This window comes from Marmota monax, unplaced genomic scaffold (assembly GCF_021218885.2).
Source record: "Marmota monax isolate L192 unplaced genomic scaffold, Marmota_monax_Labrador192_F-V1.1 WCK01_AAM20220418_F8-fsc00008, whole genome shotgun sequence".
In the NCBI taxonomy this organism is placed as follows: Eukaryota; Metazoa; Chordata; class Mammalia; order Rodentia; family Sciuridae; genus Marmota; species Marmota monax.
Window position 1 is genome coordinate 4,380,001 of NW_026694432.1, and position 576,716 is coordinate 4,956,716.

The 576,716-nt window shown below is 38.4% G+C and overlaps 11 protein-coding genes, 1 non-coding gene and 2 pseudogenes across 49 annotated transcripts; 8 read left to right on the forward strand and 6 right to left on the reverse strand.

Moving 5' to 3' along the window:
* Positions 1-11,017: 11,017 nt before the first annotated feature.
* On the reverse strand, positions 11,018-26,089 carry Lurap1 (leucine rich adaptor protein 1). Of its 2 annotated transcripts, XR_009224288.1 has the most exons (3): positions 25,494-25,630; positions 24,634-24,934; positions 16,138-16,274 (listed from the first exon to the last, which is right to left on the reverse strand). XR_009224288.1 is itself a non-coding variant. In XM_046468841.2 (2 exons), the coding sequence occupies exons 1-2, from the start codon at positions 25,689-25,691 to the stop codon at positions 15,753-15,755; spliced, it is 720 nt and encodes a 239-aa protein (XP_046324797.1). In that variant the 5' UTR covers positions 25,692-26,089; the 3' UTR covers positions 11,018-15,752. The 2 variants fall into 2 exon arrangements, 1 of the variants encoding a protein (XP_046324797.1); XM_046468841.2 differs by lacking the exon at positions 24,634-24,934 and having other exon boundaries at positions 11,018-16,274; positions 25,494-26,089.
* Positions 25,522-38,907, forward strand: Pomgnt1 (protein O-linked mannose N-acetylglucosaminyltransferase 1 (beta 1,2-)). Of its 5 annotated transcripts, XM_046468840.2 has the most exons (23): positions 25,522-25,658; positions 26,608-26,720; positions 29,708-29,877; positions 30,474-30,588; positions 30,699-30,817; positions 31,850-31,915; positions 32,005-32,118; positions 33,280-33,397; positions 33,592-33,690; positions 33,840-33,967; positions 34,270-34,340; positions 34,547-34,622; positions 34,817-34,900; positions 34,992-35,033; positions 35,240-35,298; positions 35,584-35,656; positions 35,743-35,871; positions 35,955-36,080; positions 36,994-37,058; positions 37,263-37,307; positions 37,687-37,822; positions 38,051-38,160; positions 38,252-38,907. In XM_046468840.2, the coding sequence occupies exons 3-23, from the start codon at positions 29,758-29,760 to the stop codon at positions 38,337-38,339; spliced, it is 1,983 nt and encodes a 660-aa protein (XP_046324796.1). In that variant the 5' UTR covers positions 25,522-25,658; positions 26,608-26,720; positions 29,708-29,757; the 3' UTR covers positions 38,340-38,907. The 5 variants fall into 5 exon arrangements, with proteins under 5 accessions (XP_046324796.1, XP_058426770.1, XP_058426773.1 ...); XM_058570787.1 differs by having other exon boundaries at positions 36,994-37,307; XM_058570790.1 differs by lacking the exons at positions 37,687-37,822; positions 38,051-38,160; positions 38,252-38,907 and adding an exon at positions 37,590-37,608.
* Positions 38,908-41,432: 2,525 nt separating this feature from the next.
* Tspan1 (tetraspanin 1) lies at positions 41,433-46,555 on the reverse strand. Of its 2 annotated transcripts, none has more exons than XM_046418920.2 (8): positions 46,401-46,555; positions 45,890-45,954; positions 43,048-43,254; positions 42,778-42,852; positions 42,563-42,661; positions 42,327-42,482; positions 42,136-42,219; positions 41,433-41,848 (listed from the first exon to the last, which is right to left on the reverse strand). In XM_046418920.2, exons 2-8 carry the CDS (start codon positions 45,944-45,946, stop codon positions 41,801-41,803), a joined length of 726 nt encoding a protein of 241 aa, XP_046274876.1. In that variant the 5' UTR covers positions 45,947-45,954; positions 46,401-46,555; the 3' UTR covers positions 41,433-41,800. The 2 variants fall into 2 exon arrangements, with proteins under 2 accessions (XP_046274876.1, XP_046274877.1); XM_046418921.2 differs by having other exon boundaries at positions 46,411-46,526.
* Positions 46,556-50,260: 3,705 nt separating this feature from the next.
* On the forward strand, positions 50,261-51,087 carry P3r3urf (PIK3R3 upstream open reading frame). The gene is made up of 2 exons (XM_046469346.1): positions 50,261-50,492; positions 51,044-51,087. The coding sequence occupies exons 1-2, from the start codon at positions 50,261-50,263 to the stop codon at positions 51,085-51,087; spliced, it is 276 nt and encodes a 91-aa protein (XP_046325302.1).
* A 52,498-nt stretch (positions 51,088-103,585) lies between these two features.
* Pik3r3 (phosphoinositide-3-kinase regulatory subunit 3) lies at positions 103,586-182,038 on the forward strand. Its single transcript, XM_046469345.2, has 10 exons — positions 103,586-104,434; positions 145,787-145,895; positions 148,378-148,476; positions 160,646-160,826; positions 161,296-161,421; positions 163,868-164,010; positions 167,356-167,532; positions 175,024-175,098; positions 176,106-176,276; positions 178,262-182,038. Exons 1-10 carry the CDS (start codon positions 104,329-104,331, stop codon positions 178,458-178,460), a joined length of 1,386 nt encoding a protein of 461 aa, XP_046325301.1. The 5' UTR covers positions 103,586-104,328; the 3' UTR covers positions 178,461-182,038.
* Positions 182,039-186,557: 4,519 nt separating this feature from the next.
* Positions 186,558-368,170, reverse strand: Mast2 (microtubule associated serine/threonine kinase 2). 12 transcript variants are annotated; one of them, XM_046468719.2, is made up of 30 exons: positions 367,698-368,169; positions 341,484-341,631; positions 336,901-337,043; positions 297,641-297,669; positions 241,687-241,778; positions 217,009-217,084; positions 214,210-214,230; positions 212,197-212,275; positions 209,905-210,059; positions 207,192-207,267; positions 205,251-205,460; positions 201,155-201,256; positions 199,028-199,160; positions 198,042-198,103; positions 197,702-197,787; positions 197,042-197,250; positions 196,350-196,488; positions 194,001-194,133; positions 193,104-193,269; positions 192,519-192,620; positions 192,147-192,269; positions 191,859-191,968; positions 191,326-191,480; positions 190,798-191,081; positions 190,506-190,700; positions 189,631-189,857; positions 189,302-189,424; positions 188,724-188,860; positions 188,401-188,594; positions 186,558-188,114 (listed from the first exon to the last, which is right to left on the reverse strand). In XM_046468719.2, exons 1-30 carry the CDS (start codon positions 367,878-367,880, stop codon positions 186,613-186,615), a joined length of 5,394 nt encoding a protein of 1,797 aa, XP_046324675.1. In that variant the 5' UTR covers positions 367,881-368,169; the 3' UTR covers positions 186,558-186,612. The 12 variants fall into 12 exon arrangements, with proteins under 12 accessions (XP_046324675.1, XP_046324676.1, XP_046324674.1 ...); XM_046468720.2 differs by having other exon boundaries at positions 186,558-188,111; positions 188,401-188,591; positions 297,641-297,672; XM_046468718.2 differs by having other exon boundaries at positions 188,401-188,591; positions 297,641-297,672.
* On the forward strand, positions 294,660-294,845 carry LOC124075427 (U2 spliceosomal RNA). The gene has a single exon (XR_006846044.1). It is a non-coding gene; the product is annotated as a U2 spliceosomal RNA (small nuclear RNA).
* A 28,515-nt stretch (positions 368,171-396,685) lies between the features above and the next one.
* LOC124109818 (forkhead box protein R2-like) lies at positions 396,686-397,658 on the forward strand (annotated as a pseudogene).
* Positions 397,659-441,507: 43,849 nt separating this feature from the next.
* Positions 441,508-478,538, forward strand: Ipp (intracisternal A particle-promoted polypeptide). 5 transcript variants are annotated; one of them, XM_058570791.1, is made up of 10 exons: positions 441,508-441,649; positions 444,057-444,145; positions 444,767-445,108; positions 450,746-451,177; positions 457,015-457,170; positions 458,340-458,507; positions 461,932-462,069; positions 463,041-463,163; positions 465,331-465,551; positions 476,901-478,538. In XM_058570791.1, the coding sequence occupies exons 3-10, from the start codon at positions 444,817-444,819 to the stop codon at positions 477,123-477,125; spliced, it is 1,755 nt and encodes a 584-aa protein (XP_058426774.1). In that variant the 5' UTR covers positions 441,508-441,649; positions 444,057-444,145; positions 444,767-444,816; the 3' UTR covers positions 477,126-478,538. The 5 variants fall into 5 exon arrangements, with proteins under 5 accessions (XP_058426774.1, XP_058426776.1, XP_046325300.1 ...); XM_058570793.1 differs by lacking the exon at positions 476,901-478,538 and adding an exon at positions 469,668-471,500; XM_058570792.1 differs by lacking the exon at positions 441,508-441,649 and adding an exon at positions 441,749-442,201.
* LOC124110192 (small nuclear ribonucleoprotein G-like) lies at positions 455,657-456,062 on the reverse strand (annotated as a pseudogene).
* Positions 478,539-481,514: 2,976 nt separating the features above from the next.
* Positions 481,515-486,927, reverse strand: Tmem69 (transmembrane protein 69). 2 transcript variants are annotated; one of them, XM_046469183.2, is made up of 4 exons: positions 486,770-486,927; positions 485,335-485,418; positions 483,934-484,068; positions 481,515-482,585 (listed from the first exon to the last, which is right to left on the reverse strand). In XM_046469183.2, the coding sequence occupies exons 3-4, from the start codon at positions 483,973-483,975 to the stop codon at positions 481,890-481,892; spliced, it is 738 nt and encodes a 245-aa protein (XP_046325139.1). In that variant the 5' UTR covers positions 483,976-484,068; positions 485,335-485,418; positions 486,770-486,927; the 3' UTR covers positions 481,515-481,889. The 2 variants fall into 2 exon arrangements, with proteins under 2 accessions (XP_046325139.1, XP_046325138.1); XM_046469182.2 differs by having other exon boundaries at positions 483,934-484,071.
* Positions 486,928-487,828: 901 nt separating this feature from the next.
* On the forward strand, positions 487,829-530,355 carry Gpbp1l1 (GC-rich promoter binding protein 1 like 1). Of its 3 annotated transcripts, none has more exons than XM_046469180.2 (12): positions 487,829-487,980; positions 504,999-506,044; positions 506,636-506,750; positions 509,531-509,660; positions 510,174-510,460; positions 516,942-517,014; positions 518,492-518,685; positions 524,701-524,841; positions 525,290-525,448; positions 527,269-527,393; positions 528,213-528,315; positions 529,449-530,355. In XM_046469180.2, exons 3-12 carry the CDS (start codon positions 506,691-506,693, stop codon positions 529,599-529,601), a joined length of 1,425 nt encoding a protein of 474 aa, XP_046325136.1. In that variant the 5' UTR covers positions 487,829-487,980; positions 504,999-506,044; positions 506,636-506,690; the 3' UTR covers positions 529,602-530,355. The 3 variants fall into 3 exon arrangements, with proteins under 3 accessions (XP_046325136.1, XP_046325135.1, XP_046325137.1); XM_046469179.2 differs by lacking the exon at positions 487,829-487,980 and adding an exon at positions 488,473-488,631; XM_046469181.2 differs by lacking the exon at positions 487,829-487,980 and adding an exon at positions 502,242-502,343.
* A 2,012-nt stretch (positions 530,356-532,367) lies between these two features.
* Positions 532,368-536,384, forward strand: Ccdc17 (coiled-coil domain containing 17). Of its 13 annotated transcripts, none has more exons than XR_009224289.1 (13): positions 532,368-532,777; positions 532,850-532,924; positions 533,048-533,219; positions 533,306-533,462; positions 533,557-533,640; positions 533,696-533,853; positions 534,132-534,245; positions 534,456-534,631; positions 534,727-534,824; positions 534,991-535,194; positions 535,367-535,581; positions 535,647-535,754; positions 536,024-536,162. XR_009224289.1 is itself a non-coding variant. In XM_046469192.2 (13 exons), the coding sequence occupies exons 1-13, from the start codon at positions 532,604-532,606 to the stop codon at positions 536,168-536,170; spliced, it is 1,878 nt and encodes a 625-aa protein (XP_046325148.1). In that variant the 5' UTR covers positions 532,512-532,603; the 3' UTR covers positions 536,171-536,384. The 13 variants fall into 13 exon arrangements, 12 of the variants coding, with proteins under 12 accessions (XP_046325151.1, XP_058426778.1, XP_046325146.1 ...); XM_046469192.2 differs by having other exon boundaries at positions 532,512-532,777; positions 535,367-535,577; positions 536,024-536,384; XM_046469197.2 differs by having other exon boundaries at positions 532,512-532,774; positions 533,735-533,853; positions 535,367-535,577; positions 536,024-536,384.
* A 1,815-nt stretch (positions 536,385-538,199) lies between these two features.
* Positions 538,200-569,394, reverse strand: Nasp (nuclear autoantigenic sperm protein). 2 transcript variants are annotated; one of them, XM_046469184.2, is made up of 15 exons: positions 569,190-569,394; positions 557,268-557,315; positions 553,149-553,259; positions 550,394-550,474; positions 549,157-549,263; positions 547,421-548,437; positions 542,018-542,097; positions 541,344-541,429; positions 541,162-541,235; positions 540,380-540,568; positions 540,131-540,297; positions 539,544-539,600; positions 539,354-539,431; positions 538,665-538,799; positions 538,200-538,383 (listed from the first exon to the last, which is right to left on the reverse strand). In XM_046469184.2, exons 1-15 carry the CDS (start codon positions 569,246-569,248, stop codon positions 538,303-538,305), a joined length of 2,370 nt encoding a protein of 789 aa, XP_046325140.1. In that variant the 5' UTR covers positions 569,249-569,394; the 3' UTR covers positions 538,200-538,302. The 2 variants fall into 2 exon arrangements, with proteins under 2 accessions (XP_046325140.1, XP_046325142.1); XM_046469186.2 differs by lacking the exon at positions 547,421-548,437 and having other exon boundaries at positions 569,190-569,392.
* Positions 569,395-576,716: the final 7,322 nt, after the last annotated feature.

Sequence of the window (576,716 nt, forward strand, 5' to 3'; positions counted from 1 at the left end):
ATTTGGAATCAGTATAAAGTGTAAGATTTTTCCCTGCTGCCAATTTGCAGCTCGTGTTGCAGCTACCAGCTCAGCCTGTTGGTTGGTGGTATTTGCAGGCAGGGGATTGGCTTCTTTTACTCGTGATAGGGACACTATGGCATATCCAGCTTTTCTGATCCCCTCATGCATAAAGGAGCTGCCATCAGTGAACCAGATGTAATCAGGTTGGTCTAGAGGTCACTCAGTGATATTAGTTGGGCATGGGAGGAAGTTTTCTAGAATTTCCCTGCATTTATGTATTGGGGACTGTGTTTGACCTTGAGCCTGAATGGATAACAGAGTTGCCAGATTGAGAAGGGCGCAGGTTTGGAAGGACACGGAGGAGTCGTAGAGGAAAGAGACCAAGAGAGAGATAATTCAACAGGGAGGGAGGGTTTGCAGTCCTTTGTATGTTTTTGGTTTAATATCGGGGCCAGGCTCAGGGTTTTCAAATTATCTAAGAGGCACCGCAAGGAAGAATTGGCCAGGAGGGACAAGGAATTTCCCATGCTGGAAGGCAAGATGGGAGTCAGAGAAAGAGTAAGAGAGAGGGAGAAAGAGAAAACCCGCACCGGAAAAAGCTTCATGGAAGCTCGGGGGTAATGGAGGATCAAGTGGGCATCCCCAAAATGACCAACCGCCGCAAGGAAATACAGAGGGCACTACCCGGTCATCACCAGTGAAGTGCGATCTGTGAGACCCAAATAGGGCTGGGGCCGCGGGCCACCTGACGTCAGGAAAGTTTTTTCGACTGGAACAAAAGAATCAGGAACAGGAGGAATGGAGTTCCGGACTCAGGTGAGACGGGCTGTAGCAATTACGATAACCCGTCCACAGGAGATAAGAGTGAAGAGAGACGGAGGAGTTAGAAAGGGAGAATTAATCCTACGTCCCAGGCGGTGGATTCCTGGGGGTGTCCTAGCAGAGCGCCCGGGGTCCACGGCGACCCTGATGGGTCTGGGTGGGGTACATTCCCCCCCTAAAACACCCAGAGGGATTGCCGGACACTCAAAAGCCAATTCCCTCGTTCTGGTGAGTTAGGGTTCAGGCACTCATGGATGGGGAACTCACCAATCTGCAGGCCAGTGGTGGATGTCAGGCAGGCGATCAGAGGAGTGGACTACGACAGGAACGGTTGGGCTTGGAGTTTGGGAACGGGGTTCCACCTTGAGCACAGGGGATCCCCGTCCCGGGTTTCGGCACCAATGTAAAGAACAGTGGAAAAAGCTCCATAAACTCAACAAGCCAAAACAATCGTTTACCTGTCTGAGATTTTATTAGCAGGACTGTAGCGGCCAGTCGCAGAAGAGAAGGTGGTAGGGGGAGAGAGAGAGAGAGAGAGAGGAAGAGAGCGAGAGAGAGAGAGAAGAGAGGGGGAGAGAGAGAAAGAGGAAGAGAGAGAGAGAGAAGAGAGGGGGAGAGAGAGAGAAGAGAGGGGGGAGAGAGAGAAGAGAGAGGGGGAGAGAGAGAGGAGGGAGGAAGAGAGAGAGGAGGGGGGGAGAGAGAGAGGAGAGGGGAGAGCAAGAGAGAGAGGGAGAGTACGAGAGTGAGAGTGAGAGTAAAAGAGTGAACACGAACAGGTTGTTGATATTTATGGGCTCAACACAGGATGAGGAGGAGCAAGGCAAGTGGGCTGTTACTTCTTCATTGGCCAAGAGTTTGCACCACTTCAGGGATTGGAGGTGCACCATTCAGTTTGCGCCATTCACAGGGATTGGAGGTGATGGTTTGCGTGCCATTCAGTGCATCATGGACCTGAGCTCCCAGAAGAGAAGTGCTCGGGGCACCATCTTTACCAACACTCTTGAGCTCCCGGAAGAGAAGCACTCCGTGTGCCATCTTTACCAACAGATAACATGTTGGGAAACCATGTAGTTTAGCACATACACCCCTCGTGGCCTCAACCAATCAGTTCAAAGGAATCCCTCTCTTGTATTAACCAATCACTCCTACCCAACTTGTTCCCACCATTGAATGTGCTAATCAATGTTAAGAGTTGTTGTTTGATTTTCCTGTGGTATGGAATGATTTGCTGTGTGATGTTGTGATGCATAGAGTATCCCCCCAAAACCTATAAAATCTCACTGAACAAAGGACCAGGACTCACTCCCTGGGACCGCTGCGTCGGGAATGGTTGTGAGTCCAGGCTCGAGCTTGCAAATAAAGACTCTTGTGTGCTTGCATTGGATTTGGCTCCTGGAGGTCTATTGGGGTCCCATGAATCTGGCATAACATGTGTTTGACAGACTAAGGACAGGAGAACCCCAAAGAGCCCGTAGGTATTCACTGGAATCAAAACAGATATGTCAGTCAGCTTTTAGTTGCTGTGATAAAAATACTGACAAGAACAACTTAGAGGAGGAAAGGTTAATTTTGAGTTCAGTTCATTATTGGCTGACTCCATTACTCTAGGCTTGAGGTGAGGCAAAACATGATGAAAGGGTATGAAAGAGGACAGTGCTCAGCTTATGGCAACCAGAAGCAGAGAGAGAGAGAGAGAAACAGAGAAGGTATGTGTGTGTGTGTGTGGCGGGGGGGGGGGGGGGACAGGGAAGGAGCCAAGGACAGATACAGTCCAAGGCCACTGTCCTCCAGCCATGCCTATCTGCCTAAATTATCACCAAGTCTATTCAAATTAGTAATCCATCAAATGGAAAAGCCCCACCTCTGAACCTGAATTGGAATCAGACTTTTAAAACATGGACTTTGAGCCAGGCATGATGCTAATCCCAGAGAGGCAGGAGGATTGCAAATTTGAGACCAGCCTCAGCAATTAAGCAAGATTCTCAACAACATAGCAGGACCACATCTGAAAATAAAAAAGTGACCCCGGATTCAATCTTCAGTACCAAAAAGAAGAGAAGAAGAAGCTGCTGCTGCTTTTCAGGATATATTTCTAAATCCAAATCATAACAACAGGTCAGTTGAGAATAGTAGATAGAATATATGAAAAATGGAGCAGGGTGTGTATAAAATAGCAGGTGAAAGCCAGACACCCTGTCACGTACTTGTAATTCTAGTGGCTTGGGAGGCTAAGGCAGGAGGATGGCAAATTCAAAGCTAGCCTCAGCAATTTAGGGAGGCTCTAAGCAACTAAGCAAGACCCTGCCTCAAAATAAAAAAGAAAAAGAGCTAAGGATGTGGCTCAGTGGTTAAGCGCCCCTGGGTTCAATACCTAGTGTGTGTGTGTGTGTGTGTGTGAGATATATATATATATATATATATATATATATATATATATATATATATATATATATATATATATATATATATATTTTTTTTTTTTTTAAAGTAAAATAGAAGGTAAGTGCCAGGGGCCTACAGTGAGGACCAAAGGGGCTGGGCCAGGTCTTGTTCCTATAAACTATCAAACTGACCCACAAGGGCTTTCTCTTAGTACCATGCCTCACATAGAACAGAAACTTGCTGGAAGTCAAATAAAAATGTCTTAAGATGGGAATAGCAGAAAGGAAAGAATTAAGATGGAAACCCACATGGAGGAGGGGAATACAGGAAAATAAGTGACACAAAACACAAAAGGGAGCTCTATAATGTTGTAAAAACTTCCCGGAGCAAGGAGCAGTGGGACCTGTGCTCCCAGCAACCGGGGAGGCTGAGGCTGGAGGAGTCTAAGTTTGAGGCCAGCCTCAGCAATTTAGTGAAACCCTATCTCAAAAATTAAAAAGGGCTGGAATGTGACTCAATGGTAAAGTGCTCCTAGGTTCAATCCCTAGCAAAACATAAAAACAAAACAAACATACATAACATGACTACAACACTGGGCATGGTGGTGCATGCCTGTAATCCTAGTGGCTTGGAAGGCTGAGGCAAGAGGATCTCAAGTTCAAAGCCAGCCTCAGCAAAAGCAAGGTGCTAAACAATTCAGTGAGACCTTGTTTCTAAATAAAATATAAAATAGGGCTGGGGCTGGGGCTCGGTGGTTGAGTGCCCCTAAGTTCAATTCCCAGTATCAAAAAAAGAAAAGAAAGAAAAAAGAATAACATGACTACAAATAGTGAAAGCATTGACTATTTCAAAACAAGCAAAGGACACTAAGACAATTATATGATGCATGAAAGAACATAAATCAGAATTAGAAAAATGTGAGTGAGTGACAGACTTATTCTGAAAGGAATGTGGAAAGAACTGGAAATGAGCTGAAAAAGCAGTGTAGAAATGAAGACTAAAAAGTACACAAATGCAAATGAGGGCTGGGGTGGTGGCTCAGTGGTAGAGCACTTCCCTAGCACGTGTCAGACACTGGGTTCGATTCTCAGCATAGCATATAAATAAATAAAGGTCCATTGATAACCTTAAAAAATATATTTAAAAAAGCAAATGAACACAGTAGATGATGCTTTTTATAAAAAATGAAAAAGAGGAAATTTTAAAAATCAAAATGAATGCTTAACACAACTATGCAGATTTTATAAACATAATAAAAGCATTTGTCTAAAAAATCAAAATAAAAAAGAACTGAAGTTTGGGACGTGGCTCAGTGGTAGAGTGCTTGCCTAGCATGCCTGACCCCTGGGTTTGATCTCAGAACCATGGGAATATAAAACTGAAGAATGAGATAAAATATGAGAGAGACAGTGACAAATACTGAAAATAGGAAAAGAATATTTAAAAATATACAGAAATAATGAGTCCTCGAAGAAGAAAATCAAAGTAAAGGAACAGGATAAATTCTAAAAGTTATTCAAAAAGATTTTCTTGAAGTAATGAAAAATTTGAAACAACATATTCAAAAAGTATACAGCGAAACTGAATATTATCCCCAAATGACCACCAACAATTAAAAAAAAAATCTTGGGGCTGGGGTTGTGGCTCAGTGGTAGAGCGCTCGCCTAATGTGTGAGGCCCTGGGTTTGATCCTCAGCACCACATACAAACAAAGATGTTGTGTCAGCCAAAAACTAGAAAATAAATATTTAAAAAAAATTCCCTCTCTCTCTCTCTCTCTCTCTTTAAAAAAAAAAAAAAAAAAAAAGAACTAAAGCTATATAAGAGCCATGCAGGACAGAGTATAGTACATAATAACTCTATGCCCTGACAATGTAGATTTACTATAAAAACGATTTTGAACTCAGAGGCACTCGACCACTGAGCCACATCCCCATCCCTATTTTGAATTTTATTTAGAGACAGGGTCTCACTGAATTGCTTAGCACCTTGATGTTGCTGAGGCTGGCTTTGAACTTGAGATCCTCTGCCTTAGCCTCCCAAGCCGCTGGGATTATAGGCATGCACCATTGTTCCGGCACTAAAAACAATTTTATTTTTTTAATATTTATTTTTTAGTTATTGGTAGATACAACATCTTTGTCTGTATGTGGTGCTGAGGATCGAACCCGGGCCGCATGCATGCCAGGAGAGCGCGCTACTGCTTGAGCCATATCCCCAGCCCCTAAAAACAATTTTTAAAAACTTTTTTTTGGTTGTAGATAGATACAATACCTTTATTTTATTTATTTATTTTTTTAACATGGTGCTGAGGATTGAACCCAGTGCCTCACACATACTAGGCAAGCACTCTACCACTGAGCTACAAACAAACCCAGCCCTTATAAAAACATGCATTTATTTATTTATTTATTCTAACTTGTTATACATGACAGCAGAATGCATTTCAATTCATAGAACACAATTTTTCATATCTCTGGTTGTAAACAAAGTAGAGTCACACCATTCATGTCTTCATATATGTATAAAAATAATTTTTTAAATATTTATTTTTTGGTTAGTCACAATACCTTTATTTTGTTTATTTATTTATTTTTATGTGGTGTGGAGGATGGAACCCAGGGTCTCGCGCATGCTAGGTGAGCGCTCTACTGCTGAGCCACAACCCCAGCCCACAATTTTTTTTAAAATATATATTTTTTATAACCTTATTTATTTATTTAGTGGTGCTGGGTATTGAACCCAGAGCCTTGTGTATGTGAGGCAAACACTACAACTGAGCTATATCCCCAGCCTATTTATTTTTTATGTGATGCTGAGGATCGAAACTAGTGCCTTAACTGTGCTAGGCAAGTGCTCTACCACTGAGCTACACCCTCTAAAAACAATTGTGGAGAAACACAATAGAAAAATACTTTTTAAATGTTTTCAGTGCTCATTTTTATGGTAATGTTAAATTATTATTCTGAGAATGCTTCATGTGTAATATGAAATAAAATGAATAATTATAGAATATTCTATCATCTTCTCTGTCCCTGAAAACTAGGATTTCTTTATATGGATGAAAAGAGCTAGAAAAGCAATTAAGTAAAAAAGTGATTAACCTTGTGGGTTGGGGTTGTAGCACTCACCTAGCATGTGTGAGGCCCTGGGTTCAATCCTCAGCACCACATAAAAATGAATAAGTAAAATAAAGGTATTGTGTCCAACTACAACTAACAAATATTTTTCTAAAAAAGTGATTAACCTTGAATTTGTTTTGTTTTACTGTGCTGAATATGGAACCCAGGACCTTGTACATGCCAGTAATTTTGAATTTGAATTGAAAATATCAACATTTACTTGTGAGGTATTTTATCATAGATACGTGTGTGTGTGTAGATAGATAGATAGATAGATAGATAGATGGATGTATATAGTATATGTACATATACATAAGCTCCTAGTTTTGTTCACTGAAAAGGCCTAGTTGTGGTGTTGAAATATATCACTTATAAAACTCAAGCCTTGGCCAGGCATGGTGGCACACACCTGTAATCCCAGCAACTCAAGAGGCTGAAGCAGGAGGATCACAAGTTCAAAGTCAGCCTCAGCAATTTAACAAGGCCCTATCTCTAAATTAAAAGAGAGAGAGAGAGAGAGAGAGAGAGAGAGAGAGAGAGAGAGAGAGAGAGAGAGAGAACACGCGCTGGGGATGTGGCTCAGTGGTTGAGTACCCCTGAGTTCAATCCCCAGTACCAAAAAACAAAACAAAAACCTTTAAGCCTTCTTAGAATCATAGCTGATTCAAATACGTGTCCAAAGCCAGGCATGGTGGGGTGTGCCTTAAATCCCAGCAACTCAGGAGACTAAGGCAGGAGGATCACTTGAGTTCACAAATTTGAGACCATCCTGGGAAACAGAAAGACCTGTCTCAAATGGAAAGGAAGAAGGGAAGGAAAAGGAAGTCACATCTATATCCAAGATGTCCAAGGAGTATCTTATAAAAAAAACCACAAGAAAAGAGATGACTAGTAAGATTGAAAGAACTCAGGAATAACTTGATGAAACTCTACCAAAGTTGGGGCAGTTGACTCTTTTTTTTGGGGGGGGGGCAGGGGACATACCAGGGATTGAACTCAGGGGCACTCAACCATTGAGCCACAACCCCAGCCTTTTTTTTTTTTCATATTTTATTTAGGATCTTGCTGCGTTTCTCAGGGCCTCACTAAGTTGCCGAGACTAGTTTTGAACTTGTGATACTCCTGCCTCAGCCTCCAAGCCGCTAGGATTACAGTGTAGGCTGGCAATTGACTCTTAAATGATGACAATTCTTTTTTCTTTTTTTCTCATATGGGAAATTGAACCCAAAGCCCTCTAATACTAAGCCACATTCCCAGGCCTTTTTATTTTATTTGATCCTCACAGGCCAAGTTGCCAAATTTTAGGCCTAAAACTTGGAATCCTCTTGTCTCAGCCTCCTGAGTAACTAGAATTACAGGCTTGCACCACTGCATCTAGCAATAATAACAATTAAGTTATTTAAATCTATGTAATGTATATATAAACTCACAAGTTTATAATGATAAATTTTTATGTGTGTGGTGCTAAGAATTGAACCTGAGGCCTCATGCATATCAGGCAAGAACTGTACCACTGAGCCACATCCCTTGCCCCATAATGATATACTTTTATTTTTATTTATTTATTTTTTTGCCAATTGGACATAAAAGTTTATTTTTCTTTTTTGACATTAAAGATTGAAAAGCCCATTTAATTATTATATTTGAAAATCAATATATATCATATTAAACTACTTGAAGAGGGTTAAAGGGTATACCACAAAAACAAATTCTCCTGTCACCCTAACCTTAGTACTCTAATTTACTTTCTAAAAAAATAAATATTTTGTTTTATTATTATGTCAAACAGAATACTTAAATCAGAGTACTTTTTCTTTGGTATTTTCTCAGTTTTATAGCAAATGGGGATCTGAAGATCGGAAGATTTTCCTCATAAAATTCAAACACCATTGCTTGGTCACTCTAGAATTTTTTTTTTTATTTTTTTAAATATTAATTTTTTTAAAAATTGTAGTTGGACACAATACTGATATTTTATTTATTTTTATGTGGTGCTAAGGATCAAACCCAGGGCCTCGAACATACTAGGCGAGCACTCTATCACTGAGCCACAATCCCAGCCCATGATACACTTTTGAAATTGTTACCTTAAAACAATGATAGAAGTCAGGTGTGGAGGTGCACACCTGTAATCCTTATGGCTCAGGAGGCAGAGGCAGGAGGATTGTGAGTTCAAAGCCAACCTTAGCAACATAGAGGCACAAAGCAACTCAGTAAGACAGTTTCTAAATAAAATACAAAAAAAAAAAAAAAGGGCTGGGGATGTGGCTCAATGGCTCAATGGTTGAGTGCATTGAGTTCAATCCCTGGTACCAAAAAAAAAAAAAAAAAAAAGATGATAGAAATTTGTTTCATTATCTTGTTGAACACTGGTTTAAAAAAAGGGGAGGGGGCTGAGGTTGTAGCTCAGTGGTACAGCGCTTGCCTTGAACATGTAAGGCCCTGGGTAGGATCCTCAGCACCACATAAAAATAAATAAATAAATAAAAATAAAGATATTGTGTCCATTAAAAAAAATCGGGGGGGGGGTGGGGCAATCAAGCATTCACTCTGGCTTTCCTTTGTGAAGTATAGAACTTAGAAACCAAATAGTGGGGCTGGGGATGTGACTCAAGTGGTAGCGCACTCGCCTGGCATGCTTGCGGCCCGGGTTTGATCCTCAGCACCACATACAAACAAAGATGTTGTGTCCGCTAAAAAACAAATATTAAAAATTCTCTCTCTCTTGCTCTCTCTTAAAAAAAAAGAAAGAAAGAAAGAAAGAAACCAAATAGTGGATGAGAGGAAACTTCTCTTTATAAAAGTATTTCAGAGTCTGTGTATGTAGCTCAGTGGTAAAACATTTGCCTAGCATGCCTAAGGCCCTGAGTTCAATTCCTAGCATTGCAAAATAAATAAATAAAGATATTTAAACTAATCAATAAAAGGAGGTTATAGAACTAAAGATGCCATTTTGCAATCTTCAATTAATTGACACAGACAATAAGCATCAGCACCTGAAAAAATAAAATCACAGAAACAATTAGATTCATATGACTATTTAAAAAAAAAAAAAACTACTTCATGTGTGAGGACCTGGGTTCATTCCCAATCCCCAGCACTAACAAAACAAAGAAACAAAATCCCTGAAGCATGAGTATATAATTAGCAAAATCCAGTCTGTGGTAAATTGTGTCAATCAAATGGCCCAGAATCTTCAAAAAATAAATTGTAAGCAGTTAAGAAAGGAATGTATGGGAAACTCATAGAAGACATATCAATTGCTCTTAAATAGATGAGACTAAAATATAGTGTCTAGGGATACAGAATTAAAGATAAAACTATTTTTTAAAAAGCCAGAATAACACTGGTAATAAAACTAATTAGTTCGTTGTTCGTTCCAGGGATTAAACCCAGGGATGCTTAACCATTGAGCCATATCCCCAGCTCTTTTTCAATTTTTTTTTTCTTTTGAGACAGTCTCATTAAGTTACCTGGGGTCTTGCTAAATTGCTAAGACTGGCTTTGAACTTGCTATCCTCCTGCCTCAGCCTCCTGAACTGCTAGGATTACAGGCATGCACCACCATGCCCAGCCTAAAACTATTTTTAAAAGTTATCAGAAAATTAAACACTAATTATATTTTACTACATGGTGTTGAGAAATTACTAGTTTTAAGCACAATAATGGCTGATAAAAGTCCTTATCTTTTAGAGTTACTAAACATTTATAGATGAATGGTTTTGCTACAAAATACTCTTGACTGGGGAGAGTAGTTGAAGGAATAAATCAAGATTGGCCGTGAATTGATAATTTGAAGGTGGATGATAGGTACATAGGAATTCATTACTCTATTTTCACTGCTTTTTTTGGTAGTGGGGACTGAACCCAGAAGCACTTTACCACTGAACTACATTCTTAGCCCTTTGTATCTTTGAGATAGTGTCTCACTCAGTTGCTGAGACTGACCTCTAATTTGCAATCCTGCCTCAGCCTCCCAAATTGCTGAAATTAAAAGCATGAGCCACCATGCCCAGCTATTTTCTCTATTTTTGTATATACTTGATTAATTATTTAATTATGATGCTAGGAATCCCAAGTTTATTTATTTATTCATGGTCCCATAGTCCCACACAATGCAGTCCTAAGCTTGATATTTTATGTAATATAAAAATTGCAAATGATTAAAAGACATTAAATATATAAGAACTATAGGTTCATAATAGTAACTTTTAAAAAAGGAGAGAGTAAAACAAAACGAAATCATTGAATGCCATTAGTAGTTGCTAAAACATCAACTTACAACTTTGAAATTAAGAATGGAAAGAGATTTGAGCATTTCTCTTCCCATTCTGGTATGAACTTTATTTTAGGGTTACCAAATAGTCCTAGAGGTTGTGAAAAGTTTTTCTGTACAGAATTAGAGCTAATAAGTGGAAATGAAATAGTAGTATTAGCAAATCACAGTTATATAATCCCTAGTGAAGTAACCAATTCATAGAATGATTATCAATAGACAATAAACCAACGTGGTGAAAAGTTGACAAGGAACTTTATGATACAGAGATCATACTCTCACCATCTGAAAACAGAAGTAGCTTGGCCTCTGACATGGACAGGGAGATCTGTCAGGCCAGGAATACCTGTGCTATGTGGGATAAGTGAAAAATAAATTCTTACTGTGTTAAGTCACTGAAATATGGGTGCAATTCATTACAGAAGCTAGTTTATTCTTTTTAATATATCATTCATATATTTTAAAACATGTAAGCACATAACTACATATATTTAAAGATACATACATATCCAAACATACACTGACACATTTGTGTATGCCTATATCAGGGAGAGGAACAAGCATAGGGACCAGGGATCAAAGGAAAACAAGAAAAGGAGCTGAGCATAGTGGTGCATTCTTATAATCCCAGCTACCCGGGAGGCTAAAGTAATACGATCCCAAATTTGAAGTCAGCTTGGATGACTCAGTGAGACTCTCATCTCAAATTGAAAAAGATCTGGGATGAAATTCAGTGGTAGAGTGTTTTGCCTAGTATGCATGAGGCCCCGGGTTCAATCTCCAGTACCACAAAAAAGAAAATGAAAAGAAGGGGCCTGGTATCAACAACAATGAGATTCATCATGCTCTGAGGAGCCCAGCTGAACTATTAAGGAAAAAGAGCTAGGGCTGTGACTCAGTGTCGAGTTTGCCTAGCACGTGTGAAGTCTGGGATTCAATCCCCAGCACTGCAAAAAAAAAAAAAAAAAGAAAAAGAAAAAAGAAACTATTGAAGAATAAAAAATAATTTAAAAAGAAGATAATCTACCTTTCTTAGAACCCAGGTTAGTTCATTAGGAGTGTAATTATCTCATGACTGAAGAAGCAGGAGCACAGTATGGTCCTGGAGAGAAAACAGTGCAGCTGGGCTTGGTGGTGCACACCTGTAATCCCAGTGGCTTGGGAGGCTGAGACAGGAGGATCACAAGTTCTCTCTTTTTAGTACCAGGATTGAACCCAGGGGCACTCAACCACTGAGCCACATACCCAGCCCTTTTAATTTTTTATTTTGAGACAGGGTCTCACTCAACAAATTGCTCAAACTTGCAATCCTCCTGCCTCAGCCTCCTAAGTTACTGTGATTGCAGACATGTACCACAGTGCCCAGATAGATATGGTTTTTAAGCCATTAAACTTGTGGTGATTCATTACAGCAACAGGAACCTGCCTCTACTATTGAGCAGCAATACCTATTCTCCTAAGTGTGGAGGTTTGGGTAGGAAGTGATACTGACCCAGCTTTATATTATGGCTCATTTGATATGTATCTGAGTTTAAGCATATTTCTAAGCAACAAGACATTGTTAACTATGTACTGTTTATAGGGTTGCTAAGAACTAAATAGAATAAGTTTTCAATTACCTAATATAAACAGTTAACTTTAGTTTTGTAAGTCACATTCCTTGTGGATTTACACACATTCATCCCTCCATTCCTTGAACAGGCACACAGGTATAACTGAATACCCAGTACATGCCTGGCACCAAAAGCACAAATAGCTTGTGTCCACTGTAACCCCAAGTATTTCTCACCAAAGCTGCCATAATTTCCAGTCAGCCTGGTGCTCTCTAAGCACAGGCCTTCACACCTGTCCACTCGCATGGTTTAATGTTCTCTTGATGGACCCATTCTGGTCAGTGTCACTCCTTACCCTCTCAAGTGCTCTCTGAAGCTTTCATGAGCAGTTTCATTTCTACCTTTACCCTGATCCCTGGCAAACGCCCCCAGAGTACTCAGAGGACAGTATGCTTCTTCTATTCATACTTTAGACACCCTGTTTTCCTTTTTTTGGTACTGGGAATTGAACTCAGAGGTGCTTAACCACTGAACCACATCCCCAGTCCTTTTTAAATTTTGAGACAGGTCTCACTAAGTTGCTGAGGCTGGTCTTGAACTTGCAATCCTCCTGTGTCAGCCTCTGGAGTTGCTGGGATTATAGGCATGCACCACTGTGCCCAGCTCATTCTCATGTTTTCCTACATCTCTCACCATTTTTCTCCCTTCTCCTTTGAGGTTCTATGTAGCTCTTTCCTGAAACCCAGAAAAGTCTAGGGTAATAGACCAGCTGAGTTTCACCCAGCTAGTCTAGAAACAGGAAGGACAAGTGGAACTCCTTTCTCTGGTAGGGAACTGGAGTCTAAGGTATAAACACAGGATGCCCAGACCTACCTGGACTATCCAGGCAGCCTCACTTGCCTCACCTCTCCAACATTTCAACACTTTCAGGTGCCTATCCAACTTATACATAATACCCTGACCTGTGATATACCCCAATCTCAGCAAGATCAATGTGTTTTTCCTAATTTCACAGCTCCCCACACCAGCCCCACTTGTAACCTACAAGTTTGAAATGCTGAGCTCTGCCCCCACAATGTCTGGTCCTACTTTTCTTTCATGATTGGTCTGGGTTGGCTTTCTTCCTATCTAATGTCCAGGCCCAAGCTTCTATTCTACAGAGCCTATAGTCCTTTCTCTAAAGATGAGGAGCTGATTCTTTAGGGATGACATAATAGGGGTCAAACATTATAATCAGAGGAAATTGCTTTCAGTTCCTTTGGGCTTTGGAGGTTTCACAAAGGGTTATGCTGGGCAAATCTATATACTCCTGGGTCCCCAGCCTATCTGTGTACTGAGAGGGCTGGTCTTCTAGGAAGCTGCACTGTTATTTGAGCTTGGAGGTTCCACCCAGCCTCCCTGGCAATGGTGCATAAAGGCCACAAGAGGGCAGGCAACCTCTTCAGTTGAGAAGTTGGTTGACTACGTCAAGTGAGACTCAAAAAGGAATACAATGGGGCTGGGGGGGTATAGCTCAGTGCCCAGCACACAAGCGTCTCTAAGCATACCTCCCCACCCCCCACCCCCAGAAAAAGTAAAAAGGAATATAATGACGTCCATGAGGAAGGGTGGTTACTTTGGTCACTCAAGGGAACATTATAAAATAGCTGTGGAGAAGGGGCTGGAATAGAGTACTGGAATTCCCAGTCTTTAAGGGGTCAGGAGCCCCAGGTTCATGAGGATCAGTAAAGAGAGGTCTGGTAGACAGAAGAGAAGAGGCTGAGAGGATACTTTGGACATTTCTTTCACTTTGAGGGAGAGGAGAAGAGAGGGTCTTTAGGGGCTAGCCATGGACTGCTCAGAAGGATGGGAGTGGGGGTTGTTGAACAACATCTGAGGAGTTTTAAGGGAAATAGAGACTTGGCTTCCTTCCCTTCCCCAATAAAAACTGAAAAGTAGAGAAATGGCAGCAGTTATTTCAAGATTTGGTGAAGATTCCTCCAACTCAGGAGGGCACGTTGAATATCCCAAGACCCTCTTTTATTCCCTCCCCCCCCCCCGCCCCTCCAATAATCAGATTAGGGCCCACAAAAAACAGGGGCCAACATATGGGGCAGTCACCTGGGATCCAAAGGGTTAATCTCCAAGAATTCATTCATTCTGACATCAGCCATAGTCCTTATCCCCCCTGGCCTCTGGGCCTGTCCCCTCTCTGAGCCCCAGGTTGGAAGCTTCAGTGAATTCCTTCTTTGGTGTAATTAGCTAGGGTCTTGAGATCTAGCCCCAGAGCCAGTCCCCTGCTCCCTCCTTAGGTCCAAGAGTAAAGGGGGCTTGCTCTAAGGGAGAAAGGAGGACTTTCCCTTGCTCCCGCCCACTTCCCAAGATGGGGCCCAGAGACCAAAGAGCCTCTGTCTGTTCCTGCCACACCCCCACATTGTGGCCCAGACAAGGGGATTCCTTGTATCCCAACCTCAGGCAGGCATCCTTGTGACCAAATGGTGGAAGGCTGGACCAGGTGGGGGAAGGGCAATTACAGAGTCAGAGAAGATAACACCTCCCCACCATCCAAGATTCTGGTTTTACCTCAGAGCCCTGAGGGCCTCAAACTTCACTCTCCCCAGCTCCCAACAGTGGGTGAGAAGGCTAGGACTCATCTGCATATAAAAGGCCTGAAGCCTGAAAAGGAAACTGAGAAGGTGTAGAGACACAGAAACTGAACCTCCCCGCAGGCAGAAATGGAGTCAAAATTAGAATGGGGCAGCCCAGGGATTGGGTAAGACAGGGGTCTGTAGCAAAGTGGGCCAAGCTGACTCAGAGCCTTAGGTGGAGGCCCTAACAGTTTCTCTCCCAGAAAGCAAACGGACAAAAGTGTTGCACCAGACAGGGATGTAGATAGAGAGTGTGAGACCCCTTAGGACAAAATGAGAATTCCCTGTTTAAAAGGTAAGAACATTCCAAAAAGCAGCACAAACATCCACCAGTGAGCAACTTTCCTGCCAGAAGGGGTGATGTGTTGCCATTCACATGAAGTAATGGTAAGGCTATGAAGTGATATGGTATCACTTAGCAGAAGAGGCACAGACACCCTTATACTGACCATCCAAAGACTGAAACAGACAAAAGTCAGTCCATCCTAGCAGAAAATGACATCATTCAGCAGGTAGGAAGGGGAGGGTCTACCAACTCCCAAGGATTCTGGGAGGGCTAATCTAGGAAGGGTTGGCCCTGAATGTCTCAGTCTTCTTGACCAAGAGGTGGCAAGACTTTTAGACTTTGAATGAAGTAATTACATCCCAATTTCTTCATTAGTGATCTCCTATGGGTCATAAATCCTTATCTGGGGCAGGGGCAGAGAGACGGAGGACAGAAATACCCTCACACCAGGAGACACCCACCTGTAGTTAACCTCTCTATGAAAATAGCTCTAGGGGCCTGGTAATTGAGGGATAAAGGTAGAGACTCCCTAGGACAGGAGTTATGATGAGCCAGGTTTTCATGGTAATTGATTTTCAGAGCATCCTATTCCTACTCCTTGACTGAGGGAGAATAAATTTTGTGGAAGACCAGGGCCAAGGGATGAAAGATCTATAGGAGTACAAAATGTTGGGAAAGTTGTTACAAGAAGGTCACATCATCTTGGCATTGTCCCCAGTACCAGTGGGCCTCAAAGTCCAGTTTGGCACTCTCATCCTCTGGTGGCTCCAATGGTCCACCTTGGAGCCCCTCCCCTGGAGGCTTCCTCAGAGACATTAAGCTCCCTAGCCTGGTGGCTGTGAGATCCACCTCAGTCCTGGCCCTCTCCTCGCCAGGTATAACCTTTGTCCAGTCAATCTCAGGACAGGGAGCCCCTGGGGGACCCTGTTCATCAAGCTCTCTGGGGGCCACAGTGTCCAAGAAGCTGCCAATAGAGACACTGTCCAGCCGGTCAGTAGAGCTGGTGTCTGGAAGGCTGTCCCAGCTGCCCCGCCTTGAGCGGCCTGGGCTCCCGCCTGTCAGGCTGTATTGGCTGCTGGTGAGGCTACTGCAATGACTGGTCAGTGTCCCCCGTTCCTCCAACAGCCAACGCACTGCCTCAATGCCCTCGTTCAAGGTCACCAGCTGCTGCAGGATCTTCACATCAATAGCTCGCAGGTAAGCCTGGGAGAGTAGAAGAAGGAATTAGTCACAAGTCTGAGCGATGGGCTTCCACAGTTATTTCCAGAGACCCCTACTTAGTGACTAACCAAATGTGTTTTGCTTTCAAGAAGCTTGGAAACATAGAATGTGGAGAATGGGCTTTAGAAGAAAATGGTCAACTATTTAAAATTTCAGCTCAGAGTGGAGATGGAGGTCAGTGGTAGAGTGCTACCTAGCATATGTAAGGCCATGGGTTTGATCCCCAGAAACCCCCTCCCCAACCCCCCCCACAAATTTCCAGCTCTACTATTTTGATTGGGGGGGTGTTACCAGGACTGAACTCAGGGGTACTTGACCACTAAGCCACATCCCCAGCCCTATTTTGTATTTTATTTAGAGACAGGGTATCAGCAAGTTGCTTAGTACCTTGCTTTTACTGAAGCTGGCTTTGAACTCGAGCCTCCTGCCTCAGCCTCCCAAGCCATTGGGATTACAGATGTGCTCCACTGCACCCAGCTCCAGCTTTACTATTGATGAGCTAGCTGTGTGATTGAGACTCTTCTCTGAGTCTCATTTTCCTTGACTGCAAATAGGGCTAAATCACTCATCTCACAGGGTGGCTATAAAGATTTTGAAATGCTATTACACACTGAGAGCATAGTACCTAGCACAGAATAAGGTCTTAGTAATGTTAAATACTAAAATCCAATCAAATTCTAGTTTGGTGGGCTAGAACTTCATATTTAGGGCATTTAGTCTATTGAACTGGTTCAGATTCACCAGTAAGACTTAGAAACGGCCAAAGAATAGCTTGATAGATTGTTAACTGGGAAGTGGACAAAAAGCAGGTGGGAGCTGAAAAATAAAGAGCGAGTTAACCTAGTTCCCTAGTCCCTTCAGAGTACTAGTAACAAGACTACGGGCTTAGGCTATGGGAACAAAGGGTTGGCCAGAGCTAAGAAGGATCAGCATCCCACTGGCTGGGATTCATGGTTTCCCTTTACCTAACACCAGTCTCCCTGACTGTACTGGAAATAATTCTGATTTTCTGGGTAATCTCCAGGGTCCCTCTCAGCTCAGATGCACTAAAATACCTTTCCCAAGCACAAGTCTGAACCTGTCCCTCCCTTGCTCAAGAGGGATTTACTGATTTTGCATTGTTCTTAGAGAATGAAATCTAAACACTTCAGTGGCTGGCATTCAAAAGCCTATAGTAATATGGTTCTTGCCCATCTCTCTAGTTTCACCTCTGGCATACTTCTCTATGGACCCAAGGTCCTGCCACAACATGACTTTTTAGTTTTATTTAGTTTCATTTTTTTAAATAGTTATTTTTTAGTTAAAGGTAGACACAATATCTTTATTTTATATTTATGTGGTGCTGAGGATCGAACCCAGTACCTCACGCATGCTAGGCCAGCGTTTTACCTATGAGCCACATTCCCAGCCCTTAGTTTCACTTTTAGTCAAATCAATAGATGCTTACATGGAAGCAAACAGTTATACAAGATTTATTTTTGGTACTGGGGATTAAATCCAGGAGCACTTACCACTTACATTCCCAGCCCCCCTCCCCTTTTTTTTGACAGGGTCTCTAAGTTGCTTAGGGCCTCCCTAAATTCCTGAGACTGGCCTGGAATTTGTGATTCTTCTGCCTCAGCCTAGCCTCCAAATCACATGCTTCTATTGCAACTTCTTGATTTTTAAATTTTGAACATTTTTCTATTGACTTCCCACACTATAAGAAGTTAAGGATTTAATTTTAACCCACTCCCCACTCCTCTGCTATGTAGACATACTTCCTACCTCCTCATTTTCCCAAAAGGCAATACAATTACTTTATTAGGATTTTGAAATGCTATTTATAGCCAAGCTATGTACTTTACAATAGTTACTTTTTATTTCTTACAACCTTATGCTTTGTTTAGACTTATTGCCTAGTTTGCTATGTAGTTACCAGTAGATCATTCCCAGATTCTTCCCAATTATCTGAATTTCCCTTTCAAGGCTTTCAAACACATCACATGAGATGATCTATCTATTCTATCTTCTAGAGGCATCTCACCCCACCTTATACTCAGAACTGGGGCTTGAACCTAGAAGTGCTTTAACCACTGAACTATCACCCTTTTCGTTTTTTATTTTGAGACACGCAGGCTAGTGTGGAATTTGTGATCCTCCTGCATCAGCCTCCCGAGTAACTGAGTAGTATCTCTTTAGAAGGCTTCTGATCTGCTTCAATATGTCTCTGCTTCACTATCATCTTAGGGATTTCCTTTGCCTTTCCTAAGGTGGATCCTTTATTTCTTAGATGCCACCCAAATCTTCTTTCTTTTTTTTTAAATATTTGTTTTAGTTGTAGTTGTACACAATATCTTTATTTTATTTTTATGTGGTGCTGAGGATCAAACCTAGCACCCTGCACGTGCTAGGCGAGCGCTCTACTGCTGAGACACAACCCTAGTCCCTTCTTTCTTGATTTACTGCTTAATTCAGGTGAGTGGTGCTCTCCCTCTGGATCCATCTAGAGGTTGAAACTTTACATGTTTTAAAATGTTATTATTCTAGCCTTACAGCAGTAAGTTTGACTGGGTATAAAATTCTAGGTTGAAATTAATTTTTCCTTCAGATTTAAGACATTGTTCCATTGTCTTCTAATTTTCTGTATTACATTTTAAAGGTCTCATTGCCACTGCTTAAGAGAAGTTTTTAGCGCTGGGGTTGTAGCTCAGTGGTAGAGTGGTTGCCTCACATGTGTGAGGCACTGGGTTCTATCCTCAGCACCACATAAAAATAAAAAATAAATAAAACAAAGGCATTGTGCCCATGTACAACTTAAAAAAAATGTTGAGAGAGAGAGAGAAGTTTATAGTCCCAATAAGGTGAGATGGGCATAAATAACTGAGATATGAGATAATACAGACTATTAAAGACATAAGATAATGGAGGTTATCTTTAATTCTTTCCTAATGTGGACAAATATATTAACAGTGAAATAATAGTTCTAATTCAAGTCCAAACTAAATGCATTAAACAAAAGTCCTCACCCTAGAGGCTGGGGATGTAGTTCGGTGGTACAGTCCAAACTAAATGCATTAAACAAAAGTCCTCACACTAGAGGCTGGGGATGTAGTTCAGGCATTATACAGAATGCCTGAGGCCCTTCATTCAATCCCAGCACCTAAATGAATATAAAATATAAATTTAAAGTCCTCATACCAAAACTACTTCTCATGCTGTGTTTTCTCTTTCAATTCTTTCTGCCTTCCTCCCTTTCCTCCTTCCCATTCTACTCTTCTATTTCCAACCTCTGCTAGATAAAGGAATAATTAACCTGGTTACACAGTGAGAGAAGGGGAAGGGATCTTAGAAATTCTTTTTTTTTTTTTTTTGGTACTAAGGATTGAACCCAGGGGCATTTAACCTCTGAGCCACATCCCCAGCCCCTTTTTGTATTTTATTAGAGACAGGGTCTCACTGAGTTGCTTAGTGCCTTGCTAAGTTGCTGAGGCAATTATAATTGCTTATTATTGAACTCATGCCTCAGTTTCCCAAGCAGCTGGGATTATAGGTATGTACCTCAGCACCATCTTAGAATATCATTCTTAAACAGATACTTAAGCAATCCTCTTGGTTTCAGCACCTCTTGTGCTCTCAGTTCCAGAAATACCTGGTGCATCTAACTCCTAAGACTTTGAGAGTTTTTCTTTTTGTTTTGATTTGTTTTGGTACTGGGGATTAAACCCTTGAGCACTTTACCACTGAGCACTGAGCTATATCACCAGACCATTTAATTTTTTGAGACAGAATCTTGCTAAGTTGTCCAGGCTGGCCTCCAATTTGTGACCCTCTTACCTCTGCCTCCCCAAGTGAGTCACTGGGATTATACTTGTGCACCACTGCACCAATTCTTTGAGAATTTCTTAGTGCAAATACATTGCTTTTTAGCTTGCCCTACTGCTAGCTTAGAATTCAGCTTTTTTTTTTTTTTTTTGGTGGTGGTGGTGGTGGGGTACCAGGGATTGAACTCAGGGGCACTTGACCACTAACCACATCCTCAGCCCTATTTTGTATTTTATTTAGAGACAGGGTCTTACTGAGTTGCTTTGCGCCTCGCTGTTGCTGAGGCTGGCTTTGAACTAGTGATTCTCTTGCCTTAGCCTCCTGAGCCACTGGGATTACAGGCATGTGCCGCCAAGCCCCGCCTAGAATTCAGCTTTTTTGAGGTCTGAGTTAGTTACTACTTTTCTTCTTATCACCTTCTCCCTTTATTCTCATTGTCATTATGGCCTCAGGCCTTTTTTATTTATTTATTTTTTTAAAGTTTTTAGTTGTCAATGGATTTTATTTTATTTATATGTGATGCTGAGAATCAAACCCAGTGCCTCACACATGCCAGGCAAATGCTCTACCACTGAGCCACCTGCCTCATGCCTTTTAAAATAATCTTTCTTGGGCTGGGGATGTGGCTCAAGCGGTAGCGTGCTCGCCTGGCATGCGCGGGGCACTGGGTTTGATCCTCAGCACCACATAAAATAAAATAAAGATGTTGTGTCCACCGAAAACTGAAAAATAAATATTAAAAAATTCTCTCTTTCTCTCTCTAAAAAAAAAAAATAATCTTTCTATTGGCTCTTTAATAGAATTTCAGAAAGCAGTGAAGGTAAGTGAATGGGTTGAGTCTGCCCTCCTAAACAAAATTCCCACAGCCTTTGTTCAGTCTTCAGGGACTATCTCAAATGCCTTCTTCCTTGGGAAGTTTTCCTTGCCCTTTCTCAAGATAAAATTAATCTGTCACAGGACAAATATTTATTGAATGTTTCTTACAGGCGTGGCACTGGGTTAGACAAAGGAGAAAAGCCACCATTTCTTGACCTCAGAGGGTTCAGTCTTGTGGGTTAGATAAAACAATAAAGCAAGTCCTTAAAATTCAGTGTGACAAGCTGGGCATGATGGTACATGCCTGTAATCCCAGGGACTCAGGAGGCTGAGGCAGGAGGATCAGAAGTTTGAGACCAGCCTCAGCAATTTAGTGAGATCCTGTCTCAAAATTTAAAAAATTAAAATAAAAAGAGCTAGCAATGTAGCTCAAAGGTAGAGTGGATTTAATCCCCAGTACCCTGCCCCTCTACCCCCAAATTAAGTGAAAATACTAGAGGAAACAACTGTGGCACAGAGGACTGTAAGTACCTAGGTTAATACCATAACCCAATTCAGGGAGGCCAGAAATGCTTCCTAGATAATGGATGTCAGATGAGACTTGAAGGTTAGGGATGAGGTAGGACTTAGCCAGACAAAGAGGAGGAGAGAAGCATTCCAACTTCAGGATATATCCCCTCCAATTCCAAGTGGCAGTAATCCAACTATGTTACTTCATGATCCAGACTCCCAGGAGGCCCCCCAGGGTTCCAACAGCACTTCTCATCCTATACTAGAGTTGTCCCCTCCTTCCCTAACCCAGATTGTGAGCTCTTTGAGAACAAGTCCTGCTCAATTGTTTCTGGCGCTCTCCCTAGTGTTGGGTAGGTCACACTCAGTTCTGTGATTCTCTTTCCTTTACTATCTGGCCCCTCTGGTGGTCCCCAGAATTCAGGGGACTAGGTTGTACTGTGTTGCTGTGAAATGAATCAGAGGACCAGATTCTATAATCCTGTGACAGTGGGATTCCCTGACATCACTCCCCAAAATAGAAAAAAGCAAGGCTTTCTTGCCAGAAAAAGAAACAGTTATTTCCTACCATCTCTTTGGAAACAGAGCAGGGAATAACAGCTCAGGAGAGATGCAGTCTTAGAGGCAACCCTAACCCATTCTCTCCCTGGGGGAATTCAAGTCTCCCAACTCCCTGCATATCAGACTTTCTGCCCAGGCCCAGGGTTCCAGGTAGGCTCCCTCATTGCTCAGTACCAATTTTAGCTCCTAGGTGGTGAATTGAGATTCTCAGACTATTGTTACTAGAAAGGCTCTTGCAAATCATTTAGTTTCACAATTCTCCCTTACTTCCCCCTCCAAGAGACAGAAATACTAAGGCCCAGAGAGAGAGAGAGAGGGCCTGGCTCAAGATCACAAAATGATTCAGAAGCAGAATCTAGACTTGAACCCATGTCTTCCCCTTCCTTGCCTGAAGCTTTTCCACAAACTGCTCTGTGGAGGTGGGTTGTCATAACAACAGTTATTTGGGTGGGAGAAGTGAGGAGGAGAGTTTGCCATTGTTTCCCATACCCACAAATTCCAGACTCTAGCTCTTCACTCAGCCTCTGCCTAGTGGAGCTAAGCAAGAGTGGGGAAGCCAATAGGCAGGGCTGACCTTGGCCTCAAGGGCAGGACTGGCCCCTCCCAAAAAAGGAAAGCAGGGAGAGGGTCAATTGAAGGACAGTTTTTAAAGGGCTTGGACTTGTCCTGCCTCCAGTGAGGCCAAGGGAAATCCCCTGCTCTTCCCCTCGTCCTTCCTGGTTATAACCAGTGGGCAGGGCAGAATGCCTTAAGAGATTAATGACCTCCTGGCCTGAGGGAAGAAAAGAATGGGCTAGGGAGTCCCTTATTCTAGCCCCCAAAAGGTTCTCTCCCCTTCCCAACCATGGGCATTCTTAAGCCCCATGCCAGATGAGTCAAGAATGCAGAGAGACAAATTCAGAAATTAAATGTACCACCTTGAAGTTCATAATCTGGTAGTCCCCAGCAAGTCGGAAAACAGAACCAGAGAAATTAGGTGTGGTTCCAGATGCCCTGTGTGAGTTCAGGCAAGCCCTTAAATATCTCCAAGTATGGGAAAACATCACTTTCCTCATTTCAATAACACAAGACAGGCTTAAAATGTCTGGTACAAGGCAGGTCTCAATGGTAAAGATATAAAATTTGGTCAGGTGATCTGGGTTCAAATCCTGACTTTGCTTTTTATTTTTTGCATGACTTTGGGCAATTACTTAACCTCTCTTGCCTCCTCTATAAAATATCACTTATCTAACAAGGTTGCTGTGAAGATTTGAGAGAATATCATGTAAACCGGATGAAGTGGCATAGGTCTGTAATTGTAGCTACTCAGGAAGCTAAGGGTCACAAATTCCAAGCCAGCCTGGGAATCTTAGCAAGACCCTGACTCAAAATTAAAAAATAAAAAGGGGGCTGGGGATATAGTTCAGTTGGTAGAGTGCTTGTCTTATATGCAAGTTCAATCCCCAGCACCACAAAAATAATAATAACAAAAAATAAATAAACAAAAACGGTTGCGGGGGCTGAGGTTGTGGGTCAGTGGTACAGTGCTTGCCTAGCATGTGTAAGGCACTGTGTTCAATTCTCAGCACCACATTAAAAAATAAATAGAGGCTGGGGATGTGGCTCAAGCGGTAACACGCTCGCCTGGCATGTGCGGGGTGCTGGGTTCGATCCTCAGCACCAATAAAAATAAAATAAATATGTTGTGTCCACCAAAAAGTGAAAAATAAATATTTAAAAATTCTCTCTCTCTCTCTCTAAAAATAAATAAATAAATAAGGGCTGGGTTGTGGCTCAGAGGCAGAGCATTTGCCTTGCATGTGTGAGGCACTAGGTTCAATCCTCAGCACCACATAAAACACAAAATACTGAGTAAATTCAAAATATAGGTATTGTGTCCATCTACAGCTAAAAAATTTTTTAAATTTTAAAAACAAATAAAGGTATTGTGTCCATCTATAAATATATAGGTTGGGGATGTAGCTCAGTAGTAGAGTACTTGCCTTGCACATGTAAAGCCCTGGGTTTAATCCCTGTATGGCAAAAATAAATAAATAAATAAGAGTGGTGTCATAGCAATTTGGGAGGCCAAGGCAGGATGATTCCAAGTTTGAGACCCACTTCAGCAATTTAGCAAGGCCCTAAGCAACTTAGACAGACCCTGTCACAAAATAAAAAGGGCAAGAGGATGTAGCTCAGTGGTAAAGAGCCCCTGTGTTCAATCCCCAGGTACCAAAAAATAAAAATAAAGAGAGATCATCATGGAAGGTGTTCAGCAGGATGCTTAGTACCTAGCATATGTACTTGGTAAAAGTTTTCAAAGCAGGGCAAACTAGGTAGGCTCTTTCTGGACCTTGAACTAAAGTTTGTACAATGAGGCAAAGCTGGGCATTCCTTGAGGTGGTTACAGTCAAGTCCAGCTCTGGAGAATCAGGCACTCACCTCCAACCTTCAAGGACAAGTGCGCACTAGGCATTCAAGTCCTGCCCCCAGGGAACTCCTGACTGCTCCACCCACCAGAATCTCCTAGCTTGTTTTCTCCCAGCAGGTCAGAGTCCTGGCTGGTCTGAGAGCTCTGGGAAGACCTCCTCCCTCTGCTCCCTCCCAGAGCAGTTTGGCAGAGCTGGCACACAGTGGGGCTCCAGGAAGACTTATTAGCTGACAGGCTTACTCTGGGCTCCTGGTTCTGGGCCAGGATTCAGCTGGCAATTCTTCAGTTCCTCAGAACTGGCTGCAAAGTGGTAGCAGGTGTAAATCACGCCTCCTTCACCAGAACCAGATCCTTGGGGAGCATGCTGGGGCCCCAGCTGCCCTCTTGGCTCTGAATCTAGACCTGCAACTCCAGGAGACAGGGGAGGACTGGTGTTTCCTCTTCCTCCCAAGAAGGTATAGATGAGATCCAAATATCCAGTAGCCTAGCGATTGCAGGGGAGGCAACTGAGTCCAAGTGAAGCACTTTCTCTGCTTTGGCCCTAGAAATTTCAAGTATTTTAAGTGCAGCTGGAGAGATGTTAAGGAAAGGGAGATGTTTTCAGTGCCCCTAGTCCAGGCAGTCTGAAGAGGGCAGGGGAGATATACTCTTACCCAAATTTCTTCTGTGCTGAATATTTTCACAAACACTCCAGGCCTCAAAGGAGCCAAACCCTTTCCCAGTTTGTAAGAGGAGAAAATACCTGGTTGCCTCAAATGGGGGCTGGGAGAATAGGTGGCCCCTATGGGGAGAGGACCGAATTTGAAGTGCTAGGTTCTGAGTAGTTTCCAGCCCTTTCCTTTCCTCTCCTAAATTATTTGGTAGGAAAAACTACCCACAGTCCTCAGGACTCATCAAACACTCCACTCATCCTTAGGGGACAATTAATGGACGTCACTCTGCCTCCACCCCAGTGTTTACGGACTGACCTAGGAGGGATCCTGAGGAGTTAAGTGGCGAATTTTTTAACTCCTTCCTTTACAGTCTAACTCTGGGGACGAGAGTAGGTTCCTCTCGACCCTAGGGACTCCGTCCTCCTGGCCTGTGGTGTCCCCACTCACCAGCTCCATCCTTAGCGCCATGATCTTGTCCCCCAGGCCGGGGCTTCTGCTGGTCGCCCCCGGGAGCAACAGCGCGCCAGAGGTTCCGGGCTCCCACTCGCCTCGCAGCCCGCGGAGCAGCCCTTCAGGGGTCTTCCTGCCCACCTTGCCCTCCACGTCTCGCAGGTCAGGTGTCTGGAACTCCACGGTCCCCTCCATACGCTCCCAAGCCTGAACCGGGCTGGGAAGCCAGACGCCAGGGTCCGCTCCCGGGGGTCCTCTTTTTCCGCCGGCTATTACCGAGCGGAACCGGTGGGTCCCCGCCCGCGCGGCGCAGGGGCAGGAGGAGGGCGCCGTAACACTCAGAAAAGCCGCGCGGAGCCGGGGGTAGATATATATTCGAGTGCTGCGCACGCTACCTCTGGCCCTAGATCGCTGGGGCTGGGCGATCCTGGATTTGGTCCTTAAGGAGCGCTAAGAGCTCAGCTCTACTCCTCACCTTACACTGAGTCCAGCTAGGCCCACAGTAGGTGCCCAACAAGTGTTTGCAGAATGAAGACTAAACAACCTCAAATAGATATAGGAGTTTAAAGGATCGTGGTAACAACTGTAGAGATCTGGAAAGCTTACTGAAGTAAATGAGCTGGGTCTAAAAAGGGGTTAGAATTTAGCTAACCACTCACACACACACTCCTCTCATTGGCTAGAATTCAGACCAGTGGAGAGCAACCTGTATTAAAGATGAAGGGTTTCACCCTGCACCGGCTTACCAACAAGATGCTGCCTAAGCTTCACTCTGAGTATGAATCATCTACTTGTTAAGATGCAGGTCTGCTGGGTCCTGTGGCACTGGCCTGTAGTCCCAGCTATTCTGAGGTTGAGATAGTAGGATTGGTCACTTGAGCACAGGAGTTCTACTTCTGACAACACATAAAATAGTTAATCAATTAGATAAATATTAAGCAGATTGATTCTATGAATTTGGGACTGGGCCTGAGATTCTGCATTTTTAACAAGCTCCCAGGTGATGGCCATCCTCTTGGTCTGAGTGCCACACTCCTGAATAACAAGGTGTTTGGACTTTATTTTACAGGCAGTGAGGAGCCATGAAAAACTTTGTTTTGTTTTGTTTCAGCTTTTAATCCAAGTCATTCCAGCCCATGGTTATAGAAGGATTTACAATGAAAAGACAACTACCACCAGCTGAAATGGCCCATGCCTGTAATCTCAGCAATTCCAGAGACTGAGGTAGGAGGATCTCCAATTTGAGGACAGCTACAGCAATTTTAGGAAGACCTTCAGCAACTTAGTGAGAGGTCCTGACTCAAAATAAATAAATAAATAAATAAATAGCTTTGCCCTGCCTGCCCCTTCCCATCTCTTTTCCCATTTCTCAGAGGCAACCGCTTTCTTTTTTCTTTTTTTTCCTGGTGCTTACACCACCCATAATTCTAAGTATCAGACTTATACCACTACTTAATTTTAAACACGGTCTACTGACTTCCTATTAAGATAAATATGAATGCTAGGAGTGGTGGTGCAGCCCTATAATCATAGCTATTCCAGAGGCTGAGGCAGGAGAATCACAAGTTCAAGAGCAGCCTTAGCACTTTAGCAAGACCATCTTCCTAGTCTCAGTAACTTAGTGAGACCTTGTCTCAAAATGAAAAGGGTAGAGATGTGGCTCAGTGGTAAGCACCCCAGGGCTCAATCCCCAGTACCAGAGGAAAAAAAGAAATAAATTTGAGTATGTGGATTTAATTCTACTTTCCTTCTGACACTGGCACTATTTTTTTCATCATTTCTAGTTTATCTAATGGATATCTTTGTAATTTTAAATAACATATTTTTCCTTAGTATTTTTTTTTATCTATGAAAGGTTTTAAGCAAAAGATAGAATATTTGCCTTTTTGAAAAATTTCTCTGGATTTTGCAAGAAGAAAAGATTGGAGTGGTAAAAATCTGGAGTCAAGAACTAGTTGGAAGACAAGAAACTAACCACCTGGACCAGGGTCTGGTTGTGAAGCTGGAGAAGAATTGAACCAGAATAGAGAACTCTTTAGGAGATAAGACTGACCAGACTAAGTGACTGATTACATTTATTTATTTAGTACTGGGGCACCCAGAGCCTGCCACAAAATGGGCAAGTGATCTAATATAGAGCTACATCCCCAGACCACACACCCACACACCCACCTTTTGATAGGATCTCACTAAATTGCACAAACCAGCCTTGAACTTGCCATCCTCCTGCCTGAATAGCTGGGATTACAAGTGTGCACCACCACACCCAGTTTAAGGACATTTTAAAAATATTAATAAAATGTGTTGGGTTTTCTTATATTTTAATACATACTTGTTAGGAAAAATCACCTATTGCCTCAACTCCTAAAACAAGCACTGTTAATATTTTGGAGGTACCATACCAATATGCAGGAGGCAGATGGAACAGGGAGAACTAAAAAAAATATATCTGGTGTTCTGGTTTCTGTCTGCTTTCAATTCATTCTCCATAAAACAGTAAAGGTTCTCTTAAAAGATAAATCAGATTCTCTGACTCTCTTGCCTAAAATGGTTCCATGGTTTCTCAATCACTTCAAACAAGTATCAACAGCACCTAGAATCTTGTTAGAAATGCAAAAATATGCCGGTCTGGTAGGGCAACCTGCACTCTCCTAGCACATGTGAGGCACTGGATTCGATCCTCAGCACCACATAAATAAATAAACAAATAAATAAAGTAAAAGTTAAAAAAAAAATCTCAACCTATCCCAGGGTGAACCTAAAACTATAGGGATGAGAGAGAAACTAATTTTCTGTGTTTTAACAAACCCTCTAAGTGATTCTTTTTTTTTCTTTTAGTTGTTGATGGATCTTTATTTTATTTATTTGTTATATGTGGTGCTGAGACTCAAACCCAGTGCCTCACACATGCTAGGCAAGTGTGCTACCACTGAGCCACAACCCCAGGCCCCCTCTAAGTGACTCTGATGCAAGCTGAAGTTTGAGAACCACTGTGTTAAACTAAGTATTTTATGTATATTATCTCTAAGTTCACAACTCTATATTACTATAGCCAGTATGGTGCAGTAGTTAAGAACAGAATCCAGAGCTAGACCGCCTGGGTTTCAATTCCAGCTCTCCTAATTTTGTGAAACTGGGCTTCATTTTCTTAACCTAAGATGGGGGAAGTAATAGTGCCCACCTCATGAGTTGTGGAATTGAACGAGTTAATATAAGTAAAGTGCTCAGAACAGTAGTAGAACCTGGGTTTTAATCCCTCTTTGCTCCAAAGGCTGTGCATGCCCTAGGCCTGGGTAATAGCCTTGCCCAGAAAGGGCTCGGGCGGATGAGCAGCGTGCGATCCCGTAGAACCCCCCTAACCCTGGAGTGCAGAGTTATCTGGTCTAAGGTGCAGGGACTCGCACAGGAATCAGGTGCCCTCGGCAAGGCCGGGTGCGGGCTGCTCTGGGCCAGCAGCCCACTGGCTCGCGGGATTGCGGAGCTGCGAACGAGGGTCTGAGCATCAGCCCTCCTCGCAGGCTGCAGACGCCCGGCTGCGGCCACCGCCCTAAGCACCGCCCGCCGCCCTCTCACCCCGCGGCGGCGTCCGCGGCGGCGGCGGAAGCGGGGGGGCGGGCCGGCCGGGCCGGGGCGGGGCCGGGCCGCGAGCGGCATGGAGGAGGCGGAGGCCGCGGTGAGCGGGGCTGAGCCGTGCGGGCCCGAAGGGCGCCCGAGCGGGGCCCGGGGCCCCTGAGCGGTGAGTGCCTCTAGGCTGGGGTCCAGGAGGGGTGACGCGGCCAGGGCAGGTCTCCCTAGCCTTCGGGCCTCCCTGATCCCTGGGAGGAGAAGAACCGGGCCAGATAGAATGGGACGAGGGTGGAGGATTGGGGCGGGGAAAGTCGCTGTTCTTTGCCCACCAGAGGATTGGGAAGGACTTTTAGAGGCTGATGAACCTTTAGAGTCAATTATTTGGCCTCTACCCCTGGAGCCTTGAGCAGTCCTGACTCAGATAGTTCCCCCAGCCCCAGGAAATTTCCAGGTGATCCAAACCCTCTGAATGTTTTCCTGCCAGGCCCAGAGAAGTTGAGCCACTTTCCCCAGGTCACACAGCATGGATGTTTGCAGGGAGGAGTTGCTGGGAGATCCTCATTTCTCCAGGAGGCATCAGACTTTTGGGAGGAGCACCTTACTCCATGTGACCCTTACTCCATGTGACCCTCTGGTCCCCTCAGATTCCTGAAGTCATGGATTGGCCGGGACAGTGGTGACTCCCAAATCCGGTATGGATGACTGGAAGCCCAGCCCCCTCATCAAGCCCTTTGGGGCTAGGAAGAAGCGAAGCTGGTATCTTACCTGGAAGTATAAACTGACAAATCAGCGGACCCTGCGGAGATTTTGTCAGGTAAAGAGATGTCCCAAATGTTCCTCCCAGGTTTACCCTAGCCTGGACTATTATACTTCATCATAGCCACCTCCAACCAGAAAGGAGCAGCAAGTTCATAGAGGGGAAACCTCTATGTGTCATGCCCCTACCAGCAGTGGTTTAGACCTAGAGTTCTGGAATTGGAACCCAAATCCAACCTTCTAGGCTTCTGACAGAAACCTGAAATCTGATCAGGAAGGCTTTGTCCAGGGACATATATATACCTGTCAAGAAGTTAGGGCTAGGATCACGGTGTCTTGATTTCCAACTTGGTTCTCTGGGCCTGACTCCATCTCCAGGAACTAATTGTGGAGGGGACCAAGGAAATCAAGACCTCAAATGGAGGAATACAAGAACACTGGGTAGGGAGGGCCTTGACAAGGGGAAAGAGTCAGGTGAGGTTTCCTGGAGGAGGTGGCAATGAAACCAGGCTCTGGTCCAGAGAGACGAGTAGGCAGAGGAAGAGAAGGATCCCAGGTTCTAACTGTGTCCTCACTGCTGCCAAGGCCTTCCTTTCAGGAAGACCCTATATGATCTGGAGGAGATGTGCCTCACTCATCCCGCCTCTCCCTCAGACAGGGGCCGTGCTTTTCCTGCTGGTGACTGTCATTGTCAACATCAAGTTGATCTTGGACACTCGGCGAGCAATCAGCGAAGCTAGTGAAGACCTGGAGCCAGAGCAAGACTATGGTGGGGCCAGGCTGAGGGTGGGGAAGGGGGGACCCCTGGGATCTCAGGGCAAGAGTGGCAGGCAGATCCCAAGGGGGAGACTATGCCCATGACTTGTTGCACCCCCATAGATGATACCCTCGGCCGCCTGGAGCCCCCACGGCGCAGAGGCAGTGGACCCCGGCGAGTCCTGGATGTGGAGGTGTACTCAAGCCGCAGCAAAGTATATGTGGCAGTGGATGGCACCACAGTAAGTGGGCCTGGGTCTGGTGTACAGTCACTCCATTCCAGGGCAAGGTCCACTGGCTGTGGGGTCCACTGCCTGAGTGGGAATTGCAGTTCCACCAATTTCTTGCTGTGACTTTGGAACTCCTAGTTCCTTATCTGTAGGCTGAAACCAATGATTTCTACTTGTCAGGATTAAACGAAAAGTAATGTGAAATGTCTTATATGTACCAAGATCTCAAAAGTGATAATTAGTATTAGTAGGCAGTTAATTCACTGATTGATTAATTAATTTTTTGATTGATTTGGGGTGGGAGTACCAGGGATTGAACCCAGGGGCACTCTGCCACTGAACTACATCCTCAGTCCTTTCTATTTTTTGTTTTGAGACAAAGTCTCACTAAGTTGGTTAGGGCCTCACTAAAGTGCTAAGGCTGGTGTCAAACTCTCAATCTTCCTTCCTTGGCCTCCCAAGTCCTGTGATTATAGGCATGTGCCACTATGTCTTCTTGATTTATTATTTTATAACCACTTCTTGTTTCCTCCTTTGGTCTTAGCCTTGGGCTAGGTACTGGGGATCTGCCATACCTTGAGGGTCCCAGTCTGATGGAGGATTACAGTATCTCCAGAATTTAAGTAGAGAGCCATTGAAGTGATGAGAGAGGGGTTGTAGAAAGATGTGATCTTGTCTTTTTTTTGTTTGTTTGTTTATTACTGGGCATTAAACCCAGGGGGGGTGCTTAACCACTGAGCCACAGCCCTTTTTATTTGTTTAGGGTCTTACTAAGTTACTGAGACAGGGTTTGAACATGTAATCCTTCTCCCTCCATCTTCCAAGTTGCTGGGATTACAGGTGTGTGCCACTGTACCCAGCTGTGATCGCTTCTGATGGGAGTACTAGGAGGCTTTCTGGAAGAGGCAGCCTTCAAGCTGAGTTAATATTATAAACAGTGGCATAAGCAGGAGGGGAGGTTTTGTGCAGCTGGTGTTTTAAGTACCCATAAGACAGAGTGAATGTCAGAGTGATGAGTTGGACTTTGTCTCTGTCACCATGTAGGTTCTGGAGGATGAGGCCCGGGAGCAGGGCCGGGGCATCCATGTCATCGTCCTCAACCAGGCCACGGTGAGATTCTAAGGGTGGGGACCCAGAGGACTAAAGCTGAGTTCTCCTTGCTGGTGACACTTACTCATGAGAGGTATGTCCCTTGCCAGGGCCATGTGATGGCAAAACGTGTGTTTGACACATACTCACCTCATGAGGATGAGGCCATGGTGCTGTTCCTCAACATGGTGGCGCCCGGCCGAGTGCTCATCTGCACCGTCAAGGTCAGTGATTTTGCCAGGGACCCTGTTCCCTATGTCCTGTTCCCTACATATGGCCCTGAAGTCTCTCTGCCCATGATAGAGCATTGTGGGAAGAACCTCTGAAGATAGGTGACTCATGTTCCAATCCTTTCCTTGACACTTTTATTAGTTCAGCACACAGTTTGTTTTGTTTTGTTTAAAAAAAAAAATATATATATATATATATATATATATATATACACACATATATATATAAATATTTTTTTAGATGTCAATGGATCTTTATTTGTATTTATTTGTATGCGGTGCTGAGAATCAAACCCAGTGCCTCACACATGCTAGGCAAGTGCTCTACCACTGAGCCACAACCCCAGCCCTCAGCACACAGGTTTTAAGCACCTACTGTGTGCTAGGCATTGCTCTGAGTGCTGAAGATAAAATGGGAAATAAGCCAGAGTCCTTACCCCATGGAGTTTATATTCTAGTGGGATGAGATCAACAAAAACCAACCAAATAAATGAAGGAGAAAACAGACAGAATGGTGGGGTTACATTTTAAAAAGGGAGGGCCCCTGTCGGGAGATGATAGGTGAGCAGAGGACTGGAGAAAGAGAGGAGTGAGCCCGGTGAATGTCTGGAAGAAGAACATTTAGGTAGAAAGAGTGGCAAGGACAAAGGCCCCGGTGTGGGGAAGTGCCTGGCAAGGTTGAAGAATAGCAAAGGAGCCGGTGGAGCTGGAGCAGACCAAGGGAAGAGGAAAGAAGTGGGAGAGAGGGCAGAGAGGTGGCAGGGGACAGATTGTATAGGATTATGGTGAGGATTTATTATCTAGGTGACCTTAGATGATTCTCAACTCTCTCTAAGCCCTCAGTGCTCTTTTTTCTTTTTTCCTTTTGAAAAGGGGCCTTCCCATGTTGCCTAAGCTAGACTTGAACTTCTGGGCTCAGGTGATCCTTCTGCCTCAGCCTCCAAAGTAGATGGGCTAACAGGCATGTGCCACTACCTCACTTAGCTTCAATTTTCTTATCTGTGAAAGATAGTGACCATAGAGGGTTGTTGTGATGACTTAATGAGCTAATTTAAGTAAAAGGTTTTACATAGTACTTGATATGTAATTGGTGCTGTGAGGCCAGGTCTCCTGGAACTGTACCAGTCAGGCCCTCCACATTTTCTGATCCCCCAGGATGAGGGCTCCTTCCACCTCAAAGACACAGCCAAGGCTCTGCTGAGGAGCCTGGGTAGCCAGGCTGGCCCTGCCCTTGGATGGAGAGACACCTGGGCCTTCGTGGGACGAAAAGGAGGTGCTGGCACCAAAAGCTATCCACCTTGTAGTAGTATCAAGGGAGAAACAAAAGCCCCAGGAGATGGGGTGGGATGGGATGGGGACATATAGGAACAGTTGACAGTGTGTTGGATCAAAGTGGACAGGGAGATGGGAAAAAGCCCCAAACTGGAGTCTGGACTCCCATTACCCTTCATTCATGAACCTTGCCAGGTCCCGTCCTTGGGGAGAAACATTCTAAGTCGCCTGCCCTCTCCTCCTGGGGAGACCCAGTCCTGCTGAAGACAGATGTGCCACTGAGCTCAGCTGAAGGTAGGGTTAGTGGGAGCTGGGCTCTGGAGTGTCTGGGCAGGGGGTTGGCATTGGGATTCTCTTTATGGGACTTTATCCCATGATTGTGTGCCTGGGGCTCTTTATGTTGGCTTTATGTGTCCATCCTGTCAACCCCATCCCTTCCTCAGAGGCAGAGTGTCACTGGGCTGACACAGAGATGAACCGCCGCCGCAGGCGCTTCTGCAGCAAAGTTGAGGGATATGGGAGTGTGTGCAGCTGCAAGGACCCCACACCCATTGAGTTCAGCCCTGACCTGGTGAGCGGGCATTGGGCGATGAGATTTGGAATTCTTCCTGCCAGCTTGGACTTTCTCTACCCCAGTTTGGGAGGGAACCAGGCTGAGCTCTGAAAGACAGGGTGGGGAAAAACGGATGAGCCATATGAGCAAGGCCCAGGGTTGGCGTTGGGCTCAGTGTATGGGGAGGCCAGAACAAGAAAGACCCTCTGTCTCTTCCTTGTTGCTCTGAGTCTCCCACCTCACTGAGAACTCTTCCATAAGTTGGGATCCCAGTTTGAAGGAGCACTAAAGCAAAAGCTAAAAGCTGTTTCTTAACACAGCTCCCAGACAATAAAGTCCTCAATGTACCTGTGGCTGTCATTGCAGGAAACCGACCTAATTACCTGTACAGGTGAGCCTGGGAGTGGGCTATACCCACCACTGAACAGGAAGATGCTTAGCAAGTGGGAGGGTGCTTAGCTCATCTTCCTGCAGGAAGAACCCTTGAAGTGGGCATTTACCTATGTGGGTGAGCATGGGGAATTAGGGTCCATTTATAAATAGGGTCCCCTGAGTTCAGAAGACAGAGAAGCCCTAACCCATCCCTGGACTCCCCAGGATGCTGCGCTCTCTACTCTCAGCCCAGGGGGTGTCTCCACAGATGATAACAGTTTTCATCGATGGCTACTATGAGGTGAGTAGGGCATGGGGGAGCCTTCAGCAGAGCCAGCACAGGGCTGTAGGCCCTGAGCAGAGTGATTGCTAAGGACTGCTAAGGGCAGCAGTTCAGGCAAGGGCTGTAAAATATAAAGGGCTTGGCTTATTATGGTCCCTAGAGATGGGCATGGGGAAGTGGCCTCACATGAAACCAGTGGCCATGTCCCCCAGGAACCAATGGATGTGGTGGCGCTGTTTGGTCTGAGGGGCATCCAGCATACTCCCATCAGCATCAAGAATGCCCGCGTGTCTCAGGTACTACTTAGGCAAGGATGGAAGGGGGGATAGGCGCTAGTCCTGCCCTCCACCCCAAAGTTCATGTGACCTATTCCCACTCTCCATCCAGCACTACAAGGCCAGTCTCACTGCCACTTTCAACCTGTTCCCGGTGAGTACTAAGGATACAACTCTTGGGCCTGGGGAAAGGGTACATGAACATAAGTCTAGTCCTATCATATAGCAATTGCTTCCCCTCACCAAGCCTTATCTTCCTGATTTGGAAAACAAGAGTAGTGGTACCTAAGAAATGGGGTGGGGGAGGAAACTACAGGATGGGAGATGCTTCCTTGGGATCATGTTTCCCTACCCCTGCAGGAGGCCAAGTTTGCTGTGGTTCTGGAAGAGGACCTGGACATTGCTGTGGATTTCTTCAGGTAAGGGAGATGGCCCACCATTGTAGCATCTGTAAGCCATATGGAGGAGCCTTTTACTTGATGGGGTTTCCAGAGAAGTCAATAAGTTGTCTTGGAGAGCTTTCTGGAGAGTGAGCTAAAAGTGGGAGAAAAGCCTAAGCAAAGTCAGGAGTTGGGGCTGGAGTATAAAGGATAAATGTTGACAGTGGGGATTTGGGGAGGACACCTGGCTCCTGAGTCCCAGTTGTAGCTCTTCCAGCATTACTGTATTACCCTTCTCTGAACTCTTGATACTGGCTCTCTCAGTTTCCTGAGCCAGTCCATCCATCTGCTAGAGGAAGATGACAGCCTATACTGCATCTCTGCCTGGAATGACCAGGTAAGCTGTGTGACTAGGGGTTAGCAGGGAAGTCTGTAGAGACCCAGAGCTAATACCTCCCTCCCACAATGATCCCCTGTCCTCAGGGGTATGAACACACAGCTGAGGACCCAGCACTGCTGTACCGTGTGGAAACCATGCCTGGGTTGGGCTGGGTGCTCAGAAAGTCCTTGTACAAGGAGGAACTCGAGCCCAAGTGGCCCACTCCAGAAAAGGTACCTGGGAAGGCAGGGTGAGTGGGCTGGAGTTCCCTACCAGCCAAAACTTCTGACCTTCATAATCTTCCACATATCCCCAGCTCTGGGACTGGGACATGTGGATGCGGATGCCTGAACAGCGCAGGGGCCGAGAGTGCATCATCCCTGATGTTTCCCGATCCTACCACTTTGGCATCGTGGGCCTCAACATGAATGGCTACTTCCATGTGAGTGGGATGCAGGAGTATAGGGCACAGTATGGCATGGTGGTCCAGGACATGGACTATGGAGTATTCTACCTTTGCATGTCACTTTAGGGAAATTACTATCCTGTTTTTTTGCTTCTGTTTATATGTAAAGTGAGATTAAAAATACTTATAGGGTCACAAGGTTTAAATGAGTTCATGTATGTAAAATGCTTTGAGCTGTAAGCATTAGATAAGGGTTAACTGGTATTATTACTATTCTTATCACTAGTCTGGGGGTGGGAGGAAGGTATTTCTGCCTCCAAACACTGGTCCAGACCTGTAAGTTTTGTCCTCTCCTATCCTTTCAAGAGGTAGGATTCATTCCACAGGGACATCCCCAGACCCCCACATCCAACCTGTCTGTGCTGAAGGCCACCCCCCAGTGAGAGGGCCCTTGAGATAGCCCAATTCAAAGGAATGGAATCAGTTTGGAACCTCCTAGAAGCCAGGAAGACCTCCAGAAGCTAGTTAATATGAAAGCCTTACTCATCTCCCAGAGTGGGGTAGGCACTTTCCTTAGGTCACTCTCAGTAGAGTCATAGCAATTTCTTCCTTCTCAGCCCAGTCTGTCCCTTTGTCACCAACTCTTGCAGGGCTTGTTCCTGGCTTCTTTGGTTCTAGCATAGCAGGCCCAGGGACAGCCATGAGAACAGGAACTAACTCATTTACTAGCATGAGCTGCCTTGTCAGCATGAGCTCTCCAACAATGGTGGAGCCCAAATTAAAGTAGTTAGAGCTTGCCAAGGATGCTGCAAAGAGTCGGGAGGAACTCAGAGGGCCCTTTCCAGACCTAGGACTTCATGTGTGGGTCTTGTAGATCTGTGGTGGGTCAGTGAGCAGTTGTAGGCCAGACATTGTGAGGCCCTGATTTTCACCCTCACACCCACTCCAGGAGGCCTACTTCAAGAAGCACAAGTTCAACACGGTTCCTGGTGTCCAGCTTCGGAATGTGGACAGGTGGGGGCTGGCAGCAGGACAAGGGGAAGATCTAGGAGACCTGATGACTTGTCCTTGGTCCCTTCCAGACCTAGGACCTGTGTATTTATCCCAGTCCTGCTGCCTCCTTTGCTCATGTGACCCCTTGCCCTGCCTATTGCTATACCCATGGGACCTGAGGACCTGCTCCCCTCCTCCCTTGACACATTTCTCCCTCCTCTCCAGTTTGAAGAAAGATGCTTATGAAGTGGAAATTCACAGGTTACTCAGGTATGACCCTGGGCAATTGGCACGTTTGGCTGGGGTAAGGAGTTAAATACTGGGATTTTAGGCTCCATTATGTGTGGGTCTCTATGCAAAATGAAAATCAGCGTCCCTAGTTGTTATTAAGAATTTCAGGGGCTGGGGATGTGACTCAAGCGGTAGCACACTCGCCTGGCATGCGTGCGGCCCGGGTTTGATCCTCAGCACCACATACAAGCAAAGATGTTGTGTCCGCTGAAAACTAAAATAAATATCAAAAAACTCTCTAAAAAAAAATTTTTTTTCAAGATAACAACAGCAGAGCATTAAACTAAGCCCAGGACCCAGTGAGACATACCCCAAAGCATGCTCTGCCTTGGCCTTACCTTTGCACCCTCCACTGCAGTGAGGCTGAAGTTCTGGACCACAGCAAGAACCCTTGTGAAGACTCCTTCCTGCCAGACACAGAGGGCCACACTTATGTGGCTTTTATCCGAATGGAGAAAGAGGATGACTTCACCACCTGGACCCAGCTTGCCAAGGTGCCCTAACACTACACTTTCCCCCAACCCATGCTCCAAGATTCAGGGAGCCTTTGTTCTGGAGACTTCAATCTCAGGACCTTTTCCATTCTCTCAGAACCTCTCTTCCATCCCCTTGTCCAAATTCATGGTCCAGAAGATGCCACCTCTTGCAGATTGAGGTGGCTGCTGGGTCCTCAGTGGCCCTTCAGCTCCTTGAACCATGTTTCTCCCTTCCCCCTCTGCTAGTGCCTCCATATCTGGGACCTGGATGTACGTGGCAACCACCGGGGTCTATGGAGATTATTTCGGAAGAAGAACCACTTCCTGGTGGTGGGGGTCCCAGCCTCCCCTTACTCGTGAGTGACCCTGTTTTATCTTGGGAAATGGGGGCTTAATGGGATTGAGGGACATTGCTCTTCTCTATGTATAATTCTTTTATTATTCCAGAGTGAAGAAGCCACCATCAGTCACCCCAATTTTCCTGGAGCCACCCCCAAAGGAGGAGGGAGCCCCAGGAGCCGCTGAACAGACATGAGACCTCCAGGACCCTGCAGGGCTGGGTACTGTGTACCCCCAGGCAGGCTAGCCCTTCACCCCATCCTTTAGGATTTTGTAGATGCTGGTAGGGGCTGGGGCTGGTTTGTTTTTAACATGAGACTTAATTACTAACTTGAAGGGGAGGGTTCCCCTGTTGTTGAGTTTAAGGTCTATTTATTTACTTCCTTGTCAGAGAAGGGCAGGACAGTACCTGGGAATCTTTGGGATCCCTGGGAAGCTGATCTTTCCCCTTGTACGTCCCCTCCTCCCAGGCCTGGCTCAGAATCTAACCTATTTATTGACTGCCCTGGAAGCCTTGGAAATAGGCCAGAACTGTAGGGCTTTGATTCCTTTTGGGGCAGAAATACTGCCCTGAGGGTGGGACTGGCTCTTACTCAGGAAATTGCTGTGCCCAACCCATGAACAGGCCCAGGTAGGGTCCATATGCTGACACAGAATCGCTCAGAGACCCTCTGACACTGAACCAGGCCTCCTCTCAGCTTCCTCTTTGTCCAGGTTTCTGAAGCTGGATAAGGTGATCATTGATTAAAAAAGGAGAAAACCTGTGGGAAAGTGTCGTGTATATGTTGGGAGTGCATAGAGAGGCAGAGAGGTGAGGGAGAGAATCATCTGAATGGATGATAGGTTTGCCTACTGTATTTCACAGGATTTATCTTCCATTTGGGCCCATTTGGCCACCAGGGGAGGCCCAAGTTTCAAATTCCAAGATTTCTCCCCAGGCTCCACCCTAGGACAGCCTGATTTCAGCCCCACCCTAATTGGAGCTGAGCTTCAAGCAGTCATCCCACACCCCTTCCCCACTGTTTACCAGGCTATTCCTACTTTGGCTGTATGGGTCCTGCACCTGTCCCCAGAGATGGAGCAGCAGAAAAAGGGATGGGGGGGAGGGATGGGAGAGCAGGTGAACATAGTGGGGGTAGGAAGGAAGTGATTGAGACAGGAACCGTGAATGGCAGTCACTGGGGCCTGAAGAGGTGATTTCGTGGGAGGATCCTAGGCAGGCATCAGTCAGGGGGCTAAGACTGGGTTGTAGACAGGCGTGGGAGCAAAGGTGTCTGGTCTTAGGGTACTTTGTATGAATAATGTCATGTTGGTATTTTTCTGGAGAAGAGGGTGATAGTTTTCATCAGATTCTTACTCAGCCAGCCAGTGACAAAGAGCAGGAAGATCTAAGTTAGACAGTCTCCAGGAAACAGGTGGGATTGTCCAGAGGGAGTATGTGATAGTCCAAGGCAAGGGGACTTGACATTTAAAGGATCTATGAAGGGCTTAGGATCAGGATCTGAGTGTAGGACACCTCTTGAGAAAGGGTCTGCCTGTTATAGAGCCTTGGCCAGGAAGGCAGGAACTTATTGGAACTCTTGCTCTTGTTCTCTGTCCTGCCTCTCTACCGGTGCCTGGAGCCCAGCTCAGCAATGATACCATTTAGATAGCTTGGACATATCTCGCCATCCTGACGCCTTCAGTGTTTGCTGGAGCTAGAGATAGTATATGATGTATCAAAACAGTCAGGTTGAGGGGCAATTAGCCTGTGATGAGGTAGAGGCTCGCCCTGGGCAAACAAATCTTCTGCAGCTTCCTCACAGGATACGTGGGGGAGGGGTAGTATATGAGAGAGACTGTAGGGTGGTGGGGTGGTAAAGGGCTAAGGTATGCTAATTCCTCTCTCTGCCTAGCACACTAGCAGGCTTTAGGTCTGGCTTCACAGACCATACCTCAGGCATTATGGCTCTGGCTGGGTTGCTGTTCCTTTCTGGTTTTGACAAGGGGGTAGTAAATCTGGGGTGCCCTGGAAAAGCCTAGGGAGATAGATAAAAACATCTAAGGAAAGCAAAGAAGGAGTTTAATGGGGTCGGGCTTTTCTTGGTAGCAAACACTGTCTTCCTGTCAGCGCTTACCTCCTTTATGTGTGTGTGTGTGTGTGTGTGTGTGTGTGTGTAGAGAGAGAGAGAGAAAACAAGAAAGACACCCCCAATCACCACCATCCCCCCTAGTACCAAGGATTGAACCCAGGGGCACTTAATCACTGAGCCTCATCCCCAGCCCTTTTTAAATATTTTATTTAGAAACATGGTCTCACTAAGTTGCTAAGGGCCTTGCTAAATTGCTGAGGCTGGCTTTGAACCCCCAATATTCCTGCCTTAGCCTCCTGAGCCACTGGGATTATAGGCATGTGCCACTGTGCCCAGTTAGCCTTCTTCCTTTGTGATGTCATGCCTTATTCAGCAATATTCAGGAACATTCTGGTCAGGTGCTACTTCAAGTAAAACTACCATCATGTCAAACAGGACCACACCAGGCTCTAAAGTCAGTCAAAGTCCAAGTCCAGACTCATCTCTTCACTAAAGCTGTGGGACTTGGGCAAGTCACTTGGCCTTTTTAAGTCCTGGTTTCCTTACCTGGGTCATAGGGATGGTTAAGACTAAATAAGAGATCAGGTCTGCTGGGCAGGCGTGGTGGTACACACTTGTAATTCCAGTGACTTGGGAGACCGAGGCAGAAGGATAGCAATTCAAGGTCAGTCTTGGCAAATGGGTGAGACCTTGACTCTAGATGGATAGATAGGGGATTTAGCTCAGTAGTAGAGTGTTCTGGGGTTTCCTCCCCAATGCTGGGTGGGAGGTGGTGGGGGACTACTTTCTAAGATCCCCAAAGCTGGAACAAATCTAGGACTTTGCCTAAGTGAGAAGGCAGCTTGGACCCTCTGATGGGCACTACTGGAGGGCTTCCCAGAGTCTAAGGAGTGACTTTCCCATTGCCCTGGTAACAATTCTGTTCTCCCTTGACTGGGCACAAGGTTATTTTCATAGCTTTCCAGTCCAGTGCCCCCACCCAGCAGGGGAAAATTTCAGGCCAAAGTCCTACCCCATTCTAGGAAGGCAGACTGGCCCAGCTCTCACTTCCTCACTGCCCTTTTACCTATCCCTCTTGGGCTCCCTCCCAGGCCTGGAACCTAACTCTCCCCCACTTCCCTTCTACAGTTTTTCCAAGGGCTTCTGAGTTGCCAGCCCCACTGGAATCTGAAGGAGGTTTAGGCAAGCTGAATCCCTCTCCCCAAGGATACACAGAGTCCAAATAGAAACATTTTAATTGGTGTTTCAGTTTTGAAGTGCCTTGTACACATCCTGCTGACTCTTAATATGCCCAGGCTATGGGTCCCTTTCTCTCATCCTCCGGTGGAGACTGGGATCATCAAAAGCCCCCATTAGCCTAAGGGGGTATTAAGGCTGGAAGAAACAGACTGAGGAAATAGAAGAATTGGCTACCTTAAAGGCTCTGGAACAGGTGGGTCCCAACCTAAAAGGGGTGGTTTTCTATTTAGCCCCAAGTTCAGAGCAGCAAGGGCAGGCCCACTCCAGCCCCAGTGACACTGTTAGTGCCATGGTGCCTTTTCCCAGTTCCCATGTGGCAACAGCAATGGCGGAGGCAGAAGTGGACTTATTTCAGATGGCAGTACAGGTACATGGATACAATCATGGCAGCCAGCTGGTGGGAAAGGAACAGGGAGAGATGAGGGATATGATTGAGATCCTCAAGCATTGGTCCCTTGCGCCCCAGACAGCCTACATGAAGCTCTGTTGGAAGTCTGTCTCCTGGGCTGGATATAGCTCACTGGTAGAGCATGTGCTTAGTACACACAGAACCCTGGGTTCAATTCCCAGCATGTGGGGTAGGGGGGATGTCTGTCTCTTCTGAGAGGCCTCAGAGATGAGTCAAGCAGCCCAGGTATGGTGGTGGTCAGTTCCCCAGCCCCAGCCTCCTTGTTGCCTTACCTCCAGGGCCCCAATTCCAAAGGCCACACCACCCACAGTGACTGCATTGGTTCGAATGTCATGCAGAAGCTGTTTGAAGCAACCCTTGGGAAAGGGGAGAGAGCATTTATAGTTGGCAGCTACCCTACCCCTCATCCCTATTTGCTACTCTGAGGCCATTAAAGCAGCCCCCGCCCTTCCATGCCCCTCACCTGTACAGAGTTTTTGTGGGCCTCATACATGGTACAAGGTTCTTCGGCTGTTCTGTTGATATTGTTGATACAACAGTATGGAGGAAAGAGTTGGTTTTCTTTGAAGTAGGGTGAGTCCTCAAAATCCGTGTAGTTGTTGAAGCCACAACACTTGAGCTGGAAGCAGGGTGGGGTAGGTGTTTGGTGGGGCCTTGATTCTTTATCTCCACCCCCAAAATCCCCCCAGTCTGCCTTACCCCTTCCATGGTATAGTTCCACACTTGGGTGAAGTCTTTCTGGGAACCATAGTCTTTCTTGATGGCAGGTACTACCACCATTTTCAGGAATTCCTCAGCCTAGGTAGAGCAGGCCAATGTTGAGGGACTGGGAGGGAAGGTGGCCATGTACAAGGCCACAGCCCACTCCCAGGGCTTTGCCCAGTCTTCCTCCCTTACCCATTTCAGTGCCTCACCATTGTGGTGTACACCAAGGCAACCACAGCAGCTGCAATCTCAGCAACAAAGATGAGGAGGAGGATGAAGAAGAACTGAGTGGGGAACAGGGGTCTGAGTTTTAGGGAGAGATGGGCCCTCATGCTCTCTTTGCCCTAACCCACCCTCCTACTGTAAAAACATGGCAGGGATCCCCTATATTGGAAATCCCTGGAGTACAAAGTAGGATTTGGGGATCCCAAGGTGAGGGGGTCCTTGGTCATAGACCTGTGGAACTGGGTCTGACACACCGTCATGAGTGCACACTTGTTCTCAGACTTAGCACCGTAGCAGCCCAGGAAACCAAGAACAAAGAGCACAGCTCCAGCTGCGATGAGGAAGTAGCCCACGTTGATAAACTGCATGGCACTGGATGACATCGGCCCAAAGATCTTCACGAAGGATGGCCCATCAACCGACACCCAAATGCCCACAGCCAACAGGGCAGCACCACACAGCTGGGGACAGAGAAGTCAGGCAGGCATTAAAACAATGCTGGCAAATAGCTCCCTATCATATGGTTGAGTCAGGAGGATGTCTCCCACTTCCTTGGCTGGGGAATCATGTGGGGAGGGAAACATCCTCTAGTGCCAGAAAGATGGGATTTGGGAAACCCATAGCCAGCACCAGACTGCACACTTGAGTACAAATGAGATCAGGAGCACTAGAAATACCCACAGGGTCAGGGAAGAGAGAAGACTTTCCCTTACTGATGCTAGGGTCCTGCCACATATCTAAGAGTGAAAACAAGCAGGTGAGGGCCGGATCTCTCATTTCTTTTCTGGGCTACCAGCACCTAAAACACCTCTGTCCTCTAATAGGTGGAAACAGGGGTGGTAGCTGTGAGCAGGCTCAATAGTCACCATAGTAACAGAGGCGGGGCTGAAGTTTGCACCTGCTCCCTACTTTGAAGAGGGTGGAGCTTGAAAGGGTTCACCCACCCTGAAGTCTCATTTGGCTCCCTTCTGGGATCAGACACCAGACCTTCTCTTTATCCACAGAGTCCCCCTTGCCTTACAAATAGAAATTGGGACACCCGAGGGGGAAATCAGCCTGAGCTTCTCTTAAAGGGCTCCAGCTCAACCCTAATCCTCATAGGGAATTCTAGGAGCCAGTTGGGGTAAGTCCTGTTCAGTTCCCACAGCTCCTAACATAAAGCGTCTCTGACTCAGATTATCAATGGGTGAATCAGCCTGACATCAACTTAGTGCCTAGTCCCCACCTTCTAGCTATAGAAACCAAGGCTAGAATCAGGGATAAACTGGCAGATTGTGGCTGGATCTCAGGCATGTTTGCCTAAGGACAGCCAGAACACTGGGCTTCTAGCCTGTGGGGTCAAATTTCAAGGAGCCTAGGCCTGCCCTACTCTACTCAGCCCTGCCTGGCAAAGCCAGGGCAACAGAGGCCAAACACCAAGCCGGATTTGCCTTTAACCCCTTCAGGCCAAAAAGATTCTGCTCTCCCAATCCCTGGAATCCTATGGCTCCCTCCAGATATATGAATAAAAGCTAGTTCTCTGTAGTCAAAGAAAACCCGAGGTATGGACTACATAGGAGTCAGAGTCTACCCACCCAATTTCTCCAAACTGATTTCTATTTCATGTCTCCACTTCCTCACCTTTTACTCACTCTAACCTACTATAATGTAGCTCTGAGTTCTCTAGTGACCTCCTGTGCTAAATCACTTCACGAGCCTTATCTCCTCGACCTTTCTGATATCTTACTCTCCTTGTTTTCCTCCTCCTTTTCCCACTGCTCCTCCTCCATCTCTTTAATGGTGGCTATTTCCCTGCTTATCCCTAATAATCTGTTTTCACAGGTCACCTTTCCTGCCCCACTCACGGTACAACCCAGGGCCCCATGTGTTCTAAGCAAGTGCTCTACCACTGAGCTAATCCCAGAGTTCACTTTTCCCAAGTGCTCTCTTGCAGTCCCCTGGCTTCATTGGCCACCTATGGGCACGTGACTTTCAAATATCCACAGCAAGCTCCAATTTGAGCTGCATCTCCACTGGGTAGACAGTTGCTTGTGAGATATTCCCTTCCTGTTCCACATGTTGCTCATGTCAGACATAAGCATCATCTCTAAGACCTCTGTCTTCCTTGTCCCTTCTTTCATCCCTTAGCCACCATCTCAGGGCTTTTGTCCTTTGTATACTTTGTCCATTTCTCCTTATCTCTACCCTCATCTCCAGGGCTTACTGGCCAGTTTCATTGCTTAGTTTCTCAAACATGCCCTATGCAATCTGTTCCTGGTTTTCAGAACAATATCGAGTCTCATTTCCTTTGGGTTTTATGTATGCTTTATAGCTCCCCACCCAATACAAATTCCCAGCTCCAGTTATGTCCTCCAGGAAGTATTCTCCCACCAGGCTAGGTTCTAGCCCTTCCTATAGGCTCCCTTATCCCCTGTGTTAAATCCAGACATACATTGCATCACAGTTATCTGCCTATTTGGCTTACTGGATCTGATATCCTTGAGGGTAGAAAACGGCCCTGCTCACCTACTACCCGAGCACCTGGCTAGAGTCTTAGTCAAAGAATGTTTTTGTTTTACTGTGCTCTACAGGGCCTTATAGATGCTATAGCTCTACTACAAAGCTATACCCTCAGCCCCATCAATGAGTGTTTGTTGAATGAATAAGGGCTATCTGAGACAGACTCTTTGCTCTAAGGAGACATGGTCCCTGCCTCCTTTCAACTCCCTCCTCCCACTTACAGAGGCCACTGAAATTGCTTTCCATGTTAGAAAAATTTAGGCAAATCCCTTCCCCTCTCAGAACCCCCTATGCCTATAAAAAGGGGAGAATCACTCCTGCTAGCCTATCTTGCCCTGCCCTACACCTGAGCTGAAGCTTCCTAGAAGGAAGGGAGTGTCCTAAAACTTCTCCATTCCCTTCTTCAAACGGCCCCCCTCCCCCCAGCCCCACTTCTACTGGGTTCAGGAATCAGCATTTGAAGGAAGACCTCTCATAAGGGAAACTTGCAAGGCAAAGTCTGGGCACAGTAGTCTCCCATTCCCCAGCTTGGGCTCTGTTCAAATGGTGACCTGCTCCTGTAGGGAGCCCCACAGGGCACACAACTTCCATACTTACAAAGATGAGCGTATTGAAGAAGACCATCATGTTCTTAATGAAGCTGAAGCACTGCATGGTGGCTCCTAGGGGCAGATGTGCGAGTTAGGGCTTCATGTCCCCCACCCCACCTGGGCTGGCCCTGCCTTCTACACCCCAACACACCAGACCCCAACATCCTGGACCCATATCTCATCAAGCTTTCTCTGAATCTGAACTCTGGACTCCTCAGGATTTTACAAAGTTCCCATCCTGACATCTGTACCCACCTATACTACGTACCAGACCTTCTGCCAGTACTGGCGTCTCTGGGATCCTAACACCCCTGACTCCTGCACGAGCACCCCAAGCCTTACTCCCACACTGCAGGTAGGTCACTTCATATACCCTTACTTAACACCTGTATGTTCTAGGCTGCTCTCCAGAGCAAATCCAGACCTTTCCAGGACCCTCCCCGTGGCTCTTCCAGATCTTCAAATGAATTTCAAAATTAATATCACTTCACAAGATAATCTCTATCCTATACCATCACCTGTTCAGACCTCTCGGCAGCTAGTTCTGAGAGGGATCCTGCTGAGGCTTCAGAAGAAAACAGAACAGCTCCAGGGAGCTTCCACTCTGTGAACCGGCAAGGCAGGCAGGCTCTCACACACCAGTGCTCACCTGCAGGTGGGGCAGGCGCTTTAAAAGCTTCCTTCTGCCCGCTCGCTGGCCCCACCCATGGCAATCAGCCTCCCCTTGTCCCTACTGCCCTCTGCTGCCTGGAGATTGGTCCCCATCACCACAGCAGCAATGGGCCTCCGCCTAGAAATGTCACCCATGGGTTATGCTTCTCCTGATCTCAAGAAGGGGGAGAAGGATGGGACTGAGGCAAGCGGCTTCCAGAACTTTTGAGTGCCCTGCATACAACAGTGCACACATACTTCTTATCCTACTTCTGCTAATGCACTCCTCCACACCCTATGCTCACGGCTCTGAGAGCACATCTCCCCAGGTTGTCATCCATATGTTCACACATCAAACACATAGTCACATATCTAAAAACAGCTACTGGTGCACACATGTGTGTGCGCATGCACTCTGGACTCCTTGTGCACTGACTCCCAGCAACTAAAAAACAATAGAATCAATAGAATATCTGAGATACATATTTTAAGACACTCTGCATCTGCCTCTGCCTTCCTCTTTGTCTATCTTTGTCTGTCTGCCTCTCTCTCTCTCTCTCTCACACACACACACACACACACACACCAACCATACTTTCTTTTTTAAAATTTTATTATTTTTAATATTATTTTAATTGTTTATAGACCTTTTTTAAATTAATTTTTAAATTTATATGTGGTATTGAGAATTGAACCCAGTGCCTCAACACATACCAGGCAAGTATGCTACTGCTGAGCCACACCCCCAGCCCACCAGCCACACTTTCAAGAAAATGATCAAGTTTGGCAGCTTCTGTTCTCTGAGTAGCACATGATTCCCAGTCCTTTTCCCTCCATAAAACCTTAAGTTCCCTTTTTTTCCCTCTCTTTTCCTTCCCCATATTTTCCTCTCCAGTCTTCTTTTAGCATTCTGTGCATACCCTTTTTCTTTCTGCCAGCAGGTGGCATCATGGTCCCACAAAGGAGTCACCCCAGTTCCAAGGCTCTATAACCTCTGTCTTCATCAGTCCTCCCAGGACTACCTCCTTAACTTCCCATTCCACCATTCCTGATGAAGAGGTGTTGGGAAAGCCCTGGCTTTCCAGTTACTCAAACTGGGTGTTCAAATCTTGGCTCTGTCATTTCTTAGCTGTATGATCCTGGTGGCTTTTCTTAGGCTTGTTTTTAAACATCTGTTTCCTGGTCTGAATAGGTATGGGGTTTTAAAATGGGATTTTCTTCCTGCTCTAGGTCACAGGGGAAAGAGCATAGAGCAAAGTCAGAAGGAAGAGCCATATAGCACAAGGGCTAAGGGATGAGCTACACCCCCAGTCCAGGAAGTATATTTTTAAATTTTTTATAATTAAGTGGGAGGAGGCAACTAAACAAACAGAAGAGAGAGAGAATCATAATATTGAAGACTATAAACTGGGTTGCTGGAGACTGAGGTGGGAAGATCCTTTAAACCCACAAGTTCAAGATCAGTCTGAGGGGCTGTGGTTGTAGCTCAGTGGTAGAGTGCTTGCCTAGCATGTGTGAGACACTGGGTTTGATCCTCAGCATCACATAAAAATAAAGTTATTGTGTCCATCTACAACTAAAAACAATTTTTTAAAAAACCAAAAGGCTAGTCTTAGCAACCTATCAAGACTAGTCTTTAAAAAAGTAATAATACAGATTATGCTTAAAATGCATTACATATATTGTCTTTTTTCCTCCTTCACAACAATCCTATGAGATATTTTCTTTTTAATCCCCATTTTAAATATGGGGAATTGGAGGCATAGAAAAATTAAGTACTTGCCATGATCAATAGAACCCTGGGTCTACCACTTACAAGTTGTATGATTTGGAATCAACCTGTCAGTCAGCCTGACACAGGAGTGCACCTATTAACCACTATGCCAACTCAGATGGAATCTAAGGAGGCAGGTCGGGTTGATTTCAATAAAGAGCAGGGGAGAAGGCCTTGGTCCTAGATCTGAGGAAAAGGAGGGGCAGGGAGTCTTACAGGTAAGTGGCTAAAGTTTGGTGGGGCAAGGTCATATTTTGAGACTGAGGATAAGGAGAGTAGAGGCTGGAGTCAGGGATGGTAAGATCTGCCACAGTAGTGCTGAGGGCCTTACCATCTTCCAGCAGGCTTCTATGGGACAGAAGGTGGAGATTAGGGTAGAAGGGAAAGGGATAGAGGGCTGAGTTATAGAGGGAAAGGCAAGTCCAAGTCCCCCAACTCAGTGCAAAGCAGGGCAGAGCCCCTATCTACAAGAAAGGAGATGTACACAGATGTACCCTTACATTTCCACCTGTATTGATTATTCATAAGGCTTTCTCTTTCATCTAACAGGTCACATTCTTCTATATGTCCCCAGTGCCCACACTAATATGAAGTTGTTAGTGAACATTTCCTGAATGAATGAATGAGCACAGAATAGCAAGAGATAATGCTCTGGACCTTGACCATCATGGACCTGAACCACCGCCTACCTCTAATTGTGTTACTTCATCTCACTGAGCCTCAATTTTCTTATACAGTCAATCCTTATTATTCATGGATTCCATAACTGTAAATTTACCTACATTAAAATTATTTTTTAACCCCAAACGAATACTTGTGACACTTTTGCAGTCATTTGTGTACATGCATAGCAAAGTAAAAATCAAAATATTTCTTTTTCATTCTGGGAATCAAACGTAGAACCTTGCACATCCTAGGCAACTGTTCTACCATACAGCTATATCCCCACCTCTTTTTATTTTGAGAGAAGCTCTCCCTAAGTTGCTGAGGCTGGCCTTCAATTTGCTATCCTCTTGCCTCAGCCTCCTGAGGAGCTAGCATTACGGATATGTGCCACCATACCTGACAAGGTAAAAAATTTGAGTTGCCAAACACATATACATTTCCAGCTGAGGTCTGTTGAATAAGGGGACTCTGTCTTTTTTTTTTTTGCTCTCATAAACAAATGTTGTTTTGAGAGTCTATTTAATGCCATGTTTTTTCACTTTTTTTTTCTTTTTGGTGATTTTTCAGGTTAAAATAGCTCCTAGTAGTAGTGCTAAAGTATCCTCTAGGTTCCTAAGCACAAGAAGCTTATAATGTGCTTTAGAGAAAATGAATATGTTAGATAAACTTGAATCAGGCACAGATTATAGTTCTGTTGGCCACAAGTTCATTGTTAATGACTCAATTCTATATATTAAATAAGGTATCTCCACACACAAAAAACAGGTTATGTGTTGATCATTAAACATTTTCAGAAAATGTTGTGACTGAGAGTTGTAGCAACCTGTGCATTTCCCCTGGGGATGATACAAAATTGGTTAACGTTTGTGGTGACTTTGTGGAACATAACTACAGGGAATAAAGAAAGTTGACTATGTACAAATGGGGATAATAATAGAATCTTCTTGTAAGTTTATCATGAAATTAGACAACGTTTTTAAAGTGTTTAACACAGTGTCTGACATATAACAAGTGCTCAATAAACATTGTTAATAATGTTAATGTGCATAAATGAAAAAATTGAGTGATTTTTCCCCCCTACCTAGAATATTTTTACCCAAGGGACAACCCAGCTCTATCTAGCTCTTGAGTTGGACCCAATGAAGAAAATTGTGAGGGAGCCGGCTCCATGGGGGGCCAGGACCTGTAATAAAGAGCACCACCCTTAAGCAGATTGTATGTCATAGAGGCCTTAGTTGCCCTGGTCAGCAACACCCCTTGGGCACACTGCAGAAGCTTCTTATGCCCATGGGGCCTTCTCAGCTTGTCCGTGCCCCTCGGCCCCGGGGCCTGAGTTCCCCTTACCGTAGGCCAGGTATGGGTTGGCCCCGTCCCCGGATTCCCAGTATGTTCAAGTGTAGCCGCAGAAGGTACCGGCAGAAACCTCAAGGCCCAGCTGCCACCAATCTTCCCACCATGACCACAGAAATCAGCAACACCCATACTGCTACCACCAGTGTGTGGATCCTCTCACTTCAAGGTTAGCAGAGAAGTAAGGTTGTAGAGGGGACTTGTGACTCAGAGTGGGGGTTTGAAAAGCAGGGCCGCTGGCTTTTCCTCACCTGCTTCTCTTTAGGCACTCTAAGGGACAAATTGTGAAATATCATCCCAAAGTTATGGTGGTATCTTGAAGGCAGTTTTCCTAAATGTTGACAGCTTTAATTTAAAAAAATAAATAATTTTTTTTTGTACTGGGAATTGAACCCAGGAGTGCTTTACCACTGAGCCACATCCCCAATCCTTTTTATTTTTATTTTTAAAGTTTGTACTACTATGTCACATCTATTATTATTATTACTATTATTATTATTATTTTGATATCAGGTCTTGCTAAATTGCTGATGCTAGACTTGAACTTCCTGCCTTAGCTTTCTGAGTTGCTGGGATTACAGGTGTGGTCCCAGCTATTGAGAGCTTTAATTGAGAATGGAGTGGCTGGGAGTAGAGGGCTTGGGGAGGTGGATGAATCCAAGGGCCAATGGGAGCTTCCAGAAATGCTAACTTCCCTTCCTTCTCCTTCCTTTTCCTCAGTTCTCAGACACCTCTGTCAACCTGGGAGCTTTCTGATCCTTTAGAAATGCCCAGAAGCTTGGCTTACTCTGGACCTTCATCTTCAAGGGGCTGTGGATGGTGAACCACAAATAAAATCGTTCTGCTCAAACTACCTTATTTCATACTGAGGGGTTTCTAACCAACTATGCAGGGTATGAGGGCAGGGTTGGGGCTGAATACTCCCAGGGACAGGCTTCAGCGAGAACAATAGGAATCACAGACAGTGGAAGGACAGGACAAGGTCAGCAACACACAACTATCTTTGGCCTCAGCTTTTTTTTTTTTTTTCAGTTGTAGATGGACACAATACCTTTATTTTATTTATTCATTTTTATGTGGTGTTGAGGATCAAACCCAGTTCCTCACACATGCCAGGCGAGAGCTCTTACCACTGAGCCACAACCACAACCCTTTTTTAAAAAATATTTTTTAGTTGTCAATGAATCTTTTATTTTATTTATTTATTTATATGTGGCACTGAGGATTGACCCAGGGCCTCACGCATGCCAGGCAAGCACTCTACCACTGAGCCACAACTCCAGCCCTGGCCTCAGCTTTTGATCTGCTCTATGAGGTAAGGGGCTCTCCTGCCTTCCACTCCCAGCTGCACAGGGAGATAGACATCTTGGAAGGTATGGGGAGGCATAGAGCATAGAGCATAGAGGGGTGGGATGAAAACAGACCCATAAGTGCTCCAGTAGGAGTTGTGTCCTGTTATGTGTGTGTGTTAAAGGGTGTGTGACAGGAAAATGGGAGTATAAGGCACATGTGACTGGATATGCCTCTGTCATGGAATGAGTGTTGTGGCAGGTTGTGTATGTCAAGGAGTATTAGTGAGGGAACGGGTATGCCTGAGACAGCATTGGCTCTGCTAAGAAAAATCAAGGTCAGGAGCGGGGATGGGGGCAGCCTGAAGGAGGAGAGAGTACAGAAAGGTTAGTCTGAGGAGGGCCTATCATCTTCAGCCCCCGCCATCCTCTGAGGTCAGTGTTTGCAGAACTGGCAGCTGAGCTGGGGCACTTGGGGGTGGGGCAAGACTGAGTTTGAGCCCAGAAATGGGGGAGGGTGCTGAGCTCTCTGGCCTGGGGATTTTCCATTTGGATTTCTGAGTGTGCGCATGTGTCATTGGGTGTAACTGAATTTCTGAGGGGTGTGTCTCCTTAGGGTTGTGTCCTACTGTTTGGGAACATTGTGAGGGTCTCTATTTCTAATGTGTTGCTTTGTGCATGTTAGTGTGTGTCCTAATGCCCCTGAGGGTTGGGTATGGGGTGGCCCCTTGGTGTTCAAGAAGCCTGGCTAATGATCTTTGCTGCCTATGAAGGGAAAATAAACTCTAAGTCCATCCAAGGCTTCCCAGAGACTGGGACCCTGCAGTGAGGTCTGGAGCAGATAATTCACTGTTGCATAGTACACAAAAGTGGTGAGCTTCTCAGGGTATGGAAAAGGGGTTGTTGAATATCAGACAGAGCTGGAAGGTGGCTGGGCCAGTGCCCTAGGCCCACAAAGGGGCCCCGAACATATAAAGATACCAGACACAATCCACAAACATGCAGTCATATAAATATAAGTGGACTCACAGACACAAAGGCAGGAAACACACACATCCATGCGGACACATAAATAGATACACACCGACACAAATGCATATAGACCCCCCACATGATACATGCAACAATACATACACATGCCTACAAATGAACATACACAGACACAAGCATACCAGCATATAGATATAGACACATGCAATCACACTCATGCAAACCCAGGCACATACAGACACACACATGTAGACACACTCACCAGACTTCCCTGCCCCTGCAGCCCTGGGACCTAGAAGCCTCCCTCCCCTACATAAGGTGAGTGTGTGTGTGTGTGTGTGCATGCATGTATGCCATGCTTGTGTATATCTTTGTCCTTGAGAGTGAATGAGGGTGTGTGTGTGTGTGTGTGTGTGTGTGTAATGGGGTGCTAAGATGCAGGAACTCAATGACATCATCTCTTCTGGCTATTTTTAGCTCTATCTGCAATGACGCTCCTCCATTGCCCCTCCTCCCCCTCCAGGCTCTCAGAGGCAGCAACAGCTAGAGGGCACCCACCACCTCAGTTTAGGTGGTCCCCTGGATGACTGGGTGCAGCTCACTCTCTTCCATCCAGCTAGAGTTCCCTGGCAGCTGAGAACACCAGTTCCCCAGCCAGAGGAGAACGCTTGAGCCATGGGGCAGCCTGGAGCAGGAGCCTGGGTTAGGTGAGCTCACCTGGCAGGTCTCCAGCCTCTAAGGTGCCTCTGCTTCTGCTTTTAAATGTGTAGCTCTGTAGCAGTTAATGGTTCCTGCTCTGTGCCAGGGAGGTGCTAAGTTCTGGAGATGAGATAGAGCAGTAAGCAAGACAATGGGAGTTCTTCCCCATGAGGGTTACAGCTCGGAGGGAGACAGACTTTAAACGCACCACACAGGCAGCACTTATTAAATAGTGGTAGGGCTCTGAACACAGGGGGCACGGTGTCTGTGACTCTCCTTTTTTCTGCTTCCCATAGATGGGATAACAGTAAGGAAACCAGGGGGAGCACACCCCCCCCCCTTATCTTGTATCCTTACCCCAGCAACCATACCTCCAGATTTCTACAGGCAGTGCTTTCTTCTCACTCCCCAGGCTACGCTCCCAGTACCACACCAAACTTGCAAGTGATGGGCCCCCTTCACACACCCCTTTTCTTTGGATTCCCCCCCTCCACAGCTGCAACTGATTCCTTGATTCCCTAAGAGGCAGGCCACTGCTCCCATATATAGATGAGAAAATCAAAATCGAGGGGGTGTGTAACCCAACAGAGATGTCAGGCAGGTGGAGGAAGAAGTGAAGAAGTGGGGGTGCACTTTCAGAAGCTTAGGAACAGCTGGCACAGATGCAGAGTTGAAGGCCAGGCCAGGGAATCATGAGATAAGGGGGAGGAGGATGGTGGCCTGAGGTGTCCAATGCCAGGAAGAAGGCTTCCTGCTCCAGCCAGCTTCAGGCAGCCACCAGAAAATCGGGTTTGGCAGCTTTAGTCTCCTGCTTTGGGACTGGAGGATGGGGTCCAGAAGGCTCCTGGGAGGTGGCCTGGGGCAGGCCCATCCTCCAGCCCTGAGTTTCATCAACCATGTGTTGGAGGAGCATTTTATAATTTTGGGACCCTTTGGAGCATAGACAGAGCAGTTCTGGAGTGGAGTCAGGAGCCCTGAGTTTCAGTTTCTACCTGAGTTTCTACCCAAAGCCTGGAAATTTCTGTTTCCTTTCTAGCCTCAGTGGGCCCTCCCAGGAAATGACTCTGGAAGATCTGTTTCGCCATCCCCCAGCTCCTGCCCTCTGGGTTTTTCTGGGAGTCTGACTCAGGTATGAGAACACCAGGTCAAAGGGTAGGGGCCAGACCAGACAGCCTTTGGAGCACCAGGCTAGAGGTCCCTTGTCACTAATAGGTCAGTGTCTGGAGGCTGATCTCCAATATTACAATGCAATACCAATTACCCATCCTCACCAGTGCCTTCATCTACACCCTCATTTCCCATATCTCTTCCTTCCTTACCTCTGGGGAAGGCTTCAGAAATTCCTAGGGAATCTTCATGCCTCCTTCATTGCTCTTTGCCCTGTGTGTAACTCTCTCTCCCCTGCTGCCCATTTGGCTAGGCCAGTCTCCCACTGAATATTCTTCCCCCGGACCCTGGGGCAGGTCAGGGAGGAAGGGCTGTAAAGGAGACTGTTTTCCTGCTATTCTCAGATATGGAGACAAATGAGGGGCTTGAATGAGGTAGAATGAACTGTTGGGGCCTAGAACTGGGCTACCCAACAGCCTCAGGAAAAGTGAGAATCCCTCTCTTATCAGCCATCTTTTTCCTCTATCTCAGCGAATCCAGAGAAGAGAGCCTAGAGTCTAGATTTGCAAATTCTGGGAAACAAATGCTGAAAACCAGACCAAGTGAATGCTTGCTCTTGTCACCAAGTCAATGACAAAATTCACTAACCACAATAAAAGATAATGAAACTCTAGATTCATAGAGTCCACAGTCATGGAATCTTGGCATCACAGAATTCTAGCTTGGTGTAATCTGAGTTTCAGAAGCTTAGGAATCTAGAATGATGGCATCAGTGAATCCTAGACCTCAGAATTAGAGTATCCTTGAATCGGAAGGTTTGAGAAGTTAATTAATAAAGCCCCTACCTTCAGATGAAAGTCTAAACCAGATTTCCTACTAGGGATGTGCAAAGGAATTCACATAAGAACTTAGAAGGGAGACAGACAGCCTGGGACACATGAACTTAGGGTGAGGTAATAAACCTGCAATAAACCAGACAGAAGACAGACTTTGCCCATGAGGACACATTCCTCGTTCCTGAGGATGAGGGGAGGGAAGAGGAAGGTGGGGATAGAGTAGAACTATAAAAAACGAAGATAACATAACCTAAGAAACAAATCATAGTCGGGTGTGGTGGTGCACACCTGTAGTTCCAGCACTTAGGAGGCTAAGGTAGGAGGATCACTTGAAATCACAAGTTTGAGACCAATTTGGACAAACACAGTAATTATCTGTCCCCCTAAAGAAACAGATCCAGGATTTTTGTTTTGTTTTGTTTTTATTTTTTATTTTTGGTGTTTAGCTTTTTGAATTCTTTATATACCCTAGAGATTAGTGCTCTATCTGATGTGTGAGGGGTAAAAATTTGCTCCCAAAATATAAGCTTTCTATTTACCTCACAGATTGTTTCTTTTGCTGAGAAGAAACTTTTTAGTTTGAATCTATCCCATTTATCGATTCTTGATTTTAATTCTTGTGCTATAGGAGTCTTATTAAAGAAGTTGGGGCCTATCCCACATGGTGGAGATTAGGGCCTACTTTTTCTTCTTTTAGATGCAGGGTCTCTGGTTTTATTCCTAGGTCTTTGATCCATTTTGAGTTAGGTACACTCATACAATGCTGGTGGGACTGCAAATTGGTGCACCCAATATGGAAAGCAGTATGGAGATTCCTTGGAAAATTGGGAATGGAACCACCATTTGACCCAGCTATCCCTCTCCTCGGTCTATATCCAAAGGACTTAAAAACAGCATACTACAGGGACACAGCCACATCAATGTTCATAGCAGCACAATTTACAATAGCTAAACTGTGGAATCAACCTAGATGCCCTTCAGTAGATGAATGGATAAAAAAATGTGGCATTTATTCACAATGGAATATTACTCAGCAAAAAAGAGAATAAAATCATGGTATTTGCAGGTAAATGGATGGAGTTGGAGGAGATAATGCTAAGTGAAGTTAGCCAATCTCAAAAAGACAAATGCCTAATGTTTTCTGTGATATAAGGTGTCTGACTCATAGTGGGGTAGGGAGGGGGAGCATAGGAGGAACAGATGAACTCTAGATAAGGCAGAGAGGTGGGAGGGTAAGGGAGGGGGCATGGGGTTAAAATTATGGTGGAATGTGATGGTCATCATTATCCAAAGTATATGTATGAAGACATGAATTGCTGTGAATATACTTTGTATACAACCAGAAAAAGAAAGAAAGAAAGAAAGAAAGAAAGAAAGAAAGAAAGAAAGAAAGAAAGAAAGAAAGAAAGAAAGAAAGAAAGAATCAATCCAGGAATGCTGGCACTTGCCTGTAATCGCAGGCACTCAGAAGCTGAGGCAGGAAGATTATAAATTCGAGGCCAGCCTGGTCTCCTAAATTTAGGAGATCTTATCTCAAAATACAACATCAAAAGGGCTGGGAACAGTGTCCCTGGGTTCAATCTCTAGTACTGCACCCAAAAAGCAAAAAAGAATAAAAAATCTGGGCAAGATGGAACATGCCTATAATCCCAGCTACTCAGGAGACTGAGGCAGAATGATCACAAATTCAAGGCCAGCTTGCGCAACTTAATAAGACCCTGTCTCAGGGTCGGGATTGTGGCTCAATGGTAGAATGCTCACCCAGCATGAACAAGGCACCGGGTTAGATCCTCAGCACCACATAAATGTAAAAATAAAGATATTGTGTCTACCTAAAATTAAGAATAAATATTTTTTTATTTTTTTAAAAAAGATAAGACCCTGTCTCAAAATTAAAAGAAAGAAAGGAAGGAAGGGGTGGGAATGGATGTAGCCCAAGTGCTTGCCTAGCATGTACAAGGTCCTGGGTTGAACCTCTAGTACAACACAAAAAGCTGGGTGTGGTGGCGCATGCTTGTAATTCCAGCAGCTCAGGAGGCTGAGGTTGGAGGATTTCAAGTTCAAAGCCAGTCTCAGCAACTCAGGAAGGCTCTAAGCAACTCAATGAGACCCTATCTCAAAAATTAAAAATAAAGAGGACCGAAGATGTGGCTCAGTGGTAAAGCGCCCCAGAGTTCAATCCCTAGTACCAAAAAACACGCCCCTCCCCCGAAAAAAAAAGAACAATCACTAAATAGCTGAGTATATTGACTAATTGGCCCCAACACTTCCAGCTTCCCCCAAAGTGCAGGTGATATCCGTCAAGGACATTTCCGAAAGTTAGTAAGACTTCTTATCACATAGGAGGCTGACAACTCATGTCTATCTATCTTTTTTGGCAAGATAGGCACCAAAATATTCCACATTTTTCTTGAGGTGGCTGTGAGGCACTGACATTCTTCAAAGGAGATGGTGAGCCCTGAGCTACATGGTGTGCATGAAAGTCATCTCAGGTAGTGGGGATCCAGAACCCCTGGTAAGGCCCTGACAGGGGACCTTGCTGAGGGCCCCTGTCTGGTGTGGTGCCTGAAGGAGACAGGCATCTATAAAAAAGGAGCCAATCTTGCTAGGCATGGTGGCACACAATTCTAGCAGCTCAGGAGGCTGCGGCACAAGTTCAAAGGCAGCCTTAGCAATTCAGCGAAGCTCTAAGCAACTTAGCAAGAATCCTATCTCAAGGAGGGGCTGGGGATATAGCTTAGTTGGTAGAGTGCTTGCCTTACATACACAAGGCCCTGGGTTCAATCCCTAGGACCAAAAAATAAAAGGAGCTAACCTTGAGGTATGGAGACCCTTGTCTGATCTATGGGGCTGGTTATTCAGCAAACAGCAGAGGTATTTACCTAGCATTTCTGGGAAACTATTGCAAACTCAGGAACCTAAAAGGAGCAGCAGCTCCAAAGAGAGGCAAATGCCAGGCCCTGCTGGGCATGGGAAATGGGGCAATGTCAGCTGAAGGTCCTCTTGCTCAGCTGCCTGTCTGTGGATTCAGCTCAATACCTCCACAGGAACCTCTATTCATAACCCCCATTTTTCTCCCTCTCCTTGCTTGCCCCCTATTCTACCTACTTATACCTGCTGTGTGACCTCTGGCAAACCCTGTCCCCTCTCTGGACCTCAAAACTTCTTTGTTTTCTTTTGAAGTCTATAATTGGGTCTGTAAGGCAGCTTTTAGTATTATGTAGTACTGGTTTTGTCCTGAACAGTTCTAGCTTCAGATATCTCCATATTTAGCTTCCAGGGAAAGTGTTAGCTTCGGGAGAAAATGTAGGGAATAGGGAATAAAAATATGCTCAGATTTGACATCCTATATTTGTCAATGCTGATGATAGGTATATTCATAAATCTTAGATAATGCCCACAATCACCACATTGTGTATATAAATCATTATTCCTTTTAAAAAATATTATTTTAGTTGTAGATGGACAAAATCCCTTTATTTATTTATTTTTATGTGGTGCTGAGGATCGAACCTAGTGCCTTATACTTGGTAGAATGCTCTATTACTGAGCCACAACCCCAGGCCTCATTATTCCATTTTTTGGAGGGGGATCAAACATAGGGTCTCTCAAAAGTGCTAAGTATGCATTTTACCACCGAGCTATATCCCCAGCCTTCACTGTCCCCATTTTATAGGTGAATGAAATAAAGCTCAGAGGGGGTAAATAACATGCCCAACATTATCCAACAGGGAATAACAGAATTGGAATCACATCTAGGTCTGTCTCTCTAAATTTGAGGGCTACAGTGTTAGGTTAGCATTATTCCAAGTGGCTCCAGTAAAATGAATCTATGGATCGGAATTTCAAGAAGTGGTTCATGTGGCCAGTTCAATTTATGATAGTGTGCAATGGGGGCTGACAGCTTCTTGTGCGGTGGGAAAAACCTGAATTGAGAATCTTTTTTTTTTTTTTTTTAATATTTTTGTAGTTGTTGATAGACCTTTATTTTTTATTTATTCCTACTTGGTGCTGAGAATTGAACCCAGTGCCTCACACATGCCAGGCAAGTGCTTTACCGCTGAGCCCCAGCCCCAGCCCCCTGAACTGAGAATCTTTTTTTCAAGAATTCGGTATTTTTAGCCTAGGTTGGGTTGGAGGTGAGAAGGTTGGAAAGGAGAACCAGCTGGTTCAGAGCTGTTCTTCAGGATGTTGAGAGGCTGCTGCTGTTGCTCCTGAAGAGAGTTTTATGTACTGGGGAGAAGCTGTAAATGGGGTTTTTTCCACTTTCTGAAATGAGCTGGCTTCCCCTTCCCTCAGTTGGAGCTGATTAACAGACCTCAGGAGCCTGGGGGCAGTGGGACTTTCCCTCCCACTGGGACAATATCATGGTGTGTTGACACTAGATCTAGAGCTTTGAGATTCCAAACAAACTTGCACAACTGTTTCTCTTAATTGATCTAAAGAAAGTGGGAGGATTTCAGATGTATTCCTGACCCCTGACCAAGGTTGGGTCATCCTAGAAGGCTGGGAGATCCAGGAAGTAACTGGCTAACAGGAACAGGGCTAGAGGCAGCTCTGGGGGTCATCTCATCTTACTCTAAGGGTGAGGGAGGAGTCTGAGATCTAAACAGGATACAAGACTTTGTGTACAACCAGAGAAATGAAAAATTGTGCTCCATTTGTGTACTATAAATTGAAATACATTCTGCTATCATGTAACAAATTAGAACAAATAAATAAATTAATTTTAAAAATGAAACAGCAAGGCAAAAAAAATACCTCTTAATTTGCTTTGCTCTTTCAGTTGTTTTTTTTTTTTTTTAATCTATCCTCCACAAAACTGTAGAAGTGTAAATGTGAGCATACATATTAGAACTCAAATTTATGGTGTATTCTGGGTACAATCTTACTAATTTTTTGCTTGGAATAGAATTTATCTTTATTTTGGCCTATAAAATTAAAAAATAAAATAAAATAAAAAGTCATTGCTGTCCCCACCATGTGCCAGGCACTTCCCTAGCACTGAGGATACAAAGTTGAATCAGTCCTGGTCCTTGCCCTTGAGAACTTGCAGACTAATAGGGAAAATAGTTGGCAACACCAAGAAAGATGTCAAGACTGAAAGAGAAGTTTAGACTTTGTACACTGGGAGCTTAGGCAGGGACACAGATACCTAGAAGCAACCTGAGAAAGAAACAGGGTTTTGTTTTTGTTTTCCAGGTAGGCTTAAAGAATGGACAAAGTTTTAGCTGAAGCCAAGAGGAAAGGGCTTTCCTGACTAAGGAACAGCATGAGTGAAGGTCCAGAGCTGGCACTGATCGGCTCTGTGGCATGAATAAATTGCCTTGGGAGGCTGGCCCTTGAGGCTGGAGTGGAAGTCCGAAGGGTAACAGGACAGTCAGGACCAGGACTTGAGATCTGGACTGTTTTTGCTTTGTGAGCAGGTCCCAGGTATCAGGAAGCCCCAGGGGTAACAGTTGTCAGGGAAACCTGAGGAAACTGTAGCTGAAAGATTTTTTTTTTCAAGCTGGAAGTTTCTTAACAGTAAAGGTGTGTGTTCACGTATTCTCACTATACTCTAGTCATCTTGGGGCGGACTGGAAACTTCCTTTAATACCAGACATAAAGCTCTGGCCCCATCTCTCTCCCTAGAAGGACGCAGGCCCATCTTGAGGTCACTAGATGCCCGCCCCCACCACCACCCTGGTTTCAAGGCCATTGAGCACCTCTCCTTCCTTCAGCAGCTTCCTCCCCACTTTCCTCTCTTCTCCATTCTCCTCCCATCTCAGCTTCTGGCTCTGAGAAGGATGCGGTTGTCCACAATTTCTGTAGAGCCTTCCCAAAGCTCCTGTGAAGCAAATCTGCTCTGGTTCGTGGTTGTTCTTTCCATAAAGCCAGATGCACCTGGCACCAGCGCCAGGCTGGAAGCGCCTCTCCTGACCTAAGGGCTTCAGGACACTAAATGGGTGCATGAGTGGTGACTGGAGGTGGGAGTCCAGGGACGCTGTTGTATTTAGTCCTTGCTGGGAGGTGTCAGGTGGAGAGAAGGAAGCTGAGGTCTATTAGGCCCTCCTGAACTACCAGAACCCAATGAAGAGTGTGGAAGATTGATAGTCACCGTTAGTAGATGGGATCCTGGTCTCCAGGACTGGGCCTGAGATTTTAGGAGTTAAAAGTTTAAGGTTGGTGAGAAGATTTAGGACTGGTGGGGTAGAGGATACAGGAATCTACGGACCTCTGAGGGACCGCTCCAAGCCTGAAATCAGCCTTCTGCCTCACTTGTACTGATGTGTTTAGGCACCAAGAGCTAATTCCTCCCATCCCTATCCTTCAGGGACTCCTTGTCTCCCAGGGGACTGCTGAGGGCAGGATGGAGGGGGTGCAGAGAGAGCTCCCAAGGGCTTCCCCTTAGGAAGCAAAACTGCAAAGACATTGTGAGTGGTTTGTGTTGAAAAATTCTTGTATGTATAGGCAAAGAGAGATGCATTTATTGAGTGCCTACTGCATGCCAGACTAAATAGGAGTGTTTTCTTATGTTTTTCTTGGTATTCTATAATCAGAAAAGAACAAGTCTGCGTGGGGCACACCTGTAGTCCCAGTTACTCGGGATGCTGACGCTACCCAGCAATTGGAGATCAGCTTGGAGAATAAGTGAGACCGCATCACTTCAAAAAAAAAAAAATACAGCTCTAGCGCTCTAGCGCTTGCTCTCGCACTCTCTCTCTCCATATATATATATTTCCCCCCTCCCCCCTTCTTTTAAATAGGCCTGGGGTTTCAGTACTACAGAGCCACTTAGTGTTTGGTCTTGGAAATTTTGCTTTAACTTCTCCAAACCTCAGTGGTCTTATCTGTAAAATAAGAATAATAGAAATATTATTTCTATTTGTTGTGAGGGTTAAATGAATTAAAACATCTATGGTGTTTGAAACAATACTACCTAAGTGGCAGCAATGAGAATACCAGTTTGGGGTATGTGGGGGAATTGGGGAGCAAAAAGCCTCCTGGAAGAGTGGAAATCTGAGTTGAGTCTCAAAACAGGAATAGGATCTAGTCTGGAAATAAAGGGGAAGAAGAGAAAGACATTAGTGACAGAGAATAGCATGGGAAAACCCAAGCAGGTAAGAGAAGATGGGGAATTTGAGGAAACTGTAAGGTTTAAGGCAGTCAGTAGAAAAAGATGAGGTTAGATAGGTAAGCAGGGGCCATCTTGGCACACACTTGTAAGCCTTTAACACATGAGCCTTTGGTGGACATTCACAATCTAAGCTATAGTAGGAGGTGTGAGGTTGATACTCTTATTTCCAGCAGGGAGCCGGAAGAGTAACACATTTGAGGGGAAGCTGAATTCAGTTTGGGATATGCCTGTGACCACATCCTTGGACAGAATCTCAATAATTTGGATTCTTTAATCCCACTTGGCAATTACTCTGCCTTAAAGATGGAAGAGGGGCAAGGCATGTCGGCACACACTTGTAATCCCAGTGGCTCTGGAGGATGAGGCAGGAGAATCAGGAGTTCAAAGCTAGCCTCAGCAACTTAGCAAGGCTCTAAGCATCTCAGTGAAACCCTGTGTCTAAATAAAATACAAGGGGGCTGGAGATGTGGCTCAAGCGGTAGTGCGCTCGCCTGGCATGCATGCGGCCGGAGTTCGATCCTCAGCACCATATACAAATAAAGATGTATCCGCCGAAAACTAAAAAAAAAAAAAAAAAATATTAAAATTCTCTCTCTCTCTCTCAAAAAAAAAAAAAAAAGAAAAAGAAAAAAAAGAAATCAGCCAAAGGCATGTTGCCAATGCCTCCTTTCACTTCAAATGGAATTGACACAAGTACTTTAAAATAAATAAATAAAATACAATTTTTAAAAGGTCACTTAAAAAAAAAAAACAGCTCTAGCACTCTAGCGCTCTCTCTCTCTATATATATATATAGATAGATATATATATATATCTATATCTATATCTATATATCTATCTATCTATCTATCTATCTCTATATATGTATCCCCCAGGGGAGGCTGGGGAAGTGCTTCAGTAGTTAAGTGCTCCTAGTACTAAAACAAAACAAAACAAAACAAAAAAGATGGAAGAGGCCACTGCTGGCTGGCTGTTCCCTGGCTTTGGCATATTGGAGGTCTGGATGGGGAGCCATGGTAGCAGCCCCTGCTACCATCACCAGGTAGGGCCTGTTGTGTTTCCTTTCATTGTTCAGGCTACCAGGCAGTTTGGGGGGGCATAGTCATATTATGTAAACTCAAAGAGTATCCAGGACGAGGGGCACTGTTCTGTGCTTCTGGGATTACTATCTCTTACTTTATAGCTAAGGAAACTGAGGCTCAAGAATTGAGTGGCAGATGGGCTGGAGTTGTAGCGCAGTGGTAAAGCATTTGCTTAGCATGTGTGAGGCACTGGATTTGACACTCAGTGCCACATAAAAAGAAATAAATAGTTGGGCACAGTGGCACACAATCTGTAATCCCAGTGGCTTAGGAGGCTGAGGCAGGAGGATCTCATGTTCAAAGCCAGCCTCAGCAAGGTGCTAAGCAACTCAGTAAGACCCTGTCTCTAAATAAAATACAAAATAGGGCTGAGGATGTGGCTCAGTGGTTTAGTGCCCCTGAGTTCAATCCTGGATACCAAATAAATAAAATAAAAGTATTGTATCCATCTACAACTTAAAAAAAATTTAAAAAAAAGAAAGAAATTGAGTGGCAGAGCCAAGAGGTAAGGGAAGTCTGTGTGTAATGTAGTCTCACACAGTATTAGCTACACATCATCAATGGTGACATTTGCTTTAGGAGGGAAGAAAAGCATTAAGCAATTGCATTGCTTCTTTTTTAAAATTTTTTTTTTAGTTGTTGATGGACCTTTATTTATTTATTAATTAATATGTAGTGTTGAGAATCGAACCCAGTGCCTCACCCATGCCAGGCAAGCGCTCTACCACTGAGCCACAATCTCAGCCCTGCATTGCTTCTTTGGTGAAGCAATGCAATCTGGAGGATTACTCAGGAGGTTGAATCAGGATTGCAAGTTTGGGACCAATTTGGGCAACTTAGTAAGACCCTGTCTCAAAATAAAAAATAAAAAGGGCCGAGATGTTGATCAGTAGTAGAATGCTTGCCTAGCACGCACAAGCCCCTAGGTTCAATCCCCAATACCACACACACACACACACACACACACACACACACAAAATATTGTTTTCTGTCTCCTCATCCAGCAATCTTTGGCAATCAGCCATTGCACACAGTGAGGGAGACCTTACCATCCAAGGGGCCTATAGGCAGAATGTGTCCTCAGAGCCCCCAAAGTGGCAAGTGGAGATTCCTGCAGAGAGCTCCCACAGATCTCATTCTCTAGCATTGATCAGCCTGCACCTAATTTTGCACTAGTATCTCACTAGAAGCTGGAAACCTAGTGTCTATTCATTTTTATATTGGGGTTCAGGACAAGTTTATATTCTATTCTTAGGTTTTCTTTTTCTTTCTTTTACCTTTTTTTTTTTTTGGCGGGGGACAGTAATCAGGATTGAACTCAGGGGCACACGACCACTGAGCCACATCCTCAGCCCTATTTTGTATTTTATTTAGAGTCAGGGTCTCACTGAGTTTCTTAGCCTCTTGCTTTTGCTGAGGCTGCTTTGAACTTGTGATCCTCCTGCCTCTGTCTCCCAAGTGGTTTCTTCTCTTTTTGTTGTGGTATCAAGGATTGAACTGGGGCTGCTCTACCACTGAGTATATCCTCAACCCTTTTTTTTTTTTTTTTAATTTTTGGTATTAGAGATTGAACTCAGGGAACTTTATCAGTGAACTACATCCCAGTCCTTGTTTTTTTTTTTTACTAGGGATTGAATTCAGGGGCACTCAACCCCTGAGCCACATCCCCAGCCCTATTTTGTATTTTATTTAGAGTCTCACTGAGTTGCTTAGTGCCTCCCTTTTGCTGAGGCTAGCTTTGAACTGGCAATCCTCTTGCCTCAGCCTCCTGAGCCCCTGGGATTACAGGCATGTCCTACTGTGCCCGGCTGCCCAGTCCTTTTTTGAGACAGGGTCTGACTAAATTGCTGAGAGTGGCCTGAAATTTGTGATCCTCCTACTTCAGACTCCTAAATCGCTGAGATTATAGGTGTAAGCCACCACATCTAGCCCTAACCCTTTTTATTTTTATTTTTTAGTACTGGTGATTGAACCCATTGGGGTGCTTTACCATTGAGCTACAACCCCAGTCTTTTTTGTCTTTTCTTTGAGAGAAGGTTTTGCTAATGACCTCAAACCTGTGACCCTCCTACCTCAGCCTCCCAGGTAGCTGAGATTACAGCATGCACCACTATATCCATATTTATTTTACTTTTCTTTTTTCTTTTTTAAAATTTTTTTAGTTGTAGTTGGACACAATACCTTTATTCCATTCATTTATTTTTATGTGATGTTGAAGATCGAACCCAGGACCCTGCGCATGCTAGGCGAGCACTCTACCGCTGAGCCACAATCCCAGCCCCTTATTTTACTTTTCAAGAAAAAAAAAAAATCATGTAATGAAGTGATGCATTCTGTCTATGGGGGGATTAAGAAAAACTGATTCTTTTTGTTGATGACTGGGGAAAAGTTGTAGGACATAAAAAAATATTTGCTAACTTTCATCTGTGATCCATTAAGTTTTTTCTCCTGGTGTTTAAATGATTGAGGCAGACTGATATGATAAGATGATAGTCATATTTTCAGTAACTAAGATGGGATGACTTATAAAAAAATGTTTAAGTAATGTTTGTTCATTGTGAAAAACTTGGAAAACACAAGCAAGCAAAAAGAAAAACATAGAAAGCATTTACTAAGAGATAAAAAAATGATATCACTTTAACTTATTACCTTTTTTTTTCATTTCTGGGGATTTGAGATTTTCTTTTACATGGTTTATATACTATATGAATGGCTGGTGCCACACATCTGTCATCCCAGTTACTTGGGAGGCTAAGGCAGAAGGATCTCAAGTTCGAGGCCAACCTCAGCAATTCAGCAAGACCCTCAGTAACTTAATAAGACTTGTCTCAAAATAAAAAAAATTAAAAAAAAAAAAACTATCTTGGACTGGGGATATAGCTCAGTTGGTAGAGTGCTTTCCTTGTATGCACAAGGCCATGGGTTCAATCCCCAGCACCACAAAAGAGAGAGAGAGAGAGAAAAAAAAAGGACTAGTGATAAAGTACCCTTGGATTCAATTCCCAGTACCAAAATAATAATATTAATAATAATATGCATAAATAATTTTGTATCTTGCTTACTTATTTAACAAAATTAAAAGAACTGTCCCATATCTGGCTACAAGTAACTGGGAGTACAAGCACATGCCATGGTATCTAATTCTAAAATTCTTTTACAATTTTTTTAATAAACTAGAATTAAAATCTTTTAAAAAATATGTTGTTAGTTGTCAATGGACCTTTATTTTATTTATTTATATGTAGTGCTGAGAATCAAACCCAGTGTGTATACATGCTAGGCAAGCACTCTACTGCTGAGCTACAACTCCAGCCCCTCAAATCTTTTTTTTATACCTTTATTTTATTTATTTATTTCTGTGTGGTGTTGAGGATCAAACCCAGTGCCTCACACATGCTAGGTAAGTGCTGTACCACTGTACTGCAACCAGAGCCCCTCTTTTACAAATTTTTAATCACCATATAATCTACTATATAGAGTTATCATATTTATTTTGTGAAACCTTTATTCTTTTTTTTTTTTTTGTACCAGTAATTGAACCCAGGGGTGCTCAATTACTGAGACACATCCCCATCTCTTTTTTATATTTTATTTTGAAACGGTCTTGCTACGTTGCTCAGGACCTCACCAAGTTGCTGAGGCTGACTTTGAACTGTGATCCTCCTGCCTCAGCCTCCTGAGCCCCTGGGACTACAGGCTTATGCCACTGAGCCCAGTATCAAACCCTTATTCTTAGATATATAGATTGTTTCTATTTATTTTTGCTATTATAAAAATGCTCTGATGAGGGCTGAGGTTGTAATTCAGTGGTAGATTGTTTACCTAGCATGCACAATGCCCTGGGTTTGATACACTGTACCCTCTGTGCACCACAGGGGAAAAAAAGTGTCATGATGAAAATTTTTGTGTATGCCGCTGGACATAGTGGTGCACATCTGTAATCCCAGTGGCTGGGAAGGCTGAGGCAGGAGGATCGTGAGTTCAAAGTCAGCTTTAGCAATTTAGTGAGGTTCTAAGCAAGTTAGCAAGAACCTGTCCCTAAATGAAATATAAAAAGGACTGGGAATGTGACTCAGGGGTTAAGTGCCCCTAGGTTAAAAAAAAAAATCTTTGTGCATAAACCTTTGTCCATGCTTTTTTGGCAACAGCAAGATCTGGCTCTGCCAAGGAGGTCAGATCTCATCGTTCTCTTTGGTGTTTCTTCAGTCCTTCCTCCCTACTCCGAAGCCCTTCCATAAAATGACTTGACATCCTCCTAAAAACTCTGTTCATATATTGGATTATTTTCTTACACATTTTTCTGGAAGTATCTGGGTCAAATAATTTTGATTTTTAAGAATATTGATACGGTATGTTGTGGCTCAGTGGTTGAGTGCTTGCTTGGTATGTGTGAGGCACTGGGTTCAATCCTCAGCACCACATAAAAATAAATAAATAAAATAAAGGTATTGTGTCAATATACAACTAAAAAAACAATAAAAATTGATATGTATTTCTTCTAGAATGATTGTGCCAATTGCACTCTATTACCCTGTTATTAATGTACCTGCGTTATGACATAGCACTATTAATGTTATAAAAGTTCTTGTTGATCTGAGTGTCACAGCACTTGCCTAGCATGTTCAAGGACCTGAGTTCCATTCCCAGCACTGCAGGAAAAAACAAACAAGTAAACAAAAAACACTTGTTAATTTAATACTTGAAAAACAGAATCTTCTATTTTTCTGGTGTTGTTTCTTGGAGGTCTAAGAGACTAAGAAACGTGTCCATTATCAAGTCAATGACTTGATCTACTCTGGCTGATAAATTCCTCCACTGATCAGACTGTTTGTTTTACTAAATTGGTGGGGTTTGGCTATTGTCATGGATGTGTGTGTGTGTGTGTGTGTATGTATGTTGAATGTGTATGGTAGTTACAGAAAGGGCTGAGGACCAGGTGCAGGAAAGGGATAATGCATATGCCATGTGGGGCAATCCATAAGCTAAATTTGGATAGTGGAAGCAGAGAAAGAGGTGGATATGACAGTATAATTGCTCTGGGGATTTTCAGACCTTTTGGAATGGGGGTTTGAGCCAATCTTATCTGGTTCATTAAGAGGCAGAGAGAACTCCAGCTAACAACTAGATCATACTATGTTAAGGCAAAATTAATCTCCCTAAAGCCTCCCCCTGATCAAAAGTATTTATCTTTGGGGCCCTTGGAGAACAAGTCTATTCCCTTTGTCTCACAACTATAATTTTATTATCTGGCTTTGAAGTCAGAACTGGGTTTTGAATCTGGGTTTTGCCCTTAACTATGTGACCATGAAATCTATAATGTAGTTGACAGGAAATTGGAAATAAAGAAATAAGTAAAATATGTACATGACAGATAGAGATAAGTGCTATGGCAAGGAAGCAGGTAAGGGGAAGTGTGTCATAGGAATAATTTGCCATTTCATATGAAATAGACAGGAGGTCTCATTGATAAGGTGATATTTAAGCATAGACCTCCAAGAAAAGAGGAAGGAAATCCTGCCTATACCTGGGGGAAGATTGTTTCAGGCACAGAGTAAAGCTTATAAGTATAAAGTCTCTGAGGTGGCAGTGTGTGGGATGTATTTAAACCAATAAGAAGGTCAGCATCTGAAACAAAATGAATTTGCCCTCTCCAAGCCTCAGTTTCTCAATCTATCAAATGTAGATGATAATAATATCTATATCGCAGAGAGGATGTAATGAGTAAATGTGATAATTCTTAGCACATTGCCTAGATCTTGTAAGCTGTTGTTATTGACATGACTGCTGAGCTGGAGGTATGGCACTTGCACGTGTGAGGCCTGGGATTGAATCCTAGCACCATGGGGTTTGGGGAGAGCAACAGAAAATTCTTCAACCCTGTCAACCTTTTTTACTTTTGATCATAATTTGAGGTTTTACCTCCATCCTAGTTTTCCTCTTTATAATTCACGCTTCTATTAGTTTATAACCTGTAGTTTGTTCATCATCACTAAATGGTAACCAGCGCCTACTATATGCTACACACTAGGTTATAGAACTTAATCTTAAGATTCCTACTGACCAGTAGGGAGGACAATACCTCTACATTAGTAGCCATCACATAAAATAGAATAGGTCAAGAGAAAAACAAGCAAAATGCTCTGAGGGTTCAGAGGTGACCACATGGAAGGCTTCCTGAAACAGGTTACATTTGGGCTGATCTTTAAGAAAGGCTTTTCACAAATACAGAAATATAGAGGGCATTTCAGAAAGAAGGAAAAGGTGTGAGCTGGGCACAGAAATCCGTATGCCTGAGTCATAGATGAGGAAGGGGAAACTGCCTGGGATGGTGTAAGCATAGTGTGCTGTGAGGTAAGAAGTGGGGGGCTGGAGATGTGGCTCAAGCAGTATTGCGCTCGCCTGGCATGCGTGCGGCCTGGGTTCGATCCTTAGCACCACATACAAACAAAGATGTTGTGTCCGCCAAATACTAAAAAATAAATATTAAAAAATTCTCTCTCTCTCTCTCTCTCTCTCTCTCTCAAAAAAAAAAAATCTTCTTCTTTATAAAAAAAAAAAAAAAGAAAAAGAAGTGGGGACCAGATTCCAAAGCAACTTGATGGTGAAGTTACGGAGTTTAGACTTCATCTATGAATGACAGAGAGCCATCAAATAGTGTTTTTGTTTTTTAGATCGAATCCCGGGGCAGTTATTTTAACACAGGGCTACATCCCCAGACTTATTTATTTATTTATGATTTTGCTAAATTGCTAAAGGTCTTTCTGAATTGCTGAGGCTAGCTTAGAACTTGTGATCCTCTTGCTTCAACCTCCCAAGTAGCTGGGATTATACATGTGCATCACCACAAATGGCTCATCATCAAACATTTTTAGGCAAGGAGCAATAAAGTCATAATTGTGTTTTCAAATAATTGCTCTGGCTGCAGTGGAGAGCTTAAAGACAGCAGGCATGGGGGCAGGGAAGGCGTGGAATGGAATGGTCCAGGAGGCTGTTAAAGCTGCCCAAAAGAGTATTGATGAGGTCTTAGGAATGGAAATAGGGAGGAAATATGACAGAAATGCAGGAAGAGACCGAGGATGCTCCACCTACTTCCTGAGTGTTGGCAGGGATCATACAAGAATTGCCCAAATATGGCTATAATGAAATTGTGCTGTTAACTCTTCTGAAATTGGGCTTTGGGTGATTGAGGTCAGCTATTTTCAGTCCCACTTTCAGAGAGGGAAGATGGACAGGAGGGATGTGCCTGCACTGGCACCTTCCTGTTTTGGTATTTGTAAACTGCACAAAGTGTCAGAAGCTGTGGGCACTTTAGCCATCACACTGCACTTTAGGGATCAGCTTTCTAAACAGAGATTTTCTTTTCTTTTTAATACTTTTTTAGTTGCAGATGGACACAATACCTTTATTTTTATTTATTTATTTTTATGTGGTGCTGAGGATCAAACCCAGGGCCTTGAACATGCTAAGCGAGTACTCTACTGCTAAGCCACAACACCAGCCCCCTAGCTACTGGTCCTTTCAAAGAGGAAAGCCAATCCGGACCCCCTAGGATTTGAGATTTATGAATCTAGTTGACTAAATCCATAACCACCTACAGCAGGAGTCTGGAGGAGCTTTGGCCTTGAACATGTATAGCCACTCAATCTCTTCCTATGTAGTTTTCCAATGAGCAAACAGAAGTATTGTGGGCAGACTTTGAGGTGGAAGGAGTTGTAAGGAGGGGGGGTCTAGTGGCCTATTATAACAATACCCCAATTGAACATTTTTTAGCTTCAAGCATTTTTACCCACATTAGCTAATTAACTGACAGTTTGTCCAAATGGAGATGAGGGATTGTAGGAGACAGCGAGCTCATGCCTGTTCTCACTTCCAGGGTCTGGAGGGGACTGATAACGTGACTGCAGTACCAGGGCCAGCACATTTTGTGTGTTTGGACAAGGGCTAATGGACAGGAGCTAATTGACAGACTCTTGGGCCCTGTGCATGATGGTCAGCTGGTTTGTCTACTACAGTGTGTGATAAATGCCTCATTCAGTTCAGGGACAGTCACGGCTCAGAGAGACTCAGTCAGACCCCGTTACTGATCTGATGATAAGTGCACGCGGTTTGAGCTGCTGCATAACAGATGTCTTCTCTGGAGAGATGTCTCTGTGTCAGGAGACAGACAGAATAAGATTCTTCATGGTCAAAAATGTCGCATATGATTTTTTAATAGGAAATTTTTTTTATTGTTGAAATTCAATGAGAAATGAATTCCAAAGAATGTGGACAGTTATAGAAATGTGTAGGTCAGTATAGCTCATAGTAGCTCAATGTGGACATTTAAAGTTTCACATTTAATTTTTTTTCACTTTTTATAATTTATATAAGTAAAATTTACATAAGTTAACTTTACTTTCTTTTTGGGTAACATTTGGTACATTACTATGGTTTGGACCAGGGATCAACAAACTTAAAGAACCAGAAAGTAAACACTTTAGGCTTTGTGGATACAGTCTCTGTCATACTCAGTTGCTTTTGGAGTGCCGGAACATCTACAGACAATAAATAAACAAAACGGCATGACTTTATTTATGGGCATGGAAATTATAACTTTCAAAAAGCTATTCTTCTTCTGATATTTTTGTTATTGTTTGCAACCATTTCAAAATGTAAAAGTCAGGGCTGAGAGTATAGCTCAGTGATAGAATGCTTGTCTAGCATGCAGGAAGCCCCGGGTTCCATTCCTAGCACTAAAAAAAAAGATAGAAATCATTCTTAGCTTGTAAATTATACAAAGACAAGTGGTGGGCAAAATTTGACCTTTGGGCTATTATTTTCTGATCTCTGGTTTAGACTAGAGTTTTTCAACCTTAGTACTATTGATAATTTATGTTAAATAATTCCTTGCCATGGAGGGGATATCTTCTTGTAATGTAGGATTTAGTAGCATCTCTGGCCTCTATTTAGTAAATGCTGAGAGAATCCCCTCTCCAAATTGTGACAATCCAAAACCATCTCTAGACATTGCCAAATGTCCTTAGGACATTACCCCCAAATAAGAACCACTGGTTTAGACAAATGCATACAGTCATTTAACCACTACCCAAATCAAGATACAAAAGAGTAGCTGGGTGTGGTGGCACATGCCTATATTCCCAATGACTTGGGAGGCTGGAGGCAGGTGTATCACAAGTTCAAAGCCAGACTCAGTAACTTAGAGAGGTCTTAAGCACTTAGTCGACCCTATCTCAAAATAAAAATAAATAATTAGAAAGGGCTGGGGATGTGGCTCTGTGGTTAAATGCCCCTGACTTTAATCCTCATACCAAAAACAAACAAAACCTTACAAAAATGTATAAAAGAGTTTTATTACCCCCTAAAAACGTCTCTTGTATTATCTCATTGTTGTCAGTCTCTATCTCCATTCCAATCCCTGACAGTCACCATTTTCTGTTCTTATAGTTTTGCCTTCCCATAATAGTATAAATGTGGAATCATACAGTTCATAGTTTTTTGAGTTTGGCTTCTTTCCCTTAGCATAATGCATCTGGTATTCATTCATGTTGTTAAGTGTGTCAGTAATTAATTCCTTTTTATTTTTGAGGAGTGGTGGATTGTATGGCTATATCACAGTTTATTTATCCATTTACCAATTAAAGGAAATTTGTGTCATTTCCAGTTTTTAATAATTATGAATGATGCTGCTTTAAACAGGTTTTTGTGTGAACATAAATCTTTGTTTTTCTTGGATTTATAACAATCATATGATAATTGTATGTTTGTTTTTATAATAGACTGCCAAATTGTTTCCCATAGTATATGAGAGTTCCATTTGCTCCACATTCTCACCAGCACTTGATACTGTCAGGCTTTTGTTGTATTTTTTGGGTTTTGATTTTTAAAAATTTGATTGTTCTAATAGGCATTTAGTGGTGTCTCATTGCAGTTGTAATTTGCTTTTCTTTAATGATTAATGGTTTAGACTGTCTTCTTATGTGCCATCTCTATATCTACTCTGGTGAAGTATCCACATCTTTTCCCCATTTTTAATAGAATTGTTTTTTATTTCCGAGTTCCTTATATATTCTGGATATAAGGGTTTTGTTTTGTTTTTGATACTAATGATTGAATCTAGAAATTCTAGAGGTGTTCTGCCACTGAGCCACATCCCCAGCATTTATTTATTTGCAGTATTGAGAATTGAACCCAGAGCCTCACACATGCTAGATAAGTGTACTACCACTACACTATACTCTGGGCCCTTCTTATTTTATTTTTATTTTGAAACAGGGTCTCACTAAATTGCCCAGGTTTGGTTCTACATATGGATCCTTGTATCTGAGCTTCCTGAGTAGCTGAGATTACAGGTATACTGTAATTCAATGGTGGCTTTATTTATCTTTGGTCCTAGGAATGCAAAAGGTAGAGCTTCATGCATGCTAAGCACTCTGTCTACTGCTGAGTTACACCTCCAGTCCAGAAGTTTTTAGTTTTGATGAAGTCCATTTTTAATTATTTTTCAAAAATTTTCATTATTTACTTATTTTTTTATTTTATTGACACATAATATTTTTACATATTTATGCAGTATGGAAAGATTATTGGCATTGCTTATTATAAGATGTATAATGATCAAATCAGTGTAATTAGCATTTCCATTTTCTCAAATATGTGCTTAGTCACTTCTGAGTGCTGGGAAACTTCAGATTCTTCTAGTTATTTTAAGGTACATCATAGATTGTTGTAGACTATAGTTATCCTACTGGCTATAGAATACCTTTTTGTCATATTTAAGAAAGCTTTTCCTAACTCAAGGTCTTAAAGAATTCTTCATATGTTTTCTTCAAGAAGTTTTATAATTTTTGGTTTTACATTTAGGTCTTTCTTTTTCTTTCTTTTTCTTTTTTTTTTTTTTTTTTGTGCTGTGCTGGGGGTTGAACTAGAGCCTTGTACTTACTAGGCAAGTGCTTTATCACATTCCTATCCCCCTCTTTTTTTTTTTTACAATTTATTTTGAGATAGGGTCTCTCTAAAGTGCCCAGGCTAGCAATCTTCCTGACTCAGCCTCCCAAGTAGGGTTACAGGTGTGTGCCACTACACCTGGAAATTTTCATTTTATCTTCAACATCATTACTTCCTCCTCCATAATTAACTGAGATGGATTTAAAATGCCTTCTAAATTGGCAAATTTGGGTGGGGTTATAGCTCAGTGGTAGAATACTTGCCTAAAAAGTGTGAGGCCCTGGATTCAATCCCCAGAACTGCAAATAATAATAATAAAATAAAATTGGCAAATTTTATTTTTTTGGAAATTTTTAGTAAATTAGAAAAATAGCATTGTACCATGAAACAGAACACATATAACTTGAAATATTATATATCCTGTTTCTTCTAAATTTGTTGGAATGAACCTTCTATAGATTAAAGAGCTAATAGTCTATAAAAAGTGTTTTTATAAAATTTTCAAGTATGGGACTAGGGATGTAGCTCAGTGGCAGAGCTCACTCAAGGTCCTGAGTTTGATCTGGGCAATACACACACAATCATCCATACTGAGAAGCATGTTTTTCCTCCAGTGCTGAGGACCGAATCCAGTGTTCTGCAAATGGCTCTACCACTGAGCTGTATCCCAACCTTTCAAGTATAGATAATTATTTTATTTATTTATTAGTTTTTGGCCGACACAACATCTTTGTTTGTATGTGGTGTTGAGGATCGAACCCAGGCCGCACGCATGCCAGGCGAGCTCGCTACCGCTTGAGCCACATCCCCAGCTCTCAAGTATAGATAATTCTGAACAAATATTCATGTAAATTTTTTTTGGCTCATAAACATCATAAATTTATTTTAATTGTGGTTAATAAAACATAAAATTTACTATATTAACCGAAAAGGAAGGAAGGAAGGAAAGAAGGGAGGGAGGGAGGGAAAGAAAACTGAAACACCATTGCCTTGGGCAAAACTCATAATATTTCTAAATTGCAATTAAAAAGAATAAAGGAATTAAACTAAATGCATTTGGTAAACATTTGTGGAGTAATATTTTAGGCATTGGTTACACAGAAATGTAAACCATCTGACTTCATGGAATTTACTTTCTAGCTGGACATATAGGCAATGAACAAAAAAAGTAAATAAAATTATTTTAGTTGTGATAAGTGCTAGCAAGAAATTAAAATAGAGTACTGGAACAAAATGCGATGTGGAGGGGGCCTCTTTGACTAGCAACACAAGGGAAGGCCTTTTACATTTAGATCTATGAGGAGGTAACATTTAAGCTGAGACCTGAATGAAAAGGAGGTAGCAGTGATAGTCAAGATTTTGGGGAAAAAAAGTATTCTAGGTAGAGGGATAACAGGCATAAAGGCCCTGAGGCCTCTCTGATCCTGACAGATGAAAGGCCACAGCAGAGGTGAATGGATGGGTGTGTGATGGGGGTAGTTATAAGTAGATGAGAAAAGGATAGTGAGGGGACCTTCGAAATCAGGCTTCTACTTGTCTCTCCTCCTCATCTCCCACCAGTTCTGCCCCTCATATTCTATATTTTAGGCATTCTGAATTTTTTTTTCTATTCTTCAAACAAGCTGGTCTCTTTTAGTCTCACGAGTTTTAGATAGGCTATTCCTTCAAGCTAGAATGGATGGCTGTAACATTTCCTCCTCCTTCCTTTTACTAATAGAGTTTTCATGAATTTTAGACCTATGGATAGAATTTCTCACCCAACCAGGACTACTTGTCTACTTCTGGGCTGGAGTATGACAGGAAAATAAATTTGACTTGTTTGACACACTGAATGTTGAATTTTTTATTATAACAATTTAGCCTTTACTTTTTTTTTTTTTCTGCCATGCTAGGGATTGAATCCAGGGCCTCATGAATGCTAGGCATGACCTTTGCTATTGAACTACATTTGAGCTCTTAACTTCTACCCTTACTTCCTCTCATTTGCCTAGTGAATTCTTGTTTTTATCCTTCAAGACCAAATTCCAAGTATTGCTTTTCCCCCCTCTCTAAGGAAGGTTATCTGAGACTGACAGATGACTTTCTCTATGTTCTCATGGTACTTTGCGGGTACAGCTATCATATAGTATGCCATTCAGTCAATGAGCATTGACTGGGAACCCCAATATAAGTCATGCACTGTGGTAAATAAGGGGTTTGTAGTCTACAAGGGAAGAGAGACATGTGATAAAATAATTGTGAAGTAATCATAGTACATTCTCTGTGAGAAATGAGTTGGAGGGGAATACAGACATTCCTCATTCTTCTTCCTTCTCAACTCCCACATTCTATTCTAACAAGATGTCAAGGAATTTATAAATCTTTATAACCCCCCTCTTGGGAAACCAGAACAATGGGGAGGAGAAAAGAAAGAAATCAGGTAGGATGGAGAGAGTATTTAAAAATCACACTACTTTTATGGAGCAGATTCCAGCCCCACCAACAGGAGAAACCAGGTCCAAAAGTGTTGTTCTCCTGAAAGCCAGAATAGGTTGTTGCTTTTGGTCACTACTGGAGACGTGGCAAGCTCTTGGGAGTCATTTGTCACAGAAGCAAAAAAAAAAAAAAAAAAAAAGAGTAAGATGACTAGTCATTGAAGAACTTATTCTCAAGTCAAAGCACCCTGGAGATGCTATTAGAAATAGCTGAGAGAAGCCAGGCGCAGTGATGCATACCTATAATCCCAGCGGCTCAGGAGGCAGAGGCAGGAGAATCTCGAGTTTAAAGCAAGCCTCAGCAGCATCAAGGTGCTAAGCCACTCAGTGAAACCCTGTCTCTAAATAAAAAGTATAAATTAGGGCTGAGGATGTGGCTCAGTGGTCGAGTACCCATGAGTTCAACCTCCAGTACCAAGAAAAAAAAAAGAAGAGAATAAAGAAATATCTGAAAGATGCTGGGCCTGGTGGTGCATGCCTGTAATCCCAGCAACTTGGAAGGCTGAGGCAGGATTGCCAGATTCAAGACTAGCCTCAGTGACTTAGTGAGACCCTAAGAAACTTAGAGAAACTCTGTCTCAAAAAAAAAAAAAAAAAAAAGGATTTGGAGATGTGGCTCAGTGGTTAAGTGCTGCTGAGTTTCATCCCTTGTACCAGAAAAAGAAAAGGGAAAAAAAAGGAATAGCTGGGGGGCTGGGTTGTGGCTCAGTGGTAGAGTGTTGTCTAGCAAGTATGAGGCACTGGGTTTGATTCTCAGCACCACATATAAATAAATAAATAAATAAAATAAAGGTCCTTTGATAACTAAAAAAATTTTTTTTTTTTTTTTAAATCAGTAACCTGTGGCTGGAGTGTATATCACTGGAACACCATCCTTAGTGTACAAGAGGCTATGGTTTTAATCTCCAGCATCAGGAAAAAAAAGGAATAGCTGAAAGATATTTTGATATTTTGAGGTAGAGTCAATTTCTACAAGTTGGGAAGTAGGTACTCATGCTAGAATAACTTGGGTAATAAATATTAAACATTCTCATATAGTAGTTAACAGATAAATGAGGCTGAGGACATGTGGCTTGTATTTTGAGAGTTCTATCTGGAATTATTATGATTTTCAGTGGAGAGGTTACTGGGGATTTAATTAGGAGTACTTTATCAAAGAAAAAAAATTGGAGGGGATTCCCAAAAATTCGAAAAGATATCATGGTAGAACCAAACCAAGAACTGAGGAATGGAATGTGACTTAGGATAACATGCTTAGGGTAAGCAGCATACACTAGAGTTTGGAAACCCAGACCCTTTAGAAAATGATGCAGGAATTCTATATTGTTTGAGAAGGATGATTTTTGAAATCACTCTAAAGACCTAATGATTAAATGTATTATTTCTGACTTCTATATCCTAAAGAGTCCCCTTTTTTATAGCGAAAAAAAAAATCAGTTAAGTTCTGGTTCTACATGCATTTCCTGGCTCTCAATAGACATTCCAAAATAGTGCAGCACATTGTGTTCCACATACAGAACAGCTTAGCCACTTCCTATGGAGTCAGTTGTTTCCAGGACTGAATGTCAGAACAGGTATTGTAAAATTCCTTCAACTGCAGAGGAAATAAACAGGGTGGAATTTATCTGTCTTGTATAGGTCTATCAGCATGAAAGGACAAGGGTTTCATGAACCCATGATGCTGTCCAGAGGTTGCTGGGGAAAGTGGTTGGTCATTTGAGAGAGAGAGAATTTTTTAAATATTTATTTCTTTTAGCTATTGGCGGACACATCTTTGTATGTGGTGCTGAGGATCGAACCTGGGCCGCACGCATGCCAGGCGAGTGCGCTACCGCTTGAGCCACATCCCCAGCCCCAAAGGATTTTAATTTTTTTTTTTTTTCCGGTGGACACAACATCTTTGTTTGTATGTGGTGCTGAGGATCGAACCCGGGCTGCACGCACACCAGGGGAGCGCGCTACCGCTTGAGCCACATCCCCAGCCCCTGGTCATTTGAATTTATCTGGAAATGTTTAATAATTTACATACTCATATTTATTTATTTATTTATTTGTGTGTGTGTGTGTGTGTGTGTATGTGTATGCGTGCACACTCACATGTGTATACGGCCAAAATCTTAGAGAAACATGAACAAAGGCTCTTCAATAGAGTGAACATATATTTTGTCTGCCCCAATTTTCTTTAGACACTGTCCTTTCCTGATTCATAATCTCAATAGCTCTGATGCAGCTACCTAAACTTCTTACTCTACTTCCAGAGATGGCCACATGACCTGTCCAGTTATAACATTCCCTCTTACCAGACTCACTGATTTGTTAGGAGTGAGTGTGTCATCCAAACTAGGCCAATGAGATTCACCTCACAGAATTTTTCTGCAACTGTATGGGCAAAGTTGTGCTCTGGTGGATGAAATTGCTAATTGGGTAGGATGTTAAGCCTGGAGCTGCTGGATCTATCCTTGTCATCACCTTTGGAAACATCAGAAGTAAGGAGAATATGGCTCAGTAGTGGAGCGCCTAGCATGTGTGAGGCACTGGATTCAATCCTCAGCACCACATAAAAATAAAATAAAATAAATAAAATAAATGTATTGTGTCCCTCTACAACTAAAAAGTATAAATAAATAAAGAAAAATAAGTAAGGACAACTGAAAAAAGTCTGGTTCTTGTTGATATTGAGCACCTCTATTCACCATTCCTGAAGTGAGAAATGAGACTTAAGCTAGTTTTTAGTCATTTGCAAGTGAAAAGACATCCTATTACAACAGTGATACTGGACCCTATGAGAGAATTGAGCCTGATTTTATTTATTTAATTAATTTTTAAATATATGACAGCAGAATACATTACAATCCATATTACACATATAGAGCACGATTTTTCATATCTCTGATTGTATATAAAGTATATTCACAGCAATTCATGTCTTCATACATGTACTTTGGATAATGATGTCCATCACATTCCACCATCATTTCTAACCCCCTCCCCCTGCCTTTCTCTCCCACCCCTCTGCTCTATCTAGAGTTCTTCTATTCCTCCCATGCTCCCTCTCCCTACCCCACTATGAATCAGCCTCCTGATATGAGAGAAAACATTCAGCATTTGTTTTTTTGGGATTGTTGAGCCTGATTTTATACCTTTACAACTTCTCTAATTTTGCCTGATCTCAGCAAAAGGTGGTGCATATAATATCACATAGGCATAAGCATAGGCCATAAATGGACCTCAATGATGATGATGATGAAGATGATGGTGATAATGATGATGATGTTTGTGCTAGGAACTGAATCCAGGGCCTCAGGCATGCTAAACATGCACTCTACCACAGAAAACTGGTCCTACTTCATTAATATGGGAAATTAAAAACAATCACAATGGGGCTGGGGTTGTAGCTCAGTGGTAGAGCACTTTCCTAGCACAGGTGAGGCATTGGATTTGATCCTCAGCACCACATTAAAAACAAATAAATAAAATAAAGAATGTTTGAAACATGATATTCCCTTAAAAAAATCACAATGGGCTGGGGTTGTGGCTCAGTAGTAGAGCACTTGCCTAGCATGTTCGAGGCACTGGTTTTGATTCTCAAAACCACATATAAATAAATAAATAAAATAAAGATCCATCAACATCTTAAAAAAAAATCACAATGTTTGCTAGGTGTGGAGGAACACACCTGTAATCCCAGTGGCTCAGGAGGCTGAGACAGGAGGATCTCACAAGTTCAAAGCTAGCCTCAGCAATGGCGAGGTGCTTAGCAACTCAGTGAGACCTTGCATGTAAATAAAATACAAAATAGGGCTGGGGATGTGGCTCAGTGGTTGAGTGTCCCTGAGTTAAATTTTTAGTACCAAAAAAAAAAAAAAAGTCACAATGTTCATGAAAAATTCTTCCAGTACCGTAGAATTGTTTAGTGTTCTAACTTGAAGTTATCAGACTGCCAATTCAAAAGCCAGCTTAAAATGTAGAAGGAAGTCAATTACCTCACTCTCTTGAGCCCTTTTGGGTGTTCAGGTCCCTTGTAACTGTGGTGACATGCTTGGTTCAGGCTTGTTCAAGCAATTGCTGATGTCAATTTTGAGGACATTGGAGGAAGATACTTTGTTAATCAGGTTTTCATCACTATGACAAATAACTTGAGTATTTGTGGGTATTATTATCTTTTTTTTTTTTTGTACCAGGGATTGGACTCAGGGGCACTCGACCCCTGTGCCACATCCCCAGCCCTATTTTTTAAAGTATTTTTTTAAAAAATATTTAATTTTAGTTTTAGGTGGACACAATTGCTGGGAGCCATTAGCCAAGTAGGTATGACAATTTCCTTGCCAGCGTACCCCATGTTGCTGACATGTTGCAGTGACATTGAATGTAGGTGACCTTGCTCAAGGACCAAGGCAGATTAGGGTGTTCCCGGTTTTAAGATAATCGTGTTTAGGGCGTTCCCAGTTTAGGTTCCAGGTTTAAGGTTTAAGATTATTCCTGCTGGGAATAGGGCGTATCCTGCTGCCTGAGTTCCCCTTGAGTTCTCATGGGATTCAGACAGTATATATTTTGGAGATAGAAGCCCAGTGGAGGTGGATTTGGGCAGAGAACGCGGATTTGGGAGAGAACGTGGATTTCCCCAGAACGTGATTGTAGACGGCTGGTGTGAGTTCGGGAATAAAGAGTTGCTGTTTGAATCTACAAGCTGTGTGGTGGCTCATGATTGTGTGCCCAGCCAGACTGCGGCATTTGTGCCCAGCCAGACTGCGGCATTTGGCGGCTCGTACGGGGAACTTCTGAAGCTTGGAGGTAAGTGAAATTGCTCGCCCCTGAGGAAGAGCGAAAGAATGGGTGACCAACTCAAAAACCAATGTGTTATTGTTTTGATTTATCTTGTTTTTGTTTCAAGCTGCCTATCCCTAGAAATTTCTCAGGCAAACTGGAAAAAATGGTTGACTAAAGGTTTGAAGTTTGTCGGCCCTGAGGAAGAGAAAATTGATACAACGATTTTTTATTCCGTTTTTGTTTCATTCAGTTTCGGCTTTGTTTTGTGCTATCTTATTGGGTTGCGTTATCTTTATAGTAGATTAGAAATTAGTAAAAAACAAACTGAAAAGATGTTAAGTAAATTGTTAGAGGTTCAGACCATGGAGAAAGACATTTTAGATCAAGCAAAAGAGAAGGTCTCTCGAGCTAGTCAGACAGAGGAAGAAAATTTAAAGGAAAAGGGGTTGTTAGGAAAAAGGCCACAACAGGAGGCTGTTACTAACTCCATTTTATCACAAGAGGGCGTAATTCAACCAACAGCCCCACCGATGGAGACAGCTGAGTGGCCCTCAAACCCCGTAGTTGATAAATGGGATCCTGAGACAGGACCTCAAAGATTAGCATGCCCTGTACTTGAACAGGCAGGAGGGCAGCGAATTCACCGTGCTTTAGATTTTAAAACAGTGAAGCAGTTAAAGGAGGCTGTAACAACCTATGGTCCCCAAGCTCCCTTCACGGTAAGCATGGTTGAGTCCATTACTAACTTGGATATGACGCCAGCAGATTGGGCTAGCATGTGTAAATCTGTACTAAATGGAGGACAATATTTGTTATGGAAGGTTGCCAATGAGGAATTTTGCACGGAGACAGCTAGGCGAAATGCAGCAGCCGGTTACCCTCAAAGAAATCTAGATATGTTGTTAGGAAAAGGACCTTATGAGGGTCAACGGCAACAAATTGAATATGATCCTGCTATGTATGCACAAATTGCTGCAGACGCAGTTAGGGCATGGAAGACTTTACAAGGACATGGAGATTTACAAGGTCAGCTATCTAAGGTAATACAGAGAGCTGCTAATGAACCTTACGCTGACTTTGTAGATAGGCTAATTCAAACGGCTGCCAAAATTTTTGGGGATACAGAACAAGCAATGCCATTAATAAAACAACTGGCTTATGACCAAGCAAATCGTTGCTGCAGAGAGGTTATTAGACCATGGAGACATGAAGATTTAAACACATATATCAAATTATGTAGAGATATTAATGAACAAGGACAAGTCTTGGCAGCTGCAGTACAACAGGCTTTAGATGCCAGGCCAAAAACATGCTATGATTGTGAACAAACAGGACATTTTAAAAGGAATTGCCCCATAGGAGGAGGGTTTAACAAAAGTAGGTATCAAAGGAATAGAATACCAGGTATTTGCCCACGATGCCGTAGAGGGAGACATTGGGCTAATGAATGCCGTTCTCAAACCACCATAGAAGGTACTCCCTTATCAAAAAACGGACAAAGACCAGGTATTTATCCACGATATCGTGGAGAAAGGCATCAGGCTCCATTGCCAAAAAACGGACAGGGGGGCCCAATGCTCCGGGGCCCACAACCACAAATATATGGGGCAGTGGAGGATCCCAGCAACACCTTCAGGGTAGTGCCCAGGACACATTGTCCATTAAATCCCTCATCAGACAAACCCAAGGGAGCGCAGGGTTGGACATCTGTGCCTCTGCCAGAGCAGTATTAACTCCAGAGATGGGAGTTCAAATCATTCCCACAGGAGTAAAAGGACCTCTTCCCCAAGGAACAGTAGGCTTATTACTGGGACGTAGTTCATCTACATTAAAAGGACTTATGATAAGTCCTGGGGTAATTGATCCCGATTATGTAGGTGAAATAAAAATTATAGCTAGTTCTCCAAGAGGTATATCAGTAATTTCACCTGGAGATAGAATAGCACAGTTGTTAATAATACCCAGCCTACATAATAAATTTCCTAGTCATAGTGTAGAAAGAGGTTCCAGGGGATTAGGCTCCACAGGTGTAGATTGGGCTATGTTGTCTTTAAATTTAGATTCTCGCCCAATGCTAAAACTAAATATTCAAGGTCATGAGTTTAATGGGCTACTGGACACAGGAGCTGACCTTAGCATCATATCTCGTCAAGAATGGCCAAAACATTGGCCATTACAACAAGCCACTCAAACGCTTCGAGGCCTAGGAGTGGCGACTAATCCCCATAGAAGTTCTATGATATTAGATTGGAAGGATCCTGAAGGATGTGAAGGAACTATACAGCCATATGTATTGGATCATCTTCCTATAAATTTATGGGGACGAGATGTCCTAGATCAATTAGGTTTGACGTTAACAAATAATATCAATCCTAATGTGCCCACTACTAGAGCTAGACAAGGCTTTAGGAAAGAAAAAAGATTAGGAAAACAAGGGCAAGGTATAGCAGCACCAGTACAAATAGATCAAGGAACAGACAGACATGGGTTGGATTTTCAGAAAGGGCCACTGAGACAATCAAAATTACTTGGAAATCAGAAAGACCAGTGTGGGTTCCTCAGTGGCCCCTGACTAAAGAAAAGACACAAGTAGCCCATGATCTGGTCAAACAACAATTAGCGGAAGGACATATACAACCTTCCATATCTCCCCATAATACTCCCATTTTTGTCATCAAAAAGAAATCTGGTAAATGGAGATTATTGCAAGATTTAAGAGCCATTAATAATGAGATGGTTATTATGGGACCTGCTCAATCAGGGATTCCTCAATTGTCTGCTTTGCCAAAAACCTGGCATGTTTTAGCTATAGATATTAAAGATTGTTTTTTTTCAATTCCAATTCATCCCGAGGATAGTCCACGTTTTGCATTTACTATCCCTGCATTAAATCATGAAGGTCCTGATCAGAGATATGAATGGAAAGTACTCCCTCAAGGGATGGCTAACAGTCCAACTATGTGTCAAATATATGTTAACAAAGCAATCCAGCCACTTAGAAATCAAAATCCTGAACTACAAATATTTCACTATATGGATGATGTATTATTGGCACATAAAGATAAAAACATTGCTGGAATGTTATGCCACACTTACAAACTTATTAAAAAATTATAATCTAGAGATAGCAATAGATAAAGTACAATTAAATTTTCCAATTAATTATTTAGGAGTTCTATTATCCTCAACCATGGTCCGTCCACCAAAAATTCAAATACGAGTAGATCAACTCAAATCACTTAATGACTTTCAAAAGTTATTGGGAGACATAAATTGGATAAGGCCTTATCTAGGTATACCAACAGGAGAATTGGGACCTTTATTTGATATTCTAAAAGGTCCATCAGATCCAAATTCACCCCGCATGTTAACTCCTAAAGCAAGAAAGGCATTAAAAATTATTGAAACATATATGGAAAACATACATTTGGATAGAATTGATATAAGTTTGCCTTTATTATTTATTGTACTACCAACAAAAAATATTCCTACAGGAGTATTTTGTCAAGAAGTTCCATTATTGTGGATACATTTATCTTATTCTCCTAACACTATTCTTACTAGGTATCCTGAGGCTGTAGGACAATTAATACTCAAAGGAATAAAAGCAGCGAAGGGAGTGTTTGGAATTTCTCCCAATAAAATTATTACTCCATCTACTATGGATCAAATTGATGAGTTAGCTAATGAGTTAAATACTTGGGCAATAATCATGTGTAAATCTAATGTTTCATTTGATAATCATTTACCATCTAATCCTTTGTTGTCTTTTTGGTCTAAGCATCCTGTAGTTTTTCCTAAAATGACAAGAAAAACACCTATCATGAATGCTCCAAATATATTCACTGATGGGTCAAATAATGGTACAGCAGCAGTAGTTACCCCTGATCAAACTTTTACATTTTTAGTACCCAAACAATCAGCTCAAAAGGTAGAGCTTAATGCAGTTTTACAAGCTTTTTTGATGTTTAAAGATTCTGTATTTAATTTATTTTCTGATAGTCAGTATGTAGTTAATGCTATAGTATCTCTTGAAGATGCTGGTAGGATTTCCCCTTCTTCTACTGTTTTCTCTTTGTTTTCCACTATACAAAGTCTAATCTGGGACAGAAAAGATCCATTCTTTATAGGACATATTAGGGCACATACAGGATTGCCTGGAGCCCTTAGTTTAGGCAATGATTTAGCAGATAAAACTACACATGACATACATATTTTCTCTACATTTGAAGAAGCTACAAATTTTCATAAAAGGTTTCATGTTAATGCTAATACTTTACAAAAGCGTTTTAAAATAACTAAGGAACAAGCCAGACATATAATAAAACAATGTCAAAATTGTGTGACATTTTTACCACAAGTTAATCTTGGAGTCAATCCTAGAGGACTGATACCTAACCATATTTGGCAGATGGACGTCACACACTTGCCAGAATTTGGAAAATTAAAATATTTACACGTTACAGTCGATACTTCTTCTGGATTTTTGATGGGCTCCCTTCATGCCGGAGAAAAAACTAAAGATGTTATAGCTCATTGCTTACAAAATTTTGCCACTGTGGGTGTTCCTAAACAGTTAAAAACCGATAATGGTCCTGGCTATACCTCTACCTCTTTTAAACAATTTTGCTCATCATTTGGTATTACTCATATAACAGGAATCCCATACAATCCACAGGGACAAGGCATAGTTGAAAGAGCTCATCAAACTATTAAAACATACTTATTAAAGCAAAAAGAGGGAATTGGAAGGGGGTATATATCCCCCAAAGATAAACTTAAAATAACGCTTTTTACTCTAAACTTTTTAAATTTGGATTCATCAGGACTTAGTGCTGCGGAAAGGCATATGTATCCAAAAAATGTACATAAGCCTAAAGTACTTTGGAAAGATATTCTAACAGGACAATGGAAAGGTCCTGACCCAGTGATTGTCTGGAGTCGGGGGTCTGTTTGTGTTTTTCCACAGGGAGAACAGCAGCCCATTTGGATTCCAGAGAGATTAACTAAAACAGTTTCTACAGATCGAAAAGAAGATGATTTGACTCAAATCCATAACAGCTGATATCCAGAACTCCAGCTTGGCCATTCTTACATCTGTGACAGTGATTAACCAGGATGCTTTTTTCAATAGCTATTTTATTATTGCATTTTTCCACATCATAAGGTTCTATTTTTATTTTTTGAGCTCATACAAACCTAGGTTAATGTTTTTCTGATCAGTTTTATTTTTTGACTGTGGAGTTTTTAAACATTGCAATGGAGATTTCACCTAGGTAAAGCTACAAGGCCTTTACTATTTTCTTATGTGTTGTATGTTTGTGTACACTCTTGTGTTTTGTGTTGTATGTCTGTATGTGCGTATGTCCATATTTCTTATATGAGGAGCGCTCATGAAAAAATGGATCCGAATTATTATTATTTTTTTATTCACGTGATTTAAATGGTTTAATTTAAATTAGGTAAACAGCTGTTAAGGATTGTTTTTAAAGGTGGTTAACAGATCTGTTTGTTTACTAGTTTAAATTAGGTAAAAAGCTGTTAAGGATTGTTTTTAAAGTAGGTTAACAGATCTGTTTGTTTACTTTCACCTTTCCTTTTCATTATATTTAATAATTCTTTTCAGGATAATGTCTCTTTAGCATCATTGCCAGAATTCCTATCTTCATCCCAGTGCCGGTGAAGAACTCAACAAGTAATGCTCAATCAAAGAGTCAACTTACTTTGGGAGGAAACGGATTTTGGGAGGAAATGGACATATTGATAGATTCCTCTGCTTTGAACTGCTTGCAGAACTTGCCTGGACTATGTAACTATCATTTGGTGCAGCGAATTGTGGTAATGCTAGCATATCTTTGCTGATGGTGTCACTAGTGATGCAATTTTTATTTCCTTGCCAGTGCACCCCATGTTAATTGTGGTAGTGCTGACATATCTTTGCTGATGGTGTCACCAGTGATGCAATTTTTCCCAAGGAGCTGTCAATTGGCTTGGTGTCGTGGCATTTCTGTATCCTCCTCCCTTCTGCTAGTGATGGTCTAAAATTTGGGGGCCAATGGCTTATGCTGGACCGGTAGTCAGTGACGGGTATGATCCAATTGCAGTGGTATCAACCTAAGACAGGAGGCTGACGCCTAAAGGTCAGTTTTCCGATGACGGGTAAGAACCATATGTTGAATTGGACAACCTACCAGGCACGGTCCATAAGCCACATTAACCTCACTCCCCCACTGGCACCAAGGCCAAATTTGGGGGCCAACAGAGGTGAGGCAAAGAACCTCACCCCCCCACTGGTGCATAGACCTATCCACAAGTATGGCTGTATGCTGGACCGGTAGTCAGTGACGGGTATGATTCAATTGCAGTGGTATCAACCTAAGACAGGAGGCTGACGCCTAAAGGTCAGTTTTCCGATGACGGGTAAGAACCATATGTTGAATTGGACAACCTACCAGGCACGGTCCTTAAGCCACATTGCTTGTTGTTTAATTAATCAGAAGGGGGGAGATGCTGGGAGCCATTAGCCAAGTAGGTATGACAATTTCCTTGCCAGCGTACCCCATGTTGCTGACATGTTGCAGTGACATTGAATGTAGGTGACCTTGCTCAAGGACCAAGGCAGATTAGGGTGTTCCCGGTTTTAAGATAATCGTGTTTAGGGCGTTCCCAGTTTAGGTTCCAGGTTTAAGGTTTAAGATTATTCCTGCTGGGAATAGGGCGTATCCTGCTGCCTGAGTTCCCCTTGAGTTCTCACGGGATTCAGACAGTATATATTTTGGAGATAGAAGCCCAGTGGAGGTGGATTTGGGCAGAGAACGCGGATTTGGGAGAGAACGTGGACTTCCCCAGAACGTGATTGTAGACGGCTGGTGTGAGTTCGGGAATAAAGAGTTGCTGTTTGAATCTACCAGCTGTGTGGTGGCTCGTGATTGTGTGCCCAGCCAGACTGCGGCATTTGTGCCCAGCCAGACTGCGGCACACAATATCTTTATTTTATTTTTATGTGGTGCTAAGAATTGAACCCAGTGCCTCACGTATGCTAGGTGAGCGTGCTACCACTTGAGCCACATCCCCAGCCCCCCATCCCTATTTTGTATTTTATTTAGAGGCAGGGTCTCACTGAATTGCTTAGCAACTCATTTTTGCTGAGATTGGCTTTGAACTTGTGATCCTCCTGACTCAGCCTCCCAAGCCACTGGGATTACAGGTGTGCACCACCATGCCCGGCATAACTTGAGATTTAATTTATAAAAATAAAAGTTTTTGGCTGTGGTTGTAGCTAAGTGGTAGAGTGCTTGCCTAGCATGTGTGAGGTACTAGGTTCAATCCTCAGCACCATATAAAAATGAAAATAAAAGAAAACATTGTATCCATCCATAATAATAATAATAATAATAATAAAAAGTTTATTTTGGTTAGAAGTTTTGGAAGTTCCAGTCCATGATCAATTGATCCCATTGCTTTGTGCCTGTGACAAGGCAGAACATCATGGCAGAAGTGGGCACAGTGGTACACACCTGTAATCCCAGTAGCTCAGGAGGCTGAAGCAGTTGGGTCTCAAAATAAAAATAAAAACATAGCTCAAAGGTAAAACATCCCTGGGTTAAATCTCCAGTATGGGTCCCACTGTCTCCTGCAAAGTTACACACCAAAGACCTGAAGATCTCCTACTTGGCCCCACTTCTTAAAGTTTCCACCACCTCTCAATAGTGCCAGGCTGGAATTAAAAGCTTTAAAACATAGACCGTTAGGGGACTTTGGAATCCAAACTATAGCATATACTATGTTAGAAAAATGAAGAGAAGAATATATTGTTTTTGTTAGCACAAGTCTGTCTGATGGTAAGGTGCAATACTGTCAAGAAAACCGAGTTCCTTCCTCAAAAGTGGAAATCACAGGTAATCTAAAAGAGAGGATTTTGCAGGTGTTAAGACTATGCCCTACATGCCCATGTGTTTTCCAGTGTTAGGCTGGTTGGTTTTGGTAACTGACCACTTTATGTCTGCCTTTTTTTTTTTTAAGAGAGAGAGAAAGAGAGAGAGAGAGAGAGAGAGAGAGAGAGAGAGAGAGAGAGAGAGAGAGATTTTTTAATATTTATTTTTCAGGTTTTGGTGGACACAACATCATTATTTTATTTTTATGTGGTGCTGAGGATTGAACCCAGCGCCCCACGCATGCCAGGCGAGCGCCACATCCCCAGCCCCCCCCCCCCTTTTTTTTAAGAGATAGGGCCTTAGGTTGGGGATATAGCTCAGTTGATAGAGTGCTTGCCTTGCATGCACAAGGCCCTGGGTTCCATCCCCAGCAAAACAAAAAAGTAAAAAAAAAAAAAAAAGAGAGAGAGAGACAGGGCCTTGCTATAGTGTCCAGGCTGCATAGGCCACTGAGAGGCAGTTCTAGCAGGAAGCTGCTACTTATCTTGGAAGCCAAGCTTATGGTGACATTTAACTATATGGTCCAATTTAGATCATTATTTCCTCAACTGAGAGCATGCAATTGGAGAGAGGCATGACTGGCAGGATCCAAACCAAATTTTGTGTGTGCGTGTGTGCATAAGAACACACAGTACCTCAACGAAATACTCAAAGCTTCCCAAGGGAGAGGACCAGAATCTACTCCAAGGGAGACACCTTCAAGGCCTGATTAATGGTGTTATAGAGAAGATTTGACATATTTGGCTGCCTAGCATCTGAACATCCTTTCCATTTTGGAGGACTCCCAAATCAGATGAGAGGTGGGATCCATAAACTCTGATATGATGTTGAGTTGTTTGATGCCAGAAGATGCAAGAATAAAATAAAGTGACATTTTAAATTGAGGGCTACCTATGGAGCCAAAAAGTGGTAATTGGAGGTATAATTAAAATGGGAGAGGAAAGTCACAGTGCTTGACCAATATAATTTAACACTGGTAGCGGAACTCATGACAAGAAGCTGCTTCCTTGGTTCTGTCCTATTTGTTAGGCATTAGGGCTAAAAAGAAAGCTCTCTCCCAGGCACTACTCCAGGCTCTTAGGGAAAAGAGAGAGAAAACCAGGACTGTGGTTCACAGTTAAGACAGGAGTCTTGGGGCTGGGGCTGTAGGTCGGTGGTAGAGTGCTTGCCTGGCATACATGAGAGACTGGGTTCAATCCTTACCACCACATAAAAATAAACAAATAAAATAAAGGCATGCTGTCCATCTACAATTACAAAAATAAATAAATAAATAAATAAAATTTAAAAAGGACAGGAGTCTTGGGATTCTTGTGTTTCAAGTAACAGAATCTAGTTGTAACCTACTTACATAAACAATTTACATAAACATTCCCCATTAGACCTAAAAGAAGGGACCCTGCTCTGGGGCCCATGCCTAGAGGGCTTTCCTTGCTTTAGCCCTTCTCTGAGCCTTCTTCTACCCTTATGATGAGGAGTCCATGGGAACTTGTTCACTCACAGCCCTTGCTTCCCTCTTCTAGTGCTTAGTATCTTGAATTTCCTGCCTAAATGACCTCTAGTCAATTTTCAATAACTGCATGGGTCCTTTCCCTGGATCTGTTCTCCTGAGGACAGACAGCATTGTCAGTGTCACCTCCTTTAGACCCAAGGGGTGGTCAAGGGATAGTTATTGGTAAGAGACAAGTGGAAGGAGCTTAGACATATGCACAAAGACCCTTCTTGCAGTGCAGGATGAAACTAGGGTGGGAAGACAAGGGGTGGTCAGCTCTCTCAACCCCTTTCCATGTTCTGTATGTTCTGTCAGAACCCTATGGATCTTTGAATTCTAATTTTGAGTTTAGCTTTCTAGGTTTGCATGAAGCATATGATGTTTGGCAAGATAGGAGGATTAGTTTTTTTGTTTTTTTTAATTTAGTGGCGTGTGGGCTGGGGATATAGCTCAGTTGGTAGAGTGCTTCCCTCACCTGCATAAGGCCCTGGGTTCCCCAGCACAACAACAACAACAACAAACAAACAAATTAATGGTTTGTTAGATTGATTTAAAACTGTTTTGACACATGATATACGAATTTTCACTTAAACAACTGCCTTGTGCCCTGCAAATGTTTGTGGGTCTGATCTTAGAATAAGAACAAAGGTAGATGTTAGGAGGCTCATGTCTCAGTCTGGTTTGTGTTGCTATACCAAAATACCTGACATTGCATACTTTATAAAGAAAAGAGGCTTTTCCTGGTTCACAGTTTTAGAGGCTGAAAAGTCCAAGTTTGGGCATCTACATATAATGAGGTCCTTATGCTACATCCTAACATGGCAGATGACATCACATGGTGAAAAGCATGTATGAGAGCGGCAATTGAAACATGAGGAAAAGCATGTGTTCAAAAGAGGAAGCAAAAATTTGAGATGAGGAGGACATTCTATTTAACAACTCGATCTAGTGCCTTGAAACCTAACCCACTCCATCAAGAGGGGCATGAATCCTTTCTGAGTGGTGCCTCCATGACCTAATTACCTCCCACTGGGTACCACCTCTTCAGGGTTCCACCACCTCTCCAATCCCAGTTTTTTCTCTCTGTTCCCTGTTCTCTGTGGACCAAGCTTCTAGCTCCTGAATCTTTGGAGAACAATCATATTCAAGCTATAGCAGCTCAGGGAATTGATTTCTGCATGTGTTCTTTTCATTATTTATCCATACTCCCCAGAATTTCCTTCATCTTTCTTTGGCATTTTTTTTTTTTTTTTTTGTATTCACGATTTAACCAAAGGGTGCTTTACCACTGAGATACATCCCAGTCCTTTTGATTTTTTTTATCTTGAGATAGGGTCTTGCCAAGTTGCTAAAGATCTCACTAAATTGCTGAAGCAAACTGGAACTTGCTATCCCTTTTGCCTCAGCCTCCCGAGTTGCTGGGACTGCAGATGTTCACCACAGTGCCCAGCCTTCTTTGGTTTCTGAAGACTGGTTTCCTTTGAAATTCAGCCCTCAGGGTGAGCAGTAGTCACACAGCCAACTCCAGAGAATGAGTCTATATTACAGGTTCAACCACTGAAGAGAACAATTCTTGTTTGGGGTACTATTTCTAAATATTTGTGAAAGAAACTCTAATTGACTTGGCCTGGGTTCCATCAACAAGGGCTAGGGGCAAGGTTGCATTCAAATTGATAAGGGAGACTTCAAGGTGAACGGTTCAGAGGTATTAGAAGGTGCCTACTACAATGGGGCAATTGACTCACCAGCCTGGGTCATTTATCCATTCACACCCTCAGGCCTTAAGTAGTGTTCTTGGGGTGCTGATCCAGTCAGTGAGGTCCTGGAAATGAATAAATCACCTGGAGAAGCAAAGGAGGAAAACTGAGGGAAGCATTCTCCATTAGAAAGGTTATGATCTTATTTTTGACCCATTGTTTACAGTGGCAAACATTATTCACCTATTGTGATATTTTCCACCTCCTAAACATCTCTCAAATCTACACAGGACTCTCCATCATTTGCTGACATTGTTGGAACAACAATGTTTTCCAAGTTTGTGCCTTCAACCTACTCTGCAATTTGTGGTGACTCTCAAATGCAAATCTGATCATGCCACTCCTCTACTTAAAACTCTTTCATGCTTCCCAGCATTGCTTGAACATATAGTGTACATTCCTTCTCTTGGTTTACAAGGCTCTTTGAACTTACTTTGTAGCTTCATTTCTCACCACCTTTTACCTTCTTTCAGCATTAGGCCATCCTGCACTGCTTTCAATGCCCTGGAAGAGCTATATGCTCTCTCCTGGACCTTTGCACATGCTTTCTCCCTATCTGACCTGTATTTTATCTGGTCCTGCCAACTAACTAGAAAAGGAACTAGTTTAGCAATGATGAAATTGAATTGTTTCATGGGGTATCCAACGGCCATCTGGATAGATAGGAGATGGGTTAGGACTGGTGTTTTAGAAGGCTGAAGAGGTTGCCATCCAGAGGTCAGATCTGGTGATTAGCTTTCAACTGGAGGAAGACAAGAAAACATGGATGAGTACAGGTTTATAGACTCTGGAGGGGGAAAAAAGGGGTGTTATGCCTGTTGGTCTTTGTGAAGTAAGAGGCAAGGTTATATGTATTGAGGTTGGGAGGTAGTCATTCAAGATGAATGGTGAAAGTTTGGAATGCCAGAGGAAGCAGGTTCAGGAAGCAGAAGTAATTTCAATCATAACCAAAGACCAGCTCAGAGCTAAGGTAGGAAGTTTGGTTTTCCTTTAACTAAGTCCAACTGCCTGAGTGTAAGAGCAGGAGGAACTTCAAACAGTGGTTCGTGTTTGTAATCCCAGCTACTTGGAAGGCAGAGATAGGAGGATTTCTAATTTGAGAACTGTCTGGGCAATTTAGCAAGGTCCTATGCAACTTAGTGAGACTATACCTCAAAATAAAAAGTAAAAAGGGCTGGGGATGTGGCTCAGTGATTAAGCATTCCTGGTACCAATTCCCAGTACACCCCTTCTTGCAAAAAAAAAAAAAAAAAAAAAAAAAAGGCTGGGGATGCAGTGTCATGATAAAGCACCTATAGGTTCAATCCCCACTAGTAAGTCGGGGTGGGGCATGAGGAGGAAGCCAAAGGAGATTGTGGTTTTGATCTGGCTTTGTCAGGGTGACTTCTTTTGGAAGAACCTGAGGAAGATACAGTTGAAGGTGTTAGGAGAAAATGGTTAAAGGACCCACCTTGGGGTTAGGATTGTGGTTCCTAGGATTAGAGCCAGTCAAAGACAAAATTTCATCAATTTGAGCACTATATTTAAAATGACTTCAATCATTTCTTGGAAGGAAATTATAACCTCTCTACATCTTGACATTAAAATGCCCCCCCTGCACCAAACTGGGGCTCAAACCCACGGTTTTGCATGTGCTAGGCATGTATTCTATTACTGAACTATACCCCAGCCCTAAATGTCACTTTTTAAAAATTAAATTATGATGGTTGTATTAGTTTTCTAAGATTGCAAGTATTATCTCAACTAGGTGGCTTAAGACAATAAAAATTCATTCTTTGATAATTTTGGAGGGCAGAAGTCCCAAATCAAGAGGTTGGCAGGATTGGTTTCTTCTGGAGACTTTGAGGAAGAATTGGCTTTGATTTGTTCTAGTTTTTGGTGATTGCATGTAATTCTTGGTGTTCTCTGGCTTGTAGGTGAAGGGCTTCAATCTCTGCCACTTCTTCAAATCTTCAAATTGCCTTCTATCTGTGTCTGTCTCAAGTCTTCCTCTGTGTTTCCCTTATAAAGAGCCTGTCATTGGATCTAGAGTCTACCTTAAATCCAGAATGATCTCATCTCAAGATCTTTAATTATAGCTGCAAAAATCCCTTTTCCAAATGAGGTCATATGTAGAGCTTTCAGGGATTTGAACTTTTTTTGGGGGGGCATTATTCCACACACTGAAGTGGTTTAGGTGAAAATAATTTCCTTCAATCTCCATTTTTGGCCAAAAAGTAAAAAAATAAATAAAATAAAATAAAGAAGGATAGGAAGGGTAGTCCATGATAGAGTTAAGATTTCAGATAAAGGGCTGGGGATGAGGCTCAAGTGGTAGCATACTCGCCTAGCATGTGTAAGGCACTGGGTTCGATTCTCAGCACCACATAAAAATAAAAAAATAAATATTAAAAAAAAATTTCAGATAAAGCAACTCATAGGTATGATAGATATTGTCTGGTTCTTGTTTGTGGGTCCTGGTAGAACCCAGGAGAAGCTCTAACCACAAAACCCATTCTATCAGGGTAGGATACTGAGCTAGACTCCTCCATTGTCTTAGAAAAGAAGACACGATCTAAAGAACAAGTTTCAGTTGTCATTAGGGAATACAGCCAGAAGTCAATGCTGCAAGAACCAAATCAGCAAGGAGTGTGAGGTTAATATTCAGCAGTCAAGGAAGTCAGGAAGAGGCTAAGAAACAGAGAAAGGCTGTTGGAGAGGAAAGATAGGGAGGATAAACAAAGGGTACTATCTTGCTCTGATTTTATGGCCTCAGGGAGAGTTAGTAAGTTTGAAAGCACTGGAGTCAGTGAAACTGCTTTTTCTGTCTTGCTAAATGGTGGGCTCATCCAAGGCAGAAATAAGTGTTTTACTGAGTACTTGGCACAAGTACTCTGGCCCATTGTGGGTGGAGCTTAGTTGAACTGAACTAAAAGAGCTTGTAATTTTGGACTGTTTTCCCCTTCACCATTAACATTTAATAAATCTACTTTAAGAGCAATAATTATATTACATATTTGATATATGTGATGACTAACTACATTTCTTTTTTTTATAATATGAAATATATTGCTTTTGAACACATGCTCCCAGTACCTTTGGTGCCTTAGCTCTAAAATAATATTGAATTTCTCACATTGGCACTGAAAGGGGAGAAACAGGATCTAGAACAAAGTTTGGGAAAAATAAGGATCTTCATTGAGTGCCTCTTTTGCAAGAAGCATAAGATGAACAAGGTAGTTTCTACCCTTGAATTAAAAGTAAGTCATCTGAGCTGGGCGTGGCAGCACATACCTGTAATCCCAGTGGCCCTCGAGGCTGAGATAGGAGGATCACAAGTTCAAAGCCAGCCTCAGCAAAATCAAGGTGCTAAGCAACTCAGTGAGACCCAGTCTCTAAAATAAAATATAAAATAGGACTGGGGATGTGGCTCAGGGGTCAAGTGCCCCTGAGTTCAATCCCTGGTACCGAAGGGTGGATAAAAAAGGCAAGTCATTTGAAGCCAGAGGATTACAAGTTCAAGGTCAGCTTTGGCAACTTAGTGAGACCCTGTTTGCCACCTCCTCCTCCAAAAAAAAAAAGAAAAAGAAGAAAAAAAAATCACTGCAATGTATCATTTTTCAGTCAAATCTTCACATCTAAAGACATAGATGACCAGGCCTTTTATAATCCATGCTTATATTTTTCTTACTTGACAAAGAAATAAGTGGATCCACTTTGTTTCAGGCCCTATGCTAGGCACAGATGATTTGAGGTCATGCTTTCTACCCACAAGAGTGATGGGAGGAGTGCTGGGGTTGTGGCTCAGTGGTAGAGTGCTTGCCTAGCATGTGTGAGGCACTCGGTTTGATCCTCAGCACCACATTAAAAAATATAAATAAAATAAAGCTATTATGTCCATTTACAAGTAAAAATATTTAAAAAAAAAAAGAGTGATGGGAGGAAGAACTAGGACAGACACTTTAACACATAGTGTGCAGAGGGTTGTGCAGAGGACAGCACAGGGACAGTGTGGTCATTAGATCCTAGAAATTCCACCATTTTCCCAGATTTCAAAGATGATGCCCCTGCAGAGGTGTTTTATGAGACTGAAGGATTTTTGTTTCAATAATACATTATAAAAATGATTTCTAAAGGATGTTTGGAATTTTATTGTTCATTGCAAAGAAAGTTGTTTTTTTTTTTAAAAAAAAAAAAAAAAACAAGATTGTCCAGGAAGTGAACTGGACTGATTTTACCCTTTAACAGTGAAATATAAAGTGGATTTTAGATTTGAGACCTATGAAATTACAGGGTGATTACTACTGTACATCTAGAAAGGAGGCACAAACTACAAATTGTTCAGAACTATTGAAATAGTGACCCCAGGAAGTGAGCATACTTGAAAGCCCTATATGGTGTTACATTTCAGAAATGAGCTGGGCTGGAAAATGAAACCAGTTTCTCTTTTTGCTGCTGAGTTTTCCTGAATTCCCTACAAACTGCTTGGAATTTTGCAAACAACTCACACCTGATAAAATAAAAGGGCAGCCGAACTGAGTGTCTGTGAAGACCCTAGAGGCAGCCAGTAGGAGGAGAAGGTCACTATCTGCCCCTCATGGTTTCTGTAACCAAAGAACTATACAATTTTTTGGTTTTCTTTTTGTCCTTTTAAATGGGGAGTCAGCTGAGAACCTACAGAAAGGCTTACTAGGATAACCTGAACTTACACTGCTCCAGAGCCTTCTTGGAGAGTTTACTTGTAACTTTTGTTTATTCACTCAAAGAACATGCCCAGCCATTTACTTTGTGCCAGGCTCCATGCCGAGGGCACACCTTCGACCTATAAGGAATTCTAAGAGTGGAGGGAGGAAGACAAGCAAGGGCTACTTTAACACATAGTATGCCAAGGGCTGTGCAGAACTTAGTACAGGGGGACCCATGTGAGCAAAGTTTGTGAGATCAGATTCAAAGAAGTAGGTGTTTGCCACTTTATATTGTAGTGTGTTGTGTGGAGAAGTTTACTACTGTTCTGAGAACTGGAAGTATCTCAGTAGAGCTAGTTCTTAAGAAAGAACTATATGAAGAGACTTGACAGGTAGGCAGGGGCTAGATTATCAAAGACCTGGATATGAAACTAAGAGACTTAAACATTATCTTGAGGGCAAGAAGAATTACCTCAGGGTTTAAGTAAGTGAGTGACATGTTCAGATTTTTTTTTTGGTTCTGGGCACTCTACCACTGATCTACATCTCTAGGACTTTCTTTATTTTGTAACAGGGTTTTTTTGTTTTGTTTTTTTTAGTTGTAGTTGGACACAATAGCTTTATTTTATTTTTCTGTGGTGCTGAGGATTGACCCCAGGGCCTCACAGGAGCTAGGCGAGTGCTCCACCACTGAGCCAAAACCCACAATTCCAGCCAAGTTTTTTTTTTTTTTTTTTTTGTGTGTGTGGTGCTGAGGATTGAACCCATGGCTTTATGCATGCAAGGCAAGCACTCTACCAACTGAGCTATAGCCTCAGCCTTATTTTGGAACAATTTTGAAGTTAGTCATATAGAATGGGAAAACAGAAATAAAAGGACTTGTTTATAAGTTTGGGAAAGCCCAAATGTTACCTCCTCTAGGAAGCATCTTCTTACCTGCATCTGGGCCTAGATCATCATTGTCTTTGGGGTTCCCAGAGCACTTTGCCAATTTTTCTACCACATGCCTATTTTATTTCTTTGTTGATGGGTCCTCTATGGATTCTGGACTCAAGGTTACAGATTTTGTTTTACTCATCTTTGAATCCCCAGTGTCTGGAAGCATTAGTAAATACTTGTCAACTGAATGAAGGTGAGAGGGAAACTGTGTGATGTCACATGAAAGGCAATGAACCTGCAATGGAACATGGGGCTCTAGTCTTGGCTCTTTAACTAAGTGGCTGCATGACTTTGAACAATTCCTCTCACTACTCTGGGTCTCAATTTCCTCCTCTGTAAAATGAGAATAAAAATGCAACCCTCTTCCTTCTCAGGGTTATGGAGATTAAAAGAGCTAACAGAGCTCACCAGCTGTCTGCCCTGTTTGTGCCCTGCCCACCTGAAACAGCCTGGACTATTGTTCCTGTCATTTGGATCTTATTTGCTCTCCTGGTAAGAGCCAAACTGAAATCTGTTGCCTTGTCAGAGGGGAAGTTTGAAGCTGTGACACACAGGTCAACCAGGTGGCCCCTGTGTTTTTGGAAGGGCAGACAGGCTAGAGAGAAAGACCTGCTCTGTGACACCCTAAAGCTGAAGAAGAACACAAAGTGGGGAGACTGAGGCAGGACAATTCTACATCATGTGCTGATGGATCTAAGGAAGCCCTCAGAAATTGTCCCTAAGCCAAGGAATTTAGCAGGATCTGAAGGAATGCCACTTTTATGAAGTCTACCCACTCAATGTCATTATTTGTCATTATTTCACAGTGATTTGGGCTGATATGATTAATTCTATCATGAATAATGAAGTGTTAGAAAAGATGAGGATTGGGATATAGGTAAAAGGCAGAGAGCTTGCCCAGCAAGTGGAAGCCCTGGGTTTTTGATCCCCAGCAGCACTACAAACAAAACAAAAGCTGGGCATGCCTGTAATCCCAGTGGCCTGGGAGGCTAAGGCAGGCAGGAGGACTGTAATTTCAAAGGCAGCCTCAGTAACTCAGTGAGACCCTAAGCAATTTGGTGAGACCCTGTCTCAAAAACAAAAACAAAAACAAAAACAAAACCCGAATAAGAAGAGGAAAAATGAGGAGAGATAAGAAATGACAATGCCAAATAAAAGGATTGTTGTTCAGAAAAACAGAAAATCATGATTTTGATACTTCTATCTCAAGAGGTTAATATCAATTCCCAGGTGAAATGTCTTTCCAGAAGACCCACTGACTTTGCTCTTTTTACACGATAAAGGCAGACCTTTCCATTAAAACTTGTTATATCCATGATTTACAGGGAACATGGCTGGGGAGTACCTGAAATTAGCAACTGATAATTTGTAGTGTTTTCTGGAGTCCCACTTGTTTAGTTTATTTGGCTGTATAGGTTTGGACCTTACATAAGATAAGTGGTCAAGAGAAGATGATGAGAGAAGGAAAAAACAAAAGAGGTGGAGGAATTTCTTCCTAAGGGTTAAAGTCAGATCTGGTATTAAAACTAGGGACCTCAGTGGGGGAAAAGTACATTTTTATTTTGCAAGGCTTTAAAAAAAATATTGTGTGCTCAGATGGCACCTTTAATCACGAAGAACTTCTGGCTGAGTTCCAAGCTGATTTTGCTGGCAAAGAGAACTCTGAGATCATATCCTATATTCAGAACACAGAAGAAATATTTCATCCATCTCTGAAATAAAGAGAGGGAAATGGAGCATATTTGAACAGTTTCATAACAAAACCAGACTGGGGTGAAAAATGAAGGACATCTTATTCATTTGGACTTACAGAAAAGTACTACTCTAAATACTTAAGTGGCGATTTTTTTTCATTCTCAGAGTGTTTCAAAATAAAGTAGCTTGCATAAATCAGAAGGCACTCTCCTATTTCACATATATAAATGAAGGCAGACAAATTTTGTGATTTATCTAAGACTAAATTGAAAAAAGAAAGGAGAGAGGCAAAGAGGGGGGAAAAAAAGCAACTCCCAAAGTAGCAGGTTGTGACCCAGAAGTTTGAGCTCTTAGAGCTGAATTTAATCCACACCCAGGCCAAATATAATTCTCCAGCATGGAAGTGGTCCAGAACACTGGAGCTAATATTTTCTGTGTTTGCAAAAAAGCCTTAGGCAGTTTGGTGACAAGTAATCAGAAGTTTACTTCTGTTTCTCAACTGAAACTAAGACCCTAGATTCAACCCCCAGTACCCACCCCGCCCCTAAACACACAAAAGAGGAGGAAAGTGAGCATCATCTGACAGGCAGTTTCTACCATGGCAGAGCACTGTTCAAACTTTTCTGAAGGAACTGTACTTCCCCTTAATTGATCATGGCTTCATGCATCATTACTTTTTGGAGGTTTCCTATTCAAAAATCTATTTAAATTGGAGAGTTGGGTTATACAATTTTATATTGACAAGTGACAAGATCGAATCACAGCTTTATTCCATGTGCCAATCTTTTAAAAAAATATTTATATTTAAGTTGTAGTTGGACACAACACCTTTATTTCATTTACTTTTATGTGGTGCTGAGGATGGAACCCAGGGCCTCACACATGCTAGGTGAGTGCTCTACCACAGAGCCACAACCCCAGCCCTCCATGTGTCAATCTTGAGCATTTGATTATATACTGTGTTATTCCTTCATTCTATCCCCCCAAGTGTTAGGTGTGGGAAAGGACTAGGTGATTGCTCTGCATATTAGAAGTTGGAACATTACCACTAATTGATGAAAAACAGTCCAGGCAAAAAGCTGCTGTGGAAATCTGAAAGTCATTATCTTTTCCACACTTAGTCTTTTCACCCTTATTTTGTTTGGGAATGTACCAAAAAAATTTAAAAAAAATAATAAAATAAAAACAAAAAACATAAAAACCTCAACTTGTCCTTAACTGATTGTTCTGCTTGTAAGGTATCAAATGTGAGTTATCCTCTGCCCCCACCATAATGGGGATTGAATGTGGGGGCTTAGCTCAAACACTGAGCTACATCCTCAGTCATTTTTATTTTTTGACACAGGGTCTCTTTAAGTTACCCAGGATGGCCTTGAACTTGAGACACTCCTGTCTCAGCCTCCCCAGTTGCTGGGATTATAGGTGTGTGCCAGTGCACCTGGTTCCCCAGACCTCAATTTTTTTTTTTTTTTTTTCATTTGAGGCAAGGACTCACTAAGCTCCAGGATGGCCTCAAACTTGAGATCCTTCTGCCTCAACCTCAGGCATCACTGGGTTTACAGTAGAGTGTTACAAATATGAGTACTTCTGGCTCTCAGATATGGTGAAGTAGAAGCTGCTGGGAAGCCAGCCACAAATTACAGTTGACCTTCCAGCATCTTCTACCTGAAGGAATGGTTCTGAGATTAAAATTAATGAGCTCTGCCCCAAAGTTGATCTGGCTTCTGAATAGCCTTTTTTTCAGAAATGTAAAGAACAATACTGGTGTTTTCTTAGTTTAACCCTGTTCATCCACACTTAGCATCTTTTTGTCCCTTTACTCTATACTCAGTACGTACACATTTTGTCTGTCTGCTCTCAGGAACTGTCTCAATTCAGGGCGCCTTTAAGGAAAGCAGGATTACTTTAGGAAGTATAGGGTGAAACATGGCAACTTTTCTATGGGCGAATCAATATAGCAGAGCAGCTGAGGGTAGGAGGTTTTGCTAGGGCTTAAATCAGGTTGTCAACTCAAATACAATGGGCTTTGTTACTTCTGTACAAAGAGGAAATGGAGCAGTTTTTGGCCTCCTCAGAGCAGGATGGCAATCCAGGCACAAATCTACTTTTAGCTATTCAGTGTTCCCCAGCAAGTCAATTAGCTGTTTCTGAAATGCATGGAAAGATTCAGCATTTTCATACGGAAGCCGATCTCACAGCTTTAGGGGAGGGACTGGGTGAGTGAGGAAGAGGGTCTATCAGGGAAACAGAATAGAACCCTTTTGGCAAGACATTACAACACCTGTGATTATCTCAGAAATCTCATACGCACTGTAATTCCAAGATATTTTTTTTTCCTGGCTTGATCACTCAAACTAGAGGACTTGCTGAGACGTCCCACTATTTCTTTCAAGTGTGGGGAGTTACCTCTGGGTTCAAAAGTCCTTAGGTGGGAAGCGCAGATGAACTGAGGAAATGCCTCCCAAAGAAATGCTTAACTGCTCAAAATGACACTGCGTTGAAGTAGCGGCAGGGAAAGCTTCAGGGGGCCATGGGCACATCCTCTCGCTGAGAGGGATCGGTCTTGCAAGTGGGTTTGGCGACCTTTCCTTTATTTGACAAGTTGTCACGGGGACTGGGGGGAGGGCAGTCCCAGCATGGGGATGAGGTCTCTGCCTGGAGACCTCCGAAGGACCAGACAAGCGCACACCCCGCCAAGTGACAGTAAGAGCCCCTCTACCTCCGCTCCCCTCCCCAGTGGCCAGTCTCTGGGCAGAGGTGTCGCGCGCCAGCCGGTCCTCCCCCTCCTCTCGCCGGGCGAACCGAGGCTCAGCGGGAGCCCCGCCTGTCTCCGGGCAGCTTGAGCTCCCGAGCGCTCGCTCAGCCTGTCAGTAACCGTCGTTTGCGCTTTCTTTCTTTCTTTCTTTTTTTTTTCCCCCTTCTTTTCTTCCCCCCTTCTGCCTTTGTCCCGCTTAGTAACTGGAGTCTGACCAATCGCTGCGACACCGGCCGGCGCCGGCTGTCTTCTGATTGGCCCGCTTGGGGCGCGCAGTCGTCTCCCGCTCCTCTGCCGAAGCAAGGCAGACAAAAGACGCAGGCTCCAGGCTCCGGCAACCGGGATCAGCCAATCACCGCCCATTTTACCTTGTTCCCTTCCCTCCCCCTTCCCTCACCCTCCCGGCTGGGCTGGCATGCTCCCGGCACTGACTCCTGGCGAGCGGCCAGCGCCCGGACTGTACCATTTTGATTGAGGCTGTGGTGGAGAGAGGATGCTGGTTGAGGAGCCAAGCCCTAGAGAGCGGCAGGGAGAGTTGAAAGCCGAGGTGGAGGACCGCTGCTTCAACACTTTCTAAGGCACTTGACAGTTCTTGTACGCCGAGGCGTGACAGACTGGAAGGGGCAGTGGTGATACTGGCTGTTCCCCCTATTCCGCGAGATTGGGTGGCGCCTCGGCAGGGGGTGTGGGGGCGGGGGAGGATGTCCCCTCCGCGCCGTTAAAATGAAACTCTAGTGGCTGGAATCAGGGCCGAGCGTCAGGGTAGCCGGCACTGGCGGGTTTGCTCACACCCCGGCTGGAGCGCCCAGCCGAGCCGTGCTCTCTGGACTCTCTGACCGGTCCTCGTTCCAAAGCTGCTGCAGCTTCGGTTCCGAGCCCCACGGGAACGGAACCCGAATCCTGGCCCTAGAGGGAATCGCTCTCTGGAGACCACTGGGACCCCGAAACTTGAAGGCAATTCCCAGTCTCTTTTTAAAATTTTTCTTTTCTTTTTTTTTTTTTTTTTATGCCTTTCTTTGTCATTCCCCAGCTTTCTCGTAACTCGTTTTTTTGCCCCCTTTTAATTCTTCCTTCAGAGGACACAAAAGTGTCTTCCGAGGAAAGATTTGGAGGCAGCGGGAGCTTTTCTCTTTGGAGAGCGATTGTGTAGAAAGGATTTTTGGGAAGCCGCTTTTTTAACACCTCTACCCTCTTCCGCACAAACCTCTCTGTAGCACTTTTGAGGAGAAAAGCCCATAGCTTGAAAGTTCAGGGGGGCATTTTTCTGGGTGCTGTGGGAGAGACGAGGAGGACCCTGTCCTCGTCCTGGTAGTTGGCTGGACTTTTACCAGCCATTGGAAACCCCGAAGTACATTTCCTTGCGGAACTTTTGCAGATATGTATTTTTAGATTTTTAAATATCAGACCAAAAAGTATATATGCTTTCTATACGTTTCCTGACGACCTACCCCTGACAGCGCGATGTACAATACGGTGTGGAGTATGGACCGCGATGACGCAGACTGGAGGGAGGTGATGATGCCCTATTCGACAGAACTGATATTTTATATTGAAATGGATCCTCCAGGTACTTGAGGAGGGGGAAGCATCTTGGGATGGGTCTGATTTGTGTTTAACAAGACCTTGGTAATATTTTCAGGGCAGAAGTATTCTGGGGTGCGCTAGGTTCGGGATGAAGGGCAGATTTGCAGTTAGAGTTGCTATAAAACTGCTTCTGGTTTACACATTTAAAGTTTGAGGTTAGGACCCTGATCCTATTGTCCTGCGAAGGTGGGGGTGGGGGATAGAGTGGGGATGGGAGGAAAGACTACTTTCTATTTTTGCCACTGAGGGTCGTTCAGGTTTTTGTCGACCCTCCACTTTTTTTTTTTTTCCTTTCAATAAAAACTCTTACCTACAAATGATGTTTTGTATTCCACTCTTGAAGTCAGTTTTTCCCTTTGGGAGAATTTCTTAAAGCTTATCATCTCATACATTAGTCTGATTTGGTTCATTGTGTTTTACCTTGGTTAACTTAAGAAACTGAGGTGCCTACGTGATATTCATTTTAAGACTCCCTTTTTCCTCTCATAGAAGCCAAATGCCGGTTAGTGATTTTCAGGGATTGGGCGTTCTTGTTCAGTCATGGCCTTAGTCTGAGAATATAGTAACTCAGACAGATCTACATGCAATCTTTTTATTATTCTTTAATTTATGTTGACTTAATTTATGGGATAGAGTTTAATATAACTTCAACTTTTAGGGTAAAAATTATAACCTTTCTCTTTCTTGTGAATATATGATTTGTACATATGTGATAGGTTCCTATACACATTGTAACGTATACCATACAGGGTCTTTATTTTAGAGCTTTATCCAAGGCCTTTTCAGACATTCTGTGTATCTGGTAGGGAAGAAAAAGGAGGGAAAAATGAAACAAAGTTTTTTTTTTTTCCCTTTGAATTCTGACTTTATGATTATTAGCTGTCAGATTTTGAAACCTTGTTTGCAATTACAGACAGTGCTTTATGTAATGATTTTGAATAAGTAGACTGCCTTTATGATTCCCTGTTTTTGTTGAGGATGAATTCATTGTATCTTTTTAAAATGTTGTAACTAAGCCTACAGGATAAATGGTGTGTCATTGGGAGCCTGGTTTATTATAAGATTATGTATTTTTGGAGATCTTTGAAAGGATTTAAGCCCATGCAAGTGTAATGAAGTGTGAATGCCTTATAGGAGGTATGTGGAAATTATTTCTGTGTTCTTTTGAACAGTAAATTATCCTTTTTTTTTCAATTAGTAATGATGTTAAATGATACTGTATTAAAAACTAATACTAATATTGAATAAACCTTTTTCACTCTTATTCATCACTCAGAAATTTTTTTCTTTTCTATTGTTTTCTAACCTTCTTTATTTGCTTTTATAATTGTGACTGCAATCCAGATGCTGCTTTTTGGTGTTTTGTAAAGTTTGTAAGATTTGCCACCCATCTATTGTGTGTGTTTTCCCCTTTGTTTCCCCCTAATGGTAAAGCTTCACTTCTATTAGATACATTTGTCATTCGTTTGCTAAGAATTTTAGTGCATTACTGAAACCTTTCTTGTAAAAAGTAAGGTTAATAATTTTAGATTTCTGTTATTATAAGAATTATATATTCTGCCTTAGAATTGTACTGTATCACATACTGTCTTGCCTTGGAGACATACAAAGGGAATATGTTGGGCGGGGAGGTTAGTAGGGAGGAGGAGAGAAAATGAAGGCATTAATGGTTGAAAAATATTGGCCTACTAGAAAAATAATGGCCAAGTTGAATTGAATTTTCCAAAAATAATTTTTTTAAGAAAAGTTGACTCTTGTAACTGTGTAAAGATGTGGTCTTATAAGATTATAGAAAATTCTGATCCAAACTTTATTTTCCATGGAAATAAACTTTTGTGTTTAAAATTTTCATTCTTGAATGAAATTGTGCATACTGAGATCCTATTCAGAATGCTGAAAATATGTACGTGCTGCTTTTTATTATTCATTTTGCATCCTTAATATAGAATATGGTTAGTTATTACTATTCACTTTTTAAAAAGGAACCATACTTGAGTATATTGAGACATTGCCAGTGAAATGAATTTTTTTTTAACAAAAATAATGTGCATATTAACCTTGTATGATTAATTAAGCTTTGAAACATTAAAACTATAAGTAAATCATCAGTGAAGTGGTTGCAGCATGTTTTGTATCTGTCTTTTTCTTAGCTCCTACTCTATATGGAACTCATATTATTCCCTGCATGGACTGGCATGATAACACACTAAATGTTTTCTGGATTTTATTCTCTCTAGTCTACAGTAATGTTAAAAATATTATCTGATGATTTACCTTCCAATGATAAATCTTCTAGTGGGTTTAAAAACCTTCCAGTGGCTTCCTTTTGCCTACTTAAAACAAAAATGTGCCAAATAGCTTACTCTGTCATCAGAGTCCCTCTATTTTTACTTCTAATTTTCTAGTCCATTCTTCTAGAGTTCATCATAACTTATGTAGAGCTATTTTTTATTTGCTGTTCCTTGATTGTATGCTTTTATCCTCTTCCTGGGATGCCTTTCACTCCCAGTGTTCACTTGTTGAGATTATATATATGAATTTAGAACCTAGGTCACATACCTTCTTTGCCAGGATATATGTTCTCTGATCCCTATTAGAAGTCTTATTTCCTTCCTTTTTTCTCCCTCTTATAGCACTTCTCAGATGGAATTTCTTCCATTCTGTTGAGAGTAGCTACTATGTTTATTTATTTGTACTTGTCCCTGTGGAATTGTCTTCCCATCTGGTTGGAAGCTTCTTAACTTGCTCAGGGTCTTGCAGGTAGTAGACAATTTAATCAATATATGTTGAATTAATAAATAACCAAGGATTTTTTTTCTAGCCTTTAGGTATTTTTTACTTCAGGTCCTTGGTCATCTCATTCCTTGGCTATTGCAATAGCCTAGGGTTAGTTAAATAACTTTTGAGTTAGACATTTGTTTACTTAGGGCCCTTAATTATTAATAGGGCCAATTTTTTTGTATGTTTTTCATCTTAGTTTTAGACAGAACCATAAATGCAAAATTCTTCTGTTAATTGCTTCTAGTGGCCTCAAAAAATATTTTTCAAAGGTGTTTCCCTCCAGCCTATCTTTCAATAACTATCATTACCTTACATCTTGAAGGTTTCTAATAAGTTACTGACCATGTAACAATTGAGTTCAAATGGGAGCTTAATGTTTCTGTGTTTTCTGTCAGCTATTGAAATTACTGAAACATAAAACTTTTTTATTTTAGAAATGTTAAGATTGTGGTCCTGAGAATTGCCAAGAATGAGCATCTTGGTTAATCTTTCTGTGAATGTGGGAATTGAGATTATTCTGTAGCAAAGCAATTGCAGGATAGACCTCTCAGAGTACAGAATAGACCTCTTTTGGTACAGAAGCTATTGGAAGGTTAACTTGACTGATGTAACTCATGCACAAAACTTATAGATAGTGGACTTTTAGCTCAGCATCTTAGATTAGATGTTATTGTTCTGATGTGAGGGAAAATGTAATGTTCCTTTTTGAAAGTAACAGATATATTTTTTAGAATTGTAGACTTTTGGGGCTGGGGATGTGGCTCAAGCGGTAGCGCGCTCGCCTGGCATGCGTGTGGCCCGGGTTCGATCCTCAGTACCATATACAAACAAAGATGTTGTGTCCTCTGAGAACTAAAAAATAAATATTAAAAAACTCTCTGTCTCTCTCTCTCTCTCAAAAAAAAAAAAAAAAAGAATTGTAGACTTTTTGGTTCTCATCAAGATAAATTTCGTTAGGGTGGCAACATCTCATTAGGTAATTAGAAAATTAAAATTTTTATTTGTTTGGCAAAACATAGTCTAGAGAAGTGGTTCTCATTGTTTTTTGTTCTCAGTGTCCCTTTATGACTCCTAAAAATTGAGTACTTATAAACTTATGTTTTAGTGGGTTATATCTGTTTATATTTACTGTGTTAAAATAAAACTGAGGGGCTTTGTCCATTTTGTTTTTTAAGTTTTGTGTCTTTCCTACTTATAATATCTCATGAACCTGTGGAAATGTTGCTCCAAGTCATTTTTTCCTCTTAGTTTCTTTTGCACTTGTACTTATCACCTCATATTGAAATTATTTTTTTAATGAAAATTTCTTTTTAGTTGTAAATGGACACAATATCTTTATTTTATTTATTCTTATGTGGTGCTGAGGATTGAACCCAGTGCCTCTCATGTGCTAGGCAGGTGCTCTCCCAATGAGCTACAACCCCAGCCCCCTTGAAATGATTTTTATTGAAGGTAATAGTTGATAACATTTTTTGAATAATTATTATAGGCCAAGAAGTATGTTATGTTTTCATATATACTATTACTTTCAGCCCACAAAAACTTTATAAAATAGGTACTATTATCCCACTTTCCAACAAGGAAACTGAGATTTAGATAAGTTTGGTAACTAATTAATGGCTTATAGCTAGCAGATAGCAAAGTGGTTCTGTCTACCAGATTTTTAAAGCCTAGGCTCTTAAACAGTAACTCTTTTAACTGATTGCTATTTCTGATTTATTGTTCCTCTTTCCCATTAGTTTATTCAGAATTCTTTAGCGGGGCTAATACTACTAAAATGTTTTTTTCATTGGGTTACTATCCTACTGAAATAAAAAATAATCAATAGCTTTCCCTTTTTTTCAGTGCTGGGGAATCAAACCCAAGGCCTCCTACGTGCTAGGCAAGTGCTCTACCATTGAACTATGTCCACACTCCTTTCCCTTTCTTTGAAGCAGAAGATATATTCTTAACATGGTATAAATGATCTTCAGTATATGGTACCAACTTACATTTAGAACTTTATTACTGATCCTTTATTCTCACATTTCTCTTCTATCCTATTCCTTCTAGCCTCATATCCTGAATATATCTTGCTTATTCCTATCTCCAGGCTTTTGCTTATGTTGCTTCCTATATAGAATATACTCATCCTACCCCCATCTTTAAATCAGGATTTTGTGCTAGTCCCCCTTGCTTCTTAAAACTTTCTCCAAAAATTTTAGTAGTGCACCTCTTTATATGTAGGGTCTTTTGGTCTGTTACTTTGGCATGGAATCATGTGTTATATTATGGTATTTAATTATGAATATAATTTATCTCCCCTAGAAGATAAGCTTCTGCTGCTGCTGTTTTTTTTTGTTTTTTGTACCAAAGATTGAACCCAGGGGTGCTTAGTCACTGAGTCACAACCCCAGCCCTTTTTTTATATTTTATTTAGAGGCAGGGTCTCACTGAGTTGCTTAGGGCCTTGCTAAGTTGCTGAGGGCTGGCTTGAACTTGTGATCTTCCTGCTTCAGCTTCCTGAGCCGCTGGGAGAGATAAGCTTCTTAAGGTCTGGCTACCATATATATACATATATATATATATATATATGTATAATTTAAAAAATATTTTTAGTTGTCAATGGGCCTTTATTTTATTTGTTTATATGTGGTGCTGATAAATTTTGTTAGGGTGGCAACATCTCATTAGATAATTAGAAAATTAATTACCAGAATCAAACCTGGTAACTCACACATGCTAGGCAAGTGCTCTGCCACTGAGCCACAACCCCAGCCCCTCATATTTCTTTTGTATCTTCTTTTCTCTAAGTATCTAGTGCCAGAGTATTTTATTAAATCTTAGGCAGGTGGACCCTGCCAATTTGATTTTTTGTAAAAATAAATAAATAAAACAAAGACATTGTGTCCATCTACAACTAAAGTTTAAAAAAATATATATATACAAGGCTGGTGGGAGGGGAAGGGAGGAGGCATGGGGGTAGGAAAGACGGTGGTATGAGATGGACATCATTACCCTAAGTACATGTATGAAGACATGAATGGTGTGAATATACTTTGTATACAACCAGAGATATGAAAAGTTGTGCTCTATATAAATTGCAATGCATTCTGCTATATAACAAATTAGAATAAAAAATTAAAATAAAAATTAAAAAATATACACAAGGTATAACATACTATATATGAGCAAACTATTTGGAAACTGATTTTTAATAAGGCTTAATGACTAATTATTTATTATCATCCTGTGACCATTAAATTTAAATATAGGAGGTAATGAAAAGATGCAATACTTAATGTTGTTATTAGCAAGATTTTGTGGTTTGTGGTAAAAGTTGTTTTTGAAAATTTGAAGAATTAGTAAGTTTTTCAAAGCTCTTAGGTTAGTTTTACACAGCACAGGGCCAACTGGAGACTTAAGTTACCCAATGTGTTATTATGCCAATTAACTTTAGAATGTGTAGGACTTCACATATGATATCAAGGTACAGTTAGTCATTAAGCCTTGTTAAAGATTAGTTTCCAAATAGCTTGCTCATATATGGTATGTTATATCTTGTGTATATTTAAAAAATATTTTTATTTGTAGATGGACACGATATCTTATTTATTTTTATGTGATGCTGAGGATTGAACCCAGTGCCTCATACATGCTAGGCAAGTGCTCTACCACTGAGCTACAACTACAACCCCAGATCTTCCTGTGTATATTTGTAAGTTCATATAAAGTAAGAAAGTTATCTCATTATTTTTAAATATATATTTTTATTTGTAGATGGACACAATACCTTTATTTTATTTGTTTATTTATTTATTTTTATGTGGTGCCAGGGATTGAACCCAGTGCCTCATGCATACTAGGCAAGTGCTCTACCACTGAGCTACAACCCTGGCCTGGTTGTTTCATATTTTTAGAAAAATAAAAACAGTGGTCTAGGTCCAGCCTGCCAGATTGTACCATTTTGCATATGTCATGTTAATATGAAAACTATCATGTGACCTGGTATTGATGAGCCACAAAGCCAAAGTCAGTACCATCCATTATTATCCAGCCTTGAATATCCTTTCTCATGTTCTGAGGGCATGGGGCAACAAATGCAGAGCTTATGGTTATGTAATCTTAAATATTTATATTTTTTATTTTTAAACTTAATAATCATGAATCAAAATTTTGAAATCTGAACTTATTTTGGAAAAAACCTTACTAGAAGGAATTGTTTGTGCTAGAAATATATTGCTTTGGAATTTGTTCATATATATTAGACATTTTAAATTTTCTTTTGGTACTGGGAATTAAACCCAGGGGCGCTTTACCAATGAGTTACATTCTTAGTCCTATTTATCTTTTGAGATAGGGTTTGCTAAGTTGCTGAGGGTCTTGCTAAATTTCTAAGCCTGGCCTAGAAATTGAGATCCTCTTGCCTCTGCCTCCTGTCAGTGGGATTACAGGTGTATGTTAGACTTTTGACTTTCAGTTCTATAATAGGGTCACTCAGTATGGTATAATTTATGTTGAGGTTCTTATAAGCATTTGTAGAATTAACCACAAACTTTTCCCCCTGATATTATTTCTGGGATATTTTTCATATTGTATGTTTTTACCTGTAAGTAGCAAGACCTAATTCAAAATGGCTTGAGAAGAAATTTTATCTTCTCAAATAATAGGCTTCAGGGCTGGTGGATTTCAGCCGTTAAGTAAAAAATTCATATTTTGTTTATATTGCTCATATATGTCATCCTTGGGATTGGCTTCATGTTTAGGCTGGTAGCAAAATGACTGCAGTGATTTAAGACATTATATCCATACACAACACCTTCTGAAAGAAGAAAGGTGTCCCTTTATGTGCCTCTGCTTTTGGAGAGAGAAAACTTTCCAAAAACCTCTAGCGGACTTCTTTCACATCCTATGCTAGTTCTTGAACCAATCACTTGTGATTACTCTTAGGCTAATTATGTGCCTGAATCTGGAATGGTGTTTGTTGACTTCTCCTGAGGGGATATAGTTTATAGGGGAGGGATTCTATTAAAAAGGGAAGAAGGAGGGAATGGATGCTAGGTAAATAGTGAACAGTGACTAACTTGGAAAGTCATTTGGAAAACACATGCTGGGGATTAGACCCAGGGGCACTCTACCACTGAGTTGTATCACTAGCCCTTTCTATTTTTTTTTTGAAGCAGGGTCTTGCTAATTGCCCAAAGTGGCCTCCAATTTGTGATCCTCCTGCCTCAGCCTCCAGAACCACCGGAATTATACATGTGCGCCCTGTGGCTGGCTAAATCATACCTCTTTTCAAGATTCTTGTCTTTGTGTTTGTACATAAACTGCTGGATTTGGTAGCATACATCTGTAATCCCAGTGATTCTGGAGGCGTAAGGCAGGAAGATTGGTAAATTTGAGGCCACCGTGGGCAGTTTAGTGAGACCTGTCTCAAAATAAAAAAAGAAAATGAAAAGGGCTAAGGATGTACTCAGTGGTAGAGCACCCCTGGGTTCCATTCAGAATACTGCAAAAACCCAAACCTAAAAATAATAGCAAGTTATTTTTTTTCTTTTTTCAAAAGTAGCAGTGGGAAACCCATTTTCATTTTCTAAGCTGGAATTCATGGGGTCAAATACTATTAAGAGTTAAATATAAGATAGACCTTTTTTTTTTTTTGTCTTTCTTCTTAGTTATTTACTAGAAGGTAAAAGAGGTAAATAACTTGTGGCACTTTTCTCATTTGAGGAACATAGGTATTGGAATACAGTAGTAGTACAGCAAGAATGAGTGAGAGCATTTTGCAAAACAACAAACTTCAAATTCTCAAGTTTAATAAATTAAGTAAATTCAAATTCTCAAGTTTAGTAAATTAAGTAAACTTGGAACCTATGGAATGATTTATGATTTGAATGTTAGCCTTAAAAATTAGGATATTAATTTAAAATAACCTGTAGTAAAGGACCCAGGTTAGGCAAGCTCTCTATCACTGAGCTACATCCCCAGCCAGACTGCCTGAGTTTAGATTGTGTCTCTGCCACTTCCTAGGATGTGTCATTGGGCAATTTACTTATCTCTTTATGTGTTGTGGTTTCCTCATCTAAAAAAATGGGTGTGATAATAATCATTCAAGAAGATTTAGTAAATTTGTAATTGTAAAGCACTTAACAATGCCCATATTTTTGTGTATTAATACATTCATATTTTTAATGTTTGGCTTCCAGGAATTGTTCTAGGAGCAGCAGTGAACAAAACAGCAAAAACCTGTCTTCATGGGGGCTGGGGCTGTGGCTCAGTGGTAGTGCACTTGCCTGGCATGTGTGAGGCACTGGGTTTGATTCTCAGCACCCCATATAAATAAATAAAATAAAACTTTTTTAGTCTATCAACAACTAAAAAAATTTAAAAAAACTGTCTTTATGGAGCATTCATTTCCAAGAGAGGGAGGAAAGCAGAGAATAATCAAATCCATAAGTAAAATATTAGTGATTGTAATAAATGCTATGCAGAAAAAGCGGAGACTGTGTGTGTGGAGGGGAAGATTGCTATTTTAATTGGGTGGATAGGGAGGATCTGAACTAAAGGAGTGAGGAAGTTTGTAGTAATGGCAGGTGTGAGGGCAGAGATTGAACTCAGGGGTTCTGCTGCTGAGCTACATCTTTAGTGTCCCCCTTCCCTTTTTTGGTACTGGGGATTGAACACAGGGGTGCTTAACCACTGAGCAACTTCCTTGGCTCTTTTAAAATTTTGAGTCAGGGTTTTGCCAAGTTGCTTAGGGCCTCACTAAGTTTCTGATGCTAGCTTTGTACTTGCCATCTTTCTGCCTCAGCCTCCCCAGCCTCTGGGATTACAGGTGTGTGCCACTGTGTCTGGCAGCCCTTTTTATTTTTTATTTTAGATGGTCTTAATAAGTTGCCCAGGGTGACCTTGAATTTGTGATCTTTTTGCATTAGCTTCCTTAGTCCCTGGAATTAGAGCATGCACCACTACGACAGGCTTATTTTTCTCTTGTTTTGAAGTGTTAAAATTCTGATCTCTGACATTTGTTTGCTAAGTAGCAGTATATATGGCCATAGTTATTTGAGGTAGGTTTACTCACAAGTTACTTTTATAAACAATTCTGTATAGATCTATATTTGTATTATAACTTACTTTCAAAAGTATTTTTTTTTTTTGATACTGGAGATTATAATTTATCAGTGAGCTATACCCCCTACCCTTTTTTATTTTTAATTTTGAGATAGGATTCCACTGAGTTGCTGAGCCTGGCCTTGAACTTGGAATCCCTGCCTCAACCTTTGGAGTAGCTGGGATTACAGTATGTGTCACCAGGCCTATCTGAGAAATATCTTAGGAAAGAAAATTTTTCTAAAGTTCTTTCTTTGTTTGGTGAGCTATGAAGGTGAGAAGAAATTAAGCAAACCATGGCATACATGTTTCATTTTATGTTATGGGCTAAAGTTGTTGACAATTAATATAGATTTGTGTTTTTTCCCTAATTATTGTAATGCTTAAATGCCTGAGTACATATATAGGTATACAATGGAATAAGTATACATTGTTCAGTGTTTTTTCTTTGGTACCAGGGATTGAACCTAGGAGCACTTAACCACTGAGCCACATTCCCAGCCCTTTTTTCTTTTTTTATTTTAAGATAGAATTATACTAAATAGCTTAGGACCTCACTAAGTTGCTGAGGCTGTCTTGGATTTGGAATCCTCCTGCCTCAGCTGCTGAGTCACTGGGATTACAGGTGTGCGCCACCATGCCCAGCTCTGTTTATTTATTTATTTTTTTTAAGACATTGATGGGCCTTTATTTTGTTCATTTATCTATATGTGGTGCTGAGAATTGAACCCAGTGCCTTACATATGCTAGGCAAGTGCTCTATCACTGAGCCACAACCCCAGCTCCTGTTTAGTTTTTAAAAGGACAATCAGATGGTTTAGGCTTGTTGAAGGACATTAATTCAGAATTTGGGGTTTAGTCTTTCTCCAAATAATCATGAAATATAAGAGCAACTACCATATCTGCCTTACTGGGACTGATCTAGGCCTCTCTGATTTCTAAGGCTCAGCCAGGGAAATTTAGAGTTGCCAGATAAAATACATGAATATGTCCCATATAACACTGGAGACATACAATATCAAAAGTTTTTTTCTTTGTATGGTGTTTAGGAATATTTGTAACTTGATTTAGTAGATATCAGGATACTTTCACTTTCAATAATAGAAAAATCCAACCCAAACTGGTTAAAACAAAGAGGATGTATGGACATATGTAATTGAAAAGACAAGAGTGAGGGCCTCTGGTATGGTTTCATCAAGGCTGTCAGGCTTTGGCCCTATTTTTTCTGTAATTCTCTGGGATTTACTCCTTATCAGCTATTTTCTCAGGCTGGCTTTCCTGTAGTAAAAGATGGCTGCCGTTGGCTCCTGGGATTATATGATTCCTCATTCCTGGGGGAGAAAGATGAATATAACCCCAAAATACTAAGCTAGACTAATTGAATCATCCTTGTGTTCCAAAGGATCACTGATTAAAATCTGAGTAGCTTTCTCTGTCTAGACAAGTGGCTCTTAAATTTGAGCATGCGTTAGAACTACCTAGGGTTTTTTTGTTTTTTTGAAACACAGATTTCTAGGCCTTACTCTCAAAGTTTCTGATTGAGTATATCTGGGGTTGAGTTCCGGGAATTTGTATTTGTAACAAGTTCCCAGATGTTACTGACTTTTTGGGGCACAAATCATACTTGGAGAAACTGCTATATCAAATCAGGGTCTACCTTTGGAGCTGGGGAAAAGGTCAGTCCTATCTAAATTCTTTACAGTGTGGCAGGGCTTAAGATATGTTTTTGGGGGAGATAATGGCAATGCTGGTTTTTTGTTTTTGCCTATTTAGCTTCCCTAATTTTCCTTTAGAACCAAACCTCTTCCTCTTGTAATTGATTTGGCTTGAATGGAATTGACGTAATCCATTGGTTTAAAGGTGGGCACATGACCCAGGCCTGGTCAAAAAGAGTACTTGCTTGGGCACAGTAATTAGCTCAGAGGTGAACAGGGGAGCGATCTTTGTAGGATAGTCTATGTACCTGACTTTTACTATCCTGGCTATTGATAAGAAGATGACAATCCTTGTCTTCAAGGAGCTCACACTGTAATATAGGAAGAACTGCATGTAAAAAAGTACATACAGTACTTTTCTTTATAACTTTCCCTTTCTCCTGGCTATCGTATAATATACATTTTTTTTTCTCCTTTCTTTCTGTGATACTGAGGATTGAATCCAGGGGTGCTTTACCACTAAACTACATTCCCAACCCTTTTATTTTTTTATTTTGAAACAGGGTCTTGCTAAGTTGCTGAGGGTCTTGTTGAGTTGGTAAGGCTGGTAATCTTCCTGCTTCAGCCTCTTGAGTTGCTGGTATTAAAGGCAGGTACCAAGTCTGGTTATATTTTCATTATACTCTGTACTCTATTATTTCCTTTGTAATTCTTTTTTTTTTTTTTTCTTTTTGGTACTAGTGATTGAACTCAGGGGTATTCGACCACTGAGCCACATCCTCAGCCCTATTTTGTATTTTATTTAGAGACAGGGTCTCACTGAGTTGTGTAGTGCCTTGCCGTTGCTGAGGCTAGCTTTGAACTCGAGATTCTCCTGTCTCAGCTTCTTGAGCTGCTGGGATTACAGGTCTTTTTAAAATTTTTATTTTGAGACAGGGTTTCATTAGGTTGCTTATAGCCTTGCTAAGTTGCTGAGGATGGCTTTGAACCTGGGATCCTCCTGCCTCAGCCTCCCAAGCTGCATTACAAGTGTGCACCACCATGCCTGGCTCCTTTGTAGTTCTTTCTCTTTTTTTTTGTACCAGGATTGAACCCAGGGGCGCTTAAGCACTGAGCCACATCCCCATCCCCAGCCCTATTTTGTATTTTTATTTAGAGTCAGGGTCTCACTGAGTTATGTAGTGCCTTGCCATTGCTGGGGCTGGCTTTGAACTCTTACCTCAGCCTCCTGGGCAGCTGGAATTACAGGTATTCGCCACCGTGCCTGGCTCTTTGTAATTCTTTTTGTTGTTGTTGTTAATTTTTTTTTTTTTAGTTGCAGATGAACACAATACCTTTATTTTATTTTTATGTGGTGCTGAGGATCAAACCCAGTGCCTTCCACATGTGAGGGGAGTACTCTACCACTGAGCTACAACCCCAGTCTTCTTTTTAATTCTTAACTACAATTTATTATTAGTAGTTTAGCCTCTTTAGGTCTCATTGGATTATAAATTTCATCAGGAAAAGGATAGAGTCCATAAGTAATTGCTGGTTCTCTAATACCTTCTATCTCTGAAAGTAGTCAGTAAATATTGGTTGGATGCATGTTTGTGTTATAGTAAAAGAAGAATACACACGCATGCACGCGCACGCACACGTACACGCATACCACAAAGGAGGTATAATTGGTTAATTGGTGGGATAGTGGAGAGGTAACAGCCTGTGTAAATGCCTAGAGATGGGAAGTGGCATTAGATAAATCTGGACAAATAGGTGAGTTCATGAGTTCAACATTGTCAAAGGTCCTGAAATGTATTTAGGGGTTGGATATTATCCCACAGAGCATTGGATAGCACTAATTGGTTTAAAGTAGGGAACAGAACATGTTTGCTGCAAAATGAAAAACATGGAGGAAAGTAAGATTAAAGAAGAAAAACTGATCAGGAAGTTATTTCAGTATAGACAAAAGATGTTATAAAACCCTAAAATAAGGTCGTAGCAATGAGAATAAATAGGAGAGTTGTATTAAAAGTAGAATTGATGGGGCTTAGAGACTATCCTGAGGGAAATGAAGGAATCTAAAATGACTTTTAGTTTCTTACTTGGGAGCTGGTGGTACCATAAATGGAGAGAGGCAATTTAAGGATAAAAGCAGATTTGGAAGAGAAAGCCTCTAAATAAAAATGAGGCAGGGTGAAATGGTCTAAGTTTTCTTCTTTTGGTGGTTTCTTTTTCTTCTAGGCTTTACTTGGGGAGGAAAGGAGAGTGTCTTTTACTGTTTCTGGGTTTGGGACCATGAGCAGGTGATAGTAAATCAGATATTACTGATTTTCCATGGGTGGAGGAGAGATTACCATGGTACCTGAATGCTTCCAGGGTATTAGTTGCAGGTCATTTTTAATTTTTATGTATCTAAATCCCCTCATCTTTGTGAAACCAAATTGATATAAATTGTAAGAAAATTAACTTTTTTTTTTGCCATGCTAGGATCAAATCCAGGGCCTCAGGCATGTTAGGCAAGCACTCTACCAGTGAGATAAACTCCCAGCTCAGAAAATTAACTTTTCCCCACATTTTAAAAAATTGAGGCATTATAGTTTAACTCTTAAGATTAATGAATTAGCCAGATGTGGTGACACATGTCTGTAATTTCAGTAACTCCCTAGGTTGAGCCAGGAGCATCCCAAGGTCAAGGTCAGCCTTGGAAACTTAGCAAGAACCTGTCTCAAAATAAAAAGGGCTAGGGATATAGCTCAGTAGTACAGTGCCCGTGGGTTCAACACCCAGTACCAAAAAACAAACAAATAAAATATTCTATTTTTATAAAACAAAAACTGTGTTTCACCTCTTTGTTAAGGATTATATGAACATGGAGGAAGTTGTAAAGGTGCTTTTTTTGTCAGGTATTCTTTTCAATAGACTGTAGCAGTGAATGAAATAGTCTTTGCCATATGTGGGAAAAGATAGGACAGTACACAAATTAAGAAATAAATATATAGTATGGTAGGTGGAGGTAAGTAATCTACAGAAACAAGTACTGGGTAAGGGGGATGGAGGGCAGAAAATGAATTTTATTTTGAGTAGTCAGAGAAGGCCTTACTCTCTGATATGGCAATTTAACTTTATTATTTTGAAATATAATACATATAAAATATAAAACAAACACATAGTTTACTGGCTTCATATAAAATGAAAAATCACATAACCACTGAGTTAAAGATATTGAAGGTAGCCAGCTTTCCAAAAGCCCAAAGCATGTCGCTTTCCAGTTATATTTTCCATCTGAGGTAATTATTGACTTTTTATGGTAATTACTTCCTTTTCTTTATGGTTGTATCCCTATATGATACATATTATTTTTGTCTCTTCTTGACTTTGATTATATATATATATATATATATATATATATATATATATATAATTATACAATATATTTTCTCTTATGTTTTTCCTTCTGTATTGTCTATATTGTTTTCATGTAGCTGAAATTTGTTATTTTATTACCATAAAGTATTTCATTGTACATCTTTTTTTTTTTTTCCTACTGGTAGATATTTGGGTAGTTTCAGCTTTTGGTTATTGTGGACAATGTTGTTATGAACATTTTTATACATATGCCCTGCTATATATCAGCATGTTTCTGTAAGACATATATCTAGGATTCAAAATTGTGGTTTATAGAATATGTTTATCATCCCTTTTAGAGAATGCTAAACTGTTTCCCTCCACAACAGTATTTGGGAGTTTTTCTATATCTACAATAACCCTAAGTGTTGTTAGACATCAAATTTTTATAAATCTTAAGCATTTATAATTGTATTGTGTAGTGGTTTAAAATTCATTTGCATTTTCCTTATTGCTAATGAGATTGCGCTTTTTATGTATTGGCAATTGGTTATCCTGTATCATGAAATGCCTTTTCATGGTCTTTCCCATTTTTCTCTTGGATTGTCCTTGTTTTGTTTTTTCCGTCTTACTGATTTTGTAGCAGATATAGATTTTGGATATTAGTCCTTCGTCTGTGTGTCTCTCTCTCTCTCTCTCAGAAAGTCCTCAGTCTCTTACATACATTGCAAATATCTTCTCACATTTAAGATGACATTTTGAGCAGGGATCTAAAGGAAGTAAAGGAATGACTCATAGGGATAGCCATTGAAGGGTATTATAGTTTGAATAGCAATTATTAAGACCCAAAGTCAATTTTTTTTTCCTTTTGTTACTAGGGACCGAACCCAGGGGTGTTCTACTACTGAGCTATATCCTTATCCCTTTTTATTTGTTTTTTTTTTTTTTTTAAAGAGAGAGAGAGAGAGAATTTTTGTTTGTTTGTTTGTTTTCGGTGGACACAACATCTTTGTTTGTAAGTGGTGCTGAGGATCGAACCTGGGCCGCACGCATGCCAGGCGAGCACTCTACCGCTTGAGCCACATCCCCAGCCCCTTATCCCTTTTTATTTAATTTTTGAGACAGGATCTTGCTGAAGCTGGCATCAGGCCGGCCTAGGAGGTGTATTTTTTTTTTAATTTAAAAAATAAGTTTATTTCTCACCGTTTTGGAGGATGGGAAGTCCAAAGTCAATGTGCTGGCATCTGCTGAGGGTCTTGCTCTGCCATTCCATGGCAGAAGGGAGAAGAACAAGAGAGCAAGTACTCAAACTTGCAGCCTCTGCTGCCCCCCCTTTTAAATTAATTTATTATTATTATTATTATTATTATTATTATTATTATTATTAGAGTCTTTCTAAGTTGCTGAGGCTGGCCTCAAACTTGCAATCAATTCTTGTGTCTCAGCCTCCCAAGTAGATGGGATTACAGGTATGTGCCCCGCCCAGCTTTAAGCCCTTTTTATAATTGACATTGATCCATTTATGAGGGAAAACACACCCAGTACTGCTGCATTGAGAATTAAGTATCTGGGATGGGAGTGTAGAGCACTTGCCTACCCTGCTTGAGGACTGGTTTGGAATCCCAGCAAAAAGAGAGTGACAGAGACAGAGAATAAATGAATTAAGTTTCTGCCGCATGTCTTTTGGGGGACACATTCAAACTACAGCAGTACCCCTGAGGTCTAGGCCTTCCAGCCAGGTCTGGGATTCTAACAATAATATCTACTTAAAGAAAAGTTCTGTTGTATTTGTATTCTAATCTTATTACCCAGACAAAATTATTTCCCAAAAGCTTTAAAAGTTTTTGCAAATATGTACAGCATCTTCTAGGTCCCTGATTTATTTTCTCCAGTCAAAGTAAGAGCAGGCTCTGAGGAATTCCTAGGCCCATTAAACTGTTAAGCCCTATATCCACTGGACATGACCAGCCATTGTACCTGTCTTGGTGCCACATCTGATTTTCAAGGTCTTCCCTCGAATAGAGATTCAGACTCCTTCCTCTGTCCAGCTTCCCCAGGAGCTGCTGTTGCATCACACAGGACTGGTAGAAATCTCCCACATATAGGGGCCCAGCTCAATGGAGGTTTGGAGCTGGCAGAACATCTAGGAGGAGTATTTTTGAGATGCTGCAGAGGCTGCGAAAGATCCGCCCCCACCCCTGCCCCATACTGGGGATTGAACCTAGAGGTGCTTAGTCACAGAGCCAAATCCCTAGCCCTTTATTTTAAAAATTATTTATTTATTTATTTTTGAGACAGGATCTCACTAAGTTGCTTAGAGCCTTGCTAAGTTGCTGAGGCTAGTCTTTTTTAGAAATATTTATATATATATATATATATATATATATATATATATATATATATATATATATATATTTAGTTATAGATGGACACAATATCTTTATTTTGTTTACTTATTTTTATGTGGTACTGAGGATAGAACCCAGTGCCTCACATGTGTGAGGCAAATGCTCTACCACTGAGCCACAACCCCAGCTCCTGAGACTAGTCTTGAACCTGCTTCAAACTCCCAAGTTGCTAGGATTATAGGCGTGCACCACAGTGCCTGGCTTGCAAAAAATTCTTCTCTGTGATTGAAAAATGGATGGTTAAGAAGATCTCAGGGGGGCTGGGGATGTGGCTCAAGTGGTAGCACGTTCGCCTGGCATGCGCGGGGTGCTGGGTTCAATCCTCAGCACCACATAAAAATAAAATAAAGATGTTGTTTCCACCGAAAACTATACAATAATTATTAAAAAATTTTCTCTCTCTCTCTTTAAAAAAAAAGATCTCAGAAAAAAATGAAGCAAAATGAAAAGAAACTTATAAAAGTTATTCCTTGATATGACTGCAAATATGTAAAAAATAGAAAGTATGAGGTTTGTGTGTATAGTTCAGTGGTAGAGCATTTGTACAAAGTCCTCCCTCGGTTTGGTCTCCAGCACCAAAAAGCAAAATAAAACAAAATAGAATATGTTGAAGGGAAGGATGTAGAAAGTACTATGATTAAATGAAAATATCAATTTGATTATGGGATTGTGGACAATGTTTGTCCTAAATTTGTTATTATATAGCAAAAAAAACTTTAAAGGTATATTTAAAAAGAAAAGATTTACAAACAGACACTAAAGTTTGAAAAAGTTTATTCTTTAGAAAGATAAACTTGCAGCTGCTTCTTATTACTTGAAGCATTAATAAGTGGGATTTTGTGTTAGTTTCCTATTGCTTCCATATCTAATTACTATCAATTTAGTGACTTAAAAGTACACAAATTGTGGCTCACTTGCCCGTGTGTGCAAAGCCTGGGTTCAGTCCCTAGTACCATGAAAAAAAGAAAGTAAACAAATTTACTATTCTTACAGTTTGGAGGTCAGAAGACCTAAAAATCAAGATATTGGCTGAGCTGCATTTCTTCTGGGGGTTCTATGGAAAATCCATTTCCTTGCCTTTTCTAGCTTCATTCCTTACCTTTCTACCTGCATTCTTTGGTTCCTAGCCCCTTACTCTAATGTCAAAACCAGTATGTATGGTTATCATTTCTTTAAATCACCCCCCGCTTGTTCTCTGCTTCCATCATTATTTTTCCTTTTCTACTCTGACATTCCTACTCCTTTTTTTAAAAAAAAATATTTATTTATTTATTTATTTTAGTTCTCAGCGAACACAATATCTTTATTTTATTTTTCTGTGGTACTGAGGATCGAACCCAGCACCCCGCGCATGCCAAGTGAGCGCGCTACCACTTGAGCCACATCCCCAGCCCTTCCTACTCCTTCTTAAATACTTTTGTGAGTACTTTGGTCTACTCAGATGATTCAAGATAATCCTCCCATCTTAACATTATTATCTTAATACATCTGCAGAGTTCCTTTTGCCATGTAATGTAACATATTTATAGGTCCCAGGGGTTCTTTAGAGGGCAATTATTCTGTCTACTATAGCCTCTAAATTTGAGAATAAAGTTTTACCAACTCTGTTTCTTAGGGTTGGATGAAGTGAAGAATTGGAAATATAAATAAAAGAGAACCCTTACTAGAAGAGAATGTGCTTTTTGGATGTTTTTGAATTCTATGATATCTGCTATAAGTAGTTAGTTTGGGATTGACATTACATATGATGTGAGGGATGCCCAAAACTTGATTAGAAACTTTTAAAGTCATGCCTTTGTGTACTTGGCTTCCTTGAGAGGAAAAAGAGTTGTATTTTGTTAGAAGACTGGTTTGATTTGATCTGTTTACCAACTGTGTGACATCGAATAGTTCTCATCTGTAAAATGGGCATAATACTTAAATCAGAAGGATTTTTATAAGAATTATAAAATATGGGGCTGGGGTTGTGGCTCAGCGGTAGAGGGCTCGCCTGGCATGTGCGAGACCCTGGGTTTGATCCTCAGCACCACATAAAAATAAATAAGTGAAGGCTAGGATTGTGGCTCAGCGGTAGAGCGCTTGCCTAGCGTGGCTGGGACCCGGTTCGATCCTCAGCACCACATAAAAATAAAGGCATTGTGTTGTGTCCATCTACACCTAAAAAATAAATGTTTAAAAAAATAAATAAGTGAAATAAAGGTATTGTATCCAACTACAACTAAAAAATAAATATTAAAAAGAATTATAATATGAAATATGATATATGAGAATATGGACATATACAAACAATGAAATAATAATGCATATATATCTGTAATGAAATAATACCTTAGTATCTGGCATGTAGCAGGTACTCTACATCTTTGTTGAAAGTCAGTGTTTTTCTGATACAGTGGTAGGGAACTGTTAGAGAGCCCTTTATTAATCAGACATTCAGCACTGGATAAAGGATAAACAAGAAAATGTGGAACCTCGAAGACCTCACAGTCTTAATACTGAAACAGGGATCAACAGCCAACCTATAATCAATAAGCCTTATATTAGAGAGTTAAGAAAAGCTCTGTGGAATCAAGGGTAAGTAGCGCTTAACAAGGCCTGAGGGTATTAGAGGTTTCATGGAAAAAACTATGCATGGTCTGAGTCATTAGCTGGAAAAGGAAGTGTGGTTAAAGAAGAGGGCAGGGATGGGCATTCTATGAAGTATAGGGAACCATACATACAAAGATATAAAAAAGTGTTGACTGTTGGTGAGCTGTGGGTGTTTTGGTGTGTTTAGGGTGAAAGGTACCTGTGGGAAAGAAGCAGGAAAATGATCTTGGAAGAGTGAGCAAAGACCAGATCATGTGTGTCCTTATATACTGTGTGAAGGGTTTGGACTTTATCCTACATATAGTGGAGAACTCTTGAAACATAGTATGTTAAACCAGTATGATTCAATTTGAGACTCAATAGAAGCAGAGAAAGTAGGAAAAGAGCTAGATTGGTCTCTGGGAAGCCCAGGAAAGGAGTTTTGAAAAGGAAACAATGAGTACCAGTATAAAACTTAAAGTGATTATATGAGATAATGATAGAGAAACTTGTACTAAACTTTTCTATTGGAAGGACCTTAATGAGACATGAATATAGTGTTTGGGGTGGAGGTTAAATCATAATAGATTGAAAAGTAAATGTGAGGGCTAGAGGTGTAGCTCAGTGGTAGAACACTGGCCTAGTATGTGTGAGGTGCTGGGTTCCATCCTTAGCACCACATAAAAATAAATAAATAAATAAAATAAACATATGTGTCCATCTACAACTTAAATTTTTTAAAGTAAATATGAAGTGAAAAAAATGGCAAATATAGATCAATCTTAGAAAACTTGCTGTGAAACAAATGTGAAAGGTAGCTAGAGAGAGAAGTAGAGCTTAGAAACACTTTTTTTTTTTTAAAGATAGAGCTGTTTATTTCTTTTGTTTTGGTAGAGATTTTAAAGTAGAGATAAGATTGAATATATGGGTTTGTATGATTTAATGGAACAGGAAGGTGATGGATTTGAAGGTGAGAAAAGTTTATTAGCTCAGGGAAGGAGGAGATAAACCTTTGTCTGACACTTAGAAGGAAGAACATGGATTTGAAGAAGAATGTAGGTTGGAAAATTGGATTAGGTCAGATTTCTTTTTCTTGGTAAAGAACATTTGTGAGAAGAGATAGACCATAGTTCTCCATTACCAAGGTTTTGCTTTTCATAGTTGTGGTCAAGTGTGGTCTGAAAATATTAAATGGGGGGCTGGGGTTGAGATTCAAGCGGTAGCACGCTCACCTGGCATGCGTGGGGCGCTGAGTTTGATCCTCAACGCCACATAAAAATAAAAAAATAAAGATATTGTGTCCACCTAAAAATAAAAAATAAAAATATTAAGTGGGAAATTATCCAGTTATTAAGTTTTAAATTATATACTGTGCTGGGTAGTGTGATAAAATCTCACACTGTTCTAATATGTTATGCCTGAGATGTGAATCATCCTTTCGTCCCAGGGTAGACCCAATTAGTACACATCTTGGTTTGTCATATTGACTGTTGTGGTATTTCAGGGGTTGTGTTCAAGTAACTTTTACAGAGTAGCCTAATACTATCATGATGCCTAAATCATTTATCTCGCTTCATCTTATCACACATCTCACTTCATCACAAGAAGGATGAGTATACTACAATAGGATGTTTTGAGAGGGACTACATTCATATAACTTTAGTTATAGTATATTGTTATGATTGTTTTATTATTAGTTATCATTGTTAATCTCTTACTGTGCCTAATTTATAAATTAAACTTTGTCATAGGTGTGTATGTATGTATAGGAAAAAACAGTATATAAAGGTTTAGTACTGTCTGTGGTTTAAGGCATCCACTGGAGGTCTTAGGTTGTATCCCCTGTTGATAAGGGGGACTGCTGTATAAAGTGTTGGGCTTAAGATTTAGAGTTACCACTGATGACTATGTGTAATGTAAAAGGTCACTAGCCAGAGGTTATGTCAAAATTACTAACAGGATGATAATCTCAGTTAAAATAAGAGATTTTTCAGTGGCATGAGTTCCCAAGCTGTTGGGGGTTTTCAGCAGAACTCAGCAGTTATAGTATGGAAGTAGTTAGTAGAAGCAGGTGGTTGGAGTGATTCCACATGGTTGAGGGATTTATTTGTAACTGTGTGGCAAAAACAACAAGGAACTGGGTATATAACTGGCAAGAGAATGGTTGATGTCAATATTGAAGGATTATTTCTTTTTTTTAAATATTTTTTTTTAGTTGTTGATAGACCTTTGTTTTATTTATTTATATGCGGTGCTGAGAATTGAACCCAGTGCCTCACACATGCCAGGCAAATGTGCTACCGCTGAGCCCCAGCCCCAGCCCCAGCCCCTGAGAGATTATTTCAATGAATTATGATCATTCATATAAAAAAAACCCCTAGTTTTATAAAAATACACTCAGGAGGCTGAGGCAGCAAGGTCATATGTTTGAGGACAGCCTGGGTAATTAAGCAATACCCTGACTATTTTTAAAATGGGTGGATGATGTAGCCTAGTGGTAGAGTGCTTGCCTAGCATATGTGAGCCCCTGGGTTTAATCCAGTGATACACATACACACACATATGTGCCCACACACACATCATTAATTATCAGGGAAATAAAAATCAGAACCACAATGAATTATTACCTCACTCCATAAGAAATTTCCTAAGCAATTTTAAATCATATACCAGAGGTCAGAAAATTATCTTGGGCCCCTTTAAATATCCATAGATAACCTTGGTATTTTAATTAAAATTAAGGAGGAATAATTTTTTATATCAAAGTAAAAAACCCAGAAACACGAAATGTGAAACTCTTACAAATACCTTTTTTTAATATGGAAAGAATAAATCAAAGAAATAAAAAAATATTATCCTACCTATTCTTCAGGTTCCAAGTTCAAATATTGTTGTCTCCAAACTCTCTTTACCCAAGCCACCACAATCCCTTTCTCTTGAACTTCTGTTTGGCACTTGTTGGCAATGACTCTTTTGATATTTAGTTATTAATCACTTTTATTATTATTGTTCACTGAGTCTGTTTTTTAACTATAAAATGAAAATATGTAAGGAAAATATCTAAGACTGAATAGATAAAACAATGCTGAACATAAATAAATATTATAATAGTTATCAATATTCAATAAATATTATGTCAGTATTCAATAAATATTATAATAGCTATCTTTCTGTCATTTACCAAATTTGTGACCCTGAACAAGTCCTACTTACTATACCTCATTTTCTTTACCTATAATGTGGAGCTAATTTGAATAATAATGCTTTGAACATTCATGTACAAATTTTTAATTGGACATATGTCTTCATTTCCTTTGGGTATATACCTAGGAGTGGAATTGCTAGGTAATACTTTATATCCCTGACAGCACCATATGAGGATTTCATTTTGTCCTTGTTACCAACACTTGTTATTATCTGTCGTTTTGATTTAGCTTTCTTAGTGTGCAGTGATATCTCACTGTGGTTTTGATTCATATTTCCCTGATGACAAATGAGGTTAGCATTTTTAGTTGTGCGTATTGGATATTTGTGTATCTTTTTCACAGAAATGTCTATTCAGCATTTTATTCCTTTTCTATAAATTATTATTTTTTATTTTTATTTTTTTTAGTTGTAGATGGACACAATACCTTTGCTTTATTTCTTTTTATACTGCTGAGGACTGAACCCAATGCCTCACATGTGCTAGGTGAATGCTGTACTACTGAGCCACAACCCCAGTCCAGCATTTTATTCTTTATGACACTATTGCAAATGGAGTTATTCTCTTCATTTCAATTTTGGATTGTTCATTGTCCATGTGTAAAAATACTATTGATTTTTGTATATTGATTTCATATCCTACAATCTTGCTGAACTCCTTTATTCTAATAGCTTCTTGTGTGTTTTTAGGATTTTCTGTATGGAAATAGAGACAGTCTTCTTTTCAATCTGGATGCCTTTTACTTATTTCATTTCACTAATTGCTCTGGCTAGAACTCAAGTATAGTGTTGATTAAAGTGGTGAGAGCAAATATCCTTGTGTTGTTCCTGATCATAGGGAAAAGCATTTAGTTTTTTTTATTAGTAAATATGATATTAGCTGTAGGATTTTTATAGAAGTTCTTCAGCAGGTGGAGGAAATTTCCTTCTGTCCTAGTTTTTGAGTATTTTTTTTTTTTTTTACCATGAAATGGTGTTTATTTTTTAAATACTTTTTCTGCATCTATTGAGATGATCAGGAGGTTTTTGCCCTTTCTTCCATTAAAATGATTTATTGCCTTGATTGATTTTTGTTTATTGATCCAACTTTGAATTCCTGGAATAAATATCAATTGCTTATGATATATAATCCTTTTTATATATTGTTGGAATTAATTGATAGTATTTGTTGAGGATTTTTGTGTCTGTGTTCATAGGGTTATTGGTCTGTAGTTTACTTCTCTTTATGTTGTCTTTTTCTGCCTTTGGTATCAGAAATATTGGTCTTATGAAATGAGTTGAGAAGTGTTCCATACATTTTTTTGCTACCTCCTTTCCCTTGTATGTCTGATCCTACTTAGCTTCAGTTTTGTTATTGACTATTGACTTTTAAAATGTATTAATGCTGTTTTTTTGTTCTGGTTATTTTTATTTATTATTTTTTGTGATACTGGGAATTGAATTGACAGCCTTCCACATATTAGGCAAGCACTCTACCTCTGAACTACGTCTCCAACTTATCCTCCCCCTTTTTAAAATTTTTATTTTTAAAATTTTTTTTGAGAGAGAGAGAGAGAATTTTTAATATTTATTTTTTTAGTTTTTGGCGGACACAACATCTTTGTTTGTATGTGGTGCTGAGGATAGAACCTGGGCCGCATGCATGCCAGGCAAGCGCGCTACTGCTTGAGCCACATCCCCAGCCCGAAAAATTTTATTTTGAGACAAGGTTTTGCTGAGTTATCCAGGCTGACTTTGAATTTAGGATCCTTCTGCCTCAGCCTCCCAAGTAGCTGGGTTCAGGATTATAGGTGTGTGCCACTGCACCTGTCTGTTCTAGTTATTTTAAAAAACACATGTAAATACCTTGTGATATTCATAATTGAATTTAGCTTACCAGTTGGGAATGACCCTTAGTAACCCGGCAAAGTATTAATGAAATTTCTGATATTCCAGTGAAATCTGTTGAGGATATTGTGTCTCTCTAGTGGCCAGATACAAAAGACTGTAAAAACTAGAGATGGGAGAGACAGTGTAGTTACAATCATTAGGCAGTTAAGTAGAAAAGGAGTTTGAGAGGATTGTTTAAAGTTGCATTGCTAGATTATGGCTAAGCCAGGGGATTTTTACTTTAGACCAGTAATTTTCATTTATCAATGATCAGTTATCTGGGAAAAGGATGTATTTAGGGGAAAAAAGTTCCATCTGTGTGTTTGTAATCGATGCTAAGAAACAATATTCTGTTTGAGTATAGTAAGTATAAAATATATCATGTTTAATCATCCTGTACTCCCAACTGGAGAAGTCATTCAAAATATATTAATTGACATATAATTAATTCATTGCTATCAGGAGGAAATTATTAGTCATAGTATCGATATTTTTGGAGTCTTCAAGACTGTTAACTTTTAACAGAAGAAGCTGTTTAGCCTAATTATGATTGTCAGATGAGTGGGTGGGCAAAAAGACAGAATCAAAATGAATTGAATCTGGTACAGTGGTGTACTCCTATAACAATGCACCTTCAGAGACTGAGAAGGATCACAAGTTTGAGGCCAGCCTGGGCAACTTAGCAAGTCTCTGTCTTGAAATAAAAAATAAAAGGACTAGAAATGTAATTAGAGTGCCCCTGTGTTCAATCCCCAGTACTGGGGGGGGGGGGTGTGGGAGGAATGAAAAAAAAAATTGAAATCTGAAGGAACTGTAGCTTGGGAGAGGTACAGAGGGAGAGAAAAATCATATTAGTATATCAATCTAAATACTTTAACTTTATTGTTATTATTTTGGTTTTGCTGTGCTGGGGATCAAATCCAGTGCCTCCTACATGTTAGGCAAGAGTTCTGACATTGAGCTACATCCCCCACCCCTATTTTAACTTTAAATTAATTGAAGTTTTTCTTCTAATTTGAAATCATTGTTTATTTTGGTTGTGAAACAGTCTTTTAGAAAGTTATGTTTTAGGGCTGGGCTATAGCTCAGTGGCAGAGCGCTTGCCTAGCATATGTGAGGCACCGGGTTCGATCCTCAGCATCACATAAAAATAAATAAATAAAGGCATGTTGTCCATACATGTCTACAAAAATAAAAATTTAAAAAAACAAAGAAAATTATGTTTTCAAAGAAAAAAAATCAATATTATAATTTAAAGAAAATACATGTATCTCCAAAGATAAAATTATAACTTTAATTTTGCTGAGACAAGAAGCTCAACTGAAACTACTTACTGGAAACTTCTCAGTTTTCTGTCTCAACGTCAGTAACATACGATCCAGATTCTATGTAATGATTGGCTGTTATACTGTTTTCTTTCAGAGATTAGTTTTGCCAACAACATCTGATTTGGGATTGGGATTTAGCTCACAAAGCAGATTGGTTGTTGGGGCATAGGAAAGGGTTAGTGTTACTAATGAGCATGCTACATAGAAATCATTCCAGTGAGGAAAAATCGCATTTATCCATGCATGAGCAAAACTGTTCGTCATTCAGTGTTGCATGCCAAATAGTCAGTGAAGTCTGGGTTTGAATGTGGCAGTTTTCTGATGCTGGGGAGAAATTTTGTTTAATTATTATCTTTTTTTTTTAAAGAAGTTGATAAAAGCTATCCATTTTTTCTATCTTAGAAAGATGAAAAGCTTTTTCTTTCTCCTCTGTTTCCATGACATTATTTTTAGGCTTTCAAAAAATTGAGATTTTGAAAATTAAAATAACATTTTTCTCTTTTCCCTGAAGGTAGTTGTTTCTTTTCCCCCCCGGGTAGCTTAATGAGCCAGTCATTTTTTTCTAAGTATGTTGCTACATCTATGATTATATCACTAACATCCTGAGTAGTTCTAACATGTTATATTTCTATTCCTCTAAAAGGAAATAAATTTTTGAGCTTTAGGAAATTATTTTAGAAGTTATTTTATTCTGCATTTTGAGTATACTTATTCATAAATTATGTACTGGAATTCTTTTTCTTGTTCCTTGGTTCCTTGATAATAATAAGTAAAAGCTGGTTTAAGTTTTCAAAAAATTGAGAGCTGGGGTTGTAGCTCAGTGATAGAGTGCTTGCCTAGCATGTTTGAGACACTGGGTTTGATCCTCAGCACCACACTTAAAATAAATAAATAAAATAAAGGTATTGTGTCCATGTACAACTAAAAAAAAAAAAAAGGGTTTTTCAGAAATTGAGAATACCTTTCTACTGATGTGGTCAGTTATATTACTGTGGGTAAAACTTTGTATTTAGGTAGTCAGAATTTATCATCTGATGAACTGTTTCAGGTTTTTGTGTACTTCTCTTTGACAGCACCATTCGCCTTTGATAATGTTTAACAAGATAATCTTTTTATGTTCTTAGTATTTAAGTATCCTCAGTATGATACAGCAAATGATTATGTGAATGAAACGTTTTTCTTAAGCTGAGAGTTTTCACATCAAGGATATCTGTAGAAGAAAGGATTTATTATTTGGAGAGTAAATGTTAATTAAAAAATGAGTTGAGGGCTGGGGTTGTAGCTTGGTGGTAGCGTACTTGCCTAGCATGTGTGAGGCACTGGGTTCGATTCTCAGCACCTCATATGAATAAATGAACAAAATAAAGGACCATCAACAACTAAAAAAATATATGTTAAATAAAATGAGTTGAGCTGGATGTGATGGAGCATGCCTATAATCCCAGTGTCTTGGGAGGCTGAGGCAGGAGGATTGCAAGTTCAAAGCCAGCCTCACCAATTTAGCAAGACTCTAAGCAACTTAGTAAGACCCTGACTCAAAATAAGAAATAAAAAGGACTGTTGTATGTAGCTCAGTGGTTAAGTGCCATTGAGTTTAATCCCCAGTACAAAAATAAATTAAAATAATTAAAAAATGGGTTGAGAATGGAAAATATAAAGGGAACATTGCAAATTCCTATATTTTTTAGTTAATTGCTTCAAATAAGTAACTTAAATAAGTAATATGTAACATTAAACAACCAATAGTAGCCAGCTAAGCTAAAAATACAGGAGATTCTTTTCCTAATACAGGAATGATTAATTTTATGTTTTTAATTTTAGTTCTGCATATGTTACTTAAGTTTGGTTTAGTGATAACTGAAATATCCTGTGAATGGATAATAAATATTTTTGGTGCCTGTTGTGTTACATTTGCTTAGCAGTGTTTTGTTCTTTAACAAATAGGGCTTTTAGAGTAGATTGTAGGATCAGGATATGAGCCTCTTCTTCATTTTAGCTCTCATTTTTTCAGGGTATAAGTTAGCCTGTACCAAAAACCCATTTTGTACCTGGAAAAAGGGGCAATAATGAAAAGGGGAAAAAAAATCCCTTTCTGAAATATAGGTCGGAGTAGATCAATGATTTTCAATCCTTTCTGTGCTAATGGTGGGACCCAGAATCCTGCTCATGCTAAGCAAGTGCTTTACTGCTGAGCTACATACACACTGAGGCTTATAACTTTTTTGTTTTGAGAACACTTTACACTGTTAAACATTATCAGAGACTAAAGAGTTTTAGATTATTTGAGTTGTGTGAGTTATATTATTGATATGAACTATTTTAGAAATTAAAACTGACAAAAATCTGTGGGATGGCAGCATCTACCTTGTAATCCCAGTGACTCAGGGATGAGGCAGGAGGATCAGAAGCCAGTCTACAATTTAGCAAGACCCTGTCTCAAAGTAAGTAAAAGGAGCTGGCATGTTGGCAATTGCTTATAATCCCATCAATTTGGGAGTCTGAGGCAGGAAATTCTTGAAAGTTGGAAGCCTGGACAATTTCATAAGTCCCTCTCTCAAAATAAAAAGGACTAGGGATGTTGCTCATCTTGATGCTTGGGAGGCAAGTGGTTTACCACTGAACTACATCCTAGACTCATAAATAATATTTTTAAGGAAAAAATAATTTCCAAAACATACTGAGTAAAAAGAGTGGTATTACTTTACATTTTTCTTTTTTTCCTTCCTTCCTTCTTTCCCTTTGTGGATTGAACCCAGGGTACTCTACCTACTGAACTACACCACTAGCCCTTTTTATTTGCATTTATTTATTTATTTATTTTTGGGTACCGGGGATTGAACTCAGTGGCACTCGACCACTGAGCCACATCCCCAGCCCTATTTTTGTATTTTATTTAGAGACAGAGACTCACTGAGTTGCTTAGTTCCTTGCTTATGCTGAGGCTGGCTTTGAATTCTCAATCCTCTTGCCTCAGCCTCCCCAGCCACTGGGATTACAGGCGTGCACCCCTGGCAGAATCATACAAATTTTTGTGTTTGGCTTATTTACCTTATCTTAATGTTTTGAAGGTTCATGAATGTGTAGTCTGTATCAGAATATCATTTCTTCTTAAGCTGAATAATTCATATATATATATATATATATATATATATATATATATATGGCACATTTTCTCTCTTCTGACATTTGGGTTGTTTCCAGCTTTTGGCTATTGTGAATAAGTTTGTGAACATTGGAATACAGTTTTTTGTTTGGGTTCCTGCTTTCAGTTCTTTAGAATATACAGTTGTAAGTAAGATTGCTATACTATATGGTAATTTTATGTTTAATGTTTTAAGGAATAACTGTTTTCCACAGAAGTTGCACCATTTTATATTTCTACCAGTAATGCACAAGCATTTTAATTCACCAGATCCTCACCAACACTTGTTATTTTCCATTATTTTGATAATAGCCTTTCTAATGCCTATATAAAACAGAACTTAATTCTAAGTGGTATGAAGTAGTAACTTGTGGTTTCATTTTACATTTCCCTAAAGACTAGTGATGTTGAGCATCTTTTATTGTACTTATTGTCCATTTGTATATCTTCTTTAGATAATGTCTATTCAAGTCCTGCCAGATTTGATTTTTTTTTAATTGTAGAAGTTCTTTATATTTTCTGGATAGTAAACCTTTATTAAACATATGATTTGCACATATTTTTTCACATTCTGTTGAGTCTTTTTTCACTTCTTTTTTTAAGTGGACACAATATCTTTATTTTTATTTTTATTTATTTATTTTATGTGGTGCTGAGCATCGAACCCAAGGCCTCATGCATGTGAGGCAAGCACTCTGCACTGAACTACAACCTCATCCTCTTTTTAGTGTTTTTTAAAGTTCTTTTTCTTAACACCCAGCCCGATTCTATTTTAATAATGTCTTTTGATACATACATTTTTAAATTTGATAAAGTTCAGTTTACTTTTTCTTCTGTTGTCTGTGCTTTTGGTGTCAAATCCAAGAAATTATTGCCAAATTCAATATCACAAAGATTTCCCCTCTATATTTTCTTTAAAAGATTTATAGTTCTATTACATTTAGATCATTGATTCAGTTTGATGTAATTTCTGTACATAGGTAAAATTTATTTCTTTTGCATATGGATATACAGTTATCCCAATCTCATATGTTGAAAAAATTATTCTCCCTCTGTACCCAACCCTTTTTTTTTTTTTTTTTTTTTTTTGTTGTTGTTGTTGTATTGGGGATTTAACCCAAGGATGCTCTTGCACTGAGCTGTCTATCCTCTCAGCCCTGTTAAAATTGTTTTGGGGCATCACAAAGCTTGCCTATATAAAACTGAACTTAATTGATACATGTTTTGTGTGTTTTGACTGCTTCACTGTCCTTCCGTTCCCCATCTTTCTTCCTCTTCTCGGGCCTCCCTATTCCTGGAAACACAACTATATTAAAATTGGGCTAATAAATAACCCTGCAATGGCCTTTAAATGTTCAAGTAAAAGGAAGAGTCACATGTCTCTCAATTTGAATCAGATTATAGAAATGATTACATTTAGTGAGGAAGGCATGTTAAGAAAGCTGAGAAACGTCAGAAGCTAGGCTTCTTGTACCAAATAGTTAGCCAAGTTGTGAATGCAAAGGAAAAGAAAGTTGTTGAAGAAAATTAAAGGGCTGCTGCACTGAACTCATGAATGATAAGAAAGCAAACAACCTTATTTTTGGTATAGAGAAAGTTTTATTGGTCTGGATAGAAGATCAAACCTGCCATGACAAAGCTTGTCCAGAGAAGTCCTTAACTCTTCAATTCTGTGAAGGCTGAGAGAGGCAAAGAAGGTCTACAGCTTTGTTTATTAGCTGTATTAGTGTTTGTTTTATTTTTGTTCATTGAGATTTTTCTATATATAGGATCATATCATCTACAAATATTGTTTTACTTTTTCCTTTCCATTTTGGATGCCTTTTCTTGCCTAATTGCTCTAGCTAGAACTCTGAGTCTTGCTCTGTCATTTGCATCATTTTGCTCAGAATTCAAAGTTCCATAGAAAAGATCCAATTTGGGCTGGGGATGTGGCTCAAGTGGTAGCGCGCTGGCCTGGCATGCGTGCGGCCCGGGTTCGATCCTCAACACCACATACAAACAAAGATGTTGTGTCCGCCGAAAACTAAAAACTAAATATTAAAAAAAAAAAAAAAGAAAAAAAAAGAAAAGATCCAATTTGCATTTAGATTGTGCTCTCATCTCTTGGATCAGGGAATAGAAGGAAACTTGGATTTGCTGAGATGTGTAGATGGGGGAAGATGAATCTACCTGAAGAAGTTGGGATACTATTACCAAAGAAAGGGAGATGGATTATTAATATTCACAAAAACCCCAACTAAAACAAAAAGTACCATTTGTTCCAAAGCCTTACTTAGTTGGTTCTGACAAATCCAGGACTAGAACCCAGGTCCCTGATTAAAGGACTGGTACTTTTGCCTATTGTTATAGAATTAATTACATTCTTCTTCTTCTTTTTTTTTTAGTTGTAAATGGATCTTATCTTTTATTTATTTATTTATATGTGGTGCTGAGGATCAAACCCAGGGCCTCATACATGCCAGGCAAGGAAAGGACTCTACCTCTGAGCCACAACTCCAGCCCCTAGAATTTGTTACATTCTAAGCACAAATTTCTTTTCTTAGAAACCCAGTTCAATCAATTTGAATTTTCAGTTTACCTAGTTGTTACAATTTAATAAGGCTGCTTTAAAGCAGCATTCTCTATTACTTGGAAGAATTTATTGGATAATGTTTATTTTAAACTAAAGGTTTCCAAATTAATCTAAAAGTATATGTTGAATATGCATATATACAGCATTTCATGTAAGGTTTTACTTTTCATTCAGATAAGAATTGCTCATGGCATGCTTACAGTATCAAAACTCATTATGATATTCATGCTTGAACATTTCCCTAATTATTTCATTTCTTTGGGATGTTGACTTATGACTAATTTCATTCAAAAGAATCTTCTCAAACATTTAATTTTTTCTTTTTTCTTAGAAAAGGATCATCCGTTTCTGTACAAGTGAAAGACAATCTGAGAAGTGGTTAAAAGGACAGCCTCTGGGAGCAAAACAAGACTGCTGGTTCCTTTTATAGCTTTAGCCTTCAGAGGCTAAAGGCTTAGGACAAAAGCTAACTTTATTTATTATTATTAGCTTATTTGCTTCTTTGTGCCTTGATTTTCTATTTGTAACATAGTTATAACAGTATCTATTTTATAAGGTTGTTGTGAGGATTAGATTAGATAATATATATAAAGCATTTATAACAGTGCCTGACATAAAAGTAAGCATAAATGTTAGTTATTATGTGCCCTTACTAGGGAGGAATATTTATGGCAATCTTTTTACTAAGACTGGTATGACAATGTTATTTGCTTTGATAAGCTTAAGATGGGTAAGTACATTCAGGAGTTTCATTACTAACTCAACAAAATATTTAAAGAGATTCTGTCACGTATTAGGTACTATATTAGGTGCTGAGGTTACAGTATCTAGTATAGTATACATTGCTTGCTAGGAGCTGGTGGTTTGGTAGAGGATGTAGACAAAATTGGATATTATTTTAGTACAGACTGGGAAGTATGACGGTAGGGGTCAGCAGGTAATGCTTATAATATCAAATGGGGGCAGGGCTGTGGTTGTGGCTGAGTGGTAGAGTGCTTGCTTAGCATGTGTGAGAGCACTGGGTTTAATCCATAGCACCACATTAAAAAAAATAAAGTTATTTCCATCTACAACCAAAAATATCTTTTAAAAGAATCAAATAGGGGCTTGGGTTGTGGCTCAGTGGTAGAGCACTTGCCTAGTACATGTGAGGCACTGGGTTCGAGCCTCAGCACCACATAAAAATAAATAAATAAAATAAAGGCATTGTGTCCATCTACAACTAAAAAATAAAAAAAATAAAAAAGAATCAAATGGGGGCACTTCAGTCTTGCTGGGGGAGGGAATAAATAAGAGGGTTCCCTAAAAAGATATTGAAGCATGAATTACATGTACGAATTAGCCCCGTGGGAATTGGGTGACTAATAAAATTTGGAAGTCTGCAGCATGAAATTACCTCAGAAAAATGTACAGAATGTAGTGTTCCAAGTTTATATGGAAGACCGTGAAACAGGCTGGATGTTTTTTAAAAATGCTATACCAACAAAATGAAAATGTCAACTGATACTTAGCTGTAGGTGTCTGGGAGACCATAGGGAGTAATTATTGCCTTATGACAGTATGAGCTCAGGTTATCCTGATCTCCCAGGTTTTTATGTGTGTGGTTTTGGGGTTGAACCCAAGGTACTTTACTTTGCCACTGAGCTACATCCCCAGCCCTTTTTATTTTGAGACAGGGTCTTGTTAAATTGGGCATGTTGGCCTTGAACTTGTGATTTTCCTGTCTTAACCTCAAGACTATTTGGGATTATAGTTGTGCACCACCACCTTGCCCAGCCAAATTTTTGGAAAGAAAAGCCGAAAAGCCAGAGATGAGGATTTCGATATGGAATCCCCCCTCCCTTTTTTTTTCTTTTTGGTACCAGGGATTGAATTTAACCACTGAGCCACATCCCTAGCTTTTTTTTTTTTTTTAAGACAGGGTCTCATTAAGTTGCTGAGGCTAGCTTTGAACTCACGATCCTCTTGCCTCAGCCTTCTGAGTCTCTTGGATTGTACCACTCTGTTCGGTGGAATTTTCCAATTTTTGAATTTTGGTAAATCAAAACACTCTGGGTGTGGGGAGACAGTACCTATTTTAAAGTCAGAACAGTACAGTTATGACCACTAAAATCAGCCCTGTGGATTGCTAGTTTGTTATGGGTTTAGTGTAGAGTGGGGGGGGTTAAGAGGAAGTCAAGATAAATTCCTGATGATACTCCAACTTGCCTGGGGAAAGCAGCTTGTGAAAGAATGACCAGAAGTAGAAAAACTATAAAGAATTTACGGTCAGGCTGGAGTTGCAGCTCAGTGGTGGAGCACTAGCCTAGCATGTGTGAGGCACTGGGTTCGATTTTCAGCATCACATAAAAGTAAATAAATAAAATAAAGGTATTGTGTCCATTATAACTAAAAAATATTTTTTAAAAGTGTAGGATCTCAGATACTGAGTAAAGAGAGTGTTTCAGTATCAAATATCACAGATAATGATTGAAAAATATCTACTGAATTTAGCAACATGGTCAGTGACCTTGGCAAGAGTGGGGGTTGGAGTTGGGAGGCAAGATTGTGATGTACTCAGGAGGGAATTCAAGTGCAAAGAGGCAATGTTTGGCTCTTTGCAAAAAGCTTGGGTATGAAGGAAATGGGTGAGGTATGTATTCTTAACCTGGGATTTGTAGACTTCTCCAGTATTACATGTTATATGCTCATTTTTGTGTATATGCAATTTTTTTGAAAGAAGACTTTTAAAGCTTTTTTCATCATTTCTCAAAAGGAGTTTATAACCCCAAAGAATCACTTGTTTTAGAGGACTACATTTGAGTGATTTGAGCATATTTATAAGCTTTTGGGAAAGTTTCCAGTAAAGCAGGAGAGACTAAAAATCATAGGGTGCTAGAGGACTGTAGTCCCTCTGGTGGAAAGGAAATGAGATCTAGAACATTGTTAGAGGGACTAATTTAGATATTAAAGAAAAAATGGGAGTCGATGCACATACATTTATAGATGAATGGCAGGAAACTGAAGTAACTCTGCTCACACTATATTTCATAGGATGTGAGCTGGGTCTGCCAAAGATGAGTTAAGAAAGTATAAAATGATGTTTGAAAAGGCAGAGGTTTGAAGTAGCCATAATGAAGAATGGGGAGTAGAAAATTAGGGAAAGATTGTGGATTGTGTTGAGGGTCCACTTATGGTTGGAGACTACTACTAGTGAAACCAAATTGAAGATGGTGGAAGAAGTATGAAAATGATCTATATGTTTGGGATCTTGGCAGGCAGGTGCAGTTGGGAGAATAAGACAGGCAAAAGAGATGAATAAATACCAGCATAGAATAAAAATAAATACCAGCATAGAATAAAAAGTAAGTAATGAATAATGGTCATCTCAATGAAGTGAAAGAATTGTGGAGGTATTGGAGTAAGTGAGAAAGATGTAGAGATAAAAAGTCAGAGTACTTTTGTGGGGTTAGGAGTGAGGTTCCCATCCTAGTATAATATCAGAATTGCTAGTTGTATTGGAAAACCAAAAATCAGTGTCTATCTCATACAGAATTGACTAAATATGAATCTCCAGGGAGTTGGGCCAAGGTATTATTGTTAGAAAAGTTCCACACAAAATCAATACAATAATAAATCAAACTCTGATGTGTAACATTGTTGATTTCCAAAATCTAAATGTTCCCATGGTAGTGGATTTCAAACTACCAGTGCAACATGTATAATGCAAATTTTCAAAGAGATGCCTCATAGCATAAAGTATTTTCCTTATATAAATACAACAGATGTAAATAACCTTGAAAGCATAGGTACAATTTAATATAGCAAAATATTAATGAAGTGATGAGTTTTAAGTATTTACTACTTTTATTTTTATATAATTTATTATGAATTTATATGATTTAGTTTTTAAAAAAAATTTTTTAGTTGTTGATGGACGTTTATTTTATTTATTTTTATGTGGTGCTGAGAATTGAACCTAGTGCCTCACACATGTTGGGCAAGCATTCTACTATTGTGCTATATCCCCAGTCCTGATTTAGTTTTTAATGACAATGGCTTGCAAAATTTCTGAAAACATAAAAATCAGAATTTCCTAACCTATTGGTTTCAACATATCATTTCTAAGGCTTAGAGAGGTGAGATGATTTACTAACTCTGGTTTAAGTGGTGGACTTAGAATAAACCATAGGTTTCTTTTAATTTAATTTTGGTGTTTATCAAAGCAATATGAGTTTATAGTTCAGAAAGAGTACCACAAAGTTTATAGTAAAACTATGTTAGCTGGGCCTGGTGGTGCATGCCTGTAATCCCAAGGCCTTTTCTTTTTCCTTCATGTTGTGAAATTTTACAGGGATATACTTTTTTTAAATATTATTTTTTTTAGTTGTAGTTGGACACAATACCTTTATTTTATTCATTTATTTATTTATATGTGGCTCTGAGGATTGAACCCAGGGCCTTGCACGTGCTAGGCAAGCACTCTGCTGCTGAGCCACAACCTCAGCCCCTGTTTTGGGTCTTTTTTATTCATTGTGTGGCCTACTCTGTGGGCATTTTAATTATGAAAATGTATGTTTTTCAGTTCTGAAAAAATTTTCCTTATTTATCCTAAATATTTTGCTCCCTGTTTTCTATAACTCCTTTGTAGTTTAGTACTGGATTTTTCTAGGATGATTCTCCTATTTTTCATTACTTTCTTTTTTTGTTCCACTTCCTGAGAGATTTCCACTTTATCTGCCAGCTTGGCAATTGAGTTTTTTTTTAATCTGCCATAACTTGAATATATTAAGTGCTCTTATTCTTTGAATGTAATTCATTATAGACTTTGTGTGTGTTTCATAGATGTAGTATTTCCTTTTATATATCTGAGATTGTTATACCATTTTTGTGTATTTGTGAAGTTTTCTTCTCCTTGACTGTTTATAATACCTTTTCTTTTTCTTTTTTGTCTTCCTCAAATGTCTGGTGTTTAAAACTTTTTTTATAATATTGTTGTAAATGTACATAACAAAATTTACCATTTTAACAATTTTTAAACATGTAAGATCTGTGGTATTAAGTAGATTCACATTGTGTAACTATCATTACCATCCACCTCCAGAACGTTTTCATCTTCCCCATTTGAAATTCTGTATCCATTTAACATTTCTATCCCTGCTCCTGTAAGTCTCTCGCAAGTGCCATTGCTTTATGTCTCTATGAATTCATCTACTTGGAGAGCCTCATGTAAGAAGAATCATATATTTTGCTTTTTATGTCTGCCTTATTTTACTTAGCTAAATGTCTTCAAGGTTCAGTCATGCAATAAAATGTGTCAAAATTTCCTTCCTTTTAAAGTGGTTTGTTCTTATTTAAGAATGAGATACACTAAACGGCAGATTTGAAGCTCCATGCAAGTAGGCAAAACTTCTTAACTTGTCTTTTGCTAAAAGATGATAAGATGATGAGTACCTTTTTCATTGGGTCATCCCAAAATATCTATTTTTAAGTCGTTTTTTGGGGTCCTGTAAGTTTCTCCCGAAGAAAAATATCTCCATAACTCCTGCCTGAGGTGTAAACTTGAGCTTATCGTTCAGAGAACAGGGGAAGGAAAGAGGCCTCAGGCATTTGCTGTTTGGTGGACTTTTCCTAGCTTCTGCTGTTGTTAATAAATAGGTCACCCCTATTCTTAGCTGTAGTTATTGTTCCTTGAGTCCAGTTTTTCTCATTGTTTTTTCGGACTTGTGAGTTGACAGGCAGCCTTTGTCTAGAGGGTAATGGGGGTAGCTGCCTGGTTTCTTGATAGTGTTGGGGAGAAAAACTGAGGGCCTAACTGCTCTTTCAGTACCCTCAGCCAGTTCTTCTGTTTTCAGCCCCATCCTTAAACCTCTTTTCAGAGATACATTGTGCCTGCATTTCCTGGTCTTTTCAGAGTATAGTGGTATGAACAGATTGCTTTTGTTTGGATTTTCTCTATTTAGGTTTGGGCTTCATTTTTTTGCATTCTACCAAGTCAAATTCATCTCATTGCATTTCCTGTACTAAAGTTGTGTTGCTATTATCTGTTATTTCCTAATTTCTTTAATATTGTTTTTATACCTTTAAAAATGTATTTTATTGCCGTTTAGGAGTGATTTACAGAAAGAGTGAAGAACTACATGTATTTACTATATTTTAGCTACTGTACTCCACCTGAATGATTTTTTTTTTCTTTACCCCAAAGAAACTTTCTAAAAGAGACATTCCATCAACAATAGCATCACTAGGAGCTTGTTAGAAATGCACTCCCAGGCCCCATCCTAAACCTAGCAAATCATATTCTGCATTTTAACAGGATCCCTGCCCCTGAAAGATTTATGCACATATTAAAATGTGAGAAGCAGTGGTTTAACGTATGACAGTGCTTGATACACTTGATAAGTGCTCAAAATATATTTTATTGAATAAATGCCTGATGTGTCTTTTGTTAGACAATTGCTAGTCTGAAAAGATCCAGAAGTTAGAAATTGTTTGAAGCTATGGGAGTAGATGAGTATATAGAATAATAAGAGAGACAAGGAAATCAATTTTAAGGTGTGGGAAAGGGACAGCAGTCCATTTAGGAAAAATAGAGCTAAGGGAGAACAGAGGCCTAGAGTTTTATGTGAGGTGTGGGAAAATAATCATCCTTCAAAAGCAGAGTGCTACAAAGTTCAGTCTATCCTTCAGAGACAGCCTCTGATTTGTAAAACTAGATGTGCCCCAGCATAGACTGGAGACATAATATTTAAGCACACGTCCCAGGATAAGAGTATGAGGAGGGCTGAGATCTGCCATAAATTCTTGGTTTTAAAAAGTACCTAAATCTGATTCTTAATTTTTTTTGGTGGGGGCTTCGTACTGGGGATCAAATGTAGGACCTTGTGCATGCTAGGCAAGTATTCTGCCACTGAGCTGTATTACCAGCCCTTTTTTCTTTTTCCTTTCCTTTTTTTTTTTTTAATTTTAAAATCTTGCCAAAATTTTTAAGATCTTGCTAAGTTCCTCAGTCTGGCTTCAAACTTTCAATCCTCCTACCTCAGCCTTCTAAGTAGCTAGGATTATAGGTGTGCTCCACTGTGTCTAGCTAACAACTTTATTGATATATAATTCACATAAAATATGTTCCACTCACATAGGATAATGTAAGGATTTTTATTATATTCATAGAGTTGTATAGTCATCACCACAACCAATTTTGGAACATTTTCATTACCCTGAAATAAACTTTGTTTACATTAGCAGTGATTTCTTATTCTCTCTTAGCTCCTTAGTCTAGGTAACATTAATCTACTTTCTAGCTTTATAGATTTGTCTATTTTGGACAATGGAATCATATAATATGTGGTCTTTCATGACTGGCTTCAAAACATTAGCATAATGTTTTCAGGTTTATTTATGTTGTATTATATATTAGTACTTCAGTTTTTATTGACAAATAATATTCTAATGTACACATATTTTATATATATCATGTTTATTCATCTGTTGATAGACATTTGAATTATTTTCATTTTTGATGTTATAAATGGTGCTGCTGTGCACATTCATGTACAAGTATTTGTGTGCATGTATGTTTCATTTTTAGGGGTATGTACATAGGAGTAAAATTGGTGGGTCATATGGTTACTCTTTGTTTAACCTTTTGAGAAACTGCCAGACTGTTTTTCCAAGAGACTACATCATTTTTACATACTTAACAACAGTATAATAAGAGTTCCAATTTCAGCTGGGCACAGTGGTGCATGCCTATAATCCCAGTGGCTCAGGAGGCTGAGGCAGGAGGATCGCAAGTTCAAAAGCCAGCCTCAGCAAAAGTGAGGTACTAAGCAACTCGGTGAGACCCTGTCTCAAAATAAAATACAAAATAGAGCTGGGGATATGGCTCAGTGGTCAAGTGCCCGAGTCAATCCCCAGTACAAAACAAACAAACAAACAAATAAATAAATAAAAGAGTTCCAATTTCTTCACATCTTTACTCATACTTGTTATTATCTGTATTTTTTTATTAAAATCATCCTAGTGGGTGTGAAGTGGTATCATTGTGGTTTTGCATTTCCCTGATGGCTGATTACGTTGAGCCTCTTTACACGTGCTTGTTGACCATCTATATATCATTTTTTAGTTAGAGAATTATCTATTTAAATTCTTTGCCCATTTTTAAAATGGGCCATTTGCTCTTTATTATTGAGTTTCAAGAATTCTTCAGGTGTTTTTCAAAAAATATTTACAGATATATTATCAAATGTATTTTCAAAAATTTTCTCCCACTGCTTGTGATTTTAGTTTCTTGATGGTACTTTGTTGTTGTAACTGGGAATTGAACCCTATGGCTCTTTACCACTGAGCTACATCCACAGCCCTTTATATTTTTATTTTGAAACACTAGTTGCTGAAGGGTCTAAGTTGCTGAGACTGACCTGAAACTTGTGAGACTCCTGTCTCAGCTTCCGGAGTTGCTGGGATTATAGGTGTATGCTACCATGCTCACCCTACTTAGTAGCTTTTGAACGAATCATTTGGGAAGGGGCTTTACTTTGTCTTTTGGAAAATAATGCAGTTTTACTGAATTAAAAGTTAATATTGTATAAGGAAGAAAAAATGTAAATATGTTGAGATTTTTACGTTTCAGGCAATTATTGGTAGAGTTCCAAAATGACTCCTTCTTTGGGTAACATTAAATATAGAATAACACTTAATTTGATTGAAAAGTGTTTGAAAAATTTTCACTTACCCAGGTATTGAGGATTGAACCCAGGGGTGCTCTAGTACCTGGTTACCTCCCCAGCCCTTTTTATTTTGAGTCAGGGTCTCAATAAATGCTGAGACAGGCCTCAAACTAGTTATCCTCCTGCCTCAGCCTCCGAGTCCCTGGGATTACAGGTGTGCACTGCTGCACCAGGCTAACTATTTCAATTGTAATATTTCTTGGTTAAGAAACTGCTCTTGAGCTGGGCCTGCTGGCACAGGTTTGTAATCCCAGCAATTTGGAAGGTTGAGGTAGGAGGATCCTGAATTTGAGGTCCGCCTGGGCAATTTAGTGAGATCCTGTCTCAAAATAAAATGAAATAAAATGAAAAAGGGGTGGGGATATAGTTCAGAGGTAAAAGTGTACCTGGGGCCTGGTGCAGTGGTACACACCTGAAATCCCAACAGCTCAGGAGGCTGAAACAGGAGGATCACAAGTTCAAAGCTAAGCAACTCAGTGAGATCCTGTCTCTAAATAAAATACAAAATAGTGCTGGGGATGTGGCTTAGTGGTCAAGTGCCCTTCAGTTCAATGCCTGGTGCCCCCCGCCCCCCCAAAAAAAGTGCACCTGGGGTCTATACCCAGAAAAAAGCTGGCTCTGAGGAAATTAGAAAACAAAAAATAATTTACATATGCAAAACTATATTCATTTCTCTTCCAGCTCTTCCACCAAAGCCACCTAAGCCAATGACTTCAGCAGTTACAAATGGAATGAAGGACAGTTCCATTTCTCTTCAGGATGCAGAATGGTACTGGGGAGATATTTCCAGGTAATTAGAATTTTACTATAGTTGAATGCAGGTTTTTTTTTTTTTTTTGGCGGGAGTTGGGTACTGGGGATTGAACCAGGGGCGCTCTATCCTGAGGTACATCCCCAGTCCTCTCTTTTTTTTTTTTTTTTTAGACAGAGTCTCTCTAAATTGGTGAGACTGCCTTGAACTTATAGTCTTCCTGCCTCAGCCACCTGAGTTGCTGGGATTACAGGCATTTGCCATTATCCCTGGTTGAATGCAGTTTTTAAAAACTCATTTTTGAGAATTGGTAGCTAAAACATTTTAATACTCTACCTGTTGTCACTTAAACAGATTAGCACTTTAAATATTGTGAGAACATTTAAAAAAAAGTCTTTATTTCTGCCCATGAAAGTGACATGAAAATCTTTAAGAGTGTGGCTTAATTTTTTATAATACTATAAAGAGGATAGATTTCTGAATGAATGAAATTTACACATTTAGTATAGTTACCTTTGATTTAAAATTAAAAATATTTTTAGATACTTTACTTTCTCTATAAGATAATGGTTCCAAAATTGTTGCATGCACAAAAATCAGTTGCATAGATCCCAGGAGTCTGCATTTACCAACCTCCCTAGGTGATTTTGATACAGACTATTCACATACTTCACTTGAGAAATTGGACTCTAGGACAGATTTTTTTTTAATGTTTTTTAGTTGTAAATGGATCTTTTATTTTATTTATTTATTTATATGTGATGCTGAGGATCGAACCCAGCACCTCACACATGCCAGGCAAGTGAGCCACAACTCCAGCCCCGACAGATTTGTTTTTTGAGTAAAATATGGTTTTGTATAATTATGAACCAATTGAGGGAAAATATGTGTATGTGTGTGTGTGTGTGTATATTTCTTAATTTAAACATTATTTTTTCTTTTATTTGTTGTTTTTTCCCTTATTAAACTTTAATGGGTCTCTAATATATATATTTAAATTTTTTTGTTCTTTTTCATTATACATGAAAGTAGAATGTATTTTGACATATTATACATACATGGAGTGTAACTTCCCATTCTTGAGGTTGTACGTGATGTGGAGATCTGGTCGTGTACTCATATATGAACATAGGAAAGTAATGTCCAATTCATTCTACTGTCTTTCCTATCTAATATATCTTATTCTTTAAAAATTCCTATCCATCTTTTTAAAAATTTTATTTATTTATTCATCTTAGTTGTTTATGAACCTTTATTTTTTATTTATTTGTGGTGCTGAGAATTAAACCCAGTGCCTCACACATTTGAGGCAAGCGCTCTACCACTGAGCCATAACCCCAGCCCTTCTTATCCATTTTTGGCAAATCAAACTCCATGTTGAAGCTGTCTTCCTTGTCCTTTCTTCTCTCTTCTCTATTCTTTCCCACTACCAAAGTGGTGCTCCTTTTTCTTTTTTTTAACCTTTACCATTTTAACCATTTTAAGCATACAGTTCCCTGGCATTAAGTGCAATCACATTGTTAGGCAACATCACTATCATATATTATTATAACTTTTAATCTTCCCCAACTGAAACTCTGTATCTATTAAATATTTACTCACTTTTCTCTTCTTTTTCAGCCTTTAGCACCATTCAGCTTTCTGTTTCTATGAATTTGACTACTCTAGGTACCGCATATAAGTGGAATCATATTTGTTAAAATAAATAATATCCTAATGTGATATATACACATTTTTATTTATCTAGATATGTGTACTTGATGTACGTTTGGATTATTTTTATCTTTTGGCTATAGTGAATAATGCGTCTATGAACATTGGTGTACAAATATCTTAATCCTTTAAATTATTTTGCATATAAACTCAGAAGTGGAATTGCTGAGTCATTTGGTAATTCTGTGTTTAATTTTTTTGAATAGGTCTTAGTATATATTTCATATTAAAATTGATCAAACATTTTAAGTTTTGTAGTAGACAATAAAGAGATCTATTGTATTTAATGCCATTTAAATTAATATTTTAAGATCATATGGTATAATTTAGTGGTCTTTTATGTCCTACCATTTCTTTGACTGTTATAATGTTATTCCTTAAAGTACTAAACCAATCTGCAAAAAGAATTTATTGTCAGTATAAATTTAAATTAGAGAATATCATATTGAAAGATTGTGAACTTAAGTGAATTTTCCCCTCAGTTTAGAAATAGCTGCCACTGTGGCTTAAATATAACCTTTCTAAACAGCTGCTGGTTTTCCCTGACCTGCCTAAGAAAGCCCTAAATGCTTACTGAAAGTACTATCCCCTTAGGTAGCTGAAATCTGGAAGAGTTAGATTTCACATCACTAAAAATCAAAACAGAAGGAGTACACTAGGGCAAGGAACTAAATGTCTTCTGGAGGTCTCCATGATTCTATAACCTTAAATATATCATCTCCAACTAGTCTAAGTAATATCATGTGAACACAACTAATGCTTAAGTGTTTTCACTTTTTTCTATAATTCCTGTAATTCTATTCTTCAGGGAGGAGGTAAATGACAAATTACGGGATATGCCAGATGGTACCTTCTTGGTCCGAGATGCCTCAACAAAAATGCAGGGAGATTATACTTTGACTTTGAGGTAAGTACTTTTCAGTCTTTTGGCTAGTGTTCTCCTAGCATTATTTTAGTTCAGGGTTTATAGAGAGTTCTGTATTTTATTTGAGTTATTTATATGCATATTTTTTCATATTTTTATTTAATTCAGATACATAAATTTCAGTTGGTTGTTTTTTTTCTTTTTAAAAAATTTTATTTCTGTACATTAATATTTGAACATTTATTTTTATTTTTATTTTTTTAATATTTATTTTTTAGTTTTCAGCGGACACAACATCTTTGTTTGTATGTGGTGCTGAGGATCAAACCCGGGCTGCATGCATGCCAGGCGAGCGCAGCGCGCTACCGCTTGAGCCACATCCCCAGCCCCATATTTGAACATTTATATAAAAATGGCAATTTTTTTTATATAACAAAAAGTGAAAAGGCTAAATCCCTAAGTAAGGGAATAAGAAGAATACAGTTGACCTTATTAATGAAGTGTAGAAATCATGGGAATAGCCTAAGGTTATTGATGAATTTATCCCTTTAATAACTCTATTGTTTTCCTTAATGCAATATTTTTTATACATATATATATTTTTAGTTGTTGATGGACCTTTATTTTTATTTATTTATCTATATGAGGTGCTGAGAATCAAATTCAGGCCTCATCACATTCTAGGCAAGTGCTCTACCACTGAGCCACAACCCCAATCCCTTAATGCAGTCTTTTTTTTTTTTTTTTTTTTTTTTGTGGCCATTGACTTTTGTTTTATTTATTCTTTTTAGTTATACATGACAGTAGAATGTATTTTGACATTATACATACATGGAGTATAACTTCCCATGCTTGTGGTTGTACATGAATGTATTGGTCTTGTATTCATATGAACATAGGAAAGGTATGCCCAAGTTCTACTATCATTTCCATTCCCATCCCCCATACCTTCCCTCCATTACTCCATGTCCCAATCTGGTGAACCTCCACTCCCCACACCCCAATTGTGAGTCAGCATCTGCGTATCAGAGAGAATATTTGACCTTTTTTGGGGGGAAGGGGGATTGATTTATTTCACTGAGCATGATAGTCACCAGTTCCATCTATTTACAGCAAATGCCATTTCATTCTTCTTTAAGGCTGAGCATATTGTGTATATGTAGCATATTTTCTTTATCCTCTCTTCTACTAAAGGGCATCTAGGTTGGTTCCATAGTTTAGCTATTGTGAATTGAGCTGCAATAAACATTGATGTTGCTGTGTCAATCTAATGTGTTGATTTTAAGTCCTTTGGGTAAAAACAGAGGAGTGGGATAGCTGGTCAAATAGAAGTTCCATTCCAAGTTTTCTGAGGAATCTCCATACTGTTTTCCAGAGAGGTTGCCACAAATCGCAGTCCTAACAAAAATGCAGTCTTTAGAAAGTACAACTCAGCATAATTTTGGCTGACAAAGACATGTAAAAGATAAAGCAGTTCTCAGCCTGTGCCATGTCTTTTATGTGGGAACATTAGAATCTCTTAAATGGTAAATGTATGGCTTTTTTATACTTAAAGAGATGGATATATATATATATATATTATATATATTATATATATAATATATATATTATATATATAATATATATATATTATATATATATATATTTAATATGACACAATATCTTTATTTATTTATTTTTATGTGGTGTTAGGGAATGAACCCAGGGCCTCGCCTGTGCTAGGTGAGTGCTCTATCGCTGAGCCACAACCCCAGCCCGAGATGGAATATATATTTAAAATGGTGAAGAAAACTGCATTAGCTCTATATCCATATTTAACTTTAATAATTATAATAAAGATTCATAATTTGTTTTTGTAGTATGTATTATTTATTTTGTTAGCAATGCTTGAGGTTGAACCCAAGGATTCATGCATGGTAGGCAAGCACTCTACCACTGAGTCATACCTCAAGTCCTTTTTTGTTATTGTTGCTCAGAGTGGCCTCAAACTCCTGGGCTGAAGTGCTTCTCTTGCCTTAATCTTTCAATAGCTGGGATTACAGACATATACCATTGTGCCTGGCTTTGGAAAAAAGTTGATTTTTGGAAAAAAAAAATATATATATATATTTTTTTTGGTACCAGGATTGAACCCAGGGGTGCTTAACTACTGAGCAACGTTCCTACCTTTTTAAATATTTTATTTAGAGAGACAGGTTCTTACTGAGTAGCTTAGTGCCTCACTAAATTGCTGAGGCTGGCTTTCCAGGATCCTCCTTTCCTGCCTCAGCCTCCTGAGCTGCTGGAATTACAGGTGTACATCGCTGCACCTGGCTAAAAAAAGCTTTGAAAAATGATTTAAATACCACATGAAGATGCTATTTTACATCTAGATTCCTAATTATACATAATTAAAAGCAACATTTAAAAAAATACTTTTTTAGTTGTAGATGGACACAATACCTTTATTTTGTCTTTTTTTTTTTTAATGTAGTGCCGGGCATGGAACCCAGTGCCTCACACATGCTAGACAAGCGCTCTATCACTGAGCCACAACCCTGGCCCAAAGCAACAACTTTATTTTGTTTTATTTTTTAAAATTTGCTTAATAACTTATTTATTTATTTATTTATATGATTGAACCCAGTGCCTCACATATACTAGGCAAGCATTCCACCAGTGAGCCACAACCCCAGCCCAACAATTTTATATCTTACAAATGAGAAAAAGCCTGCAGAGTTTGTATGACTTACCTGAAGTTGTAGTACTTCTTAGGAAAAGCAAAGTATCTTCCTCACTGCTTTCTAGTCTTGAGCTACCTTGAAAATTTTATGCTGGAGTCCTACAACTGGAAGAGATCTTTAATATTTCCTAATTCAACTGGCTTTCTCTGGATGTAGAAATTCCAAGGAATAGACCAACTCTAGATAGGGCAGAGGGATGGGAGGGAAAGTGAAGGATAGAGAATTAGCAAGGATGGTGGAATATGATGGACATCATTATCCAAAGTACATGTATGAAGACATGAATTGGTGTCAACATACTTTATATACAACCAGAGATATGAAAAATTGTGCTATATATGTGTAATAAGAATTGTAATGCATTCCACTGTCATTTAATTTTTTAAAAAATCAATTCAAAATAAAAGAAACTCCTTGAATAGTATTTCTCAAAAAGAGCCATGTGATCTTCTGGATATGGGGAGCTAGCATCTTTCTTTTTAAGTTATTTATTATTGGCCAGCTGTAAAATAGATAGGATTATCTATATACTAATTACTGTGCAAGGATTGGGAATATGGATCTGCATAAGGCAAAGTTTTATGTTTAAAAGTTTATAATACAAGTGTGTTGTTGGAAAAGATAAAAAATACACTGTAGCTTAATGCAGTATGCTAAGTATTATATCAGATTCTTCCTTTAACCCCTGGTAATCATTATTCTACAAATTTGACTATTTAAAATATCCCAAGTAGAATCATACAATACAAAACCTTTTGTGTCTGGCTTATTTCTTCACCATAGTATTTTCAAGCTTTACTCATATCAGAATATCATTATTTTTAAGGCTGAATAATATTTTATTGTATATATAAAACATTTTGTTTATTCATCAGTTGATATACATTGACAAGAATGTTTTAAGATTTTCATGTATCTAGCATAACAATTGGACATATAGTATGTGGTCAGTAAATAATCTGAATGGACAGATTAAATAAGAGAAAGACAAAGAGGGTTCTCAGAGAAAATAATAGTTGAGTGGAGTTTTGATAGATCTTGCTAGAAGAAAAGTAATAGTGTTAACTGAATTTAATAAATGCTAATAGTTCAGTACTTGTTAGTCTGCAGGGCATCCAACAATGAATTAAAGTGATCTGAAGGATCACTTAGGCTACTGAGGACAAAGGGATTAAGAAAACTGCTTTGAATGAACTGCAATAATAGGAGAGGTTCAAATAATATGCTTTGGGGATTGAAAGAAGAAAAGGGTTTATTTTGTTAAGAGAATATAAAAAGCTAGCCTCCATGGAAGAAATTGCATTTGCATTGTAGCTTGAAGAAGGGAAATTTTTGGATATAGAGAAACTAGGGGAGGAGTTGCAGGAATAGATTACAGTAGAATAAAAGATAAGATAGAGATAAGAAATTATAAATATGCTTTGTGAAATAGAGTCCCATTTGATTAGAGGGTAAAGTGTGTAAAGAGGAGGAAGTGATAGGGGATAGAAGATTGGAAAGGGGTCATTGAATTCTAAAATTTGGAATTTGTATTTAATATTATAGGTAGGCAGCAGGAACTGTTGCATTTTTTTGGCAGGGAAGTTGTGATCAGACTCAATTTTAGTAAAAAGAATAAAAGAGGTAGGATACTGTAAAGGAGGCTTTTATAAATTAAGAAATAGTGGTGATTTAGAGTAGGATTTATTCTTTAATAATTTAATAGTTATTGAGTACCCATAGTATTCCAGGTTCTAAACAAAGAAAATGATGAGAAAGACAGACATGGCCTCTAACTTCTTGTGTGTATATTCTTAGTGAGGAAAGAGGGCTGAGAAGAAGATAAAACAGATACATTAAAAAAAATGAGCTCAGCATAGTGGTGCATGCCTGTAGTCCGAGTGACTCAGGAGACTAAAGTATGGATCTCTTGAGCCCAGGAGCTTGAGGCCAGCCTGGGTAACAGTGAGAGTCTGTCTCAAAACAAAAAATTATTTTGTGAGTGAACTCTCAAAAACATCCTCCTCTCTCCCTGCATTATAGTTACCTAGACAAATTCTAATACTTCTTAAATTCAACTTTGCATGTATTCCCTGCCTATACCTGGACAGCTCAATTTTAGGGAAAAAAAAAAAAAAGCCATACTGACTGGTCTTACATTGAATTCTTGACTGCTAACTTTAAGTGGGCCACCACCCAGCTTAATTTCTGAATTTCCATAATTCATTCATCCTTCCACTTTCTTAGGTGACAATTTCACACATTCTTTTTTTCCTCTTAAATCAATAACTCTTTCCCCTCTTTTATTTAAGAAGTTAACTTCCTCTTTCACTGAGAATTTAGATTCAGTCAGAAGAGAACTCCTTCATACTCCTGTTGCCATTAGATATCAACCTATTTGCATATTAGTGTGAATAATCTGCTTTTGTTTTATTCTGGTGGATGATTGTTCCAGGTTTACATTTCTTTCTTTCTTTCTTTCTTCTTCTTCTTCTTCTTTTTTTTTTTTTGGCAATACTAGGGATTGAACTGAGGGGTGCTTTTATTTTGAGACAGGGCCTTGCTAAGTTTTAAGGCTGGCCTGGAACTTGTAACCTTTTTGCCTCAGTCTCCTGAATTGCTGGGATTACTGGCGTGTATGTCACTGTACTTGGCTCAGGATCTACATTTCTATTTGTAAGCTGGATCCTGTCCTATCCCTCTAATCTATTAGAGGATATCACTCTAGGAATGATCTTGTCTTCTTTTTTTGATCAACAATTTTTGTCTCTGTACTGAATCATTCCCTTTAGACTATAAATATGACATGTTATCTCCTATTTAAGAATAATAATAAAGTTCCCTTGACCATATATCTCCTTCCACATTTCTCTCTTGTTTGCAGACAAGTGCTTTACATTAAGCTAGTATTCCTTGAGATAGTTGTCTGTAGGCATTTATTCTTCCTTTTCTTTCATTTTCTTGAATTCATTTCAGTCAGGCTTCCATCCTCATCTTTCTACTAAAACCATTTGGTCAGGGTCACTTAGTTATCTGTACTTTGCCACACTCAGTGATCATTGGACCTGTTTATAATTTCCTCTTTGTGGAAGTGTTTTTTCAAAAATTTATTTTTATGTTGGCAAGGACATAGGGAAAAAGGTACACTCATACACTGCTAGTGGGGCTGCAAATTGGTGCAACTACTATGGAAAGCAATAAGGAGATTCCTCAGAAAACTTGGAATGGAACCACCTTTTGACCTAGTTACCCTACTCCTCGGTTTATACCCAAAGGACTTAAATCATCATACTACAGTGACACAGCCACATCAATGTTTATAGAAGCTCAGTTCACAATAGCTAAATTATGGAACCATCCTAGATGGCCTTTAACAAATTAAAGAAGTGGTGTATATACACAATGGAATATTACTGTCCTTAAAGGAGAATTAAATCAAGGCATTTGCTAGTAAATGGATGGAAACAGAGACTGTCATGCTAAGTGAAATAAGCCAATCCCAAAGAACCAAAGGCTGAAAGTTCTCTCTGATATGCCGATGCTAATTCACACTGGGGTGAGTTAGAGAAGAATAGAGGTACTTTGGATTAGATAGAGAGGTGTGAAAAGAGGGGAGGAGATATGGGGGTAGGGGTGATTGCCGCAGTCTGGCTGGGCACAAAATCATGAGCCACTCACAGCCTTGTAGATTCAAACAGCAATTCTTTATTCCCGAACACGCACCGGCACTCTACAAACACGTTCTGCAGGAATTCACGTTCTGGGCAAAATCCCAAATACTCTCTGAATCCCGCAAGAACTCAACGGGAACTCAAGGAGCAGGCGCGCCTGAGGCAGCAGGATACGCCCTATTCCCAGCAGGGTACACCTTAAACCTGGAACCGCCCTAAACCCGATTGTCCTAAACCCCGATCCGCCCTAAACCCGGATCCGCCCTGGTCCTTGAGCAAGGTCACCTTACATGCAATGACACTGCAAATGACCTGGGTCATGCCATGCGTCATTCTTACTTAGCAATGGCCCTCAGCATCTCCCCACTTCTGATTAAACAACAAGCAATGTGGCTTAAGGACGGTGCCTGGTAGGTTGTCCAATTCAACATGTGGTTCTTACCCGTCATGGGAAAAACTGACCTCTAGGCGTCAGCCTCCTGTCTTAGGTTGATACCACTGCAATTGGATCATACCCGTCACTGACTACCGGTCCAGCATACAGCCATACTTGTGGATAGGCCTATGCACCAGTCGGGGGGTGAGGTTCTTGCCTCACCTCTGTTGGCCCCCAAATTTTAGACCATCACTAGCAGAAGGGAGGAGGATACAGAAATGCCACGACACCAAGCCAATTGACGGCTCCTTTGGAAAAATTGCATCACTGGTGACACCATCAGCAAAGTTATGCCAGCACTACCACAATTCGCTGCACCAAACGATAGTTCACAATGTATACAAGTGATACATAGTCCAGGCAAGTTCTGCAAGCAGTTCAAAGCAGAGGGGTCTATCAATATGTCCATTTCCTCCCAAAGTAAATCGAGTCCTTGATTGAGCATTACTTGTTGAGTTATATTCATTGATGCATCAGTTTATACAGTTTACTGTGATAGCTATCATAGAAGCTGTAGTCTGGTTTTATCTTTGTCTTCACCGGCACTGGGATGGAGATAGGAATTCTGGCAATGATGCTAAAGAGACATTATCCTGAACAGAATTATTAAATATGATGAAAAGGAAAGGTGAAAGTAAACAAACAGATCTGTTAACCACCTTTAAAAACAATCCTTAACAGTTGTTTACCTAATTTAAATTAGTAAACAAACAGATCTGTTAACCACCTTTAAAAACAATCCTTAACACCTGTTTACCTAATTTAAATTAAACCATTTAAATCACGTGAATAAAAAAAAAAATAATTCGGATCCATTTTTTCATGAGCGCTCCTCATATAAGATCTATGGACATACGCACACACAGACATACAACACAAAACACAAATGTGCACACAAACGTACAACACGTAAGACAATAGTAAAGGCCTTGTAGCTTTACCTAGGTGAAATCTCCATTGCAATGTTTAAAAACTCCACAGTCAAAAAATAAAACTGATCAGAAAAACATTAACCTAGGTTTGTATGAGCTCAAAAAATAAAATAGAACTTTATGATGTGGGAAAAATGCAATAATAAAATAGATATTGAAAAAAGCATCCTGGTTAATCACTGTCGCAGATGTAAGAATGGCCAAGCTGGAGCTCTGGATATCAGCTGCTATGGATTTGAGTCAAATCATATTCTTTTTGGTCTGTAGAAATTGCTTTGGTTAGTCTCTCTGGAATCCAAATCGGCTGCTGTTCTCCCTGTGGAAACACACAAACAAAACTCCGACTCCAGACAATCACTGGGTCAGGACCTTTCCATTGTCCTATTAGAATATCTTTCCAAAGTACCTTAGGCTTATGTACATTTTTTGGATACATATGCCTTTCTGCAGCACTAAGTCCTGATAAATCCAAATTTAAAAAGTTTAGAGTAAAAAGCGTTATTTTAAGTTTATCTTTGGGGGATATATACCCCTTTCCAATTCCCTCTTTTTGCTTTAATAAGTATATGTCTGTATCTAATAGTTGTCTTAGCTTTTTGCATTTTCTATCTGTAATACCTTACTTGATATTTTCAACCATTTTTTTATCTTATTTCTATCTTCTAGTTTTTTTTTTCCCCTAAGGTTTGTACATTCACCCTTAGTTGCTTTTTTTTCCTCTTAGTTTTCTTGTTTCCTATTTTGTGGGTTTAAAATTATTGTCTTCCTACATCTTTTCTATCTTTCTACATCCTCTTTATCTTTTTTCTTTTTAACTTTCTATACTTCTGTCTTTTAAAGTTTTTCACTTCAAATTTTTAATCTTCTTTATCTAAATATCTTTTATCCTATTATCTTCCCATTTTCATGTTTTTTTTTTTTAAGTAATGCTTTTAAGAATAACTAGGCTTCGAATGACGCAATCTTTTCTCCGTCATGAAGGCATCTTAACCACCTTCAATTTAACCTTTTAAAGCCTTTTGCAACTTAGACATTTTACAAATATCTTTTTTCTTTTTTCTGCCATGAAGGTATCTCGACCACCTTCAATTTAACCTTTTAAAGCCTTTTAATTATCATCTATACTGTACTTTTAAATGTACTTTTTCACCACCTACAACTTCACTCTTTTAAACGAGGCTTAGATTCTGTTTAAATCTCTTTAATGTTAGTTTACATGTCTGCCCTTCAACCAAAGGCTTTTTTTTTTTTTTAACTCCATTGAGAAGCTTTGTCTCAATCTGCCATGTACAAATACCTTTTTCTTCTTTCTTCCTTTCTCAAGCTTTTAAAGTAAGTCTGGTTTCCTCAAAATCTTTTTAAATGGCATTTTACAACTTTTTACTTTACCACACAGAGATTATCTCATCTAGAAACATTTCTTTTTCCTTTAACTTTTTATATTAAAATATATTTCCACATCTTGAATCTTTTTCTCTCTTTTTTAACCATTAACCCTTTTTATAAATTCACATTTTGAAACAACTCTTATAAAATTTCTGATTTAGACAAATTACTCCACTTTAATAAGATGAAAGACTTTCATGTTTTTTATGATACTATAATACTATAATTGAAACCCAACTGAAAATTTTTCTACTCTTTGTATATAAATTACACATGATAGAATCTTAACACTTAGTAACCTTGTTTTAGCAAAGACACAGACACAAAGCAATATTAAACATTTTTCCATTTACAAATTTATGAAAACACACATAATGTATAAATATATTACCTTATGGAACTTAATAAGTAAAGAGTACTTGATTTCATATTTAGTGGTTGATATTTTAACACTTTAGCTTTGTAAATTAATCAGATGTCTGTAAAAATCAAGATCTTAGACAAATGTAGTAAATAGAACTAGCCATCTCTTTCTTGTTGAAGAAAAATCTTTCTACAGGATACCATGACGGTCCCATTGATATACTTAGTAACTCGTCTTTAAAAAGCCATGGGCTACATTTTTGTATTGTATCAACATATGTCCTAACTGTTCTTGGTCTTACTGGGGTGCCTCCTTCCTCTAACAATTTCTCTTCCTCGGAGGTGAACAACTTCAAACCTTGAGTCAACCATTTTCCCCAGTTTTCCTGAGAAAATTCTAGGGACAGGCAACTTGAAATAAAAACAAAATAAATCAAAACAATAACACATTGTTTTTTGAATTGGTCACCCATTCTTTCGCTCTTCCTCAGGGGTGAGCAATTTCACTTACCTCCAAGCTTTAGATGTTCCCCGCACGGACCACCAAATGCCGAAGTCTTACTTAGCAATGGCCCTCAGCAGGTGATAGAAGAATGAATCAGACATTATTACCCTATGTGCATATATGATTACATGACTGGTGTAACTCTACATCATGTACAAGCAGAAGTATGAGAAGTTACACTCCATTTATATATGAAGTGTCAAAATGCATTCTACTGGGCTGGAGTTGTGGCTCAGTGGTAGAGAGCTTGCCTAGCATATGTGAAGTACTGGGTTTGATTCTCAGCACCACATATAAATAAATAAAAATAAAGGTCCATCAACAACTAAAAAAATAAAAAATAAAAAAGCATTCTACTGTCATGTATAACTAAATAGAACAAAAAAGCATAGCAACTAGATTTTTACATAAACGTAAAAAAAAAGATAAGAAAAAAATTGATTTTTAGGATGTCACACTTTTACTTTATTAGTCTCTTGGTCTCTTGCTTGTTCTTTCTCATATCCCTGATCACTAAACACTGGTGTCTCTCGGGGTTTCGACCTTGTACCTCTTCATATGTCCAGCTATTATCAATTTCAAATAACACCTACAGGCTGACAACTCCTGAATTATCTAGTCCAGACCTTACTTCTGAACTTCAGACTCTTTTAAGAAGGTTACTATATCATCTGCTTTTGAATGTTCAATAGGCATCTCAAAAAAAAGTTCTTTTTTGTAGCTTTATGCCAATAAATAAATGTCATTTTCATTATTTGAATTTTTAATATAAAAATGTTGAAATCATCTTGTTTCTTTTTCTCATTCCCATATTTTGAGGACTGTTTAATCTTTGATAAAATGAAAGATGGATGTATGTTCCTCAAAGTCCATGAGATCATGAACTAGAACAGCATACTGTTTGTTTATCATTGTATCTACAGTGGTTTGTATAATTCTTGGTAATAGTAGATGTTAAATTCATTTGTTTGAATGATTGAATGCCTTTTAATTTTAATGGAGAGACCAGCTTGAATTTATTGAGTAAATATAAGTGTACACACCTATAGTAACTATATATGATTATGTGTTCCCTCTAAATAATATTTTCTAAGCAATAATTTAAACTAGTCCATAGGTTCAAACATATCGTATTCGACCTTTCACAAATTCCAGTGTCTCATTTATCATTTATAATGAATAGCATGACTTAAACACATATGGAGGCGTTATTTTTTCCATTAGGCTTGTATGCTGTTCTAAGTTGAATGGGAATGGTACAGTATTTTGCTATGCTGTAATGTATTAACCTGCTGTGGTTTTAGATTGTGCCATATGATACTTGTAAAACATTGCTTTTTAAATTTTGGTTATAAATTATCTTTCAAGGTATCATTTGGCTAGGACTCAGTAAATAAAGATGGTCTGAGCAATTCAAGCATCAAATTACATCTGTGATATACATGACTCTTCAAAAGCTATGCTTTGTGAAGCACTTGAGTAACTTGAATCATTTACATATTATGATAACATTTAGACATTCATTTCCAAGTATTATAAACAAGTATAAAAGATAGTATAAGGTGCTAGATCAGTTACCCAGCCATAAATCATTCAAGGAAGTTAATTATGTTTGTGCATTAACAGAACACTTGAGTATGTTGGTGATTGTGTGACAATGATTATTATCACCTTCGTTTAGACATGGCTGCCAAAAAACAGAACCGCCTATCTTTAGGTCCTAAAGAGTTTGTCTCTGTCCTAAAAAATATTGGTAGAACTTGATTACTTTTTATTTATTTATTTATTTTTTAATGTGTGGTGCCATGGATCAACCTAGGGCCTTTGGTGTACTAGGCAAGCACTCCACCACAGAGCTACATCTGTAATCCTTGGTAGAATTTGAATTAGAAGCTTCATTCAGAAAAAGAACAAAAGATACAATTTACTTATTTTTCTTAAGTGATTTTTTTGGGGGCTAACTTTGTTGATTCTGAATATATAGAATGTTGATCTTTAATAACCAAGGTATTTATGGGCAAAATAAATATATGTGAAAATAATATTATGTATACTTTCACATTCATAATTATGTGTATGCCTTTTCACTGTCTCTAGCCTTATGAACATAGTAAAACTTGTTTATTATGTGAACCAAACTTTCTATCTCCCTATGAAAGTAATATTTCAGTAGAATTTTGGGGAAAAATCAACAGTTGTTGTCTTGTTGTTCACAGGAAGGGAGGCAATAATAAGTTAATAAAGATCTATCATCGGGATGGTAAATATGGCTTTTCTGATCCTCTGACATTTAATTCTGTGGTGGAGCTCATTAACCACTATCATCATGAATCTCTTGCTCAGTACAATCCCAAACTCGATGTGAAGCTTATGTACCCAGTTTCCAAATACCAACAGGTATGATTACAGAAGTTCTTGATAATTATTGAGAAAGTCATTATTTAACCTCATTTGATTCTATTTATCAGTCAAAAAAGAAATCTAGTCATTTAAAATTTCCTACTTAATATTTTAGATATTTCTTAGATATATTTGAAACATTTTGCGGCTACCCTTTCATGATAACCCATTACATGTGGTTATTAACTTTATATGCTTCCCACTTATACTTCACTTCTTTTTTAAAAAAAATTTTATTTTGTTCTAATTAGTTACTTCTTAAATTTTAAAGTCCTAATGATGTTTATGTGATTTAAAGGCTGATCTTAGTGTTAACAGAAGGATTTAGTGCTTTTGTATGCTTGATCTTAATGTGGCTTGAACAGTGGCTTGAACTTCTAAAGCTAAAATACAATTTAAAAACCTATAGACATGGAAAAACTTATGTCAGAATTGTTAACATTTTTTCTTTTGTTTCCCTGTGTAGGATCAGTTGGTAAAAGAAGATAACATTGATGCAGTAGGTAAAAAACTGCAAGAGTACCACTCTCAGTATCAGGAAAAGAGTAAAGAGTATGATAGGCTATATGAAGAATATACCAGAACATCCCAGGTTAGTATATTTTTGTTGTTTGAGCTAATGGGTATACAGTATTAGAGTTATATTATATTTTCTATAATTCACTTGAAGATCTTCAGTTGCTTTTTTAGTATACAGTATTAGAGTTACATTATATTTTCTATAATTCACTTGAAGATCTTCAGTTGCTTTTTTATTGGTTAAGGGTATAATTTTGTATCAGTTAGTATTAATAATGCCTTTTTTTTTTCTTCTTTCTTTTTCTTTTTTGGAGCTTGGGATCTATTCAGGGGTATTCTACCACTGAGCCCACTGAACTACATTCCCAGCCCTTTTTATTTTTTATTTTGAGACAGAGTCTCAACAAATTACTGAGGCTGGTCTTAAACTTGTGATCTTCTTGCCTGAACCTCTCTAGTAGCTTGGATTACAAGAAAATGCCACTGTGTCTGGCTATCTACTTAGTATTAAATGGTTGTAAGTGATTAAAAAAAATTAAATGGTTGTAAGTGAATTGATGTATATGGGCAAAGAGAGACCCCCATACAAACACTCACTAAATAACTCTTTCAAGAACTTAACTGTGACTCTAAGAGAATTTAGGATTAAGAGAGTTTTTTTTTCCCCCCCAAATTTGTTTGTATGGTAATGAGAACGAACCATTAGACAGGGAAAGTTGATAATGTAAAAGGGGCTGGCTAATGTGATAAAATGAAGTACCTGAGAAAGAGGAGGTGAGACATGTAGCACCTGTAGATAAAGGGAGAAGATAGAGAAAGGGCACAGATACAGGTAGCTTTATAGTTTTGGTGGTAGATGTAGAGACATTGTGTATGGGGGAGCTGCAGTTTTGATTGTGATTTCTAATACTTTTCCTTTTGCTTCCCTACCTACCAGTACATATACTAGTGTTAGTAGAGTCAAAAGTTTGAGTGTTTTCTTTGAAGATTCAGGGTCAGAGCTTTATGGGTAACTTTTAATCTTCCAAGGGAGTCAAGACCCTCCATAATTTAAGAGTTGATTATAATTTGAGAGTTGTAGAATCTGTAGCTAGATATTTAGATATGAACATTCCAGTGAGTGTTTAGTATTATCTGAATATGTGTGATATGCATGCAACTTTATGGCCCATCACAAGTTTCTAGCTTCCCTCATTTGCTAATCCTTTTATCACTAGTCCCACTGAGTAATTATTGATCCTGGAACATCCCTATTATTTCATATATACTTCATACCATGCCTTCTGTGTGCAGGGCTGCATTTTCTTCCTCTACCCTACTCTTTAAGACTTAGCTCAAATGTCATCTCCTCTGTGAAGTTTCCATAAAACAATAATTAGTTAATCTCACTTGGTTTCCATGCCATGACTTGAAATCAGGCTTTGTTAGGGTTCAGAAATCTATTCTACCTATCTATTATACCTAACATAAAGTGAAGGCATGCTTTATGTTTCAAAAATTTCTTTACCCTCTGGTGGGACTTTCTATATAGTAATTTTCAGTAATTATTAGTAAAAGTTGGATAATTGAGGAATTATCCCATAAGTATCAAAACTTCTAGAATTACAGATATTTAGGATGGCAATCTTTCTAGACCTTTATGCAGATTTATTGCCTTTCTAAAAAGTAAACTAAACAAACTATAGGGCCCCCCGACCTTTTTTGAAGATTTTAGGGGAATCTTGATTCAAATGCAACTTGTTGAAATATATAGGACCATTTACCCTGATGCTGAAGGGCTTAACACTGGACTTTTGGACTTACGTTTGTTTTGTGGAGTTTTTAGTTTTTTTTTTTTAATATTTAGTTTTTAGTTCTAGGTGGACACAATATCTTTACTTTGTTTTTATGTGGTGCTGAGAATCAAACCCAGTGCCTCACGCATGCTAGGCAAGTGCGCTACCACTTGAGCCACATCCCCAGCCTGAGTTTTTAGTTTTTCATCTTATTATTCTTAGTGAATCTACCCTTTGGAGCTATTTTCTCCCCTTTTCATTCTTTGCTCCTAATCAGGTTAATTTACTAATGAATCTGTTTGGAAAATTAAGTATGTACTTTATAAATGAAAGTAAGAATAAATATACTCTGTAGGACTCTACTGGGAATAAGACTTTGCACTTTGGTACATGGATTCTGAGCTTTATCCATTTACTCCTTCAGAACCTTTTGGGGGTTCAGCACAAACATAGGTGCAAAGGCAGAATTTGATCCTGATGACAGGTGTTCAGGGTCAGTCTCTTGGCAGCTTGGAGACCTTTCGGTGGTGCTTAGTCTTATTTCAGGTAGTGGTTTTTTTCTTTTACAGTTTGAATAATGTTTTTGTGTATGAGTGATAGGGTAGAAGTTGAATAAAGTGTCTTGTTTTAGCCATCTTAATTGGGTTTTATATGGGATTATAACTAGGATTACAGGATTTAAGATCAAGGTTACGAAAAATAATAAAGATAATGGGATTTATGTCATTTCTTTTTTTTCTGTAGGAAATACAGATGAAGAGGACTGCAATTGAAGCTTTTAATGAAACTATTAAAATATTTGAAGAGCAATGTCACACACAAGAACAACACAGCAAAGAATATATTGAGCGATTTCGCAGAGAGGGAAATGAAAAGGAGATTGAACGGTAAGTCTGTCTGCAAGTACATCAAGTATATAATATTTCCCAGTATGCCAGTGAGATAAGACTTCTTTTCTTTCCCAATAATGCCTACCTTGCTTGATTTCATCCCCGCAAACTACACATTCCTATTATAGTGAACTACTTAATGTTCATATTAATGGCACCAAACTGAACCTCCTCTCTTCTGTGTTCTTTCTTCACCCGCCATCTCCAAATTGTTACCTTCTGTTCATCTTTAAGACTCAGATTAGATTTGACTTTTTTCTAGAAAATCTTCCCTGATTTCCCCAGTCCACTTTAGGGGCTTTTGTCATTGTCCCTACAGTGTGTGGTCCTGATCCTTAGTGTTATATTTACTGAATGCCATACTCACTCAACTGCAAACTCATTGAAAGCAGGCATGGTGGCTCACTTTCCCTGATATAACCTCAATACTTTGGAGTATACAGTGGGTACTTAATGAATATTTTTTTGAACTGAAAGTCAACTTTGGCAGTTGTCTAAGCATAAATTGGAGTGTAATAAGACTATAGGTAAACTGGGTGCAGTGGCATATGTCCATAATCCCAATGAGTAGGAGGCTGAGGAAGGAGGATTGTAAGTTTGAGGCCAGCCATAGCAATTTAGCAAGTGCCTAAGCATCTTGACAAGACCCTGCCTCAAAATAAAAATGAAAATAAAGAGCTGGGGGTGTAGCTCAGTGGTAAAGCACCTCTAGGTCAAATGCTGTATCACTGCAGGAAAAGAAAAGATTCTAGGAAAGAAGATCAGCCTGACAATTATAGGTAGCTACAATGAGAGTGGCTGTCAGGTTAAAAGATGGTGAGGGCCTAGATCAGAGCAATAGCAGAAAAGAAGGATGAGTTGATAAAAATTCTTACCAGATGTGGCAGGCGTAGGAGACAGTAAAGATCATTCTTAGATTTCAGTGTGAGCAACTGAGAGATGGTGTTATTTACCAAAATAGAAAGTGTGTGATGATGGGCTGGGTATGGCTCAGTGGTGGATCTCTTGCCTAGTATGTGTGAGGCACTGGGTTCTGTTCTCAGCACCATGTAAAAATAAATAAATACACAAAATAAAGGTAATTATGTCCATCTACAACTAAAAATATTAATAAAAAAAAGAAAAGAAAGAAAGTATGTGATAAGAGTTCAGGATTGGACCTAATGAGTTTTGTTCCAATGAGAACCCAAATAGAGCTGTCTGGGAGGCAGGCAGCTGGTTATTTAGATTTGGAACTCAGGGTGCAGAAAGGATTTGGGAGGCCTAAATGTATGCATGGTAAACCATATGCAATGGCAAAGTAAAACTATTTGTCATATTGGTACCACATTGTTGGAAAACTTCTGTGTGCCTGAATATAGAACTACATCCTGGGAGTCAGTATTAATTTGATGGTTAAAATCATGACCTTGAACTTGCATTGGCTGTTTACTAGCTTTGCCACCTTGGGTGAGTTACTTAATCTCTTTAAGTCTGTTTCATCCTCCATAAACTGTGGATAATATCATGTTGGAATGTGTGAGAATTAAGCCACATATTATTGAGGGACAAATGAGTAATGTGAATAATTGCTTAAAATGATTTGGAATATAGCAAAACTTCATGTGTTTGAAGAGCTTATAGTCACCATCTTTTGAGTGCTTATCAAGAGGTGCTAGGCAATATTCTCTATTCCCTTTACATGTATTATCATAATAATTTAATGAAGGTAGGTACTGTTGTAGAAGTCCATTTTTAGGCAGATAAAGAAATGAAGACACGGAGAAGTTAAATAATCTGCCCACAGCCCCACACTAAGTGGCAGGACAGAGATTAAAGCTAGGTATATTAATTGCAGAGTCATTGTTCTGAATTGCTGGGCTGTGCTATCTCTTAAATGTCATACATATGGCTTTACTTGTTCAGCCATGGTTGAACAAGTAAAGGGTCCAGGGCCTAGACAAGGTCACTGGGATCTTTTTTTTTTAATCTGTCCATGGGCCTTCTTATTTATTTATTTACCTATTTATTTATTTATTTATGTACTTACTTATTTAGTTATGTGTGGTGCTGAGAATTGAACCCAGTGCCTCACATATGCTAAGCAAGTGCTGTATCACTGAGCTACAACCCCAGCCCTCATTGGGATTCTTTTTTTTTTAGTCATAGATGGACACAATACCTTTATTTATTTATTTATTGGGTACCAGGGATTGAACTCAAAGCACTCGACCACTGAGCCATATCCCCAGCCCTATTTTGTATTTTATTTAGAGACAGGGTCTCACTGAGTTGCTTAGTGCCTTGCTTTTGCTGAGCCTGCTTTGAACTCACGATCCTCCTGCCTCAGCCTCCCAAGCAATTGGAATTATAGGTATGTGCCACTGCACCCAGCTTATTTATTTGTTTGTTTTTATGTGGTGCTGAGAATTGAACCCAGTGCCTCACACATGCTAGGCAAACGCTCTACCACTGAGCTACAACCCAGCCCTGGGATTCTTTTTACATTGTCTTTTGGCTCAACTTTTCTCTGAGTTGCCTTTATCCTTAGGCAGTTTTCCCCCGTGAGGTGGCAGTATGGCTCCTGGAAATCCTAGGATCACATATTCATAATTTAGCAACCCCAGTGGAAAGAGAGAATCTCTTTTTTTTTTGCAATAGTTCTGGCAAAATTCCTAGAATTGACTCACTGGGTCAGCTGGGGTCTTATTCTTATTACTCAATCAGTCATAATGGCCTGAGGATGGGGATAGGATGACAGGAAATGCTCTTATTGGCTAGCCTGGGCTGTGTGTGTCTACCCCTGGATCTGAGATGAGGATAGAGAATTCTTACCTATAAGGAACATCATGTTGCCATTCCAGAAGACTAGGAATGGATCAGGCAAAAACAACAAATGCCCACCATGCTTATTTTTAGGATATTTTTAGGATAGTAGCCAGGCATGGGTGGCATTTGCCTGCAGTTCTTGTACCAAGAAGGCTGAGGCAGGAGAATCACCTGAGCCCAGGATTCAAGACCAGCCTGGGTCACATAGCAAGGGACTATCTCTTAAAAACAAAAATATTTGAGCTGGGCACCGTGGCACATACCTGTAATCCCAGCAGGTCTGGAGGCTGAGGCAGGAGGATTGTAAGTTCAAAGCCAGCCTCAGCACTTAGACCCTAAGCAATTCAGCAAACCCTATCTCTAAATAAAATATTAAAAAGGCTGAGGATGTGGCTCAGTGGTTAAGTACCCCTGTGCCCCTGGGTTCAATGTCCAGTACCAAAAAAAAAAAAATTTTTTTTTGAGGACCATATTCATGCTACAGGATTTTTCTGCTTTGTTGTTTTAGCCTTAATATATCAAATATTTTCACAGAATTATGATGAATTATGATAAATTGAAATCACGTCTTGGTGAGATTCATGACAGCAAAATGCGTCTAGAGCAGGATTTGAAGAAACAAGCTTTGGACAACCGGGAAATAGATAAAAAAATGAATAGTATCAAACCTGACCTGATACAGCTGCGCAAGATCCGAGATCAGCATCTTGTGTAAGTAGTCTGGGGCTATGTGGGGAGGGATACACCAGCATCAGATTACCAGTGGAGCTAGAGATAGTATAGGAAATTTAAGAAGAACTTTATAATTGAGAACTAGTCAGTAAAATTGTAAGAGTTTAGGAACACAGCCCTGTTAGTAGTAGGGGGTCCCAGAGGGGGCAAACCAGGATGTGGAACTCTATACAAATGCCTTGGAAATCTCAGAGGGTGACTATGGCATCACAAAGTGATATAGATGAAAAAGTAAAGGTTAATGTTGCCTAAAACATAAAAACCGGAATCTTAGATTACATGGTAGAACCATAGAAACCGAAATTGCCCCTCAGAGACATTAACAATGAGAGCACACAAAAAAAGTTATCAGAACAGTCTCTTACAGGATTTTTATACTCAAGAAATGAAATTCTGTATTTAAATAACAGAAATGTGTCTATCATGGGCACTTGAGATAACTTGAGTAGTGAAACCCAATTCTTTAGTATTAGGAAAAGCTATATAGTTTAGCCAAATATAGGTATAATGGGAATATTATCCAAATATAATCAAACAAAATGTGTTGAAAGGATTTTTAGAAGGACAAATGGCTGCTTTATAGAGGGAGAGAATCTATGAAAAGAGAAAATATATTAGGCTTAGTTCTAGGTAATGAATAGACTTAAGAAATATATGTGTGGATCACTTTTATGCATATAACACCACTCAATTCAAATTCCTGGTAAGAAAAAAAAGAGAAAAAACCTCTGATTCTGTTTTTTTCAGAGACCCTAGGGTTTCTTTGTGTGAGAAAGGGGGGAGGGAACAAAATGTAAGCCTAGAGATTGGAACAGTGGCAAATGAGTTTCAGTAGAGGAAAATTTAGATAATATTTTTTGAGATAAACAAAGCTACACCATTCTGAGTAGTTTTTAATAACACCTGTCTCAAGGGATTATTTCTGTTTGCTGTCGTGGCCCAAAAAAGTTAAGCAAATATATATACCATAGAGAAGAGCTTTATAAATAAGATAATGACATGCCCTTATGTAAAAGTAGGGTACACCCACTTTCAGGATGCTTTTGTAGTTCTAGTCACATCACAAAGTTGAAGAAAGCCCAAGAAGGCTATGCTGTGGACCAAAGGAATGAATGGAAGTACTTCTTTGCCCTGAAAAGCAATATTAGGATATTAGGAAATATACCATCCCAAAGGACATGAATAAATGTGGAATCTTATTCATTGGGTTGCTGTAACAAAATACTATAAACTGGGTAGCTTATAAGCAACAACAGTCACTTCACAGGTTAGGAGACTTAAAAGTCTTGAGATTAAGGCCCTGGTAGATTCAGTGCCTGGTGAGGGACTGCCCTGTTTTATACATAGCCCATTTTAGTTATATTCTGACATGATGAAAGGATGAGTGGTGTCTTTTAGATTTCTTTTATAAGGACATTAATCCTGTTCATGAGGCTTCTACTCCCAACCTAACCACCTTCCTCTTCCTTATATTATAACATGACCTTGGTGGTTAGAATTTCAACATGTGAATTTTGGGAAGACACAAACATTCAGACCACAGAATATGATAAACCAAACCTTGAAACCTCCTTTAATGAGTTCTATAAGCTAAACATAAAAGAGTTTAGATAATGTGGATGACACAGACAACCATTGTCCCTTTTAGAAGGGTTGTTTCAAAGAGGATAGTCCAGTATTCAATAGTACACAGTTTTATGTTTCTAACAGAGAATTATCTCTAGGTTTGGTGGATTTGATCTGTTTCAGTGCTGAAATTTGATTAGTCAGACCTGAAGAAAATGGGTTGTAAAATATGTGCTGCTTATTGGTGGCATTGTATGATACTGAGTTTGCTCTCTCATTGATCTTGTTTTGAAGTGGAAATAGGTTGGAATTCTGCAGTATGCATCTAGCGATTGTCATTTGTTCATTGATTCCTCTTTGGGTATGGATATATCCCTGACTTCCCACTGCATATTTTTATTTATTTATTTATTTTTGGTGCTGGGGATCGAACCCAAGGCCTTGTGCATACAAGGCAAGCACTCTACCAACTGAGCTCTATCCCCAGCCCCCACTGCATATTTATTGAGATTCTCTGCTGAGATCCTGGTGTACTATTTCTAGGATATTCTAGAATGTTTACATATAAAATTTCATTTTTAAAATAAAGAATAAAATATATCCATTTACTTTAATATTAAAAATGGGGAAAGCCTATCTATGGTGATAGAATTAAAAATAGTGATTACTTATATTGGGGTATTGATAGAAAAATTGTACGAAATGTTCTGAATCTCAATTGGAATGTAAGTTTATACATATATAAAATTCATCAATCTGTACATGTAAGATTAACATAATTCATATGTATTATAACTCTGTACACTAAAATTTTTCTTAGGTATAAAAATCCTATAAAGTTTCTTTGAATAAAAAAGGAATTTGAAACAGTTGTAGTGGTACATACCTATAATTCTAGCTACTCAGAGGGCGAAAACAGGAGGATCTCAATTTTGAGGCCAGCCTTGGCAACTGAGTGAGATCCCCATTTCAAAAATAGAAAGGATTGGGGATGTTACTTCGTGGTAGAATGCCCTGGATTCAATCCCCAATTCTACTAAAAAAGAGGGGTAGGAATTATATATTGTCAGAGTATTTCTCTTTCATCATGAGTTAAGGTTAGTTTTCATGGTTACCATTTACTTTTTTTGGTATTCATAAATTAAAAAATGAATACCTTGCCGAGACAATTAATATAGATACATCAGTGATAAGCTCTGAGTAACATGAACTGGGGATTTTGCAGCTAAAAGAGTCCTGCAGAGGATGGTATATTCTGTTTTTTAAGAAACTTTATTGAGACATAATTTATATTCCATACAAGTTATCCATTTAAAAAAGTGTGTGATTGAAAGTCAGATGTGGTGGTATATGCTTGTAGTTCTAGCCACTCAGGAAGTTGAAGTGGGAGGATCATTGGGGTCCACAAGTTTGAGACCAACCTGGGCAACATAGAAAGATTCTGTCTCAGAAAAAAAAAAAGTGTATAATTCAAAGTGTTTAGTATATTCAGAGGTATTTACAATCATTACCATGTGTTTTAGAACATTTTCATCACAGTAGAAGGAAATCCTATACCCTTTACTACCTACTACCTACATTCCCCCAACCCTAGGTAACTATTAATCTACTTTATGTCTATATGGATTTGCCTATTCAGGACATTTCATATAAGTGGAAACATTTAATACAGTCTTTTAAGACTGGCTTCTTTCACTTAGCATTATATTTAAAGGTTCATCCATGTAATATGTAGCTATATATAGCACTCAATTCCTTTTATTACCTGAATAGTATTCCATTTTATGGATGGATACACCACATTTTGTTTAACCATCATTAATTGATGAACAACTGTTCTTTTTTTTCTTTTGGTACCGGGGAGTGAACCCAGAACCACTTAATCCAATCCTTTTTTATATTTTAACATCCCAGCCCTTTTTTATATTTTAAAAGACAGGGTCTTGCCAAGTTGCTTAGGATCTTACTAAGTTGCTGAGGCTGGCTTTGAACTCACAATCCTCCTGTCTCAACCTCCCCAGTCATTGGTATTATAGGAATGCGCCACTCTGCCTACTCACTTTCCTCTTATTTAGGGGAGTATTATGCTCTTTTCATAAAATTTGGTGCAAGACAAGTCACTTTCTTCTTTTTCTTTAAAGTAAAATCAATTTATTGGGGTATGAAATTGACCAATTATATTGTGTACATGTATGAATATGTAACAGTTAATTCCACTAATATGTATAATTATAATAAACCAAGTAAAAATTTTGAAAAAGAGGGCTGGGGTGTAGCTTAGTGATAGAGTGCTTGCTTAGCAAATGTGAGGCCCTGCATTCAATCACCAGCACTGCAAATAGATAAATAAATAATAAACTAAAAATATATAAGTAGGGCTGGGGATGTGGCTCAAGCAGTAACACGCTCACCTGGCATATGCGGGGCGCTGAGTTCGATCCTCAGCACCACATAAAAATAAAATAAAGATGTTGTGTCCACCGAAAACTGAAAAATAAATATTAAAAAATTCTCTCTCTCTCTTCTCTATCTTTAAATATATATATATATATATATATATATATATATATACAGTATTACCCCCCTCCTCCAAAAAAAAAAGGCAGAGAAAAAAAATAAAGGCTATTCAGAGGAAAATCAAATCAATTTTTTCCAAGATCCCACCTACCAGAAAATTACGGAAGCACAAGGTCCTTTATTCCTCCCTGGCCTGATTGCTATCATTGCATGCTTGCTTCCTCTGCTCCTAGTCTTTGGGCCTTGCCATCTGGTTAAATACTTCTGTTCTAGAAAATTCAGAGGTGCCCTTCACAATAATCTCCTATTTGACTATTAATAGACTCTGTATCTTAAAATCTTCTTGTGCTCCATTCAGGTGACTGTGTGTGAGCCACCCACTTCGTCACACCATTTCATATTTATTCTATGTCCAGGAACTATTGCTTTAAGTTGAAACTTTTTTTTCTGTCCCCTCTTTCAGTGACTTCCTAGCTTAATCTCTTGATCACTGGAGACTGAAACACAAACTCTCTTCCTCTTCAAGTGTGGTAGTTAGGTTATAAGGCCAATTAGATCTTTGGAAAGAATGCTGTATACACCTCCACCCCGACTTGCTGGGGCAGAGGCAAGGAAAGGATATAAACTAGGGGCTGGGGATGTGGCTCAAGTGGTAGCGTGCTCGCCTGGCATGCGTGCTGCCTGGGTTCGATCCTCAGCACCACATACAAACAAAGATGTTGTGTCCGCCGAGAACTAAAAATAAATATTAAAATTCTCTTAAAAAAAAAAATTCCTTTCCTGCCTTTAAAAAAAAAAAAAAGGATATAAACTATTGTTTTCTCTCTGAAGATAATTTCAGTATAAACTATGGGAGTGTATTTTCCTTGTTTTTTTTTTCTTTTTTCTTGAAAGAAGAGCTGACTAAGGTACAAAGAGAGGCTGGTCTGAGACTACACAATTAGAATCAGCATTAAAAAGCACAAATAAAAAAATGAAAATAAGGGACTGGAGTTGTGGCTCAGTGGTAGAGCGCTTGCCTGGCACGTGTGAAGTACTGGGGTTCGATTCTCAGCACCGCATACATACACATAAATAAATAAATAAATTTAAGAAAGAAAAGATCCATTAACAACTAAAATAAAAGTTTAAAAAAATTAAAAAAAGAGAGAACTAGATATAGGTCTTTTGACACCTTGCCTCATATTTTTCCCATGGAATTTACTGCCTTTACATGTGATTAAGTATTACTCAATAACAGTAAATTAAGTATGAATTACATATTAACTAATGTAATTTGAGCTTTTTCAAAATGACTTTTAAAAGTTAAACAGCTCTTGGCATTGTTAATAGGACTCCAAACTGCATAATAATCTTTCAAGTGGATTTTGGGGAGATTGAGAAAGTTTCATAAATGGAAGGTAGACCAAACATTGTTCTTTTTTTCCTTTTCTCCTAGCCTTTCTTGGGCTAATTTCCCTCCCAGAATGGAAGGCTCAGTGTAAAGTGGTTGGTGGTTAAAAGAAAATGGGGCTCAGGAGAAACTATGGTGTGATTAATTCAGCTCAAACTTCTTACCCAGTATAATTGTTTCTTTCCTTTATTTATTTATTTTTTGTTGTTGTTGGAGATGGACAGAATGTCTTTATTTTGTTTGTTTATTTTACGTGGTGCTAAGGATCAAACCCAGTGCCTCATACGTGCGCTCTGCCACTCAGCTACAGCCTCAGCCCTACTTGTTTCTTTAATAAAGGGAAGATTGGTTTCTTTAAGGATAGAAAACTTTGGTGATAAGAATGTTTAGAGGAGAGTCTCAAGATATTTTACTAGAAGTGGTAATGTGGGATTGTTATTAAATTGGTTCTATTAAAATCATATTATCTATTTTCCAGCTTCATTAAGTATTAACATGAAATCAGGTAAACTAAAGGGTGAGTCTTCCTGAGACAGTCTGAAAAATCTGTGTGAAAGAATTTTAAAAGAAACTTAAGGGGCTGGGGATGTGGCTCAAGTGGTAGTGCACTTGCCTGGCATGCGTGCGGCCCAGGTTCCATCCTCAGCACCACATACAAACAAAGATGTTGTGTCCGCCGAAAACTAAAAAATAAATATTAAAATTCTCTCTCTCTCTAAAAAAAAAAAAGAAAAAAGAAACCTAAAAATTAGGTATGATTTAGGTTATGTAAAAATTAGGTATGATTTAGATTATGTAATGTACTTGAGGTCAGAGACAGATAGACGATGATCCTGGAATTGTGAAGATTTTTGTTAAAAGCAGTCCACCAGCCAGGCTTGTTTGCGTAGTGATTTGGTAGGCTGAGCAGGAGGATTTAAAGTTCGAGGCCGGCCTGGGCAACTTAGCAAGATCCTGTCTCAAAATCTAAAAGATTCAAAAGGGCTGGGGCTATAACTGAGTAGTAGAGCATCCTTGGGTTCAATCCCCAGTATGGCCCCTCACCCCTTGCCCTCTAAAAGCAGTCCACCGGCAAATGTTTACTGTGTATTAATTTAATATCTGAATATCCTTGTGCTTGCACCATTTTAAGCATTGAGAATATAGCTTTGAACAGGACAGACCCCTTTCTTTAAAACAATTTACATTTTAGTGAGGGAGACAAACCTAAGCAGTGAAAACATAAAATTATAAATTTTAGCCAAGTGCTATGAAGTTGATAAAATAAAGGGTAGAGAATGATTGGGGGCTGTCTGGGTTGGGACAGTTAGGGTAGTTATGTCTGAGGAGATGGCATGATGAGACCTGACTGATAAGGAGTCTTGGTTGGGGGTGGTAATGAATGAAAGTTTTTATTCTCTACTTAAGTTTTAGACTATTGGCCATCTAGAAGGAAATAAACTTAACAGTTTACATCATTTTATATCTAAATGTTAGTATTTTAAGTTACTATGATTTGCTTGGTGATAAAATAAACTCATATTAATTACTCAGTTTGCCATCCTGAATTTCTTGTCTACTTAGGTACAAAATTGGATCTTGAAATTACTGGTTAGAATTTTAAACTTAATTCAACAGGTCACACAGGAAGTGGGTCCTCTGGCTTAGTGATACCATGCTCACCAAACTAATGATTTCTGAAACAGATGTGCCACTGTGTTTGAGTGGCATAAGCTTCTAGAAAAGGAAAAAAAAAAAAAAAAAAAGAAAGTAAGAGATGTGTCTAATTTCAAGTTGTTTTCTGTATTTCTGCCGTTTGTGTAAAAGATTAATTCATCATAATATAATTTAAAGAAAAGTAACAGAGAGACTCATTTAGGGAAACCTCTGGCTACTCTTTGTGACACTAGGGAAAATAAGAGGTTCCTGGACTCAGGAAATTTGGTTGCCTTGGATTTATCTACTTTGTCTAAACAGTTTATATAAATTCTGACATGGTTTCTTCCCTCTGGCAGATGGCTCAATCACAAAGGAGTGAGACAGAAGCGCCTGAATGCCTGGCTGGGAATCAAGAATGAGGATGCTGATGAGTAAGTTGTCTCTAAACCTTTCTGTCAGAGGCTTTGTTCCTAGTATAAGACAGAGGCTTTCTTATCATGCTGAAAACTGGTTCTCATTGTCACTTGAGGATATTGAATGAAGAACTTTGCATCTCTTTTTAATTGAATTGTCTTAAGAGTACCCTATGGGCACTTGAGTTCAGAAACCTGCCCAGCCCCATGAAAACTGGATGCGTAAAAACTACTATTCGGATATTTATGTTTCAGCATATTGGATAAGACATGTGAATTCTATGTTTTCTGTACCATAGCAAGTAATGAATTTGTTAAAAACTACCTAACTAGCTGTGTTTATAATCCCAGTGATTTCGTAGGCTGAGGCAGGAGGTTTCCAAGTTTGAGACCAACTTAGGCAACTAGTGAGATCCTGTCTCAAAATAAAAAATAACAGGTATGGTGGTGCACACCTGTAATCCCAGTGGCTCAAGGCTGACACAGGAGGATCACAAGTTTAAACCAGCCTTAGCAATTTAGTGAACTTAGCAAGACTGTCTCTAAATAAAATATAAAAAAGGGCTGGGGATGAGGCTCAGTGGTTAAGCACCCTGGGTTCAATCCCTGGCACCTGCCTAAATAAATAAATAAATAAATAAAGGGTTGAGGCTGTACCTTTGCTAGAGTACCCCTGGGCTCAAGCTCCCCAGTACACCACAAACAAAAAATAACAACACCCAACCAAATCAAAATTTGTCATTTTATGGTTAAACATTTAGAAGAGCATTTTATTTATGAATTTGCTGTTAGATATAAATAAACTGATTATTAGAATAATATTTTATTTTATTTAATTTATTTTTTTTAAAGAGAGAGAGAGAATTTTTTAATATTTATTTTTTAGTTATTGGCAGACACAACATCATTGTTTGTACGTGGTGCTGAGGATTGAACCCGGTCCGCACGCATGCCAGGCGAGCGTGCTACCGCTTGAGCCACATCCCCAGCCCCATAGAATAATATTTTAAATATTTAAATTTTAGGACCTATTTTATCAATGAGGAAGATGAAAACTTGCCACATTATGATGAGAAAACCTGGTTTGTTGAAGATATCAATCGTGTACAAGCAGAGGACTTGCTTTATGGGAAACCTGATGGTGCATTCTTAATTCGTGAAAGTAGCAAGAAAGGATGCTATGCCTGCTCTGTGGTGTAAGTCTTTTGAAATCTTATGCATTGATTAATAGAAAATCAACGCCTCATGAAATTAGTTAACATATAGTAATAAAGACCCATGGCTTACTTAGACCATTAATATCGGTACAAAGAAAACAGTTTTAGAAAAAATAATATCTAAAGTTATCTTGGGGATTTTAATTTACATGGTAAACAGATTAGGCCTTGTGTTGTTGCTATTAGAGTTCAAGTGTCTGTGAGTCTAGAATTGAAAAAAAATTCTTTAGTAGTCTCATATGCCTAATTTAATTTTTAATTAAATTTGTTTAGGTGGTGATATAAAATGTGGATACATTTTTCTTAAGATGATCTTAGGACTTTATTGGAAAAGTCTGTTTTCTTTTTAATGGAAAGTGAAATTTGGAGATAACTATATCTTTTTTTTAAATTTACTTTTAGTTGTAGTGTTGGACACAATCCCTTTATTTATTTATTTATTTTTATGTGGTGCTGGGGATTAAACCCAGGGCCTCACACATGCTAGGCAAGCATTCTACCACTGAGCTACAACCCCAGCCCAAGATATCTCTATCTTAATCAGAATTTGCCTGAGTGTTATGTATATTCCTTAAGAAGGCACATCTTCTTTGACACAGTTTGTACTTAGAAGATGATATGATGGTGAGGGCAAGATTTGGTGCCAGATATAATGGGTTCAGATGTAGGTTCTAACTGCTTATCAGCTGTGTAACTCTGGGTAAATTACTTAACTGTTCTTTGCCCAGTTTCTTTATCTATAAAATGAGGGTAATATATATATATATATATATATATATATATATATATATATATATATATATATATATATAGTAGTATGCTTTAAATAGGGCATAATAAGTAAATGTTACCTACTACTATTGTGATATAATTATGCTACTCCTGGGTATGGCAGAAGGCAAAATAAAGATGACAAAGTTATTGTGCCCTCAAAGAAAGTAAGGATAGACAAAGGGCATTCATATTAATCTGCTTTGTTTGATCATCCTGCCTTCAGTAGTCAATTTATGTCATGGATTCAAGTGTTTGAATCAAGTTTGCCAGGTTTCAAAAACCACATTTTTCAGTTGCATCAGGCTTTCTTCATTTCATAAATTATTTAGGATAAACAAAATCACTATGAAATAGGTATCACTAGTAGGTTGGTCACATGTAGAACTGCTAATTATGGTGAAGAAAAAGAAGTTTGGGGCTGGACTTTGAAAGGATGGTTGTTTATGGGCAAAAAAATGGGAGTGCATCATAAAGTGCATTGGTTTACTGTCATCCAAAGATAGAACTACTTGCAACATTTCATTTCTCTTTGACCTGTGCTGCTGAAGTCATCTGAATGGAAATGACAGGGGAGGATAGTTTTTGCAAGATTTGGAATCTTTTAAGAAAAATAGATCCCAATTAGATCCTAATTCATGTTTGTATAGATATGTCAAAATATTTACATTCCACTGTTCAGGCCTAATTAAAAATAAGTGAAAAGATCTTATATATTAAGAATACTTAATATTAATTGATCTATGCATTCAGCACAGATCTATCAGAATCCTAGCTAGGTATTTGCAGAAACTGACAAGATGTTCCTAAAATTCGTAGGAAAATGCAAGGGATCCCGAGTAGCCAAAATAACCTTTAAAAAATAGAAACAAGTTGGAGAAGTCACACATTGATTTCATAAGTTATTACAAAGCTATATTAATCAAGACTTGTGTGGTACTGAGAAGGGTAGACATGTAGATCAATGAATAGAATTGAGAAATAAACTCTGCATTCAATATGTCTGTCTGTGGCCAAACCTATAAGAGGGTGAGGAGAACACAATTTTACAAGCTTTGTCTGATTGACAAAATATGGGTTTTGACAAAAAATGGGTCCCCTCCTTTACATAACAATTGCTCTCAGACTTCTGACCATTCATTGTCCCTTTTTCATTAACTGCCTTAACATTTTTCTCTGGTGTCTCTTTGTAGTGCCGATGGGGAAGTGAAACACTGTGTGATCTACAGCACTGCTCGGGGATATGGCTTTGCAGAGCCCTACAACCTGTACAGCTCACTGAAGGAGCTGGTGCTCCATTACCAGCAGACATCCCTGATTCAGCACAATGACTCCCTCAACGTTAGGCTTGCCTATCCTGTTCATGCACAGATGCCTTCACTCTGCAGATAAAGAGGGAGTGGGAAGAGAGGTGGCTCTCTAGCATTTTTTTCTACAGTTTTTATTAGACTACGATGAGGGCATTCTTTCTACGTAGACTGCTTGTTTTGCACAAGAAGTGATTCTGTGAATGTGAAGTGGAAGTGGAGAGGCCGAGCAGTAGCTGGCCAGGATGGGGGGAATCAGGGGCCTGGGGTCTCTGGGACTCAGCTGTGCTGCTGCACTGACATACTAACCTGGAAGCAGATGTTGTTTTGGAAAGTCTATTTCATTGGGGTTTTTATTTTTGTTTAGCCAGGCACCCTCTACAGAAACACTAGGCTTGATGGGGTAGAGGGTGGGAGTCGTACTTGGAAACATCTGAAGAGTCCATGTCCTCTTTTGTTCTTCAACTCTGAGAATGCAGCAGAGACATGGCTCTTTTGGGAGTTCAGATTTGCTTTAGCAGTTTCTCTTCTCCTGCAAAAGATGACTGTTTCGTTCTATGGTAGGATGGGATTTGGTTTAAAAAAAAAAAAAAAAGACAACCAAAGCAAAGTAGGAAGGTTTGGGATTTCATTTAAAGAATCTAAGCAAGGGGTTAAAAAACCCCTTCAACTGAAGGTACTTTATTTCTTACCAACATAATTTAGGCTTCAGCGTCTCACTATCTCCTCCCTCTAAAGAAGCATTTATGTTTAGACACCAGCAAAACAATGTTTGTTGCCAGACTAAGGTCTAAGGAGAGAAAGTGGCACTAGTAACTAAATGCATACTTCTGTACCAAAACTTGAAAATAAGAAAACTAGAAATGTGAGTTTTAGCAAACACTAAACTGGTTGATGTATTTCCTTCTGCCCTGCCCTTGTTTCTCAGATGAGAAATAGCATTCTTTTTGTGGGGATAGTGAGCTTTGAATCATAAAACAAAGTTGGTGCTTGTGTGGTGTTTCCCTAGCCTAAAGAATGATCTGTTGTTTGAAAACCTTTGTAACTTGTTTGTATGAGTAAAGAAAAGGTGCAATCCAGTGCTTTTAGATGGCTTGATATACCAAATAATGATATAGAACAACATTCTTACATGTGCTTCCCCAAGTTTAAAGGCCCTGCAAAAATACTATAAATGATTTAATTTCCTTTCATCTACCCCTCCTTTGCTTTGGTAGGGCTCGGGAGCCTACTTGGCTAAGGAGGGGAATCAGATTGTGGTCAGGGACACCTCAGTAAATCACAGACCCAGAGGCCCTGGTGTCCAGGGTGAGGGTCACGCCACATTACACTGTGCTTCCATATAGTGGTTTTGAAGCTTTTGCAGGGAGAAGATGGCTTGGAGTTTAGACTGTTAGTAGAAGCCATCTGGAAGCTTTTGTCTTTGCCTTTTTTGTGATCCTGCCATTAGGGCAATGTGCACAGTCTGCCCTCATGCTCCAGTGGCTGTAATCTTAGGCCAGGAATCTTCTGCTCCATGTGGCTTAAGCCTTCCAGCTGAGTGAAGCTAGGCGAGCTGAGTGGAGGGCAGGCATCAACTTCTGCCTCCATTTTGCCCCACACTCTCCAGTCAGCATTCATTTGACAAATACAGTCCAGCTGCCTCTGAGCCAATCCTGGAACCATAGTGGGCTTAGTGTGAGTCAGCTGTTTTGAGTCCAGAGCTTTGCAGTCAGGCATCCTGGTTGAGCTAGTACCTGGATCTTGGTTCCTAAGGCTTATAGCTAGGAAAGCTCTAGTTTTGGGGCTGAAAAACAAATATTACTTTCCCTGAGCATTATCTTGGTGACAATATCTAGAATGGACTAGAATTATATAGACAGACATAGATTAAAAGTTTTTGAAAAGACTTCCAGAGTTACTAACAATGAGGATAGGAAGGAAAGGGCATATCTTTTTGGCTTTTCCTTGTTTACATTACACTTTAAGGATTGGGTTGAGATAGAGACAAATGAAATCCCTCCACCATCACTTAAGTCCTTAACTGATAGCTAGCACATCCTTTCCCCAAACTGCCAGATTGAAATCTTGCTGAAAGGTTTACTGAGTAATAGGAGGCTAATTGCTGGTGGTCACCCCAGGGTGGCTTTGCATCCGGTGTTGAACCTGCTCAAGTAGTTACATGCTCAAGATTGGGTGCAAGGAATCCCTCCTATCAGGTACTAAAATTTAATGTGTTCTGAATGTCTCTTACAATAAACCAAAATGGGATAGGATACATACGTCTGTAGTGTTGAACAATATATCAGGGTAGTTTGTACCCTGTTGGTCAGATGTTGAGAGTGTGCAGCATGAGAGCAGAGCACTATCTTACTATCTACACTTGGGTTGACTGTGGAGGACTGCTGTTTTTCATTCCTACATTCCTCCCTGTACCCCTTTTTTCCTTTTCTCATTCTTGAATTCATTGTTTTGTGGGATCTGAGATCAAGGATCATTTGAGAAATTTTAAGGTGTTTTTTTTTTTCTGACCAGTTGCCACATGATTTGCTTGATTCTGAGCCAGCATAAATGGCATATGGTCCGTTCTGCTAAATAGTGACCCTAGTGTGTGTGGCGGGGCAAGCTCACTCCATGGCTGGGGAGCAGGTCTTGGCCTTTTTCATGAGTATAGTTCTGTGTCCTGTCCTGTGACCTGGGCCCTGAGATTTTTCTCTCGGCATCTTAACTGCATTCTCACTGAGGCAGAGACAAACCAAGACCAGCGGGGCCCATTATTCTCCTGGCTAGATAAACCAGCCACCAACATGAAGGCAGCTTGGGGCTGGCTGGACACAGGTCCAAGGCCTACCTTTTTTCCAGGTGGAGCTTTCATCACTGAACAAGGCTCTCTCTACCTGGCTAGATGCCAAACCTTGGCCATGGTTCAGGCCTGGATAGATTGCCTGTGTCCTTATCATTGATCTGGCCAAGGATAAAGACCTCCTAACACCTCTACTCTTCCTTCTCCCAAGACTTGATGGGCTTTCCCATTTACTTTAGACCTCATATACTCTGAAGAAGCTCTGAGAACCAATTTGGTATCTTCTTTGGGTCTCTTCTTCTTGCTGAAAAGAAACTAGCCCTATGCATTCTATTGAGTGAGTCAAGAATTACATTTGGGCAGTTCCTGGTTTCTAGGTTGATCTCTGCTGCCCATTAAGACCCCATAATAGGCCTCTGTGAGGTTTCAATGGCCACAGAAACCAGAGGGTCCAGAAGAGACCTGCCTGGCCCCCCAGCTGACAACTGTTCAGCCTTGCTTTAGCTCCAGCCATTTGTGACAACCAACATTATTTCCTTACAAATTCCAGCATGTGACTTTGGTGCCCTGTTGTTACTTGTGAAAAGCCTATTCTGTTGTCTTTGATGTAGTCAAAATTCATGTAGTTTACGTAAAAATATCTGATTCACAAGGAAGCCAACATGTGTCTTGTGTTGGGACAATTCATAATGTAGTTCCTAGACCACTTTTGCAAATTGTTCTTGTCACCAAATGTGTTCAGACATTGCTGTGCAGTTGTGGGTGAGGGTGGGGGGAAGGTGAGGAAGACAATTTTGTGGCTTTTGTTTTTTACCTTCCCCAAGAGGGGATAGTCTGGCCAACTTGCTGCAGTAATGCAATAAAGACATTGCAATAAAGCACCTTTTTGTCTTGATGCTATGGAAGGGTGAGCTGGGGCAGGGGGTGGGGCAAGGGCAAGGTAAGAGGACTAGGGTGTTGAAAAACCAGTGACACTCCCAGTCCTTCTAATAAACACCAAAAGATCAGTCCTGAGGCTGAACTGGAGGTCACAAGGTGTTCCTTTCCTCCACTGAAGAGGAAGACCCTAACTGGCATTACCATGAGCCCTGTCCACCCAGACACTGAGAAAATTATATCTGAGGGCCATTTCCTCCCCTTCTAATAAGCTCATCACATATTTCTGCCTAGAAAGAAAAGTTTTCACCTTCTACTCTGGGGGCAGGGTAAATGGACTGTCTTAGGGTCTTATCCTTTTGTTTTCCTAGGCAATTGTCACTATACTTAAAGGCACTTTGTTAAGGTTCCTATGTGCTAGGAATATAATCAGCAAACATGACAATGTATCCTGTCACACAGTATGTTGTAGTTCTCATCCATGTGTCTCAGGCCTCACACAATTATACATCAATTACAAAATCAGATTGAGCAGGGAATGGTCCGTTGTTCTAAGTGACTGCATGTGTCCTTCCTCCCCTCTATACACTTTAAACATACAAGGCGTGGATGAGTTCCCTTAAACCTAGATTTAAGAGGTGGGGAAAATGTGCTGAGGACACTCAAAATTCCTTTCTTATCTCCTGCCTAGTCCTGTCTTTCGACTTCTACCTGCCATCTATCTGGTCATTTCCACTGGGAACTAGAGTGGCCCATAGGCACTTCAAACTTGTTTACTTCAGAGAAAACACATGGTTGGCTATGAATTCCCTTCTCGTCCTACCACCAGACCTACAAACACCCTATATCTACAGAAGTCCTCTCAGTCCCACCTTTAATCACAAAGATATCTTCCAACAAAAGCCTATCTCCTCAGCACATATTTTGGACTCTATTTTTCTCCCACATTCTCAGGGAACTCTCTTATGTGTAGCTGCTTACAAGCTTATAATTGTGTCACCATTCCTGGCTCCCATGATCAATTACCATTTTTTTTCATTATTGTTTGGTTATCTCTCATTCTGTATGTCCTCAATCCCTACTCAATCCCATATCCTTTTCCTTATTTTCCCCACCCCTCAAAGCCACACCTTTTGAAAGACCTGCCTAAATGTCTTTATTTCCTCACCTGAAGCATTTTAGTACAGGTTCCACTATCCGAAACTGCCGACTTCGATGTCTTCAGTATCCATTTCTGTTGACTGTTCTTCATGGAAAGCTCTTTCATTGACTTCATTACAATTCATTCGCCTAGTTTTTCTGATGTTCCTCCAGCCTTCCTCTCATATAAGCCTTTTTACCTAACCATTTTCTCCACATCCATGAATCCACCCACCATCTCTAGGCCAGTTGCATCTATTTCTCCTGCCAGAGACTGAATGTGCAGGGTTACCTTCTGGTCCTGGTTTCTTCCATTGTTTCATATTTTGCTGAATGGAAATTGGGTTCATTTTGGCATAAGCCAGAAATGTAGTCAACATCTTTTTTTTTGGTAGATGGACACAGTACCTTCATTTACTTATTTTTATGTGGTGCTGAGGATCGAACCCAGTACCTCACACATGCTAGGTGAGCGCTCTACCACTGAGCTACAACCCCAGCTGTAGTCAACATCTTTGATAGCCTTGTTCCATATCTATAAAACCCTCTGCCAACCCTTATTAATTTTACCTTCTAAACACCAGTGAAACCATCAATTCTCTAAATTCATTGCTTTGCTACAGAGCCTAATCCTAATACTAGGTCTCCCTTCCTCCATTCTTGCCCCCTCAAATTCATTCTCATTATGGCGATCAGTTATCTTTTTAAACTACAAACCTGAACCTGTGTAAAACATTATAACTTTCAATTGTTCCTAGGGCAAATCACAATTTTTTTTTTTCTTTTGCTGTATTGCTCGGGCTGGCTCTGAACTCTTGGGCTCAAGTGATTCTCCTGCCTCAGCCTCAGCTGGGATTGCAGGTGCCTGTTACTGTACACTGCTACATTACAAAATGTAAGTCTATAAAATGGATTTTGTAATGTTGCAAACCTCATTTCTCTTTTCAGTGGCTCCATCCTCCCAGCTAATCCCAGAGTTTTGGGGCTTCTCATTCTGCACATTCTCTGGGAAATCCTCAGAGAGCTTTAAATAACCATTTCTTTCCTGTCGGCCCTAAATCTGTGTCCATCTTCCCATGCTTTCCCTACTTCCTCAGATTAAGGTTTTCTCTTCACTGTTGCTATCCTAGTTCAGACCACTTTATGAGTCACTGCATCATGCTCTCTCTGGCCTATCTGCTCAATGCAAGCCTGACTGTATTAGCCAGAGTGATCGTCATAAAACATAAATTTGAAGTTGCCTCTCAGAATTTCCTCACTCCCCTTAGGATAATTCAGTGTTTTTCAAGGACAGCACCATTGGCACTTGAGGCATGTACCCTATGCATTTGCACTACACAATGCTTGGTGTCCTAGGGCTTCTTCCCATTTTTATTTCAAAACCCATAAGAAGGCAGTTCTCTTGAAACTGCAAAATCTGCTTCCTTCCATCTGCTTCACCTATATTTATGGTACGGTGCTTCTGACCAGATCCTGACCTATGTGGGGCACTCATCTCCCAAGCTGTCCTCCTGGATCCTGCAACCTGTCTTCCCAATGCCCAGTGCAGGCAGCCCATGATTTGCTGTCTATAAATAACTGAAGGAAGAAGAAAGTGAAATCAAGAGGATCAGAAAGCTAAAATGTCCCTGCAGGTGGATAGAGCACGCCCTCTGGTGGCCACCACCTTCCCCATGCAGGATGACAAAAGGCTGCAGAGTACAGGAGGCACCCCTCCAGCCATTGACTCAAAGGTAGTATTCTGTCTCCCAGTCTCCTGACCCCTCTCCTTGAGACCTAGGCATTGGATTGTGGGACATTCAGTACAATGTCAGTGCATGATGGTTTGGCATGGAGGCACCCCTAGCGTTGATACTCCACCAAGCCCCACTCCCTGCCCTGTGATGCCGTCTCCTGACTCCCCCTACACCAACAAACATCTTTCCTTCTCTTCTGCATTACTCACAAAGTATAGCTCTACTCAAAGAAGAATGCACACAGCAATGTCCACCTTTACTGCTGGGGCATACCTGACAAACATCCCAGGAAGGGTTTGCTGGCTACAAATACTAAGGACTTAACCACTGAACAGGCAGTTTTCTATTTTCATCTCACTTGACCACTCACCATTTTATCAAGTAACTATTCCATTTTGAAACTCTTCTCTTGGATTTTATGATTCCTCTTCTGGTTGCTATTCTGAGTCTCCCTTCTTTGCCTTAAATATCAGTGTTCCTGAATTGTTGATTCAGGAACACTGATTGTTGATTAGCTGTTGGCTCATTTCTACCTAGTGTAGATTTTCCTCCTGAGTTCCAGATCTGTGCATCCAATTACCTTCTGGATGACCCAGAAATGCTCAAATTCAATACATTCAAAGTAACCAGGTGCAGTGGCGTATGCCTGTAATCCTAGTGGCTTGGGAGGCTAAGGCAGGAGGATCATGAATTCAAAGCCAGCCTCAGCAACTTAGCAAAGTCCTAAGCAACTCAATGAGACCCTGTCTCTAAATAAAATATAAAAAAGGGAGGGGAGGGGGGATAGTAGAGGATAGGAAAGGCAGCAGAACACAACAGACACTAGTATGGCAATATGTAAATCAATGGATGTGTAACTGATGTGATTCTGCAATCTGTATATGGGGTAAAAATGGGAGCTCATAACCCACTTGAATCAAATTGTGAAATATGATATATCAAGAACTATGTAATGTTTTGAACAGCCAACAATAAAAAATTAAAAAAAAAAAAATAAAAAAAAAAAAATAAAAAAATAAAAAAAAAAAATAAAATTTAGTACCAGCCACAAAAAAAAAAAAAAAAAAAAAAAAAAAAAAAAAAAAAAAAGGGATGGGGAAACCCCAAACCAAACCTTAAAACCAAAACATTCAAAGTTAAACTCCTTACCTACTAGTACCTTTTCTCCTCCTCATTTACTGGCTAAGACACACTCTGAGTAAGGTGAATGTGGGCTGTATAGTCAAGGGAGACCTAGGTTCAATCCCAGATCTACCTCGGGCAGGAAAGCCCAAGCTTTATTATCCATTAGTAGGGATATTAGTTGCCACATGATCTTCTTTGGTTTAGTTCTGTATCATCTACACAGTGGAAGACCATTAGATATGGTCTTGTTTAATTTGCCATACCCATTTCCATTTTGAATTATCTTTGGTTCCTTGAACATACCAGGTATATTGTATATGCTGCACTTTTGACAGCCCTCCCTTTACCATACTCAGCAAAACTACCTATTCACCTGTTCTTCATGTTTGAACCCAGATGGTCTCTGAGAAGCAAAGCTAGATAGTGTGTCTTAGTCACAGTTATATTCCCAGCAGCAACACAGGACCTAGACCGACAGTTACGAGTGTGATGACTGAAGGAAAGAAGCATGCAAAACACAAAGGTGTTTCCAGGAGCGTGTATTACACAGGTCTGGTGCAAGAAATAGCAAACAACTGCTATGTTTGTTTTAAAACCTCATCTGGTGCTAATGTGGAATCCTGATGCTTTGGGTTGCTCCCTGGTCCTCGGCTCCTCCAAAGTAGGCTGGGCCCAGGCTCCTGGGTAAGAGGACAGCCTCTGCATGGAACGTCCTGCCTTCTGTCACCTGAGGCATCAGGCACTTTGGTGATGCTCAGGGGTGGTTCTTCTTTCTCTACTTCTGCACATTCAGACTCCCACAGCCAACTTTGGCTGGGAACCTCACATGGTGTATGGGCCAGCCCAGGGGCACTGGGTGGCTTTGACTTCCTCTCCTGTCTGGGAGATGGGTTCTTAGGGTGGAATGGAGCTGTAGTTTCCAAATCTTGGGGGTTGGATAGCCCACCTTCCACTGTTGTCTTTCTGCCTGGGGATACCCTGTCTGGGTCCTCAATAAGGAATTTCCAGGACCATGTACCTGACTTCCCAGAGGTGGAGGCAGCAGCAGAGATGAGTCCTGATGAGCTGGGACAAAGTGCTGTTAATGCCTGGGAGTGGAGGTGCTGGGCCTTCCGGCAGCCTTCAGCGGGGGTAGGGTCTGAGGGTCCAGACCTACACAGGCTGGGGCCTGGTGAGGAGGAGGTGATAGCCTCCTCAAAGGCGTGTGGACTCCCAAGCCGCCTCTGGGGAACACTAGCACCTTCTATTCTGGGAGGCCCTAATATGACCCCTGTCAACAGGCCTGGGACCACCAGACCCTGGTTTCTTGAGTCCCTGGGCAAGAAGGTGTCCTCTTCCCCACCCTCTCCTGTTCCTCTGGTGGGTGGATTCTGGCTCACTTCTGGGTTGGATGCCTGTGCACCCTGGCTGTTCTCAGGTTCCTCATCGGTGTCATCCTCTGAGGAGTCTACCTCACGGATAGCTTCTTGCTTTTGCAGTGACTCTCGTCGTTCAGCTCGGTCCTGCCGAAGGGTCCCTAGGGCCCGTGAAGGAGCAGGCTGTAGCACTCCCTTCCCTGGCAGTGCCCCTTTCCCAGAGAGCACAGCCCTGGTCCCAACTACCTCCAGCGGGCTGGCTTCCCTGGGTGGCAGCTCCTTCTTTAGCTCACAGTGGGGCAGGTCAAGACCATGCTTGTGAGAAGGAGCTCGCTTCTTCTCAGAAGCAGCCAGTGCAGCGGCCAGTTTCTCCGCTGACTGCACCCGCTTAAGCAGTGGGGAGCGGGGTGGCTCTGCACTTTTGGGCCGTGAGAGTTGCCTGCCTAGTGGAGGTGACAAGTGAAGTTTGGTGGGAAAGGCCTGGGCTCCATGACCAGACAGGGGCGATGGGGAACGCTGAGGTGAAGCTGCTGGTGGTGGTGAAGGGGTGTGGGCCAGTGGAGATAGTGGGATGCTGCCTGCTGACTTGCGCCGTGGAGAGCGGTACTGGCGTTGGAGCTTGGGTGCCAGACCATGTAGGGAGCTGGGCCGTGTGTGCCCAGAGCCAGCTGGAGAACTGGGCACGCTGGAGCTGGGGGAGCTGCTCTGCGATGAATTCCCCCCTACTTTGTACAAACAGAGAGACAAAGGTGGATCAATGTTATCTGTAAGAAGTGATCAAGGGGCAAGGGAGGGCTCACTGGGATGATTGTCCATGTTCCCCTACCAAAGAACCAGTACCCAGACTACAGAAATAAAGTCACTCCCTTCCCCATCAATTCCTCCCAAGACTGCTGAATCTTTAGACATGGGCTGAAAGAGATTCTGAGAGTGGGACATGCGGGGAGCAGAGGGCCAAGGTACTTCCTATTTCACAAGGGGTGGTCTCTACCTGCAGAGAGCCCTTTGTACCTGAGTGCACTGTATCAGGGGTCACCCGGTAGCCCTGAGTGGGAGATCGGGGAGAAAGGCTGTGGCTGTGTGTGGGAGAGCCTGGCCCACTCTCCCCCGATGACAAGGAGCGGTTAAGGGAAGAAAGGCTGCGGCTGGTGTGCAGCAGGGAGGCCTGCTTAGTGATCTTCCGGAACAGGGAACTTCTTTTTCTGCTGTAACAATAAGGGTCCAAGGCCAAGTCAATGCATAGAGCACAGCACACTCTAGGCCTGGGGTTAAGCCACCCAACATATTGCCAGTACCCAAGTGCTCATAGCAGACCTCTGACTAAACTGGCTCACCTTTCTTGCCCATCCTTGCCCCGGTTCCTCTTGCTCCTTCGGGCCATCTTGGCCTTGTAGCTGCCTTTTCGAGCTGGTCCCACTTTAATGGATGTGTTCTCCAGGGGAGTTGTTGAAATAGCCACCTTGTTTCCACTCTGGGGAGCAAAGCAAAGCAGAGCATGAGGTCTAGGCTAAGATAGTAGCCATATTCTTGCTCCTGTCCCTACCCCTGCATATGGCTGTACCACAGCTCCAGTTTTTGCTCCTGTGCCAACATGTCTGAATAAGGCCTGTTTTCCCTCTCACAGATTAGGAAATGGCTTCCATTGGTGTCCAGAGTGGTTTGGGGACGGGAAGACAGAGAAGAAGCTCCCCTGCCCTGTTAGCCAGTCCTACCCACAGCTCAGAAGAATCTGGGCCTTGGCTAATGAGGCTGTTGCTTTCTGGAGAAAACTCTCTGCTGTGCCACCCAAGTTCTCTGTGACCCTGGAATCTGTGCTGTGTGTGCCCAACCCTCCCACTCCTCTCTGGCCAGTCCAGACTAACAAGACTGGGGTTGTTCAGGGGCTACAGTGGGCAGCATTCCCAGCACTAACCTTTAGGATCAGCTCTACCACCTCTGTGTGCACCAGCCCATGCACAGGCTCCCCGTTGACATGGGTGATAAGGTCACCCTGACGAAGCCCGGCCTCGCTGGCTGGACCTCCATCCTCCACATGCTGTCTCAGGAAAGAGCATCTTTAGTTTGAAGCTTGGGCAGGAAGTGTAGGGCTTATTCTGATCATTAAGCTGCGACCCCATTTACCATCACCCTTTGACCCCTGTGGATAGCATGGGCAGTGACGGAAGAAAGGACAAACAGGCTCCACTGAGGGGAAAGTGGAGGAGTGATGGAGCTGAGACAAGTCTAGATGGCCAGACATACCCACACCATGTGGTGCACAGTGTAGACATCTGAGTCACCCATGTAGACACGAATGGCCCGCAGGGTGAAGCCATACTTCTTTCCAGCTCGGTGGATGATGATGGGAGGCCTCAAGCTGCCAAGGGCTGGCAAGAAGTCCCTGCTTGGAGAAGAGTCTCTGGATGACGGGTTGGACGACTGGGAGTGTGGGGACATGGGACTGGCCAATGGAGAGCAGGTGTGATGTTCTGGAGAAGGAGAAGCCAGGACTTAGTGGGTCAAAGGCCTTGGCCTAGCCATGGTCCCAGCCTGGCGCCCTTTCCAGTCTACTGATTCCTGCCTAGCCCCAGTCACGGACAGAGCCTGAGCCCAGGTGTATCTTCCCCACAACCCGTGACCCACAAAGCCCTCTCACCCGCTCAGTTTCCCAGGTCTGAGGTGGGGTTGCAGGTGATGGGGACCGGCATTTATGCATGTGTTGGGGACTACATAAAATCTTCATACATATTTAAACATTGCAATTATCCTACGAGCTAGCCATTATTATTATTATCCACATTTTTTAATGAAGAACCTGAAGCTTAGAAGGATTAAAAACTTCCCAAGGCTAAGAGCCTTTCGTGATGAAGCCAAGATTTGAATATTAGATCTTTACCTTAAAGCCTACACTTGTCACACTGTGCTGCCCTGCCCTGACACACACACACACAACTCCAGACACCAATGCACACCTTTGGAGACCTTCATTTTCATAACAAAGGGACATACAGTTTCTCAGAGGTTCACACACACACACACACACACACACACACCTGCCGCCTGTACCCCTGCCACAGGCCTACAGAGATTCTAAGGCCCTTTCTATGGGTTTTACCCCAGCTCTTTAGGGGTCTCACCTGTAGGAATGAGAAGGGAAAGGGCTGTGGCTGAGGCAGACTTGATCACTTTGTTGACAGGGCGAGTGGTCCGCTTCTCTATAGAATCCCCAGAGAGCAGCCGGTGGCGAGCTCTACGCACAGCCAGGTCGCTGATGGCCTTGGCTGTGGCTCCCTCAGCCAGCTGTGGGGTCCCGTGGCTTTGCGTCTCCATGGCTATGGGCCAAATGAACAATGAGACCCACAATACAGCTGAGCCTCCCTTCCTGTAGTGTCCCCCCAGCCGAGGCCCTCTGACCACACACTACCACACCTGAGCTGGAAGCACCACTCTGGCTGAGAGGCTCCTCATCCAGCTTTAGTCGCCGCTCCACAGGCCTTTCAGGGACAGGCCCAGATGCCCCCTCTCCAGAAGAGGGTGTCAGAAGCCATATACCCTCCTGCTGTTGCCTCCTGGGGGTGCTGCTGACCTCCTCATGGCCTTCAGGGAAGCGAGGCACATCCAGGAGGCCTGAGCAACGGCGTCGCACTGTCATCGGAGGGCTTGAGTCACTCTCTGTGTGAGACGACTCAGACACCGACAGCCGCTTCCGTAATCTATGAGACATAAGGCCTGGGGTGAGATGACCCAAGCAGTCTCCCTCCTCACGCCAAGGCTTCCTTAGGGGCACACAGAGCTACAGTCACAGAACTTTTCTCCTCAGACATTCCACCAGGATTGCCTTGAGAATGCCACCTTACCCCGACAAGCACACCTCCCCAGCATCTGAATCTCTCCCAAGATTTGTGTGACAGGGAGGGTTGGCTGTGCTGCCCACCCTGGCGAGCCCTGGGTGCTCACATCTCAGGGGAACCAATCACCCAGCTCCGGTCTCGGCCCTTTAGCCCTGCCAGGCTATCTGAGCGGTCTTCCTTCTCCTCACTCAGGCTGCGCTTGGTGGGGGGTGGTGTCCGGCGTTCCTCCAGCAGTGAGAGCCGTTCCATGCTACTGTATACCTGTGGGCACAGGGACACACTGGAGTTGGCTCTGATAGCTACATCTCCCAAACGACAAATCACATCCTTGGCACCTGAAACTGGAATTTGAGTCTTTCCCTTCCTTCCCCCACATCTCAGTTGAATATCTGGGGAAGCACTTATCCTGTTGGCCTAGAACCACTCTTACTAATTCCTGATATAAGAGATGTTGATCCTGACATCGTTTATATCAGGAATTAGTGAGAGTGGTTCTAGAAGCATCTACTCTATGCAGCCCAGCACTCTGCTCTTCTTTTTCTGAAGTGGTCCTATCACCAACTCCCTCAGCCTGCCCCAGGTGTGTCTCTTGACAGGTCCTCTTCTCCCATCCCTCTGATCTGGCCTCCTAAGTCGCACCTTGCTGAACCTTGGAGAGCAGGAAGAGAACTGGCGGATCTCAAGGCAGCCATCCTCACTCACTTCCTCCTCATCTTCTGAGTCCACATGGTGGTATCGCTCCGAACGGGCTGGGCCAGACACACAGGACAGTTCCCTTCAGGGACCCTGCTGATGGCATCCTTGTGACCCTATCAGACCTCAGCAGAGCCCTGAGAAATTGTTCCCAGTGCATAGGCAGAGTATGCATAGGTACCTTTCAGCAAACCGGTAGGACCAACACTCCACCTCACCCGCCAGTGGCCTTACTGTCAAAGTAGCTGGTATCATCCTCTGATTCCAGTTGAGGAATAAATTCAGCTTTCTGGCGAAGAAGTCCTGTCCAGTCCAGACCCGTAAAAAATGGGTGCTGCTTTACCTCATAGGTACTGCCTAGACAAGAAGTAGGATGAGTTGTGTGGAATCCAGGCCAGCAAGTCAAGCAAGAAGCCAGACCTGGAAAAGGTGCGCCTGGAAGCCTAAGCTCAAACACCTTTCTTTCTCTGCCTGTAGCAAGCAGGGCAGAACTTCAGGATCCCGAAAAACTGTCTGCACCTGAAGCCTGAACTTCACGGTGTGTGGGCTTGGTCGCCCTTTCCCCTTTCCTAAGTGGTGAGAAAGAAAGAGTAGGGCCTGACTTACCTGTGCCCAGTCTCTCCAGAGGGTTCTGGTGGAGTAGTTTGGAGGTGAGGTCCTGGGCATCTGGGGGTAGTGCATCTTCACCCTCGGGCCACACAATCTCATCTGAAGTCATCAGGGATTAGAGAGAAAGGGAGAGATAGATAGTGGGGAGATGCAGAAGGCCCCAGTGTAATATTAAGGAAGAGAGGTCATAAGGGCCAGTCCAGAGCCCCTAAAAACCCCCATCTAGGAGCCAAATTCCTTAAGTTCTATAGGTTCCTCCCCTCCAAGAGGAATCACACTCCTTATTAGATGATGGCTGGCTCTTTGATCCAGGGTGGGCATTATAAAAACAGTGACTTCCCCTGTCCTGGAGCTCCAGATCACCCTGCTTTATTTGCTAAAATAAAGAGTTCACACTCACAGGATAGGTCCCAGGGGACTCAGTGCATGTGTGCATGCACACATATTCCTAAGAAGCAAGCATACCAAACACACACACTTGAATTCAGAACAAGAAATCCAAAGCCTCAACAGGGGCATGCATAATTCTTATTTGTGGATCTAGATTTTGACTCCACACTGGGTAAGGGTGATAGTACCTACCACTGATCACTTGACCAAAGAGCTCCTCCGGAGTGTCTCCAAAGAAAGGGACGCAACCCACCAGGAACTCATACAGGATTATGCCCATGGCCCACCAGTCCACTGGCTTCCCATAGCCCTGACGCAGGATCACCTCAGGCGCTATGTACTCTGGAGTCCCGCACACCTGGGCACAGAGAAGCCAGGCTGGCTCAGTATCCTGAGGCAGCTCACTGGCATGATGGCTGGAGGAGTGGGGATGCTCCTACTCTAGAAAAGAAGTCTCTGAAGACTCAACTTACCTTAGTTGAGAAACAGGATCAACTGGAGCCTCAGGGAACCAGAATTGGCACTCTCGGTGGGGTGTATTTCCTAATTAATCACAATGTCTAATCTCCCTGAGCTTGCAACACTCCCTTCTGGTATCTGGTCTCACAAACGGCCTCTGCCCTCCAGCCCAAAGAACAGAACCTATCCTCATGTGATTACTACAGGGACTTGTGAGCATCACAACCTGAAAAGTCAAATCAGGCAACATCTAGAGGCAGTTCTCAGGGAACTGGGCCCCAGCCAAGTGGAATTTGGAGCTATGTTCCAAGAACAACAGGCCCCAGGAGAGGTCTGCCCTTGACTCAGGCCAGGGATTCAGGACTGATCTCATATGAAACCACATTTATAGCTATATGACTTATTTTCTCCAAACCCAGAGGAGAAAGATGACTTTGGATTTTATATTCATATGATTCTCATGGCCCATCCTATTTTCCAAATGTGCTATTTCAATGTCTCCCTGGAACCAAAAGGTAGAAAAGATAGAAGCTTCCAGTCCTAACATCTGGTCACAAATAAGCATGTGGCTCCAAGACCTAATTATGAGTCCTGGAATTCAGTTCCCAGAGTTTCACCTACTTTCCTTACCTGCTTATCCAGGAACTCCCGGGCATCCTTTTCTATGTGGCCTTCATACAAGTTGGTTGTCAGACTCATGAGGCCAATTTTAGAGAGTCCAAAGTCAGTGAGTTTGATGTGCCCCATGGATGTAATCAGGAGGCTGGGAGGCCACAGGAAAAAAAAAATCATAGAGTTATTCATGGTTTTATACAAGTGCTGATTTTATTATTTGCCAAATTTTCCTACATAGGCCTCTATGGGTTTCTGTGGGACAAAAGCAGGGAGACAGGCAGCTATGAAAAAATATACAGCTCTGGCTTTGAAAATGCTCCATTCAGGGCTGGGGATGTGGCTCAAGCGGTAGTGCGCTCGCCTGGCATGCGTGCGGCCCGGGTTTGATCCTCAGCACCACATACAAACAAAGATGTTGTGTCCGCCGATAACTAAAAAATAAATATTAAAAAATTCTCTCTCTCTCTCTTTAAAAAGAAAAAAAAAAAAGAAAAGAAAAAAGAAAATGCTCCATTCAGTGGGCAAAGTGTGTTCCCTCCATATTGCAGAATAAAGCCCTGAAGTTCTTTGCTTCTTGGTGGGTATGTAGGGGTGTGTGTGCGCCACATTCTACACAAATAGCTAACCTGCCTTCCACCCATTCTCATGACTTCATTTCTCTTTATTGCTCCACCTGTAATTGACACTGGGAACAGGTTACCAGTGAAGAGGAAGAGACTTTCTTCTATAGAGCTGAGATCGACTTATCCTAAGGCTGTTTGCTCTAGCCATTCCTAACCCCTCCTCACTTGGGTAGCTCACTATCCCCATTTCAGGGAGAAGGGAAAGGGGCACATAATCTTGTCCCATGTCCATGGCTGTCTTATAAGGAGGATTGGTTGGGAGGAACTAGAAATCAGATTCCATTAACATACTCTGCTTGAGCCATTTCATTTTGTGCCAAAGGCTTCACCCTGCCAACCCTCTGTTCTAATGATTCCCAAATCATTGTCTCTGGCTCTGACTTCTTTCACAAGCTCCATACCTACCCAACCTCCCAGATACCACAAACTCACCCTGTTCAAAACAAAGGCATGCCTCCCAATTGGTTCCTCTTCTCAGTGAAAAAACAGTAATTTATGTAAATTACTGAGCTTTGTGATAAGTACTTTTAAAAATATTTTGGGGTAGGAGATGACAGAATGATAGAATGCTTGCCTAGCATGCATGAGGCCCTGTGTTCAATTCCTATTGCACATGCACATATAAATGTACAAAATCTGGCCCCTAAAAGGTTTTCTGGTACAACCAAACATCAAAGATATTATCATTCTCATTTAGAAAGGAGTAAATTTAATTAACAGACAAACTCATAGAGTTAAACAAGCATGAGGTCATGTGAACTTAGGTCTATCTAATGCCAAAGCTACTTTCTACCATGGAGGCTTATCACCTCTGTATCAGTTCCAAGCTAGAAATCTATAAGGCAACCTAGTCTCCTTCTGCTTCTTTGCTTCCCTTTCCACCCCAACACCAACATTAATTGTTCCCTTCTATTTCCCTACACTATCCCTTCCTCCATCTTGTCCCTGTGGTCTGGTGCAGGCATTGTTGTCTTTGGCCTGGTATCCTGAGTGACTTGTCTCTTCCACTAGTAGAGTGGTCTTTCTATACCAAAACCCAAATCTGAACATGTTGTTCTATCACACCTTGGTCAACAGGTCCTCTGAAGACTCTATGCTCCTTAAAAGAAAACCCAAAGTTGAAAGGATCCTTGATGGTCTAGCCCCTGCATCTCTCCTCTAGCCTTTTCTCTCACTTCTCTCCGACCTACCACCACCTAAGCTATACTACCTGGAGCTCCTGAATAGATCATGTTCTCTCATACCCGTGTATCTTTATACTTCTTGCTCCCCTGCTTTAGAAAGCTCCTCCTACTTTTTCCCACCTGATGAATGCCCTCCAAGAAGAAGCCTCATACACACATATTATCTGTCTCCCACACTAGATTTAAGTTCAATACAAAAGGGACTATATTTAAAACCCAGAATATGGTGCTTGGCACACTGTAGTATCAGTAAATGTCAGGACACTCATTCAGGCATCTATTAGATGTGCTAATTCCTTTGTTCTTGCTTGATTTCTTTAGGGGATTTCAGTGACTCTTTCATGTCACTGAAGCCTTATGATGCTCCTGCTCTTGTGGCAGTGGTCTTGGCATAGGAAATGGTCAAGAGGCTGGAGTACTAGGCCTAGAAGGACACACACACACCATCATTGTTTCCTAGGAGCCATTCTAGAACAAATTCAGACATGTTGTGTTTTCTCCCTTTATCTAGATTCAAGAGGGAAACCATGAACAATGGACCCAGATTGTGGGCATACTTGTCAGGCTTGAGGTCACGGTGCACGATGCCATAGTTGTGTAAATATTCCAAGGCCAGCACAGTTTCTGCAAAGTATAGACGCACCATGTCCACAGGCAAGGCCCCAATGTTCTTCAGCAGAGTGGCACAGTCTCCTCCTGCAACAAGCCCAGACTATTATGAGAGAAGCATCCAGCTCCCTGCTGTAGCCAGTTCCCAGGTTTGCAGTCCCTGAGGTCCCAAAGGAGATAGCCTCACAGGGTACCCTGGTGTTGGAGACTGATTCTAGCCCTCTGCTGCTGGCATGAGTGGGAAACAGGGTGTGGAGACGAGTGGGAAGTGAAGTGAATCTGCCAATGGCTGTCAAGATCATTGTTTAAGACAAAGGAGGAAAGAAACCCAGGCCTCTATGCCTGCATAATGACTTGTGGCTCTGGGGAATGAATTCTACAGCCACTAGACGGTTACATCCTATTGCCTCTCACTGTACCTGACATGGGCAGTCTCACAGTGAGGTGAGGAGTTTTGTGCTCACCATGGCCAAATGGCCTGAGATCCTGAGGCAGGAATGAGTCCCAAAGAGGGCTTGGAAGCTGACTCTGAAACTGTCCTCCTACATAATATACAGTTACTGGTCCTTATTTAGGGCTAAGTCTTGGGCTGTACCATGGCTTCCACAGTAGGCCACCTTTCTCCCAATACCTTCAGTACCTTCAACATACTCCATCACCATGCATAAGTGGCGCTTGGTCTCAAAGGAGCAGAACATGCTGACTACAAAGGGGTTCTCAGCGAAAGTCAGTATGTCACGCTCCACGAAGGCCTGCTGGATCTGGTTCCGTAGGATCAGGTTCTGCTTGTTGATCTTCTTCATGGCAAAGCGCTGCCGGGTAGACTTGTGCCGCACCAAGAATACGGCCCTGAGAAATGCAACCCAGCTCAGCCTCCAAAGGCTGTCAGCACCAGAGCTGTGCATTCCACTACCCGAACTACCTCTCACCTTACCCAGGCACAGAACGAGAGAGAAGGAATGTACACATTAATGAAAGGGATCTAAGCTCCCTGGTCCAAACACCTTTCAAATTTCCTGGTAGGCCAGGTCCTGAGGACACAGATGAATGCTTCCAGAACTCAGGGAAAGGAGAAATGTTACCAAGAGGGATGAGCATTTTGCCTGAGAAATGAGCAATGCTCAGATGTCAGAGGATATTGAATTCTTGCCTCTCCAGGGGGCTTCAGGGAGTGAGAGGATCCACCTGTGGACCCTGAGGTATCTGCTGCCCAGGGGTTTGGGAATCATATGCTTCCAGAAGGGAGAGAACAAGGGCTGACTCGTTTTACTCCTGGCCACATTCTGACCCCTGCCTTTACCCATAGGCGCCATTGCTGATGAGCTTAATAGTCTCGAAGTCTTCTTCAGAGGGTGTTTTCTTAGATTGCAGAGATGCCCCGCGGCCCTGGAAGACAAGGGAAAAGGCAGGAGGCAGTCATGCTTCTCAGAGTCCATGTGCTGGGGAAAGCCAGGACCAAGCACCAGCTCAGCTCAGCCCTGCTGCAGTGTTCTGTCCATCCTTCCCTGGGAGCAGCATGACTTCTCAGTGTCTGCAGTCACCAATTCCCCATCCCTCCTTCAGATATTCTCTTAAAGAGAATTCACTTCCTCTTGTTTCATAGGGTTCAGGCTCCAGGAATGGGAGGTCAGGGTCTTTACCTCGATGGAATCATCAGTCTCTGGAGTGTCAGGACTGTCGTAACTGCTCAATTGGGCCATTTCTAGAAATACAGCAAGGACACAAGAGAAAAGTGTGCGTGACACTGTCAGACATCATAGTAGTACCGTTAGGTCACAGAATAGGTGCATATGGGGTAGGCATTAATGCTTTCTGCATTTGCCTGGGATACAAATCCAGTCCTGTGGTTCTATCCTCAGTGTAGTTACAGTTTGGGGATCAGAAAATAAGTCAAATGCTATTGTACCACTCTTTCTTTCTTTTTAAATATTTTTTTTAGTTATACATGGATACAATATCCTCATTTTGTTTATTTTTATGTGGTGTGAGTGCTTTACATGTGAGCCAAATGCTCTGCCACTGAGCCACAACCCCAGCTCCTTGTACCACTATCTCTATGAGCCCAGTGCCATTCACAAAGCCTGATACATTCTATAGAAACTCATCTCAAACTTGGGATATTTCCTGGAAACAGGGCCTAAGGCTGGGCCATCCTGCTGGTCAACAGTGCTTTGCTGGGTGGGGCTGGAAAGCAGGGAAGACAGGAGCAGGACAACTACAGATTAGGATACACAAGCCCATGTTCATGCAGGGGCTCAGTGTGAAGCCCAGAAGAATGAAGATATTCTCTGAAGCGCTGAGTTGGACCACTCCAAAGACAGGAGGATTTGTAAGGTGGTCAGCAGGAGAGGCAAGTATGTGGAGGAGACGACCATTTTAAAAAATGTGACTGTCGTCCTTTATTGGTAGCCTAGTTTGGCCTAAGGCTCTAAATCCAACCTAGCTAGGCCCAAGGCAATCCAGACAGGGACACAGTAGACAGATATGAAGAGTAATTCCAAAAAAAAAAGGGTGTTTTATGACAGAGATCACAGGGTGCCTCCTATGGTCCTGAGGCCCCAGATGCCATGTTATGTCCACATCCAGGCTAAATCTCTTCTTTATAGCCCCCAGGCAGCATGCTCACCCTCTATGGGATCCCGTGTGAGTCCCAACTGGCTAATGATGTAGCGGGGAATGTCACATTTAATTCCATGTCCTTCTTTGGCATGGCCCTCAGCTGCTTCTAATAGGTGGTAGAACTCTTCAGGGTCAAACTCCTGTACCAGAGGAGAGAGGTGGTCATTGGTGAAAGATACAAGTGACTGCTATTGACCTCTTTGGTTTTATAGTATATAGGGGAGGATGTGATAAGACACCTCAACCTCTGAAGACCAGAAATATCATGATTCAGGGATCACAAAAAATGGGGAAAAAACAGTCTCCCATCAAGAGAGCTCTGCCTGTTAACCAGGTTTCAAGCCTTCCATTAGCCAGATGGTACTGTCAGGTGGGTACAGGTGCCCAGTCCAGAGCAGTCCTGGCACACACTAGACTGCAGCTCATAAGAGGTGCAGCTCCCAGTCATAGTGGTACATATACACCTTCTAACATCCTCTATGCACTTCCTATGTGCAAGGGGTGGAAGCTCCAATGCTGACCAAAGCATAGTCTCTGTCTGCATATAATAATAAAGGTGTCACTTCTGAGTGCCTATCAAGTACCATACCCTGGGCTAAATCCTTCTAACGACTCTTTGACTTTGGTGAGGAATTCAAGGTTCACAGGAATGCCTGGTGACAAAGTAAGAAGAAATGGAAAACCAGCATGCAAACCTGCTGGGTCCAAGCCCCTGCTCTGCTACAGACTTCATGCTCTTGAGCAGAGGCTCTCTAACCTCTGGTTTGCCAGTTTTCATTCCATACAGTCTCTCTATTTTGGAGAATTATACTACCTACTCAGATATGATCTACACCAGACCGAAGTCTTCTTAATTTTTTATTCTTTCTCAGCCCCATCTCAGAAATCTACCTTATAAATACCTCTCTAATCTACTGCTTCTTTTTTCCCCCTACCGTTGTCCTAATTCAAATCACCCTATCTCACATTAATTGCTTTAAGTGCCTCTGTCCTCAGTTCCTTGCTCATCCTGCCCTCTCTTACAATTCACCATCCATGTCCAGGCTGAAGTAATATTTCTTAGAACTAAATCTGATAGAATACTTAATTCAGAAATAAATAGGAACCATATACTGATACATACAACAACATATGAATCTCAAAATTAACACTATGCAGAATGAAAGAAGTCAGAACACGGGTTCATTACATGAAACTGTACAAAGGCAAACACCCACAGCAAAAGCAGGCAGATAAGTGGTGCCTGGAAGCAGGGTGGGGAGAGGACTGACGGCAAAGGGACATGAGAAAACTCTTTAAGGAAACACAAAAATCTCAACCATGGCAGTAATTATACAGGTATACATTTGTTAAAATTCAATAGGCTGCATACTCCAAAAGGATGTATTTTATTGAATGTATAGTATATCTTAATAAAGTTAGTTAAGAAAACAGTAAACCTGATCATGCCATATTCTAACCTCAACTTTGTGGTAGCTCCAAGTGGACTAAAGGATAATGCAAACTCCTGAGCTGAGAAGGCAACACCTTCCATCATCTTGTGCTGCCCGCCTTCCAACTTCATCCATCGCTACCTCATCAAATCCACCCTGTCTTCCTACCCCACATCCCTGGCCTGGCAAATGTGCATTCATCCTTCAGGTCATTGAATAGGCCTCTTCTCCCTCAGGAAGCTTTCACTGAATGCTCATTCTATACAGAACTAAAGCACTTCCTTCACCAGGTTTCTGGTGCACCTTGCATTCACTTGAGTTGTGACATTTCTTAAAATATTACAATTATTATTTATATATCCACATGCTTTATATTTGCTAATGCCACTACAGAGGAAGTATCTTGAGATCAGGACTCTGTTCTATTCATGTCTATACTTTCAGTGTCTAGCATTAAATAGGTACAAGGTGGCTCAATGTGGGAATAAGTCAGATTAATACTTTCCTTGCCATACCCATCAGGACCATCAATTTGTCCTCAAAGGAACCTGTTTAGTCTCCCAGTGCTTAGAGATCATATTTAAATACAGACCTAAGCAACAGAGATGGTAGTGGTGCTGCCACAGTTTTGTTGTTGGCAGGATACTTCCTTTACAACCTCAAACCCCATCTCCCCATCTAATCTTCCCGAGTCCACTTACCAGGCATTCCAGGAGACGAGCTGGACGGGCAATGACTATCATCAGTTTTTTTACCAGCTGCATCACAAAAGCCACCTCTGAGCTCTCTGAGCGCTCATGAGCCTACAAAGAAGACAAAAGTCACTTCAGCAAGCTACTGGTCCAGTGTAGCTGGGCTGAGCAGAACCGTAATGGGCAGAGCTGACTACAGGGAGAAATTATTGGTAGTAGAGAGAGCTCTGTAAAGCAAAACTAAAAGAGGAAGGAAGGACGGAAGGAAGGAAGGAAGGAAGGAATTAATTAATTCAGAGGAGAAGGCTGGTCAGCTGTGGGAGGGAGAAAGTTGCTCACTCATGAGAGACCAGTGAGTCTGAGAATACTACAAGACCAAGAAATGTCACCCAGACACACCTTTACCTGCTCCTCCAACCAACAAGCTTGATTTACCTTCCACATCCCATCTTAAGGGGCAACTCTCAATAGAGCCTTCATAGATATTCACCTTGTACCCCAGACACACTGTAAGGAACAAAAGACCTCAAAGCTAGGAAATGATATGACCAGAGAGGTATTTCAGAAAGACCACTAACTGCAGAGCAGAGGGTGCACTAAAGAGGGCAAGCCTAAAATCAGGGAAATCAATTAATGCAATAACTCCTACTGAACAAGGCAGAAGTCAAGGCAGTAAAAACCAAGATGAGTGCACAGCCTCGGGCCATTTTCTAAGATGGATCTGAGGGGTGGCAGAAGCAGGAACGGAGGTAACTGCAACTTCATTTTTAGGGAAAGTTCACTGAGCCCTTAGTGAAACAGGAACTGCAAGAAGATAACCAATAGACTAAAAACATGTGAAGTTTGGCTTTAGAGAAAAGAGCAGTGGGGCAGAAGAGGCAAATTTAAGTTTGAGGTGTCCTCATAGACAACCTTGGTATTTGCTGGGCCCAGGAGCCTTTTTCTTTCTTTCTTTCTTTCTTTTTTTTAATTTTAATATTTTTAGTTGTAGATGGACACAATACCTTTATTTTCTTTATTTTTATGTGGTGATAAGGATAGAACCCAGTGCCTCACACGTGCGAGGCAAGCGCCCTACTACTGAGCCCCAGCCCCAGGCCCCAGGACCTCTTGCTTGTCTTCTGAGAACAGATCAGGGTTCTAGGATCCACACTGATACTCTGTGGCTGCACCTTCCCTTCTACCTCCAACAGCTGACCAGTGTGGACTGCTTTCCTGGGAATTTTTCAATGCTCAGAAAGATAACAGTTATTATCTGTGTAGCCAAACTGTATAATCTACACTTGGGTTAAAAAAGATGGCCATATCTAACCTTAGAGCACAGATAAAAACAGCTAAGAAAGGAGAATGAGCACTTCAAGAGCTTGTCAGTTTCTGGTTGAGGACACTGGTCCTAAGGCCTGATGCATTTTTATCTTCAGATCTCCAAAACCTACCCTCTTCATCCTTATCTTAGTATCCCTTTACTGTTAACACTTCTGTGAGTCTTATTTCTATTACTTATGACCAAAGAATATGCACCAATCTGGGGAAGTCAGTGAAGGAGTTCAGTAGGTAGGTCACTGGTCTGGAGTTTAGGAAAATAAGGGTGCACGTGGGAGTCTTCCACTAAGGACCTGTGAGTAGAAAAGGCTCATCAGCACAAGGGTGGAGAAAGGAAAGAGAATAGTAACTCTGGACAGTGCCCTGTAAAACAGCAGCATTTTAGAGTGGGTAGAGAGGGGAAGTTATGAAGAGGCAGCAAGGCTAGAGAGAACAGGGAATTGACAACCAGGAGAGCTAAGGTTCAAGAGGTGTTCACTGTGTCCTCTAGAGAGGTGAAGAAAGATGAGGTCTGAAAGAAGCCACAGAATTTGGCAATTAGTCAATTATTTCCTTGGTTACTTTTGTCTGAACAGCTTTAGTGGAATCTGAGGGAAGCTCAGAAGACTGAGTAGTGAATAAGTTATAAGGAAAGAAATATTGCAAATGAAGATTTCTGTGTGTGTGTGTGTGTATTTTTTTTTCCTTGTAAACTTTTTTTTTTTTCCAAATGTGATACTGGGGATGGAACCCAGGGTCTGGCACATACTAGGGAAGCACTCTACCACTGAGCTACATCTCCAGCACCCTTATAATCTATTCATGTGTGTGTGTGTGTGTATGTGTTTATGTATATACATACATGACAAACATGAGTTTGGGTTCTACTTCTGCTATTTAAGAAATGAGTTATCTTGGTGATTCAGTCCTTTAAACTTCAGTTTACTCATCTTTAAATTTGGGAAATAATAATAGCGCTTTCCTTATAGGTGGGTATGAATTAAATTAAATTAATTAAATGAGATAATACAGTGTCTAGCATGTATTAAGTGCTCTGTAAATGCTAGCAATCTTTATTATTTTAAGCATAAAGCTAATGATGATGGTTTTTGATTTAATCCCATTGAATGAATGATTGCCATTTTATCATTGCCTTTATGCTAAAAATCTAAGCTTGGATTCCTCCCAAGAAAGACCCTTCATCATCTGGCTACCAGTCTAATTCTTCAAACTTACCAACTCTTTCCTGCAGGCATCTACTCTAGTTGTGCCAAACTACTTCATCTGCAATTTCTGGAATGCACCAAGTTCCTTGAGAGGTTGTTTACAGTTTCCTAGGCTTGCCTACTTGCCAAGATTTGACTTTCTCTGAACCATGCTGAGTCCTTCTCTGTGCTCAGAACTTATCTCTTTTTGTGCTCGTCAATCACATTGTACTATAATAAATAGAAGATAGTGTCTGGTACACAGTACACATTGTTAATGAAAGCTGTTTTTTTTTACTGTAAGTATATATATTGGTGGGCCTATAACCTTAGTCAATAGCAAATTCCTGAGATGGGAGTCTACACTGAATACCTGTTAACATCCCCCTTCCAAAGGCCTAACAAATCAAGGAAGAAAGGAAAAAATTGGCTCCACAATCAGTGGTCTTTCTAGTACATCAACCACTTAACCCCTGGGATAGTCAGTCTGAGAAAATACCTGGAGGTATGGGCAAGACTCTGATTTCAGCATTTGAGAAGATCAATGTTTCAGAAGGAACCTTGAAGCTGGGTGTAGTGGTACCTGTGTATAGTCCCAGCTACATCTACTCATGAAGCTTGAGGTGGGACATATCTCAAGCGGGAAAAATTTTTAAAAAGGAGGAAACTTGGTAATCATTTAGCAATACCCTGATTCCTAAATGTTTCTGGGGCACCCCATTTATTAATGAAAAACTATTAGAAAATTATTCCTGAGTAGAAACAAATAGCTGCTTTTCATGGGAATTTGGCTTTCTAAAGTCATATTGAATTTAAGTCATATTAAAGTCAAATTCAATATGACTTCAATATGACTTCCTAAAGCAGTGCAGGCTTGGTCTTGGCTGTCTCTGGATTACTTTACCTTTAGCCTCACAGGGATTTTTTTCATACTGCGGAGGATCAGATCTCTACACATAGAAGTCTTACTAGAGCACTTCTCACCATGTCAGTGGAACATCAGCAAGTGGATAAACCCACAGGTTAAGCCTTGGCCCAGCTTCCTTTGGGCTGAGGAGAGACGGTTGGGAGGCTCTGCTTACACCAAGTATTATTATTATTATTATTTTAGTTGTAGATGAACACAATAAAAGTATTGTGTTCATCTATATATTTTTATGTGGTACTGATGATGGAACCCAATGCTTCAAACATGCTAGACTCTACCATTGAGCTACAGCCCCTACACCAATTATTTTTGAAAAGAGAGCCTACCACATCCATTGGGGCCACTTTATGGCTTTGGGTAACAAATCTCTTAGTCAAAGAATTTATGAATCTATAGTGTTTGAGCCTCAGGCAGAATAATACAGCTTTGGATGTAGAGAAGAAAGGACTTAGAACTGAGTCTACTGATACCACACAGGCTTTACTCAACGATGCAAGGAACTAGGGAAGGATCTAAGTCCATCAGTACCACACGTGGAGGTGGTTCCTGTATATCCTGTATAAGAATACCTGGTGGTGCCTGCAGGCTGGGAAGACTGGGAACCTACAAATTTCTGATTTCAGCCCACCATGTGGAGGTTTTACCATAGCCCCAGCACCAAGACACTCACATCTTGTAGAAGTTTCTCCAAATTCTCTTGAAGTTCATAGAAGTAATGTGATGTAATGAGGCCACTCTGAGATTTATCCAGGCAGTCTCGGGCCATCTCAATCACCTGATGATGGATAAAGCTCAGGGCTCCATCTGCCAAGGGCAACACGCTGTCTGGAGTATTGGAGGAAATGAACTCTGCAAGTCGCTCTTCCATTTGTGCAGTGGCCTGGGAATAAAAGCAAGAAAAGTGACAGTTCCCTTCTAGTCCTATCTCAGCTGGAGCTAAGCTGAAGGACTTGGTAACAGCTAACGGACAGGCTTCCTGGGAGCCTGGTTTTCTGATGTTGCATTTGAGAAATCTAATGACTGAAGAAACAAGAAGATCACTTTCAAGTTAAGTCAGAGTGCCCTAGCACTATATTCAAGGGCCTCTATTGCCTGAATTTGCCTGTTCCTGGCTATTTCCTATAGGGCATGCTCTTTGTCTGGGGGCATAGAAGGTTTGCTGTTCTCCTTTACCCTGGCATTCATGCCTCTGTCTTTGTTTATTCTGTTCCCTGACTGTGGCCCTCTCGCCCTGAAGGTCTGCCTCACAAGCTCCTGTTAGTCCTTTCATCTCACACAAGCATTACCTCTCCTCAGGGAAGTCTTTTCCCAGCAAACAGGAATTCCCTTTCATCAGTGCTTCGTCCATTGGCCTCAACTGGATACATGTAGTGTATGGATACTGCTGAGTTCTAAGCCTTTCTCTGGACTGGGAAGTTCTTCAAATCAGAGATAATATTATCATCTCAGGATCCTTTACTTAACCTGAGGACCTGCTTAACAGAGGTTCTGCTGGACACAGCTAAGCAAGTAGTCAGAGAATGTTTACTGAAGTTGTGAATCTGTCTGGTCTTGGATCCAAGTTGGAATAAAGGACTGTGAATAGAAATATGACTCTTGCCTGGATCCCAGAAGAGCAGAATGGAGTCATACAGTTAGTAAACACTAGGAGTGGATTTCAATTCAGGCAGTTTGCTCCTTGCTATTGCTTTATCGTCCATCAAGAAAAGCACAAGGGGTCACCATCTCCATCAGCCATCATATCTTTACAGGAAACTACACCTGAGTCTAGAGGAAGGGCCCCAAAAAGGAGCAGGACCCCCATATTGCACAACCCAGACAGAAACAAACAGACCCAGGGAGTTCTGAACAGAGGATGAAGAATGAGGTTTGGGCATCCCAGGATTCTACTGTCAGGGATTGTCAGTCTACTGCTCCCTCTCAAGACAGAGCTGGCTGCTTTCTGCAGGAAGGCCAGATCAGAATGGTGTTCAAACAGAAATGCAAATGGGAAGCAAGGTCCTAGGTTATGCAGACAAGTGTGAATGCTATTTCTCAGCTATCTCAGGATAACAACCTATTTTCTTCCATCAACATTTTCCTTGAAAATACAGATGTTAGTAAACAACTCTATGCCCTCTGTCTCCTACTCACTGCTCCCTGTGGCCTTCCTGTAGGTACAGCATCTGTCTGTATACTGTCTGGGGCCTGCTTAAGAAATCTGTACCAAATGAAGGTGATTCTAGAGGGAAAATCATGTCATGGAGGGACCATGACTCATAGATCCTGATATGCACAGTGAAAAGTCAGGCCTCCAGTTCTTTCCTTCTCCTTTAACATGTGCTGGAATACCTTTCTGACATTCCCTTCTAGTCACCTGTCCCTCTGGGGAATGGACAAGCAGAGGTTCTGCAAATACAGCCCATAAACTCATAGACCCTGCTGCCTCCTGCTGCTCACACAGTCTGGAAGTCTGCATGCCCATGTCTTCCTCCTCCTGTGGGAGCCTTTCTGCTCCTCTTCCTGGTTACTTCTGGAGGCAGCAGTTCACCCCTCACCCCAAAGTGTTTTTACTGGACTGGCTGTAGGCAGCCAACCTTGGGATACTGTCTTCTTTTAAGTGAATCCTTACCTTAGGGAATCTTTCTTTGTACACATGATTCATCATTATTATTTCACTGTCAAAGGAAACCGGGGACCGTCCAGGACTGAATAAGAAAAAAAAAACCAAAAAAAAATCATCTTATTTTAGTACTATGAAACTCTCAAAGAGAAAGCTGACCATTCCTAGAACCCCTGCCCTCCCACTAATTTCAGCACCCATCCCCATCTTTTTTATTTTTGGTACCGGGCAATAACTCAGGGCACTCAATCCCTGAGCCACATCCCCACCCTTATTTTGTATTTCTTCAGAGACAGGGTCTCACTGAGCTGCTTAGTGCCTCGCTTTTGCTAATGCTGGCTTTGAATTGGCGATCTTCCAGACTCAGCCTCTTGAGCTGCTGGGATTACAGGTGTGTGCCACCATGCCTGGCCCAAGCTCCCATCTTCATGAGAGCTGGCTGGGCATGGTCATGCACACCTGTAATCCCAGCAGCTTGGGAGGCTGAGGCAGGAGGATCATAAAGTTGAGGTTAGACTGAGCTACTTAGCGAGGCCCTAAGAAACCTAGTGAGAGCCTGTCTCAAAAAAATCAAAAGGGCTGGGGATATGGCTCAGTGGTAAAATGCCCCTGGGTTCAATCTCCATAAAATAAGAGAGAAAGAATGCGCATATGATGAGTTCCAGAGCCTTTCTTATTCCTAGACCTCCCAGTGTACCTTGTAAGGTTCAAAAACAGTGCCATCTGGTGCTAGGTTATCTTCCTGCAAGAAGCATGGCTTTCACAAAGAACTCTTGCCAGGGCCTGAAAAGGCTGAGAAAGGAGGAGCCTACTCCTGAGCTCACTGGTGGCTTTCCTAGGGATGACCTCCCCAGAACAAGACCCTGTGTCCTTGTAGCTTTGGCCAGTGGGGTTTGCTATACCTTCGCACTCTCTGGGAATCAAATCAAATTGATCAACCTCCAAAGCAACCAAAGGAAGACTCTACACACTTATTTCTTTTTTCAAATAAACTGCGGCCAAGAGAGCTAACTTGACCTCTGGCCTGGGAGACAGGTGAATCTAGCCTGTAGTGAGCTGTATGTCTGGGTCATCTATTAAAGAGAATAATAGTGTTTTCAGCCTTAGTTTATTATCTTCCCTTGTAACCTAAATCTTCCCCTCTGGCCCACATGCAGTTACATCTCCTTAAAGAATTTAAAATTCTGAGTTTTAAATTTGGGTCCTGCCTAGTTTAGTGCCCTGATAGGAGTTCTCAACTGGGCTAGGTTCAGAACTGTTCTTCTTTGCCTTTCTGGGATTTCAGGCGTGAGCCTGGGAGTGAGCCTTGTTCTGTCTGTCCTCCTGATGCAAATGATCAAGTATTTAAGAATAATACAGGAGGGACTTCCCTGAGTGTCACTGTGGTCCTCTCAGTCCTAAAATATACCCTTTACTCTATGTAAGTTGCTGAGATCACAAGATTCAGGTGTTCCTCTGTGAGATAAGGATAGTCATTCGGTTTACATCACTCATTTGTATTCTTGATCCTTTGCACTTAAGTCCCAGTGATCACCTTTATTCTTTGAAGCTGAATCAATCTGGCCCAGCTCACTCCCTATCAAAGTGCCAGCAGTACCTTAGGGGATTCTTTCTGGGAGGCACTGTTTCCTTGGGACACCACCCCGTACATGTTAGCCAATTTCTTACTTCACAGAGACCCTAAGAAGGGTCTCATGAAGTTGAGCTCATTTTGATCTCCACCGTCTCCCTTAACTTGGAATGCTAGCACATTTTTATAAGCTAACACCAAAGAGAATGGGCAGTTAGTGGCTGGGGGTGTAGTTCAACGGTGGAGTGCTAGCTTAGTATGTGCAAGGCTCTAGGTTTGAGCCTCAGTACTTTCCCCCACTAACTCAGGGGAATTCAGACAAATCAGCTGTTAAGGTTTGTTTAGTTTGATGAAGGCAGGCCCAGGCGACTCAAGGAATTGAAATTGAGATGGCTTTGGAAAGGCATTTTTTATTTTAATTTTTGCAGCACGGGTGGTTGAACTAAGACACTTTCCCACTGAGCTACATCCTCAGCCCTTTTTATTTTCAGACACAGTCTGAAGTTGACGAGGCTGGCCTTCAACTTGCAATCTTCCTGCCTCAGCCTACCAAGTCACTGGGATTACAGTTATATGCCACTGCACTCAGCTTCAGATGGGCAATTAATTCTGCTTTTAAATTGGGCTCCTTCCCCAAGTCAGCCACTTGTGTCTGTAGCAGCAGCTTTCCAGCTGGCCTAGCTCATACATTCTGGGCCTCATGGTTCTGCAGTCAGGTAATCATTAGAACTGATACTACTATTACTCTCTTTTACTGAATGGAGTTGGAAGGGAAAAAGAGAAAGACCACATGACAGCATCATCACATAGCTTTTGAGTAATGGGCTGAGCTGAACCTGAATACAAAACATTTCTGAACATTAATTGGATTTGATTAACTCAAGTTGGCCAATATGCTCCACCAGGGGTTAGAAACCACAGCCAGCAGACCAAATCTGGCCCATTACCTGTGTTACTAAACAAAGCTTTTATGTTACCTGTGGCTGCTTGCACACTACAGCAGCAAAGTTAAGTAGCTGTGACAGAGATTATACGGCCTGTGAAGCCTAAAATATTCACATCTTGTCCTTTACAGGAGATGTGTGCCAATCCCTGTGGTGTGTAGCAAACTGAGGCCCCTGGGTACTAGAACAGTAGGAGAGCATTCCTCACCTGAGGCTGCGGGAGCGGGGCCGCATGGCTGGGGACTGTCGTCCTTCCTCATCTGGTACACTTTCTGTGCTAAAATGCTTCGTCAGAAAGTGCAGCTCATCAGCTGTAGGCTGGAAAGGCAACTGATGCAGCTTTTCTTGTGAGGAACATGATGACTATGGGGGAAAACATTACAAACAGCATTAAAGACGGGAGCAAGGGCAGTCCAAGAGTGGAGAAGGACTGAAACAGCTCAGGGACTCCCTAGCCAATGTGAACACAAAGCATCTGCTCCTTTCCTGGCTCCTTTCCTGTAGCCTGGACTGGGCATGATTCTTTTCACCATGAAACCTTCAGAGGTCTCAGTACTGATCAAGCCAAGACACTAGAGTCCTTCAGGAGTTGTGCTAGAAGCTGGGCTCAGACCTTCATGAGGTGTGAGAACTCTCCAACACCAAGGAGTCTTCTGAGGTAGTAAAAAGCAGATTTTTCTGCAAGGACCCTTGGCCTTCTATGAAGCTTTTGGCTTCTTGAGATATTAAGCAAGTAGAGAGCACACTTCCTAGCTCAAGAAATGTTCCAGGTAAGCTGCAAATGACATCCCCTTATGTTTTCCCTTTTACAACCTTAAGAGTGCCATCAGGGGACAGCTCAGCCATGTTTCTTTTCAACTGTTATCTAGAGGAAAACTAGCTTTGGTGAGGCTGGGAAGCTATGTCCAGATACTAGGGACAACACAAGGCGGGAAAATATACCAGAGAAGAAAATTCCTTCTAGATCTGGACCCAAAGATTAAACTTGATCTGAAAACAATTATGAAACTCTAAACATGGCTGAGTGATTGAGGATTCCTGACAAGAATCTGCCAGTCACAACAGACCATTTGAGGAAGTGAACCAGCATCACTGAAGGAAACCCACACATACAGCTACGCTGTAGCAACCCACAGGCTCCAGAATCAGCAAGATTCTAAGAGAGCAGGTAAGTCTAGCATTATTGGCCCAATTTCTACTTATCAATTAATCAAGGGTCTGGGGCTTAAAAATCTAAATCCTTTAGAGTCAAAGCTGTAGCACCACGTAGAGGGAAATATGATGCTATAGGGTCAACATCAAGGGAGAAATTAGCACTTTTTGGACTAACAATGTGTGTCTCTCTCATGGAATGTTATATAGTACACAAAACTATAAACAATGCAATGTCTGCACCGGGCTCTATCCTGCAACATTTTTAAAAATGAATTTATTTAGGCTGCAAAAAGAATTTTCCCCCGATTAACATAAAGCTAGCAGGGCAATAAATTATGGTGAACAAAATTGGTATTTAAAATATCCCAATAAGCTGGAGCAATGGATTGAGTATGTTAAATTTACTGAACAGATGAAAAAAATATATATAGTATATGTGTGTATACATATACATACATAGAATATACACACACACACAACTCTTACTTTGGGTTTAAAAAAATCACTTGTTTGAGTAAAGGATTATGGAAAAATGGGTATTTAAGCTTAGCTGCCAAAGATCAATAAGACCTTTGGATTGATTTAATAGTAATATCTAGTCATGGGAGAAAATGGTGATCCTTTGCTGTGCTTGGGATTCATGACTATAGACAAACCCGTCATAGAAGACTTGAAGAACAGAAATGGGGATACACTCATCAAATATACATTCTGTAAAGCCTAAAACATTTAGTATTTAGCTTTTCACTAAGTTTGCCAACCCTGCCATCCTTTAATAAAAAGGAGGACTCATTTTAGGCTTGATTGCACATGGTAGCAATTAGCATATCAGTTGCGTTTTTGGCTAAAACCTTCTTTAAAAAAAATAAGTAAAATTTTAGAGTAAGGACTAGTCTTTTGTTAATATACATCACATTCTTTCTTGACTTTTTGGAAAGAAAAAGGTAAAAAATGAGGCAGAAGGTCTGCCAGGGCTTTGTGACATGGAAGGGGTGATTTGCTCTTGGTTGCAGTCCTAGAAATAAGGTTGGGGGTGGGCAGGGAAACCATGCTTAGGAGTCCCCATGCTCAGCCTCACTGGCAAAGCAACAAAGTGCATTCACAAGCCCTTCTCTGACTCAACCAGGAAGAACTGACTCCAGGGAGGGGAGGGAACCTTCCAAAGGCGTTTCTGGATCTGTCTATGTTTGTGAAGGGTCACTAGCCTTCTGCCCCAATCAGCACTACCCCCAAGCAATCTACATGAATTTGGCTTTAAAGGAAAAGCTAAGAACTATTTTGTAGCATTGGACAGTGCTGTATGGATCAGAATGAAGGAGGTATGGCCACAGATTTGGCTACTTACTGAGACAGTGGAGCTAGGAGTGTTGGTTCCATAGCCTGAAGAAGGCAAAGAGGCCAAAGACCAGCGCCGTCCATCAGTCCTATGTAAGAAGAAGAATATTAGGTAGTTTCTAAAGGTCCCCACCCTGAGCCCAGGACCTGCCTGGCTATGTCCATCAGCATATTTGGGCAGTTGATTTGCTGGAGGCTTCTCCTCATCTCCAAACAGTACTGCTCCATCTAGCACACGTGCTCTCCTACAAGAGGCCTATTGATGTATGTTTTCCACTTCAGAGATGGACACTTCTGACTATGAAGGAACCCATGGCTTAGATAAGAGTATCTATTATATAATACTGTGGTTTTGGAATAAATATTTTAATACTTTCAACTCATTCACTTTCAAAAAGAAGCAACATCAGAGTACTCTACCTGAAGGCATTATCGTAAGGACACAATGGCCACTGAAATGCAGCTATTTCCTTTTTGTTGAGATGGGTTTCACTATGTTGCTCAGGCTGGCCTCAAATTCCTGGGTTCAAGCAATCTTCCTGCCTCAGCCTCCAGAATAGCTGGAATTACAGGCATGAAGCACCACACCTAGCTTTATTTCCTTTTTGAAGACTATGTGAAGGGCTCTTGTTTTCCCAGGACACTGGGTTGATAGTAAGGAAAAAGCAGACTACCATCTGGATCTGAACTGAACATCAATAGACAGCAAATAGTTATAGGCCATCTAGGATCCATTAGGACCCATAAAATCAGTCTTTGAAAATGTTTGCCACAGAATGACAGTAACCTTACAAAAGAGGATGGAGGTGACATACCTTTGGTTTTATATGAAACTCTGGAGGTTTCCTTGCTTTCTCAAAAGTATGCCCCACAAAGCTCTTATCCCAAAGAACCACAATTACATATTTTACTATAGCAGAGAAAGATTAAGGGGGTATCTGACTTAAAGCTTTTAAAACATAAACACGTGATTGTTTGCCTGGACTGTGGAAAGTGGCATAAAGTATTGTTTCATGTGGAGCTTGGGGGTACACAGCCTGCTGAGGTTGAAGCCAGATGAAATTTCTTCACTGCTACCGGCAGAATCTTATATCTATCAGCAATGGAAGACCTTTAGAAGTTAAGTTCTTACTACAATTTGCAGAGAAAACTCTGATACCCAGAGATTGGAATGATTTGTCCAAGACTTCTCAGAGTTACAGCAGGGGATGGGGAGTGGAGGAGGAAGGAAAAAAGGGAATAAATCTTGGTAGGGCTTCTCCTTTGGAAGCAATGCTCCCCACCCTTCCCAACACAGAGCAGCTTGTCCACTGTGTTCTGTAAGGGAAGAGCCCAGTGTTCCATGCCACATGCACATGACTCAAACTTCATGCCACCCAGGCAGCCAGCATGTGTAAATCAGAACTCTGCTGGAACCTTGTCTCTGAAGCAAAGAAATGTCCAGGAGGGTGATAAAATATGATGTTCTCTCTGATTCTTTGCTGGGCCCTGGGTACTCTATATAAGAAAGCCATTTAATTCCAGGAAAATAGAGCTCAGCAAAGATTAATGTAATTCAGTGTTGGATTTCCTAAGGCCTTATTAAATACACCTTTTCACTTGTGATTTTCAATCCTTTAGATAAAAATGGAAACCAACTGCATGGCAGTCACTTCTCTGTATACTGAAGAACAGGGGCTACCAGAATGAATGAGACATAGGATGTCTCTAGTTCCTCTGTCTGGCCTCCTCATTGGGAGACTGAGGAAAGTTGTAAGAATGCAGGTGATTTGTACCTAGGTTCAGAAGTTTGGAACTATTCAGTAGTTCCTGTCTCCAAGAATATGAGCTCTGAGTCTTGGTTCCAGCAGGTAGTGGATCCTATGAGGCCTCTTTGATAGATATGAAAGGCCCAGTGTTCATACCCACAGTCAGAGAAGAATCATCACAACCAGTTCTCTCACCAAGCACAAAATCACAAGCCACATTATCTGGCCATGCATAGCAGTGGTCCAGCCCCTCTCCCCATCATACCCACTATTACCTGTCTGCTCTGTGGCCATGGCTGTAGTGAAAAGATGTACATCACAGTGAGAACCAATGGGAACCAGAGATAGCAATCTGTTTGACCCCCAGCATTTGGTTTAACTTGATGAAGGCAAATTTTCTGTTTATAAATGTGTAGCAGTTGGAAGTAAAATGACCTCAATAACTAGGAACCAACAATTTTTAGTCCCTCTTTGGCATGGCTGAGGCATTCCTCTCCACCCCATCAATAACTAGCAGTTTTGGGCTGAGGTTGTAACTCAGCAGTAGAGCGCTCGCCTAGCACATGTGAGGCCCTGGGTTCAATCTTCAGCATCACATAAAAAAAAAAAAAAAAAAAGAAAGAAAGAAATATTGTATCCAACTACAACTAAAAAATAAATATTAAAATAATAACTAGCAATTTTTCCTACAATGTTCTGTAGGAGGACAGCCCAGGGGTCTATGTTCCATGCACATGACTCAAATGTCATGCCTATGAGCGTAGACTTGAGTCAGTAGTAATACCAGGCCCCAAAGCCTCCCAGTTGGTCCTGTTTTTGAAGCCTAAATCAAGTAGATATAAGGGCATCAATGGAACCTGCTATTCCCTCTACCTAGGATAGTCCCCAACTCTGTGACCTCACACCTAACATGGTAGCTGCTTCTTATCCTTCAGTGTGGCTTTATGTGACCACCAGTGGGGACTCACAGCCTACTCTCTTCTTATTCTTTCATGCAGCATCATGTTCTTTCCCTTCATGGTACTTATCAGAGCTTACAACTAAATATTTGCTTTTCATGTATTGTTTGTCTCCCTCATCACGCATTTGATCAATAAGCATTGATGCTTATTATGTACCAGGAGACACAGTTTTCAACAGATCAAGGTATTAAAGGTAACTTGATTCTGGTTGAGGTGAGAGAAAAAACATGAACAAAAGAAAATATTAAGAAATATTAGAAGTACTAGTTTAAAAATAAAATTGGATAATTTAATTGAGACTAACAAGGAGGTCCCATTAGATTGTGTCATTAGGAAAAGTTTCTCTAAGGAAATAATATTTAAGATGAGAGATGAATGACAAGAATGAATTAACTAAGTGAACATCTGAGGGGACAGCATTCCTTAGGAAGGAAACAAGTGCATAGACCCTATCTATTTTCAAGAAAGTAGGGATTATGACTATTTTGTTACCACTGTAATACTAAGCACTCAGCATAGTGCCAAGCTCAAAGTCAGAGTTCAGTCAAAATTTATTGAATGAATGGAAAATGACTCAATGCCACTTCTGGGGGATCTGGTCACAGGTCCTGCTGTCCTAGTTCATACTTAATCTAGGCTACAGTTCATACACAGTCCAGGCAGAAAGTCTGGGATAAGTCTTTCCAGCTGTTCAGAAAAAAAAAAAAATCAATCCAACAGATTCTTATATTATAAGTGATACTACTTGAATCCCTGGTTAACTAATTGGAAGTTACATAGGGTAGGAGAGATGAGTCCGGGGAACACATCTGGATGAGGTTTCTTTTGAATAAAGCAGGGATCAGGAGGGGCACCCAAGTCAGTAATCAAACTTTTCCCTGCTCAAGGTCTATTCAACTACACAGAATCCTGGAGTGGAAGGGATATATTTCTTCTAGATTGTCATTTGAATAGTGAGTAAATGCTATTTCCAAAAGTCTGTTTTTTTTGTCATGTCTTTTAAAAAAGTAGTGTAAATATTAAAACTATTCTTGCCTCAAGGTGTATTATGTTCTCCATTTATTAATAGCTCTAAATCTGGACTCATAATTGGAGTACTTAGTTTTTGGTACTTAAGACTCTAACCAGGAAAAAACTTAAAAGTTAAAAAAAAATTAAAAACTTGAACCAGGCGTAATGGTACATGCCCTGTAATCCCAGCGAATCACGAGGCTGAGGCAGGAGGATCACAAGTTCAAGGTCAGCCTCAGCAACTTAGCAAGGCACTAAGCCAGTTAGACCCTGTCTCAAAATATAAAGCTTTTTTTTTTTTTTTTTTAAAAAAAAAAGGGCTGGGGATGAGGCTCAGTGGTTAAATGCCCCCTTGGTTCAATCTGATACCAATAAATAAATAAATAAATAAGAACGGAGCCTTGGCACACAGTTTAGATGAATTCTATCAACCTGTACTTCTCTAGAGGCCAGGTGATACCTTAGCCATGGGTGAAGCTGTCAAGATGATTATCCTGGGCCACAGACAGACTTACAGCACTTTCAGTGAGTAAATAAATAGCAGGAGGAATAAAAGCATGGCTCCGTATGTACCAAATCTTTCTAAATTCTTGGAAGGATAAGTGAAGACCCTGCAGTCTTTCTATGCCCACACACAGGCCAGCTTTTCAAAGGTGAGCAGTGAGGAATGTCAGGCCCTTCCAGTCCCTTGGAACACACTGAGCTAGAGAAGTAAGAGTACACCTTTTGGTCCTCCAGGGAAGAGAGCCCATTTTCCCACTGATCAATTGAGGACAGCTATCAGTTGAGGTATAGTGTTTTGGAACATACTTTTAGGACACCAGGGACATATGATTAAGAATTATAAAAATAAATCTAGTTCTTAAATTTATTCTCCCATTCCAACATTCAAATGCAAATACATAGATTACACAGAAAGCAAAACTTGAATAAAATGATTATAATCTGGGAGAGAAAAGCAGGGAAGGATTTTGATGGCTGGTAATCCAAGGTAACTCACTTGAAAGTGCACTGACTTATAGGAGGAATCTGATATTCAACTAACATTCATGCAAGTGTACCACATGTGTTATTCACAGACGAAGTTTTCTTGCAACTTACCTACGGGCAGGAACAAAGGAAAAGTGAGCAGGTGTATTAGGAGAGAAATTCCGGGGGCTGTCCAAAGGACTGTTACCTGAGGATGGAATAAGAAAAAGAAACCCTCTGAGAGGTTCCCTTCTGAGGAGGGCTGACATGATCTTTGGGCAAGAAATCTTCCTTTCCCATTGGCAATTAACATATCTTGTTATTTTTTCAGGCCACCATCAGTTTACAAATTCTGTCTTTGTAAAGGTTTGGTAGCCCACAGGTTTTCTCCCTTGTTCCCATGGTACCTATAAGAATCCACATCTCTCAGATATCCATTCTAGATCCAGCAGCAACTTACCTATTTCCTGTCCTTCTAGGAACACCTCAGGTTCCAATCTGCCTTGTTAAGTTAACCTAATTTTCCAAAGGCTTCAAGAGCTCCTTTAGTGCAGATGGTACGGCTAAATGCTCAAACATTTCTCCAAGGGCAACAGGAATCCTAGTCCAAAGTCTTGCACATTCATCTCTGCATACTGCATCCAAGGAACTAAACCAGAAGCCTATGTGCTTTAAGCAGAAGCAGAGTTCTCAGGTAGGGACTCAGGAGTTACCTTAAAACAGATAATACTTAAGTCCCCCAAGTCTGCAAAGTACACCCAAACTTCTGATGATGTAGGAATCACTGCCATCTCCTCAATTATGTTTCATGTGTCCCCTGTAACTTAAAACTCAGAAGTTCTGAACAAAACTGTGTGCTTACTTTTGTATTAGTCACAATAGTTCTTGAACCTATCATACTTCTCTGTTCTGTCTTCCAGCTCAGGCTAATGCTTAGGAGGACCTACTTGGCAGAAATTGTCTGTATGTTTCCACCCGAAAGCTCACTTTGAAGTAAGCACCATATTTTATGATGTGCTGACACTTCATAAACCTAAATAATTAGATATATGGAGGGGAAATGGTGGAAACAAGGTTTCTCACTGCTGGGAGTGGAAATTTACAGAAAAGCAAAGTGAAAAAGCAAAAATGATCCATGTGATAATGGATTAGTTGGAGACAACAGGAAGAACTCATGTTTAATAGAAATACAGATGGTTACATAGAAATGTTTATAGATATATGTATATACATAATTTAGTATATATGCTAATATTATATTTGATCTTTCAGCTAAGGACTAAAAGAAAGGATACTCCAGTAACAAAGCTTATCTAACTCCCAGATCTTGGTTTTTAACATTATTTCCAATAAAAAGTCCAGGGTTCCTTGGAGAAATGGCTGATTCTAGAACTGGGACCAGAAAAAAAAAGTGTATATATATATATGAATTTTAAGCCCAATGACTAGAGTATTTCATAGTATCAGAAGGTAAGGAAGTGATAAACTACCATGTTGATGGGTGTTATGTCAAAGGGGAGCAGGAGCCAACTGAAAGAACATCCAATGGTCAAAGAGAAAGAATTTGAGCAACTAAAAAGATCCAAACTAGAAAATAAATATCTACAGGTCCATACTGATTAAATAAATTGAGAAGTGGGAAAGATGATCAGTAAACATTGAACACTTGAACACTACCAACTACCCTGACCTCATAATACTTATAGAACACTGCACCAAATAATAGCAGAATATACATTCTTTTCAGGATCATACAATAAGATTCAATAAATTTAAAAGAGTTTAAGCCATACCAAATCTGTTTTCTGACCACAATTATATTGAATAGGAAATTAGTTAACAGAAAGACCTCTGGAAAATCCCCAAATATTTAGAAACTAAACAGTATATTTCTAAATAAATTGTGGATCAAAGAAGAATCAAAAGGGAAATTATAAAAGTGTTCTGAACTATTAAAAATGAACATGTAGCCAGGCAGTGGTGTACATCTGTAATCCAGAAACTAGGAGGCTGAGGCAAGAGGATCATAAGTTCAAAGCCAGCCTCAGCAGTTTAGTGAGGCCTAAGCAACTTAGTGAGACCCTATTTCAAAATAAAAAATAAACAGGAGGGGCTGGAGATGTGGTTCAAGTGTTAGAGTGCTAGCCTGGCTTGCGCGGGGCATTGGGTTTGATCCTCAGCACCACATAAAAATAAAAAAAAGATATTGTGTCCACCTAAAACTAAAAAAATAAATATTAAAAAAATAAAAATGACTGGAGATATGGCTCAGTGATTAAGCACCCCTAGGTTCCATTCCTGGTAGCAAAAAAAAAAAAAAAAAAGAAAGAAAAAACAAATAAAATAAAAATCAACATATATCAGAAACCACTAAAGCAGATCTTGGAGAGAAAATTCATGCCTATATGAGAAAAGAAGGACTCAGTTCAATGAGTCCTCAGCTTTTATCTTATGCAATTAGAAAAAGAAGAGCAAATGAAACCCAGGAGAAAGGAAATCATAAAGTTCACAGCAGAAATCAATTGATTTAAAACCAATGGAAAACAAAAGCACACACAGGTTTTCTTAGACTGACCAGGAAAAAAAAATGACACAATTTTCAACATCAGGAATGAGAAAGGTGGCAGACCTATGGAGTCTACTGATATCAGAAAAATAAGGCAATATTATGAACAACTTTATATTAATTAATTTGACAGTATAAATGAGACTGAAAAATTCCTTGAAGGATACAAACTATAAAGATTCACACAGATAAAAAAATTCTGAATAGCCTTATATCTATTAAACAAATTCAACTTATTTAAAATCACCGCACAAAGAAAACTTCAGGTTTAAAGCTTTACTGGAGAATTCTGCCTTTTTAAAAAATATATACTTTTTAATTGTAGATGAACACAATACCTTAATTTTATTTATTTATGTTTATGCTGTGCTGAGGATTGAACCCAGTGCCTCGTACATGTTAGGCAAGTGCTCTACCACTCAGCCACAACATCAGCCCTGTGCCAAACATTTAAGGAAGAAATAATAACAATTTTACATAAATTCTTCCATAAAACCAAAGAGGAGGAATTATTTTGCAACTCATTCCATGAGGTCAGCATTACCTAGATATCCAAAGCAGACATTACAAGAAAACCACAGACTTATAACCCTTATGAATATAGATGCATATATTTAAAAAATTTCAGTAAATAAAATACAGTGATATATTAAAAAGCTACTATATAATAACCAAGTAATATTTATCGCAGAAACACAAATTGGTTTAAAATTTAAAAATTCCACTGTCACCAGACAATGCTCTATTCGAGCATTCAACAAAAATCCAATAACCATTTGAAAAAAAAAAAAAGTCAGGCAAATTATGAAAAGAAAGACAAATTTTGGGGCTGGGACTATAGCTCAGTGGTAGAGTGCTTGCCTACCACATATGAGGCACTGGGTTCAATCCTCAGCACCACATAAAAATAAGTAAATAAATGAAGGTATTGTGTCCATCTACAACTAAAAATATTTTTTAAAAAAAGAAAAGAAGGACACATTCTTAAGTTGATAAAGGGTGTCTATGACAAACCTTCAGCTAATATCATGGTTAATAGTAAAGAGAAAAATGCTCTAAGCCAGGAACAAAACAAGGATATCTTCTATTCAAGACTGTACTGGAGATTTAGCCAATGGAATAAGGTATGTTGTCTTTATTCACAGACAACGTGGATGTCTATGTAAATAATCTGACAGAATTTATAATGAAGCTACTAGATATGTGAGTCAGCAAGGCTTCAGGATTCAAGATCAATATACAAAAATAAATTATATTTATATATACTAGGAATAACCAGAAATTGAAAATAAAATTACCATTTATGAGTGCCTAAAACTATGAAACACTTAGGGATAAATCTGACAAAAGACATACAAAACTAAACAAAACATTGTTGAGAAAAATTAAAGATGATCTAAATAAATGGAAAAAAAAACATATTCAAGGATCAGAAGATCTGATATTGTTAATAGATCAGCTCTCTAATTGAGCTACAGATTACTCACAATCCCAATCAAAAGTACCTTTCTGATGATCTGATTTTAAAATTCATATAGAAATGCAAAGGACAAGATGTTAGAGAAAAACTGTATAATTCCATTTAGGTAATATTCTACAAAATTCAAACTAGTCTATAAGTGACAGAAGATAGATGGGTAGTTGCCTGGAGTTGGGAGGAGTCACAAAAGGTTAAGTGGAAACTTTTGGGAAATGACAAATACATTTCCTACTTTGTGGTGATGGCTTCATGAATATATAGCTACATATGTCAAGTTATCAAAGGGTATACTTTGATTATTGTATAGTATGGCCCAGTGAAATCTGTTTAAAATAAATATAAATTAGTAAAACAAATATTTAAAAATATTTTATCCATAGTACAAAATTCTTTTTTCTTCTTTTGAGAGTGAAATGTGATTAAGTTGGCTCATATTTTTAGAAATCTTAGGGTATGTGTGTGGTGCTGGGGATCAAAACCAGGGCCTTGCAACATGCTAGGCAAGTTTTCTACCATTAAGCTGCCCCCAATCCTGTGGTTTGGTTTTTGAATTTAGATTTTGTGACTTAGTTTTATTACACATACAAAATACACCTTTCAAAGACATGCAGCTTCCTCAGAAGTGCATTGTTCAATCTGTTTCTTAGATCATGATACTACTTGTTTTTCAATTCTATTCAAAGAATGATATTTTTCTATGATGTCCAGCAATTCTTGTAAACAGAAAGATTGTAGTTTTACATTTTTAGCAAAAATTGAACCTTACATTTGGAAGGTTAGAAATAGTCTATTTCCAATGTTTTTAAGTAGTGGTTTCATCGGTTTTTATGGGTACCATATTTTTTGGTCAACAAAAATCACATATAGATAGGAATATTTCAAAAAATGCTTTCTCTGTGGCATAGCTTTCTTTTTAAATGTAGCCACTTCTACACACAATGTTAAAATGTCACATTCACTCTAAAAAGACAAAGAATATTTTCTCTAACCTTTCCCAATTATCTTTTAAATAGCATACTATTAAAAATCACTAGCTAGTATAGAAAAAGTGTGAAAATTTGGATATCTTATTTTTAAAAACTGCATTACGTCATTTAGTTTGGCCATTATTTTAATTTGCTACAAGAGAACTAGTTTATTTCCTTCTTGTACACATTTTCAAAGGCCCCTCTATAGCTATTACAAAATATTGTAAAAATGCAATACTGCAATATGTTATTATATGCTGAAGGGTAGGAATGACTGAGGGTATGTCATGGAACTCCACTTTTTGCTCATGATATATCATGTACAACTTATGACATAGTCTGACAGATGGAGCAAAGAGGAGTAACTAGTATCAATCCATACTTTAAATATTTGTAAACCCAAATGCAATTCTTATATTTTATGATACAAATGTTTTAATATTTTCTCCTAAATTTAATTAATTTCTATCTGGGAATATTTTCTCCTACATTTAATTAATTTCCATCTGGGAATATTTTCTCCCACATTTTATTTTATTAAAACTTCTTTTATCTGGGAAAATGTTGTTACTGACAAATTCTTAGTAGAATGACAAGCACAAAGTGATACATCAGAAAAAGTGTCCCCCTCCAAAAGTTCAACAATTCACATGAAAAGTGATTAGGGACTACATAAGGTCAAAATCCGAATGTGTTTACCTATAATTAGTTTACAAATACCTCTATATCAAAGGCTTTTTTTGAATCTTAAGTTGAATCCTTGATCACATCTACAGAATTAAAGGCACCACACATTATATCTTTATTACAATGTCAATGAATATTTATTAATTTATCAATTTTTAAGGTTCTTAAATTTACTCAGAAGAATTTTAAAGAGCTGATTCACAATTCAACCTTTTATATGGCCAATGTCAAAGAAAGAAAATAGTTTCCAAGTTATGGAGTTGTTGCCAAGATATAGGCAAAAACAGGCCATTAAGTCTGTGACTGAAATCTTTGTCAAAAAGTCTCTGTAGTGCAAGGGGAAAATCATGGTGGATTCCTACCACCTGGTAACCCAGCAGATGACCAATGAGCATTCCTTCCTCCAGGACAGGATCCCAGTAGACTTTTTAAAACATTTTTTTAGTTGTAGATGGACACAATATCTTTATTTATTTATTTATTTTTATGTGGTGCCGAGGATCAAACCCAGTGCCTCCTCATCTGTGCAAGGCAAGCACTATATTCCATTGAGCCACAGCCCCAACCCGGCTCCCAATAGACTTTAAGACCTATTCTAATAAAACCTCCACCTACCCAGTTCAACTATGACACCAAGTATACAGCCTTAGTGCAGACCCCATAGGTTAAGAGCAAAGTCCTCAATAAGACTACCTTACTAACCCTAAGTCTTGAGGGGATGAAGTAACTGAGACACAGGTATACTGCTGACTGGTCGTAAAATTGAGAATTTCATAGACTCCTGAGGTTCAATAGTTCACTAGATCAACTCACAGAACTCAAGAAAATACTATGCTTATTATTACAGTTTTATTATAAAGGAACACTCAGGGAGAATGAGGTCTGGGAGGAAATGCAGAACTCCTGTGTTCTTGGAATCAAAGAGTGCCACCCTCTCACTCATTAATGTGTTCACCAACCAGGAAGCTTTACTGAGCTTTGGTGCCCGGAGTTGTTATTATTAATTAATTAATTAATTAATTAATTAATTAATTTTACAGTTGGTGTCCAGAGTTTTTATTGAGATTTCATTACATAGTTCAACTCAATCTTACACCCCTATGCCTTTCTGCAGGGAAGGCTGGCCCAAAGTCACATCCTTCTAATTATATGGCTAGTCTTTCTGGTGACCAGCACTCAGGATGAAACTATCTAGGGACCATGAGTCACCTCATTAGCAAAGCAACACTCCTAAGTCTCGGAAAATTCAAAAGCATTTAGAAGTGTGCAAGAACTTAGGACAAAGACTACAAAAATTCTTTATTATACCACAGATGCTGAGCCCTAAAAATACCTGTGTTACCTTTATTGTGTTTCCTCTATTTCTCTTAATATTTACTTTGCCTTAAAAAAGCTAAAGTTGCTACTACTTATGGCAGAATAAAAATCATTTGATTTGGTCTTATCATGGGGAAGATTGTAAGATGTCAGAATACTAACATTTAAAAAAATTTTAAACCAATTCTTAATGTCTTACGATTTTCAGTTCTAGCCCCAGAAAACACTCAGTGAGAAGAACTGTTTCTTTAAGATAGCCAGAAGTGGCTCAATAGTACAAAAAATGTGATAGAAAACCCAGCATCCCAGGATGTAGGCTTTTTCAACTTTATCAAGCATTTTAGTGGTTGGAGGAGGCAGTTCAAAGGCAAGACATCATGCACCCCAGAGAAATAAGTTATAATGAAACAACAAACACACAGAACTGGGAAGGTTGACCTTGAAGCAGCTGCCTCCCGACACAGTTTAGTTATAAATGAATACAATTATATAGCAAACACCTGTGTAAACAGCACCTAGAGTAACAATGCTACCTTCCAAAGCCTATATATAATCTTCTCAGTCAAAACCCCAACACTTCTCTACTTAGAGTCAACATTATCTTGATTTTTATAACAGATATTTCCTCACAGTTTTACCAACTAAGAACGCATCTCTAACTGCTTGAATTTCTCTCAATTTAAAAAAGTGTGATATAATTTACATATAAAATTCACCCCTTTAAAACTTCTTTTATTTGGGGGGTACTAGAGGCTGAACCCAGGGGTGCTTTACTACTGAGCCACATCCTCAGCCCTTTTTTATATTTTATTTAGAGACAGGGTCTCACTAAGTTGCTTAAGGCCTCATTAAGTTGCCCAGACTGGCCTTGATCTTGTGAATCCTTCTGCCTCAGCCTCCAAATTGCTGGGATTACAGATGTGTGCCAATCACAGCATCCTTTTATTCTAAAATTTTATTTATATTTTGTTTTTATGGTCCTGTGGGTTGAACCCAGGGCCTCACACATGTTAGGCAAGTGCTTTTTCCCTTTCTTTCTTGACTTTCTAGTTGTATTTTGTACTATTACTCCATCGAAATGGCTAATCAATGTCAACACTGGCATCAACTGTTATGTCTAACTGGCAATTCTCAGACTTCATTTCACTGGATTTGTACACAGCATACATCCTCTATTCCTTGAATACTTTTTAAAAATGTAGATTTCAGGACACCATACTTTCTAAGTTATCCTCTTTCCTGTCTTCTCTCGCCTTATTCCCCTGATCTCTAATAATGGGGATGTTCAAGGGCTCAGATCTTTTTTTTTTTTTTTGGTACTGGGAACTGAACTCAGGGGCACTTGACCACTGAGCCCCAGCCCAATTTTGTATTTTATTTAGAGTCAGGGTCTCACTGAGTTGCTTAGTGCCTCGCTGTTGCTGAGGCTGGCTTTGAACTCGTGATCCTCCTGCCTCAGCCTCCCAAGTCACTGGTATTACAGGTGTGTGCCACCACGCCTGGCACAAGGGCTCAGATCTTGTACCTTTAGTCTTTTCTGTTTATGTTTATTCTTTTGTGATCTCATTCAGACCATAGCTTCAAAATCTTTTTTTTTAAATATATATTTTTAGTTGTAGATGGGCACAATACCTTTATTTTGTTTATTTATATGTGGTGCTGGGATTGAACCCAGTGCCTCATGCATACTTGGCAAGCGCTCTACTGCTGAGCCACAATCCTGGCCCCAAATCCTTTTATACACTGAAAAGTCCAATGTTTTTATCTCCTGTCCTTAACTTCTTCCACGAAATCAAGACAAACGTGAACTACTCACAGAGATGTACAGATGATATGGGCTAGAAAGATTTGAGGTGGTGCCTAGAGAACAGGAAGGAAACTGAAATCATAAAGACAAGACCTAATGAATATGTCCAGGGTAAAATGTTTGAGGAAGCATAAAGGAGTTCACTGGAAGATAGGAATTCAAAGAACTTGAGAGGCTGGAAGATCATGAAGAATAATACAGGAATAGAACTGCAGAGAGTAATATGAGACAAGAGTTAAAATTTCTACAAAGGCAATATGTGGAGACTTTTATAGCAGCAATGATGGGTACTAAGTGATATAACTTAGTGGTATAAGATTAGAACCTTGGGGGATTAAGAAGAAAGGACAGAGAGTAATGAAAAGATGAAAGAGTATACCTACTTTTACTCCTCAACTCAATGGTATGAAGTGTGGGAGAGAACAGAGCTTACTAATACTTGAGCTGGCTGCTGGACAAGCAGTGTTCTCCCTCTCCTTTCCTCCTATGATTCCATTAGAAGAGAATGTTCAGAGAACAGATTAAAAATACAAAAGATAATTGGAAGGATTTCTAGAGTCAGAGAGGCATGAGATTAAGGGAAAAAAGAAGAGGGAATGTTCATAGGTTTACATTAACTAAGTACAGAAGATGTGGGGTGGGGTGTGGTAACCTGGGGTTATGAGGGTTGACACAAACAAGATTAAGAGATAATGAAATTAGCCCAACTGGATTCAGGAAGATAGAGGTGAAGTAACTGCAAGTGTTAAGGAGTAGAGAGGGGTGGATTACTAGGTGTTGAGGAAGCAACCATCACACCACCTGTCACCCCTTTGGGGATTGCTCAATCAGTGCCCTGGGACTGGAGCATCACCTTATATGGGAGCTGGGTGCTGAGCTATTGTTTGGAGCCAGATTCTTCTTCTTGTTAAGGGAAATTTTTCTCCTATACTGGCTAGGCAGTAACTTCTTTGTATTGCTAAGTGTGTGTTCATATGACACCTCCAGTATATCTGAAAGGAATGGGATTTTTGCCTGCAGCAGAAGAGTATTGTGTGTGGTCCAGTTCCCTGCACAGGTTATTGGAGAGACCCAACAGCCATGGGAGACTGATGCACAATATAGACACTGATCTTTCTGTGTCTCTTTTCCTGTGAAGAAAATGTTTCAACCAGTGCCTGAAATGTTGACTCCTTCTTGGTAACTTAGAACCAACAGAAGCTGCAGCAGCCTGAGGTCTGTCGATTCACTCTGATGGTTGGCACTGATATGGTCTTGCTGCCCTTCACATAATGGAAGTCCTTAACATGCATTGGCAGATGGATCTTATTCCTTGATAATGGAGGGGTGCTTCATCTAGAATGATAGGGGCTAAAGGCTTAAGGAAAGCACACCTGTAATCCCAGCATATTAGTTTAAAATCAGTTAGGGGATACATACAACATAATTAAAATATGTATTCCCTCTGACCTATTAATGTTATTCTTAAAAATTTGTACGGTATATTCTTTTTTTTTTTTTTTGACCTTTTCAATGTTTATTCACTTACATCATTCAATACACTTTCACTCTATAGGTTCTTTTTTTTTTTTTTTGCCATACGATTTATTTTTATTTTTTTTAGTCATACATGACAACAGAATGTATTTTGACATATAATACATACCTGGTGTACAGTATATTCTAAAACTTGGAAATTCCATACTTACACTTAAATCCTAAAAAGATATATTTGTATGTATATACAAAAAATACATGAGGAAGGATATCTGCTGAAGCATTGACTTTAACAGTGAAAAACTAAAAACAATCTGGGCTGGGTTTGTGGCTCAGTGGTAGAGCACTTGCCTAGTGTATGGGAGGCCCTGGGTTCGATCCTTAGCACCACATAAAAATAAATAAATAAAGGTATTGTGTCCAACTACAACTAAAAAAAAAATATTTAAAAAAAAAACCAACTAGGGCTGGGGTTGTGGCTCAGCGGTAGAACGCTCACCTAGCACATGCGGGCCCCTGGGTTCGATCCTCAGCACCACATAAAAATAAATAAACAAAAGGCATTGACTGGGTACAACTAAAAAAAAATATATTAAAAAAAAAACAACTAAAAACAATCTGAATGTCTGAGCTAATTATCAATTTAATGTAGCTCAGCTCCAAATTCATCCTTCAATATCTGCTCTATAATAAAAGAGATAATTCTTTTAAGCATTTACCTGTTATAGTGAAAAAATATCAACCTTCTCAGTAGAGAGTGCTGCAGGGGCACTGCAGAAAGAAGAGGTTCCAGGTACTAATTCTACCACCACACTGTTGTCAGCATCAGGAGTGAAGACATGTGGTAGCACTTTGTCCTGATCACATGCTGATAAACTTGCAGCCCTGGACCAACCTGATGATCCCCTTTCCACAACCCTACCTACAAGGATACCGTGTGCTGTAGTCCCACATTAGTTCCCCAACTCCCTCTGATTGTCTGCTGTATCTCCTGTCCCCCAGGGTTTGTCTTCCATGGCCTTCCTTCAGGTACAGTGTTCTTTAGGCTTCTGGCTTACAGCAGCCACTTCCCCTCTCCGGAGCCTGACCATTGGCTTTGACTTGTCTACGCTCCAGAGGGCTGCATCCTGATTGCCAAGTGATTGTGGACCAGCTCTGGCCCTGGAAAACCAGAAAAGATCTTTGCCACTCAGTGAGGAGCAACTACATACTCTCCTCTATATCCTGCATAGAAGAGGCTAAATCCATCCTAGAGAGACCTCTTTCCAAGTCTGTTCTTCCTTGGGTACTCTTGTTCAGCTTTAAAGTTTCACCTATTCAAATCACCGTCTGTTTTTTTGCCTCCTAATTAGACCCAGATGGACATTAGACTGATTCCAATTTCTGGTCTGGAATGTAAAGAGGTTAGGAATTGCTACTCTGTTCTAACAAGTAAAAATATGAACAAACTGAAAAAAACAATTCTTTTTAAATCTGTCAGCAAAATGAGGTTACAGAGCAAATCACTGCTCACCAAACTAGAAAGACAGAGAGGCAGAAACAGAATCAGAATTCACTAGATCAGAAACTCACAAGCAAAAACTTTCATGGAAACAAGTGCCAAAGCAGGAAAACCTCAACTGTAATTGATAAACTGCTGAAGGTTCAATGTGGATTATGCTGAGGGTTAAAAACTCCAGAGGGACCCAGTCATAGACAGTCTCCCACATGTTCATAAGTTGGTTTTTCGTTTTGTTTTGTTTTAATGTTCATAAGTTTTATCCACAAGAAATTCACCAGGACTTCCAGGAGCCCAGCTAAGAATTTTAAAGATTATATTAATATGCTAATGGCTTGCATGGAAGAGTAAACAGCATGTATGAACAGACAGATAATAAATGCAAACAGAAGGACATTCTAAGCATCAAAAGGAACTGTTAAAGAAAAAAAAAAAACTTCACTATAACAGGATTAAAGAATGCTTTTGGGGGCTGAGGCTGTGGCTCAGTAGTAGCACATTCACCTGGCATGTGTGAGTCCCTAGGTTCGATCCTCAGCACCACATAAAAATAAATAAATAAATAAAGGTATTATGACTAACTTTACAACTGAAAAATAATTTTTTTTATAAAAAGAATGCTTTTGATTGGTTTATTAGCTGATTGAGCATATCTGAGGGAAGACTCTCTGAGCTCAGAAATGACAATAGAAACTTTCAAAACTGAAAAGCAAAGGGGAAAAAAAATTGGGTAAGGGCAAAATACCCAAGAATTGTGGACTAAAAAAGGCATAAATACATGTGATGAGACTATAAGAAAAAGAGAGTCAGGAACAGAATAATATTTGAAGGACTAATGACTGAAAATTTCCCAAAATTAATGTCAGACAAGAAGCCACAGATCTAGGAAGCTCAGAAAACATCAAACAGAATAAATTTTGAAAATATGATATGAAGGCATATGATATTTAAATTAGAGAAAATCAAAGATAAAAATTCTTCAAAGAAGTTGAAGGAAAAAAATACTACCTATAGAGGAGCACAGATAAGAATGATATTCATCTTGCCCTTGGAAACTGTGTAAGCAAGAAGATAGTGGAGAGAAATATTTAAAGTGTTGAAAGAGAAAAGAAAGACCAACTTAAAATCTGCATCTTGTGAAAATTATTCTTAAAAAATGAAGATGAAATATTTTCTCAAACTAAAAACAAGGGATTTTGATTCCTTGCCTTCCAAAAAATGTTAAAAAAAAAATTCAGAGAGAAGGAAAATTACAAGGGTTGAGAAACTAAGCCCTGCAGAAAGAGTGAGGAAGCATCAGAAAAGGAATAAGTGGCCAGGCCTGGATGCACATGCCTGCAATCTCAGCTACTAGGGAGGCAAAGACAGGAGAATCACAGGTTGAGGCCAGCTTGGGCAATTTAATGAGCCCTGTCTCAACATAAAAAATAAAAAGGGCTGGTAAAAATAGCTCAGTGGTACAGTGCCCCTGGATCAATGCCCAATTATGGAGCAAGGAAGGAAGAGAGAGAAGGGAAGGGAAGGAAGAAAACAGAAGTGAAAATAAAATAAAATTTCTCTCTACTCTCCCTCCCCCTTTCTTCTTCCTACTGGGGATTGAAGGATTGAGTCCAGATGCCCTTAACCACTGAGCCACATCCCCAGACCCTCCCTCTTTTAAATTTTGAGACAGGGTCTCACTAAATTGCTTAGGTCCTTGCTAAAATGCTAAGGCTGGCTTTGAACTTGTGAACCTTCTGCCTCAGTCTCCTAAGCCGCTGGGATTACAAGCATGTGTAACCATGCCCAGCTACTTATTTTTGTTTTTTATTTTGAGATAGGGTCTTGCTAAGTTGCTGAGGCTGGCCTCAAATTTGTGATCTTCCTGCCTCAGCCACCTGAGTTATCAGGATTACAGAAATGTGCCACTGCACCCAGCTGCTTATTTTTCTCATTCTAAATCCATCTAACAGATAATGGGAGGTTTGTTCAAAATAATAATGGCATCAATGTATTCAATTGTGGGGGTGTGTGTATGTTTATTTGTAAGTAAAATGAAGGATTTAAGTATATTTTGGTTTTATAAGGTTTGTTATTATAAGATGAAGTGGTATACTGGTGTATAAAAGTAGACTTAGATTATTTGTCAATTTGTATCACAAACTTCAGGGCAACAATTTTTGGTGGGTGGTACTACGGACTGAACCCAGGGTTCATCCCAAACCCTTTTTATTTTATTTATTTTTTAATATTTAAAACAGAGTCTTGCTAAATTGCCCAGGCTGGACTGGAAATTGTGATACATCTGCTTCAGTTTGTTGAGATGCTGGTACTACAGACACATAACCCATGTACCCAATTTAGGGCAACAATTTTTTAAAAAATTAAAACATTTTATATAATAGTCAAAGTACTTACCAGTTTTCAGAAGGCAAATTAATTATCTCAGACTATGAATCCAATAACACAAAAAAGATATTTTACATTTTCCTTGTTTTGTTGATTTGTGAAATCTTGACCTCATGGTAAATCATTGATATATGCTAGTTGATTATGAGTAAGATATATACTCTAAAAAGCACAGATTATTTAGATTATTTTAATATTAGTTTTAAATATGCAAAGCTATAACTAAGCTTTTATGGGCTAGGGTTGTAGCTCAGCGATACAGCACTTGCTTAACCATGTGTATTTTTAGTTGTGAGTGCACACAATATCTTTATTTTGTTTATTTACGGTTTTCTTTTTGTTGTTTATGTTTTTTTAATGTGTTGCTGAGGATCAAACCCAGTGCCTCACAGGTGCAAATGCTCTACCACTAAACCACAACCTCAGCCCTCAGGATAGTTTTGATTTGCATGTCTTTCATTGCTAATGATGTTGAACATTTTTTCATATATTTCTTGGCCATCTGTATTTCTTCTTTTGAGAGTGGCCATTTGGTTCATTTGTTAATTGGGTTATTTGGTTTTTTGGTGTTAAATTTTTTGAATTCTTTATATATTCTGGAAATCAATGCTCTGTCAGAAGAGTAGCCAGCAAAGACTTTTTATCATTTCTGTAGGTTCTCTCTTCACATTTTTAATGGTTTCCTTTGTTGTGCAGAAGCTTTTTAATTTGATGCCATTCCATTTTCTAATGCTTAGAATTATTACCTGAGCTTTACATGTCCTATTAAGAAAGCTGGTGTCTGATCTTATATGCTAGAGTGTTGAACCTACATTTTCTTCTAGGAGTTGATAGTTTCTGATCTAATTCCTAAGTCTTTGGTCCATTTTGATTTGACTTTTGTGCAGGGGGAGCAATGAGGGGCTAGTCTCATTCTTCTACATGTGGATAACCAGCATCATTTGTTAAAAAAGCTGTCCTGTCCTTTTTCCAATGTATGTTTTGGGCACCTTTGTCAATGACTGTATCTGTGTGGGTTTTCTGTGTCTTCCGTTTTATCTCACTGGTTTATGTGTCTTTTTATAATTTTTTTTTTTGTTGTTGTTGTTGTTTTTGTCAGCAAAGTGCAGTTTTTGTTACTATAGCTCTGTAGTTAGATAGCTGAAGTCAGGCATTGTGATGCCTCTAGCTGCTTTTTTGGCTTAGAATTGCTTTGACTATTCTGGGTCTTTTATTTCTCCAAATGAATTTTAGGACTGTTTTTTCTAGTTCTGTGAAGAATATCATTGGTATTTTGATGGGGATGGCATTGAATCTGTATATTGCTTTGGGAGTATGGCCATTTTATCAATATTAATCATGTCTACCAATGAACATGGGAGGTCTTTCCCTCTTATGCCTCTTCAGTTTCTTTTTTAATATTCTATAATTTTCACTGTACATGTCTTTCACTGTCTTGGTTAGATTTATTCCTAGGTTTTGTTTTCTTTCTTTTTCTTTTTTTCTTTGAGGCTACTGTGAATGAATCTGCTGATTTGGGTTCTCAGCAGATTCATTATTGGTGTATAGACCTGATGTTTTTCTCTTGAGGCTTTTAAAATTCTACTATGTGTTAGGCATTTTAATTATAATGTGTCATGGAGAAGTTCTTTTTTAATATTGTCTACTTGTGGTTCTGAATGTCTCTTATATGTGGACATCCATCTGATTCTCAAAGTTTGGAATTTTTCTGTTATTTTTTCCCTGAAGAGGTTATGCATCCCTTTAAACTGTATCTCAAAATTCTCTTTAATTCCAATGATTCTTAAATTTGGCCTTTTAATGTTGTCCCAGAGTTCTTGTATATTCTGGTCATGTTTACTTATTTTCTTTTCTTTAATACTGTCTAAATAAATGTTCAAGGCCAGCCACTTGTCTTCTAGCTCTGAAATTCTGTCTTCAGCATGGTACTATTAGAGGAAATTTCAGCTGAACCTTTTGATTTATTGTGTCTTTTATTTCCAAGATTGCTATTTTGTTGTTTTGCAATACCTCTATCTCCTTATTGACTTTTTCATTCATATCTTACCCTGACTTCCTTGATTCCTCAGGGTGTGTGTGTGTGTGTGTGTGTGTGTTTGTGTTCTCTTGGAATTCACCCATCTTTTTTTGGTGGGGGGGATACCAAGGATTGAACTCAGGGGCACTCAATCACTGAGCCACATCCCCAGTCCTATTTTGTATTTTATTTAGAGACAGGGTCTCACTGAGTTGCTAAGTGCCTTGCTGAGCTGGCTTTGAATTCACAATTCTCCTGCCTTAGCCTCCTGAGCCACTGGGATTACAGGCGTGGGCCACCTTGCCTGGCCTCACCGATTATTTTTATAATCCTTCTTTGCATTCTTTATCTGATATCTCATTCACTCAATAGCTTTGGAGTCAGTTGTTAGTGAGCTGTGAACTTTAGGAGGCATTGTGTTACCTTATTTTTTTCATGTAGATTGAGACCCCGTGTAATTGTGGTATCCACGGCCTTTGTGTTAATTTTGTTTTTGCTATAGGAGTGGGTCCATGAGTGGGATCGAGGATCCCCTTCCACCCAGCCATTTCTGCTTAGGGCCTGGTCATTAATTTGCGGGGGGGGGGGGGGCGTTATGCTTTTCTATTCTTTGTATTAAAATATTGCTGAAGTTTGAGTGTGGTTGATTTGTATGTGGAACAAGGTGTGCTTCTGGGTAGAAAGAGTTTAGCAGCAGAATCTCTAGTCTATGAATTTGTAGTGTCCCTATAGATTCCCAGCACCTCAAAGAAAAGCACAAAACAAACAATAGCAACAACCAAAGCAAACAATATGTAGAACTGAATGAACACCCAGTGCCTACTATTACATTCACAACACTACCACAGAACAAGAATGGGGAGGCAGCAATTGCCAACGGAAAAAACAAAAATCATGAACTAGATCTGTGATTAAAGTAAAAAGTAGGTGCCAACCACATCATCCACAGCACTAATAACTGCAACAACATGAGTGATGGCAGCAGGAGTTATATAAACCAAATAGTTCTAAATTATGGTAAAAATACAGTTCATTAAGAGAAAAGAAAATGTAAGAGAGAAAAAAGTAATAGAAGAAAGTTTAGAATGTTCAAGGTATGAATAGAGAGAGTGCAGTCAGTGATGGTTATAAGAGGAGAAAAAAATAGGAAAATAATGTAGAGGGAGAAAGAAAGAACAGGAGAATCTAGCTGATAGTAGGGAAAGAAAGGAGAGAAAGAGAAACAATCAAAAACCCTAACCCTAGGGCTGGGGTTGTGGCTGAGCGGTAGAGTGCTCACCTAGCACATGTGAGGCCCTGGGTTCGATCCTCAGCAACACATAAAAATAAAGTTAAAAATGAGAGGAAAAAAATGAGCTGGCAAAGTAAGAAAACACACACATACACACACAAAAAGATTCTTTTTTTTTTTTTTTTTGATACTGAGGATTGAACTTGGGGGCACAGTACCTCTGAGCTACATCTACAGCCCTCAACTTTTTATTTTGAGACAGAGTCTCACAAGTTGCTTAGGACCTTACTAAGTTGCTGAGGCTAGTCTTGAACTTGTGATCCTCCAACCTCAGCAACCCAAGTTGCTGGTATTAAAGGTGTGCACCATTGTGCCCACTGGAAAAAAGATTCTTAATGAAAAATAAAAATCTTTTCCACAGAAGTGGTCAAAACCATCAACAAGGATGGATGATCACTGCCTATGCCTGACTGTCCTTTCAGTTTCTTCTTGGGCTATGTACTAAGAGAAATAGAACATGCCCATGCCAGAGCAAGGGCTGTGGGTTGTTAACCCCTTACTCTTTTTGTTTTACTCACTGAGCTCCCAGCTGGAGTGGCCTAAAACTGAAGCTGACTAAAATAGCTCTCATTATTCCCTTCTTACCAGTAGAAGGTAGGAAGGAATGATAAGAACTGTCGATCAGAGTTTTGTCTAGACAGACCAGATGCATTCTGCTTGGTACACCCTAGACCATAAGGTAGGCACTTGCTTGGACAGTATGGCAATGCTTGCTTTGATCTTCTGGGTTCCCACAGCAGTAAACTGCAACATGGCCTTTCAAGATGGTTCCTGTCAGCTTGCCAATTAAGAAATACAACACTGAGATTCAAATTCAATATTGGATAGTCAGAATGTCTTAGAGACCCAGAAATTTGGGTACATTAAACAAAGAAGAAAGAGTACACTGGAGCCAACTGACTGTGGCAGCAGCAATGATAGCAGCAGCGGTAGCAGCACTGGCACCAGAGAGGGAGGGAGAACACAGAGAGAAAAAGATTTGGCATGGAAAAACCTGAGCTCAGAAAAGCAGCCTGAATTTAGCTGATCCTGAGGGCTCCACTGTACACTGGGGCTTCAAAAGTGCTCTGTTTCTCAAGTAGCAGCAGAGAGCTGACTTACCATCTTGATGTGGCCAAGCTGCAGCTGCAGGGTGTGTTGATCTAATTTTTCCAGAGCAGATACCACCAACACTGTCCCTGAGGCTTGATTAGACCCAATCCCAACCAACTAGAACTCCCCTCACAGAACTCTGCAGCAGCCTACTCTGGAAGTTCATCAATTTTGTCTTTTTAGACAAAACTCCAGCTGACAGTATTTCCCATTCCATCCCACCTCATACTGGTGAGAAGGGAAGCTTTGACTCATTTCAACCAGCTTCAGTCCTGGGTTACTCAGCTGGCAGCTCAGAAAGAACACAAAAAGAAGGGGTTAACAACCCCCAGTCCTTGTTCTCGCTGTCAGTACATAGCTCAAGAATAAACAGACAGTCAGATATAGACATTGAACATCCATTCTCATCAATTATTTTGACCACCTCAGTGGAAATGATTCATTCTTTTTTCCTTTTCAGCTGTGTGTGTGTGTGTGTGTGTGTGTGTTTTCTTGCTGTGCTGATTTGTTCATGGACATATACATACATACATATTTGTTTCTTTTTCTCTCATTTTTAGCATTTTTAAATGTAGTTATTTTTCCTTGCCTTATCTTTTGAGGGTTAGGATTTTTGGTTTGTATATTTTTGTTTTGTTTTATATTGTTTTCATGTGTTTGTTTCTCTTTCCCTCTTCTGCTAACAAATTCTACTATTCTCTTTTCCTCTCTTCCTTTACTTTGTTTCTATTTTTTCTTCTTTGAACTTATAACCATCACCTGCTACATCTCTTCTGCATTCACTCTGTTGACTTTTTTAAATTATAAACTCTTTCTACTTTCCTATCACATTTTTCTCTCTTAACTAAATTGTATTTTTACAATCTTTTAGAATTAATTGGTTATATAAATCCCACCCCCACAATTAAGGCTAATATAATCATTACTGCTGTGCATGACATAATTGACACCTATTGTTTGTTTTAAAGTCAGATCTAGTTCACAGTTATTATTTTTACTGTTGACAATTGCTCACCCCACCATTTTGTGTGTGTGTATAGTAATTAATGTTGAAGAAACTGGGTATTTAATTTAATGTTGTATATTGTTTACATTGGTTGTTGCTATTGTTTTTTACCTCTTGTTTTGTAAGCTGCTAGGAACCTACAGGGACACCACAAGTTCACAGGGTAGAGACTTTGCTGTTCAACCACAAATTAATGACACCCAATCTTCAGTTATATTTCAATATAAAGAATACAAGAGACAAAAACTCAAACTAACAACCAGATCTCAAGTGGAAACAGTTAGGGGTGGGCCCCTAGGTCTCAACTACAGATGTCCATTGCTACAGCAATAACAGAAAATTAACACAGAGGTTGTGGGAACCACACCTACAAGGGGGTCTCAATCCAGATAGCTCTAGGACACTTTGGCAAGTGAAGACTGTGCCCTAAAAAGGCCTACATATAAGAGTGGAATAGAAATCCTTTCTAATAGATACATAAAACCCAACTAGGAACATAAGAAATATAAAAAACCAAGGTAACACACCACCTCCTTAAGTTTATAATTCACCAGAAACTGACCCCAAAGATACTGAAGTAGATAAAATATCAGATAAAGAATTCAAAAGAATTATTATAAAAATGGGGGGAAAAAAGAAAGAAATATGGCTCCCTTTTCACTGAGCAGCCTCTGGATCAGCTAAGTTCAGTTTGCTTTTCTGATCTACAGGTTTTATTTATTTATTTATTTATTTATTTATTTATTTATTTATTTATGGTGCTGGGATTGAACCCAGGGCCTTGTGCTTGACAGGCAAGCACTCTACCAACTGAGCTATATCCCCAGCCCCTGATCTACAGGTTTTTTTCTCTCCAAATTTATCCACTGTGTGTTTCTCTCTACGTGTTAGCATTCCCTTCTGTGTTTATCCAGTGTTGCTGCTGCTGCCTTAACAGGCTTGGCTCCGACTAATTCTTGTTCTTTGTTCATTGGCTCAGAGCCTCTAAAGGACTCTGACTCTACAATATTGAATTTCAGTGAATTCCCTCTTACCCACCTCACTGAGAAGCAGTACTCCTGCTGTTTGAATCTTGAGCCATTAAATACCAGTAAAAGAAGCTAATTTGAAAAGGCAAAATACCGTATGATTTCAACTACATGATATGGAAAAGGCAAAATTATAGAGACAGTAAAAGGATTGATGGATGCCAGGGGTTAGAGGGAGAGAAGTATTAATTGGCAGAGAATAGATCAGTGAAGGCAGTGAAAATACTCTGTATGTTACTATAATGTTGAAAACATATCACTATACATTTGTCTAAATACACAGTTGTATATATAGGAACACATATAAAACATAAACACCACTAGTAAACCCTGATGTAAACTACTGACTATATCAATTATAACAAAAGTACCACTCTGGTGGGGGATATTAATAATGAGAAGCCTATATATGAGTGGGGGGGCACATGATATATCTCTGTACAGTCTTTAGTTTTGCTTACAGGAAGGAAGGAAGGGAAGGAGAAAGAAAGGAAGAACTAGAGATGTCGGGAGGTATGGCTCAGTTGTAGAGTACTTGCCAAACATGCATAAGGCCCTGGGTTTGAGCCTCAGAAACATTCATCAACCACAAAAACCAAACAAACAGACGGCTAAGTACCTACTGATTTGATCTTACTGAAGCTGAAAGCTGTTTATGCAGATATTTAATACTACATAGGCACTGAAATATATGGAATAATTAAAACCACTTTCAAATTAACAGACCTCATGTTATTCAACAGATTCAAGACTTAAGAGTGAAGTTAAAGTGCTCTATGTGCATAATATGAAATGAATTTCATTCTGACATCATGTATAACAAATTAGAATAAATAATTTAATTAAAATAAAAGAGAGAAAAAAGCTGTGTAAGCCCTAACGTTTGACTCAATAAAACTCCCCTCTTATAGAACAGAAATCTTATTCATTACTAACATTTTATTTGTTTACACAATATGTTGTTACATATAGGAACACATATAAAATATAAACACATGCTGGAGTAATAAGAATGGAAAATACAAGAGAATAGATTTAAATTCATTGTTCGTTTAAACCAATGTTCTCCTCCCAAGATTTTTCATTTAAAAGTTGTCAATTATTAGTGAAATAACATAAAGGACCAAAAGTATTTCTGGAGAAAAAAAAATCTTTCCTTTGGGTGTATGTCCTAACACACACTTCTCACAAAGGCTTTAGTCATATTGGGTCAGGGCCACCTGAATGACCTTATTTTAACTTAATTCCTTTCTAAAGATTCTATCTCTGAGGCTGGGGTTGTGGCTCAATGGTAGAGCGCTCACCTAGAACAGGCAGGGCCCGGGTTCAATCTTCAGCACCACATAAAAATAAAGGTATTGTGTTGTGTCCATCTATACCTAAAAAATAAATATTAAAAAAAAAAAAAAAGATTCGGGGCTGGAGATGTGGCTCAAGTGGTAACGCGCTCGCCTGGCATGCACGGGGCCCTGGGTTCGATCCTCAGCACCACATAAAATAAAATAAAGATGTTGTGTCCACCGAAAACTGAAAAATAAATATTAAAAAAAAAAAAAGATTCTATCTCCAAGTAGAGTCATATGCTTCGGTGTTGAGGTTAGAATTTAAACATAGGAATTTTATGTATACTTCTGACCCTAACAAAGCTTAAGCACATATGGAATTTTCTTAGAACAAAAGTGATCATTTGTTCATTTACTCAGTATTTTATTTATTTGTTTTCTCTTCCTTCCTGCTTCTCTCTCTCTCCCTTCCTTCCTTCTTTCCTTTATCCTTTATTTTTCTCTCTCTCCTTCCTTTCTTTTCTTCCTTCCTCCTTTCTTTCCTTTTACTTTAATATAGATATATGAGTAACATTATAATTTATCTGATTGAATTAAAAACGAGTGCTATTGGTCAATGGAACAGTTTCAGACAAAATATATTAACTTCTCGTGTTCAGTATTTTAAGTCAAATAAATGTCACTTGCAGCTCATTTAAGATTGAATACTACGTGCAGCACACACAGCTATGTACTTCCCTATGGGTTGATGTATTCAACAAACAGGGTAGCCTTATACAAGTTCCACTTTCATCAAAATTGTTGGTTACATTTTAAAAAGACACTTTTTTACTTAATTTCTAACTGTTTTTCTTTTGGAAATTGATTTGCAGAAACTTATTTATTTTTAATAACATTTTTATCTTTATATATGCTAGAAAAATCTTTATAGTTTATTTCTGATTTTTTAAGTTTGTCAAAAAGATTAAATTATATTAAATTTAATTTAATAAAAATTATATTAAATATGCAAATAAATTAAAAAAGAGTGAAGTTAAAGAGTCTCAGAATATCCTGTGGATGCAAATTTCAGGATGTATAAGATTTGAGAATATAATCTAATGTCAAATTTGATCTGTGAGGAACAATCAGTGCTGTCTTTCTCAATAGCTGGTTAAATATAGTCTAGAGCCATGTATTGGGTGTTTAATGTCAATTACTCCCCTCCCCTGGACTTTGTGCTGTTAATTGCTAAGATGACCCTAACTTTAATAAAGTTCTAAGCATGTGACACATGTTAACTCAAAAAAATGGAGTTACAGTCCATGGATCCAGGCAGACCGAAAAGGCCAGGTGATGTTCTCAATCAAAGTCACTTGAATAGGGAAGATTTAGTCATAAACTCTAACTGCCAGGAATCTAAATAAAGAGATAATCATCTCAGAGAGGAGCAGCCAGTAGTAATTACTGCCTAGTACTCACATTACAGTTGTGAAACTATGTACAAAGTCAGACAAGCTAAATTTATTTCTATATGTTGAAAAGGCCAGGTCAGATGCATGCTGAGTTTTTACAAATTACAAAAGCAGGAGAAACTATATGACCTAATCCAGTGTTTGAGATGAGACCTTTCTTCCAAGGACAAAGTTCAGTTTCAGAATCCCTAGATTCTCTGCGTCCTGACAACTAATCCATATGCATTCTTTCTTTCTCCCTTCAAAGACTCAGTAAACTATGAGCAAGAAGATAAACCCAAGAGAAAGAGACCTATCTTATTCAGCTTGATACCAACCTGTTTCACAACTTCAATATCCCCCTTTTATTGCCCAAAGAGAGGTTCTAGGTTTAGGACGACAGTACTCATGAATTACCAAATCTGGGCAGCAATCCCTGAACAGCTTCCTATGGGTCTAAGTCTGTTACATTTCCATTAACACCAGGTTTAGAATTTCTACTACAAACAGTGTGTAGCAAAGAACAATGTAGCAATACAGCAGTCCCTTTAACAAAGCTGGATCTGGCTCCCATGGGATATAAGAATATGTCTAGACCAAATACATCGCTAACTCCTCAAATGAAGTCTTTGCCTTTCCCTGGAAGTAGTAATGTGGCTGAGTTCATGTAAACCTCATCATTTTTATATATTCCTCCATCAGAGGCATGTAAATTGGTACTTACATTATCTGGAATGTATATTCCAGATGGAAGACAGTCTGAATGCATGAAGTCATGTGCTTCACTTCCAATATGTAAAATCAATTTGAAACAAATATTCCTTTTATTTTTGTTTCCTCCTAGTCTAACAGGGAGAAAGTTAACCAGATTCCTTTCTGTGAGCCTTGATCCTTGGGCATGGTAGGATGAAATGTTACTGGACCTTCATTACATGGCCCAAGATACTGGAGCCATAACATGGTAGAAAACACTGTATGGTGCTGAGGATCGAACCCAGGGCCTTACATTAATTTGACATTAGATTATATTCTCAAATCTTATACATTCTGAAATTTGCATCCATAAGATATTCTGAGACTCTTTAACCTCACTCTTTTTAAAAAATTATTTGCATATTTAATATAATTTTTATATATTAAATTTAATATAATTTAATATAATCTTTTTGACAAACTTAAAAAAATCAGGAATAAACTATAAAGATTTTTCTAGCATATATAAAGATATATCCTGGCCACTGACCAAGGATATACACGTGGCCCCCAAATATGTACAAGTCTAAAAGGAATGTTGAAAGGACAAGGGAAGAAGCTACTAAGAGTCAAAAGCAGACTGAACACATTCTTTTACAGAAAGAAAAAAAAACTCATAAACTCTTGTATGCTTCAATTAGTGATGTGACAATGTAATGTACTGAAGTGGCTTCTGTGGACACTGTTTCATCCAATCTTTCTTAACCTCCAAGCACTCACCTGTGTGGCCATGGAGTGGGGAGTGTGGTCGTGGTAGTGTAGGAGATGTGCTAGAAGTCACAATCAAGCTCTTGCGGTTACTTGTCCGACAACTGCAATGAAAGCAAAATGTCAGTTATAACAGGGACACCATGATCCCAGACACCTTGAGTAGCTATGGAGGAACAAAAGAGTGACACTAGCATATGGGCTGAGCAGTATACCATTTTAAATGGACTTAATCAGCAATTACTGCTTGTCCCAGTTATATTACATAATTTAGTGTGTTCCACCTTGCAATAAATTTTGTTGCTGCCTTGACTTTTGTCTTGCATTGCCATTGCGCTTTGCCAATGTTTTGGTTTGCTTCTTAAACAAACAAGAAGCTCTCTAAGGGTAACAACCATGTTTGAAATGATATCAAATGAAGAAAACCATGTGCACGCCTGTTATCCCAGCGGCTTGCAAGGCTGAGGTAGGAGAAGTGCAAGTTTGAAGCCAGCCTCAGCAATTTAGCGAGGCTGTAAGAAACCCTGTCTCAAAATAAAAAATAAAAAGGGCTAGAGATGTGGTTCAATGTGGCTCAGTGGTTAAGTGCCCCTGGGAGGGAGGGAGGGAGGGAAGGAAGGAAGGAAGGAAGGAAGGAAGGAAGAAAGGAAGAAAGGAAGGAAGGAAGGAAGGAAGGAAGGAAGGAAGGGAGGGAAAAAGGCAATTTTATTTAGAAAATAAACAGAAGTTAAAATATTTTGTTATCAAGACTTGGGGCTCAGTGGTAAGGAACTTGCCTAGCATGTGTAAGGGCCTGAGTTTAATCTCCAGCATGCAGAAATAAATAAATCTCCTATCTCACGAAATTAATGTTCTTGTCATAAGATACGGAAATATTAACTTAATCTATGGAATTTTAAATTATTATTTTTATAACAGCTTAATCAATAAAGTAAGTAATCTCATTTTATCATAAATTTCAGAACAGGCCTAGGTTTCTTCTACAAAACTGGTTTGTATCCCTCTAAAATCTGGAACAAGACAGGGATGCCCTCTCTCACCACTTCTATTCAACATAGTTCTTGAAACACTGGCCAGAGCAATTAGATAGGGAAAGAAATTAAAGGAATAACTATAGGAAAAGAAGAACTTAAACTAGCACTATTTGCTGACAATATGATTCTATATCTAGAAGACCCAAGAAACTTCTAGAACTAGTAAATGAATTCAGCAAAGTGGCAGGATATAAAATCAACTCCCATAAATCAAAGGCATTTCTGTATATCAGTGGCAAATCCTCTGAAAAGGAAATGAGGAAAACTACCCCATTCACAATATCCTCAAAAAATAAAAAATAAAATACTTGGGAATCAACCTAACAAAAGAGGTGAAAGATCTTTACAATGAAAACTACAGAATCCTAAAGAGAGAAATAAAAGAAGACCTTAGAAGATGGAAAGATCTACCTTGATCATGGATAGGCAGAATTAATATTATTAAAATGACCATACTACCAAAAGCATTATACAGGTTCAAAGCAATTCTGATCAAAATCCCAATGGCATTCCTCATAGAAATAGAAAAAGCAATCATGAAATTCATCTGGAAAAATAAGAGACCCAGAATAGCTAAAGCAATTCTAAGCAGGAAGAGTGAAACAGGTAGTATCGCTATACCAGACCTTAAGCTACTACAGAGTAATAGTAACAAAAACAGTATGGTACTGGCACCAAAACAGGCTAGTAGATCAATGGTACAGAATAGAGGACACAGAGACTAACCCACAAAAGTACAATTACCTTATATTAGACAAAGGTGCCAAAAGCATGCACTGGAGAAAGGATAGCATCTTCAACAAATGGTGCTGCGAAAACTGGAAATCCATACACAACAAAATGAAATTGAATCCCTATTTCTCACCATGCACAAAAGTTAACTCAAAATGGATCAAGGATCTAGGGATTAAACCAGAGACTCTGTGTCTAATAGAAAAAAAGTAGGCCCTAATCTCCATCACGTGAGGCTAGGCCCCAACTTCCTTAATAAGACACCTATAGCCCAAGAATTAAAACCAAGAATCAACAAATGGGATGGATTCAAACTAAAAAGTTTTTTTATCAGCAAGAGAAATAATATGTGAGGTAAATAGGGAGCCTTCATCCTGGGAACAAATTTTTACCCCTCACACATCAGATAGAGCTCTAATTTCTAGGGTAAACAAAGAACTCAAAAAGCTAAACACCAAAAAAACAAATAACCCAATCAACAAATGGGCCAAGGACCTGAACAGACACTTCTCAGAAGAGGATATACAATCAAGCAACAAATATACCAAAAAATACTCATCATCTCTAGCAATCAGAGAAATGCAACTTAAAACTACTCTAAGATACCATCTCACTCCAGTAAGAATGGCAGCCATGATGAAGACAAAGAACAATAAGTGCTGGCAAGGATGCGGGGGAAAAGATACACTCATACACCGCTGGTGGGACTGCAAATTGATGCAGCCAATATGGAAAACAGTATGGAGATCCCTTGGTAAGCTGGGAATGGAACCACCATTTGACCCAGCTATTCCTCTTCTCGGACTATACCCAAAGGACCTAAAAACAGCATACTACAGGGACATAGTCACATCAATATTTATAGCAGCACAGTTCACAATAGCTAGACTGTGGAGCCAACCTAGATGCCCTTCAATGGATGAATGGATAAAAAAAATGTGGCATATATACACAATGGAATATTACTCAGCACTAAAAAAATAATAAGATCATGCCATTTGCAGGGAAATGGATGGCATTAGAGCAGATTATGCTAAGTGAAGTTAGCCAATCCCTAAAAAACAAATGCCGAATGTCTTCTCTGATATAAGGGGGGTGACTCAAAATGGGATAGGGAGAAAGAGCAGGGTAAGAAGATTACCTCTACATAAGGAAGAGGAGTGGGAAAGAAAGGGAGGGAGAAGGGGAATTGCATGGATGGTGGAAGGAGACCCTCATCGTTATACAAAACACATGCATGAAGATGTGAGAGAAAAAAAGAGAGGATAGCATTACCTTAGATTAGGTAGAGAGAAGTGATTGGAAGGGAGGGGAGGAAAGGAGATGGGGGGATAGGAAGGATAGTAGAATGAAACAGACATTAATATTACTGTGTGTATATATGTGACTATATATTGACCAATATGTAAATCTTGACCTTTATTATATTTTTAAATTAGTTCTAATTAGTTATACATGATAGTAGAATGCATTTGGAAATATCAAAAATAAATAGATTATAACATCTCATTCTTCTGGTTGTACATGATATAGAGTTACACAGGTCATGTAATCATATATGCACACAGGGTAGTCTTTATCTTATGTAAACTTATCATTTGACAAACATAACTCCTTTCTTTAAAATTCATATTCTACCCATATAAAAACATCACAAACGATAGACAGAATATTTCTAGTAACCAGGAAAGTTCCCTGTGCCTCTTTCCACTCACCGCCCACACCTCCCAACCCCAACCACTTTCTTTTATTACCATGTCATAATTTTGTTTGCTGTTGGATTTCATATAAATGCAATTATATACTGTATGCCTGGCTTCTTTCGTTCCTAAAGTCTGTGTGATTCTTCATGAGACTCTTTTTTATTTAGTTTCAAGACAAGGTGCTTTCCTAGGTTTCCTTTTCTCTCAGTAGCAGTTCATTTTTCATTTTCTTTTCCTGCTTCCTTCTCTTCTTGACTGCTAAATGACTTGATGCTATGGGGGCTCAGGTCTGAAATATAATTTCTTCTTTTCTTAACACTCACTCCCTGAATGACGAGGTGTTTTTTTGTTTGTTTGTTTTGTTTTTGTTTTTTTGGTTTCATAACTTTCAAAACCATGTGGATGCTGATGATATTCAGCATTTCATTGCTAGCTCTTTGCTCTTTCTTTAGTGCAAAATTCATATCCAAGTGCCTTCTTGACATTTCCACCTGGATGTGTAAAAGGCATCTCAAGTAACATTTCCAAAATAGAACTCCTGAATTTCCTCTAATACCTGCTACTCTTCCCTGCCTTGTATCTCTCTCATGACATGATATCACCTTCATCCTAATGCTCTGGTAAACCCCACATATCTTCACTGATTCTTGTCTTTTTCTGAAACCCACATCCAAAACAAGCAGCAATTTCTGTTGCTTCAAAATATATCCTGAGTCTAGGGGTTGGGTTGTGGCTCAGTGGTAGAGCACTCATCTAGCAAGTATGAAGCACTGGGTTTGATCCTCAACTCTACATAAAAATAAATAAATCAAATAAAGGTAATATATATATATATCCTGAGACTAAACAATTCTCATTACCTCCATCCCTGTTACTACCCCAGCCTGTAGAGCATTTGTGAATGGAATGATCTTTCTCTTTCCACTCATCTCTTATTTGAATAAAGTGAAATCACTTTCTCATTGGTATTCCTGTTTTCTCTCTTGTCCCTCTACTATCTAGTAAACCAAAGAAAAACCTGAAAAATATTTGGACACCAGGAAATAAGCAATGCAGAAGGGAGACTGCTAAGAGAAGGGAATCAAGGCAAGTCTCATGATTACTTAGGCTTATTATCTGGAGCAACTTTCCAGCAACAGCACAGGGAGGAATAACCCTACATATAGAGCCTCATGATCTCTCTAAGCTAAAGAGACTAGAGTTGAGAATCCAGGGAGGCCAAAGCAACTAGGAATTTCAGGACAGAATGCCAAAGAAAAGAAATCTATAGCAAATGGAAAGTGACACAGTAAGCTCTGGAGATCTGCACAGGGTTTCCCTAAAGTTTTATGCTGAGTACTAATCAATGCTAGGGGAAGAAACACCCAGGGAAAGGAACTGGTGAAACACTCCCTCCTGGTGCTCACACTAGGCTGGGACTAGACAAAGGTGAAACCTTATGATTCAGAGGATATTGGGTAGCGTACTCAGAAGTATTTTCTTTTTTTTTTAAAGATAGAGAATTTTTTTTAATATTTATTTTTTAGTTTTCGGCAGACACAACATCTTGTTTGTATGTGGTGCTGAGGATCGAACCCCGGCCGCATGCATGCCAGGCGAGAGCGCTACCGCTTGAGCCACCTCCCCAGCCCCTCAGAAGTATTTTCTTAGAAGCAAGGAAAAATTACCCCAAATGCTGTGCTGGACCCACAGAAGCTAGCTTGAAAGTAATCCTCAAAAACATCGAACTATTTCCAAGAAACATAACTGTAAGCCAGAAGAAAGTTTGAAAGGAATACAAAAATATGCAGCATACAAGGTAAAATTCAATTTTGCTATATAATACAAACCTATGAGGCATGAAAAAAAGTAGAAAAATAGGATCCAAAGTTGGGGGAAGATTAATAAACTGAGAGAATACAGATGATAGAATTAGTAGGAAGAACATCAAAGTCATTACTATATCCATGTTTTCAGATAGAGATGAAAATTAAATTGGATGGCATTAACAGGAGATTAGACACTATAGAAGCAAAGATTAGTCAACTTGAAGAAACAGCAAGAGAAAATATCTGAAATAAAACTCATAAAGGAATTTTTAAATGGAAAGAATATTTTTTGGTAATAGCCATACTAACAGGAATGAGGTGATATCTAAGTTTTTATTTGCATTACCCTGATGACTAACCATATTGAATACCTTTTCATATCACTTTTGGGTATTTTTTATGCCTTCTTTGAGAAATGTCTTTTCAGGTCTTTTGCCTATTTTTAAGTTGAGTTGTTTGAGTTCTTTAGAAATTTTGGATTAGCCCCTTATCAGATATACAGTTTGCAAATATTTTTTTTTTAATTTATAGTTGTAGATGGACAACATGCCTTTATTTTATTTATTTATTTTTTATGTGGTGCTAAGGATCAAACCTAGTGCCTCACACATGCTAGGCAAGTGCTCTGCTACTGAGCTACAGTCCAAGCCCTGCAAATATATTTTTCTTAATATCTTTATTTATTTTTATGTAGCGCTGAGGACTGAACCCAGTGCCTCACATGTGCAAGGCAGGCACTCTACTATTGAGCTACAGCCCCAGCCCCCTACAAATATTTTTTCCCAGTCTGTAGGATACTGTTTCATTGTGTTGAGTATTTCCTCTACTATGCAGAAGCTTTTTAATTTAATGTAATCCCATTTATTTAGTTTTTCTTTTGTGGTCTGAGCTTTGGTGTGTTATCCAAAAAGTCACCGCAAAGCCAATTTTTTTCATATATATTTGTTAATACCTTTAATTTTATTTATTTATATGTGTTACTGAGGATCAAACCCAGTGCCCCACACACTTCAGGTGAGTGCTCTACCACTGAGCCACAATCCCAGCCCCACTGCAAAGCCAATTTATAGGAGCTTTCCCACTATGTTCTCTTCTATGAAGTCTATGTGTTCTGGCTACATATTTAGGAGTTTTATTCATTTTGAGATGATTTTTGAATAATGGTATAAGACAGAGGCCAATTTCACTCTTTGGCATGTCAAAATTCAGTTCTTCCCACATTACTTATTAAAGACAAAAAAAAAATGTTTTCAAGGGTATGGAGAAAAGGGCACTCTAGGATACTAGTAGGAATGTAGACTGAACAGTCATCATGGAAAACAGTATGGAAGTTTCTAAACCAATTAAAATGTATCTACCATTTGACCCAACACTCCCTCCTAGCATATAGCCAAAGGAAATTAAATTACCACCTCATTCTCAATTCCTGCAGTTCCATGTCCATTGTATCATTATTCCCAGTATCTAAGTGTACATACATACAATGGAATAATATTCAGCCCTAAAAAAAGAATGAGATCTTGCTATTTATTATAACATGGATGAGCATGGAGGACATTATATTAAGTGAAAAAAGTCAGACACATGAAGAAAAATATTGCATGATCTCACTTATATGTGGAATCTGGAAAAAAAAAAAAACAGATATTGGGCTGGGATCATAGCTCAGTGGTAGAATACTTGCCTAGCATGTGTGAGGCACTAGGTTTGATCCTCAGAACCACATAAAAATAAATAAATAAAATAAAGGTATTGTGTCCATCAAAGAAAGGAAGGAAGGAAGGAAGACAAAAAGAAAGAAAGAATGGATGGACACAGCAATGAACACAACATTACAACAGTAAGGATGAGATGGGATAGGGGAAGGAAATCAAGAAATGTAGATCAGAGAATACAAAGTAGCAGATGTGTAGGATGATTAAATCTAGAGATCTAATGTACAGCATGAGGATTATATATAATAAAACTGTACTATATATGGGATTTATATTAAATGAGTAGATTTTAGCTGCTCTTGCTGCACAAAAAAAAAAAAAAAAGACAACAAACAATGGGTAACCATGTGAAATGGTGGATATGTTAATTTGCTTGACAAAAAGTTACCTTTTTACTATTTTTTTATGTATTCTTATAACATCATATTGTATATCTTAAATATGCATAATAAAAATGTTGAAAAGAAAGAGAATTAGTGAGCTGTGGAACAACTTTAAGCAGACACTATTTGTAATCAGAAATTAGAATCCTTGAAAGAGAATAGGAAAAGACAAAAGATCAGGGTTTTTGTTTGTTTGTTTGTTTTTAAAGAAATAGTTGCCCAAAGATTTCCAATTTAATGACAACTAAAACCCGCAAATCCCAGAGGCTTAATAAACCTTAAGTACAAGACATATGAAGAAAAGTAAGCCAAAGCACATCATAATCAAGTTTCTTAAAACCAGTAATAGAGAGAAAATCTTAAGAGCAAACAGAAAAATTACATATCACAGAAGAAACAAAGAAAATGACATTACTTTTTTTGAAAAAAAAAAATGCAAGACAGAAGACAATGAAATTCACTTAAGTATTGAACCTAGACTTCAATACCAAGCAAAAATATCTTTGAAAATCACAGTCAAAATAAAGACTTTTCCAGACACACAAAAGCTCTAATAATTCATTATCAGTAGGCCACCATCACCAGAAACCCTTTAGAAGAAAATGATACCAGGTGGAAATCTGGAAATCTTTCCTTGGATACAAAGGAAGGAAAGGCACCAGAAATGGTAAATATGTGCATAAATAGAAATTTCTTGGGGTTTTGTTTTGTTTTTGTAGTACGAGGGACTGAACCCATAGCCTCACACAAGTTAGGCAAGTGCTCCACCACTGAGTTACATCCCTAGCCCTTTGTTTGTTTTCCTTTTAAATTTTATTTTGAGTTAGAGTTTCCTAAATTGCCTGGACTGGCCTTGAACTTGCTATCCTCCTGCCTCAACTCCTGAGTAGTGAGGATTACAGGTTTTGTTTTTACTTTTTAATTCTTTTTAAAGTAGGGCTGAGGATGTAGCTCAGTGATAGAACACTTGCTTGCATACATGAGCCACTGGGTTCAATCCCTAGTACCACAAAAATTTTATAACAAACAAACAAACAACTCTTGAAAGGGTAATTTTGCAGGTGCAGTGATAGTGCACACCCACACCTCTAGACCCAGATACTTGAGAGGCTGAGGCAGGAGGATTTCAAATTCAAGGCCAATCTTAATCTCAAAATAAGAATAAAAAAGGACTGGGGACACAGGCTCAGTGGTAGAGCACCCCTGGGTTAAATCCCCAGTACCACATAGAAAAATAAGTTTTTAAAGTATAATTAATTTTTTTAAAAAATATAATTTACTGGGTTGGGGCTGTAGCTCAGTGGTAGAGTGCCTGCCTCACACATGTGAGACACTGGGTTCGATCCTCAGCACCACATAAAAATAAAGATATTGTTGTGTCCATCTACAACTAAAAAAAATACAAAAAAGGATGCAGTTTCATATATATATATAAAAACTTACTATGGAGTTTATAGCACCAAGCCTGGGAGGAAAGAAATGGAAGTATGCTGTTTAAAGCTCTTATATTAAATATACGAAGTATGGTATTAATTGAAGGTAATCTGTGGGAAGTTAAAATTTTATCATAAATTAAAGCAACTACTGAAAAAAGAAGAAAAATATAGTTAATCCAATAAAGGAAATAAAGTGAAATCATTAAAAACGGTCCAAGAAATCAGAAAAAGAAAAGAACAAATATAGTTGGGCTAAATAGAAACCAAATAGCAAGATAATAGATGTAAACCCTTAAAAGATATTCCTTTTAAAAAAATATTAATGCGGCTCAAGAGTTGGTAGCTTCCTCCTATTACACAGTAATAGACATTTGTCATATCTTACCAGATCTTTAGTATCTCGGATTTATCAGACATCTGGTAAAATATGACAAATGTCTATTACTGTGTAGTCACTATGTAATGACTAGGTGGGGACAGAACTGGACCATGTTAAGTGGTTTACTGTATTCCTAATCACACCAATAACTGCATTAAATACAAATGTTCTAAATATAGGCAATTAAGATAAAGATTATGAGATTGAACAAAATAATGGGACATAACTGTGGTTTTTTATTATTTGTGACAGCCAAACATCAAAAACCACTCCAAATGTACGTGGACAAGTAAATAATAAACAAATCATTGTACACAAACCATTCCACACAATGTAATACCACTTATCAATATCAAGGAATAAACTACTGATTTCATTCAACAGATGAATCTCAAAAATAGTTATGCCGAAATCAAGAAAGCCATGAAGAAAAGAGTATATATCGTATGATTTCACTTACACAAAATTCTAGAAAATGCTAACTAATCTGTAGTGACAGACTAGTAGTTGCCTAAACAGAGGCGGGAATGGATTTTAAAGTCTGAGGGAACATTTGAGAGTTATAGACATGTTTATATAATCTTTATGCTCGTTATCAAAATCATATGCTTAATGACTGTCATTGTTTTGGAAATGTATATGTATGCCAAAACTCATCAGACTATATAGTTAAAACATGTATAGTCTACTAGGGTTCAATCATACCTCAATAAAACTACAATTTTTTACCTTTTTATTAAGTAATATCATGTCACTTTTCCACTTAGAATTCTCCCAATCTCACTCAGTAAAACACAGCTCTCGTGATGTTCTTCAAGGTGTTGTCATATGGTCTGGGTCTCTGCCACCCCTCCCGCTGTAGCTCACTTTCCAGCCACACTGGGCTCACTTTTCTTGGAACAAGCCTTTCTGTCTAGAGCCTTACAACTGATGTTCCCTTTGCTTAGAATGTTTCCATCAGAGAGCCTCAGGGCCTGGTCCCTCAAGTCCTTTAGGTCTTTTTTTTTTCTTTTTTTAATATTTATTTTTTAGTTCTCTGTGGACACAACATCTTTGTTTGTATGTGGTGCTGAGGATCGAACCTGGGCCGCACACATGCCAGGCGAGCGTACTACCAACTTGAGCCACATTCCCAGCCCTCCTTTAGGTCTTTGCTCAAGTGTGATTTCAGAGACTTCCCCCCTCTGATCATTTTATTTAAAACTGTAACTCTTCCTCAAACATGCCCCCCCATCCTGATATATTTATCTCCGCAGTATTTGCCATCATCTAACACGCTATGTATCTTACACTTTCATTTTGTTGTCTCTCTTCCCATTACAATCTGAACTCTATTAAGGCAGGGACTTCTGTTTAATGTGTTGACTGTTGTGTTCCCAATGATTACAACACTGCCTGGCACATGGTGGGCTCCTGATAAATATCTGTCACAAGGATTAAAATAAAGAAGATACCTGGCACATATAAGGCATATCAAACTATTATATTCTAAACTCATTGTGTATGAAAGTGTAAATCCCTTAAAACTTCAAGGATAGACAATTGATTCCAACTTCATTTGCCACGATCTTATTAAAACTTTAAAATAAATTAAAATAAATTGGAGATACTAAAGATCATATTTCTAGTTCACATGCCTCATGAAGGTACACATAATCTCACTTGGCAAATTTGTGACAGCTGCTCTGGGAAGGGGGAAAAAAAGGTCAGACACTCTGGTACAGATGCCATGACTCAGCTGAGATCCAAAACAAGGAACTGGCTAATGCATTTCAATGGGCTCTGGTCATTTTCTCAGGATCCTAAAAGATGAAGGTTAAGCCTTCATTCATTCATCATAGGAAGATAAAAGTACTGGGTGAGTGTCCAGTCAGGGAGGTAACCTGGAAGTCCCTGAGCTAATGCTCTGCTATCAATTGCAAAGATTTGGTTTTTCAGAGTGAGGCCTTACATTTTATCTCTTCTTTCAGGTCTCTCCATGGCCACCTCAGTGAATAGTGGGAGTAAGGGCTGAAGCACACTGTACAATCTCTGCACTGCTGAACTGATATAATAAGGACTTAAAAGCTGCTTTTGCTAAAAGCACTGACTCTTCACTTGGGCATGCAGGTACCCAAATGGGTAGTTAAATTTAGCTTGGCATCTCTGTCTCCTTTTGCTATCTTATCTTAACCCATTAAGTCCCAAAATTTCAAAGTTACCATAAGGGGTATAAATATTCTGCAATTTAAGTTTCCATATGTGTTCCATATATGATATGATGGAACAAAATGGATTGTACTTTTAGATCAGGCTCAACTTTGCACATAGGGAGGTTAATCATTATTAAGTTGGTAATACAAGGTAGATTAGTCCTAAATTAACCTAATCACTCTCCTCCCCATTCAAGGCTGAAGGTAGGAAGATAAGAGCAACTAAGATGTTTTCAAGATTATAGGGACATCATAATAAACAGGTTATCAACCACCAGCTTTTTTCTCCCATATTTTCTGTTGGTGCATTACAGTTGTTCATAACTGTACAGTTGTACAAACTGCGGGATTTGTTGTTACATATTCATATATGCACATGACATAAATTTGGCCAATAACATTACCTTGTATTTCCCCATTCCCTCCCCTCTCCTCTCTCCCTGGGCCCTTTCCTCTACTCCACTGATTTCCCTTTGATTTTCATGAGACTTCCACACACACCTTTCTTGTCCTTTTTCCTTTATAGCTTCCACATAAGAGATAAAACACGTGACCCTTGACCTTCTGAGTTTGGCTTATTTTGCTTAACATAATGGTCTTCAGTTACATCAATTTTCCTTCAAGTGACATCATTTCATTCTTCTTTATGGATGATTAAAACTCTACTGTGTATGTGTGTGTGTGTGTGTGTATATATATATATCCCATTCACTAATTCACCCCACTGATACCTAGGCTGGTACCATAGATTGGCTATTGTGAATTGTACTGCTATAAACATGGATATGCATATATCATTACGGTATGCTGACTTTAATGTTTAGAATAAATACCAAAAGCCTAGTCTTTTGAGGAACCTCCATACTGATTTCCAGAGTGATTATACTAACTTACAATCCTGCTACCAGTATAAAAGTTGCTTTTCTTCTATATTCTCTCCAGCATTTATTATTGTTTGTATTCTTGATGTCTGCCATTCTAACTGGAGTGAGGTGACATCTCAGTGTACTTTTAATTTGCATTTCTCTCATTGTTTCCTTTGTTGTACAGAAGCTTTTTAATTTGATGCCATCCCACTTTTTTAACTCTTGGCATTATTTCCTGAGGTTTACGGGTTCTATTGAGAAAGCTGGTGCCTGAACCTATATGCTGGAATGTCAAACCTACATTTTCTTCTAGGAGTTGATAGTTTCTGATCTAATTTCTAGGTCTTTGGTCCATTTTGATTTGACTTTTATGCAGGGGGTGTAATGAGAGGCTAGTCTCATTCTTCTACATGTAGATAACCAGTTTTCCCATTCTTCTACATGTGGATAACCAGCATCATTTGTTAAAAAGGCTGTCCTGTCCTTTCTCTAATGTATGTTTTGGGCACCTTTGTCAATGACTGTATCTGTGTGGGTTTGTCTCTGTGTCTTCCGTTTTAATCTCACTGGTCTATGTGTCTTGCTTTTTTTGGTTGTTGTTGTTGTTTTTGTCAGCAAAGTGCAGTTTTTATTACTATAGCTCTGTAGTTAGATAGCTGAAGTCAGGCATTGTGATGCCTCCAGCTGCTTTTTTGGCTTAGAATTGCTTTGACTATTCTGAGTCTTTTATTTCTCCAAATGAATTTTAGGACTGTTTTTTCTAGTTCTGTGAAGAATATCATTGGTATTTTGATGGGGATGGCATTGAATCTGTATCTGTATACTGCTTTGGGAGTATGGCCATTTTATCTATATTAATCATGCCTACTAATGAACATAGGAGGTCTTTCCATCTTCTTATGTCTCTTCAATTTCTTTCTTCAGTATTCTATAATTTTTTTTAATATTTATTTTTTAGGTGTAAATGGACACAACACAATGCCTTTATTTTTATGTGGTGCTGAGGATAGAACCCAGGTCCCACCCATGCTAGGCGAGTACTCTACCAATGAGCCACAACCCCAGCCCTATTATATAGTTTTCATTGAAGAGATCTTACACCTACTTTTCAACTACTTACTTTCAAAGGTCCTGTTCTAGACCACCAAAGTAGCACCTGAAAGACTTCAGTCATCTCCCTAAATAAAAGGAGATCTCAATCATAGTCCTAACTAATCCCATTTGTCATTCTAACCTGTTTTCTCTCAGAGTTCTCTCTCTTTTCCAGCTTATCTCAACTTCCAGGAACATGGAGCCTTGTAGGCAATCCTTTCCCAGGTGTCAAGACACCAGAAGAATCAGACCTGAGATAATGATCAACCAAACTAGTATATCCAAGACTGTTTGACTATGCATGCTTCTTGCTCCACAACCCACTCACTTTTGTTTCTTCCCAATATAACCCCAAGAATATTGTTAGCACCTCTGAGAGATTTGCAGGCACTAGATTGCTATTTTTCTTCCTGGTGTGGCCATAGTGAGTATAAATTCCTGCTTTTGCCATGTGTCTCCTGCTTGTTCAAATCTGGTGAGTGGCAGAGCCTGGTTCATTGGAAAGCCTAAAGTTGGGTCTCTGGCCTAGGATTACAGTAACTACATGGCCATATTTGGAGATTATGTGGTTCTCAGTTTTAAAATATCCTTTAACTAGCTATCCAATAACTAAAAGGCACTTTACAAAATCGGATCCCTGCAAAAGCTGCCATAAATTTACTTATGAAGCCCACTTCCCAGCTTGAAGCAACATAGGGCATTAAGCAGGATGCCTGGTTGTAGATCTCTCAGTCCCCTCCAACTTCCCAACCTAGAGATCTAGCTGTTCCTAGGAACTTGAGCACTGGTTAATTCCTTTTATAATTTAGAATGAAGAAAAGATGACTTCTGTCTCATTAAGTGTAAACAAGATAGAGAAAAACCTGGAGCCATTTAAGGTCAAGCACTTCCAGATATTATTTTATAGTAATATCCAAATTATGTTCCCATTAAGACTGAGAGGCCAGTATGGGAGAATACATGCTTTCTTGCCAGACAAGGGAGATATTATTACTTACCCATTATATTATTATTATTTATCTCTTGCTTGGTTTTATCCTTCCAACCAATCTCTCTGGTTTACCCTTATCCCTAACCCTAGTCTATTCTTAACACTGTGATCTTTTTAAAGGATAAATCGTATGATTTCACTCCTCTGCTAATTTCCTTTTTTAAAAAAAAAATTAAATTGTAGATGGACACAAAACTTTTATTTATTTATTTTTATATGGTGCTGAAGAGCTAATCCAGTGCCTCATACATGCGAAGCATACTCCCTGCCACTGAACTACAACCACAGGCCCTACTCTGCTAATTTCACATCTAGCTACAAAGACCCCCATCTTAATTTCCTCCCTTTACTGGGTCCTTCCCCCAGCTATTTAATGGCAAAAATTTCCTCCAAGACTTCACTCAAATGTCACATTCCCAATTTCCCTATAATACTGATCTTCTCCCCTAACCCCCTTTTCTCTACCTTTTCCCCCAGTAGCACTTATGACCTTATACTATACAAATTGATGAATTTATTATGATTAGTGACTATTTCTTCCCTAGAGGAAGGTCTAGGAGATATTCCAGTCATCTAGAGATACTACCTAGAGAGTACAGTAGGTTCTCAGTGTTGTTGATCAAATGGATACATTTCTATAGAGGTAAATTCCTGATGGCACAAGGCAATGGAGGAACCAAGGAAAAAACTTTTGCTATAGACCAAAATTTTCTTTCCTCCAAGGCTAGTAGCAGCTCTTCTTGAATTAATTATTTAAAAATCTCTGCCCTATTGGTTTGGATATTATACATGATAGGATATTTATTGGGTGTCTACATTTCTAACAAATATTCAGAAAAATAACTATGTCTGAATAATCTATACTATACCGAATATACTATACTGCCAAGATTTTTTTTATAATAGTAAATGAAACAGTCTTGTCCTCAAAGAACTTACCCAGTGAGAGACAAAATGATTTCAGTAATCTATGTTTGATGCCCAAAAGCAGAGGGCCCTAATGAACCAAGAGAAGGAACATCTAATTGATTTTTCTAATAAAAAGTGAGAAGTATCAGAGATAGGTGAAGTGGCACACACCTGTGTGAGGCCCAGGGTTCAATATTCAGACCCAGACTCCCACCCACAAAATAATAATAATTATTATTATTATTATTATACCAATTTTTAAATGCACAAAATATTTTAATACATTTTATGAAAAAATATAATAGAGATGGTTAAAAAATAATGTGATAAGATGCTCATTAGTCAATAGGAAAATGCAAATTAATATCACAGTGAGCTACTACTATATACCCACTAGAATGTGCCTGGCATTTGTAAGACCCTGGGGTTCTATTCCCAGCATCCCCCCACCAAAAAAAAAACAAAACAAAACAGTGAGCATAAACTTAATCATGCAACATAATTTCATTCCTAGGACTTTACCCAAGAGAGAAAAATATATATATGTGCCCACCCAAAGACATGTATGCAAATGTTCACAGGAATATCACATAGCAGTCCCCAAATGGAAAAAATCCAAATGTCCATCAACTGCTGAACAGACTAACAATATGGTCTACACAATAATGGAATAAACAATAAAAAGGAACAAACTACTAATAAGTGCAACATAGATAATTTCAAAAACATGCTGAGTGAAAGAAGTCAGAAACCAAAAACTATAAATTGTATGATTCCATTTATAAGAAATGTTCAGAAATAGCAACATTACAGAGCCAAAAAGCAGATTAGTGATTGCCTAAGGTTGGGAATAGAAGGAGTAAAATTAACTTACCAATGGGCACAAAACAAAATTGGGGTGATAGAAATGTTTTAAATTTAGATTATGGTGATTATTGGACAATTTTATAAATTTAGTAAAAACCATCAAATCACAATTGGTGAATTTTATAAATGTAAATTATAAAATTCATAAACTTTTTCTTTGGTACTGGAAATTGAACCCTTAGCCATTGAACCACATCCCTAGCCCTTTCTGAGGTCAGAAACTGATGGTTGTTTGCTTGGAAAGAACAGTACTGTCTGACAGGTATAGTGTGTTGGAGACCCAGCAAGGTGAAGAGAGCATACACAGAGAAGCTCAGTGGTTGCAAAAGATTAGTTATGAACATAAGAAATGATCAACTAAGAAAATAAATACAAGATAATGGGGATCAGCATTCTTACTGTCGAAGAAGGGAATTAAAAATATGAAAATAGAAAAAACTAGACTGAACTAGAATTGAAATAGAGGTATCAATGTGAACACATAGCTTTAAGATACACGTATAAGGAAAAAATAGCAGATTAGAGAAACCAACACCATATGGTAGTTGCATTCTGAGACTGAATCAAATAACAGTTCTGTAGCAGCAGGTTGAGGTGGGAAGGCTGTGGGAAAAGGCCAGTAGGCAACTCAGAGATCTAGCAATTGGGAAAATCAGAAATATCAGTTTCTACAAAAGAAAGAGAGTTAATAAAAGGAATACACCATAGAAGTACTAGGCACACAGTAGCACCATGGAAGAGAAGAAGTCCCCCTCCAATGAGCTGAAGGAAAATCTCCCAGGCAGTTTAGAAGCAGGTGCTAATGTCCACAACAAATTCAAAATCTGAGCAGAAAAGCTACTCAGACACTGAGAAGTCAGCTGGCTTGGGAAAATCCCAGCCCTTTCCAGCAGATTTAATGAAAATGGGAAAGCAGTTACAGCTTTGGACTTTCTAAGCAGGAAATTAGACATCTCTATTTTTCATTTTTCTTGCCTTTTTAAATTTTATTTTGTTTTGTTCTTGGTATGCTTTCTTTTTAAGTCCTCGAAACCCCACAGCCACTGAGGCTTTATTTTTACTAAACTGGTAGGTGCCCAAGTTGTGAGTCAATCTGGATAGAGGAGTGAGACTTAACAAAGACTCAGGGAAAGCTCTGAGCAATTGTGGGGGTCTATATCTTCTATCTGCAGAAGTGTGAGAAGTGCTTTCATTTGAAACTATAAATCTGAACTCTGATCAGGGTCAGGTAGAAAGTGATGAACCTATAATATTCTACCACGAACCCTGCTACCTTCCCCAAACCCAGAAAGGTCTGGAGGACGGGCTGATGCACAAACCTCTCCTTAGAACATGGACTGAATTTCTCAGAATGAGGGGTGAGGCACATTCCAGATCAGTCCACAGGCTGGGGAGTGAGAGGGCTGGCTAGCAGGCCTGCCAAAGTTATATTCCAGTCTCAATAACAAAGCCCTATTGAGGTTGAATTCTGCTCTGAAATGGACAATACTCCCCCAATACTTGCTGCCATGCAAGGAGGGCTGGAGCTTAGCATATAGATTCCCCTAAGATATTTAGTCAGTTTGTGTCGTAGCTGAAAACAAATAGTATGATATTACAGTCAAAAGAACATCCTCATAGCTGGAAGATTCTAGAATCAAAACCCCAGAAAAAAATGTCTCCATTTAGAAAATCTCAGGAAGAAAATCAAATCTTTTAATGAGTGTTGTTGCATAAGCTGTTCTATGTAAAGTGATACCTAGTATCTTCCCTCATTGTTTTTTTATCCAGTTCTAATAGACATATTTTGTAATTAATCAGATCCTTTGTGACACCTCTTTGCTTCTTTCTCATTCCCATTCCCTTCCCCTTCTCCATTCTTCGTTTCCTAATTCTCTTTTGTCTCCCTTCTCTCCACCTTTTTCTTCTTTGTTCTCTTTATTTTTCAACCCTTCTTCCAATTCAAGTTAGTATACTACTATTAATCCTTAATCTTTTCAGCTTATTCTATATTATTTCTTACCCACTTTTCTTATTGGCTAACACAGTTGTAGAGATCATTAATAATAATTTTTTAGTATATAATGACATATGATTTGCTATGAAATTACTACTGTAATAGGCAGTTATTCTCTCATCTCAAAGTGGTACTGGTGATTAAACTTAGCACTTTGATTACACTGATCAGATGTGTTATAGCTAAGATATACACCCAGCCCAGGGCTTCCTGTAAAGATATAGCTGCTCACTAAAAGATCCTCACATAAAAGAGGAAGAGAAATCCATCACACCAGATGTACAAATACAGGATCTCAGAAAACATGAAAAAAAACAACCAAAAAGATGCCTTCAAAAGTTTATTAACTCCGACCCCACCAACAACAACTGAATCCACAGGTATCAAAGTGGATGAAATCATGGACAAATAATTCAAAAAGTTGATTTTTAAAACAAATGATGAATTAAAAGAAGTTCTAAGAACTGAACTAAGAGAAAATACAGGATGGGAATAAGCATTTCGATAAACAGATTCTGAAAAAGAATCAAATCTTGGAAATGAAATACTCAATAAATCAAATACAAAATTCAGTTGAAAGTCTCTCCAATAGATTAGATCAAGAAGAAGAACAATCTCAGAGTTTGAAGACAAGGTAGCTAATCTTTATTAGAGAGTATTAAAAGGGGAGAAAAAGAAACTTCAATTAGAATATACAAGAACTCTAAGAAAACATTAAGATACCAAACTTAAGACTCATTAGCATTAAAGAAAGAGTAGAGATAGAAGCAAACGATACTGATAACTTATTCAATGAAATAATAGCAGACAATTTTTGAAACTTTAGGAATGAAAACTAGAAAAAAGTCCTAAAATGCATAAGATGAATAAAAGACCCCAAACAGTAAAGCAATTTTGAGTAAAAAAGAGCAACGCTGAAGGTATCACAATACCCAATTTCAAATTACACTACAGACCTAGAGTAACAAAACCAGTGCTACTGGCATAAAAACATACATGTACACCAATGGAACAGAAGACACAGAGACAAACCCATACAAATACAGTCACTGATCTTTGACAAAAGTGCCAAAAAACATATGTTTAAAAAAAAAAAAAGCCATTTAAGCAAATGGTGCTACAAAAATTGGATGTCCATATGTAGAATGAAACTAGATTTCTACTTCTCATCCTGTACAAAAATCAATTCAAAATGGATCAAACACAGGCTGGGGATGTGGCTCAAGCGGTAACGCGTTCGCCTGGCATGTGTGGGGCGCTGAGTTCGATCCTCAGCACCACATAAAAATAAAAATAAAGATGTTGTGTCCACCAAAACTAAAAAAAATAAACATTTAAAAAAATGGATCAAACACCTAGGAAAAGCACTAGAAACTTTTCAACTGCTAGAAGAAAACAAAGGCAACACTCCAACATTTAGGCAAGTATGTAAAAAAAAACTTCACACACACACACACACACACAAAAGGCAATCAGTAAATGGGCAAATGACACTTCTCAAAAAAAGTACAAGTGGCCAACAAATGTATAAAAGAAAAAAATTCAACTTCTTTAACAATCAGGGAAACACAAAACAAACCTACACTCTTACTCCAATCAGAATGACAATCATCAAGAATAATAGTAACAAGCCAAAGGGGCCCCAGCAAACTTCCAGCTGCCAGCAAGGAACAGTAATGTATGTCTGTGATCCCAGCAACTCTAGAGGCTGAGGCAGGAGGATCCCAAGTTCAAAGCAACCTTCAGCAACTTAGTGAGGCCCTAAGCAACTTAGCAAGAACTTGTCTCAAAATAAAAAATATAAAGAACTGAGGATGTGGTTCAGTGGTTAAGACCCCTGATTCAATGTCCAGTCAAAAAAAAAAAAAGAATCCAAGTAATAATAGATACGGGTTAAAAGAACACTAACAAACTATTGATGGAGTTGTTAGTACAACCACAATGGAAATCAGTATGGGGGTTCCTCAGAAAACTAGGAATGGAACTACCATATGACCTAGCTATACAATTCCTCAGTATTTATCCAAAAGATTAAAGACAGCATATTATAAAGATACATTTGTACCTTTGTTTATAGAACATAATTCAATAACCAAGTTATGTAACCAGCCTAGGTGTCTGTCAACAGATAAATGGATAAATAAAATGTAATAATATATACAATGGAGTTTTATTCATTCATAAGAAAGTGCAAAATTATATCATTTGCAGGAGAGTAGATGAAACTGAAAAGCATCATGTTAAGTGAAATAAGTCAAATTCAGAGAATCAAGGGTCATATGTTTCTCTCCTATGTGGAAGCTAGAGACAAAAAAAGGGGGGGTTTAAAAATACAAAAGGATTTCATAAAAATAGAAGGGAGAGCATTAAGTGTTCCGAGGAAGGGAGGAAAGGGGAAGAAAGAAGGGAAGGCAAGGGGGGTGACTGGGAAACGGAATTGATCAATTTATGTTATATGCATGAATGAATGTCACAATGAATCCTGCTATTATGTATAACTATTCTGCACCAATATAATTTTTTAAAAAAGATATGTGTGACACATGCACACATTCCCTGAGAAAAGTGAACCTAAATACCATCAATTCCCTCTACTATTCATATATTGGCTTTTAAATAATATTCTCCACCAAAAGAACTACACTCCTTAAAGAAATGGCTAATTAGAGGACAGGAATGGGAGGGTTCAAAATAAGCCAGACAGGAATATCTTATGGGGCCAAAAAGTAAGAAAGTATTCAAAGAATGATGGAGACCAGAAGCCAGCATGAAGAAATTCCCCTTGACCAAACAGTACAATATCAGCAACAAAGGATGTATTGATATTAACAGATTTTAAGCCATTATATAAAATAAGAATCTTTAGGTTCATGTGACATAATAAATGAGGAAATTAATAGGGAAAGCAGAGAGCTTTCTGTACAGTAGAATCCTAACTTATGAGTAAAAAAAAAGAACAATGGAATTAGAAAAAGACTGTTTGGCAACCAGAGTAGTACACTAACATGGACACAAAACATCAATGGACACTACAAATAGTAGGCTGAAATTTGGGGAGGATAATTTAAATTTTTGAAAAACAGGAGGAATAGATCACTTTTCATTTCTTCTCACAAAATACTTTTTAAAGGAGAAAAAAGGTAACTTTATAGTGAAAACCTGGCAGGCACCACCTTAAATCAAGTGATCAAGGTTAACGTGACAAAATGAAATCCTGTATCACCTGATTGGGTACAATAAGAAGAACATAACATCCAGATGGTGATATTCCTGCCCCAAATACATAACCTGAACATAATGTTGAGAGAATGACAGACATACTGAATAACTGGCTTATAATTTTCAAAAGTGTCAGCTTTTCTAAGCTGAAAAATTCTACCAAATTGCTCCAGATAGGAGATTAAAGAGAAATAACAACAAAACTCTAACATCCAGGGCATGGGTGTAGAGCTCAGGAATAGTCTTGACTTGCACATGGGAAGCCCTTGTTCAATCGCCAGCACCAAAGTGTCGGTGGGGAAGCCTAGAAAATTACAACACATGATCATGGATCAGATTTTTAAAATCATATATATTTATGGTGTACAATGTGATGTCTTGAAAAATGTTGTTTGATCATATGTTGTGCAATGATCAAATCAGACTAATTAGTATATCCGTTATTTCAAATAGACACTTTTTCTGTGGTAAGAACATTTTATATCTTCTGTTTAAGCTACTTTGAAATATACAGTACACAAACTAGTCATTATGCTGCCAATAAAACATGATCTATCTAACTATAAATTCAAACCTATTGAAAAACATCTTCCCTTTTCCCATTTACCTTCCCATTCTCTGGTAACCACCATTCTATTGTTTATGAATTTGACTTTTAGATTCTACATATAAGTGAAATCATATGGTATCTATCTGTGTCTAAATTATTTCATTTCAATAATATCCTCTAGATTTATCCATGTTGTTGCAAATGGAAGAACTTCTTGTTTTGTTTTGTTTTTTAAGGCTGAACAGTATTCCATTGTGTATACACATATTTTTGTAATTCATTCAACAGTTAATGGACGTTTAGGTTGTTTTCTTAGCTATTGTGACTAATGCTGCAAAGAACACAGGTGCAGATATCTCTACAGAATGCTGATTTCAGGGCTGGGGTTATAGCTCAGTGGTAGAGAATTCACCTAGCACATGTGAGTACTGGGTTCGATCTTCAGCACCACTTAAAAATAAATAAATAAAATAAAGGTATTATTTCCACCTACATCTAAAAAAAAAAATAATAATAAAATACAAAGAATGCTGATTTCAATTCCTTTAGTATATACCCAGCTGTGACATTGCTGGTTCATAAGAGAATTCTCCTTTCAGTTTTTTGATTAACATTCATAATGTTTCTAAAATGGTTGTATTTACATTTCCACCAACAGTATATGAGAGGTTTCCTTTTCCCCACATTGTTGTAAACACTATTCCTTCATCTTTTTGATAACAGTCAATGTAGTAAGCCAGAGGCTATATCTCATTATGGTTTTAATGTGTATGTATTACTCTGACAAAGACATTAAACATTAAAAATGTTTACATATATGTATGTTGGTCATTTGCATATACTTTGAGAAATGTCTATTCAAGTCCTTTGCTAGTTTTTTAACTGATTGAATGACTGATTCTGGGGATCAAATCCAGCGCTTCTACTAAACTAAGCATGCATTCTACCACTGAACTACACACCCAATATAGCCCTCCTTTGTCCATTTTTAATAGGGTTATTTATTTTATTTTTATTGAGAAGCTGAGTCTCTTGTATATTTTTTATGTTAGCCCCTTATCTGATGCATGATTTAAAGATATTTTCTCCCAGGGGCTGGAGATGTAGTTCAGTGGAATTACTTGAAGTTCAGTGGAAGAATGCTTGCCTTGCATGCACAAGGCCCTGAGTTGGAGCCCTAACACCACAAAAAAGCAAGTAAATAAACAAGGTCACTAATAAAAAGTGTTAGAAAAACTTCTCCCAGTCCTAGTACATAGATTACCTCTTACCTTTATCGTTTCCTTTGCTGTGCAATAGCATTTTAGTTTGATATAATCCCATTTGCCTACTTTTGCTTTCATTGCCTGTGCTTTTGGGGTTATACTGGATCAGATAATTTTGTTATAAAAGACATTACTGGGACTTTTGGTGAAATATTAATTAAGTTTATGTATTACATGACAGTATTTATTAATGTTAATTTTCTGACTTGAATAGCTATATTGTGATTATGAAAATATATGTAGGAATTATTACATTCAGGGTGATGGGATATAATTTCAGGAGTTGATTTTCAAATAAATTAGGAAGGGCTGGCAAACATTTTGTGTAAAGGGCTAAATAATGAACATTTTAGGCTTTGCAGGCCACATGTAATCTGTGTCACATATTACTTGTTTGTTATAAACCTCTTTAAAAACTAATATTCATCTTTAGCTGTGGACTATACAAACACTTGGGCTTTCTTTTCTTGACCCATAGCTGTGAGGAAAAGTCTGAACTATTCTAAGAATCCTGAAATTAATTTTTAAAATTATCCAGGCATGGTCATGCACACTTGAATCTTAGCAAGTTAAGAGCCTGAGGCAGGAGGATTGCAAATCTCAGGTCAGCCTGGCCAATTTAGCAAGACTCTGTCTCACAGTTTAAAAATATAAAAGGGCTGGTGATGTTGCTCAGTGGTAGGATGTCCCTGAGTTCAATCCCTAGTACTGGATGGGGGTAGCAGGGAGTCTGCTGACGTCCAGAGAAATTACTTGAAAATTTTTGTGAATGACTTCAATACAGTTGAAAGCTGAACACCTACTAGATAAAAAGGATCTTTAGTTCTACCCCATGCTAGGAACATTTCTGTTGCCAATATGGATTTATTCTCCTGCTCAGAGGTCCTACCATGTGGCTAGGTGTACAGACAGACAGACATATGTCATCTCAATATTCAAGAAGAGGAAAACAAATTCCCTTCATATGATATTAGGAAATAAATTCTTCATCTATAAGGAACACTTTAATATGACTTTTCAGTTGTCTACACTGGGATAGCATTTCTCACCAAAAGTTCAAAAGTTTGACACTACTTTCTGAAGGCAAGACTATGAGCAATGGTGAAAATACAAAATAGCATAACTGGACAAACCTAATAAAATTACATATACTTTTATTCTTTGACTCAGCAATCCCAGATCTAGAAATTCATCCTGAAGATATAAATACAACAATAAGAAAATATACAGTCATGCACTAATGATAGGGATATATTCTGAGAAACACATTTTCAAATGATTTTGTCATTGTACATACATCAAGTATACTTATATAAACCTAAATGGTGTAGCTTACATAACAAGGATATCAAGTGTATACATGTGTTATAGCCTATTCCTTCCAGGGCCATGATGAATAAAACAACATGAAATTAAATCAAGAGAAAATGGTGCAATCATTTTTCATGTATGAATAAACCTGAGATATATGAGGCTCTTGTCAGTTAAACAGCGTACGGTTTTTTATAAGTACACTCTAAAATAACCATTAAAAGTATACTATAACAAATACATAAATCAGTAATATAGTCATTTATTGTCATCATCAAGCATAACAGACTACATATACATAATTGTATGTCCTATATGCTTTCATGTTTGGTAGCACAGTATGTTTGTTTACACCTTATATTGTGCTATAATGTTATAATAGCTTTATCACTAAGCAATGGGAAATTTTCAGTTTCATTATAATATTATGGGACCACCATAATATATGAGATCTATCACAGATGGAAAAGTCACTCTGGGCACGATTTTATATACATTATAAAATAACTAAAGTCATAAAAATTAATTCTTCTATGCCAAGGATCTGTCATAAAAATTATATGTGTCTGTCTCTACTCTTTGTGTACTAGTTCTTTAATGGCTGGATTCTCTTTCCCTGAATCCATCCTATCTATAAAATGAGGTAATCAGTACTGGCATCAGCTCCTTCTTTATCATCCAAGGACATGAAAGACGAACTCTGTGCCCCAGTCTTAAACAACCTGCCCCAAGATGACTTCTAAACACATTTCCTCTCTTTACCCAGCTTTCCTCTGCTGAGCATTGGGTTAGTTACTTATATAGCAAGTATCATAAACTTCTGGCTGCACTGCTCTGGGCAAAGAACCTTCACTACAAAGTAGAAAGCAGTTCATGTGAATCTTTGATAAAGGAATAAACGACACTCAGGCTTTAAACTAAAGGTCAGTAAAGAGTTTAGATAGGGCTGGGGATGTGGCTCAAGCGTTAGCACACTCGCCTGGCATGCGTGCGCCCGGGTTCGATCCTCAGCACCACATACAAACAAAATGTTGTGTCGGCCGAAAACTAAAAAATAAATATTAATTCTCTTTCTCTCTTTAAAAAAAAAAAAAGAGTTTAGATAAGTCATTGTGGCACACACTTATAATCCCATCAACTTGGGAGGCTGAGGCAGGATGATCTTAAGTTTGAGGCCAGCCTCTGCCATTTAGCAAGGCCCTAACTCAAAATAAAATATAAAAAGAACTAGAGGGGCTGGGGATGTGGCTCAAGCGGTAGCGCGTTTGCCTGGCATGCGTGCGGCCCGGGATCGATCCTCAGCACCACATACAAACAAAGATGTGTCTGCCGAAAACTAAAAAAAAATAAGTATATAAATATTAAAAAATAAATAAATAAAATAAAAAGAACTAGAAATGTAGCTCAGTGGTAGAGTACCCCTGGGTTCAATCCCCAGTAACAAAAAGAACAAGGAAACAAAAACAAAAACAAAACCAGTCTAGCTGAGTTGACTCAAGGGTATATCACTGCACCTCAGGGTAGACAAGTAAGTAATGAGGAGAAAATTCCTTTTGTATAATATTATAGCTAGTAGGATGGGAATGGGAATATCATCTTCTGCAAACTCCTAATAATTCTTAAGATCTAGGTGATAATTATCAGAGGGCCAATACTATCAAAACGAAGGAGTGATCTGGCATTACCTGTTTCCTGACAGATGTGCATTACCAAATTATTAAGTAACTCCCCCATCAGAATCAGATCAAACAGCTTATAGGGAATATAGGGGTCATAAGAATATGTTAACCCTTTAGAGATTCAATGAGCAAAATCCAGGATCTGGTCAAGTCTCCATTAACAAGCAACTCAGTTTTTTCAATCAATTAAATTACAACAAGGAAAAGAAAGAGAAGGTGGGAAAACCCTTGATTAAAGGAGACATAAAATAACCAGACATACAAATCTGTCCATGACAATTTAGGTTTTGGCCTGTTGCCCCAGGATAGGCTAGGAATGTAGCTCAGATGTAGAATACTTGCCTAGCATGTGCCCTGGGTTTGATTTCCAACACCACAAAGGGTGTTGGGGGGAGACAGACTTATTCCAAAAAAAATTATGAAAATCATTTGAACACTAACTAAACATTTGACAATATTGATAAATTATTAATTTAGGTATGTGCTAACATGATGTGGTTATTCTTTTAAAGAGTCCTTATCTTTAAAGATACAAACTGAATTATTTACACTTAAAATAACATTAAGTCTGGGATTTGCTTCAAAATAAGAAAGAAAAAAAGAGAAGGTGGGGCTGTAGAATATATACATATATATATAATATTGACCTGAATTGATAATGTAGACACTGGGGCTATAGTACATCTTTCTCTTCTCTGGAATGCTCTTGAGATTTTTTTCCCATAATACAACATTATATTCAGTATAACAAAATTTTCCTACTTCTAGAAACAGAAATATTCTAGAACGCATCATCTTCCTACTTTTAAGCCAGGAGTGAGCATTTGGCACTTTGTTGAATAGAAAAGTCATATGTTTATAGTTATATTGAGAGTCTGGTGAAGCCAGGGTCTCTGAAAAACTCTCCCTATACAAGGTTTCCTGGGGTTAAATCAGCTAGTATTCTTCATTACTTCACCTTTCCATTAAAAAGACAAAACCCAAAACCAGTGTTCCCTTCCCTAATAAGAGAATAACTTCTCCTGAAGATACTCTGAAGTCACTCCTTCCCTGACACAGGATAAATGAATACCTGAATACCATTCTGATGAGTTTTCCACTGCCACATAATGGTCCTTTTAAAATAATGTAATTCAGATTGTTTCTCATTTGTGGGAGGCCATCCTTGCACATGATTCGAGTTACCTCCCTGGCTGGGTGAGAGGCGCTCGCTCGCTTAGACACATCTTCGTGTCCAGAGCTTTCCCCACCCTTCTCAGGTAGGAGGGCTTATCTGTGTGGAGGCATGTATGGCCACTACCCTGAACACCCAATTGTCGCACCTGACCTTGGGACACTGCCCCCCTTAATCTTCATTGGATGGGATTTTCCCCCAGAATTTTTTGTTCCCCAATAAAAGTCCACTCCCTGGCGTGTGTTCTCTCTCTCTCTCTCTCTGGCCTCTTCAGTAAACCTTGCTACCCTAATAGGTAGCTTGAGGCTGGGGGTAGGAGAAGCAGTCCTGGAGCTGGTTTAAAGGTAATTAGAGTCCGTCTCTTTAATTCAAACTCCCTTTGCATTTCTCACATAGCCCGAACCTTCACTTATGAAGCCTGTGCTGGCCGCGGGCTAAACTCATTTCCATCTCTGTCTTGGAAAGTCTAAAGGGTGTCTTCAGAGATAAAAATTAGTGAGCTGCATACAAGGGCAGTAGGGTACCTAGCTGCCATGGCCTTTCCTTAGCCAGGAAAAAGGCTTTCGTGGTAAGGATATATGGTAAGGGATACTATCCCCAGGAAAGTCAGAACACGAGAAAATGGAAACAAAATGAAGTTATGAGGATGGCAGGTATTAGTCTAAATGTGACATGTATTAACTTGTTTAATGCTTACTGCAATCCTTGAAGTAGTGTTATTACCCTCATTTTAATGATGCAGAATACTGACGTAGAAAAAAGGGAAGTCATTTGCCTATAACTGGTATATGGAAGGGTCAAGAAAAAAACAAGTTCTGGAGATGTTCCTCTTTTGGAATTAATTTGAAAAGCAGTTGTTTAAAAGAAGAAAGACAAGAAAAGCAGGTGTTGGTAAAATGAAAACAGTGCTTTCTGTTTGGCAGAAAATAATATTGATGCTAGCCCAAAAAGGGTTCAAAGGCTGCCTCATTTTGGAGTAGGTCCAAAGTAACACCTGTCCTTTTGCCATACAAGTCTACAAAAAGCCTCACACAGGAGGGGCCAGAGGGCTGACTGGCAAATGGCTGAAAGTTTCAATAGCAACCTCCTTGTTGCCAAAGAAATTCAAGCAAAGATTTAACAGCTAGACATTACATGGAAGGTATTGCTATGCAGTAAGAAAGCAGGTTAAAGCTAAAATCCTTCCAATACAGAGATCACTCTTCTAAGAATTTCTTGCTACAAACTCTCAAGTCTATGGCAATTCAAAACTAAATCAAAATCTAAATCATTCTATGTTCCAGGAAGGTACTACCATCAAAATTCTATCCCCAGCAGACCTACAGCTGGGACAGTAACCATGTCCTCTCTCTCTTCAGGGATACCAGTTAACACCACAGACTTCAACAATCTTTTAAAACAGGGTCATTCCAAAAATGCAATACTACCAATGCTTCAGTGCCAAGCAATGAAATGCAATCACAGTCTTAGAAGATTTACAAGTTGACTACAGGTTAGAGGTTATTTAATTCAATCAGATGATAATCAAATTTATTTTGCCTCTTAAAGTTGATCATACCCAACTGCTAGCATCAAGGTTGATCTATAACAGGCTCATCCCTTCCAATCAAGACACAAACAAGAATGGAGTATAGAACTAGATGGTACAGTGATGCACACCTGTAGCCCCAGCATTTGGGAGGCTGAGGAAGAAGAATCCCTTGAGTCTAGGAGTTCAGGGCCATCCTAAGTGACTATATGGGACCCCACCTCAAAACAAAACAAAACAAAAACTAAAGAATTGTAGTATAGAGTTAGAGTGGAAACAACAATTGTTCTTCAAATTATTATGGGCAATGATTTGTAAGATCCCAAGACTATCCATTTCTAAGATGCAATCAGTAAAGAGGTTGAATAACAACTTTGAACAGGGTCAGTTCTCACTACACTATGAAGCAAAGGGATGCTGGTTTTACCTCTTTGAGGAAATGCAGCCAAGTCTTAATAGCTGCACCAGTTTGCAAAGGCTGCCATAACAAAATATCACAGACTGGATGGCTTAAACAACAGAAGTTTGTTTCCTCAAAGTTTAGGAGTCTGGAAGTCCAGGAGTAAGGTGTTGGCGCAAAGTGTTGGCAGAACTGGTTCTTTCTGAGGGCAAACTCCTTGATTTGCAAATGGCCATGTTCTCCCTATGTCTTCACAGAGCTTCATTCTATGCGCATTTGTGTCCTAATCCTCTCTTCTTGTAAGGACATAAATCATACAGAATTAGGGTGCATCCCAATGACCTCATTTAACTTTAATTATCTCTCTAAAGACTGTTTCTAATTATAGTCACATTCTGAAGTACTGGGGATTAGGCCTTTAACCTATGAATTTTGGAGAGACATAATTCAGTTCATAACAATAGTTGTATTTCAAAAAGGATAAAAGACATTCCTATATGGCTACTGAGAGGTGGCAGTGTGTAGATCCTAACTCCTTCTCTCCTGGTCTATTTTTAAATAGAGGTCAAAGCCACTGCCAGTAACTCTCAATTTTTATTTCTTTTCTTATTCACATTATTTACTGAAACTGTTTTCCTCCTCTTTCCACTTACTCACTTGATTAATAACAATAAAGTTCAATAGGCACATATTCATGGGTAAGGATTTTGTAGAATGGAAGCCTGTCATTGTGTGCACTGTTTCTGTCCTAGATTCTAAATGTGAACACAGAGCACACCACTGATTGGTGGGGATAGAAAGAAACAGGAGTAAAAGCTAACAAAATGGAATGATGTAAGCATAGAAGAAAAACAGGTTTTTAAAAGCAGGCAATAAAAATAATGGCCTAGAAGTGACCCTGGACTGTGAGAATACCAATTCTCATCCCAGACTGAAGGGGGATTTATTAAAGAATGTTATAAATATGTCACCTTGGGATAAATGAAGACCTGGGGCTGCAAAATTTATTTTGGTTCAGAACACATTATACTGCATATGGGAAGTATCACAGAGAAGCAGAACAGTATAGTTTACGAGTATGATTTTTAAAGCCAGACTGCAGGTTTTAATCTCAGTTCTGCCATTTACCAGCTGTATTATCTTAAGCAATTTATTTAATCTCTCCAGCTGCCCCTTGTATGAAATGAACAGTGATAATAAAATCTATCCTCATGGAATCAGTGTGTGAAAACGGAATCACCTACAAATTTAAAGTTCTTAAAACAGTGACTGGAGCTATTAAGTCCTTGGTGTTTGTTAACTTACTAAATAAATACTACTCAATTCCACATATTTCATCAGAAACATTATAATAATAAAGGGGTTAAGACCATGGACATATTGGTATAAGAAGCTGTGGGGCTGAATGACAATTTCCACTACTTAGGAATAACTTCCTTAACCTCTCTGTAAAAGAGTGTCTTCACCTATAAAGCAGATTTATTTGGATTACCTACCTCATCAATAAAATGAACTTTTGTTGTTTACCTCATGAGAGTATTTTTATTTTTAAGGATTAAGTAAATAAACATATAGATCATTTAGAAAAAAGTTTAGTACACAATAAATGCTCAGCAAATGTTTCTTAATCTTCTTGTTTCATTTCTTAATTTTCTTCTATAGCCAAGATAAAAAAAAAGAATTTATTCTATTTCCACTATTTTTATCTAACAGGTTAGTAAGTCAACCAATAATCTCTGATAATAGAAACATGACCTTAAGGGTCTTCTCCTCCCTGCCAAGATGAGGAAACAGAGGTAAGATATACCCTTGTGCCTTTAAAATTAAAAAAAAAAAAAAAAAATCAGCTATGCATGGAAGACTACTCCTATAGTTCCAGCTACTCAGGAGGCTGAGGCATAAGGATGGATCACTTGGGCCCAGGAGTTTGAGGTCAGCTTGTGCACCATAGTGAGATCCTGTATAATAAAAACAAAACAAAACAAAAACCCTAAAATACTACCCCCACAAAAAAAAAAAAAAAAAAAAAAACCAAATCACATGAAATATGTAAAACCATATATGATAGACAGAAGGAGAACACACAAAGTAAACCCTAAGATTGCCCCAGGAAACTGGAGGAATAACATGTCAACACAAGAATGGTTGGCAAAAAGAGCCCAGCAGTCTCCCTGAGTTAGGGAACAGAACTGAGAATGTGGGAATGCTAAGGTGGCTAGAATTTGTACGGCTGAGTATCAGAGAGCAGAGAGCTGTACAGAAAAAAAAAACTCTGCAGGAAGTTCCTCTTTAAGTTTTTAGCCAAGTACCAACCAGCACATGTGAAAAAGAAAATTGTCCAAGAAAAGGAGCAGGTGGTACTCTCTCCAGAGCTCACACAGTGCCAGGACAGTTTATGTTCCCATCAGTCCAAGGGGGAAAAAACAATAAACAGGTATCAGGTGGAGTACTCAGAAAGTATTGCTTTAGTAGAAAGGAAAAATCAGTCCCAAATGGTACTCTGGTCCTACCAAACCTAAAAGAGGTTAAGACTATGGACATATTGGTATAAGAAGTATACCAATAAAAGTATTCCTCAAAAAGTACCAAACTATTTCAAAATAACTGAATCCCAGAATCTCAAGATTATTTAAAAGAGTACAAAAATATTCTGTAAATAAGTTAAAGTTATCTTGTCATATCACTGAACTGATATTTTGCAAGGGACCCCAGCAAACTTCCAGCTGCCAGCAAACTTCCAGCTGCTGGCTGATGATTGGCTCACAGCGGCCCCAGCAACATCTAGCTGATTGGCTCCTCGGCCCCAGCAACATCTAGCTGATTGGCTCCTCTGCAGTGATGCTCATTGGGCTGTTTCCCTGCCCTTTCAGACCACGGAGCTGCTCATTGGGGGACTTTTTTGGCTCCGCCCACGTGACCCAGCCAATCGGCCTCAAGAGCAGGAGGATTGTGGGAGGTGGAGAGAAGCTTGTGTGGGAGAGAGAGGCTTGTGGAAAGCCGGTGGTGGCAGTTGAGGCTCTGAGGGTTTTTCCTGAGAGGCTGTTTTGTTTGGCGTGTGTGTGGTTCTAAAAATAAAGTTAGTTTCTTTTGACAAGTGGCTCCTGATTGTGCCCAGCCAGACTGCAGCATTTGGTGGCCCGTACAGGGAACGACTGAGGGTAAGTGAACTGCTCGCCCCTGAGGGCAGGGAGAGAGGATGGGTAGCCATTTTAAGATTCCTCTTTTGTTATTTTGTTTCACTTTTGTTTTAAGTTGCCTGTCCCTGGAGATGTGTAAGATGGAAGAAAAACCGCTCACATCTGAGGAACAGATAGGGAGAAAGGACGGATGGACATTTCAGGAGGCTATTATAATGATTTTGTGTTGTTCCAATTTTGTTTCACTCAGTTTCAGTTTTGTTAGGCATTATCTTGTTGGGTTGTATTATAGTAGAAATACGGGATCAGAAATTAGTAAAAAACAAACTGAAAGAGTGTTAAGTAAATTGTTAGAGGAAGGAGGCATCTCAGTAAAATCAAGAAAAATCAGGGCATACGTTGATACAATACAAAAATGTAGCCCATGGCTTTTTAAGGAGTTGTTGTTAAATATATCACAATGGAACCATCATGGTGAAGATTTAAAAAGAATAGAAAAGAAAAGCCCAGGGACTCTGCCAGTTGGCACATTGCCATTGTGGACATTCATATCTTGTTTGCTTAGTCCAAAGCCTTCAGTTCAGACAAAGGTAGAGGAAGGAGAAGACATATTGATTCAAGTAAAAGAGAAGGTCTCTCAAGTTAGTCAGAGGAAAAGATTCAAGTAAAAGAGAAGGCCTCTCAAGCTAGTCAGACAGAGAAAGAAAGTGTAAAACAGAAAAAGCCATCAGGGGGAAAGTTACAACAGGAGACTGCTACTAACACCTTTCTATCACCAGAGGACGTAAGTGTCCAACTAACAAGGCCACCTCCATATGCTGGGAGGTCCCCAACCCCCACAGTTGATAGTTGGGATCCTGAGACAAGATCTCAAATATTAACATGCCCTGTATTTGAGGCAGGAGGGCAGCGATTTTACCAAGTTTTAAATTTCAAAACAGTGAAGCAGCTAAAAGAGGCTGTAACAACCTATGGTCCTCAAGCACCCTTCACTGTAAGCATGGTGGAATCCATTAACAACTTGAACCTGACGCCAGCAGATTGGGCTAATATGTGTAAAGCTGTGCTAAATGGAGGACAATACCTGTTATGGAAGGTTGCCAATGAGGAATTTTGCAAGGAGACGCCTAGGCGAAATGCCGCAGTCTGGCTGGGCACAATCAGGAGCCACTTGTCAAAAGAAACTAACTTTATTTTTAGAACCACACACGCCAAACAAAACAGCCTCTCAGGAAAAACCCTCAGAGCCTCAACTGCCACCACCGGCTTTCCACAAGCCTCTCTCTCCCACACAAGCTTCTCTCCACCTCCCACAATCCTCCTGCTCTTGAGGCCGATTGGCTGGGTCACGTGGGCAGAGCCAAAAAAGTCCCCTAATGAGCAGCTCCGTGGTCTGAAAGGGCAGGGAAACAGCCCAATGAGCATCACCGCAGAGGAGCCAATCAGCTAGATGTTGCTGGGGCCGAGGAGCCAATCAGCTAGATGTTGCTGGGGCCGCTGTGAGCCAATCATCAGCCAGCAGCTGGAAGTTTGCTGGCAGCTGGAAGTTTGCTGTGGAACAGATATAAAAGAAGAATAAACACCAATCAAACATGTGAACAAGTATAAGGGGAAAATACCCATGAAATTTAACAAGTTTTTATCCCAATACTGCAAAACATTGCCCTAGGATGTGTGTTCTAGCTTCAAGCCATGTGCAAAGATTGGGCACACCTTAGGCTATAGGTGCTACTCAACTTACTGTCTTTCTCAGATTCATACCAAAGATCAGTTACTCCAGAAGAGGTGCCCTCAGGGGGGAGTCAATTTCCGACAATGTCCTATGTCATATCTTAACACTATCCCAAGTTGTCTTCAGAATTTGAGCACCTATATCAAATCCTGTAATTCAAAGCTTGTGCTTTCCACTTTTAGTTTTTAACTTTACTTTTTTTGTTGTTGTTGTTTCCTAACAAAAAGCTTTACCAAGGGGCTGGGGCTCAGAGGTAGAACACTCACCTAAGGCACTGGGTTCAATCCTCAGCACCACATAAAAATAAAATAAAGATATTGTGTTCACCTACAACTATAAAATAAATGTTTTTAAAAAGCTTCACCAATACCTACTAATCAATCACACCTTTCTTTTTGAATTATTTTTTTTTTTCCAACTGGCTTCCAAGATACCTTTCTTGGTTCTTCCTAAACAGCTAGTCTTTTCTGGTTTCTCCTTTGCCAGTTCATCATTATCTCCCTAACCTCTAGAAGTCAGATTACCTCAAGATTCAATCTTTGGACATATCTATTAAATGTCACTGGCTGGATGAACCCATAAATCTAATGATTCATATCATATATATCACCTCAATTTCTAATTGTATACCTGTAACCCAGACCTTGTTTATCTCTCATTAAATGTGTAATGAACTATAGATATTTTCCAGTATCAGTTTATAGTCAACTCCAATTTTCTAGCTTTTCAGTCCAAAATTACTAGTCATCTTTAACTTCCCTTTTTTCACAAACCCTGAATCTAATCCATCAAAACAATCCATCAAATTCATCTTCAAAACACATTCCAAATCTAATCATTTCTTACACCTGCATCATCATAGGTTTAAATAACCATTGTCTCTTAACCTGGATTACACCAATAGCCAAAACTTTTGAACAGGATATTCTCTGACTTTAAACCCTCCAATGGCTACTTACCTCACTCAGCATAAAAATAAATACAATGGCATTTAAAGTTCTACTTAATCTGCCTCCCCACTACATCTCAGACCTGATTTCCTACCAATAATTACCTAATTTATTTGATACCAGGTTCATGGAACTCTGTGCTGCACAAACTATACATAAAGCAAGCTCCTAAACCAGGCCCTTGACACTGTTGCTGCATCAGCCTGAACACTTTTCCTTCAGATCCCTCCATTCTGGCTCCAAGACTTCCTTCTGATCTTTTCTCATATGTCAATTCATCAGTGAGGACTTCCCTGACCATCTCATAGAAAATGTCAACTCCTGGCTGGCCCTCACATTTTCTATTCCCCTTATTTTACTGCATTTTCTCAGTAGCAATTCTGGCCATCCATTATGTTATTTATCTACTCATTAACTTGTTTGTCTCTCTGTCTCCCCTAGAACCTAAGTTCAGAGGATAGGGACTTATCACTTTGTGGTCACTATTTTGTCTTCCATGCCCAAGGCTAAGTAAGTCCAGTGCATAGTATGCCCTGAAGTAATACTGAATATATAAAAAGGAAGGCAGAAAGAAATACAAGAGGACTGTTTTCATCAACTTAAACACATAATTTAACCCATTTTGGACTCCAATTTTCCTGCTGTGTAAAACATGGAGTTTGAATGTTTTAATCTTTGAAGATCTCTAGCACGCTGCCCTGCTCTGGAGTGGTCCAGCTCACAGGATAGCCCTGTGGTCAGGATGGGCACATAAACTATCTTAATATTAACATACTAACGTATTTTTTTCTCCTGAAAATTTGAATATAGCAGAGATCTGTGAGTTCCCTTTATTCTTCTCTGAATAGGACTTAACTCTTACTTAGTTTCTTCCCATTATTAAGGAGTAAAGTATGGGTTTTATCTATAAGGTCAGAAGCAATCACCAAGACCCACATTCACATTACAACAGATTTCCTTACCTCCACTGCAGTGGGCAGCTGGAGCAGGGACTGCCAGGACTGCTGTGGGCTTGTGGGCTCAGGAAAAAGGCAAGAGGAGAAGTAGCCAGAACACAATCAGCACTAAACGGGATTTTAACAAGGGAGAAAGCTGGAGTTGATGTGGGTGAGAACTTATGCTGGTTTACATCGGCTCCTCGGCAAAGAGTAGAGATTCTGACAAGGACCACGGTAGGAAAAAAGAGGGTCAGTGATAATTTATCATCCAAAAAGAACATATTTAAAGTAGTTAGTTTAGAAATCAAGAAAATTAAGTGGTCAAAAATCATTCTCAAATATTCTACTTCAGTTCCAATGTCAGCAAAGAATGATGGGCTAAAACTTAATCTACAAAATTAAAGCCAAAAGTTTAAGCTTTGACTATTCAAAGTATTTAGAATTGACTTTGGGACAAACCAAACACTGTATAAATTTGCAACTCATCAACTAGTAAAAAGCAGGTAACAGTTCATGTTCAATGACTAAAACTTCCTAAAGAAATGTATATGTCCACAAAAGTAAAACATCCTCAAAAGTTTATAAATTTCTGACTATATCTACCATGACACCAAGTTATTTCGCTAACTCTTCCCTAATGAGTACATTAAATTATGTCATTTCATTCCCTACTATAAACTTTGCTTCTATTTAAATGTGCTTCTATTTTAATTTTAAATTTAAATTTCTGGGTTCCTTTTCTCCCTGAAAACAATCTAACCATCTTTTTATTTTTATTTTTTGTGGTGCTGGGGATCAAACCCAGGGCCTTGTGCATTCGAGGCAAGCATTCTACCAACTGAGCTATATTCCCCAGCCCCAATCTTAATATGTTCAGTCCTACTGAAGGTTATTAAATAAGATAATTAGATTCAAAACAGACAGGTGATAAATATAGATTTCTAATTTGTTGTCAATGGTAGATATGACCCAGATGATGAAAAATAAATGACAGATTTACAGTATTTAATTTGCTATAGCATTGGCATGGCATATATATATATATATATATATATATATATATATATATATATATATATATAATATTTAATTATAATATTTTAATTACAAGATTAAAAAGTTACTTAAGTATCATAAAAGCACCTAACCTGTTTCAAAATAACATTACTTTCCTGTATTATTACTGCTGACTCTTTAGAATATGGATATGGTGTCCTTCTGCTTATGTTTAATTACACATATTTAGAAGAAATCTTTGCCTTCCTTCTCATTAACCCTTGAACTGACTTCAGCTTATTTCTTAGGTAAGTACATTGGAGGCAGGTGTGATAAAATAGGAAAGGGGAGGTTGGACAACTATTTAAAATTAGTCATGCCCAAATTTCCACAAGCTCAACATATTTTTCCTTGTATATAAGTTAGCGCTAATTAAACATACAATACACCACTTAATATTTGTTAGCATGAACAATATTGCTTATATCAAGTTTGAGAGCCTTAAATCTTACCACATAAAATGAAATTTAACTATTTTGATGGATGAATATATTATTGTTATTATAAAAGTCTATGACAACCAAATTTCATTTCCTTTTTAATCCTAATTACCACTCTGCAAACTGGTTATATGATGGGGTTTGAATCTAAGAAGCTGTGTTTGATAATGGAAAGATGATTTATAAACTACTTACTAGTTCCTTGGGTAGTATTTTCCAAATTTAGTCATTAAAACAAATACAAGGATTCCCAATACCACTGTATCAATATTCAAAAAAGCATGACTATTGACCACTTACATTTTTTTAAACTACAAACTACATTTTAAAATTTCATTTTCCTATCAAGTCATCTTTACTTTAATTAAGTTTCTTTTTTATGGCCATTTATAAGGGAATAAAATGCCCTTATTTACTTCAAACAAGTGCTATTTTCTGGGGTCTGGTAGAATTAGTAGTAATTCAATCAATGAGCATCAACAGACATTGAAAGGCATCAGCCCAAAGGAAGCCACTGAAGAAATCCGACTAAGCCATAATGTCTGGGCATAAGCACTAACACCCAGGAAAAAAATCTGAAGTGCACTCTCTCCACCCTGTGAGTTAAGCAAAGGCATTTCAAGGTGAAATGGATTCTAGGACTCTTCTTCCATTGGTTCTCTGTCTGATCAATTCCCTCAGCACTTCATTAAATAAACCTCAGCGGCTCTTGGAAATGTCACTCTGCAGTGGAGCCTTTCCTCATTTCTGAGACTTGAAATTCTCACATGATAAAGCACTTTTTTATATTGACCTATAGAGAAATAAGATTTAAGGCACATCCTAAAGGAGCCCCAGTTTGGCTCTAAAAGGGCAGGTCTGAGGGTCTGAGCTGACAGGCTAGGGGCAGAAATGCAACACTCTTCAATCAGAGGAGGTACTTTTCTTTTCCATCTATTTCTCACATTCCTGGGGCTTGTATTTGCAGCTTTGACACTAATTTTAAACTAGAACTTGCTTTCAATACAAGGAAAAAATTATTTTCGTTGTTATCGCAGTTCCCCAAGTGCCTAGGAACCCCTAAAATTATATCCAACTCAAGTTTCCTGAATTGGAAACTCCACAGCCTTGGACAGGGACCACGAATTTGACCTTGAATTACTGAAGCCAGCTCAACCCTCTTCCCGACAGGCATCTCCAAGGCAGTCTTCATCCAAGCAAATGAAGCTGTGTTAGTTGGCATTAGTTCTTTTTCTGACATTCTCCGGTTTCCAGTCACAGACCCCAGCCTCCTTACTGAATCCGCAGGCAAGGTGCGCCCAGTCTCTCCCTTCTCCGTTTCATCATTCTCCTGGCTATTCAAGCTCTGCCCTCCTTGGCAGGAACTTCTCTCACACAAGGGATACATCAGCCAAAAGAAATTTACAAAGGCTCCCCAAACTTACAAGGAAAATTAAAGAACTTTTCTCCAAAACCATGATATTCAGAATCCCCTCTCCCCTCTAAAAAAGACCTAAGAGCCCAGGAGGCAGTAGGGAGCCAGAGTGAATTTCAGATCCCAAATGAATCAGCTGTCCTCTGATCTGCCTGACATCATTCACACTCAGTAGACAGCAAATCAGAGCCCCAGAGAGCACCTTGTTCCTTGTCAGTGACAAGCACCAAATTCCCTCCCCAACAAATCAACTGCAACCTCCAACTCAGAGTTGGCAGCAGTGAAGGCCCTGGCAGAAACTGTACATACCAACTTGAAAACTCACACTATGTCAGAAATACTATTAACCCAGGAGGCATAGGCCAGGCTACAACAGCTGTTGCAATGAGCCGGGGATTAGAAGATAGCTCATTAATTTACCAATTTGGGATCTGTAATATGCTAAGAATAATCGGGCATTTCTGCAACACTGTTCATTCCCAGGCCTAGAGAAGGATGACAGGGCCTTAACATTAGAGCTTAAAGTATAGCCTTATTCAAATTCTGACTCTGACCAATTTAAGGAACTCATACTGCTTGAAAGCTCGAAACCACTTTTTATTCAATTTCTATTATTATCTAATCATTTGAAAAATCTTGTAATGAGAAAAGCCATAAGGAAAGTTGAGAAAATAAACCCATGGGCTGGGATTGTGGCTCAGTGGCAGAGTGCTTTCCTCAAGCATGTGAGGAACTATGTTCAATCCTCAGCACCACATACAAAAATAAATGAACAAAATAAAGACTGTGCCCATGGGGAAAAAAAAAAGAAAAAGAAAATAAGCCCAGAAACTAGTTTAATTTCATTCAGTAACCATTAATGAAAGCATTTTTTTTTTGAAAGAGAGAGAGAATTTTTTTTTTAATATTTATTTTTTAGTTTTCGGCAGAAACAACACCTTTGTTTGTATGTGGTGCGAGGATCGAACCCGGGCCGCACGCAAGCCAGGCGAGCGTGCTACCACTTGAGCCACATCCCCAGCCCAAATGAAAGCATTTATATGGCAGACTTTCTACAAGACTTAAAATAAGCTGCAGAAGATCTCTTTTGAATTAAGCTACTTAACTTGTGTATGCTTTGGTTTCCCCACCTGTGAAATGAAGATAATTAAGGATGTAGTGAAGATAGATATATGTAAGACAGAAAGTACCTATCACAGAGAAAGCACCATAGAAGTGTTAGCTATTGATACCGGTCTTCCTCTCCGGGAACTATCTCCCACACTAAAGGGCATATGTCTAAATGAATAGGAAATCATCTGAGAAAGCCAAGGAACAAGGTAAACTGTGAGTTAGAGACTGGCAGCCAAAAGGTAAGCAACAGTCTTGACCCTGCTGCAGAGGACCCAGCTAACACCAAAGGGCTCTTCTCATTCATCTAAATGGTAGAGTATGTTAAACTGTTTTCTAGAGTAACATTCAAAGGACTAACTAATTCATACTCCAACCAGTGCTTTTTCAATGTAGGTCACGGCTCTTTGGAAAATCTTAAAACCAACTTAGGAAGTCAGGATCAACTTTTTTTTTTTAAGAGGATACAGAAATAGAAAAGAGAATATGAGAGCTTCACATATAAATTCTGTGAAATGTGTTTCTGACAACTACTGCTGAAATAATATAAACTATATGCAAACATGCATCATGAATAGCAATGAAAATCTATTTGTTATTAAGTGTCAGTGTCTAAAATATTTGAAAGACACTGTTCTGTTCTGTTCTGTTTTGTTTTTGATTTTTATTCTGGTACTAGGAATTTAACCCAGGGCATTGTGCATGCTAGGCCTACCACTGAACTATATCTCTGGCCCTTTCTTTTTTTTTTTTTAATTTTTTTATTGTTGGTTGTTCAAAACATTACATAGTTCTTGATGTATCATATTTCACACTTTGATTCAAGTGGGTACCCTTCTTAAATTTTATTTTGAGACAGGGTCTAAGTTGCAGAGACTGGCCTCCAACTTGTGATACTCCTACCTCAAACTTCCATGTGGCTATAATTACAGGTGTTCATCATTGTACCAGGCTCACAGTTCTAGTTTAATCACGCAAGCAAATTCCCAACACTTAGCATCTGTAGGCACTCACTTTTCCCCCCACATATTTGTTTAATTCCTCAGCTCTCACAGCTCCGGTTCTCCATGAGTCCTAAAGATAACCGAATTCTCTCTCAGATATGTAACACCTCTCAGTAGTGCACTTTGGAAAGCATCACATTGATATCAAGGTCAGTCACAAAAGCCCCAGCCTCAGGCTGTCCCATCCGCAGCTGAGGCTTGCAATTATGGTAGGGTTCTAAGTTTCCTCTCGGTATTCTCCAGTTCTTCTTAATACTCAAGACAGGGATCAACACTTTGCGGTACAGCAAATGAAACATCTACCTTTTCTTATTCATTTATACAACTTGATCGCAAACTTAGAGCCAGGGTAGAAAGGCCTCTGACATGGATCACTCATTTTAGAGATCCTGTGTTTGTGAAATAACATAAACACTAAAAAAGTTAGCTCATTAAAGAAATGAGGATGGGGGCTAGGGCTGTAGCTCAGTAGTAGAGTGCTTGCCTAACATGCATGAGGCGCTGGGTTCGATCCTCAGCACCAAATAAAAATAAATAAATAAAATAAAGGCATTCTGTCCATCTACAAACCCAGGGGGAAAAAAAAAAGGAAAGAAAGAAATGAGGATGCCTCTGCCAATGAGATATGACATTCTGCCCTAACAAAATGGAACCCTAAAAATCCACTCTTATAACTTACTGTTTGGGCTCCAGGAAAACACTTTTCCATATTTTCATTCCCATATCCTTAAAAAAAAAGGCAACTCTGTTGGAATTCCATGTGTGGATTATAAAACTGTAAATTTCAGAGAAAACTGTGCTTGAGAGTATGGAATATTTGGGCAGCACAGGGTTTTTGAAATGAAAAGACAACCTGTCAAATCTTTCTCTCAGATAATATGAAAATAATAATCTATTGCCTAAAAAAATTATTGACTAATACTAGAGTTAAACATCCACTTACCTGACTTCCTTCTGTTTACATTCATGGTTCTGAAAGTACTCATAATTTAAGTCAGGGTTCATAACAATTGTACACAGCAATTGAGAATCATTTTGAAGAATTAAGGAATTCATATTACTAGTAAATGTATTTAGGAACATTACAAAGGTAAGAAACCAACATTTTACACTGGCAAATGTTTAATTAATGCTAGAATCATAATTAACTTTATAAAAATGCATATCAGAGGTAATTAGAAATTATTTTAATAAGTTGAATTTAATCTTTAGTAATTTTGAATATTTAAAAAGAAGAATTTTTAAAGTATGGAAATTCTCCATTTTTGCATTTTAATTTATATTTTTGGTACTCTCTGAATACAACATCTTATTTTAAAATCCTATAGATCACTAAAAATGAAAATAAGTTGTACTCACTACAGAGGGGAAAATAAGAAAGTAGAGCTTGGGAAAGAAAAAAGAAAATTTACAAACAAGTTGTTCAAATTAAATTTGGAAAAAAACATTTGCTAACACCAAAAGTGAACAGATTTTACCTGTACTTTACAAAAAGGCACACATAAAATTATTATCACTGAAGAAAACAGTAAATAAACAGAAATCATGGCCTTCAAAAAAGACAAGTAAATTCCATACAGAATGCTAATGTGATTGCTCTTAAAAAGAATAATACTATTTATCCAATATTTACCCAAATACAAAGATTCTCCCTTCATGGTTTAAAAGTAAAACAATCATAAAAAAACAAAGGGAAAGTTAGGTTTAATGTAAATGATTATGAAATTTGATGCTAAAATGCCTAAACATAAAAAGATGATTTAAAAAATGATAAAACAAATAGGATAGAATAAGGACTTAAATAGGGGGCTGGGGCTGGGACTCAGTGGTGGAGTCCCTGCCTTGCATATGTGAGGCACTGAGTTCAATCCTCTGTGCCACATAAAAATAAATAAAGATATTGTGTCCATTTAAGAAAATATTTTTTAAAAATACTTAAATAAAATTAGTAACTTAACTGGTATTAAAGTAAGAGACAAAAATCATGCCTAACATTTTTAAAGGAAAATATTACTCAGTTCTATAGATTACAATAGGAACAAAATCATATTAGACAACAAATTATAATATACATATTACTGAGCTACGTGAATATGAAAAAAGGGAAGTAAAAATGAATGAGAATTTCATTAGATTTATACTTGATGCAAAAAAAATATACATTTTGAGAGAACCAAAAAAAAAATCTTCCAATTTTAGGTACTGCCCTAAAAGACTAGAATATTTCCATGTGTAACTATGACATTATGGAACAGAACTAGCCATTCCACTACAAACCACCATATGACTAGACAAAATCCATAAGGCAACAGTTTTCAGGCTCTGGGAAACAGGTAATACAAGAATATATACCCAGAAAGAAAGAAAACTCAAAATGTGAGCTGCCCGCAAACTGCCTGGGAACACTTTTCTTACATGACACAGAGAGCTAGAGTTCAAATAGAGCACAGTAGTTCCACAAAACTGAGGTGGCACATGTTAGAAGTCAGGGAAGCTAATCAAACAGACATTAATAATTCATCAAGAAAAACAACATATTAGGCCATAAAAAGAAATCTCAAAAAATTTCAGGGGCTGGAATTGTAGCTCAGTGACAGAACACTTGCCTAGCATGTGCTGGGCAAAAATAAATAAATAAATAAAAATAAAGGCATTGTGAAAAAATTCTTTAAAAAAAAAGAAAAGAAATTTCAAAAGGTTAAAATCCTATAAGTTACATTGCCTGACCAAAACCTGAAACTCAATTACCATAAAATACCCCAATATTTGGAAAGTAAATAACACACTTCTAAATAATCTACTGGTCAAACATGAAATGACAAAGGAAACTAAAAAGTACTTTGGATTAAACTATAATGAAGATACATGTACCAAACTTTATAGAATACAGCTAAAAGAGTTCTGAGAGGGAAATTTATACCTTTAAATGTTTATACTAAAACTTTTGTTATATAACTCTTGACACAATTTTTAAAGCTTTAAGAATTAATTCAAAGGGATTAAAACCCACACATTTAAAAGGTAAAATTATAAACTTCTAGATTGGCAAAGATCTTCATGATCTTGGGATAGGCAAAGATTTCTTGGACAGAACATGGTTAGATACTAACCATGAAAACTCACAAACTAAACAATATTATAATTAAGACTTTCTGCTCTTTGAAACATGATATTCTAAAAAGGATAAGGTAAGCCACAGACAGGAAGAAAATAGTCTCTCTCTGTTTTAGAAAAGTGTATAATATCTGGAACTATACCTCTCTTACAACTCAAAAATCATTTTAAAAATTCGTTTTTTTTCAAAATGGGCAAAAGATTTGAACATTTATTTCATAAAATAAGATATACAATGACCAACAAGGGCATGGAAAACATCATTATTCATCTGTGAACTACAGGTTAAAACCTCAGTGAGATACCAGTCTATACCTACTCAAAAGGCTCACATGTAGTAACACGTGTCAGTCGGAAATTCAAGCACATTTTACCTAGTTCTCTGCTAAGGCTATCAGGAGGCTGTAATCAAGGTTTAACTGGGCTGTTTTCCTTTAGGAGACGTGATTCAGGAAGAATTCACTTTTTGGGGGAAGGGCGGGGAAGTACTGAGGATGGATCCCAGGACTTCCTGCATGCTAGCCAAGTACTCTATCACTGAGCTAAACTCCCAACTCAGTAAGAATACACTTCTAAGCCCATTCAGGTAGTTGGCAGGTATTTCCTTGTTGCTGTAGGACAAGGGGTCCTAATTTCTTGCTGGCTATCAGTTCCTAGAAGCTACTAGAAGTTCCTTTTCACCTAGGTTTTCCCAACATGGCTGCTTACTTCACCACACCAGTATGGTGTGGTGAATCCACTAGCTGGATAAAATCTTATATATTATTGTCCCAGAAGTGACAGCCCATCTGATAGGGTTTTGCTAGATTTTAGGAAACAACAGTTTATTGTCTTCAGTATTAATTTCAGTTACGTAAAATGTTTGCTTGTTAATGACGTTATTTTTAAAATCTGAATCTACCATCTTCTAGGTCAATGAAGTTTTATAAAAATACAGATACCCGGATTTACTCCAGACTCACTGTATCCCTTTACTTGATATTCCCAATATATTTTCAGTATTTTCTTGGTTTGTGGGTCGTGTCACAAGATTACTATATATTATACAACAAGATATTTTTCCACTGTAAAAACTATGTTCATGTTTTCTAAGTCAGATATAATATTCAGTGTCTTCTTTGAAAAGAACTTCTCTTAGCAACATGTTGTTAAGACTTTTTGGATTGAATTTACTATTCTTATTTTGCATGCCACAGAAACAACTCAATTCCTTTGTTAGTTGTATTATTTTTATTATAAACATTTATCTGAACTTTCACCACTGAAAAATTATCGGTAATAAATTAATCACAGATAGTTAAGTCTTTGTCATCTACAGAGATTTTGTCTTATGCTGATCCTGTCTGAAGGCTCTGCAATCAACCAGAAGTCAGATTCTGTGCCTTAACAAAAAAGTACTCAGAGATTCAGAAAAAAGGACTACAGCAGGTATTTAAAACCACTGAGATGTCAAAGAATAGACTCTTGGGCACAAGCTTCCAGTGGCATCACTTGGACAATTGGACAATTTCCAGAGCATTCCAGTGTATTGAGTCAGAATTTCCAAAACTCTTTTTAGTTGACAAGCAGAATGTTAACCTAAGATTCAGTGAAATAAGAATTAACATACAGGACTGAATGAACTGAAGAGAGATGACTGTAGTCGTATGTTTGAAATAGTTATTTTCTATGTCAGAAATTCAAGCACATTTTAGCTCTCTGCTAAGGGTATCAGGAGGCTGCAATCAAGGTGTATCTGGGCTGTTTGTTCCTTTAGGAGACTTGATTCAGGAAGAATTCACTTTTTTGGAGGAGTGGGAGAGGGTGATAGGCAGTACTGAGGATGGATCCGAGGACCTCCTGCATGCTAGCCAAGTACTCTACTACTGAGCTAAATCCCCAACTCAGAGAGAATACTCTTCTGAATCCATTTCTATATATGCCTACTTTCTATATATGAGACACTGTGCATGTACAAAATGTAACAACAAATTCCATTGTTATATATAATGCGTGAATTTAAAAAAAAGAAATGAAAAGAGACATTGAAAAGGATAAAAGATAAGACTTATGAATATAAGGAAGAAAAATCCAACAAGGACCACTAAAGTTTCCATCTTGAGGAAGTGCTACTACTTAGTAAGCTAGAAAATAAGAGAAATGCTGTTTTGTGAGAAAGACAATGACTACAGATTCATAAATGCTGAAGGAAGTTGAGGTCTCTGCAATATCCAAGTAGATTATAGTAAACTGACAGTTGTGAGGGCTAGAAATATAAATGTAGAATCATGAACTTAACAATGAGTTATTTCAACATAAACAATAACAAAAATGAGCTCTCAAGAATTTTTAGGTTCTATGTCCATGTACTTACAGTTCAGTAACAACTATGTCCATTTTCTAAAAACAAAATAATTTCTGTAAAGAAATTAGTGATGATTACTGTAACACCCCTGCCAACTTCTGCCAATACTTGCCTTCCCTCTAGATAGGTAGAGAAAATATGTGAAATCATTTTCTATAAAAGACCAAATTTTTTTAAAATATTTATTTTTTAGGTGTAGATGGACACAACACAATGCCTTTATTTTTATGTGGTGCTGAGGATCGAACCCGGGTCCCGCCCGTGCTAGGCGAGCGCTCTAGGCGAGCCACAATCCCAGCCCAAAAGACCAAATTTTTAAAAGATAGGTTCTTACATAGAAAAAAGGTTACCAACTCTGCCTTCACAGTGCTTAAAGGCACCAAAATTACCACTTTTCAAACCCCCACAGAAAAACTAATCATCATCAATACCTCACGGGTTTATTACACTTATGTATCAGGTGATATCTCTTTTCAGTATATTATCCAGAAGCACTGATCCAGACATCAAGTTATATCACAGTGGGGAAGTACAAGACAATGTGTCAGTTTCAGAAACACAAAGTTTCACACCTCACATCCTTGAACCCCAGGAAGGAACTCTTCAGGGCTCTAAGAATAAAAGCCAGCAAGACAGACAGACAGACAGACAGACAGACACACACACACACACACACACACACCACAATGGGCGAGACAGCTACCTTTCACTCTTAAAATCATTCCTTACCTCCACTGACAGCAGATATCCTCTAAGGAATAATGCAAGACATTTTGTGAAATCTGAGGCCAACTACCTTGATATGAAAATGATATTAGAAAGACTTGACTTTCTGGGTAACTTGTGACATGAACACTATTCACAAAGAACTCCCATTGGTAAGGGTTAGATATTAGTGCTGAAATTTGCAAACAAAACAAGTAATCCTAAATGAAAAGTATTGCCAGAAAGAGGTCCCCTCCACAGAATTGTACAAAGAAAGCCATTTAGAACCATTTTTATCTTGAAAAAACAAAATACTCTCCTCGCTTGGGTAAATAAATATAAATAACTTCAAAACTCCAAATTCTTTTTTCCCAGATATGTACACTTAAAACAAGGTTATCAATTTCTTGAGGTATAATATTCTGCACTAGATTTTTTAATGCATTTTTTTAAAAACCTAGATGGGTTTAAATATAAATAGCTTTCTAAAAATGAGAATGATTTAATTTCAGGAAGATAAGTTTAAAATAAACGATATGTGACAGGCCAAAAGAAATTTCATAACCAACTCATCCCAACAATGCCCTTATCAGAAAGGCAGACATGGCTGATGTTCTCATTCCTCATACTGGAACTTAACAGCTTTCTTTCCTATCATAACCTAATCACCACCACCACCCTGCCCCCCAGACTTCTGTTCTACACTCAAAACTGTCACCTTAAAGAGAAAATTAGTTCCTGAACAATCCAAATTAAAACTGAAATGTTTACTTCATAAAAACATATACCCTATGTCTTTTTTTTTTAATTTTTTTTTTTTTTTTTTTTTAGTTTTCGGTGGACACAACATCTTTTTGTTTTATTTTTTATTTGGTGCTAAGGGTGGAACCCAGCGCCCCGCACATGCCAGGCAAGCGCGCTACCACTTGAGCCACATCCCCAGCCCCAACCCTATGTCTTTTAACTGACTATTTTTCCTCTGAATACTCATTATCACTGACCTACCATGTATGTCTTTGACTCTTTTTCGAGCAGAATAGAAACTCCATTAGTACAGGACTTTGTCAGCTTTACTTACTACTACTATATATCTAATATCTAGAATAGTGTCTGTATATAATTGGAATTGCAAGGATATACAGTAGATAAAGTTGAGCAAATGAAAAAGCAGATGGAGGCAAAAAGACAAACAAAAAATAGCACTTGTTATACCAAAAAAATGTCTAATAAATAGCAGTGCCAAGACTCAAACCCAGGTCATCCTGATTCTTAGGCCCAAGTTCTTTGTTTGTAAGCTATCCTTCCACTTATCAATTTGGAGACATTGGAGGAACTATTTGTTGGGTGAAAGTACACATATATTTATATTTATGTTCACGTTTGTTTATTTATTTTATAGTCTGGTGACTGAACCCTGGTGTGCTCTACCACAGAGCTACATTCCCAGCCCTGTTAATTTTTTATTTTTGGAAAGTTCTCACTAAGTTGCTAAAGCTGGCTTCAAACTTGTGATCCTCATGTCTCAGTCTCCCAAGCAGCTGGGATTATCAGCATGCAACACCATGTCTGGCTAGAAGAGTATGTTTTACATGATGTTAAGATATCACATGTCTAAAAACCCATTTTATAGTCCTGTCCATTTGAAAGCAGATACCATATTACAAGAAAAAGCATAACAAGTGAGAGCCTCCAAAATTACTGATATTCATTTATTTTATATTGCCCAGTTATTTTCAAAATTATGCTAAATTAATTAAGTGAAAATGAGGCTCTTAAGAGACAAGAACTAGCTGCAATCTCTAAATTTCTGTGTCCACAAACTACACTTCAGAAAATATGCCAAAGGAATATTTAGGGACTTTATACCTAGAATGGAGCACAGTATCTGCTCCTGTAGGAGCCACTCTGGGAGATGACAAACAGGAACACAAATGTAACGTCCCTCTCCTTCTAACCAGGACTCAGAAAACAATTATGAGAACTTCTAAAACTTTCCAGACTAGGCTACAAAAACAAGAAATGGCAGGTCACTGACTTTATGGATACCAGATGCAAACTATAAAGTATTAATTCAACTTATTCAAACACATGGTGGAACAATCAATCGTCTAGCTTCTCTATTATGAATTCTAAGAAATTCATTGTCTCCTTCTAAATACTACCTATAAACACTTAATCAGCTTTCTATAAAAGAGGTTCCATGGACCCTTCCAAACTGATTCTATGAAGCTAGTTTCACCCTGATGCCAAAACCAAACAAAGAAACATCAAGGAAAGAAAATTTCAGACCAATATCCCTGATGAACATAGATACAAAAATTCTTAATAAAATACTGGCAAATCATATACAAAAACATATTAAAAAGATGTTGTAGGGACAAATGAGGCAAGGTACTGAAGACACCAGGAAACAGTTTTATTTGGCTGCAGCCAGGTTCAGAGGGCACAGCTTTTGCTATAATCTATCAATCCCCTGAACCCCAAATTCAGGTACTTTCAGAGTTTTATACCCAGCATGTAAGGGGAGGGGCTCAGAAGTTCACAGTCTGCAGAAGTTCACATAAAAACAGCTTTTTCTTTCACTGTTTTGGGCAAGTTAACTCTTCCAGGACAACACCTGAGAAGGGGAGAGCTTTTTCTCTCCTTTCTTTCCTCCCCCTGACAGTTGTTACCATGGAGCCCAGTTGGTAACTTATCTTAAAAATGTAGACATCTCTGTGATGCCCAGCTCAAGGCCAGAGGACTTGTTTGCACATTTTTACAAACTACTATACTGGATATTTTTGTGAAAAACTAGTAAGGGGTGTCCAGCACCTGGAGTGCTGATATCTTCTTGGTCATGGCCAAGTAAAACAGGGCGACAGAAAAATAGGAAGTTTATCTACATTGAACTCTTTTGCACAGACTATTTTGCTGACAGTCCTAAAATCAGCCATGGTGAAGATTTCTGGAGAAGCCCAGTTAACATTTTTCTATAGAGAAAGGGGGTGCCACTTCAAAGATAGTACACCATGATCAAGTGGGGTTCATCCCAGGGATGCAAGATTTGTTCAACATACAGAAATCAATAAACATAATTCATCACATCAGTAGACTTAAAGACAAGAATGACATAATTATCTCAACAGATGTGGAAAAAGCATTTGATAAAATACAGCATACAGGGCTAGGGCTGTAGTTCAGTGGCAGAGCGCTTGCCTAGCATGTGTGAGGCACTGGGTTCGATCATTAGCACCACATAAAAATAAATAAAATAAAGACATTCTATCCTTCTACAACTACAAGAAAAAAATTTTAAAAAATACAGCATCCATTCATGTTCAAAACACTATAAAAACTAGAGATACTAGGACATATCAACATTGTAAAAGCTATACATGCTAAATCCAAGGCCAACATCATTCTAAGTAGAGAAAAACTGAAAGTATTCCCTCTACAAACTGGAACAAGACAGGGATGCCCTTTTTTACCATTTTTATTCAACATAGTCCTGGAAACTCTAGCCAGAGCAATTAGTCAGAAGAAAGAAACTAAAGAGAAACGAATAGGAAAAGAAGAACTCAAACTATCCCTACTTGCTGATGACATGATGCTACATTTAGAAGACCAAAAAACCTCCACCAGAAAACTTCTAGAACTCATAAATGGATTCAGCAAAGTAGCAGGATATAAAATTAACACCCATAAATCATTTGCATTCCTATACATCAGTGATAAATCAAATGAAAGAGAAATTAAGAAAACTATCTTATTCACAATAGCCTCAAAAATAAAATAAAATACTTTGGAATCGATCTAACAAAAGAGGTGAAAGACTTCTACGATAAAAAACTACAGAACACTAAAGAAAGAAACTGAAGACAACCTTGGAAGATGTAAAGATCTCCCATTTTCTTGGATAGGCAGAATTAATATTGTCAAAATGGCCATACTATCAAAAGCACTATACAAATTTAAAGCCATTTCTATTAAGGTTCCGATGACGTTCTTCATAGAAATAGAAAAAGCAGTCGTGAAATCCATTTGTAAAAATAAAAAGCCCAGGGTAGCCAAAGAAATCCTCAGCAAGAGGAGTGAAACAGGAGGCATCACAATACCAGATCTTAAAATATACTACAGAGCTATAGTACCCAAAACAGCATAGTATTGGCACCAAAACAGACATGAAGACTAAATGGTACAGAATAGAAGACACAGGACAAACCCACATAAATACAACTATCTCATATTAGACAAAGGCGCCATAAATATGAATTGGAGAAAAGACAGCCTCTTCAACAAATGGTGCTAGGAAAACTGGAAATTCATATGTAACAAAATGAAGTTTGATCCCTATTTCTCACCATACACAAAACTCCAAGTGGATCTAGTACCTACGCATTAGACCAGAAACTGTATGCCTAAAAAAAAAAAAAAAAAACTAATTGTAGGCCCAAATCTCCATCATATCAGCTTAGGAACTGACTTCCTCAACAAGACCCCTAAAGCACAAGAAGTAAAATCGAGAATCAATAAATGGGCCAGATTCAAACTAAAAAGCTTCACAGCAAAGGAAACAATCAAGAGCATGAAGAGAGAGCCTACAGAATGGGAGGTAATCTTTGCCACCTGCACCTGAAATACAACATTAATTTCCAGGACATATGAAGAACTCAGAAAGACTTAATACCAAAAAAAAATTAATAATTGGGCAAAAGAACTAAACAGACACTTAAAAGAAAAAGAAACATGATCAGCCAACAAATATATGAAAAAAAAAGTTCAACATCTCTAGCTATTAGAGAAAATTCAAATTAAAACTACACTGAGATTTCATCTCACTCCAGTCAGAATAGCAATTATTAAGAATACAAGTAACAATAAATGTTGGGGAGGGTGTGGGGTAAAAGGTATACCGTATATTGCTGGTAGACTGCAACCACTCTGAAAAGCAGTATGGAGATTCCTCAGAAAACTTTGAATGGAACGACTATTTGACCCACTTATCACACTCCTTGGCATATACCCAAAGGACTTAAAATCAGCATTATAGTGACACAGCTACACCAATGTTTACAGTAACTCAATTTTTAATAGATAAGCTATGGAACCAATCTAAGTTCCCTTGAACAGATGAATGGATAAAGAAAATGTGGTACAAATACACAATAGAATATTATTCAGCCATAAAGAAGGATTAAATTATGGCATTTGCTGGTAATGGATGGAACTGAAGACTATCATGCTAAGTGAAATAGCCAATCCCAAAAAATCAAAGGCTGAATGCTCTCTCTGATATGCAGATGCAGATGCTGATTCATAATAGGTGGGGAGAAGTAGGAGTGGAGGTTCACTGGATTGAAAAGTGGGGAGTGGGGGGAAGGAACAGGGTATGGGAATGGGAAATAGAGTAGAATGAATTGGACATAATTTTCCTATGTTCATATATGAATACACCAGTGTAACTCCACATCATGTACAACCACAAGAATGGGAAGTTATATTCCATGTATGTATAATATGTCAAAATACATTGTGCTGTCATGTATAACTCAAAAAAACAAAAAAAAAATTTAAAAAAAAAAAATAAAAAAGAAGTTCCATGGAGTTCTGATTATGTGGGAAAGATGACCAAGCAGAAAGATCAAGTAACTAATACCCTCATTTAATGTAAGACAATTCAAGTCTAATCATAACTCCTATTTAAAAACATACCTAACTTGCTAGTGGTAATTTCTAGATTAGCGTCAGCCATGGTTTGAATATGCTTTGTCTTCTCCAAAATCCATGTTGAGATTTGATTTCCAAAATAACAGTATGGAGAAGTGGTGGAGGCACTGGCTTTTTGGCTAAGATCATGGGTAGTATTTGTTTTATCAGTTTAATATCTGATATATCCTCTATCCAAGGATAATATATTAAATAGATTTTTGGAGCAGGGAGATGGAACAGGAGCTTGCTCCATCCACTCCACGCATCAACCTGGTATCACAGTACTTCCGGGAATGGTGCACTCCCCCCACCCCGCACCCCCATACCATTTTCGGTTTGTTAAAGCAGCTTAACTTGATCTTTTTCTTTCTTTTTGTGCTTTCTTTATATATATATATATATTCCCCCCTCCCCCTTTTTTTCAGTTTGTTTGCTTTCTTACCTTGCGGAGGAGGGATTGGCAAAGTTGAATTTTATTCGGGCCCTGCATACTAAGTTCCCCACTACCTCCATGTTTTCCGTGGCTTTTTTTTTTTCTAATAAACAATGTGCTTCTTACTAACAACAACAACAAAAAGGAGTGAATAGGTTAGGCAGGATTAATGTCTTTAGTGGGACTGAATTAGTGACCTCAAAAACAGGTTGCTACAGGTAAGCTGCCCTCTCCTATTTTGCCTCTTCTGCATTTGTCCCTTTTCCTAAATTGAATGGCACAAGGACCTCAACAGAAGCTAAACAGATGCCAGTATCATGTTCTTGGACTTCCGAGCTCCAAAATCATGAACCAAAATAAACCTCTATTCTTTATAAATCATTCCAGATATTATAGCAACATAAAACACACTAAAAGCAATATTCATGTGTCCTCCCTTCCTCTGAACAAATATTTTTCTCTCTAATTTTAGAAATTAAAAAAAAAGATAGTTTGTATTGAAGAACTTAAATTTTAACAGGAGCTCCTCAAAAGAGAATTTATCTAACTGAACCCTTTAACCTCAGAATTTAGAGTAGTTCCCAGCATAGAAGAGGTATAAGTGGATATTTAATGATGATCAATTTTTAAATGTGAGTTGTTATTAAAAAGAGGAGGAAAAGATCATTTTGATCCTTCTTAATTAAACATTTTAAGGCAGTTGGAGTAGGCCTAACTTTGGATAGCATTAAAATTACCAAAAAATTCCTCTAGTTTAAAGCTAACATGACCAAAAATTCTTCCAGTACCAAATATTACTAAGGCTATCCCTTCCCTCCTCTTCCTCCCCAGAATTTCCATTCACTGGAGGCACACGTTCCTACAAGAACTAAGTGCCTCAGGCTTTAATCTATTTCACTTAATCTTAAGGAAAAAATCTCAGAGAGCTTCCAAATAGAGGGAACCAAGTGGAAAAAAAAAAACATCAGAAAGAGTAGGAAAGTGACCAAATACAAATATTTGCTGAATACAATGCTGAAAAGCTATGCCCTCTCAGTTCTAGTTGTGCCTTTACCTTGCTTAGCTTATAGAAGAGTCAGGATGCTTGGAAAACTAGAACTGAAATCCACTCTTTTCTTTTTTTAATATATTTTTGGATGTTGATAAACCTTTATTTTATTCATTTATTTATATGTAGTGCTGAGAATTGAACCCAGTGCCTCACACATGCTAGACAAGCCTACCACCGAGCCACAACTCCAGCCCCAGAAATCCACCCTTAAAACTGAATTTAAAGAAAGAAATGTGCCCCTTAAATAACAATTTATCCAAATTGAATCCATAAGTTTATAAGAATTCTAAAAACAAATTTTAAAATAAAACTAAGTAGGAAGGAACTACCACATAATATTAAGTGATCCTTCTAACAGCTTTAATAAGAAGGAAAAGGAGGGGTCATGACCTTCATGTCATACATAAGGGAACTGACCTTTGAGGAGACAAATGATTTGTTTAGATTTACAAAAGTTGTTAAATGATATAGCCAAGACTGAACCCCCCAAATTTTCTGACTTATAATTAGAGTCTCCTTATATCAAACAACAAAAAGCTTCCATAAACTAGCCAAAAAGGCTTTACAAAAATCTCAGAGAACAATTTAATCATTGGATCGAATCAACCAGATCAAATCAAAATTCTGAAATGAAATTAACAGAAAGAATTACTATGTGTTTCATACACTTAATAAAACCACATGATGCATACACAAAGTACACTTCATAAAAAAGTATGAATATCACTGTGTCTTATTCCTTAATTATATCATATGTTTCTCCTTGAGGAAAAGTTGTCTTATAAAAGCTCTCTTTTCTTAGTATTTCCCAAACTTAGCTTTTAGTAAATCATGATGGGTCTGAGTATATGGTATAAGTTATAAAATACAGGTTGTTCCTGGCCTCAACATGGAGAGCATAATTCAGTAAGTTCACATTCTGGTTTTTTGTTTGTTTGTTTGTTTGTTTTTGTAGTGTTGAAGGTTGAACCCAGGGCCTCACACAAGCTCTGTCTCAAAGCTACATTTTTAGCCTTATGTTCTGCTTTTTTAACAAGCATTCTAGATGATTCTGATAGCCAGATCTATAATATTGTTCAAACAGAATTCTTGGAGAAAAAGTAGACCAAGAAAAAATTAAAACCCATGGATATACTATTTTCCAATCTCCCCTAACCACCCTGAAGCCAGAATAAAATACAAAGGTTGGAGACCTACTTCAACCTAATATCCAAACTTAGCTGCCCAACTTGTCAGGGAGATTGGTCTCCCCCTAGGACCATGTTGTGGGACAGATTCTGATAAAAGAGTTTCAATTTTAATATCTTAACCTTCTTATCTTGAGTCTACCAAAACTCAGTAAATCCTCCCAAACAAGAATAAGATTGTGATGAAAGCTTACCCAAAATTCTGGCAAAAAATAAGAAAGAGGAGGGGATTGAAGGTGAAGAAGGATAGGAAAGAGAGGAAGCTCTGACCAGCTGGTCCATTGACTTTCCTGTCCTTGATAGAAATCAAATAAAAAACTAATTTTTTGAGTAGAATTTTTCCAAGGGATACTGAGAACAGTTCTTAAGAGGGATTCCTAAGCAGGAGATCATCATAATCACAATCATAATGGTAAAAATCATCTACTTACAAGCTGCCTCTTCTTGGAAGGCTCAACTCCTTCTGAAAAACAAAACACAGACAAGTTAGACAGAAACAGGGCCCTGAGTCCTGTAGGTCTGCCTAAATGTCCTAGGGTTGTCATAATAAAGGCAAAGACTAAATATTTCTAAACAATAACCTCTCCCTTTGTCTCTAAAAGGTCAGTGAAAACAAAAATGTCCGGATTATCTCTTTATTCTTCCTTCCTAAAAGGAATGTCTCTTAGAATACTTGCAATATTTTTCCCACTAGATGGAACCATCTCTCCAGTGTAGATTCTCTTTCCCAAGAACTGCTCATGAACTGTAAAGGATTCATATTATTAACAGCAGGGACATGAAAGAAATGAAATGGGATTGGGAGAAGGGGAAGAGTTAATTCAAAAATATTTAGACAAACAAGAATAGAAAATATATAACAAAAAGATGATTAGCACTGGCATAAAAAAAAAAAAAAACTAACTCTTACAGCTTGGGGCCCTTGTGTCTTGCTTTCCTAAAGCTCACTCACCAGTCCCCTCTTAACAACTATTATTAATTTGTTGCTTATTTTTTCCTTAACATAAGGATCAGAGTTCATACCATTTACCATATATATTCATAAATAATTATTAGTACTATTTTGCATATTTTAAAATTATATATACATGGTTTCATATTAAATGTATTTATCTGTTAACTCAGTGACATTAGTCAACACTACAAAAATTAGTAGACTTGGGCTGGAGATGTGGCTTAATGGTAGAGAAGATGCCTAGCATGCTCAAGACCCTGGGTTTAATTCCTAGCACCACCAAAAAAAATAATGGTAGATTTGCCCATGTGGCTATATTTCACCTGAGTTTCAAAGAGTTTCACCTAATCTTTACAAAGAGTCCTATCTATAAATATGCTAATATTTATTTATCCACTCTTCAATAAATGAGCATTTAATTTTCTTTCAATGTTTTTCTTCTCTATCAAAAACAATACTCTTGTACTCGTTTCCTAGTGCACACATATACAAAGTTTCCTGGAAGCATACACTTAGAGGTAGAACTGCAAAGTCCTAAAGTATCAGATATTCCAAATTGTCTCCCCAAAACCACTGTACCAATTTATACCCCCCAACACTTTACAAGTGTTTTCTTTCCCAGATCTGTCTCCCAAATTCCAAACACTTGGACAACTAATTGTCTACTCAGTATCTCAAGGCCAACAAGTCCAAAAAAGAACTGTTCTTTCCACCAAAAATGACTCCATCTCATAGCCTTTCCTCACCTCAAAAGAGACCAAAACTCTGGACAGCTGTATTTTTTTTTAATCCATCCGTCATTCTTTTTATTTTTTTTTTAAAGAGAGAGAGAGAAAGAGAGTTTTAATATTTATTTTTTAGTTTTTGGTGGACACAACATCTTTTATTTTTATTTTATGTGGTGCTAAGGATCGAACCCAGAGCCCCGCTCATGCCAGGCGAGCGCATTACTGCTTGAGCCACATCCCCAGCCCCCATCCATCATTCTTAAATGCTCTAAGTTTAAAATACATTCAGATTCCAACCATTTCTCACTATCTCCACAGACACATATCTCCATGCTCTTTAACAAAAATTCTGGATCCAGTCATGTTTCAGACATTAGAATTTTAAGGGGGTTTTATTAAAAGTTAATTGTGTGTACATATGTATGTGTGTGGGTGTGCATGTGCACATGTATATACATATATACCTAACACCCCCAACAAGGACTGGGATAGCAACAAAATAAATTACATATATTAAAATTTTTGCAGCAAGATGTATGACAGTCACAATAAATGTGATAAAACTCTAAGCACAGTTTAATTTTGCTACCAAAAGAATTCAAAGTAAAGTAAGTTTTACCACTAAAGGTGTTAAGAAAAAATACTGTTGGCTTTTGGTATTGAATCTAAGCCACCATGGTCTCTTCTCTGCCCTCTCAACAATCTCCTAACTGGTATCTCATTTCTTCTTCAGTCATTGACCCTCTATAGTTTACGCTCAACACTGAGAGTGATCCTTCTTTTTTAAAAGTGGGAATTTTAATATAATTTTATATAATAGTTACAATAACTTCTAAGGGTTCAGAACTTGATTGGTGGAGCTGAGAGAGTGTTTAAGCATATATGGTAGTCTATGTTACCCACAGTTTCATTTTTAAAATTTTTTTATTTATATATGACAACGGAATGCATTACAATTCATATTACACATATAGAGCACAAATTTTTCATAACTCTGGTTGTATACAAAGTATATTCACACCAATTCATGTCTTCATACATGTACTTTGGATAATGATGTCCATCACATTCCACCATCATTTCTAACCCCAGGCCCCCTCTCTTCCCCTCCTACCCCTCTGCCCTATCTAGAGTTCTTCTATTCCTCCCATGCTCCCCCCTCTCTACCCCACTATGAATCAGCCTCCTTATTTCAGAGAAAAACTTCGGCATTTGTTTTTCTGGGATTGGCTAACTTCACTTAGCATTATCTTCCCTAACTCCATCCATTTACCTGCAAATGCCATGATTTTATTCTCTTTTATTGCTGAGTAATATTCCATTGTGTATATATGCCACATTTCCTTTTCCCATTCATCTGTTGATAGACACCTAGGCTAGCTCCTTAACTTAGATATTGTGAACTGTACTGCTATAAACATAGATATGCATGAGTTGAAATTACTTGGTTACAGGCAAATATATGTTTATTTTTATAACAAACTACCAGGTCTGTTTCTAAAGTTCTCAGACCATGTTACATTCCCACTAACAATGCACGAGAGCCAGGTGCAATGGCACACACCTGTAATCCCAGTGGCTCTGGAGGCTGAGGCACTGAGAAACTCAGCAAGACCCTATCTCTAGATAAAATATGAAAAAGGGCTGGGGATGTGTTTCAGTAGTTAAACACCCCTGGGTTCCATCCCCAGTACCAAAAAACAAACAAACAAAAACCCAAATGCACGAGAGTTCCAATTGCTTCAAATTCTAGCTAATACCTGTTACATTCACATTAAAAATAAAAGAATGTTCAATTATTCTTCATGCCAATGAATATAGTCTTTTAGCTATCTGGTAGATGGTAACTCACTGTGGCTTTCTTTAATTTTGCATTTTTCTGATGACTGATGGTACCGAACATAAATCTTCTACTTTTCATGTGCTTACAAACTATCAGTATACATTATCCTATGAAGTACCTTAAAATTTTTTCCCTCTTTTTAATTAGATTCTTTTTATTATTTTTTCATATATGCAAGACACAAGTTCTTTGTCTCATATATTTGTGAATACTTTCTCCCAGTATGTAGTCTATCTTACTGAAGTTGTCTTCTGATAAGCAAAAGTTTTTCATTTTGATGGTCAATTTGTCTCTTTCTCTCTCCCTCTCTCTTTCTCTTTCTTTCTCTCTCTCTGGGAGTGGTGGAATACTAGGAATCGAACCTAGGGGCACTAAACCACTAAGCCATACCCAGCCCTTTTTATTTTAAGACAGTCTCACTAAATTGCTTAGGGCCTTACTAAGTTGTTGAGGCTGGCCTCAAGTTGCTGGGATTACAGGCATGTGCCACCGTGCCCTGACAATTTGTTGTTTTCAAAAAATGGTTAATGCTTTCTGTATAGTATCTAAGAAACTCTATCCACTCCAATGTGACAAAAATATTTTCCAACATTTTATTTCTACAGGGTTTATGGTTTTAGATTTGATTGTCTATGACCTATTTTGAATTAATTTTGAAATAATATGTAGGTGAGCTTAAGGTTCGTTTCTTGTTTGTTTGTTTGTTTGTTTCCATAAAGGCAATCTCTTAATTCAGCACCATTTATTGAAAGTGCTACACTTTCCCTAACAAACTGCTATAGTGCTTTTTTTGAAAATCAAACTATAACAAAATGGTACTTCTGATTCTGTGGCTTTATATTAAGTCTTGAAGTCAAGCTGTGTAGCTCCTTAAATTGTACTTTCTCAAGAGTGCTGAGAATATTCTAGATTCTTTGCATTTGCACATAAATTTTAGAATCAGATCATTAATTTCTACAAGAAAGCCTGCTGTAATATCTCAAAACCATGAACACAGTATTCTCTACTTAGCTCTTCTTTAATGTTTTACAGTTTTTGTGGTTTTTTAAATTTTTAAAAAAATATTTATTTTGTAGTTATAGTTGGACACAATACCTTTATTTTACTTATTTATTTTTATGTGGTGCTGAGGGTCGAACCCCGAGCCTCACATGTGCTAGGTGAGTGGTCTACCACTGAGCCACAACCCCAGCCCTTAAATTTTTTTCTTTTAATGTTTTTTTTTTCAGTTGTTAATAGACCTTTATTTTATGTGCAGGACTGAGAATCAAACCCAGGGCTTCACATGTGCTAGGCAAGTACTCTACCACTGAGCCAAAACCCCAGCCCTGTTTTACAGTTTTTATAAAAGATCTTACACTTTTTAAAACTTATTCCTAAGGACACATTTTTAAAACTATTACAGATTTTAAAAATGTATTTTATTTTCCAATTGTTTGCATGTAGTATACAAATGCTATCAATTTTTATATATTGACAAATGTATTGTTACTTTGTTGAATTCACCATTATATTAATCATAATAACTTTGGTACATTCCTTAGGACTTTTCTATATAAACAATCATTAGGAAGCATTCTACTTCTTTCCATATTCTAGGATTGCCTATAAAATGTTGAATGAAAGTGGTAGACATCCTTGCTTGGTTTCTCATCTGATTTCAGAGGGAAAAAATTCAATATTTTACCACTAAATATTGTATTAGTAGTAGTTTTTTCATAAATAACTTTTATCAGATTGCTAAAGTTCTTTTCTGTTCCCAGTTTGCTTCAAATCTTATCCCTCCCCTACCCCCATGCTAGGAATGGAACCCAGGGCCTCACACATGTAAGACCAGCAGTTTACCACTGAGCTGTTTTGTCAAGTGCTTTCTCTGCATCTACTGAAATGCTCCTATAGTTTTTCTCTTCTGTTAATATGGAGAATTACAGTGATTAATTTTCTAGTATTGAACTCACTTTGCATTTCTGTATTAAACACACCTTCATCAAGTACATTGCTGGATTCTATTTGTTAATACTTCATTAATGATTTCTGTACCTATTTTCACAATGGATAACAGTCTTTGGTTTTTTTAATATATATTTTTTTATTTTGTTTATTTAGTTTTTTTATGTGGTGCTGGGGATCAAACCCAGTGCCTCATGCATGCTAGGCAAGGCTCTACCACTGAGCCACAACCCCAGCCCATCTTTAGTTTTCTATTATAATGAATGTCTTGTCAAATTTTAGTATCACAACAGTGCTGGCCTCCTAAAACTGGCTGGAAGATGTTTCTCTATTTTATGGATGAATCTGTATAAGATGTGTTATTTCTACCTTAAATATTAAGTCTTCACTAATAAAATCATTGAGGTCTGAAAGCTTTCACTTAGGATTTTTGTCTTTATGTAAATAAGACAGGCCTAAGACCTTTCCCTTCTCAAATTGTTCTCCTCCAGTTTTGACATCATATTTATACTATCCTCGTTGTTATGGTTTGGATGTTTGCACCCCCTCCAAAATTCATGTTGAAACTTAATTAAGAGATAGGGTCTCTAGGGGGTGATTAGGTCAGGAGACTCCCTATTTGCCCTTCCATTTTTTGCCCCATGAAGACACAGCAAGAAAGCCTTCACTAGACACCATATGCAAGCATGTTAATCTTAGACTTTCCAGTTTCCAAAACTGTGAGACAATATCTGTTCTTTATAAATTACCCAGTCTTATTCTACACATCATGTACAACCACATAAATGGGAAGTCATACTCCGTGTATGTATCACATATCAAAATACATTCTGCTATCATATATAATTAAAAAGAACAAATAAAAAAATTTAAATAAATAAATTACCCAGTCTTTAGTATTTTGTTATAGTAGCATAAATGGAACAAGACACAAAATGTGTGGAAGGGCTGGAGCTGGGGCTTAGCGGTAGAGCGCTTGCCTTGCCCGTGTGAGGCACTGGATTCGATCCTTAGCACCACATAAAAATAAATAAACAAAATAAAGGTATTGTGTCCATCTACAAATATATATATATATATATATATATATATATATATATATAATTTTTAAAATATGTTGGAAAAATATATTTTCTATTTCTACTTTTTGGAAACAATCTATATAAAACTGGAAATGTTTGTTCTTCAAATCTATATTAACAATTCTGAGGGTTTTTTAAATAGTTTAAATGGGTAAATATTAGATTATACTTTTATACAACAAAAATTCTATTAAAATGCATATGGTACCCCTTTTCAAATCCCTGTATAGCAAGGAAAATGTGCCCATGAAAATGCATCCAGGGGACTCCATCTCTTTATCTTCCTCACCCATTCCTTAAACCTACATTTAACACCCAGGGTTCCAGATTAGTACATTCTGTACCAAGTTCTGTACCATAAAAACATGCCTATGACCTAGTGGAAAAAAATATGTTCTCCAATCAGATAAAGGCAAGCAAGGGGCAATGGTTTCCCAATCCTTCCTCTCCTGAGGAATATTCATAGCAGGTTGGGATGGAAAGCTACACAATCAGGAAGGTGGGATGAATTTACATACTTCCCATTTAGGCAAAAAAACATAAGTTCTCTGACTCATCATCTTCTCTCATAAACCAGACTGGTAATAACTGACAATACATTACAAGGTGAAGCCTGTCCCAGCCTTCTCTGATCTATAAATCTTTCCTTAATGCTCCATATTCTTCATAATCTTCCAATTCACATGCTGAACACATTCAAGCATACCGGACATTGAGATTAAAAAGAAAAAGAAGAAAGAAATCTCCTTAGTTACTACACATTCCTTTTTTGTGGAGGCAGGCAGTATACCAGGGATTGAACTCAGGGGCACTTGACCACTGAGGCACATCCCCAGCCCTATTTTGTATTTTGTTGGGAGAGGGTCTCACTGAGTTGCTTAGCACCTTGCTTTTGCTGAGGCTGGCTTTGAATTCTTGATCCTCCTGCCTCAGCCTCCTGAGCTACTGGGATTACAGGCATGCATCATGGTACTCTTTAATCACTGCCTTATCAGTTGTATTTCCCTTCATAGTCACACTTTGAATTAGTTATTTATATCCACCATCTCCAAATTCTTACTTCCTACTCATTCTTCAACACACTGAAAATACACTTAGACTTTACAACTCTATTTAAACCATACTTGCCAAGTTACCAATGGTTTCCAGATAAAGAACCTCCATGCATTTTTAAGTCTCCATTTATTTTTATTTGATCAGAAGCATCTGACAGTACACACTTCTACCTTTTAAAACATGCTTCATGAAGCCACAACCTCCTGCTTTTTCCTTATCCATGCAAACTACTTAAACAGCTTAATGTTGATTGCTTTTAAAGTTCTGCCCATTCCCTTCTCTAAAAAGGGAGACACATTATCTATTAAGGAAATCCTCTTTAATAATTTTATTAACTGGCCTTTAAAGAACAATTACTCCAAACATAAACATCTTGTCAACTTTGACAGCAAATAAACCTTTCGGTCTTCATAAAAATTTCTTTCCCATATACTATCATTACTACTGCTCTGGACACCGTGGAGGTTCATTTTCGCATATTCACCATTGGGCACGAGCCTCTCTTGAGGTCAGGAGACAAGGCAAAAACCTATGTGTATGCAGTTATGACATCCCTATGAAACTCTAATGTATTTTGTTCTTTTTGACCATTTGCTTATTCCACTAAATACCCATGGCATCACCCTAAGAACAAATTGCAATGATAGAGTGCTTACATTATACAATAATGTTAAGAAATGGAGGCAAAAGTACAAAATATGAGGTTGAGAAAACTAGATTCATATCATAACATACCTGGTATTTCAACTACCTCTAATTGCTTAGTGATAATGATTGTAAAATTCAAATAAAATCATGTATAAAAAAAGTACTTTATTTTATAAATGCTAGGTGAATAGTTCTCATATGAGTTTCAGGAACAGTAAAGACAGTTTGGAGATAGTAACAAGATATTTCTACATGGTGTAAAGAACCCAGGGCTCAGAGTTTACATATATATTTATTTATATATATATAATATATATATATAAATATATATATATATATATTATATATATATATGTAAACATATATATGGGGCTGGAGTTGTGGCTCAGCGGTAGAGCGCTTGCCTTTCATGTGTGAGACCCTGGGTTCGATCCTAAGCAACACATAAAAATAAATAAATAAAAATAAAGATATTGTGTCCAACTACAACTAAAAAATAAATATTAAAAAATAAATAATAAATAAGTGTGTATACACACACACATATATATATATTGTTTAAATATATATATGCACACACACACACACACACACAAACAATGGTTTCTTACTTGCCTCCTTTAATGTCAGTGGTCATCAAGCCTTTCTATACTCCATTTTTCTTTTCTGCACACCCCTATCACACAAGTAGATACCTACTCTATCTCACGGTAATTCCAAGACAACAATGTGAAAATATATTTAAAAGTTTAAGGTTAGACACTATAGATTATCATGAGTGATAAGAAACTGCATTTTTCTAATTTATCTCAGCAGCAACAAAGATCTAATGCCAAAGGATAAAGTGCTATTCTCTAAAAACTAACCACACCCCTGACAACTAACAACCCTCCATCCAAAACCACCAGGAGTATATTATTTTAACGGTCTCCAAAATTCTATTACCATTTTGGATCTCTCAAATTGATGTACTTTGATACTTCCTGCTAAAGATGACACTTCCCAAAAAACTTAAAGTATTATGTGACTATATTTAGCAAAATAAAAGATTTTGGGAACTACATGTAAAAGTACGAAGAAAGCTACACACACTAAATCCTCAAAAAATAAACACTCACTCCCTTTCACGTGCCCATAAAGCAAACTTCTGAAGGTTTTATATAACAAATGAAATATTGCTATTCACACAGACCCATCAGGAATCCCTGCCTATATGTATTACTCACTTATTCACAATGACTAAACCCATAAAATATTTCTAAAGTAAAGACAAAGGCCTCAAGTGTCCAAAGGAGATAACCGCTACCCCCTCAAGTAAAAATGCAAGCCAAGAGTCACAAAGTCACAAGACTGGTGTTTGTGCTTTATGTTCACAGTCACCAGTACAGATGTGGCTGTAGATTAAAGCTATCTTTCCCTGAGGCAATTCCCTCCCTGAGCCCCTCCTCCTACTGTCTATTGAATTCTCACTCATACATATATTCACCCTAGCCATTCCTCTTCTCCCTGCAAATTTTTCCCAGAAAGGAAAAGAACCAGCTCCAAGAAATATAACTCAATCTTCTACTCTACTAGAAATGGATTTTGGAAACAATTAACAAAATCAAAGAAGAACTAAAAGACTATGTATCTTAGATAATTCATATTTAAATCCACGTCATATGACTAATATAAATAACACTGTTGAGTTGAGACTAGGAGTGGAGAACAACATTCTAGGACCTACCAGATATACATTGCTAACACCACCACTGTCAAAAGACAAAATTACAACAAACCTGTTTTAAAGATCAATTTGTCTTTTATTTGATGATTTAAATATGGCTTAAAGACCAATTTTATTTTATTCTAGTATCGGGCAACATCTCATTAGAATAGGTGTTCTGCTGAGCCAAGCAGAGGGATTTGGCTTTCTGGCAGAAAATAAATGGAGAAAGCAAAAAGAAGGAACTAAAAGTAGATTGGTCATTTTAAAAGCCACCTTCTTCATAAAGTTAAAATAGAGGACATTTTTTTTTTTAAATCATTGAGCTACAGTTCAGGTAAATTAGGCCCCCTCCAACTGGCTGTTAGGTTTTTTTGTTTTGGTTTGTTCTAATACTGACCTATTTCAAAGTTCAGTTTGATTACATGGCACTTAAGATGAGTGATCCATGCTGGTTTTGGTCTGCTGGAATCTACTGTGAGTCTAGTCCAAAATTATCACCTCTCAAAAATTTTGCTTAATGCTACCCTATACTTCAGTTTCCCACTAGATTAAAGATAACAAATACTTTTAAACTACTTATGGAATACAATATAAACACAGAAAAGTGCACATAAGCACATAGCTGAAATTTTCCCAAATTGAACACACTAGTACAAACAGCCAGAGCAAAGTAAATAAGTGTTACCATCAATCTAGAAGCTTTCTCAGGCTCCCCCTTCTGATCACTACCTTTACTCCCCAAGAAAACCATCATCTTGATTTCTAACTCTATAGATCAGTTTGGCTATTCTGATATTTTAATGGGAATATACAATATATGACCTTTTGTATGTAGTATTTGTGCTCAACACGTCTAATTCAAATACCAGAAAGCAAAAACTAAATGGAGAAAATTATAATATTTGATGAGAGAATGGCTAAGAGATTCTCAAAATTGATGACAGAAATGAATACACACATATAGGAAGCATAATACATCCCGAGAAGAATTAATGTTTTAAAAATCTAGCCAGGTATGGTGGTACACTACTGTAACACCAGCAACTCAGGAGTCTGAAGCAGGAGGATTTTAAATTCAAAGTCAGCCTGAACAACCTTACCAAGACTCTGTTTCAAAATAAAAATTAACAAGGGCTGGGTATGTAGCTCAATATGGAACCAGAGTGCCCCTTGTTCCATCCTGAGTACTAAACACACACACACACACACACACACACACACAAACTAGACCAGGTAGGTAATAGAAATACTGAAAAACACCAAAGAAAAAAGAACTTTAATAAGTCTAAGATTCAGAAGCTTCAAAGGAATGACAATTACACTGGCAATACATTTCTCAATAGTAATGATGGAAATAAAGGATAGCTGAATAATATGTTTAGTAAAGTGTAAGAAAAATGGCTACTATTATAAAACCATATACACAGACAAAATATCTGTCAAGATCAAAGGCAACATAAAGACATGTAAATAAATAAAGCATTTACTACCACAAACCTATACTAAAAGAATGTCTAAATGATATATTTTAAGAAGAAAAATATTCCCAGAAGGAAAGTCTAAAATCTAAAAATAAATGTTGAGCTAGAAACTGGTAAACATGCAAAAATCTCAATTAAAAAATGACTATATAAAATAGTAATAATAGAAATATCTAATATATGACATTTCTTTTAGGAAAAAAACTAAAATATGGGTCATAAATAGCATGTAAATCTAGAAGTAAAGAGTCCTGTGTTATTAAGGAAAGGTTGAAATTTTAAATTTGGTCTAGCATACCACTAGATTTAGAAATGAAAAATAAGAAAATGGGCTCTATCAGTATTTTTAAATTATAATAAAAATGGTGATTGGGGGACAATAAGGCATAGAAATGTGGCACATGAAAGACAAGACATAATATATATGGCAGGAACAAGTTCAAACTTAACATTATTTATAATAAATATAAAAAGACAATTTTACAAAAAACTTATCGTAATCCACCTGCAAAAGATACACCAAAAACAAAATGATATGAAAAAGCTGAAAGAAAGAGATAGCTGGTTTGTAGAAAACTAACAAAAAAGACAAAGTTCTGTTGATATTGATCATGAAACAAAAGTATAAACACCCAATACTAGAAATATGAAAGGAATATGAGAATAAATTCAGCAAAGTATGAAGAACAGATGAGCCCAAAGTGCAAACAAATAATATAAAACAATTTTTTCTCAAGATAAAATGGACAAGGGACTGGGGATGTGGCTCAGCAGCAGAGCACTCGCCTAGCATGTGTAAGGCCCTGGGTTCGATCCTCAGCACCACATAAAAATAAATAAATCAAATAAAGGTACTGTGTCCAACCATAACTAAAAAATATTTTAAAAAAAGATAAAATGGACAAATTCCTAAAAATACATTCCTTACCAAAACTATTTCAAGATGAAAACCAGGAAATGTATATATTATATCCACGGCCATTTTACAAAACTGAATAATACATTTAGGCCTAAGTTGGGTTTAACCCCCAAATGCATAAGTTTTCACACAATAGAGAGGGAAGGCTAAAAAAGAAGTTCTTCAAGTGAGACATAAATGTTTCAAACTCAAATGCCTTCATGTCACAGGCAGGACCCGGGTCCATCTTCAGCACCACAAAAAAATAAAGGCATTGTATTGTGTCCATCTACACCTAAAAAAATAAATATTAAAAAAAAAACCTAAACTAATGAAACCTACACTTAAAAGCAACATCAACTGAATAAATTTAGCCACATTTAAAGTTACTAAAATAAAACTTCATGCTAATTTTGAAATACAACAAATATGGAAGAAAATTCTTATTTGTATATGAAGAATGCTGTTTTTCTTATTATTGTTTGGTTTATTTACATTGAACTTATGTCACTATATAATAGTAAGGATAAAGCCTAATTTTCTCCCAATAGTTAATTATCCCAATAATTCCATCATAATTTTTGAGTAATTTTTCCTCCCTTCATTGATGTCTTCTTTCACATGTTAAATTATTAAATAAACTAGTCTATTTCTAGCCTACTATTATTATCACTACATTTATTTTGTACCAAAATTACAGTGATCTAGTTGTTTTGCTTTAATTTAGGTTCAAATTAGCTGATCTGGTAAAAGCTACCTTCACCTAAGCTAGATTTATTTTTTTTATTTTTTAACATCTTTATAATACTGTTATCTTTAACATCACACATAATACATCTTTCCTTCTATGTTCTCAAAATATTTTATAGTTTCCATCAGGTGGAATGGCACATGCCTGTAATCCCAAGGTCTCTTTTTGGCTGAAGCAAGAGGATTCCAAGGTCAGTTTCAGCAATGTAGCCAGACCCTATCTCAAAATAAAAAGGGCTGCATAAGCACAATTCACAATAGCTAGACTGTGGAGCCAACCTAGATGTCCTTCAATGGATGAATGGATAAAAAAAAAAAATGTGGCATTTATACACAATGGAATATTACTCAGCACTAAAAAATAACAAGATCATGGCATTTGCAGGGAAATGGATGGCAGTAGAGCAGATTATGCTAAGTGAAGTTAGCCAATCCCAAAAAAACAAATGCCGAATGTCTTCTCTGATATAAGGGAGGTGACTCAAAATGGAGTAAGGAGGAAGAGCATGAGAAGAAAATTACCTCTAGATAGGGAAGAGAGGTGGGAGGGAAAAGGAAGGAGAAGGGGAATTGCATGGAAGAGGGAAGGAGACCCCTTCGTTATACAAAATACAGGTATGACGATGTGAGGGGGAAAAAAAAAGAAGTGTGTCACATTAGATTGGGTAGGGAGAGTGATGGGAGGGGAGAGGAGGGGAGGGAAGGGGGGAATGGAAGGACTGCAAAATAAAATAGACATTATTATTGCTGTGGGTATATACGTGACTGCATGACCAATGTAATTCTGCATTGTACACTCAGAAAATGAGAAATTATATCCCATCTGATTCAAATGTATGATATGTCAAAAAAAAAAGGCTGCATGTATAGCTCAGTGGCAAAGCACCCTTGGTTCTCAATCCACAGTACCAAAGAGAGTGTGTGTGTGTGTGTGTGTGTGTGTGTGTGTGTTAATATTTATCATTAAAGTTATTTTTGGTGTTGGGGGAATTTTGTTGCTAATATGGGCAAAATATCTTCTTCTATTTTCTGATTGCATATTCCTGGCAAATTAGAATTCAATTAGTTTCTTGATATTGTTCCTGGTTATTTTTCTAAGACATTTTTATTCTAATAGCTTTTTAGTTGGTTCCTTTGGTGTTTCTAGATAAACAGTTATCACAATGTTAACAACAAATATTTCTTTATCTTTCTTTTTTGGGAGGTGGGGGTGTAATAGGGACTGAACTCAGGGGCAGTTTGTTGCTGAACTACATCCTCAGCTGTTTATTTTTTATTCTGAGACAAGGTGTCACCAAGTTGTTTAGGGCCTAAGTTGTTAAGGCTGATCTCAAACTTGGGCTCCACCTACCTCAGCCTCCTGAGTCATTGGGATTATAGGCATGCACCAGTGAGCCCAGCAACAAATATTATTTCTTTTAACCTAGTATTCAGTATCTTTTTTATTTTTTATTTATTACATTGTCCAGAAATAATAATAATTGTCATTATTACATCAATAATTACATTACTGGATAATGTAATGTAGTAGTAGTAGTAGTAGTAGTGGTGGGGGTTGAACCCAGGGCCTTGTGTATGCTAGGCAAGCATGCTACCACTGTGCTATATCTCCAGCCATGTTCAGAACTTTTAAAACTTTATAAAATAATATAATAACATCTCCTTTATTTTTTGTTTTTGTTTCATTCATGCATTCAACAAACACAGCTTTGCACCCAGCTCTGTTCTGTTCACTAGAGAGAAAATGGCAAACAAAACAGACAAGGTCCTGCTCTTATGGAACTTACAAATGTGCTGTTTACTAAATTTCCATTTCCAAAGAAATCTGGTAAAGAAAGTTGGAGGGATCAAAGCAGGTTTCATGGTTGGCTGATTTTCTGGGAAATTTCTAGGAAGTTTAGAAATTCTATCTCACAAAAAAAAAAAAAAAGAAAAGAAATTCTATCTCACCAAAAAGCAATTAGACCCAAATATTTGAATTTTCAACTTCTAATATGAAGTTACCCAGTAGATCCCCTATATGAGTAAGCATACATTAGCTTTTCCATGTTTATGTATATTAATCTAAAATTTACTTTTTAAGTTTTATATTGTAGTTTACTTATAATCTAAACTGTGGATTTTCAAGCATACTTCTATTTCAAAATGTTCTGGTCTTCTGGAAAATAAGCCATAAAGTAATTTTTAAAAAATTAAAAGTATAGCTTCAGGAAAGCACCCTCTAGTACTATGTAATCTAGGAGTTTGGCACTCCCACTAGAAAGAAACAGACTCAAGAGGAAGGACATCAGTGAACAGGGTAGCAGACGCTGAAAACTGAGTCAGTCACTATAGGAAGAAATGATCGATTTAACACAAAACAGCACAATAATTAAAAATATTCCCCATCAGACAAATAGGATTTCATTTCTGAATCCTGGCAACTAAATAGAAATAAATAGGCAATGTAATTAAAAGAGCTAATAGAACCAGCCATTTTTAATTATTAGCAGCTACTTGGACACATATCACTATTTATGTGAGGTCTTATGAGCATTTTATAAGTACTTCCCAAACTCCCCCCAACAAATCAAGGAAAAAAGCTCATCAAACCAGTCATAGTAATAGAAGAAATAATGTAAGGAATAGTTTATCATATTGACTTTTAAAGTCCAAAGCACACTGGACAATTGCTAAAGAGTTAGTGAACTTTGAATGTTTATAATAACATTAATAAGAAATACAAATCATAACTATAAATATCATAATTTATTTCAATTTATGTTTTGTTTAAGTTTACTAATATATTCTTTCTTAGCACTTAAAAAAACACAAAATAACGTTAATTCATGGCAATTAAAAAGACCCTAGGTGCTTTACAAAAAGAGAACTTTAGAAATAACAAAAAAATAGGGGCTGGGGCTGTAGCTCAGTGGTAGAGCGCTTGCCTCACATGTGTGAGGGGCTGGGTTCATTCCTCAGCACCACATAAAAACAAACAAATAAAAAAATAAAAATATTTTTTAAAAAAAGAAATAACAAATAAATAGACCAAAAACAAAAGGAGGAGCTATATTGCCTGACTAAATCTTCACAGTTTAATTAACTCAGTGTTTTATACTGGAATCTTTATCATGTCAATTCTCAAAAACAGTCAGTGATATACTAAATAGAAGCTGGCTTATTCTTTACAAAGAAGACTAAGGCAAGATGATCTAATTTACAAAGCATGAAAAAAAATCATCAAATTTAAAAAACTTAGCATGTGTTCTTTTAGTACTAAGAGTATTCATTAAAATTCAGTTGAAAGTTATCTATCAGTCTATTCCTCCTTATTATTATACCTTACTTAGCCTCTTCTTGTGCCAAATTACTTCTAAGACTTAAGGAGTATATAGATGGATGGACAGACTATATATATATATATATATATATATATATATATATATATATATATACATATATATATATATAATGTGATAATTTTAGAAAAGTTTTTAAAATTATATGTAGAATCAAATAAATGCCATATGTATATATATGTCACTTAATAGGCATAGGCATTGTAGTCAGGGACAGAATATGTTTACTGTAAATAATCTGTCGGCAATTTTGTCTAATGCTCAAAATTAGGCTTGCATCCCATATAGGTCTAATTTAATGGTCCGCTCACTTGATACAACATAAGGAAGCCCAGGCAGTATTTTTCCATCAAAGTAACAAAATCTTAGACAAATTCTCTAATTATAACTGTATATGATAGGATAAAGAGGAACTTAGTGGCACTTCACCCTACCTCCTGCCTCAAATGAACTAAACGAAATTGCAACAATATGTTCAATACATTTTCAAGACAATAAAAAGGAGATCAGTCTTTTACTCACCTGTAATCCTCTCCTCCGCAGAATACTGGAATCATCCATAACAGATATTAGACAAAAAAAGCCACTCCCCAGACAGTCAACTAGTAGTGCCTTAGTGCCTATTTAAATGCTGAAGAAAGAGGCAAACTGTCCATTCAGCACATCAGGCTGTGCCCACTAATCCGCTACTCCACTATACCAGGCTAGCACCAGTACACAATCACTGCCTCACATCAGAGCCACGTCTTCCTTCACAGGAGATACAGAAAGACCCCATCAGAATCACTGCCCAAAATAGGGGAAACACTTTGCATTTGTTTTTCTTTTCCATACATATGGCTTTGGCTAGAATATTTCAAAATACTAAGAAAAGAACAAAGATCTCTGAGGGCGGGGGAAGAATTCCAATCTTTGATATCCTGATTTCACTGCTTATTTAAAAAGGCTGGCAAACAAAACAACAGAGTCTCCACCTACAGCTACTAAGCTTATAAAATCCATGTCACGTCTTCCTTTCCAAAACAAAACCATTCCACATACGTTTTCTTAAAAAATAACAATTCTTCCGAAATACAGAAAAACATATTATTCTGATGCCTGTTTTTAGACTCAAACCGATATAAAACCAGTTATTGTTTTGATTAAGTCGGCAAAATTCCTTTCATCCTTTGTACAGACAAAGCAAATGTCAGATTCTTTCGATATTGTCACAAGCTCTTTTGTTTCTTTACTGCTAGACACGCTGGTCCTCACATCTTGGACAGTCCCAAAAGCCTCTTTCTTCAGGAGCTTGGATCATTGCTAAGGTCGGTTTGGCTGCTCTTTTATGTCCTTAGAGGAGGCTAGTACACGTGTTGTGAGTTCTGAGCATGGAGGAATTCATTCATCTATTCACTGCTGACGGTGCTGTCACAGGAAACACAACCCATTCCACCAGACTTCTAAAAGGGCACAGCATGAAAAAGCCTAGTTTCACTCAACCTTCAGTCATCTCAAACTGTTTCTTTGGCCACTGGCTACCATTTTCAAAGTAGGACTTCAGCTAAGTTTAAAGATGTTTGTCTCTTAATTCATGGTTCAAAAATAGGTAGTTTTTTAATATTTCAAGAGAAAAAGGTTAGCTCTCATACTATGATTCTATCACTTAAACATCCATAAGCCATGTTTCTACTTTCCAACTTTATAGTAATTGTCTTACTTTCTAGAATCCTAGCAAGCACCAGGGAAAGGTGATGCAAGTTGGTGATTTTTTTCTAAAAAAGAAAAATTGTTAATACGGCAGCACAGTGTTTTTGGGAATAGGATTATATACATTATCTTCTAATTCACAATCATTATTCATCAATCTATAGGACATGATGCAAAAATTATCAATTCTGCAAAAGATTCCAAGAAATATTAATCCAAATTTCCAAATTTGACAGAAAAAGATATGTATAAGAACCCTGAATCAGCCTGTTATATTCCCTAAGAAGTAAATACAGCAGTAACTATGGGTCAGATTTGGTGTGTATGCAAGAAGAAAAGCTGCCCCTTTTAAAATTATGACAGCTGCAACCAATGGTCTGGGACTTGAAGGAAGGCCTATTTACAAGATCTTTTTCTGGTCTTTACAATTGACTATAGTCACGAGAGCTAGCCATATTGTTGAAAATAGCACAGAAAGCAAGACCCATCTCCCTTTCTTTCAGCAGAAACTTTTTAATCCTTAGCATAACCAGTGTGGTCTTTCATTGTGAGAGCTAATAAATCCACATCTCCCTGGACTCCTTCCTCCATCTGCTGCTTTAAACAACTAACGGCTGGATTATGTCTATGGGGAAAACAAACACAAGACCTGAACAGACAGACAGTTTGCATAGGGTATGCTACATAGTATAATTAGTGACTGCAAAGTCACAGGCTTTTAAAGCCATAGAACCTCTATATCAAGATAATTTTATTAACTAAAACATATATATCAGCAGAGAAAAGCAGGAGTAGTCTCTAATTCATTCAACCCTATAATCAGTAGAAATACTTAAAATGGTACATTTTCAAAAGCCATGCAGACCAGGGATTCAAAATTCAAACTATTCATCTACTAATTCAGAAATCATTTATTATGCCAACCACTAAGATGGAACGGGGAAGGATTACCAAAATCAATAATACACACAAACAGATAATTCTATCCTAGAAGAGATTAAATCCAATGAGAAAACCAAATACAAACAATTAATGATGATGCAATGCAATGCAAGAGGTTCCACATCAAAGGTATGCAAAGTATTAACAAGAGGGCTCCATTTGTTACTTTGGGAAAACTGGAGAAAAGTTTCCAGGGAAATGCCATCTGTCACTGTAATCAAATTTACAGATTATCAACCCTTGGCCAAGACAGGTTCCCTTTCCTAAAGTGTTATGCACATCTTAAAAATCTTCCACCAGTCCTCACTATCTAAAAAAACAAGTTCAAAAAAGAAAACACTTCTCCCCTTGGCATTCAAGACACCCATAACACAGAACTAACAGATTTTATCTTCACTACCTCACTGTAAATTAGCTTTGCAATCAGAAAGAACAATGTACTGTTTCCTGAACATTATCCCATCTTTCCTCACCTCAAATCCTTTGTGATTAAGCAGGAAATACAGCCATCTACTTTATAAGGTTGCTAGGAAGAGTCATTTAGAAGACATTTCAATGCATCTTCACATTACCTTTTTCAGTATCTCTGACAGAGTAGTATGTTCCCAAACTTTCCTGCACAACCTGGACTATTTAGACTCATATTTTGTTCTTAAAAATTCATACAAATTTTGCATTCTTCTAATATGGTAAATCTTTAATATTAAAATAATATTTGTAAGTACTGACCAAATTGCAGGAGACTGAGAAAAGTTAAAAGAGGGATAAGGAGGAGAATCCAGATCGCTAGTGCTATCAAAGAGGCCAAGAAAAAAGTGTGGTCAGGAAGTGTTGACCGGCAACAAATGCTGCCTGGAGGCCCATCACTGAAGAATGTCGCTTGAATTTACTGGCCTGGAAGTCACCAGTACCCTTTTAAGAGCAGCTTTAGAGGTGGATGGGTGGTATGAGCAGAAGTCCAGGGGCAATGGGTTGCAGAATGAATGGATGAGGAAATAAAGATTGTGAATCCAAAGAACTCTTCAGCTTCCATGTAACTCTTTCCTGCCCTTTACAGTGAAACTTCTCCAAAAAGTTATTCTTCAAAAAAAGGGAAGGAATTCAGAGCATGAACAGAGAGATAAGAGGAAAAATATTTCTAAGAAAACACAGGCACAAATTACAAAATATTTGTAACTTTAGTAGTAAAGAAGCTTCCAAATCATAGCTGTTGTTTTCTGTGAGATAAGAAGGAAATCAGTAGAGAACAAGGGTACTGAAAATTGAAAAGAGGAAAGAAAACTGGAAAGATAAGGCAGGGAACTAGAAAATACATTAATGGAGAAGTAGAATTCATGAACAGAGGTGCAAAATGACTGAAAGTATTCATTGTAATTTTATAGGGCCACCAATCTGCTTCACTAAACCACAGTGATGCAAAGGAAAAAGTTTTATCACATGGATTTGCTAGACAGGTTAACAAAAAATGCAGTAAAAGCTTATGACACTGACTAAAAAGTAAAAGTTAACAGATCATGGAATCTAAGTTTAAAAAGGAGGAAAGCAAAAATTAAAGGATGGGAAAAAGAAGAAGGATCTAACAGAGAAGACTAATAAGCTGAGAACTGGTATATTTTAAGGATAATTAAAGGAGGAAACAGAAACTGTCAGGTTGTAATGAGGAGGCTAACTATAGAGTTACAATTTTAAGTAAGAACATGTCAAAGGAATGACAAGGCATAGAACTTAAATGGACTAGAAATGATCATGAGTTCCAACAACTGTGCCAGGATGTTGGAAGGATCCTTGTGGTTGCTAAAGATAAAGATAATAAAGCTACTAGCAGGAGGCAGAAGGAATGGCAAGATATATGCTTTATGACAGAATCTCACATAAAACAGGTGGAATAATTAGGAGGTTAGCAGATATAACAGCCAGAAAGAGAAGGTTTTAGACATAAGAACTTATAATTATTCTAATGGGCCAGTGAATTTTGCTTCAAATAAATCTGATTTATGTGTGGATGTGCTAATTTATCTGAAATCCCCTATTTTATAAACTAAATAAATTAGGACCCAGGAAGGAAAAGTAACCTGCTCAGTGTATTAGAAACTTGAACCCATGTTGTTTGAGTCATTTTTTTCACTACTGTGATCAAAAGACCTGTCAAGAACAATTAGAAGGCTGGGGTTATGACTCTGGTAGATCACTCGCCTAGCACATGTGAGGCACCACATAAAGATAAATAAATAAAGGTATTATGTCCATCTGCAACTGAAAAAATATTTTAAAACAATTAGAGGAGGAAAAGTTTATTTGGGGGCTCACAGTTTTAGAGGATTTAGTCCACAGAAGGCCAATTTGCTTCTTTGGGGCCCTAGGTGAGGCAGAACGTGGTCGAAGAGTGGTGAAGGAAAGCAGCTCAGGACATGGTACCAGGAAGCAGAGAATTCCACTCAATAAGGATAAAATATATACCCTAAAGACACACTCCCAATGACCTACCTACTCCAGCTACACCCAACATGCCAACAGTTGCCACCCAGTTAATCCCTCAGGGGATTAATGCACTGATTAGGTTAACTCTCATAACCCAAACATTTCATCTCTCAACTTTCTTGCATTGTCTCATGCATGAGCTTTTTCAGGAAACCTAAATATATAAACCACAACACATGCTTTTTATTAAAACATGCAGCTTTAACTAAATACAACAGATAGAGCACAATTTCCTATCCAAAATGGATGAGTAAGCCAGCATTTTCATCAATTTTCTACTACCACATTATTTTAGTATTGAGAGGACTATTTGGCAAGAACTAGATTAAAACTTAGAACATATGCATAAGTTAAATAAATTCTCAGAATAGTTTGCATTTACACACTTCTCTACATATTTTCCTTCTATGTGTCAAAAAAAATCATGAATAAAATGTCTTATAAGTAACCTTATACAGAAAGTCCTAAGGATCTTTACATAGTAAACAAGCCGAGGTAAGCACAATGAGAAGGTTAATTTCTGTTATAAAATCTAAATCTTGAGGCAGTCAGTCTTGGGGAGATTTTCCTAGGCCTGTCACAGTCTAGGATGGCATGTGCCCAGCCCAAAGAATAGAACCTAGATCTTCTCAACAAAGATTCTTTTCTGTTTGTTGCTTAAATAGAGACTCAATCAGTCAAGTAAAATTTCTCCCAAATAGAAGGCCTTTTTATACAGAACAAACATGCTCCTCAGGGTAAAAAGACAATGATTTTCCTGATAACCCACAGAAACCATTTCCTATAATTTGCACGGGCTTATAGTTAAGATTCGTTACACAATTGCGTAGGAAATCACTATATTTTAACAGTAATCCTACTTTCATCGCTTACTCCACAAATTAAATATCCTTGAGGTACCAGATGCTATTTGGGGTTCTAGAGATACAACTGTTAAAGAGATACAAGGGGGAAAAAAGCCGGGCTGGGTGGGACCTGAAATCCCAGCGATTACAACTTTGAGGTCAGCCTCAGCAACTTGGGAAGAACCTTACCAATTTAGTAAGACCCTGTGTCTCAATATTTTTTAAAAAAAGAACTGAAGTTGTAGCTCAGTGGTAAAGCACTGTTGGATGCAATACCCAATACTAAATGAATAAGAGAACAAAAATTTGATGGAGACTTTTCATGAAAATTTTATATATATTGATTTAAAAGCTATGTTAATCCTAAGACAAAATTAATACCTGAAAAAGGGTACTAATTCTCTTGCTAAAGTATTATCTAAGGGCTGGAGTTGTAGCTCAGTGGTAGAATGCTTGCCTAGCATGTGTGAGGCACTGGGTTTGATCCTCAGCACCACATAAAAATAAGTAAATAAAATAAAGGTATTGTGTCCATCTAAAACTAAAAACATTTTTTTAAAGTAGTAGCTAAAATAAATAATCTAAGTTTATTCCCTGTACATGATGTGTATCTCCTCCCCAGCCCAGTCCACTGCTCCCATGACATACACATTGATGCACACTCACATAAAGAACTAGGTGGAAAGGCTAACTTTCCCCCACTACTATACAGAATGTTGTTCCAGGACTGATTTTGCTCTGCACCTCCTCAATATAACTATTCATTTATTTTACTCTATTCTAACATTTAGAATTCTCTTAACTTAAAATCAGTAAGATAATAATATATTTTCAAAAGAAAGAACATATCTTTTACATACAGAAGCAAAACAAATCAAACCAAATTACATGTAATGCTCAAATAATTAAGGATTTTGCTAATAAAACATGAATCTAGAGCAGTACAATTCAAAGGAGAGAAGAAAACCAACAAAAATGTTTGATGTCAAAAATCACATGTGCAATTGCACATGCAACTACAATGGCCTCACTTTTATTGATTCACTTTGAGTTACAGTATACCTCATCAGAAAAGGTTTTCCCAAGACTTCTTACAGAAGCAACCACATATTGGTTCCATTTAGTCATTTCAATATTTGTTCAACAAACATTAATTGGAGTTTCCTGTGTACCAGGCTATGTATACTCAGAACTGTCTCCTCTTCAAGAATTTCACCTCCTCAAGGAAGAAAACATAAGGAAGTGAAAAAGGTAGAAATCTATCAAAACATACACAAGACATTTATATTGAAAATTATAACATGCTAATAAAAATTTAAAATAAATTGAGAGACATACTGTACTCATGAGTAAAATGCCACTCTCTCAAAACGTACTGTGATATTGTGATTTATAATAAGAAATACCTATTTTGATCTTCATCGCAGTTCATGACCTGCTCCTATTCCCTTGGAATAAATGTCCTGAGTGATAAGAATGTCTTTTGTTGTAATGAGGTGATTCTTTCTGGGCTCTTGGAGGGGGCTGGGTACCAGAAAGCCCAAGCTAAGATCAGAAGCTTACAAATTTCTATCCCCATTTTCCAGGATAGGGAGAGGGGCTAGAGACTGTGTTGATTATCAATCATGCCTTCATGACTGAAACTTCCATAAAAATCCATGTCAGGATGCTGAACACACAACAATGCCTAGAGGGAAGTGTGCCCAGAAAAGGCACGAAAGCTCCACAGTCATTCCCACATCTCATCCTATGTGCCTCTTTATCAGTTGCAGTATCCTTTATAATAAACTGGTAAATGTGTTTTCCTGAGTTCTGTGAGCCATCCTACCAAATTTCCCACCCAAGGAGGGGGTCATGGGAATCCCTGATATAGCCAGTGGGTCACAAACACAGGTAAAACAACCTGGTGCTTGAGATTGGCATCTGAAGTAGGGAAATCCTGAACTGGACCTTAACCTGTGGGATCTGATGCTAACTCTAGGTAGCTAATGTCAGAGTTGAGTTAAATTTTAAGACACTCAGCTGGTGTCCAATCCTGGAGAGTTGGTTGGAGTATTAAGAAAAGCCCCACAAATCTGTATCAGAACTGTTCTGTGTTGTGGTGAGTGTGAGAGTAAGAAAAGCAGTTTTGTTTTTCCTATTACACATACATATAGGTTTAATGCAATTTATATCAAAAAATCAAAGGGATTTTTTGTAGATTTAAACAGCTTATGACTAAAATTTATATGGAAAGGGAAAGAAACTAGAAGAGCAAAACAATTTGGAAATAAAGAATCATTATACCTAATGGAAATAAAGAGTAAAGAATTACTGTACCTCATGGTAGGACTTATAATATCGTATAGTAATCAAGACAGTGTAGTACTGGCAGAAGGATAGTTCCTTAGGTCAATGGAACAGAAAAGAGAAACCAGAAATAGACCACCACCATATATGTTCAATTGATTTTTAACAAAAATGCTAAATAGTTCAGTGCAGGAAGGATAGACTTTTCAATAAATTATTCTAGAACAATGGCACATCTACAGGCTAAATAAGTCTTGACCTATACCTCATACCATATTCTTAATTCAAAATGGATCATGGATTTAAAAGAAATATATTAAGCTATAATTTTTTAAGAAAACATAGGAAATAGGGATAGATGAAGAGTTCTTAGAGATGACAACAAAAGCACAATCCAAAAGAGAAAAAAATTGATAAACTGAACTTAATCAAAATTAAAGATTTTTGCTCTGGAAAAGACTCAGTTAAAAAGAATTTAAAAATCAAAGAAGAGACTGGGAAAAGATATTTGCAAACTACATATCCAACAAAGAATTTAGAATATATGCAGAATTCTTAAAACTGTAATAGTTTTCTTTTTTTAAAATCCAATTCATCAGCATGTTGGTAGATAAACAGATGGTGGCACAGCCATACAATGGAATACCACAAAACAAAGTAGAAAGAAGGAACTGTGGATACATGCAATAATTTGTGTGTGGGTTTTTTGTTGCAGTTTGCTTGTGGGTTTTTTGATGCTAGGGGTTGAACCAACAGCCTCACCCATGCTAAACACTAAGCTACACCCCCAGCAACATATGCAATAATTTGGGTAGATCTCAAAAGCACTGTGCTTAGCTTAAAAAGATAATTTCAAAAGGCTATACACTATACAGTTCCATTTATGTAATATTAACACGGAAAAGGAAAACAGATTAATGGTTGCAAGGGGACAAGGACAGAGGTGAATGCAAGTACACAAGTGTAACATAAGGGTCTTCTTTAATCATAATGGAACAGTTCTGTACGTTGATTGTAGTGGTAGTCAGTTCACAAACCTACACATGGAGTCAAGTTATATAAACTACATACACCCACACACAAACACACAAACACAAAGACATATAAAATGCAAAAAATCGCACCAGTGATGGACACCTGTAATCACAGCAGCTCAGGGAGCTGAGACAGGAGGATCAGGAATTTAAAGCCAGCCTCAGCAAAAGCAAGGTACTAAGCAACTCAGTGAGATCCTGTTTCTAAATAAATACAAAATAGGGCTGGAGATGTGGCTCAGTGGTTAAATGCCCCTGAGTCCAATCCCTGGTAACCACCCCCACTCCCCCACCCCACCCCCACGCACCGCCAAAAAAAAGCAAAAAAGCTTGGTAATCCATTTTAAGTGCTATATAATTATCAACTTCCAAGTTTTACTACTATAGCATATAAGATAACACATTGGAGAAAACTGGGTAAAGGGTTCACAGAACATTCAGTACTATTTCTGTAACTTTCTGTGAGTCTATAATTATTTCAAAATAAAAAGTTAAATAAATAAGCTTAAATTCTTACATTTTCATTTTACCCTCTCCCCATAAATGCACTTTCCTTTACATCTAAGAGACACTTTTTTCTTGGGAGTTTTCTGCCCCTTTTGAAAATTAATCCATTAATTCTGTTTGCCAGGAGCAAACTCAGTCCCCTGGCTCAGGTAATTCATTTCAAGTCGGGCTGAAAATTAAGAGGTCAAATGGAAAAAGGGAAGTGAGATAAAACTACAAAAATTACTGCCATTTTTTTTAAATCTAGGCAATATTTATAAGCAATCATAGAATGAAAAAATCAATAACACATTTCATTTACAATATAAATTTTATGCCATCAAATCAGAAAAAAGTCTCAAGCACAAATAAAAGCAGAAAAATTGTTTTGTACTTTCCTTTAAAAATAGGTTTCATCTTCCCCATTGTTTATTTTAAAGGATAAAACTAAAATCTTATTAAAGAACAAATAGGGCAAGCCTATAATCCCAGACTGGAGGTATAGCTCAGTGGTAGAGCACCCCTCGGCTCAATCCCCAGTAAATGAAAGACATACACACTCACATTTCAATAGACATATCCAAAAAGACAAAGGAAGGGGCTGGGAGTGTGGCAGAGTGCTTACCTAGCATGTATGAGGCACTGGGTTTGATCCTCAGCACCATATAAAAATAAATAAAATAAAGGCATTCTGCCCATCTACAACTACAAGAAATTAAAAAAAAAAAAGACAAAGGAGGGCCTTTAATTCAAACACTGACATAAAGAATTCAAAACTTTTATAGAAACTCAAAATCCTATCATTAAATTCTAATTCCTACCAATCTTCCTTGTCTTAAAGGAAGACATCTTAAAATAAGTTGCACTGTAAAAACTACTAAAGTGATTAAATGCAAAATCAAAGCTAGAGCCCTGGTGTGATTCCATCCTGCAAGTCTCTTCTCTAGAGCAGCAGCCTATTCATCACGTCAATAGACTTAAAAGCAAGCATCATATGATCATCTCAATAGATGCAAAAAAAGTACTTGACAAAATTACAGCACCCCTTCATGTTCAAAACACTAGAAAAACTAGGGATAGTGGGAACATACCTCAATATTATAAAAGCTATATATGCTAACCCCAAGGCCAACATCACTCTAAGTGGAGAAAAATTGAAAGCATTCCTGCAAAAACTGGAACAAGACAGGGATGCCCTCTTTCACCACTTTTATTCAACATGGTCCTTGAAACTCTAGCCAGAGAAATTAGAAGAAAGAAATTAAAGGGAGGGCTGGGGATGTGGCTCAAGCGGTAGCGCGCTGGCCTGGCATGCGTGCGGCCCGGGTTCGATCCTCAGCACCACATACAAACAAAGATGTTCTGTCCGCTGAAAAACTGAAAAATAAATATTAAAAAATTCTCTCTCTCTCTCTCTCTCTCTTTAAAAAAAAAAAAGAAATTAAAGGGAAACGAATAGGAAAAGAAGAACTCAAACTATTACTATTTGCCAACGACATAATTCTATATTTAGAAAGCCCAAAAATCTCCACCAAAAACTTCTAGAACTAATAAATGAATTCAGCAAAGTAGCAGAGGCTAGGGTTGTAGTTCAACAGTAGAGCGCTCGCCTTGTACATGCGAGATGCTGGGTTCGATCCTCAGCACCACATAAAAGTAAATAAGTGAAATGGAGGTATTGTGTCCAACTACAACTAAAAAATAAATATTAAAAAAAATCAACACACTTGGGTTGTAGCTCAGTGGTAGAGCACTTGCCTACAATGTGTGAGGCACTGGGTTCAATTCTCAGCACTACACATAAATAAATAATAATAAAGGCCCATTGACAACTAAAAAAACATTTTTAATTAAAAAAAATCAACACTCATAAATCAAGCACATTGCTATACATCATTGACAAATCCACTGCAAGAGAAATTAGGAAAACTACCCCATTCACAATAGCTTCAAAAAAAAACAAAAAAAAACTTGGGCATCAATCTAACAAAAGAAGTGAAAGACCTCTACAACGAAAACTACAGAACACTAAAGAAAGAAATTGAAGAAGACCTTAGAAGATAGAAAGACCTCTCAAGCTTTTGGATAGGCAGAATTAATATCACCAAAGTGGCCATACGACCAAAAGCGCTATACAAATTTAATGTGATTCTTATTAAAAGTCCAATGATGTTGTTCATAAAAAAGGTAGTCATGACATTCATTTGGAAAAATAAGAGACCCAGAATAGCCAAAGCAATCCTCAGCAAGAGGAGTAAAACAGGACGCATCACAATATAAAACCTAAACTATACTATAGAGCTATAGTAACAAAACCAGCATGGTATTGGCACCAAAACAGACATGAAGACCTGTGCTACAGAATAGAAGACATGAAGGCAAACCCACATAAATATGGTTATATCAGACTAGACAAAGGTGCCAAAAACATTCATTAGAGAAAAGATAGTCTAATTCAACATATGGTGCTGGCAAAAATGGAAATCCATATGTAACAAAATGAAATTAAACCCCTATCTCTCACCCTACACAAAACTCAACTCAAAGTGGTTCAAAGACTTAAGCACTAGAACAGAGACCCCATGCCTAACAGAAGAAAAAGTAGACCCAAATATTCACCATGTTGGCCTAGGACCTGACTTCCTTAACAAGACTCCTAAAGCACAAGAAGTAAAATCAAGAATCAGTAAATGGGACAGATTCAAATTAAAAAGCTCCTTCTCAGCAAAGGAAACAATCAAAATGTGAAGAGAGAGCCTACAGAATGGAAGAAAATCTTTGCCATCTGTATATCAGATAGAACATTAATCTCCAGGATATATAAAGAATTCAAAAACCAAAAAACAAACTACCCAATCAATAAATGAACTAAGGAACTGAACAGACACTTCACAGAAGAAGAAATATGATCACTCAACAAATATATGAAAAAATGTTCAATATCATTAGCAATTAGAGAAATGCAAATTATTTACATTCACATCCACGTTTTTGGTGCTGAAGGGAAAACAGCACAGGCCCTTTAATATAATGCAGGTAATAGACTGCCACCATAAGCTGATAATAAAAAACCAGATTCCTTCAAAGTCAGAAAAACTAGATCGGATGCCCATCAATTTCTTTAATAGGCACACTATAGCAATTTACAATTGCATTCATAACCAGGAACCTAAAATGAAGTACAGAAAACACAATAAAATGTCTCATAAAAAGTTTTGTTGTCAGAGATATTTTTAATACAGTTCTAAAGTCACTGTACAGAGGACATGGACTATGATTTCATACTGAAAAACCAAGTTACCAAACATACATATTCATTTTATTTATACTAAAATATATTTCAAACACTGTGATTCTTTGAAAGTATTAACTTTAATCTTTTCATTGCCATTTTTAGCTATAATTACATCAATGCTAACTCAGAATGATATATTTATTTCTCTGAAAATTTACTAGTGTTTGTCACCACATGAAGCTCTAAATTCCATAAAGACAAGACTCATGTCTATATTTTTTACCTTTCCATAATCAGTGCCACTCATAAAAGCTAGTAAGAAATATTAACATTTACTAAAGGATCAATTCTCAATACCCTTTGAGAACAATTACATTTGTTTCAACACAAATCTTTCTATTCTTAATTAATTCTCTAAGCATTTTTATTTAAAGCAAAGCAGCAAACATCTTTTTTATCCCATTTAATACTGGCAGTCTATGGAAAAATTATAATCACAAGAGATTATATATATATATATATATATATATATATATATATATATATATATATATATATTTAAAGCAACTTTTCTGTTGAAAGGACTACCTGGTTTCTTTAAGCAATATAAAATATTCCACAAATTGATTATGCTGCTTGAAAGATTAGCAAAATCCCTAACTAACTAATCATATTGAGAGACACAGTAATGGAATAGTTACTGAAGATAAGCAGTTTTTCTCACTTCCCCTACAGCATGTTTTGCTTCCCACTATTTACTACACATCTATCTCCCTTCCTCCTGAAAGCCTACAATTGTGCTAAGCACAAACCCATATTTTATTATTCTGTGTACTTGCAGCACCTAGTACAGAAACTGCCAGAAAAAAAAAAAAAAAGCAGTCCAAAAGGATCTATTAAAAAAGACATGTTCTCTATGCTAACAGAGATAACCACCTAACAAAAGAGGGGTTCCCACAGGTTGTCCTTAGTATTAAATCTTTCCATGTTCTCCCTCAAATGAACTCATCATCCACATTCATATTTTCAACTACCATTTTCATACTGATGAATATTGACACTTGAATCTATATCTCTAGCACAAATTTCCTGAGCTCTATACACAATTGTTTACTAGACAATCATTCAATCCTTAAGTCTATTCTGACTCCCATATTCTTATCTTTTGGTTAATGGATTCACTCTCTGATCTCTATTAATTCCTTGTAATTAAAAGCATAACCTATAGAGGTTTCTAGGAAGAGTATAATTATTAGATAATTAATTCCAGAAAGTAATCTAGAATATGTTGCATACATAAGTCAATTAAGAAAAGGGGTCAGAATTAAAGTAAATTAAATAGAGATGAGACAACTGAAGAGGAAAACAAAAAAAAAGTGTACAGAGAGTAAAGAATATGGGCAAAGACCCTCATTCAGTAAAAAAAAAAAAAAAACTTTCTCTAAACAATATACAGTGATCTATACACACACACACACACACACACACACACACCTTGTTTATTTATCATTATCTGCCCTCTACCCTTTGACTCTGGTTATCATCACCTTTCTTTGTCAGGCGTGATGGCACACACCTGTAATCCCAAATACTCATGAGATCAAGGCAAGAGAATCCCAAATTCAAGGTCAGTCTGAGAAATTTATCAAGACTCTGCCTTAAATTTTTATAAAACAGGGCTGGGAATATAGCAAAACGAAAAAGGGCTTGCCTAGCATGTATGATATCCTGGGTTTGATCCCTAGTATCCTCCCCACCAATTTTTTAAAACCCAGTTCAAGCATTATCATTAAGTTTTTAATACCCCCCCCACATTCACAACTTATCTACACTTTTTTGTGACCATAATATGCCTCATATAGTTATCATATAGCAACTAGTAGTTCTCTATAATTAAGGACAGTGTCTTATACATCTTATTTTCTCCCACATTCAAAACAATCCCTGGCAACCCAATGAAAACCTGAAATATGTTTGCTAAATGAATAAATAAAACCCCAATATCATGTGGATACATTTTTTTTACTAGTTAAACCAGACACAATTTAGGAAAGAATTCTACAGCCTAGAGATACCATGACCCTAATTTAAACACAAACCTAGTATTATCCTCAAAAGTATAATTTTTCTGATGTCATCTCTGTTTTATCCTCTCACCCAAAGAACTGAGACTATCATTGTTTGATTTACTTCTAACTTTACAACACCATAGCAAGATTAATTCCCAAGTCCCACAATAGATGTAAATACCTCAATGTAAGCAGTTTAGGATGAAAATTTACAAATTAGTTTCAAATGGATCACAGATCTAAATTGACTGCATAGGTTCAATTTAACCTATTAGAGCTGCATTGTTATTAAGCTATTTATTACATATACATTCCACATGTTAAATACTGACAGAATATCTTAAATCAAAAGTCTTCCCATAATTCTCTCATTCAACAATAACAAATTGTGGTTACTAAACATACAAACCTACATGTATGCACACATAAACCCACATACCAGAGTATATGCTGCAAATTATGTCATTTTATGGGTTAGAAACAATGTTGCAAGTATGGGAAGTAAGATGAACAATCTAAAACAGTTTTGTTTTGTTTTTTGTTTTTTTTTTTTTTTTGAGTACCTAAACTGTTAAATATATTCACAAACATAAAATATCAATCAGGAAAACTTGAGGAGAAAAAAAGGGAAAACAGAAGAGGATTTATTAAGCATGGGCAAAGTATAGGAGAAAATAAATAAGGTAGCTTAAGAGATATGTATCCTAATTTTCTTTTGTATTGCCTACAGTCTCAGCATTATACTTTTAACATAGTGGACACATAAATAACATTAACTGAACAAAAATAATAAAAACAAGATGAAAATAAGACAAAATGCAAGGAGTTAACAGACCAAGAAAATAAAAGTCCTGATCTTTTTATCTCCTTTATGTGTCATAAAGCACACAAGGAGGTCATGGTAGAAGCACTGTCATCCTAATAGGACAAGGCAAACAATGCCATTCCCTAAGTAATTATCGGCAGAGAAAAAGATGGATCAGGTGCTATGAACTGACTTAAAGTAATTATCATAAAATAATCCGCAATCTCCATCATTAATGTAAATCTGGGAAGATGACCCTTAACCACTCTACAAGCCTTGCAAAGACTCCCTGTGTCGGAGATCTCCAAGACCATCCCCTAGGTTCAGTGATTCTCTAGGAGTAAATACAGGACTCTGCAAATAGTCATATTCATAAGTAAGATTTATTCCAGTGAAAGGATACAAATCAAAATCAGCAAATAAAGTATTCTGGAGGAAATCAGGTATAAGACTGTAAGAATTCTCTCCTAGTAAAGTCACACAGAGCACATTTAATTCCTCCAGCAACAAATTCTGACAACACACATAAAATACTGTCTACCAGGAAAGTTCACCAGAGACTGAGTGCTCCAAGCATGCATTGGAGCTAGTCACATGGCCCCTCTGCCTTCAAAATTTCAGAGTGCCAAAAGGAAAGCAAGTGCTTAGCATAAATTACATGGTTTGTGTAGTCTAGGCACAGTGAATCACTGTTCCTTGCCATTCAAGGAAGAGTTTTATCAGTGTAGGAAACTGTTTACTACAAAAGTTCCAAAGGACTGGGGATGTAGTTCAGTGATAGGGTGCTTGCCTAGTATGTACCACACTTGAGCTCACTAAATAAATAAATAAGAGCTCAAGTTCCCAGACATCACCTAAGAGCCAACCTTGCAGAAAGGCCTGCTAAGATTTACAATCTCAGATCTGCTATATTAACTATTTTCTGCAACTACTATTTAACATTCCTCTTTTTATAATGGTCTCCACTCTCTAAAATCAGTCTTGTTCCCGATACAGTCTATAGACAAGACAGATTCCAAAAATGGGGAAATGACAATACACTCAATATGGCTGAGAAATATAGAAGAATGTATGCAAAAGAACCTAGGTCTAATATCTAGTAAAAATTAGTTCTCTATCACAATTCAAATATCTGCTTACATGACAAAACATACTAATGGCACTGCTTTTCAATCTTTGCCTAGCACTGTTGAACACACAGACACAGGCTGGAGTTATAGCTCAGTGATAGAGTACTTGCCTGGCATATGTGAGGCACTGGGTTCAATTCTCAACACTACATAAAAAGAAATAAAGGTCCATCAACAACCAAAAAAAAATATTTTCACACACACACACACACGCATGGCATTACATGACAATAAAGGCCCAATCAAAAGGTCTGGTGACCAAGGCCTGTAATCCCAGAGGCTTGGGAGGCTAAGGCAGGAGAATCATAAGCTCAAAGCTTAGCAAGGCCCTAAGCAACTTAGTGAGACCTTGTCTCAAAAAAAAAAGAAAAAAAATTTAAAGGGTGGGGGATGTGGCTCAGTGGTAAAGAACCTCTGTGTTCAATCCCTGGTATAAAAAAGCCAGTACTGGTACTTTCTGTAGAAGATTAAAAACAAAACCCACTGGTTTAACTTCTTTTAAATATATTTTTTAAAATTTATTTAGTTATAGATGGACACAATATACCTTTATTTTATTTATTTATTTTCATGTGGTGCTGAGGCTCAAACCCAGTGCCTCACACACACTAGGTAAGCACTATACCACTGAGCCACAACCCCAACCCTGGTTTAACTTTTAACTGATAACTTAATATCATTCTCTTTGACACATGACACTTTTGGGAAAACTTTCATAAACATTTTCCCATGTATTATAAGCATCAACAAATTCAATAAGATATCTTTATAATCCCAATTGTTATGGTACATTAAGATCTTTAAGGTAGAGAGCACTCCTTCAATGATAAGGAGAAATATAAGATAAAAATCAAGATTTTATTACTTAAGGCCCTGAGGGGTACATGGCACAACTGGAAGACACACACACACACACACACACACACAATCAGAAAATGGAGTGGCAGATCCCCAGGCTAACTTATTCGGGTCCAGGAAGTTATCCAAACAGATTTTCCTTGGGGAGTTTTAACTAGTGAGTTTAAATCAAGCAGACATAAGTTCCAATAGGTCACACTGTGACTGACAGGGAATCACATCAGCCTATCTGCACAGCCCCTGCACCTAGTGGTTACCAGGAGGTGGTTGCATAAGACAGAAGTCTGGACTGACAACACCAAGGAACTGGGAGGGGATACAGAACTGGAAATTCGGTTAAGGGTGACTGAGCATTGCTTCCAATTAAAATTTAAAAAAAAAAAAAAAATCAATATATATTTGAGATGGATGCTGAGGAAACAAAAAATTATAAGAATTCATTACACTATGGTATGAACATAGCCCCCAAAATGGGTTAATGCCACTATAAAAAGGGCTTGTAGGGCTGGGGTTGTAGCTCAATTGTAGAGCGCTTGCCTCGCATGCGTGAGGCCCTGGGTTCAGTCTCCAGCACCACATAAAAATAAACAAATAAAAATGAAGATATTGTGTTCATCTACAACAAAAAAAAAAGGGCTTGTAGGAGTGGGTACACTCTCTTGCCCTTCCACCTTCCACCATCTGTGGATGTAGCAAGGAAGCCTTCACCACATGCCAATACCTTGATCTGGGACTTCCCTGACTCCAGAACTGTGAGAAATAAATTTCTACTTTTTACAAACTACCCAATCAGGTATTCTATTATAGCAACACAAAATGAACTAAGATATCCATTAGACAACCAATTCATCTTTAATGTTTTTAAATTTTAATTTTCCTTAGACAATATAGAGGTCTTTATATTAGGATGATATACCTTAAATTCTTTATAAATCATCACAGAAGAGATAAAAAATGTTTAACAATCCTAGGTAAAATTCAGCTCCAAATTTGTTCAGGTAAAATAATGGTTATTTTAGTATTTGATAAAGGATGCCTGAGCGGAAGTTGTTGCTCAGTGGAAGAGTGCCTGCCTGGCATGCACAAAGCCCTGGGGTTGAAACCTGATATTGCCAGAAAAAAGGGAGAGGATGTTTTTGAAAAACTCTAGACTGTTAATACCCAAATCTCATTAAATCTCCCAATTTCTCTTTTAAAACCTCTTATGAAACATTATTCATATACCCTGGAATTGACACTAGGTGGCATTAGAAACATATTCCTCTTAACAAAAAGAATAACCAAGGGGCTGGGGTTGTGGCTCACTGGTAGAATGCTCGCCTAGTAAGCGTGAGGCACTGGGTTTGATCCTCAGCACCACATAAAATAAATAAATAAAATAAACGTTAAAAAAATAACTTATGAGTCAACAAAGAAACCATAATAAAACTTTAAATAAATAAACTCTGTGTGTGTGTGTTTGTGTGTTGCTGAGGATCAAACTTAGGGCCTCATGCACTTAGCAGGCACTCTACCACTGAGCTATACCCTCAGCTCTAAATTACTTTTTTAAAGAGTATCTACATCAGATGACATGTTAGTCAGCCTTTCACTGATGTGACCAAATACCTGACAAGAACAACTTAGAGGAGGAAAAGTTATTTTAGTTTGAGAAGTCTCAGTCAATGGTCAACCAACTCCATTGCTCTGGGCCTGAAGTGAGACAGAGCATCACAGCAGAATGGCATGGTAGAAGAAAGCTACTCAATTGCAGCCAAGAAAGAAAGAATGGAAGAAGACAGAAGGACAAGATAAAATCCCTGGGGCTAGGGTTGTAACTTATAAATTAGGCAGTAAGATGAAAATAATAATAATTAATAATTAAATTGGGCTGGGGATGTGGCTCAAGCAGTAGCGTGCTCGCCTGGCATGCGTGTGGCCCGGGTTCGATCCTCAGCACCACATACAAATAAAGATGTTGTGTCTGCCAAAAACTAAAAAAAAAGAAATATTAAAAAATTCTCTCTCTCTCTAAAAAAAAAAAAAAAAAAAGATAATAATAATTAAATATACTGTGTAGTAAAACTGCCATCACTGTTTTTGAATTTGGGAGCTATTATTGAGTAAAACAAGAGTAACTTGAAGCAAGCACTACAACACCAGAACAGCTGATCTGATAACTAACATGGTTACTAAGAGACTAACAGGCAGGGAACATGTACAGCTGAACAAAGATGTTTCAGGCAAGACAGAGCAGGATAGTATAAGACTTCATCAAGCTACTCGAAATAGTACGTAATTGAAAACTTATGAACTGCTTATTTCTGGAATTTCCCTATTTTTGCACTACTATTGACCTCAGATAACTTAAACCCTGAAAAGCCAAAGTACAGCTAAGGAGAGACTACTGTAAATCCATAAAATGGAATCTTATTCGGTCATAAAGAGGAATAAATTATTGGTATGTGCTATAATACAGAAAAACTTTAAAAACATGATAAATGAAAAAAGTCACTAGCAACTCAGGAGGCTGAGGCAGAAGGATTATAAGTTTGCAGCCAGTCTCAGCAACTTAGAGAGGAGGCCCTACACAACTTAGTGAGACCCTATCTCAAAAAAAAAAAAAAAAAGGATGGGAATGTGGCTTAGCGGTTAAGTGTCCCTGGGTTCAATCTTCAATAACAAAAGTTGGACACAAAAGGTGGGACTTATTATATGACTTCACTTATATGAATACAGAATAGGTAAATCCCTAGAATCAGAAAGCAGATTGGTGGTTGCCATCGTTGGGATAAGGGTGGCATAAGGAATGACTGTTTAATGGGTAGACAGTTTTCTTCTAGAGTAGTGAAATATTTTAGAACTTTAGGTAGATGGTAGCTGCAAACATTGTGAATGTACTAAATGCTATTAAATGTACTCTCTAAAATGATTGATTTTATTTTATATGAATCTCACCTTCTGACATTACCACATATATATTGTGGTTTTTGTCCAGGTTTACCAACCTCACAACTCACATAGCCCTGTTATTTCTTAAATAACTAAAATAATAAAGTCAAAATATTTGGCTTTGTGTCCTTAGTTCCTAAAGTAGCTTCAGAACAGCTTCCCAGAGTGATAAAGATGAAAACAGTCTTTTTGTTATAAAGTTGGAATACTTTTAAGCCTTCTTTCATCAAAACTTTTAAGTCCTTCTTTCATCAATTCTTTTTTACCCTCCTCCCTAAAGCTATACATAGAAACTAGAATTTCTCTTCCCCAAGGCAGGACACAGAAACAAAAAATACTCTATACCCAACCCACCCTCACCCCCCACACCTTTCTATCTTGGAACTGGCCATAAAGAAATTCTCTGACCTATCTTTTCTGATAGTGCAAGACCCCCATTTCAAAAGGAATCTAGCCTCATACCTAAAAAGGAATGCTACACAGAGAGGCCAAGAAGATTCTAAACAGACTAGCCTTGCTTGTGGGTTTTCTCCTCTCAGCCTATTAGCATTAGTAATACATTTTGTGTTCAATCACATTTCTAAACAGTTGTCTATGCTTGAGTCATGCATATATAATGAAAATCTCTATGAAAAACCAAAGTACAGGGTTTACAGTGTACCTGGACAGCTAAGCACATGCAAGCGTGGCTTAAAGGAAGGGGAATTCATCCACATGCCAGGAGGATGGCACGCACCAACTCACAGGAGAGGAAGCTCCTACACTCAGTACTCTTCCAGACATCATGTAGTTTCTCATCTATTTATTTGTATCCTTTAAAATGTGTTTATAATTCAATACAACAATTGTCTATGTAACATTTACATTGTATAAGTAATCTAGAAATGATTTAAAGTATATGGAGGCTATACATAAATTATATGTAAATACTGTGCCACTATGTATAAGAAACTTGAGAATCTGCAGATTTTGAAATCTGAGAGATTCCTGGAACAAACTCTCCACAAATACTAAGGACTACTGTACTTACTTCACTTGGCCTAGGCTAGGACTCCACCAACCTTAGTCTAGGAATCCCTTCTATGACACATGACCTCAAAATCAAACACTCTCCTTTAAGTTGGTGGCAGTAGTTCTAAAAGGGGTGTTGTAGAATTAGGTATAATATTTTTAAGGAAAATGTAGATGCCTAGAACTACCCTTAGACTTTATGAGGGTGCACATCCCATATATATTTTTTTTAAGTTCCAAAGGCTAAATAAGAAGGGGTGGGGCTTTTATAGACATGTGGGGACCAGGTTGGGAAACCTGAATATGGCTTTTATATTAGATACTTTTATTAAATTAACGTTAAACTTTCTGGATCTAATAATATATTACAGTAATTTAGGAGACTGTCCTTGATCTTAGAAAAAAATACTTAAGGATACAGTATAATATTGTCCTTGGCTTGCTTTGAAATGTCTCAGGAAAAAATTAAATATACATACAGATAAAACAAATATGGCTAAATGTTTACAAACTGATCCAGGCAAAGGCTTATATGGATGTTCACTGTACCATTTATTCAATTTTTCTGTAAGTTTGAAATTTTAAAAATAAAAATTTGGGGAAAGGAGAAGTGCCATAAGTAATCCTGGTTCTCTCTACAGCCTAAGAATCCCAAACTTCAGGTAATATTAGGAAATCCCTTAATCAAAAATTCAGCTCTCTTCTTGCTATACAAAGAATTCCTCCCCCATCCCCTCTTCCAGGATGAACAAATGGGTAAAACTTTCTATTTCATGGAAGACAAAAGGCTGATAATTCTAAAGTATAGATTAAATTACATTTTAATGGGAGCAAGTTTGCTATTGTACCTTGAAAATTATTATTATACCTATTCTAAATGTCAGAGGGAAGGGTATGAGACTGGCAGAAAATTCATGGGTGCCTTAGGTAGCCAGGCAGAACCACTGAAGGTAAAATGGTATGACTTACAAGGACAGGCAGAAAACAGCATGCCCAGACTATCATACATGCCCTGCTTATCACATAAAATCCAGGTGAAGAAAAGTCTCATTCTTTCATCTAATGTATATTTAAGTAGCCACTGTATTTCAAAGATGTTCCCTATCATGTATTAAATATGTATACCACAGAGTTGTATAGAAAAGCAACACAATGTCACAAAATTTAGAATCATTTCTATTAAAAAAAAAAAAAAGTTCTTTCCCAGGAAATGTATTCATTAACATTACAACCATACTGAATCTTTTCCTTGATGCTCACTAATTAGTACCTGTGACAGTGACAGCCTGAGAGAGTCAACAGAATATATTCAATGAAAATTCTAATCTTGTTCTATACTTCACTTTGAGAAATTACCTAAATCCTAAAAACGAGAATAATATGTAGCAATGACAAATGAGGCTCAAGGGTTTGTTCCCAAAAAAAGCCAACATCCTTACTATCACTTACCAAGCCAGCAGTAAGAGAAGGGGCAGACTGTCCAAGGGACTGATTTCTCATTCGAACCAGGTTTGATGCTTCTCCTGAAGATTGCCAAGTCACCTGTCCCACGCTGCTGTGTACACTGCTGGACAAAGGGAGCAGCTGCTTACCTTCAAACCAAGGGTCAAAAAATATATATGTAATTATTTATTGATTAAATAAATGAAAAAACACAGATGCAATGATGTCAAGTGGATAAAATCATATTAATACAAAGTAAAGTCTTCCTTACCCATTTTATAATCTATAGTGCATTAAAATGTCCAAATGTCTTGGTGGTAGTGAGAATTCCAAGTAGGACACTGAAATGAACTGACTGTTTTCAGTAATATTCAATACCATGCCAACCTCCTACCTTGATATATACCTAACCATCAGTATGGGAGTTTTCCAATCTCTTCCAATCTACTTGGTTTCTCACTAACTCAGTGCAACATGAGTGATACAGACAAATTTTCCTAAATAAGTCTAGCCTTGGGATTCAAAAGAGAAACACTGCTAGAGAGCAGAAGACTCACTTAGAAGACTCCATGTGCTCAATCCAATTTACTGACTGCCTTAATCTCACTGAAAATTACATGAAAGTCACCTGTAAAGACTGTTTTAAAAAAAAAGACTAAGTGTCTAGAACCTCAGGAACTTGCCAGCTAACTTGCCACTTTCACCCTTTCTTCACAACATTCTTCGCACTGCTGCTAGTGGTCTAACCAAAATAAATGTAGTGGTATCATTTCCTTCCCTAAAAACTTCTGTTGGCTCTCTACTATTTAAAGAATTAAGCCAAAGAATTAATTATTTAAAGAATTAACATCATAAAAAAAAAACCCATAGATCAAGATTTCTTCCTGGCCTCATCTCCTTCCACTCTTTTTCACACCCATTCACTCATTCAGCTTCAACATTATGCCCAGTACTTTCAATTGGTTTAATTTTAACCACCTAATTCACTTAAATCTTCCTGTGCCAGCAAAATCCTAGTTATTTACTGTTGAGAGCCACAGCCGAAGGGGCCCCAGCAAACTTCCAGCTGCCAGCAAACTTCCAGCTGCCGGCTGATGATTGGCTCACAGCGGCCCCAGCAACATCTAGCTGATTGGCTCCTCTGCGGTGATGCTCATTGGGCTGTTTCCCTGCCCTTTCAGACCACGGACCTGCTCATTGGGGGACTTTTTTGGCTCTGCCCACGTGACCCAGCCAATCGGCCTCAAGAGCAGGAGGATTGTGGGAGGTGGAGAGAAGCTTGTGTGGGAGGTGGAGAGAAGCTTGTGTGGGAGAGAGAGGCTTGTGGAAAGCTGGTGGTGGCAGTTGAGGCTCTGAGGGTTTTTCCTGAGAGGCTGTTTTGTTTGGCGTGTGTGGTTCTAAAAATAAAGTTAGTTTCTTTTGACAAGTGGCTCCTGATTGTGCCCAGCCAGACTGCGGCAATTTACAGTTTTCTTGTTTTTGCTACAAACAAAATATGAGATAACTCATTTGTCAGCAATTTGGCAAAAACTAAACAAAAACAACTAAGATGCAGGAGAAAGACTAAGAACTTCACTTTGTCATGATACATGTTTTTTTTTCCTTGTTTTTTTTTTAATATTTTATTTTTTAGTTTTCGATGGACACAACATCTTTATTTGTATGTGGTGCTGAGGATCAAACCCCGCGCTGCGAGCATGCCAGGCAAGCGCGCTACCGCTTGAGCCACATCCCCAGCCCTGATACATGTTTTTATACTCAAATTTTTTTAAAAAATGAGTCTGTTTTACTTTTTTTTTTTTACTTTTTTTTAGATGCTGATGAACCTTTATTTTATTCATTTATTTATATATGGTGCTGAGAATTGAACCCAGTGCCTCACACATGCTACGCAAGTGATCTACCACTTAGCCACAAGCCCAGCCCTGTTTTACTTTTTAATCAAAAAAATGTGATACATTTTTTAAAAATCTAGTTATCTTTCAAGTCTCCTTTCAAATGTACCCTTTACTGGGAAGCCTTTCCATAAAATTCCCACAAGAAATCATAATATTAGGGCTGGATGTCACTCAGTGGTACAGCACTCGCCTGGTATGCACAAGGCCCTTGGTTCAATCTGCAGCATCAAAAAAATAATGATGAAGGGGATGGGGCTATAGCTCAGTGGTAGAGTGTCTGCCTTGCATATGTGAGGCACTGGGTTCGATCCTCAGCACCACATAACAATGAATAAAATAAAGATATTGTGTCCATCCACAACTAAAAAATATTTAAAATAATAATAATGATAATAGTTCTCAACTCAAAATTTTCACAAATCTATAGTAAAGCCTGCATACCTGCCTTCTGAACTTCATTTTGCAAATATTACACAATCCTATAAACAACCTGCCAACTCATCACCTATATATTCTAAAGGAAAGCTAGTTTGTTGACTCATCCTACCCATACATAAAAGGCTAGCATCATCATATCCCTCTTCAAAATAAGAGCCTGCTAGATAAAAAGGTTCATACAACTTTAGTAGAACCCAATTTGAGCACAGAGGAGTAAGAACTTGAAACACAAATGACAAAGACTGACAAGAATTTTTTTTCATATTAACAACATTATATTATTTATTTTTTATGTGGTGCTAAGGATCAAACCCAGTGCCTCACACATGTTAGGCAAGCACTGTACCACTGAGCTACAACCCCAGCCCCAACTGCCAAGAATTTGAGGAAAAAAAAACAACATAAAATAAAAGAAATATTATGTACAAACAAAACTAGCCTTTTAGTAAAACAAATAATACAGAAAAAAAGAAAATCTTAAAAATCCTAATTACTATTCTTAGAATAATTCAAGAGGTTATTGCATAAAACATTTCCAATTAAAGATAGCAGAGTGAGGGTTGAGGGTGTAGCTCAGTGGAAGAGGGTGTGCTTAGCATGAATGAGGACCTGGGTTCTAGCCCCAATACTAAAAAAAAAAAAAAGTAGCAGAGTGAGCACATGCTTTTATCTTTTGTCCTCCAGGTTATACCAAAACAGACAGACAGAAACTGACTGACTATTTAGAGGTGAAATTATTTTTTAAAAGGGCTGTGGTTATAGCTCAGTGGTAGAGCATTTGTGTAGCACACATGAGGCCTGGATGCCTCTCCCCCAAAACAAAACAATTTTATAAACAAATAAAATACATATATTTTGAAGAGTGGTTGTTTTAGTTTTGTTTTCATATTTTGTTTTCTTTTGGAGAGGAGGATCTAAAATAAATAGATCAGAACCAATGAAACTGGAAAGATACAAGCTTTAATAAGCATAGGGGAGGCTGTAGTTAAGAGGGGTATTGGGACTAGGATTGTAGCTGAGTTGGTATAGCATTTGCCTTGCATGGGTGAGGCACTGGGTTCAATTCTCAGCACTACATAAAAACAATAAATAAAGGTATTATATTATGTCTGTCAACAACTAAAAAAAAATTTTTTTAAAAAGAGGGGTGTTAGTTTGTTCTGCAAAATCTTAGGTTCAGTACTCAGAAATGAAAATACCTAAGAAGGCATAAAGCAAGACACAATGCTGAAATCAGATTATATGCAAATTCTATAGACAAAAGAGTCAAACCCAACTCCATTTCCACAGTATATAAGCTAGTAGTCACATAATTACAGGATAGAAGGGATTTAGTATTTCAGAGTAAAAGACTGGACTCTGGTTGTTAGATGATCAAAGGAAAAAGATTTAATCCAAATAATAATAAACTTTTTAAAATTTTAATTCAAAAATCCATTCACTCAGGGTCAATTAGAAGATAATCACATCTCTAAAAGATGAAAATTCTATAGAACAGAAACAAGAAATGTCTATATAGATAATTGGCAAAGTAAAAATTCCAATACAAGAGTGAGAAAATAAAACCAAAGGAATAACCCTGAAATGAACTGAAAGAAATAGAAACTGAAAATTGTTTACTATTAAACAAAGGAATATGATAGGATTACATTTTCTTCTCTATTTAACATTTTTAGCTATGGTCAAAGTATAGACTCTCCTTTTTTCATATTCTGTTAATACTAAAATTTTAATTGCCTTCTATGTAGACCAAAATTTCTTTGTACATTTTTTCCCTTGAATTTTTTAATTGCCTTTTCATTGAAGAATATTGGGAAGCATATGGACTTAGGTTTGGTGAATGGAGAGAAAAAGAAAATCAAAAGGAGAAAAGAGATGTGAAATCTACATAAGAGGAGAGAGAAATCAGATTGAGGGGGAATATAGCCAGAAGCACTGGTGAACCAAGAAATACCTATCAGTTCAGGTGGTTAGCATTTAGAGTCCATGAAGAAGATATAAGGAGAGAAAACAGTCTTACCTAGGAGTGTTCCATACAAGACTAGCAAAGAAGAGGCTGTCAAAATGCTCAGTTGATACAACTTTAAATATTAACAACAAAGTCCCACATTTCTTTTTGTTTATTTTGTTGTTATTGTTGGTTTTTGTTTGCTTTCATTTTCTGGTTGTTGTTGTGGGGTTTAAACCCAAGGCCTTATGCATGTAAAACATGATCTCTACCACTCAAAAATTCAGACAAAATCAGATATTTACCTGACAGAGAACTGGTCAGACTTCCTCTCCGCAACTTACAGTCATCCTGACTAAGTTGTCGCTGGAGTTTAGCTTTTCCAGTAGATGAAAAGATGTCAGGATTACTGAGCTTCCTGAAGAGCAGGGGACTAAGTCCAGTTACAACATCCTTCAAAGGAAAAAAAAAAAAGAGTAAAACATTATAGTTTTTTAGTCACTTTCCTGAAGTATAAGAACTTTACACTGAACATCTCTACAACATTCATTAGTTAAAAAGTGTCAGTATTTTATATTTCCCACTCAATAGCTAAAGCCGGAAACATAGTTCCCTTAATAAAAGCCTGGTATGCTATACAAGGACATGGAATTTTTTCTTTTCTTTTCTTTTCTTTTCTTTTTTTTTTTTTAACCAGGGATTGAACCTAGGGGCACTTAACCACTGAGTCACATCCCCAGCCCTTTTTTTTTTTTTTTTTTTTTTTTAAGATAGGGTCTCAGGGGCTAGGGCTATAGTTCAGTGGTAGAGCACCTACCTTGCATGTGTAAGGCACTGGGTTCAAGGGAGGGAGGGAGGGAGGGAAGGAAGGAAGGAAGGAAGGAAGGAAGGAAGGAAGGAAGGAAGGAAGGAAGATGTGTCCATCTACAACTAAAAAATATATATTAAAAAAAAATAATAGGAGGGCTGGGGATGTGGCTCAAGCTGTAACGCGCTCGCCTGGCATGCATGGGGCACTGGGTTCGATCCTCAGCACCACATAAAAATAAAATAAAGATGTTGTGTCCACCGAAAACTGAAAAATAAATATTTTTTAAAAAATTCTCTCTCTCTCTCTCAAAAAAAAAAAAAAAAGATAGGGACTCACTAAGTTGCTTGGTTAGGGCCAGCCTTGACCTTACAGTCTTCCTGCCTCAGCCTCCCAAGCCACTGGGACAAGGGATACTGATTATGAAATGACAAAGGAAAAATAGAGAAGGCTCACAAAATGACATAAAACTTCTAATTATATTTATCTACTTACTTTTCTTCTTTTAATCACACTCTTCCCATATCCAGAAAAGAAAAGTTTTTTGGTGTTTGTTATTGTTGTTGTTTTTGACAGGATCTTACTATGTTGCCTAAGATGGCCTGGACTCAAGCAATCCTCCAGCTTCAGCCTCCCAAGTAGCTGGGACTACAGGCACAGGCCACGACATCTGGGTTTAGTTTTTTGTGTGTGGTTTATTTAGTTAGTTAGTTAGTTAGTTAGTTTTAGGTGGACATAATATCTTTTTTTTTTAAATGAGAGAGAGAGAATTTTTCTTTTTAATATTTTATTTTTTAGTTTTCGGCGGACACAACATCTTTATTTGTATGTGGTGCTGAGGATCGAACCCGGGCCGCACGCATGCCAAATGCGAGCGCGCTACAGCTTGAGCCACATCCCCAGCCCAATCTTTATTTTATTTTTATGTGGTGCTAAGGGTCAAACCCAGTGCCTCATGCATGCCAGGCAAGTGCGCTACCACTTGAGCCACATCCCAGCCCCTGTGTTGTTTTTTTTTAAATATTTATTTTTTAGAAGTAGTTGGACACATACCTTTACTTTATTTATTTTTATTTGTGGTGCTGAGGATCAAACCCAGCGCCTCACACATGCTAGGTGAGCACTCTACCACTGAGCCACAACCCCAGCCCAATGGGTTTAGTTTTTAAATAAATCATCAAATAGCAGGCCTTCTTTTACCTATTATGCAAAGTTAGAAATACCACTAACATTCAATTAGTCCTAAATGAAAACTTAGAGCTTTATTCAGATGCCTATAATAAAAGCCAATATGTTTTCAAACAAAAAAGTATAAAAATACTATGGAGAAGATAGAGACAATATGAAACACTGACAGAGTTTCCCTTTTGCCTCATTTTAGTCTTGTTCATCCACTGCACCCCAATGCCTTTTCCTCCTCACTCAGTAAACAATATACAACACCATCAAGATATGGATGTTTTAAAGGGAAATCCTACCTTATTAACAATATTAACTGGTAGAAAAATTAGACAAATGAGGCACATCTCCAGGAAGGTAGCTACTGTGGTTTGGATATGGTTTGCTCCCCAAAGGTTCACATGATGGAAGCTTGATCTTCAATGTGGCTATGCTGAGAAGCAGTGGAACCTTTAAGAGTTGGGGGGCTAGTGGGCAGTAATTAGGTCCTTGGGAGTACTCCTGCCATAAAGAAGGACTAATGTAGTTCTACAAGGAACCTGGTTAGTTCCCTCAAGAGTGAGTTGCTATAAAAAGAGCAAGCCTGGCCCCTAAAACTCTCTGGCTTCCTATTTCACTATGTGATCTCCCTCTCACATGTATTCCCACCATGAAGCCCTCCATTATACTTTTTTTTTTTAATTTAACATTATATTTTAAAATATTTTAAAATAAGATAGTTCTAATTCCATTAATATATGGAAACATTATTTCATGTAGCTTCCTTCCATACCCACTAGGTTTTGCTGTTACTTCCATGTAAATTATGTCTTTGTATAAGCCTTACAATGTACTTTTATAATGACTGTTCACATTGTATTTGCCTTTTAAACCAGTTTGGATAAAATGAGGAAACTGATACTTTCATTTTTACGTAAGTAATTTCTTATTTCTTTCTTTGTATTTTTTTTTTTTTTTTTTTTGGTTTGGATTTGGGTTACTCTCTGAAATTTCTTTTCCTTTCTTTCTTTTTCTTTTTTAAATTATTTCTTGTATGGTGCTGTGCTAGCAATAGATTCTCTCCATCTTTGTCTGGGAATGTTTTTTTTTGTTTGTTTGTTTGTTTTTTTGTTTTTTGTTTTTTGTTTTTTGCCTCCATTGTTGAAAGATAGTTTTGCTGGATATCAGATTCTTTTTGGATAACCCCCCTCCCCCATTTAGTATTTTACATATGCCATCCTACTGCTTTCTGGCTTCCATTTTTCTGATAAGCCAGTCACTCTTGTTAAGGTTCCTTAGTATGTGACAAATGTTTTCCTTTGTTATTTATTTAAGATTTTCTTTCTTTCTCCATTATACTTTAATGTAGGCAAAAAGCCCTCAACAGAATAAGCAGATGAACCTAGATCTCCAAAACAGTAAGTTAAATAAACCTCTTTTTTATAAAGTTCCCAGGCTTGGGTATTTTGTTATAGGAACATAAGATGGACTGTTACAGAAGCTATAACAAACAGATAAGTAGTGAGTGCATTACTAGATATTATAGGGACAAAATAAGAATTCTAAGAAACAATTGATACCTATGTCATCCAGCATTTGAAAAAGAAGATTCAGGACTGGGGTATAGCACCTACCTAACAACCAAGAGGCCACTGAGTTCAATCCAAAGGAAGAAAAAGAAAGAAGGGAAGGACAGAAAGGGAGAAAGGAAGACTCAAGTAACCAGCACCACGGAATACAAAAAGCCACAAAGGAAAAAATGGGAAAGTGTCCACTTCTCTAAGACAAGATGAAAGAGAAGAAAATCACTAAGGTCATATGTTGATTCACGAGTTCATAAACATGAGAAAATCTGAATATTGGTTGGTGGTGACCATCCAGAACATAATTTACCAATGTTCAAGCACAAAACATGGATAAAAGGATAAAAGTAAAGTTGAAACACTGAATCATCAAAATCTCCCACGTGTCTAGGCAACTATAGTGGAAGTAAGCAGTGATAAAGGTAAATTGGAAACAGTAGTTAATGAGGCAAAATACAGCAAGAGAGCAACATATACTTCTACCACTTGGTGTGTCAAGGTTGAAATAATTCCTATGAATCAATGAGAAACCATGGAAGGAAACTGGGTTTAGGCAACAACACTGGTAACCCACAACAGAGAGCTGCTCTCTCACTGCCTGGTAGAGGGAAGTAAAGAGGTCTTGGGAAGACACCAAACTAGAGTGGATATGCTGTATGAAAGCAGTGTGGAGAGGGAAAAGTTTCATCCCAGAAGAACTTACAACTGAGCTACAAGAAAGAACCAGCATCATCTATACAGTGCGGCAGGCATCCAATCAGTCTTCACCAAAGAAGAAAGAACAACCAAGAGAGGACTCAGTCGGCACCAATTAAGAAAAAAATATATCCTTTTCAATCTCTCTAGTCCCTATTGGGACATACCAAAGAAAAGAAGCCAGAAAACAGAGGGAAGAAAAAAATGAAAGAATGGATCATGACCTTTCTTATTCCTAATCTCTTCTGTCAAAACCTGGCAAAGGGAAGAAAATTTAAATTAGATAAGAAATTTAACTTTAAAGCTAGGCTGTCTTTTTAACTTTTGCTGAAAGTATATTACTCGTTGCACAGATATACACATACCTAAGCATATAACTCAGTGAATTTTCACAAAGGGAACATACCCATGTAACCAGCACCAAGATTAAAAGAAAAGGCTAGGATTATGGCTCAATGGTTGAGCACTTGTCTGGCATGTGTGAGGCACTGGGTTCAATTCTCAGTACCATATGTAAGTAAATAAATAAAGGTCCATCAATATCTAAATACATATGTATATATTTATATATTTTTTCAAATATTAAAAGAAAGATATAATCAGCATCCCAAAAAGCCCCCTTGTGCTTTCTTCTAATCACTATCCCTGATCCCCCCCACACCCCAGGGGATCTCAGACTTTTTTTTCTTAGTTTTCAGTGGACACAACATCTTTATTTTATTTTTATATGGTGCTGAGGATCGACCAGTGCCCTATGCATGCCAGGCGAGCGCATTACCACTTGAACCACATCCCCAGCCCAGGATCTCAGACTTTTAACAGCATAAATAATTATACAAAGTCCAAAAACTTGATATGAATGTAATCACTCAAAATGAACTCTTTTGCATCTTGCTTCTTATACTCAACTAGACTGAAGCTTTTTTTAAAATATGTATTTAGTTGTAGATAAACACACAGTATCTTTATTTATTTTTATGTGGTGCTGAGGATCGAACCCAGTGCCTCACATATGCAAGGCAAGCACTTTACCACTGAACTACAGCCCCAGCCCCAGACTGAAGCTTTTTAAATTTTTGTTTGTTTGTTTTTAGTTGTACATTAACACAATTCCTTATATTTATTTATTTATTTTTATGTGGTGCTGAGGATCGAACTCAGTGCCTCACACATGCTAGGCAAGCAGCTCTACCACTGAGCTGTAACTCCAGCCCCCTAGACTGAACTTTTTTAAAATAGTATTTTGTTAATTGTCAATGGATCTTTATTTATTTTTATGTGGTGCTGAGAATCGAGCCCTGTGCCTCACACATACTAGACAAGTGCTCTACCACTGAACCATGACCCCAGCCCTAGACTGAACTTTTTAAAATAGCAGAGCATTACTGAATTTACTTCGAAGTAATCAAAGGACAGGACTAGAAAACAAAGCAAGTAAGACCAAACCACATGTAGCCCTAGAGAAAGAAAAGAAGCATGAGAAGAACTTCCTTACTAACCTCCACCCTTATTTCTTAAAGTTTTCTACATTTCTAATCCCTTATGAGGTCCAGCAAATCTACAGGTTTTGTTGTTCAATGGGATACTATTGTACACTTATAAGAAGCTCTTCTTTTCTGCTTAAATTAGATTATATTCTTTTCTATCATTTCTGTAGTCAAATTATTCTTTTTTTAATATTTTTTAAGTTGTAGATTGACACACAATATCTTTATTTATTTTTATGTGGTGCTGAGGATTGAACCCAGTGCCTCATACATGCAAGGCAAGCGCTTTACCACTGAGCTGTAGCCCCAGCCCCCAAATGATTCTTAAAATAGAGTTAAGGAGAAAAAGGCAAAAAGAGTGACTTTCAGTTTTCTGCCTGGGGTGGTATGCTTAGCAGCAAGAGAATACAGAAGGAAAAACAAGTTTACAAATAAAACACTGCTATAGCAATAGTAAATATTAGCAAACCTATAAATTACAGCAGTTTTCTAACAACCCTTAGGGGAACTATAAATGTTTAGTACAAAAGAAAGGAAACATGAATAATTCTCTTCTTGTCTAAAACAGTGATTCTAAAAGTGTGGTCCCAAAACCAGCTTGAACTTGTTCTCAATCCTCATCCCAGATCTACTAAATCAAAAATTTCAGTGGAGGGGCTGGGGTTGTGGCTCAGCAGTAGAGCACTCGCCTAGTGCATGCAGGGCCCTGGGTTTGATCCTAAGCACCCCATAAAAATAAATAAAATAAAGGTATTATGGTCAACTACAACTAAAAAATAAATAATTTTTTTTAAAATTCCAGTGGAGAGTCCAGAAATCTGTTTCAACAAGCCATCCAAGTGATTCTGAAGCACACCAAAGTTTGAGAGCAACAAGACTAAATCAACAACTTGCTATATGATGCCACCATACAGAAGTTGATCAACTGTGAGAAATCAGCCACAAATTATTTGAAATTGATAATCAAGTATTCAAGTTTGCAACTGGTTTACTTTCCAAATTAAATGAATGTAAGTGCTATGATCTAAATGCTTAGTCTCCTTAAAATTCATTTATTGAAATCCTAACCCCTACGGAGACTCTGGGAAGTGATTAGGTCATGTGATCACAGCTTCATGAATGAGATTAGAGCCCTTACAAATGAGGCCCAGGAGAGAAGGCACTATCTGCGTAAGAGAAAGTTGTCCTCACCAGAGACCAAATTTGTCAGCACCTTGATCTTGGATTTATCAGCCTCTAAAATTATAAGTAATAAATTTATATTGTTTATAAGCTACCCAGTTTATGGAATTTTGTGATAGTAGCCCAAATATATTAATACAGCAGGTTTGGAGTAAATCCTACAAAAGTCAATTCACTTGTATAACATTCTTTTTATTTGCAGGGAGAGTTAACTAGGGATTGAACCCAGAGGCACTTAATGGCTGAGCTACATCCCCAGCCCTTTTTATTTTTTGAGACAAGTCTCACTAAGTTGTTCAGGGCCTCTCTAAGTTGCCAAGGCTGGCTTTGAACCAGCAATCCTCCTGCCTTGGCCTCCCAAATTGCTAGGATTACAGGCATGTGCCACATACCCATTTGGTAACATTCTTTCTGAAGTGAGATTTTTTTTTAAAGGTGGAATTAGAGCTAGCAAGCCAGGAATTATATATAGCCTGTATTTCTCTGTTGTAGTAATAATGTGTCTATTATATACCACGTAAATTTCATGCTTTAAAAAATTAAATTCCTAGACTACATAATCTCTCCATGTTCCTTCCAACTCTTCTTTCTCTTTTAACTCAATACTACTGAATTGTGGATATTTTTCCTATTGCTGTACATAGTTCTCACAGACTTTCCCACCCATTGGCTCAGAACCATCTCCCTCCTCCAAATCTCAGACTAATTTTACCCACAAGCCTAGCAGTATACTTACATTATGCTATCAAGGATAGGATTCCAAGTAGGCAAAAGATTCACAGATGACAATTGGAGTATACACATTAAAAACTTGTCAGGTTGAAAAAAATGGGTTAACTCTCATTGGAAGCTGACTTTTCCCATATGACTAGCAATCCAATTGGTAAAGAGAACTCTACACCTGTGGCAAAACCTACCCTGCCAAGAGTCAAACTCCACCACATTTATCAAAGTCCATTCTCTTAATCCATATCAAAAAGCCTCTGCATGATATCCACATGCAAAATAATGAACCTTGACCCATACTTCAAGCATATCAGCACAACATGCAAAAATTACTCTAAATGGATTATAAAGAAAACTTAAAAGTATAAAACTTTCTAAAGAAAAATTTAACTCTGGGCTGGGGTTGTAGCTCAGTGGTGAAGTGCTTGCCTAGCAAGTGTGAGGCACTGGGTTTGATCCTCAATGACACATAAAAATAAATAAAATAAAGGTATTGTGTCCATCCACAACATATACATACATATATTTAAAAGAAATTTAACTTTGAGGTAGGTAAAATTCTTAGGACATAACACACAATTTTAAATATAATGACTATATAAATTAAACATCTGCAAATTTTAAAACTTCTACTCTTCAAAAAAGGCTTAAAAAAGAAAACAAATAAAAAACAAGGACAAAATGTTTTCAAAACATGCCTGGTAAATGACAGTCAGTCAGTAAATATAGATCTCTCACAAGCCAATAATAAAAAAAGAAACAAGCCAATAAAAACATGCCACAAAAGATTGAGTAGACAATTCAATAAAGTATAGCAAATGAATATATGAAAGTATCCTCAACATTATTCATTATTAAGGAAGTACAAATTAAAATAAAACCAGAGGGGCTGGAGTTGTGGCTTAGGGGTAAGCACTAGCCTAGTGTGAGGCACTAGGTTTGATCCTCAGCACCACGTAAAAACATTCAAAATAAAATAAAGGTACTGTGCCCATCTACAACTAAAATAAATAAATATATATATATATATTTATATATATATAAATATATATTTATATATATATATATTTATTTTAAAAAAACCAGAGATAACACCAGCAAAATGGTATACTACAGTTCCAAATTCTCATCTTCCCACAAAAACACCAAATAACAAGCAGAACTATCAGAACCAAGGTTTACAAGTAATCGAGAGTAAGGTGAATTAAGAAGTCAATTTTAAAAGCCCAGCAGAGCGGTATTTGTCTACAACCAACTACTTGGGAGGCAGAGGCAAGAGAATTGAAAATACAAGGCAGCCTGGGCAATATAGTGCAATCTCAAAAAAGAAAAAAAAATGTCAACTTAATAGAGAAGCTTTGTGGGATTTTTAATTTGGTCCTCCTTGGCATGATGCTCTGAGTGTGGGACCCTGGTCCCTGATTCTGAACATAAATGAGTTTATGGATTTTTTGTTTTGTTTTGTTGGGGGTTTTTTGTTTTGTTTTGGTTTTGGTACCAGGGATTGAACCCAGGGGTGCTTAACCACTGAGCAACATTCCCAGCCCTTTATTTTAATATGGTATTTAGAGACAGGTCTCAATGGGGCCTCGCTAAATTGCTGTGGTTGACTTTGAACTTGCGATCCTCCTGCCTCAGCCTCCCAAACCACTGGGATTACAGATGTGTGTCACCATGTCCAGCAGTTTGGGTTTGTTTTAACTTGTCTAGGGGACCTATCTAAAGATCAAGGTGGTCTTCTCATTATACCTGAGAACCTGATCAAAGTGAAAACACTGAAAGGTAATCCAAACACCCAAAGCCATCTGGAGCAAAAGATTATAACTGAGACATAAAACAGACCACTTAATGTCTGCAAGAACAGAAAAGAACTTCTTTGGAAAAATAGAGCAATCAAAAATACCTGAATATTCTATATAATTTAGAAAGTCTTGTGCATATTCCGGCAAACTATACATTCAGGAAAGACCTAAAAAGACCTTAATCTTTCAGACTGCTCTTCAGGATCAAGTATGCAAATCTGGCTAAGTATTGAAGTAAAATCCCAGCAAAAAGCAAATCTATAAGACTGGCAGAAGTTTGTGTGTGTGTCTCTGTGTGTGTACGCGTGTGCATGTGCACATGCACGTGCACATGTGTGTTTGGCCAGCTCCTGGTGATCAAGAAAATCTAAACATAACCAAAAAAAAAACAAATTTTAATGACCAAATATGAAAAAGATTGGGAAAATGCATTACATAGATTACTACAGCCTTCAACAATCAGCAGAAACCAGAAAAGTAAATGGGGAGAAGCTGATTTCCAAAGTTACCAATATTCAAATGTCCAATTTTCAACAAAAATCACAAGGCACACAGAACATTAAAGTATGACTCATTCAAAGGAACAAAATAAGGCAAGTGTCAAGGCACATGCATGTAGTTCCAGTTTCTGGGGGGAAGGAGTGCCTAAAGTAGGAAAAAAAGTCACTACAGACACATCAATATACTAATTAGAATTATATAATTATTTGTAGAATTAAAAATAAATGGGGTTGGGGCTGTAGCTCAGTTGCAAAGTGCTAGCCTAGCATGTGTGAGGCACTAGGTTCGATTCTCAGCACCACATAAAAATAAACAAATAAAATAAAGGCATTCTGTCCACTTAAAACTACAAAAAAAAAAATTTAAGTCAAGAATAAATGTACATTAAAAAGGAGAACATATAATTTATAATGGCTGTATAATCTGACAATATAGATATAGGTCAACCACAAAATGTGGGTAGAGAAAGAATGTCAACAGCATATTAACAAATTAGCAGTTTTCAGTAAACATTATTGGAGGTAACAGTATTGCCACCGGAAACTGATGCATATTTAATGGATAATAAAGCAAATGAATAATGCATGGATACTCTAACTATATTCCAAAATATAAAGAAGTGCAAGATAGTGATCACTTTTTAAGTCAAGGTAATAATTACTTTTAAAGGGAAGAAGGAGCTGTGATGTCATGAGGCACAGAGAGAGGAGTTTCTGAATGACTGACAAAGTTCTTCTTGACCTGGTTAGGGATTCTAAAGGTATGTTTATCTTATGATCCACTAAGTCATATATCTGTTTTTGGTACTTTTCTGTACTTCTTATATTTTTACAATAAAAAGCTTTAAAAAAGGAAAGGAAGAATCATAAAAATATATGTTCTGCTAAAAAAGTAAGAGATATTCTGACATATAAATTTACAGCGGAGGGGCTGGGATGTGGCTCAAGTGGTAGCGTGCTCGCCTGATGTGCGTGAGGCACTGGGTTCGATTCTCAGCACCATATAAAAATGAAATAAAGATATTGTGTCCACCTAAAACTGAGAAACAAATATTTTTTAAAATAATAAAAAAAAATAAATTTACATCGGAGACAAAGAACAGGCACAATAAAAAACAAAAATGTTTGGTAAAGATTCAATACAAACAAGGCTTTTGGGGGGGGGGGGGGCAGGGATTGAACCCAGGGACGCTCAATCACTGAGCTTCATCCCCATCCCTTTTTCATTTTTATTTTAAGATAGGATCTCACTAAATAGCTTGGGGCCTTGCTAAATTGCCCAGACTGGCTTTAAACTCGTGATATTCCTGCCTCAGCCTCCACAGCCACTGGGATTACAGGCCTGTGCTCAAACAAGACATTTTCAATCTTGATTTAACCAGCACTACAAAATAAACATTCTTTTCCTCATTTCAAATCCAAACCTACTAAGCTACTACAAGTTTCAATTCTAATTTCAAATTCTGCTTTTTCTTTATATTTAAATGACACTAATAAAGAACTCCCAATGATCAATTAAAAACAGATGGAGGGCTGGGGTGGTGGCTCAGTGGCAGAGTGCTCAGGGCACGTGTGAGGCACTGGGTTCGATCCTCAGCACCACATATCAATAAATAAAAAAAAATTTAAAAAAAAAAACAGATGGAAAAAGAAAACCTTGAAGCACATGAACAAGTCACAGAAGACAAAAAATCCAAATAAACAAATAACAAATAAATGAAAGAATTCTGTTTGTTTTGGTATTAGGGACTGAACCCAGGGGCATTCAACCACTGAGCCATATCCCCAGCCCATTTTTTTGTACTTTATTTAGAAAAAGGGTCTCACTGAGTAGCTTAGGGCCTCACTAAGTTGCTACGGTTGGCTTTTGAACACAATGATCCTGCCTCAGCCACCTGAGCCACTGGGATTAGAGGCATGGGCCACCATGCCCAGCTTAAATGAAAGGATTCTGAATCTTACTAGCAAAAAGGGAAATTTATTTAAAACACTAATATGCTATTGAAATATTAGCAAAAGTTTAATGACAAAAAATAAAGCAGATGAATAATGCATGGATATTCTAACTATATTCCAAAATATAAAGAAGTGCAAGATAGTGATCACTTTTTAAGTCAAGGTAATAATTACTTTTAAAGGGAAGGAGCTGTGATGGGATGAGGCACAGAAAGAGGAGTTTCTGATGACTGACAAAGTTCTTCTTCTTGACCTGATAACAAGAGTTGACAAGAACATAGGGAAATATCGCGGATCAAAATACAAACTGGCACAAATCACTTCAGAAAGTATCTGACAATACACCTAGCAAGAGAAACTCTTGCACATGTACACAAGGAGATATGCATAAGGAAATATTTACTGCAGCACTATAGTAGAAAAGATGGAAATAACCTAAGAGCCCATTACTATAAAAACAGATAAATTGTCATTTATTCAAAATAATGCTCCATAACAGTTAATGATTAATGAAATTGATCTAAATGTATTAACATTGATTGAGGTTGTCAAACTACAACTGACAAGTCAAATTCCACTGGTGATAAGTTATATCCAGCCAGGAAGGTAAAAATAGTTTGTTTTTAAGTGGTTGAAAACAAATTTCATGAAATATTATTATTGATATGAAGAATATGAAAACTATATGAAATTCCAATTTTAGTTCTATGCATAAACTTACTGGAACACAGCCAATTCAAATTCATTCTTTACATACTGCCTTTGGATATTATCACACTATAATAGAGTATCAGTGACAAATAGAGTATGACAAAGTCTAAAATATTTATTATTTGATCCTTTACAGAAAATGTTTGCACATCTATGACACATAATTCTCAAAAACAATGTCAAGAGAAAAAAAGATAAAATAAAAGGATTCATACAGTATGACATATAATTTAAAAACAAATTCTATTGCATTTTTTTTAATTAATATTTATTTATTTATTTTAGTTTTAGGCGGACACAACATCTTTGTTTGCATGTGGTGCTGAGGATCGAACCCGGGCCGCACGCACGCCAGGCGAGCGCGCTACCACTTGAGCCACATCCCCAGCCCCCTATTGCATCTTGCTTATGGAAAAATATCTGTAGTAAAAAAGGTCTCTCTCCCCTCCCCCAATAAAACATTTAATGCAAACCATCTTTAGAGCACTTGTTTCCTCTTGAGAAAGGATGCTAATAGGACCTCTAACATTTTACTTCTTTTAAAAAAGTCTCTAGGGTTGGGGCTGTGGCTCAGAGGTAGAGTGCTCGCCTACCTATGTGTGAGGCACTGGGTTCGATCCCCAGCACCATATACAAATAAAGATATTGTGTCCACCTATAATTAAAAAATGATTTTTAAAAAAATCTCTAAAGCAAAACTGCAAATGATCTGTTACCATAGGCAGTGCTTTAGCATATAGTGTCTAAAGCACTTTTCTGTAAATCTGTTTCATAATTAAATAATTTTTAACAAGAGGAGAATTAAAAATGCCAGAAATGATTACCAAGTAAGAATTTAATTTTTCACAGGGCAAAATAAAATTCTATAAACATGGTTTTAGAATACAACTTAGCAGCAGAGGTCCTGGGTTCAATCCCTAGCACAAAAAAAAAAAAAAAAAAATAGAGAGAGAGAGAGAAAGAATATAGACATAAGACAGGTATTTAGGCATACATGATCAAGTACTTTTTTTCACGATACTCAAAGACTTCACTTAGAAAATATAACACCAAAGCCAGTGGGATCACAAGTTCAAAGCCAGCCTCAACAACTTAGTGAGGCCCTAAACCACTTAGCAAGACCCTGTCTTAAAAAATAAAAAAGGGCTGAAGATGTGCTCAGTGGTTAAATGCCCTGAGTTCAAGCCCTGGTAACAAAAAAAAAAAAAAAAGAAAGAAAGAAAGAAAAGGAAATAGAACATCATTAGAGTAATAAAAGGGGACATTTGCTTCAATGTATAAAAGAGAAAATTTAGCAGAAAAAACTAAGATATTTAGCACAAAATCATAAAGCCACCAAAAGTATAGAAACATAAATTTAATCTTCATCCCAAGTTCATAAATCCCAACTTAGTTCTCTAAAATAAATTGATGAGGGTGAGTAGGAGAGAAAATATAAAATAAATTGGTGAATAAAAAATGAAGAAAATAATTGAAAATAATTTACCTGCTAAATCTATTATCCAAAATGCATATAGAACTCTTACAACTCAATAACAACCACCACCAAAAAAAAAAAAAAAATCCTAGTTTAAAAATAGGCAAAGACTTGAATAAACATTTCTATACAAATGGTCAATAAGTAAATAAAAATATATTCAATATTATTACCTAGTAAGGAAATGATAATCAAAAGATAATGAATACCACTTCACATCCACTAGTACAGCTATAATTTTTTAAAAACAGAAAATGACAAGTAAGGGCTGGGGATGTGGCTCAAGCGGTAGCGCGCTCGCCTGGCATGCGTGCGGCCCGGGTTCGATCCTCAGCACCAAATACAAACAAAGATGTTGTGTCCGCCGAAAACTAAAAAATAAATATTAAAAAAATTCTCTCTCTCTCTCTTAAAAAAAAAGAAAGAAAGAAAGACAGAAAATGACAAGTGAAGCAAGGACATAGAAATTAGAACCCTCATATATTGCTGATGGGAATACCAAAATGGTGTAACCACTGTGAAAAATAGTTTGGAAATCCTTTAAAAAGTTAAATAAAGGCTGGGCACAGTGGGACACACCTGTAATCCTGGCAATTCAGGAGGTTGAGGTAAGAGGATCCCAAATTCGAGGCCAGCCTGGGAAACTTGGTGAGAACCTCAGCAACTTAGCAAGTACTCTATCTTGAAATTAATTAATTTGTTAATTAATTAAGAACTGGGGATGTAGCTCAGCAGTAAAGCACCCCTGGGTTCCATACCCATACCAAAAAAAATTTTTTTTAAATAAAAAAATTACCAAACCAGATACAATGGTACATACCTGTAACCCTAGCAACTCAGGAGACTGAGGCAAGAGGATTGCAAGTTCAAGGCCAGTTTCAGCAATTTAGTGAGGCCCTAAACAATTTATCAGACCCTGTCTCAAAATAAAAAAGATAGTCAAACAGAAACTAGTGCACATATGTTCATAGCAGAACGACCCCATAATAACCACAACAGAAAAAACATAATGTGCATCAATTGATGAATAAACCAAATATATCATACATCAAATGTAATACTAATTAGCCACAAACAGGAATAAAGTACTAATACAATGCTACAATGTAGACTAATCCCCAAAACATGATTAAGTGAAAGAAGCCAGACATGAAAGTCCACATATGATAGGTCATTTATAGGAAATATACAGAATCCATAAATCTGGAGAGTTCTTTCTGGAGTGATGAAAATGTTCTGGAACTGGATAGTGGTAAAGGATGCACAACCTCTGAATGTACTAAATGTCAAAATGGTAAATTCCAGGCCAAATGTATTTTACCATAACTTAAAAAAATTAAAAGTCTAATAAACACTTTTATAAAGGTAGGCTCTCTAGGTCATACTTCCTTTTAGGAGCTTATTAATGTAAAAACAGGTGGGACCCAGTCACCTGGCTTCTCTGGCTTCTTTTTGAATCACTTTTGACATTTTTCCTCTTCCACATGGCTGGGTTAACAAAGTGAGAGAATCTAAAGACCCCTCTCTCCACATCAAGGCCTGAAGGACAGTGGGGGTTCCAAGAGATCAGTTTCCACCACAGGCAGAGGGAAACAAGCTTTTCAGATCTTCTACCATGCATGCTTGGGAAAAGGCTTTTCCTCACACACTAAATGGTTGTGACCCAAAACTATGGGCCTAGAAGGAATAAAAGGATACTATAATTTTAGGCCATTTATAACCAAAATAAAGGATATCTATATCATTCTAGCTAAGGACTACATTTGGGTCTCAGGGCTATAGCAGGCAGTAGCTAGATGTTAACCAAACATGATTTTCTGTCCTCCTGGGCATAAGCTATATGACATTCTTCAGCCCTCTAGCAGTTATGCATGGCCCTGTAACTTAGTTCTGGGAAAGAAATATGGGTGGAAATGATTAAGCCATTTTCAGTCCGGCCTATCCTCCTCTTTCCTCAGGTGGCCTTATAAGTCCTCTGTAGAAAAAGGAAGTCTAGGTCCCACCAGTTTAGGTTCTTTTGAATATATCTGTTATAGCACCTATAAACCTATTTTAGTAAAGAACATCTAGTGTTCTTTACTAAAATAAAGACCAAAGCCTGTGCTAATAACAGTGTCCTTTTTCTTTTACTGATCAAAAGTAGGACTTAAATGTTCCTGTGTTACCCAAACATAACTATCTTGGTAACATTCCTTTGAAATTACTTAAGGGCTTTTTTAAAATTATTACCAACTATTTCTAAACCGCTTTTTAAAACATTTCCAATACCTTACAGAAGGCTTGACAACATTATATTGCCAACATATTAAGGGTTAAAGAATGTATGTATCTGCTACTCAGCTTGTCCCTTAAAGAGCACTGCTGTATTAAAGCTGGTATAGCTGAAATGCTACCACAAAATTTTAAAATGTAGGTACCCTGGGCTGATTTGCTCTTAATTATATTCTAAAACCTAAGAAGACTATGCTCTCCTTTTTAAAAAAATATTTTTATGGTTGCAGATGGACAGAATGGCTTTATTTTATTTATTTATTTTTTAATGTGGTGCTGAGGATCAAACCCAGTGCCTCACGCATGCTAGGCAAGGGCTCTACCACTGAGCTACAGTCCCAGCACTATGCTCTTCTTTTAACCCTGTTACTCAGTAAAGAAACCTGGAAAATTCTCTGAAGGGAAAATTACACAAATTAAACCCTCCCTTTCAAGCTGAACAAAATAAGAATAGGTCAATAATACCAATCAAAGGTCAAGGTCAAGACATCTTTTTCTATTGTATTTATTTCTAAAACCAGTTGAGAATAGCAAAAAGTATGAATTCTATATTACTAAATTCTGTGCATGTATCTTAAAAACATGATAATTAAACAGTATTGAGTGCTTCTTGATATCAGGCTGTCATGTTTCAAAGAGATTAACTTATTAAATCCTTACAATAAGGCTATGAAATAGGTAATATTATTATCTCTATTTTACATATGGGATAATTAAGGCTTAGAGAACTTAAGTAACTTGTCACAGAGGTGGAATCTGAACTCAGAATTTGACTCAATCTCATTCACTATGTATTCAGGCAAGAAGTACTTATTGAGAGGTGGAGATGTATCGCAGTGGTACAGCACTTGCCAAGCATGTGCAAAGCCCTGGGTTCAATCCCTAGTTAAAGGGGTGAGAGACTGTTTGGTACTTTCTATATATAAGGTACAATTAAAGAGGCCAGAGACACAGAAGTGAGAAAAAACAGACCCAAATTCTTGCCTTCAGCAAGCATCTATTCTAATGGAAAATACAATAACAAACAAATATGTGACAATAACATGAACAAAAGACATGAATACAAAGAAGAGAGGGAGTGACCAAGAGAGTTAACTTAGAAAGGCTGATCAAGGAAGGAATCCTTGAGATGATATCTGAACAGGGACCTGAATAAAATGAGAAAGCCATATATACATCTGGAAAAGAGTACCTCAGACAAAGAAAACTACCAGGTGCAAAAGTCCTCAAATAACAGTAATTGTTTTCATGTCCTCAGGCAAAAGCATGCTCAATATACCCAGGAATCACCAAGGTGGTCAGTGTAGCTAGAACTAGTAAATAAAAGAAAGAATGAGAGGAAATGAGTTTAGAGAAGGACAAGGATCAGATCACAAAGAATTTTGTACGATTAAAGTCAACACTTTCGATTCTGATCTAAATTGTGATGGAAAGTCACTGTAGAGTTTTGTGCAGGGAAGTGACAAGCTATTATTTAAGCTTTTACACGATGACCTGCTGTGTGCAAAATATCACAGAGGGGTAAAGAGGGCAGTAAAAATAGTATCTGGAAGACATTTAGGAGACTTTTACTATAATCCAGATGAAAGATGATGCAGGATAGGACTAGGGTAATGGTGGAGATGATGGGGAAAAGCTTCATGCAAATGAATGGAACACCTAACAGTCCAGAAGAACTAAATGTGGAAGGTAAGGTTAAGAAAAAAAAAAAATCAAACACAATTTCAAGTTCTGGTGTGGTAAATGAGTGAATGAATGGCAGTATTTGTTGACCTGGGAAAAAGTAAGGAAGCAGCAGACTGGGAAGAGAACATCAAGAGTTCCGTTTTGAGGCTGGGTGTGGTGCTGCACACCTATAATCCCAGCGGCTTGGGAGGATCGTGAGTTCAAAGCCAGCCTCAGCAATGGCAAGGCCCTAAGCAACTCAGTGAGGCTCTCTCTCTAAATAAAATACAAAATAGGGCTGGGGATGTGGCTCAGTGGTCAAGTGCCCCTGAGTTTAATCCCCAGTACCAAAAAAAAAAAAAAAAAAAAGTCCAGCTTTGATATATGTTAAGATTAAGAGATCAGAACTACTCAAATGGAAATATTACACACACAACTAGAAATATCAGTCTAGAACTCAGGAAAAAGGTCAAAACAGATGCAGGAATCATCAACACACAGATGGAATATAAACCAAGAAAATATGAGGAGAACACATGAAAAGAATAAAGACAGAAGCAGATCAAAGACTAAATTCCCTAAAGCACTTCCTATGAGATAGAAAGAAAATCAATAGAGCATGATCCCAAAACCAAACAATGGAATGATCAACCATGTCAAATGCCCCAGGTCAAATGATACAAAATTTCCTGAGGACAGGGACTGTTAGCCTTTCTCACTGTCTAACCTCATAGTACTCAAAAAATGAAGAAATTTGTTGAATCGAATGAATGAGGGAGTTCTAAGCTTAATGAAGATATTTTAAGATGGGAAATATGACACTAATCAACAAGAACCATTCAATGGAGAAGAAAAATTGTTGCAGAACATGAAAAGATTACCAGAACAGAACTTTATTTTCCTGTGCTGGGGACGGAACTGTGCTAGGTAAGAACTCTACCACTCAGCTACACCCCAACCCTCCTTTTTTTGTTTAGTTTTGTTTTTCTTTACCACCTGAGCTACATCCCCAGCCTGTGTGTGTGTGTGTCAAAGTTTTGTTTTGTTTCCTTTTTTTTCAAAACAGGGTCTCACTAAATTCCCAGGCTGGCCTTGAATTTGCAATTCTCTTGTCTCAGTCTCCAGTCATTGGGATTACAGGTGTGTGCCTCTGCTCTCAGCTCTTTAAAATTTTAATAAACACAAAATAATGATGCAAATATATGGGATACAATGTGATGTTTCAATACATGTATACACTGTGTAATGATCAAATCAAAGTAATTAACATGTTCATCAACTCAAACTCTGTATGTGGTAAAACATTCAAAATCTTCTTTGAAATGTGCAATACATTGTTAACAAGTTGTCCTACAGAACAATAGAACACCAGAATTTATTCTTCATAACTGCAACTGTGTACCCATTTGCCAACCTTTCCTCATCCCCTCTTTCTTCCACCTTCACTGGTAACCACTATGCTACTTTTATAACATCAGCATTTTTAGATTACACATTATTGACACCATGCAGTATTTGTCTTGTCTGGCTTATTTTACTTAACGATTCCCTTCCAGTTTTATTCATGTTGTTGCAAATGACAGGCTTTCTTTGTTTTATGGCTGAATAGTATTCTATTGTGTGTGTGTGTGTATGTGTGTACATATGTGTGTGTGTATGTGTGTGTGTGTGTATATATATATATATATATATATATATATATATATATATATATACACATACATACGACATTTTCTTTATCCATTTATCTATTAACAGGTTGATTCCATATCTTGACTATTGTCAATAGTGCTACAATAAACAAGGTAGTGGAGATGTCTCTTCAACATACTGATTTCATACCAGTGAGAATGTTAGCCTATTTTTCAATTTTTTGAGGAGCCCTCTATACTGTTTTCCACTACGACTGTACTAATTTACATTTCTACCAACAGTATATAAGTGTTCTCTTTTCTCTGCATCCTCAGTAGACTTGTTTTATCTTTTTGTTAATAGCCATTGTAACTGGAGTGAAGTGATACCTCATTGAGATTCTGATTTGCATTTCCCTGATGATCAGTGATGTTAAGCATTTTTTCAGATACCATTCTGTTTTAGTGTAGTTTTCTAGTACATTTTTGAGTCATGTATTATTAATGCTTCCAGCTTTGCAAAAATAAAACAATTACATGCAACTCTTAATTAAGGATTGACCTTAAATAGAAGCAGGAACAGATGACCCACACCAATAGGTGGAGAACAAAGAATGTGGGGATATATACAGATAAGCCAATTGATAAGGTAAGCTTATGAAATCTCTCTTCTGGTTGTCTTTTTATTTCCCCTCAGTGAAACAGGAAGCAAAGACATCAACTAAAAGTAAGGAAGACAGAGTGAGTATTGGAGATTCAGGGGGAAAAAAAAAACTATCATTTTTTTTTTTTTTTAATTTTAGTTGTAGATGGGCACACTATCTTTACTTATTTATTTTTATATGGCTGAGGATCGAACCCAGTGCCTCAAGCATTTGACACAAGAGCTCTACCACTGAGCTACATACAACCCCAGCCCTTAAACTATCATTTAAGAGTAGGAAAGTTAATAGACTAGTGAAATGTCCTAAGATTGACTGTCAGGGCTGACAGTTACCTTGAGGTTAGTGATCACATATTTAGATGTCAGTATGGTTTTTTCCTTCCAGTCACATTCAGGTGGAGAATAGGATTTAAAAAAAAAAAAAAAAAACAGTTGGTTTAATCATGGATAGGGGTTTGTCAGGCAGGTCTGACTGACAGAAAAGAGGCAAAGGAGCTGATGGGTAGGAATGATTATGACAGTCCATGAAAAATTAAGTAGGATATGGAAGAAAGTAAAGGCATGAACTGAGTGACAATAAAAAGAAAATTTTAAAAAAATTGTTTTAAATCAACAGCTGGAAGGCTGGGGTATAGTTCAGTAGTAGAGTGCTTACCTAGCATATGCAAGGCCCTGGGGTCAATCACCAGAACTGCAAAAATTGATTAATTAATTAATTAACAAGAACAAATGCTCTAAAATAAAATAAATAAAATAAAATCAATGGCTGAAAGTTCCAAAAAGCTTGCACAATTTTTGGAGAAGAAATCCTAAAAGGAGAGTGAGCTAGAGATAGGAGACAATGTGAAGGTCAGACTGTGGCAAGCCCAAAACTAAGAGTTTAGAAGTAGAACAATGTTGATAAAGTATACTGAGTGAAGATGAAAGCAGGAGGCTCAGGTTGATGTCAATTTTTTTTTCCCACCAATTATTTACTGTACATCTACTATATACATGGACCTGGTTCAAAGAAAGAGTATTTGGAAATTAACAATGAGGTACAATAAAACAAAATGGTGGTCAACTATGTCTCACGAACAATGCATTCTGTGTAAGCCCCAACTTTCATAACTTCCAGCCTCTGCTTCCCCTCCCAGCCTCACCATTCTTGAGAATTTTTTCCTCTTCCTCCAAGGCTAAGCTTTGATTCAACAGCTCCAGCTTTCAAACTCCTTTGGAACCCCAAATGTTGATTAATAATGAAAACAATACTTACTGATAAAAACTAATAAATACCAAGGTACCACTGAAATTTCACCAAAGAAGTACAAAACTAGGTGGGAGATTTACCAAAGATACATAAAGCAGCTAAGACCAGCAATAAAGGAGACACACAGATTGCAATATTCAGCTCTATGAATACATGGGGTTGAAAAAAGCTAAGACAGTAAATTCATCTTTAGGATAAAGGGTATCGAGAAGAACAAAAATGGGAAAACTCTGTAAGCACATGTGTCCTAACCTCATCAGGGAAAACTGGCAAACCTGTTTCTGCTTTCACCATCTCAGGCTCTCTGCTCATTTCATTTATATGTGTAGTACTGAGGCTCAAACCCTGGGCCTTGCATATAATAGCTAAGTGCACCACCACTGAGATGCATCCTCAGCCCCTCTCCTCTAGTACTTTTGATGAAACTAAATATTCTGAAGTTAACAGGTTTTTAGGAGCTAGCCCACATCCATACCCTAGATAAGAGGGAAAGGAGGGGGGCTGGGGATGTGGCTCAAGCGGTGGTGCGCTCGCCTGGCATGCGTGCACCCGGGTTTGATCCTCAGCACCACATACAAACAAAGATGTTGTGTCTGCCAAAAACTAAAAAATAAATAAATATTTAAAAATTCTCTCCCTCCCTCCCTCTCTCTCTCTCTCTCTTTCTCTCTCTCTTTGAAAAAAAAAAAAAAGAGGGAAAGGAGGGCAGATAAAACTTTCTGCATTGAAAAATAAGAATTCTCAAATGCCCATGTCTCAGTCATCATGTCCTATGCTGTATTCTACACATGACCATCAGAGTAATCAAGCTAAAACACAATTATTACCCTTTATATAAAGTCTACCTACAATAGAAGTTCCTTGAGTCTTAGGTTAGCAACTATGTCTTCATTTTCAAGCTCCAGTAATATCAGACCAATTTTAGTTCCCTACATGTTATGCAGCTTCCCTTGTGTGTTTTGTATCCTATACTTTTGCAATATACTAACACTGCAGTGCAGGGTAAGGAAAAGCCAATTTGTTAAAATAATTTTGAAAATTCTCAGTAGTACTAAAGGTACTCTAAAAACATTAAAATTGAACTCACCTTCTCCCATCCTAAAAAAATGTTCCATGTCCTTTACTTGTCTATTTCTCATACTACCATTATTATTCACATCACCCAAATTCAAACTATTTGATTAGTTTTCTATTGACTCATTCATTCATTCAATAAATTCTTATTTAGCATCTACTGTGAGCTCTCCTGGCTATGCATTATCTTAGATAAAACGATGACATAGTTCTTACCTTTAATAATTTGCACCTTAAAAGCAAAAATAAGCCAGGTGCAGTGGTGCACACCTGTAATCCCAACAGCTCAGGAGGCTGAGGCAGGAGGATCACAAGTTCAAAGCCAGCCTAGGCAACTTAGTAAGGCATTAAGCAACTCAGTAAGACCCTGAATCTAAATAAAATATAAAAAGGACTGGGGATATGGCCCAGTGGAAAAGCAAAGGGCCCTAAGGAACCATGGGGGGAAAAAATCTAATTCTGATTTTTCTAATAAAAAGTGGGAAGTTTTAAAGCCAAGTGCAGTGGTACATGACTGTAATCACAGCTACTTGGGAAACTGAAGCAGGAGGATCTCAAGTTTAAGGCCAGCCTGGGTAACTCAGCATGATTCTGTCTCAAAATAAACTAAATTTTCAAAAAAGCAAGGTGGATATCTGGCATATAGCTAAGTGGTAGAAGATTTTCCACTTGCCTAGCATGCATGAGGTTTGATCCCTAGGTAAGCAATGAGTTCGAATCTTTTTAAATAAAACACAGAATATATTATATATTTTTAAAATGTTCTAAGTTGTAGATGGACACAATATCTGCATTTTTATTTTTTTATGTGGTGCTGAGGATCGAACCCAAGGCCTCACGCATGCAAGGCAAGCGCTCTACCACTGAGCCACAAGCCCAGCCCATATATTATAATTTAACATATGGGAATAAAGGTTTGAAAGATGTTGTGAAGACAGTATTGGTACAACCTAACAAATGACTAGCCCAGGAGGTCAAGGGCATCAGAGAAGGCAAATATCATGTATTTAATGTCAAGTTTGTTGACAAAAAGGAAAGATGTAGGGAGAAGCCACTGACCTCTGGAGATCCAAGTCCTACATCTTCATCAGAACTTATTCATAAATACCAGCAAAATATAAAGTATAAAAAACACTATTCCATGTCATAAAAAATGGAAAACAAAGTTATTTACTACCACAATGAACAGAATCCATCCAGCCTAATAACACACCCATAACACATTTTGAAATTTTTGCCCTTTGAAATCATAAATTATTATAAATTATAGACTTTCAGAGTCATATCAAGTCATAAAAATCACAAATTAAAGAACACAAATGCTGAGAGTCTGTAGTGGAAATACTAAACCCCAAAAGTGAAATGTAGAATTAAGAAAAGAGGTCAGGCCTAAAGACGCAGATGACTCTACAAGGTTCTGTAACACAATGCCATTAACAGAGGACTACAGATCCTTGTTCCACATCCTAAGCACTTGCCACAAATAGAGTGAGCCTGCTAGAGACTAGCAAACAATAAAGGAACAAACTAAGCACAGAGGACATATCCTCAAGGAACATTTTAGGGAACAGGAAGAGAAAAGAGACAGACACAAGGGAGCAGTCAGGGAAGCAACAGTGGAATGGATTACCATAAAACAGGAAGAAAATGTCAAGAAGGAACACATGGTCAACAGTGACAAACAGCTCACACAGGTCAGAGAGTATGAGGACTAGGAAAAAACTATGAGATTCTGTCATAAAAAGGTCCCTAGAACTTCTATAGATTTCTCTGTGTAACTCTTTCACAATGAAACTTTTCACCAGTAGCAGACACTGTATTTTAATTTGAAAAACAAATTTTAGTATCTTCACAGCATATTCACACAATGGAAAATTATACAGCAATTAAAAAGAACAAAGTATTTCTATAAAGAACAACATAAGTGAGCTTCACAGACATGATCCAATGAAAGAATTTAGTAATGAAAGGCAGCAAACTGAATTATTCCATTCATATAAAGTAATCTATGGTCATAACTAATCTATGGTCATAGTCATGAAACAGTTACTTTGGAGGACAGTAGTAACTGAAAGAAAACACAATGAAGCAATCTGGGGTACTGGAAATGTATTCCATCTTGATCTGAATAATCGTCATATGGGTGTATTTGTTCTGTAAAAATTCACAAGCTAAATGAACCTTTGATTTGTGAACCCTAAGACAAACCTCAATGAAAATGTAAACCAAAAAGTAGTTACTGATGACCCTGAAGACAACAATTTTGGGAAAGTGTAAGTTTATAGGACATACCAGATATCAGGAATGTATACAAGGTAAAGAAATTGAGACATTTTTCAAGAAGGTTGTTAGTGAAGCAAAAAAGAAATAAAGTAGCGTGGATGGGCTACACAATTCAGGGAAATTATGCTATTTTATGTCTATTTGATATATAAGACAGAGAACATACATAACAAGGGTCTTTAGCAAACAAGAGCAGAAGAATATAAGTACAGGAATAAGCCACAAAGAGAAGGATGGACAATTCTTTCTGAGATTAAACCTAACAATGAGTAAACATAAAGAGGGAAAAGTCAAGTAATATTGAACTTCTGAAAAATATACACTAAGGTCAACTGTACCAGGTAAGAGTCAGAAAAGGATCTGGACTTGACTGTACATTTTTAAAGTTTTAAATAGGGACTGCACAGGATGTAAAAGACAAGGATGGGTGGAAGGGGATTACAGCAACAGGATAATGCTCAAAAGCCTAAAAGCAATGGCAGAGATAGCCAAGGGTGCAGTTTATTTAAAATATAACGTGGAAAAACAAAATTCAGAAAAAAATCCAACGGTTGGGATGAGCATCACTGAAACTATATAATAGTGATGTCAAATGAAGATCCTTATTTAACTGAGGGAAAAGAGGCAGGAAAGCTATAAAAAGTCTTGAAATGAATATTCAAGGATGAAATCACTGGGGTCTGGAGTGGAGCTGTGCAAAAGAAAAGTTGTCGGTGGAGTTCATGACTACAGAACATTTTTCTGCAAATCCATCAAGATCAAGGATCACATATTCTCCTTTCAAAACTTTCTAAAGCTAATAGTGGCAGCTTTTCCTTCCTGATAAAACTGACCTTTATCCCCTACTCATAAATACACCTACTATTGTCTAATAAATTACATAAACACATTCTGTCCATTTAGAAACCCGATGAATATTTTTACATTGCTTTCTGTGTTTTTCCATTAAGGTATTTTCAGTGGTAAACTAAAAAGCAAAGCCTAGATCTATGATTATGTTTCTAGCTTGGGACTGCACATGTGCAAATGTTATAAAAATTGGCATTTCATGAAGTAGATGTTTCTAAGGAGAATGTTAACAATGATTCTGAACACACCAGTACAAAAGTATAAGGATGACCAAATCAGAAAACGTTTAAGAATGTCCCATTTTTATAATTCATAAGGACAATCTCTTTAAAAAAAAAAAAAAAAAGCATAACACTCTTTCAAATTGCCATTCCTCTTCAATATTTACCCCTCTGGATAGCTCCATACTCCTTTAGTAAGCCTACTCTTTGCAGCCTGTTCACGTAGCCCACATTCCAGTGCTCCTTCCTTCTCCCCATCCAGAACCCCTAGCTACAAATGCCTCTAGGACCATTTTTTCATTTCCCTATTCCCCCATTTCCAATTCAACTCCAAGCCACCGCATCCTCCCTCCACTCCCAATTTTTCTTCCTCTCTAGACTTCCCACCTCCTTCCCCAAACTACTCAGTCCCCACACCCCTCAAAGGCTCCAGCCCGGGTCCCCTCGCCCGAGGTCCCCTCCCCCACAACTCCCTTTCAGGTTCCACCTCCCCATCCTCTTCCTCCCGGACCCCAACCCTCCCTACCTGCTCCCTGCCCTCGGGCCCCTTGGGCCCGGTTCGCTCCTCCAGTCTCTGCCTCCCGGGCGGCGCTCGCCGGCGCGGGGGCAGGGGCTGGGACTGGGGCAATTCTGCCGCCCGATGAGCCCCATCCTCTCGGTGGGCGGGCGGCGGCGGCTGCGGTCGGTCGCGGCAGCGGCTCCGCTTCATGTCTCTGGCTGGGCCCGGAGGGCGTCAGCACCCAGACTGACCCGGCCTCGCACAGCCCCGGGCCGCAGCGCTGCCGCGGCAACCACCGCCCGCGGCCACCATGGCCCGGCGGGCTCCCGAAGCCACCGACCCCGGCCCGCAGCGTCTTCGCGCTTTCTAGAGGCTCAAGCGCCGCGATCGCCTCGGCGCTCCTTACGCAGGCGGCAGCATTGCCACCCCCTGTCTTCTTCCACCCGGCACACGCTGGGCCGGCCACCCGCCGCCGCCGCCGTAGCCACCGCCGCCACCGCTGCCGCCGCCGGCTCAGCAGCCAGCCGCCCGCCAGCCAGCCAGCCTCCGGCCGGCCCCGCCCCTCGCGCGCGCGCACGGGAAGCCCGCCCGCCACCTCCGAACGCGCGCGGCCTCCCGCGCACGCGCCAGCGAACGGTCGCAAAAGACCCGCCCGTGGCCCTGCCGCGCGCTGGGAAGCGGAAAGGGGCGGGACTCCCGGCCTGCCGAGGCGGCTGCGGACTCTCATTGATTCTTCCATTCATCCATTCATGAGTCTATATGCCGAGCCAAGATCGGTGCAGGAAATCCAAAAACGAATTCCAGCAGGAGGGGGGGAGGGTCCGGAGCAGGAAGGAGACCAAATATACAATTAGCGAGTAAAATGCTAATGCATGCCTTTTAATTCAGTGCCTGCCAACCTTCCTCTAATTCTCACATAACGCTTGGGAGTATAGCCAGCTCATTCTTAATGTTACCGATAAGGAGACTCAGGTGAAGTGAAACTTACTAGGTCACCCAGCAAATCAGCGATCAACCTAGACAGGACTTAAAAGACAAATTCTGGCTCTTATATCCCTTTTACACCGTTTCGTGTTCTTTCCAGGCAGTAGGAGCGTGGGGAAAAAAAAAAATCCTATGAAAGAGGAAGAAGTGATGGACTCCTTGGAAACAAAAAAGTCTTTACGGAATGATCTCTAGGACTCCTCACTGACAATGAAGTCATCGTGCCCAGGCCAGCCTGCTGTGCCCTGGGCAGCCTGACCTGCAGCCTCCAGTGACTCATCTGCTCAGCAACGTGCAGTGGCAACTCAGCCCTGCCTGGCCTCCTGGCTTCTGTTGGTCTGCTGCAATGCTGTATTTTTCCTCTTTGACCCAAAAAGAGTTCATTCCCAGAAGCCTTTCCTGTAAGCTACACCCATTTGTCATGTCTCCCTGAACCCTTTTTAAAGAATAAAAGCTAGTTTGGTGGAGTGCCTTCTTGGATACTGTGCATTCAATGAACATACACACAAACAAGAAATAAGTCTATTATTTCCACTTTACAGTTGAGGAAACAGGTTCAAGTCACATATTGTGCTCAACATCACAGAACTAATAAGTGCAGAGTGAGGACTCACACAGAGGTCTATCAGATATCAGAGCCTACACACATAAACAACGCACTTGACAACCTGTCACGAACCTGTTCCTACATTCCTGTCCCAGTTCCTTACTACCCATTCAGCTGCCTCAAGCAGAAACCTGAAAGTCATCCTGGACTCCTTTCTTCTCCCTCCCATCCAATTAACGAACAAGTCTTGTTGCTTTTGTAACCCCACTATCTCTCCATTTTGCCTCTTCTTTCCAAGCAATTGGCACTGCCTCAGTCAAATCCCGGGCATTCACCTGCTTGCCTGGGAAAGCCCTCCAACTGGTTCACCTGCGTCCAGTCTCATACTCTTCAAACCAATCCTCCAAAAAGACCTCACAAGGATCTTCATGTAACATTATTCCCTTGCTTTAAAAAAAAAAATGACTGGGGATGTAGCTCAGTGTTAGAGTGCCCCTGGGTTCAATCCCCAGTGTCAAAAAAAGGTGGTGGGGGGGGATTTACTATAAGTGGCAAGGCCATCCAAAACCCAGTCTCTGCCTACCTTTCTCTCATTAACCCATGCTGTGACACTACAAGTGCAGAAAAACACTCCAATCATCCTGAGCCTAAGAAGGAATTTTTTGGAAGGGTATTTTGAAAGAATCAGAAAACTAGAGATTGGAGAAATAGGTAGATAGGCAGAAACAAGGGACCTCCACAGATTGCATGTGGACAACAATCTCCGGACACTGTTAATACTACCACCATGTTCTTTCTACACGGCTACTGAGCACCCCTGCAAAGGAACTCTAACCCTCTCTTCATAATTGTATGATCATTCCAGATTCAGTCTCTGGCAATAGAATCCACTGACTCAGCCTTGGTAACTTATGGACCAGAACCCCATTTGACTTTTCACCTTCCACTATTGAGACTAGGAAAGCAGACAGACTCTAGGGTAGCTAGAATAATACATCCCTTCCCCAGTATTTACACCTTTGTATAATACCCTCCCCACTTCAGTGTAGGTGGCATCTGTGATTTGTTTCTAACCAATAAAATACAGCAAAAATGATGCAATATCACTTCTGTAATTATGTTATAACATATAATGCTCTGTGCTGCTAGAAGACTCACTTTCATAATGAACTTGAAGAAGCAAATGTCAGGTTCTGAATTCAGTGTCTATGGAAAGGACCATGTGGCAGAAAACTGGCAACCTGTAAGAGCTGAAGGCAGACTCTTAACAGCAAAACAAAACAAACCCCAAGTGCTCAGTCTTCCAACCACAAGGAAAATAATTCTGCCAACAATAAAACTGAACTTAGAAATAGACCCTTCTCCAGTTGAGTCTCCAGATAAGAATACAACCCAGTGGGCTGGGATTGTGGCTCAGTAATAGAGTGCTTGCCTAGCATGTGTGAGGCACTGTGTTTGATTCTCAGCACTGCATGTAAATAATTGAATAAAATAAAGGTCCAATAACATATAAAAAACTATTAAAAATTGTTTTTAAAAAATACAACCCAACTGATGCTTTGAGGGAAGAGTAGTGAAAACCTGAGACAGCCAACAGCGAAGTCAGACCTGGACCTCTGTCCCCCAGAAACTGTGAGATAAGGTATGTTATTTTGAGTGGCTAAGTTTATGGTAATTAACAAATTTCTATTACATAGTTGTTGAAAATTAACACAAGCCAGGCTTGAGGCCAGAAATTGAGGCCTGCCTGAACAACAAAATGAGATCCAGCTCAAATAACAACAACAACAAAAAAAAATTAATACAAGCCAGATGCTTTCTCAGCCTCCCATCAGCCAGAGATGATCAGGTGACACAATCTTCTCCAAGTCTACTTTTTCTCCCATCTTCCCCAGCTCAATAAAGAATAAGTTGCCAGGCATGGTGGTGCACACCTATAATCCCAGCAGCTCAGGAGGCTAAGGCAGGAGGATCAGGAGTTAAAAGCCAGCCTCAGCAAAAGAAAGGCACTAAGCACTTCAGCAAGACCCTGTCTCTAAATAAAATACAAAATAGGGCTGGAATTGTGGCTCAGTGGTCAAGTGCCCCTGAGTTCAATCTCCAGTACTCCACCCCCACCAAAAAGGGACAAGTCAATTTTTTCAATTGCTGAAGCCAAAATTTCAGAGTGATCCTTGAGTACTCCCTTTCTCACATACTTCACATCCACTCCACTACTAAATTCTATGCAAATTACTAAGATATTATATTAACTGGGAAGGAGACAATGGTGACTAGTACTAAGACAATGATAATTGGGATGAAAGAAAGTAGGTAGATTTTAGAGAGAAATGAAAAGCACTAACAACAGGACCTGTTGATTACTTCTGGGTAGAGAGGGAGAGGGAAATAAAGACTTAAGAATAATTTACAGGGCTGGCTGGGGTTGTAGCTCAGTGGTAGAGCACTTGCCTAGCATGTGTGAGCCCTGGGTTTGATTCTCAGTATCACATATAAATAAAATAAAGGTACATTGACAACTAAAAATTTAAAAAAAAAAGAATATTTTCCAGGGGCTGGAGTTGTGGCTCAGTGGTAGAGCACTTGGCTTACACATGTGAGACACTGGGTTCAATCCTCAGCATCATATAAAAACAATAAGCAAAATAAAGGTATTGTATCCATCCACAACTAAAAAAAATTTTTTTTAAATAATTTCCAAGTTTCAGGCTTTGGGCAATTGATATAGGGAAATGGAAGAGAAAGAAAGTTTGAAAGAGATTATAGTAATTTCATTTTAGATGTATTTGCTTTGAAATGCCAGTGAAATACCCAAGTAAAGATAAGCTATTGATTAAATTGCTTTAATGCTCATAAGTGAGGGCCACATTATTCAGAAGTATACCTAATACAGGCTGTTCCATAACCTCAGAGTATGAATGTGGTTGGTAACTAGATCATCTAAAATGCCATTTCTCATACGTCTAGCTGTTGGCAGGCTACTGGCCATCGAAATGGGAGCAACAAAGCCATATACACCACATCATCCATTAGGCATGCTTGGACTTCTTTATTCAGCAGCTGTAGTGGGTTCCCAAGAACAAAGGGACAGTAACCTCAAAGCACTTGCCAAGTCTCTATTGGTGCCACATTGCCAAAGTAAGTCAGTATGGGAAGTGACTAAAGTTACATGGCAAAGGGGAGTGGATTCAGAGCAGGGAGGAACATGTGACTATCTTTGAATTCTACTTAGGAAAATCAATCTAACTTCCATAGCCTAGTCCAGCTAGAATTAGATTAGCCCATCAACATCATTTCTTTTTAAGACCATTTGTTATGGACTGAATATTTGTGTCATCTCAAAAATGTGTATGTGGGCTGGGGATGTGGCTCAAGCAGTAGCGTGCTCGCCTGGCATGCACAGGGCACAGGGCACGGGGTTCGATCCTCAGCACCACATAAAAATAAAATAAAGATGTTGTGTCCACCGAAAACTAAAAAATAAATATTAAAAAATTCTCTCTCTCTCTCTCTCTCTAAAAAAAAAAAAATGCATATGTTGAAATCTTAACTCCCCGGTGTGACTATATAGATGGTCCCTGAATTATGATGGTTTGACTTATGATTTCCTTATTTTACAATGGCTTGGAAATGATATGAATTCAATAGAATCTGTAGTTTGAATTTTGAATTTTGTCTTTTCCCAGGCTAACAATATATTGTATAATACTCTTTCATGATGCTGGGCAGCGGCACTGAGCTATTGCTCCCAGTCAGTCATGTGATCACAAGGGGAGTTAACTAATACTCTACAGTCAACCTATTGCCAAAGTATTTTTGCTCTAGGTATTCAGTAAATTACATGAGATTTTCAATACTTTATTAGAAAATTGGCTTTATGTTAGATGATTTTAGCCAGGTGTAAGATAAAGTAAGTGTTCTGACCACAATTAAAGATAGACTAAGCCAAGGAATGATGTTCAATAGGCTAGGTGTATTAAACACATTTTCAACTTAGAATATCTTCAACTTGTGATGGTTTATCAGGAGGTAACCCCATCATAAGTTGAGAAGCATCTATATTGGGAAATGGTAACTCTAAATAAGTAAAATTAAATATTGTCATAAGGATTAGTGTTCTTATAAACAGACACACCAAAAGTTTCACTCTCTGTCCTGAGATAAAAACAGGGAAGAAGACACAGTGAGATGGTAGCAATCTACAGGCTGGAAGGAAAAACAAAAAAGTACTTGAAAGCCAAACACAGTGGTGTGTACCTGTAGTTGGAGTCCTCAGAAGGCTGAAGTGGGAAGATCACTTGACCCTAGGAGTTCAAGACTAGCCTGAGTGACATAGAGAAACCCTGACTGGGAGTGGGGGTGGGGTGAGGGGAGAAAGATAAGAAAAGAAAAAGAAACATGAATTAAAGCGAGACCAAGAGAGATTGGCTGGATCCTTGATCCTGGACTTCTTGACTTCAGAACTGTGAGAAAATAAATTTCTGTTGTTTAAGTCACCCAGTCTATGGTATTTTATTGTGGCAGCCTGAACAGAGTAATATAGATCACACAGCATGGCCTTCAAGGAAAGGTCCTCCCAATCCAATAGAGATTTTTTTCAGGGAAGACAATTCCATTCCCTCAGTGCTAAACTTAGTCAAAGATGGCCAGACCAGAGTTCCCACAGAGGAAGCTCTTAGTCCTTACCCTTTTAAGTTCCATACATAGCACAGTTACAACCCAGGGAAATAGGCAGCCTCAAGGCAAGTTCCCCAAGGAACCCACATCTTAGAGACCTTCAGCTTGCCTCTTAAATGCTTACTATAAAAGGGATAATTATGCTCCCTCTCCCCAGGCAATGATTGCTTGCTAATCCTGTTAAGGGAGCTTGTACTCAGCATTTCTAGGGGGTTGGGGAATCTACACAAACTCTCCAGGAGAAGGCTGCTTTCAGTGATTCTAGCATGCTATACTTTTCTAAGACTCCCTAAGTGATTCAAAGAAGCTCAGATTTCTCTTCTAAAAGTCATCTTCAAGGATTCCTATATTATTATTGTGGCAAAAACGGATAGTTGTCCCCCAATACCCATTCCCTTCTTCCTATTCTTGGACACATGGCTACTCAGAATAAAGACAAAATTTCCAGCCTTCTTTGTGGCTATGTATAGCCATGAGACTAAAATTAATGACATGTGAGTATAGGTTCTGAGTGCAACTTCTGAATTATGTTCTTAAAGAGAAGAAGTTCATCTTCCCTTTCTTCTTTCTCCCTTCTTCCACTTTCTTGCTCAGAAAGTTTCATGATAAAAATCCACCTTGAACCACAAGGATGAAAAAAATTCTATGGCTAACAATGGGATAATATAGAAAGTTTCTAGATTAACTCATACTTGCCCTGCATATTATTATGTGAAAAAGAAATACAGTTCTCTCTTGTTGAAGTCACTGTTATTTTGTGTGTGTGTGTGTGTGTGTGTGTTACACTTAGCCAAATCTCTATTGTATCACTAAATGTGGTGATTTCTTTCTGATATCTCTTTTGCTAGAGAAGCTAGTGGATCACAAATTTGATTCTGGGCAGGACACCAGCTACAGATGAAAAACAAAACCATACTAAATACACTAGGATACACTTGGCAATAAAGGGAAACAGTAATCTCAGGGAAATCTAAAAATAAAAGCCCAGTTGGCCTCAGAGAATTTGGAACTGGAAGCATCTCTAGGACCCCTCAGTGGCAAGTGTTTAGGGCACATTATGTTCTTTATACCATGATTAGTTTCTCTCTTGGTCTCGCTTTAATTCGTGTTTCTTTTTCTTTTCTTATCTTTCTCCCCTACCCCACCCCCACCCCCAGTCAGGGTTTCTCTATATCACTCAGGCTAGTCTTGAACTCCTAGGGTCAAGTGATCGTCCCACCTCAGCCTTCTGAAGACTCCGACTACAGGTACACACCACTGTGTTTGGCTTTCAAGTACTTTTTTGTTTTTCCTTCCAGAATCAATTAGCACCTTTACCTACCATGCTATGTCTTTGTTCTGTACCTTCACTTCCACTTACCAATGCTTACAACTCAGCCAAAACTGTCTTATGGAAGCATTTTCTCTACTACTAGACCTCTCTATGCAATTTTTCTGTTGGTTGGTTGGTTGGTTGGTTGGTTGGTACTGGAGAGTTAATCCAGGGGAACTTAACCAATGAGTCACATTCCAGCCCTTTTTTTGTATTTTATTTAGAGACAGGGTCTCACTGAGTTACTTAGGTCCTTGCTAAGTTGCTGAGGCTCATTTTGAACTTGATATCCTCCTACCTCAGCCTCCCGAGCCACTGGGATTATAGGCATATGCCACCACACCTAGCTCTATGCAATTTTTAAAGCTTCAATTCTTACCTCTAATATATGACTAATTTCCTACTTCCTTCACTTACCTAAGAATAAGAAGCTATTTGGCTAAGCTTTACTTGTCAAGTTGCTTCAATAGCTGCTGGGGAACCTACACTAAGGTTAAGTTCTACACTTCTAAATTAGTATCCCATCCTAATCCAATAAGCAACATCTAGGAATTAAGAATGTGGTATTGTGTGATGTAGAACATGACTGCCTGTGACTACTCTTTGGCAGGGAAATAAGAAGGCTCATTTTCCTTGGGCTAACAGGAGATAGTGAACTTGTCTGGCATGATTAGTAATAGGTATATTGGAGGGAAATAAGAGCAAAAATCAAAAACCACTTAGGAGTCGATTACAAAAGAATACATAAAAGATGACCCCATACTTGTCAGGGTCTTATAGTAGTAGGGCTAGAGAGAAAATTAAGGATAAATATTAAAAATGTAAAACCTATTGGAGTTGATGAACTCACCAGGTACAGGAAATGAACAAATAGGAAGAGTCAGGATTCTAGCTTAAATAATCACGTGGATTTTTATATTTTTCATTGTCCTATGGAATGCTGAAAGAAGGACAAGTATCATTATTTCATTCAGTCATTTATTCACACTCTCAGCAAGTATTTAGTCTTACATGAAAGAGAAATATTAAACAAACACTCACTGAACATTACAAAGAAGTGCAATTTGGGGACATGTTGATTTTGTGGTGCCTATAAGATATACAAAATGGATATCTTGGACTCAAGTTTGGGGAAAGCTCTGTTAGAAATAGATATGACAGATGAAAATTACTATCAAGCAGGTGCCCACAACCTTCTCTCTCATTCCTGAGTCTTTACCTAGCCAAGAGAGTTTTATTATATGACAGACTGCTTCTTTAAACTTTGAGAATATAGAATAAGGAGAATCAGGAATAGAAACAATAACTAAAGGGGAAAGAAAGAAAACTTAGTCCAAGAAGCTAAGTTGATCTATTTCAGAAGGAGCTATAAAGAAGAGAGAATCAAAGGTGGAAGGCAGGGGTAGAAAAGCAGAAAAAGAAAAAAACCTTATGGGTTGCCCACAGTATATAAGAGAAGTAGGTAAGAAAGGAGGAGGAGTTGTAATGAGTATTTCTAAAAATCTTCTTCTTAATTCTCAAGCAATACCTTTGGCAGAGAAATAAGAGGGCTCATTTTTCTTGGGCTTTACTTGTCAAGTTATACCATTTTGAAGTTACTTTTGGCTGCTGAACTGTACTTCTCTGGATATCAGTCCATGCAGAGATTGAGTTATACTACCTTCCCCTCATTCATTAAAAGTTGTATATAGGGGTTAGGGTTGTGGCTCAGCAGTAGAGTGCTTGCTTAGCACATGCAAGGTGCTGGGTTCAATCCTCAGCACCACATAAAAATAAATAAAATAAAGGTATCGTGTCTAACTACAACTAAAAAAATATTTTTTAAAAAAGAGTTGCATATAAATTTGAAAACATATAGAAAAAATTATTAGATATTTTAACTTTAGCCACATGTCTTGAGTGATTGATTATATATATTTTCATATATATAATTAACTCATGGTTAAAATATTTGGTGTCTATGACAGAACACGACATACCCTTGAATGGAGAGTTCCTGGTCAAGAAAAGTAATGAGGCCAGCTAGGCTTGGTGGTGCACACTAGCTATTTGGGAAACTGAGGCAGGAGGATTTCAAATTTGAGGCCATTTTGGGCAACTTAGCCAGACATGTTTCAAAATAAAAATAAGAGATAAAAATTAGAGTACTTACCCAGCATGTGTAAGGACCTAGGTTTAATCCCCAGCACTGCAAAAGAAAAAAGGAACAAATGAAAGAAAAGAAGAAAAAAAAAAAGTGAGGAGGCCTACAGCTTCCAAAATGATCTTAAACTCACAGACATTACATCACTGCAAACATATGGCAGCTTGAGACAAAAATTACTATGGGCCTTGTAATTTCAGAGTATTGTATAAATGTGGATGTTAAATAACAATATGATGAACAGAAGTTGGGAAATAGGTAAATAAATTGGTCTTTTTCGTCTTTCATTATTGGGAGGTCAAAAGATGTTGTTTAAAATAATGAGGGTAGGTTTATTTAAAGGATAAGGTATAAAGAAAATACTAAGAAAAAAATTTTTAAGAAAAATTGTTTTAAGTAATGTTTGTCACTACAAGTACATGTTAAAGAAGAAGAAGAGTGGGAAGAAGTGGAAGAATAATAATTTTGTTATTACTGAGTGTGGAGAGATATTAACATCTGAAAATGTTATAGAGGTTAATAAAAAAACCAAAATGCCCATATTAGCAGAAGGTGCATACCCAAAACAAATATATATATATATATATATATATATATATATATATATATATATATATATATATATATATATATGTGTGTGTGTGTGTGTGTGTGTGTGTGTGTGTGTGTATGCAAATATATGCATATATATAACAATATAACTGTGTATTTAACTATATATCAACAATTTGATATATATCAAATACAAATGATATAATACAGACTTTAAAAGGTCACCATCCTAAAATAAAACATTCTTGATTCCTAAGAGCATAAAGAAATTTAGAGATTATCTGGAACAGAATTACCCCAAGTATGGTCCCCAAACCACACTGTGCCAGTCATAAAACTGCTATCGATCTATAAAGCAGTAAATAAAGAAAGAAACTGAGAGCAAGCTCTTAAAAAACCATTTACAGCAATTTGGCAGAGTAATCTTGTCTGTAAATAAATAATAAAAAAGTTACATCTTTTGTGTTATTTCTTTTTTCTGGTTGTTTATATTGCATTTATAAAAGTAGTCTATGCAAAGATTTTTTAAAAAGTTGCAGATAGTTGCAAAACACTGACCTAGAAGAGTAGCCACAGTGGCATCACTGGGGAACTTAGAAATACACATTTATTGAGTCTCTGTTATATTAGGCAATGTGCTGGGTAACACTCTCTGAAGAAGTCATAGTAAAGTTAATGTAATAGATGAGTAAGCATTAGGCAGGCAAACATCTCCATATATAACTATGTATATCTACAGATAGTGACCTTTAAAATATAATCATAATAGCATTATGCCTAATAAAAGTAATAATTTCTTAATATCACCTAATGCACAGTTTGTGATCAATTTTCCCTCTTTGGCACAAAAACATCTTTCTGCAGTTGTTGAGGAAATTATTTTTAACAACATCTATACATTGATTTGGTGGCTAGTCTCTTAAGTCTCCTTTAATCTGTAACAGATTCCCCTTTCCCCTATTTAAGGTATAGTTTAAGGTGGTTTGTCTTGTTCTGTTTTGTCTCAGTAGAAAGAAATTTAGATTTTAAGAGTTTTCATGAGCCTGCTATAATATTTTCTGAATATCTTTTAGCCTTTTGAGAACTTTAGATAAAATAGGAGAAAGATTTATTCAGGAAACAACAATTACATTTCGGAATCTAATTATCTACTCTTAAGTCAGCGAATCCAGAATTTCAAAGAATTGGAGCAATTCCTTTTCTGTATTTACTACACACTCAAGTTCACCTGGAAACAGAAGCACTGTCTACAGAAGGACATGCTACAAATAGAATTAATACAACAGAATGTGATGATGTGCTTAAAATTTAAGGTGGGTACAAGAAGGCTAAGCAGCTCTTGGAATGATGAAGATTTTGAGGGTAGATTGAACAAGGATGATAAAAACTACTGCAGATAACACCTAAAATTAGGTAGGAAACTATGAATTTGTATTGATACCAACTGTATGACTTTCAAGTAGCCTTATGGGAGTGGATAAAATTGGTTTTAACTGAAGATAATCTGAACAATTGTTTGGACTGAACAATGATGTACTTTTAAATACATGAGGATAACCTCAATAGAATTTGCATGTGGAATCTTCCTCAACCTCGTAAGAATTCAGGACTCTCTGTGCCTATAGTGCCATTCAGCAGTGGTGTGTAGTTCATTCCTAGGCAAACATACTAAAATTAGCAAACTTTAGCTAATTAACACCATGATGGACAGACTTGTCATAAGTTGCACCCTTAAGAACTGGGCATTTGCAGCCACCACATCACACATGTATCTGATACAACTTTGCAAGCAATTCTGGTATGACAGTCTTTGTGTTTCATCAGGCCAGGTGAGTAGGTGGGTAGGGCCCCTGTAGAAGGCAGAGGGCTGGTTACTGCTAGCAGTAGACCTTCAAAGGAATATGCATTACACTGGACTGGTTCTTCCTCCATAGTTCTTGGGTATTTTTTTTCGCAGGGGAGTTACTGGGAATTGAACTCAGGGGCACTTAACCATTGAGCCACATCCCCAGCCCTTTTTTATATTTTATTCAGAGACAGGGTTTCACTAAGTTGCTTAGGACTTCACTAAGTTGCTGAGGATGGCTTTGAACTTATGATCCTCCTGCCTCAGCCTCCCGATTGAATGAACTCTTTTTTTTTTTTTTTAGTTGTCAATGGATCTTTATTTTATTTATTTATATGTGGTAGTGAGAATTGAACCAAGTGCCTCATACATGCTAGCCAAGCATTCTACCACTGAGCCACAACCCCAGCTCCACTGGATGTATTCTTTTTTTAAGTTTTTTTTTAATATCTTTATTTTATTTATTTACTTTTATATGGTGCTGAGGATCCAACCCAGCGCCTCGCACGTGCTAGGTGAGCGTTCTTCTACTGAGCCACAAACCCAGCCCTGCATGTACTCTTAAGTGTTTATTTTGGCTTACTGATGACTATCTCCAGAAGAAAAATCCCCTGTCCCAACCGGTCTTTTTATATTATTTATCTACTAAAGACAACAAACCATTTATTCTATAGCACTTCCCTCACTCTCATTCAGCTGATTGCATCTCATGATGTTGTTCAACATATTGCCCTATCCCTAGTAAATTGGCAATTATTTCTGGGGATTTGATGAGGTTCAGACTCATTTTTCTTTACAAGGATACTTCATGCACAGTGCTGTGTAATTCTCATTGCAGCATATCAGGAAGCACATGATAACTGGGGGGTTCCACTTTCAATGTTGATAAGATACATGAGTAGATTCAGATATTAGTAGCCTGATCCATTTATTATAGATTTTCCCATCAACCATTCACCTAAAGGTTTTGGCAGACATGATGACCATTGCCTAAATATATTATTTCGTTAGGGACTCTAAGTTAATATTTCATTGTACAGAAGGTCCAAAATATGTGCTCAATTCTTTCTATGTTTATCAATTTTCAGAATGAGTGTCCTGTCATCTCCAAAGGAGACCAGTGGGGTTTTTTTCTTTGTTGTTTAAAGACATTTATGGACTCGTGGTTTCAATTCATTTTAGTCATCATCCTTTGCAATTCATGTACCTTATTTTTGACCAGTGGGAGCTCCTTTAGATTGGCTCCTGTGTCTTTTCATTCTTTTGACAAGCCCCAGTAGTCTGATGATTTTCTTGCATTCAGGAAAAGAGAATGTCCCAAGATTATCCTATATGCTTTCTGAATCAAACCTGGAATTAACCCGTTTCCTCCTTCCTGATGTACTTTTTTTACTTAACCACAGCTGATGAATGGCACTTCCACCTATCCAGCTCCTTGAATCTAAATTAGGAGTTATCCCTGATGCCACTGACTTCCTTATTCTCAACATGCAATCGATCATCAAATCCTCTTGGGTCTATCTGTGGAGAAAATCTAATCTCTACTGCCACTCCCATTCCAGGCCACTATCATTTCCCACCTGTACAACTGAAATAACCTTCTAATGGAATCCCCATTTCTGTTTTTGCTCTCAATCTATTTTCTGTATATCACTGATTTTATTATTTATTTATTGGTGGTGCTGGGGATTGAACTGAGGGACACTCTCCCATTGAGCTACATCCTCAGCCCTATTCTATTTGTTTATTTTAAGAAAGGGTCTCACTGAATTGCCAAGCCTGACCTCTAATTTGCAGTCCTCCTGCCTCAGCCTCCTGAATTGCTGGGATTAGAGGTCTATGTCACTGTGCGGGCTTAAGGTTAGATTTTTAAAAATCCGAATAGACTTGGGAACAGCCTCTTAAATCTCAGCCATTATTAACTGTGCCAGTCTCAAATTCATTTTTTGCTGTTCTTCTCTTCTAATTACAGGGGACTGACTCATACAAGTTATATTTCTAGGGTTTCCTAAACTGATTGTTTTTGGTTAATGGGAGGGATTGGCAGATCTCTACCTTAGGCAGCACCTCTAACATTGACTGTGTCTTTTCTATGGTTTTAGATCTCCCCAGAGTCTCTTTCTCCCAAGTTCAGTTCCCCAAAGGCAATCCTTCCCTGTATAGTTTCAGTTCACATTGAATGGTCCTTACTCGTGGACTGTTAATACCATCTCCTCATTGACTCTTCAGCCCTAGAAGTGGTGGAGACTTCTTGCTGTTGCTCATTTCTCAGTTGCTTTCTCATGCTCTGTTTCACTTCCAACCCATCCAACTAGCTCCTTATATAAAATTCCTTCCATTTAATGACATGGAATTGGCTCTGTTTCTCAGACTAGACCCTGACCTATAAAATTAATCTAAGTAGTACATATAAACCATGAGAATTAATGCCATTCAATTATTCATCAAAGGAAGAGAAAGGAGAGCATTGAGGGTAAGGGGTTCCTGGAACAGAAAGTTTTTCTACACAGTTTCTCTACCAAACAAGAAGGTAAGCTCCCTCCCCTAATATTCTCTCTCAGTGTTCAATCATGAGTTCTACAACTTTAATTCTTTGGAATGTCTGTTCATGTTGTATACCAGAGAGGCAAAAAAAAAAAAAAAAAAAAAGAACTAGCTGGCTGTTGAGGCAATGTGCTTGACCTGGGCATTCCCCTGTGTTTCAAAGGGCAAAGGAAGTAGGATCAGCCTTTACAGTAAGCACTGTGGCCAAAATTATTCATGAACTAAAGTAATGTTCCACCCTAATGACTTCATGACTAAAAAAGGATCCTAAGGAAATAAGGCAAGATGTAGAAGAAAGTTTAATACAATAAAGATATTTTTTCATTATATACCTTAAAATAGTAAAAGTTATTAAAAACCTAGACATAAAGTTTAGGTTGTAGTTCATTGGTAGAGTGAGTACCTGCCTAGTGTGCCCAAGACTCTGAATTTGATCCCTAGCACAAACAGTACAAAATAATTTAGCAGTGAGTATGGTTGAATAAAGTATGAAATTATGTTATCATTAAAATTACAGCAGCTTAAAAGTATATAGGGCCAGGTGTGGTAGCACATGCCTATAATCTCACCAGCTCAGGAAGACAAGGCAGGAGGATTTTGAGTTCAAAGCCAGCTTCAGCAAATTAGCAAGGGCCTAAGCAACCAGTGAGATCCTGTCTCTAAATAAAAATATAAAGAAGGACTGGGGATGTGGCTCAGTGTTTGAGTGCCCCTGGATTTAATCCCCAGTGCCAAAAAAAAAAAGTGTATAGGGGCTGGGGATTACAACTCAGTGGTAGAGTGCTTGCCTAGCATGCTTGAAGCCCTAGGTTGAATCCCCCATAACACCAATATAAATGAATGAATAAATATAAAAAATAAAAACTTATTTTTAAAAAAAGTATATAGCAGCCAGGAATGGTGGTTCAGGCTTATAATCCCAGCGATTCTGGAGGCTGAGGCAGGGGGTTCATAGGTTTGAGGCCAATCTCAGCAATTTAGCAAGATCCTGTTCCAAGAAAAAGGTGGGTTGAGCTAGGAATGAAACTCAAGGATAAAGCAACCCTGGGTTCTATTGCCAGTAGAGGAAAAATAGATAGATAGATAGATAGATAGATAGATAGATAGATACACACATATAAAATGTTTCTCATACAGCCTTAATTATATTATCAATGCTCCATAAATAAATTCAAATAAAACCAAAGTGAATAAGATGAAGTACAAAATGACCCAAGGTTGCCCCAAGGTAACTATCGTTGAAAGTTTTGTGCATCTGAAAACTTTTTGGAAAATTGTATACCCTGATACTTTTGTCATTGTATGTCAAGCATTTTGCATGTCATTAACCAGTCCTCTAAGACATTTTTGATGGCAGTTTGATAATGTACCATACACATAATTATATAATTACTTACTCAGCCATCCCTTATTATCAGTAAAGCTGATATTAACACTGCCCTATTTTATTCTCTCTGCAGACCGATTTTCTCTTTTCTTCCCTCCATTTGGTGGATAATAGTACTGACATTGTTACAGAATTTTTACACTTCTTTTATTCAAGATAGCCCATACTAACCCAGAATTCCTATGTGAGAAACACAATATAATTGATCTGGTTTGGTCAGATGTCTATCCCAGTGCAATCAATAGTGGACAATGGGCCAAGATTCTACTTCTGAAGCTGAAATAAGGAAGGTGGCAACATGTATAGGTCCTAATGTTCTCAGAGAAGAGTGAAACATTGGGTACTGGGAGGACACTCAAAAGGTGTCTACTGTGGCCTCCATTTGTCAATTTCCTTTCTAAAATTAACAGCTCTGTGAAATCATAGGTCAAGTGCTTGTGTGCATTTGAAACTAGTTGCTTTCTAATCTACTCTTTCACTGTAGTCCCTGGGAGTTTCTACTTGCCTGAAAACTTCTAAGAAAATGGAAGCTGTGATGTTTCACAAATTGAAAGGGAAAAATTGGTAGTTGTATTATTTGTAATACTGGGGATTGAACCCAGTGGTACTCTACCACTAAGCTACATCCCATTAAAAAAAAAAATCACCATCGTCCTTGAAAATAAAGTCTTCACTTAAATATTATCTTGTTCTAGCCTTTGGAAGGACAAATGGTCCTTCTTATGCCTCTACTCTACCAATAGTCTCTAAGTTTTATTTTTCTCAGTCAGGAAGCTAATTGAAGAGGAATTTTTACTTTTATTTTTTTTATTTTGAGACAAGGTATCACCAACTTGCTCAGACTGGCCTTGAACTTTTCACTCCTCCTGCCTTAGCCTCCCAAGTAGCTGGAATTACAGGTGTGCACCACTGTGCCTGGATTGTTGTTTTCATTGGTATTTTTTTTAAAACAGTCGTGGGATTGAGCATTTTCTCAGATGTTTGTAGCCTGTCACTTCTTATAGAGAGAATAGACCTTCTACCTCCTTTGTGAAGACAGTGAGGATTGCCTCCTACAGGGCTGAAGAATCAGACCTTCTGGTTGGACATGTAATGGATGGGGCCACTGGAGCTATTCTGTCTATATTTCTTCTAGTTGGCCCTGTTCTCCAGCCACTGCTGTCTTCTGCCTGACTCACCACCCTAGCCTGCCACCAGTTTTTCTAGTCCTCTCCTCCTCCCTAGGAGCTATAGCTGTATTAGGATGAAAGTCTTGGTTGTTTTGATCTCTCCACTCTGTGTTCTGGAAAGACAGTAGTTGTGGAGAAAGTTCAGAAGTTCCCATTAGTGGGATTCAAGACTGCAGCAGTTTATACTATAGCACAGAAGCTGGGCACTTATATCCACTAGCAGAACCATCAGGTGCCTGGAGAACTTACCTGTGCTGATGCTTCATCTGGAGAATACAGCTATGCAGACCAAAGTTTCATTCCCCTACCCTCTACCCTACATTTCTTTATGAGGTTTCACCAACTCCCCCGCAACACAGCCCCAGTGTACAATTCTGTCATGGCATTTGATATATTGTGTTGTCATTGTTCATATTTTTGTCTATCTACCCTCTAAAGTATCAACTCCTTGAGGACAGAGACCACGTCTGTTTTGTTTATCTCTGTGTCCTCAGTTCTGTGAAACTCCTCTGTTGGATTTGCATAGCCAATATTCCCTCAGACTCTTTTTGATTAGTTCCCCTGGTGAGGAAAATAAAAATTAGAGACTCTTGGTAGAATAGAGGCCTAAGAAGGATCATTTATCCTTCATTTATCCTACAGTATGAGCTGAGCGTAGTGGCGCATACCTGTAGTGGTTCAGGAGGCTGAGACAGGAGAATTTGAGTTCAAAGCCAGCCTCAGCAATGGTGAGGTGTGAAGCAACTCAGTGAGACCTTGTCTCTAATAAAATACAAAATAGGGCTGGGGATGTGGCTCAGTGGTCAAGTGCCCCTGAGTTCAACCCCCAGTACCAAAAAAAAAAAAGAAAGAAAGAAAAAGAAAAAGAAAGCTACAGAATGACAGAATCAGAAGATATTTAAGTGAGGACTGGATTTACAAAGCTTATGGTAAAGGGAAACTAACATTTTCTAAGTACCGACTAAGTGCTAGGCATTTATATTATTAAATACTATGCCACTTGGTTTCTTTCCACTATAGGAAAGACGGTAGCCAGCAGCTCCAGGCTCATAATATCTCAGGTTAAAAAAAAAAAAAAACTTCAGTCAGAAAGGAGACTTTTGGGCTGGGGCTGTAGCTCAGTGGTAGAGTGCTTTCCACAATCTATACATGATGCCAAGAAAGGACTCTGTTTAACTCTACTTTGGTAACTTGTCACCTGTGGACAAATCAAAGGCCAGAGAAACGGAATACTACAGTAGTCCATGCCTGAGTCTTGTATCCTAGGACTAGAGAAGCAAATTCTGTCACACAAAGAGGCCAGATTGAGAAAGTTTCATGGGCAGCAAAAAAGCATTATTTTTTTAAATATTTATTTATTTTTTTATGTGGTGCTGAGGATCGAACCCAGAGCCCCGCGCATGCCAGGTGAGTGCACTACCCCTTGAGCCACATCCCCAGCCCTGAACACAATATCTTTATTTTATTTTTATGTGGTGCTCAGAATCGAACCCAGGGCCTCACGCATGCGCATTATTTACCATAGCTGTAAAGTATCGAAGCCATTGTCTGTCATGGGAGCCTGCCCTCTAACCCTCTAAACATTATGCTACATAGACAGCCTTCTTACACCCTGAGGAAATGGATTCAAAGATCTTGGGTTTTTCAACTCTCTAAGAGAGAACTCCTTCTTGAGTCAAGTCTTGAATACCTGCTCTGGTCAGAAATAATTCAGACAGAGAATGGAGCATGTGGCTCAGTGGTATCCATGAGGTTCTGGGTTCAGTCTCCAGCACTATGCAATAATAATTATTATGCTTATTAATAATTATATATGCTATTAATGATATTAATATTGATAATATTGTTGGGCATAGTGGCACACTCTTGTACTTCCAGCTATTTGGGAGGTTGAGGTGGGAGGAATTCAAGACTACTCTGGACAACACAGAGACCTTGTCTCAAAAAAGAAAAAAAAGATTGAGAGAATTGACAGTCATAACATCTGGGTGGATCTGTTTCCATTACTAGATCTTCAGAGCTTATGTTGGGAGAGATAGGAAATGTCAGGCCCAGACAAAATCTTCATCAGTCCCCAAGCAACTAGGTTTGTTTTGAGACCAAAACACAGTTACATTGAATTTATTTGACCTACTTTATTTACCAAATGATGACTTGATCCTTGATCCTTCAAATTCATTTTTCCTTTAGCCATTTTCCATTCCTTTTTTTTCCCTTTCTCTTCTTCCACCCACCTTTTTTTTTTTAATTTTTTAATTTTTTTTTTTTTTTTTTTTTTTAGTATTAACACACCAGGCAAGTGCTCTACAGCTGAACTCTATACCTCCAAACCTTTTTTAAATTTTGAGACATGTCTCCCTTAGTTACCAAGCCTGGCCTCAAACTTTTGATCCTCCAGCTTTAGCATCCCGAGTCACTAGGATTACAGGCATGCATCACCATGCCCAGCTCTCTACTCATTTGTTAAAAGAGACTTGTCAGCCAGGCATGGTGGCACATGCCTGTAATCCCAGAGACTCAGGAGGCTGAGGCAGGAGGATCACAAGTTGAAAGTCAGGCCCTAAGCAACTTAGTGAAACCCTTTCTCAAAATAAAAAGGACTGTGGATGTAGTTCAGTGATAAAACACCCCTGGGTTCAATCCCCAGCAAATTCTGTCACACAAAGAGGCCAGATTGAGAAAGTTTCATGGGCAGCAAAAAAGCATTATTTTTTTTAATATTTATTTTTTAGTTTTAGGTGGACACAATATCTTTTTTTTTTAAAGAGAGAGAGAGAGAAATTTTTTAATATTTATTTTTTTTAAGCAACTCAGTGAGACCTTGTCTCTAATAAAATACAAAATAGGGCTGGGGATGTGGCTCAGTGGTCAAGTGCCCCTGAGTTCAACCCCCAGTACCAAAAAAAAAAAAAAAGAAAGAAAAAGAAAGCTACAGAATGACAGAATCAGAAGATATTTAAGTGAGGACTGGATTTACAAAGCTTATGGTAAAGGGAAACTAACATTTTCTAAGTACCGACTAAGTGCTAGGCAGAGAGAGAGAGAGAGAGAGAGAGAGAGAGAGAGAGAGAGAGAGAGAGAATGTGTTTTGTCATTAAAATTCATTCATTCCTGGGATGGGGTTGTAGAAGAGAGCTTGCCCAGCATGTGTGAAGCACTGGGTTAAATTCTTAGCACCACATATAAATAAATGAATAAAATAAATGTTCATAACATCCTAAAAATTTTTTCAAATTTATTCATTCTTTCAAAATTAATTTATGAAACATCTGACATGTACATAAACTACATGGGCACCTTTAAAAACCTGTAAGATTAAGAAGCCTGCAAATGTTTGAATTGCAGATGTCAGCCTAACCAGATTGTCTGCAGAATACCTTAAGCAGGTTTGAGAGTTAATTTTAGGGCTTGAAAAAAATACCATCTTCTTTCCTGGTACTGAAGTTTTCAGACTTGGACTGAGACATATGACCAATATCCTAAGGTCTCCAGCTTGCAGATGGCCTATTGTGGGACTTCTTAAATCACGTGAGCCAATTCCACTAACAAATTTCCTCTCATCTGTTTATCTACCTGCAGGTTGACTACCCATAATCTAAAATGCTTGGAATCAGAAGTATTTTAGACTTTGAATTTTTTATTTTATTTTGGAATATTTGCATATCTTGGTAAGTATAAGCATGTAATTTATCTATGTTTCATATACTCTTTATACACATAAGCCTGAAGGTAATTTTTCAAAATATTTTTCATATGCCTACATTTTGACTGCAACCTGTCACATGAGGTCAGGGGTAGAATTTTCCACTTGTTGCATCATATTGACACTCAAAGAAGTTCATATTTTGGAGCATTTGGGGTTTCAGATTTTCAGACTAGGCGTGCTCACCATACCAATAGGTGTGTCCCATATTGATTCTGTCTAAGAACTCTGGCTAATACACCAGGTACAGTTTCCAAGCAACCTAATCCACCCACCCTTTTTCCAATTCAGTCACAAGAAAAATAAAGTACATCTTTTTTTAATCAAATAAATAAGTAAACTGACCTAAAGAATTAAGGACTTGGAAAAGATATGGCTGTATTTTTCTTGAAATGGAATATACAACTAACTTCACACATGTACACTTCAACAACCTTCACCTTGACCCAAAGCTGGATGATTCTGACCTCACCAGCTATCCAGTTGGCAGTTTTTCTTTATAACTTACCAACAACATCAATAATAAGGTAGGCCCAAGGCCAGTTGTTCAAGAGTGTCTCTGAGAACTATGGCTTCTTAGTTAGGCAGAAGAAAAAGTCCCTCTCGGCTTCTTCATCTCAATTCTGTTCTGTTTCCAGGCAAAGTAATAAAATCAATTTCCCCCAAGCCACTCCTCAAATACAAGTCATTTCTGAGTAATAACAGGTAATGAGAGTACAATGTCTTGGGTGCTTTTGAATGGGGATATACACTCTCTAGGATCTTCTCAGGATTCAGTGAAGACTCTCAAGCCTGCTCTTGTTCTATGTGTGAGAGGAGTTTGCAAATGAAATCAGTTGACCAGCCAGTCTTCGAGATGAAATCTTTAGCCTATCTAAAATCTTACAGGGTAGACAAGATTATTTTACAATCATCATGGGTTATGAAGCAACATCTTCCCAAAAGCCCTGGGGTCGATGAAAGGCAGAATAGGCAGGAATGCTTAACTAATTATAGTTTGCTTAGAAAATCTAGGTATTAGCTGGATGTGGTGGTACATTCCTGTAATTCCAGAAATTTGGGAGGCCGAGGCAGGAAGATCACAAATTGGAGGTCAGCTTGGGTAACTTAGTAAGACCCTGCCTGATATAGTTTAGATGTGAGGTATCCCCCAAAAGCTCATGTGTGAGACAATGCAGGAGGGTTCAGAAAAGAGATTATTGGATTATGAGAGCCTCAACCCAATCAGTGAAATAATCACCTGATGGGATTAATTGAGTGGTAATTAAAGGTAGGTGGGGTATGGCTGGAGGAGGTAGGGCATTGGGGGAATGGCTTTGGGGTATATATTTGTATCTGGTGAGTACAGTCACTCTCTAATTTCTGATCATCACATGAACTGCTTCCCTCCACTACACTCTTCTGCCATGATGTTCTGTCTCATGTCAAGCCCCAAGGAATGGAGCCTGCTGACTGTGGATTGAGACTTCTAAAACTACAAGCTCTCAAATAAATTTTTCCTCCTTTACAGTTGTTCTGGTTGGGTCCTTTCATCACAGCAGTGAAAAGGGTGACTAAAACACTGCCTCAAATTTAAAAATAAGGGGTCTGGGGACATAACTCAGCAGTATAGCACTTGCCTACGATGTGTAAGGCCCTAAGTTTGAAGAAAAAATATAAATAAAAAATAAAAAGGGGTAGGGATGCAGCTCAATGGTAGAACATCCCTGGGTTCAATCTCCAGTACCAAAAAGAAAAGGAAGAAAACAATAAAATCTAGGTATTGGGTCAATGTGAGTGAAAGAAAACTGAGACAAGCCTGTGGGCAAAGCAGAGGAGTGGTCAGAGTGGCTTCTTAGATACTGACTATGTGCAGAGCTGATAAAGTAGTTGAAACAAAAAAAGAAAAGCACACTTCTAAAGTCTGAAGTGTTATCTTGAGAAAACAATCTCTACTGTTTCAGATGAATTGAGACTGTGCGGTAATGAGTCAATAGATATTTTGATAAAGACTGAAGATCTGTGCCCTAGAAAAATAATCATATGCCTCCTCTGTCCAGAAGATGAAAACTCTGCAGACCAGTCTCAGGCAGATTAGAAGGGGACAGATTATGCCCAGGAACCAAATGGAAATAGCTTGGAGACAGAATGGGAATGGTTGCCTTTGTTGAAAAGAACAGACCATAATTCATTAGACAGGTGATCTGATATAATTTTACTTTGTGTTTATTTCCCATGTCATCTTCAAGTGTTTAGTAAAATCTTTTTGAAAGCCTCAGCCTCATGTCACCATGCTGCTGGTACTAACAGCACTATTGTGACACAATAGCCCATCTAAGCTTCCACATTCAAACCCCACCAAGAGCAAATATAAATAACCCTTAGGCCTGGACCAAGCCCAGATGTACCAAACCTTGGCACAAACAGTCACTTTCCTCCTCCAACACTCAGTTCCCTCTTCTTGCAGGTGTAGCATTGATGTCCCAGATAAAACCAAACTAAATTCTGAGTCTGGCTTGTGGTAGAATTAGTGGGTTGGTGTATGTTATTCATGTGTGAGTTACCACACATCAGGAGGCTCTGGGGAGAGACAAGAATGATGACTGGGCTAGGGATGTGGCTCAATGATGGAGCACTTGCCTGGCACTTGTGAGATTCTGGGTTTCCAGCATCACACACACACACACACAAAATGTAATGCTACTTCTATTCAACATAGTCCTTTAAACTCTCAGAGCAATTAGGCAAAAGAAGGAAATGAAAGGGATACAAATAGGAAAAGAAGAACTCAAGCTATCTCTATTTGTTGACAACATGGTTCTATATTTAGAATATCCAAAAAACTCCACCAGAAAATTTCTAGAACTCATAAATGAATTCAGCAAAGTAGCAGGATATAAAATTAATACACATAAATCAATTGCATTCTTATACACCAATGATGAATCAACTGAAAGAGAAATTAAGAAAACCATACCATTCACAGTAGCCACACACACACACACAAAAAAAAAAAAAACCTTGGGAAACAATCTAACAAAAAAGGTGAAAGATCTCTACAATGAAAACTACAGAACACTAAAGAAATTGAAGAAGACCTTAGAAGATGGAAAGATCTCCCATGCTCTTGGATAGGCAGAATTAATGTTGTAAAAATGGCTATACTATCAAAAGCTCTATACAGATTTAATGCAATTCCTAATAAGGTTCTCATGGCAGCTGGGCAAGGTGGCACACATCGGTAATCCCAGCAACTTGGGAGGCTAAGGCAGGAAGATCACAAGTTCAAAGTCAGCCTCAGCAAAAGCATAGCGCTAAGCAACTCAGTGACACTCTGTCTCTAAATAAAATACAAAATAGGGCTGGGAATGTGCCTAGGTGGTCAAGTGCTTCTGAGTTCAATCCCTGGTACCCACCCCCCAAAAAAAGTTTCCAGGGTTGGGTTGTGGCTCAGCGGTAGAGTTTTCATCTAGCATGTGTGAGGCCCTGGGTTCAATCTTCAGCTCCACATAAAAATAAATAAATAAAATAAAGGTATTGTGTCCAACTATTTCTAAAAAAATTAATATTAAAAAAAGGGTTCCAATGGCATTCTTCATAGAAACATAAAAAAAAATAATGAGAGGCCCAGTATGGCCAAAGCAATCCTCAGCAAGAGGAGTGAAGTAGGAGGAATCACAATATCAGTCTTTAAATTATACTGCAGAGCTATAGTAAAAAAAAAAAAAAGAGCATGATATTGACACCAAAACAGACATGAAGACAAATGGTACAGAATAGAAGACACAGAGGCAAACGCACATAAATACAGCTATCTCTTACTAGACAAAGGCACCATTAACATTCATGGGAGAAAAGATAGCCTCTTCAACAAATAGTGCTGGGAAAACTGAAAATCCATATGTAGCAGAATAAAATTAGTCTGCTGTCTCTCATCCTGCACAAAACTCAACTCAAAATGGATCTAGGACCTAGGCATTAGACCAGGAAACCCTGCACCTACTCAAAGAAAAAGTAGACCCAAATCTCCATTGTGTCGGCTTAGGAACTGACACTCTCAACAAGACTCCTAAAGCACAAGTAAAACCAAGAATCAATAAATGAGTTAGTGTCAAATTAAAAAGCTTCTTCACAGCAAAGAAAAAAATCAAGAACATGAAGAGAGCGCCTATTATTGGTAGAAAATCCTCACCACCTGCACCTCACATTAAGCATGAATTTCCAGGATATGTGAAGAACTCAAAGAACTTAACACCCCCCAAAATAAATAAATAAATAAATAAATAACCCAATCAATAAATGAGCTAAGGAACTTCTCAGAAGAAGATATACGATCATTCAACAATTATATGAAAAAATGTTTAACTTCTCTAGTAATTAGAGAAATCCAAATCAAAACTATTCTAAGATTTCATCTCACTCCGGTCAAAATGGCAATTATCAAGAATACAAGCAATAATTAATGTTGAGGGGCTGGGGATGTAGCTCAAGCGGTAGCGTGCTTGCCTGGCATGGGTGCGGCCCGGGTTCGATCCTCAGCACCACAGACAAACAAAGGTGTTGTGTCCACCCAACCAACTAAAAATAAATAAATAAATATTAAAATTCTCTCTCAAAAAAAAATAATAATAAATGTTGATGAGGATGTGGGGAAAAAGGTACACTCATACATTGCTGGTGGGACTGTAAATTGGTGCCACCAATTTGGAGAGCAGTTTGAAGTTTCCTCAGAAAATATGGAATGAACTATCATTGGACCCAGTTATCTCACTCTTCAGCATATACCCAAAGAAATGAAAATAAGCATACTATAGTGACACAGTCATACCAATGTTTATAGCAGCTCAATTCATAATAGCTAAGCTATTTAGGTTGGAACCAACTTAGGTACCCTTCAACAGATGGGTGGATAAAGAAAATGTGGTACATATACACAATGGAATATTACTCAGTCATAAATAAGAATGAATTTATGGCATTTGCCAGTCAATGGATGGAACTGGAAACTATCATGCTAAGTGACACAGCCAATACTAAAAAAACAAAGGCTAAATGTTCTCTCTGATATGAAGATGCTAACACACAATAAAGGGTGGGGAGAGAAGAATAGAAATTCATTGGATTAGACAAAGGGGAATAAAGGGAAGGGAGGAGGATGGAAATAGGAAAGATAGTAGAATAAATTGGACATAATTTTTCTATGTTTTTTTTTAAAGAAAGAGAAAGAGACAGAATTTTTTTAGTATTTATTTTTTAGTTTTCGGTGGACACAACATCTTTGTATAACCTCAAGAATGGGAAGTTATATATCATATATTTATAATATGTCAAAATATATCCTACTGTCATGTATATCTAAAAACAACAAATAAAAAAAATATTATGGGCTGGGGATGTGGCTCAAGTGGTAGCGCACTCGCCTGGCATGCACGGGGCACTGGGTTCGATCTTCAGCACCACATAAAAATAAAATAAAGATGTTGTGTCCACCAAAAAATAAAAAATAAATATTAAAAAATTCTCTTTCTTCCTCTCTTCTCCCCCCCCTCAAAAAAATACTTTCTACTATCATGTATATCTAAGAAGAATATATTTTTTAAAAACATTTTAAGAAGTCAGGGGGCTGGGGTTGTGGCTCAGTGGTAAAGTGCTCACCTAGCAAGTGTGGAGCCCTGGGTTCAATCTTCAACACCACATATAAATAAATAAAATAAAGGTATTGTGTTCAACTACAACTAAAAAATAAATATTAAAAAATAAAATAGTCAGGATCATAAATAAATAAATAAATAAAGACTATCCCATGTTTTTTCATGGCTTGATGGTTCATTTCTTTTTAAAATTTTTAAATATATATGTGTATAGATATATTTTTTTTCAGTTGTTGATGGACCTTTCTTTTATTCATTTATTTATATTCAGTGCCTTACACATGCTAGGCAAGTGCTCTACCATTGAGCCACAACCCCAGCCCTCATTTTTTTTAATTACTACTGGTCTATTGTCTGCATGTATCACAGTTTATTCACTTATTGAGTGACATCTATGTTGTTTCCACATTTTGCAATTATGAATAAAATTGCAATAGAAATCCATGTGCAGGCTGAGGTTGTGGCTCAAGCAGTAACGCGCTCGCCTGGCATGCATGGGGCACTGGGTTCTATCCTCAGCACCACATAAAAATAAAATAAAGATGTTGGTCCACCAAAAAATAAAAAATAAAATAAAAAGAAATCCGTGTGCAAGTTTTTGTGTGTATCTAAATTTTCAGTTCCTTCAGGGAAATACCAAGGAGTATAACTACTAGATAATACAGAAAGGTATGTTCACTGAACTGTCTTCCAAAGTGATGTACTATTTGCATTCTGATCAGAAAAAATAAATTATTGTTGCTGAACATCCTCACTAGAATTGAGTGTTGTCAGTATTTAGGACTCTTGCTATTTTAATAGGCATGTAATATTATATCATGTATTATTATATTGTATTAATTCCCTAATGATATATGATGTTGAACATCTTTTTCATTTGTTTATTTGTTATCTGTAAATAGCTTCTTTAGTAAGGTGTCTGTTCAGGTCTTTGGTCCATTTTTAAATAAACTTTTTCATTTTCTCAAAAAAAAATGTGATGGGTGAAGGGAATATCATCACTAAATCCCTATATTTGCCAGAGGGACTGATTTCTCCTTGAAGATTGTATGCTTTAATTATAATTCCCTAGAAACAGACCTCAAGACAAGGATTCAAAAGTAAGCAGTTTATTGAGAAGCGCAGGAAACATTGGGAAGAAGTGAGGAATAAAAAAGGGAAGAGAAAGAAGTCAATAGAAAGTGAATTATCAGTGGGAGCATGGCTGGGGTTGTGGCTCCACACCAGCGAGGTTCTGGGTTCAATCCTTAGCACCGCATAAAATAAATAAATAAAATAAAGTATTAAAAAATGAATTATCAAGCCAGGTGTCATCAAGATTGGTGCTTAATGTAATGGAGAAACTTCTTACCCGGGAAATTGTGTAGAATACAGAGTTATCATGGTGGCACACTCTGTAATCCCAGCAGCTCGGGAGGCTGAGGCAGGAGGATTGCGAGTTCAAGGTTAACTTCAGCAATTTAGCAAGGCCCTAAGCAACATAGTGAGACTCTGTCTTAAAATAAAATATAAAAAAGGGCTGGGAATGTGGCTCAGAAGTTAAATGCCCGGGGGTTCAATCCCTGATACCAAAAAAAAAACAAAAAAAAAACAAAACATAAGAGTTAGTGCATGCCGAGAGTGAAGAACTGTGACAGATTATGCCCAGAAAATCACATGGAGGTAGCTTGGACATATAATGGGAATGGACATCTTTGTCTGAAAAGAATAGAATATAATATATGAAACAGGTGTTCTATTACCATTTTACTCTGTTTATTTTCCATGTCACTTTTAAGCCTTTAAAAAAGTATTCCTGAAAAATATATATATAGGTACATATTTTCCCCCATCAGTCATTTGTTGAGGACTGCCCCAGCTAATTCCCTCCATCCCCTACCTCTGTCACTGTACTTCCAGACTGCCAGACTAAGAGGTTTAGTGACATTCAGGCAAAGAGATGCAGTTGTAGGCAGTTGGAAGTTTGTTAGTGAGCACCTAAGTGAATGGTACAAAGGGTAAGGACGAGGTACCAACAGCATCTGCTACAAAAGGGCTGGAGCACAGTATGCATCAAAATCTTTGTGAGGGCTCTTTTCCATGGGTCATTTTAAATGGTGAGGTCGTCTTCTGCTCAACTCAGCCAATCAGGGCCTTTCTCTTCAGTATAGTACAATTTTCCTAAATATTGCTCAGTGTGAACATGTGAAAGAATTTTTCTTAAACATATACCTAAACAAAGAATTCTCAGAGAGTCACCTTCCCAGGCACTTGAAGTCAAGTCCTTGGAAAAAAAGTAGATTTCAATAATCTTAGCAGACTGAGAGTAAAGGAGAAATACCATCTCAGACATTCCAAGAAAGCTGGAGTTTTTCCAAGTCTGACCACTGACCAATGAGGCATTGGTGTCCCTTTTTCAAGTACTTCTCAAAGGCCTACTCATAAACTCCCTCAATAGAAGAGACTGCATCAGTGCCCCAACAAAATTTTGAGAGACATCTGTCCATTCAGTAGTCTTCCTCCACCTATTTCCACACTAAACATGGACCTAATGCTAAAAAATCCTGACCTCTGGTACAGTCTTCATGGATGAGTTCCAGGACCTCTGGATTGGGACATGGGAATGAGTTCTTCTTGCCTTGCACCATGGACCAGAGCTCTTTAGCTGAGCAGAACCTTGTCAAATACAAAATTCAAGTAATGAAGCCCCCAGAAGTACCTGGTCCTGTCCAAGATGCTTCTCACTCTGAACCCAATTTGTGGATGTGGGTAAACCCCAACAAGCCAGGTGTCATCAAGAGGGCACACTGTGTGCCCTCTCAGCAGCCAGGAGGCCCCAAAGCCCAGTAGTAAGGATCTGACAAGCATGGGTTCTTCCTCTCAGTCACCCACAAAAGATGAAGAGTCTAGTTTCTCAGAGGTTCAGGAAGTGGTGGAGTCCCTGCCACTTTCCTCCAGTGATCAGTTTCTCCAACAGAAGCAACACATCTCTTCCCCAAGTGACTGTGAGCTTACAGAAAAGGATGCTGAGGAATAAGAGAACAACATCTTCTGTGGCCCTCAAGCCCCTTAACAAAAGGGATGGCTTTCAGAAGTCAAAGCTGTGGGTGGCAAGCCAACCACCAGGAAAGGAAATCCTGGCCATGGCCCCCATTCAATTACAGCCACCTAATTGCCCCAGCCTTAAGAAACAGCCTTAAGAAACAGCCTTGTGGCCTCAATGTGCAACAGATCTACAACTTCACTTGACATTTTCCCCTTTTCTGGACAGCTCCAGATGGCTGGAAAAAAACACCATTCACCACAACTGCTGCTTCCTGGGCAGCTTTGAAAAGGTGCCAGTCACTCTTCAGGATGAGGCTTATGCAAAGCCTTGCTCTTGCCTCTGGAGGCTCAGGGAGGAGGGACACCTCCACTTTCAGGAGGATACTTGTCTCTTGGCCTCAGCTGGAAGAGAGAGCATCCAACATGCCATGAGCCAATCTGATTTGATGCCCTCCCTCTGTGACCTTTGAACAACTGCTCCCTTTCTGGAATACTGCCCTCCTTTCTATGCCTACCCATAGTCTGACTGACCTTTATTAATCCCTCAGCCTACCCTGCCTGGTTGGTGCCAAGTTGGTCTTTAACTACAAGAATGGTGTTAAATAAGGTGAGAGGTAAGTACAGAGGAGGTGGGGCTTTTATCCAGGTGGGAATTCATAGAGGTTTCATCAAAATAGTGGCAGTTGTTCTACATCTTGAACAGAGGCAGAAAATCCCAGGAATAATGGCTTGGAAACTAAGGAAAGAAGGGAATATTTTTATGTGAAAAAAAGGAATTCTGTTTAGTATTTACTTCTCTATTCTGATCTGTTTCAGAAAGCTGAGGTTTCTCTAAGTCTGATCTCTGATCAGTGAGATATCCATGCCCCTTTTTCCAGTACTTCTGGTGGGCCTACTGAAGTACTCTCTAGATGAGATATACTACATCAAACAGTGCACCAACAAACATTTCGAGAAATGTCTGAGAGACTTCTGTCCTTTTGAAGCCTTCCTCCACCTATCCCTACACTAAAGACTCAAAGCTGAAAATCTTGTGACTTTTGATACAGTTTTCATGGTCAGGTCCCAGAGCCATGGTAGGCTCACATATGAAAGTAAACACTGCAGTATAAAGCATAAAATATAGGATGGACCCAGACTGTGGGCAACCTTGAGTATCGCCTGAAGGTCTATACATATACAAAGAACTGGGCCTGAGGTTTAGTCACTTTTTAAGTGACCCTTTTTATTCTTCAAATCCTCACTTTCTCTTTCTGGTCTTGGTCTACTCAGCCTTATTCTATTGTTATCCAGTTCCAGTACTGACAAATAATTCCAAGCAACTACTTTTAGTTTGAATATCAAAAAAAACTTGAATTGCTCCTTGATTAACTTTTCATGACAAAGCTTTTTCATGACAAAGCTTGGTTTCTCATTCTTTCATTCACCAAATCTTTATTGAGGAAATGCCAGTGTGTCAAGGTCCATCTTAGGTGCTAATGATTAAAAAAAAAAAACTATCAGATAACTAGTGGGAGATAGATAATTCTTACGTAAATGTGATGAAACGTATGAAGTTGTCATGGAGATGAGGCATTCTTCCTGGGAAAGATATAAAAAACATTGAGAAGCAAATGTTTTTTTGAGCTAGTTTCTAAGAGTAAATATGAATTTGCTGAGCAGATAGAGGAGAAAGGACATTACAGAGCCAATAGTGTTAACAAATTGAATGGAGTGTTTCGGGGAATGATAAGTTCAGTGCAGTTTAGTTACATTAGGGCCAGGAATGGCTATAAGAAAAATAGCCACAAGACCTTTTATGTACTACTTAGGTGTTTGGACTTTCTTTTGTGTTCTTTGGGGAATCAAGAGATGTGATTGATGTGTTACAAAAGAACAAAAACAAAACAACAAATGTTTCGGCATTTGGCTTTATAATTTCAAAATTTATCTTTTCTGTGCAAATAAGCTTTTTAAAAAATCAGATGTAAGCATGACTTTTTGCTTTCTATGTTAGTTTATTATTAAACAAATATATGCTAACTAAAATCTAGAAAATAGATTTTAAGTTTCCATTTAGTTGCAAAACTTTCAATAAAGGGGATACAAAAATATCTGTTAAGTACAAAAACAGTTAATTCAATATTTAAACAATTTTAAAAAATTACATTTCTAATGATTTACTATAACTGATATCAAACTATTTAGATTGAATTTCAAAAGCAAGATATTCAAACAATTCCTTCAAAAATATAACTGTAAATGCTACATCTGTATTATACCTGTTCTGACCATTAATAGACTATTTGGGGGTTAATAAAAACATTGTGGATACAAGTAAAAAAAAATCTTTGTGAGAAAGGGCACACTTGGGGATACTTTGGTGACCCAGTTACAAAGTTGGGTTGTTGATAATTGCCCTCTTCCCTTCCTCTACTACAAAATATGGTGCCAGGGCCACAGGTGGGAGGATGTCTATGCTTGCTGGAGAGTTCTAGGACAGTTCTGGCGGAGCATGTCAGGCAATGGGAAGGTTCCTACAAGAGAGGACTGGAATGTAGGAATAGAAACAATTTTCTTCAACTCCTGTGAGACATTCCTGAGTACCCTTTGGAATATCTGGGGAGAATTTTGAGGGCAACTGAGGTCATGTATGAGTAGATGGGGACTAAACACCAATGTGGTTAGACATTAATATTAAGATGATCTCATAGCCTAGTCAGGACAGGAATGTTCTCATTGTACAGAGCTGTAGTGAAAACTCAATTAGATGCATATATTAAGGGCATAAAGCAGTGTTGGGCACAGAGTCACATTCAATAAGACAGATTTTGTTACTTTTGTGATTGTAGTCAATGCAAGAGTGAACAAAACCAGAAAGGGGCTATTCCTCAAACTCCCAAGTCCTTATCTGTGTAAAGATGTTACCTATTTGTCTTAGACTTTGGGAATGAAAGGGAACCAGTCAATCACTTTCCTTACTCCATTGAGATCTTCTGACCTAAGATATGTGCATGTCAGTGAGTATTTGTGTGTATATGTTGTATCAATATGTATAAACATGACAATGTGCATGTCTTTTTGTGTGTCTATGATATTTGTGTGCAATGAGTAAGTATTAGAGTGTGCATGTCTGAGGGCATGACTTAAGAAGATAAGATCATCTTAATATTAATGTCTAACCACAGTGGTGTTTAGTCCCCATCTACTCATACATGTCTGTGGAATAGGGGTAATAGTAATATTTTTCTGTTTTTCTCTATAATTTCTATCAATCCCAGTGGTTTTTCATTCAAAAGTGCCTTGTGATCCTGGATTTGAGAGAAGTTACAGGAGAAATTATTCAGACAGGACTTACTCTTCAGATCAGCTTCATAGAGACTGGGTAAATCACAAAATAGATGATTAAGCTAAACAGATGATTGATGGTCTAGCCAGGCATAGCCTAGGCCACAGCATGGGTCTGAGTCTAAAGAACACAAGCATAAGCAGGGAAGAAGGAACAAGAAACAGAGAAGCAGGGAGAGGTAAGGAAGGAATGGTATGAAGGAGTTCAAAACCAAGAACAGAGAGCCAAGAATAGAGAGGCCCTTATCTATGATGTACAGGATCCAGGTAATAATTTTCCAACCTCTTTCTCAGGATGCTTACTTAGGTTGGCCTGGCAGCTCTACTTGGATGAAACCTGTTCAATGCCAGCCTAAACTAAAGCCAGACCAGGTCATAAAACAAACTGGATGAACGAGGAAATTCATCTTGGTTACCCTGGATGCACCACAGCAGCTGGAGCCTGAGTAGATGCATACTCCATGTTCTGGAAAGCTATTAAATAATCTAATCTGGCCATACAGGAAGCAATCATCCTTGCAATAACAATGCTGTCTATTTGCACAAAGACAAACAGTATATGAGACCCTTTAACTATTTTATCACTGGGGGTGGTATTATACCCATTTTATAGATAAAGTGATATAAGCTTAAAGGTTAAGTGATTTTTCCTGTGGTCAAATACCTGGTTGGTGGCGCAGTTAGACAATCTCTAAGGCCAGAAAATTCGGCTTTTTCTATTTTCTTCCCTAAATTTGTTTCCTCAGTGCTCCCTTTGTGGAAACACATGGGTATCCCTGGAAAAATAGGGGTGTCCTTCATTGTGTCCAAGAAACTGGTTGTCCTCAAGAAAATAAGATCTACAGCTCAAGCATGATGTGCTTCCTATTAATTCACTCATGGAAACTGGTATAGAAAAGAAGGGAACCAAAGGCTTCAGAACATTTCCAGATTTGTTAGAAACTTTGTTCAGTGTATGCAGCTAGGTCTGGTTCAACTCAAAGCAGAAGAAGGCAGAAGTACCTCTGGGGTTCCTATATCAAAATCAGGGTATATCCCTCACCGCTAATGAGATAACTGGATGCCCTAATTTCCTGAGTATGAAAATGCAAATTTTCTTCAAGAAGATTATTAGATTACTGAAAAGATTGATCCTGATTTGCAACAGAATAAGTGAGTTAGACTATCCCTATGCATTTTCTTAGACCCCTTTTCTCCCACAATTCAATGACCTTACTGCCTTACAACTTTGGAAAGAAATAACATGTCAGATTTTTTAAAAAGTGTTTCTTGGCTTTGAGAATTAAAGCTTTAGCTACACGTGATAGAAGAGCAAGTTTCCAGTGGTTAAGACTGATTAAGACTGGCTTGGGGTATGTGGAGGTTAGGGAGAAGAGTTAAGGAACAGCAAAAAGGAGAGAGAAAGGATTGAGCCTGGACTTGACTGTTGAGATATGGTTATGGCATAGTATACCTATGTAGAGAACACAAAAAGGCAACAAGCCCAACCATTAACATGGCCAGGTGGTATACTTGGGCATACACATCTGTAGCCTCCTCACAGAGGTTCCTGATCCCCAGGGTAGCAATGGACAATAATAAGATTCCTGTACTCCCAGAAGCAGCATGGAACTGGTACATGATTACAAAAATTCCACCAAGTTTCTTCTGACTCCTGAAAGTTATGAGAATAGAATGATCCTGAGTCTCAAATGGATTTTGAGAGGCCTGACTTAAAAGAGCCAGGGTAACTAGAATGATGAATGACCAATCCACATCCTCCATAAATATAAAACAACATAAGCACAACATGTGCACATGGTTCTTTCCATTTTTCTTTCTTTTCTTTTCTTCTTAATTTAATTTAATTTTTTTAATGTTTTTTTTTTCTATATTTATTTTTTAGTTCTCGGCGGACACAACATCTTTGTTGGTATATGGTGCTGAGGATCCAACCCGGGCCGCACGCATGCCAGGAGAGCGCGCTACCACTTGAGCCACATCCCCAGCCCTAATATAATTTTTTAAAATATTTTTCCAGGTACTAGGGATTGGAACCCAGGGCACTTAATCACTGAGACACATCTCCAGCCCTTTTTTGTATTTTATTTTGAGACAGGGTCTCACTAAGTTGATTAGGACCTACTAAGTTGCTGAAGCTAGCTTTGAACTCATTATACTCCTGCCTCAGCCTCCCAAGCCACTGGGATTACAGGCATGTGCCACCCACTGAGACTGGCACACACAGTTATTTTCATTGTGATAATATTTATGATAGCAGAAATTTGAAAATGATACAAAGTATTCATCAAAAAGAGATCACTTAAATAAATTATAATATATCCCTCAGCTCTTGCAGTGACAACAAAAAAAATGAGGAGCCAGGAGCCATGGCATATACCTATAATCCCAGTTATTTGGGAGGCTGAAGCAGAAGGATTACAAATTTGAGGCTAGTCTAGGCAACATAGTGAGACCCTGTCTCAAAATTAAAAGGATTGAGGGATGTAGCTCAGTATTATATTATCCCTGGTTTCAATCCTCAATACTGAAAGAAAAAAAAAATGAAGATAGTTAATAATTCTACTACTGGACATTTTCCCAAAGGAATTGGCTGCAGGGACTCAAAAGATGTTGGTATACTCATGTTTGGAGCAACAATATTTATGGTAGCCAAAGATGGAAGCAACCTGAGCACGGACAAACAAGCAAAACGTGGTACAATAGAACAATGGAACGTTATTCAGTCTTAAAAAGGAAGAAAATTCTGACCAATTCTATACCATGGATGAATCCCAAAGACATCACGCTAAGTGAAATAAACCACTCATCAGAGGACAAGTGTTGTAAGATTCCACTTGTTGAAGGGACTTAGAGTAGTCAGATTTATAGAGACAGAAAGTATAATGGTGGATGCCAAAGGTTGGGAGAAAGAGAGAATGGGGAATAGTATTTAATGGGTACAATGTTTCAATTTGGGAAAATGTAAATGTTTTAGAGAACAATGTAACAACAATGTTAATGTATTTAATGTCACTAAACTATATATTTTAACTGGTTTAACTATTATGTATATGTCATATTATGTAAAATTGTGTATTTTTTATATAATATAAAAACTTTTATGATTACTTTACCTCAACTTGAAAGAAAATTTTTAAAAGAGTGAGAATAAGTATTTTAGAGTGTTATCCTCATGACATATTAAGTGAAAAAAATCAAGATACAGAATAAGCATAAAGCATACTACTTTTTGGTTAGAAAAAAGTAAAAAAATAATATTTATGCTCTTTTGCAAAAATATACACTAGAGTGATTAATTGATTAATCAGAAGCTAATGAAAATGGTTATTTATAGGGAGATCTAGGAAAATGGGATGAAGAAGGATAGACAGAAGTGAGATTTATGAGCATAACTCTTTTATTCCTTAAAGTATTGGGGAGCAAAGTCAGGACCTTATGCATGCCAAAGCAAGTGCTCTATTCCAGATATACACCCTCAAATATAATTTTTATGTGTTTGATTTTTGAACCATGTAATGTTTTTACATTTGAAAAAGAATTAAACATTCATACAACTCAGTAGCAAAAAGAAAAAAAAATCAAAATACTAACAAAGCAGCTGAATAATCCTTTTTCCAAAAAGACATATAAATGGCCAATAGATATATGAAAAGATACTCAACATCACTAATCATCAGGGAAATGAAAATCAAAACTACAATAAGATATCACCTCAAGCCTGTTGGGATGGCTTTTATGAAAAAAATCAAGGGGCTAGGGATGTAGTTCAGTGGTAGAATGTATGCCTGGCATGGATGAGGCCCTGGGTTTGATTCCCCAGCATTGCAAAAATAAATAAATAAATAAATAAATAACAAGTCAGCCAGGTGTGGTAGCTCACACCTGTAATGCCAGCTACTCCAGAGGCTATAGTAGGAGAACAAGTTTGAGGCCAACTTCTGTGATTTAGCAAGACACTGTCTCAAAATAAAAAAACAAAATGGGCTGGATATGTAGCACAGTGGTAGAGCATCTCTGGATTTAATCTCTAGTACTCCAAAAAGAAAAAGGAAAAATAAAAGAAAAAAAGAAAGAAAGAAAAGGAAAACAATAACAAAGTCCTGGCATATGGAGAAAAGGGAGCCCTTGTAACCCTTTTACAATGTTGGAGGGAACATAAATGCAAATTGGTACAGACATTATGGAAAACAGCATGAGTATTGTCAGAAAATAGAATTACCATATGATCCACCAATCTTACTTCTGAATACATATGCAAAGGATATGAAATCAGTATGTTGAAGAGAAATCTGCACTTCTCTATGTTCATTGCAGGATTATTTATAGTGCCAAGATATGGAAACAATGAAGTGTCCAAAGTGTCCTTCAACAGATGGATGGATAAAGAAAATGTGATATACACACACACCACCACTATCATGGAACAGCCTTTAAAATAAGGAACTCCTGGCACTTATGACAATACAGATAAAACTAGAGACATTATGGTAAGTGAAAAAGCCAGACACAGAAAAACAAATATTTTGGGGGCTGGGGTTGTGGCTCAGAGGTAGAGTGCTTGCCTAGCATGTGTGAAGCACTGGGTTCGATCCTCAGCAACACGTAAAAATAAAATAAAGGTTAGTGTCCACCTACAATTAAAACAAATATTTTTTAAAAAGAAAGAAAAACAAATATTTCATAATCTCACTTATCTGTGGAATCTTAAAGAAAAAAAAAGTCAAACTCATAGTAACAGAGAGTAGAATGGTAGTTACCAGAACCTGTGAGGGTGGAGGAAAGGAGAGATATTGATAAAAGTGTATAAGCTTTCACTGATAAGATAAATAAGTTCTAGGGCTGGGGTTGTGGCTCAGTGGTAGAGTACTTGCCCAGCACGAGTGAGGCACTGGGTTCCATTCTCAGCACCACATTAAAATAAAGATATTGTGTCCACTTACAACTAAAAAAATATTTTTTAAAAAAGGATAAATAAGTTCTAGAGACCTAATGTGCACCATGGTAACTATATATTACATGTAATAATGTATTATATACTTGAAATTCACCAAGGCAGTACAGTAGATCTCAAGTGTTCTCCCCACAAATTTTTAAAATTTTTTTTTTTTTTTTTTTTTTTTTTTTTTGGAGATAGGGACTCACTATGTTGCTCAGGCTGATCACAAACTCCTGGGTTCAAGTCATCTTCCTGCTTCAGTCTCCCAAAGAGCTAGGAGACCCATGCCACCGCGCCTGGCAAAATTCATTTTTAATAATAAAAAATATGTCAGTATATGGTATGATGCAAAAATAATACAACAAAAAACAGCTGGGTGTGGTAGCACACACCTGTAATCTCAGCTACTCTAGAGATTGAGGCAGGAAGGTGGCAAGTTTCAGGCCAGCCTCAGCAACTTAGCAAGACCCTGTCTCAAAATGTAAAATGAAAAGGGCTAGGAATGTAGCTTAGTGGTGGAGTACCCCTTGGTTCAATCTCCAGTACCATTAAAGGAAAAAAACACTAAGTAACTCCAAACTTAAAATAAATTATAACAAATGAATTAACAGTCTAACAAAACTATCAACAAATTGTTTCATTTGACTTTTGAAGATGATACTTTATACATCTTTAAGTCAGTAAAACTTTTTTAAAATTTTTTTTTTAGTTCTAGTTGGACACAATACTTTTATTTACTTATTTATTTTTATGTGGTGCTGAGGATCAAACCCAGGGCCTCACACATGCTAGGTGAGCGTTCTACCACTGAGTCACAGCCCCAGCCCAGTAAAACTTATTTTTAAAAATATTTTTAAAGATACAACTTAACATACTGCATAATCTGACCTTTTAAAATATACAATTCCAGTGGATTACTTACAGAGCGGTTTAACCATAACCACTATCTAATTTTAAAACATTTTTATTCTCCTAAAAATAAACCCATAATGCATTAGCTTACCATTTTCCTTTTACCATTTTTCTGATCCTCTTGACACCCTTCCTTCCACTTCCCAACAACCTGTAATTTACTTTATGGCTGTGTGACTTTGTCAGTTCTGGACATTTCCTACTAATGTAATTATGTGATATAGGATCTTTTGTGACTGTTTTCCTTCACTTATCATAATGTTTTCAAGGTTCATTTTTGTTGTAATTAATATTTCATTCCTTTTCATTGCATAGAGTTATAGAATTTTATTTATTCATCATTGATTGATGAATATTTGGGTTGTTTTTTTTTCTTTGTGATTATTGCAAATAATTCTGCTATAAACGTTTGTGTACAAGTTCTTTTTTCTTTTTTTCTTTTCTTTTTTTTGGTGTGTGTATATGTGGTTTCATAAAGATTGAACCCAGAAGCATTCAACCTCTGAATGAGCTATATCCCCAGCCATTTTTATTTTATCTTGAGTTAGAGTCTTATTAAGCGTCCTTGGTTGACCTCCAAATTTGCCATCCTCTTGCCTCAGCCTCCCAAACACCTGAGACTACAGATGTGCTCCACTGTGCCCAGCAGAGAAGGGTATATCTTGAAGATGAAAACAACTTCAGAAATCTTAAATAGTATTCAATAATTTTATTACTTGTATAATATTGGTAGTGCAATTTTTAATCTAATAATATATACTGTAGGTTGAAAAAACTGAATGTTAATATTACTAAGAGCCAAGATTTTCCAGGTGCAGTGGTACACACCTATAATCCCAGCAATTATGGCAGCTGAGACAGGAAGATCAAAAGTTCAAAGACAGCCTCAGCAATTTAGTGAGGACCTAAGCAACTTAGTGAGACCTTGTATCAAAATAAAAAGTAAAAAGGGCTGGAGATTCATCTTAGTGGTAAGGTGTCCCTGGGTTCAATCCCTAATACCAAACAACAACAACAAAAAGCCAATCTCAAAATAAGTTTTTAAAAAGTGCTGATATGTGGCTCAGCTCAGTGATAAAGCATTTATGTAGCATGGGTGAGGTCCTGAGTTCAATCCCTGATACCACAAAAAGAAAACTTTAATAAAAAATAAATTTTAAAAAGAGTCAAAGTTTTCAATATGAGAGAAAAGAAATGCAAATTATTAAAACTAAAGCAAAATTCTATAGTATTTATTTTGAAATGGAATTATTAATATGAATTCCATTTTTAAAAAATTCATGTCCATCATGATTTTATTTTATTATTTATTTTTAGTACGGGGGGGATTGAACCCAGGGGCACTTAGCCACATCCCCAGCCCTTTTTACTTTTTATTTTGAGACAGGGTCCTGTCACTAGCCATCTGTGAGCTGTGTGAGGATTAGATTGTGAAAATAGCCTCTTGAGGGGATAAATCTGGCACTGGGAACTCCCCAGGGCACTCCCCATGGGGATTGACTACCTGATATAGGTGAACTTCCCCCTCAAGCTCTGCCTAAAATCCAACCAAGCACCTGAGATGGGTGTGACCTGCCAAGACATCAATCAACATGCTTACTGCAAGATATGACAAAGGGAGACTCGTCCTTGAAACCTTACCCCTGCCTTTGATGTACCCCCTTAAATAAACCACTGGAGCCATTTTGTCTTTGTCCAATTCAAGAACTCCTGTGGACAAGATCTATCAGGGATTTTGTTTTTGTACATATATTTCTAAGTGTTTGTGTTTTATTATGTGTTAATTATTTGAGATATTGAGATTTAGGGTGGCTTATTTATTTGAGATATTAAGAATTAGGGTGGCTGTTTAAGGTGGCTTGGATTCCTCTGGGCAGAAGAACCCCCCAATGACATACTGGCTGTCTTCCCTACCCCCAAAGGGTCCCACTAAATTGCTGAGGCTGGTTTTGAACTTGCAAATTTTCCTGCCTCAACTTCCTCGATCACTGGGATTACAGTCGTGCACCACCACACCAGGCTAATCCCTTCAGAGTCTTTTGAAAGCACCTAGAAGCAATGGCAAACTGTAGTAGATTCTGTGGATATCCTGTTCCCTATCCCTTTATGCCCATGTGAGTTCACCTGAGGCTGTGGGGAACAGTTCCAGTGCCAGCTTTTCAATTTGGGCAACTGATGGAAGTGCTGGAATTTTTAATATAGGGATAGCTCTCAAACAATGGAAACAAGTGAATAAACAAGTGTTGGGAGGTGGGGGGGGGAACAGTTCAGGAGCACTTTTTTATTTTTTATTTTTTTGGTATCAGAAATTGAACCCAGGGCTGGGATTGTGGTAGAATGCTTGCCTAGAACATGCGGGGTCCTGGATTCAATCCTCAGCACCACATAGAAATAAATGAATGGAACAAAGGTATTGTGTCCAACTACAACTAAAAAATAAATAAATATTTAAAAAAAGAAAAAGAAATTGAACCCAGGGGCACTTAACCACTGAGCCCACATTCACTGCCTTTTTTTATATTTTATTTAGAGACAGTCTTGCTAAATTGTTTAGGGCATAAGTTTCTTTCCTTTTTTTTTAACCTTTTGTATAATTTTTTTTTTTTAAATATGGTGCAGAGGATTGAACCCACACGTGCTAGGCAAGAGCTCTACCACAACTCCAGCCCAGTTCTCACTAAATTTCTGAGGCTGGCTTTGAACTCCCAATCTTCCTGCCTCAGCCTCCTGAGCTGCTGGGATTGCAGGTTTGCACCACCAGGCCCAGCCAGGGGCACATTCTTGATGGTTCCTTATAAGGTTCCCAGTGGGATTTAGCTCCATTTGCCTGTTAACAGTAATCTGTTTATTAACATGTACTTTACTGGTTTTCTTCTTGCCAAGATTCATTTCTCTACTTCCTAATTTGTACTTATTGGGATCATCTTCCAAATAAATTACCTGCACTGAATTCTTGTTTCAGGGTCTACTTTCAGGAGAATCTAAATAAAGTTTTCCAACAGTAATCAGTGTGACTAGCATCCATATTTTAATCCCTAATTTTTTTCCCACTAAAATGAAATAACTTATGAAAGGTATGGGGCAAGGAAAATATAGGTGAGTGAGTACTAAGAACTATCCGTGAACTGTGAGTGAACTAAAGCGATGATGTGGAAACCATCAGGCAGGAAAGCCTGGTATCTCCCAGCTTGGCAACCCTGCTGTTTTGAGAATTCTTGGTTCAAGTGGCATTCTACCTTGCTCCATCAAAAGCTTGGTGTAGGGCTGGGATATAGTTCAGTTGGTAGAGTGCTTGCCTTGCATGTACAAAGTCCTGGGTTCAATCTCCAGCATCATACACACACAAAAAAGTCTAGCACAGAGAAAGGATAACCTGTTTATTGCAAAAACTTTATCCCTGCCTTTGATATATTCCCCCTTAAGTAAAGAATCTGGGCCCATTTTTTGGTTTGTTCAGTTCCAGTTCCTACCGCATTCTTTTATCTAATTTCTGTGAATCCACCATAGCAGGGTGCTGGCCACCTGCAATAGATGAGCCCAGGATATCTTGTTGGGGCAGAAAACAAGGAAGCTCTCAAGGACTAATAAAGTTATGCCACAAGCAGACGGGTTCTCATTGACCAAATTTGGCATAATTTGAGAATCAAAAATGAAGTAAAATAAGGATGAGTATGATCATCAACTATTGAATAAATAAAACAATTTCATAGGGATTCTCAGAAAAAAATAATGAAAAGTAAGTTTATGTACAATATTCTGAAAATTGGTAATTAATGGGAAATGACCATTTATCCTACGTTTTAGAGAGAAAATATGGTTAATTCTCAGTGAAAGCAAGAATTTCCTCTTGTCTAACACACATTTAGTGTTATAAATTTTCCTATGGACTACTTTAGCTCTATTTCTTTTCACACATATTGATATATTGAGTTTTTGTTTTCATTTTCATGGAGACTAATAATTTTTTAAATTTTTTTTAGTTGTCGATGGACAAAATACCTTTATTTTATTTATTCATTTGTATGTGGTGCTGAGAATTGAATCTAGTGCCTCACACATGCTAGGCAAGCACTCTGGAACTCAGCTACATCCCAAACCCCTCTAAATTATTGTTATTTTTAAATTTTTCTTTTCTTTTCTTTTTTTTAATGTTTTTAGTTGTTGATGGACCTTTATTATATTTATTTGTATGTGGTACTGAGAATTGAACCCAGTGCCTCATGAATGCTAAACAAGCATGCTACCACTGATCCACAACCCCAGCAGCCCCGACTCTAAATTATTTTTTAATTTGCATTTTGAATTCTTCTTTGAACCTTGTGTAATTTTAAAGTGTGTTATTAGTTAACAAGTAGTAGGGAATTTTCTAGATAACTTATTAGTACTGATTGCCAGTTTAATTTCATTTTTGAACATATTTTGTATTGTAGAAATCCTTTTAAATCCATCAAGAGTTTTTAAATTTTTTAATATTTATTTTTTAGTTGTAGTTGGACACAATACCTTTATTTTATTTATTTATTTTTATGTGGTGCTGAGGATCAAATCCAGGGCCTCGCATATGCTAAGTGAGCACTCTACCACTGAGCCACAACCCTAGCCCCTTAAAAAAATTTTAACTTTATTTTACTTAGTTTTTTAATGTGGTGCTGAGGATCAAACCTAGTGTCTCGCACAGTGCTAAGCAAGCGCTCTTCCACTGAGCTACAACCTCCGCCCCAAGACTTTTTTTTTTTAAACCCAGAGTATAGTCCATCTTGATAAGTGTTCTATTCCTAATGTTATGTATAGAGTTCTATAAATGTTGATTAGGTCAAGTGGTTGATGGTTCTGTTCAAGGCTTCTGTCCAACACACAAGCTATCAAGGAGACAGAATTGACATAGGTTTCCTAACATAGTCCACCCTGTGGGCTCCAACTTGTGTTTGTAGTCATTATTTTTCTAAGATTTTTCTTTCCATGTTTCATTTTGAGTAGTCTTTATCACTATGTCTTCAGGTTAACTGATTTGCAGGATCTAATCTGCTGCTAATTCTAGTCTATATAGATAGATAGATAGATAGATAGATAGATAGATAGATAGATTTAGATTAAAAATTTTTTTTTTAGTTTTAGATGGATACAATACCTTTATTTTATTTATTTATTTTTATGTAGTGCCGAGGATCTCACGCAAGCTAGGCAAGTGCTTCTAACATTGAGCCACAACCCCGGCCCCCAATGTATTTTTTTTAATACTTATTTTTTAGGTCTGGAAGGACAGAACACAATGCCTCTATTTTTTTGTAGTGCTGAGGATCGAACCCAGGTCCCGCCCGTGTGAGGTGAGTACTCTACCGCTGAACCACAATCCCAGTCCCCCAATGTATTTTTCATCTCATTTTTTTTGCTTCTATGAGTTTTATTTGATTTTTAAACATATCTTCCATGTGTCTTTTTAGCTGGCACAAGCTTCTTTCTACCTTCTTGGACATATGAAATAGGGTAATAATAATTATTTTAATGTTCTTTTCTATTAATTACCTGTGTCATTTCTGGGTATGTGATCTCCTGATTGATTTTTCTCCTCATTATAAGCTCTATTCTTTGTTTCTTTGCATGCCTAATAATTTTTTATTTGATACTTTACATTGCCAATTATTATGTGCTGGATATTTTTGGATTCCTATAAATATTCTTAAGCTTTGTTCTAGGAAACTGTTTGATCCTTCTTGGTTTCTTTTGAAACTTTAAGTGGAACCAGAGCAGCTTTTAGTCTGAGGCTAATTTTGCTACACTGCTAAGGCACTACTAAAAATTATTGAGCATTCTACCTGATGGGCTACTTTGCCTCTTGGGAAAATGAAATATTTCTGGCCTATGTGAAGTCAGGATTTTTCCATATTTTTTTGCACACTTGTTCTCATCATTACTCACCTGGGAATCTTCCGAAGTGCTCATTATGTCCATCTCCGACTTCTCTGTGCTGCTCTCTTCATTCTGGTACTTTGCCTTGAAAATTCTATTCTTCTTGGCCTTCACAAATTCTCAACTCTGTCTCCCGAACTCTAGGAGAATGCTGCACTTCCCTAAACTCTGCTAAACATATTCTTTCCACACAGGAGGCTGAGGCAGCTAAGACTCACCTCTTTTGTTCCCCTTCTCTCCAAGACCACACTCTGAGACCATTATCTCAGAGACCATCATCTGAGAAGTGTTGTTTCAAATATTTTGTCTAGTTTTTTAGATGTTTAATGTCAGAGGTTAACTTGTAAGTAGAAGTGAAAATCGGTGAGGGGGATAGGTCTAGATTATGTAAATATCTGTTTGCCAACATATTTGTAATCATTCTTTTAATATTTATTGTTCATTCTTATTTATATAATCCGATATGATAGTTTAAAAATAGTGATCTTCTATTATTCCTTCTACATTTATCGTTTGTTTGCAACCATGAAAAATAGCTTTTCCTTTTCCTCTTAATGCATTTAGGCATTTGGTAAGTATAGCAGACAGACTCTAGGGCAGTCCCCAGGAACCCCACCTCCCAGTGTTTACTCCCTTATGTACTCCATTCCCTTTGAAAGTGAGTGGGATTGTGATTTGTTCCTAACCAATAGAATGTGACAAAGGTGACTCTGTATGTGAATAGCTGTATGTGATTATATTATATAAAGAGAGACTCTCTCCTTTGATGGCTTGGAAGAAGCTAGTTGTCATTTTGTGAACTGCCCCAGGGAGAGGCAAACCTCACAAAGAGCTAAAGGCAGCCTCATGCTGACAGCTAGCAAGAAACAGAGGCTTTCAGTCCAGCAGCCTCCAAGGAACTGAATACTGCTGACAACAACATGAGCTTCAAATGAGACAAGCCTCAAATGAGACAGCAGCTCTGGCAGATAAACTGACTATGACTTTGTGAAACCCTGAAGGAGAGAACTAACTTAAGGCATATCCAGAATCCCACTCACCAAAACTGTGAGACAATAAATATGGTTTTTTGGTTTTTTTGTTTTTGCAAGGCAGGAGGGTGTTTCCAGTTGGGATCTCACAATACTGCACAGGCTGGATACTAATTAATTCCTGGACTCAAGGAATCCTCTTGCCTCAGCCTTCCAAAGGCTAGGGCTACAGACAATGCGCCACCACACCCATTTTAAGTTTGTAGTATTATTGCTACATAGTACTATATAGATAACATAGTTACTTTGGTGTTAAGACTGAAAGGACTGGTGGACCTTTTGAGAATTATCTTTTTAAACTATAATAGCCATTAAAACCAACCATGGAAATAAATTAAACTTAGAACAATAGATTCAAATTACTTTCACAATATATTAAAGCAAGTTTTTAAAAGAATCAATCCCTTTCTGTCTCATTGCTCCCAATAGAAAAGAGTTAGAAGAATTTATGTTTTGTTTGTTTTTGTGGTGCTGAAGATTTAACCCAGGGCCTCTCACATGATAAACATGAGCTCTACCATTGAGCTCCACCCCCATTCCCTTAAGAGTTTTTATACCACTAAAAATAAAATAAAAACTATTTAAAATATTGTTTATATTTATCATATTTTAGCTTTATAGTTTGTGTTACATACAACTAACACAAAGGCACTTAATGTATTTTACTGATGGGGTATCCAATCAAACAGGTTAGCATATACTGTTCTCTATGTATACCTTTTTTCCCCCCACCCTATTATCAAAAGCCTCCAGGTTTTTCGCTGTTTAGAACAGTTGTTTTCATCCCTAGCTGAATACAGTATTAGAATCACTTGGAATTTTTTAAAACATAAGATGCCTGTACCCTATCCCAAACCAATTAAATCAGTATCTCTTGGGATTAGGTATAGTATTGTTTTTAAAACTCCTCAGGTGATTCTAATAGGTAGCCAATGTTGAGAACTGCTGCCTATGAAATAGGCAATTGTCTTTGGAAAGTACTTTGTGAAAAAAAGCCCAGTTGGAAAAACATCCTGTTTGGAGAGTGCTTCTCTGACTAACCCCAACTCCTGGAAGCCCTGAAACTGACCCCTGGAGGAAATATAATCTAGATCACAAGGTGTTCAGTCATCGTTTACCTTTCTCCTCTTAACCAAAATAAAACCAGTGTTAGATAAAAGTCAAAACCAACACATTAAATGCAATGTGGTCCTCTACCGAGATTCAAGAAGTTCTGAGTTATGAAGGAAGTAAGGACAATGTTGGACTGAAATTTGAGTTCAGTTCTGTTCTGGTGTGTAAATAAGTACTTTATTTATGCTTTGATTCTCTGGTAATTTGCCTACCAAATTAATAATATACAATGACTCTGAAGAGTAACTGACTACTCCTGGGCTGGGCACCAAAAAGAAGCAGTAGGTACTCCATAACATTTAATGTTTCCTTTTCTTCTTTAACCCTCTTCCTTCTTAAGGAACCACTTCATGGTTTTCTTTCTCCCCTGCACTTCAGGATTATACATTTCTTTGGCTAACATAAAAAATTTTGCTCCGTCTTTGCTTCTGGTAATTCTGCAACAATTTTTCCATCCAATCCTAAAAGCAGTTCTTTTTTTTTTAATCTTTATTATATTTACTTTTTTTTATGTGGTGCTGAGGATCAACCCCAGTGCCTCACGTGTGTGAGACAAGTGCTCTGCCACTGAGCCACAACCCCAGCCCCCAAAGCAAGTTCTTTTTATTTTAAAATAAATAAACCGTCATTCTCCTTTACTCCTTGTTTCCAGTCCAAATTATTATTTTTCAAGAAAAAAGAGAAATGACAACAACAAAAGGCTAATAAAATTCAGTTTCTGATGAATATATTTAGACTATTTGTGAAATATATTGCTTAATTGGAAAGTCTCCATTCTCTAGTCTTTAACAACCTCACAAGGAAAAGTTTTATTATCTGTGTATTAACAACCTAGAATCTTCTTAAAGATAAATGCAGATATTCTAACAATGCAGCAATTAGTCCCCTCTGGTGCCCAAATTGTGGTGTCTAAACACAATTATTCCATTAAAAAGTATCTACAACTTTTTTGAGCAGTGGCTGATATCAAGTCTGGGACAAGAAATAGCAAGGTGAGCCTGAAATTATCTTTGTGTGCCTGAAAGAAAGGAAGCTAACACTGACTACTGGTGTTACATTAAAATAATATAGGAATCAACCATAGGGGAATTCCTACTGGCCAAAAATGGGATTATAAGAATCAGAATAATGATTGTAATGAGTTGAATCAAATCAAATATAAAAACATTTGTTATTTCATAAATGATACCAGCTTTATTCTTATGCACATAAATATTCATTTGTTCTAGAACCATTTTTTGGAAAGATTATTCTTTCTTCATTGAATTATCATATCACCCTTGTTGAAAATCAGTTGATCATAGATATGAGAAGATACAGAGATAAACCATATACTGTCTGCCTCACACATGCACAGACACTGCTATTGCCAACATTCCCTCCCAAAGTGATCTTTTGTTACAACTGATGAGCCTTACATTGACACATCATTGATACATTGATATAGTAGTTCACTCTAGACACATTCTGCTGTTTTGGACACATTTATAATAACATATATTCACCATGATAGTATCACAAAGTATTTTCACTGCCCTAAAAATCCTGTGTGCTCTGTCTGTTTGTACATCCTCCCATCCCCAAACCTCTGGCAACCACTGATTTTTTTTTTTTTTTTTACTATCTCCATAGTTTTTCATTTTCAGGAACTCTTATAGTTGAAATCATATAGTAAGTAGCTTTTTCAGATTTATTTTTGTCTTAGTCTATTTTATATTGCTCTAACAAAATACTCAAGCCTGCAAAAAAATGGTTTATTTATCTTACTGTTCAGGAGGTTCAACAGCAGGGTACCTGTATCTGCTTGGTTCTGGTGAGGGCCTCAAGCCAATGGCATCAAAATAACAGGAGGCATTTGAGAAGGTGACAGGATGGTTTATGACAGCCTGTATATGAACTAATCTAGGCCCATGAGACAGATCCATTCTCATGAGACAGCATTAGTTCATTAATGGGACTGGAACTCCCGTTACCATCAATTCTTTTCATTACCTCCTACCTCCTCAATACCACCACACTGAAGACCAAGCCTCCATCATTGAACCTTTGAGAGACACACCATACCAAATCATATAGCTTCTTTCACTCAATAATTAGTATTTTAGTATCTGCCATGTCATCTGTATGTCTTATTTGGTGAGGTGTCTGTTAAAGTCTTTCACCCTTTTCAAAATATTGGCTCATTTTTAAATTGGATTGCTTATTTTCTTATTGTTGAGTTTTAAGAGTTCTTTGTATATTTTGAGTAACAGTATTTTGTCAGATATATCTTTTGAAAATATTTTCTCCCAGTCTGTGGCTTATCTCTTCATTCTCTTGATAGTGAATTTTACATGAACTTTTTTCTCCATGAATCATGACTTTAGTGTTATATCTAAAATGTTATCACTAATTCAAGGTCATCTAGATTTCCTTCTATGTTATTTTCTAACTTTATAAATTTGCATTTAGGTCTATAATCTACTTTTAATTGGGAAGGGGGGACCCTGGGATTGAACTAAGGGGTACTCAACCACTTAGCCACATCCCCAGCCCTATTTTGTATTCTATTTAGGGACAAAGTCTCACTGAGTTGCTTAGCACCTCACTGTTGCTGAGGCTGGCTTTGAACTAGTGATCCTCCTGTCTCAGCCTCCGGAGCTACTGGGATTACAGGCGTGCACACCTGGGTTACTTTTTTTTTTTAATATTTATTTTTTAGCTTTAGGTGGACACAATATCTTTATTTTATTTTTTATGTGGTGCTCAGGATCGAACCCAGTGCCTCACGCAAGCCAGGCGAGCGCTGTACTACTTGAGCCATATCCCTAGCTCTCCCCCACCCCCCTGGGTTACTTTTAATTACTTTTTGTGAAGTGTATAATGTTTTTTGCATGTGGATATCCAGTTGTTTCAGCACTAATTGTTAAAAAGATAACTTTCTCCATTGCATTATATTTGTTCCTCTCTCAAAGATCAGTTGACTATTTTATGTGAGTCTCTTTCTGGGCTGTCTATTCTGTTTCATTGATTTGTCTATTCTTTCACAAATAACACACTGTCTTGATTAATGCAATTTTATAGTTCTCTCTTTCTTCAGTGCTAGTGATTAAACTCAGGGCCTCACACACGCTAGGCAAGCACTTTCCACGGAGCCACATTCTACCCTGTAGTCAATTTGTAAGTCATGTAGTGTCGGTCAGTTCTACTTCAATATTGTGTTAGTATTCTAAGTCTTTAACCTCTCCATATAAACTTTATAATCAGTTTGTTGACATCCACAAAATAACTTGCTGGGATTTTGATTTGAATTGCTTGGAATCTGTAGATTCAGAATGAAAGAACAGATATCTTAATATTTAGACCTTTAACATGGTATCATTTCATCTATTTATTTTTTGGTATCTTTCATGAGATTTTGTAGGTTTCCTCATATAGATCTTGGATATATTTTGTTAGATTTATACCTAAGTGTTTCTCTTTTTGGCAGGGTGCTAAAGCATGTGACATTGTGTTTTTAGTGTTAGAATTGATCATATTTAGTGTGAGTTGAACATATCCATGCACTCTTCTTAGCCCTTCCCTGAATCACTTTCCTGTCTCTAACAATCACCATTCCACTTTTGGATTGACTTTTTTCTTTTCTTTTCTTTTTTTCAGTTTCCACATATGAGAGAGAACATGCAATACTTGTCTTTCTGTGTCTGGCTTACTTCACTTAACATGATGATTCATTGCTGGTATATAGGACTTTTGCATATTAGCCTTGAATCCTACAACCCTGCTATAATTGTTTATTAATTTCAGAAAGTTTTTGTTACTATTGTTTGTTATTTTGGGTTTTTACACCTATGATCATGTCATCTTGGAATAAAGATAATTTATTTCTTCCTTCTCAGTCTGTATTCCTCTTATTTCCTTTTCTTTGTTTTAATGTATTAACTACGACTTCCATTAATATATTGGAAAGGTGACATTCTCCTCTTGCTCCTGCTCTTTGTGTAAAATTTTCCTAGTAAATATGTAAAATGTTAACTATAGTTTTTGTAAATGTTCTTTTTTGTTTGTTGGGTACCAGGGACTGAACCCAGGGGTGCTTAACTACTGAGCCACATCCTCAGCCCTTTTTCTTTGTTCCTTTCAAGACAGGGTCTCCTTAAGTTGCTTAGAGCCTTACTAACTTGCTGAAGCTTGGATTTGAACTCTTGATCCTCCTGCCTCAGCTTCCTACATCTTTGGGATTGCAGGTGTGCACCACAGCACCCAGCTTGTAAATGTTGCTTTAAGCTTTACAAAATTCCTCTCTATACCTAGTTTGCTGATGATTTCATCATAAATGAGTGTGTTGGCTTTTTAAAATATATATTTTTTTTAGTTGTAGATGCACACAATACCTTTATTTTATTTATTAATTTTCATGTGGTGTTGAGGATCAAACCCAGTGCCTCACAGGAAACAAGGCAAGCGCTGTGCCACTGAGCTGCAATCCCAGCCCCTAGTGTTGTGCATCTATTGTTAGAATCATGCGATTTTTGTTTTTTTAATTTAAAATTCTTAGTAGCACATACTAATTGTACATATTAATGGGCTTCACTGTAATATTTTCACATATGCATACAATGTGAATTGATCATATCCATGCACTCTTCTTGGCCCTTCTCTGAAACACTTTCCAGTCTCTAATAATCACCATTCTTTTGGATTGACTTTTTTTTTTTCTTCTTTTTTTCAGTTTCCACATATGAGAGAAAACATGCAATATTTGTCTTTCTGTGTCTGGCTTATTTCACTTAACATGATGTGCTCCAGTTCCATCCACTTTTCTGCAAATGACAGGATTTTAATTTTTCTTTATGGCTGAATAATACTCCATTATGTATATTTCCCACATTTTCTGTACCCTTCTGTTGATGGACACATAGCACATTTCATATTTTAGTTATTGTTAATAATGTTGCAATAAACATGGGCATACAAGTATAATTTTTGTATGCTAATTTCATTTCCTTTGAATATGTACCTAGGAGTGGGATAGCTGGATCGTATTGTAGTTTTTTGGTTTTTTTTTTTGGTACTTGGGGATTTGAACTAAGAGCCTCATGCATACTAGGCAAGCACTTTACCACTGAGCCAAATCCCCAGCCCCATATTTTAGTTTTATTTTTAATGTTTTCAGCAACCTCCATACTCTTTTAGCCTATTGATTTTCAACCTTGCATACCTTGCATCCTTGGTCATCATGTATAATTCCTTTTATTTATTTATTTATTTTATTAAAAAATTTTTTTAGTTGTTGATGGACCTTTATTTATTTATTTATATGTGATGCTGAGAATTGAACCCAGTGCCTCACACATGATATGCAAGCAAGCACTCTACCACTGAGCTACAATCCCAGCCCACCTTTTATTTATTTTTTAAGAGATGGGATCTCATTATGTTGCCTAGATTGGTGTCAAAATCCTGGACTCAAGCAATCCTCCTGCTTTAGTCTCCCAAGTAGCTGGGGCTATAGTCTTAGGCCACTGCACTCAGCTCTCAGCTCTCTTCGTTTCTAAAGGATAGTTTTACAGTATATAGAATTCTAGGTTGGTGGTTTTGTTTTCTCAACATGTTAAATATTTCATCTATTTTTGTTTGCATGGATTTCAAGGAAAAGAAGATTGGAAGCTTCTTCTATATTGTTTTAGGGTGTTTTTGTTTTTGTTTTTTAAAGTTGCTGGTGGACACAATACCTTTACTTTATTTTTATGTGGTGCTGAGGATTGAACCCAGTGCCTCACGCATGCTAGGCAAGCGCTCTACCTCTGAGCCACAACCTCAGTCCCTCTTTTAGGTTTTTTTCTGTATCTTTGATTTCCTTTAGTTTGAAAATCATATGCCTAGTTGTGTGTGGGGGGGTTGTTTTTTTTTTTTTTTTCTCAGTACTGAGGATTGAACCTAGGGATGTTTGCCACTGAGCAACATTCCCAGCTCTTTTTATTTTTATTTTTTTATTTTGAGACAGGGTCTCACTAAATTTCTGAGACAGTCTTTGAACTTGCTGGGATTATAGGCATGTGCCACAGCATCTAGCAATTTTGATTTTTTTTTTTTTTAGAAAATATTTACTGTTTGGTGTTCTCTGACCTCCCTGTAAATGTTGCTTAGCAACTGACATAAATTTGGAGAAATTCTGTCATTATCACTTATTTTAAATAACTCTTTCTGACTTTCTTAACCAGACTCCTAAAGCATAAGAAATAAAATCAAGAATTAATAAATGGGATGGATTCAAGCTGAAAAGCTTCTTCTCAGCAAAGGAAACAATCAGTAATGTGAAGAGAATCCCCACAGAGTAAGAGAACATCTTTACTACACACACACAGAGCATTAATCTCTAGTATATATAAATAACTCAAAAAACTTAACACCAAAAAAATAAATAACCAATCAATAAATGGGCTAAGGAAAAGAACAGATGCTTAGACACTTTTCAGAAGAAGATATACAATCAATCAATAAATATACAAAAAAATGTTCAACTTTTCAAGTAATTAGATAAATCCAAGTCAAAACTACACCAAGATTTCATCTCACTCCAGTCAGAATGGCAATTATCAAGAATACAAGCAATAATAAATGTTGGCAAGGATGTGGGGGAAAAGGTACACTCATACATTGCTGGTGGGCCTACAAGTTGGTGCAACCAATGTGGAAAGCTTTATGGAGATTCCTCAGAAAACTTGGAATGGAACCACCATTTGACCCAGCTATCCCACTTTTCTGTTTATACCCAAAGAACTTAAAACCAACATACTATAGTGACATTGTCGTACCAATGTTTATAGCAGATCAATTCATAATAGCTGAACTATGGAACCAATCCTAGGTATCCTTCAATAGATGAATGGATAAAGAAAATGTGGTCTATATACTCAATGGAATATTATTCATCTTTAAAGAAGAGTGAAATTATGGCATTTGCCAGTAAATAAATGGAGTTGGAGAATATCGTGCTAAGTGAAATAAGCCAATCCCCAAAAAACAAAGGCCGAATGTTTTCTTTAATATGCGGATGATAATTCACAATATGGCGGGAAGCACTAGAGAAGAATAGCATTACCTTAGATTAGATAAAGGGAAGTGATAGGAGGGAAGAGGAGGTGATGTGGGGATAGGAAAGATAGTAGAATGAAATAGAGATTATTACTGTATGTATATATGTGACTGCATGACCAACATGATTCTACAAAATGTACACTCAGAAAAATGAGAAATTATGTCCCATCTATGTATATCAAAGTGCATAAATGCATTATACTCTCATGAATAATTAATTAAAACAAATTTTAAAAATTAAAAAAAGAATACAAGCAATAATAAGTGTTGACGAGGATGTGGGTGAAAAGGTAGACTCATATATTGCTGGTGGCACTACAAATTGGTGCAACCACTATGGAAATTAGTATAGAGATTCCTTAGAAAATGGAATGGAACCACCATTTGACCCAGCTATCCCATCCTCGGTCTATACCCAAAGGACTTAAAATCAGCATGCTATAGCAAGACAGCCACATCAATATTCATAGAAGCTCAATTCATAATTGCTAAACTGTGGAACCAATCTAGATGCCCTTCAACAGATGAATGGATAAGAAACTGTGGTACATATACACAATGGAATATTATTCAGCATTAAAAGAGAATAAAATTATGGCATTTGCAAGTAAATGGATGGAGTTGGAGAATATCATGCTAAACGAAGTAAGCCAACCTCAAAAAACCAAAGGCCAAATGTTCTCTCTGATAAGTGGATGCTGACCCATAATGGGGGTGGGGCATGGGGCGAATGGAGGAACTTCAGGCAAAGGGGAGAGAGGGAATGGAAGGGAACATGGGGGTAGAAAAAATAGTGAAATGAGATGAACATCATTACCCTAGATACATGTATGACTGCACATGTGGTGCAACTCTACATCATATACAACCAGAGAAATGAAAAGTTGTGCTCCATTTGTGAATCAAAATGAATCGAAATGCATTCTGCTTTCATGTATAACTAATTAGAACAAGTAAAAAGAAGCTCTTCTGGTTTTTTTTTTCATTTTTTTCCTGAAATTCTCATTAAGCATATTAACATTTTTCACAGGTTGTCCCACAGTTCTTGGACATATTGGAAAATACACACACTCTCACACACATACACCCACACACAGTGTTTGTTCTCCTTGCTTTAATTTAATAGAAATTTCATATATCCTCAAGCTCGGGGATTCTTAGCTGTGTTCAGTTTACTAATAAGCCCATTAAAGGTATTCTTTATTTCTGTTATGGTGTTTTTGGTCTTTACCATTATGGAATTTATGATTCTCTACTTACTTTATCTGTTTTTGCATGCTGTATACTTTATCCTTTAGAACTCAGCATACTAATCAGTTATTTTAAATTCCTTGCTTGATAATTCTAATATCTGTGCTATTACTGCTTCTGATGCTCTGTATTTTCAAAACTTTTGCCTTTTAAAAATTTTCTTCATTGTCTATTGGCTTTATTTCATTTATTTATATGTGGTTGCTGAGAATCAAAACCAGTGCTTCACACATGCTAGGCAAGCACTGTACCACTAAGCCACAACCCCAGCCCAATTTTTGCCTTTTAATAGGTCTTATAATTTGTTTCTGATAGATTGGAAAGATACTCTGGGTAAAAGGAACTATTATATAGAGAACATTAATATTTTGGTGGTAAGGTGTGGAGGTAGGAAAAACTCTATAATCATATGTTTTAATCTTTAGTGAGCCTATGAACTATGACTTCACAAGTGCTTCTCAGTCTTTTTTCCCCTCTTGGGCAGAATAAGAAGGCAAGAGTTGTCTGGAGTTGGGTATTGCCTTCCTCTTAGGTCACTTAAGTTCTGATACAGGCGCAGCCTGTTAGGCACTTATTAACTAGTGTCTACTGTAGGCAGACCTGACTATTTCAAAGTGGTTCCTTTTCCCTGCCTCATCCTGGAAGACAAGGGGATTTTTCTCTGATAGTTATTATGAGAACCAGGTCAAGTTCCTAGGGTTGAACTCACCAAAGTAGGTGGCCCTCTGGAGTTTTTGTTCTCAGACTTGTCCACACCTAGTTACAGTCAGTTTGTCTATTACAGTTCAAGTTTTCCCATACTGGCACTGATTCTCATGGAGGTTTCTGCTCCAATATGTTGAGATTCTCTGTATCTATCTGTTTCTCTCCAATTCTGGGGGTAGCTGTTTGACCTGTGCACGAATACATTCAGGCTGCTATAACAAATATCTTCTACTGGGTAATTTATAAATAGAAATTTGTTACTCAGTTTTGGAGACAGGTAAGTCCAAAATCAATGTGGCTGTGGATGCAGTGACTAATAAAGGCTGTCTGCTACACAGATGGTGACTTCTTTATGCAGAAGTAGGGCAAAGTGCTTCCTCAGGCCTCTTTATAAGAACAAGATTATCATTCATTGCCAAATAACCTCCTTAAGGTCTCACCTCACATTACCAACAAATAAGATTCCATTTTTGTGTGTGTGCTCACATGCACTGGTGCCCTAAGGAATTGAACCCAGGACCTCCTGCATGCTAGGCAAGCACTTTACCACTGAGTCACATCCCCAGCCCAGGGATTCAATTTTAACTTGTAAATTTTTCAAGGACACATTCAGATCAAATCAACTGGAAATGGAAACTGGAAGTTGATTTTACTATTATGAGTCTCCTAGACTCACCATGAATTTTATGCAAAGAAACCAGGTGGATTTGCATTGAAACCCAACTCAATTTAGGGAGTATGGCCATCTTAACAAGATCAAGTCTTTTGATTCAGGAACACAGGATGTCTTTTTTGTTTATATTGCCTTGGTTTTCTTTCTATCATGTTTTACAGTTTTCAGGTACAACTCCCCCCACCCAAGAATGTAGATCAAATCTGTGGCCTTGAACATGCTGGGCATGCACTCTACATTAGATACAACCCCAGCCTCACTTATTTTTTTCTTAATATTTATTTTTTAATTGTAGCTGGACACAATACCTTTGTTTTATTTATTTATTTTTATGTGGTGCTGAGGATCAAACCCAGGGCCTCCCAAGTACTAGGCGAGCGCTCTACCACTGAGCCACAACCCCAGCCCCAGCTTCTTTTATTTAAAAAATTATTTTAATGACATTAATTAAATATTTTAAACAGTTTAAGTATTTTTTTTACTTTAAAAACACCCTTACATCAAATACATTAATTTAGTTAGGATTACAATAATTTTGCTATTACACCTGTATGTATAGGAAGCCACAAATGCAGTATTCCGAGTAATCTCAAATCTATGGGTTAAGGGCTCTGTGGCAGTAAGGCCTAGACTTTGAGGCAGCCTGGAGCTCTACACGCAGGGACCAGCTCCAGACTTGGGAGCAGAGGGCGGCCGTGAACCCTTTTTTACTTGGCGGGCACCAAGCCAGTTTTTTTTTTTTTTTTTTCATGCCTACCCCCAACTAAACTGAGTAGTAACTTAACTAGCTTCTGATGGTTTTGCCAAATAAATACATTTCCAAGTGATTCTTTGCCAGGCGATCGTCATCTTCCCTAACGGCCACCAAAGACATTGGCATCCGGATGGCTGGATTAGAGGGAGCAGGGATTACACTTTCATAAGGCTGAGAATATTCCACTTTACACAGAGGATATGCTAACCTGTCAGAGTCAAGTGAAAAATAAAATGTATATGTTTAAAACAATAAAGTGTGGTGCAAAGGGCTTCGGTGAATCAATCAAGTTCCAAAGGTTGCAGCCTGTGGCCCTCCTTTCCATGAAGAAGGCTACAAAATTAGACACTTGGCTTAAAAAAGTATGCCGAGCCTTGCATGGTGGCTCAAGTCTGTAGTCCCAGCATTCAGGAGGCTGAGGCAGGAGAACTGCAAATTTCAAAGGCAGCTTCAGCAATTTAGCAACACTCTTGTCTCTAAACAAAATATAAAAAGGGCTGGGGATGTGGCTCAGTGATTAAGTACTCCTGGATCCAATCCCCAGCACCAGTAAATAAATACATAAATAAATAAGTGTATGCTGGTGTAGTCCCTTGGAAAGCACATTTTTTTCCTTTACAATTTATAAATGGTATAGAGGTCAGTTTAAGGTTCTCAGAATTCAGAACCTTGCTCACATTCGGAAACTGGAAGGTGTGGCACAAAATTCCTAATTTATCAATGTCCCAATGTGAATATTTGATCATAGTCAAACCTCTTCCTTCTTTTTCTCTGAATCTGAACCCAGAGTCTAAGTCTGAACTTGGAGGCTCTGTTTTAGATTATTTTTAACTTTAAGTGGTTGCTATTTGGAAAATGTTAGAAAAATAATTTTAATAAAATTACTGGATGAAGAATATTTTTGTTTTGATTAAACTACATCCATTCACCTTTAAAATGGAGATAATAATAGTGCTTATTTCATAGGATTAGTATCTACCTCAAAGGATAAATGAATTAATATATGTAAAGTGTTTAGTATACAGTTTGGCATAACATAAGCATACTTCATAATGATATTATGTATTATTACTTTTGTTATTAGTGTCTCTGATTATAAAATAAGTGTTCGCTATAGAAAATGTAAAATAAAACAATAAAAAGGAATTCTATGGGTTAATAAAATATTAAATTTGTAAATTTTTAAAAAATATTTATTTTTTAGTTATAGGTGGACACAATGTCTTTATTTTACTTTACGTGGTGCTGAGGATTGAACCCAGTGCCTCTCACATGCCAGGTGAGTGCTCTCCCTCTGAGCCCCAGCCCCAGCCCCAATTTTAAAATTTTTAATTGGCATATAATAACTTATGGGGTGCGATATTGTAATTCAATATATGTATGCAATGAAAACAATCAAATCAGGGTAATTAACATTTCCATTTTCTCATGTTATCATTTTTACATATCAGGGACTTTCAAATTCTTCTCCTTTCGTTGTTATTTTGCAGTGTATAATTAATCATTGTTGACTATACTTAGCCTATTGTGCTACTTAACTAAAAAGAGAGGCAGGGCACAGTGATGCATGCCTGTAATCCCAGCTACTCCAGAGCCTGAGGCAGGAGAATCACAAATTCAGGACCAGTCTGGGCAATTTAGTGAGACCCTATTTCAAAATAAAAAAAAAAAATGAAAAAGGCTGGGAATGTCGCTCAGAGTTAAAGTACCCCAGGTTCAATCTTCAATACTGAAAAAAAATGAAAATAAAGAGATATTAAGTCAATAAGACTGATAGAACTTTGTAATAGTTGAATGTGATGTTGATCATGTAGATCATGTTGATATCCTTCCTTCTCAGATCATCTTTACTAGGATTGTAACCTGGTAAACCATCCCCTAGATCATGCAGGTATTGGCTTACTCTTGTACTTTTGACATTAGCTTCATCACCCACAGATATCAGAAAGATTAAATGATGGGCAACCCTGGGAAGCCAATGACTAATTAATATGAGGGTATAAAAGCCTATTTGCTATAACTAAAAGTACTATATACACTAGATACAAATATCCTACTCTAAACTGTCCACTGGGAGTAAGAAATTGCTTCTTTGGTATGAAGAATTTATTTATTAATGGAAGCTATATATTAAGCTGTTGAGAGTGACTATAATAATTGGTCCCAGAAGTTTACCAAGCAATTTGCAAAAGTACTTTAGAGATAATAAAAATACTTGTGATTAGAAAAAAGGAAAATGAGTACTCAAAATTTATATTAGTTTAATGGATATAAAAATACCAGTTGAAAGGAGGATTAAGTTCTAGTGTGTTATAACACAAGAGGTGACTATTAACAATAACTTTAACAATAACTTATTGAATATTTCAAAATAATGAGAAGACATGAATGTGAATGTTTCCAACACAAAGAAATGATAAATATTTGAAGTAATATATATGTTACTTACCCTGATTTGATCATTGCACAGTGTACACATGTCTTCATATCACACTGTACATGCATAATGTGTTAATTTAAAAAATATATATATTTTAGTTGTAGATGGATGCAATATCTTTATTCTATTCATTTATTTTTTTGTGGCACTGAGGATTGAACCCACTACCACATACGTGTTAGGCAAGTGCTATACCACTGAGCCATAACCTCAGCCCCTAGAATGTTAATTTTTAAAAATTATTTGGACCTGGGTTGTAGTTCAGTAACAGAGTGCTTATGTAGCATGCACTAAAACCTGGATTTGCTCTATGGGGTAATGGAAATAATTTATATTTTGATAGGTCACATGACATTATACTAGTGATGGTCTTATGATTGTGCTCTCTTAGCCTTTCCTGGGTCCTTCCTCATTTCTATCACAAGTGTTTCTCTTTAAAAACAAAAACAATCTTGCATGTTTAATACCATTTTGGTATCTGCTTTTAGGATATCCTGGACTAATAATGCAATTAGCAAAACTCACAACTATATACCCCAAAAGCACAAATTTTACTATCAGTAATTTATACCTCAATAAATTACTTTTTTTTAATTTATTTTTTTTATTGGTTGTTCAAAACATTATAAAGCTCTTGACATATCATATTTCATACATTAGATTCAAGTTGGTTATGAACTCCCAATTTTACCCCAAATACAGATTGCAGAATCACATCGGTTACACATCCACATTTTTACATAATGCCCTATTAGTAACTGTTGTATTCTGCTACCTTTCCTATCCTCTACTATCCCCCCTCCCTCCCCTCCCATCTTCTCTCTCTACCCCATCCACTGTAATTCATTTCTCTCCTTGTTTATTTTCCCATTCCCCTCACAACCTCTTATATGTAATTTTGTATAACAATGAGGGTCTCCCTCCATTACCATGCAATTTCCCTTTTCTCTCCCTTTCCATCCTACCTCATGTATCTGTTTAATGTTAATCTTTTCTTCCTGCTCTTCCTCCCTGCTCTGACCCAGCTATTGCCCTTCTTGGACTATTCCCTGAAGACCTTAAAAGAGCGTACTACAGGGATACTGCTACATCGATGTTCATAGCAGCACAATTCACAATTGCTAGACTGTGGAACCAACCCAGATGCCCTTCAATAGATGAATGGATAAAAAAAAATGTGGCGTTTATATACCATGGAGTATTACGCAGCACTAAAAAATGACAAAATCATAGAATTTGCAGGGAAATGGATGGCACTAGAGCAGATTATGCTTAGTGAATCTAGCCAATCCCTAAAAAACAAATACCAAATGTCTTCTTTGATATAATGAGAGCATCAATAAATTACTTTTAAGTGTTATATTAGTTTTAAACATTTATCAACAATAGGTGAGATATTGTTGTTTCTTCCCCACTCTACATCAACCGTTCACTTTCAAGGCCTTTAACCTAGACTAGACTACCACCTAGAACTGGTGAAATTCCACATCCCACAATGACCACATTCACCTAATCTTACAACTTGTGTGGACAGCTACTACCCAAATCTGTTGTCCTGGTATTTCAGAATTGACTGGGGACACAAATGTCTTAAGAACTAAAGTTCTTAAAATATATAATAACTTACTGTATATTTCAAAATAATGAGAAGAGATGAGTTTGAATGTTTCCAACACAAAGGAATGATAAATATTTGAAGTAATGTATACACTATTTACCCTGATTTGACCATTGCATCGTGTACATGTGTCTGCATATTATACTGTATATGTATAACATAAATAAAAGGACAGGTAAAAGATCTAGACATTGGCCAGGCATGGTGGTGTACAGCAGTAATCCCAGCGGTTTGGGAGGCTGAGGCAGAAGAATCACCAGTTCAAAGCCAGTCTCAGCAATGGCAAGGTGTTAAGCAACTCAGTGAGACCCTGTCTCTAAATAAAATACAAAATAGGGCTGGGAATGTGGCTCAGCAGTTGGATGCCCTTGAGTTCAATCCCTGGTACAAAAAAAAAAAGATCTAACATTGGAGAAGAGTGCCTAAACTAGAAAGAGAAGCTGGCCCTAGAGAGCCTGTGCTCTCTGCTGAACAGTCAGACCATAAGGGTACATCTAGTTCTTAAGGACCAAGAGACTATGACCTCAGACAACTTGACTGAGTTTTTATATGTACAAGCTATTTGTCATTCAAACAAAACAAAACAAAACAACAATTAACCACAACCACAAAACAAAATATACACACTAATAACATAATTATTACACTCAGAAGCCAAAGTCCTTCTCCTGGCAATCAAGGCACTATGTGATACTGCTCTTGGTATGTTTTCATATCCTGTGACTCTTCCTTCCTTTCACTAATGTTTCTCCAGAAACCATTATCATGTCATCTTCCACTTCTTTCCTCAGTACACCCCAGTAAAAATAGAAAGGAGCCTGAAGGTATAGCTCAGTGGTAGGATGCTTACCTAGCATGTGCAAGGCCCAGGGTTTGATCCCCAGTGCTGCTAAAATAATAATAATAATAATAATAATAATAAATAAGCTGCAGCTGGCAGAGAAGCGAGGTCTACATTCAAAGCATAAAGTGGACCACAGTTACACCCCTTTCCTAGACTTGGCCAAAGATCCTGCGCAGACCGAAGATGGGTACAGTGACCCACAGACGACGTTTCACACACTCTGTCACCACTCGTGCCTGGTGGAATCCAGCTCAGCGCTCCATGAACCCACCAGGAGAAGCCTCCTGAAGTTTGCTGATTTCGCCTTGGGTCCTCTCACTGTCACAATCATAGCTGTGGGGAGGAATAGGGCGCCAACTGTTCCAACAAATGTGCTTTGGGTGGGCCAAAGACGTTAATGATGTGCGTTGCTTTTTCCTCCAAGATGAAGAGGGAAACAGTCTGTTCCTAGGAGAAAACTTGAATCCAGAGAAGAAAGAAGGGGAAGGGGACAGTGTGGCCATTTCGTCACACCCTCCCTTCCTTCCACTAAGACGCATGGCAGCTGCAATATTAATACTGCAGATGCTAAATTCGCTGGTAGGGGTTTGAAAACATTTGCAATGGGAAAGAGAGGGATTTTTGTTGTTTTTTTAAATTTACTTTGGGTACTGGGGATTGAACTCAGAGGCACTTTACCACTAAATTATATCCCTAGTCCTCTTTATTTTTTATTTTGAGACAGTGTCTCACTAAGTTGCTTAGGGCCTCAGTAAGTTGCTGAGGCTGGCCTAGAATTTGAGATCCTTCTACCTCAGCCTCCTGAGTTGCTGGGATTACAGGTGTGCACCATCATGCCCGACATTGATGCTGTTTTTAAATGACTTCATATTTTGTAGCTCTTGCATCTATATGTATAGTAAGAACCAATGACAAGTGTTAAAGGCTTTTTAATTTCATAAATGCTAGAGTGCTCCTCCCAATCCAGGAACGCAGAAAAAGAAATTGTGAGATACAACTTCCTTGCTTTTTCACCACTGATGAACAAACTAGAATTTAAACTCTTGAGTATTAGGAACAGTAAATCTCCACACGGATGATATTTTACTATGAACTTTTTGGAGCCTCTAGACAAGGCAATCAACAGGAAAATAGAGCTGCTCAGCAGATGAAGACATCCTTTGGAGTTTTAAGAAGGAGATTTATAGTTGCTAAGGACCCCTTGTAACAATCATATCAGATCTTGTTAAATTAGACCTTTTCAGCTGATGATTTTCAACCTGTTGGGCATATTTTTGAGTGGGTCAACTTGGACTTTAAGAATGACAAGATAGGCCAGGGACCGTGGCACATGCCTGTAATCCCAGCAGCTCGGGAAGCTGAGGCAGGAGGATTGCAAGTTCAAAGCCAACCTCAGCAATGGGGAAGTGCTAAGCAATTCAGTGAGACCCTGTCTCTAAAAAAAATACATAGGGTTAGGGATGTGGCTATGAGTCTAGTGCCCCTGAGTTCAATCCCTGGCACTAAAAATAAAATAAAATAAAAAGAATAACAAGACATAAAGGGCAAAAGAAAAATATAAGTCACAGGGGCTTGGAAAAGTTCTCTCAGACTTGGGCCCCAGCCTCTCGGGCCCTGCGGTGTCTTGCTGTAACAGGGGTTCACTTGATGCTTTGACTATATCCCTTGTGGCATTGAAACTACGTTTTTTTTTTTCTTTTTTTCCAATCTCCTTTTTCCCTAAACTTCTCTTTCTTGATCTCCTTTTCTCATATCTTCTCCTTTCTTATCTCTCCTTCCTAATCTCATTTTTTTCCTGAGTCATCTCTATAGAAGCCTCTCCTTTCTGCAGATGGGCAGAATCACAGCCTTTGGGGCAGGAGTCTCCTGTGTTTCTTTTATGCCAGCAAAGCAATAAACCTTCTTTTTCCTTTTTCTCAAAATAATAATAATAATAATAATAATAATAAGCCAGGTGTGGTGGCCCATGCCTATGATCCTAGTGACTCAAGAGACTGAGACAGGAAGATGACAAGTTTGAGACTAGCCTCAGCAACTTAGTGAGAACTTTAGCAACTTACTAAGACTCTGCCTCAAAATAAAAAATAAAAAGGACTGGGATGCTGCTCATTGGTAAAGCACCATAGCTTTTATCCCCAGTACCAAAATGAATGAATGAATAAATGAATAAATAAATAAAATAGAAAAGTTAGCAAATGGAGAACCTAGCAAACAGTATGTCTTAGCCACAAAATTATCTGGGGCCTTGAGCAAGTTGGCATGCTCTATTTGCACTAGAGCCCCTTTAAAATTAAGCCTCAATCTCTCAAATTTCCTGATAAATTGTTTTTCTGCAACGGAGCTTCCTCAAACTGAGAATGGAAACTGAGGACTGGCCTCAAAGCCTGGGAAGGAGACAGAAGGCCTCAAAAACAGGAATTATAACATATTCTCCTGGCTACTACTGCTTAGCTAAGTCTACATATGTTTATTTCCTTTTTTTTTTTTTGTCCCATAGTACCCCTTTTCCTCTTATAAAATCTGCTCACACCCAAATCTCCTAAAAATGCAGATTTGAGAGAAAAGGTCTCCTCTCTTTTCCTCAGGGCCAGTTCCAAATAAACCTGTTTTCTTCCATCCACCTCTGCCTCCTGAATTTTATGGTTAAGCTACCAGCACCAAAATTTGCAATGCAGATAACAGAGTGAATAAGTTTTCTGGGACTTTTGAAAGTGACTTTTCAAGTCAATCACTTCAACCACCATCTTAGGAAATCCTAAAAATCCTTGACCCAAGTTTCTTCTCATGGTATCTACCAAGCCAAATTCTAACCCTGAACCAATCCAAATAGTTGCTTTTCTGAATCCAGGCAGGCTGCTAAGCATGGTAGAAGAAAAAAGCAGTCAACTAGGTAGGTTGACTAGGTAAATGACTGTAAACTGATAGTCACTAATTTCAAGGAAAACATGGTCCAAAAATATTAAATGGACAATTCTAGAAATAAACAATTCACAAATTTTGAATAACCTATTATAGTATATTGTTATAATTGTTCTGTTTAATTATTAATTATTGTTGTTATCTCTTACTGTGCCTAATTTATACGTTACACTTTAATAAAGGGGCTGGGGCTGGGGCTCAGTGGTAGAGTGCTCGCCTAGCACATGCAAGGCACTGGGTTTGATCCTCAGCACCACATAAAAATAAATAAAATAAAGGTTTTGTGTCTAACTACAACTTAAAAAAAAAAAAAAAAAAAAAAAAAACTTTACTATAAGGGGAGATGGAACTCTCTTGGGTGTTTTTTACAATGGGACTAATCCCATTCATGAGGTCTCCACCTTCATGACCTAATCACCCTCCTAAGACCCCCATCTCCAAACACCATTACCTTGGAGGTTGGAATTTCAAAATAGGAATCTGGTGGAGAGCATAAACATTCAGTCTACAGCATCATTTAATACTTATAACACTACCATAAAATAGGTATTCATTCCACTGCTGATGAAGAAACTGAAGCATAGACAGGTAATTAGCCAAGAGTCACACAGCTAGTGAGAAACAGTCTGAATTTTTATCTCAAGTATTATGACTCCAGAGCTTGTGTTTTAATCATTACTAATGGACAATTTTACTTATGTTCTCTTAATGAGCTCTATCTTTCTCACTGATTTTACTATCACCAACAGTATTACCTTATTGCCTAACTCCCAAGGGAATCTACCATTCATGTTTACATTACAAGCAATGTTTTAGACGGGGATTTATAGTTTTAGAAAAGAAGAAATGCTGACAAGTCAGAAAAGAGCAATTAAAAATTTAGAAAACTGAAAAAAAAAAAAAAAAAAAAAAAACCAGAACAAATCCCAGAAAGCCAAAATAAGGTAATAATAAGCATAAGAACAAAAATTAATAAAGTAGGAAGCAAAAATACAATGGAAAGGATCTATAAAACCAAGTTAATTCTTTGGGGAAAAAAAAAACTAAACTGAGAAAATTGTGGCATGACTGATCAAGAAACAAAGGAAGATGACAAAAACAAATAATAATAGGAATTTTAAAAGAAATCATAACTATAGATATCATAGAAATGATGTTAAGAATATTATGTTTAAAAATATTGTTTTCATTTTGTGCTACTGAGTTTTAAAATTTAACTTAAAAGGACAAATTTTTAAAAAATATAAATTAGCAAAACTGATACAAGAATAAATGGGAAACATGATAGTTTTGTAACCATTAAAGAGACTGTATCAAGAATTAAAAACGTGTGCACAAGCCCAGTACAGAAGGTGCACGCCTGTAATACCAGCAACTAGGGAGGCTGAGATAGGAGGATAGCAAGCTTGAGGTCTGCCTAGGTAATTAAGCAACTCTGTTTCAAAATAAAATATAAAGAGAGCTGGGAATGTTGCTCAGTGGTAAAGCACCCCTGAGTTCAATCATTGGTACTGCAAAAATAAAACAAAACAAAACAAAACAAAAAGGACTAGGGATATAGCTCAGCTGGTAGAGTGTGTACCTTGCATGCACAAGGCCCTGATTTCAATTCCCAGCACCAAAAAAAGAAAAGAAAAGAAAAGAAAACTTTGCACAAAGGAAACATTAGACTCACACAGTTTTATAAGCAAGTTCAACATCTTTCAGTCTTAATCAAACTCATGCAGCAAACAAAGGAGAGGAAATAGCCCCAAATCCATGTTAGGAGGTTAGTTGTTCCATGGGTACAAAATTTTAGTTATGCTTGATGAATAAGTTCTAGAAATCTACTGTATAGCACAGTGCCAATACATACCAATATGGTATTGTTTACTTAAGAATTTTTAATAGGGTTCATCTCATATTAACTGTTCTTACTACAAAACAACAACAAAAACAACCAAATCGAAAAAGAAAACAAACAAAGGGACACAAGAGACCTTTGAGATGTTTTGAAGATGTCTGTAACCTGGATTATGGTGATGGTATCACATTTGTTTGCATATGTCCAAACTGGATGAATTGTACACATTAAATATATGCAGTTTTTGCATATCAAATATACTATACTAAAGTTAGTTCTTTAAATAATATAATAAAGGAAAATTGAAGGTCAGTCTCACTTATTAACTCAGATACACATATTGTAAGCAAAGTGTTAGCAAAGCAAATCCAGCAATGTAAGATAAATAATGAACACATGAGGACCAAGTAAAGTTTACATCAGAAATGAAGTCTGCTTTAACATTAAAAACCTACTAAAGTATTTAGCATATTAACAGACCATCTGACTATTAAAAGTCAGTATTCATTCATGAAGTACTCAGGAGATGCCAATAAATATAGGGGTTAAAATCATAATAAGTAAATGCGTTAGGTGTTCCCATTATTATTAGTTGTAGTAGCATTAAGACTACTAAAGTATTAAGTAGTAGTACTATATAGAATGGAAGGGAATTAACTTAATCTTTTCTTTTCTTTTTCTTTTTTAGTTATTAATGGACCTTTATTTTAATTTATTTATTTGTTTGTTTATATGTGGTGCTGAGAATTGAAGCCAGTGCCTCACATGTGCTAGGCAAATGCTCTACCACTGAGCTACAACCCCAGCCCAAGGAACTTCCTTAATTTTACAAGAGTATCTACAAAACAAACTACAGCAAACATTACATTTAATAGCAAAACATTATTTAAAGTCAAGAACTATGGAAGGTTACTTGCTATTACTACAATTTTTTTAAATTAATAATTTTAGAAAGCTAGAAGTAACTAGGTTCTGCTTTAAGTGCTTTAATATGTTAACTAACTTAATTCTTACCACAAACTACATGAAATACACACAGTTTAACTAGAAAAATCTGAGTTACAAGAAAAGTTAAGCAGTTTTCTTAAGGTCTCAGAGTGGTAGAGCCAGGTTTTGGACCTAGGTATTGGCTCCAAAGTCTATTCATTTACTCCTTCAGTATGCTACTCCTGTAATTAACCTCACACTCGTGATCTTAGCCAGCATTAATACAAGAAAAGGAAATAAACAGTATAAGATTTGTAGACAAAGAGACAAAACTGTCATGTGCAGGTGATATGTTTGTTCAGATAGAAAAATCTGAAAACCCCTACACAATTTTATCATATTAATAAGGGAGTTAAACAAGGTCATCTATAAAATCAGTATATACAAGTGAACTTAATTTCTAATACCCCAACAATAAGGATAAAATGAAATTCTTAAAAAGATAATAATGGCTGGGCATAGTGGTACATGCCTGTAATCCCAGCTACTCAGGAGGCTGAGGCAGGAGGACTGCAAGTTTGAGGCCATCCTCAGCAACTTAGTGAGACCTTAAGAAAATTAGTGAGACCCTGCCTCAAAAACACAAACAAAAATTTATATATATATATATATATATATATATATATATATATATATATATATATATATATATATATGAATAAAGGAGGGCTGGGGATGTGGCTCAGTGGTAGAGTGCTCCTAAGTTCAATCCCTGGTACCCCTCCTCAAAAAAAAAATGAATACGAAATTCTTGTGGATAAAATAAAACCTAAATTTTTAAAAAATATTTTTTAATTTACTTTTTTTAGTTGTAGTTGGACACAATATCTTTATTTTATTTATTCATTTTTATGTGGTGCTGAGGATTGAACCCAGGGCTTCACACATGCTAGGTGAGCGCTCTACCGCTGAGCCACAAACTCAGCCCCTAAATTTTTTTTTAGAATTTAATTTTATGAAATAAAAATACTCAATATCATAAAGACATTAATTATCTACAAATCCCATAGAGTTACTGAAACTCTAATAAGAACCTCACCTTCTGTGTGTGTATGTGTATGCAAGATATGTGTGTGTAAAACTAAACAGACTGATTCTAAAATCAATATAGAGGGGGCTGGGGATGTGGCTCAAGCGGTAGTGCACTCGCCTGGCATGCGTGCGGCCCTCAGCACCACATACAAAGATGTTGTGTCAGCCGAGAACTAAAAAAAAATAAATAAATAAGTATTTAAAAAAAATAAATAAATAAAATAAAATCAATATAGAGGAATCAACATTGCCAGAAATAGCAGACACGACTGAAGAACAAGATCGGGAAACTTAATCTACTAGATATCAAGACTTTAAAAAGCTGCAGTAATTAAAACAGTAAGGCAGAAATGAATAGACCAATGAAATTGAATGAGAATGAATCACAGCCCAAACGGAAATACAATATAGGAGGGAGCTGGCATTGCAGATCAGTGGAGAAATAAGAACTATTCAATATATGACAATTGTTTACATATATGGTGGTGGTGGGCAGATATGGGATCTCTATCCCAATCAGAACACAAAACTGCTTCTTAGCGACTTAAAGAATTAAATGTGTGGGGCTAGTTGCGGCTCAGTAGTAGAGTGCTCACCTAGTACACTGGGTTCAAACCTCAGCAGCACATAATAAATGATATAAAGATATTGTGTCCACCTACAACTAAAACATAAAAATAAAAAAAGAATTAAATATGGATAGAGATATTTTAACACTTTTAAGAGAAAATACAAGATACGGTGAAGAAAGAGTTTCTTTTCCTTCCTTCCTTTTTTTTTTTTTTTTTGTACTGGGGATTGAACCCAGAGGTGCTTTACCATTGAGCCACATTCTCAGACCATTTTATTTTTTACTTTAAGACAGGGTCTCACTAAGTTGCTTAGGGACTTGCTAAGTTGCTGAGAGTTTCTTAAACACACATCAATAGTGCAAAATAGGGCTGTGGTGAAGCAGCTCAGTGGTAGAGCACTTGCCTAACATGTGAATGTCTAGGGCTCAATCCCCAGCACTGCAAAAATAAATGAATAGGAGAAACATGAATAAATGGTTTAATAAATTGTAAAACTGTGAACTCTTGTTCATCAAAAGAGGCAATAAATAAAAGGTGTAGACAAACCACATGGGGAAGAAAATATTGACAATATGTATGATAAAAAAAAAAAAATCCTTGTGGTGCATTACAGTACTCATCTGTAATCCCAGTGATCTGGGAGGTTAAGGCAGGAAGATGGCAAGTTTGAGGACAGCCTCAGCAATTAGCAAAACTCTCAGCAATATTTTGCTGAGACCCTGTCACAAAATAAAAAATAAAAAGGACAAGGGATGTGGCTTGGTAGTAAAGTGTCCCTCAGTTCAATCACTAGTACCCGACTCCCCCCCCAAAAAAAAATCCTCATATGAATCAATTTTAAAAATCAGTTAAGGCTAGGAATATAGCTCAGTTGGTAAAGTACTTCCCTTGCATGTACAAGGCCCTGGGTTCCAACCCCAGAACCCCCCCCACACACACATAAAAAAAGCCAAAAAACCTCTTAGTATACAACCAGAGATATGAAAAATTGTGATTTATATGTGTAATATGAATTGTAGTAATGCATATATATAATGTCATACATAACAAATTTGAATAAAACAAATAAAAAAACAGTTATCAGGGTACGGTGGTGTGCTCCTGCAATCCCAGTGGCTCAGAAAGCTGAGGCAGGAGGATTGAGAGTTCTAAGCCAGCCTCAGCAAAAGCGAGGCGCTAAGCAACTCAGTGAGATCCTTTCTCTAAATAAAATACAAAATAGGGCTAAAGATGTGGCTCAGTGGTCGAGTCCCCTGAATTCAATCCCTAGTACCAAAAAAAAAAAATCATTTAAAAAATGGGTAAAACTCATGAGTAGTCTTTTATAGAAAAAGATACTCAATTGGTCTACATTTGTGCAAAATACAAAATACCATAGACTGCATGATTTAAACAGCAGAAATTTATTTCTCACAGCTCTGGGGGGCTGGGAAGTAGATTTCTTTCTTTTTTTTTTTTTTCCTTTTCTTTTCTTTTTTCTTTCTTTTTTCTTTTCCTTTTTAGTGCTAGGGATTGAACACAAGGACATTTTACTTCTGAGCCACCTCCCCAGTCCTTTTTATTTTTTATTTTGAGATAAGTTCTCACTAAATTGCTTAGAGCCTTATTAACCTCCAGAGGCTGGCCTCAAAGTTGCAATCCTGTTTGCCTTATTTAAACTTGTTTGCCTCTGAAAGGCCCCATCTCCGAATACTATCACATTGGGGCTAGGGCTTCAACATGTGAATCAGGAACAATTCAGTCTGTAACACTCTATAAACATCTTTTTACTACCTAATATCACTAATAATCAGGGAATGCAAATGAAAATAAACATGAAATACCACTTTACACCTACCAGATAATACAATATTGAAACTTCTAACAATATTAAATGCTGTCAAGGATGCAAAGCAAAAGAATGCTATTCACTGCTGATGGGGATATTGATTGGAACAAACAATTTGGAAAAGAAATATTTTCTAGGGAGATCAAAGATGCACACAGATCCTGTTGCAGCAATTTTTCTTCTGGGCATATGCTGAGAGCCACAGCCGAGTGGGAATGACGCATGGCATTTGTGCCAGAAGGGAGTGGTTGAGAGGTGATGCCAGCGAGCCATTGAGATGGTTATGTTAAGCTGTGTATTCAATTGTATATTAGACCCCTGCTGTCTGCCTTGGGCACCCGCTACTTTGGAGTTCTCTCGGTTGATTCCTGGAGAGTTCGCATTGGTTGGGGAAGTTCCGGAGGTGGGATTTTCCGGTTGGTGGTTGCTGGAAGGGCGGCATGGGTGGCGTTCACAGGATTTGAACCTAGAAGTGCCTCCTGGCGGCTCGGTTATTTTGTGCCCAGCCAGACTGCGGCAGGCATACACCCTCAAGCAGAGCTTTTCAAATTGGTGAGTCGAAGCCAATAGTAATTAAAAGTAAAATAGTAATAGTGAAATTAATTTTAGTGGTGCTGAGGCTTAATTTTTCGAAAAGTAAGATCATGACTCTCAAATGTAAAATGAAATAGCAAATCTTTTATCTCCTAATGAGAGAGCCAGCAGCATGTTATAGGAATTTCATATGAATTTACTAAAAATCAGAAATGTTGAAATGAATCTTCAAAGAAGAGAAAAAGCAGCTTAATATTGATAATGGAGATAAGATCATACCTGAGATAAGATCTTATTGGAGATGGAGTCGTGTTCTTAGTTCTTGTGTCTTTTTTTTTTTTAACTTTATTTATTTTTATTTGGTGCTGAGGATTGAACCCAGTGCCTCACACAAGGGAGGCAAGCATCCTGCCACTGAGCCAAATCCCAGCCCCGAATTCTTGTGTCTTTGAATGAGAGGATTTCAAGCAAGACACAGGACTTAGTGAAGGTATAGCGAAGTTTATTAGAAGAGAAATAAGAAGGGGATGGTGGAGACACTATCAAAGGAGAGTAGGTCCTCTCAGAGAGAAGAGCAATAATTCACTTCTTTGTGTCCCAGCTTTTATTGGGTAGGAAGGAGACTGTTAAAAGGTCCCATCCAAGTATCATCTCTTGTCTCTGGATTGACAGAGTACATTAGCTAACAACTTAAGGGCATGCCTTGGTCATTGGCCTGGCTGACCAGTCCTAACTGAAACTGGTTTTACAGAATTTATGGTTGGTGGGGTCCAGTCTTAATCATCTTGCTTTCCTAGTCTGGAAATCTCTGGTCTGTTGTTTGTGTAGGGTCTTGCTTAAGATGTCTTAGTAATTAAGCCATTTGAGCAAACATATCTCCGCCTTCCCTTAATTTATCTATGTTCCTCCTGTTGTAAGAGGAATAGTTTATAGGGCCAAGATCAGACAAGCGTCCTGAAATAACTATTTTGTAAGACCTTCCACACCACTGAGGAAGGTCTGTTGATGAACTGATTTGCTCTGTATTAAGTGTTTTCTAAAACTCCTGACATGCTCATATCAAAAAATATGAAGGCTGGGCACGCTGGCGCACGCCTGTAATCCCAGTGGCTTGGGATGCTGAGGCAGGAGGATCCCGAGTTCAAAGCCAGCCTCAGCAAAAGCAAGGCATTAAGAAACTCAGTGAGACCCTGTCTCTAAATAAAAGGGCTGGGGATGTAGCTCAGTGGTCGGGTGCCCCTGATTTCAATCCCCGGTATCCCAAAAACAAACAAATAAACACACACACACATCAAAAAAATGTAATGTTTTGGAATATATTTTATACCAAGCTGACAAGAGTTAATTTAAATACTATCAGTCTTCCTATATATCAGTTTAGTCACTAGAAAATCAGAGGTACTTAGGGATTCAAATCTTTCCAGTCTCTGCTAGACAATGTCCAGTCTTACACTGAATGTGCACTCGGTAATCTCTTTTACTCTTTTCCAGGTCTTCAACATTTCCTGCAATTTTGGTAGTGAAATAAAAGAAATTTAGTGCATAATGGGTAGTAAATATACAGTTTGTGAAAGTTTTGTTTATATTGGATTTGATATAAATCGGTTTTGTGCACCATGGACTGGGATTTAAAAAAAAGTTTAAAAGTCACTAATATGACAGATTATGAGGTTCAACAGTGAAAAAAAACTAGGCGCTCGGAGTTCTCCATTTCCTCAAGTAATTCCTTCAGTGCTGCACTCAGACAAGCAGAGCTCAGAAAATAATCTGAGACGGGTCGAGAGGCACAATTTCTATCTGGCAACACTGAGGTCCGCGTTCTGACTGGGACGCCACAGGAATACAGAGCGTGGTCGGAATGGAAAGGGCGAGCGGGCCAACCCCAGCCAGCAGGAGGACCGGCTTGCCACCCGGCCGGGCGCCCCCGGGGAGGCGAGCCCAGTCCCAGGGCCACAGCGGGGCGTACAGCGCGAGCGGAAGAACCCGGCGCATGCGCAGAGAAAAGCCAGGCGGCGGGCCTGGCTTCCAGCCCTCTGGGGACCGCACCACCCAGTCACTCCGCCGGGTTTTCCCCCGCCGTCTCCGCGCCTGTGCGGGTCACGACTGCGCGCGCAGGGCCTGAGCCGGCGCCGGCGGGAAGGGGAAGCGGCGGGTAAGAAGGGCCTGCGCCCGCGGTGCGACTGTGATGGGTCTGGGAACTTCCACTTCTGCTGTGTCCGGCTGTGTCCGGCTCTGAGGACCCGGGAGGACTGGACGGAGAGGAGCTCTGGAACTGGTTTCTTTTCTCCTGTCCTGTCGCCTCAGGCGTACCTCTGGCAGTGTTTTCTCCCTCACTGGAGCGTCCTTTTATTTGGAAAGCTGAGGCCTCTGCTCTCCCCGCTGCACTGGAGAAAAAGGGGCCATGTCCCTGGCTGCCCTGCTGCCCCCTCAGTCGTTTGAGATCCCTTGCCTGCCCTTTCGGAAGCTGCGGATTGAGTGTCCACCTTTAGTGTTGCAGGAGGTTATGGGTAGTTCTATAGGTCCGGCCCCCTAAGCCAAGCACTTAGAACCTCAGTTTTGTTTTTCTGGTTTTTCTTTCTCTCCCTCCTTCCTTTTCTCTCCCACCATCTACCCTCTTCTCCGACAGTCCAGAATTCTTTCTGACACAGTTTGCTGAAGCAGTTTCCAGATACTCTCTGCGTGCATCCAAGGCCAGTAAACACAGGTCTTTACTTCTCAATAATCTGTCTTTCAAGTTTGGGTCGCTTGAGGCATGGTCTTACATCCCTCTGCAATGTCCCAGGATCCTGCTCTTTTCCTTTGGAAAAAGGATCACCCCGCCTGCCACCTTTTGGAATGAGGGACTCCACTGGCAGCGGGATAGTGTCAGCAGATACTAAGAAAGTAGTAGGATTTCTGCTGTATGCCACCAGAGTGGGTTATTCAGCACTCTTTCTGGTAGCAGGAGGCAACATTTTAATTGAGTGGCTGTGCTTGATGCTTTAAGTAGGGGATGAAGGGGTTACCCTGTAGCTGAACCACTGGGGTTCAAAATCTGCTGACAGGGAGAAATCTGAAACCAGAGAAAAGATTGAAAACATTGTCATGTTTAACAACATCTGCTAGTTGTTAAATTAAATGTACATGCTGGGGCTGGGGTTGTGGCTCAGTAGTGGAGTGCTTGCCTAGCAAGGGTGAGTCACTGGGTTCAATCCTCATCATCAAATAAAAATTAATAAATAAAAAGTATTGTATCCATCTACAATTAAAGAAAATGTACATGCTGATGTGAAGTTTTAGCAGCTACCTTAGAACCATCCAAATTTTTCAATAAGTTAATTCCTAGATAGTCATGATAATTGGCTTAGTTATTTTAACTTTGATAAGCTTGACTGGATACTATAAATGGAACTATTTTACCTAATGTCAGCCCAATCATTTCTTTCAATCTTACTTTGAATTCTCCTTGCTACCTAAATTATAAAACCTTAGTCATTTTAGGTTTCCTTTCTGCTTTCTTTCCATATCTCTTATATTAGAGGATATTATGATTTCTTTATTCTAAAAAGTAATTTGGATTTATCCCTTAGATTCTCATTCCTGACACCGTTTTTTTAAAAATATTTTTTAATTGTAGATGGACACAATATCTTTACTTTATTTATTTTTATGTGATGCTGAGGATCAAACTCAGTGCCTCACACTTGCTAGGCAAGTGTTCTACCATTGAGCCCCAGCCCCTCTAACACTGTTTAATAGAAGTTTGTTATCTCTTAGATCCTGCCTCTGAAAAACCATACAGTTCTGAAATATGGCTGTTGTTCATGTTTATTTTTGTTAAACCTATGAAAATTCAGGTCCGAATTTCTGTGCTTGGGTTTCAAGGCCCTTTCTCTATAACGTAGGCTAATAAATTCTTTGTAATGTGATATGGTGGAAAAAGCCATGGACTTAGAGTCAGACCACCTGGATTCAGATGAAACTGTCATTATACTAAAACTGTATCTTTGGGGAAACTTTGAGCTTAATGAAATTTCCTTCTCTCTCATCTTAGATAAGATTGTCTTTTTTCCCCCCACTTCTTAATTATTGTGAGAATTACAATTAGTATGTAAAGAAGCTAAAGTAAACAAAAACCAACCTAAGTTATTATTTCTCATTGTATTTCTCAATTGTTTAACAAACATTTGAAAAGCTAATATATGTTGAGATAGGTACTAGAGCTATGAAAGGTAGTCCTTCCCTACCCTTAAGGGACCCTCTTTCAAAAAACTGTGTGTGTGTGTGTGTGTGTGTTGGGATTAGAATGTTAGGGTATCTGACAAGATAGGGTGAGACAAGGGCTATAAAATAGGTGTAAGCTTAAGGTGATCACCAAACCCAGAGGGGTGAGGGACAGGGAATGCTTCCTGTAGAAAGTTATATTTGAACATAGGCTAGATTACCACAAAGATCCAGAAAGACTTTTGTGTGTTAAGGGAAGCAAACAAATTGAAGAATTTTAAGTAGACATTTGGACTGATCACAATGTTTTATTTTATTTTTTTAAAGCTCTTTCTTTCTCTCTGTCTTGGTTGTAGATGGATGCAATACCTTTATTTTATTTATTTATTTATTTATTTATTTTATGTGGTGCTGAGAATCGAACCCAGTTCCTCACACATGCAAGGCAAGTACTCAACTACTGAGCTACAACCCCAGACCCTCATTTATTATTATTATTATTTTTTTTTTAAGTTGTAGAATGACCCAGTACCTTTATTTATTTATATGTGGTACTGAAGGTTGAACCCAGGGCCTCACACATGCTAGGCAAGTGCTCTACCACTGAGCCACAAACCCAGCCCTTATTAATTTATTTTTATGTGATGCTGAGGTTCAAACCCAGTGCCTCACATGTGCTAGGCGAATGCTCTACCACTGAGCCACAACCCCAGCCATGATCATAATTTATTTTTGAAAGTTCATTCTGGCTGTGATGTGTGCTTCCTTACTGCAGTGTGCAAAAACTTTGCGATTGTGCCTTATTTTCTTTACCCAGAGGAGCATATGAACTCTCCTCATACTTTAATGCTGTTTATCTTTTAGTATCCAATTCAGGCCCCATTTCTTCTGTGAGATAGCTCCAAATGTTTTAGCACCCATTATTTATTCTCTTCACCCATTATTTATTCACAAGATTTAGTCCTGTTTGTTTCATGTGTATTTGATATCCCTAAGTAAATTATAAGCTTAAGGAATTTTAAATACAAAAACATGTTTTTTGATCTCTTTGTATTTTGTTTTTCAGGGTAAGAGCAGACTATGGGCAATAGTCCTTTTAATTAATCTGCGATCATTATGGCGAACGAAGGCCATTCCAAGGCTGGTGATAATCCATTTTCATCAGACAAACATGCTCAACTCATCTTGGCCCAGATCAATAAAATGAGAAATGGACAGCATTTTTGTGATGTGCAGTTGCAAGTTGGGAAGGAAACTTTTAATGTTCATCGACTAGTTTTGGCTGCTAGTAGTCCATACTTTGCAGCTTTGTTCACTGGAGGAATGAGAGAGTCCTCAAAAGATGTTGTGCAGATTCTAGGAATTGAAGCTGGAATCTTTCAGTTACTTCTGGATTTCATTTACACAGGTATGTTACATGAGCCTGTTGCTTTGAGTGAAGAATGATACAATCACTCATACTCTGTGATAGGAACAGAAGTCTATCTAACTTACATGGAAGGTAACTTAGTAAACTTCAAAAAGTTTTTTTTTTTTTTTAGGTGAGATCTCACTTTGTTATCCAGGCTAGCCTTGAATTCTCAGGCTCAAGTGGTCCTTCTGCCTTATCTTCTGGAGTATTGAGGACCATAGTTACACACCATGTCCAGCAAAAGTTCTCATATTTTGACCCAATACTCCTTTTCTAGGAATCCTAAGGAATTAACTAATGATGCAGGCAAATATTTGTGAACCACATTTTTGTGTGTGTATGAACCACAATTTTATTGTGACATTATTTATAATAATATATAATTGGATGCAATGTAATTGTCTCTCAGTGGGTTGTGCAATTAAATAAATCATGGTGTGTGTGTGTGTGTGTGTGTGTGTGTAATGGACTATTTCTTAGAACCTGATGAAAATCTACAAAAATATGGTTTCATGGGAGAAAGTTTATAATATACTAAATGAAAAAAATGAGAATATAAATTCAACCTAAATTTTGCAAAAAAAATGTTGTGTGCATGAGAAAGAGATTAGAATGTTGATAGTGTTTATCAACAGGTGGTTGAATATACAAATATTCTTATTTTACCCTTCCCCCCTCAAACTGTTTATAATCAGCATGCATTATTTTAGTTAAAACTTATTTTTAAAACATTTTGAAGCATTTCTATGACATTAAAAAATGCATATAAGAACTAAATATAGTCTTAAATGATATGCAACATTCATATGCATGGATACAAGAGTTGAAAGAAATACACTGAAGTGTTAATACAGTGTGTCTGTGATGGAAAATGTGTGATTTTCCTTTTATTTTTATGCTTTTCTGTTTAAAAGTTTTTTCCACAGTGAATATATATTACTCTTAAAATCAGAAAAAAAAAGTTTGAAAACAAAACCTGTTTATTTGGGTTAGTTTTGACAATATACTATGCTCTTCTCCTTTTTTTTTTTTTTTTTCATTTTTGATTGAACCCAGGGTGCTTAACCACTGAGCTACACCCCCAGCACCTTTTAGTTTTTTTTAATTTTAAGACAGGGTCTTCTTGCTAAGTTGCTTAAGGACTTTCCAAGTTGTTGAGGCTGGACTCAAATTTGCAATCCTCCTGATTCAGCCTCCAAGTCACTGTGATTACAGGCATGTGCCACCAATGCTGCTTACTGTGCTGTTCAAGAGACTACTTTGTACAAGATAAACAAAGTATTGTTTTTTTCATGCATGGCATTTAAATATACAAAGTGACAAAAAGTGATTTCTTTTCTCTGTATTGTTTCATATTCCTTTTTTGGAAAATTTTAGAAAAACAATGATAATCTTAATTTGGGGACTATAATTAATTATCTTTTATTTGCTAAAAACAGTGCAGTTCTTACATTGAGGGATTCTTGAACTCATTACTCCAAATGACTTGTATAGGCTAATTAAACTCCTTCCTAAATTCTTCCTGCTTCATTTATTTGGAAAAAAAAATGAATCAGCCCAAATTAATCCATAGAATTAGTATTGAACAATATAAAAACAGAAGAAATATCAGAAGTTGTCTATTCTGCTTCTGTTGTCTGACTGTAGCAACAAGATATTTAGTGGAAAAAATGTTCATTCATGGCTTCATCACCATATTGCTGGTGATGAGCACTTCCATCAAAGAAGTTAAAGGTGGTCCGCCAAGAACTAAAAGCTATCGAGCACATTGGGGTAAAATAATATTGTGGAGGATTGACATTTGAGGTAAAATCAGTTACCAGTTATTTCCAACAGCATTTAGCTGCTGGAAATAGACATAACATAGCTTGCTAATATAGGAGTTTATTTTTCCACAAAAATAAATACATAGTAGGCATTCCAAGCCTGATGTGGTGGCTTTATAATATTATTAGTGTCCAAATATTTAAAAAAAAAATTTTTTTTAGTTGTAGATGGACACCGTACCTTTATTTCATTTATTTATTTTTATGTGGTACTGAGGATTGAACCCAGTGTTTCACACTTGCTAGGCAAGCACTTTACCACTGAGCTACAACCCCAGCCCCTAGTGTCCAAATATTCTAATATTTTGCTCCATTATCTATAGGTTATAGCATCCACTCTCTTACTCACTAACCTCCAGCCAGGAGGGAGGAAGGGAGAAAGACAAAACGGTCTGCCATATGAATCAATGTTTTTTAAAATTTTTCTGGTAGTCCTTCCTAACAACTACTGCCTGTATGCTGAGGGTCATACTCATTTAACATTTCATATCTATCTGCAGTTTTCAGCAGGGCATAGTTGCCACCCAAAACAAAATCAAGTTTCTCTTAGTAAGGATGAAATTAAAATGTATTGAGACAGGGAAATTTGTAGTCTTTGACACAATTAGTTCTTACAATAATGTTCTTTTATTTTCATTGTAATACCATTTCTTATTTTGGCATGTGGGGACAGCAAATGTATTATTCAATTTATCTCTCCTTTGATCTCTCTTTCTTTACTAACCATTCACAATTCTAAGGTGTCTTTTTTTTAATATTTATTTTTTAGGTGTAGATGGACACAACACAGTGCCTTTATTTTTATGTGGTGCTGAGGATCAAACCCGGGTCCCACCCATGCTAGGCAAATGCTCTACTGCTGAGCCACAATCCCAGCCCTAAGGTGTCTTAATGTGTATTTCTCATCTTAGATTTTTATGCACTTCACTTGGAGTCTACTGACTTGGGTTTGAGATCTAACTATGGCACTAATTAACTGAGTGATACTAGACATTTCATTTAACATTAGTCAATCATTCATTCATTCTTTTAACAAATATCTATTGAATCCATTTTTTAGTTAGGCGCTGGAATATGACAGTAAATGAGACAAAGTCTCTGCCTTAACAGAGCTTTATAGTTGTGCAGGTTAGGTGCTTACAAAATACAAATAAGCCTGTGAGTATCTCTTTTTCTTTATTTGTAAAGTGGAGAACATAGCACTTTATAGTTCATGTAAAGGTTGAATGAGATAAATTTTAGCAAACATGAAAGTCCTTAGTAAACTATAAAGTTCTGTTAAGTTGAAGGGCATTCTTTTCTTACTCTCAAGCAACTCTTGGTATTTTCCATCTAATAGTAGTCATTCAGTCCTCTTACATCGAAACCCATGATCTGATCTTATCCAAATTTGCAGTGAATTCCCATTCATTCCAGTAGTCTAACCTCAGTTTTCTCTGTAGCCCCTACCACCGACTCCCCTGACTTGCTGGATTTCATTTTTTATACTTTTGGAAAATTTTCAGTTTGCATTCATTGAGCCATATCCTTCCTTTCACCTTAATCTATTTGGCCATTTATAAAAAAAAAACATTTTTTAGTTTTTGATGGACCTTTATTTTATTTATTTGTATGTGGTGCTGAAAATCAAACCCAGTGCCTCACGCATGCTAGGCAAGTGCTCTATCACTGAGCCACAACCCCAGCCCCTATTTGTCCATTCTTTCATTAAATTTTTTTTTTTTTTTGGTACCAAGGGATTGAACCCAGGGATGCTTTACCACCACGCTACATTCCCAGCCATTTTTATTTGTGGAGACAGGATCTTGCTAAGTTGCTGAGGCTGGCTTTGAATTCGCAATCCTCCTGCTTCAGCCTCCCAAGCTGCTGGAATTACAGCCATGTGCCACCATGCCCAGCTCATTAAAAAAAAAAATTATGAGTATCTAATATGTTTTGAGCATTAGGAATACAGAGGGGGCAAGACTTGCCTTGACAGACTTTATAAATCTAATCAGGAAAACAAACTTTGGACAAAAAGTTTAATGAAGTGATTATAATAAAAGGCATAAAGTAAAAGGAAAGTGTGAGATGGAATGGAGAGTTTATTCTTTTTTTTTTTAAACTTTTTAAAATAACATTTATTTATTTATGTGCTGCTGAGGATTGAACGCAGTGCCTCACACATGGTAGGCAAGCACTCTACCACTGAGCCACAACCCCAGCCCCAAGAGTTTATTCTTATTATGTAGGATAATTACAGTGATTTCTGTCCCCTATTAAATATAATTAGCTCTTTGATGTCCTCCCAAAGTCATTATGTAATTTAAAACACTTTATCATAATTGAAGATCAAGAGCCAGGCGCTGTGGCACATGCCTGTAATCACAGCAGCTCAGGAGGCTGAGGCAGGAGGATTGAGAGTTCAGAGCCAGCCTCAGCAACTGTGAGGTGCTAATCAACTCAGTGAGACCCTGTCTCTAAATAAAATACAAAATAGGGCTGGGGATGTGGCTCAATGGTCGAGTGTCCCTGAGTTCAAACCCTGGTACCTCCCCACCACCAAAAAATAACAATTGATGATAAAGCCTTTATCTTACTTTCCCTAGTTCCTTAGCGATGTTTGTTACATACCTGTATGTTTATGTGAAAAGAATGTACTTTAGCCGAACACGGTGGTGCTGGCCTATAATCCCAGCTACTCAGGAGGCTGAAGCAGAAGGATCAAAAATTTGAGGCCATGGGCTGGAGTTGTGGCTCAGTGGTGGAGCGCTTGCCTCGTACATGTAAGGCATTGGGTTCAATCTTCAGCACCACATAAAAACAAATAAGTAAAAATAAAGGTGTTGTGTCCATCTACAATTAATAAAACATTAAAAAATTTTTTGAGGCCAGACTGCAATTTATCAAGACCCTATCTCAAAATTAAATTTTTATTAAAATATTTATGTTTTTAGTTTTCATGGACACAACATCCCCATTTCATTTTTATGTGGTGCTGAGGATCGAACCCAGCGCCCCACACATGCCAGGCGAGTGTGTTACCGCTTTAGCCACATCCCCAGCCCAAAATTAAACTTTTTTTTTATTTTTAAAATATTTTTTAGATGTTGACGGACCTTTATTTTATTCATTTATTTATATGCGGTGCTGAGAATCTAACCCAGGGCCTCACACATGCTAGGCAAGTGCTCTACCACTGAGCCACAACTCCAGCCCTCAAAATTAAACTTTTTAAAAAGGACTGGGGATGTAGAACACTTTGCTAGTATATGGTAGGTTACTGGACTTGACTCCCAGTACTGTAAAATCCAAAGGAAACCAACAAACCAAAAACATGGATTTAGATGTTCCTTGCTTAGCCATTTAAGATGGGGGAAAGTTACTTAAACTTTCTGATTCTGTTTCCTTAGTACAATAATAATAAAAATGATACTTTCCATTGTGAGTCATAGTAAAGGTTAAATAAGTGTATGAAGGAATTAATACTGTGTCTGGTTCATTATAAGTATTCCAAAATGTTAATATCATTTTTATTTTAAGTTTTATGCTCATTCCAAAAATCCTTTGTTGCCTTTTTACTAAACTTTTATTTTGCAAACAATAAACTCTTTTTTGTAGAATTTAACCTTTATTTTATTTATTTGTTTTTATGAGGTGCTGAAGATCAAACCCAATGCCTCACACGTTAGGCAAGTGCTCTACTACTGAGCTACAACCCCAGCCCCCCTGACATTAAGCTCTTAATGTAGTCAAGTAAAATATTTTTTGAGTATGGTAAATCAAATGTTTTTATCTTATTGGCTATTTTGTCTCCCTACTTCCCCAGGTATAGTGAACATAGCTGTGAACAATGTTCAGGAGTTGATTGTCGCAGCGGACATGCTACAATTAACTGAAGTTGTTAATCTTTGCTGTGAATTTCTCAAAGGACAAGTTGATCCATTGAACTGCATTGGAATCTTTCAGTTCTCTGAGCAAATTGCCTGCCATGATCTTTTGGAATTCACAGAAAACTACATCCATGTCCATTTCTTGGAGGTTCATAATGGGGAAGAGTTCCTGGCACTTACAAAAGATCAGCTGATCAAAATATTACGAAGTGAAGAGCTTAGCATTGAGGATGAATATCAGGTCTTCTTAGCTGCAATGCAATGGATTCTGAAAGATCTGGGAAAGAGAAGAAAACATGTGGTAGAAGTGCTGGACCCAATTCGATTCCCTTTATTACCTCCTCAGAGACTTTTAAAGTATATAGAAGGTAACTTTCTCACTGTCTATCAAATTAATTGATCATCAAATGGCTTTTTCTCTGAAATGTAATAGTGTTTTCATTTTTTGATTCAGTAACACATCTATTGAAATTATGTAAGGTACAACTTTGGTGAGTAGACAGTATTTTGATATTTCTACTCCCTATTTTAATGAAATTCTTATATATCTTTTTCTGAAATTAATAAAACAGATTAGTGTTATAAAGTTACTGACAAAACTAACAATGATCTGCTATTGTTGATGGTACTAATTATTTCAAGATAAGATTTCCTTTTACCATTCTGAAATTTTCAGCAAATCTTAATATTTAAGGAAAATGCTTATATTAAAAACAAAAGCAAAACTGAATAAATGCCTCTCACTATAAAATGAATTTTATATTGATATAATATCATAGCCTCTGAGTAGCCTTTGAATCAGCTTTAAATCCCCGCTTTGCTGGGGATTGAACCTTGGACCTTATACATGTTAGGCAAGTGCTCTTCCATTGAGCTGTATTCCCAGGCCCAAAGCTAAACTTCTTTCTGAAAATATTTGTACCATAGCATAAAATGGGTTTTAATCTGTATATTAGAGATATTATAAAATTTAAATTTCTTTTAAAAAAGTTCTTTATATTTTAAAGATTTGATACTTTTACTGTCCTCATGCATTAAAACATTAGGTTGTAACAATTACAGATGATCTTCCTACAAATTAAATAACACTAGTAAGCATCAAAGGTGTAATTCTGTGAAGAAATTATTTTGAATAATTGCTAGTTTTTCTCCACTCTTGGCAGTGTTAAGAGAATTTTGTAGGTTTTTTTTTGAGTGATATTTTTATTAGTACATATAGTGTTAATTGTTACTTGCAATAGTTATTTCCTATACAGTTGCCACAAACACTAAATTAGCAAATATCGAGCTATTTCTCCTAGATGATATATGGAGTTAGCTTCCTACAAGCCTCTGGTCACAACATTTTTGCTCTCCAATCAATACGAAGCTTTATTTTATGTGTATTTTAATCTAAAAATACCTTAACACATATTGTTGATTTATTAACATTGAACTCATGGCCAAGCACTATAACTTATTCCTGAATGAAACTTGCCTAATACAAATAGTCTACCCTCAGATTCCTTGGTAAATTGGTTCCTGAACCCCCAAGGATACACAAATCCACACATGCTTAAGCCGTTTATATAAATGGTATTTTCATATGACCAACACAATCCTTCCATGTATTTTATATCATCTCTCTATATAATGCAAATGCTATATAAATAGTTATTGTACTGTTTTGTGTAGGGAATAATGACAAGAAGAAAGTCTGTACATGTTTAGTACAGATAATATTTTTTCCCAATTATTTTTATCTGCCATTGGTTGAATACATGATATAGAACCAACAGATATGCAGAGCCAACTATGTTTTCCCTGTGAGGCTCATAATAGCCTTGGTGCACATGGGAATACTACATAGTACTTGAGTACTAGAGTTGGGGACTATTTTAAACAGCAAAATCAACAAAAAGAAAAAAATTGCAAAAAACATGGCCTAAAGTAGACTGAAAAAGGTGGTTATTTACATTCTAAGAGCTGTAATAACAAGGCAGAGTGAATCCTTCTTCAATCTCATCCAGAAAGTACATATGAGATGATTCAAATTTTTTGCCATTCTGCACATGTCGATGAACAACTACAAAAGTACTCCAAATATTAATTTGGGGGTTAAAATACTTTTTAGTGAGTAGGGGTTATTCACAAATAGGGACTCCTCAATTAATGAGGACTGGCTGTATTTAAATGCTAAAACAAGGGAGAGGAATTACCCATACATACTTTTGTATGAGTCATGTGAAAATTTAGGAATGGATAAAGGTTTTTTTGTCTGGGTTGGCTTTTCTCAAGTGCCCAGGATAGAGAGTGCTAAGGGGAAATTCCTTTGCTAGGAGCAAGGCAGGGTTACCCATATTGGGGCTTGTTTTCCTACAGCTTTTTGTGATTAAAATTAAGTCTACCACTGTTTTGTTTTGTTTTTAGTACTAGAGTTTTAACCCAGCGGTGCTTTACCATTGAGATACATCCCCAGCCTTTTTTATTTTTCATATCAATTCAGAGTCTTGCTAAGTTACTTAGGGTCTTATTAAGTTGCTGAGGCTGTCCTCGAACTTGCAATCCTCCTGCCTCAGTCTCCTGAGCCAGTGGGAGTATAAGCATACATCATCGTACTGGGCTCTTCCACTGTTTTTTAAGCAGGCCCAGTAGTTATCATATGAAGGTATTTTACTGGAGGAAAAATCTTCAATGTGTCAGGGAGAAGTAAATTGTGGAGTGTGTGTGTGTGTGTGTGTGTTGTGTGGGAAATTGAACCCAGGGACACTACCTGGGTTCACTACTCAGCTACATCTGTAGCCCTGTTAATTTTTAAGTTTTGACACAGGGTATCACTAAGTGCCCAGGTTGGTCTTTCACTTGTGATCCTCTTGCTTCAGCCTCTGGAGTTGCTGGGATTACAGGCATGCACCTGCATGCTGGGCTGAAATTGAGGATTTTTAAAAAGTCAACATTAATATTTTTCAACTTCGAAACTTTGGTTATATTTTAGAAAATATTGGCAATCTATTAGAGAAAAACAAGACGACTCCACCACAAAATTCAGAGAAGGAGCAAAATACTTAACCTAAGTAATTAAATTACATTATGTGAATGTGTAGACTTTTCTGCCTAATTTGTGGCATATGCTTATTATAAAAAGTGTAGGTAATACAAATATATAAAAAGCAACAAACAGGAGCTGGGTGCAGTGGCTCACAGTTATAATCCTAGCAACTCTGAAGGCTGATGCAGGAGGATTGCAAGTTTGAGACCACAGGGCAACTTAGAGATAACCTATCTCAAAATAATGTGTGTGTGTGTGTGTATGTTATAATAATACATAATATAGGGGCTGGAATTGTGGCTCAGCGGTAGAGCGCTCACCTAGGATGGGCGGGACCCGGGTTCGATTCTCAGCACCACATAAAAATAAAGGCATTGTGTTATGTCCATCTACAAAAAAGATTCATATTCTCTCTCTCTCTTTAAAAAAAATACACAATATATATTATATATTTTATATATATATATATATATATATATATATATATATGCACACACACACACACACACATATATGTGTATAAAAAGGCTCAATGGTAAAATGCATGCAAGAGCAAGGTCCTGGGTTTGATCCCTAGCACTACAAAGTAAAACAATAAGTCACCCAAAGTCTGTTCCTTAGAAATAGCCAGTTTTAATTCATATATAGGAAATATGTGATATAGAGGAGGATTGATGATAGGTAGTTCGTTGGATGGTCTTTAGAAAAAAAATTTAGTAAGAATAAGAATCATGGTACATGTACCATTTATAATATAAAAATTTAGTTAAATTTCACTAAAAGTTAACAAGAATAAGAATCCTGGGCTGGGGCTGTAGCTCAGTGGTAGAGCACTTGCCTAGCATGTGTGAGGAGGCATGCTAGGTTCGATCCTTAATACCACATCAATCCTAGGTTCGATCCTTAGCACCACATAAAAATAAACAAATAAAATAAAGGCATTCTGTCCATCATCAACTACAAAAAAATTTTTAAAAAGAGAATTTTTTTATATATACTATTTATAATATAAAAATTTAGTTTAATTTCACTAAAAATTAACAAAAGAAGAAATAGAAGCAATAATTAATTTCCAATAAGTATTTCTTCATCTCAAGAAATAATCTTAAAGGTTCATATGAAATTAAGGGCAAAATTATTTAAAGATGAAAGCATAGTTCCATATTTTTAAAAAAATTTTTTAGTTGTTGATGGACCTTTATTTTATTTATTTATATGTGATGCTGAGAATCAAACCCAGTGCCTCACACATGTGAGGCAAGCACTGTACCACTGAGCCATGACCCCAGCCCATATTTAAATATTTTTTAAATATTTTTTTTTAGTTGTAGATGGACGCAATACCTTTATTTTATTTATTTTTATTTTTATGTGGTGCTGGGGATCGAACCCAGTGCTTCACGCATACTAGGGAAGCACTCTACCATAGTACAATCCCAGCCCCATAGTTCCATATTAAAACAGTTATCAAACTCTGGTAAGAAAAATGAGGTACTTAGCATTTTTATTTTTCTTCTTTCCTACTCTCGGTCAAGATTTATAGCCTTTATTTATATAGGTATTTGCAATCATGATTCCCTTAGTTCTATGCCATTATCTCTGTACTTAAATAAATTTGATGATCTCCACCAGGTTTTCTTCCACCGAGTGCGGTGGCACATGCCTGTAATCCTAGCAGCTTGGGAGACTGAGGCAAGAGGATTGCCAGTTCAAAGCTAGCCTCAGCAATGGCAAGGGCTAAGTAACTCAGTGAGACCCTGTCTCTAATAAAATACAAAATAGGGCTGGAGATGTGGCTCAGTGGTTGAGTGCCCCTGAGTTCAATCCTTGGTACCCCCCCACCAAAGTTTATTTAACAAAAAGCTTAATATGAAAATATACATGCCCTGATTTTTACATCCTAGTTTTAAATAGGCCTTTTGGAAAAGGGTCATAGATTTCTCTGCTAAACAGCCATTTTTTTAATACTCATTCCAAGACTTCTAACATGATGATTCTATTTCCTAGTATTATCACCATTCCATTGTTGTTCTGTTCCCCACTAGTTGCCATCTCCATCCTCATCTATCACAAGATTCATGAAAGGGTCAAATCCCCACAATATTCCTTGGACATGTCTGCCACCATTTATTTTCAATGATAACTTCTCTTCCATAAATGTTTTCAGCTTGAGAGGGTAGAGCTTTGCTCTTGTTGCCTATTCAGCAGGCTCAGAGATGCTTTGAGACAGAATTGGCAGCCTCTTCACACTATTTCGGTCTTATTATTGGTCTTGAATCAAAGCCTACTTAACCTACCTAGAAATGTATTCCAAGAGTATGGTCCTGTAAAGAACCCCACCATGCTGGAGATCCAGCCCAGGTTCTGGTGCCTGCTAGGCAAACATTTCATTCCTAAGCTATACCTCCAGCTAAGACTTTTTCTTTTAATGGTTTAGTTTCCTCAACTTTCTTCTGAGTTTTGCTTTTTCATTGTTCATCCTTTCTCCAAATTTTTAATTATTGGTGGGAATTCTCCAGAGTTTATTATTTGACCTTTCCTCAAAATTCTTGTGGGATGTAGAGATAAAGCTAGGGAAATAGAAACAAACTAAGAGACAGTCCCTTATTAGCATATATAGTGCTTTGTGCAAATTAGAAAACAGTGCTCTTTTATTGGGGCTAGGTCTTAAAAGTTGGCAAAAGAAGACAGGTTGATTTTCATCCTCAGTTTACCTCAGCTAAGCACCCTTAAGAAGGGACAACCTGCCCAGTCATACTCAAGAGCGTTTTAGAGAAATGGTCCTCATTCCACCAGAATTTTTGTCTCCTGTTTTGCCTATCGTTTTTTAAAATTTATAACATAATTTTGTATCTTTTTTGTTATTAGGTTGAAAATTAGATTTTTTTTACTATTTTTTAAGATAGTTTTGATCCCCTTACACTTTTTCATTTTTATTTAGAAATCCTTATATGTGAGTTTTCAAACTAATATTGTGAGCATATTTTTAAAACAATTTTTTGATTTAAAGAAAGTATATTCCTTAGTAGCAATGAGAAAATAATATTTGATATTGAGGGAACAAATGCCATCGTTTGATGATGATTTGAGTACAAAATGTGTTTTATTTCTAGAAATGTGCCTTTTGTTAGCATTTAAGAGTTATTTGAAATATTGTCTTTTTAAATATTGCTCTAGGAGTATCTGATTTTAATCTTCGTGCTGCACTGCAAACACTTTTGAAAGAGTACTGTGAGGTGTGTAAATCTCCCAAAGAGAACAAGTTTTGTAGTTTTCTGCAGACATCTAAGATCCGACCTCGGAAGAAAGCAAGAAAGTACCTGTATGCAGTAGGTGAGGACCTTTAAAAAAGTAATAGAAATTATCTTTATTTTCAGAAGCAAAACTTTTTAATATTTTTGTTTTTAATATACATGTCACAATATGTAATTAAAAATGTAATATTTAATTTCACATTCAGGTTACAGATTTATAAATTATATTTGTGTAGCATAGTAAACATTTTTTAAAATACATAGCTACTTAATTTATCATCTGTTATTCTGTGATCTGAATGTTTGGGCTCTTAGATTATTAGCCAGTTATCAAATGACTGACTAAAGAAACATTGCTTTAAAATTTGAAATTTTGAATTCAAGTAAAAAATGTAGAGAATAAATCTCAAATTTTTGAACTATTTTAGTCATTGGTACAATAGAAATCAATGGTCTCCAAAGTGTCAGGTGCAGCATGATTTATCAGAATACCCAAGGAGCATACTAAAATTTCTTTTCATTTTTAATTTAAAAGCATTAAACCTGATAAATTTTTGATATGTAAGGTGAAATGTTTTCCAGATCAATATATATGAAATAGTGTTTATGTAAGTGCTTTATATATGATATAATTTATAATTGCATATATTTTATATGTAATATGTAAATTTTCACCATTGGAATGCATACTATAATTTTTTACTGATGGGATGTGCAATCAAAACAAGGATTTCAATCTACTATTTTTAATTGAAAAAGACACTAATAGAAGTCATAGTGAAACTTTCTAACTAAATAATCAGTGCCTAGATTTTTTATATATATATGTATTTAATATTTATTTTTTAGTTGTAGTCGGACACAATACCTTTATTTTATTTATTTATTTTTATATGGCGCTGAGGATCAAACCCAGGGCCTCTCATGTGCTAGGTGAGTGCTCTACCACTGAGCCACAACTCAGCCCCTAGATTTACATTTTATCTAACATTCTGTTATCATCAGACTGTATCATCAGACCTTCTCCTTGCATTTAAGCCATAGTCTTTCAGGGCTTGGCACATTTAAGAATAATATATTTGTATGTTATTTTTTATATATGGCAACATAAATAATGCATTTATTTCTTGGTATACAATAGTTATAATAAATGTTTAGAGGTAGATGGCTAAATTTTCCTCATTACTGTTATTCTCATATTGAGTAGTAAAGGATTTTCTGTTTACTTCCTTTTTTTCTTTTGTTTAGGTGGATATACTCGGTTGCAGGGGGGGCGCTGGAGTGATAGCAGAGCTCTCAGCTGTGTAGAACGTTTTGACACTTTTAGCCAGTACTGGACCACTGTGTCTTCACTTCATCAAGCTCGATGTGGACTGGGAGTCGCAGTTCTGGGAGGGATGGTCTATGCTATTGGAGGTAATAATAAAAATGCCTTATTTCACTTATTAATCTAGTTGGCTACATTTTTTTGGTACTATCCTCTCTCCTCAGCCCCTAGTTCACTGCATTCTTATATGTCTTATATATAAATGCTAGGTGCTATGTGATATACATAGATATAGTTACACTCTATAAAAAATTGTTTTTGGTGTGGTGCTCAGGATCGAACCCTTGTGCATGTGAGGCAAGCACTCTACCTACTGAGCTATATTCACCAGCCCCCAAATATTTTTTTTATTGAATTGATCAAAGAAAGAAAACAGAAGTTGTTGAATGATTCATATCAGACAGATCCTGTGATTTTTTAACAAAACAGAATACTTAGGTTTGGTTTTAATAAAAAAAAGGTTGTTTATAAAATGTAATAAGCCACTGTAATAAGCCATCTATTTGAACTTTACTTATATGTCTAATGTGCACTTCAGACTTAACTTGTCTAAACTAAACTCTGATTTCCTCAGGTCTTAAGTCTGTTTCTTTCCCAGGGTTTGCCATCTATAAATTGTAACCATGATTTACTTAGTGACTTAGGACAAAACTTCAGTCATACTTGATACCATTCTTTCTTTTATAACCCCTATTCAATTCTCCAAAATATAGAACGGTATACCTTCTTCATTAGTATAGTATAATACCTTAGTTTTCCTGATTCTATTTTTGTTTCTCTAAATCTATTCTATACATTATGGCCTATGATGTTCTTCTAACATTCAGGTCTGATCATGTCATTGCCATACTCTGAAATGGCTTCCTGTTCACTTCCCCACCCCAGGCCCCCCAGTACTGGAATTGAACCCAGGAGCATTCTACAACTGAGTACATCCCTATCCCTTTTTATTTTTTTTTTTATAAGTTTATTTATTTATTTTAATTAGGTATATATGACAACAGAATGCATTTTGGTTCATTGTACACAATTGCAGTACAACTCTTCATTTCTCTGTACATGGTGTAGCATTGCACCATATGTGTAGTCATACATGTACCTAGGATAATAATGTCCATCACATTCTTTTATTTTATTTTGAGACAGTTTTTCTTATGTTGCCCAGACTAGCCTTGAACTTGCTTTCTCCACCTCCCAAGTTGCTGGGATTACCAGGCATGGGCTACTGTGCCCTTTCCTGTTTACTCTTAAGATCAAAACCAATCTATAATATCCTTCAAGGGCCCTACATAATATCTGGTTTCTGTCTAGCTCTCAATCTCTTAAATCTCACTCCTACCATTCTTCCCTTCATGTGGTTGTTTTTTTTTTTTTGGGGGGGTCTGTTTTCTTTGACATAATATATTTATTTATTTATTTTTATGTGGTGTTGAGGATCGAACCCAGCGCCCCATGCATGCCAGGCGAGTGTGCTACCGCTTGAGCCACATCCCCAGCCCATCTTCCCCTCATGTTTAACTGTACTGTCCCTCTTGCCTTTTTCTTGGAGAAGTTACCTGAGTTCTAGTTTAATTGTTTTAGTTTTCTCAGTTGTAAAAGAAAGAAGATGTAAAACTTACTCAAATATTCATTCTTTTAAACAGAATGATAAATTTGCTCTTATTATAGAACTCATGTTTGAGAAATAGTGCATGACCTCTGTTTGTAAAATTTGTACTATTATTCTACCAGTTAGAAAAAAACAATGTGTTTATTTAGAAACTGGACCTCTGATCATGATTTTGTTTTTCTTTTTTTCTTTTTTTTTTTGGTTCTGGGGATTAAATTCAGGGGTGTTTACCCACTGAGCCACATTCCTATTATCTATTTCTAATTCTACCACTCAAACAATCCATGTAATTTTTTTGAATTTTATTTAGAGACAGGGTCTCACTGAGTTGCGTAAGGCCTCCCTAATTTGTTGAGGCAGGTTTTGAACTCTCTGACAGCTGCTGGGATTACAGGTGTGCACCACTGCTCCTGGCTTGCTTTTGTGTTTTTTTAAACATAGGTAAGAAGTCCATTAGCTGGATGCAGTGGTTCATGCTTATAATGCCAGTGACTCAGGACACTGAGGCAGGAGGATTGTGAATTCAAAGCAAGCTTAAGTAACTTAGTGAGACCCTAAGCAAATCAGTGAGACCCTGTCTCTAAATAAAAATAAATTAATAAAAAAAAAAAGGGCTGAGGATGTTGCTTAGTGGTTAAGCACCCCTGGGTTCAATCTCTGGTACCAAAAGAAAAAAAAAGTTCATCAGCAATAAATATTCTTTGTCTCCATCCTGAGTGAATTCAGAAGATCAGAATATGGTTATCTTCCCAGGACTCCCAGAGCACTTGACAGTGTGATTATGTAGAACTTCACTATTTAGCCTTATAGTATTTGCTAATTGATTCTTGTCAGCTCAGGTGGTTGTGATGTTCTTAACCAAGAACAATTTTTTGAGCTTTTCTTTATCTGGCATATATTAGGTTCTCAACTAGCAGTTATGTTCAGTAAGCATAATTATCATGTTTACATTGACATATAATTCATGAACATAATACATTTCTTTATTTATTTAGGTGTGCCTTAATTTAAAATTTTTAAATTTTCATTTATTAATTTATTTTTGTGGTGGTGGGGATTAAATCCAGGGCTTATGTTCACTTAGCACATGCTATAACTCTGAGCAACACCTCCATCTCCCCGATTTACCTTTTTTTTTCTTTTAATATTTTTAGTTGTGTAGGGACACAATACCTTTATTTTATTTATTTTTTTTATGTGGTTCTGAGGATCGAACCCAGTGCCTCACACATGCTAGGTGAGCACTCTGCCACTGAGCTACAACCCCATCCCCCTAGACAAATTTTTAGAATGTGTTTTAAAATACTATTTTAAGTAGTATGTTTTTTAAAATTTTCTTTTTCTGTTTGTTGCTACATAGGATTATGGTTACATTAAGCCACAAATTGTACCAAGACCAGCTACCCAAACTAATACTTGAAAAAATATAGTAATGTTAAAATACTAATTGTGTCCTCTGAAATTGCATGGATTAGCTGGGTCTGGTGGTGCATATCTGTAATCCCAGCCACTTAGGAGGCTGAAGAAGGAGGATCACAATTTCCAGGCCAGGATCTGCAACTTAGTGAGACTTTGTCTCAAAATAAAAAATTGAAAGGACCCGGGATATAGCTCAGAGAAAGTACCTCTGAGTTCAATTTCTATACCTACCCCTCAAATTACATGGATTGTTTGAGTGGTAGAATTAGAAATAAATAATAGGAAAATTGCCTTTATTTCATAAATAGGCTTAAATGACAGTTCTGTAGATTCAAAATAATGCTTGCTGAGCAAATGAATTTAATGATATTTTAAAATCACATAACAGTTGAATTGTCTAAAACAGAATGTTATTGAATATTGTATTATGGTTCTGTGGTTTAGCATTACTAAATCTTTTGTTGTGTGTCTCTTATTTAAACCAGGTGAAAAGGATTCAATGATTTTTGACTGTACTGAATGCTATGATCCAGTTACTAAACAGTGGACAACTGTAGCTTCAATGAATCACCCCCGCTGTGGCTTGGGAGTGTGTGTGTGTTACGGGGCTATCTATGCTTTAGGTAATTATGCTGTTCAGTTTAAGAATAACTAATATTATTTGAATTCTTAGGTTCTGATTACTTTATAGATGTTCCTTCTCTCCAATAAAAAATGTGTATCTTTTCAAAACTATTAATTCCTATTCTCAAATTTGTATTACTTGAAGAATATTGTCAAGTATGGGGTTTTGTTTTGTTATGTTTTTACAGGGCTTCTCTATTATCACTTCTTTTGACTTTTCTTTTTTATTCTCTTTAAGTATGAAGTTTTAAAAGGAGATAGTGCTAAAATATAGATGAGCTATCCAAAGAAACACTCTAGCTGACTGGCTAAATCTCATGATTTTGATTAAGTATATAACATTTCTAGCACTCTGAATGGTAGTCTCCCCCCGCTTTTTTTTTTTTTTGTCATTTTTTCTTTAACTCACTGTGTGGAACTCATGTTCTTCCCATACCTCACCATTAAAACCTATTCTGGAAAAGATATCAGTTATCTGAATGTGAATTTAGTCCATTATATTTTATCACTCCCATAAGTACTTTCATTTTGCAATTATACTTCAAATAACAGGAAAAAAAAACATTTTCAATTTCAAGAGTTGGAGAATGATAAGAAAATGCTATTGGGATGAGGGCCTCTTTGAAGTTCCTAAAATCACACTAAATAGGTAGTATACTCTGATTAGGTTTAGAACTGATCTTGATTAGTATAACCATTCTGAATTTGTAGAAATCATTTCAAAAGGTCACTTTGAAAAATACCTTGTTTCCTTTGCAATATGTTGAACTTTTTGCTTTGTTTTCTGCCTAGTGAAAGACCCAAGTTTTGCTTTTGATCATTTTCTAACTTCATGTCATCTTGGACAAATTACCTCTCTGGTTCATGTAATACTCATCCATAACATGAAGTAGTTAGATGTTTTCTAAAGTCTTTGTCATAGATAAGTTTCCTTTATCCCAAAAGTAAACATTTTTCTATTTGATTGCAGGTGGATGGGTTGGAGCTGAGATAGGTAACACCATTGAACGATTTGATCCTGATGAAAATAAATGGGAAGTAGTTGGCAACATGGCTGTATCACGATACTACTTTGGGTGCTGTGAAATGCAAGGTAATAACTTTCTTTGTTTGTTTGTTTTTAGTTGTAGTTGGACACAATACCTTTATTTTATTTTTATGTGGTGGTGAGGATCAAACCCAGTGCCCCTGCATGTGCTAGGTGAGTGCTCTAACACTGAGCCACAACCCCAGCCCCAAGGTAATAACTTTATAAACCATTTTTCCACAAGATATATGTGGAAGTATGTGTGTTTGTGTGTGTGTGTGTGTGTGTATCTGTGTATATACATACACATGTATTTAAATTATGTGAGTTCGGGGCTTTATCTTCACAATGATATATTTTGGGTCTGTTAGTATTAAATGATTGACACTAGAAGTATAAATCTTTTACCTCATATTATTAATATTTATTTCTGTATTGCCAAAACAATTGATTTTTTTCTGTAATAAACAAAGCTAGATAAAAATATCCAGGTAGGGACTGGGATTGTGGCTCAGCAGTAGAGCACTCGCCTAGCACGGGGGGACCCGGGTTCGATCCTCAGCACCACATGAAAATAAAGGCATTGTGTTGTGTCCATCTACACCTAAAAAATAAATATTAAAAAAAATTCCAGGTAGGCAGACATACCTGATTATGCATTTCAAATGTAATCCATTATTGTCATTTTCTCCCATGAACACCTGAGTTAGTTTTTTAAAGTTAGGGAGATAGCATCAAAAGCAGTTTTCACTGTAGCCCACACAGTGGTGGACGCCTTTAGCCAGAGGCTAAAGCAGGAGGGTTGCAAGTGGAGGTCAGTCTTAGTAACTTATGGAGACCTGTTTCAAAATTAAAAAAAAAAAAAAAAAAAAGGTTGGGGATATGGATTAGTGGTAAAGTGCCCCTGAATTAAATCCCTGGTACCAAAAAATAAATGAACAACAACAATAACAAAAAAAAAACAAACAAAGAACAGTTCTCATGTTCTACCTACAGACTTCTCTGGTGCATGGACATTATTTTGTCTACTCCAAGAAGTAGGTAGCAAGCACTGACAAATAGAACCCAATTCTGTTTAGGGTTAGAGAGCAAATTATATGTATCTGTGGAGCAGAAAGCAATTTTCCTATTTTTGTATAATAGCTCAGCCTATAGTTTCCAATTCAAGTTCTTTATGCTTTGTGGATATTGTACCTTTTCTGATTTCCACCAGCATTTAAATGTTCAATTATATGATCGGACTATATTTTATTGTTTAACATCATAGTATTCTCTAATTATTTTTTATTTAATATTTTTTATCTTCCCATCTAAAATTATAGAGCTAGAGAGGGATCTTAGAAATTATGTCTACATAAACTCTTTTAATTTATAGATAAGGAAGATGAAGATGAGCAAAGTTGTGAGTTGTCTTTTCTCATCAGTCATTACTGGCAAAACTGGAGCTAAAAGTTTACTAAGGTTCACTCTGTGTTTCTTAAGATTTCACTCTTTTATAATTTATAGCTTCTCAGTTTAGATCATGAGAAATAAGATTAATAACTCAAAAATAATTTTGGATTGTCAGAACCATTAGTTTTAAGTCAATTTAATGAGCAGCTCTATAAATTTATTCTATTGTACTTTAGTAATTAATCCTGCTACCTAGATATGTAACTATTCCAAATTAAAGTCTCTATTTTATGTCCATCTGAGCAACAGGTAGGTTTTTGCTGAAGAAGACAATGTCATTCCCAGCATGCCATTTGCAGGGGGATGTTCCATGTCCCTTTCCTTTTTTATTTATGAGTAGTAGCACTGGATCTGGAACCTGAGATCACCAAGCAGACAATGAGATAGAAAATCCTTGTCTGACAAATTATTTTGTTATAATATCATTGGGTTCTTCAAGATTCAATGTCACTTTAAATTATATCCCTAATTTTTTGTAACATGCTTAAATGTGAGAAGTGATAATCTAGACTGAAGTTGAGTTTTTCTTTTTAAACTTTTTTTAGTTGTTGATAGACATCAATTTATATGTGGTGCTGACAATCGAACCCAGGGTCTCATACATGCCAGGCAGGTGCGCTACCTCAGCCACAGACACAGCCCCTTGATTTTTTTCTTTTAAATAATATTGTAAACTCTGGAATGAAATATAGTATTGGCATAGCAAATAGATCACAACTATGACTTTTCATCATTTTATCTTATTTTCTATAGCATCTGAGCAAAAACATTTCATTTCCAGGTTTAATTTATGTAATTGGGGGAATCAGCAATGAAGGAATAGAGCTTCGTTCTTTTGAAGTTTATGATCCACTTTCTAAGCGTTGGTCTCCACTTCCTCCAATGGGAACCAGGAGAGCCTATCTTGGGGTAGCTGCCCTCAATGACTGCATCTATTCTATTGGAGGGTGGAATGAGACACAAGATGCTCTTCATACTGTAGAAAAATATTCCTTTGAAGAGGTAGGTTGGATGAATTCAAATGTTTAGAATCTGGTTTTATTTTATTTTTTAAATGTCCATAAGATCTGTAATGATGTGTTCTATTCCATTCATGAGTTTGATTATTTATATCTTTTTTCTTTTCAAAGATCAACTTTTGGTATCATTAATTTGTTTTCTATTGATTTTCATTTTTTGTTTCCTTGATTTCTGTTCTTATTTTTTTTTCCTTCCTCTGATTTATTTGGATTTTTCCCTTCTTTTTCTAGATTCTTAAAGTAGAAGCAGAGATGATTGATCTTTCTTTTTCTATAATATGAGCCTTTAAAATTGTTTTTTCAAGTACTGCATTAACTTCATTCCACATATTTTGATATATTGTGTTTAATTAGTATTCATCTTGAAATATTTCATAATTTCCCTGGTAATTTCTTCTTTTGACCAATGGGAAGTATGTTATTGGGTTGAGGGTATAGTTCAGGGATAAAGTGTGTGAGACTCTGAATTCAATCCCAGCACCAAAAAAAAAAAGGAAAAGAGAAATGTGTTATCAAATTTACAAATATGTAGGGATCTTTCAGTTACATTTTTGTTATTTATTTCTCACTTAATTTCATTTTGATCAGAGAACATATTTTGTATTCTGCCATTGTTGGGTGTAGAGTTCCAGTGTCGATTAGGTAAAGTTAAGTTTTTAGTGTCTTCCCCAGTCTGGCTGATTTGTCCAACCATTCTGTCAGTTAGCAAGAAACGGACATTGAAATCTCCATCAGTATTTGTGGATTTGTCTGTTTTTCTTTTCATTTCTGTCAGATGTTTCCTTACATATTTTGAAACTCTGTTGGTAGATATGTACACATTGAGATTATTATATCTTCTTGGTGAATTGATATATTTCTGGTCATAAAATGTTTCTATATTTATGCCGAAGTCTACTCCGCCCAATATTAATATAGCCATTAATGCAGCTAAGCTTTCTTTTGATGAATGTTTGCATGGTTTATCTTTTCCTTTACCTCTTCATTCACTCATCATTCATTTATGCACGCATGCGTCTCACGCATGCTAAGCACAAACTTCCCCTCCTATTTTTAGTCTATGTTTTTATAAACTGCAGACAACATATAGTTGTGGCCTCTTTTTAAATAGAGATGGGCAATCTCTGACTTTTATTTGGATTTTAATTATTGTTTTTTTAAAGATAGGGTCTCATTGTATTTCCCACATGGGTCTTGAACACATGGGCTCAAGTGATCTTTCCGCCTCAGCCTGCGGAGTAGCTGGGCCTGCAAACACATACCACCAAAGTCCACTAATCATCTCTGACTTTTATATGGTTTTTAGAGTTTATGCTTTTATAATGTAATTACAGGTATAGTATAGTTAGGTTTTAGACTTCCATTTTTGTTTATATAATTTGTCTTTGGATTCTTTTTGTCCTCTTTTTGTCTTTATGTTGATTATTTTAGTATTTCATTTTTACCTCTTTTATTGTTTTATTTACATCTTTTCACTTTCTTTTTCCTTTTTTTTTTTTTTTTACATTATTTTGTTTATTTATTTTTTTTTATGTGGTGCTGAGGATCAAACCCAGTGCTTCACACATGCTAGGCAAGTGCTCTGCAACTTAGCCACAACCCTACCCCTTCACTTTTTTTCTTTAATGAATACTTTAGTGTTTATATTATTATTGTTGTTGTTGTTGTTATTATTATTATTATTATTATTAGGTACTAGGAATTGAATCCAGGGCCTTGCTCATGCTAGGCAAGTGTTCCACCCCTGAGCTATATGTTCCCAGCCCCACATATATATATATATATATATATTTTTTTTTTTCCTACATATATATTTTTAATGTATCAAATCTACCTTCAAATGATAACATTCCACTTATAATATAAAAATCTTACTAAAATATACTTTCATTTCCACCTCCCATCCTTTGTGCTATTCTTATACATTTGATGTCTATGTATTGTAAATCCCATGATACATTTTAAACAATTCAAAATTTTAATGAGTTTTTTTATAATTATCCATATAATTATAAATTCGAGTTCTGTTCATTCTTTTAAAGAATTGATTTCTACCTTGTTTCATTTTCCCTTAGTTTTAGGGAAAATTTTGCAGGATTGGGGATTGAACCCAGGGCCTCAAGAATGCTAGGCAAGTACTCTACCACTACTGAGCTTTATCCCCGGCCCAAGAACTTCTTTGAATAACTTCTTTAGTGCAGTCTCTGACAGCAAATTCTCTTAGCTTTTGTTTTCTGACCTTTTTTTCCCTCTCCCTGTTTTCTTTCTTTCTTTCTTTTTTTTGCCTTTATTTTAGAAAAATACTTTGTTGAGTAGATTTTTTTTTTTATTATTGGCTGTTCAAAACATTACAAAGCTCTTGACATATCATATTTCATACATTTGATTCAAGTGGGTTATGAACTCCCATTTTTACCCCATATACAAATTGCAGAATCACATCGGTTACACATCCACGTTTTTATATAGTGCCATACTAGTGACTGTTGTATTCTGCTGCCTTTCCTATCCTCTACTATCCCCCCTCCCCTCCCCTCCCATCTTCTCTCTCTACCCCATCTACTGTAATTCATTTCTCTCCCTTGTTTTTTTTTCCCTTTCCCCTCACTTCCTCTTATATGTAATTTTGTATAACAATGAGGGTCTCCTTCCATTTCCATGCAATTTCCCTTCTCTCTCCCTTTCCCTCCCACCTCTCGTCCCTGTTTAATGTTAACCTTTTTCTCATGCTCTTCCTCCCTGCTCTGTTCTTAGTTGTTCTCCTTATATCAAAGAAGACATTTGGCATTTGTTTTTTAGGGATTAGCTAGCTTCACTTAGCATAATCTGCTCTAATGCCATCCATTTCCCTGCAAATGCCATGATTTTGTCATTTTTTAGTGCTGAGTAATACTCCATTGTGTATAAATGCCACATTTTTTTATCCATTCATCTATTGAAGGGCATCTAGGTTGGTTCCACAGTCTAGCTATTGTGAATTGTGTTGCTATGAACATTGATGTAGCAGTATCCCTATAGTACGCTCTTTTAAGGTCTTCAGGGAATAGTCCAAGAAGGGGAATAGCTGGGTCAAATGGTGGTTACATTCCTAGCTTTCCCAGGAATCTCCATACTGCTTTCCAAATTGGCCGCACCAATTTGCAGTCCCACCAGCAATGTACAAGTGTACCCTTTTCCCCACATCCTCGCCAGCACTTGTTGTTGTTTGACTTCATAATGGCTGCCAATCTTACTGGAGTGAGAAGGTATCTTAGGGTGGTTTTGATTTGCATTTCTCTGGTGAGCATTTTTTCATGTACTTGTTGATTGATTGTATGTCCTCCTCTGAGAAGTGTCTGTTCAGGTCCTTGGCCCATTTGTTGATTGGGTTATTTGTTTTCTTATTGTTTAATTTTTTTGAGTTCTTTGTATACTCTGGATATTAGGGCTCTATCTGAAGTGTGAGGAGTAAAGATTTGTTCCCAGGATGTAGTAGATTTTTTTTTTTCTTTTAGCACCTTGAAAATGATGTTTAATTTCTTCTTGCATTGTTTCTAATAGGATGTCAGTATTGATTTTTGTCTTTGCTCCCCAACATGTAATGTGTCTTTTTTTGTTGGCAGCTTTTAAGATTCTCTTTTTGTTATGGGTTTTCAGTAACTTAATTATGACTTTTAGACTTTTAGATTTTTTTTTTGTAGTTGTAGATGGACAGAATACCTTTATTTTTATTTGTTTATTTTCATGTGGTGTTGAGGATCAAACCCAGTGCTTCACGAATGCAAGGCAAGTGCTCTGCCACTGAGCCCCAGCCCCATCCCATGATGTGACTTTTAGAGTTTGATGTTTGACTTGCTTGGAAGTCATTAAATTTCTCAAATTATGGGATTATAGCTTTCATTAAATCAGAATGCTTTCTGTCTTATTTCTTCAAATATTCTCCAACCCTCTTTCTATGATTCTATTTATATCTTTATAAAACTACTTGATACTTGATATTGTCCTCTAGTCACTGAACTTCTGTTAATTTTTTCCCAGTCATTTTTCTCTCTGCTTTAGCCTGGATCATTTCTTCTATCTTTTTTTTTTTTAATTAAATTTTTTAATATTTATTTTTTAGTTCTTGGCGGACACAACATCTTTGTTTGTATGTGGTGCTGAGGATCCAACCTGGGCCGCACGCATGCCAGGCGAGTGCGCTACCGCTTGAGCCACATCCCCAGCCCTCTTCTCTTCTATCTTCAAGTTTATTAATCTTCTGCAATGTCAAATCATATCTACAGATTATTTTATTTCAGATATTATATTTTTCAGCTCTAGAAGATTTTTTACTTTCTCTTCATCATATTGGTGTTTTCCTATAGATCCTAGAACATATTAATACCTGGGTTTATTTTTCTTTTATTTTTATTTTTTAGATGTTGATGGACCTTTATTTTTTTTCATTTATTTATGTGCGATGCTGAGAATCAAACTCAGTGTCTACACATGGTAGGCAAGCTGCTCTACCACTGAGCTAAAACCCTAGCCCTTTAATACCTGTTTCAAAATCCTTATCTGCTAACTTCATTATCTCTATAATTTTGGAGTATCCATTGATTGTTTTTCTTCCTGGTTTGAGTTACAGATGCTACTATGCATCTGGTAACTTTTGATTGGATGCTGGACATTGTGAATGTTATGTTGCTGAGTGTTTGGATTTTGTTTTCTTCTGTTAGTTTTGAGTTTAGTTTCAGTACACAGTTTAATTATTTGCAAAACGTGTCAGTCCTTTTGAGACTTGTTCTTAAACTTCATAGGGAAGGTCTAGCATAGCCTATCCTTCAGGTTAGTCTATCCTTACTACTAAAGCATAACCCTTCTTGGGCCTCTTTTGAATACCCCAAGTGCTCTCTTCACTTTGGCTATTCAGAACTGCAATATCACGCAGCCTTGTGTGAGGTCTGAGAATTGTTCAGCCACAACTCCTGCCATTAGTTGTTTTTGCTTATTCTCATGAAGTCTTACCGTAGCCATTTACCAATGAGTGGTATTTAGCCCAAGACTTTAGGGGACTTCTATCCTCTGGCACTGTTACTTGCAAATATCTGGTACTTCAGCCTCCCAAAACTGATCTCTGTCTCCTAAACTAGCTGACTTTCAGGCTTCACTTGGGATCCCCTACTTGTACTACTATTAAGAAAGCATCCCTAGACATGAAAACTGCCTTGTTTGTTCTTTTTTCTCAGGGATCACAGGTTTATTATTATTTATTACCTGTTATCTAATGTCAAAGCACTGTTTCATTTGTTTTGTCCAATTTTCTAGGTCTTAATGGCAGGAGGACATGTTTGATAAAATTTATCATGTCTGAAATTGGAAATCCTTCCTGTGTCCTTTTGATATATTCCCATTATTCATTGAGCATTTCTTTACTTTCTGTCAAAATAAAACCTTTTAAGTCCGTCTATGCTTTTTCTGTTCTAGCCCTAGAATCAGAAGCCGTAGCTCCTCTTAGTGAAGAACAGTATTTAGAATTCAGATTTCAGTTCCTAACTGCTCCTGAGGAGTTCCTCCTAGGCACTGAGTAAACATAGCTAAGAATTATATGTATGTATATGTGTGTATGTATTCACACATATATTATTCCATAACTCTGAATATATTTGTGCATTTGTATTTTATTATTTTTATTTTTATTTTAAACAGAGAGTGAGAGAGAGAGAGAATTTTTTTAAAAAATTTTTTTAATATTTTATTTTTTAGTTTTCGGCAGACACAACATCTTTGTTTGTATGTGGTGTTGAGGATTGAACCCAGGCCGCACCGCATGCCAGGCGAGCGCGCTACCGCTTGAGCCACATCCCCAGCTCTATTATTTTTAAAAAATATTTATTTTTTAGGTGTAGATGGACACAACAAATGCCTTTTTATTTTTTTATATGGTGCTGAGGATCGAACCCGGGTCCCACCCGTGCTAGGGGAACGCTCCACCACTAAGCCACAATCCCAGCCCAACATTTGTATTTTAAAACCATAAGTTCAGGGGCTAGAGTTGTGGCTCAGAGGTAGAGCACTTGCCTAGTACGTGCGAGGCCCTGGGTTCAATCCTCAGCACCACATAAAAATAAATAAATAAAATAAAGGTATTTTTGTCTAACTATAACTAAAAAATAAAAATATTTTTAAAAAATTAAAAAAAAAAATAAAACCATAAGTTCATGTGACAGCTTCAATTCCAGTACAACACTTCAAGTTTTTTTCAGCCCTTTCTCCTTTCCATATTTACATACTATCTTCCTTGTCGACTAAAAACTTGACTCCTATTACTATCAATATATTTACTTATTTGTTCATTCAATTTACTTACTTGCTAGATGAAACCAATCTCCCTAGCATACTCACTGTCTTCTCTACTTGTCACCTCCATGCATTACCTATCCCATCACTGTCCATGTGAGCTCTTCCATGTTCCCTCATGCTCTCAGTTACTGAGTTGACTCAATTGTGCTAGAAGGGAAAAGAAGAAAAAGACAGGAAAAGGTTGGTTGTGTCAGCTTTGGTTCACTATTCTATCAAGTATTTGTTCATTGGTTCATTTATCCATCAGAAATACTTACAGATTTCATAGTATGTAAATAGGAATCAGGCACTATGCCCAGAAAGAAGAACAAACTAAACATATATGACCCTGCTTTCAAGGAAGATACATTGTAGTGGGGAATATGGAGAAATAAATAGACAATTACATTATAAAACTTTAACTGCTAAGATACTGAAGTACAAGATGTGTTATGCCTTAGACTTGAATAATGGGAATATATCAAAAGGACACAGGAAGGATTTCCACTTTCAGACATGATAAATTTTATCAAACATGTCCAAATTAATTTCCATGGAAAACTAATTTTTACTTCATTCTTTAAATTTTTTATGTTTTTGGTACTGGGGATTGAACCCACAACAATTTAATCACTGAGCCACATACCTAGCCCTTTTTCATATTTTATTTAGAGACAGGGTCTCACTGAATTGCTTAGGGCCTTGCTAAATTGCTGAGGCTGGCTTTGAACTCTTGGTCTTCCTGCCCCATCCTCCCGAGCTGCTGGGATTATAGGTGTGTGCCACTATGCCTGGCATTTAACAGCTTTATTGGGAAGTAATTCAGCATTTTGATTGTGTCTACTTTTTGGCTGTTATGAACAATGCTGCTGTGAAAGTTCAGGTTCAAACATGTTTATGTGGACATATTTTCACTGCTTTTGTGTATATACTTAGGACTAGAATTGCTGGTTCATGTGGTAAATGTCTTTAACCTTCTTAGGTACTGCCAGAGTGTTTTCTGAAGTGACTTCACTATTTTATAAAATCACAAACAGTATATAATGATTCCAGTAACTCCATATCCAAGGCTTTTTTTTTTTTTAATAGCTCTCCAATTAGGGGTGAATTTGTATTTCATTTTAAAATTGAAACAGCTTTTCATGTGTTTATTGGTAATTATTATATCTTCTTTGAAGAAATATCTACTTAATTTGTCCATTTTAAAATTGGATTATTTATCTTTTTATTATGGAGTTGTAAGAGTTCCTTATATAGTCTAGATGCAAGTCCTTTGCCAGATATATGATTTGAAAAAAAAATTATCTTGGGGCTACAGTTGGTAGATTATTTGCCTAGCATGTGTATATGTGGAGCCTCAGCACCACATATAAATAAGTAAATAAAATAAAGGTATTCCGTCTATCTACAACTATTTTTTTAAATTCTGTCATTCTAAGGGTTTTCTTTTATTTTTTATAACTTTAATTAATTAATTTATTTATTTTTATGTGGTGCTGAGGATTGAACCCAGTGCCTCACACATGCCAGACGAGTATGTTATTACTGAGCCATAACCCCAACCCAGTCTTTACTTTCTTTTTTTTCTTTTTTTTTTTTTTTTTAAATTTTTAATACTTATTAATTAGTTTTCGGCAGACACAACATCTTTGTTTGTATGTGGTGCTGAGGATCGAACCCGGGCCACATGCAGCCAGGCGAGCGCGATACGGCTTGAGCCACATCCCAGCCCCTTTACTTTCTTAATTGTATTTTTAGAACTACAAGTTCAGGGCTGGAGCTGAGTGCACGCCTAGCTCATGCAAGACCCTGAGTTCGATACTCAGCACCACATAAAAATAAATAAATAAAATAAAGGTATTGTCCAACTACAACTAAAAAATATTAAAAAAAAAGAACCACAAGTTCACACTTTGATATCCAATGTGTTTTTTTTTTTTTCTTTTGTTACTTGTTCATTTGGTGTTGTAACTGAAAAAAAAAACATTGCTTAATTTAAGGTCATGAAAATTTACATCTATGTTTTTTTCTAAGAGTTTCATAGTTTAAACTCTTGTATTTAAGTCTTTGATTTAATTTTCATATATAGTGTGAAGTAGGGGTTCACCTTTATTCCTTTACCTTTGGGCAATTGTCCCAATTTTTTAAGAGAGAGAGAGAGAGTGAGTTTTTAATATTTATTTTTTAGTTCTTGGCGGACACAACATCTTTGTATGTGGTGCTGAGGATCGAACCCGGGCCGCAAGCATGCCAGGCGAGGGCACTACCGCTTGAGCCAAAGCTCCAGCCCCCAATACCATTTATTGAAAAGATTATTCTATCTCCATTGAATTGTCATGGTGTCTATGTTAAAAATTGTTGGCCCAGGTTGTGGCTCAGTGGTAGAGCACTTGCCTAGCATGCATGAGGCACTGGGTTCGATCCCTGGCACCACATAAAAATAAAAACAAATAAAGTAAAGGTACTGTGTCCAACTACAGCTAAAATAATTATTTTAAAAAAAGAAAATTGATTGATCATATATCTGAGGGTTAAATTGGGGGATTTTAATTCTCTTCATTTATCTACATGTCTACCCTTATGCCTATACTACACTGTCTTAACTACTGCAGCAATGCAATAACTTTTAAAATCAGAAAGTGTGAATCTGCCTGATCTCTTTTAAAAATTGGATTATCCTTTGAATTTCATATGAATTTTAGAATCAGCTTGTCAGTTTCTGTAAAGAAGCCAGCTGAGTTTGTTGGGTTGTTTGTTTTGGGTTTTATTTATTTTTATTCTTTTGGTAGGGCTTGCATTGAATCTGAGATCAATTGGAACAGTATTGTCATCTTACCAATATTAAGTTTTAATTCATAAACGTGGGATCTTTCCTTTTATTTATGTCATCTTCATTTTGTTTCAACAATGCTTTATAGGTTTCAGTCCTTGTAGTTTGTTGTTTTGATTTATTCCAAATTGTTTTATTCTTTTTGATGCTATTATAAAGTGAATTGTTTTCTTATTTTCATATTCAAATGTTCATTTTAAGTGTGTAGAATGCAGTTAATTTTTGGATATTGATCTTGTTGATGTCAACCTTGCTGCATTCATAGGTCACTAGTTTATTCTTGTTGCTTTGTTGTATAGAGATCAAACCAAGGGCCTTGCACATGCTAGGCAAGTGCTGTACCAGATTTATATGCGTGTGTGTGCACGCGCGCATGTGTACGGGTATATTCCTCAGGATTTTTCTATATACAAGACTACATCTACTAATAGAGATTGTTTGACTTTATAAGTCTGTATTAAATCTAGATGCATTTTATTTCATTTTCTTTCCTTATTTCCCTGCTAGAAGTTCTGTAACAGTGTTGAAAGAAGTGGCAAAAAGGGGCATCCATATCTTGTAAAGCATAAGGATTTTGATTCTCATTTCTGATAAATTTCAAACTTGGGTGATATTTCAAATAATTTTCACCTTTTACATTGATCTCATTTGGATCTATGTAATGTAGAAAGTGAATCTTTTGAGGATATTTTATGTTACTGATTTTTCTGTATGATTGTGAAATAAATAGGTTTTAGTTCCAAAATTAGTGCTTTTCAATAGTGAGTTATCTTGGTTTTTTAATGCATTAATCTGAAATTGTATTGCTACTATCTACTAAAGTCTTACATCATAGATCCAAATCCTAAAGCTATATAAAGCACACTTCTAGTCTTACAAACTATTTTGAGGTCACTTGGAATAAAGAGCAGATATTGTTCTACTACACAAATAGAAATGGAAAAAACAACAGCAACATAGAATGAACTTCATGATCCCTTGTTCTAGTCATAGGGCACTTTGTGAGAGAGTAAAGGTTAGTTCTAATTATAAACATAACCCCAAAGCATCCTAATTTATATAAATCAATTATGGGTATTTTGTGCATTTGTCTATCTGTTAAGATGTATTTTTTTAAAGCTATATTAGCTTTGTGATGTGTTCCATAGTTATAGGTGATCATAGCCTTCAAATTTAATCTGATCCTTCAATTTCAAAGAATTATCTCTGGTTTTGGTATTTCAGAATTTCATTGAAGTTCTGATTTGTCTAAACTGGGTACTAAGGTCAGAACCTCATTGAATTTCTGCCAAAAAGTTCATTTTTAGCATCAGTGTTTACTTAAAAGAATTTTTTTTTAGTTGTAGATGAACACAATTCCTTTATTTATTTATTTTTATGTGGTGCTGAGGATTCAACCCAGTGCCTCAGACATGCTAGGCAAGTGCTCTATCACTGAGCTACAACCCCAACAACCCCCAATGTTCACTTTTATGATTTAAAAAATTTAGTTCATTGTATGCTTTATTTACCGATAATCTATTCTTCGATTACCTGGCTACTTGCTGTTTTCTCTACTTATTATTAGCTTTTCTGTTTTCTTGGAATAGATAGTTTCCCTGAAGTAGGACATTAGTAACGTTGTATTCCATAGACTTCAGTTTCTCAGAACTTCATCCTATATATGATTTATATATAATCTCCTGATCATAATTTTTTTAAATATTTATTTTTTAGTTCTAGGTGGACACAATCTCTTTATTTTATTTTTATGTGGTGCTGAGAATCGAACCCAGTGCCTCACACATGCTAGGCAAATGTTCTACCACTGAGCCGTAACACCAGCCCTCCTGATCATAATTTTCAATCAGACATGTTTCCTATTATTTTCCTCTAAATTCATTATTTTGTCCATGCCAACTCATTAATTTAAAAATGTTCTAAATAAATCTACCTGGATTGTTAGTTTGAGATTTAAATGTGTTTGAGATTTAAAAAGAACCAGAATATCTGACTTCTTTTTAATATTGTTTTAGTTATCAATATTGTTTTATTTATTTATTTTTATGTAGTGCTGAGAATTGAACCCAGTGCTTCACACATGCTAGGCAAGCTCTCTACCACCGAGCTACAACCCCAGCCCAGAATATCTGACTTTTTAGAGATGTTCTCTATTACCATTTTCTGACACTACTAACATTTATATTTTTCTCTTTTAACCAGGAAAAGTGGGTTGAAGTTGCCTCAATGAAAGTGCCTAGAGCAGGCATGTGTGTTGTAGCAGTCAATGGTCTTCTGTATGTTTCTGGGGGCCGCTCTTCCAGCCATGATTTCTTAGCCCCAGGTACCTTGGACTCAGTTGAAGTTTACAACCCTCATTCAGATACCTGGACAGAAATTGGTAACATGATCACTAGTCGTTGTGAAGGGGGTGTTGCTGTACTATGAAACATAAGGCATAAGCACACAAGCAACATTTTGAAAATGTATGATCTGATCTTTTGCAAATCAAATATTTATTTGGTTATAGGACCCTTTCATTTTATTGAGTTTTATATGTATTGGGTAGATAAGTGACTAATAAGTAATTTTTCTAAAAATGTGAATGAGAAAGGATATGGAATATATCCTAAATTAATAAAGAACTCACACAAACTTGCCAAACTTACCAACAATAGAATTGGTGTTTATGCTCTCAAATTGTCCAATTAAAAATTGTTCTAATTGTAAGAATTGTTTGCTAGAAGCTTCTGAGGAATAACCTTGTTGGCTATTTTTCCAGCACAATTCAAATTGTAACATAACCTGTATATTATGTAGGATTGTTTGCTAGAAGCTTCTGAGAAATAACCTTGTTGGCTATTTTTCCAATGCAATTCAAATTGTAACATAACCTGTATATTATGTAGGAATAATATCCATGAGACAGTTTAAAGATTTGAATCAATGCAGAGCATGGTTTTCTATGGCCATAGTTTAACCTGCAGAGAAAAGCCAGTGAAACAAGTTCCTACTTTTATTTGATGGCAATTTTTACTAGCTCCAAACATTTTATTGGCAGCAGGTATAGTAGGAGGGTGTGTAGCTAATAAATAGGTAAGGTTTTGCTTGTTGATAGCCTAAGAAAAACTTTTACTTGTTCATTTTTTTTGTCTTGAGTCTCCGAGAATGCAAGTAGGGAATTAAGAGGAGGTCCTTAGTGACAGTCTTTGATTGAAATAGATGTTGTAATGGGTGATGGAGCACAGCAAATCGTATTTCACATCTAGACATGTCTTCCTTAATTTCTAGATAGTCACCAAAATTATCTGCTTGACTTTAGGAAGAGAGATTTTTATTAGATTATCAAGCTTTGTGAACTTTATTTGTACTTGGACAAGCCTCAGTTTACTACAAAGCTATTGCCTGGAGAAGGCTGAATTATAGGTATACCTTGAGCATCCCTAATCTGAAATCTTTAGTCTGAAACTTCTGGAATGCTAATATAATGCTCAAAACGTTTTGGATTTTGGAGTATTTTTTACTTTGGATTTTCAGGATAGGGATGTTCACCCAGTAAAATCTATGTAAATATTCCAAAATCTGAAACACTTTTGGTCCCAGGCATTTCAGATAAGGAATGCTCAACCTGTACCTGTGAAACTTTTTATAGATAATGACTCATAAGTATAAGCTAAAATGCCCTTCTCATCCAAAATTTGTTCTCAAAATTTCTCCTTTTCCCTTGAGAAGCATTCTAAAGAAGTGTTTTATTTTCAATTCTGAAAATTTATCATGTGTATGGATAATCACTTTTAAGTTATTTCTACTGGCCGTATGTATTAAAGGTTCTGCATACATTAAAGTTAACTAATTCAAGGATTTGATTTCCTATTTCTTTACTAAGGTCTTTTAGTTTATTGTTAGAAGCATCAACAGCTTAATTAAATAAAAAACTTTGATCAGCATTAAAGACTTGGGTAGCATTCATTTCCAAATATGTTGGTTTGGCCCACAAGGATATTTTCTTTCATAACTTAACTAAAATTCTTGTATTAGGAAAAGCTTATGTACAGAGAAGCCTGTGTCCTGTTCTGTGAAGTATCCTGAGAGTCTAAACGGTCTCACAGATGCCCGTTTAGAATCTGTAAGATGGCAAAGAATAAGTATCAAGATGATCTGTAGACTACAAAAGCTCTAACTCATGTGCCTTTAATATTTCTGGTTATAGAGAATCTGCCTTCTGGTTCAAAGCAGATTTACAAAATACTCCTACAATTTCATTCTCAGTATTGCCTAGTACCAACCTAAAATGGCACTATGAAGAGAGATGTTTTACACTGTCATGGCAGAAATGTAATGTCAAAACAATCAGTTTTGGGGTTTAACAGGTCCAGAAGATCACTGAAAATAGTTAAGTGTAAAACATGCTTATTGTTTCCTAGATGATGACAAGATTTTTTTTAAAAAGAGAATGTATAATAAAGTATGTAGGTTTTTAAATTTTCTTTGTATTAACTTATTAGTTTAGTAGTCACATTTTTGGATTTCTAAACTGGAGTAGAACTACATATTTAGTTTTAATTCCATTTTAAGAGCAACAATTAAAGTAGTCTTTCTTCAGGGCTAGGGTTGTATTTTAGCTCTGTGGTAGAGTGCTTGCCTAACGTGTGAGGCACTGGGTTCGATCCTCAGCACCATATAAAAGTAAATAAATAAAATAAAGGCATTGTGTCCATCTACAACTAAAAATATATTAAAAAAAATAAAGTAGTCTTCAAAATGTTTGAATTCAGTATGCTTCTAAATATCCTGTTTAGTACAGGCACAGTAGCACATGCCACTCTCAGAGGCTCATGCAAAGGATAATTTTAGGCCAACAATTTAAAGTCATCTGGGCAACTTTTGTGACATTGTTTCATACATATATTTATATGTGTATCATATATATTTATATTTAGTTGTAGATGGACACAGTACCTCTATTTTATTTGTTTTTATATGGTGCTGGGGATCAAATCGAGTGCCCCACGCATTCTAGGAAAGCACTCTACCACTGAGCCACAACTCCGGCCCCCATGACACTGTATCTTGAGGGTAAAAATAAAAAAGCAAACAAATAAATAAAAAGCACAATAAATTTACTAAAGAGAGAGAGAAAAAAAGTCAGACATAATGGCACATAACCTGTAATCCCAGCTATTCAGGAGGCTGAAGCAAAAAGCAATGAGTTCAAGGCCAGCCTGGACAATTTAGCAAGACCCTGTCTCAAAATAAAATATAAAGGAATAGGAACATAGTTCACTGGTTGAGCACTTGCCTAGCATGTTCTAGGCCCTAGGTTCCATACTGAGTACTGCAAAAGAAAAAACAACAACAAAAATCCCCAACTGTCCAATGTACTTAATTGAATGTTCTTAAAAATCAGTTTTAAGAATACACTAATTCACCTACAAAATAGCAATTTTTAAGTGAAATTAGGCAAGTATCTTAAAAATATGACTTGTTCCTATGTTGGAAGTAACAGAGTTAACTGAGACTAAGGAAAAGTTTAGTATAGTGTATATGCAATTTAGAAGCAAAGAAGTTCCTTAATCTGAATAGAATTTGAGTTACAGATTAACCTTATTCCCTATGTAAAAGCCCTATCTCTGAGTAAAGTCACATGCTAAAGGGATTAGGAAGACTTTAACACACAATTCAACCCATAAGAAAGTAAACAAAATTATTGCTCTTCACAGTAGGAATTACTGCAACATTAATCTTATAATTTGTAAAATTTGTTAACTGACAATTTCTTATATTGTACAAAGACAGCACACTCCAAGTGATATGATTTATTGATTTGTACTTAATACCACCTAAATTTTTTGTGAAACTAGAAATTCTAGAGACTAGGTTTTCAAGTTAAAATCCAAGTGATTGCTTTTGCTTTTTTTTTTTTTTTTTAAGCTTCTCTATGAATTAATAGACGTAGAACTAGATAGGCTGGTTCATTAGAATATTAAGATGGTTCTATTTGAGTTTTATCATTTATATGTAATAGTGATTTTATTTTTTGTTTGGTGTTGGAGGTAAAGCTGTATCTATTGCCAAATAGCCTCATAAATACTATATGTCTCTGTTTCTTCTCTCATATAGCTTTCTCTCATGATATTGTTCCCTGTTGATTCTAGAGCCACAAATCCTTTAAGCCCATAAAACTAAGTTATACCAGGTAAAATAAAATACCCACGAGGAACTGCAGTGAAACTCCATATAACCAACTATTTTCAGGCATTCACAGATGCATATTTTCTTTGTAAAGTGGGAGAATGTGTGTGTTGTTTCTTTTTTCCGAATTTCTTTTCTTTTTTTCTAAATTTCTTTAGTTAGAGGTGGACACACCATCTTTATTTTACTTTATATGGTGCTGAGGATCGAACCCACTGCCTCACACATGCTAGGCGTATGCTCTACGACTGAGCCCCAGCACCAGCCCCCAATTTCTTTTTAAACTGGGAAATTTGGCTGCCCAGAAATGTATGAAAATGTAAACATATAGTTCAAAGTCAATAAAATGACACCCACACATCTACTGTCCTGCCCAGAAGCAGTTCATCATTAATGACAGGCAATTCATGTCCTGTATCTTACAGGGGTCTTCCCCAACCTTCAATAGGAAACCATTATAGCACATTTTAGATCACTCCTTTCCTTTTTCAACTTTATGTTTACACATATGTATAAAATCCCCAGTGCCCCATTTCCTGGTTTTGATTATTCTATATCATGGGGAGCCATTGAATTTCTTTTAAATATTTTTATTAGTGCATTACAGTTGCATATGTGTTTGTTTTAATGATTATAAGGCTCTAACAGGATTAAAAAAAACTTTATTTTATTTACTTATTTTTCTATGTGGTACTGAGGATCAAACCCAGGGTCTTACTTTTTTATTTTATATTTTTAAAGATCAAACATTGAAATGTTTAAGTGGATGACATATCATTCATAGAAAGACTGAATGTAAATCAACCTAATATGGCATGACAAAGACCTGTTAGGAATTTTCCTGTTCTTTCTCAAGCAATTACTATGAAATAATTTTTAGAAATGAAAAACTACATATAAAGAACTACCACTGCTAGTGAAGGGGAAAAAGCCAAACAGAGATAAAAGGTCATGCCAAAATGCAACTTTACAAAATAGTTTTATATTTATTCTACTTGATCAAATAGTTTTATATTTATTCTACTTGGGTCCTTTCTCTGGATAAATATCTTCAAGTAGTAATGTGACTACAAATGAAAAAAAAGCCACTAAAGTGACAACTATTCTTAGAGCCTTAAACCAGTTGGGATAATGTGGCAAGAGAAAAAGTTCAACATGTAATGCTATCCCCAGACCTATTATTACTAAGACTATGGCTTCACTGAGTCCTTCAGAAAAAAGGATGGCAAACCATGAAAACACAATAGGAGTTGCACTATTAGCTAAATTAAGGTAGTCTGGTTTAGCTGGACTACCTTCTGGCAGAGCAAAACCCCATCTTACTCCTCCCAAAAAAGATAGGAAACTGGCTCCATAAGCCATCTGAGTAAAAGCTAATTCAGGGATATAAGTCTTGGTCATGACCATGATCAATGGTGGAGCAATGAAAGGGATTAGTCCTGCCAAAGTTATATATAATGCTGGCTTTGGGCTGTCAGGCAGGTAAGTGATGGTGCTCGGTGGCCTGGCTGGAAGTACTACTTGCTTCTGCTTCTTCTTAAAGCTGCATGGGGATGTATGATACCATCGTGTCTTGCTCATACATACTGGAAATGATGGGAAAACACAAGATGTAGGAAACAAAAGGAATAAGTTCTGATGAAGAGATGATTTCAGAGAAAGTATATCTATTCTCCTTCTGGTTCCCACGCTCATTGTGAATGGGTACTTAAGCATCTATAAAGAAAACAACCAGAAAACAAAATTAAAACAAACAAAATGAAACCCACTAGATTTTTAGTTAATTCCAATCTGAAACAACAAAAAAGTAAACACAACACCACCATCACCCTTTCTATTAGCACATCAAACTTTACAGATGGGTTGAACTGACAAGAGATTTCCCTCATGACATTGCCAGAGTAATGTTATTGTTGTTATTATTTTTTGCAATCCTCCTGCCTTAGCCTCCTGTTTGTATTAAACAAGTATATTAAACAAGTATACACTATATCCCATAAACATGTGTAATTCCTGTCAATTAAAAATAAAAAATATATGAATTATTAAACTTACTGAAACACAGAAATTGCTATACAACATGCAAAAGAAACTAGCAAATAGAACTAGTGATCTATTTTGACCTACCACTAATTTTATGCCATGAAGAAATATCTTTATGAAGAGCAGGTAAACACAAGGTCTTTAGCACTAGCCCTTCTAAACTGTCTCTTCTATCTGTCTATTAATTGTTTATCTCTTCTATTTATAAAGTACAAAAGAAGAAGTGATTACTGTAGGAAGGCTATTTTATGAAAGAAAATCTACATTCCAATTTAGCTTTATGAACACTGCATACTTTCCATAGCTCTATGCCTTTGGACATGTCTCTGCCTAGAGTTCTAGCTCCTACTATTTACATTTTTTCTTAAAATTTGTCTTTAAGCTTTCCTGAATCTCTCTCCAATCTGACTTTAGGCTCCTGTGTGAATACCCTATGCAAACTTCCATAATTCTTCTCACAGTGAATTAAAACTATGTGTTAACTGTCATTGTTTTAGTAGACTCAAGAGCTAGGACCATATATTTTCACTGCCTTTAAAGGTACAGAGCCAGAGTAATTACCTTTTCTTATACAATGCTTTAGTAAGCAGATGCTAGACTTCAACTGAGCAGAACAATAATCTAAAAAAGTGTTGGATGAAACTAAAAGTTTTAACAGTTATATAAGAATCTTGATGATTCTTCAAACATGCTAGGAATGATCCCAAAACTTTTCCCCCTTTTGGAGATTCCCCCAAATGGAGATTTGGAATGCTCTTCTTCCAGCTATCTGTATGGTCCAGTCCCTCATTTCTGACCCTGCTATATGAAACACTATTCTTGATATTCCTTATTCCCTTTTCTCACTATATAGTTCTCCACAATACTTACTACTTGAATTACTATTCTACTTTGTATTTTATCCAATTCTCCTTCCCCCACTTGAATACATAAAAATAAAAATTTGTGTCATTTTTACTTTACTGCCCCAGCCACAGCAGTTCTTGGCAAACAGTGCTTAATATTTGCTGAATAAACCAACCTTTGAAGATGCTTGAGAAAACCTCTGGATGAAGTGAAGCATACTGGCCCCTATTAAGTCTTGTTCAGGAAGATGTCGAGCAGTTCTGATTACTGTATTTTTACATCTAAGTGGAGGGTTTACATCAGAAGCATGCTGCTGTATATAAAACAAGATATCATTTAATTTTCCTCATTTTATACATTTTTCCCAGTACTTGGGGTAGAATCCAGGGACTTGTGGATGCTAATATCCCCCAACCCTTTTTAATTTTTATTTTATGTGTATGTGGTGCTGGGGATTGACCCAGGGCCTTGCACAGTAGGTAAGCACTCTATCACTGAGCTATACTCCTAGTCCTTTAATTTTTTTTTAAACATTTATTTTTTAGGTGTAGATGAACACAACACAATGTTTTTATTTTTATGTGGTGCTGAGGATTGAACCCGGATCCCGCCCATGCTAGGCGAGTGCTCTACTGCTGAGCCACAATCCCAGCCCCCAGTCCTTTAATTTTTAAAAAAATTTTTTGTAGTTGTAGATGGACAGAATGCCTTTATTTTATTTTTATGTGGTGTTAAGGACCGAACCTAGTGTCTCACACATGCGAAGCAAGTGCTCAGCCCCTGAGCTATAGCCCCAGCCCTCCCAGTCCTTTAATTTTCTTTTTTTGCATTACAATTCTTAAGACACATATACACCACAATTTTCCAGTCCTTTAATTTTTGAGATAGGATCTTGCTAAGTTGCTGAGGCTGGCCTTGAACTTGTACCCTCCAGCCTCAGCCTCCACAGTACAGGAATTATAGGTATGTACCATCCTACTCCATTTAACACATTAATTCTTAAAAGTAGTAACTCATGAGAATTTTTTTCCATACAACAGAATTTCCTTTGAAAAGAATCACAAACATTTTCAAAGAATCAGTAACACATGAAGGAAATATATATTTTTCTCACCTGTACTGTCCTTTTAGCTTTGGCTGTTTGGTTTAACAGAAATAGTAATGCACAGAGACATAGAAGATCTGAATTTTACAAATGCCTCTACCACTTCCCTAGCTGTGTGATATTGGGCACAGTTTTTCCTTGAGTCCCAGCTTTAAAACTGAAGGCCATAGCCTCTCTGTTTCTTTTAATTATCTATCCACCTTAATTATCTACTTTGGAGCTTAAGAGTTTACAGCTCAAAATAATCACAGCAGCAACAAATACAATTTAGTTATGAGCCAGGCACCAAAACTACATGTTTTATATGCATTAACTTTACTGCTCACAATAACCTTAGTAACTGGATACTGAGACAGACTGACCTATTAGAGTGAACACTTTGGTGTCAAACAATCTGGGTTGGAACCCTGGCTCCACCCCTTACTAGCTGTGGATAAGTTACTTAACATTGTTATGGTGCAGTTCACTCACCTTTTAAATAAAGGGCCTGGGAGTATAGATCCAAAGCAGAGTGACTGTCTAGGGCACAGGGATCCCTGGGTTCAATCCTTGGCACTACAAAAACAAGTAAGAGTAGTAACAGCTACTTCACAGGTGGTTGTAAAAGTTTAGTTAAATGTAATAGCTGAGAACTGTCCCTAACACAAAGCAAGCACTCAATATTAACAGTTATTCTTAAACTAGGTGTGGTGGCCTACGCCTGTTATCCCAGTGGCTCAGGAGGCTGAGGCAGGAGGATCTCAAGTCCAAACCCAGCCTCAGCAATTTAGCAATGCCGTAAACAACTCAGCAAGACCTTGTCTCTTAAAAACATAAAAAAGGCCTGGGAATGTGGCTCAGTGGTTAAACACCTCTAGGTTCAATCCCCAATACAAAAACAAAATAAAACAATTATTCTTGTCTTACTCTGGAGGGACTGGTAAAGAACCTGATTAACTTAAGCAACCAAGTTAATGGAAATGAGTGAAATTGTGAATCTAAATCTGTCAGTCCCGTTCTCTCTTTTTTAATGATACAATGTGGTTTTTGTCGTAACACATTTATTTTATTTTTTATGTGGTGCTAAGTATCAAAACCAATCCCTCACGCATGCTAGGTAAATGCTCTACCTCCGAGCTTCGATACCAGCCCCTGATATTCCCATTCTTGAGAAACTCGATGTTTCAAAAAACAAAACTTAGCCAGGTTTGGAGTCACAGGCCTGTACTCCCGGTAACTGGGGAGGCTGAGGCTGGAGGATAGCAAGTGCCAGTTATCTGTGGGCTTCCAAGTACTTTGGATAACACCTAAATCCTGACATCCCACACCTCCACTTTTGATCAAAATCCATTTCTTAGGGCTTTCCAAATCATACCATTTAAAATCTCAACCCTCCCCCTACCTTCATCAGGGACTCCCTAACCACTGTGACACATGAGTATTAAAGCAAAGACTGACGGCCTAAAGACGACGAACCGGTGACACCACGGAGATAAAGGACAAAGACCCCAGGGCTAATCTACCCATTTCAGGTGAGACTCTTTTTTTTGGGGGGGGGGTCCCAGGATTGAACGTCTGTAGCCCTTTTTATTATTTGAGACAGGGGCTTGCTAAGTTGCTTAGGGCCTCACTAAATTGCTGAGGTTGGCCTCAATCTTGTAATCCTCTTAACTCAGCCTCCCGAGTCGCTAGCGTCCGCTACCACGTCGGGTTCCAATTCCTATAAAAACTTTCAAATGTTCCCATTTCCTCAATGGAACGAGTGCAAATTGCAAGGCTCAAGCCGACATTTTAGGAAAGGGGAAGGGTTTTGACGCAAGAATCTTCGGAAAATCTTGGCAAAAAGTACTCGCTTCTTCTATTACTACCAATCTCTTGATGACCGCGTTCCAAACGTGCACCCATGTGGCCCAGATACTTAACTTACTTGCCAGCGTCGCGCCAGTAAAAAGGCAAGCTAAACTTCAAGGACAGGGATTCGCGGAAAGGCACAGTTCCGGAAAATGGAGTTATATACTCCTCACATCCTGGAACCCGAAAAAATGAGTCCGGGTGGGAACCTGACTTGGCGCAAACGTTCCCACGCCTGGTTTTCCGTCTTGACGTCATTCTTCTAAAAAAAAAAAAATCTCAATTCTAGTTGAAGTCGACTGTTGAACAGGGTACCTGAACGGTCTCTCTTCCAGGATTCCAAGCTAACAGAATCTGCCTGCAGCTTCGGGAAGGTAGAGTGCAACAACTGAAACAATCTCAGTGATGGTAAAGGAGGAAAGTAGGCGACTTGGAGTCTAGGTCAAGTGTGACTTGGCCAAATTGCCCTCTCCAGAACTCATTTTACTTTGCAAAACAACGGAGTTGGGTTGACCGGACACATCTTACTCCGTGTTATTGTTCTTTACTACTGTTGGGAAGGGAATGTTTTTACTTCATTCTCTTTCCTAGGACCTACAAACTTTTTTTAATGAATAAAGAGCACAAAGAAGCAGGATCTTCACTTCTATGAAGCAAGGTTAGCGTTAAGAACCTTGGGTTTGGGGGATGATTCCTTCTGCCACCCACGGCTTGAATTTATTTCTTGTTTCTGTGACCTTGGGCAAGTCCCTTCTCTTCTTTGGGTCTCTTATCAGTCTGTCAAAGGAAATTATACCAGGTAATCTGAGCGTCTTTCCGTCTTTAAGGATAAAGCCGAAGACAATTTGAAGAGCTCATTTGTCTAGGTGCCCACGCCGGGCACTTCCCCCCATTCCTCCGGATTCAGCTTGTCTACTTTTCTGGTTACCATCATTCAGATACGGCTGCAGAATAGGACCTCAGTAAACTCTACATAATAATAACTCTTTAAAAAGTCTTTGGGCTTTCACTTTATTTCCTTCTCTGGCATAGTAGCGCCGCCCCTTCCCGTCCGCGATACCCAATGAGACGTCGGGTAAGAGAAACAGCTTCTCGCCTTACGAAAGGCGCAGGCCCGGTGAGAAACCCGCCCTACGTTGGGGCGGGGGCGCGACGCCTGCGGTGCCCAGGAACTACGGCTCCCGGCGGGTAACGCGCCGCGCCGACCCTCGCAGGCCTGTGGAGCAGAGCCCTGAGGCCCGCTGGGGGCTGGAGTCTCAAGGACGCGCACGTGTGAAGGAGCGGAAGGTGGGCAGGGGTCGGGAAACACTGATCCTTCCGATACCGATTTGCTAGTTTTGGTTGAAGTAGTTCGGCGATGCGAGGTAGCCCAGAGGCGGGGTGTGGGAGGCTGAAGAAAGAATGGGCGGGGAAGACCGGGTACCCAAATACATTTCCACCCACTCATTCACACGCGCCCAGGCCCGAGAGTTTGGCCTGGAGGATATGAAGGAAAACTACTAAACTCAGCTGGTCTCTGCCGTTCAGCACAAGGAAAGGCAAGGGATTCTACTCTGCATTAGGGCAAGAGCGACCGTGCACCACCTTGAGCCACGCCAAAGGGAGCTGGGGGCGGGGCAGGGAATAACCGCCATTCCCTCGGCCGAACGTTGACAGTCTGAAACGCGGCTGTCTCCAGCAGTGTCACCGGAGCAGAGCCTGTGCGCATGCGCTCTTGCGGGTGGGCGTGTATGAGGCGGGGTCGGGGGTGGGAGAAGGCCGGCTGGTTTTTCGCTCCTCCTCCACCCACTCTGCCCCTCCTGGGCCTTGTGGGCCGGGCAGCCATTTTGGAAGAGCTTTGTTATGGTTGTGGGCTAGTCACCTTTGCCGGGCCAAGAAACTGTGGACGCGTCCTTAGACGCCGCGTCTTGTCCTTGGCTGTAGCCCCGCCGCTGCTTGGTGAGTGGGAGTTCCGGACTACGGAGCGGTAGGGGACCCTGGCGCCTTGGCTCAGCGCGGGGCTCCGCCCGGTGCCTCACCAGCCGTAAAACTAGTTGGAGGAAGGTTTTACACAGGTGGTTGAGCACAGGTCCGCCGTGGGATGGGTGAGCGGAACCCACGGGTCGTGTAGTTCTGACGGGGCACCCCCTCCCCCGCGCGCGTGGAGCTTTGCACACGAGCGTCGCCGCCAGAGCGCGCCTACTTCACTTTAGTCTTGGGTCGGAACGCTCACCTGCGGCTCTCTGGCTTCTTCCTCTCGAGGCGTTACGGCTGCAAGGTGGTGAAGTGGCTCGGTTTACATGTTTCTTTTTCTTCCCTTAGAATGAGAACCAAAGGCTTTTATTAGGAAAACCTAGGAGGAAAAAGTCGTGTAAATCAGATGTGGGATAGCTGAGGGGAAAAAGAGGAACTTTCACGTCCGCTGTCCCGGTTTTCCGATGGGAGCAGGGTGTTTTCATTTAGATTGTCTTTACCAATGTCAACCAGGCCTTCTCTCCAGGGGAGAGAAAGCTGGTGATCTTGAAGTCTTCCAGCCAGTATTTCCCCCCGTTTTAACTCTATTCCCCAATTCGTGGTATCCAAAAGAAAGGCTGAATCTAAAATGGCTGTAGCTAGGGGAAGTACCTTGTTCTTGGATAACTTAAATTCGTTAACATGTCGTAACACTTTTAATAGTTTTTCGCTATAAAACATTAACTGGATCTTTTGTTCATTTAGTTGTTTTTATTTTTTGTTATTGGTGTATTGAAGACTTCTTTTGTTAGGTGGAAACAAAGGTAGGGTTCTGAAAGTTTGCTTACTCCAAAAGTTTACTTAAGAATGGGTGCGGTTTTTGTTTTTTGATTTTGGTAGTTGCTTATAGCTCAAATTGTGCTGTGGTGTCAGTTTTATCTGCCATCGTTGTGCTCTGAGGTTGGCTTGTTATTTATTGAAATTGTTGCTTTTAACTTTGATATTAATATATTGCTTACCAGGAAGACACAGAGTTAATGGTGGTTTGTGTTTTAGTTTAATAACAGAACGTACTTTTCTTTATAAGTTAACATCCAAAAATGTAATGAGTGATATTTTGGATTATCTTTTCTAAGATTTTTTATATCTGTACTTGAAAGGAAATCGGGTGCTGTTAAACTAGGGACATTTACAATGGTGTGAGAATTCAGCAAATGAAAGCAGTTTAGTTATGTGGCACCTGATTGTTGTGCCTTTTTAAACAAAGACTGTCATTTTGTTTACTTCTTAAAAACCAACAAAAAATAGATTCAGAAGTTTTAACTGCAAACAAAACTTCATAGATTGGAAACCAGAAACAGTAAATTTCAGTATTTGGAAAGGAACTTGAGTTTCAGGTTTCCCTTTAAAAGATAAAATAGTTAAAATGCTATTGTGAAAAAAATCGTTGAAGTTAGTAGTAAAACAAATAGTTCTCTTCCTTAGCATATGTCTTTCTACATTCTTTCAAACACATAAACTTATTTTGTCAATTCCCCTAGGAATTTTTCTGTACTTACCTTGGTGGTTTTACAACAAAATCATTTCAAGTTCTTTATAAAAATGACTATTTGCTTTGTGTTTTGACATTGTTGTTTACTGTACTTGGGTGAAACTTTACAGGGTACCCAAAACTGTACATGTTGATAAAAAAACATTCTTTCAGTTCATTCTGGATAGTTTGTTTTCAGAGCTTTTAACTTGGGGAGATGGGAAGCCATTATTTTGAATGAATTCAACAGTTTTCTTACCAGTGGCTGTTTTAAAACCTTAGCTGAGGAAAGCACATTTAACCATTTTAATATATATGGAATAATGAGAAATGTGGGAGTACTTTTTTTTTAATAGTTGTTGATGGACGCATGACTTTATTTTATTTATTTATTTTTATGTGGTGCTGAGGATCGAACCCAGTGCCTCACACATGCTGGACAAGTGTTCTGCCACTGAGCTACAGCCCCAGCCCTCTGAATCATATTTCAGTAGATTGTATATCTTGGTTTTATGGTTTTAGTCTAATGTACCAGGGACTGCCTGTTGCTCAGAATTCTTAGATACTGTTTTTGTGTGTGTAGTTGTTGTTGTTGTTTGGAACTGAGGATTGAACTCAGGGGCACTTGACCACTGAGCCATATCCCCAGCCCTGTTTTGTATTTTATTTAGAGACAGGGTCTCACAGAGTTGCTTAGCACCTCAATTTTGATGAGGCTGGCTTTGAAGTTTTGAGGATCCTGAGCCACTGAGATTACAGGCAGGGTAGCTACCACACCTGGCAATACTGTTTTATTCTCCCATTTTAGAGTTGAGAAGAATGAGACAGAGATTAATTCAGCTAGTAGGTAGAAGACAGTATTTGAGTCTAAGAAATGTGGGGGGTTTTGTTGTTGTTGTTTGTTTTTTTGTTTTTTCCTTCTGTTTCTCCTTTTTTGGTGCTGGGTATCAAACCCAGGACAGTGCCATCTACCTCTGAGCTACAGTTGCCAGTCCAGAAACCTCTAAGTTATTGTGCTTGACCCTATGACTGCTGCCTTTATACATGAAAGTAAGACTTGGAAAAATGAGAAGCAAAACAAAACCTTTTAAGGAATCCCAAATTAAAAAGTAGTTCATAAAAAAGGCAAATTTTGGTTTGTGTCATTTCAGACAGATGAGGGTCTGTTGGAATCTAGGTAATGTACAGATAACATGCTTGCTGTCTCAGAAGTTGCTATAGTTGGTTGTGTCTGTAATTTAGTATGTGGTTATGCTGTTGGAGACCTTATGCCTCGAGTTATTTCTGAATCAGTAATTTTTATTTCCCACTAAAGTCTGCTCCAAACAAAATTGCCAGTATTTAAACTTAAAAAAATAAATTAAGAGGAATTGAACTTCTTTTGTCCATAGGTATCCCTTAACTAATAAGCAATATATACCTAATATAATGTAAATTAAATCTTTATAGGCAATTTCAAATATACTAGGGAAGTATTTAAAGATGTCTGTTAGTTGTTTCCTTTACTAAAGTAAATAATCAGCCTTTAATTGCTCTATTGGGCATATTTCACTTTTCAGCAAAAGAGATCAATTATTCTTTTAAGAAACACTGGAAGCTGTACTATCATGATAGTTTTGGTGTACTAGGAGCTGGGAATATTTGGATGATTTCATAAAACATTTCTGACACCAAAGAATTTTACAGCATTACGTATTAAGCATAAAAATACTTGCAGGATAACAACATAGCTTTTGGTCTTTCTTTTTTGTGTTTCTGGGAATCAAACCTAGGGCCTTGCACATTTTAGGCACATGCTCAGTCTACCTACCTGTCTTTTCTTTCGTTTTTTTTTTTTTTTTTTTAATATATTTTTTAGTTATAGATGGATGCAATATCTTTATTTCACTTATTCATTTTTATGCGATGCTGAGGATTGAACCCAGTGCCTCACATGTGCAAGGCAAGCACTCTGCCACTGAGCAACAACCCCAGCCCCCGTCTTTTCTTACAGAAATAATTTTAATATTCTCATTAAGTGCGCATTGCCTCATGTTAATCTATAATTCTCTAGAGAATTACCACTATGAAGAAAGTTGGACAGTTGGCCACAGTGACACAGCCCTACAATTCCAACTACTCAGGAGGCTAAGACAGGAGGATTGCACGTTTGAGACCCACCTCAGCAACTTAGTGAGACCCTATCTCAAAATAAAAAGGATTAGGGATGTACCTCAATGTACCTCAATGGTATAGTGCCCATGGGTTCAAACCCCAGTACCTCCCCCCTCAAAAAAAAAAAAATTGGACAGTAGTTTTATTAGTGGAGTAAAAATTTTTTTCTCCAGAAAACTCATTTAAGATTGTATCTTGCCAGGCATGGTGTTGCACACCTGTAACCCAATGGCTGGGAAGGCTGAAATATAAGGAACATAAGTTCAAGGCTTGGAGCAGAAATTTAGCAAGGCTCTCAGGAACTTAGCAAGACCCTCTCTCAAACAAAACAAAACAAAAAAAAAACCACTGGGGATGTAGCTCAGTGGTAAAGTATCCCTGTTTTTTTTCAGTCCTCAGTACCAAAAAAGTGTCTATTTTAAATTTAGCTTGCAAACCCTTTTTTGGCTTCTTGTAGGTTTAAATTTTAGTATATAAAAACTTCTGAGTAATTGCTGTCCTTGAAGTTTATAAGTACACAGAAAAGTTGGTTTGGGGCTTTTCAGTTGATTAATTAAAACTGCTGGCTTGGGGGTAGAGCACTGCTTTAGCGTTCAGGACCTCTTGGGTTCAATCCCAGCACCATACATGCACACAAATATTACAGCTATTCCACTTTTCATGCACTTTATTAATTACTTTGGTATGGTAGGAAGAGCAGTGGGAATCATTTATTGTGGGTATCATGTTAGATGCTATAAAATAATTCCAGTATATAATCTCGTTTCCTTTCAACACTTGTTTAAAATAGATTATATTAATGCTTCTCCAGATTTGTATACAGTTTTCCAGAAGGTAATTAATCTGGTAACATGGTAGGAAATGAGGATTCAGGCAGTTTTTTCTGTGATTCAAAAGGATAGTTTTCACCACATTATATAGAGAGATGGGATAATATGGTAGTAAAAGGCACCAGCTTTGTAGAGAAACAACCTGGATTTAAATGTCAGCTTCACCATGTACACCTTGTGACCTTAGGAGAGTTACTCAGATGAAATTCTATGCATATTTCATCTGTTAAGTAGGGATAATAGTACCTTATTCTAGGGTTGTTGTGATAAATAAATAATATTTGTAGAGTTCTTAAAAGGTTGTCTCATAATAATCACTTTGTGATTTGTTTGATGATATTGACATTAATGAATCTCTTACATACCATTCTAATGAAATTTAGTGATATCTTGGCACACAGAGTAGTTTCCCTTATTAGATGTTACTTTTCAGTTGACTTTTCTAATTTGATTCAGGATCCAGGTTCCCACATAACTGCAATTGGCTAACATCCTTTGAGCCTCTTTTCATTAGTTTCCCCTTCATTTTTTCCCTTGCATTTTGTTAAAAAGAAACCAGGTCGTTTATTTTGCAAAGTTTCTCATATTCTAGATTTTCCTGATTCTCTGTAAATTGGTAGTTGATACAGAGACTTAGATTGCAATTTGATGTGGGGTTGGGGAGGAGTGTAGATGATTCTGTGAATTTTTTTTCCCTAGTTTATTCAGTGGTTCTCATCTATATAATTTCCCTGCAGTTGTACTATTGAACAGCATAGAGTAATTGTATTGGTCATTTGCCCTCGGACATGCTGTGTAAAGTGGAGTGTTTGGTTTGCTTTTGCTTTGCTGCCCAATTCAGTATTAACTTTTCCAGCTAGTTTGTTTCCTGCCTTTTTTTTTCTTTTTCTTTTCCTAGTTGTATATTATAAAATTGAGCCAAAATATAGTGGGTTCACCGTGGCTTTATTTACTGGTTTTGGCTACCAATCAGTTTTCTCAACCAATTTGGTCTAAAAATTTCTCTTAAATTGGATTTTTTGAGCCTGGTGTAGTGCTGCATGTCTGTAATCCCTGCAACTCAGAAAGTTGAGGAAGGAGAATCCCAAAGTTCCAGGCCATCCTGGGCAATTTAGCTAGATACTGTCTCAGAATAAGAAATACAAAGGACTGGAGATATAGCTCAGTGGTATAGTACTCCCAGATGGTAAACTGCTAATAGCTAGAGGATAAAACCTTAGGGGAGGAAATACTACCCCCCCCACACACACACACACATACACACAGGGAATTAAACCCAGCCCCCCCTCCCAAAAGAACCCTGGGGCACTTTACCACTGAGCTACCTTTCCATCCCTTTTTTTATTTTGGGACTGGATTTTGCTGAGTTACTCAGGACCCTGCTAAGTTGCTGAGGCTGACCTTGAACTTGTGATCCTCCTGCCCCAGCCTCCCAAGTCCATAGTAGTCACTCCTGTTAAATCAGTTATGAAAACTGTGTGGTTTTGTAAATGTCACCATTTAGTTATCACTATTTAGTCACTATTTAGTTGTATTCATACAAAACACCCCTTTCAGGATCAGTGCAGTTGAAACTATTTGATAAAAATTATCTTTACTGAAACACTTGTTTGTAGTGTGCTTGATGTAGTGACTTCAGAGCAAATGCCATCAAAATGTTTTTGCTAGTTTTAAAAACTTCATAATTAGCCAGGTACAGTGACATGTGCTATAATCCCAGCCATGTAGGAGGCTGAGCAAGAGGATCAGAAGTTCAAGACCTCTCAGCAACTTAGACCTATCTCAGAATAAAAAGGGGTGGGAATGTGAGAGTTCCACTGGGTTCAGTCTTCAGTATTGCAAAGCAAACAAAGCCTACGTTTTCAGAATTTTGTATAAATGTAATTTGTTTAGTTTTCTGAATCTTATATCCAGAATTTAATGTGTCAGATTGCATCAGGTGATAAATATGCTTCTGTTTTGTGTTTAATAGCCTGGGCTGTGATAGAATTAACCTTATCTTGGTCTTATTTTAGCATGCCTAGCCTCCCCCCACTTTTTTTTTTAATGTGGTGAGATAATGAGTTTTTAGGTTTGGTGGCAGCGTGTGTGCTTGTGACCTTTGAATTACAGAATATCAGAAATTAGATTACCTGGAGAAGGCATAAATATTACTATTTACTACCTTCTGGAATTACTTTTCAGGAAATGATTCTTGCTTGGTACAGTAAAGCATAAGAAGGCATAATGATTAAAGTTTATTATTAATGGCAAGATGGGCAGAATTCCTGTGTACTAACAGGGCTTTAAAATTATCTCTGTTGCGTCTTTTGTCTTATCATTTTAACCCCCTTCCTTTATTTCCTTTTTGTGAGTGTTTGTGGGAGAGGAACTGGAAAAACTGTGTACACACATGTACATAATATATAGAACCCTTGATAGCTAAAGTTGGATTGTGTGACCCAAGCTGTGCCAGTTGAATGCACTTCACTGGGGATGTGCTTCTGGAGTAAGATGCAAAGGAATGACAGTTTGGGATTCATTCCAGTTGATGGTGGCAGTGCTAGCTGGGCCAGTTTCCTGAGCAGGCTCTTCCTGTGTTGTGGCTTCGGCATTAGTTTTGAGTGCTTCACTTCCCTTGGATTTTTGCATATTTGCCAAGTCAAGGAACCTCTCATTCATTCTTTGAATCTCAGTGGGTGTTTTGATAAATTCCTTTTCTTGTTAGGCTACCTAAATATGGTTTATTTTCAACCAAGGAATCTGGTTGTTGACTTTTTGAGTTAGGATCCAGGTCCCACATACTGCAATTAGGTGGCAATCTTTTAAGCCTCCTTTCATTTGTTTCTCTCTGATTTTGCTGTTCCTGAAAAGATAATAAATTTTCTTTTGTCCATCCCCAATTTGCACGTGTGTATGTGTGTGTTACTAAGGATTGAATCCAGGGGCTCTCTACCATGAACTAAAACTGAACCCATTTTATTTATCTTATGGTAACAGAGTCTCATTGAATTGTCAAGACTGAGCTCAAACTCGGGATGTTCCTGCTTCAGCCTCTCAAGTGGCTGGAATTAATAGGAAAGTGCCACTGTGCCTGTCTCATCCCAATTCTTTTTTTAGTTGTAGACAGATGCAGTAACTTTATTTTATTTATTTTGTGTAGTGCTGAGGATCACCCAGTGTCTCACATGTGCTAGGCAGTGCTCTACCACTGAGCTACAACCCCATCCCTGATCCCAATTCTTAAAGCAATAGTTGTCAACCTTTTAAAATTTGAAGTAGGCTTGAGCATCAATATTAATAAAGCTCCTACTTTATTATTTTGTATTGCAATCAGCATATATGTAGTATGTGATGTTAGAATGTATAAATATGCAAAGGTGAACACTAATATTCCCATTACCAGAAATTACTACACTTTGCATTTTTTCCAGATCGTTTTCTAAACACAGTGTAGGTTTCTATTTCTATTTTACTAATGAGATCAGCTTGTTATTATAGAAAGTTATGCCCACTTTCCATGTAAATAAATGTTTTAATTTCCTTATGTCTCTTTAATTTATCATAATCCTTATTTTTCACTAACACTGACTTTCTCTGGGCCAGTTGTTCCAAGAATGGTTTTGTGGTTGTTCCTTGTACATTCCTGTATAGTTTAGAGGTTATCAGGGTATGGTGGCACATGCCTGTAGACCCAGCCACTTCGGAGGCTAACACAAGAGGATTGACAGATTCAGTCTTGGCAGTTTATTGAGATTTGCTTCAAAATAAAAAGTTAAAAAAGGGTAAAGATGTAGCTCAGTGGTAGAGTATACCTAGATTCAGTCCCTAGTAGGCGGGGGTGGCGGGGTGGGGGATTAAAGTTGACAGTTAAAAAGCTTGATGTAGTTATGAACATTTTTGGCTAGAATATACCATGCCTCTTTTTACTCATATAATAAAACATAATACCTGGTTGACCAACTTTAGTAATGCTAGGATTGATTCTTGGTTAAGGTGATGGTAGTCTGATCTACATATTAAACAGTCTTTCTCCCTTGCAGCAAATATCTTAATTTGTGTTATGTTACATTGGCACTAAAACAGTTCCCAATCACTTGTCATTGGTGTGATTGGGGGCAGTTCTATGTGACAATATAATTTATATAAATATTTATAAATTATATAGAGTTGTGGTTTATGTAACAAAACACCCCCAAGGCTGGCTGTAGCTCAGTGACAATTGCTTAGCATGTATGTGTGAGGCACTAGGTTCAATTCTTAGCATCACATAAAAATGAAACAAATAAAAGAAAGGCATACTGTCTATCTACAACTACAAATTTTTTTAAACACACCCATCTAAAGTGTACAATTTCATGGTTTCTAGGATATTTACAAAATTGTGCAATGATTACCACTAATTTAACACTTTTATTGTCCCAGAAAGAAATCTCATAGCTATTAGCAGTTACCTCCCATTTTTCTCCAGCCCTAGGCAACTGCGAATCTACTTTCTTTTGTCTCTTTGTACTGTATTGTATTTCATCTGTCCAGAATCATATACTTTGTGGTCTTTGCATCTGGCTTCTTTCATGTAACCTAATATTTTCAAGGTTCATCTATGTTGTAGTATGCATCAATACTTCTTGTAATCTTATGATTAGGATTGGTGAGTGCTATTGTTTAAATGTGTCCCCCAAAGTTTGAAATTGCTGAAAATTAATTCCCAAGGCAGCAGTGTTGAGAGGTGGGACCTTTAAGAGGCTAGGTCATGAGGGCTTTTGTCCTTATGAATGGATTAGTGCTCTTATGTTTGGAGTACATTAGTTGTTTTGATAAGTTCAAGCCTCTTTTTCCTCTCCCTCTCTTCCATGTTCTTTTCTTTTTACCATGGGACACTGCAGCAAGTTCTCTCCAGATGTCAGTCTTTCAGACTTCTAAGATTTCTCCAGAACTGTGAGAAATAGTCTCTGTTCTTTATAAGTTACCCAGATTCAGGTATTTTGTTGTATTGTAGAACAAAATAGACTAAAACAGTTGGTCACAGAAGTTTCACAACTTCAGCTTTTTTTTTTTTTTTTTTTGCCAAACTGTTTTCCAAAGTGGTCATGTACCATTTAAAACTTCCACTAGGAGCCAAAATTAAACAAGCATGATTAAAAGTCAAACATTGCATAGTTTGTATTTTCCTATAGAATATTAAAAGGAAAATCCCTATATTCCAGCCATAGTGCACTAGCATTACAGACAACACTTCTCAATTGTTTTATATAGCATATGTAGAATGGAAATTTTATGATTGAAGATATACTTAAAGTTATGTTTTTGACAATGTGTGAGAATTCCTTGTTTGTACCATATCTTCATCAACAATCAAATAAAGAATCTTTTTTTTTTTTTTTTTTTTTTTTTTTTTTTGGTGATGCTGGGGATTGAATCCAGGGCCTTGTGCAAGCAAGGCAAGCACTCTACCAACTGAACTATAGCCCAGCCCTTAAAGAGTCATTTTTGCATCAGGGGAGTAGTAGTTGAATGGAGAGTGCAAATCCTAGGTTCAATCCCTAGTACCTCAGGGGAAAAAAAATTTTGAGTTAAAACAGGTTAAAAAAATAATAATAATACATAGGCCTTTTTTAAAACAAGAAGGTAAGAATAAATCATTTTTAAAGGTATGCAAGATCTTTATGGGGAAATTTTATATAAGATGGTAAAGAGATTATATAAAAGACTTACCCTATGCATATACTTTGGAGGATTTGTTGTTATTTATTATTATTTATTCTCTCATATTGATCTAGATTCATTACTGTTCTAAGAAATGTCTTAACAGATTTCCCCCTCTTAAACTTGATATTAATATTTTAAAATTTATGAGAAATCCAATAGCTGAGGCCTTTAATAAAGGTATATTAATGGGAAATATCTCTATAACAAGGTATTAATTATAAAGCCAAGGTAGATAAGACACATGGTAGTAGTGGAGGAACTATTAAAAGACCAGTGAAGCAGAAACCTGAAAATTAGACCCATACATATGTAGAAATAATTTATGATGGAGCTGGCTTTGTAAACAGAGAAAGAATGCCATGAGGGCATGGTGGTGTACACGTGTCATCCTAACAGCTCAGGAGGCTTAGGCAGGAGGATTGAAACTTTCAAAGCCAACCTCCACAATTTAGCATGGTCGTAAGCAACTTAGTGCGACCCTGTCTCAAAGTAAAAAGCCCTGGGGATTTGTGGATCAGGGTTAAGTGCCCCTGGGTTCAATCTCTGACACTGAAAAAGAAATGAAATTTCACACAGATTTCAAACTATATACGAATCAGTTCCAAGTGTTTTAACTCTTAAATGTGAAAAGCAAAACTATAAAATCAAGAGGACAATGAGGCTATATAGGTAAATGCTTTGACTTTAAAGCACAGAAATGTAAATCATAAGGGGTATGTACAGCTTTGACTAAGAACTTTTGTTCATCAAAAGATACAGTAAAAAATAAAAGATAGCCCATGAAGAAGGGTAAAGATGCTTCTAACAGATAATCAGAAGATCAATATGTATTGTATTATGTCAGATAAGAAAGAAAGATCAACAACAGAAGAATGGTAAAAGGTAACAATAGATATTTTGCAAATAAAAAGAAATACAAGGGGTTGGGGATGTGGCTCAAGCGGTGGCTTGGCTGGCCTGGCTGGCCTGGCTGGCCTGGCATGCGCACCACTCAGCACCTCATACGAAAATATAAAGATGTTGTGTCCGCTGAAAAACTAAAAAATAAATATTAAAAAATTTCTCTCTCTCTCTCTAAAAAAAAAAAAAGAGAGAGAGAAAGAAAGAAAGAAACTTTTATTAATGTGTTTTAATATTATTAATTTTTTTATCTTTGATGATCTATTAGACATATCTTCCCCCTTCTTCATGGGCTATCTTTTTATTTTACTGTTTTTTTTACTCTTTTCATGTGCCATGCAATTCTTTGTATCCTTTTATTGACAAATACATCATGAACCATTGTGAAAATTATTTGATAATCTCTTCGTTGAGAACTAGATAATATCCTTTTTCAATTCTGTGGGATATACAGATTGTACACTATGTGATTGATGAAATGATTTATTATTAACTTTGTTGATCTGGTGGGGCATACCCAAAAGCCTGTATCAAAGAAATCTTATCAAATGACCAAATTGTATCTATTAGTCTTGTACTTAAAAGCACTTTTTGTGGAGCCAAAGTTAAACAAGCCCGATTAAAAGTCAGACATTGCATATTTTTTATTTTCCTATAGAATATTAAAAGGAAAATCCCTATATTCCAGCCATAGTGCACTAGCATTACAGAGACAACATTTCTCAATTATTTTATATAGCATATATAGAATAGAAATTTTATTTTATGATTTAAGATCTACTTAAAGTTATGCTTTTGACAATGGCTTATCTACATGGAAAAATTAAAGGTTTTTTTGTTTTGTTTTGTTTTTCCATTTGTTTGTTTCAAGGACAGCACATTGCATCCTGGATTGCCTTTCAGAAACATTTGTAATTCTGTGTTTTTTTTTTTTAAGAGTGCATTTTATAAATGAATGGTAAAGGTATTATGTCCAACTACAACTAAAAAAATAAATATTAAAAGAGAGAAAAAAAAAGATGCATTTTAGTGGCCGAGGTACGGTGACACACACCTATAATCCCAGCGGCTTGAGAGGCTGAGGCTGGAGGATTGGGAGTTCAAAGCCAGCCTCATCAATTTACTGAGGCCCTAAACAACTTATTGAGACTCTGTTTCTAAATAAAATATTTAAAAAGGGATGGGAATGTAACTCAGTGGTTAAGCTCCCCTGGATTTAATCTCTGGTACCACAAAAAAAAAAAAAGCAACTTAAGTGTAAATCTTTTGTTTGCTGACAAATATCTAGATCAAATATTTAGGTACAAGTGATTCTATATGCACATCATAGGGAGGGATCAAAAGCACTTATATGAAACCTAAAAAGAATGGATGATGTATTACATTGTTTATATTTTAAAATATTGATTCTGGACTGGGGCTGTGGCTCAGTAGTAGAGTTTGCCTAGCATGTGGGAGGCCCTGGGTTTGATCCTCAGCACCACATAAAAATAAATAAAGGTATTGTGTACAGCTACAACGAAAAGAAAATATTGAAAAATATCAATTCTGTTTAATGATAACTATCTTATTAAAAAACATTTAGTGGACTGGGAATGTGACTCAGTGAAGAGCATTCTGAGTTTAATCTCTAGTAATAACATTTTTTTTAATTATGAAAAAAATACATATAAGGCTAACCATTATAACCATTTTGAAAAGTGTAGAGCATGAAGTACATTCAGTGTTGTATGACATCACCGACTGTCTAGTTCCAGAACTTTTTTATTACCCCAAAGTGAAACCTCTTAAGTATTAAGCCCCTGTACCCTCTCCCCCGCCCCCCAGCTCCTGGTAACCACTGATCTGTTTTCTGTCTCTAGTTTATTGATTAAATATTTTATACAAATGAAATCGTATATAGCATTTTGTGTATGGCTTCTTTCACTCTGAATAATGTTTTCAGGTTTCATGTTGTAGCATGAATCAGTACTTTATTTTTATAGTTAGTCTATTGTATGTTTATATGGGGGTGTGTGTGAGAGAGAGATCTATTCATCTGTTGGTAGACATATATAAAGTACCACAGTAGTTAACAGGCTGTGTGCATTTCAAAGAAGGTCAGGGAAGAATTCTTAGAAGTTTTTGGCTTACTTGTAGCTTAAATAAACATTTATAATGCCCTGGAAGGAGCAAGAGTTTATGCCCTAGAAGGCATAATTATAGTACTTTTAGGATTTCAGAGAGGGAGATATCTTCTACATAGAGAATTAAGGAGACTAGGCTTATTATTCTTGTTTTTTGTTTTTGTTTTTGGTGCTGGAGATTGAACCCCAGGGACACTTTAGCACTGAGCTGCATCCCTGGCTCCTTTTTTTGTGTGTGTATGTGTGTGTGTGTGTGTGTGTGTGTGTGTGTGTGTTGGAGGGCGGGTGCTGGGGATTGAACCCCAGGACCTTTTGCATGTGAGGCAAGCACTCTACTAACAGTTATATCCCCATCCTCTCCCTGGCCCTTTTTATTTTTTATTTTGAGCCAAGGTTTCAGTTGTTGAGACTGACCTCAAACTTGCCATCCTGCCTCTACCTCCTGAGTCACTGGAATTTTAGACATGACTTTTGGTTTATTCTTGAGAGGTGGGTAAAAGTTTATTTCTTGTCTCATGTTGAGGAATTTAAATTTTATTTTATTGCTGGTGGAAAACCAGACATTACTGAGCAGTGTAAGGATATAATTTGATCCTGAATTTAGAAACAGAGAATGTCAGCTGATGGGGATATGCTGAGGTAGATGGTGGAAGAGACTATTAGTGCCTAAAGAACTAGATTTGAGTGTCAGTTTTTTGGAGTGTCATTGGAAATAGGAAAGTGATAAATAGACATGGAAAATTAATGAAACAGGCTTGAGAATTTTTTCTTTTAATAGTCTTCCCAGATCTCATCTCTTCTCGTGCCTTATTGTCTTCCAAATACTGGAAATTCCCCAAACTATACCTTTGAGCTCCAGAGCACATGCTTGACATCATTTTTTAAATGTTAAAAAAAAAAAAAAAAGGAATCTTGATCACCCTTCCTGTCTAGTCTTTCGTGTTTTTTTTTTTTTTTTTTTTTAAGGTTCTAAGATAGTTTTAGTTTAGTTTTAAATTTTTTTACTCAAAAAATTTTCAGTAATAAGCATAAACTTGGGCTGGAGTTTTGGCTCAGTGGTAGAGCGCTTGCCTAGCAAGCGGAAGGCTCTGGATTTGTTCCCCAGCACCACATAAAAATAAATAAATAAACAAAGGTATTTAAAAAATGACACCATGTTTTTTTTTTAAAAAAAATAAATTTTTCACTTAGTCACTGTATAAAAATAACCACATCCCCAAAAGAACTTTAATTGTCAGGTGTGGTTGCACATCCCTCTAATCTCAGCTACTCGGGAGACTAAATTGTTGAGGCTGCTTTTGAACTTGAGATCCTCCTGTCTCAGCCTCCTGAGCCGCTGGAAATACAGGCATGTGCCACCGCGCCTGTCTCAACCAGAGTTCTTAATGACAAAAGTGTGTAACAGTTAATTATGTTTTTTCCTTTAGAAATCTTGATTTTATTGATATTTTTCCAAAATAATTAATTATGGTGACAGTATTATCGTTTCTTATTGGTAATAATAGCTGTAGACCTTCATAAGAACATCTCTGAATATACTGAAAAAACAGTAACTAGTCTGTGTTTATTCCCTATCACTGAGCACTGTAACCTAGTTGAACAAGCTGAAAACTAGAATCTGTTAGCAATATCTCATCTGTTAGCAAGTCCTGTTGGTTTTACTTTTTGCTGAATATTTTATGAATTGACTTTAAAAATCTGTTTATATTAAAATTTGATCTTATGCAGAGGCCATTTTAACAATAAATTCTGATAAAAATCTGTAGGCTGGACCACAAAACCTATATTAAAGAATTAATAGCTGTTATTTCTGTAGGGTAACCCAGAACTCCAGTTGTGGGTTACTGTATAAACCTTCCCTGTCTCAACTCAGTCACTCACTTGGCAAACCATAGGGTAGACATTCAGCTTCTCTTTTTCACCTTGGAACCCTTTGGGGAGGAGGGTTTTTCTTAAGTGTCCTTAACATATAAGGTTTATTCAGGTTTGATATTAGGTTTTTTATTGTTGGGCCAGTTTTTGATATTTCATAGAGATTTAAGATTTTCAAATTTGTTTAATTTTTGATTGTTCATAATCTTTGCTTATGATTTTTTTTTTTCTTTTTTGGTGTGATGGGGTACCTGGGATTGAACTCAGGGTTACTCGACCACTAAGCCACATTCCCAGCCCTATTTTTTTGTATTTTTATTTAGAGACAGGGTCTCACCAAGTTGCTTAGTACCTTGCCATTGCTGAGTCTGGCTTTGAACTCCCAATCCTCCAGCCTCAGCCTTCCAAGCCACTAGGATTATAGGCTGCGCCCGGCCACTTACACTATTTTTAATCTGTTGTTTTATTTCCTCCTCTTCATGCTGTCTTTTTTTTTTTCCCCCTTAAGCATTTTACCAGCTTACCTTCTATTTATCTTGTTTTGGCGGGAGTACTAGGGATTGAACTCCAAGGCATTCAACCACTGAGCTACACCCCCAGCCCTATTTTGTATTTTTATGTAGAGACACTGAGTTGCTTAGCACCTTGCACTTGCTGAGGCTGGCTTTGAACTTGTTGTGATCCTTCTGCCTCAGCCTCCAAGCCGCTGGGATTAATAGTGTATGCCACTATTCCCAGCCATGTTTATCTTTTTTAAAATAATCTTTATTGATTTTGAAATAATTATCTTTATTATTGTCTCCATTTTTGCTACCTTTTTCCCCCCCTTTCCTCTCTTTAGATTTGCTTTATTGCTTTTTTCCCCCCATTTTATTGATAAGAATGCTTTAGGTCAATTAAGTACTGCTTTGTTATTTTTTGGATTTACTTATTTTGTTCTTTGTGATTCCGTGTTCAAATTTTCATGATCGTTGCCTCCTTTCTCCTACAGTAAGGAATATGGCTCCCATTTTTCCTTAATACTGTTTTTCATCAGTTCCCAGTATGTAATCAGTCTCCAGTTACCACCACCTCTCTTGCGTGGATTCTCTTTTTCCCATACCTAGGTTGCAAAGTCTGTACACAGCATCTTGCTGCATGTAAGCCCCTCAGTCTGCTTGGCCTTGTCCCTCTGCCCCCCCTTATCCATTCGTATCTCACTTCAGCAACTGTATATGACAGTGATTTTGTCTCTTGAGATTGTTATGTGTCATTTTGTTTTTTCATTTACAGATTGGTAGATTCATGTGGCCTTGTTAATGATTGAGCAATGATGGAAATGGATCCAAAATAAAAAGTGACTTCTCTACCAAAGCAGTAGAAGATTCTTCATATCACCTTCTATTAGCTGAATTCATTTTTGAAGAAGATGCAAAACAAGTGAAATACAGAAAACTGAAAAGAAGAAAACCTCATTTTGGAACTTTCTCCTTGACTATTCCTAACCCCCTCTTTCTACTTGTTTTAATTTTGTTCTGAATTTATAAATATTGAAGACCAAAGAAATAGAATATACATATAGGAGCTTTATACCAAGAAATTTGCCTTGAAAGCTGCTGTTCTGTGGATGGAAAAGTATATCAAGTTCCTGTCTGATTTTTTTTTTTTTAAACAAGATTTCATATGTTTAGAGTTTAAAGTTTAAGAAAATATAAATACATATCTGCACACTATTTTTAGCAATTGTAAGAATAATGACATTTATGTTTTAAGGGCTTTGTCATGTGGTTGTTTGCCACTGGAGTTGACTACTCAGAAGATCTTTTATAGTGCTTTAATATTATATTTTTTGTCTATCACCTTGATGACATTACTTGCCCACACATGAGGCCACCTGTCTGTGTAGCTATGACCTTGTTATGAACAGTTCACACTCACTGTGCAAATGTCCATGTATTACCTATTTAAGCAACATCATAGTGCCATTACTCAAGGAAGTTGAATGAGGTGAACATAGACATAGCTCTTTCCCCTTACCCCCTTTTTTAAATGTAACAAATACTTTTTATGTTCCCCTTCCCCCTTCCCCTTTCCCCTTCCCCCTTTGGAAGCGAGTCAGGAACTAGATAGTTTAAGATGATCAATTAAAGGGACTCAGAAAGTGAGCCACCCAGAGCCAGGCTTCTTTGTGCTTCATCACAAGGCGTGCTGCTGGCCAGACTGCTTAAGCACCTTTTTAACAAGAAGACCTCGTGAGAGAGCCAGCTGATAGCCTCAAGGAGTTCAAAAAACAGGACCACAGAGGTTGGAAAACAGGACCACAGAGGTTACACTCTGGGGTAAATATTCTTTATACATCTTAATTTTGGAGGAAAGCTGTATATGTGCTATGAAAATTATCTGCTGCTTTCTGCAGTATTTTAATTTTGGAGAATATTGATAGGAAGATTTGAAAATACCAACAAACCTCAGGAAAACTGGTACTAGTTAGTGTTTGAGGAAATTAATATGAACTGAGTGCAAAAGTTCTTGAGAGGTTATATATTCCTTCTGTAGGAAAAGCTTTTCTACTCCTTTGGCCAGAAGTTACCCAAGTACCTGACTGAGTCAAACTGTTCTTTTTCCATAAGTATCTATTTTGTGTTTATTCTTCAGCTTCTTCTCTTGTAACTCAAGAATGCATTAGATTCTTTGACATGACCTTCTAGACTTGTGTCATATTTTTCTGTTTATGTTTTTTTCATAATCACATATTTACAGACCATTGCTTTTGTTTATAACTTCTGTGAGATTTGGTCCCTTAGAAATATCTATAGAGAGTCTCAGGACAGATACTCTGTGAAGAGGGATCATAGGTTAATCACAGATTACTTTATAATCTGGTATTCGATTCTTAAAAGCATAAGTGATTTGAGTTGTCTCACTTTCAGATCCTGGCCATGAGGTTGGATGCCTCACCTTGCTGAAAAGAGACACTGGACCTAAATGGCGCAGCATGACTTTGTTCCTGCTTGGCTAAATTTCTCAACACCACAGTCAGCTAAGGTACTCATCTCCATCCCTCTAGTAAATACCCAAATACCAGTTACTTTTTCTTCCCTTCCTGGCCTGTGGCCTCTGTTTTACAGACTTGGTTGTTTTGGGTTTTAGATTTTTTCCCCCCTAACATTTTATTAGGATATAATTTGTAAAACATAGATTGTTTTTGCTTGTTTTTTAATACGTATTCTGTCTTGCCTAAAGATTTAAAAAATGTTTTCATAGACTCATTACCTTTCTTTTACATGGCACCCTTCAGCCTTTCTGTATTATCTGCAGCACACTTTATAGATTATATACCTCCTAACCTATTGACTGACAAAGAGGCATTTCACTGAAAGGGAAATGATCCTTGGGAAAATAGAACTTTGGCATGAATGCACTTTCAACTATGATAGTAGATAAAGAGGAAGAAAGGACATAGATATTGATTGTTCAGCTACTAAGTGGTTCTTATATTAAATCCTAGAAAAATTTTTTAGAGGCATTACTTAATGATTTGGGAGGAAATGTGTGTTGTTTGGGGGTAAAGACAAGTGGAACAACCAGTTCATATGATTAAAGCAGACCAACTCACAGAACACAGAAGAAATCCTGGGGTGTTCATAAAGGAGACCATCCTAAAGCTAGTAAAATTAAAAGTGCTTCCCATTTTTGTCAATTAATAAAGGAGAAAAAAAATAGTAGTATTTTTAAAATGGCCTGCTTTCCCACGTATGACTAAATGTAGTGCACTTCTACATCACGTACAATCAGAGAAATGATAAGTTGTGCTCCATTTTGTACAATGAATCAAAATGCATTCTGCTATCATGTATAACTAATTAGAACAAATAAAAATTAAAATGGCCCACTTTCCATATTTTTTAAGAATGTAAATTTTTGGGAAGGTGTTTCTGGTCTCGTCTAGACATAAAACCTTATGCTCTGAACTTCATTTTGAATTGTGTCTTCTTAAAATTCCTCAAAATCTCATAATTGGTCTAGTCTGAAGTCCTTGAGGGGGATGGATGTTGGATCCAGGAAAACGCTTAAAAAAAGCAAATAATTGTTTTAGAACAATGAACTAAATAAGAGAATTAAAATATATTATTTCAACCTTTCCAGTAAAGGTATAGTAGTAAAGTTATATAGTTTGGGCATAGGATAGACATAAAAAGTAATGAAATGGAATAGAGAGTTCAAAAATAGGCCTGTATATATAAAATGTCAGTTGACTTTCGACTTAATTATCAAGGTAAAAATCCAGCATGGAAGTGATAAGTTTTGTTTTTGCTTGATTTTTTGTTTGTTTTAACAAATGGTCCTGGAATAATTGGTTGAGGTAGAGCACTTCAACCTCTATCTACACAAAAATTAACTTGAAATGGATCATAACCTAAGTTTAAGATGCTAGCGCAATAAAACTTTTAGGAAAAGAGCATAGGAAAAGATCTTTGTAATCCACTGGAATGGGTAAACAAGACTGACATATCAAGTATTGTTAAGGATATTGATAGTAAGAAAATAGATGAATGTGCTTCTGCCTATAATTTTTCTGTAAGTCCTTGTCAAACATACCCATACTTTTCGTGGCTAAATAGCCTCTGGTCTGTGTATTAGTCAAGAGTTCCTCAGAAAAATAAAAGCAACAGAAAGTATGGTTAGAAGAAGTTAATTGGCTCACACTGAGAAGCTCAGTAGTTCCACAATGGCCATCTGCCTCCTAAAGAGCCAAGAAAACTGGTAGCTGCTCCAAGAAGCAGAAGGCCACAAAATTAGAAGCAACAGCAGTATTAGCAGAAAACCACACCTGCAAGAAGTGTGAGTGAGCTTCCCTATTCTACTTCTGTATTCTATCTAAGTCCCCAGCCCATTGAATAGTGCGACCCATATTCAGGGTTGGTCTTTCCTACTTAGTTCCCTGACCAAAACACCAATCTTTTCTGGAAATATCCTTACAGACACAACTAGAAGTATGATTTACGGATCTAGGCATCTCTTCACAAGTTGATAACTAAGATTGGCCATCACATGGCTGGGGTTGTGGCTTAGTAGTAGAGCACTTGCCTGGCAAGTGTGAGGCACTGGGTTTGATCCTCAGCACCACATAAAAATAAATAAAGGTTAAAAAAAATGATTGATCATCACAGACTCTATCCTTTACAACTTAAAAAAAACCCACAGAATGAAATTTATTGAAAAATGAATGAAAACGTTAATTCATAATGTTTGTCAGAAACTGCTTTCTTTGAATTATATAAATTCAAAGACAATCTCCCTGACTTTTCTCACATGTAAAATGGGTTTTAATGCATAATTGTTATTGTTCAAGTAATCTTTGCAGATAAAACTTTGTAGTTATGCATCGTTACCAAGGTGACATTTGAACCATTGCTTTTTCTCTAATTCTAGAATGATTTTATAGAAATAATAAAACTGTGCAGAAAGATTTTTAAGGCAAGCATCTTTTCCTCAACCTCTGTTGCAAGATTAATATTTTTAAGTATAAAATTTGGGGGCTATTTAGGGATATTGATGACTCCCCCCACCTTAGGCAAATAAGTGAGGTCATCACCTTTTTTTCCCTTTTGGGATGAAGGGAGTGAATTAATAATTGTGTAACCTAGCTCTTCTCTACATTAATTTTGAGTCCTGTGGTATTCTTACGATTTATATGCTCATAATGCAGGTTTCTGCCACCGTTTACTTGTCTTTTAAACACCTATTTGAAAAAAAAAAACTTAAAATATTGAAAGAGACTGATTCTACTTACCTATTTGCCTCTCTGTACTTTATCATCTTAGTCACCTACATCCACCTTTGAAAAACACGGAGAGCACCTGCCCCGAGGAGAAGGTAGATTTGGAGTGAGCCGTCGTCGACACAATTCCTCTGATGGCTTTTTTAACAATGGGCCCCTACGAACTACAGGAGGTGAGCCATGTCCAGCTTACATGACTACATACTTAACGACAAGTAAGCCCAGGCTTTAGTGCATGTCCATATCTAAAAGGATTCTTTATAAACATAGTTCTTGATTAGGTCCTCTAGTAGTCGTTATTCAACTACATTGGCTTTCTAGGTCTAACATTTTTATGTTCTCATGAATTATTTTTTTTAATTCAAAAATTCATTTAAAACTTGTCTGACAAAAGATTTATTTAGGGCTGAGGTTGTGGCTCAGTGGTAGAACACTTGCCTGGCATGTGTGAGGCACTGAGTTCGATTCTCAGCAATGCATATAAATAAATAAATGTCCATCAGCAACTGAAAAAAAAAAAAAAGATTTATTTAGTGGTTCTTTGTGTGAACTTCTTACTGAACAAGTCTTCTGAAGGCCTTTTGACAGTACCATAAACCAGATCAGGAAGCATCTAGCCCCAGTCATTTCTGAATTTCCAGGAAGTGGACAATCTGACCTGTTAACACTTTTCCTTACTATTCTAGATTCCTGGCACCAGCCCTCCCTCTTCCGCCATGATTCTGTGGACTCTGGTGTCTCTAAGGGAGCATATGCTGGAATCACGGGGAACCTATCTGGTTGGCATAGTTCTTCCCGAGGTCATGATGGCATAAACCAGCGTAGTGGAGGTGGCACAGGGAACCATCGACACTGGAATGGCAGTTTTCATTCCCGGAAAGGCTGTGTCTTTCAAGAAAAGCCACCTACAGAGATTAGGGAAGAAAAGAAAGAAGACAAGGTGGAAAAGTTGCAGTTTGAAGAGGAAGACTTTGTAAGTACGAAGTTCTAGATGTGTAGTTAACAAATTAGGTCTTAAATACAGACCCTATTAATACTATTACAGAAAAGGGAGACCTTAAGTTTAGGTTTATTTTTAAAGGAAAGGAGTTCATTTGGTTAGTTTGAAAATGATGATCAAAGTTCCTATGTAACTTACAGCAAATCTTAGTACATTTTTCCTCGTTACACCTTTGGAGTGTAAAAGAAAAATTGTAATTTTTCCTTAAATTTTCTAAGGTTTAGTATCTAAATATAATTACATAAATTATCATAAGAGGTTTTTTCCCTTTTAATATTACTCTCATATAAAATTGTTGTAATAAATATGCAATTTTGAGTGTTTAAGCTGTTGCATGTATGTTCAGCAAGATTTTATGCTGTTTTATTGAATTGTATGCCTTTTGGCATCTAATGAAAAGTGGAATTTTTAGAGTTCATTTTTAAAATTAACAAAATATTTTATTTGACCAAATATATCCTGAATATTATTACTTTAATATATACTCTATGCTTAAATTATTAGTGAGATAATGTACATTATTTTTATATTCCGTCTTCACTGTGTTTCCTGTACTTATAGCACATCTCAGTATAGACTGTATGTACATTTTTGTACTTAATGACTACATGTAGCAACTCTATAGTTATTTAAATAGTGCAACTCTAGTTATTTTGGGGCATTCTACCACTGAACTACTTCTCCAACCCTTTTTATTTTTTATGTTGTGACAAGGTTTTTGTTGTTTGGGCGGGAGGGGGCACGCAACCACATAGTCACATCCCCAGCCCTGTTTTACATTTTATCTAGAGACAGGGTCTTACTGAGTTGCTTAGTGCCTCACCATTGCTGAGGCTGGATTTGAACTTGTGATCCTTATGTCTCAGCCTCTTGAGCCACTGGGTTTACAGGCATGTGCGCCGGGCGCAGCTGGGTTTTACTGAGTCTCTGAGGCTTGCCTCAGACTTGAAATCCTCCTGCCTTAGTGTCTTGAGTAGCTGGGATTATAGTTGTAACCAGAAACTTCTGTTATAGCCACTTACACAGCATATTAATAAAGTCAACTAAAGGAGTTGGAACTATAGCTCAATGACAGGAGAATACTGTTTGTCAAGCACGAGGCCTTGTGTTCAACCTTCAACACTGAGATGAATTTTAAAAATCAACTAAAGAGGAGTCGGGTTTGGATTTTTGTTGTTGTCAATAGACCTTTACTTAATTTATTTTTTATGTATTTATATGTGGTGCTGAAGATCGAACCCAGTGCCTCACACATGCTAGGCACACACTCTGCCACTGTGCTACAAACCCAGCCCTATCAAATTTGGATATTAATCTCTCTTCCCCAAGTCTAGAAAAGTCCTAGGGTCCTTGATGTTAATGTCATATATTAGTTCCTGTCCTTCAAAACTTTATTCTTTGGAAATCTGTGGTTCCCTCACACACTCTTTAGTATTTATCCAGAATGACCCAGATATCCAGTAGTACAGAAAGTAATATATTAGTAAGAGGGGCAGGAGGCACAGAGCAGAACCTGTGGAATAGCCATAAGGGTGACTGAGAGTGATTAGCCAAAGAAGAAAAGGGTATATCAAGAAAGAGAAGTAATATACGAATTACAGATTAGCCTTTTGCTATGGGTACCTGTCTGTATTCCTAACTACTCAGGAGACTGAAGGAAGAGGATTGCAAGTTTGAGGTCACTCTGAGCAATTTAGCAAGATCCTGCCTGAAAATCAAAAAATGAAAAGGGTTGGGATATAATTCAGTGGTAGAATGCCCCCGTGATCAATTCCAATCCCTGTGGTGAAGGGGCACCATTGACAGGTTTTAAGGTGTTTGGGGACTAAATTGTTTGGAGCTGATACTTTCTTTATTATTTTAAATTAAAAGTTATTGGGGGGGGGCTGGGGATGTGGCTCAAGCGGTAGCGCGCTCACCTGGCATGCGTGCGGCCCGGGTTCGATCCTCAGCACCACATACAAACAAAGATGTTGTGTCCGCCGAAAACTAAAAAAAAAAATAAACACTAAAAATTAAAAAAAAAAAAAAAAGTTATTGGAGGGGGGGCTGTGGCTCAGTGGTAGAGTGCTTGCCTCACATGTGAAGCACTGAGTTCAATCCTCAGCACCACATAAAAATAAATGAATAAATAAAGATTTTTTTTAGTTATTTTTATTTTTAAAATAGTCTTATATAGTTACCTTGGGCAAGTTAAATAGTTGTAATTCTCCTGGAATTATTAGGTAGAAATAGTAATGTATGCATACCTTATTACATTGTACTATGGTATATGTTGAATAATGTATGTGACACATAGTTGGATTTTTTTGTTTTTATTTTGTACTAGGGATTAGCCAGAGATGCTTTGCCACTCAGCTATATCCCTAGTCCTTTTTATTTTATTGAGGCAGAATCCTGCTAAATTGCCCAGGCTTGCCTAAAACTTGAGATTCTCCTGCCTCAGCCTACTAAATTGGTTGGATTACAGGCATGTGCCACTATAACTGATGACACATAGTTGTCTTTTTGTTTTGTTTTGTTTTTTGTTTTTTAATGGTAACTACTGCTATTATTAAATGTTCAGATCCTTTTCGTAAGTACTCAGTTGTGGCTCACTGAATGGCAGAGCAGTTGCTGACATGCTTCTCTGGGGGGAAAGTGCTAGAAGTTTGCCCTCTGGAGTACCTGGTAAAACCATACATGGGAGATGTTACTCTGCTTCATAACTACTCCTAGAGTATTGAGGGAAGCTACAGGACTCAAGTCTCACTTGCACTTCAGAACTTGGCTTTGAGGAACTGTGCTGCAGGAGGCTACAGAGTAAGCACACTGGAACAGGAAACAAAACTCTTAGCTCTTTGCATTAACAAAAGTTAACACTCCAGCTGCAGATATTTTAAAGTGCCAGATACATTTACACAGAATAGATAGAAGAGATGACTTTGGAATTGGAAGCAGTAAATTGCAAAAACCAGCACAGGTCTTCTCATTGTTTATACCAACTAGCTGATATTCTCTTTTATAACAAAGTCTCCAACTATTGGAAATATAGTCCAGACTGAGCTGTACAAAGACACATAATAGACAAAGGGAAAGTTCACATAAAAGGGGGGGGGGGACAGAACATCCAGCATTAAAAAAAATAAGTCACTATATATTTTTTTTAATTTTTTTTATTAAATATTTATTTTTTAGTTTTTCGGCGGACACAACATCTTTGTTTGTATGTGGTGCTGAGGATCGAACCCAGGCCACACACATGCCAGGCGAGCGCGCTACTGCTTGAGCCACATCCCCAGCCCAAGTCACTATATTTTTGAACACTGAAAACAAGAGCATGAAAAGCTACCTAGACCCATCAACAGAAGCTAATGTAATCATATATAAGTGAGCAACATTAAAGGATCAAGGTCAAATTCCTTTCTACCGCCACAAAACAGATATGAACTATAATTTATTATCTTAAAACATTAACTAAATGATATTAAGAAAATGGTAAACATAATCCAGAAATGCTCATGGTACTAGAACTCTGGAAAAAAGTAATGAAAGATTTAAGGAAAAAAAGGCCAAACAAGAAGGAATACAAAAGAATAAAACACATTTTTCAAGAATTAGAAGACAAAAAAGTCTTAAATGAAGAAAAAATGGATAAATTAAAACTGAGGAAAAAAAGTGAATACAGAAGTAAGACAAAAAAGTCCAATATACATAAACATAATAGCATCTCTGTCCCTAAAGAAAACCAAAACAAAAGGAATAGCTTAAATACTGAAAAAAAGTTCAACAAAAAATATATTGAAATACAAGAAAATTTGTATGAAAAAGCTTTAAATTAAAAGGCTAGCCATAGCAGCCAATACTGAAACGTAGTCTTTAATTAGATGTGAACAAAAAAGAAAATAAATATCCTTTGGACATCCTGACATAAAGATTGAGTGACTTAAGAGAAAGAAAATCAAATATACTTTGACAGCAAAGCTTTATAACAAAAATAAATGGAGTGGGCTGGGGTTGTGGCTAAAGTGATAGAGCACTTGCCTAGCATGTGTGAGGCATTGGGTTCGATTCTCAGCACTGCTTACAAATAAATGTGTAAAATAAAGGTCCATCAACAACTAAAAATATATATATAAAGTTTTTAAAAAGTAAGTAAATGGACAAAGAATATATGAAAAAAGGATTGTATTTGTCAAACTTTCTCAGTTACAAAGATCACAGACATAGGGGCTGGGGTTGTAGCTCAGTGGTAGAGTACTCACCTAACCTGTGTGAGGCACTCGGTTCCATCCTCAGCTCCACATAAAAATAAATTATAAAATAAAGGTATTGTGTACATCTACAACTAAAAAATATTTTTTTAAAAAAAGATCACAAACGTAATTGTGTGAAAACTCAGGATATTCTTCTGCTTTTCCTGAGAAAAAGAAAAAGCTTCAGACAAATTAACCAGAAAGATACCAACCAAAACAATGGTGGACCAGGTGTGGTGGTGCACGCCTGTGATCCCAGAGGCTCAAGAGGCTGAGATAGGAGGATGGTGAGTTCAAAGCCAGTCTCAGCAATGTCAAGGCACTAAGCAACTCAGCGAGACCTTGTCTCTAAATAAAATACAAAATAGGGCTGGGGATGTGGCTCAGTGGTTGAGTGCCCCTGAGTTCAATCCCCAGTGCCAAAAAAAAAAAAAAAAGGTGGTAAATATTAATATATGGTCAGTACCTGCAGGTGTAACTCAGTGGTGGTCTATGTGGGGCCCTGTGTTCAAGCATCACTCAGCACAGGAAAAAAGTGATTAATTGTTGAATCAAGACTAAATGAGGGTTAAAAGAGAAATTTTGAGGTGTTTATCTTTGAATTCAAATGGTCCCCAACTATAATGGTTCAACTTAACAACTTTTGAACTTCACAGTAATACAAAAGCATATCCATACAACCATTCTGTTTTTCACTTTTGATATAGTATTCAGTACGTTATATGAGATATTTAACACTTTATTATAAAATACACTTTGTGTTGATTTTGCCCGATTTTGTAGGAGTAGGCTAATTTAAGTGTTGTAAGCAGTGTTTTTAGGTAGGCTAGGCTAAGCTGTGATGTTCCCTAGGTCAGGCATGTTAAATGGATACATGTATTTGCTTATTCTTCTATTCTAATGGTTCTTATCTTGACTTAGTGAGAAATATGTACTAGCTGAGCCCCCACCTTTAGAGAGTCTGACTTAGATGCGTTCTACTAGATTCTGCATGTCTTTTTATTGTTTGTTTAATGTCCTAAAGGCATTTGTGTTGGAAAGCTGTTTTCTTACCCTGTTATCAGATTGTAAAGTTTGGGCTTGAACACTGGTGTCATCCTCATACCCACATACAATCCAGTCTATTGCTCTTAATTCTTTCTGTCTTCCCCCCATGGCTTCCTCCATTCTTGTTGCTTTGATTACTTTTCTGAACTATGGAATTGGTCTCCTAATGGTCTTAATACTTAAACTAAATGCTTACAGCCATCTTTCAAGCTGTTACCACAGTGATTTTTGTAAATTGATGATTTAATCATGTTAATTCCATGGCTGGAGGATGGATCCCCATTACTACAGAATAAAGTTAAATCTCCCCTAAAAGATCCTCCACAAGCCAGCTGTTGCCAATTTTGCAAGGTATCTCTTTTCCTGTAGAAGACCTCCTTTTTTTCCCTAGCACTAATCATGCTGAGCTATTTGTTGATCTCTCAATATTCTGTTCTTTTTCATGCTTTCCTATTTTAGTGTATTCATTGAACTTTCTGTTCTTAAATCACACATTTTTCAGTTTTGGAATTCACTGACTCTTCTTAGTTATTACTTATAACAAAACCTTTTCTGACAACATTTCTCTTTCAAATGGAATTATCCTTTCCTCTCTGAGTAGTCCTTCCCTAATGGAAAATTTTATCAGTCTATGGAACCTTTTATGGTACTTACGTGTTTACAAGTGTATCTTTGTAGTGATATAGTAACTCTGTGAGGTTTGACAAAGATCCTTCTTTGCCTTTTATTTCTAAAACAGTCCCTGGCACATGGTTGGGCTTACTCTAAAGGAATCTTAGAAGTGCATTGAATACTGTTCATTTCACTGACCAGATTATCTTCCTTAAATCTACAAAAAATGATCCACATCCTTGTTTGTTCAGCTTTCTGTTGCCTCCTTATTTGGTGTATATATCATATAGGAAGGTGAGAACTTAAGACATTAAGTCTGTTAATATGCGAAATCCCACTTACATCAGAGGAAGTAGAACTCAAGAAAGCCTAAATGCAACATAACACTTATTGGTTTTGCATTTCAACATTTTCTCTTTGTTATAATTTTAAATACAACATTAAATTAATAAGTGCTAATAGCTTGTAATTATTTGGTAGGTCCATGGTGATGGCTAGTTTGCAAAAGTCCCCAGATGATAAGCTTTTTATATCAACTGTTCATATTCCTTTTTTCCTAGCCTTCTTTGAATCCAGAAGCTGGCAAACAGAATCAGCCATGCAGACCTATTGGGACCCCTTCTGGAGTGTGGGGTAGGTAGATTTTGCATTTTAAAGGCACAACTTGAATTCTTTTTTACCAGGGAGAGGAGCAAAATTCTTTTTCTTGTTTCTTTATCTCTTGCTTCTCATCTTATCCATTTACCCTTGGTAACTAACACCTATTATTTCTTCACTAATTTAAGTGTCTAAAAGGATGGCAGATGACTCTGCCTCCCTCAGAATACAGATAATTGAAAGCTTTTAGATCCCTGATTTTGGAAGGAGATTTTAAGTAAAGGGATACTAATATAAAATCATTAAAAAGTAATTTTGAGGGGCTGGGGATGTGGCTCAAGTGGTAGCGTGCTCGCCTGGCATGTGTGCGGTCTGGGTTCGATCCCCAGCACCACATAACAACAAAGATGTTGTGTCCGCCGAAAACTAAAAAAAAATAAATATTAAAAAATATTCTCTCTCTCTCTCTTAAAAAAAAAGTAATTTTGAAGTTAGCATTGCTAATCCATTTAAAATAGTTAATATTTTTTATTGTATTTATGTTATGAATGTCTCATAAACGAGTATACATAACAGTATAATCTTCAACATTCTGCCATATTACTAAATAGACACTTCAGAAGTATTCATTGATAGCTAGGGATATAGTTCAATGGCAAGAGTGAGGCCTTGGGTTTGATCCTTAACAGCTTAAAAAGAAGTATTCTTCAAAAGGTTGTATAACACTACATCCTGGGTATATACAATTTTGTTCCTCTGAATTCCAGTTGTTGATTTTTGGTGGTGGTGGTAGGGTTATAAATGATGCCTATTGTGTAGGGCAAGGGGAAAACATAAATGCACATATTTATTTGTATTTGTTGGGAATAAGAAGACATAAAAAATTGAAATAAAAATCAGTGTGTCCCAAAACATGATTATAATCTTTGACATTTACAAATTGAACTCTCCTGGACCCTTTATGAGATGTGTTCTGTACATAGCCGGGTATATTATTTAGGAAGGCTTTGGCATACCTAAACCTGGATTTGAATCCATTATTATAGGATTAAGGGTGATTGCTGTATCTCTTTTTGCTAATGGTGTATGACTGCTCGTGTTTTTGCTCATCACAGAATCCCATGGCAGATTTCTTTCCCCAGTTTACTCATTTCTCCATTTCCTTGCTATCAGGAGCCTGCTACCTTTGGATATATTCTTGTATGGTCCTTGCCTGACTGATAGCATTGTACATTAGACAAATTGTATCTCTAAAGTACTGCTAACATCTTTGTGCTTTCTGGCTGATGTTTGAATTTAATACCAAGTGCTTCATATGCTACCATTTGTCCTGTAGTTCCCAAGTAGTGTTGCTTTTAAGAATATTTGTTAAGTGCACAACAGGAAATGTTTGCTTCCTTGGTCTCTACTCTCACCTTATTTGTTGAAGGTGAGACTTTGATACAAAATATCATGTTTTGTGTTATCCAACAAGCCTGACATTCTTTTATGTCTTCATTATTGTATTTCACAGAAAACCCACCTAGTGCCAAGCAACCCTCCAAGATGCTAGTTATCAAAAAAGTTTCCAAAGAGGATCCTGCTGCTGCCTTCTCTGCTGCATTCACCTCACCAGGATCTCACCATGCAAATGGGAACAAATCATCAACTATGGTTCCAAGTGTCTACAAGAACTTGGTTCCTAAGCCTGCACCACCTCCTTCCAAGGTATAATTTGGAATCAGTGTAAGAACCTGTACAACATAAGTTTGGGAATAAATCAGAAAACATTTAGTATATTTGTTTTTTCCTATCAAACATCATTCATCAGACATTCATTCAGTACCTTATATGTGTAGCTTGTACTATGTCTCCAGACTCTCTGCAGCTGCCTGCTGGATTAGCTTCATCTCATAAACCTGTTTCTCCTAGTTTGCCTTTCCACTAATAGCATTAACATTCATTTGATCATTCTGCTGACTACCGTGGCTGCTTCTTTCCTCTTCTCCTTAACCTTCTCACTCATTCCCTTCAGCCAAGTAATTATAAAGCCCCTCTAAGTTATTCCCTCTGTGCTGTTCTTGTTTAGGACCTTGTCATCCCACATTTAGTGTTGCAGTGTACTCTTTTATTTTCTTATCTCTCCTATATTCATCTTCCACAGAACTGCCAGAATGATCATCCTAAAACAGTTGAATACAGCCAGGCGCGGTGGCACGCACCTATAGTCCCAGCTACTCAGGAGACTGAGGCAGGAGGATCACTTGAGCCCAGGAGTTGGAGGCCAGCCTGGGCAACATAGACTCCATCCTCCCCACCGCCCTCTCAACCCCCCCAACCCCCCCATCCCCCCAGAAAAAAATGAAAGGAAAGAAAAGAAAAACTGAATATATCATATCCCTTCCTAAATCCTTTCAGTGGTTCTAAACCATTTATAGCAGGGATTGGTACTTTTTTTTTTTTTTTTTAATGAAGAGCCAGATAATAAATATTTTAGTCTGTTCTGGTTACATATGGTCTTTGTTATGTATTACATCTTATTTTGTATCCCTTTAAACATGTAAAAATAATTAGCTCAAGAGCCATATACAAAAACACTTCAAGCTAGATTAGGCCCATGGACAGTAGTTACCAATTTCTCATCTGATAATTCAGTGTTCAAACTACTTAGCAGTCGCATGTGCAATTAATTCTTCATAACCTAAGTGCTATCTATCTTCTTCATTTACTGCCCCCTTTTTTTCTCTTCTTTCTCTTCAAGGTCATGCCAACCTCTTTATGAACCTTTTCTATTACAACTAAAGATCTAAATAATCATTATATCTCTATGGGAACATAGCGCTCTTGTCTCTTACCACAGTAGCTATAAAATTTTATCTGTTTTATTTGCTTATGTATAACCTCCCTAAGGACAGGCTTCAGATCCTCTTCATATTTATATCCCTGTTTCCTTTATTAGCACATAATTGCTTGAATAAATTTTAGCCTAAGGAAGCAATTAAAAGTTAGTGTTTCTTAAAAAAAGAAACACTGAGCATTAATTCACTTTCCATTGTGCAAAAGCACTGTGTTTGATGCTTAGAAACAAATACAAAGAAATCTAGCATCAATCTTGACTTATGGAAATGTGTGGCACAGGAGGACTAGTCACCTCTTGGTGACCAGAGAGAGAGACAGGAAAGGGCCTCGGTCCCAATATTCCATTTAAGGGGAAACCCCTAATGAGCTAAACTTCCTTTCACCAAGCCTAAAAATTTCACTACTTCTCAATAACATCGTGGTCTGGGGAGCAATCATTCAACACATGACCTTTAGTGGACTTTTTAAATCTAAACTGTATGAATTATCTTCTAAAAGGTTTAGGATACTTATTCCTCTGATGTTGAAAAAAGAAGGAATGTTAATTCAAGTGAGGAGAACAGATATTATAAAGAAACACTCTATAATGGAAGTTAATAGAGTTTTGAAGTAAATAAGTTCCATCTTGCTCTTGTGGTATGACCTTAAGGAAGTTTTTTTAACTTCTTGGTTTCGGTTTCTCCATTTATAAAATAGATATTATAAAAATAATATCCACCTTTTAAGTTTTTTTGGTGAGGAGTAAATGAGACTTTGTTAATAGAGTACTTAAAATGACACATAATAAAATGCCAATAAATTATTATTATTACCAACATGTCAGTGTACCTTACACATTTCTCCCATCCTTAACTGTAAACAGTTTTCATAAGTTATTTCATTTGAGATGTCTGCAAGCATTCTGTTAGGACTATAGAAACTACAAAAATGAGAAAGACAATGTCATTTTGTCTTCAATGATTTTAAGAGTGAACAATTGGTGAGGATAAAAATCATGACCCACAATATAACATGACTTTAGTCCTCTTGTGAATCAAGGGCAAATGAAGAGAAAACTATGTGAAGCTTGTCATTACTATCCTTTTCAAAGATAAAGCTTGAACAGGATGATGACAGTTGACAGATAAGAGAGGTGACTTGTAATGGGAAAGCAGAATACACTGAGAGAATAATGATTAGAGAAAGAAAGCAGAGTACATTGAGCATTCTTACCTGGAAAACTGGGATAACTATGAAAAATCAGTTTTTAGGAAACTTGAGGAATGTGGTTTTGGGGTACCCTGAGTGTGAAATGTTAGAGAAAGAAATGAGATGACTAATAGTTAATTATTAAGTATTAGCAATCATTACTAAAATTGAGTATTTATACATTGAACACTCATCAGGGCCTGGTGACAGACACCTATAATCCCAGCAACTCAGGAGACTAAGGCGGGAGCAGGTTCAAGGTTAACCTTGACAACTTAGCGAAACCCTGTCTCAAAAATTAAAAGGGGTGGGGGGCTGGAGTTGTAGCTCAGTGGGTAGAGAGAGCACTTTCCTAACATGTGTGAGGCACTGGGTTTGATCCTTAGCACCACATAAAAACAAAGGCACCGTGTCCATCTATAACTAAAAAATATGTTTTAAAAAAAAAATAAAAGAAGGCTGGAAATGTGGCTCAATGGTAGAGCACCCCTGTATTCAGTCCCCAGTATTAAGCATTGTGTCACTAGATGTACAAAATGAAAGAGATTTTTTAAAATTATACTCTGCCTGGGGAGGGTCCTCAAAAGTCTTTATAGCTAACTGTGTTCAAATACATGGTAAAGGGAAGAGACCTGTCATTTGTTGACATCTTATTGTGTTCCAAGATCTTTGCTAGGCCTTTTACACATATTAGCATATTTACTCCTCAATTATGTAATATGAGGTTTGAAAGCTAGTTAGTAATAAGAGTCAGGTCTCTTAGCTGGGCATAGTGGTGCACACCTATAATCCCAGCACCTCGGGAGGCTGAGGCAGGAAGATCTGAGTTCAAAGCCAGCCTCAGATATTTAGTGGGGTCCTAAGCAACTCATTGGGACTCTGTCTCTATAGAAAATACCAAAAAGGGCTGGGCATGTGGCTACATGGTTAAGCACCTCTGGGTTCAATCTCCATACCAGATAAAAAAAAGGGGGGGGGGAGATTCAACACTTTTAAACCATATCTAATTTCACAACAGTGCTGTTTGTGCTGTTCCAGGATACCTCCCATCTTGAAGGATGAAGAGGAGAGAAGAAGTTGAGAATTTAGAGTTAAACTTAACTAAGAATCTTTGTGTCACTCTCCAGGGCTAGTATCTTGAGCAAGTTATTTAATTTTGCTTATTCTCCTTAACAAAAAAATTAAAGGGTTAATTATATCTGTCACGTAATTGTAGTGAAAGAATAAAGTTAAATGAACTTTAATGAAGTTAAAGTTTTAAAAAGATTTTGAAATACATTTCCTAGCTCATCCTAATTACTCAGTAAATGAAAGTTTAAAAGTATGAGTTTGTTAAAGAGCAAATAAAGTGGGTGGGATATTTTAGGCAAAAGGAACCATTACCCAAAAATGGAGGCAGAACATGCCATATTTGGGAGGAGGCAAGTGATTCTGTGTGGCTAGTATGAGTGAAGTGATGAACAAATAAGACTTCAGGTAGACCTGTATAAAAGCTTAGGGGAAAAGCTGGGGATAGAGATACAGTTTTACATATTATCTACATAATTTTATTTTAAACTGATTGGTTCCACAGAACTAGTTTTTCTAATGAAGTTCACCTCGGAAAAAATAACAGCAGAAGAAGAGTTCTGAGCATAGAAAACTATAGAATGCCTACATCAATAGAAAAGACTGAAAGGGATTCAGGAAGTAAGAGCAGAACCTAGAGAATGAAGCATCAGGGAAAGGGAAAGAGATATGTTTAGAAAAATTTGGCAATGAGCAATAAATATGTCATTCCTCAAAGAAGACATATTTTTGAAAGCTGTCCTTTGCAATGTGAGGTTGAGATTTTTTAGTTATTTATAAAAGAGGTGTTTTACAAAATGGGGATAGAAGTAAGTATTGCAGGGAAGAAAGTATGCTATAGTGTTTTAAGTTACTAAAGATTAAGTTGGAATAAAATTAAGCATCGATGTAGGCATCCTATTACATGTAAAGCTATCTGGTAAACCTTTTGTACTACTGTGGCGGAAACACAAAAGTGTTTTGTGCCATGAGGTGACAACGTTAAAAGAAAGACAAGGCTTCTAGTAACATTCTATAACTGAGGAAGCCACAAATCATCTTTAATGTTAACACAAGCAGTCATCTTTTGATTTTCATCAGTGCCAGAGCTTTAAAAAAAAAAAAGAGTTTTATCTTCATTCGGTTAGGCCATTGTCTCTCTTATCTAATTGTATATTCTTTCTAAAGGTGTTATTGGATAGTGGAAAAGCAAAATCGTGTACTAGCTGAGTGACATTGAACAAATTGCATAACGTTATTGTCTTAAGTGTCGTTCTCTATAAAATAAAGTCAACATAACAATAATTATACCTAAACTTTGGGCAGTGGCATATACCTGTAATCCCAACGACTCTGGAGGCTGAAACAGGAGGGTTACAAGTTTGAGGCCAGCCTCCTTGAGACTATCTCAAAAAACACTTGAGATGTAGTTCAGTGGTAAAGCACTCTGGAGTTCAGTCTCCAGTCCCACAAAAATAATACTGATTATACCTGATGTGTTTAAGAACAAAATAAAACTATATGACAAGCACCTGGTACATGGTAGATATGCAGTAAAATTAATTCCTTTTGTAAAGTTACTGTGTCATCTATTGTACCCTCAACCAAGAGGGCACCCAAGAAAGGAATAATTTTCACACAAACCCTTTCTACTTTAAGTCTCTTGATTATAATATTTCAGTCTGCAAAAATAAGTAAAAATTTTCCATTTGCTTCAGCCCCATTGACTTGCCTCATCTTTCTTGGTCTCCTCAGATAGTGTCACTGACTCAAAAAAGAGCATTCCAGATATACTATGTTGCCATCAGAGTTGGGGTCATGGCCAGATTCCACAAAACTAAGAAAAAAAGGGGCCTCTGCTGGGTACAGTGATGCATGCACATCTGTAATCCCAGCATCTCAGTAGACTGAGGCAGGAGGATTGCAAGTTTAAAACCAGCCTCAGCAACTTAACAAGACCCTGTCTTAAAATTTAAAAAAATTAATGGCTGGGGATATAGTTAAGTGTCCCTGGGTTCAATTGCTGGTACCAAAAGCGGGAGGAGGCGCTAGATAGCCTTGAAGTAGCTTCTTGCCTTCAAAGTTTCTAGAAAACAGCATTTTTCTGATGTGTTATGTGGAAGTTAGTAATGTCATAAAAGAAAAATTGAGGATCTGGGGTTGTGACTCAGTGGTAGAATGCTTGCCTAGCACATGTGAGACCCTGGGTTCAATCCTCAGCACCGCATTAAAAAAATAATAAAATAATAAAAGTGTTATGTCCATCTGTAACTAAAAAAGAAAATTTTTGAAAAATTGGGTTAAATGGGACATCTTGTCAAATTTATCTGTGCACTTAAACACTTTGAGAAATAGCACAGTAATGAGAACCATTGAACTTTGATCACCCCAGCACCTCTCAAGCTGATTGAAGTAGAGCTCTTTTGATAAATACCTGTTAACATCCCATACAGCTCCTCTGCTTTCCATCTTCCTTTATCCTTCAATGTCTAATCTCAGAAAGGGTTTGTACACCTTCCAAACATGTTGAGACAGGTAAGCTCTGGGGACTTGCATTCCCACATAACATTTCACTCTTTGCTTTAAGATTTTACAAGCTGAGCTCCTATTTGTATGCTTGTTTTGACTTATATATTTATTCCCATATAGCCCAATGCATGGAAATCTAGCAGAATGGAACACAAATCAGGATCCCTTTGCTCTAGCCGGGAGTCGTCATTTACCAATCCAATTTCTGTTACAAAACCAGTGGTACTGGCTGGTGGCGCAGTTCTCAGCTCTCCCAAAGAGGTGAGTGAGGATAATGCAGGACAGCCTTTTCCAAAGTTGCCATTTCCTATTTACTTACACTAAGATATCCACCGTGAATCTGTAGCTGTAATGCCATTTCTTTTGTTAACTATGCTTAACTGAGAATTTTTTTTTGCTTTTGTCTCCCATTATGAGCATATAAAAGTGGACAGTAGCCGAGTGGGGTGAATGTTCTGTGATAAACCTACACCATACTGCTGGTGTCTGTAGAAGGATCAGGAAGGTGCTATATAGGCCAGCAAGTCTTAACTATAGAAAGCCTGCAAAAATAAGTCATTAAAAAAAAGGATTACTTTTTTTGTTAAAAGATGAGAGTATTAAATAGGCTGCCAGATTCTGGAAATTTGTGCCATTTAGAAGTAATACAGAGAATCTCAGTGCTTGCCCTTTGCTATCAGGAGCAAACCTATTTGTGGTATTTGCCTAGAGTCCCTCCAGCATTACCCCTCCAATTGAGATCAGCTCCTCTCGTCTGACCAAGTTGACCCGCCGAACCACTGACAGGAAGAGTGAATTCCTGAAGACTCTGAAGGATGACCGAAATGGAGACTTTGCAGAGAACAGAGACTGTGACAAGCTGGAGGATGTAAGAGCATATGAGTTCTCTGGGACAATATAGATATTTTCCTTTGTAATATGTAGGGGTTTTTTTTGTTTGTTCATTTGTTTTTTCCTTAAGGGTGAAAGAAATGGCAAGATTTTAAAATGTACATAGTATCTGTAAGAGTCAGAGCCTTTGGTAAAGTGAACTTAATTCATTGTTCATCAGAGATTCAAACTAGGATTTATTTTATTGACCATTAGGTTCACTTACTGAAGGGTATCTTAATTGCTTCCAAGTTCTAGTAATTATAAATAAAGCTGTTGTAAACAACTGTGTGCAAGTTTTTGTGACCATTAGTTGTCAGGTCCTTTAGCCATTGCGATGGCTAGATCATAAGGTAACAGCATGTTGAGGTTTTTTTGATTTGGGTTTGGTAGAGGAAGGTGGTTTGTTTTTGTTTTTAGTACTGTGAGTTGATCCCAGGGGCAGTTTAGTACTGAGCCACATCTTCAGCCCTTTTTATTTTCTGAGTTATGGGGTCTTTTGCTAAATTGTCAAGGCTGGCCTTGAACTTGACAGTCCTCTTGCCTCAGCCTCACAAGTAGTTGTGAGTATTTATAGGCATGCTCCACTGTACCTGGTTGCATATTTAGTTTTCAAAGAAACCACCAAACTGTCTTCCAAAGGAGTTACACCATTTACATTACTACCAATAATGAAGGAGAATCCATATTGCTCTACATAACAGAATGTGATATTGTCCATGTTATGGATTTTGACCCTTTTAGGTAGATATATAGTGGTATCTTGGTTGTTTTAATTTACATTTCCCTAGTGACATGAGATGTGGCTCATCCTTTCATATGCCTATTTGCTATTTATATCTTATGTTTAGGTCTTCTGCCTATTTTTAAATCAGGTTGTTTTCTTGTTGAATTTTAAAGTTCTTTGTATGTCTTGGATAACAGTCCTGTCAGATACCCATTTTGCAAACATTTCCTCGCTCAGTGTGGCTGTCAGTTGTTTTTATGGATCATGCCTTTGATGTTGTATCTAGAATAGTCGTTGACATTTAAGGTCATCTGTATTTCCTCCTATATTATTTTTAGATGTCTTATGGTTTTGTATTAAATTTAGATCTGTAATTTTGAGTTAATTTTGTGAAGGGGTATAAAGTCTTCAACTAGATTCATTTTTTTTAAAAGTATATGGTTGCCCAGTTGTTCCCATACCTTTATTGAAAAAACTGTCTCTTCTCCATTTTATCACCTTTGTTCCCTTTTCAAAGATCAGTTGACTATGTATTTCTGGACTCTATTCTGTTCCATTGATCTGTTTGTCTATTCTTTTGCAAAAACCACACTGTGTTGATTATTCTAGCTATTATAGTAAGCCTTAATGTCTGGTGGCATCAGTCTTCCAACTTTGTTCTTTTCTTTTAATATCATATTAGCTATTCCGGATCTTTTGCCATTCCATGTAAACTTTGAAATTCAGTTTTTTATATAGCAGGTCCCATTTTTAAGTGGGAAAACCTGTGGGCCGAGGTTTTCTTCAGAAAGCACTTTCCTGGGTTCTGACTCCTTGATTTTGTAGGTTGCTTGTCTTACGACAAGAATCATAAGCCAAGTGGGTGGTGCATGAATGTAATCCCAGTGACTCTGAAGGCTGAGGCAGGAGGATTACAAATTTTGAGACCAACCTCAGCAATTTAATGAGACTTTGTCTCAAAATTTTAAAAAGGGGGTGGGGCTGGGGATTTATTTCGCTCAGTGATTAAGCACCTCTGGCTTCAATCCGTGGTACCAAAAGGGAAAAAAGGATCATTAAATCAAGTGTGTCCTTCCTTTTATTTATTGCAGTTGGAGGACAACAGCACACCTGAACCAAAGGAAAATGGGGAGGAAGGCTGTCTTCAGAATGGTCTTTCTCTCCCTGTAGTAGAAGAAGGGGGGGTTCTTTCACACTCTCTGGAAGCAGAGCATAGGTAAGAGAGGACAAGATCATAAAGAATGTTGGGCTGGGGATGTGGCTCAAGCGGTAGTGTGCTTGCCTGGCATGCGCGCAGCACTGGGTTTGATCCTCAGCACCACATACAAATAAAGATGTTGTGTCCGCCGAAAACTAAAAAAATATATATATATATTTAAAAAAAATTTCTCTCTCTCTCTTTAAAAAAAAAAAAAAAAGAATGCTATGTGTGACCTGTTGGTGAGGATCTTAAACATTCTTAAGACATCTTGGATAGAACTGAATTGGGCATACAGAGAGAAGAGACCATGAACATTGTAACTTGTTCAGTGTTAACATAGGTTGGCCTGTTGGCTACTTAGCATTCTCTCACAGACTTGGCCAAGTTTTTCGCAATCTCCTCTCCAAAGTTTTCTTGTCATTGAATTTCAGACTCAGTTTATGGCTCCAGTCCGAAAAGGAAAGAAATGAGAATCTGTTTCCTGGGACTGTGGTGCCGTCCCAAATGAACTGTTACCATAAAAATCCCCTTAAAGGAGCCTTGGAATGCTTGAAACCCCTGGTGCTTAAATGAGGGCCTTGAACATAAAGCAGCCAGCTTTCTTGGGCAAGACTGGATAGCTTGTGGAGCCTGCCAAGTATGGGAGTACTTTCTTAAAAGAAATCTCCTATTCCAGGGGAATTATAGGATTAGGTTCTGAGAGAGGCCACAGTGCCATGAAATTGAAAGAACTTAGGTACATGTGGAAATGTCCTGATTTTCTTGTGAAAAGCCATAGATTGCCCACTTAGGCTTACTGTTGTCCTATTTTCTTTGTCTTTTTGCCTCCACCAGGTTATTGAAATCAATGGGATGGCAAGAATATCCTGAAAATGATGAGAATTGCCTTCCTCTTACAGAGGATGAGCTAAAAGAGTTCCACATGAAGACAGAGCAGGTATGTCATAAATCTTCCCTGGAGACCAGTTAAACACTAGGAAAGAAAGGAGTCAGGACAGTACTTTCCCTTAGGAAGCCCTAAGTGAGAGAGAGAGACCTTGAAAAAGAAAGTATAAAGTAATTACCCTAGTAGAAATATAAAGGAGCATCAAACTCTGCCTGAACAAAAAGGATCTCCAGTGGTAGGTATACCAACAGGCTAGTGACTAGCAGATTCCAGAAGGTAACATTCTTTCATCCTCATAGCTCTAACCCCTTATCAGAACCCCAAGATTATGTTCCAAAGGTCTGAGCTCTATGTTTAGGAAGAAGCCAGAACTTTCTCTATATTCAGCCCTGAGTTCCTTCTGCTGCTCTGGCGAGAACTAAGAAACCAAAAGGCTTACATGAATTCATTCAACAAATGCTTGACCACTTTCTCTGAATAAAACTCTGCCAAAGGGTAAGGATTTGGCTCACTGGTAGATCTCTTGCCTTATATAGGTGACACCCTGCATTTGATCCCCAGCATTGCAAAAAACAAGAACAAAGAAAACCCTGCCAGATCCTAAGGTTTACAACAATGAACAAGATAAATGAAGTTTCTATAAACCTCCTTGAGTTTACATTCTGGTGGCATATAAATGACAGCTGAATAAGTCCCACAGAAGGAAAACATACAGGCTGACATAAGACCTTACCACTCAGAACTCAGAAATAGGAAATCTCAAATCCTACCTCGGACAAAATGAATCACAGGTCCTTGGCGTGGTGGCACACGCCTGTAATCCTGGCTACTCGGGAGACTGAGGCAGCAGGATTATGATTTCAAGGCGAGCCTCAGCAACTTAGCTAAACCCTAATCAACTTAGACCATGTCTTAAAAAATGAAGATGAAGCTCAGTTGTAAAAGCACCCCTGGGTTCAATCACTAGTACTCCAGTACCCAAAAAAAAAAAGCCAACCTTGGATAATTATTTGTACATTAAAGTTTAAACAGCCCTACTGTGAGAGATCTTAGAAGATCTAAGTTTTCCCCCATCTCCCATTCTCCCTCATATCAAATTGAGGCCTGGCCTTTTCCTATGTCCCACAAGCCAATGTGGTCATTGATGGATTATTTTTTTCCTTTCTCTCCCACGCTAACCACAGCTGAGAAGAAATGGCTTCAGAAAGAATGGCTTCTTACAGAGCCGCGGTTCCAGCCTATTCTCCCCTTGGAGAAGCACTTGTAAAGCAGAGTTTGAGGACTCAGACACAGAAACCAGTAGCAGTGAAACATCAGATGACGATGCCTGGAAGTAGGCATATAAATGCTCACAGTTAATCTGACTCAGTAAACTCAGCTTGTGTGTTTAGGGAATATACAAAAGAAATTGTTCTTTTCCTTTTCTTATGTTGTTGAATATTTCATGCACAAGGGAAATAATCATATCCCAAAGAAAGAGCAGTTGGCTTGTTTAGCTTTTGTTGTTGTTCTTCCCTATTATCTGCTTAATAGAAGTTTGTGTGGTGGGAAAGATTTTTTAAATACACACACACAGTACATATGGGGCGATGCACAGGTGGGAGCTGGCAGTGCAGAGATGCAGAGAGGAGGAGACACTGGTCTGCAGCAACAGCTTCTACTACCAGCCCTTGGGGCACTCACCCCTGTGCTCAAGCAATCATTGTCAATGACAAAGTGACTATTGAAGTTATAATTGTATTAAATTAATGCTAATAATTTGGATATTTTATTTTATTTTTGGCTGCTCGGGTAACTTTAGCCCTTAACAAAGCATATGTGGTTTTTTTTGTTTGTTTGTTTGTTTTTGTTTTCTTTTTTCCTTTTTGGGTACAGCTGTAAAATATTTGGATATAGGAAATGTGTTATTCTTGCAGCCTTGATATTCAGGGTGGATTGTAAAATATAAATTTTTGTGAGATTTCAAAGATTAAGATTATTTTGATAACATTATTTACAGATTTAAAAGATGTGGTTATCACAAGTCTGTTGAGGGGAAAAACTACTGCATAAAATAACTAACTTGGAATAAATATTTTGCATCAGTTTAAATTGTCTTGTGTAAGAAGTATGTTTTCTTTAAAATTAGCAAGCACTCTACCACTAAGTGACATATCCTAGCAGATATTTTTTGATGCACATGTTTAATGAAGTCAGAAACCAGATTTTCCTCCCTGAAACCGTTTCATTTTCAGTGCCATGTATTTACCACTGGGCTTTTTTAAAGAAAGGTCTTGCTTCGATTTTCCTGCTAAAGAACTTGGGGGGCAGAAATGACTTGAGCCAGTGCTGGCTGGTTTTTTCATTCAACAGATACTTTCCAAGCCCTGTTTTATGTCCCAGACATTATGAAAGACAAGGGTTGCAAGGAGTGCCTAGGCCTGTAGGGAAGAGAATAAACAGCTATTTTAGAAAAGATGAAATTTTAGGCCAATATTTGATAGACAAAAAGAAGTTAAAAGGATAATCATCTGGCACTCGTTGCTGTACCTACAGTACTTTGTCCCTAGTAGATACAGAGGACCAAGAGCACACCTGATTGCCTGTTAGAAAGATAATTAACTTGTAAAGTGAGCTCTGGGCCAGAGAGGACAAGAGGGTAGATGCAGAGAGATCAGCAGGATGTATAATCTATCAGTATACACTGCCTACTGCTAGTAGAATTATCCATATGCAAAATATGGTGAAGGCAGTTGAAATAGAGCAATAAGAATTATTAGCTATCATGTTCCATTGAATGTAAGATAGTGCGCGTGTGTATGTTACTGTGGATCAAACCCAGGGCTTTGCATGTGCTAGGACCACACTGCCACAGAGCCACACTGCCAGTCCTAGCATCTATAATTGTGAATCCTGACATCACTGTTGTAATATGAAAAAAAAAAGTGCATCTTAAAATCAATGAAATAGGGCTGGGGCTGTAGCTCAGTGACAGAGCAGAGCACTTGCTAGCATGTGTGAGGCACTGGGTTTGATTCTAAGCACCACATAAATATAAAATATATTCTGTCCATCTACAACTAGAAAAAAAATTTTTAATTAAAAAGTCAATGAAGTAATATAAAATGAACTAAAAAAAATATATTGTAGCAAAGATTCTATGCTTGGAGAAGAGAAGGTTGAGATTTTGGCTTTGGTACCCTAGTACCAAAAAAAAGAAAAAGAAAAAACCTTGGATAATTACTTGTACATTAAAGTTCGAAAAGCCCTACTGTGAGAGATCTTAGAAGACTTCTTGAAAGAGATCTAAATTTCCCCCCATTTCCCATTCTCCCTCCAAAATTGAATTGAGATCACATATTTGAAACATAATCTGCGGGAGGAAATACTTTAAGTCCCTGTCTTGTTTAGAAAGAAGGGCTTCTTTGAAATGTGGGGGTGGGGAGGATCGGGTTGTGGAGGATAATATGACCAGCAGAAAAGAACCTGTTTAGCATTTGAGTGAAGGAATTCCTTTCCGGACTTGATTCTCTCATCTGATTTATTACATTCTCTGGCAGTTTTCAATGCATGGACTGTGCTGATATTCCCCTCTACAACTGGGGGTGGAAGGGGAATCTGAGGATGGGAGTTGGGGGCGGGGCAGAGTGCTGCCTCTGGTGTGATTTGGTTGTGCAAAAGTTGTAGTTACTTCCAGAAAGGCATTTGACTAGGAAGAGCTTTTCAGTTCAGGGAAAAGATGGTTTCCTGACAGAACACCACCTCTCCCAGGTGTTCCCTGAACTGACGAATAGCAATTAACTTCTATTATATCCACATTGGAGTGCAGTCGTTAAAAAGATACACTTGTGCCTGGCGCGGTGTAATCCTAGCAGCTCGGGAGGCTGAGACGCTGGGTCGCGGGGGTCCTCAATTCAAAGCCAGCCTCAGCAAAAGCGAGGCGCTAAGCAACTCAGTGAGAACCCTGTCTCTAAATAAAAATAAATAAAATACAAGATAGGGCTGGGGATGTGGTTCAGTGGTCGAGTGCCCCCGAGTTCAATCCCCGGTACCAAAAAAAAAAAAAAAAAAAAAAAAAAAAACACTTGCATGTCTGAGGCTATGAAATGACCAAGGATGACCAAGTCATGGTTAGTCTAGAAGGTATCTAGTTGTAACAGACTGACACTTTTTCAAGCCTAGAGCTTCTCAAAGGTGGTTAGGTTACCCCACCCATTCTCCTAACCTGCCCAGGCCTGTAATTGCTGCCCAGGGAACTAAAGCTCCTCCCCAAACAAACCTGTGAAAGATCTAGACCTGAGCTTTTCCTTCTGCCCCTTCTGCAGGACTAGGCTGGTGTCAGGAGGCAGTTTCCTTTAACATGGGCTCCAATTCTGGGGAGCCAGAGCTCTTGCCCTGTGGGTCCTGTGACATGGTTTTCCGCTCCGGGGCCCTGTTGGCCATCCACACTCAGCGCTTTTGCATTGGCCGCCTGACCCGGGAAGGGACAAATAGAGCACAGCCCTCAGTAGCTACGGAATCAAGGGGTACCGTGGTAAGGAGGGGGCTGGTGGATATTCCAGAGAGCCGGAAGATCAAGATTCCTCATTTTACATTCTGTTCCCAGGTTGTGTCGGGAGAACTCCAGGGCCGCTTGGACCAGGAGGCCAGCACATCTGCTCTAAAAAGGTTAACAGAGGAGGTAACACCCACCCAGCTTTCCCCAGGGCTATAAACTTGAAGCGGCCACCCCTTCTTTCGTAGCTTCAGATCATACATGGAGCAGATTATCCCAACAAAGATCGTGGTGATCTGTTAACTCCAGGTGCAGTGGCTGCGGCTGTCCTTACAGAAAATGGGACCCTGGATGACAGAAGGCCCCACCTCCGAGGTTGCAGGGAGCCCTAACGAGAGACTGCAGGCGCTGTACAGGACCCGCGCCCGGCGCGTGGCAGAGACAGAAGCGCAGAGCCGGGCACTGGAGCGACGCGGCAACGGTGAGGGAGAGACGGGGGTAGGGACTTGCTCCGCCCCTTGCCCGCGGGGTTCGGACGCGTTCCGACTCTGTCCCTTACTCCCTCAGAACTAAGCTGGCGCCTCCAAGGTGGGCCGCGGGGAGGGATATCCCGCTTATTCGGTCTAGAACGGCAACTTCGAGAACTCCAGGCAGAGGCCGGACAGACACGGGGAGCTCTAGAGATGTTGGAAACGCGCCTTCAAGAACTTCAACCCCAGACCGGGTGAGACCCCCTCCCATGCCGGTCTGGAAGCGTGAGGCGGGGCCAGGGCGGCGGGAAGCCCTATTGGATGCGTGACGTCGTCTCTCCGCGCCAGGACTCGGCTGAATGCCTGGCGGGATGCTGAGCTCAATTGTCCCGTGCTGCAGGTCAACCCAGGAACCTTAGCTGCGGAGATCCGGTGAGGTCCGGTGCGCGGGACGGGCCAGGGACGGAGTGCTGATCATCCTGGGAAGACTGTCTTTCTTTCTTTCTGTACCCACCCCGCTCCCTAGGGCCCTGCGTGAGGCCTACATGCGAGGCGGGGGCCGGGACCCCGGTGTTCTGGGCAAGATATGGCAGTTACAAGTGGAGGCGTCAGCACTGGAACTGCGGCGGTCGCAGAATCGCAGGGGTGAACAAGAGGGATCAAACGGGAGGGCCTCTCCGCAGCGGTGGTCTTAGACCTGGGAGGAGAAGAGGGCGTGACGGAAGACGTCATTGGCGTAGGAGCCACCTGAGCAAAAACCCCGAGGTGTAGAAATCCTGGGTGGTCTTTGTGACAGTGGCTAGAATGTGAGCTGAAAGTCAAAAGACTTGTCCGGAGAGCTCTAAACACTGGAGACCTGCTCAGATCCGGACCGTCGTGGTCACCAGGGATCAAAGGTAACAGGTGAGACTTGTTCTTCGCAGATAAAGCAAGTGCAGCCTCAGGGGAGCTTCTAGTATTGGAAGCAGAAAACCGGCGCCTAGAGGAGAATATCCTGGCCTTGCAGATGCAGAGATGCCGGGCCCAGACGTTTTGGGGTCAGTGAGCACCCCAACTTCATTCCAGCAAACCTAACTCAGGAGAAGGGGTGGAAGGATGATTCCCGGGGAATGAAACCCAAGTTTGTGCCCCCCTCAGTTCGTGTCCATGCAATCTCCATGTGTCCGTGTGTGTGTCTCTGTGGCTTCTCAGTACAGTTACCTGCTTCCTCTGATGCAGGGGAACCCTAAGTCTTCCTCTGTTCCTAGGGCCCAGGGAGGCACAACTCCTGGCTGGTCCCTGCACAAGTCCATGGGGAAAGGGAAATCCCCCACACCTCCCTCCACCAGTGGCACCCCCACTGCCACCACTTCCAGGCTCCACAAACGTCCAGTTCTCGGGTGGTGCAGAAAAGGCTGTGAGGACCCAGGGATGCCAGGATGGGGTGAGGGGGAGTTGGGGGATGGTTCGGCTCTATGTGGTCAGGGGAGCATGGGCAGCTTGCAGACTTTCTGGAGAAGTCAGCTCACTTCCTCACAGCCACCACTTCCTGGAACCATGACAAAGAACCTGAGTCTGGACCCACACTTCCTTTTACCCACATCTGATGTGCTGGGCCCTGCACCATACGACCCTGGGTGAGGCCTGCTCCCTCCTTGGACAACCCCTTTCACTTGTCCACTAATAAGTTAAGGAGAACTCCTAGGGCTGTCCAGTAGACTGGGTAGAGGGAGGGTGAGAGGAGGAGGAGGAGAGGGAGTGAGAGGAGTTTGATGTTTATGTACTCTGACTTGTGTCTCCTAGGGCTGGCTTGTTCATTTTCTATGACTTCCTGCGAGGCCTTGATGCTTCTTGGATTTGGGTGCAACTACTGACTGGCTTGGCCCGAGATGGACAGGATACAGGAGGGACCACAGCATTGCCCCCAGCCTTTTGCTTGCCCCCACCTCCAGCTCCTGGGCCCATGGGAAACTGTGCCATCCTTGCCAGCAGGCAGCCTGTGCCCAGGTCAGTTAAATGGGGTTTGTGACTTTGGTATTCTTGCCACAATTGAGTATGCCCCTCATCCTGAGTTTTCTCATCTATATAAAGGCCATTCATTGGCTCTGAGGGTTAAGTCCTAGGAAGTGTTTAGGAAGGGACTTCAACTCTGGCCTCTGACATTTTGATTGTTCTTCAGGCTGCTGCCATCACCGTCAGTATCTTTGGTGTGTGAGCTACAAGCCTGGCAGGGGTTGGCATGGGCTAGGGCACCACAGCCAAAGGCTTGGGCCTCACTGGTGCTATTTGACCGGGATCAGCGTGTGCTAAGTGGCCGTTGGCGCCTTCCACTTCGGGCTCTTCCTGTGGACCCCAGCCTCAGCTTTGGGCAGCTGAATGGGATTCCCCAGGTCAGTGTGGAGGGTGGGGATAAGGTCTACTCCAAGGTACAGATAGAGTACCATTTCATCTCTCTCCAGGCAGGTCAAACTGAGCTCTTTCTGCGGCTGGTGAATGCAAGAGATGCAGATGTCCAGACATTGGCAGAGATTAATCCAACAAGTGCCCATGAGTACCAGTACCCACCGGTGAGGGCCCAGTTATAGCTAGAGGCAATACAAGTGGGTGGTTAATAGCCAACTGTTGATACTATGTGCCAGTCACTACCAATTGCTTTCTGTGCTTAATCCTCACAATCATCTGTTAGATAATGCAATGTAAACAAAATCAAAGCAAGAATTTACCAAGTTAACACTACCTTTTATTCACAGTAAGTTGATTCTAAGGTAGTTCAACTCTAGAACCTATGTTCCTTACCTATTTTTAGATTGTTGAAGAACCTGCTTATTTTCCACAGGTATCCATATCATCTTCACTGGAAACAAGTTCCCTCAGCCCCAAGGCTGGCTTTGCTGATCCCCCACCTCCTACAGAAGAGTCCTTTGGCAGAGTCAAGACTAAAGATGAAATTTTGAGCTATGACCGACCCCAACAGGGGAGCTAGAGGGAACATGAGGCTTATTCCCAGACACCGGTAGCTTTTACTACTCCATAGTTTAGAAGCAAATGAGCTTGTGAATTCTAACCACATCTGTATCACCTTTGGCAAGTAGTTGATCTTTCTCCAACTGTTTTCTTTTGTAACCATTTACTGAGGATTAAATGAATCTGTCAGGTATTTACAATATTACCTGGCACTTTCTTTTTGTAAAAGCCAACTTTAGTGCTAAATTTCATGTCAGATTCATCAGGATTTTTTTTTTTTTTTTTTTTTTAGTATTGGGGTTTGAACCCAGGTTACTCTACCACTGAGCTACACCCCCAGCCCTTTGATTTTTCACTAAATAGCCTGGGCCGGCCTCAAACTTGCAATCCTCTTCCCTTCCAAATAGTAGGGATCATAGCCAGGCATGTCTTTCTAATGACTTTTGCCTAGAAGCCTTTCAATAAAGAGAGAATTCCTGAGGCTTTAAAGAGAGATTCCAAATTAAGGCCCTAAGGCAATAATGTTATAGTTGAGAAAATTCCATATTGGGACTTCAAGACCTGAACATACAAACATAAAAACATCTCTAAGGAAATTCAGTCAAGATAAGCCAGATTCTGCAAACGTGAGTTAATGACCAGCATCAAGACCTGAACACACAACACAAAAGCATCTCTAAGAAGGAAATTCAGTCAAGATAAGCCAGATTCTGCAAATGTGAGTCAATAACCAGCCCAGAGAGACATTTTCTCTTGTATTAAGAAAATCCCTTGTAATCAGTGGCTCAGGAAGGAGGCTGAAGGAGGATTGCAAGTGCAAAGCTGACCTCAGCAATTTAGCTGGGCCCTAAGCAATTTAGCAAGACCCTGTCACAAAATAAAAAAGGGCTGAGGAGGGCTGGGGTTGTAGCTCAGTGGTAGAGCCCTTGCCTAGCATGTGTGAGGCCCTGGGTTCAATCCCCAGCACCACTTAAAACAAAGGTATAACAAAGGTTTTGTGTCCATCTACAACCAAAAATATTTTTAAGGGGTGGGGGGGAGCACCTAGGATATGACTGGTTAAGTACCCTTGCATTCAATCCCCAACACTTAAAAAATAACCACCTTTAAAAAATGGGGTTGACTTGGGAGTCCTATATAGCTCCCTCAGCATTTGATACTGGGTTGTTAAAACAGGAGATTCTAACTTATTAAACTAAGGGCTGTTGGCTGTTTCTCACACAAACCCTGTGCCCTGGACAACAGGCTTACATTTTGTTGTGTCTTGACCATCATCATCCCTGGAATCCAAAATTGGGATCCAAAAATTGCTGAGCCATTTTTTTTGCTCTTAGCCCCATATCTCATACTGAAAAGCTCAAAAGCTCCAGGCAGCTCAGGATCCCATTGAAAGATCTTTAAGCACAATGCAAGACCAGGAGCTTTTTATTCACATCTTTATTTTGAGAAGTCAAAACTACAGACAGTGTAACAATTCCAAGTTTAGATGTTTTTCAATCTTTCTATACAGTAAATATCAAAACCAGCCAGCCTTCCCCCCCCCCAACACACATTTTTCCAACCACATGTTGTCCATTATGTCAGTCACAGCCCCTTTTCTCTCTATAGTTCCACAGGGATCACTTTCTCCCCCAAGTCTTCTTCAGAATTCTTTTTCCAGGATAGGATATAACCCTAGATGGAGATGAGGTAAACTGAAGACAGGTACCACCAAAGGCCTGTTAGTCCATTTACAGCACCAAACAGCAAGATCTTCACCAAATCTTGTTTTTGTAGCCCCCATCCAGGGACAGCACCACAAAGTCTGCAAGACAACTGAGTTCAGTCAAGTAACTTGATAAATATAGCACCGATGGAAAGGAAAGGCCTATAATCACACTTAATTTATCACTTCCACATCAGACAGGAGTTGGCATTAGAACTTCCAACAGAGATCAATACAGAAGTGGGGAGAAAAAGTACCTTTGGCCACTATAATATAAAACCTAGAGTGCCCCAAGGCATGGATTCAGCCAATATTTAAGAAAAAAACCATCAAAGCCTCAACCTTTGCTTACAATCTTTATTGAAGTTATACAAAAAGAATCCCCAAAAGTGAAAAAATACATTATATACAAAAACACTCTCTTGGGAGGAAGGTTCTGTTCCCTCTCAACATGCAGTGCTTTCAACTGTAGCTCCAGCCTCCAATGTCCCCTCCACTGCTGCCCGGCTTTCTGCCCGATTCTCAGCCTGAAAAACAAACAGGGAGCCTGGGCTTCAGTAACCTGGTTTAAACAAAGCCATCTTATACAAAAAACAGGTTTCAGGCAAGAGGAAATAAACACAGGTCTTCCAACTCTTTGTTCTCTACACAGTTATCTGTACCAATAATCATACACTGCATTTTGAAAAAGATAAGCAGAAATGATCTTGCTGGCAAGGCTCAAGGTGGGAGCATGCACTTAGGAGTACTGATTTCTCCAATCCTTGAAAAGATGAGGGAAGAGGCCAATCCCTGCTTAACTGCCCACCTCTTCCTCCTCCTCCATGTTTTCGGAAACTTCATTTCCACCAGGGACAGCATCCCCGCTGCCTCCATTCACCTCTGGCTCCTGTTTGGCTTTCTTTGCATCATCTTTCCGGGGGCTCTCTTCTTCTGGTTTCCTCTAAAGATATAATTGTGAAGACTTCACAAATGTGCTTAACGTTTTTAAAAATACAACTTACAAAACACTTCCCTGTGGTACAGTAGGACTCACGGCTCTGTCTCTCCACCTAGCCACAAGGGGCAGATACCAATTTGTATTGTGCAAAATAAAACTGGTCTGTCCCAACATATTCGTTGAGCCTCCTGACTAAAGGAAAAGTAGTGTAACTAGGATGAGGAGCAGAGATGTGAACATCTGGGGCTGGGTACAGCTCAGTGGAACAGCACTTGCTTAGCACTAGCACCACACAATACAAGTAGAGAACAAGAGATGTGTATAAATTCCAGTACATGAGCCAGGAAACAAAGCAAGAAATAAAGAGACTCCCCACCCAGAGAAAAGAACTGTTGAAGTAACAAGCAGAAGAAGGCAAGCAGGAGTTCATGTATCAGGTCTCTGATGAACAACTTCTGACAAAGAAAACCTACTGGCTTCCAAAATCTGACTGATCTTCATAGTCCTTGGGCCATAGGAGTTTTCTAAATGAGGTAAACATTCACATGAAAATTTACCTTCTTTCTGACAAGGTGGGAAATATCAGTTACACAATTTGATGAGGAAGCACCATCTGTTGGTTTTCTACTGGCAATCTGACCCCCCCAAAAAAAAAAAAAAAAAAAAGGCTTTGTTAGCAATGTACAAACTATTGAGACAATAAGTGAGGCCTAATATTAAGTGACAAACACCTGAATGAATACCCACCATGGAAACTGAAGAACCTCCTCCACTACAAGTGAAACCTGAAGTAGAACTCTCCACCTGTGAGAAAGATGACAAATTCAAGTAGGTTCCCAGAGAGAACCCAGGTCACTCAGTTTTATAACAGGTACCCATCACAATAGCTGATTAATAACACTTGAAATCCTAATGACGGCCATTTAGTAGGCAAGATCTTTCACACATTTGGGATTAAAAGCATCATTTATCCATATCGTGTCATCTCAGAGATAGAAATAATAGCTTATATTTACTAAGCAATTCCTATTTGTGTGGTACTATCAAGAGTACTTTACACATAGATACTATGATCCCTATTTTACAGAAAAATCAACAATGGCAGAAAAATACCTATGGTCATACAAACTGCACAGACAGAATTCCAAAATAGACAGTATGAATCCAGGCAGTCTAGCTCCAGAATATTTGCTAACCACTGTACTATTTGACAGGAATAAGTAGATGAATTCTCATATTCTCTCTGACCACCAACTACCAGAAACCAAGTTCCTAGCAAATGGAACAGTACCACAAATGCTATTATGAAAACTTTAAAAAGAAAATGAACGGACCAGTGTAGCTTTCAGAGCCAATTCAGCTACATTCCCACTATGCTGGGACTCTTTCGCATCTTCTATTTTCTCTCTAATTTCAGGTAGTAATTCCTTCAACTCCTCAATTTCTTTCTCATATTCAGTAGATGATCCTTCAGCCTCCTTCATCTGTTCATTTAGTACAGCTACAAAGAAGACGCATAAAAATTACCATAAAAGAATTTTTTTTTGGAGAAGGGTCAATTGCTGGTAGCAGCTTCTACTCACCCATTCTCTTCTCAATGACTTCAATAGATTTGTTGAACTGTGCCACTGCCTCGTCATACTGAGAGTTATATCCATAGGCCAAACCAAGCTGGTAGTGAGTTTCTGCAAGAAGACGATCATGGGCTTCTAGATAATGCTCTTGCAGGTTTAGGCAAGCCTGGAACTCCTCCACAGCTTGGATATAGTTCTCTAAGAAAGAAGAACAAGAATTGCCAGCACTTGTATGAAGTAGTTGCAGAATTCAGACCTGTTCTGCAGGAATATACCCATTTTGCTTTCATTTTTGTTATTATCTACAGGACCCTTGGCTATGTAGAATGACAGAATGGCTTTTTAAAAGACCTGACAGGTGCTGGGCTTGTAGCCCAGTGGAAGAGCATGTGCTCTACACATTTGTGAGGTCCTGGCTTTGATCCACAACACCAAAAAAACAAAATCCTACTGAAAGATCAGAGTTATTAATTAATTAAAAGATTGTTCATTGGGCTGGGGATGTGGCTCAAGCGGTAGCGCGCTCGCCTGGCACGCGTGCGGCCTGGGTTCGATCCTCAGCACCACATACAACCAAAGATGTTGTGTCTGCCGAAAACTGAGAAATAAATATTAAAAATTAAAAAAAAAAAAAAGATTGTTCATTGTTCTAGGATCATAGGAAACTCAAACCTACTATATTTTCAATGTCAACTACCTAACTATAATCAATCAAGCTGAATTACAGAGAATCTATTAAAGGAGGAATGGGAGAGTGCGGGACATTAGAAAGTAAAATGAAAATGCATTACCAGATTCAACACTAACTTCTCCAAGTTTAAGATGTGCCTGTGCAGCATAAAGCTGGGCTTCTTTTGTTTCTTGCCTAAAAGAAGGAAACTGATTAGAAATCTTAATAATACTTGTCTAACCCTAATGGCTTTCTATTTATTTTCAACCAAATTCCCATCCTAAGAAGCAACAAGAGTTTTACCTTTTAAAAATGATCTTTGCTAAGTCCAGCATATCCCAAGCAAGCTCTAGGTTCCCAATCTCCTCTTCTTCATTTTCTTGAACAGACTAAATATCCAAATCATTGTTATTAGGCATAAGTATAAGACAAGCATTTTTCTACAGTATAAATCTAAATGTATAATCTATTATGACTTGAAAAAGTTATTTGCAATTGAAAATTCAGACTTTCTCCCAAAAAAATTTGCAGAATGGGTAAAAAAGTTTTCTCTCCTGATTCTCTTTATGTCAGTAATATGTTGGATACTGTCATAATAGACAGGAAGCCCTAGGAATCAAAAGATCTGTCCATGGCCGTGGGCACTGGGCTGGGGGGGAGGGGGGGAGTATTGGGGACTGAACTCATGGATGCTCTACCACTGAACTATTATCCATCCCATTCTTTTTATTTTTTTTTAATTTAAGACAGGATCTTGCCAATTTGCTAAGGCTGGCCTTAAACTTGCAATCATCCTGCCTCTATCTCCTGAATCATTGGGACTACAGGTACTTGGCACCCAGCTCAGATCTGTCCATTCTAAGCATGGATAGAGTCCTGATTCCTTACCAGGAGTGGGTATCTACAATAATCATGCCTACAGGTGTTAACGACAATCCTATAATAAGAGCAGATTACAGTATCAAACAATAACTTACCTTATTTTCAAGAATTGATTCATTTGGTGTTTCTTCTGCCTTGTCATTTTCTTTATCTTCCTCTTCTGAGCCTTCAGTTTCTACAAGCAAGAATTCCTCATTATTGAGAACGTTAACTAATGATACCTTCTGACTAGTCAGAGATTCCAGTAAACATCAGTCAACCTACATTTTGAGACAGGTTAGGCTAGATTCTAATCCAGTTAACATCTGATCTGATCAGTGGTTTCAATCTAATTCAAGTTTAATCTAGACTTAGAATGTGTAACCTTACAGTGTATGGGTTAGACCTTGACAGTTAAAAGCCTAAAGCATTTCCTTGTAAAACTTAACCTAAATCATTCTGAATGAGACTGACTTAGATACTGTCTCATTGGCTAGAGGCTCCAATTTACTCAGTCAAAAGCAGATAGAGGCCTCAATCAGTGTTTCTGGGGTCTTTAGGTGACTCGTTAGACAATACTAGTAAGCTCAGAAAATACCAAAAGCTAAATTATTCCAGTTCATTCAGAACAAGAATATGCAAGAGACTAGCTTTCCCACAATAAAGCTGTGGGAAAAAAAAGCATAGCTCTTACCAACTCTTGCCAATGAGCACGCCACAGACTCCAGCCAGCTCAAGCACAGAGAATTTAAGTGAGCAAACCAGGTATTTTAAATGATTCCATTTAAATTTGTAGTCATATCAACACTATTTCCTCATATTGAAATCCACTCATAAGTCAATTGCATGAAGAATACATTCTCAGTGATAAGATAGCTTAAACTTCAAAATGTTGAGTGATTAGAATGGGCTTTCTGTTGTTACAATTCATGAATTGGCTTAATCCATCTCTCATTTTTTTTTTTAAAAAACAGTCTCAGGCTGGTTTCAAGCTCCTGGGCTCAGAGATCCTCCTACCACAGCCTCCTGAGTATCTGGTATTACATGCCCATGCCACCAGCAAAAGATCTCAAATACTGTCTCCTAATAACCTAAATACAGCAATTAGGCCTTAGAGCCAAGAAGTCAGGTTAAAGGAGTTTTATCTAAAGTAACAGTGCTTTATGGTGGAAAACAGGCACAGAAAATTCCTATGTATTAAAAATTATTGTAATGAACTAAAGTCCTCTAATAACTACACATTACAACCTAGTTAACAGTAAGCCCTATTTTAATCTGGAAGCTCACTTTTTTACCTTTCACAACAATACCAGTTCATCTACAATAGTCACCACCACACACCATTAATGATAACTTCTGACTAGTCAGGGATTCCAATAAATATCAGTCAACCTACATTTTGAGACAGATGGGTACAGGTTTACTTCCCTAAGTTTGGACTACATAGTGGTTTTGCTGACTCTTTCCATCCTCCAGCAGAATATCTAAGACAATGAAGTAAAGCTACAAATTTCTTATCAATTCAAAAAATTAAACTTCGTCTTCCCAATTTGCAGAGAAATTAAATTGACATTGTTATTATTTTAAAAATACTTTTTTAGTTGTAGATGGACACAATACCTCTATTTTATTTTTATGTGGTGCTGAGGATTAAAGCCAGTGCCACACACATGCTAGGTGAGCACTCTACCACTGAGCCACAATCCCAGCTCCAACACTGTTACTTTTTAAAAATTATCTGTTATCTGTTCCTACTAAAACCAGCATGCTAGACATCTAATTTAGCACAAAATATCTTAATTACTTGGAATTTTACAAATTGAGAAACCTGGACCTAGCTATCTTTATGGGACGGTGGAGAAGGAGCTAGGTTTTGTTTTTTTGGTATTGGAATTGAACTCAGGGACATATTCAACTGTCCCAATCCTTTTTGCTGAGGCTAGCCTCAAACTTGCAATCCTCCTGCCTCAGCCTCAAGTCACTGGGATTACAAAACATGCACAACTGCACCTAACTATAAACTAGGTTAATGAGAAAGTTAATACTGTAAAACATTTCCCAACCCAGTAAGGTATACTCAAATACTAATGACAACGCCCTGATATCCTCAGTATATAAATTTGTTAAAAATATCTTCCACGCTTCTTTGAAAATAGAACACTATTTGTGCATCCTTCAGAGAAAAAGAAATGCTACTTATGACCATGTAGCATCCTCAAAACATTATGGGCACAGAGTACAACCAGAAGAATAAAGACAAAAAGGTGCTAATTCTTGAGTGTTCTGGAACTCCCACAGAAGTCAAGTACCCACCACAGATTGGTCAGTAGAATCCATCTGAACACAACCAAGTTTTATGCCTACAATTTAAACTTCTGTTCACATACCAACCACATCTAACATGACAATCAGGAAAGATGAGACCAGTTGTCTTTATCAGGAATATGAAAACCCCAAGAGGTAGCAAAGTCAAGAGGTGGTAGGAAATGTGGCTTTAAATTTTTTATTTTTTAGGTGTAGGACACAACACAATGCCTTTATTTTTACGTGGTGCTGAGGATCGAAACCAAGTCCCATCCGTGCTACGCGAGCGCTCTACTGCTGAGCCACAATCCCAGCCCCAAATATTTATTTTTTTAGTTTAGGTGGACACAATATCTTTTTTTCATTTTTATGTGGTGCTGAGAATCAATAAATCTTTTTTTATTAAACCAGGTACTGAACTCAGGAGCACTCAACCACTGAGCCACACACCCAGCCCTTTTTTTGTATTTTATTTGGAGACAGGGCCTGAGTTGCTCAATGCCTCGCTAAGTTGCTGAGACTGGCTTTTCAATTCGAGATCCTCCTGTCTCAGGACCACCATGCCCAGCAGGACTTTAATTTTTTTTTAGAGAGAGAATTTTTTAATATTTATTTTTCAGTTTTTGGTGGAAATACAATATCTTTATTTTATTTTTTTGTGTGGTGCTAAGGATCGACCCCGGGGCCCACACATGCGAGGCGAGCACGCTACCTAAATGAAGAGAGAAAACCACATTCAAGATCTGTGGACCAGGGCTGGGATTGTGGTTCAGCAAAGATTTGTGGGCTAGTGATTTGTGTCTCAGTTATATAGCACTTGCCTGGTACGTGTGAAGCACTGGGTTTGAACCTCAGAACCACATAAAAATAAATAAAAATAAAGGTATTGTGTCTATCTACAATTTTTAAAAAAAATTAAACAACAAAAATCTGTGGACTAGTGTTGTCACATAAAGAGGAAGAAAGCACAGAAATTAGCTGGACCCTAAAGCCAGACTGAGCACCTAGTCCTCTCTATTGACTAGGGCAAATTACTTCTTTCTCCCATTTCTTCATCTATAAAATATGGGACTCTCTACTGTCATTTATAAGTTATCTGCCACAAAACCACTAAAATACCACTTTTTAAAAGTGCGAGGGCAGGGGGTTTACGGTTCAGTTGCTAGAATACTGAGACTTTTGAAGGGATTTTAAAAATGTGACCAGAATGTTTCTGATAAGAGACAGGGCGAAGAGAAGGGGTGAAAGCTGCCTTCTTCAATATGAGGTAGTGTGGAAAGAATAGTATATTCAAGGCATATCTAGTACTACAGTCTTGACCATAAACAAGTCACATGACCTTTATGCCTCAATATAAGTAGAGTGTAATATTCTCTATTGAGTGGTATTGTTTTAGGGTAAGGAGAGGTGCATGCCTGTAATCTCGGCTACTCAGGAAGCTTGAGGCATAAGGATTGCAAGTTCAAGGCCAGCCTCCACAACTTTGTGAAACTCTTGTCTCAAAAAGAGTGGGCTGAAGATTTAGATCAATTCCCAGTACTGGAAAAAATGAAAACCTGAAGATAAATAGTATTATTTTAGAATTAGAAAAAAAAATGAGTTGTAATGATGTTATTTACAAACTGATAGTTTATCAAAGTCCATAAGAGAAATAGAAAATCTTTCCAATGTTTGATCACTAAGATCAAGGACTAGGGGTGCACAGCTCAGCAGTAGAGGAAATGCCTGGCATATATGAAGCCCTACGTATGATCCTCACTACCATACCAAAAAAAAAAAAAGAAGGAAAAAGATCAAGACGTGAGAAGTTTTTAAAAGTTGAATAATTCAGTTCTGCACTTCTTCCCTAAGTAATTCCTAATCCTTGAAAATTAGCCCAACAGAGACCCAGCAAGCTATTATAACCCCAACTACTCAGGAGGCTAAGGCAGGCAGTTTCAAGTTTGAGACAACCCCCGGCAATTTAACAAGACTGTAAAACAAAAAGGGTTGGGAATATAGCTCAGTGGTGGAGCACTTGTTAGCATGTGCGAGGTGCTGCATTCCTATACCCAATATCACAAAAATAAAATTTTAAAGAGAGAGAGAAGCCCAATGGCATTACCATTTAGCCAATTCCCTTCTGGTTACTAGCATGTGCTGGTTGGAGTGCAGAGGCTTGCACATAGGTAAAAGTAGTTTACCAGAATAATCTCCAAGAATGAAAAGATGGGACTCTGAGATTTTTCAACTTAAGAGTACTCCTGAAGTAGTCTGGCAATTTTAATGAGTAATAGCAATTAACTGGAATATACCTGTATTTATTAACACCAATGTTAGATGAACCTTAAATGCAGCAGAATCCTCAAATAATAGCACAACTTAAGTCAGACGTGCCAATTACTAATTAGGCTTATGTATCTTGATGAGAATGAATCACAATTAGACATTTAATAACAATATAGAAAAGCATTCATACTTGTTAACTTTCTAGGTAACAAAAGTTTTAGTTCAGCAGCCAAAGCAAACATGAAATGAGGAGAGAAAGCAGCAAGAAGGCTAACTGCTAAAGTTTTTTGTTGTTTCTTTTGACTAGGAGAAGGACTGTTTTAGCAGTGTCAGTAAATCTTTAAAGATTCTCTGAAGACTAAAGGAGAGATGCCAGAATTTTTTTTTTTTAACTCTAATAGAACATTCAAGATTAACTGCCTTCATTTAAATGGCATGCCTGCTTAAATGTACCAAATTCAGTGGATTCTACTGCTGTTCCTGCTTCCTAATGCAGAGAAAAGAAACCATGTGAACAGTACATTGTGAACAGTAATTTAAAAATCCAGAGGCATGCAAAGTGAACATCCATTCAGCATTCTCTGCCAGCCTAGCCCACTATTTCCTTACCTACCCCACCCCTCATCCACCTTTTCCATTCTTTTATTGGCTAGTATGGTACAAGTTACTGATTGCTAGCCAAGTTTCAGAAATCACAGTAAAAGACCTATTTTGCAGTTAGTAAAAGCATTAGTTTATAAGCCAGCTGAAGACAACTTGCTGCTTTTTATTTAATTTGCTCAACTTATCCCAACCTTCTTAAACTAATCCCATTTTCATTTTAGCCCTTTCCTAATCCTAAGGCAGACGGAAAATCCTGAATGGAAGGCTGACTTTTACCCATTATTATTAGTGAGTCAAATCCAGAATGTACTCCACCCACTGCAGCTCTTGCATATCCCGGTTACCTTCACCCTCTTTCATCTGTTCTTCTCTCTCTTCTGTCTCTTCATTAGCAGCTATCTTAACTTTGTCTTCAGGTGTTTTCTCTGTGGCCCTCTGGGCTACCTTGGTCTCAACCCCATCTCCAGCTGCCTCAGACTCTTCTACAGGCAGCTTAGTCTTCTCCTGGCTAGGAATTAGCTCCGCCCTGACCTTCTCCTCTACCTCTGAGCCATCTTTTGTTTCTGTCAATCTTTCTGCAGAAGTCTTTGGTTCAATAGGAGTCTGATCTCCTGCAGCTGACAGTCCATTGAATGCAACATCTTTAGAGAAAACGGTGCCTTCCTGCCCTGGCTTCTGAGAGACCTCTGATCCAGCCTCTGCAGCTGAGACCTCTTCAGCTTCTGTTGTCACCACCTCTGACTCTTCAGCAGAATGTACTTCTTGCTCTACCAGTTGCTCAAGGACAGCCTTTCCTGGGTCATTTTCAGAGGTAGCTACTGGTTCCTTTACTTCATTCCCACCCACATCCACTGGCTTGACTGTTGGCTCTACAGATTCTGCTTCTACCTCCACTGCAGTGCCCTGCTTTTCTAGAGTCACTATAGGCTGCTCTTCTGAAGCTTCCTCTGGCTTCTCCCCTATACTCACAATTACTTCTCCCTGCTTCTCCTGACCTCCTTTTTCTCTGCACTCTTCTTTCTCAACTTCAGTTCCAGAAACTGATTTTCCTTCCTCAGCATCTGATGCTTCCTGTTCTGGCTTCTCAGAAGTGACCTCAGGTTCATTCGGTCCTTCTGGTGCTGATGCTCCTTTTGCCTCTTCAGAAGTTTCAGTTAACTGATTTGAAGTCGAGTCAACTTTTTCTTGTAACTTCTCTGCAGGCTCACTTATATCCATATCTTCTCTTCCACCCTTCTCCATTTCATTCTCCTGTTCTTTACCAGTTTCAGGCTTTGCCAAAGACTTGCATTCTGATTTTTTGGCTTCTTTTTCTCCCATGGCGTCATAAACCTGTTCTCTCAACTCTTCCCTTGCTTCCTCTACATGGTTAAAGAACATTAAGCATAAACATGTCTTCGAGTTTAATGATAAAAGCATAAATGGAAACTAAAAACACATTCCCTTAAACCCTCACATGGCCTGGTTTAAGATTTAGCACATGGCCTAAAAATTTTTATCTGCCCCCTTGAGAAAAGCAAAGGAAAGACAGTCTCAGCTAGCAGAGTTAACTTAATGCAAAGGAAACCAAAGCACCTTAAACTAGATACTCTATTATTTTGCTGTGAGCATTCCGATTACCAGTTAGGTAAAAGATGCCAAGCTTTTCATTCTATTTTAAACATTTCATTCTATTTTCATTCTATTTTAAACCTCTACCTGATTTATAAAATGCTATTAGCCAAACTCAGCAGAGAAATATTCAATTTTTCTTAAACACAAGAAATGTAAAAGGGCTCCAAAAACATTACTTTTAATTGAACTTTACAAACCATTTTTAAAAAATATACATTTAATGTCTTAATATTTAAAACACCTATTTAAATGACCATATTTGTTTAATAAATTAAGTTATCCTCTCACAAAAGCCTGCTGTCACTTTCATTAATGGGCTACCCCCATTGCAGTCTCTACCAGATGCAGGTATAACCCCAAGCATCTTAGGAGAGACCAGCCAGGGCAGGGAGAGCCCTATTTCCATCACTTGTATACAAGATACAAGGCGTCGCGTCTCTTAAATGTCATGTGCAACTCCACATACCATCTATGTTATCGTTATTTTCTACCAGAGACTCATCTTCTGTTTTTTCTTCTTCTTCTTCCACATGCACACCTTCCAAGGCATTTCCCAACACACCATTCTCCATTCTAGGAGAACAAGAGGAGAAAGCACCAAAGGTTTAACAGCTACAACCTAACGATGTAGCCTACATTACAAAAGCAACAGACAAGTAAGCAAGTTCAGGAAATACAATACTATACATATTCCCATGAAAGGCAATTATCGAAACTTCTAATATAAATTAAGGCTGCAAGAATGCTGAAAGAAATGAGTACACTGCTCATCAAGCCACGTGAAAAGCACTATGAGTCCTATAAAAATAAGACATATTCATTCTTTTTTAAAAATTCATTCTTTTAAAACAGAGCCATAAGTAGTTCCCAAACTTTCATCTACCCCCACTTCTTTAGATAAACACTAACACTCTGGCAATAGTTTCACAGCAAATCAGAGTGCTCTAATTATTACAAGATAACAAACTTACCAGAACTGAGATTAAATAAATGACACATCATTTGCTTGGCTGCATATCCTCAATATACTTTATTCTGGCTAATAAATTCTGGTGAATGATATCCAAAAACTTTCTAACAGAAAGACTACTTGGGATTGTTATTTACTAGATATCCTCACATGCTACTTACTTCAAACTCCAATAAGCCCTTATTCAATGACTGTTTTGAGCTAGTTTGGTGCTTTTAAGGGTTTATTATTCTATACTGAACTTTGATCAATTATTACCCATTCACAAATGAAAAGATCTTTGCTTCTAATGATCACAAGTCAAACTTCAATTATTCCTTTTTTATTTTTTTTGGTACCAGGGAATCAAACTCAGCAGCACTTGACCACTGAGCCACATCCCCAGTCATAGTTTGTATTTTGTTTAAAGATAGGGTCTCACTGAGTTGCTTACTGTATTGCTTTTGCTGAGGCTGGCTCTGAACTCACTATCCTCCTGTCTCAGCCTCCCAAGCGGCTGGGATTACAGGAACATGCCATTATTATATGGCCAGTAATTTTATTCTTTAAATCGTTACAATTTCCATCAATATTTCAAGCTCTTTCATAACCCACTTTTCTAGGTAAAACGTGTTTAGCTTACTCATGTAAAATCACAAAGCTAGTAAACAATCTTAGCAAACAAGGAAACTTTCATTTTTAAATAGATCGAAGTTATACAAAACATTCTACTAATAAACTAAGAAAAACATACCTTGCTAATTCCAATAGTGATTTTCCATAGAAAAAGAAGGCTTCTCCACATTCATTAGCAGTTTCTCCATACTTCTTACCTCTACAAAAATAATAGACAGCTAAAATCTGAACGTTATTATTTTTTTAAATATTTTTTTTTAGTTATAGTTGGGCATAATAGCATTATTTTATTTGTCTTGCCTCACACATGCTAGCCTCACATGTGCTAGGTGAGCTCTACCGCTAAGCCACAACCCCAGTCCCTGAACATGTTATTAACATTAATGATGCATGCAGTTAATGTTATATCTATATATAATATAATTCTAAGTGATACCAATTTGTTACAGTTAGCGTATACTCTAACAGCCAAATTATATTAATACATATTCTTCCTGCCACAAGATAATGGACCATAATAGTTAAGATGACCTTGGCTGGGACCTAGACATTGAGAGATGATTCCAGAGATCATGTTCTTTATATCATGATGCCTTTCTGTAAAAGAACATGATCTCTGGAGTGAGACTGCCTGAGCACAAAGCTTACCTCTAATCATTAACTGTACAACCTTGGCAGATTACTCATTTTCAGTGCCTTAGTTTTGAGAAAGATGAGATTGTAAAATGGAAATGTACATAACTATTGATAGCCCACGCCTGTAATCCCAGCAGCTCGGGAAGCTGAGACTTGAGGATCTAGAGTTCAAAGCCAGCCTCAGTAACAGTGAGGTGGTAAGCAACTCAGTGAGACCCTGTCTCTAAATAAAATAAAAAATAGGGCTAATGATGTGGCTCAGTGGCCAAGTGACCCCTGAGTTCAATACCTGGTACCCCCCAAAAAAAGACAAAGCTGGGGTTGTAGCTCGGTGGTAGAGCACCTGCCCAGCATGTGTGGGCACTGAGTTCAAACCTCAGCACCACATAAAAATAAAGATATTGTGTCCATCTACAATTTAAAACAAAAAAAGAAATCACATTAAGTGTGATGAATGGGAAGGAAGAAAGATTTCTAAGACAAGGAGATCAGTTTTCATAGAGTAAAAGACCTCTAGGCATCTAGACGAATGAACTTAAAAACCCATTTTTTTTAAACATAAAAACACCTAAATGCTTATCAGATAAGAAGTAAGCTCCAACCCTAGCACACCACTAAATACCAGAACCTTAATTCATTAATCCCAGGTAAAGATGATCAAAGACGCCAGAGGTCAGGGACAAGACAAGAGATTATTGTGGACCTCCAGGAATAATATGCAGTTCTGGATGTTGGGAGGAATTGGGCTAGGAAAAAAGTGAGCTTCAAATCTGAAACCCACTGGGTATGGTGGTGTACACCTATAACACCAGCGGCTCAGGAGGCTGAAACGGGGATCACAAGTTCAAAGCCAGCCTCAGCAATTTAGCAAGGTCCTAAGCACCTCAGCGAGCCTATCATTAAATAAAATACAAAAAAGGGCTGGGGATGTGACTTGGTGGTTGACTGCTACTCAGTTCAATCCCTGGTACCAAGAGGGTGGTGGTGGGGGGACTGAAACTCATAAATGCTTCATATTATGGGTATTTCTTTCCTTTTTTGTCTCTCCACCACATTTTCTGTTTATTTTCTTTTCTTTTTGCAGTGCTAGGGATTGAACTTGGGGCCTTACACATGCTAGGCAAGCCACTGAGCATATCATCAGCCCCATGACTATTTCTTTTATAAGGAAAATTTCTTCACAAAAGCTGAATGAAGGGGCTGGGGTTGTAGCTCAGTGGTATAGCACTTGCCTAGATCCTCAGCACTATATATATGTGTGTGTGTGTGTGTGTATGTGTGTGTGTGTGTGTGTGTGTGTGTATATATATATATATATAAATGATGTTATGTCTATCTACAACTAAAAAAAAAATTTTTTTAAAGGTGAATGAAATGTAACCAACTAATTAGGAAACATGATTGATTTCACCTGCTGTTAATAATACCATATTAGAGGAAACTAGCTCAAACAAAGTTGTAAAGGAAAAGTGTTTAAGACTTAAAGATTTAACATTCAAGGATTGGGGAGTAGTTCAGTGATAAAGCACTACTGGTTTCAATCATCTGTGTCACAAATAAATAAATATGCAACATGGGGGAATAAATGTAACTTACTCCCCGTCTTTTTTCTCTCTCAGATCTGGAGGAACATTAAAATGTTTGAGAAGGGATGGAGTGTAGGCTCAATGGTAGAACACTTCCTTAATGTGCAAAGCCCTTAGTTTGATACATAGCACCATTTAAAACAGAAATAATTGGGAAAGCCCTGAATAAGCCAGGCCAAGTTGGTTCCCCTAATTAATTGTGACTGGAATACAATTTACCTTATAAGAAAAATCAAAGGTTGAAAATAGGGCTGGGATGTAGCTCAGTGGTAGCCCACTTGTCTAGCATGCACAAGGCCCTTCAATCCCCACACTGCCAAAAGATATATATATATCAAAGGTTGAAATTGCTCAGTAATATTTGGTTTTATACTTACAGGAGTAAACTCCAACATGAAAAACAATCAGTTTTGGGTTTTTTGCAATGCTGAGAATTGAACTAGAGCTTCTTGTAGATTAGGCAAGTACTCTACCACTGAGCTACAACTCAGCCCTTGCTCCCCTTGCTCTTCATTATTTTCCCCCATAGAACAACTTTCTTTTTCCCCTGGTGGTGGTGCCACTGGGGATCAAACTCAGGACTATGTGCTAAAACAACTTTAAGGATTATTGGGAACATAATATTACGTATAGTAAACACACAATACTTACAAAAGACTAGCTGCTTCCTGGAATGCATTGACAGCTGCTGGAATATCCCCCATCACTAGATGTTTCTGTCCTAATCCCAATAGTCTTTTAGCTTCACTATCCACATCCAGGCTGCAAGAAAGATTTTAGTGTCAAATACTACTTAAATCAACATTTATTGAATACCTGCTACACTTAAACCATAAATTTTTTGATCCTGTAGTAAGATCTAGGTAACTCACATTTATTTACCACTGCAAAACCAAAGAAACCTTTCCAAATTCCCAGAAGCTTCACTAGAATATTTTAAAGGTTTGTCTACTCACAAAGCCTACACTGCATATTACTTTAAATATTTACTAATTAATTAACAAATAAAGAAATCAAAGGAACCATTAATTCATACAAGTTGTATTAGCTAAAAGAAAAAAATTTAAAAAAAAACTTTAGTAAATAGGGCAAGAGGCAGTGATATAGTGTGGTATTAGTGTAAAGAAAGGCAAATAGGTCAAATAGAACAGAAAATAAAAACAAATCTGTACATATACTGCCAATTTTAGGTGGACACATTATTTTGTTTTTATGTGGTGCTGAGGATCAAACCCAATGCCCCATGCATGCTAGGAGAGCACTCTACCTCTGAGCCACAACGTCAGCCCTGTGAAGCTCAATTCTTATCTCACACCTTAATTAAAAAAAATTAACTTGAAATGGATCACGGGCTTTTTCTAAATTTAAGATGTTACAACCTTTTAACTCCTAAGAGAAAAAAATTACAAAACTTTGGGTTTGGTAAGACTTCCTAATCATGAGAGAAAAGTACTATCTTTTTTTTTTTCATCAATAAATCAGACCTTTAAACTGAAAAACTGGCTTGTTAAAAAAAAAAAAAAAAAAAAACAATTTCTTAAAAAGGCAAATATGCCGAACATGGTGGCACAAACTTGTAATTCTAGCAGCCAGAGAGGCTGAGGCAGGAGGATCATGAATTAAAAAAGCCAGCCTCAGCACCTTAGCAAGGCCTTAAACAATTTAATACATAAAATATATAAAAAGGGCTAGGAATGTGGCTGTGGTTAAGCTGGTATAAAAAAATAAAAAAACTTTTAAAAAGGAAAACCTCAAAGTAGGAAAATACATATGCAAAACTTCTATGTGACAAAGCACTTTAATAAGCATATGATGGTAAAGTGAACTCATTAGTCATTCAAAAACCCCAAAGTAGGGCTGGAGCTGGAGCTCAAAGGCAGAGCACTTGCCCAGCATGCCTGAGGTACTGGGTTCCATCCTCAGCACCACATAAAAATAAACAAATAAAATAAATGTGTTCTGTCCATCTACAAAAAAAAAAAATTATTTTTAAAATTTTTATTTTTAAACATGCAAAGCAGGGGCTGGGGCTATAGGTCAGTGGCAGAGCGCTTGCCTAGCATGCGTGAGGCACTGGATTCGATCCTCAGCACCATATAAAAATAAACAAATAGAATAGAGGCATTCTATCCATCCACAACTACAAAAACTTTTTTTTTTAAATGCAAAACAAACCCTTCATTCCCACTAGAATGACAAAACACACACACACACAAAAAAAAAAAAAAAAAAAAAAAAAAACAGGCAGGACATGGTGGGACTTCCCTGTAGCTCCAGCTACTTGGGAGGCTACATAGTAGATTCCCAAGTTCCATCTGAGCAGCACAGAAAGACCCTGGCTGAAATAACTATCATATGACCCAAGCATTTCATTCCTAGTTATGCCCATAAAGACTTGGGACATAAATATTCACAGTAGTTTCATTTGTAATCGTCCCAAACTAGAAACCCAAATGGATAAACACATTGTATGTGATATGTCTACATAATGGAATAATGTTCATAAACAAAAAGAATGAACTGGCCAAGTAGAAAGTGGCACACACCAGTATTCCCATTGACTGAGGAAGCTGAGGTAACAGAATTGAGTTCCAAGCCCATCTGGGCAACTTTGCAAGACCCTGTCTCAAATTTAAAAAATAAAAGGGCTGGAGAGGTAGCTCACTAGTAGAGTACTCCTGGGTTTAATTTCAGGTATGGCAACACAAACAAGAGCTCAAAATCAAATTCTTTAACTGGCAATAGATGCTGGTAGTTGCTCTCCCTTTAAGTAACTCACTCAACTTTACTCATTTTTAGAAAAATGTCTGTCATATACTCAAGACTGAAAAATCAGTTGTTCTTTCAGGTAAAACTGAAGTTACAGGAAAAACACAAGTCATTTAACTTTTTTTTTTATTTGTAGATGGACACAATACCTTTGTTCATTTATTTATTTTTATGTGGTGTTGAAGATCAAATCCAGTGCCTCACAAGTGCATCTACTTCAATAATATACAAAGGGCAGCCTGGCATAGTGGCACATACTGGTAATCAGAATACTAAGGCAAGAAGATCAAAAGTTCAAGGCCAGCTTCAGCAATTTAGGGAGACCCTGTCTCAAATTTAAAAAATTAAAAAGGGGCTTGGGATGAAGCTCAGTGGTACAGTGGCTCTAGGTTCAATCCCCATACAAACACACACACACACACAAACATGTGAGAAGGGCTTTAATCTATAATTCATATTTTGTCAGACAGAATACTACAAAGTCATGTAGTGAAAGACTGAGAATTAGTAAACTTCTTAGTTTGTAGTGCTTCATTATGGACATTTCTAAGTGAAAATGGTAGTGAAGAACAAAAGAGCTACAGTACTGTTTGGTGCTGTTACCTTGATTTATGTTATGAGGACATCAGATTTATCCACCATTGGTTTTACAATATTAATGCTATTGATCAACACAATGAAAGAGGCAAAGAGTCTTGTTATTATGAAATATGGTATCAATGAATCCCTGAAAGGGTCTTGGGACCCCAAGGATGTACAAGAAAAAACTTCTGAGGGACTAGGGTATAGATCAGTGGTAAGGGGATTGTTCAACTCAAGCACTGTAAAACAAAAATAAACACAAAAAAATCTTTAGTAATGCTAAGAGGATGAGGATAAACAGACATCCAAAAAGGGAGAACATATAGGTACAGATTTATAACAATGCAGTATTTTCTCCTCCTATTGCTTATTCACTCAAAAAACCAAAACAGCAAACATAAAGCAAAATCATCATGTAATGATGTAATGGTATTGAATGTTTTAAATCTAAATGAAGAGCACAGGGCTTGATGATGCATGCCTGTAATCCCAGCAGCTCAGGAGGCTGAGGCAAGAGGATCGCAAATTCAAAACCAGCTTCAGCATAAGCAAGGCACTAAGCAATTCAGTGGGACTCTGTCTAAATAAAGTACAAAAAAGAGCTGGAGATGTGGCTCAGTGGTTGAGTGCCCAAGTTCAATCCCTGGTACCTACCACCTCCCTCCTCCCCCCAAAATTAAAAGACTAAATGAAGAAAAAGTTGTTCAGCAGAACTTGTTAAGCATTAGTGAGGACAGGAGCAAAACTAAGTAAAACTTCCAATTCTTTGTTGGTATTTTTTGTATGTGGTACTAGGTTTGAACCAGGGGCACTTTACCACTGAGCTATATTCTCAGCCCTTTATTTTACTTGAGACAATGTCTCACTAAACTGCTAAGGCTAACCTTGAATTTGTGATATTCCTGCCTCAGTCTCCTGAGTAGCTGGAATTACAGGTAAACCCACTGTGTCTAGCCAATTTTAATATTTTAATCAAATGCAAACATTCTGAAGACATTATTGTCTAGACACTGTTCAGTCTTAATTGTTTCATTAAAAATAATGAAACTGAGACTGGGGATATAGCTCAGTAGTAGAATGCTTGCATGAAGTCCTAGTTTCAATTCTTTTTTTTTCCCCTTTTTGGTACTGGGCATTGAACCCAGAGGTGTTTTACCACACTGAGCTATATCCCCAGTCCTCTTTAAGACAGGGTCTCACTAAGTTGCATAAGGCCTCAATTTCTAAGGCTGACCTCCAATTTATGATCCTCCTGCCTCAGCTTCCCAGTTGCGGGGATCATAGGCAAGCAACCCCACACTCAGCCCTTAGGTTCAATCCTTAGCAGGGCAAAATAAAAATCATGAAACTAGCTACCCTCAGGTTATACTGCTTTGTGTTTCAGATGTGAATCTAATTGAACTATGTAAATAATCTTACCTTTTCACTTTATCTGCAGAGGTAGAAGGAGCTGGAGCATCTTCAATTCTACAATGAAGAATAAAGGGAGAAAAAGTAAAAATGGAGACTATTTTAAGCCTGGATATTAAGTAAACTCAGGAAAACATAAAGGAATAAATAGTTGTCATCTGCTGAATGTGTCAGTGCCCATCTGTAATCCCAATGACTAGGGAGGTTGGGGCAGGAAGATCACAAATTTGAGGCTAGAGTGGGCAATTTAGCAAACCCTGTCTTGACATAAAAAATAAAATGGGCTAGGGATGCTGCTTAGTGGCAAAGCATCCCTGGATCTCATTCCCAGTACTGCTGTGGGGAGGGAGTTGTCCTTTATTAAACACTCAATAAGAACCAAATATTATTTATTTACATTGTCAAATTTAATCCTTGCCCAGTCATACATAGGGGGTTGAAAATAAGCAGCAACTTTCATAGCTAAAGTCACAGACTATTGCCCAAGAGTCCTAGAATGCCCTTGATTCCATATCTGCAAACTTTCTGCCTCAGGCAATTATGTTCAAATAGTGTTTGTTTTGCAGTGATGCTAGGGATCCAACCCAGGCCTCATGCAGGCTAGGCAAATGCTCTACCACTGAGCAACATCCCAAGTCTTTTATTAAGGGGTCATTCTGACCAAATGGCCTAGTACAGTGCTTCTCAAACTACTGTTGAGGGACTAAGTTTCTCATTTCCAATCTGTAGATGGGGTTTTGTAAGATACAGTAGAAATGCCAGGGTAATGTCAAATTGCTTTATATTTCTAAATATATTCCAACATTTTTACTTATCCCTATATACCAGTAATAGTTCAAAAACAAACACTAGTCTATTTGGTATAACACAAATGTCCAAAGTTTGTACAGCAAAAAATAAACACATCAATGCTGTACATTCATACAATACCAACTTTCACAGCTAGTCATGATAGGATTAACAGAGACTATATTTTCCCTTCCATTTCAAATAACTTAAAACATGGCCGATGTCTATCTAGAGGCCTGTTGCCATTTCTGTCTTCAGTGAAATTTTTGTCCCCAAGAAAGTATAACAGATTGAGTTGGTGTAGTATATTCTTGGTTATCAAAAAATACTCATGTAGCTTCGGGATTTTGAATTGGTGAATATTCATGATGTGTGGAAAAGCATGATACACACCACAATCTCAATTACACAAAATGGGATATTGTGTATATATGCACACAACCTAGAGGGACACATCCAACTAAGCTTCTTGTGACTGGATGATTTTGTTCTTTGATTTTTTTTTCCTGTAATGTACAATTTACTTTTAAAAAATAAAAATTATTTTAAAAACCTGTAAAAAAAAAAAAAAACATGGCCGAAATACATGGATTATCAGTTTTCAGACACTGAACAACTAGACAATGATCCAAGAAGAACAAGGTGAGCCTTCTGAGTGCCCCAAATTCCTGCCTAGAGTTTCAACCAGAACACAGAAGAAACTCAGACTCTAATAAACACACATAACTAAGGAGACTTTGGGAAGCCCCAAGGTAGCCAGAATTAAAAAGCAAGCTGTAGAAATCTGCAGAGTTCCTCCAGGCTTTGGTTAGGTGCTAATCAGCTTACTGAGGAAGAAAACTACTGAGGGGGCCTCAGTGATAGATACTTTGCATAGAAGCCTTGCAGAAAAACAAGCCTCAAAAGGAATGAACTAGCCAGATGTAATGGAGCATGCCTATAACCCCAGTGATTGGGGAGGCTGAGACAGGAGGATCCCAAATTTGAGATCAGCCTTGGTAACTCAGTGAAGAGCTCAGTAACTTTGCAAAACCCAGTTTCAAACTAAAAAAATAAAACAGACTGTGAGCCGGGCATGGTAGTAAGTACCTGTAATCCGAGCAGCTCCAGAGGCTAAGGCAGGAGAATCAAGAGTTCAAAGCCTGCTTCAGCAATTTACCAAGGCCTGAAGTAAAAACCTGTCTCTAAAAAAAATATACAAAAGGGCTGGGGATATAGCTCAGTGATTAAATGCCCTGGATTCAAGCCCCGCCCCCAACAAAAAAAAAAACCCGCATGTGTGCATGGTGCATGTGTAGTTCAGTGGTAAAGTACCCCTGAGCTCAATTCCCAATATCACAAAAAGAAAAAAGAAAAAAAAAAGAAATTTTAAGTATTTCCAAAGAACTGCATCTCAGAATGTAACCAAAAATATGCATTTATAGGTGTATATAATATATTCAAAGAATTTTAAAAATCTATTTAATCCCTAGCGCACTGCCTCACCCCCAATTCCAGCAACCAGGCAAACAAGGAAACAAAAACAGGAAACCCATATTGGGCAAGAGTGGGGGGGGAGATGAACAGAAAATCATCCAGAAATGACACAGAATTAGATACTGATACTAAAACAATTATAAATATATTCCACATGCTCACAAAGGTAAAAATTAAAAGCATGATAAATTATAATATTTTTTTGTAAAGACCCAAAAATCAAACCTCAGGAGATAAAAAGTATACCTGACAGGATTAACAGATTAGATCCTACAGTATAAAAGATTCACGAACTTAGACACAGCAGTACAAACCATCTGTAATGAAAATACAGAGGCAAAATGAAAAAAAAACCATAACATGTCCAAACTGATATGTAATGTTCTTCACCATGTTGAGTATGAGGAAATTAGACATACCTATATACTATGATTCCATTTATATGAAGTTCAAAACCAAGCAAAACTATACTGTGATGTTGTAAATCAATTCCTATTTTATGGAGAAGAAGCTTGCCCAGTTACAGGGATCATTTAGTAACCTATATCACCCCTATCATAATGCACTATATTCCAATTACCTATCAATTTTCTGCATTCCTGCCAGGACAAGCACAAGGCCTGGCATTTAAATAGTATTTATTAAAATAAGTGACTGGGCTGGGGTTGTAGCTCAGTGGTGAAACACTCACCTAGGACATGTGAGGCACTGGGTCTGAACCTCAGCACCACACAAAAATAAATAAGTAAAATAAAGGTATTGTGTCCACAACTTAAAAAATAATAAGTGACTGATGCTTAATCACCAGGATTAAAGGCAAATGACTTGCCACTATAATTATAGTAAACAGTATCTATCTTGCAGAACTACCTATTAAATGAGAAAGTCCATAAAGTGCTAGTACAATAGTAGGGATGTAAAGAATTCTATATACAGATTCGAGCAATTGTTAGCAACAAAATAAAGAAGATAGGGAAAAAAATGGAGGTGGTATCAAAGAAAAAGAAGTTTGAAGGAAGAAGTAGCTATAGTATCAATGCAGCAAAAAGGTTAGGAACTAATTAGAAAACTAAGAATAAGAACTAATTTAGTATTTAGACAATAATTTAAGTTTAAATGACATAAAGGGAACGCAGCAAACTGAAACAGTTGAATAAATGTGCATACTCAGTACACTACACACTTGTCCTATTAAATTGTGGTTGGATGACCAGGAATTGAGATCTTATTCATTTCCCTAACACCTAACATTAAAATATACATTTAAATACATCTATTAAAAAAATTAGCAAACAGTAAAAAAATGGAGATTTCTAGGAATAGACTCTTATCTGAAGTTTGTGAAGGGAAATGAAGATAACAGCTAAAGAGATGATAGAGAAAATGTCATGTGTTTTGGATGGTTGAATATAGGGATTATGTGCCAATCAATAGAGGGGAAAAGGAGAGGAGGCTCCAAGAGACCAAACAAGTAGTGGCTACTTGGACAACTAGGTATTATAAATGCAAATTTCCAGTTGTAACTAGGTAAAGTAATGCATGCTTGTAATTCCAGCACTCAAGCAAACCAAGAGGCTGAGGCAGGAGGAACACAAAGTCAAAGCCAGCCTCAGCAATTTAGCCAGACCCTATCTAAAATACAAAAAGGGCTGGGGATATAGCTCAAGATACAAATGCCCCTGGGTTCAACCCCAGTACCACAAAAGTAAACACACACAAATACTTAAATTGTTTCATCTTCAAGGCATCTTTTTCTTTAACATAAACCTTCACTCTGCAAAATATTCTATTTAGGTTTTTTGGGGGGAAGACTGCTAAGTTCCACAAGAGGTTTCAACCCTCTAGCCATCTATTCTGTTACATGCAGTAAAGAATCTGAACAAACATTTAAAGCAGAAAAGTATACAACAGTAATGACTGACCTCCCTTTAAATTCTTGCATACAACACTGACAATCATACAACATCCCCCCAGAATAGTCTTTTCATCCTTCAAAATAACTATTACCTTTACTTTTCTCTCCTCAAATCTTCTACACATTATTTCACTCCATCTTGTAAGCAGACCTTGCCTCATAGTTCCCTAAGCAAAAAAGAAATCCCCCTTCCTCAACCACCCAAACTGCCAATCTCCTTGTAAGACTTACTATTCTCTGCTATTCCTAGTTCCATGAATGAAATTTCCTTGCTAAAACTGCTCCCTCCTACCATACAATCTTTGAAGTCATCCCTGACCACCCACTTACTCATATTATCGTTTTAAAATAGGACACGTTAATATGCCTGCATAGCACTTAACACTGACATTCTCTCATCTATATATTTATTGTCTTTACCCCAGAAATGGAAACTACATTTGCAAACAGTATCTTAACCACTCAACAGCACCTTAAGGACAGTTTGTCTGGTACTAAAAAAAAAATACTCATTAATATAAGAAAGACATACACACAACCTGGGAGGGAGAATGGATCTTAACATGTTGAACTTCCCCTTGATTATCACCATTTTACAAATGGGAAAAATGAGGTTCAGTGGCAGAGTCCAAGTAGAATCCAGTTTTCTTGACTCCTAGTCATGACAGAAACAATATCCTCTGTCTTCCTCCATACAAAGTTATATATGGCCTTATAAATAAATACAAGTTTGCCATGCACAGTGGCAATTCCAGTTATTCAGAAGGATGAGGCAGGAGGATTCAAGTTCGAGGCCAGCCTCAAAGTTAGCAAGGCTAACACAAAATAAAAACTTAAAAAGGGCTAGGAGTACAGCTCATTTGTAAAGTGCCGCAGGTTCAATCCCCAGCACCTTAAATAAATTCAGCAGCTATTTCAGAATGGATAAAATGTGGTTATTAATACAACAGAACACTATACAGCAAACAGAAGTCACTAACTAAGAACAAGTAACAGATGTTCCTCCCCATGTTGAGTGTGAGGAAGTTAGACATACCTATATACTGTGATTCCATTTAGTTCAAAACCAAGCAAAACTATACTGTGATGTTGTAAGTCAGAACTATGGACAAGGATGTTGGCAAAAGGGCAATTGAGTTTCTGGGTTCCCTATATTGTCCAACTTCCTTTTGTGAAAAATCATCTATACACATATCTTGTACACTTTTAATGTAGCTATGTTAACTTCAATAAAATGTACTAAAAGGGGCTGGGGATGTGGCTCAAGCGGTAGCGTGCTCGCCTAGCATGCGTGCGGCCTGGGTTCAATCCTCAGCACTACATACAAACAAAGATGTTATGTCCGCTGAAAACTAAGAAATAAATATTAAAAATTCTCTCTCTCTCTCTCTCTCCCCCCTCTCTTTAAAAAAAAAAAAAATGTACTAAAAACTTAGCAAGATTTTTTTTTTTTTTTAAGTTCAATTACTTACCTTTGAAGCCAAGAAAAAGAGCCTGGCATGGTGGCACACACCTGTAAAACCAACAACTCAGGAAGCTGAGGCAGAAGGATCACAAATTCAAAGCAAGCCTCAGCAATTTAGCCAGAGCCAACCAACATAGTGAGACCCTGTCTCAAAAAAATAAAGAAAAAGGGCTGGGGATGTGGCTCAGTAGTTAATTGCCCCTGGGTTCAATCCCCAGTAACCACCTCCCTCCAAAAAAAGGGGGGGGGGGGAACGTTAGATGGGGGTGTAATCCCAAGGGCTGGGAAGACTTAGGCAGGAGTATCCCCAATTTGAGGCCAGACTGGTCAACTTAATGAGACCCTGTCTCAAAAATAAGTTTTTTTCTTTTTCATTTTTTCTTTTTTTGGTGCTGGATATTGAACCCAGGGCCTTGTGCATGTGAGGCAAGCACTCTATCAAATGAGCTATATCCCCAGCCCAAAATAAAAACTTTTATAAAGGCTGAGGATATAGTTCACTGGTAGTGTGCCCGTGACTTCAATCCACATTACCTCAAAAGGAAAAAAATCCACACCTAGGGATACCCCTAAAGTTAAAAAGCAGGAATTTGAATCTATTTTTTTTTTTTTAACTAGACCTGGCTTCCTTCTATTAACTGAAATTTCCACTGTAGATTTAGATTTAAATAGGAGCAACAATAACTTGAGGACCTCCAGCTGTTAATGCATAAAAGTGCAACTATTTTTTGTGTTCTTTGTCCTGCGACTTTCCTAAACACATTGTGTGTGTGTGTGTGTGTGTGTGTGTGTGTGAGAGAGAGAGAGAGAGAGAGAGAGAGAGAGAGAAACGTTTAGGGTGCATCTATTTTGGTTTTGGGTACTAGGGATTGAACCAGGGGAGCTTTATCATTAAGCTACATCCACAACCCTTTTTATTACATTTTTTTTCCCCCTGAGACAGCATTCTCCCTAGGTTGCTCAATGATTCACTAAATTGCTAAAGCTAGCTGGCATTCAACTTGTGATACACCTGCCTCAGCTGGGATTATAGGTATGCATCACTGAGGCCATCTTAGAGCTCAATTATTTTGGGGGGGTGGGCGGGTACCAGGGATTAAACTCAGGAGCACTCAACCACTGAGCCACATCCCCAGCCCTACTTTGCATTTTATTTAGAGACAGGGATCTCACTGAGTTGCTTAGCACCTTGTTTTTGCTGAGGCTGGCTTTGAACTTTCAATCCTCCTGCCTCAGCCTCCTGAGCTGCTGGGAATACAGGTGGACACCACAGCTCCTGGCTAGATCTCAGTTTTGAAGATAGAATTATCATATTTAGAAATTATTCTAGCACACTTATTCCATTTATTTTTCTTCCCCACTTCCTTCTCTTACCTCTGAAAAGCATCTTGAGATTACCAGTATCAATTCATTAAATCCAATCTTCTTAGTATAATTTTTATTCAGTCCAACTGCACCCTCTTCCCATTAGTATAATTTTTATTCAGTCCAACTATGGCACCCTCTTCCCATTTACACAAATATAGTGTCCTCCACACCATCAAAGCAAGGGTTAAGCCAGGCACAGTGGCACATGCCTATAATCCCAATGCCAGCCTCACAAAAGCAAGGCACTAAGCAACTCAGTGAGAACCTGTCTCTAAATAAAATACAAAATAGGGCTGGGGAGTAGCTCAGTGAGCAAGTGCCCCTCAGTTGTTCATCACTGTTACAAAAAAAAAAATTTCTGGAGAGTTAAGCAGACCAGAGTATATGCAGTAGCTGCTAGGCTTGAGTGAAAATGATGGTATTAATCCCCAGTACTGAAAAAAAAAGTGGGGGGTAAAATGAGGGCCTAGGGATGTAGAGCACTTGCCTAGCTTGTGTGAGGCCCTGGTTTGAATCTCTGATCCCCCCAAAAATAAAAGAAAGTTAGGGGTAAAAAGAAATACTGAAAAGAATTAAATAAATGTCGACATATAAAATCTTGAGACTTTGTGATAGATTGGTAGTTATTTGTATTTCAATATTTATTTTTCTCTTCTTTTATAGCAATAACAGAATCCTGGCCAGGCATTGTGGCACAGAGCCTGAAATCCCATCAGCTCCAGAGACTGAGGCAGGAGGATCAGGAGTTCAAAGCCAGCCTCAGCAAAAGCAAGGTACTAAGCAACTTAGTGAGACCCTGTCTCTAAATAAAATCCAAAATAGGGCTGGGGATGTGGCTCAGTGGTTGAGTGCCCCTGAGTTCATTCCCATACCACTCCCCGCCCCCCAAAAAAAACACCATCACTGGTCAAACAGGTAAATCTTTCACACAAATATATCCCAACTACAATGAATTAAATTGTCATAATCCCATACATGAACCTTCACAGTTCTTAAACAGCAAAATAGACTTGGTGTGGTGGCACATGCCCATCCCACCAATTCTGGAAACTGAGGCAAAAGTATAACAAATTCAAGGCCACCACAGCAATTGTGGTGAGGCCCTAAATAATTTAGTGAGACCTGTCTCAAAATTAAAAGGGCTGGGGACTTGGTTCAGCAGTAAAGCACCCCTGGATTCAATCTCCAATACAAAAAACAAATTTAAAAAAACCCAGCATATTAGTAAGTATCAACACAAACCCTAACGCAGATGGAAAAAACCAGCCAGGCACAGTGGCACACACCTGCAATCCCAGCAACTGGTAGAAGCAGGAGGATTGCAAGTTCAAAGCCAGCCTCAGCAATGAGAGAAGCCCTAAGCAAATTAGTTAGACCTTGTTTCAAAAAATAAAAAGGGGGGGCTGGGGATGTGGCTCAAGTGGTAGCGCGCTCGCCTGGCATGCGTGCGGCCCGGGTTCGATCCTCAGCACCACATACAAACAAAAGATGTTGTGTCTGCCGATAACTAAAAAATAAATATTAAAATTCTCTCTCTCTCTCTCTAAAAAAAAAATAAAATAAAATAAAAATAAATAGGGCTGGGGATGTGGCTCAAGTGGTAGCACGCTCGCCTGGCATGTGTGCAGCCCGGGTTCGATCCTCAGCACCACAAACAAAGATGTTGTGTCCGCCGAAAACTAAAAAATAAATATTAAAAAAATAAATAAATAAAATAAAATAAAAAGGGCTGGGGGTGTGGCTCAGTATTTAAGTGCCCCTGAGTTCAATCCCTGGTACCAAATAAACAAACAAAGATGGAACAAACCACTTGTGGAAATAGAAATGGCAAACTCCAAAGATTACTGCACTAAACAACGAATTTTCATCTAGATGATTTCTCTTCTAAAATATGACACCAGACCACTAAGTCAAAAGTAAATGCATTACATAAGACTTTTCTGAGTTTTATTATTCCTTCCTACCTCTATAATTCAAACTGTATTTTTTTAATATAAAGAAAAAGGTTAATAACTAGTTAGAAAGCTAAGAATGACAGGAATTGATTTAGCATTTAGACAATCATTGATTACCTTAAGCAACGTTATTTAAATGGCATAAGGGACAGAAGCCAAACTTAGTGTTTTTTTTTTGTTGTTGTTGTTTTGGTACCAGGGATTGAACCCAGGAGCACTTAACCACTGAGTCATATCCCCAGCCTTCTTTTTAATACTTTATTTAAAGACAGGGTCTCACTGAGTTACTTAGGGCCTCCCTCAATTGCTGAGGCTGGCTTCAGCCTCCTGAGCTACTAAGATTACAAGCATGCTCCACTGCGCCCGGCTAAACTCAGGCTTTTTAAAAGATGATGAGACCCAGACTGGGATTGTGTCTCAGATGTAGAGTGCTTGCCTAGCACATGCGAGGGACTGGGTTTGATCCTTAGCAGCACATAAAAGTAAACAAATAAACTATTTTTAAAAAATATTATGTATATAAAAAAAAAGATGAGACCAGTCCAACATCATTGCTTAAGCAAAGATGGTATCAAAACTGATTCTAAATTGAGATTTATTTCTCATCCTATTTTTTTTCTCTACTTGTTTAGAAGTTAAACTTATTTCATTATCTCAATGGTTACATACTGAAGTTATAAATAATGGGTCCAAGTCACTTTTTTTTACACTCCCATTGAACATCAGTTCCTTAGAAGTTTTACTTCTAAACAGCTCCCAACTTAACCAAGGTTTACTGCCTCCATGGTTCTCTCAGACTAATTAATTAGACTTGTCATGCATTTTTCTGTCAGGTAAAAGTTTTTGGTAGAAGAGGGAATGAAAATTGAAGTTTTGTGATTTAACCCAGATCCTGCCACTTAATTGGAACTTATCTGTCCATTCTTGCCTTTGCTTTACTCACCTGTAGAAAGGAGATAGAAACTACTTCTCCCTGTATTCATGAGTTAAATAATGCTTTAATTAAAAAAAAATTCAGAATTGCTCAGTTGCTGAGATAGAAACTACTTCACCTTGTATTCATGAATTAAATAATACTTTAATTAAAAAAATACTCAGAATTGCTCAGTTGCTGATAAAACAAATATGTAGGTGCCTCTATACATAAATTTTCTATCCAACTTACAGGAGGCTGGAGTTCACTAATAACCTAACTTTGACTAGACACAAATGACACCTGAATATCGACAACACAAATTTGTTCACACTTTTTACCTCTCAAGAAAAACACATACATAGCCTGGGGCTATACCTCAGTGAAAGAGTTTGCCTAGCAGCATGCTCTATTCTCTGAGTTCCTAGCCAGCACTGCAAAAAACACCCCACACCTAGTATTAGAGGGGTGAGGAGCCTCCTAAGTGGAATATTGACTGATATAAGGGTCCAATAAGCACCATAAAAAGTGATTATTTTTGTAACAGACATAACTCCCAAACCCCATCTATTCTGATCCTGTGGTTCCACTGACTTGAGAGGGGAGGCAGGAGGAACTGTTCCTCAAAGTTAGGTCAGCTTCAAAATTAGGGAGGCCCATAAACAACTTAGCAAGACTGTTTTAAAATAAAAAATAAAATAAAATAAAATAAAATAAAAAAAAAAAAAAAATATATATATATATATATATATATATATATATATATATCAATGAGAAGCTAAAAACTGAAGTTCCTAATTGATACTGAAGGTGGTTTGAGAACCCTTGCTTTTCATAAACCCACTAGGAAATGAACCAAAAGGTAATAGGTAGAGTAATAAAGATATGTGAATCTCTGATCACTATAAATGTAAGTGTAAAACTTCAGAAAAATAGATCATTAAAAAAAATCACAGTAATCTTTACTTTTACAAGGACGCAACAAGAGAAATTAGACCCCCCCCCCCAAAAAAAAAAAAAAAACCACAGGCCACTAATCCCAGGGGAAATCAGGACCTACTGTTTGGAAAACATTTGTTTCTTGAACTGATGTGGCACTTCTGTCCACTGGTTACAAAATAGCTTATGCCTTTGTGGCACTGTGCCTTTTCAAAGAAATTATACCTTTTCTCCCTCCAGTCGTACTTGCGTACGGCCTATTCACTTGGCAACTAAACCCTGAGAAATGAGGAGTGCTCGACCCACCACCAGGTGAAGCCGCTACGCATTCGGATGTCTCCTAAGAAGCCAACTCTCTGCCCACACCTCCAAGGTCTAAAGAACCACGACGTTCCCATCAGGAGCTGGGGTTCGCGGGGAGTATCGGTCGCTCAGTACTCTTCAGCGAACTAGGTGAGAAAGCCCGCTAGCCGGAAGCCCTCCCGCGAGCCACCACGGAAGTCTAAGGCTCCAGCCACTGTAGCCCCAAACAATGGAGTTTTCCCGCCTCCTCAAGGCTCCTCCTCCTGCTCCAGAGCCGGCGGAGGGAAGCGAACGCACGCGCGTCAGGCCCCGCCCTCCACGAGGCCTCGCCCATCCGACCCCTGGGGTTCAGCCTCCTCGTGCAAAGGTGTTTTTTTTTTTTTTTTTGGCGCCAAATCTATTGGTTACATTCTCGGGTTGTCTAGGGTCACTACAGGAGGGAACACGCTTAGACTGAGGTGACAGTAGGAATGTGAGGGCAGACCAGCGCGCCAGGGCCCCGCCTCCTCACCATCAGCCCGAGCCAAGGGAGGAAGGAGAGGGGCAGACGATGGAGACAGCCGCCGCTGCCCCCGGCAAGATGGCGGCCGCAAAAAGCAGGGCAGGGGGCGCCAACCACCAGCCGTTACCGCTAGTGAGCGGGCTCTTAGCAAAAGCGGGGCTTCTACACTGTTCAGGCCTCCCTGAACGCCGGCAGGTCAGGGGGAACCAGTCTTCCCTCCCACTGGTATATCCTCCTACAGAGCCCCCATCCACCAGCTCTACCGCGGACTGGCCAGTGCCTCAAGCGCGCCATGGTCCCGCTTACTTGTCGGCGGAAACCAGTTCCGCGGCGATGGCAGCAGTGGCTGTGGACTCTGTGGCCATCGTTCCCCTCAAGTGGTGGACCTGTGAGCGGAATGGAACCTGTGAGGAAAACAGGGATTTCTGGACGCCAGAGACTTATTAGGGGACAGAAAATGGCAGATTAGGGACCCCTCGCCGCTGGGGCCCTCCTATATACCAGGGCCCTTGCCCCGCCCACCCACTTCCGGATCCTCCTCCCCAGGTTTAAAGGGCCAGGACTCAACCCCTTTCGATATCAAGGGCACCCCCACCCTCTCAGTATGACTCTGTGGGATAACTTCCCTCCCTAGCCCACTTTCCCTCAAAAAATCAACATCCTGCTTCTATAATAAGTAGCTTAAGAAGAACCAGAATCTTGATACTACAACTCCTGACAAGGTGTCAGCCTGCAGCTTCTACAGAAAGTGAAGCCGGAGCTGCTCTGCAAGTGTGGAGCGAGTAGCGGAGGCTCTCCTTCTGGCCCCGACACCCGAGAAAGCGACTGAGAGTGTCTCTCCGTCCTCTCAATCTTAACGGATAAACACGCAAGAGCTGAGCACGGGTCCAGCAGTAACGGCTGGAACTGACCTCCGTGAGAGACGCGTGGCTCTGGACCTCAGCAACTACTGACGGAAGAGGATGCTGTTCTAGGATTGGCTACAGCTGAAACTACCGCGCCTGATTCAAAGTTCTGGGCTGCGGCAGGATGAGACTGGCTCCTCCCTCCGGACACGCCCCCTTTAGGTGACCCAATCCGCTTGTGGCGTTGTTTTAGGCCCTACCCAGACTTCAAATCCGACTACTTCAACTCCGTTGAGACCCGTCCGTCGGGGCTGCAGTGTCAGTTTCAACTACATTGGGTTTACTGCGTTTGAATGCTTTAAAGCTATTAGCCGTCATATTTAATCGTAACAACTAAAATACTAATGAGATCAGTGTTATCAGCCATTTCATAGAAAAAGAAACCAAAGTTCAAAAAAGGTTGACCAGCTCAGAAAGTTGCAAGACAAATTGGTTGTGAAAATCTGGGTACCTCATTTTCTACAGCTGGCTGAGTGAAAAATAACTGGCTGGCTGAAAAAGGCTGAACTCCTGGAGCATCATCTATTTCCTTTCACCAGGTACAGGCTACAATGATCAGAACAGGGAGTTTTTTTTAGCTTCCAGGTTCAGGCACATTAAGCGGGAAAGATACCTCAGGAGAATTTTTATTACAATCTCTCAAGATCCAGGCAGGTTGAAATCTTTGGAGACTAGAACCAGACCCGAAAATGACAATTCCTGTGGTCAAGAGACCTGGAAGCCAGGCATGGTGGCGCACGCCTGCAATCCCAGCCGCTCTGGAGGCTGGGATCAAGTTCAAAGCCAGACTCATCAAAAGTGAGGCGCTAAATAGACCCTGTCTAAATGAAATACAAAATGGGGCTGAGGATGTGGCTCAGTGGTCCAGTGAGTCCTGAGTTCAATTCTCAGTACCAAAAAAAACAGTGCTTGTGTGTGTTTGTTGGGGGGGGGCGGGGGCCTGGACTATATTATCTGGCTGACCTGAGCCACATCATGTAAGCTTTTAAGATAAAATGCAGGGGGGCTGGGGCTGGGGTTCAGCGGTAGCGCACTTGTCTGGCATGTGTGAGGCTCACAGCACCACATAAAAATAAATTAAAAATAAAGGTCTATCAACAACTAAAAAATTAAAAAATAAAGATTAAATGTAGGGCTGGGGTTGTGGCTCTGTGGCAGAGTACTTGCCTAGCATGTGTGAGGCACTGGGTTCAATTCTCAGCACCATATATTAATTAATTAATTAATTAATTAAAGTCTCCAACAACAATTTAGAAATTAAATTAAAAATTTTAAATGCAAAAAGAACAATTTTAGGATCCACCACTTAAGGATATTGTGAAAATTAGAGGTGATTAGCGCTGTGCCTGATGCATAGTAAGCACTCATTAAATGGCTACCACAATCTGATATCATGGTGATTGGAGGGTTGGGGTGAGAGCAGGGGAGATCTCTCCAGAGTCCTTGCAGCCAGGGCCAGGGCTGGGGCCTGAGAAATCCATTCCAGTTACCTTTATGACTCATTTATCCATTAAACTATTATACTCTGAGCACCTATGATGTGCAAGGTTTTGCGCTATATCCTAGGGACAACATAAAGAGTCTCTACCTTTGAGGAACTCAATCTTTGTGTCTGGAGGAGAGGTACTGGAGGGGCACTCTATCACTGAGCTACACACCCAGCACCCCCTTTCTTTTTATTTTGAAATAAGGTCTAAGTTGCTAAGGCTGGCCTTGAACTTGGGATCCTCCTGCCTCAGCCTCAGCAGTCACTGGGATTATGGCAAGGTATCACCACATCCAGCAAGGAACTCAGTCTGAAGAGAACTTTTCTTTTTTTTTTTTTTTGGTACTGGGGGTTGAACCCAGGGCTTTGTCCATCATATATTATATACCAGCCATTATTTTAAACCTACCCACTACTTTCCATCTTAATACCATCATTCTCAATCAAGCCTAGCAACAGTTATGTCTCACCTGCACTACTGAATATACTCTGGTCTGTTTAACTCTCCAGAAAAAAATATTTTTCTTTTCTTTCTTTTTTTTTTTTTTTTTGGTACCGGGGATTGAACAACTGAGGGGCACTTGCCCACTGAGCTGCATCCCCAGCCCTATTTTGTATTTTAGAGACAGGGTCTCACTGAGTTGCTTATTGTCTTGCTTTTGCTGAGGCTAGTTTTGAATTCCTAATCCTCCTATCTCAGTCTCCTGGATGCTTGGATTACAGGCGTGAACCACGGAGCCTAGTGAAAAAAAATCTTCTTAAAATGTAAATCAGGAGGCTGGGGTTTAGCTCAGTGGTAGAGCACTTACCTAGCATGGGTGAGGCACTGGGTTTGATTCTCAGCACCACATATAAATAAGTGAAATAAAGGCCCATTGACAAATAAGAATATTTTTTAAAAATGTAAATCAGTTCATATCATTCTCTTGAATAGATTGACATTGCTCTTCAAAGACATTTTGAGGTGCTTATCATTACCTACAAGGTCCTACATGATCTGTTTCCAATTCATGTCTCCAAATTCATATTATATTACTCCCCTTCACACTGGTTTCCTTTCTTTTCCTCAGAATACCCAAGTACTTTCTCATGTTGAGGGGTCTTTGTACCTGTGACCTCTTTACCTAGAAAGCTCTTCTTCCAATACTCTCCAATAACTAGTTCCTGTACATTGTTCTCATTCCAAATGCTACTTCCCAAAGTGATCTTTCCTGGCCAGGCATGTTAACCCCAATGACCTGGAGGCTGAGGCAGGAGGATTGAAAATTTAAAGCCAGGGCTGGGCATCAGCTGGCAGTCTGAAAGTTTGCTGGGGCCCCTTCGTGGAGAAAGGCATCGGGCTCCATTGCCAAAAAATGGACAGGGGGGCCCAATGCTCCGGGGCCCAAAACCACAAATATACGGAGCACTGGAGGAACCCAGCAACCCCATCAGGGTAGTGCCCAGGACACATTGTCCATCAGATCCCTCATCAGACAAACCAGAGGGAGCGCAGGGTTGGACATCTGAGCCTCCGCCAGAGCAGTACTAACTCCAGAAATGGGAGTTCAAATCATTCCCACAGGGGTAAAAGGACCTCTTCCCAAAGGAACAGTAGGCTTATTATTGGGACGCAGCTCTTCTACTCTAAAAGGACTTATGATAAGTCCTGGGGTAGTTGATCCCAATTATGAAGGTGAAATAAAAATTATAGCCAGTTCTCCAAAGGGTATATCAGTAATTTCACCAGGAGATAGAATAGCACAGTTACTAATAATACCCAGCCTACATGATAAATTTTCCAGTCGTGCTGTAGAAAGAGGTTCCAAGGAATTAGGCTCCACAGGTGTAGATTGGGCTATGCTTTCTTTAAATTTAGATTCTCACCCCATGCTAAAACTAAATATTCAAGGACATGAATTTAATGGGATACTGGATACAGGTGCAGACCTTAGCATCATCTCTTGTCAAGAATGGCCAAAACATTGGCCATTAAAACAAGCCACTCAAACGCTTCGAGGCCTAGGAGTGGCGACTAATCCCCATAGAAGTGCAATGGTATTAGATTGGAAGGATCCTGAAGGATGTGAAGGAACTATACAGCCATATGTATTGGATCATCTTCCCGTAAATTTATGGGGACGAGATGTCCTAGATCAATTAGGTTTGACATTAACAAATAACATCAACCAAAATGCACCCACTATTATGACTAGACAAGGTTTTAGGAAAGGAAAAAGATTAGAAAAACAAGAACAAGGTATAGCAGCACCAATACAAATAGATCAAGGAACAGACAGACATGGGTTGGATTTTCAGAAAGGGCCACTGAGACAATAAAAATTACTTGGAAATCAGAAAGACCAGTATGGGTTCCTCAGTGGCCCCTGACTAAAGAAAAGATACAAGCAGCCCATGACCTGGTCAAACAACAATTAGCGGAAGGACATATACAACCTTCTGTATCTCCCCATAATACTCCCATTTTTGTCATCAAAAAGAAATCTGGTAAATGGAGATTATTGCAAGATTTAAGAGCCATTAATAATGAGATGGTGGGCTGGGGATGTGGCTCAAGCGGTAGCGTGCTTACCTGGCATGCATGCGGCCCGGGTTCGATCCTCAGTACCACATACAAACAAAGATGTTATATCCGCCGAAAATTAAAAAATAAATATTAAAAAAACAATGAGATGGTTATTATGGGACCTGCTCAATCAGGGATTCCTCAGTTGTCTGCTTTGCCAAAAACCTGGTATGTTTTAGTTATAGATATTAAAGATTGTTTTTTTTCAATTCCAATTCATCCTGAGGATAGTCCACGTTTTCCATTTACTATCCCTGCACTGAATCATGAAGGTCCTGATCAGAGATATGAATGGAAAGTACTCCCTCAAGGGATGGCTAACAGCCCAACTATGTGTCAAATTTATGTTAACAAAGTAATCCAGCCACTTAGAAATCAAAATCCTGAACTACAAATATTTCACTATATGGATGATGTATTATTAGCACACAAAGATAAAAGCACATTGCTAGAATGTTATGCCACACTTACAAACTTATTAAAAAATTATAATCTAGAGATAGCAATAGATAAAGTACAATTAAATTTTCCAATTAATTATTTAGGAGTTCTATTATCCTCAACCATGGCCCGTCCACCAAAAATTCAAATACGAGTAGATCAACTCAAATCACTTAATGACTTTCAAAAGTTATTAGGAGACATAAATTGGATAAGGCCTTATTTAGGTATACCAACAGGAGAGTTGGGACTTTTATTTGATATCCTAAAAGGTCCATCAGATCCAAATTCACCCTGAATGTTAACGCCTGAAGCAAGAAAGGCATTAAAAATCATTGAAACATATATGGAAAATATGCATTTGGATAGAATTGATATGTTTGCCTTTATTATTTATTGTACTACCAACAAAAAATATTCCTACAGGAGTATTTTGGCAAGAAGGTCCATTATTATGGATACATTTATCTTATTCTCCTAACACTATCCTTACTAGGTATCCTGAGGCTGTAGGACAATTAATACTCAAAGGAATAAAAGCAGCAAAGGGAGTGTTTGGAATTTCTCCCAATAAAATTATTACTCCATATACTATGAATCAAATTGATGAGTTAGCTAATGAGTTAAATACTTGGGCAATAATCATGTGCAAATCTAATGTTTCATTTGATAACCACTTACCATCTAATCCTTTATTATCTTTTTGGTCATTGCATCCTGTAATTTTTCCAAAAATGACAAGAAAAACACCTATCATGAATGCTCCGAATATATTCACTGATGGGTCAAATAATGGTACAGCAGCAATAGTTACACCAGATCAAACTTTTACATTTTTAGTACCCAAACAATCAGCTCAAAAGGTAGAGCTTAATGCAGTATTACAAGCTTTTGTGATGTTTAAAGATTCTGTATTTAATTTATTTTCCGATAGTCAGTATATAGTTAATGCTATAGTATCCCTTGAAGATGCTGGTAGGATTTCCCCTTCCTCTACTGTTTTCTCTTTGCTTTCCACTATACAAAGTCTAATCTGGGACAGAAAAGATCCATTCTTTATAGGACATATCAGGGCACATACAGGATTGCCTGGAGCCCTTAGTTTGGGCAATGATTTAGCAGATAAAACTACACATGACATACATATTTTCTCTACACCAGAAGAAGCTATAAATTTTCATAAAAAGTTCCATGTCAATGCTAATACTTTACAAAAGCATTTTAACATAACTAAGGAACAAGCTAGACAAATAATAAAACAATGTCAAAATTGTGTGACCTTTTTACCACAAGTTAATCTTGGAGTCAATCCTAGAGGATTGATACCTAACCATATTTGGCAGATGGACGTCACACACTTGCCAGAATTTGGAAAATTAAAATATTTGCATGTTACAGTTGATACTTCTTCTGGATTTTTGATGGGCTCCCTTCAGGCCGGAGAAAAAACTAAAGATGTTATAGCTCATTGCTTACAAAATTTTGCCACTGTGGGTGTTCCAAAACAGTTAAAAACAGATAATGCCCCTGGTTATACTTCTACCTCTTTTAAACAATTTTGCTCAACATTTGGCATTACTCATATAACAGGAATCCCATACAATCCACAGGGACAAGGCATAGTTGAAAGAGCTCATCAAACTATTAAAATGTTCTTATTAAAGCAAAAAGAAGGAATTGGGAAGGGGTATATATTCCCCAAAGATAAACTTAAAATAACCCTTTTTACTCTAAACTTTTTAAATTTGGATTCATCAGGACTTAGTGCTGCGGAAAGGCATATGTGTCCAAAAAATGTGCATAAGCCCAAGGTACTTTGGAAGGATATTCTAACAGGACAATGGAAAGGTCCTGACCCAGTAATTGTCTGGAGTCGGGGGTCTGTTTGTGTGTTTCCACAGGGAGAACAGCAGCCGATTTGGATTCCAGAGAGATTAACCAAGGTCCTGACCCAGTGATTGTCTGGAGTCGGGGGTCTGTTTATGTGTTTCCACAGGGAGAACAGCAGCCGATTTGGATTCCAGAAAGATTAACTAAAGCGATTTCTACAGACCAAAAAGAAGATGATTTGGCTCAAATCCATAACAACTGATATCCAAAACTCCAGTTTGGCTATTCTTACATCTGCGACAGAACCAGGATGCTTTTTTCAATATCTATTTTATTATTGCCCTTTGCCATATCATGAAGTTCTATTTTGTTTTTTGAGCTCATACAGATCTAGGTTAATGTTTTGCTGATCAGTTCTATTTTTTGACTATAGAGTTTTTAAACATTGCAATGGAGATTTCACCTGTAAAAAGTTATAAGGCCTTTACTATAATGTTATGTGTTGTATGTATTATATTATGTGTGCACACTTGTGTTTTGTGTTATATGTTTGAATGTATGTATGTCCATATATCATATATGATGAGCGCTCATGAAAAAATGGA

Bases quoted from the DNA above. Each gene is read 5' to 3' on its own strand.
- Lurap1 (XM_046468841.2), bottom strand. From the start codon at position 25,691: ATGGAGGGGACCGTGGAGTTCCAGACACCTGACCTGCGAGACGTGGAG. The intron at 16,275-25,493 runs GTGAGTGGGGAC...CTACTCTCCCAG, and splicing joins TGGCGCTAAGGATGGAGCTG to GCTTACCTGCGAGCTATTGA.
- Tmem69 (XM_046469183.2), bottom strand. From the start codon at position 483,975: ATGCTTCACTTCATCCAGAGGTTTTCTCAAGCATCTTCAAAG. The intron at 482,586-483,933 runs GTTGGTTTATTC...TTTTCTTTATAG, and splicing joins TTTCTCAAGCATCTTCAAAG to ATGCTTAAGTACCCATTCAC.
- Pik3r3 (XM_046469345.2), top strand. From the start codon at position 104,329: ATGTACAATACGGTGTGGAGTATGGACCGCGATGACGCAGACTGGAGG. The intron at 167,533-175,023 runs GTAAGTAGTCTG...TCCCTCTGGCAG, and splicing joins ATCCGAGATCAGCATCTTGT to ATGGCTCAATCACAAAGGAG. The intron at 175,099-176,105 runs GTAAGTTGTCTC...TTTAAATTTTAG, and splicing joins AAGAATGAGGATGCTGATGA to GACCTATTTTATCAATGAGG.
- Gpbp1l1 (XM_046469180.2), top strand. From the start codon at position 506,691: ATGGCGCAGCATGACTTTGTTCCTGCTTGGCTAAATTTCTCAACACCA. The intron at 517,015-518,491 runs GTAGGTAGATTT...TGTATTTCACAG, and splicing joins GACCCCTTCTGGAGTGTGGG to AAAACCCACCTAGTGCCAAG. The intron at 525,449-527,268 runs GTAAGAGCATAT...TATTTATTGCAG, and splicing joins ACTGTGACAAGCTGGAGGAT to TTGGAGGACAACAGCACACC.
- Pomgnt1 (XM_058570787.1), top strand. From the start codon at position 29,758: ATGGATGACTGGAAGCCCAGCCCCCTCATCAAGCCCTTTGGGGCTAGG. The intron at 34,341-34,546 runs GTGAGCCTGGGA...TGGACTCCCCAG, and splicing joins CGACCTAATTACCTGTACAG to GATGCTGCGCTCTCTACTCT. The intron at 34,623-34,816 runs GTGAGTAGGGCA...CATGTCCCCCAG, and splicing joins TCATCGATGGCTACTATGAG to GAACCAATGGATGTGGTGGC.
- Mast2 (XM_046468716.2), bottom strand. From the start codon at position 367,880: ATGAAGCGGAGCCGCTGCCGCGACCGACCGCAGCCGCCGCCGCCCGCC. The intron at 194,134-196,349 runs GTATGCCCACAA...GTGGCCTCCCAG, and splicing joins CGTGACCTCAAGCCTGACAA to CCTCCTGATTACATCCATGG. The intron at 192,621-193,103 runs GTAGGTACTATC...TGATGACTTCAG, and splicing joins CTTTGGTCAAGTGATCAGTG to ATGAGATTGTGTGGCCCGAG.
- Ipp (XM_058570791.1), top strand. From the start codon at position 444,817: ATGGCGAACGAAGGCCATTCCAAGGCTGGTGATAATCCATTTTCATCA. The intron at 451,178-457,014 runs GTAACTTTCTCA...ATATTGCTCTAG, and splicing joins ACTTTTAAAGTATATAGAAG to GAGTATCTGATTTTAATCTT. The intron at 465,552-476,900 runs GTAGGTTGGATG...TCTTTTAACCAG, and splicing joins AAAAATATTCCTTTGAAGAG to GAAAAGTGGGTTGAAGTTGC.
- Tspan1 (XM_046418920.2), bottom strand. From the start codon at position 45,946: ATGCAGTGCTTCAGCTTCATTAAGAACATGATGGTCTTCTTCAATACG. The intron at 42,662-42,777 runs GTGAGGCACTGA...TGCTCTACCTAG, and splicing joins CCTTGGTGTACACCACAATG to GCTGAGGAATTCCTGAAAAT. The intron at 42,220-42,326 runs GTGAGGGGCATG...CCCTTTCCCAAG, and splicing joins CCCACAAAAACTCTGTACAG to GGTTGCTTCAAACAGCTTCT.
- Ccdc17 (XM_046469187.2), top strand. From the start codon at position 532,604: ATGGGCTCCAATTCTGGGGAGCCAGAGCTCTTGCCCTGTGGGTCCTGT. The intron at 533,641-533,695 runs GTGAGGTCCGGT...CATCCTGGGAAG, and splicing joins ACCTTAGCTGCGGAGATCCG to ACTGTCTTTCTTTCTTTCTG. The intron at 534,246-534,455 runs GTCAGTGAGCAC...CTCTGTTCCTAG, and splicing joins CCGGGCCCAGACGTTTTGGG to GGCCCAGGGAGGCACAACTC.
- P3r3urf (XM_046469346.1), top strand. From the start codon at position 50,261: ATGGGGCCTTCTCAGCTTGTCCGTGCCCCTCGGCCCCGGGGCCTGAGT. The intron at 50,493-51,043 runs GTTAGCAGAGAA...CCTTTTCCTCAG, and splicing joins GTGGATCCTCTCACTTCAAG to TTCTCAGACACCTCTGTCAA.
- Nasp (XM_046469184.2), bottom strand. From the start codon at position 569,248: ATGGCCACAGAGTCCACAGCCACTGCTGCCATCGCCGCGGAACTGGTT. The intron at 539,432-539,543 runs GTGGGTATTCAT...TGGGGGGGTCAG, and splicing joins GAGGTTCTTCAGTTTCCATG to ATTGCCAGTAGAAAACCAAC. The intron at 538,384-538,664 runs GTGGGCAGTTAA...TTTGTTTTTCAG, and splicing joins ACATGGAGGAGGAGGAAGAG to GCTGAGAATCGGGCAGAAAG.